At 56.3% G+C, this 549,474-nt stretch overlaps 26 protein-coding genes, 3 long non-coding RNA genes, 1 other non-coding gene and 2 pseudogenes across 145 annotated transcripts; 14 read left to right on the top strand and 18 right to left on the bottom strand.

The window, feature by feature from the left end:
* Positions 1–2,789: 2,789 nt before the first annotated feature.
* On the top strand, positions 2,790–5,954 carry NPBWR2 (neuropeptides B and W receptor 2). Its single transcript, XM_001113051.5, has 2 exons — positions 2,790–3,106; positions 3,547–5,954. The coding sequence occupies exon 2, from the start codon at positions 3,638–3,640 to the stop codon at positions 4,637–4,639; it is 1,002 nt and encodes a 333-aa protein (XP_001113051.3). The 5' UTR covers positions 2,790–3,106; positions 3,547–3,637; the 3' UTR covers positions 4,640–5,954.
* A 4,216-nt stretch (positions 5,955–10,170) lies between these two features.
* Positions 10,171–18,500, bottom strand: OPRL1 (opioid related nociceptin receptor 1). 2 transcript variants are annotated; one of them, NM_001320614.1, is given in 4 exon segments: positions 10,171–12,556; positions 12,677–13,032; positions 17,570–17,835; positions 18,402–18,500. In NM_001320614.1, coding segments are annotated over 3 exon segments (1,113 nt in total). In that variant the 5' UTR covers positions 17,803–17,835; positions 18,402–18,500; the 3' UTR covers positions 10,171–12,032.
* A 4,028-nt stretch (positions 18,501–22,528) lies between these two features.
* On the bottom strand, positions 22,529–30,204 carry LOC144332227 (uncharacterized). Its single transcript, XM_077952220.1, has 4 exons — positions 29,757–30,204; positions 29,299–29,505; positions 23,003–23,140; positions 22,529–22,623 (listed from the first exon to the last, which is right to left on the bottom strand). Exons 1-3 carry the CDS (start codon positions 29,838–29,840, stop codon positions 23,096–23,098), a joined length of 336 nt encoding a protein of 111 aa, XP_077808346.1. The 5' UTR covers positions 29,841–30,204; the 3' UTR covers positions 22,529–22,623; positions 23,003–23,095.
* On the top strand, positions 24,534–25,707 carry LKAAEAR1 (LKAAEAR motif containing 1). The gene is made up of 3 exons (XM_077952217.1): positions 24,534–25,274; positions 25,377–25,499; positions 25,589–25,707. The coding sequence occupies exons 1-3, from the start codon at positions 24,666–24,668 to the stop codon at positions 25,646–25,648; spliced, it is 792 nt and encodes a 263-aa protein (XP_077808343.1). The 5' UTR covers positions 24,534–24,665; the 3' UTR covers positions 25,649–25,707.
* RGS19 (regulator of G protein signaling 19) lies at positions 25,748–36,798 on the top strand. 7 transcript variants are annotated; one of them, XM_015148542.3, is made up of 6 exons: positions 25,748–25,847; positions 33,167–33,264; positions 33,475–33,596; positions 35,456–35,530; positions 35,618–35,852; positions 35,952–36,798. In XM_015148542.3, the coding sequence occupies exons 2-6, from the start codon at positions 33,235–33,237 to the stop codon at positions 36,141–36,143; spliced, it is 654 nt and encodes a 217-aa protein (XP_015004028.1). In that variant the 5' UTR covers positions 25,748–25,847; positions 33,167–33,234; the 3' UTR covers positions 36,144–36,798.
* An 826-nt stretch (positions 36,799–37,624) lies between these two features.
* TCEA2 (transcription elongation factor A2) lies at positions 37,625–47,599 on the bottom strand. 2 transcript variants are annotated; one of them, XM_077948095.1, is made up of 10 exons: positions 47,345–47,599; positions 44,367–44,429; positions 43,939–44,044; positions 42,850–42,937; positions 40,786–40,916; positions 40,456–40,512; positions 39,550–39,704; positions 39,328–39,471; positions 38,044–38,115; positions 37,625–37,815 (listed from the first exon to the last, which is right to left on the bottom strand). In XM_077948095.1, the coding sequence occupies exons 1-10, from the start codon at positions 47,414–47,416 to the stop codon at positions 37,807–37,809; spliced, it is 897 nt and encodes a 298-aa protein (XP_077804221.1). In that variant the 5' UTR covers positions 47,417–47,599; the 3' UTR covers positions 37,625–37,806. The 2 variants fall into 2 exon arrangements, with proteins under 2 accessions (XP_077804221.1, NP_001244428.1); NM_001257499.1 differs by having other exon boundaries at positions 39,328–39,474; positions 47,345–47,510.
* A 484-nt stretch (positions 47,600–48,083) lies between these two features.
* LOC144332228 (uncharacterized) lies at positions 48,084–60,119 on the bottom strand. Its single transcript, XM_077952221.1, has 3 exons — positions 59,750–60,119; positions 52,741–52,973; positions 48,084–48,256 (listed from the first exon to the last, which is right to left on the bottom strand). Exons 1-3 carry the CDS (start codon positions 59,808–59,810, stop codon positions 48,224–48,226), a joined length of 327 nt encoding a protein of 108 aa, XP_077808347.1. The 5' UTR covers positions 59,811–60,119; the 3' UTR covers positions 48,084–48,223.
* Positions 60,120–60,159: 40 nt separating this feature from the next.
* Positions 60,160–62,224, top strand: SOX18 (SRY-box transcription factor 18). Its single transcript, XM_001083465.5, has 2 exons — positions 60,160–60,640; positions 60,841–62,224. Exons 1-2 carry the CDS (start codon positions 60,283–60,285, stop codon positions 61,635–61,637), a joined length of 1,155 nt encoding a protein of 384 aa, XP_001083465.1. The 5' UTR covers positions 60,160–60,282; the 3' UTR covers positions 61,638–62,224.
* Positions 62,225–70,707: 8,483 nt separating this feature from the next.
* On the bottom strand, positions 70,708–75,662 carry C10H20orf204 (chromosome 10 C20orf204 homolog). The gene is made up of 4 exons (XM_028828561.2): positions 73,455–75,662; positions 71,538–71,813; positions 71,292–71,444; positions 70,708–71,101 (listed from the first exon to the last, which is right to left on the bottom strand). Exons 1-4 carry the CDS (start codon positions 73,455–73,457, stop codon positions 70,964–70,966), a joined length of 570 nt encoding a protein of 189 aa, XP_028684394.2. The 5' UTR covers positions 73,458–75,662; the 3' UTR covers positions 70,708–70,963.
* Positions 75,663–78,719: 3,057 nt separating this feature from the next.
* Positions 78,720–132,778, bottom strand: PRPF6 (pre-mRNA processing factor 6). 2 transcript variants are annotated; one of them, XM_077952201.1, is made up of 22 exons: positions 132,594–132,778; positions 130,697–130,865; positions 128,746–128,864; positions 121,790–121,890; positions 117,674–117,752; positions 116,088–116,264; positions 115,392–115,547; positions 113,138–113,232; positions 112,524–112,680; positions 110,748–110,910; positions 102,168–102,286; positions 100,666–100,884; positions 96,187–96,309; positions 90,455–90,576; positions 87,972–88,110; positions 86,566–86,685; positions 85,342–85,518; positions 84,784–84,917; positions 83,953–84,044; positions 82,800–82,914; positions 79,764–79,890; positions 78,720–78,992 (listed from the first exon to the last, which is right to left on the bottom strand). In XM_077952201.1, exons 5-22 carry the CDS (start codon positions 117,713–117,715, stop codon positions 78,840–78,842), a joined length of 2,430 nt encoding a protein of 809 aa, XP_077808327.1. In that variant the 5' UTR covers positions 117,716–117,752; positions 121,790–121,890; positions 128,746–128,864; positions 130,697–130,865; positions 132,594–132,778; the 3' UTR covers positions 78,720–78,839. The 2 variants fall into 2 exon arrangements, with proteins under 2 accessions (XP_077808327.1, XP_077808326.1); XM_077952200.1 differs by lacking the exon at positions 121,790–121,890.
* A 2,085-nt stretch (positions 132,779–134,863) lies between these two features.
* SAMD10 (sterile alpha motif domain containing 10) lies at positions 134,864–140,241 on the top strand. Of its 3 annotated transcripts, XM_028828747.2 has the most exons (6): positions 135,228–135,382; positions 136,385–136,500; positions 137,347–137,512; positions 137,595–137,766; positions 138,513–138,653; positions 138,813–140,241. In XM_028828747.2, exons 1-6 carry the CDS (start codon positions 135,374–135,376, stop codon positions 138,833–138,835), a joined length of 627 nt encoding a protein of 208 aa, XP_028684580.2. In that variant the 5' UTR covers positions 135,228–135,373; the 3' UTR covers positions 138,836–140,241. The 3 variants fall into 3 exon arrangements, with proteins under 3 accessions (XP_077808341.1, XP_015004038.1, XP_028684580.2); XM_077952215.1 differs by lacking the exon at positions 136,385–136,500 and having other exon boundaries at positions 134,864–135,382; XM_015148552.3 differs by lacking the exon at positions 136,385–136,500 and having other exon boundaries at positions 135,117–135,382; positions 137,331–137,512.
* Positions 140,242–145,447: 5,206 nt separating this feature from the next.
* On the top strand, positions 145,448–156,453 carry ZNF512B (zinc finger protein 512B). Of its 5 annotated transcripts, none has more exons than XM_077952204.1 (18): positions 145,448–145,564; positions 146,216–146,369; positions 147,349–147,471; positions 147,780–147,922; positions 148,284–148,412; positions 148,506–149,164; positions 149,268–149,494; positions 149,592–149,663; positions 149,766–149,909; positions 150,067–150,191; positions 150,270–150,362; positions 150,540–150,638; positions 150,714–150,884; positions 151,212–151,406; positions 151,617–151,718; positions 151,986–152,048; positions 152,581–152,679; positions 153,043–156,453. In XM_077952204.1, the coding sequence occupies exons 3-18, from the start codon at positions 147,351–147,353 to the stop codon at positions 153,292–153,294; spliced, it is 2,694 nt and encodes an 897-aa protein (XP_077808330.1). In that variant the 5' UTR covers positions 145,448–145,564; positions 146,216–146,369; positions 147,349–147,350; the 3' UTR covers positions 153,295–156,453. The 5 variants fall into 5 exon arrangements, with proteins under 5 accessions (XP_077808330.1, XP_077808328.1, XP_077808329.1 ...); XM_077952202.1 differs by having other exon boundaries at positions 146,142–146,222; XM_077952203.1 differs by having other exon boundaries at positions 146,142–146,369.
* Positions 156,417–164,399, bottom strand: LOC107000327 (uncharacterized). 2 transcript variants are annotated; one of them, XR_013400127.1, is made up of 5 exons: positions 163,316–164,399; positions 162,899–163,218; positions 161,485–161,760; positions 160,833–161,173; positions 156,417–158,935 (listed from the first exon to the last, which is right to left on the bottom strand). It is a non-coding gene; the product is annotated as an uncharacterized LOC107000327 (long non-coding RNA). The 2 variants fall into 2 exon arrangements; XR_013400126.1 differs by having other exon boundaries at positions 156,417–158,879.
* On the top strand, positions 156,745–175,131 carry UCKL1 (uridine-cytidine kinase 1 like 1). Of its 45 annotated transcripts, none has more exons than XR_013398554.1 (16): positions 156,754–156,933; positions 168,786–168,976; positions 169,166–169,272; positions 169,460–169,630; positions 169,756–169,827; positions 170,653–170,842; positions 170,927–170,988; positions 171,635–171,743; positions 172,908–172,927; positions 173,787–173,885; positions 173,963–174,056; positions 174,142–174,204; positions 174,282–174,404; positions 174,488–174,595; positions 174,666–174,822; positions 174,911–175,131. XR_013398554.1 is itself a non-coding variant. In XM_077948124.1 (16 exons), the coding sequence occupies exons 4-16, from the start codon at positions 169,210–169,212 to the stop codon at positions 174,988–174,990; spliced, it is 1,299 nt and encodes a 432-aa protein (XP_077804250.1). In that variant the 5' UTR covers positions 156,754–156,933; positions 166,971–167,058; positions 168,789–168,976; positions 169,166–169,209; the 3' UTR covers positions 174,991–175,131.
* Positions 175,132–178,978: 3,847 nt separating this feature from the next.
* Positions 178,979–401,628, bottom strand: DNAJC5 (DnaJ heat shock protein family (Hsp40) member C5). Of its 11 annotated transcripts, none has more exons than XR_001447386.3 (6): positions 218,562–218,762; positions 186,105–186,222; positions 185,072–185,285; positions 183,834–184,005; positions 183,659–183,741; positions 178,979–183,384 (listed from the first exon to the last, which is right to left on the bottom strand). XR_001447386.3 is itself a non-coding variant. In XM_077948129.1 (6 exons), exons 3-6 carry the CDS (start codon positions 186,209–186,211, stop codon positions 183,281–183,283), a joined length of 597 nt encoding a protein of 198 aa, XP_077804255.1. In that variant the 5' UTR covers positions 186,212–186,222; positions 218,562–218,678; positions 401,619–401,628; the 3' UTR covers positions 178,979–183,280.
* On the bottom strand, positions 205,582–205,746 carry LOC114670687 (U1 spliceosomal RNA). The gene has a single exon (XR_003720383.1). It is a non-coding gene; the product is annotated as a U1 spliceosomal RNA (small nuclear RNA).
* Positions 224,658–247,796, bottom strand: TPD52L2 (TPD52 like 2). 14 transcript variants are annotated; one of them, XM_015148555.3, is made up of 9 exons: positions 247,194–247,796; positions 244,774–244,919; positions 241,368–241,516; positions 239,367–239,426; positions 232,545–232,646; positions 228,958–228,984; positions 227,905–227,946; positions 226,877–226,925; positions 224,658–226,341 (listed from the first exon to the last, which is right to left on the bottom strand). In XM_015148555.3, exons 1-9 carry the CDS (start codon positions 247,648–247,650, stop codon positions 226,246–226,248), a joined length of 1,128 nt encoding a protein of 375 aa, XP_015004041.1. In that variant the 5' UTR covers positions 247,651–247,796; the 3' UTR covers positions 224,658–226,245. The 14 variants fall into 14 exon arrangements, with proteins under 14 accessions (XP_015004041.1, XP_015004048.1, XP_015004042.1 ...); XM_015148562.3 differs by having other exon boundaries at positions 247,682–247,796; XM_015148556.3 differs by lacking the exon at positions 228,958–228,984.
* LOC144332229 (uncharacterized) lies at positions 247,993–249,319 on the top strand. The gene is made up of 2 exons (XR_013400128.1): positions 247,993–248,025; positions 248,655–249,319. It is a non-coding gene; the product is annotated as an uncharacterized LOC144332229 (long non-coding RNA).
* On the bottom strand, positions 249,759–251,811 carry ABHD16B (abhydrolase domain containing 16B). The gene is given in 1 exon segment (NM_001193727.2): positions 249,759–251,811. A coding segment is annotated over 1 exon segment (1,410 nt). The 5' UTR covers positions 251,489–251,811; the 3' UTR covers positions 249,759–250,078.
* Positions 288,122–289,905, top strand: LOC100426618 (uncharacterized; annotated as a pseudogene).
* Positions 298,842–395,212, top strand: ZBTB46 (zinc finger and BTB domain containing 46). Of its 5 annotated transcripts, none has more exons than XM_028828738.2 (5): positions 298,842–299,475; positions 342,167–343,133; positions 358,581–358,865; positions 386,645–386,820; positions 392,464–395,212. In XM_028828738.2, exons 2-5 carry the CDS (start codon positions 342,200–342,202, stop codon positions 392,833–392,835), a joined length of 1,767 nt encoding a protein of 588 aa, XP_028684571.1. In that variant the 5' UTR covers positions 298,842–299,475; positions 342,167–342,199; the 3' UTR covers positions 392,836–395,212. The 5 variants fall into 5 exon arrangements, with proteins under 5 accessions (XP_028684571.1, XP_028684573.1, XP_028684574.1 ...); XM_028828740.2 differs by lacking the exon at positions 298,842–299,475 and adding an exon at positions 300,167–300,366; XM_028828741.2 differs by lacking the exon at positions 298,842–299,475 and adding an exon at positions 300,596–300,764.
* On the bottom strand, positions 316,057–320,775 carry LOC144331521 (uncharacterized; annotated as a pseudogene).
* Positions 396,203–399,952, bottom strand: SLC2A4RG (SLC2A4 regulator). 2 transcript variants are annotated; one of them, XM_028828743.2, is made up of 8 exons: positions 399,698–399,952; positions 399,210–399,364; positions 398,242–398,351; positions 397,664–397,851; positions 397,490–397,590; positions 397,069–397,357; positions 396,894–396,985; positions 396,203–396,806 (listed from the first exon to the last, which is right to left on the bottom strand). In XM_028828743.2, the coding sequence occupies exons 1-8, from the start codon at positions 399,821–399,823 to the stop codon at positions 396,695–396,697; spliced, it is 1,173 nt and encodes a 390-aa protein (XP_028684576.2). In that variant the 5' UTR covers positions 399,824–399,952; the 3' UTR covers positions 396,203–396,694. The 2 variants fall into 2 exon arrangements, with proteins under 2 accessions (XP_028684576.2, XP_028684577.2); XM_028828744.2 differs by having other exon boundaries at positions 397,069–397,354; positions 399,698–399,950.
* On the bottom strand, positions 400,612–403,923 carry LIME1 (Lck interacting transmembrane adaptor 1). 9 transcript variants are annotated; one of them, XR_013400123.1, is made up of 6 exons: positions 403,517–403,923; positions 402,046–402,160; positions 401,800–401,881; positions 401,642–401,694; positions 401,205–401,521; positions 400,612–401,106 (listed from the first exon to the last, which is right to left on the bottom strand). XR_013400123.1 is itself a non-coding variant. In XM_002798054.4 (6 exons), exons 2-6 carry the CDS (start codon positions 402,141–402,143, stop codon positions 400,744–400,746), a joined length of 948 nt encoding a protein of 315 aa, XP_002798100.3. In that variant the 5' UTR covers positions 402,144–402,160; positions 402,976–403,923; the 3' UTR covers positions 400,612–400,743. The 9 variants fall into 9 exon arrangements, 5 of the variants coding, with proteins under 5 accessions (XP_002798100.3, XP_077808335.1, XP_077808334.1 ...); XR_013400125.1 differs by having other exon boundaries at positions 403,500–403,636; XR_001447393.3 differs by lacking the exon at positions 403,517–403,923 and adding an exon at positions 402,976–403,503.
* Positions 403,561–431,779, bottom strand: ZGPAT (zinc finger CCCH-type and G-patch domain containing). Its single transcript, XM_015148589.3, has 7 exons — positions 431,700–431,779; positions 430,662–431,270; positions 406,219–406,352; positions 405,831–405,983; positions 404,788–404,907; positions 404,140–404,545; positions 403,561–403,923 (listed from the first exon to the last, which is right to left on the bottom strand). Exons 2-7 carry the CDS (start codon positions 431,240–431,242, stop codon positions 403,785–403,787), a joined length of 1,533 nt encoding a protein of 510 aa, XP_015004075.3. The 5' UTR covers positions 431,243–431,270; positions 431,700–431,779; the 3' UTR covers positions 403,561–403,784.
* LOC114670577 (uncharacterized) lies at positions 404,457–408,577 on the top strand. The gene is made up of 2 exons (XR_013400129.1): positions 404,457–406,006; positions 408,216–408,577. It is a non-coding gene; the product is annotated as an uncharacterized LOC114670577 (long non-coding RNA).
* Positions 431,780–431,914: 135 nt separating the features above from the next.
* Positions 431,915–440,314, top strand: ARFRP1 (ADP ribosylation factor related protein 1). 5 transcript variants are annotated; one of them, XM_001084614.5, is made up of 8 exons: positions 431,915–431,951; positions 432,681–432,774; positions 433,029–433,116; positions 433,361–433,443; positions 437,593–437,674; positions 437,897–437,967; positions 439,134–439,234; positions 439,305–440,314. In XM_001084614.5, the coding sequence occupies exons 2-8, from the start codon at positions 432,682–432,684 to the stop codon at positions 439,390–439,392; spliced, it is 606 nt and encodes a 201-aa protein (XP_001084614.2). In that variant the 5' UTR covers positions 431,915–431,951; position 432,681; the 3' UTR covers positions 439,393–440,314. The 5 variants fall into 5 exon arrangements, with proteins under 5 accessions (XP_001084614.2, XP_015004079.1, XP_015004081.1 ...); XM_015148593.3 differs by having other exon boundaries at positions 432,676–432,774; XM_015148595.3 differs by having other exon boundaries at positions 431,915–432,019.
* An 885-nt stretch (positions 440,315–441,199) lies between these two features.
* On the bottom strand, positions 441,200–444,059 carry TNFRSF6B (TNF receptor superfamily member 6b). The gene is made up of 3 exons (XM_028828737.2): positions 442,682–444,059; positions 442,351–442,545; positions 441,200–441,607 (listed from the first exon to the last, which is right to left on the bottom strand). The coding sequence occupies exons 1-3, from the start codon at positions 443,103–443,105 to the stop codon at positions 441,324–441,326; spliced, it is 903 nt and encodes a 300-aa protein (XP_028684570.1). The 5' UTR covers positions 443,106–444,059; the 3' UTR covers positions 441,200–441,323.
* On the bottom strand, positions 443,634–482,296 carry RTEL1 (regulator of telomere elongation helicase 1). Of its 13 annotated transcripts, none has more exons than XM_028828730.2 (36): positions 481,026–481,193; positions 480,027–480,298; positions 479,042–479,240; positions 478,620–478,713; positions 477,862–477,943; positions 477,600–477,660; positions 473,674–473,749; positions 472,544–472,628; positions 468,376–468,441; positions 466,307–466,460; positions 462,269–462,307; positions 462,116–462,194; positions 459,127–459,224; positions 458,358–458,413; positions 454,002–454,076; positions 453,805–453,886; positions 451,933–452,065; positions 451,633–451,746; positions 451,501–451,541; positions 451,295–451,380; positions 451,074–451,151; positions 450,544–450,621; positions 450,023–450,169; positions 449,809–449,924; positions 449,467–449,590; positions 449,232–449,382; positions 448,683–448,825; positions 447,821–447,916; positions 446,698–446,896; positions 446,420–446,560; positions 445,560–445,676; positions 445,051–445,284; positions 444,627–444,782; positions 444,369–444,521; positions 444,199–444,285; positions 443,634–444,059 (listed from the first exon to the last, which is right to left on the bottom strand). In XM_028828730.2, exons 2-35 carry the CDS (start codon positions 480,126–480,128, stop codon positions 444,239–444,241), a joined length of 3,702 nt encoding a protein of 1,233 aa, XP_028684563.2. In that variant the 5' UTR covers positions 480,129–480,298; positions 481,026–481,193; the 3' UTR covers positions 443,634–444,059; positions 444,199–444,238. The 13 variants fall into 13 exon arrangements, with proteins under 13 accessions (XP_028684563.2, XP_077808320.1, XP_077808321.1 ...); XM_077952194.1 differs by lacking the exon at positions 481,026–481,193 and adding an exon at positions 480,461–480,901; XM_077952195.1 differs by lacking the exon at positions 481,026–481,193 and adding an exon at positions 480,776–480,901.
* Positions 482,297–486,944: 4,648 nt separating this feature from the next.
* On the top strand, positions 486,945–499,838 carry STMN3 (stathmin 3). The gene is made up of 5 exons (XM_028828725.2): positions 486,945–487,042; positions 495,373–495,468; positions 495,775–495,950; positions 497,359–497,550; positions 498,133–499,838. Exons 1-5 carry the CDS (start codon positions 487,024–487,026, stop codon positions 498,190–498,192), a joined length of 543 nt encoding a protein of 180 aa, XP_028684558.1. The 5' UTR covers positions 486,945–487,023; the 3' UTR covers positions 498,193–499,838.
* A 10,298-nt stretch (positions 499,839–510,136) lies between these two features.
* Positions 510,137–512,192, bottom strand: LOC107000331 (uncharacterized). The gene is made up of 3 exons (XM_077949071.1): positions 511,706–512,192; positions 511,154–511,654; positions 510,137–510,656 (listed from the first exon to the last, which is right to left on the bottom strand). The coding sequence occupies exons 1-3, from the start codon at positions 512,190–512,192 to the stop codon at positions 510,454–510,456; spliced, it is 1,191 nt and encodes a 396-aa protein (XP_077805197.1). The 3' UTR covers positions 510,137–510,453.
* GMEB2 (glucocorticoid modulatory element binding protein 2) lies at positions 511,196–546,866 on the top strand. Of its 4 annotated transcripts, none has more exons than XM_015148597.3 (10): positions 511,196–511,601; positions 520,826–521,013; positions 526,483–526,580; positions 528,856–528,983; positions 535,147–535,250; positions 537,218–537,375; positions 540,893–540,964; positions 541,318–541,455; positions 543,065–543,187; positions 543,755–546,866. In XM_015148597.3, exons 2-10 carry the CDS (start codon positions 520,883–520,885, stop codon positions 544,393–544,395), a joined length of 1,593 nt encoding a protein of 530 aa, XP_015004083.3. In that variant the 5' UTR covers positions 511,196–511,601; positions 520,826–520,882; the 3' UTR covers positions 544,396–546,866. The 4 variants fall into 4 exon arrangements, with proteins under 4 accessions (XP_015004083.3, XP_015004082.3, XP_077808333.1 ...); XM_015148596.3 differs by having other exon boundaries at positions 511,416–511,601; positions 541,318–541,512; XM_077952207.1 differs by having other exon boundaries at positions 511,427–511,601; positions 528,861–528,983.
* The last annotated feature ends 2,608 nt before the right edge of the window (positions 546,867–549,474 follow it).

The following is a 549,474-nucleotide window of genomic DNA, read 5'->3' as shown; positions in this document are numbered from 1 at the left end:
CTCTGAAGAAGGTGCGGGTGGCAGTCGGTGTCCTGCAGGGCAAAGAGCAGGAGGGGTGCCCAGAGCTCAGGCCACACGGGGGCACTGGGCACGCTGCCAGCCGGCCCTGGGGGGCAGAGGAAGGTGTCAGCACTAGCCTGGGCCCCTCCCAAAATGCATGGGAAGGGAGAGGCCCCCAGCAACGCCCCCAGGGAGGCCCAGAATCAGGCCAGTGTGGCCAGCCCCACCCCAGGACAGCAGCTCGGTGACACCAGGCCTGGGACATTCTCCCAGTGCCCAGTGCTGAGGCCATGGTCGGTCGCTCCCCAGCCAGGACCAGTGACCGCCTGGCCCAGCCTACACCCTGGTCAATGCCTGGGCCACTAGGGCCAAGGAGGACGAGGCCACCACATGCCAGGCCTGGCCTCTCTGTGTCACGCCTCTGGTTTCCAGGAGCTGTGAACTGACCCCTCCCGACCCCATGAACACCCCGAATCACAAAATTCATCCCCAATGCAGCCTCTCTTCATGGCTGCTGACCACCATCCCCGACCTTGTGGGCCTCAAGCTCCATGAATGTGACGAACTGTGGCTACCACCAGCCCCAGGCTCCCTCGAGACACACCCGTAGATCCCCCGCCGCCATCCCCAAACTCTGGCTGAAGAGGAGTGTGAGATATCTCAGCAGGGCTCCCTGACCCCAGACTCAACATCCACATGGCACAGCCCATGGAAGGGCAGCTCGGGGCCCATCCACCGTGTACCCTCAGGCTGGCGACATCAAGGTACTCAGGGCGACTGCCCAGGCTCCTGTCCTAACCAAGAGACTTGACAGAGCAACTCTCATGAAAGAAGGCAGACTGTGAGTGTGGGGTGACAGTCTTGCGACCCCACAGGCAGAGGGCACGGTCTCGATGGGCAGCCACATCTCCCCAGACTGAAAACGCACAGTGACCAGGTGCGGTGGCTCACGTCTGTAACCTGAGCACTTTGGGGGGCCGAGGTAGGCTGAAGCTCAGGGGTTCGAGACCAGCCTGGGCAACATGGTGAAACCCGTCTCTACAAAAAAATACAAAAATTAGCCAGGCATGGTGGCACATGCCTGTAGTGCCAGCTACTTGAGAGGCTGAGGTGGGAGGATCACCTGAGCCCAGGGAGGTCACGGCTGCAGTGAGCCATGATAGCACCACTGCACCCCAGCCGGGGCGACAGACAAGACCCCGTCTCAAAAAAGAAAGAAAGGGAAGAAAACACACAGACCCTCTGGCCTGACACGTCTCCGCTGGGGAGCGGCCCTGAGACTGGCGGCTGCTCGCGTCAGCTGTGGCACTGCCTGCAAAGCACGCCCAGAAGCCACCGAGCTGCACACACGGGGGTTGAATAAGCCAGGGTGTGTCCAGCAGGGAAGAAAAGCGGGGAGAAGGGAAGGACTCGAAGACCAACCCAGAGCAGAGCGCGACGCTCAGCACCTCTGCAGGACGGCGTGAGAGACGCGCGTCAGGATGCGGACGTTTTCTCTGCAGCCTTTCACAGCTTGCCTAGGCTGAGTTCCTCTTTTAGCAAAAGACAAAAAAAGAAGGTGGGTTGCCTGTGGCCAACGAGTTCTGCTTCCACCTGAGAGCACACAGACCCCCAGACCCCCACACTCAGCCAAGGACACGTAGACACACTCAGATACAACGCAGAGCTCACCCACAGAAACCCCCATGCGGGCAGACGCAGGCCCACACACATGTACATGTCCTAACTGGCACACACACACAGGCACATACCATGTACATGTCCTAACTGGCACACACACACACACACACAGGACACACAGGCACACACATGTACATGTCCTACCTGGCACACACACACACACACAGGACACACAGGCACACACCATGTACATGTCCTAACTGGCACCCACACACACACAGGCACACACCATGTACATGTCCTACCTGGCACACACACACAGGCACATACCATGTACATGTCCTAACTGGCACACACACACAGGACACACAGGCACACACATGTACATGTCCTAACTGGCACACACACACACAGACACACAGGCACACACCATGTACATGTCCTAACTGGCGCACACACACACACAAGACACACAGGCACACACATGTACATGTCCTAACTGCACACACACACACAGACACACAAGCACACACCATGTACATGTCCTAACTGGCACACACACACACAGGACACACAGGCACACACATGTACATGTCCTAACTGGCACCCACACACACACAGGCACACACCATGTACATGTCCTAACTGGCACCCACACACACACAGGCACACACATGTACATGTCCTAACTGGCACCCACACACACACAGGCACACACCATGTACATGTCCTACCTGGCACACACACACACAGGCACATACCAAGTACATGTCCTAACTGGCACACACACACACACACAGAGGACACACAGGCACACACCATGTACATGTCCTACCTGGCACACACACACACAGGCACACACCATGTACATGTCCTACCTGGCACACACACACAGGCACACACCATGTACATGTCCTACCTGGCACACACACACACACAAGCACACACCATGTACACGCACAGTGTGGGGCACAAGATCCACCAAGACACCCATGTACGCAGATAAGGGTGCCCAAGTCCATAGTGACTCCCGGACAGAGGCACAGATGCCCTCAGTGCCCTCTGCCCGAAGACCTGGGCACACCCAGAGGCCCCTGTATGGAGTGCCTTCCTGACACACAGGCGCACACGTGCCTCAGCCGCCCACTGAGGAGTCTGCCTGGGTAAGTGAGTGCTGAGGAGACCCTGGGACAGCCGACTGCAGGCGCTACTGCAGCTCAGGGGAAGGTGGGGCCTGCCTTCCAGGCTCCACGTCAGCGAGGGGGATCCGCCCCCCTCCCTCACCAGCATCAGCACAGGCACCAGGCTGGGAACCTCACCGCCGGGGCTGAGGCAGCCAGCAGGGCAGGTCCTGAAGGTGCTGAAACCTCAGCGGGAAGTCTGTGGGCGAGGACCACACCTCCCGCTCCATCCCCGCGACTGCCTGTACTGGCCAAAACCAGGAGCACACCAAGCTGCCAACTTCTGGACTTGAAGCACTGCACAGGTCAGTGGAGAGAAGAGTAGCTGCACCAGCAGGGTCTGCAGCATCTCTCGGGAGGGTGTGGGGAGGGTGCAGACTCCAAGACCCCTGAGGGAAGGACCTTCAGATTCAAGGGAGCCAGAGACGAGCTTGGGAGTTGTGTTTTCAAAGGGACCTCTTGAGTCTACTTAGCCTGTGCATTTGCGGGTTGCTGGGGCAGGGGCAGATCCACGTCTCCCCTTCCCAGGGGAGAGCCAGCAGCTCTGTCTGCGGGAGAAGGGAACTGATCTGCTAAAGTATCACCAGGAAGAGGCAGGAGGAGGCTCCCACACACCCCACCAGGCTCCCTCTGGCCCCATGTCCTTGACCTGGCAGAGTGGCTGTCGTCCCTGCCAGAGAACTTGGAGTGGCCGTGCTCTAACAGACATCAGATCTCCAAGTTTCTGGTTGTTTTTCTTTCCCAGAATCCAGCCCAAAGAGGCCCCCAACCAGACACCCAACTCCAAGGCACCTCCCACCTGCCCAGGGCACAAATTGTCAACGGTCCCAGCTACAATGCAGGCCGCTGGGCTCCAAGAGCCCCTTGACAGCAGGGGCTCCTTCTCTCTCCCCATGGTGGGTGCCAACATCTCTCAGGACAATGGCACCGGCCACAATGCCACCTTCTCAGAGCCGCTGCCGTTCCTCTATGTGCTCCTGCCCGCCGTGTACTCTGGGATTTGTGCCGTGGGACTGACTGGCAACACGGCCGTCATCCTTGTAATCCTGAGGGCGCCCAAGATGAAGACGGTGACCAACGTGTTCATCCTGAACCTGGCCATCGCTGATGGGCTCTTCACACTGGTACTGCCTGTCAACATCGCAGAGCACCTGCTGCAGCACTGGCCCTTTGGGGAGCTGCTCTGCAAGCTGGTGCTGGCCATCGACCACTACAACATCTTCTCCAGCATCTACTTCCTAGCCGTGATGAGCGTGGACCGATACCTGGTGGTGCTGGCCACTGTGCGGTCCCACCACATGCCCTGGCGCACCTACCGGGGGGCAAAGGTCACCAGCCTGTGTGTCTGGCTGGGTGTCACGGTTCTGGTTCTGCCCTTCTTCTCTTTTGCTGGCGTCTACAGCAATGAGCTGCAGGTCCCAAGCTGTGGGCTGAGCTTCCCGCGGCCCGAGCGGGTCTGGTTCAAGGCCAGCCGTGTCTACACGTTGGTCCTGGGCTTCGTGGTACCTGTGTGCACCATCTGTGTGCTCTACACAGACCTGCTGCGCAGGCTGCGGGCCGTGCGGCTCTGCTCTGGCGCCAAGGCTCTAGGCAAGGCCAGGCGGAAGGTGACCATCCTGGTCCTCGTCGTGCTGGCCGTGTGCCTCCTCTGCTGGACGCCCTTCCACCTGGCCTCTGTCGTGGCGCTGACCACAGACCTGCCCCAGACCCCACTGGTCATCAGCATGTCCTACGTCATCACCAGCCTCAGCTACGCCAACTCGTGCCTGAACCCCTTCCTCTACGCCTTTCTAGACGACAACTTCCGGAAGAATTTCCGTACCATGTTCAGGTGCTGAGGGGCCTGAGCACCCACCATCACCCCCACCACCACCCAGTTCGGGTTGTCTCTTTCAGGGGGTGCCCATCCTGTTCACATCCCAGTGCTGTCTTCTCCACACAGTGAGACACAGACCCTCAAACACTGGCCACCAGACCTACAGAGACAGCTGTGGGCATATACCTTCCATGTCTCTGCTTCCTGGACAGCCCCTGGGTGGACAGCAGCAGGGAGCCAGGTCCTGGCAGAAGGCCCCAACACAGCAAGCATCCTGAGTCCACTTACCCACGAGAGACAGACAGATGGACAAGCCCCTCGGAAGGCTCTGGGCCTCAGGATCCCTAATGACAGTGATCGGGAGGGAAGGGACCCGAACTATGGTCTTGACCTGGGCCAGCGCCACGTTGCACAGTCTCTCCCCAAGACAGGGTTGGGAAGTGGCAAGTGCGGGCGCCTCAGACAGCAGCAATGCTGTGTGGCTGCAAAGGCCAAGGACACCTGCACCAAATGAGACCATGGAGTCCACTCTCATGGCCTGAAACCCCAGTGACATTCCAGCAGGAGGCCCATCCCCGCCGTGCCCGCATGCCATGGCCTGTGCTCCTCTGTACCCCCCATGCTGTGGCCGATGGTCCTCTCATATTTTGCTAGAGGGTACAGGGCCCTTTTGCCAGGACCTCTGGGCCACCACAGCCTAGGGACCATCCGTCACTTGGACAGGCTGGCACCTGGAACTCTTTCTCCGTTGGTGTGGCCAGGGGCTTGTAATCAGCCAGCAGGAGCTGCTGAAACTCTGGTGGGGGCAGGGTGAGGGTGGTAATGAAGTGCAGGCAGCTGTCAGGTGGGAGGGGCCGGGGGCTGGTCCCAGGTGTGCTGTGGCCAGGCCCCGACTCTTGGCCCCATGGCTCTCAGCTGGTTCCATGCCTGGCATTCCAGCCTGGCAGTGAGGTGTGAGTGCTCTGGGTTGGTTTCAGTCCTCATGACCCAGAGCTCTGATCAATCTGTCCAGCGGGCACACAGGACCCACCATTCACCAGCCCACGAGGCATCTCACGGTGTACGCCCACCTCCACCCATCCACCAAGTACTCCAGCTCTCCAGGCCACGAGGGCCCTGCCTGTTGAGCCCCCTCAGCTCAGGCCTGCATCAGTGCCCCTCCTCCGTGCTAGCCAGCCAAACACGCCAGGGCTGTCTCCATCCACTTATCCTCCCTGACAACATTGTATTAGTTATCTGTTGCTGCATAACAAATGTCTCCAAAACTCAGCAGCTTAAAACAACTTCTTCTATTTCACAGCTTCTGTGGTTCAATAATTAAAGTGGCTTTTTGGGTGGTTCTGGCTCAGGGTCTCTCCTGAGGTTGCAGTCAGGACGTCGGCCAAGGCCCTGGCCCTCGGAAGCCTGGGCAGGGGCTGGGGTATCTCCTTCTGAGAAGTCTCCCTCCCTTGGCTACGGGCAGGAGGCCTCTGCTCCTCACCACATGGATGCTTCAGGGGCTGAGTGTCCTCAAAACATGGCACTGGGTCCCCCAGAGCCAGCGACCCAGGAGGGAGCCAAGAGGACGCCTCAACACATTTGAGGCCAAGTGTCCGGAGCCACTTGCCATCCCTTCTACTACATTCTGTGTATTGGAAGCAAGTCACAGGTCCAGCTCACACTCGGGGGCTGCAGACTGTTTATTTTTCTTTTTTTTTTTTTTTTTTTTGACACGGAGTCTCGCTCTGTCACCCAGGCTGGAGTGCAGTGGCCGGATCTCAGCTCACTGCAAGCTCCGCCTCCCGGGTTCACGCCATTCTCCTGCCTCAGCCTCCCGAGTAGCTGGGACTACAGGCGCCTGCCACCTCGCCCGGCTAAGTTTTTGTATTTTTAGTAGAGACGGGGTTTCACTGTGTTAGCCAGGATGGTCTCGATCTCCTGACCTCGTGATCCGCCCGTCTCGGCCTCCCAAAGTGCTGGGATTACAGGCTTGAGCCACCGCGCCCGGCCTGTTTATTTTTCTTTCGCTTCAATATTTTTTTTAAATCGAGAAGGGGTCTCACTCTGTTGACCAGGCTGGAGTGCCGTGGTGCGGTCACGGCTCACAGCAGATTCGACTTCCTGAGCTCAGGCAATCCTCCCACATCAGCCTCTGGAGTAGCTGGGACCACATGCGTGCCCCACCATGCCAGGCAATTTTTTTTTTTTTAAAGACGAGGTCTCACTATGTTGCCCAGGCTGGTCTCAAACTCCTGGGTTCAAGTGATCCTCCTGCCTCAGCCTCCCAAAGTGCTGGGATTACAGGCATGAGCCCAGCCTGTGGACAATTTTTAAGCCACCACCCACACCCACACCGCAGGAAGAACAAGCTGTCCCTGGATTTGTTTCCTGGCTGCGCTGCAGTCACACCTCGCAAAGCAGCAGCCTGTTACTGTGCCTGCAGCCTGTTACTGTGCCCGCGTGCTGTTACTGTGCCTGCAGCCTGTTACTGTGCCCGCACGCTGTTACTGTGCCCGCACGCTGTTACTGTGCCCGCGCGCTGTTACTGTGCCTGCAGCCTGTTACTGTGACTGCAGCCTGTTACTGTGCCCGCACACTGTTACTGTGCCCGCGCGCTGTTACTGTGCCCGCGCGCTGTTACTGTGCCCGCGCGCTGTTACTGTGACTGCAGCCTGTTACTGTGCCTGCAGCCTGTTACTGTGCCCTCACACTGTTACTGTGCCCGCGCGCTGTTACTGTGCCCGCGCACTGTTACTGTGACTGCAGCCTGTTACTGTGCCCGCACGCTGTTACTGTGCCCGCACGCTGTTACTGTGACTGCACGCTGTTACTGTGCCCGCACGCTGTTACTGTGCCCGCACGCTGTTACTGTTACTGTGCCCGCGCGCTGTTACTGTGCCCGCACGCTGTTACTGTGCCCGCACGCTGTTACTGTGCCCGTGTGCTGTTACTGTGACTGCAGCCTGTTACTGTGCCCACACGCTGTTACTGTGCCCGCGCGCTGTTACTGTGCCCGCGCGCTGTTACTGTGACTGCAGCCTGTTACTGTGCCCGCACGCTGTTACTGTGCCCGCACGCTGTTACTGTGCCCGCACGCTGTTACTGTGACTGCAGCCTGTTACTGTGCCCGCGTGCTGTTACTGTGCCCGCAGCCTGTTACTGTGCCCGCGTGCTGTTACTGTGCCCGCAGCCTGTTACTGTGCCCGCACGCTGTTACTGTGCCCGCACGCTGTTACTGTGCCCGCACGCTGTTACTGTGCCCGCAGCCTGTTACTGTGCCCGCACGCTGTTACTGTGCCCGCACGCTGTTACTGTGACTGCAGCCTGTTACTGTGCCCGCACGCTGTTACTGTGCCCGCAGCCTGTTACTGTGCCCGCAGCCTGTTACTGTGCCCGCGCGCTGTTACTGTGCCCCGGAGCCCCTTGAGGAGACAAGTGAGACTGTTTCCCAGACACCCGCTCCCAGCCAGGTGTGAGGCCTAATGCGGAGTGAACAATGAGGGCGGGCAGGAGAGGCTGGGGGAGGGAGTGTGCGCAGGCAGGGCTGAGCGCGAGCCCCACGGGGTGGGGGGAGGGGCGGGGCGCCAGGGCGAGGGCCCCTGCAGCGCTCAGGGCCCAGGTCTCCCACCCGGCCCCCAGGTTGCCCTCTGGCCCCAGCGGGACGTCTCTGCTGCAGAGAAGGCGCCAACCAGGATTCCTCCAAAGAACCCAGACCCCTTCTGACCTCGGGCGGCTCCTATCCCCATCCACAGTCCAGCAATGGGATCCTCAGCTTCTTCTCGGGGACCAGGCAGATCAGGCACAGCCACAGGGTCTGCAGACCACCGCCCAGCCGGGGAGCAGCAGAGACCCCCGAGGACTGGGGAGGCCGCAGCCAGCCAGGAGGGAGGGCGCGGGGCAGGGGCCACACCGGGCGGCTCAGCCCGCCACGTCTGCACGCTCTGGGCTCCTGGTCCCCGGGGCAGCCCGGCCCCGCCACCCACATTCGGACCCCGCTGGTCACCGCGGTTCCCACCGCCGCGCCCTGGGCCCAAGGCTGGGCCCGCCCGAGCCCACAGCGCCCCCTGGCGGGAGGGTCCGACGCCGCCGCTGAACCCCGCCTCCCTGCGGGACGGGACCCGGACCCTCCCGGGCGCCCCAGCCGTTCCCCACAACCCCACAAAGAGGGTTCTGCGGTCCCCTGTGCACAGGGAAGTTAACTGAGGCTCAGAAAAGCCAGGCGACTTGACCAAGCCCAACAGCAGAGGTGGGTTGGGGGAGCCGGGGGGCTGGAGAGGAGACCCAGGGTGTGGTCAGAGGGGTGGGGAGAGCGAGGGAGCTGGTCAGCCTCCAACACCCCCCAACTCCTCCTCCAGCCCTGGCCCGTCTGGCCGGCTCCTTCTGGAAGACGCTAGCTGTGGGCTTAGCCCTGGATCCACACCCACCCGAGGACAGGACAGCACCACGTGTGAGCCTCTTCCACCAAGCCCACACCATCTCCCGGGCCCAAGGGCACGGTGACTACCCCGGTGCAGCCTGTCCCTCCCAAATTGTCCCTTGATGCTAAATTTTTGCTTTAATGGCAATGTGTTTGTTATGAACTATTTGTGTTCCTCCAAAATTCGTATTTGGAAATCCCACCCCCCAAGCTGATGGTATCAGGAGAAGGGGGCCTTTGGGAGATGACAGGTCATGACGGCAGAGTCCTCCTGAAAGGGATGAGTGCCTTTAGGAACCAGATGCTCTTGAGCTCTCAAACCCATGTCATGACATAGTGAGAAGACGGCCCTCTACGGCCTGGGGTCTTTCCCAGAACCTGACTGTGTGCCTGCACCTCATCTCTGATCCCCAGCCCCCAGAACCGTGAGAAATAAACGTCTGTTGTTTCTATTGCCATTGGATCTATGGTGCTTTGCTACAGCAGTCCAGGATAAGACAGTGTCCGTCATTCAAACCTATATAAAACCCTACAGAACTTGCCCATCTGCCCATGCCCTGGAGACAAGCGCTTGGACTGGAGTGTGCCGGTGCCCACCCTCCAAAGCTGCTCTGTTTTGCAGGTCAGCCTGGGCTGCACTGGGCCAAACAGGAACCAGGAGGCAGATGTCCACGGCAAGCGTGTGCCCAGCCCCAGAGGAGGCTGTCTGCTCATCCTTCACAAAAACTCCCCTCAGATCTGCTCTAGGAAGGGAAAATGAGCAGGAGCAGGGGTTCTTCTGAGATGAAATAGGGGGAAGAAAACCCTGAGGCCTGGGTGGGAGCAGCCTCCTCCCACTGGATCCTCAGGAAATCTCTTTCCAGGGGGCAGGGGAGAGGTGCAGCCATTGGTTATTTAGGGAGAAACTGTGTGTGGTGAAGAAAAGGTAACAGCCCGGCCAACACACCATTAACTGGCTTCAACTCTCCCCAGGGTTGCAGCCTCCTGGAGGACCCTTCACTGAGGACAGAGCCCAGCCTGTTGAGCAGCACAGGACAAGTGCAAGAACTCAGCCTAAACCCCATAGCCTCCTCCCACTCACGTGCCAATCCCAGAAAAGTCACCCCAAAGGCAAATCCCCAGGTGGCAGGAGCCAGAAACACCTGTCATGAAGATACCCAGCCAGTGAGCAGGTGTTTATTAGGGTCCTTTTTCATTACCCCAGAGACAGACCCAGGGCTGGCTGCGTGCACAGGAAGTAACGATTGCCACATGCATAAATACGTGAAGATGCACATTACGTCAGCACAGAGTCACAAAACACTTAGCCTTGGCAAGAAAACACTGTAGCTAGGCAGCTCCCGCTCTCAGAGACTCCTGCCACAGATGTCACGGAGACAGCAGGGGCCTCCCCAGGGACAGTCCCCACGGCCTAGACTCCCCAGAGCTGGAGGAGCAGCCCAGGCTCTGTGGTGAGACGGCCATCACTTCCTGTTCTTGGCAGGAGCCTAAGGTTACCTGGCCAAGGTCTTGATGGAAAAATGAGTTTTTACAATGTTGCAGGTCTTTTAATAGTTCGTCTGTAGGAAGTGCATTTGCAAAGTCACCAACCTGCAGCTGCCATCTGTAGACCAGGAAGGGTGATTCTCTGGTTGACCACAGCAGGGCATCCCCTGAGGTACAGAGACCCCCTCCCACCCCCACAGTGTTCTCACAGCCGGTACAGCGCTTGCAGTTTGGCTCAAGCAAGCCCTGGCAAGCCCCACCCCCATGCTGGCTCTGCTGTGAAGCCATCCTCTCGCTGGGCGGCAAGTTCAGGCCCTACGCAGAGCCATCTTGAGGCTTGTAAATGAAGCAGGCGTCACCAGAGCAGGACTCCGCTGTGGCCACCGGCTTCTCCTTCCGCACAGCTTCCCCCGCAACACAGCTCCCCCAAAACACTGCACGGCCACTGACCTCCGGCTTCAAGCAAAGGAGAGGCTGTGAGGGGAGCCCTGGGAGGATGTGGAGACCCCCCGGGAGGATGTGGAGACCCCCAGAGGATCCTCTCCCACCCTGCTACAAACAGCAGTCGAGACCAGGAAAACGAGGCCTCGACTTTGTGAACAACAGGCTGCCCATGTGGTCACACGGCGTCTTCCTCCTGGGACACCTGCCACACACCGAGAAGCAGAGCTCGGTTGACGGTCCACAGCATGACAGTTCATTGCACTGCTGGAGGGAATGGGCCGGGGCCTCCTGTGGGTCTCCTGAAGGGAAAGGGGGGTTGGACCCAGAGCCAAGCTCAGTCAGGGATGAGGCCTGCACAGCACAGCACACAGGAAACCTTCAGAGGTGCGGCTGGCCCAGGACCAGCTCGGGGTCTGCAGCCAGGGATAGCCAGCCCACCTGGACACTCTCCTGGGGTGGCCCTGGCTGCACAGGTGGAGTCAGAACGGGCGAGTCCTCCTGGTGGCGGCTCCAAGCTCAGGGCAAGTCCCACCCCAAAGAAATGCTGCCTGTTGGACTTCCCGGGCAGCGCCAAGTCTGTCCCGCTGCCCTGAGGAGACGTCCCAGGGCTGAAGGCAGCTGGAGCCCTGCCATGCAAACAGCACACAGCACGTAGGGTGCACAGGACGACACAGCCGCTGCTCCTCCTCCGGGTGCGCCCACCCAGGGTTCTGCCAACACAGCAGCAGAGAGGCCAAGAGTCACGTGAAGCACGGGCAGGGAGGGGCACGGGCTCCAGTCGCGGCCGTCCAGCAGCACGGCAGCTGCTTCCAGGTAGGTCTTTGTGTCACCTCAGCCATGCACCAGGCGGGCAGCTTTAGTCTGTCTGGGGCCACGGAGGTAGCCCTAACGCTCTGACCTGTCCCATGATGTCACTAGGTCCTCCTCTGGGACCAAGTGTCCCTGGCCCACAGGGAAAAGCCCATCCAAGGCTCTGGATGCTCAGGGCTCAGGGTGTGTCAGCCTAGAGAGCAGTGACTTGTGTGAGCTCCGTGTTGGGCGTAGATGGGCTCTGCGGGCTGACGGGCACCATAGGCAGGTCCACGCCTAGTCACGCGGGCCGCGGTACCGTCTCAGAGGTCTTGCAGGCCAGGGCCACATCTTTGGCAATGCTGCGCACACGGTCGGACACCTGCACCTCCCGGCGCAGGGCAGAGGCACAGCAGAACTTGCGGAAGCAGGCCTTGAAGTTCTCATCCAGGAAGGCATAGAGGATGGGGTTGAGGCAGCTGTTGACGTAGCCCAGGGCCGTGCAGAAACGCAGAATGGCCACGGCAGTCTCGCTGCCTGGCTGCACTCCCAGCCCTTGGACCAGCACAAAGACCTGGACAGGCGTCCAGCAGCCCACGAACACAGCCACCACCACCAGCACCAGCCGAGTGATGCGCCGCAGGTTCCGGTCCTTCTCCCGGGAGCCCGAGAGCAGGCGGACTCCGCGGAGCCTCCGGATCATGAGGCTGTAGCAGACGGAGATGATGAGCACGGGGACGATGAAGGAGAAGAGGAAGATGCAGACGGCAAACACAGGGCCCCAGTAGTCCTGTGGGGCAGGGATCTCCACCAGGCACTCGATCTCTGCAGGGAGAGAAGTGGGGTCAGAGTGGGCCCAGGAGACGTGGAGGGCAAGTGGGCCCAGAGGAGCCACCCAGGAGCCGTGGAGAGCCTGGTGAGGGGAGGAGGGGACACCCCACTGACCTTCATCCTCGACCTGTGCCGAGCCCATGATGGCAACAGGAACACCAACAACAGAGGCCAGGGCCCAGATGGCCACATTGACAGCCTGGGCTTTGCTGGATGTGCGGACGTCGAGGGCGCGGATGGGGTGGCAGATGGCTACGTAGCGATCCACACTCATGGCAGTCAGGGTGAAGGTGCTGGTGAACATGTTGTAGTAGTCAATGGCAATGACTGTCTTGCACAGGGCATTCCCAAACGGCCAGAAGCCCAGGAGGATATCTGTGCCCTGGAAGGGCAGCGTCAGCAGGACCAGAGTGTCTGCCAGGGCCAGGTTAAAGATGTAAATATTGGTGGCTGTCTTCATTTTGGTGTGCCTGCAGAGTACAGGAAGAAGAAAGGCTTCACTTGGCTATGCCGGCTGGACCAGGCAGCAAAGGGCAAGGGGCTCGTCTTGGCCACCGCAAGCTACACTGGCCCTGAGTCCCTTAACATCAGAGTTCCCATGGGGGCTTGGTAAGTGACAGCTCCTGGACCCAACCTGAGACTCACTGAGTCAGTCTCAGGGGATGGAACCTGGCATCAGACATCTTCACCAGCTCTTCAAGTGACTCTGACACACACAAAAGGATTCCAAGCCTTAAACATGAGTCTACTTTACAGGGGTCAGGGCATGTAGGGTACGAGAACTCACCCCAGACTCCACGGGAGCGAAGGGTTAGAGCCCTAAGGGAAAAAGCCTGCTCTCCTTGCTTTTGAGTCCCCTCAGAGACCCCTCACAGACTCAAATGCTGACCCTACAGTTGCCAGAGGTTTCTGAGAGCTCCGGAATCTATAAGAACATACCAAAAGGCTTCCAAGTCCACACTGCTATCTAGCAACGGAGACAGAAAATGGTGACGTGGACAGGAGGGATGCTAATAAGGTATGATTGTATCCAAGCACCTGAAAAGGTGCTGGAAAGGGCTGGGAAAGTTGTTGGTGGTTAATAAATTTTTGTTAAATCAGTTAATGGTTGTAATATTTGGGGGGGATTATGGTGGTGGTGGTGGTGGTGATGATGGTAGTGATCATGGTGGTGACGGTGATGATGATGGTGATGGTGATGATGGTGGTGGTGATAGAGAGGATGGTGATGATGGTGATGATGATGAATGTGATGGTGGTGATAGTGGTGATGGTGATGATGATGGTGATGACGATGAACGTGATGGTGGTGGTGGTGGTGATGGTGATGATGATGGTGATGACGGTGGTGGTGATAGAGAGGATGGTGATGATGATGAATGTAATGGTGGTGATAGTGGTGATGGTGATGATGGTGATGATGGTGATGATGATGAACGTGATGGTGGTGATAGTGGTGATGGTGATGATGATGGTGATGATGGTGATGATGGTGATGATTATGAACGTAATGGTGGTGGTGGTGGTGATGGTGATGATGGTGATGATGGTGATGATGATGACAATGAACGTGATGGTGGTGGTGGTGGTGGTGGTGGTGGTGGTGATGATGATGGTGATGATGGTGATGATGGTGATGATTATGAACGTAATGGTGGTGGTGGTGGTGATGGTGATGATGGTGATGATGGTGATGATGATGACAATGAACGTGATGGTGGTGGTGGTGGTGATGGTGATGATGGTGTCACGTGATGGTGATGACTGTGATGATGGTGGTGGCGGCGGTATTGGCAGTGGCAGCAGCGCCCGAGATGACACTATTCTATGTCAGTTTAGCTGCCTCGAGGAAATATGGGGCTCAGTTCTGCCTCTTAGAGAGGGATTATGAATAAGCACAAAGAGGCCGCAATTACAAAGAGAAAACAACAATGACAATGATTATGGCAAATACCTGTGCCAAGCTCTTCGGGGGAATTTATGTCATTGAAGATTTACAAAAATGCTACTTTGATCCCCACTCTATAGAGGAAGAAACTGAGGCCTACAGGATCTATGTTGTTTTTTTAAGGCCTTAGAGCTGGTAAAAAGCAGGGCAGGGCTCAGAACAGAGTGTTTCTGACTCCTGGGATGGTCACCCCAGCCCACTGGCTCACAACATGCTGCCTCTTGGGCCAGTGTGGCCACAGCAGCCCCTGAGCATCGCTCTCTCTGGGGACTCTGCCCAGCAACATGACCTTCCCTGCCTGCTCTAATCCAAGAAGTGCCTCTGAGAGGTTGAACACCTCAGTGTAGAGGAGAAAGACAGTAGAGAAGCGGTAACAGCCGGAAAGGTGCTCAAGCACAGGGACTGCCCCAGGCCGCCGCACTCCTCAGCCGTGACGCGCCAGCCAGCCACGAAGGGACATGCACATCACGGAGCAACCTCCGTGGAGCCTCCCTTAGGAGTCAGCTCTGGGGAGGGGCAGCTGTTCTTCCCACTCTCTCGTCTGACCACGCATCACCTGCACACATGCGCACACACACACGCACACACACACGCACGCACGCACGCGCACACGCACGCGCACACACGCACGCACGCGCACACGCACGCACGCGCACACACACACACACGCGCACACACACGCACGCACGCGCACACACGCACGCACGCGCACACACACGCACGCACGCGCACACGCACGCACGCGCACACACACGCACGCACACACGCACGCACGCGCACCCACACACACGCGCGCACACACACGCACACACGCACGCGCACACACACGCGCGCACGCATGCGTACACCCACACACACGCACGCGCACACGCACACACACACGCACACCCACACACACGCACGCACACACGCACACACACGCGCACACACACGCACACACATATACACGTGGTTACATGGTCCACCTTGCTCACTTTCCAGATGGGAAAAACAAGGCCCAGAGGGGAACAGCTTTTCTCAGGGACACTAAGAGGACAGGGCTGGGATGGTGGCAGCTTAAACACCCCCACTACCCTGTCCTGCCTCTACCTACATAACACCTCTGGTTGGGACCCTTTGAGGTTATAAGGAGGGAACACTTGCTTTAGAGCCCTGGACACTGTCTTCAGAACTGCCTTTTTCTGGGTCCAGGCAAATATCCTGGACCAATAAGAAACCTCATTCCAGCTGTCAGTCATCTTCCTGCTAAAGCACCACCCATAACCCCCCACTGCCTGAAGAACAGAGTTCCCCCACCCGGGCCTTCAGGATCCCACCTGCTGTCCCCAGGCCCTTCAGTTCTCTCTCCTCTGGATGGATTTGGGGTCCGTCATTTCCTCTGCCCAGAAAACCCTCCCTTTCTGCTTAAGTCACCTCCATCTTCTACCTGCCCAATCCACAATCCATGTGAAGGTTTCCTTGTTCACCCCCACACTGATCCCATGCTGTGCCCATGCTGTCCCCAATGCTATCCCCCTGCTATCCCCCCACTATCCCCCTCACTACCCCCCCACACTATCCGCCTCATGCTATTCCCCCACTATCCCCCTCACTACCCCCCCACACTATCCGCCTCATGCTATCCCCCCACTATCCCCCTCACTACCCCCTCACACTATCCGCCTTATGCTATCCCCCCACTATCCCCCTCACTACCCCCCCACACTATCCGCCTCATGCTATTCCCCCACTATCCCCCTCACTACTCCCCCACACTATCCGCCTCATGCTATCCCCCCACTATCCCCCTCACTACTCCCCCACACTATCCGCCTCATGCTATCCCCCCACTATCCCCCTCATTACCCCCCACACTATCTGCCTTATGCTATCCCCCCATTATCCCCAAGCTCCCCCCCACTGTCCCCCACACTATCCCGCCATGCTATCCCCCTGTTATCTCCCTGGCTGCTCCCTGTTGTCCCCCACAGTATCCCCCACACTATCCCCCTGGCTGCTCTCCACTATCCCCCTGCACTGCCCCCCACACTGCTCCCCACACTGCCCCCCCCACTGCCCCCCACACTGCCCTCGCACTGCCCCCCTACTGCCCCACACACTGCCCCCCGCACTGCCCCCCGCACTGTCCCCCGCACTGTCCCCCCACTGCCCCCCACTGCCCCCGCACTGCCCCCCACTGCCCCCGCACTGCCCCCCACTGCCCCACACACTGCCCCCCGCACTGCCCCCCGCACTGTCCCCCGCACTGTCCCCCCACTGCCCCCCACTGCCCCCGCACTGCCCCCCACACTGCCCTCGCACTGCCCCCCTACTGCCCCACACACTGCCCCCCGCACTGCCCCCCGCACTGCCCCCGCACTGCCCCCCACTGCCCCACACACTGCCCCCCGCACTGCCCCCCGCACGGTCCCCCACACTGCTCCACACGCTGCTCCCCACACTGTCCCCACACTGCCCCCCACCTGCCCCCACACTATCCCCTTGGCTGCCCTCCATTATCCCCCTGCACTGCTTCCCACACTGTCCCCGCACTGCTCCCTCAACCACAACTATCAGCTGCCCTCTCTTTGGCCCCCACAAGTTTTCCCATCTCTGAGCACCAACAGATGATGGGCTCAGCCACACACACCTGCCATAAGCAGGAGCCCTGGAACCTGAGAAGGGGTTTCAGGACTGTCCCAGCACCAGCCCCTGCGCCTCCCTTCACCCATCTGGGGAATGGGCTGAAAAGAGCCTCTCACAGGGCCGCTGTGGGGTCTCATAAGGTCATTGAAGCAGACAGCTTGATACAGAGCCTGGTCCACAGCTCAAACCAGGGGTCAGGGTGGTGACGCCTCTACCTGGGACAGAATCGGGTGGGCCAGGGCCAGCCCCTCCCCTCCCCTCCCCTCCCTGGGGCCTCAGGATTGACCCTGCCTCCTGGACAGGGTCCAACAAATTGAATGGGGGAAGCAGGAAATCAACACCTGCTCAGGCCCGTCCAGAACAGCCTCCGCCTCAGCTTCCCCCTCTGCAGCTGTGTGGGACTCAGCAGACAGGAACCTCGTGGCCCAGCCTACCTGAGGATGACGTACATGACGAGGCAGTTCCCCAGGAGCCCCCCGACACACACGGCCAGGTAGAGCCCCACGATGGTGACCTTGAGCCCGAGGGGCAGGAAGGCGCTGTGACTGGCATTGAGCAGCAGATGCGGAGGCAGCAGACTGTGGTTGGGACTGAGGAGGGACAGGTTGCCCTGAAGGTGGCTGCCGTAGATAACCTCCCAGAATGGGGCGGGGAAGAGAGGCTCCATGCCACTGCCCTGCAAATCCACTCAGTGCAGCACCTGGGACAGAGCACAGACAAGTGGCTGCAGTGCCAGACACACGCCCAGCCGAGGCCTCACAACCCAGCATGTGCAGCCCAGCAGGCACGTGGACCCCCACACTGGGCAGGCACAGGCACGGAGGTACACGGGCACACAGAACACACAGGCACACATGCACAGGCAGGGGCCCATGGAGACACGAGGACACAAAGACACACATGCACCCGCAAGGACACAGTCTCGTTCGGTTTAGAGACTCACATACAGGCTGCCTGGAGGCAGTTACACCCCAGGACACTGTCCACCCGCAGGGACTCATGAACACACAGCCACTCGTTGTGTTCATAGGCACAGGGATGCAGGGACACACGTCACACACACAGACACACAGAAATGTCCAAACCTGCCCTCATGCACACGCAGGCACAAAAGAGACAGACACACCCAGAAACGCCTGGGACCCAGCCTTCCTCCTGGGAGCACAGCTTCCTCCTGCTCCCCCGCCCTGCTTTGCTGCAGTCTGTCAGCAGGACCCCCACCGGACCTCCAGCTCCCACCCGACCTCCAGCGGCTCAGGTCCTTACCTCTGCAACCTCCTTGGGAGCTGGGACCACCGTGGAGACCCCCACCCTCAGCCAGCCGGCAGTCTGGCACAGGTGCAGAGCAGGGTAGAAGAGGCCCAGCCGCCACTCGCCTCAGTACAGGATCTTCTCAGCAGACGCCAGACCAGACGCAGCAGCAGAGTGAGCCCGGCAGCCTGAAGCAGAGGGGAGGAGGAGGAGGAGGAGGAGGAGGCTGCAGCTCCAGAGGGGGAGGGGCTACGCAGGCTGGAGGAGTGGGGGCTACGGAAAGGTGGGTCACCGTGCCCAGGGCTGCGCCGGCCCCACACTGAAGGGGACAGACACACAGACAGAGATGAACAAGGAGGCTTGGACCCACAGACCCCAGACAGAGACGCACACACAGCCCAGGATACATGGACAGAGATGCCCACGGGTTCACAGACACAGGACAGAGAGACACACACAAGGACACACAGACTCACACCCAGGGACGGAGTCTCAGGGAGACACACACGGAGACATGTTCACAGACTCGGACACACAGACACGGGGCCACGACTCACACAGAGACACAGCCTTGCACAGACTGGCCCGGACCCCGCAGTTGGGCTCCCAGCACCCCAAAATGCCCCCACCTGGCCAGCTCTTGGCAGATCAAAGCTTCATTGTAAACACGCAGGCAAGATGCTTGGGTCCAGGACACGGTACTGGCCCGGCACCTACTGTGTGCTCCTGGAGCTCAGTCACCCCACTGTACCCGGCCACTGCTAGAGCATGAAGCCTCAGAGGTGTGAGGCCGCCTGTCAGAGTGTCAGAGACAGGGTTGAAACGCCAAGGGCACCTCTGCCACAGCTGGGTCCCAGATCAATGCCTGAGCATCACTCCCTCAGACAGGCCCCTGGCACCCACACAGCTGAACGCTTCCTTTAGAGGTGCCTCCTTCTCAGCTCAGGGTCCCACGCCTGATCCACTGAGATGAAAGGTCACAGGTCAAGGCTGTCTGGGTGACCCCTGAGCTGAATCACCAGCTCCCACCCCGTCATGGGGTCGTACTTCCTGCACGAGCTTTGAAGGAGAACCAGACCTGTCCCCACACAGCTCAGACCCTGCTCAGAGCACCTTCTCCAAGAGTGGGGACCTGGTTGCTAGGCAACTGGCAGCAGGGTTGCTAGGATACCTGGCAAATCAGGAGAGGATGGAACAGGCAGATGCCCCAGGACCCAGCATCCCTCGCTGTCCCCCAGGACTTATCCCTGCATCTTCACGGCAACCAAGACTCAGGGACACGTGTGAAGGCACGGGGCACGTCAACAGAGACACTCAAGGGACACACGGGGACACACATTCCTGCAAACACACAAACAGATGCCCAGACAGGCATACGGGTGAACACACAGAGGCATGGTTACACACTCAGAAACGCAGACACTCACAGGGATGCACAAACACATCAAACACACGGGCCACACACGTGCAAGACGACGCCAAGGTGCGCACAGGCACATGGGCAGACCCAGAGTGTGCATGGACACCTTCGGGAACAGGCAGACACAGGCCAAGGCCCTCCGACACCCAGAGGACCCACACGTGCACAAACACGCTCTCCAGGCAAAGCTCAAGGATGAGCCCCCTGACCTCAGGAGCCAAGAGGGGGCAGAAATCCAGGCAGGCTTGGACTCCTGCAGTCCCCAGCCCCAGCTGGGCTCACCAAGATCTGAGCAGGAGACCCTAGACCCTCCTACCCCAGCTTCCTGAGCCTGCCTTCCAGCCTGGGACCCAGCCTGGGCACTGCAGGCACTGAGGGTGGGCAGAGCTGAGGCCTTGTAAGGGAAGGACAAAGGAGCCCCACCTCATGTCCCCCGCCCAGGAACCAGTGTCAGAGGCCAGGGCAGAGCGCGGGACACAGGCACCTCATCCCTGCTACTGCAGACACCTCTCCCTCAGCATGTCTGCCTGCCACCTGGGTCACCCCCAAAACTTCCTCCCTACAGCCAGAGAGGGGGAGGATGAGGGGTTGAGATGGGGAGGAGGAGGAAAGGGAAAGGAGCAGGGAGGAAGTATGGAGAGATCAAGAGGGAGGATGGGTAAGGAAGGAGGGGAGAAGGGGGAGGAAAACACATTGGGGATAGAAGGAAGACAGGAAGAAAGGAGGGGGGATGAGGTCTGACCTAGCTCCCTGACTCCCACCTCTTTTGACCCCAAGCCTTCTCACCCAGCAATAGCAACCAGCCACCTGCACCCCCACCAAGGCAGCTCCCAGCTCTGCCTTGCCTGGCCTTTCAGGAGTCAATAGAGACCTCAACTCCCTTTGTGGGAGCCGTTCAGTGTCCAGCAGAAGGCCATGGCCTCCCCAGTCCAGGTGTTCACAATCTTATAATGTGTTCCCTTGAACTACCTGTGTGTTCTGTGTCATCCTGCCCTGACATGCTCATAACCACAGAACCCGGGACAGCGCCTCCCTCCCTTGTGCCTGCTGCAAACCACCTGCACAGACCCTGACACCCTGAACAGCCTAGGCCCCCTGCACAAAACCTGCCCCCCACCCACATAGACCCCGCCCCCTGCATTGACCCTGTGCACCTGCCTGCACACAACCTGTTCCCCCTGCAAAGATCCTGCCCCCTTGCAAAGACGCTGGCCACTCTGCACAGATCTTGGCCACTCTGCACAGACCCTGGCCTCCCTGCACACATCCTACCCCTTGCGCAGATCCTGACCACACCTGCAAAGATCTAGTCCCCCCGAACTCCGGCACAGACTGTGCCCCCACCCCACACAGATGCTATCCCCCTGCATAGATCTTGGTCCCTCTGTACAGATCCTGCTCTCCCTGGACAGGTCCTGTCCCCCCACTCCCTTGAACAGACACTGACTCCCAATGTTGTTCCTACCCACTGCACAGATCCTGGCCCCGCTGCAAAGATTCTGCACCCTGCACAGGTTCTGTCACCTCCTAAAAGTCCTCACTGCAGAGACTCTTGCCCCCATGCAGAGATCCTGGCCTCGATGCACGATCCTGGCCCCTTGCATGGATCCTGCCCCACCCCAGCCAGCTCCAGTCCTACCTCCTCCAAGAAGCCCCAGGACCCCCAGCCCTCGGAACTTTCCTAACTTGGCCATGATTCAGTAATACGGCTGCCAGGCTAGGCCTGTGAGCTCTGGTCTCAGCAGGCATCCTCTGAGAACATGGTCAACGGACCCCGCAGAGACCCGCAGGAGACAGGCGCCTGGCCCCTCACAGGCACAGTCTTAGAGGAAAGGACAGGCCTGGTCACCTGGCCAGGGGAGTGGCCAGGTGTGACACTGACTATGCTCCCTGGGGTTGGCAGGGGTCCAGCCCCAGACCCAGAAAGGCTCCCACAGAGGAGAGCTGGTGGTGCAGATGAAACGGTCCAGGTTTCTCTAGACCCCGAACAGAGTCCTGCCCTCCCCCAACCTGCCAAGGATGGGGTGGTCTCTCCAGAAAGGGGAAGGTAGAATCAGGGTCCTATATGGAATATATACGTCATGCAAGAGATAGCAAGAGACACATGTTATATGAGGGAGCAAGACAACCTCAAACACACATGTCCTAAGCAGGCAAAACAACAGGCGAGCATACTAGGGATAGCCCAAGACATGATACGGTGACACATGAATGACAGCACAGAAGTTGCGTCCACGAAATACGGTCAAAGCCTGACACAGGCTGCTCTTGGAGCTCCTGGGTATTTGGGCAGGCCTAGGTTCCAGGTGAGATTCACACCTACTCACCAGGCAGATACACACACCTCACCTTCATCCAGTGACTCAGAATCAGACGGCAGCTGGAGCACTGTCCTTCGTCCTCACCACTCCCATCCCCGGGGCAGGCACAGTCTACCCCCTCCTTCCACAGGTTCACCACCCTGGGCTGGCCAAGTACCAGAATCAAAGCAGAGGGTCTGGCAGCCCCACACATTGCAGCCATCCCGTGGGGAAGCCAGTCACCAGGCCACACATTTGTACTATTTAAAAAGTGAAAGAATTTTAACAATTCTGAGTTTCATCAGAATAAATTACTTTGTCTTTGTGATCTTAACTTTACAAAATTTATATACAATGACAAAAAAATTGAGTTGTAGCTTCTCAATATAATGTTAAACTTTGTAGTCATTAATAAAGCTTACTAATTTGACTTGAAGGTTCATTGTCAGGCCTTGGCAGGAATAAACATGCTTTTAGATCTCAGCATTTCCGTTAGCCCTTGAAAAACACGTGAATCCTGGGGACAGAAACAGATGGGAGGTGTCGGCCTGCTGGGTCCCTCACAGTTCCTGGACCCCAAACACACAGAGAACCCCTCCCTCCCTGAAGAACTGCAAATGTGTGGAGAAACGGCAGGGGTGAGGAATGTGAGCCAGGTAGGTCCCAGGAGAACCTGCTGGGAATTATGGACTAGGGGGTGTCAAGGTTTTCCAGTCCTATTAAAACAGAAGAAGGTTACAAGCACCTTTGTGCAGAACAGAAGAACATTCCCTTACTCCCTGCATTAACTCCCCCACAAACACCAAGAGCCAGAAAGTGTCCCACCCATGTGTCCCCCTGGCCCGGACCCAGGGAAGCTGAGAGGATGGCCCAGGTCCCTGTCTCAAAGGACTCACCCCTATGGGAGGACAAAGGCTGCCCGGAGGAAACAGCTGCTGGGTGAGCATCCCTACGCAGTCACTGCTGCTTCCAGAAACCAAGGACCTTCCTCAAGCCAGGCTGGTGCTGCAGCCCAGGCAGGACCCCAAAGGCACCTGCAGGAGGGGAGGGAACAGCACCAGGAAGGACCTTCTGGGGAGCAGTAAAAGCTTGAGGGCTGGAAGGATGGGCCTAGCCACAGGATGGGGTGCCGGCTCAGGGTCATAGGGCTGAATGTCAAAGTTTACCCTCTTACTGAGAGGTCAGGGCGGTCTCCCAAAAGGAATGGGAACACCCAACAGCCTCCTGCCAAAAGGCCGGAGCCTCAGCTAAGACCCTGCTTCTCAGCTAGGACAGCCCGACTCCCAGACTCCCAGGTTCCCAACTCCCAGCAAGGTGCCCCAGCGGCAGGTCTGTGAATGTAGAGAGAGTACAGACATCTCATGGAAGTAACAGATACGCAACAGACTGGGCTTTATGCACTAATCTTTGCCTAATTTAAACTGTGGAATAAGCACGTGAAATTAGTAAATTCTAGAATACACTTATGAAGAAATTATAAAATGATTAGTTAATTGATAATTAGTTACAAAATAAAGGAATGCACAAATAGATTTCCAAAATCTAGTACCTAGGACCCAAGATCCCAAGACACAGGGTTCAGCAAAACCCAGCTCTGGTCCTGGGGAACACCTGGACCTCTGAGACCCCAAACTTGCCCTAGAAGAGGTGAGGGGTCCGGAGTTCTGCCCCATTATCCCTTTCTGTGAACACCAGTGGCTGGGGCCAGGGCCCCCTGGCCATCAGAAAGGAATGGGCCTGAACCACAAAGGTCTCCTCATGGCCGAGGGCCCCACCCACAAAACTAACCCCAAAGACCCCTCAAGCCAGGAACCTGGGCCCACAACCCCTAGGATGGCGCGTCTGCCGCCGCCTGGAAAGGACGCTCACCTAAGCTGGAGAAGCCGGCTCTATGCCTCTATGCCCCGATGGCTCCTATGAGGGGCTCGTCCACGCCCAAGCTCTAACTCAGGGCCCTCCGGAGGGGATCCCGCCCCGCGCCACGACCCGACCTGTCCCACCTGGTCGAGGGAGGGGCAGGACTCCGGTTGCTGGGCAACCGCGTCAACAAGCCCCAGAGAGTCTGGGCTACGCGGAGGTTCCACCGACCGGAGAAGGCAGCAAGTAGAAGGTGCGGGGACCAAGAGGTGGGGACTAGGCCTCGGCTGCTGGAGCTAAGGAGGGGCGGGGGCGTTAGCAGCCGCTGGGGCTGGCAGTGGCTCTGCTTCTGGCACAGCGAGCCCGGCCCTGGCTGGACAAGGTGGCAGATGTAGGCTGGGGCCAGGAAGCAAGGAGCCAGCTGGACTTTTGGACCCTCCCTCCTCTGTCACCTGCCCCACAACCATCTAGGCCCCGAAGGGGAAGAGCCAACTGTCTGGTGGGAGACCCTGACTGTCGGGGACCGCAGACATAGGGGCACAACGAAGGTCCCCCAGGCGTCACCTAGAGGTCTCCATGTGGGGGGTGGTCTCGGCAGTTTCTCAATTCCAACAGCACAGTCTGTAGGGTAGGAAAGATACTTCCTACAACTGAGTTGATCAGAAAGTTCTAGTTGACTGCAGGACTGAGCAGGATCAGCCGATGGCAGAGCTGCTGGGGACGTGCGCTCGGGAGAGGGAGAGCGCCTGGGCAAAGCTCAGAGGCTGGGGGTGCGGGACTCAAAACCCACTGCGGAGAGCCCAGCGGGCGGGAGCTGGGGCGCACGGTGGGGCCCTGCCGAGGGCGGGAGGGGCCCGGTGCCAGCCCCGGCTCCGACGGGACGCCCTCTTCCCTCCGCAGCGCGGAAGGATGCCGCCGCCAGCGAAGGAGGGCGGGCGCAAGGAACCGCGGGAGCGAAGCGGCAAGAGCGCGCCAGGCGCGGCGCGGGGTGAGGGGCGCGCCAAGTGGGCGCCCGCGACAGAGCCCCCCAAGCCGGGCTGGGCCCTGACGCCGCAGGGGCTAGCGGCCATGCTCCCTGCGCAGCGTCACCGCCATCTGCTCTTCGGCGACCTGCTGGACGACGTGGGCGCGGCCGCCTCCACCTTCCCGTGCGGGTCGGTGGAGCCGGGGTACCGCATGCCCGACCCGCGCACGTGGACGCAGTCGCTGGAGCTGCCCGCTGAGCGCCAGAACCGGCTCCTCGGCGTACTCAAGGCGGCGGAGGCCCGCGGGCGAGTCCGCGCCCTGCGGCTGCGCTACACCCGCATGCGGGTGAGGCGAGGCGGGGGGCAGGAGTGAGGAGGGGGCGCCCCCGGAGCGTGAGGCCGGGCGGGTCGGGGCGCGGCGCGCGCTCAGCGACCCCGGGCCCGGCAGGCCGAGGAGATCGCGCTGCTCATCCAGCGGCAGAAGTCCGCGCGCGCCGCCATCCGGCTGGAGCTGTTCCTGCCGCCGCAGCTGAAGCCCACGCGGATCCCGGACCCCCTGGACCGCCAAGAGGTGCCGACAAGCCCCGGTAGGGGCGGGAAGGGGGGAGGGGGCCCCGCCCGCCTCCGCACACGCCGGGCCCCAGCCTCTCTCCCCGGCAGCGGAGGCGTGTGGAGACCATCCTGGAGGAGAACGTGGATGGCAGCATCTTCCCGCGGTGACGGCGACCCAAAGTGTGCGACGCGCCGCAGCCTCCCACATAAAGTTATAATTCTCCGAAGGCGCTCTGGTCTTTCTGCTGCCGCTCCCCAGGACCCCCGAGGGAAGCGGGGAGTATGGACGCTGCCTCTCCCATGCACCTTACAGACATCGGGTACAGAGAGTGGGGCCTCTCCCAAAAGAGTGGGGAGACGCAAGTGGGTGAGTGTGAAAGTAACAGGTCAGGGACACGCCTACCCCTAATCCCGACCTGCCCCCATTGGCAACCAGGCGTTCTGTGGGTTAATGGGAGGCCCCCAGTCTTGGGGAGGACGGAGAGCCTGTTTCAGCAAGTCACACCCCCAGAAGCAAAGGTAGCCTCAGCTGCAGTGGCCCTGAGTGCAGGTCATCCCGCCAGGGGGCCGGGGGAGGGCTGTGCTGTGGGCAGCGGAAGTGACCTAAGCTGGCCTTTGAAGAGGCACCAGCTGTGCCCAGAGGACCAAGAGACTGGGAAAGGGGAACCCCTGCTGCCCCCAGAAAAAAAACCCACCCCGTGGCCTTCCTTTCCATCCTGAATAGCCTCCTGTGACCCCCTTAATGCCCCACGCCAGACACCCACCCCCCCACACACACCCACATCCCCCACACACACCCACCCCCCCACACACACCCACATCCCCCCCACACACCCACCCCCCCACGTCCCCCCACACACACACACCCCCACACACACCCCCCACACACACACACCCACACCCCCACATCCCCCCACACACCCACCCCCCCACACACACCCCACATCCCCCCACACACCCACCCCACACACACACACCCCCACATCCCACCCACCCCCCACACACACACCCACATCCCCCATACACACCCACCCCCCAAACACACACACACCCACCCCCCACACACACCCACCCCCCACACACACCCACCCCCCAAACACACACACACCCACACCCCACACACACATCCACACACACCCCCACATCCCCCCCACACACCCACCCCCCCACACACACCCCACATCCCCCCACACACCCACCCCACACACACCCCCACATCCCCCCCACACCCACCCACCCCCCACACACACACCCACATCCCCCACACACACCCACCCCCCAAACACACACCCACCCCCCCCACACACACCCCACACACACACCCACCCCCCCAAACACACACACCCACCCCCCACACACACACCCACCCCCCCACACACACACCCACCCCCCCACACACACACCCACCCCCCCACACACACACCCACCCCCCCAAACACACACACCCACCCCCCACACACACCCACCCCCCCACACACACACCCACCCCCCCACACACACACCCACCCCCCCCCACACACACACACACCCCCAAACACACACACCCACCCCACACACACACACCCCCACACACACACCCCACATCCCCCCACACACCCACCCCCCACACACACACACCCACCCCCCACACACACACCCCCCCACACACCTACCCCCCACACACACCCCACATCCCCCCACACACCCACCCCCCACACACACACCCCCCACACACACCCCACATCCCCCCACACACCCACCCCACACACACACATCCCCCCACACACACCCCACATCCCCCCACACACCCACCCCCCACACACACACACCCACCCCCCACACACACACACCCACACACCCACCCCCCACACACACACACACGGAGTAGGAAAGGAAACCACCCCTGTCCCATTCTGACAAACAGGCCCACGACCTACAAAATCCCTGAACTCTGAAAGCCCCGAGGTTTCTGGGCAGACCTTACTTTTCTCCCCGACATGAGCTCTTTGTAGAACCTGGGGCTTCCCTAGGCCCCGCTTCCTTTTCCTCCCTCCCAGCCCCCTGCCCAGCAGGCTGCACAGAAGCGGGAACTACAGGAACTCAGACAAACCCCTCCTCCTGGCAGGGGGCTCCAGCTGACTGCCTGAAGCCAAGAGCAGATCTGGAAGGAGGGGCAGAGGTCAGAACTGGGGTCCAGAAGGGTAGCTCAATGGCAGCCAGTGTCTCTCCCCAACCGTGGCCAGGGGGTGGAGCCCTGTGCACTCGCCCCTCAGCCAGCCCTTCTCCCCAGGCACCGGGCACTTTACTCTTTCTGGGCTGTTGCTGCCCTTGGCCTTGACCCAAGCCCAGACTGTATACACAGCTCAGAAGTCAGCTGACAAGGGGGGTGCAGAGGGATGGCAGGAGGGGTTTCAGGAAGGGAAGGATAGAGAGGGAGGCCAGGGAGAAGGGGCTTGAGCAGGGGCAGACAGACAAGGAAGGGAGGCAGTCTCTGTCCAGGAGTGGCAGTCACTCACACCCTGATGTACTTGTGACATGTGATGACAGCCAGCCCTGGTGTCCTCTGCCCAAACTCCCTGCAGCCTGGACCTCAGGATTCTGTGTCTTGGGGATTGACTGAGTATCTAGAATGAGTTCATCTACTGGGACAATCACGTATTATTTCATCATTTCTCTGAGACTCCGTTTCATCTTGAAGAAGGGTGTTGGTGCCCCACAGCAGCAAGTGCTCTGAAGGGGATGGGTAACTCTGCATCAGACAGGCAAGAGGGAAGAGGGGCAGAGACAGGCCCAGCAGGCCCAGCACCCAGAGAAGGCCAGCAAGACAGTGACCTCAGTGACTGCACCAGGGTCAGGCTGGCACTCAAGCCCTTTGATCCCCATGGAAAGCGGGGGCTCGATGTGCAAAGGAGGCTGGGGAATGGGGCCCAGGACGTTTCTGCATGGCCTGGAGGGATGCCTGCCTGTAGAAAGCTCTATGGGAAGGAAGGCATGTGGTCCAAAGCCCAATATATTGAGGGCTGTGAGGGGGCAGAGGGTCCTGGGTTCAAATCCCACCTCCACCATCAACTGCCCAGCTCACCTGGCTCCATCCATGGACTTCAGGGATGCTCTGTGCCAAGGGGCAGAAGCCAGGGGAGTGGAGAGCAGGCCCAAGGGGCCAGAGGAGATGGGGGAATGATTGGGGGATTGTAGAGTGACCCGAGGGGGCAGGGAGGGCACTGACCTTCACCCACTGCCAACTGCCCACACCTGCATTTTCCCACAGCGGAGACAACAGGCGGGCTCAGCGGGGTCAGATGGTTGTGTGTGGCCTGGACCAGGTGCTGGCCCATCTTCATTGAGCTTCCCTGACCTCACCTGTGCCCACCTCCCAGGAGTGTTATTTGGGCTGAATAAGCAGCAGCCTGCCTCTTGTCCCTATGGACTTCCTGGCCCCTGCCTTTGCTTGCCTGGCCTGATAACATGGCAGTCACAGGGTTCTGCAGTCAAGTCGGCCAGACCTCTGGGTACAGCTGCGAGAGGCAGTCTGTCCTCCAGGGCCCTCTGACCTCTGACCTCTGACCTCCCCCTTCAGGCCCTCACCCCCCTCGGCAGTGCAACACCCTCCCCTCTCAGCCCTCCCGCCTCTCACTCAGGCCTTCCCTGCCTGCTCCCCACAACTCACTCTATGCCCCTAGCATCAGATCCAGGCCCATCTATGTTGCTGGCTTCTGGTCCCACTGCCTGGCCCACAGGGGCACCCAGATACTGATACTTGTCCATTGAATGAGGAACACAAGTAAAATCTCCCTTTCCACCCCTCAGAGTTCTGTGAAGGTGTAAGGTGTGCACCTGACCTGTGCAATTGGAAGGCATTTGATGAACAGGACCCCGACATTGGGAGCTATCCGGGTCGAGTGCTTGTGCTGGGTAGGACGGGAGCTGCACACAGCTGGGCCCGGGGAGGGGCGGGGGGCACAGATGCTCTGCAGACACTTCCGGAGCAGGGTCAGGGCCACCGACACTGGGCCAAAGCATGCTGCGATGAGAAGCCTGGCCCACATCTGTACCGAGTCATAAAGGATGAGAAGAGTCAGCCAAAGGGGACAGTGTGGCTTTAAGCTGTAAGACATCTTGGGACACACGGATCAGCAGGGACTCTGCCAGGCCCGGCAGGAGACATTCGACATGACTCCGGGTGCACGAACCCGCACCCCCAGTTCTCCCCAGCCCCGCAGCACAGGAATCTCCCCCTTCCTTGGGAACCCCCCACAGCACGACAGGCTCTTAACCCAGTTTTACAGACGAAGCTCACGGAGGCGAGGGGTGGGCCGGGCTGGCGTGCCCGCCGATCGGTCCTTTCCAGCAGCCGCCCTTTCCCAAGCAGGGCAAGCAGCATATGGGGCCCCGCTCTCCTGCCTCCACACTGGAGTGTCGTGCAAGTCCCACACGAACAGCAAGGCAGGAACGGCCCCGCCGAGCAGAGTCGGGGGCCACGGCCACACCCCCATCTACTACCGTGCAGCTCCGTCGGCCCGGGGGCCAGGGCTCCACTACGAGCACCTCAACCCTCCGGGCCACCCCCAAGCGACTGTGGGGGCCGAGCGCGGGCGGGGCGGGTGGGGTGTGGAGCCGGCCGAGCGCGGGGCGGGGCGGGGCGCGGCGGGCGGGGCGGGCCCGGCGCCTCCCGGCGCGAGGAAGTCCCGGCCCCTGGCTTTGGGGAAGTGCTGCCGAGGCGCCTGCGCACTGCGCCCCCGCGCCCCCTCCCCGACTGTCGGGCCGGACCTTGGAGCGCGCGGGCCGGCGGCGGCGCGAGTGGCTCGGGAGCGCGGCTGGTGAGTGCGCGCGCGCCGCGCCGGGGACAGCGGCCCTGCCCCTCCCGGCCCGGGCCCGGGGACCGTGCGGGGCGGGAGCTTCGGGAGCCGGCGCACGGGACTCGAACCCCAAGGACTCCCGCCGCCAGGTCCACGTGGACCCTGGGCCGCAGTGGAACTGGAGCCCGCCCCCCGCGCTTGGGGGAGGGGGCGCTGCAGCCGGGTTCCCCTTTTTGTGGAGCTCAAAGCCTGGGGAAGTGATTGCTTAAAGGTGGGGGCCGGAAGAACCCAGGTTTCCGCGTCTCCCTCCCCCCCGCCAGCCCGGTGAGGAGGGGCCGGGGCGGGACACCCTGTCCGCCCCCGCCCCCACCCCGCTGGATCTGGCAGCCACTCAGCCCTTCGAGCTGTAGGGGAGGCGCTGCGCCCCCGGCCCCAGCCGATCGGGGGCTCCTGGCGCTAGCCTCCCTCCAGAGCGCCGCAGGAGTCCCTCCTGCCGTCTGACTTGAGTCCCTGCTGCTGCAGTGCACGCCCCTTCGGCAGCCAGGGTGGGGCCCAGACCCAACCTGGCCCCTCCTGCCCCCACCCTGCCTTTGGGTCGCTGGTGAGTAGGGAGCATTGAGGTAGGGGTGGGGGCGTCAGAGGCTGGAGAAAGAGGCACCTGGAGGAGGACACAGGCTCCTCCAGGCGGGACCCTAACAGCAGCCAGAGGAGCGTGGTGGGTGGGTCACCACCACCATTTCAGAGGTGGGGAGAGCTGGCCTTCCTTGGAGGGGCCAGGCCAGGGCTCATCCACCAGCCAGATGTGGAGGGTGGCAGATGGGAAAGGCCCTGGGTGGGCGCTAAGAACTGAGAATGGAGCCCCTCTTCAACCCCTCCCAAAGGTTATGACATTTTTTTCTGGGATTGTCACATTTTCTTATTCTTTTTTTGGACTGGGCAGGCTCTGGGACGTTCTTTTTCCTTCTGTGGAGCAAAGCAGCAGCCACTCCCAAGGGAGCCTCTATCCCCAGAGACCAGACGTGCCGCCTGTCCAGACTCTCCCATCCCAGACTTGGGGGCCAAAGCCTGGGAGGCTGGGGAAGGGGGGTCCCCAATCCCAGGATGACAAGCAGGAGGACCCTAGTTGAGACTCTGTATCCTCCAGGAGAGAAGGGGGTGTAGCCTGGGGACATGGGTTGCCCCAGCTGACCTGAGAAGGGTACAGGAAGCCCAGTCCAGGGACAGGTGACCCGGTCCAGGGCCTGAAGCTGGGAAAGAAGGGGCTGGCTCCCTCCTCTGCAGCAAATGCAGCCCCTAGCACCCCGGCCTGGCACCCCTAAACACGTCCCCTCCTCCAGTTCAGAGCTGGGGTGGACATGGTAGCCCAGGAGGGACAGTCTCCGGGGTGCTAGAGTGTGGGGGAGGACCCTGGGTGGGGGCAGAGAGGAGGAAGAACTGCTGCCTGGGGAAGTCACAGACAGCCCCGTCTGGGCACAGCTACCAAACCTCAGGTTGCCACGCCCCTTCCTTTCCCTAGAAACTTGACCCCTGAAAGCAAGCCCAGCTGCGGGGCCACCTTCTGTCTCCTCATCTACTTGCTAGGAACCTGTGGGACCCACAGTCTCAGAGGAAGCTGGGCAGGCGGTGAGGGGCCGAGGTCCCGGGGGATGCTGCACCTGCCCCAGACTTGGGCCAGGGCAGTGGCCTCTGCATGCCCAGGCCTCAGGGGTATTGGGGGCCCTGAGAGTGCAGAACTCCAGCACTGTCTCCTCTGAGCGCCATTCACACACCGTCCCAGAAGGCCAAGAGAGACCAACCAGACAGAAACAAGCATTCAAAGGCCACAAGCTAAGGGAGGCGTGGCGGGGGGGATGAAGATTGAGAAAATAAAGTAGAACCAAGTTGTGAGCTTCCTGGCCAGGGAGGAGGGTGGTGGACATGCATGGAGGCCCAGAGGGCAGAGGTGGGCGCAGGTGTTCACAACTGCCTCCGGGGCACTGATTGGCCCCCCTGTGCCATTGCCCAAGGAGACCTGGGGTTCAAAGTGGTATCTTAGGTGGCACGAGGGCCACCCACAGCTTTGGCGCTCCTGGTGCACCTCCCCTGCCGATGGTGCAACCAAACGCTGGGAGGTACACGCACCACACCACACCCCTCAGGGACTCTGAGGCTTTGACTGGGGAGGAGGGTGCCTCCACCCACTGCCACCCCCACTTCCCTGGCTGGCGCACTCTGTGGTACGGCCTTGGTTCCACAGCGGTTTCACAGCCTAGAGGCAGTGGGCAAGGAGGGAGGGAAGTCTTGGGAGGGAGGTAGCAGGACCAAAGAACCATGTTTGGGGGGCACGTCCCTCCTCACCAGGGCCCTGCCCCCCTCCCCACACCCTCAGAGAGTCCAGCCCTGAGTCCCACTTAAAACCTCACTGCGGCAGGTCTAACCTGCTGCCCCTGGCTGAGACCTCTGGGACCCGCAGACAGACCTGGACTCTTGGTGGGAGCCGCTCTGCCCACTCCCCACCCCAGACGCCCTAGAAGCAAGTCTGGCCACCACCCGCACGCACAGTTGGTAGCCCCAGACTCTTGGGGCCCCTTTGGGAGGGGCTGGGAGCCGGAAACCGAGAAAGAGGAACCCAGGCTTCCGGCTTCCCAGGGAGTGAGCGGATGGGGGTGTCTCGGAACCTTCTGTGGGGGCCTCATCTGGGGCCCAGCCTGGGAGGAGGGGCCAGAAGTTGCTGCAGCCCCCTCCTCAATGACCCTAGACCCCCTCCCAGCCCTGCTGTAAGCTTGGGGTTGGGGTAGAAGCCCTGGGCAGAGCCGGGTCCAGAGGCAGGAGCAGGCCCTGCTAGGGAGACACCCTCTCAGGACCCCTCCTAAGGGACAGGCAGGGGCTGGGGTTTCAGGTTCTCAGTCAGAACCTTGGCCCCTCTCCCCAGACCCCCAGGCTGTGGTGAGGGTCTGAGAGCTGGCACCACGGAGCCTGGGCAACCTCCTCCGCCCACCCATGCCCACCCCGCATGAGGCTGAGAAGCAGGTATGCCACCTCCCCTTCTGCCTCTGCTCCCCTGGGGTAGATGGGGTGGGGCAAGCTGAGGGGCCACAAGGAGTTGGGAGATCCCTGAACACCCGGGAGGCCAGAAGGGTCATGTGCCTGGGAACAGGGCCACCCATGGGAGGGTGGGGGAGAGGTGGAGGGTCTGGTGGGTTCTGACCTGAAGGCTGAGGTAGCCCCATTTTTCCCCAGAACACAGGGCCAGAGGAGGCGGACCGGCCCCCTTCAATGTCCAGTCATGATGCAGCCCCTCCCGCAGCCCCCAGCCGTAACCCCTGCTGCCTATGCTGGTGCTGCTGCTGTAGCTGCTCCTGGTGAGTAGGGCCTGGGGTGCCCAGCTGGAGAGGGGCTGGAGGGCCTGGGGCCAAGCAGACCCAGGAGGGGACCCAGTGGTGGCTTCTGAGGAATCCCCGCAGGTAGGGTGCTCCTGCCACCTCGCGGCGTGTCCTGTCTGGGGTCTGTTGGGCCCTGGTGATGAGTGGCCGGTGCCTTGGGCCCAGGGGACTTATGTGTGGTTCTTGTACCTGTCTTGCCAAGGGTGTGTCGGTGTGCTGTGTACACGCATGTGCCCGTTCACACGGCATGTGCTTATCCATGCTGCTGTGAGCCAGCCCAGGCTGGGCCCTGGGGGCCTGCGATGGAGTAAGACAGGCACAGGCCGGGCGCGGTGGCTCACGCCTGTAATCCCAGCACTTTGGGAGGCTGAGGCGGGCGGATCATCTGAGGTCAGGAGTTCGAAACCAGCCTGACCAACATGGAGAAACCCCGTCTCTACTAAAAATACAAAATTAGCCGGGTGTGGTGACGCATGCCTGTAATCCCAGCTACTCAGGAGGCTGAGGCAGGAGAATGGCTTGAACCTGGGAGGTGGAGGTTGCAATGAGCCGAGATCACGCCATTGCATTCCAGCCTGGGCAATAAGAGCAAAACTCTGTCTCAAAATAAAAGAAAGAAAGAGAGAGAAAGAGAGGCACAGACCCCACAGACTGTGTGGGGTGGAGGGACGTTTGAGCAGAGACTCGAATAAGGCAACTGCTGGCCCTGGGGTGATAGCCAAGAGCTTCCCGGACAGCATGCGTCGGGGGAGAAGAGCACAGGGTGGTGGGGGGGTCTTTGGGCATCCCTGTGAGGGTGGGAGTGGGGCTCCCAGATGGTAACAGATTTCCTAGGAGGGTAGGGGAGCTGGTGCATGTTTTCATGCCTTCCGACCCTGGCCGATGAGAGGACAGCGCTTCTGGACCCAACGTGGGGTCAGCTGACCCATGGGCAAGCTGGGGGTGGCCAGGGGGCAGTCGGGAAAGGGGCTGGGAGGAGCCCAGGGGCCTAGTTCCGTCAGGACGTCTGGGTGCACGATGTCTGCCAGCCGTGCCCTGGAGAAAGATCAGCCGGCTATGGATTTGGGTCCAGCATTGACAGGGTACTAGGAGCCAAGGCAAAGAAGCAGTTTCCCTTGAGAGAACCAGGGATCAGGCTCCAGGACCTAACCAGTGTGGACACATGGGTTTGGGGCTTTCAGTGGTGTCAGCTGACGAGACACACTGCTGACATGCCAGACCTGCAGCGTGTGGCCCCATCAGTGGGACAGGGACAGGCCAAGAACAGGCCGAGGAGCAGGGTGGCCATGTTCCTAGGCACACTCTCATGGGTGTCCCTGTTCCCAGGCACATGACCCTTCTGGCATCCCAGGTGTTCAGGCATCTCCCAGCTCCTTGTGGCCCCTCAGCTTGCCCCAACCCATCTCCCCTAGGGGAGCAGAGGCAGAAGGGGAGGTGGCATACCTGCTTCTCAGCCTCATGTGGGGTGGGCATGGGTGGGTGGAGGAGGTTGCCCAGTGGGCCAGGGATGGGGAGGAGCACCAGGAGCCAAAGGGTCCCTCCTGGAGGGCCAGAGACTCACGGGCACTGGGTCAAGGTGCTGGGATGGAAGAGGGCTGAGTCCGTGGGCACTGTGGCAGGGACAGTAACCTGGACTGCAGATTCCGTGGAGAATTCGGGAACGACTGACAGGGAGCATGGACACCCTTTCCCAGGAGATTGTGGGAGGAGCTAGCTGCAGGGGCTGCCCTCCTACAGTGGGTACACATGTGTGTCAGATGCCTGCCCATGTGCTGAGGGCCTGTGTGGCCATGGAGGCGTGTGTGCCCACGGCAGTGCCGCTTCCTCTCTGCCACTAGGAACCAAGAGCGGCGGCGCGCGTGGCAGGCCTCCCGGGAGAGCAAGCTGCAGCCCCTCCCCAGCTGTGAAGTATGGTGAGTCCAGCCGGCTGGTGTGTGCGTGTTGGGGGGCCCCAGGCTGGGAGACTTGAGCCTGACGTAGCCTGGCCCCAATGCCCGCAGTGCCACGCCAAGTCCTGAGGAGGTGCAGAGCTGGGCCCAGTCTTTTGACAAGCTGATGCACAGCCCGGCGGGACGCAGCGTGTTCCGGGCGTTCCTGCGGACAGAGTACAGCGAGGAGAACATGCTCTTCTGGCTGGCCTGTGAGGAGCTGAAGGCCGAGGCCAACCAGCACGTGGTGGACGAGAAGGCGAGGCTCATCTACGAGGACTACGTGTCCATCCTGTCCCCCAAGGAGGTGCGCCGGACACCACAAGGGGCAGGGGGCCGCCTGCTCCGGGCACTAGGTGGGGAAGGCACCTCCCAAGCCCCCTGACCTCAGTGCCTTGTCCTACAGGTGAGCCTGGACTCCCGTGTGCGGGAGGGCATCAACAAGAAGATGCAGGAGCCGTCCGCACACACGTTTGACGACGCACAGCTGCAGATCTACACACTCATGCACCGGGACTCCTACCCACGCTTTCTCAGCTCTCCCACCTACCGTGCCCTGCTGCTGCAGGGGCCGTCACAGTCCTCCTCCGAGGCCTAGGCCGCCCCCAGCAGCACAGACCCCACCGCCTCCTATGGCCGACTCTGGGTTGCCTTCAGGTGTTGGCTGTCGGGGCACACACCTGCGGGCCCAGCCTGGCCGGCTGGGGTCCCCAGCCGTGGAGACGGTCCTAGACCCAGTGGGGAGTGCTGTGCCTCCTGGCTCTGCCCACCCGTGGCCAAGCAGGAACTCCAGGTGCAGGGTGGGCCAGAAGCCTTCTCATCGGCCCACAGCTGGCTGGCCCAGGGCTCCTGGTGGGGGCTCTTGCATGGTGAGAGTAGGGGCCCCCCCAGGAGCCATGCTGGACCCAGGAGCCTCGTTGGGGCCTCTTCCCCAGGCAGCTGACGGGCCCCGGACAAGCCTTGGTGGGGAGCAGAACCTCTGCATCATGTAGTTCTATGACATAAGGAGACCTCCTACTTGAGCTGTCTGTACCCCAGAATCAAACCCAGAACCTCAGAACCAGATGTAGGACCTCAGAATCCTGCACTCAAGGTGGCAGGACCCAATTTCTGTTTTATATGTTCATGAACTTTAAACCTGGAAACATATCCTTACTAGGTGTTTTATCAAAAAAAAAGTTTTCATATTTATCTCTATCCCTAACCCCCCAAAAATAGGATGTCTTATTATTGAAGATATTTTTAAAGCACAAGTCTCTACTCATTTTTGTCCAAGTGTGGGGAGAGACTGGAGAATGAGTGGCCCCAGACTCAGGGCTGGGGAGCAGTGCCCTTGTGCCAGGGCAGGGGCTCCAGTGCCCCTTGGGAGGGGAGACATAGCCTGTGTGTTCACCTTCTTCCCACACCCTGGGCTCCACCAGGGCCCGCCTCAGAACAGTGGCCCCAGTGGGTGGCTGTGCTGAACCCTGCCCGGGGCATGAGCTCCTTCGCTGAAAGTGGGGCCAGAACAGTGCAACCCACAGCACCTCAGAAGTCAGGAGGCAACAGGAAGTGCCGCTCGGGCCCAGCTGGATGGGGTCCCCAGAGGCAGGCTGGCTGGGGCAGGAGGGGCTGCTTGGTGCCAGGCACAGTGCCATCTTTGCCATCTCACAGGCCCTGTGAGTTGAGTGCTCACCACCCCATCCCCTACGTTTCTGGGAAGTTAAGTGAGTTGAAGCTGAAATTGGCTCAGGGCCCTGAGACCACAACTCCCACAATAACAGAGACGGCAGCATGGGGACAAGCTGTCCTGAAGTGCCAGGACCCGGGTCCCAAGCTGCCCATGCCCGAGGCACGGCAGGACATGTGCCCTGCACAGGACGACAGGCTGTCAGCACGCACGCAAGACCCTCTCCCCACCTGCCGCACAGGCAGCCACCCCAGGTGATCTCTGAAGGTCAGCCAAGCTCCTCTCCTGGGGCTGAGCCACCAGGGCCCACCAAGCACTGCCTGACCTCAGGGAGGGGCCGTGTCCACAGCAGCGCGAACAGGTCAAACATGGGGACGGGCCACCAGGAGTAACAGCTGAGGAGAACGAGATGGCAAAAAGAAACATTTAATAACGAGGGGGAAAGGGCAGAAAGGTGCAATCCAGGCAGGCAGGTTGAGGGCAGGACATGCCGCCTTCTAGGGTCTCCAGAGAAGCTGTATCAACGGAGGACGTGGGCGGGGGAGGCCAGCACTGGCCACGGCCCAAGGCTGCAGCACATCTACACGAGGGCTCAGCAGAACTGCGAAAAAGGGGGTGAGGCCTCCAGCCTTGTGGCCACATGAGACTCCCCAGAGAGAAGGCCGCACAGGCTCACCCAAGGCTGCAGTCTCCGCCCACCATGCCCAAGACTCCAGGAGGCTGGCTGGGCAGGGCCATCCCCAGTTCACACCACAGACCCCACAGAGGCTGACACACCCCACCTCCAGAGAATGGAGCTGGAAGGGGCAGCCTGAGCCCGCTCACCCACCTTCCAGCGGTTTCCACACTCGTTGCAGACAACAAAGGTGGTCATGGGTTCATCAGAGCTGCGGGTCTGCACCTGTAAGGAGGGCTGGGTGAGCCTCCATGCTCTGCTACAGGGAGTGTCCCCTCAAATGGGCAGAGCTGGCCTTGCAGCCGCTGAGCTCCCATAGGTGACCTGATCTGAGGCCACCTTGTGACTCCAACCTTCCAGAGCTGAGCCTCCCGGGAGGGAGACAGTGTCTATTGGGGCAGAGGCCCTTGCGTGGGCTTGAAGCAGCTCACATTGGCTGGGGACCAGCAGGGCCCAGACTTGGCTAGGCAGTAGGGTCCCAATGGTGGGGGGAACTAGCGGGGGTCCCCAGTGCCCGTGGCTGCCTTCTGGAAGGCCCAAGGGTGAGCCTCAGGCCACAGGCAGAGCCTGTTCCGACCAGAGGCTGGGAGCAGGAGAGAGGCAGGCTCTGCACAGACCCAGGCCCCATGCAGCCTTTGAGGGGAAGGAAGGGCTGTCCTTGCAGCCCCTCACGAGTCCCATCTGCCAGGCGCAACGGCCGCCTCAACACACTCCCCCCCTTTTTTTTTTTTGAGACAGAGTCTTGCTCTGTTGCCCAGGCTGGAGTGCAGTGGCGTGATCTTGGCTCACTGTGCAACCTCCACCTACCGGGTTCAAATGACTCTCCTGCCTCAGCCTCCTGAGTAGCTGGGATTACAGGCGTGTGCCATCACCCCCGGCTAATTTTTGTATTTTTAGTAGAGACGGGGTTTCACCATGTTGGTCAGGCTGGTTTCGAACTCCTGACCTCATGATCCACCTGCCTCGGCCTCCAAAAGTGCTGGGATTACAGACATGAGCCACCGTGCCCAGCCGCACTCCCCTCTTAACAGGGTCCCTGCCATCTCATGGGATCCACAGTCTCCCCGGCACACTCAGTGTCCACCTCCATGGCAGGGACTGAGAGTCCTGCGGTCACTGCCAGGCAGCAGGCGCCACGGCCCTCCCACCAGCATCAACCTCGAGGGCCCTCCGTGCAGCTGGGCTGGGCGGGCCGGGCCCTCCGACTTGAGCACCTGGAACAAGTGGACCCCACCACCCAAGACGCTGCCTCCTGGGGCCCAGGGTCCTGGGTAGAGGGGAGTGGTCCCTGAAGGTGGCCATCATGCCTTAGCCTAGTCAGGGACAGAGAGGCTCGGAAAACTCACAGCAGAGGCGGGAACAGGTATGGGCTCCTAGGAGGGGCACGGGATGGCCTGAAGACACTGGGCCCGGGGGAGGTGCCCAGCGGCCGCTCACCTGCGTGTAGGTGCAGTTCTTCTTTCTGCACTTGCCGCAGGTGAACAGGTCTGTCTGCGTGCCGCCAGTACGGGCCATCTGGTGCTCTCGGATGGCCTCCTTGGTCATGGCCTTACGGATCTCCTTCAGCTCATCACTGGCCATCTCCTGGAGCACGGGGCCAGTGGCTTAGCCCACCACTCCGAGGGGAGCAGCCCTCCAGCCCCTCCAACAGGGGCTCACCTCTGAGGTCATCACGGCAATCTGCTGGGGGGTTATGGCCCCACACAGCACGTTCCGCCGCAGGTCAGGGTTCCTGGCATCCTTCAGGTTGGAGATACGACTCCGCACACGGTTCTTGTACTTCATGTCTGTGTTTCCAACGTCCCGGAAGATGCGTGCAAGTGTTTAAGGACCCACCCGAGGACAACGTCGCTGCCCTCCACCTACCACCTGCCCCGCTGGGGGCCATGCTGGGGTGCTGGCTGGAAAGGTTCTGCCCAGCCACACTTGGTGGACAGGTGAAGGGCTGCAGGGCCGAGCCTGCCACAGGCCCATTCCTGACTGAGACCCAGCTTCAGGCTACAGCCCCAGGGAACCTAGGCCCCACCAGCAGGCAGAATCAGCCTCTCAGCTGGTCTGGGGGCCTCCTGGAGCGAGACAACCTGACTACCCAGGCAGGTGACCCCCCCCAGGCAGCTGACCCCCCAGGCAGCTGACCCCCCTGGCAGGTGACCCCCCAGGCAGGTGACCCCCCCCCAGGCAGGTGACCCCCCAGGCAGGTGACCCCCCCCAGGCAGGTGACCCCCCAGGCAGGTGACCCCCCCCAGGCAGGTGACCCCCCCCCAGGCAGCTGACCCCCCAGGCAGGTGACCCCCCCAGGCAGGTGACCCCCCAGGCAGGTGACCCCCCCCAGGCAGGTGACCCCCTCCCCAGGCAGCTGACCCCCCAGGCAGGTGACCCCCCAGGCAGCTGACCCCCCAGGCAGGTGACCCCCCAGGCAGGTGACCCCCCCAGGCAGGTGACCCCCCAGGCAGGTGACCCCTGGACAGCTGGGCAGTGGCATCCAGCAGCCACCAGAGGCCACCAGGCCAGGCAGCCTCCTGACTCCACCAGAAACCCAGACCCATAGCCCTGCCCAAAGGATATATTCCTCGATCTGAGCCGACAGGCGCTGGCAGTCCGCACCGATGGCCACGTGGTCGTCTGCAAGAGGGAGCCCTGACTAGCTGCCCCCACTGGTTTCTCCACCTGCCACCCCTTCTGCCTGCAAATCACCCTGGCAGCTTAGCGGGGACATCCGTGTCCCTGGAAGAGGCCCACGATCCAGGCACAGGCCCCACGCCGCTGCCAGGGCCGCAGCAATGGGCTGGGGGAGGAGAGTCGCCCCTCTAGAAGCAGGCCTCCTCGGGCAGGCAGGGGCCTGGGCCGCCCTGAGAATCCCAGCGGGTGTCAGGAGCCAGGGCCGGCCGCACTCACGGGCCGTCTGCAGGGCAGCAGTCAGCATCTCGCGGCACTTGTTGCGTACGGCATCACAGGTGACAGGCACCGGAGGAAATGTGGTGATCCTTGGAGTCGACGGTGCCCTGGGCAGCTCCGGCCTCTTGCGGCTGCAGAGAGCCAGGGCCAGCTAGACTCAGACTCGAGGCTGTACCCCAGCAAGACACTGATCCCAGAAGCAGCAGGTGCCACAGCATAATCCCCCCCAAACCCTGCTTGCTCCACTCTGCCAGAGTCCAACAGTGGCCAGTGGCCCTGCCTATCTTGAGCCCAGATGTCCATGGGGTGTGCCCAGCAGCCAGGAGGGAATGGGCCGTGAGGTCCCCAGTGGGTCAGGATGTTCCCCAGGTGGGAACAGGATCCCAGACCCAGCAGTCCGCATCTGGGCAGCATCTCCAGTGGATCCGAATGAACCTGGCAGTTCCTGCCACCTCTGGGGTGCCCACCTGCGGGGCCGCAACACAAATACTCTGGTGAGGGCAGCTGCAGCTGGTCAGGGAGAAGGAGAGACCCACAGCTGCCTGGTGGGGAGAGGGAGAGACCCACAGCTGTCTGGTAGGGAGACAAGGCAGAGGTCAGGGAGAGGGAGAGACCCACAGCTGTCTGGTGGGGAGAGGGAGAGACCCACAGCTGCCTGGTGGGGAGAGGGAGAGACCCACAGCTGTCTGGTGGGGAGACAAGGCAGAGGTCAGGGAGAGGGAGAGACCCACAGCTGCCTGGTGGGGAGACAAGGCAGAGGTCAGGGAGAGGGAGAGACCCACAGCTGTCTGGTGGGGAGAGGGAGAGAGACCCACAGCTGTCTGGTGGGGAGACAAGGCAGAGGTCAGGGAGAGGGAGAGACCCATAGCTGCCTGGTGGGGAGACAAGGCAGAGGTCAGGGAGAGGGAGAGACCCACAGCTGTCTGGTAGGGAGACAAGGCAGAGGTCAGGGAGAGGCAGAGACCCACAGCTGCCTGGTAGGGAGACAAGGCAGAGGTCAGGGAGAGGGAGAGACCCACAGCTGTCTGGTAGGGAGACAAGGCAGAGGTCAGGGAGAGGGAGAGACCCACAGCTGCCTGGTGGGGAGACAAGGCAGAGGTCAGGGAGAGGGAGAGACCCACAGCTGCCTGGTGGGGAGACAAGGCAGAGGTCAGGGAGAGGGAGAGACCCACAGCTGCCTGGTAGGGAGACAAGGCAGAGGTCAGGGAGAGGGAGAGACCCACAGCTGCCTGGTGGGGAGAGGGAGAGAGACCCACAGCTGCCTGGGGGGGAGACAAGGCAGGGCCACCCAAGGCCAGGTTCTGCTGTCACAGATGACCCCGCTAGGCACGTACAGAATGGGACAAGGATGCCCCTCAGGGCTGGACCCCAACATGAGGCTGCCCAACGACCAGGCTGCATCCACCTAGCCCTCCCCACATCCCCCCTGTGGAAGTTGGCAGAAGCAGGCGGCTTCCTGGAGGAAAATCAACTTGCAAAAGTGTCCCTGAGTTCCTGGTGGCCCCATCACCACAACCCAGTATGGTCAAGGGCAAAGCCACCTCTCGGCCGTAGGCTGCCACCACAAGCACCCCCAGCTCCCAGCTGCAGGCCACAGAGCCCTCATCGCCCCTGGCAGCAGTGACCACACATGCACATGCAGGGCAGGAGAGGGGAGCTGGGCACCCGCCTTTGGTTCTGGGCAGAATTTTGCAGGAAGGAGGGGCCCTCATTGAGTGAGGCTGAGGTTCGGGAAGCCAGAGTGGGCCAGCAAGAACCAGACCCAGCAGGGGGTCTTGGGGGAAGAGGCCAGGGGGCTCCCACAGGCCCACTCAGGGTATATGGCAGCTCTTGGCAGAGGAAGAGGCCAAGATGGCTGGCTGACAGCCAGGTGGACACAGACCCGCGTCTCAAGTGGTCAGTGCAGGCAGGACACACCACGAGGCCAGTGTCCAGCATGAGGCTGACCGACTCTGTGTGCGGCCTCAAAGCAGTGCCTAGGCACACGGAGATTAGCACCCTTTCCCTGGCAAGGAAACAGGCTGGGAAGCAGGAGTGTGTGCACCTGCCTTCCAGGTGTACTACCTGGGATCCGGGGCCTCTGAGGCATCCCTCGAGGACGTGGGCAGAGGCGTGCCCCTCCCCCGCTCCCTGGCTTTGGCATCTGAAGCATCTGCAGTTGAGGAAAGATCAGGGATGGGCTGATCAGAAGGCAGAGGAGGGACGGGCGCAGACCACCACCAAGGTGCAGCCTCAGCCCAACCACCAACCCTCCCAGCCCCAGCCCCCAGCTCCCCACCCAGCCAGAGGAGCCAGGGGCCACGAAGGCGCCCAGCCTCAGTGAACAGGCCCTCACCCTCCCCAGCAACCTGTCCGTCTCTGCAGTCCCAAGGCTACCTCCCCAGAACACTTTCCTATACAAGCACCCACTCACAAAGGCCACCTCTGGGGCCTACCCTCCTGCCTGTCCTGGCGGGAGAGACCAAGTATGTCCCCAGCAAAGCTCTTCCTGAAAGCCCAGAGCCAGGCCCAAGGGCTGGGGATGAGGACATGCTTGTGCTATGTACGGCCTGAGGGTCACACAGGGCTAGAGAGACTGTTTCACAAGGGTGTGGACAGAGCTAGGAGGGCTGCCTCCATCCCGGATAGCAGCATCTTTGCAACCCCAGTCACCCCATTGTCTCCAGGAAGAGGCAGCCTTCAGTCCAGCCCAGCCCTTCCCTTCCCTCCCTGCCAGGGGCTGCCCCTCCGTTCCCTGTGAGTAGCTGAGGCGGCCCCAACTTCTCCCTCTCCCTTCCCCTCTCCTGACACTTCCCAGCCTCCTGGCCGTGACCTTCCCCTCTGTGTGACCTCCCAGCTCACCCCAGACTCTCAGTGCTGTCAACTCAAGTCCTGGCCTCAACGCTCCTCTCTCCTTGTTCTACCTGGAACCCTGCCCCCAGCACACACCCTTGCCTCCTAGGCCACCCCTCCCAGCCAATGCTGACAGGCATCCACTGATCCACTGCCAGCCCCAAGCTGGGTGCTTCATGGTCTGGGGTTGCCACTGCCCCACTCCCAGGTGACCTGGCTCAGGGTGGGCACTGCCAAGACCCTACACTGTGCTGACCAGCCAGAGGCAGCACTTCTCGGGGCCCTGGTCCCAGCACTCGGTGGGCACTGCCCAAGCCGCACCCAGGAGCTTCTTCCAGGACTTGATGAGGGACTTGGCCAGTGCAATGACCTCCTCGTCGGAGCTCTGCTTCCGAAGGGCGTTGACAGACATCCCGACTCGGGTGGACTACAAGGCAAGTGGTCTGAGTCGGGTGGAGGCAGGGGCCCACCCTAGGGGTCAGATCCTCCTGGCAGACCCTTGGTGGCTCCCACAGGACAGGAGCCCAGGACCTGCCAGGGAGGTAGATGCCTCTCCCAATATCCTCAGACTCCCTTCCCTGTCCCACTGAGCCCAGAGAAAGGCAGAGACCCTCTCCTCAGGAACAGGCATTTGTGCCAACTAAGGCCCGGTGGGGAGGGTGGGGAAGCCCTGCCAGGTGCCCTCAGAACTGCCATCTCCTGGGCTGTCCCCAGGAGCTGTCCCGGACCTGGGGCAGGCAGGGACCTACCTGGAGCAGGTGCAGCGTGATAGGCATGGCCTTCAGCTCCCGCAGCAGATCCATGGCCCCCTCCTGGAAGGAGAAGGAGGACCTTCATAAAGGACTTTAGATCTCAACGGACAATATCACCTCCTTCTGCCTACTGGAGGGGAACACAAGGCAGTGACAATTTGGAGATTCAACCTGGGGTCAAAAAGAAACCAAAATTCCTCTACCTGGAGACACCCAGGGCTGTTCCTGCACCACAGCAGGGAGCCCTTACTGCTCAGTCAAGACGGGGAGGGGCTGTGCAGCCTCAAGCATTCCAGGTTGTAACCCACATCCGTGGCAATGACCTCACTGACTTCACTGTAACCACCTCAGGTCACTGACCCAAACCAGAACAGAAATGCCAGCTCCCCTGGCAAATCAGGAGGCTTCAGAGCCATGGACCCTCCCCAGCAGCCAGGGCCACACCCAGGTGAAGGTGCAGCGCCAGGTTCATTCACTCCCCCGTGCGTTCATGCCCTGATGTGCAGGGCAGCCTCTCCCCAAAGCACACACCCCCCACCAGCTGTGAAGGAGGCCAAACTTTCAGGCACAGCCACAGCCAACACCTACAAGACCCACAGCCCCCTCATCTATCCTCCAGGCCTCTGAGTTGCCCCCGAGCAGGCGAGCACCCCTCGCCTGGACAGTTGCAACGCACCCGTTCTCTCTGCCTTGTCTCCCCACCCAAGATCTGCGTTTCCTCCAGGTCCTTACACACTGAGGCCAGGCACAAACCGGCCACTTTTCTACACCAGGTACAGCTCCTCAGTGCTCCCCAAGGGCCCTGAGCCACCACTGAGGCCCTCTGCACCTGCAGCTCCACTGCCTGGGGCAGCCTCCCAGGACATCTTCTTCCCTCCCTACCGGGCTTTATTTAAACAACACCTTCTCAGCAAGACCTCTCCTATCTAAAACTGCAACTGCGCCCTGCAACACCCCCACCTCCTCTGTAACACATGCATGTGTTTCCACGTGTGTATCATTCCCTCTGCCCTAAGGTGACCTGATCAGATGTCCCACGACCCAGACCCCGCACAACCCCAGCAATCTGGGTGGCATGTCTGCCCAGGCCGCAGCCCCTCCTAAACCCTCTCAGGCCGGCCCTGCCCCTTGGGCTGTACAGAGTCCAGCCTTGAGGCGACAGCCAGAGCCAAGGGCACTGGTTCCCTGAAAGCCCTGCACCAGCTTACGTGGCTCTCAGTGGGCTCAGGACCAGAGGTATAAAATCCCCCAAACCTGGCCCCCAAGTCCCCGAGGGGACCTCAGGCACTGGGACCCCCAGGAGCCCCACTGCACACTGCCCTCCTCCCCTCCTCATTCTCCCCTGGGGCTTCTACTCAAGCTGTTCTTCCACCAGAAACCCCCCATCAGTTCTGCTAGCCCCACCCAGCCCTCCCCTGGCTCCATGACCCACCTTTGCTTTTCCCACCTACAGCTTTTATCGTTTGTGTTTTGTCTCCTTTAAGAAGGGATACAACTCCTTCTCGGGTCATCTCTGGAAACAGCTATGGATGGTTCACAGACCCCTACTTTTTGCTGACCAGTTTTCCAGGGGTGTGTGTGAACGCAATGATGCGGTGCTGCACCCAGCAGGAATGAGTGGGAGCCCACCCCTTCCCAGTGCAGACCCCAGTCCAGAGCCCTGGTCACAGGAACCCAGACTCAACCCTGCTCAGCCCAAAAAGCATCCCCCAAACCCCTATTGCAGTCACACAGCCCTGGGGTGGCTGCACAAATCACCCAAAGCCTATGACTCAGCCACCTTCGCCGCCCTGGGCTGGCCTGGCAGACACACAGCTGGCCCTGCCCCAGGAGTTCACCGTCTGGATGGGAAAGCGCAGGTCAGGTTTATGGAGCCTGCCAGGAGTTCCACATGACCTGCGGCCAGACCCCTCCCCGTCCCCCAGGAGGCAGGCAGCATCAGCTAAAGATGCTTCTGTTGGAGGGTGCAGAGGTTGCCAAGGTCATGACTCCGGAACTGGACCCCCACTGGCCTGGCCCCTTCAAAGGCCTTACACACAGCCTCCTCCAAAGTCTTGCTGTGGCCGCAAGACAACAGAGGCCCAGGCCGCAGTGAACAGAGCTGGCCAGAGGCTCCAGCGCCCAGACGCTCCCAGAGGAGGCTTGCCCCATCTCCCGGGTCTTATATAAGCACACCGGCTCTTTTCGGAGGGTGTCCACATAACTACCCACAACCCAAGTTACTGCGGGCTAAGTCCTGGCTAAAGAAGGGAGAGAATTTATTAGAGAAACCTGGTTCTTGTGGGGTGGGGACAGACAGGGAAGAAAATGGGCCCCACAGGCAAGACAGGTATCTGGCTGGCCGTGAAGGAGGATGACAAGGGCCAGGAAAAGGCAGGGGAGGCACGGCAGCTCCAGAAGAAAAAGGGATCCAACCTCAGACTCCAAACTGTTGCTGGCGACAAATGCTATGGGAGACGGAGCGTGACAAATGCTATAAGAGACGGAGCGTGGGAGAGGGCTGAGTTGGGGGCGGGGCTCGGCCCGTGAGGATGCCCAGGCCGGGATGGAGGAAGGCAAGGGGCTGGGGCGGCCGCAAAGGAGGCCCGAACACCCCGGGGGCTCCCAAAGGCGGGACGGGGCCATGGAAGGAGTCGACGGGCCAGGCTGGGGGTCTGGAGTTAAGGGACAGGGAAGGGTGCGGAGCCTGTGACTGCGGGCGAGGGGGCTTCTGAGTCCAGAGCGGGTGGCTCTCCCGGGACAAGGTCCAGGCCCGATCGCGGCCTCTGCCGGGGTTGCGGGGGTGAACGGCAGGGCTGGCTCGGGGCAGGGGTCTCGGCCACGGGTGGGGGTCTCCCCTGCGTCCCGGAAGTCTCTGCCGGGGAGGGGTCTCGTCCTGCCCCTCAGGTCGTCTTCCGGCCCTAACGGGGTCGGCGGGCTCGACGGGGTCTCGGCGGGGCGGGGTTCCCGGGGTCCTGGCGGCCCGCGCCCCTCACCGCGCTCTTCTTGGTCACCATCTTGTCCAGCCTCCGGGCGATCCGCGTAATCTCCTCCTCCTTGCCCATCATCGCCTCAGGAGCAGCGACCCCCGCACCCGTCGCGCCCGCCTCCGCAGCCGGGCTGGGACCCCGGCCCCGGTCGTCGCCACCTCCCGCACCCGCCGCAGCCGACGCAGCCCCGCCGCGGACGGCGGACCCTCGGTTCAAACCCTCAGCCCCGCGGCAGCGCGCGGCATCCTAGGACGCGTAGTCCACGCGCCCGCCTGCCCCGCCCGCCGCGCCCGCGCCCGCCGCGCTCTGGACTACAACTCCCAGGCGCCACGCGGCGCGCACAGCCTCCTGGGAAGTGTAGTCTTGACCCGCCGCCGCCAGAGACTCGTGGTCCCACTATAACCCGCTCGGGAGGCGCCCCGGGCACGCCCCTCCCGGAGCCCAGACAGCCTGGAGCGACCCGGGCCCAGGAGCAGAAGAAACTCCTGCTTCGCGCCTTGCTGTCCCCCAGCGTCCTTCAGTGGATGGCTCAGGACCCAGCGCCCTCAGCCCTGCCCCGCTGGGCCCTGCGCGCTCCCCCCTTGGCCTGGAGGGCCGTCCCCAGCCTCCCAGAGCCGAGTTTGGGTCATTCGGACATCTGAGTGGAGATTCTCTCTTCAAGAGGCCCGCGCACACTGGGAGGCCTCTTGTGGGGCCCTGCAGGTGTAAGAGCGGGGTAGCTGGACGTGGCGTCTGGAAGGGGGGTTCGCGAGTTGCGGGGGGCCTCTGCCTCCCAAGTCAGCACCAGGGAGCAGATTCTGGGCTCTGCACGTTGACCGCTCTGTATCTCAGTCTCCCCACTTGTGAAGCTGGATTGACGACAGTGGCGGCCTCACAGGGCTCCCGTCAAGATGATGTAAGCTGGTTGACATCACATGCCTGAGAACAGAGCAGCGGATGGAGCATGACCATTAGTATTCATTGCCCTTGTTGTTGGAGGTCCCTAGGTAAGGCCAGACTGCAGGCAGCCAGAGAGATGGCCCAGGCCTAGGGAGGGTTGAGGACGAGGACAGGTGCGAGGCCAGCATCCCCACCAATGCCTGCCAACTCCTCAGTAATGCAGATGCTGGGTGGTTTGCTGGAGAGAGCACAATCCTGGGGGAGGGTACAATCCTGGGGGAGGGTGTGGACCAAGGAGCCGCTGTCTTTAGTGTTGTGGATCCTATATTCATTCAAGTTCAGGCCAAGGAACTATGAGGCCAGGTGGCCGGTGGAATGGGCTGAGCGTTCCTTGGACTGTCTGTGGCACTAATCAGATATAACTGAGCTTCCCAGCAGCCAAAATGAAAAAGAAAATATGGTCAGTTAAGAGACTCATCTTGGCCGGGCACAGTGGCTCATGCCTGTAATCCCAGCGCTTTGGGAGGCCGAGGCAGGTGGATCACCTGAGGTCAGGAGTTCAAGACCAGCCTGGCCTACATGGTGAAACCCCTTCTCTACCAAGATTACAAAAATTAGCCAGGTGTGGTGCCAGGCACCTATAATCTCAGCTACTTAGGAGGCTGAGGCAGGAGAATTGCTGGAACCCGGAAGGCGGAGGTTGCAGTGAGCCAAGATAGCACCATTGTACTCCAGCCCTGGCCGACAACAGCGAGACTCTGTCTCAAAAGAAAAAGAGAGCGAGAGAGACTCATCTTGGCCAGGTACAGTGGCTCACCCCTGTAATCCCAGCACTTTGGGAGGCTGAAGTGGGCGGATTATCTGAGGTCAGGAGTTCCAGAAGAGCCTGGCCAACATGGCGAAACCCTGTCTCTGCTAAAAAGTACAAAAATTAGCCGGGTGTGGTAGCACATGCCTGTAATCCCAGCTACTTGTGAGGCTGAGGCAGGAGAATCGCTTGAACCCAGGAGGTGGAGGTTGCAGTGAGCCCAGATTGTGCCACTGCACTCCAGCCTGGGTGACAGAGTGAGACTCTGTCGCAAAAAAAACTCAGGCCGGGCACGGTGGCTCATGCCTGTAATCCTAGCACTTTGGGAGGTGGACTGCCTGAGCTCAGGAGTTTGAGACCAGCCTGGGCAACATGGTGAAACCCCGTCTCTACTAAAATACCAAAAAAAAAAAAAAAAATTAGCCAGGCATGGCGGCATGTGCCTGTAGTCCCAACTACTCAGGAGGCTGAGGCAGGAGAATTGCTTGAATCTGGGAAGCAAAGGTTGCAGTGAGCCGAGATCATGCCACTGCACTCCAGCCTGGCAACAGAGTCAGACTCCATCGAAAAAAAAAAAACCTCAATCATAAGGAAAAAGCATAGAATTCCTTGTGAGGAGCAAAGCCTTTCTGAGATAGAGGCCCTGTGATATTATATGATTATATTATTATTAATAGAGGAACACAGTTTCCATACTGACTGATTCTGTCCTCACTGAGCTGGGGCCATAGCTTCCAGCCTAGAACATCCAAGCAAGTCCTCGTGGCAAGAATTCCATGGTTTGGGCATATAGGAAGACTTGAAGGGTCCAGCCTCATCAGAGGCACACGAGAGGAGGCTGGAGCCACCCACCCTTCAGCCACCCTCTCAATGGCTGGCAACCAGACGAAGGAGCTGGCCAGGGTCCTGTAGAAGCCGCACTGGAACTGCCCTTGTGCAGGAACCAGCAGCAACCCCAGAAATCGTGGCTTCGGAGGTCCGGGTGGCCAGGGTTTCAAAGCTGTTCCCACCATCCATGAAGACACTGGACACATCCATGGAGCCTGCCTGGCCAGACACACAGGCTTCTCCAACAGCCGAGGGTGAGTTGATTTGAAGACCAATGGAAGGAAGCCAGCCCTCAAGCTGGGGGTGGGGGAGACCTCCAAGTATCAGGACTGCAGATCCTGAGATGCTGGCAAGGGCTGGAGCACAGAGAGGCCCCTCCTGGGCAGGAGGTGCAGCCCAGACAGCACGGAGGAGAACTGACCCCAGATAGCTGCAAGTTCCTAAGAGTGGAGGCAAAAAGGAGAGAGGGGCAAGCCCAGTCCTGGTTGAAGTGTTGGTGGGGTGCAAGGTGTCTCAACAATCCAGGGAGTCAGAGACCAAACCCCTGACAGAAAATAAACTGGTGGGAAGAAACCATCATCTCCTTTTTTTTTTTTTGAGACAGAGTTTCGCTCTTGTTGCCCAGGCTGGAGTGCAGTGGCACGATCTCGGCTCACTGCAACCTCCGCATCCCAAGTTCAAGCAATTCTCTTGTCTCACCTCCCGAGTAGCTGGGATTACATGCATGCGCCACCACAGCCGGCTAATATGTTTGTATTTTTAGTAGAGACGAGGTTACATAATATTGGTGAGGCTAGTCTCAAACTCCTGACCTCAGGTGATCCGCCCACCTCGGCCTCCTAAAGTGCTGGGATTATAGGCGTGAGCCACCGCGTCCGGCCCATCATCTCCTTTATACCAACCTGTAGCAGAAAGGTGTTGTTCGTTCAGTTATGAACAAGGCCTAGAACCAAATCTAGTCATCTGGGCCCGTGCTGAGCTGGCACGGATGGGAACTGTGTCGTGCCCACATGCTGGCTGCTGCTGGAACTGCAGAGGCTACCCAGTGGGTCACATCTTGTTCTTGGTAAAGAAGCACTTGGGTTTTGATATCACACTTTAAGAAAGTATTTTCCTAACCGTGTGTTGGTAGAACTGGTTTCCTTTATGATCCCATGAATTCTACCTTGTGCACCGTGGAGCAGGGGCCTCAACAAGGACTCCGGGAACTGGGACTCCCTTGCTGAGCCGGAGCGGAAGTCCCTCTCTGGGCCCTTTTTCCTCCTCCATGAGATGCCCGCTGGTCTTCTACCTCCTGGGGCCCTGGGCGTGGCCACATAAGACAGAGCTCGTGAGGAGCCTGACATGTCTCAGGGGGTCCTAGTGGAGGCCCGGCCCACAGAGGCTGCAGATAGAGGGAGGTCAAGATGCTGGGGTGTCTGAAGAACAATGGCTGGCAGGTCGGGAATTCCCCAGGAAGGGATGTCAGCTGTGGGCTTAGCCTACGGGCTACGTCAGGGCACGTGGGGAGCCTGGTCAGACAGGTGTGGATGGGGTCACTGGTTCATGGTTCATGGCAGGGGCAGGAGAGAAAGATGGAGAGAAAGGGGTGGACAGGACAGGCAGGGAAGGGGGTTAGCAAAAGAAGTCGGGTGCCTCTGACCTGCAGGCCGCAGCCACTCCCCTATGACAGCAGCCCCGAACCCTGACATGCTCCAGTCCTGCGTGGAAGCAGCCGCTGCAGGGGGAGAGGTGTAGGCCCATCCCGGTGATCAGAGAAACTGCAATCCCGTGGGGAGGTCCTGCCCCCGGGCGGCGGCAGGTGACTGGCCCGGGAGCCTGTGAGGAACAGTGGCCTCTAGGTGGCGGGAGTAAGCCACAGACGGGTGAGCCTCACTTCAGCACCACCCCACCCCCAAGCCCCAGGGAGGGTCAGCTGGTTCCCAGCAAGAGCCACAGCTGCCCCCCAGGACTGTGAAGTGGCCGAGGCGAGAAGGTGACCAGTCCCAGAGAGCAGCCTCACTTGTGAGGGCTGTGGCGGCGACCAACTCTGAAACTCCCCAGTGCCCCTGGTCCCGGATCCCTCAGGAGCTCTGGACTTCCGGGACCTTGCTCAGAGCATTCCCGCCCCCCAGCAGACCCCTCCTGGATCTCACCGACCTCGGGACATCCTCCTCCACGGAGCTTCCCCCAGCAAGCTGCCCAGGGGTGCCAGACGTTCCTGTGCCCTCAGGAAATTGCACCCAGAGGCTGAGAACATCAGAACCGTCGATTTTCCTGTGGGGCGTCCCTGCAGGGTGCTGCTCCAGCCCCTACTCCCATCCTCGGCCGCTGAAAAACTTTCCTTCCCCATGTGCAGGCACACATGCACACGCACACATGCACACGCACACATGCACACGCACACATGCACACATGCACACGCACACACGCACACGCACACACGCACACGCACACATGCACACATGCACACGCACACATGCACACGCACACATGCACACGCGCACATGCACACATGCACACGCACACATGCACACGCACGCACACACACATGCACACGCACACATGCACACGCACACATGCACACGCGCACACGCACACGCGCACACGCACACATGCACACGCACACATGCACACGCACACATGCACACGCGCACATGCACACATGCACACGCACACATGCACACGCACACATGCACACGCACACATGCACACGCACACATGCAGACAGGAGCCTCACACACACAGGGAGCCACTTGCCCAGAGGGCAAGGCCTGGGTCCCACTCTGCCGCGTTAGGGTTTCGGTTAAACCCTGAGAACAGAGTCGGAAATGCACATAGCCTGAAAGAAGGGTGGCTCATAGCGGAGGCGTCCCTCTCCTGATGAAGGAGAGGGACGCTCACTCACCGAGCCTGTCTCATCCTGGGAGCCACAGCCACATGATGTGCAGGTGCAGGGGAGAGGCCTGATTAGGAGCTGCCACGGGGTGAGGAGTGCCTCACTCCCCTTCACAGACCCAGCGGCTGCACGACACCAGGCTAGGTCTCTGTGGTCACCTGTGGCCAGCCTCACCTGGGGCTGAGGCCCAGGAAACAGGAGGGTTCCGTCTCCTCCTCCAGGGTGTCCTCCACACTCGATGTCTTTATGGACAGAGACATATGGATAGGCCTTTAGGAATTCTCTGTAGGCAGCAGGGCCCTGTCCTGAGGGCGCTAAGGAGATGTGTCCCACCTTGGAGGTCTGAGGGGGCAGCTCTGGCCCCAACAGGCGTCTGGGGAGAAACCCCCCGTCCACCCCACAGAGCTGGCCGCACCTTTGGCCCAAAGGCCTGCCCTCCCCCATCCTGAGTCCAGGAAACTTCGGAAGCTCAGGCCATTTATTTTTCTATTTGCGTCCCCCGCCCCCTGCCCGCCCAAAGCCGGCCATGACCCCAGTGGCCGCTATCCATGCTTCCCCTCTGGCTAAGGCAGAGCCGCGGTGGGAAGGCTCCTGCTGCCAAACTCACACGGAGCCCCACTTGCTTCCTGCAACCACAGAGCGGGGGCCGGGGAATCCTGCAGCTCCAGGAGCCCCCACCCCCTGCCACCCCGTGGGCAGCCCTCCCACAGCCCAAGCACCTAGGCACCATCTCTGCGCCCCGTTCCATCAGACCCTCCAGCCCACCTTGGGGGCTCTGCCGAGCTGTGTCCCCAGTGGACCCCACCCAGGCCTCCCTTGGATGCCCACCGGCAGGTCAGCGACGGGGCTTAGGTCCAGCAAGTGTTCCCCTGTCCCATGCACCAGCAGATGAGGGCAGGGGATGGGGACTGGGCCCACTGCTCCTGGCTTTGCCATTGCAGCAGCCGGCTCTCCGGACCTCAGTCGCCCAGTCTGCAGAATGGGAAGAGCCACCTGCCCAGGGGAGCGTCTCTCGGAAAGTCCCCAGCCCAGCCCATGCCTTGGCCCAGTCCCAGCTCCCTCCCACAGAAGCAACGCTGGGGGAGGCAAGAGGCATCCCCAGAGGCCAGCGGCGGCCCTGGCGGCCTGCTCCAGGCTTGCTCTAACAATGCACTTCCCCCACACAATTCCCAGAAATGCTGCCCTGCCAGCCCGCCAGCCTGGCGGCCACTCCACCCTCCCCCTCCCCAGAGGCCCCAGGCAGCCGTGGGGTCGGGCTATGGGTGAAGCCTGGAGACCCAACTCACAGGGCAGCAAAACCAGGGTTCCCTGAGGCAGCACCTCCCAGGGGCCCACGCCTCCCAGAGAGAAACCAGGCAGACTCCCGGGGCAGCCAGAGCAGGGGCTGAGAGCCAACCTTGGCCAGGCCCCCTGCAAAAGCAGAGCCTCCTGCCTTCTCCGCTGGCGGTGAGCCCGTCCCTCCTGCCCTGCACAGCCGCATCTTCACGTAGCAGCTGAGCTGAGGCAGATCATGCTCTACTCAGAACCTCCCAAGGTCCCATCTCACTCAGAAAATGCAAGACTCTCCCAGACCCAACTCAGCCCTTGTTCCCTCTGAGCCTCATCCCCTCCTCTCCGCACCCCCTGCTCCGCTCACGCCAGCAGACTTCCCTGCCCCAGGGCCTTGGCACATGCTCCTCCCTCTGTGAAAAGACCCCTCCCATGAACCCCCAAGGGCAAAAGCCATGCGTGACCCTGACACAGCCCCCTCCCTACACCTGGCACCCCAAGTTCTGGCTTGTTTGTGGATTTGTTTTTGGTTAGGTTTGTTTTGTTTCATTTTTGTTTTTTGAAACAGTCTTCCTCTGTCGCCCAGGCTGGAGTGCAGTGGTGACATCTCGGCTCGCTGCAACCTCTACCTCCCAGGCTCAAGCAATTCCTGTGCCTTAGCCTCCCTACTAGCTGGGATTGCAAGCATGTGCCACCACGCCCAGCTAATTTTTGTTTTTTGCTTTTGTTTTTGTTTGGAAACAGAGTCTCACTCTGTCACCCAGGCTGGAGTGCAGTGGTGCGATCTCAGCTCACTGCAACCTCCGCCTCCCAGGTTCAAGCGATTCTCATGCCTCAGCCTCCAGGGTAGCTGGGACTACAGGAGCCCACCACGCCCAGCTAATTTTTTTTTTTTTTTTCAAGTAGAGACGGCAGTTTCACCATATTGACCAGGCTGGTCTCGAACTCCTGACCTCAGGTGATCTGCCCGCCTTAGCCTCCCAAAGTGCTGGGATTACAGGCGTGAGCCACTGGCCTGTTTGTGGATTTGTTGACTGTCTGTCTCTTCAGCAAAATGGAAGCTTCCCACAGGCAGGGACCTGTCTGTTTTGTTCTCTGCCAAATTCCTAACCCCTAATACAGGGTCTGCTACACAGCAGCTGCCCAAGAACAAATGGACATCCGGATAGATGTTGCCAGTCCCTGAGCAAGAAGGGGTGGATGAGCCCCCAGAACACAGGCCTGCCCCCTCTAGCCCATGTGGCAGCCCCAGCTGGCTGTCACTAATGCCAGGACAAGCAACAGAAAGAAACACACAGCTTCAGGCGTCCAGCCCTGCAGTGCCCCTCCGTGGCTGGGAGACAGATGACCCCTGAGGGTGTTCGCCCTCTCCCCATTTCCCAACCTGGCAGGGGAGGAGGAGGCTGGGCCAGCCCAGGACAGGGCAGTCAGAGTGGACACTGCCCTCCAGGGACCCTGGGGACCGGAGTGTGCTAACACATGCCCCACAGTGCAGGGTACACCGAGAGCCCCATTTGGGCCTCTGCAGAGCCACAAAGGGACCGGGGCTCACATAAGCACAGGACGAGGTCACCCACAGACCCAAGCCCAAGCCACCAAGGTCTGAATAAAGGCAGCCATACAAGCATGGAGGTGGAGACAAGGGTGGGGCCAGTAGAACTTGGGCAGGAGCTCCCAGCCAGTGGGGGCCGGGGCCGCAGGACAGAATGTCTGGCGCCTGCTCAGCCTAAGCTGGCCCCAGGCTCCCTCCTCCTGCAAGGCCAGCCTTCCTTCCTGAGCTGCAGTTTCCTGGCCCCTCCCTGCTGTTGCCTCAGAAACCCAGAGCAGCCCAGCCCACCAGCTTCCCATGGAACCCCCCCATCAACAAACAGCACTGGGAAGGCCGCACAACAGGCCGCAGCACCCAGGGACACAAGTGGCCCTGCAGCTGCCCCTAGGGCAGGATACCCCGAGGGCCACACGATGGTCCCTGCAGAGCTCAAGCAGCTGCTCTGACCCCGACTCTTGCCCAGTGCCCCTAAAAGTGGGCACAGCCCTTGATAACACCCTAGGTACATGCCCACCACAGCACAACACCCCAGAATTTGAGAACAGCTTCCACATCACCAGGGCCCCGGGAACACCTAGGAAGCCCTGCTCGCCGCAGGTGACCTAACCCTGACTGTCCGCAGCACATCTGCTGCCCGCAGCCCAGCCCCACCCTGTGCGAAAATTCAGCACTCCCACCCTCACCATCCCCTGTGGCCCTCAACCCAGAGAAGGCCCCACCCCTCTCAGTCCTGCTGGCCCATAGCACCCAGAGTAGAAGAGACCCTGACACCACACTGGCACATCACCCCTCAGACTACAAAAGCACCTCACTCGCACTGCACACCCCAGTCTGCAGGCCCCGGCACAGCCCCCCACACCCACACCCTCAGACCCTTCCCCAATCTGCACTGACACCCAGCTCTGCATGCAACTCTCGGGTCCACTGGACTGTGGCAAATCGTCAGGTGAACCCTAACCCCACACCTAACAGTTGAGAGGCGCTGCCCAGGTGAGCACGTGTACCTCTCATGCCTGCTCATGCCCAGGAAAGCACAGGCACCTCCTGCCGCCCCACCTGCCCTCTCCCAGAGTTGAGGCCGGCAGCTATCGGAAGCCCAGTGACACTGTGCATACCAGGACTAAGAGCTGGAAGGCACGGAGCCAGGAGAAGCCTCTGTCCCTGGGCAAGGGCCACCTGAACCAGACCTGTCATTGGCCAAGAGGGACATGCACACAACTGTGTCCACCTGGTTCTGAGGCATCGGGCGGCCTCCGCATAGACCCTGACCCCAGCCTCACACTCTCCCTGCCCTGGCCTCTGCCATGTCTCACTAGGCCTGGAGCCGCAACTCCAGGACAAGGCCCACTAAATACAGAGCTCCCAAGGAGCCGGACCTGTCTCAGCGAGTTCCGAAGGAAGCCCACCAAGGCTGCAGACAGGAGACCAAGACGCTGCCGTCTCTCGAGGACAGTGGCTGGAAGGCGGGGGCTCCCTGCGGAAGAGGTGTTCAGCTGTGGGCAGAAGGTAGGATCTGAACTGGGAGAGCCAAAGTTCGGGAGGCCAGAGAGCCCCCTCCACCTGAAACTGCATCCAACAGGAACCCCCACCTCCACCCTGAGGAGCAGGAGGGTCCAGGCCCCTCGGACTCGGTAATTGGTCCCAGCCTCGCTGCTCTTGCAGCCGCAGGGGCTGGGCTGGCGGGAGCCTGGGAGGTCTGTGCCCAGGCAGTGCCTGGGAGGTCCCGCCATCCCGGCCCGGAGCCGTGCCAAGCCAAGCCCCCACCCAGAGCCACCGAGGGGGACTACCCAGCGTCCTTTGCAGGCCTCACTTGGAGGCCAAGTTCCTGTCCATGCTGAGGGAGAGGGGCAGGTGGTAGGCAGGAGAGTGTCCACTCAGTGCCCAGGCCAGTCCCACCCTTGTAGAGAAAGCTTGCCCCCAAACTCTGCCTTTCTGACTGGGGTTTGGGGGCTACAGATAGGCTCCCTCCCAAGGGTGGGCTGTAGCCCACCTGGTCCAGGAGAGACTGAGGTGGGGTTCCAGAGGCAGACGAATGCCCCTAGACTCATGAACTGCCTGCCCTCCTTTGGAGAAAGCTGGGGCCCAAGCTCAGTGGCCAGAGAAGCCTTGGGGACCCTCCAACCTTCACGGAGCAGGACCCCTGGTCCTGGACCTATTATGGGTCTTCACCTCTTCCTGGGAGAGTCCAGCTTGCCTGGCTCCCAAGGCCCTGGGCAGCCTCCAGCACCAGAGTCCCCCTCACCCCACACCCAGGCAGACAGACAGACACAGGCCACACACAGACGCACAGACACACATCGGATTCCCTTCCCTCAGCACAGCTGGCCACACCCACACCATCCCCTGTACAGCCCTGGAGAGTCCCCCCAGCCCTGCGACTCCAGATCACGCCACCCTGACTGTGGTCTCTACCCCCACTTTGTCCCATCTGGACACTGGGCCGGGGCTGCCGCCTCCTCCCTGCCATGTGGAGGGAAAGGAGCACCCCAGGAGGCTCCCCACCCAGCCCTGGCTCACAGGACATGACGGCCGGACACCTGAGTCCCACAGCCCAGCCAAGAGGGTGGGTCACTGGCTGGCGCCAGGCAAGGCGGCTGCTGGTGGGTGTTGTAGGGGATGAGGAGGCGATGAGGTCATGCCGGACACTGCCTGCCACTATGTTTAGAGCAGCTCCAGTGACTCTGGGCTCTCAGGGGCGGCAGAGGACCAAGCAGAGCCCCCAGGGAACTGCAAATCTCCCCCAACATGTGAGGGCTGCTGCAGAGGACCCTGAGGACCTCTTTCCCAGGCCCCAGTGACCAGCCACTGCCCAGGCTGAGCCAGGCCCTGGTGACCCCAGACTCCATCCCTAAGGTTGTGAGTAGACGAAGCTTCTGCCAAGTGGCAGCCCTTTGGGGGTCTTCACACAGCTCCCCACCCCCCTGCACCTTCCTGCCAGCTGCCCAGGAGGCCCACCCACACAGACTTGGCCAAGGGTCCAGCCACCCACACTGAGATTGAAGGGGAACTAGCACCACCCGGCAGAGGCCTGTAAGCCCATCCATCCCTGTGGCCACAACTCTGCCTGCCTCCCCAGAAAAGCCAGAGGCCACACCTCCTGGTGCCCCAAGGGCCCCCCATTAGCCAGCACTGGTTCAGTGTCTGTGAACGAGGTGCTAGGCCCGTGGGGCAAACTGGAGTGAGGGGAGACCTGGAGGCCAGACTGGGAGATCCAGCCCCACATGCTGGGACGATGGGCGTCGAGACAGACTGTGATGTGGGGCTTTGGGGAGGGCTGGACACCGACCGCAACAGCCCTCGGTGGGGGTGCCCCTGTGGGGGGTGCTGGCCTCAGGGCAGGAGCGCCCCTGGGGACAGTTCAGGAACAGCCTCTGAGGAGCACTGCAAGGCCCACATAGGGCCCCCCCATTCCCATCACAGACTGGATGTGGCCTAGCGAGGCTGGCAGGGACAGAGACCCAAGAACTGCTGGCCACACAGGCTCAAGGCCACCAAGATCTGTGGCCTCTACCCACGGGGCTCCCAGCACAGGGGTGGGTGGGGGGCAGTTGCGGAGCCTCCAGGCTATGAGGAGATGTGCTGTGAGGTGGGGGGATTCTGACCCTGCCTGGAGGGCTGCTGGGGACACCTGACACTCCTCCAGTAGAACCACGTATGGCAGTGGGAGGGGAGGACCTCCAGAGGGAGACCCTCAGCTCTGGAGGCCAGATCCCCTCCTGATGGGGTGGGAAGGGGACAGTGAAAATTCAGGAAGCTGGACGCTCCTCTGGAACCCGGCCCTCCCCAGGTCAGAGGGTCCAGGGAGGGGCCAGCGGGAAGGACCCAGGTCGGCCCTGCCTCTTGCTGCAGCGGTGGCCTGGGCTGGGCAGGGGAGCCGGACAGCCCCTGTGGGTCTCAGGCCCCTCCCCAAGGGCCCTGAGGTGGGCAGGGAGGAGGCCACAGCCTCTGCATCCCTGCTCCCCCTTCTCTTTGTGGGCTCTGTCCAGGGCCTCTGCTCTCTCCCTCCCTGTGTCAGCTTTGCCTTGTGGCAGCGTTGGTTTGGGCGTGAGGACAGAAACACGAAGACCACCTTGTCCCATAAAAACATTCAAAGGCCCTGGTGCTGACAGGAACGTGGTGCATGGGCGCCCTTGGATAGTCAGAGCGCCTCTCCAAAGCCGGGGGCTTTTCTGAGGGCGCTGCGCTCCAGGAAGGACTTACCGGCTGTTGGGAAGGCAGCCTCGCAAGAACTTGGTGTGCAAAAGGGCCCTCTCCTCCCCATGGAGCCTCCTAGGGGGGTGCGGGGAACGGCAACGAGCGGGACACTGCCGCCCTCCCCGTTACTGCCCGGGGGTCCGACTCCGTGGGTGGGTGGCAGCTCGCCTCTGAAAGTCTGGCAGCACCGGCCCACATCGGCAGCCCTTTCCTGCCCACCCGGGGGTCTCTCCTTCTGAGAGGTGGCGGGGGAGGTGGGGGGGCTGTGCGCGGGGGAGGCCTCCGCGAAATCCCGCCCGGCCAGAGAAGAAAGGGAGCCCCCGGGGAGGGGGCGGCCCCGACCCGCCCCGGCCCGCCCGCCCCGCCGCCGATTGGCCCCGAGCCGCTATATCTGGGCGCCCGCCCGGCCCGAGGCCACCGCCGTCCCCACCGCCGTCCGCCCTCCCGGCCTGGCCCGCCCTCGCGCCCGGCTCCGCAGTGCCCGCCGCCCGCCCTCCGCGCTCCCGCGCTCCGTTCCGCCCAGGCCGCGCCCAGCTGGAATGCAGAGATCGCCGCCCGGCTACGGCGCACAGGACGACCCGCCCGCCCGCCGCGACTGTGCATGGGCCCCGGGACACGGGGCCGCCGCTGACCCGCGCGGCCTCGCCGCCGCCCCCGCCGCCCTCGCCGCGCCCGCCGCGCCCGCCTCGCCGCCCAGCCCGCAGCGCAGTCCGCCGCGCAGCCCCGAGCCGGGGCGCTATGGCCTCAGCCCGGCCGGCCGCGGGGAACGCCAGGCGGCAGACGAGTCGCGCATCCGGCGGCCCATGAACGCCTTCATGGTGTGGGCGAAGGACGAGCGCAAGCGGCTGGCTCAGCAGAACCCGGACCTGCACAACGCGGTGCTCAGCAAGATGCTGGGTGAGCGGCGGGAGGGCGCCGGAAGGGGGAGCGGGCGGGGGGGCTCGGGCCGGAGGGGGCGGGGGGCGCGGGGCGCGGGGGTCCGGGGTCGCGGTGTACGGGGGGCTGCGCCGAACCCTCGCGGGGCGTCCCAGGCGCACGGAGGGCTCGGCGCCCACCCGCCCGACGGCGTTCCACTCACTGGCGCCCGCGGCCCGCAGGCAAAGCGTGGAAGGAGCTGAACGCAGCGGAGAAGCGGCCCTTCGTGGAGGAAGCCGAACGGCTGCGCGTGCAGCACCTGCGCGACCACCCCAACTACAAGTACCGGCCGCGCCGCAAGAAGCAGGCGCGCAAGGCCCGGCGGCTGGAGCCCGGCCTCCTGCTCCCCGGATTAGCGCCCCCGCAGCCACCGCCCGAGCCTTTCCCCGCGGCGCCTGGCTCGGCTCGCGCCTTCCGCGAGCTGCCCCCGCTGGGCGCCGAGTTCGACGGCCTGGGGCTGCCGACGCCCGAGCGCTCGCCTCTGGACGGCCTGGAGCCCGGCGAGGCTGCCTTCTTCCCACCGCCCGCGGCGCCCGAGGACTGCGCGCTGCGAGCCTTCCGCGCGCCCTACGCGCCCACCGAGTTGTCCCGGGACCCCGGCGGTTGCTACGGGGCTCCCCTGGCGGAGGCGCTCAGGACCGCGCCCCCGGTGGCGCCGCTCGCTGGCCTGTACTACGGCACCCTGGGCACGCCCGGCCCGTACCCCGGCCCGCTGTCGCCGCCGCCCGAGGCCCCGCCGCTGGAGAGCGCCGAGCCGCTGGGGCCCGCCGCCGATCTCTGGGCCGACGTGGACCTCACCGAGTTCGACCAGTACCTCAACTGCAGCCGGACTCGGCCCGACGCCCCCGGGCTCCCGTACCACGTGGCACTGGCCAAACTGGGCCCGCGCGCCATGTCCTGCCCCGAGGAGAGCAGCCTGATCTCCGCGCTGTCGGACGCCAGCAGCGCGGTCTATTACAGCGCGTGCATCTCCGGCTAGGCCGCCGGCGCCGCCCGGGTCCCTGCAGCGCTTCCTCCCGCAGCCCCCGCGACCAATCCGACCGCGTCGCTGCCCGCTCTACCCTCTCGCACGCGTGTATGTTTGGCTCCATGTCACAGCCCCCTAGGAGCCAGTGATGCTCGGCCTTGTGCCCGTTCCGCCTCCCAGGCCACCCTCCCTGGGCTTCTGGGCCACCTGCCCTCGGGAGGGCCCCTGCGAGGGTGCCTGGAGTTCCCACGTGTCCTGGGGCCTTTCCAGGAAGCCGGAGCCTAGGACCTGTTGGCAGAGTTGCCAGGGTTACATTTTTGAGGCACCTGTTCCTTTTCTTGCAGTGTATTTTCTACAACCAGATTGTATTAATATTTTTTACTTTGCCCTTTTAAAAAATTATACCTAATACAATATATTTAATTTTTACTTAAACTCTTAAACTTTTCTTCCAACAAGTGTCAGTGATCAGAGCCGTCACTGCGGCAAAGGCTTTTGAAATGTGAGGACTGCAGATGTTTGCTTGCTGTAAAGGAGGAGCCTGGGGCTGGGTCCCCGGGTGGAGAGGCCACAATAAAGCCTCGGGCCTTTCCTCTGCACACTGACATCTGTGGTGTTTGCAGGGAGGGAAGAGCAGTCCCCCAAATAGCCCTGGACGCCCCTTCCCTCCTAATCGCCCCCAGGGAGCCTGACTCCTAGCCTGAACCCCATAGCACTCCTCCCTCCTTCCGTGACACAGCCCAGACAGCATGGGTAGCAGGCATGGGGGCCACACTCCCCCCAACCCTCCACTGCCCTCCTGTCCCACCCCGATGTTAACTCAGGCCTATCAGACATTGGACTACCAGCAATCCCCTCACATCCGTGGCAGGGTTTCATTGCCCTTGCCTCTGCCTTAAAACTTCCATGCCCAAGGGCTGCCCAGTACGGCACCCTTCCTGAGGGAGGCTGGCAGGTTGGCAGCCCACGTGCAGACACAGATTCCAGGGGTCTCTGTCAGCTGTTCTCACTCACCCCAGGGAGGGCAGCACCCTGCTACACCCACAGCACCCTCCCACCCGGGTGACCTGTCCAGCTCTGCCCAGAGACAGGGTCAATGACCAAGGCAGGAGAGCCTAGGCTTCACGTCCCAAGACCCCCCAACTCTGGAGCGTATCACACTAGTCCCCAGGAGGACTGGACACCCTTTTTTTTTTCTTTTTTTTTTTTCCTGAGACGGAGTCTTGCTCTGTCGCCCAGGCTGGAGTGCAGTGGCGCAATCTCGGCTCACTGCAAGCTCCGCCTCCTGGGTTCACTCCATTCTCCTGCCTCAGACTCCCAAGTATCTGGGACTACAGGCGCCCACCACCACGCCTCGCTAATTTTTTGTATTTTACTAGAGACAGGGTTTCACTGTTAGCCAGGATGGTCTTGATCTCCTGACCTCATGATCCGCCTGCCTCAGCCTCCCAAAGTGCTGGGATTACAGACATTAGCCACCACGCCCAGCCTGGACACCCTCTTTCCGTGCTGACCTCTTGGTCCTCTTGACCTCAAGCCCACGTGTTCAGGGAAGGTTGGGGCAATCACCCCCAGACGTGAACACCCAGACACACTCCCTAGGGCCTGGCAAGTATAAGCCAAGAGGAGGGGCGTATCCTGCCCCAGCACCCCCTCTGCATGGGGGGGAGTCGGTGGGGAGAGTGAAACTTGACCGCCCTGGTGTGGAAAAAGCCGCTCACGGCTCAGCCTCCCAGGTACAGGGGGCATGCACGCCTCTGAGTGTGTCTTGTGGTTCTGTGTGTATGTGAATGAGACTCCCAGTGTGGCCCTTCATGCACGGGACAGCATGTGGGTGGCACGTGGATGTGCAGCCTGGGGCGGGATGGACCTGTGCCTGCTGCCTGAGTGTGTGTGGAGGGGGTGAAATGGGGCTATTTTACAGCTACCCTTCCCTGGAGCAGGGCATGTCACCTCTGTATTAATCAGCATGAGTGCCACCCCTCAGATGGGCCCCCAGTAGGGGCTGCACCTGGGGCCCCTTCCCCACCACATTGGCAGCAGAGCACACAGAACTCAAAGACAAAAGGACAGAGACATGCAGAGGGGACAGAAACAGACAAGGAGAAACAGATGCTGAAGAGGGCAGGAGACAGGCTCGGAGGTAGAGAGCGATGCACCAGGCAGGCACAGGCACAGACACAGCCCACAGGACACTGAGGTCACTGCCCATGTCTGCCAAGCACTGTCTGCCAGTACACAGCAGGGAAGCAGAGAAGGTGAGACCCAAAGGGACACAAGCCACATCTGTCTTTCGGTGGGGAGTGGGGGTCTCTGAGGCACCAATGTGGACTCTTCATGGGCTCATACCATGAGATAAATGCTCACACTGGTGAGTGCAAGCCACACCCAGCTCTCATGGCCACCAACTCCTGCTCTGGCCCACTCCCTGGAGTCCTGGGGTCAGCAGGCCCAAGATGCACCCCCTTCCATGGGGATCTCAGCCAGAGGGTGACCCAATAGCCAGAGTCTGCAAGTGGCTGACCAAGGCATGAGACCACCTGCCCCTCCCCCAACCCCCAACCAGGGCAGGAGAGAGACAACAGACCCAGCCTGTCCTGCTGAATTTATTCATGTGAACAGCCCCCGCCCTTGGCCTCCAGTGACTCCCTGTTAGGGCTGGGCATCTCCCCAATAACACGGACACAGCCAGCCAGCCTGGGGGAGGCCAGAGTGGCAGTCTCACGGCCAGCACGCATCCCCTATTCTGGACTCCTCACCCCCATCGCACCCCCTTCTAGACCAATGGGGTGGAGAGCTTGGAAGACACCTTGGGTGGCAACACAGCCTCATGGTCTGTGTGAGGAAGGGACAGAGTGGGTACCTGTGAGAAGCCCCTCCTTCAAGTGCCAGGGTGGGGGGCTAGTGGGGGGCTCCAGCTGAAGCAAGTCCCAGCCCAGAGGCTGGAAATGCCCAGGAGAAGGATCAGAAGGGGACATGAAAGAGGTTTCCACTGAGGGCACCTGGTTCCAATTGCGGCCCTCAGCAGCGGTGGGTGGGGTCTCCTTACACGGCCTCTTCCAGGGCCCGGCCCAGGGATCTCCCCTCTACCCGCCAAAGGCTGAACAGCCCTGCTAGGCAGGACCACAGCCCCAGGGCCTGGGTGCTCCAGCTCTGGCACCAGCTGCACACCCCTCCCACTTCTGGCCCTGTCTGCCTTCTTCCCTGAGGCTCCGAGGGAGGTCTCCACCCTCCTCCTGCTGAGTCAGGCCTCAGCTCCTGGTGAGAAGCTCTAGCAGCCCTGCCTGGCGCTGGCCACAGCTCCCCTCCCGTCTCCCATGCCCAGGATCCAGTTTGTCCCAGGAGTGAGCTGATTGAGGTGTTGAACTCTCCCCAGCAGGCAGCCCAGGGGCAGAGTCAGAGAAAATGGGGGCTGGAAGTGGGTATGGTGTGCACCTCTGTCCCCAGCAGATACAGTCATCACTTTGCACACCCTTGGGAACACCAACACAGACACACACACCCAGCCACACACCAGACGAAGAGCAGACGACCCCAGCAACGTCCTGCTGGGGCAGGCAAGAAAGGCACATGTGGGGACCCGAGCCTCCCACCACTCAGCCCCCACCACTCAGCAGGAAAAGCACCCCAGAAAACTAAACCGCTCCACTTACATTCTACAAAGTCTACATAAAATTTAAGTCTGCGATGGAGTGGTTTTGTTGTAGTCACAAGGCTGGAAACCTTCTCCACTATATTATTTTAGGGCATCCTGTCTGTTGCAGTCAAACGCTCTACCTCGGAGCTTCTTGTTGCTTTGCTGTAGAGACTCCTATGTTTCCCAGGCTGGTCTTGAACACCTGGCTTCCCAAAGTGCTGGAGTTATAGACATGATCTACCACACCTGGCCTTTATTTATTTTTAAGAGACGGGGTCTTGCTATGTTGCCCAGGCTGCTGGAGTGCAGAGGCTATTCACAGAAACGGTCTTAGAACCTGCAGCCTCGAAAAGTGATCCTCCCTACCTCGCTGGAAGTGCAGGTGTGCGCCCCCACGCCCAGCTTTAATTTTAGAGCTTTTCATCACCCTCAAGAGAAACCCATTACTCCCTAGTCTTTCCTGCCCCCTGCCCCGATAAACACTAAACTGCTTTTGGTCTCTGTGGATTTGCAGTGTCTGGCCTGGACATTTCTTATAAGTGGGATAACATGTGGCCTTTCGTGTCTGGCTTGGTTCACCCTGCACACTTCCGAGGTTCACCCATGCTGTGGCCTGCCAGCGTTCCAATCCTTTTGTGGCTGATTATCCTCCTCTCCTTGTATGAATATACCACATTTTGTTTATTCGGCAACTGATGGACACTGATGGTTTTTACTTTTCGGCTATCATGAATAATGATAATGTTATTGATAATGAATAATGTTGCTATGAACATTTGTGTGCAATGTTTGGTGTAGATGTGTTTTTATTAAAATTGCAAAAATGTGTATCTCTAATAACAAAGTCTGAACGATAGGTTAAGTACCTGGAACCCATGTACTGGAACAGCTGCCCCGGAAAGGGGGGTCCAGAGCTGCAAACCTCCAATCCCAAACAGGCCCCTCAAAATTAAGGCCCTACAAGGACTGGCTCACCCTCCGTCCGGCCCACCCACCACTTCTGCCCCAAGCCAGGGAGGGAGCCTGAGGAGCCGGCTCCAGTGCTGCAGAAGGAGCAGGGTCTCCCGGAGCACCTAGGTTCATTCGTCTTGTCTTTTTTTTTTTTTTTTTTTTTTTTGAGACGCAGTCTCGCTCTGTCACCCAGGCTGGGGTGCAGTGGTGCAATCCCGGCTCACTGAAATCTCCGCCTCCCGGGTTCAAGCGATTCTTCCGCCTCAGCCTCCTGAGGAGCTAGGACTACAGGCACCTGCCACCCCACCCGGCTAATTTTTGTATTATTAAGTAGAGACAGGCGTTTCACCATGTTGGCCAGGCTGGTCTCGAACTCCTGACCTCGTGATCCGCCCGCCTTGGCCTCCCACAGTGCTGGGATTACAGGCGGGAGCCATCGCGCCGGCCAAGTTCATTCTTACTGAGACTCCTCTGGCCTGCTCCTGCTCCCTGCAACCTCTGTTCCCCGGGACCCCACCCCATCCTCCCCGACCCTGCTCCCTCTCCCACGACCCCTGTCCCGTCCCCCTGACCCCCGCCCCGTCTACTGCGACCGCGCCCCGTCCCCCGCGACCCCTGTCCCGTGTCCCACGACCCCGTCCCATCCCCCATGACCCGTCCCAACCCCCACTACCCCGCCCCATCTCCCACGACCCCGTTCCATCCCCCACGACCCCTGTCCCGTCCCCCACGCCCCCGCCCGCCAGCGCGAGAAAACAGGAAGCCGCGCGCGGCGGCGGCGCTGGAAGTGCAGGAAACGGCGGCGGGCGCGGCGCTTATCTCGGGCCGCAGCCCGGACCCCTGGCCTCAAGCCGGGCAGGGGGCGCCAAGGACAGGGCCTGCTCACCTGGTGGGGAGCCCTGGCCGCCTCTGCCCCTGACCGCGGCTGTCACAATCCGGCCAGGCCAGGCGGGGAGGCTGCGAGGACGCCCGTGTCGGGACCTCCCGACGGGAGCGAGGCCGGAAGGCGACCCGGGAACCCGCGTCCAGCCCCAGGGCTGCCCACCTCCCCAGCGCACGCGGCCCTGCCCTGCCCCCAGAGGCCTGACCTCCTCATTTCCCCCAAAACAAGGACTCGCTTCCCCCAGCAGGTGCGACCTCCCGCTGGCTCTTCCGGATTTTAATGGGGAGGGGGAAGAGCGGGGAGCAGCGATGGTTGTTTCTGTGTTTACAAAGCTGGGTCTTTTCCTGGGGAGGGGGCAGGATGGGGGCTGTCGCTGGGCCTCCCCTAGGGTCCTGAAGGCACTGGCAGAGACAATGGGCCCCAGCACCTGGCTTCCCCCCACCAGTGAGTGTGTGTTTCCCGGAGCTGGGGGGAACTTGTTTCCGAGTCAGCCACAGCTGGAGCAGGGGGGCCTCCCTGCACACCTGCAGGGCTCAGAGCCCACACAAGGCCGGGCACCTCCCAGGTCTGGGCGCAGCTGTTTCCTCTGAGGACCACTCACACTCCTCCCCAGCCGTCTCCAGCCGCGGCGTGGTGTTCTGTCCTGTCTGCTCACAGGGCCTGGGTATGGCAGGTACTGAGACAACATCCATCTGTCCCACCACCTCCCTCGGGTCAGCTTCAGCAGAACTCCCAGGCTGGGGTGGGGGCCAGCGGTGGTGGTGGGGGAAGGTGCTTTGGGAGATCATGAGAGGCTGCATCCCCCACCGCTGAAGAGGTGGAGGTGGGGTGGGGAGAGAGAGGAGCTTGGGGGCAGGGGTGGGGAACACACAAGAGGAAAAGTCAGGATTAACTTTTGGTTTTGCAAATCCAGAGACTAGCCAGTTGCCCGAGTTCCAGATGTTCTTTCAAAGGCGCCCAGTCTGGGGAGGCCTCGGGACCCAGGCCCCCTTCAAAGCCTGCCTGGCCCCCTCTTCCCAGCGCTGCACATGGAGGGGTCTGACTCCTGAGCTGTGGGAAGTTGCACAACCCCAGCCAGTGCCCTGCAGGCCCCATCTGTTACCCTGGCACAGCCCCCACCTCCCTGGAGCAGCCAAGCCCTGAGAAGGCATGAGGGTGGGACAGGACAGTACCGTGTGCAGCTCCAACCCAGAAACAGTATTTTACAAAGAACCAGGCTCAGGCCACCTGCCCTGGGCCTCTGCAGGGAAGGCACCACCAGTCGGTCTATGGACATACAGGGCCAGTCCATGGGATCTGCCCTCAGTGGTTCCATGGCCAATGGCTCTGTCCCTATCGGCCGTGGGGCCAGTGAGTCTCTTTCCATCTCTGGGTTGATTCTGGTCCAGGCAACAAACATTTATTGAGCAGCTCATGTGCTAGCCTGGGCCAGGTGCTGGTGTACCATGCTGAGGGAGACATGCCTCTATCCTCATGGAGCTACAGAGGGGCTACGGTCCCAGCACTGAACCCAAAGAGGACCTGAGCCTCTCAGGTCTGAGCAGGCACCGCGGCTTCTCTCCTAGTCTCAGTGGCTCTCGGCAGCTCTGGGCCTCTTCCTGTAGCTCCACACATGCCCCTACACCTAGTCTGGTTGGGCTGTCGCCATCCTGGACAAGTGAACTTTGTCCCAGAAGCCCAAAGCCCACCTTGCTCCCATTCTGCGTGAGGGGAGGAGCCATGGGCCAGGACACAGGGCTTCTCACCCATCCGTGTGGTTGTGGCCCAGGACTAGGCACGGACATGTGTCCCCAAAACCCTGAGGCCTCTGTTCCTCCTCCTGCCCCCAAGAGGCTGTGGTTTGTTTGAACCTTTCTCAGTCTGGGTAGAGGGAGCTGTTTCTGTTGCCCACCCACATCCCCAGCCTCTGATTGCTCTGAACAGCGGAACGGGAGCACTGTGGGTGGGCAGGAGCCATGGAGCAGCCCAGGAGGTCATGCATGGACAGGAGAGGAGTGCCCTCCCCATGGCCCAGGGGTTGGGGCAGGTCTAAGCGCAAGAAGTCAGCTGCCCCTGGGGCAGTGTGACAGTGGGAGCCTTCATGGAGGGCCTGTCCCCATCCTGTCCCTGAGCCCAGCCCAGAACCCTGGATTCTTTTCTTTCTCCGGGCCCCAAATCAGCTGCCTCCCAGCCACGCTCTGCTGTCCATACCTTATGCTCCACACCCCAGCATAAGTCGCCCACAGTTCCCCAGCTCCCTCAGGGACCTCAAACAGACCCACTCCCCCTTTAGTGCTTCCCATGTTCAGGTTCCCCAAAGACCCACCCAGGTACTCCAGCCAGGACCCTGGGCAGCCTGTACCTCTCTTTACCCTTTCATCCTCACCAGCCCTCCACACAAGCCGCGGGGATCTTTCTAGATTCCCAATTCTAACATCCCTCTTTCACCAGAGACCTTCCGCTGCCTAGGGATAAGTCCGAGTGCCTCCCTCAAGTGCTTTGGCTCCAGCTGGGGCTCCTGCACCCTGCCTCTCCCCTTCATCCCTCCCACACTTGCCCACGCTGGCCCCCATGGAGCAGGCAATGCAGAACTAGGCCTGGGAACGCTTGCTGGGTGCTTGTGCTCAGAGCATGGCCAGGGACTCTGTCAGAAGTGCTAACTCTGCAGGTGAGTCCAAGGCTCTGAAGTCCAGGAAGCTTGGTCCCCAGCCTCCAGGCAGGGGACGTATGGCAGAGCCCATGCCCTGGGCCTGGGTCTGAGGCCAGCTCTTACACTGCTGGCTGTGATTTGGGGCAAGTCTCACAGCCTCCTCGTGCTTCAGTTTCCCCATCTATAAAACAGACAGTAGCTCTTGCTGTGCAGACGAAATACATTAACACGGAGTGTGGAGTTGGGTCAAGGTTAGCTTGGGAGGTTACTTCTTTCTTCTGCTGCTGCCCCTGATCCCAAAGAATGCCAGAGGCACAGCCTGCCCGCTGCCTCTCAGGGAAGGGGAGGGAACAGGTGTCAGGGACTTTACCTCCTGTGCTCCTCCATGGGCCGAGATCAGGGAGCGGGTGACAGACTCCCAGACCCGTGCATCAGATGAGGGAACCAGGGGTCAGTCCCCCAGCAAATGCAGGGTGCCAGGGGCCAGAAAGCAGGCCCCAGCCTGGCCAGTCCTGCAGAGGAGGCTGGGCAGTCTCTGAGCCCAGGCCGTGGCCACCCCTCCTGAGGCAGCAGGAAATAGCCTGGCCAAGCTCACAGCCAGGGCCCGCAGCTCCCGCTTCCCTTCGGGCCCGTTTCCTTTATCCGGTTGTTTTGCTCCGAATCCACCAAGTCCAGCCTTCCCCTCCCCTCAATTTCCACCCCCGGCCCCGGTCCAAAGTGGAGCAGGATGGATACGTGACGTTTTAGGGGCCCCAGGAGTCCCCCGCTCTCCCCTCCGCCCAGCCGGGAGCAGCTGACCGAGCCGGAGCGCGCCCAGCGTCCCGCGCCCGCCCTCTGCTGCCCGAGGCTGGGAGCGGCGGCTCCGCCCCGTCCAGGTGCCACAGGAGGTGCCGGTCCCCGCATTCCCCCTCCACCGCCCCCCCGCCATCGAAGCGCAGATCCCGGGGCGGTCCCAGGCCCACAGAGAGGCAGGCGAAGGGAGTGCCGGACCCGCAGCGCCAGCTCCGTTTATTGAGGCCTTCGGCGCGTGGAGGGCGGGCCTCCTCCGAGACCCAGCGGCGGCCGGGCGCGCTCCCTTCTCCAAGTCCTGGGCCCTGCGGGGAGCGCGGGCTGCGTCGAGCGGGGGGCCGAGGTCACCAACAAGTCGACAAAACGAGGCGCGTCTCCAGGCTCTGCCGCGGCCCCGCTGGTTCTCCTCCCCGCGCAGGGCGCCGGAGGCAGAGCCAGGCCGGGCCGCGCTAGGAGCCCCTGGAGGCCGGGACGTGCAGCGCGAAGAGCTTCTCCCAGCAGGTGGCGACGGCGTCCAGGGCGCGCAGCAGGAGCTGCCTTCGGCCGCCGCGACGCCGGGCAGGGCGCACCTCGGGCCGCCGGCTCCGCTGTCGGGGACAGGGCGGTCAGCGAATGCGCACGGCCCCCGCGCCCAGCCCGGCCCCTGCGCCCAGCCCGGCCCGGGAAGGGAGGCGCGGCCCAGCCCGACCTCAGCCTAGGGCCATGGAGCCCCAGGACGCGCGGCGGCCCTGTGGGGTTAGGGGAGGTCTGGCCCCGGCTGCACTCAGGGACGCACACCTGGGGCAGCGTCCTGCAGTGGCGCCGCATCACCGCCTCGGTGCGCACAGCCACGGTCCACGCAGCTCTCTCCAGGGCACCGCGGCGGCTCCCGGCCACCGTCCCGCGCAGGGTCCGACCCAGGGATGAGATGGACAGGAGGATACTGTGCTCCTGGGGAGGGAAGGGAGGAAGGCGGGGTGGGGGTCGGGGGAGACTGAGAGAGGAGCAGACCGGCGAACTTGGGTAGGGGCGCCTCCTCCATACCTTCTGGGCGCCACAGGAGGCCCGAGGCCGTCCCCGCCGTCCCCAGCTCCCGGGTCTAGTCAGGTTTTTCTGTATGAAATGAAAGTGTCTGGAGCCTGGCCTGGTCTCTTCGGCCCCCGCCCCGCCCCACTTCACGGCAGCCTGCAGATCCTCGAAGATGATGGCGCGATAGTGGCGAAGCACGTCGGGGACGCTGCAGGCCGGGGAATGGGCGCGGCTTGGCGCGGTCCCCAGCAGCGCCAACAAGAGCGCCCAGAGTGCAGGCTTGGGGGATACCTGGAGGAGACAGCAGGCTGGGGTTAGGCCTGGGGGCGGGGGTTCCCAGCACAGGGAGCAGCCAGCCCGCCTGCACTTTGTCTCCGCAGAAGCCCCACACCACGGGATCTCTGAGCCTTATGAAATGGACATGTCAACCAGCCAAGAAAGGCTGTAGGCACAGGCCTGGCGGGATAAATCAGGAGAGACAACAGATAAGTCTGCAAACCAGACAGCTCTATGCTCCCTGCAAAGATGTGCAAGGGGTGAGTGATGTGGGTTGGGAGGCCATGTCACTGAGCCCTGAAGAGCCCAGCAGGAGACTGAGGGGGCAGGGCCAGAGGCAGGAGAGCCTGGCTCTGTGGTCCACGTAGGAGGTCCATGTAGGCCCACCTGACCCTGCACAGCTCGAGTGGGGCTGGTCTGCAGGCTCTTGGGGGTACAGTAGGAAGTTGTCCCAGTACAGGCTGCCCCACCCATGGCCACGCCCATTCAACTCCGCACGTCCCACACTGGCGCCCTCTGGGTTAGCTCAGAGACATGGGGACTGGGGAACTCCTTGTACCTCCGACCCAACTGGGGCAGGGGCTCAGAGCTCCAAGCCGCACCCTATTGGAAGGGGAAAGCTGGGGGGACTCCCAGAAGCCACAGAGGAAGAAGCAGCCACCACATCCAGCCCCAACCAACAGTTGCAAAAGCCCCCTCTGCCTGTACCAGCCGCCCCACGCCATCGCTCCAGGCAGCCTATGCCACGGGCCTCCGCGGACCCAAAGTGGAGGGCCTGCTCCCACAGGGAAAAAGCCCAAACATCAAGGAGACAGCTGATGGCCCCCAGGTTCCCAGCCACTCAAAGGGGCCAGCCCCAAACCTTCCCCTGGGCCCCCGCATGGAGTCAGACAGCAGATCTAGGGCTGGAAAATTAATCATGCGAACCCGACCGAGATAACAGGACTCGACTCGGCTTCCCAGCCCTGGCAGGGGAGCCTGACCAAGCAGCACCCCAACCCTCGCCTAGAGCTGGGGGCCTGGTGGGGGTGGCAGCTCCTGCTCAGAGCTTGAAGCGGCAATGGCTGGAAGAGCAGACGGCTTGCTACGGCCCCTTCTTGAACCTGGCCCCCCAACCACACACGCCACGGCCAACTTGGTGGGCTCAGGATTGCCACGTCATCCCCTCTGCCTGCTCTGGGTCAGAGGTCATAGCGAAAACCAGAGCCTGACTCCTAAGCAGGCCAGCTGGAGCTGCAAGGATGTCCAGCACCTGCTGTGTCCTACCCAGGTGGACAGGAGGATACTGTGCTCCTGGGGAGGGAAGGGAGGAAGGCGGGGTGGGGGTCGGGGGAGACTGAGAGAGGAGCAGACCGGCGAACTTGGGTAGGGGCAGGCTGCCCTGGGAGTCCCACCTGGCCTGTTAGTACCACTTCCTGGCTCAAGCCTCAGCCCAGCTTAGAACAGGGTGGCCCGGCACCCGGGAGCCCCCCTCGCCCAACTACCAGAAGCCAGGGCACATGCACCCACTGCCACCCACAGTGACACAGTGACCAGAGCCAACCGGAGATTTCCCGGTGGGACTCAGGGGAACAAGCAGTGTCTCCTGAGCTGTGTGTACCCCCAGCCCCTCCACCCAAGTGAGCCCCTCCCTAGAGGAGGCCCACAGCTGCTCACCATGGGCCTTTCAGCGTCTTGCCCTCCCTCACTCCCGCCAGCAGGCCACACACATGATCCTGGGGTCCTCGGACGGGGTGTGCACCACCGCACCAGGTCCACCACCAGCCAACGGCTTCCCTGGACAGGCTGCCTGGAGGACTGCAGAGGGGCAGGCCAGGCGGAGGCTTTTGAAGTTGGCTCCTCCAAGCTGAGGGAGGGAGCAGGAGAGGGAAGGAGGCCACGCAATCCCAGCCCTGCCCCCTCCTCCCCACTCCCTATCACTTCAATTAACCTGGCCCTGGAACTGAGTAGCCACCTCTCCCAGGGGATCCAGGGCTAATGTGGGTCTTGGATTAACTTGTCAGTCCCAGAGATACTGTTCTGTCAAGGAGGGGCGGGGCGCTGTGTGGGCTGGGCGGTGCAGGGCCCAGCTGGTGGGGGAGGGGAGCCAGGTGAGACTGGGGCCAACTCTGTGGCCGGCAAGTGCTGCCTCTCCCAGGGAGCTGGCTGATGGGCAGAGCTGGCAGGAGGCCCTCATGCCCGCCCCAGCTGCTGGACCTGCAGCCTGACATCCAGGGGGCCCTGCCCCAGCAGGTCCCAAGACGTGGGGCTTCCCGGGCCCCCGCTGCTGGCCCGGCCTCACTCCTCCTGGGCTGAGGGGTCTCGCTGGGGCTGTGACTCTGCGTAAAGACACCGGGAGCTGGCGGGTCCCCATCCTTGGCTGCTGTCACTTCTGCTGCCGTCTGGGGCAGGCGCTCTGGTTTGCAGCCTGACAGGCCGTGGTGAAGACACCTCGGAACAAGAGCAGCCTCCGAGGCGCAGCTCGCCTTCGTGGGCTGAACACGAGGCGCAGCTCGCCTTCGTGGGCTGAACAAATCTCCGTTGGAACAAGAGCAGCCTCCGAGGCGCAGCTCGCCTTCGTGGGCTGAACACGAGGCGCAGCTCGCCTTCGTGGGCTGAACAAATCTCCGTTGGAACAAGAGCAGCCTCCGAGGCGCAGCTCGCCTTCGTGGGCTGAACACGAGGCGCAGCTTGCCTTCGTGGGCTGAACAAATCTCCATTGGAACAAGAGCAACCTCCGAGGCGCAGCTCGCCTTCGTGGGCTGAACAAATCTCCGTTGGAACAAGAGCAGCCTCCGAGGCGCAGCTCGCCTTCGTGGGCTGAACAAATCTCCGTTGGAACAAGAGCGACCTCCAAGGCGCAGCTCGCCTTCGTGGGCTGAAAAATCTCCGTTGGAACAAGAGCAGCCTCCGAGGCGCAGCTCGCCTTCGTGGGCTGAACACGAGGCGCAGCTCGCCTTCGTGGGCTGAACAAATCTCCGTTGGAACAAGAGCAGCCTCCGAGGCGCAGCTCGCCTTCGTGGGCTGAACAAATCTCCGTTGGAACAAGAGCGACCTCCGAGGCGCAGCTCGCCTTCGTGGGCTGAAAAATCTCCGTTGGAACAAGAGCAGCCTCCGAGGCGCAGCTCACCTTCGTGGGCTGAACAAATCTCCGTTGGAACAAGAGCAGCCTCCGAGGCGCAGCTCGCCTTCGTGGGCTGAACAAATCTCCGTTGGAACAAGAGCAGCCTCCGAGGCGCAGCTCACCTTTGTGGGCTGAACACGAGGCGCAGCTCGCCTTCGTGGGCTGAAAAATCTCCGCTGGAGACAGGTTAAGGTAGTTTCCCAGGGGGAAAAGTCAGTGATTCACACAACAGTCAAGAACAGACCACACAGGTGACAGGAGTCCCCTAGGATTGTAACACTACATCTTTACGTTTTTGCTTTTTCTGTGTTTGGATGTGATTAAATGCTGTGACAGGCTGTGCGGGTCTGCAGCCCAGGAGCCCCAGGCTCTGGCACACAGCCTGGGGGTGCAGGAGGCCTTGCCTGCCAGCCTTGGGTAAATGCACTCTAATATCTGCAAGACAACATCACCTAAGGAGGTGTTTCTCAGAATGTGTCCCCACCGTTAAGTGACGCACAACTGTAGCTTGGCCTCAAAGCATCTGAGAAAACCCCACACAGGCAAGAAAGAGGAGACACACATGGACAACGCAAGTGCTCTGGAACTTTCCAGGGGCCCTGCAGGAAGCCTCCCCTGAACACGGCCTGATACATTCTTTTCTGTGTGACCCCTCAATGCCCACCCAGCTGAGGTCAGAGAAGTGCTTCCTTCCTAGGCCTGTTTCCACATCTATACGGGGCCAGGCTGGCTTTTCAAAATTCCTAAGCCTCAATTTCCACATCTGTACAGGACCGAGATGGTTTTACAAACTTCCTCGGCCTCGGTGTCCACATCTGTACAGGACCGGGATGACTTTACAAACTTCCTCGGCCTCGGTGTCCACGTCTGTACAGGACCGGGCTGGTTTTACAAACTTCCTCGGCCTCGGTGTCCACGTCTGTACAGGACCGGGCTGGTTTTACAAACTTCCTCGGCCTCGGTGTCCACGTCTGTACAGGACCGGGCTGGTTTTACAAACATCCTCGGCCTCGGTGTCCACGTCTGTACAGGACCGGGCTGGTTTTACAAACATCCTCGGCCTCGGTGTCCACGTCTGTACAGGACCGGGATGACTTTACAAACTTCCTCGGCCTCGGTGTCCACGTCTGTACAGGACCGGGCTGACTTTACAAACTTCCTCGGCCTCGGTGTCCACGTCTGTACAGGACCGGGATGACTTTACAAACTTCCTCGGCCTCGGTGTCCACGTCTGTACAGGACCGGGATGACTTTACAAACTTCCTCGGCCTCGGTGTCCACGTCTGTACAGGACCGGGCTGGTTTTACAAACTTCCTCGGCCTCGGTGTCCACATCTGTACAGGACCGGGCTGGTTTTACAAACATCCTCGGCCTCGGTGTCCACGTCTGTACAGGACCGGGCTGGTTTTACAAACATCCTCGGCCTCGGTGTCCACGTCTGTACAGGACCGGGATGACTTTACAAACTTCCTCGGCCTCGGTGTCCACGTCTGTACAGGACCGGGCTGACTTTACAAACTTCCTCGGCCTCGGTGTCCACGTCTGTACAGGACCGGGATGACTTTACAAACTTCCTCGGCCTCGGTGTCCACGTCTGTACAGGACCGGGCTGGTTTTACAAACTTCCTCGGCCTCGGTGTCCACGTCTGTACAGGACCGGGGTGACTTTACAAACTTCCTCGGCCTCGGTGTCCACGTCTGTACAGGACCGGGCTGACTTTACAAACTTCCTCGGCCTCGGTGTCCACGTCTGTACAGGACCGGGCTGACTTTACAAACTTCCTCGGCCTCGGTGTCCACGTCTGTACAGGACCGGGCTGACTTTACAAACTCCAAAAGGCTGCAGCTCTCTCTTCGTCTTCAGAGTAAATGTTGAAGGCTCCCTCATGCTTCCATGTCTCCATGAAAGATCAAAGGAAACTCCTCCACAAGTCTGAATGAAAACACTCATGAAGCTCCAGCAGCTGCTCCTCAGGACGGGGCGAGAGGAAGGACTTCCAGATTTCAACGATTTGAGCTGGACCCCAGGTTGCCTGCCCAGCAGAGACCAGCAGTTCCTGACCCCACACGGGTGGCAGGTCCCTTGCCCTGGACTGGCCATGTCCTCGAGGTCCCCAGAACCACAGGGAAGGGGGAGCCATACCCACATTCTGGTCTACCAGGACCACCCCATGTGCAGACAGGGATCCCCCACCCCAGCCATTCTCACTCGTCAGGAGCAGGCAGACCACAAGGCCTAGCACAGGCCCCCACGTGCAGGAGGGCAGAGCTGTGGGTCAGTGACTGACCACCACCACAGGCCCTGCCACTGGTACCACAAAACAGGTTGGGACCCTCCGGGACTCCCCTCTCACAAGGAACGTCCAGGGACAGCTGCTCTCCAGCAGCCTTCTTGGCCCACGTGACAGTGCCCTCCTCCTCCCCTGCAGGGCTTAACAGCTGTCCACCCACACCCTCTGGGCCAGCCACCAGCTCCAGCCAGATGTCTCCAGCCCTGGCCTACACAAGAGCCAGCTGGCTCCCAGCCGGATACACACACACGATCCCAGGCCTGACGACGTCCTTTATCCTTATGCAGCTAAGGTTGAAAAGCAGCCAACTCTCCCAGGTAATGCAACGTTCAACCTAGAGATGAGAACCATTACAGTGCTTTAAGGTTAAATTAGCAAAAATAAACTCACGGCCGGGTGCGGTGGCTCACGCCTGTAATCCCAGCACTTTGGGAGGCCGAGGCAGACGGATCACCTGAGGTCAGGAGTTTGGGAGCGGGCGCCTGTAGTACCAGCTACTCGGGAGGCTGAGACAGGAGAACTGCTTGAACCCAGGAGGCAGAGGTTGCAGTGAACCGAGATCGTGCCACTGCACTCCAGCCTGGGCAACAAAGCGAGACTCTGTCTCAAAAATAAATAAATAAATAAATAAACTCACCTCCAAAGGTAAGAACGCCTCTTACTGGTGACACTGTCACTCGACACATGCCTGAGGGGCCTGGGAGGCTGTATGGAGAGGCCCTGGGCAGAGCTGAGTTCTGTTTGCACTCAGACTCCAGGGAGGCCCCAGCTGTCCCCTGACCAAGACCCTTGCAGGCGGCTGCCAGGCTCCTGCGAGCACCTTGGTCCTGCAGGCAGCTCGGTCCCCACTATCTCCAGCTGTCCCCACACAGGGCTTTCGGCCAGAACATCTGCACTCCCACCACCTTCTCTACAGTCTGGGGGAACCCGGGCACCTCCACAGTGCCGCCTCTGTGAGACACTGGCTATCTTGGGGAACCCGGGCACCTCCACAGTGCCTCCTCTGTGAGACACTGGCTATCTGGGGGAACCCGGGCACCTCCACAGTGCCTCCTCTGTGAGACACTGGCTATCTGGGGGAACCCGGGCACCTCCACAGTGCCTCCTCTGTGAGACACTGGCTATCTGGGGGAACCCGGGCACCGCCACAGTGCCGCCTCTGTGAGACACTGGCTATCTGGGGGAACCCGGGCACCGCCACAGTGCCTCCTCTGTGAGACACTGGCTATCTGGGGGAACCCGGGCACCGCCACAGTGCCTCCTCTGTGAGACACTGGCTATCTGGGGGAACCCGGGCACCGCCACAGTGCCTCCTCTGTGAGACACTGGCTATCTGCAAGAGGCTTCTGCCCAGGCAAGGGTGATCACAGCCAGGACAGTGTGGGACAGGCCAGGACAGCGTGGGACACGCCAGGACAGCGTGGGACACGCCAGGACAGTGTGGGACACACCAGGACAGGCCAGACTGGGGCAGCAGAAGCAGGAGCCAGGGAAGGCCCCAGAGAAAACCAGCAGGCTGCCTGCTCTGACACGAGACATAAAAACTTTTAATGAAGGAGGACACGGCTCAGGGCCCTTCCACAGGCCCTCCCACGTGCGGCCCAACCCTGCCCCACGGAGACCGGCCACGGCGAGCGACCGGTCCATCAGAAGGTGTTCTTGATGCGGCCGGCCACCAGCCTAAGGATGTCCCCGATCTTCTTCTGCCAGTTGGCGATGTCCTTGGACACGGCACACCACAGCTCCCCATGCCGCGGCTCTGCGCTCTCGCAGCGCTTCCGCACCTCCTCCTGCTGCTCCTGGGGGGACCACAGGGCACTTCAGGCAGGGGTCCTCCCACGCTACTCCCCAGACCTCGCCTGCTTCTCGCCTGCCCCCATGCAGACCTGGCTCTGGCAGGACCGACCCCAACTGGCGGGCGAGGGGGCACAGGCCCTGCAGCAGAAGGCAAGGCTCTTTCAGGTGTGTTCCTCAAAGGAGCCTGAGGAGCACGGACCCCCCAGCCTCAGCGCACAGATGAGGAGCTGAGCCAGGCTCCCCATGTCTGTGCCTCACACAAGTGGTCACATCTGCCTTCTCCAAACAAGGAGTTAGGGTTCATGTGGGCTGGCAACACTTTCCAGGGAAGACCAGGACAGCCTGACCGCCTCCAGCACAGCTCTGGGGGGCAGGTGGGAGCGGAGGGGCTGCTGTCCAGGCTCTCCTAGAAAGCCATACCCAGGCTCAGGCCCAAGAAAAAGGCCAACTCCATTCCCATTCCTCAAGTGAGCCCAGGCCCCAGCCAGCAAGTAACTCATTAAAATACGCCAGCAGACAGGCCACTCTGAGGAACTGGGCACCTCAGTTCCAGGGTGTGGAGCTGTGAGGCTATAAGCAGAAAACGGATGTGGAGGCAGAGACTGCCTTGGGGGGGGGCGTCGAGGATGCTGTGCCCCACCCACCCGGTCCATCCTCCCACCGCCGGGCAGAGTCACGCGGGCCGTGGCCACCTCCTAGAGCCCCCGGGGCTGGCAGAACTCCCCACCACGGTCCCGGAAGGCACTGAGCGGCGGTCTGCCGAGGGGCCTCACCTCAGTGCCATGCTGCAGCTCAAACTTGTAGAAGAAGGCCCAGGCATCCCCCAGGTCCGAGTCAATCTTCACAGTGCGGTGGAACCACTCCCTGGCCTTGGTGATCTTCCGCTGACTCCAGAACAGCCTGTTCCGGAAGGACAGGAACCAGAGTGAGTGGCTGCAGGACAGTGTTCTGGGGCAGGGGAAGGGCTCCAGGGCCATCAGCTTCATCCCTGACCCGCAGCCCTGGAGCTCCCCGCAAGAAGGCCCAAGGAGCAGGGCCTGGGCTGATCTGGAAATTGCCCCAGATCATTAACTTGAAGTCGTCCTTCACAGGTCTAACCAAATCGTTTTTTTTTTTTTGAGACGCAGTCTTGCTCTGTCGCCCAGGCCGGCGTGCAGTGGTGCGCTCTCTGCTCTCCACAACCTCTGCCTCCTGGGTTCAAGTGATTCTCCTGCCTCAGCCTCCTGAGTAGCTGGGATTACAGGCACCTGCCACCATGCCCGGCTAATTTTTGTATTTTTAGTAGAGATGGGGTTTCACTGTGTTGGTCAGGCTGGTCTCAAACTCCTGACCTCATGATCCACCTGCCTCAGCCTCCCAGTGCTGGGATTATAGGCGTGAGCCACCGTGCCTGGCCCAAATTGTTTCTTTAAAAATTGGCCGGGCGCGGTGGCTCAAGCCTGTAATCCCAGCACTTTGGGAGGCCGAGACGGGCGGATCACGAGGTCAGGAGATCGAGACCATCCTGGCTAACACGGTGAAACCCCGTCTCTACTAAAAAAAAAAAAAATACAAAAAACTAGCCGGGCGCGGTGGCGGGCGCCTGTAGTCCCAGCTACTCGGGAGGCTGAGGCCGGAGAATGGCGTGAACCCGGGAGGCGGAGCTTGCAGTGAGCTGAGATCCAGCCACTGCACTCCAGCCTGGGCGACAGAGCGAGACTCCGTCTCAAAAAAAAAAAAAAAAAAAAAAAAAAAAAATTCACACGCAGGGAAAGACCTTCCAACTCCATAAAATTAGGGTCAAATACAAGGAGATGAAACTAAACCTGACACAAAATTAAACTACAACTTTGATGAGGGAAAGTTACACAGTTTCAGCTCCTCACTGAGACACCTGCTGGATCATCCTGCCCCGCCTGGCCTCCAGCAGCAACCCCAGTGAACACTGAGAAGATGGACTTCGGGCAGCACCAGGGCCTGGGCCTGCGGCCCACAGCTCTCAGGCCACAGGATTGATACCACCGTGCCTGCCAGACACATGGACACCTGAAAACCAGGCCTGAAGAGGTCCATGCTGGACTATCAGAGGCCAGGTTGGGGGTGTGCATGGCACCCCCCCAAACTGCTGGAGAAAGGATGGCGGGCACTGCTGCTGGGCACGCTGGCAGGCCTGGGACTCTGCGTTGCTGCCACCCTTCCCACCCTCTCCTCGGGGTCACCTCCCCCTAGAGCCAGAGGCACTGCAGTCAAGAGACGACACGAGGAACCCTCCACTCCAGGCAGCTGTTTGGGTTCGTCTCAGTTGCCAAACGGAATAATTTCACACTCTGATAACCTGATTGTTTTTTAAGCCTTGTGGTATTCTTAATTGCCCAGTGTTAGATAAACTGTGATTTAAGGAGCACAAACCCAGATAGCAGGCACACAAAACACTGGCTTGGGAATAGCAAGGAGTGACTTATTTACTTTAGCAAAGCCTTTTATAAGGTTTTATGGCTGCACTATCAGAGTGTCACCCAGAAGTCACTCTGGGAGGTGGACGCACAGGGGAGGACCAAGGGAGCACCAGGCAGACACAAGCCACCCTGTGGGGAGCCTCTCTCATCTGTCAGGGGCCCGCGGGCAGGGGAGAGGAGGTGCCCCTACAGGCAGGCCTACGGGGGCAGCACCCAGACCTCTGGAGACCAAGCACCACTGCCACCCAGTGCTGGGGAGAAGGGATGGAGAGAATCAAGAGCCAGCACTAGGAAGGCTGTTGTCTCTGCATGACCCATGGCAGGGCAGGTGGAGGGGAAGCCGGGCACGTAAGGTGAGGCCCCTCGCCGCTGGGGTCAGACACACCACCTCCGCCAGGTGAGCCCATGTCCTGAGCTGCAGCCTCAGGAGTCCAGGGTTCTTCTAAGAACTCCCTTCACCCCTACATGGTCACTTCCCAGCCTCCTGATGCACACTCAGGCCCAGCTCCTTCTCAGACTGTCATCCTCTTTCTAGAAGGAAACAGAGACCCTGTGGGTTGGGGATGGCCCCGAGCTCCCTGCTGTGCCCCGCACGTGGCAGGCCTTTGCCCACATGTGCCTAGAATCTGCACGCTCTGCCCCACGGCTCCAAGCAGCTGCCTTCGAGGTTTCAGAGTCATGTCCCCAGCGAGTCTCTGACCCAGCGGCCAGCACACCCGAGTGTGAATCACATGGTGTGAGGTCACTCACGGATCTCTGCCTCCCCTTCACACCACGTCTTCTGAGACAGCCTCCAGCAGTCATCGTGGCACCCCTGGGCACACAAATTAGGCTCCAGTCTCCAGCTCTGGATTATTTACGGGCCACAGAGCTGCAAGTGATTTCTTGCCCCAACATAAAGCCTCTTGTCCAAAGGGGCTTCGCTTACCACTTAAAATTCTGTGTGAACCAACATCAGCAAATCTATCCTGTAACCCAGGCCTGTGTAGGTGTAAACTAAAAAATTGCAGAGACGAAGAGAGCAGCCTCCTAGAAGAAGCCGGAACAGAGGAAGGGCTGAACCACACCCAGGGGATCCCTGGGGAGGGAGGGAAGGAGAGAGAAACAGAAAAAAGAGAGAGAGAGAGAGAGAGACTGGCTGTCCCTCCCCAGGGCTTTGGGACAGAAGCCCACAATGCTGCAGCACCCTCAGGTTTGTCTCTGCCGGGAGAGGCGCCTGCCCCGGACCACAGCAGGAGTGACAGCAGCCGAGGATCGGGGGAGCGCACCCTGCCGCCGGGCATCTTTACAATGACCAGGGAGAGGCAGACAGACTGGAAAAAGAGCCCATGAGGACCCCAAGGGTCAGCAATCCTGTGGGGACGCCTCACTCACTTGGCCACGGCCAGGAGCACATGAGGGTCATGCTCACACTTCTTCAGGGCATCCACGCTCTTGGTCCTCCTCTGGGGCCTCGCCTCGAGGAAGATGGCCTCAGACCACAGGATACCTGCAATTCAGAAACAAAGAACAAAGATCTGCACTCCAGCCTCTGGTTCCGGAAAGGTGCCCAGCCTACAGAGATTCTAACCCAGGACGTCCTCAGACGGTGACGGGGCCTCCCACACACTGCTTGCAGAACTTGTGCAAGAACCACGAAGGATGAGTGTTCTGGCCCACCCAAAACCATGGCAGCCCCAAGGGCACAGACAGGACACTCTGCAGAGTTTCACTCTGTCGTTCAGGCTGGAGTGCAATGGCGCGATCTTGGCTCACTGCAACCTCCCACTCCCAGGCTCAAGCAATTCTCCTGCCTCAGTCTCCCAAGTAGCTGGAATTACAGGCGTGCGCCACCATGCCCAGCTCATTTGTGTATCGTAGTAGAGACGGGGTTTCACCATGTTGGCCAGGCTGGTCTCAAACTCCTGACCTCAGGTGATCCACCCGCCTCGGACTCCCAAAGTGCTGGGATGACAGGCGTGAGCCACCGCTCCTGACGGATTTATTTGTTTTTTGAGACAGGGTTTCACTCCTGTGGTCCAGGCTGGAGGGCAGTGGTGTGATCTCGGCTCACTGCACCCTCTGTTTCCCAGGTTCAAGTGATTCTCGTGCCTCAGTCTCCCAAGTAGCTAGGATTACAGGCACGTGCCACTGTGCCTGGCTACTTTCTGTATTTTTTATAGAGACGGGGTTTCACTATGTTGCCCAGGCTGGTCTCAAGCGACGGACTCCTGGACTCAAGCGATCCTCCCGCCTCAGCCTCCCAAAATGCTGAGATTACAGGCGTGAGCCACCACACCTGGCCAATTTCTTTTAATTTTAAAAGAAAAAGAAATGATAACACTTCAGAACATGAAATCAAATTCTCCCATTTTGAGGCCAGGAATTTCATTAAAATGTCTTAATGGCCAAGTATAGCTGAAACTTTTGACTGAAATGATTCACACAAACAAAACATTTTAATAAAGTCTGTCGGAAGCCTGAGTCCCCACTCCCTGAGGAAGCGCCAGCCCTGTTGAGTCTGGGAAGCCAGAAAGCACCCCCTTACCAGAGTTAGGGCACTCCTGCAGCGCCTTGGCCATGAGCGTATTTGCGATGTTCTTCAGCCCTGCACGGTACTCCAGCCGCACGGACTCCAGCCTGAGGAGACAGGCCCCGGGAGCTCCCACAGCCATCTACCAATGGCGCATATTCTGGAAGCTTCTGGGAAGCCTTGTCTGAAAAGGCTCCCCACCCAGTCACAGCAGCAAGAACTCCATTCCCTGCACAGCACAGCTCACCCACCACAGAAGCAAGGCACTGCCGCCCACATCCCTGCCAGCCCCACTGGCAACCGCCCCAAGGGCAACACCTCAGAAACTGACGCTGTCCAGATGCAGGTGAAGGCATCCAGCACAAGCAAGACCAGCCTGGGAGAGCCAGGGCCGCACAAGGCCCCCAGGAGCTGCCTGTCTGCAGAGTGCAGTACTCCAGCCCCGTCACCCTGAGCTGGATGCAGCACCTCCATGAACAGAGCCTGCACCTCGCAGACTCCTACCCACCTCCAGGGCCCTCCACGCCACCTCCTCTGTGGAGTCAGCTCTCCGGGGTCCATCCTTCCCTCGTCCCAGCCATCGTCAACCCCTCCCTCTCCCAGGCACCCTCCATCAGAACACAAACTAAACTGCATCAAACCATCTGCAGGCCTGTCCCAGTACCTAAGCCGAACCCTCCCAAGGCAGGGACCGTGATTTTTCGTGGCCAGCACCTACTGCCTCGCAAGCCCCCGAGCCTGGAAACACTGCACAAGTCACTCCACACAAGCAGCTGGGTGAGGACGGCCCACCTGATGGGTAAGCTGTGCCAAGAGCCCAGGCTGCCCCCACTCATCAGGACTCACCACAGCCCAGGGTTCTTTGGGTTCTTCAGACGAGACTTTTCCAAAATGGCCCGGGCTCGAGTTAGCTGCCCAATCTTCTCCTCCAGCCGAGAGAGCAAAAGCCACAGGGGTGTGGAGTGGGGACACTTCTTCAACTGCAGCCGACAAGTGAGAGAGCAGCTCAGGTGGTGTCTATGAAGAACTGGGACGCAGCCATGCCAGCTGCTCACTGCAGTGGGCGAGCCAGCACCTCAGGACTGCCTGTGTCCCACTCTGCATTTGTGGGTTTACGAGTGTGCGGTGGTGCTGTGGACCTGTGCACACAGGTCTGTACATACCAGCCTTTACTTCAGGTGTGCCACGCTCTGCACTTCTGAGAGCAGCGTGTGCAGCTTCATACAAGGCAAAGCACAGAACTCAGTGAGGGGACCGGGGTGTGGGTCCTGAGCCCACAGCTCCCTCGCTGTAACCCCCAGCCCTCCACATCTCCTCAGAGGTGAAGGGCAATGGCCCTGCACCAGGGGGCTCAGTTCTGTGAATGCCGGGCCAGCTGCAGCCCGAGGGTGCAGGCAGACATACCCCCTGGTTATAGGCTTCCCGCGCGTTCTCCATCATCTCCTTCTGCTCCTCGATCTGCCCCTTCATCATCCACAGCTTGGGGAAGTCCTCATAGTGCCGCAGGGCCTCCTCGCACAGATCCTGGGCTGCCCTGATGTTGTCTTGCACCCACTCCAGCTTCACAGACTTCATGAACACCTGTGGGGCAGACACGCACCGTCAGCAGGGCATCGGCTCCAAGGCACGTGCTTCGTGTTACGCTCGTCCTCGACACTGTTACCTGCAGCACTGTGGGTACTTTTGTAAGCTTTTCATAGCCTGTTTGTGTACACAAAAGGTGGGGATAAATATATGAGTATGTTTTTGTTTTGTTTTTTTGAGATAGAATCTTGCTCTGTCACCCAGGCTGGAGTGCAGTGGCGCGATCTCGGCTCACTGCAAGCTCTGCCTCCCAGGTTCAAGTAATTCTCCTGCCTCAGCCTCCCCGAGTAGCTGGGACTACAGGCACACGCTACCACACCTGGCTAATTTTGTATTTTTAGTAGAGACGGGGTTTCACCATGTTGGTCAGGCTGGTGTTGAACTCCTGACCTCGTGATCTACCCTCCTCGGCCTCCCAAAGTGCTGGGATTGCAGGTGTGAGCCACCGCGCCCGGCCGCATGCAGGTTTTGTTGTTGTTGTTGTTGAGTTTCCCTCTTGCTGCCCAGGCTGGAGTGTAGTGGCGCAATCTCAGCTCATGGCAACCTCCGCCCCCAGGTTCAAGCAATTCTCCTGCCTCAGCCTCCTGAGTAGCTGGGATTATAGGCATGTGCCACCACGTCCAGCTAATTTGTATTTTTAGTAGAGACAGGGTTTCTCCATGTTGGTCAGGCTGGTCTCAAACTCCCACCCTCAGGTAATCCATCCGCCCTGGCCTCCCAAAGAGATGGGATTACAGATGTGAGAGCCACCACGCCCGGCCACACGGATGTTTTAAAGTCACATCACAAAGATGAGTGTGCTGTGTGCTGAGATTACAGGCGTGAGCCACCATGCCTGGCCATATGAATGTTTTAAAGTCACATCACAAAGATGAGTGTGCTGTGTGCTGAGATTATAGACGTGAGCCACCATGCCTGGCCATATGAATGTGCTCTGGTCTCGTTTGCCTGCTGTCATCTCACATCACCACTCAAGCCAGGTGCGGGGCCCACGTGTGCACACCACGCACCCCGGATGGCCCAGCCCTGCCTGCCACTGCGTACCCGGGCGGTGGGGGCGCTGCTCCGCGCCTTGGCCAGCAGCCTCCGGGCCCGCTCGTACTCATCATTCTCGGACTCCAGCTTCACGGCCGCCAGCCAGATCTCCTCGCTGTTGGGGTTGGCCTGGAGGGCAAGTACAGCAGCGTCAAGAGGGGTCAGAACACAGGGACCAGCGCCTGATCACACTTAATCAAAAGCAGGCAGGCAGGAACTGAGCCAGGCCTTGTTCTGCTGCAGGATTAGTCCGGCCCAAGCCCTTCCCAGGGAGGAGATGACAGAGCAGACTCCAGTGCAAGAATCCGGACTCACCTGGAAACACACAGGTCCATGTTCACTCTAGTACAGCGCGGACAGCGAGGAGGCTGCCAAAGCACTGAGCAATAATGGGGGTGGGAGCAGGGCCATCTTATCCAGGATCCATCCACACCCTCTCAAAGCCCCTGAATGGGTCACTCACACCCTATAGAGACCCACCACACCCAACCTCGCTCTTTGCCCTGAGCCTGATGAAAGGAAGCCAGCTGTTCTGTCCTCATGAGCCCACATGGGCAGGAGAGAGGACTCCCAGAGTGCCACTGACATGTGGAGAAGGCGTCCACAGGCCGAGGAGGCTCACACAGCCCAGAGCCCAGTGGACATGAAGGCTCTGCCCTCGGAGCCTCCCCAGGGCTGGTGCCCAGGGCTGTCTGAATGCATCCTAATCAGCACAGCCGCTCACTGACCATGCAAGATGACCACATCACAGACCTGAAAAGCAGCCCAAAAACGATGGGCAAGGAAAGCCGCCTGACAGGCAGCAGAGAGCGGGCAGGCGGAGGGGACGCTGCGGTCACCCACAGGAGTGATGCCATCTCAAACAGGCAGCTGAGAGCGGAAGGTAAAACCCAGGCCAGGCCCCTCTCATGATGTTTGCTCAAGGAAGGGCACGCTCTATGACATTAGCCTGCACTGCAGTAACTGACGTTTATACAGCATTCTACAGTTTATTAAAAAGTATGTCATGAAGTATTAGGATGCTATATGTGAAAATAAAGACAAGTACTTAAAAAAACACACACACACCTCATGACAACCAGGCACCCTCAGACAACCCGGCTCAGCGAGGCTGTCTGAATGCGTCCACTCACGTAAGGGCACCCTCAGCCCGTGTGACCTCATGCTCTACACTCTGAAACATTTACCCGTGGTCACACGGCGTCGGGGGCCAAGAGGTACGTATCTGCCAGGTGGCTGCTTTCCTACTCTCAGGCCCCTTCACGGCCCCTGCTCCCGAGGAGCAGCCCCTGGACTCCAGTGCACCCAGCCACAGCACGTGCCACGTTGTATGTGGGAGATGTTCAGGCCCCAGTCAGCACCCAGGTCAGCTCCTGTGTGCACAGGCCCCTCACCGCACAGGCGACCTCACCCACCTGGAAGGCCAGAGCCAGGATGCTCCTTGCTGCGGGCACATCCCCTGCCAGCCACTTGGACTTGGCGCCCATGAGCCACAGCACCTCCGCTTTGGGGCAGTGGGCCACAGCCCTCTGTAGGAGGGCTTCCAGGGACTCCCTGCAAGATAGAGGCCACGGTCACCCGAGTCAGGGCCATCAACCAGACACACGTCACACTCAGCCACGGCGTGGGTGCGCCAGAAAGACAGTTGCTGCTCCAAAGTTCGATGCTGTAAATGATTGACCAGATTTTACGATGGGGAGAGTGTGGGGAAATCTTTCCTCTCCATAAAGGTTCTAAAACCAACTACTGAAGAGGGTTCTACAAAGCAATGCATTGTTTAAATAGCAGAGCTGGAGAGAGAACTTCACAAGAGAGCCTTTTACAGCCATGTGTCCTGGAGGCAGCAATAACTTCAGTCTGTGACAGGGGAGGCCTTTTCATCTTGAATCACAGAGGACAAGCGCACCCCGGACCCACTGATAAAGATTATGATCCCAGGTTGACTCTTCCGGCATCCAAAAGAATTATCTTATAGAAAGAAAGTGATTTTAGGTCACTATTGAGCAAAACTGCCAGCCTTGGGCATCAGGTCTGATGCCCCTGGACTCTCCCGTGGCCCACCACCCTCAGTCACATCATCTTGCACCAACGACCCCTTTGGGCCTCAGTGAGTGCAACAGCAAGACAAAGTGAGCACATGATCACACTGTGTGGGGCAAGGGCCACGGCAAAGCAACTGTGCTCTCCAGAGGACCAGCTCCCCAGCACTACGGCCTCGCCTCATCCCTGCAAGCTCATCCCTGTGAGCGTGCACTGGGGAGAAGGCAGGGCAGCAGGAGGGCACTGCCCGCTGTGCCCAGGGGTCAAAGGCAGCAGTTCATATTCAGGTCACAGGCCGAGAGATCTCAGTCTACACCTGGCCCCGCCCTGTTCTTCACTCAGACTGCCCCAGGTGACCTTCTACAGGGGACACCATGAGAGCCATTTCAAAACATCACCAAAGGAGATCACTTCAAAACACCAGACCAGCGGGTGGACATGGGGAGCGGCCAGGGCTTCAGGAGGACACATGCAGAGACACCCTGAAGAGGCTGAGATTAAACCACACCAGAGAAGGAAAGACAATGGCTCAACATTCTCAGCTGTAGACCTAGTGAAACCAGCAGGGCCTGTCCTCACCTGGCACAGGGAGCGTCACCCGAGGACCTGGGAGAGGACGGACAGAGGGTGTGTGGGGACACGAGCCCAATGCCCTTGAGAACTACCCATTTAAAACAATAAACTGCAACGCCAAATATAACCAGCATTTACAGCCAATAGAGCAGACCTGAAAAATGTTTTCAATTAAAGAGTACAGTTAAAGAAAATTGTCAAGGACCTCCTCTGAGCACAAAAACCCGTCAAAACCCAAAGCCGCTCCACTTAAATGGAAAACATGCCTGCCTGAGCCCAGATGCTGCCCCACCCACCGCTGCAGCCAGTGCTCAGTCATGGGCCACGCAGGCTCCAGCCTCAAGTCTACACCCAGGCCACTCCTCAGGCTACAGGCCCAGGCATATGTACGTGTGTAAGCACACACACTTCGCAGGATGGGCCCCCTGGGGTTCCTTAGTTTCTCAACTAGAAAACAGTAACAATCGGCCGGGCGCGGTGGCTCACGCCTGTAATCCCAGCACTTTGGGAGGCTGAGGCGGGCGGATCACGAGGTCAGGAGATCGAGACCATCCTGGTTAACACGGTGAAACCCCGTCTCTACTAAAAATACAAAAAATTAGCCGGGTGTGGTGGCGGGCACCTGTAGTCCCAGCTACTCGGGAGGCTGAGGCGGGAGAATGGCGTGAACCCGGGAGGCGGAGCCTGCAGTGAGCCAAGACTGCGCCACTGCACTCCAGCCTGAGTGACAGAGCAAGACTCCATCTCCAAAAAAAAAAAAAAAAGAAAACAGTAACAATCCTGTCCCAGAAGGGACTATAAAGATGGATCCAGCCGGGCGCAGTGGCTCACGCCTGTAATCCCAGCACTTTGGGAGGCTGAGGCGGGTGGATCACGAGGTCATGAGATCGAGACCATCCTGGCTAACACGGTGAAACCCCATCTCTACTTAAAAAATACAAAGAAATTAGCCAAGCATGATGGCAGGCGCCTGCAGTCCCAGCTACTAGGGAGGCTGAGGCAAGGGAATGGCGTGAACCCGGGAGGCGGAGCTTGCAGTGAGCCGAGATCGCACCACTGCACTCCAGCCTGGGCGACAAAGCGAGACTCTGTCTCAAAAAAAAAAAAAAGATGGATCCAGTTGCAAAGTCCCAAGTGCCATAAAATCCTTGATCACGACCAGAGGGCCAGACCTCAAATGGGCACAAGACTGGATGAGCAGAGATGAGAGGTTTACATTCAGGGCTACACAAATGGAACTGGAGGTTTCATTAGCACCCTGGGGCAGGCGGGTCCCACCACTTACCGAGTGCCATGGTTCTTCTCGAAGTACGCGGCACGCAGCCACACACTCTTCTTGCTGGGAAACACCTGCAGGGCGTAGGCGTAGATGGCTCGTGCACACTCCAGGGCATTGTGGGCTACACACTAGAGCAGAGAGACAAACATGAGAATGGGAAGCCCAGCGCTGGCCACAGAGCAAGTGGCCTGATGCCCTCCCCAGCCTCATACGATTCTCAGTGATGACATCTGCTAGAAGGTGTACCACGGTGTTTTATCTAATTAGAACCACAATCCAGGCCAGGTGCCGTGGCTCACGCCTGTAATCCCAGCACTTCTGGAGGCCGAGGTGGGCGGATCATCTGAAGTCGGGAGTTCGAGACCAGTCAGACCTACATGGTGAAACCCCATCTCTACTAAAAATACAAAAATTAGGCCGGGCGCGGTGGCTCAAGCCTGTAATCCCAGCACTTTGGGAGGCCGAGACGGGTGGATCACGAGGTCAGGAGTTCGAGACCATCCTGGCTAACACGGTGAAACCCCGTCTCTACTAAAAAATACAAAAAACTAGCCGGGCGAGGTGGTGGGCGCCTGTAGTCCCGGCTACTCGGGAGGCTGAGGCAGGAGAATGGCGTAAAAACCCGGGAGGCGGAGCTTGCAGTGAGCTGAGATCGGGCCACTGCACTCCACCCTGGGCGACATAGCGAGACTCCGTCTCAAAAAAAAAAAAAAAAAAAAAAATACAAAAATTAGCCGGACGTGGTGGCATGCACCTGTAATTCCAGCTATTCGGCAGTCTTGAGGCAGGAGATTCGCTTGAACCCGGAAGGCAAAGGTTGCAGTGAGCCGAGATCACACCACTGCACTCCAGCCTGGGTGAGAGTGACACTCTGTCCCCCCACCAGAAAAAAAGTAGAACCACAATCCAGGACTGGGAAACCACACTTCTGGGCACAGAAAACACTGTAGTTCTTACTCCGGCATTACAAGCACTTTGAAAACCAGCTGTCTCACTCCAGTGTATGTGAAAGAGACAAACCTGAGGATGAGGACAAGAACACTGAAAGAGGAGCACATGGGTTTGCCTGCTGGTTTCTTGGCCGGCGAGAGGTGCATGAGTAACTAGCGCAGGTGATGGAGGTGTGCACACACACGCACAGGACTGTGGCTGAGGCATATGCACATATGCCACGCATACACGCACACACAGGGCTGTGGCCCAGGCATATGTACGTGTGCACGCACACACACGCACACACATGCACACACACGTGTTGTAACTGCAGATCGAACATATATATATTTTTTATCAGGTGTAGTAGCCAGGCGCAGTGGCTCACGCCTGTAATCCCAGCACCCTGGGAGGCCAAGCCAGGTGGATCACCTGATGTCAGGAGTTCGAGATCAGCCTGACCAACATGGTGAAACCCTGTCTCTACTAAAAATACAAAAATTAGCTGGGCGTGGTGGCGTGTGCCTGTAATCCCAGCTGCTTGGAAGGCTGAGGCATGAAAACTGCTTGAACCCGGGAGGCGGAGGTTGCAGTGTGCCAAGATTGTGTCATTGCACTCCAGCCTGGGTGACAGAGCGAGACCTTGTCTCAAAAAAAAAAAAAATTAGGTATAGTATATATTTACCATGATAAAAAGTTACATTCAGGCCGGGCGTGGTGGCTCAAGCCTGTAATCCCAGCACTTTGGGAGGCCGAGACGGGCGGATCACGAGGTCAGGAGATCGAGACCATCCTGGCTAACATGGTGAAACCCCGTCTCTACTAAAAAATACAAAAAACTAGCCAGGCGAGGTGGCGGGCGCCTGTGGTCCCAGCTACTCAGGAGGCTGAGGCAGGAGAACAGCGTGAACCTGGGAGGTGGAGCTTGCAGTGAGCTGAGATCCGGCCACTGCACTCCAGCCTGGGCGACAGAGCGAGACTCCGTCTCAAAAAAAAAAAAAAAAAAAAAAAAGAAGTTACATTCATTAGAAACCTGTAAAAGACAAGTGAATATAAAGAGAAAAACCCATCCACTCCAACAGAACTACAGTAAACACAATTCTATTTTCTTCAGGCCTTTTTTCCCCTATACTCAAGAATGACTTTATCTCTTGGCATCAACAACAAAAGATAACAAAAGAGCCAGTCGCCATGTGCAGTGCTAAAGCATCTGGGGGTTCGTCTGACCGGCAGTCACGACACCTGGAGACTCACTGGGCCGGGTGCAGACACCTGTTCCTACTCAGCCTCACACGGGGACAAGTCACCGTCCTCTGCACCCTGCAGATGCTAAAAGGATTTTTCTTTTTTAAGACAGTCTCGCTTTATCGCCCAGGCTGGAGGGCAGTGGCGTGATCTCGGCTCCCTGAAACCTCCACCTCCTGGGTTCAAGTGATTCTCCTGCCTCAGCCTCCCGAGTAGCTGGGATTACAGGCGCCGCCACCACACCCAGCTAATTTCTGTATTTTTAGTAGAGACGAGGTTTCACCATGTTGGCCAGGATGGTCTGGAACTCCTAATCTCAAGTGATCCACCCACCTCAGCCTCCCAAAAGTGCTGGGATTCCAGGCATGAGCCACCGTGCCTGGCCACAGAAAGGATTCTTGTACCAAGAACAAGTTTGTTGCTGAAGGTGAGTGAGAGGCCCCCAGAAAGCGGGTCAGGAACAAAGTTTTGCAACTGTGAACACGACAGTGGGGAAGATCTGGACGGGCAGCTCACAGCTGTCCAGGTCCCACACGGGGCACCCAAGAACAGTTCCCAGAGGAACGCCCAGCATGAAAACGGGCGAGGAGAAAGAAAAGGAGGGGATGTCACTGAGATTTCTTCACTCAGACCTGCTGCCTCCCAGGTCACATGGCTTCAGTCTGACTCAACCAGCACAGAAACCAGCAAGGGCCCTGCCTCGGGCACTGTGTCCTGACCAGGAGCATCTGAGGGGGTCAGGGAGGGTGCCAGTGAGGGTCAGGCCCTGGATAGAGCACTCTGGTCTATGCCCCTCTGTGATTTCTGATCCAAGTCCTGAGGGTTGGTGACAAAGCATTTCAGACTCTCCACTGCCTCCTCTGACCTTCACAAGCAACCCGAGAGTGGCCTGAACACCCACAGGGTCAAGTGATGCCATGCCCAGGGCCCTGGTGTCCGGGACGGAAGCAGCACTATAGCTCACTTCTGGGCACAGAAACACTGTCCGCCATACCCCAGCACGACGAGCACTTTGAAAAACAACTGTGCTTACTCCAGTGTATGTGAAGGAGACGACAAAATGAGAAGAGAAAATCAGGCTGGGAGCAGTGGCTCACACCTGTAATCCCAGCACTTTGGGAGGCTAAGGCAAGTGGATGGTCTGAGGTCAGGAGTTCCAGACCAGCCTGGCCAACATGGCGAAACCTCGTCTCTATAAAAAATACAAAAATTAGCCGGCTGTGGTGGCAGACGCCTGTAGTCCCAGCTACTCAGGAGGCTGAGGCAAGAGAATTGCTTGAACCCCTGAACTGGTAGGTGGCGGTTGCAGTGAGCCAAGATCGTGCCATCGGACTCCAGCCTGGGCGACAGAGTGAAGACTCCATCTTAAAAAAAACAAAAACAATGATGACGACAACAAAAACGTTACCGCTGCCCTGCGTCTTAACTCACCTAAGGACCGATGTGTGTATTTTAGCACACATGGGGCGGGAGGATGGCCCAGCCAGCACACAAGCTCTGGGTCGTGCCACACGGGGTGCAAAGGAACCATGTGTGTATCACACAGACAATGCCAGCAGTGGGGTCTGATCCCAAGGACCAAAGGAGGAGCCACTGGCCAATCCAGATGGAAGGAAGTGAACACACACGGATGAAGGAGAAAGTGAAGCTCTTCATTACTGTAGAATTCCAACTAATAAAATGTAGGAGAAACTGTTCACAAAATCATTATGCGGGTGTGGCCAGGCACAGTGACGTACCCGTAATCCTACACACTTTGGGAGGCTGAGGTGGGATCACTTGAAGCCAGGAGTTCAAAACCGGCCTGGACAACATAGTGAGACACTGTTTCTACAAAAAAAAAAAATTAATATAAAAAAGATTTTTTAAAAAATCACCATTTAGCAAACACCACAGAAATAACTGATTCAGGCCAAGAAGCATCATTAATGGATCCTCAAAATACTTATTAATAACAACAAAGAAACAGCAACCATACAGTGGAAACGCCTGCAGCCACTGCCTGCACCAGAGGGTCGGAGTCGGACAGGTGCACACCGCTCTGTATGATGCACCAAGAGGACCCAACCCAACCCAGAGGGGACACCACAGAGAACCAGATCAAAGAGGAGCCTACAGCATCACTGGCCTGTGGTCCTCAAAAAATTCAGACTCATGAAAACAAAGGCTGAGGCTCTCCCAGACTAGCCAGAGGATGGCCCTGTATTCCCCACAGAACACAGTCGGTTTTTTCTTCTGCTAAAAGGACGCAGAGACAACGGCTGAGCCTTCTTCTTCTTCTGAGATAGGGTCTTGTCATCGCCCAGGCTGAGTGTAGTGGCGCAATCACAGCTCACTGTGGCCTCGAACTCCTGAGCTCAAGTGATCCTCCCACCTCAGCCTCCTGAGAAGCTGGGACTACAGGCCTGCACCACCATGCCTGGCTTTTGTTTCTGTAAAGATGGTGTTCTGCCATGTTGACCAGGGTGGTTTCAAACTCCTGAGCTCAAGTGATCTGCCCATCTTGGCCTCCCAAAGTGCTGGGATTACAGGTGTCAGCCCCGACGCCCAGCCTGCGGGTGAGATTTGAGTAAGGTCTGAAGTTACAGCACTGTCCCAACATTAATTTCCTGATTTTGATAACTGAGCTATGGTTGTGTAACAGAATGTCCTTTTTTAAAGAAATATACACCAAAGTATTTAAAGGTAAAGGGCATCACATCTGCAACTCCTTCATTGTCAAACAGTTCTAGAAAAAAAGTAAGAAGTAAGTGAACAGAATAAGAAAGCAAATGTGCAGCCGGGCGCGGTGGCTCACGCCTGTAATCCCAGCACTTTGGGAGGCCGAGGTGAGCAGATCAAGAGGTCAGGAGATCGAGACCATCCTGGCCAACATGGTGAAACTCCATCTCTACTAAAAATACAAAAAATTAGCTGGGCGTGGTGATGGGCGCCTGTAGTCCGAGCTACTCGGGAGGCTGAGGCAGGAGAATGGTGGAAACCCGGGAGGCGGAGCTTGCAATGAGCTGAGATCGCACCACTGCACTCCAGCCTGGGCAACAGAGTGAGACTCCGTCTTCCAAAAAAAAAAAAAAAAACCCACAAAAAAAAACTTAGGTTAACAGAAAGCAAGCTGTATTCCTTATGAGTGCAACCACGTGCAAAACAAGTGTATTTAAAGAGTTTTAAAGGGCCAGGCACCGTGGCTCACACCTGTAACCCGAGCACTTTGGAAGGCCGAGGCGGGTGGATCACAAGGTCAGGAGATCGAGACCATCCTGGCTAACACAGTGAAACCCCGTCTCTACTAAAACCACAAAAAAATTAGACAGGCGTGGTGGCAGGCGCCTGTAGTCCCAGCGACTCGGGAGGCTAAGGCAGGAGAATGGCGTGGACCCAGGAGGTGGAGGTTGCAATTAGCCGAGGTTGCGCCACTGCACTCCAGCCTGGGCGACAGAGCGAGACTCCGCCTCAGAAAAAAAAAAAAAAGGTTTTAAAATTGCCTAGTAGTTATAAAGTGCCTGCTGTTCCCACAAGCAGAGACTCCATATTGCGGACAAAGGCTCCTGTTGCCAACTCACACTGTCGGCATCCTCCATCCAGGTGTGCTTCCGATCTTCCTCCTCAATCCCAATCCCAATCACGGCACGCATGACAGCCTGGCAGGTGGCCACACTCCCAGCCCTGTCACATTCCTCGGCATCCTGAAAGAGCAACACAAAAGTTACTTTTGATTTTGGAAATCAGAGTTGCAGATTCCCAATAGGAAGCACGGCATTCCCGAATGGTTAAAACTGACAGACATCAGCACGAGATGCTGACACTGCCTACCAGGGATCTGAGGAAGTGAGTCTATCGCACACCAATCAGAGAAAACAACAGAGAAACGTCACAAAGGACATAGGCACACTGTTCACTAGAAAATAAAAATACAAACAACTTTTAAACATGTGAAAAGAAATGTAAAGCCTTATTATTATTATTTTTTAAGAGACAAGGTCTCAGCCGGGTGCGGTGGCTCACATCTGTAATCCCAGCACTTTGGGAGGCCAAGGAGGGTGGATTACGAGATCAGGAGTTCGAGACCCGCCTGGCCAACCTGGTGAAACCCTGTCTCTACTAAAAAGAAAAATACAAAAATTAGTCAGGCATGGTGGTGGGCGCCCATAATCCCAGCTTACTCGGGAGGCTGAGGCAGGAGAATCACTTGAACCCGGGAGGCAGAGATTGCAGTAAGCCAAGATCGCGCCACTGCACTCCAGCCTGGGCAACGGAGCAACACTACGTCTTGGGAAAAAAAAAAGAGAGAAAGAGTCAAGGTCTCCCCCTGTGACTCAGGCTGAAATGCTGTGATACAATCATAGCTCACTGCAGCTTCAAACTCCCAGGCAAAAGGGATCTTCCCACCTCAGCCTCCGAGGAGCACAGTCATGCAGCACCATGGCCCACGCCCACGGTTACATTGTTTTTTGTAGATACAGGGTTTCCTTATGTTGCCCAGGCTGGTCTTAAACTCCTGGTCTCAAGTAATCCTCCAGCGTTAGCCTCCCAAAGTGCTGGGATTAATGCATAAACCACCACACCCAGTCCCCATTCTTATTTTCAAGATGCTAATTAAACTATTCTAAGTACCATTTTGCACGTATCAGACGACCAACATTGAAACATTTGCTGACTGGCTCACTTGGTGAAGGTGGACCTAAATCTTACACTACAAAGAAGCACATGTCTCTACAGAGGGCAATTTCTCATTCTCTATCAAAATAAAACAGGCACATACTGGACCCAGCAGTTCGACTTCAAGGCATTCATGTGACCAATATATTCCCATGTGTGCAAGACAATGTGTCTACCAACAAGAGACCGATAAGCCAGCTAGAGCAACAGGGTGCAGGAGCACAGGCACCACTGTGGCACGCCAACCTGGGGGACCACGACATGAGCGAGCGAAGTGCGACAGGAACCACACGCCTCCAGACCCCCCCGAGCCCCGCCAGCACCAGAAAACCATCCCAGACAGAAAGCAGAGCCAAGAGCAAGGATCTGAGGCAGGGACGCTGTCAAGAAGGTCAGTGCTGAGAAGAACACATGGGGCAAGGACCCAGCACCCAGACCCCCAGGGCCTGCAGCAAAGGTGCTGGCTCCTCCTCCATGTACAGTTTCTAGTGAACGCAAACTGCTTCTGAACCACTGTCAAGTCAAACCATGGGAAGTCAGGGACCATCTGTATTTGCAAATTGTGTATCCAATAAGTGACTATATCCAGAATATATAAAAACATCTCTTACAACTCAATAATAAAACAACAGACAAAAATAATACATAGACAATAATAAAGACACAATCCAATTTAAAAGTAGGCAAGGGATTTCAATACCTCCATGCTACAACATGGATGAACCCTGAAAACACACTAAGTTAAGGCCAGTCACAAAAGACCACATGTCGTGTGATTCCACTCACAGGTGGCCTCAGTGTGGGACGATGTAAAAGCCACACACACTCAGTAGAAGCAATACTTAGACTCAAACCACCACCCTGTTTTTCACTTTCATCGCAGCATTCAATAAATTACATGAGTTATTCAACACTTTATGTTCAATGACTTTGCCCAACTGTAGGCTAAGGTAGGTGTTCTGAGTATGTTTAACCCAGTAGATAGGCTAAGCCACAAAGTATAGCAGGTTAGGTGTATCACACACATTTTTATTTTATTTTATTTTATTTATTTTTTGAGACAGTCTCGCTCTGTCGCCTAGGCTGGAGTACAGTGTTACGATCTCGGCTTACTGCAACCTCTGCGTCCGCCGAGTTCAAGCGATTCTCCTGCCTCAGCCTCCTGAGTAGCTGGGATTACAGGTGCCCACCATCATGCCTGGCTAATTTTTTTGTATTTTTAGTAGAGACAGGGTTTCACCATGTTGGCCAGGCTGGTCTCAAACTCCTGACCTCAAGTGATCCGCCTGCCTCAGCCCTGCAATGTGCTAAGATTATAGGTGTGAGCCACAGCACCCAGCCTCAAACGCATTTTAGACTTACGATATTTTCAACTTACAATGGGTTTATCAGGATATAAGCCCATAAGTTGAACATCTGTATATAAAATGTCCAGAAACAAAACGTATAGACAAAGTAAAAAAGCAAGGTTAGACAGGCACAGTGGCTCACACTTGTAATCCCAGCACTTTGGGAGGCCGAGGCAGGTGGATCATCTGAGCTCAGGAGTTTGAGACCAGCCCGAACAACATGGCGAAACCACGTCTCTACAAAAGACAGAAAAAAATTAGCCAAGTGTGGTGGTGCACACCTGTAGTCCCAACTACTCAGGAGGCTGAGGCAGAACTGCTTGAGCCCAGGAAGCAAATGTGGCAGAGAGCCAAGACTGATTGTCCCACACACTCCAGCCTGGGAGACAGACAGACCCTGTCTCAGAAAACAAACAAACAAACAAAAGGCTACAGAAGTGAGTAAACGGGGAGCAACAACTCACGGACACAGGACTTCTTTCTGGGGTGATGAGAACGTTCTAAGATTGTGGTGACAGATGGACAGCTCTGTGAATATACTAAACACCACTGAATTGTAAACTTTCAATGGGTGGATTCTATAGAACGCTAATCATAGCTTAATAAACTGTCACAGGCTGGGCATGGCAGCTGATGCCCGTAATCTCAACACTTTAGGAGACTGAAGTGGTAGGATCCCTGAAGGCCAGGAGTTTAAGACCAGCCTGGGCAGCATAACAAGACAAAAAATAAAAATTAAAAAATTGGCCAAGCATGGTAGCACATGCCTGTAGTTCCAGCCACTTGAGAGGTTAAGGCGGGAAGATCGCTTGAGCCCAGGAGATCAAGGATGCAGTGAGCCATGAATGCACCACTGCACTCCGGCCTGAGCAACACGGCAAGACCCTGTCTCCTTAAAAAAAAAAAAAAGAACTAAAAAAAAAAAAAAAAAAGAAGGAAAGGAATGAAGGAAGGAAGGAAGGGAAGGAGGAAGGAAGGACTGTCATAAAATAAAACAGAAATAATAATTTCATTATTTATTTTTCTGGAGAGAAACATAACTCAGAGGGTGACTCCTAAAAAGAAGGTAATAAAGGGAACCCAAGTCTTACTTCCTGAGTTAGATGACCTCTGGAGACTTTTCTATAGCCTTAAGTCTAGAGACACAGTTAAAAGACAGGGAAAACCAAGGCGGGCAGATTGCTTGAGGTTAGGAGTTCGAGACAAACCTGGCCAACATGGTGAAACCTTGTCTCTACTAAAAATACAAAAATTAGCTGGGCATGGTGGCAGGTGCCTATAATCCCAGCTACTCAGGTGGCTGAGGTAGGAGAATTGAACCCAGGAGGTGGAGGTTGCAGTGAGCCAAGATCACGCCACTGCACTCTAGCCTGGGTGACAGAGCGAGACTCCCTCTCAAAAAAAAAAAAAAAAAAAAAGGGTGTTGGCCCGGTGCGGTGGCTCAGGCCTGTAATCCCAGCACTCTGGGAGGCCAAGGTGGGCGGATCACGAGGTCAGGAGATCAAGACCATCCTGGCTAATACGGTGAAACCCCATCTCTACTAAAAATACAAAAAATTAGCCAGGCATAGTGGCGGACACCTGTAGTCCCAGCTACTCGGGAGGCTGAGGCAGGAGAATGGTGTGAACCCGGGAGGCGGAGCTTGCAGTGAGCCAAGGTGGCCACTGCACTCCAGCCTGGGTGACGAGCGAGACTCGATCTCAAAAAAAAAGGGTGTGGGGGAGAGGGGAAGAGTGGAAGAAGCCATGAGACTCTCAGATGTATCATTTCTACTAGCAAAGAAATGCAGTCAGGTGTGCACACACTGAAAGGGCTTCCGAAGCATTCACCCCAAGACGAACTCAAGGCCTGAATCCATCAAGAGTGACAGTGGCCTTGCCCAGGTCGCTCAGGGCCCAGCCACACCTGTGCCTGCTTCCGGTTGGGCGCAGGACTCCCCAGCACCATTCAGCAGCCCCCAGTCCTGCGTGGGACTCCCACGTGCGGCACGTACACTGTTAAAGCCGACACCACGACACCCGCCTGCGGCCCACCTGGATCCACTGCTCGCGGTTGATCTCCACACCGTTGGCCCGCAGCGAGGTGATGGCTCGGTCAATGATCTTCTCCACCATCTGTGTGTTCCCATTGGCTTCCTCCAGCTTAGCGGCCGTGATCCAGATGTGCCGGTCTGTAGGAATGTTCTCTCGCGCCTTGTTCAAGACCTTGCGGGCATTTTCATAGGTCTCCAGCCTTGCCAGAGCAAGCCAGAGCTACGCGGAGAGGACACCAGAAAAAGGAGAGGACACTGTGCTGAGGGGACAGATGCAGGCCAGACAGCGACCCACCCTGCAGCACGGCCACAACGCTCTTTCTTAGCTCTCGAGAGCCATTTGAACACGGCCTGAGAAGCGTCCACAGCAGCACATCTCACCTGACCAACTGCTCACTGATGCTTCTGACTGACTTAGTGACTCTGGTGAGCAGGAAAAGATTCTCAGTGGAATGTTCACAAACAAACAAAAAAACATGTCTCCACAAACAAACATGTCTCCACAAACAAACATGTCTCCACAAACACTGCTTCCACAAACAAACACTGCCTCCACAAACACTGCCTCCACAAACAAACACTGCCTCCACAAACATGCCTCCACAAACACTGCCTCCACAAACAAACACTGCTTCCACAAACAAACACTGCCTCCACAAACAAACACTGACTCCACAAACATGCCTCCACAAACACTGCCTCCACAAACAAACACTGCCTCCACAAACAAACACTGACTCCACAAACATGCCTCCACAAACACTGCCTCCACAAACACTGCCTCCACAAACAAACACTGCCTCCAGGCACACAGAGCGCCAGACCTGATACCAGGGGCTGGCACAGATGGGCAGGATGAGGCTACTGCCCTCATGGGCTAAACACACGGAAGGGTGTTCAGCCTCCTGGAGTTCCCAGACTCTTGGCTCTGCAGCACTCCATCCCTAAGATGTGTATGGGCTTTATTCATTTTTATGTAAATAAAACAAGATTAATGTTGTTTGGAGAATTTCACAATACCCCTTAGGATAATTGAAGACATACTAGGTATCATAAAACCAAGACTAAAAATCACTGCACAGAATGCTGTGAACTGGAATGCCTAAAACCAAAGAAATCCCACTTAGCTTGGAGGCAAAGAGCAGTCACGCGGGGCTGGCAGAAAGCAGTGTTTTCTATCACCCTCCCACCTTCGGCTCCCATGACAAACTCTGGGCTGAAGGAGAGGAAATGGCGCCTGAGAGAACTTTCTGCAGTGGTCAGGTACGAGCTAAGATTCTCTCTGCACTTCCATTAACAGCAAAACTAGCGGAAGCCTCTCACCACCCTGCCTGGCAGCTGTGCACAGAACGGTATCCTGGGGCTCCGGACGGCCTTCTGCTCCCAGAAAGCGCAGCCTGAGTGAGCTCAATGCTCCACTTACATCATCACTTCCAGACACAGAACCTGGGCTCGGGCCTTGGCCACTCTGGGCTCTGGTGGCCCTGAGTCCGCCAGACTCACCTCCACACTGGTGGGGCAGCACTCCACAGCCCGACTCAGCATGATTCTGGCATCTTCAGGCTCTTCCAGCTCAACAGCTGCTTTCCACAAGCGAACCGAGTTTGGAACATGCTCGAGGGCTAGGAAAGGTCAAAGGAGAAACCACGTTACAGAAAAGGAGACAAAAGCAGGAGGCTCATGTGGTGAGCATGCTGCTGGTCAGGGTGAGATGGACTTCCCCGGTGACAGTCAGGGACCACACACCTGCCCTTTAAGTGGCTTCCTTCAGTTCTGGGGCAGACACAAACAAGGACAAACAGAGCATCTTGTGGTAGCAGAAAGCAAGGAAGTGACTGAAGACTGCCGGGGTCACATCAACAGGACTCAGGAAACCAGCAACGACGGGAATGAACCTCAAAAACATGCTGAACAACAAAAGAAACCAGTCCCAAAAGAGTTTAGACTGTACGACTCCCTTTATGTGACGTTTGAAAACAGGCAAAACTCATCTTGGTAAAATAAGTCAGAAGCATGACTGCCAACAAATGGGGACAGTGCACTGACTGAGAGGCACCAGGGGACTTTCTTGGGGGATGGAAATGTTTTTGTTTTTGTTTTGAGACATAGTCTCATTCTATTGCCCAGGCTGGAGTGCAATGGCACGATCTCAGCTCACTGCAACCTCTGCTTCCTGGGTTCAAGTGATTCTCCTGTCTCAGCCTCCCAAATAGCTGGGACTATAGGTGTGCACCACCATGGCCGGCTAATTTTTGTATATTTAGTGGAGATGGGGTTTCACCATATTGGCCAGGCTGGTCTCAAACTCCTGATCTCAAGTGATCCACCTGCCTCAGCCTCCCAAAGTGCTGGAATTACAGGTGGGGCCACGGCGCCCACCCTGGAAATGCTCTATGCCTTGGCCGAGTGTGGGTTATATGGGTGTATGCACTTGTGAAGACATCAAACTGCACACTTAAGATCTACGTAATTCACTTCAGATATTTAGGGGAAAAAAATGCCAGTTCAGATATTTAGGAAAAAAATGCCAGTGTCTGAAATACCTCTTTTTTTTTTTTCTGAGATGGAATCTCGCTCTGTCACCAGGCTGGAGTGCAGTGGCATGATCTCGGCTCACTGCAACCTCTGTCACCCGGGTTCAAGTGATTCTCCTGCCTCAGCCTCCCAAGTAGCTGGGAGTATAGGCATGTGGCCACCACGCCCAGCTAACTTTTGAAATTTTAGTAGAGACAGGGTTTCACCATGTCGGCCAGGATGGTTTCAATCTCTTGACCTCGTGATCCACCCGCCTCGGCCTCCCAAAGTGCTGGGATTACAGGCATGAGCCACCACGCCCAACCTGAAATACCTCATTATTATATGTTTTGCCTTAAATAAAAATACTTAAAACTTAAAAAAAATTCAAGATCAAACTAGAAGAGACTCCCACTGGACAATGATCGGAGAGTCTGAAGGTCAATAAGAATATTAAGAATATTACCTGCAATGTATTCGAATCCATGAAATACAACAGCATTCAAAGTTCATAACAAAGCTCAAAGAGACCATTAGTCACCTTTGGAGAATGCTAGAGAACGAAATCATCATCCCGAAAGTTGAAAGGAGAGCAAATCAAGTATCTATTCTGTCTTTTCCAAATAAACACAGAATAACCAAATCATGGATATAGGAAAGTTCTTCTCTTTAGAATAATTCTGGCAATAAAAACAAAAAGGGTGACCTAATTGTAATGTCACCGTTTTGCACACCCTAACGAAGTCACAGATGCGGGCACAGGTCACCAGTCACTGCCAAAGGCAGGAGTTGAAAGGCTGTGGAGAACCCCATGAAGGACACTGGGGCACTGAGCCGTGACAGCCTCTGCAGCTCCTGACGCTGCTTGCATTGCCACGAATGCTTCCTTGGTTTAAAAAAAAAAAAAAAAAGGAAAAAAAAACAAAAGCAAAAACAAAGCTTACTCTTACAAGTCTCCAAATCTACCTTCCAATTTACAAGAGGATACAGGAAACAGAGGATACAGGAAACAGAGGATATAGGAAACGAGGCCACCGGAAACAGTCTCATGGCTGCAGTGAGCAAACCCCAACGTGAGGAATCTCAAGGAAAAACCCAATTCCATCAACAAACCCAGAAAAGACATCAACCAAACTCAATGTTTACACTGTGCTTAGATGCTGACTCAAACCAACCGTGTGTGCATGTGGTTATGTGTGCGTGTGTCTGTGGCAGGTACTGACATGACAGCTGGAAAAATATGAATGCTGTAGACATTTAACGATGTTAAGAAATTAGGCCAGGCTGAGTGCGGCCTGTAGCTCATGCCTGTACTCCCAGCATTTTGGGAGGCCAAGGTGGGCAAATCACCTGAGGTCAGGAGTTCGAGACCAGCCTGATCAACATAGTGAAACACTGTCTCTACTAAAAATATAAAAATTAGGAAGGTATGGTGGCATGCACCTGTAATCCCAGCTATTGGGGAGGCTGAGGCAGGAGAATTGCTTGAACCCAGGAGAATTGCAGTGAGCTGAGACTGCCACTGCACTCTAGCCTAGGTGACAGAGAGAGACTCCAACTCAAAAAAAAAAAAGAAAAAGAAGAAAAGAAATTAGGCCAGGCAGCTGACTGTGGTGGCTCACACCTGTAATCCCAGCATTTTGGGAGGCTGAGGTGGGAGGATCACTTGAGCCCAGGAGTTCGAGACTAGCCTGGACAACATGGCAAAACCTTGTCTCTACAAAAATACAGCTGGGCGTGGTGGCATGTACTTGCGGTCCCAGCTAGCTGGGTGGCAGAGATGGGAGGACTGCTTGAGCCCAGGAGGTGGAGGTTGCAGTGAGCCAAAACTGTACCACTAAACTCCAGCTCCAGCCTAGGCGAAAGAGGGAGACCCGGTCTCAAAAAAAAAAAGAGGAAAAGGGCAGGGCAGGGGAGTGGAGGGGAGGAGGGAAGAGGAGGAGGGGAGGGAAGGGGGCAAGCGAGCGAGCTACGCGGTCCTGTAGGTACCTGCTCTACCTGCTGAGAAATAGCCCCAGGCTGGCTGTGAGGCCCTGGCAGGGCCAGCTCAGGGACACAGAAACGACTGAGCGACCTGCTGCCCGCTCCGGGTGTTACTGACAGACCAAGCCACAAGGTTGGGCAGATGCAGCAGTGGCCTCATAGGGTAGAAATGGCACCCGGGAGATGCAGTGGAAGGAGGCAGGTGCAGCACAGCTGCCTAAGCCACGGGGCAGACGCCCCCTCCACTGGTGGCTGCTCAACTGCTTTCCTCCCTCAGCCCACACTTACAACCTCTGAGGAGTTCCTTAGGATCAAGGGACTGAGAAGGCAAAAGTCTGTTGTGGTTTACACATGGTTCTGCACAGCACACTGGCACTGACACCCCTGGCCTTATCATCTGGACGTCCGCTTGACCAACTGACGGGCGGCCAGAAGACGAAGCTATGTGGATTCACTGACTCAGGCAGAACAGTCTTCCCATGTGCCCATCACTCAGAGCCACGGCCTGGCAGCCCAGCAGGATGCCACAAATGCTGTGAATAGACCCCAATCCCAGCTGGATCTCACAGCCAGAACACACGGGTCTAGGAATAAGCAGTGATGTCTGAACGGCTCTGAGGCCACAAGTCCTGTCTCTGCCTCTTTGGACCCTCCTGTCAAGAGAGCTAGTCCAAAGGCCGAGCGCGGTGGCTCACACTTCTAATCCCAGCACTTTGGGAGGCCGAGGCAGGTGGATCATGAGGTCAGGAGTTCGAGACCAGCCTGGCCAACACAGTGAAACCAAACCCCGTCTCTACTAAAAATACAAAAAGTAGTTGGGTGTGGTGGCAGGCACCTGTAATCCCAGCTACTTGGGAGGCAGGAGAATTCCTTGAACCCGGAAAGCGAAGGTTGCAGTGAGCCGAGATCGCGCCGCTGCACTCTAGCCTGGGCAACAGAATGAGACTCAGTCTCAAAAAAAAAAAAAAAAAAGAGAGCGAGCAAGCGAGCGAGCTAGTCCAAAGGGAGTATGTGCCAACCAGGGTGCAGGTCACAGCTCCCTCTGGCCTCCTCATGTACCAGCCCTGGCTGGAGAGGCTCACCCTGACTCCCAAAGCGAGACTGAGTTGCTGCCACCCACTGGGGGAGACTATCTAGAGGCCGGTCCTGAGTACAGTTTAGTATTTCTGCTTCTACCAGTAAAAGTTAATGGGAACTACAGTCGCCAAAAAAGCAAAACTACCAACAAGTCAGACCCTTTGGGGATAAAGATTTGGGTCCTGGCTGGGCACAGTGGCCCACATCTGCAGTGCCAGCATTTTGGGAGACTGAGGTGGGAGGATCACCTGAGTCCAGGAGTTTAAAACCAGCCTGGACAATATAGGGAGACCTCGTCTCTACAAAAAATTAAAAACTTAGCCAGGCATAGTGGTGTGTCCCTGAAGTCCCAGCTACTCAGGAGGCTGAGACTGGAGGATAGTTTGAGTCTGGGAGGTTGAGGCTCCAGTGACCCTATGATCATGCCACTGCACTCCAGCCCAGGCAACAGAGCGAGAGCCTGTCTCAAAATAAAAATTATCTGGGCACGGTGGTATGCGCCTGTGGTCCCAGCTACTCAAGAGCCGGAAGCAGGAGGATCACTAGAGCCCAGGAGGTTGAGGCTGCAGTGAGCTGATTGCAACACAGCTCTCCAGCCTGGACAATAGGAGGCTCTGCCTAAAAACAAAAAGATTCGGGTTACTCATCCAGGTCAAGAACCCTGACTGAGTAGGGTGATAGCAGAGGGCACAGCAGTAAATAAAGCCCGCCCCATCCTCCAGCCAGGCGACGAGGCACAGACAGAAGACACGGAGCGACACAGCTGCTTTTCCTGCGTGCTCTCGCCTCTCCTGCATGGGAGACGAGTGCTTTATTTGTCCAAATATGAACTACTTCCCTTAGTACTTTGTACATTGGTGGAGATGAACTTCGTGTCTCTAAAGAACAGTATATTCATGTGGGACTCAATGTATGGAGTCATTAACTTACGACTCCCAGGACTGTGTCTTCAGGTTTTGGGAGAGAGCTGACCTATCTCCAACGGCATCTCAGCAGCAGCCCACAGGCATGGCACCAAAGCCAACAAGGCCACCTTCCCCAGGTGCTTTCAGAAGCCACACAGCACACCACGTTACAATGGCCTCCAAGGAGTGTGACTTTATGAGCAGAAGGGGAGGAAGCCAGCCAACGTATGTGAAGGAAGCACACACCCCTGAAGTTGGCCTAGAACAGGAAAAGAGTATTCTGAAGGCTAGACAAAGCCGTGAAGATGTGACTGTGCAGAGGCCAACATGCTCTCCGGGGGCCACGTGACCGCAGGGAAGCCCCCCCCGCCCTGAACTGTGCCGTTCCTGTGCCCCCAGAAGGACACGCTGGTGATGGCTGCTGAAGGATGCCACGCTTCACAGGCCAGAGCGTACGGCTTAGTGTAAAATGACTCCACTTCCACACATCTGCATTAACTAGCGGAGTACACGGCACGTGAGCTGCGTTATTGTAGGGGAGCCGCCATCCGGGTCTCCCCAAGGGACTCTGCACATGGGACACCCTACCCTGGCCAGTAAGCTCACAGGCTGCACTCTCCCCAATCCTGAAAGCCCTCTTCCCTTTTACAGAGGACGACATGGAAGCTCAGGGGCCAAGCACCATGCCTAAGGTTACTCAGCCTCCTCAGGTCTCAAGACCAGCACCCGAAACGCCTGTTCTCCCAACAAAGGACTAAGGTGACAGCTCAGCCCAACAGCGACCCAGAGCTCACGGAGACAATGCACTGCCAGGCTCCCTGGCTGGCAGGCATCCTAAGTCACCGGTGGAGGTAGCTGTCATCTTAATTTCAAAAACCAGACCCTTCAAGCAACGTTTAAGTGTTCGCTGACAACCAAATGAAGCAGTGCTGGGCTTTACCCCAGGAAAAGAACCCAGTTTTTAGAAATATTCTTGGGAAAGGGCAGGCCAGGACGAGTATTAGGGGCAGCAGCAAAGGCCATCCTAGAGATCCTGGGTTCATTCCACCTTAGCACAGCTTCTCTGCCTGAGAGAGCAGAGCCAGGAGGCCACTCCCTGAGAGGATGGCCGTGAAAACACAGTCCCTCAATACTCCCCGAAGGCCCCCACCTCCAAGAGCATACGCATACTCCCGTCTCCAAATCCAAACCCACTGGAGACGAACCCAGAACTCCCGTCTCCAAATCCAAACCCACTGGAAACGAACCCAGAACTCCCGTCTCCAAATCCAAACCCACTGGAAACGAACCCAGAACTCCCGTCTCCAAATCCAAACCCACTGGAAACGAACCCGGACAATCTGGTGGTGAGCAGGGAGTGGCCACAAAGACATTCATGATCATTCATCAAATTGTGGCAGGAAGAATTCAATAGAGCTTTTCTAAATAAACAAATTAATTACCCAGACTTTCATGGGCTCTTCATCAAAGAACTATTTCTTCCTAGCTGAAAAAAGATAAACTGATTTCTACAAACCAAGACAGGTGCTAACTTTCTGTTCCTGGCCTCATTATAAGAGGCTGTCTCTGGCCAGGAGCGGTGGCTCAGGCCTGTAATCCCAGCACTCTCGGAGGCCGTGGCGGTGGATCACGAGGTCGGGAGACCAAGACCATCCTGGCTAACACAGTGAAACCCCGTCTCTACTAAAAATACAAAAAAACTAGCCGGGCTTGATTACCCAGGCGTGGTGGCGGCGCCTGTAGTCCCAGCTGCTCAGGAGGCTGAGGCAGGAGAATGGCATGAACCCAGGAGGCAGAGCTTGCAGTGAGCTGAGATCGCGCCACTGCACTCCAGCCTGGGTGACAGAGCGAGACGCTGTCTCAAAAAAAAAAAAAAAAAATTGGGCCAGGCGCAGTGGCTCACGCCTGTAATCCCAGCATTTTGGGAGGCCGAGGTGGGTGGATCACTTGAGGTGTGGTGTTCAAGATCAGCCTGGCCAACATAGAGAAACCCCGTCTCTACTAAAAACACAAAAATTAACCAGGCGTGGTGGCACATGCCTGTAGTCCCAGCTACTCAGAAGGCTGAGGCAAGAGGATCGCTTGAACCCGGGAGGCAGAGGTTGCAGTGAGCCAAGATGGTGCCATTGCACTTCAGACTGGGTGACAAAGTGGGACTTCATCTCAAAAAAAAAAAAAGGCTGGGCACAGGGGCTCACGCCTGTAATCCCAGCACTTTGGGAGGCCAAGGCGGGAGGATCACCTGTGGTCAGGAGTTTGAGACCAGCCCAGCCAACATGGGGAAACCCCATCTCTACTAAAAATACAAAAATTGGCTGGGCGTGGAGGCACACACCCGGTATTCCCGGCTACACAGGAGGCTGAGGCAGGAGAATCACTTGAACCCAGGAGGCAGAGGTTGCAGTGAGCCAAGATTGCGCCCCTGTACTCCAGTCTGGGCGACAGAGCAAGACTCTATCTCAAAAAAAAAAAAAAAAAAAAATTTGTATAGAAGCCACCTGCATAGGCCAGGCGCAGTGGCTCACGCCTGTAATCCCAGCACTTTAGGAGGCGGAGGCAGGTGGATCACAAGGTCAGGAGATGGAGACCATCCTGGCTAACTCGGTGAAACCCCACTTCTACTAAAAATACAAAAAGAAATTAGCCGGGCGAGGTGGTGGGCGCCTGTAGTCCCAGCTACTGGGGAGGCTGAGACGAGAATGGCGTGAACCTGGGAGGCGGAGCTTGCAGTGAGCTGAGATCACGCCACTGCACTCCAGCCTGGGCGACAGAGCAAGACTCCATCTCAAAGACAACAACCACAACCACAAAAAACAAAACAAAAAAAAAGAAGCCACCTGCACAGATTGGCTTCAGAACAGCCCCCGACCAGCACTTGTTCTGGGCCCAGTTCAACAGCAGCATCTACTGCACGCTTCCAGTGACAAGAGAAACCACAGAAAGAAAAATCAACAAACTGCCCACAAAAGCTCTATCCTAGCAGGAATCCCTGGATGGAGTCAGGTTCCCTGGCAGGGACACCGCCCGCCATCATCTGGCCTGAGCTGACGGCACACGCTGCCTTGGGGGCAGGAGACGCAGCCTTGTCAGCAGCAGGGAGGAGTCCAATCAACGTGGGGCTCCGATGCCTTCTCAGGAGAGAAAGTGAGTAACACCCACAAAGGGTGTGCACATGCCAGCTGCCGGCTCCGCTCTTCACAGAGACCATCTCCAGAGCCCCAGGACACAGGCTTTGAGCTACTATGGTTCTCACCCTGCAGATGAGGGAAGCCTGGACCACAGAGTGACTGCCCAATGCATCCAAAATCACACACTGGAAAAAGGCAGGAGTGAGGGCTCAACCCCAACATCCCTTCTGGGATGGGAACTCGCCCACCACAGTATCCCTCCCCCATGGGGGTCCAAGGGCAGAGGCAACGCAACCTGAGAAAAGGCCTGAAAAATGTCCCTGGTTCCTTATCCACTCTCACCAAAAGCCTGAGCCAGGAGCAGGAAAGCTGCTGAGAGGAGGGGCCCCAAGGAGGGAGAAAGCAGCACCTCCGAGGGAGGGGCCAGAGACCCCAGGAGCCCCTGCTGGTGGAAGGCACCTCCGAGGGAGGCTCACCTTTCCGAAGAACCCGCTTCTTTGCGCGAATGTCTGTTTCCAGCTCTGCTGCTCTGATGTAAATCCTGACAGACTGTGGGAGATGACGGACAGCTTGGGCTACCACGGCCTTGGCTGTGTCCCCAGGCTGCAACCTGGCTGCTTCCAGCCAGACATCTTCACTCTGCGAGGCAAGAGATAAGATCAATAAGGCTCAGGGCAGGCTGGAAGCCACAACAGGGCAGCAGGCACAGATCTCTAGAGCAGATCCTCGGGCCCCAGATTTTACAAAAGCCAATCAGCTCAGCCTCTAACACACCTGCACCAGGAGTCACCCCCTTATAACACTCGCGGACATGGCTACCATATGTCTGAATGAAGAAAACATAATGGCTGGGTGCAGTGGCTCACGCCTGTAATCCCAGGACTTTGGGAGGCCAAGGCAGGTGGATCATGAGGTCAGGAGTTTGAGACCAGCCTGGCCAACAAGGCAAAACCCTGTCTCTACTGAAAATACAAAAATTAGCCAGGTGTGGTGGCACGTGCCTGCAATCCCAGGTACTCAGGTGGCTGAGGCAGGAGAATCGCTTTAACCTGGGAGGCAGAGGCTGCAGTGAGCCAAGATCATGCCATTGCACTCCAGCCTGGGCAACAGAGCGAGACTTAAAAAAAAAAAAAGAACACATAAAACACCACTTGGTTGGCCGGGCGCGGTGGCTCAAGCCTGTAATCCCAGCACTTTGGGAGGCCGAGACGGGCGGATCACTAGGTCAGGAGATCGAGACCATCCTGGCTAACAGGGTGAAACCCCGTCTCTACTAAAAAAATACAAAAAGCTAGCCGGGCGACGTGGCGGGCGCCTGTAGTCCCAGCTACTCGGGAGGCTGAGGCAGGAGAATGGCGTAAACCCGGGAGGCGGAGCTTGCAGTGAGCTGAGATCCGGCCACTGCACTCCAGCCCGGGGACAGAGCGAGACTCCGTCTCAAAAAAAAAAAAAACAAACACCACTTGGTGAAAAGAGCACGATTTGCCTGCAGGATAACTCCACGGACAAAGCGGAGACTGTGCAACTGCTTGGGTAGTTCTTTTTTGCTGTTGTTTTTTGAGATGATGTCTCACCCTATCCCCCAGGCTGGAGAGCAGTGGCATCATCTCAGCTCACTGCAACCTCCACCTCCCAATTAGCTGGGATTACAGGCACCTGTCACCACACCTGGCTAACTTTTGTATTTTTAGCAGAGACAGGGTTTTGCCATGTTGGCCAGGCTGGTCTCGAACTCCTGACCTCAGGTGATCCACCCGCCTCAGCCTCCCAAAGTGCTTGAGATTACAGGCGTGAGCCACCATGCTTAGCTGCCATTAGGTGGGTGAAGAGCTGACCAACTGAGCTCTTTATAATGAAGCTTAGCCTGCCATTAAACCGTGGTGGATTCAGGCGCGGTGGCAGGTGCCTGTGGTCCCAGCTACTCTGGAGGCTGAGACAGGACAATGGCATGAACCCGGGAGGTGGAGCCTGCAGTGAGCCAAGATCGTGCCACTGCACTCCAGCCTGGGTGACAGAGCGTGACTCTGTCTCAAAAAAAAAACAAAAAAACCAAAAAACAGTGGTGGATTAGCCTTCACTCCACGTGAAAACAAGCAGGAAAAAAACCCTTAGCCGCTTTTCACATGCTCCCCCAGCCTGTCCCACTGTCTGTAGTTTCAATACCAAAAGAAAGAGATTTGTTCTAAGGAGTTTACTCCCATAGGGGGCCCACAATCATGCAGCCTCCCAGGAAATGCCTCAGCGCAGCTCACCTTGGGGCACATCTCTGTCCCCTTCATGATAAGGTTCCGAGCTACTTGTAGCTTCCCAGTGACTTCTTCCAGGCGGGCTGACGCAATCCAGGCTGGCGGGTGATGAGGGTTCGTCTCCCGAACAGACTTGAGGAGCAGTCGTGCCTTCTTGATATCACTACAAGAGGGAGAGTGCACACAGCATCAGGCCATGCTGTCAGGGGTGCACCCGAGACCTAGAAGGAAGGCACCCACCTCCCAGTCGCAATGTAAGAACCATCAGTCCTGATGTCCCGAGTTACACAAAACAACTCAGAACGTCAGTGTGCGCTCCTCCAAGCCTGTTCAGCCTCCCTGAGACAAACGCTGAGAACCGAGGTCCAGATGGGGCACGTGGGACACAGCCGGCTGCTTTCCTGCTCAGCACAGGCAGCGACTTGCGGTATCACATGTAACACGTTCAGTGTATGCAATGACTGGATACAGACACATTTCAAATGGAAAAACCAAACTACTCCACTTTATATTTCTTAGAACAACGTCACATTTTGACTGCATATTGCCCATATAAAATCCAAAATATCCTAGGTAACTGGAGTCTCCATCCCAGCCCAGCGGTTCTGCGAAGCACTCACTTGATGTCCCCTCCGTGTGTCGGGATCATGGAATTTAAATCCGTCAGGTAGCCTTTGGGGTCAACGACGGTCTGTCCACTCACGGAGTCAGACACCTGTGAGACAGGCCAGGCTGAGTCAGCTGGATGTGACCAGGTGCAAAACGAAGATCTCAGAGGGTCCCTGGAGCCCCTCCCACAATCCTCGGTGAGTAGTCAGGAGAAGAAAGAAAACAACCTTCATCGCACTCAGACAACACCTTGTGATAATAACAAATTTCTTCTGTATGGAAAAAAATCTATATTTTTATTTATTTTTTTGCGACAAGGTCTCACTCTGTCACCCAAGTAGGAGTGCAGTGGCAATCATAGCTCACTACAGCCTCCAGTTCCAGGGCTCAAGGAATCCCCCTGCCTCAGCCTCCAAAGACTCTGTCTCTACAAAAAAACATAATTTTTGGCCAGGTGTGGTGGCTCACACCTGTAATCTCAGCACTTTGGGAGGCCGAGGCGGGTGGATCACAAGGTCAGGAGTTTGAGACCAGCCTGGCCAGGATGGTGAAACCCCGTCTCTACTAAAAATACAAAAATTAGCCAGACGTAGTGGCACACGCCTATAGTTCCAGCTACTTGGGAAGCTGAGGCAGGAGAATCATTTGAACCTGGGAGGTGGAGGTTGCAGTGAGCCAAGACCGTGACATTGAACTCCAGCCTGGGGACAGAGTGAGACTGTGTCTCAAAAACAAAAACAAAAACATGCTGACACACGCTGCACCAAGGATGAACCTTAAGGACATGAGCTAAGTGAAATAAGCCCGTCACAATAAGGTAAATACTGTAAGACTGCAGTCATATGAGGTCCAGAGAGTAGCGAAATTTACAGAAACAGAAAGAATGGTGGATGCCAGGGGCCAGGGAGAAAGGGCATGGGGACTTAGTGTTTAACGGGTACAGAGTTTCAATCTGGGAAGATGAAACAGTTCTGGAGATGAATGGTGATGAGGCTGTATAACAACATGAACATAATTATGTCAATGAAGGTATGTACAGTTAAGAAAGATTAAAATGGTAAATTCAGTGTTACATATATTTTACCACAAAAAAATTACTGTGACAGTTTTATTTATTTTGAGAGTCTCACTCCGTAATCCAGGTTGGTGTGCAGTGGCACGATCATAGCCCACTGCAGCCTCAAACTCCCTGGCTCAAGCAATCCTCCCACCTCAGCCTCCAAATAGCTGGGACTACAGGCACGCACCACCAGGCCCAGCTATTTCTTTTAGTTTTTGTAGAGACGGAGTCTCACCATCACCATGTTGCTCAGGCTGGTCTTGAACTCCTGAGTTCAAGCAATCCTCCTGCCTCGGTCTCTCAAAGTGCTAGGTGGAAGGATCGCCTCAGCCCAGGGAGGTCGAGGCTGTATGTAGTGAGTCGTGATTGCACCCCCCTTTTTATTTTTATTTTTTTTGAGACAGTCTCACTCTGTTGCCCAGGCTGGAGTGCACTGGTGCAATCTCAGCTCACTGCAACTTCCAGCATCCGGGTTCAAGCGATTCTCCTGCCTTAGCCTCCCGAGTAACTGGGATTACAGGCACCCGCCACCACACTTGGCCAATTTCTGTATTTTTAGTAGAGACAGGGTTTCACCATGTTGGCCAGGCCAAAAGTAGTATGTATGTTCCTTCACGGTTTCTGATGTGCATATCAGAAAGATATGTACTTCACTGGTGTCTAGAGCACCCAATCTCCAGATCAAAGTACACGTTCCATGCAGGGCCACAAGACAATTTACTGAGGGGCAGGAAGAAAACACAATTCTAAAAAAATCATTATTTTATATTTTTTAAAAAGCCCAGGTGCAGTGGCTCACACCTATAATCCCAGCATTCTGGGAGGCCGAGGCAGACAGATTACCTGAGGTCAGGAGTTTGAGAACAACCTGGCCAACATGGTGAAACCCTGTCTCTACAAAAAATACAAAAATTAGCCGGGTATGGTGGTGTGCACCTGTAATCCCAGCTACTCAGGAGGCTGAGGTAGGAGAATCGCTTGAACCCGGGAGGTGGAGGTTGCAGCGAGCCAAGATCATGCCATTGCACTCCAGCCTCTGGGTGACAGAGCAAGACTGTCTCAAAATTAAAAAAATTTTTTAAATCTGCAGAATTATTCAGGCAAAAATCAAGCCAAAAAAAAAAAAGAAGAAGGAGAAGAAGAAAACAAAACAAAATAAAAATATCTAAACCTGTCTACAGGAAAATGCTGCGTGACAAACTCACCTGGCTCAGCCTCATGTCCATCAGAGTGTTCCTGGCTTGGCCAATCTTCCTCATGTCCAGCTCACCGGTGCCAGGTGTCATCAATCCTGGTGTCATTCCACCTGGGTATGGAGTGTTTAGTCCACCTGGATAGGGTGTGTTAAGACCTCCAAATTGCTGGAGGAGAAGAGAGGAAAGGGAAGAATAAAACAACAGTTTGCATTTTATTTTTTTTGAGGCGGAGTCTCGCTCTGTTGCCCAGGCTGGAGTGCAGTGGCGCGATCTCGGCTCACTGCAAGCTCCGCCTCCCAGGTTCACGCCATTCTCCTGCCTCAGCCTCCGGAGTAGCGGGACTACATGCGCCTGCCACCACGCCCGGCTAATTTTTTGTATTTTTTAGCAGAGACGGGGTTTCACCGTGTTAGCCAGGATGGTCTCGATCTCCTGACCTCGTGATCCGCCCGCCTCGGCCTCCCAAAGTGCTGGGATTACAGGCGTGAGCCACCGCGCCCGGCCAACAGTTTGCATTTCATGCCAAAGAAATTTATTCTCTGAAATACTTCCCCAGTTGCCTGACATACGCACAGCTGTGCGGACAGACTCGGCCACAGCATAGCCATGACCTGCAGAAGCACCGAATCCAACACAACCCACCACTCCTGCCACTGATCTAACAAGACAAAACGGGCCACACGCGCCCTTTTTCTGCAGGCTCACAGTCTGTCGGGGATCCACTGAGGTATGGTTCTCTCCGGTCTGTAAATGTTTGGCAAAGAAGCTGTCAGGAACCGGGGTCAGCTTCTCATAGCGTGGGTTCCGCTGGCGCTTGTTTCTGGCATCGCCAACCTCAGGGATGCTCAGCCACTCTTCTTCTGTGACTTCCGCCAACTTCCTCTGGAAATGTACAGCCCCCAAAACATTAATTCTCTGACAGAATTTCATGTGCCCAGGTAGGACCATGCTCTCCCTCACCTCTAGCCTCCAGATCATCATGCTTTAGAAAAGATTCGGATGCAGCAATTGCTTTTAGTTTGTTTTGAGATGGGTCTTACTCTGTTGCCCAGGCTGGACTCAGTGGCACAATCACAACTCACGGTAGCCTCAACCTCCCAGGCTCAAGTGATCCTCCCACTTCAGCTTCTCAAGGTGCTGGGACCACCAGCACAGGCCGCCACGCCTGGCTACGTTTTTTTTTTTTTTTTCAGACAGAGTCTCGCTCTGTCGCCCAGGCTGGAGTGCAGTGGCGTGATCTCGGCTCACTGCAAGCTCCGCTCCCGGGTTCACGCCATTCTCCTGCCTCAGCCTCCCGAGTGGCTGGGACTACAGGTGCCTGCCACCACGCCCGGCTAATTTTTTGTATTTTTTTTTTTTTGTAAAGACTGGGTTTCACCATGTTAGCCAGGATGGTCTCGATCTCCTGACCTCATGATCCACCCACCTCAGCCTTCCAAAGTGCTGGGATTACAGGCGTGAGCCACCACGCCCAGCATACCTGGCTAAGTTTTTATTTTTTGTAAAGACAGGTTCTCCCCAAGGCTGGTCTCAAACTCCTGGACTCAAGTGATCCTCCCACCTCAGCTTCCCAAAGTGCTGAGATTACAGGTGTGAGTCACTGTACCCAGCCCCAAAAATAGTTTTCTACTTCACTTAGAAAAATCAATTTATTGGATCTGTTCAACTTCTCTAAAATGTAAATTATTCTCTCAAAGCCCAGGGGACACAGTGTAGAAAACCTTACACATAAATGGGGCCAGACGTGTGACTCATGCCTGTAATCCCACACTTTGGGAGGCCGAGGTGGGCAGATCACTAGACGTCAGGAGTTCGAGACCAGCCTGGCACACATGGCAAAACCCTATCTCTCCTAAAAATACAAAAATTAGCTGGGAAGGGTGGCAGGAGCCTGTAATCCCAGCTACTTGGGCAGTTGAGGCACGAGAATTGCTTGAACCTGGGAGGTGAATGTTGCAGTGAGCCGAGACCATGCCACTGCACTCCAGCCAGGGCAACAGAGCCAGACTGCCTCAACTAAAAAAAAAAAGAAAAGAAAGAAAATCTTATAAATGGAGTTAAAATTACAAAGAAAATAAGTTCATTTGTCCTACCTTTTGTGGTAGGGGAAGGGTTTTTTTTACACACATATAATTAAACATACTGAAGCAAGGACTTTCTTCTAAGCAATGACCCTCTAAACTGAAAAAGAGCAAGTCAGTAAAGTCTCATCAATTCCACGTAAGAGCAGTCTGAGTCTCTGCGGGTTAGGTTAAGTGCGTTAGAAACCGCACACCATTTCATCGGCTTACTTTGAGATCTGAGAACTGCTGTTGGATTTTGGGGCGCTCCATACGATATTTCTCTATTTCTTCTTTCTCCCTTTGCTCCCTAGGAAAGGAAACATGTACACATCAGAAACACTGCATGCCTGTTCTGAAGCAAAGCTGCTTATTACACATCTCAATTAAACCACCAAAAAGAACAATTCCATACTCTCAGCAGTTAAATCAAATACATATGTACACATATATAGATATATGCGTGTGTATATATATATATTTTTTTTAAGATGGAGTCTTGCTCTGTCGCCCAGGCTAGAGTGCAGTGGAGTAATCTTAGCTCACTGCAACCTCCGCCTCCTGGGTTTAAGCGATTCTCCTGCCTCAGCCTCCCAAGTAGCTGGGATTACAGGCACCCGCCAGCACTCCCGACTAATTTTTGTATTTTTAGTAGAGATGAGGTTTCACCATCCTGGCCAGGCTGGTCTCGAACTTCTGACCTTGTGATCCACTCGCCTCGGCCTCCCAAAGTGCTGGGATTACAGATGTGAGCCAACGCGCCCGGCCCAAATCAAATATATTTTAAGGTAATTATGAATACATTCTTAGCTGGGCATGGTAACACACACCTGTAATCACAGCTACTCAGGAGGCTGAGGCACAAGAATCATTTGAACCCAGGAGGCAGAGGGTGCAGTGAGCCGAGATCGCACCACTGCACTCCAGCCTGGGTGACAGAGAGATTCTGTCTCAAATAAATAAATAAATAAATAAAAATACATTCGCAAGTCTAATAATTCAATTATCCACAAAATAAAAACATGTAGAAATTCATTAAAACAAAAAATATCTTACTTTGATCTAAATAACTCCATTTGAACATGAGAACATGAGTATGAGTACTGCTTGAAAATTCACAAAATCTGCCGGGCGCGGTGGCTCAAGCCTGTAATCCCAGCACTTTGGGAGGCCGAGACGGGCGGATCACGAGGTCAGGAGTTCGAGACCATCCTGGCTAACACGGTGAAACCCCGTCTCTACTAAAAAATACAAAAAACTAGCCGGGCGAGGTGGCGGGCGCCTGTAGTCCCGGCTACTCGGGAGGCTGAGGCAGGAGAATGGCGTAAAAACCCGGGAGGCAGAGCTTGCAGTGAGCTGAGATCCGGCCACTGCACTCCAGCCTGGGCAACACAGCGAGACTCCGTCTCAAAAAAAAAAAAAAAAAAAAAAAGAAAATTCACAAAATCCCAAAGGTAGGACCAACCTATAAACACCTAAGAAGTCCAGGCGCAGTGGCTCATGCGTGTAATCCCAACGCTCCGGGAGGCCGAGGCAGGCAGATCACCTGAGGTCAGGAGTTCAAGCCTGGCCAATGTGGTAAAACCCAGTCTATACTAAAAATATGAAAATTAGCCAGGTGTGGTGGCACGTGCCTGTAATCCCAGCTACTCAGGAGGCTGAGGTAGGAGAACTGCTTGAATCCAGAAGGCGGAAGTTGCAGTGAGCCAAGATCATGCCATTATACCCCAGCCTGGGTGACAAGAGTGAAACTTCATCTCAAAAAAATAAAAATAGGCCGGGCGCGGTGGCTCAAGCCTGTAATCCCAGCACTTTGGGAGGCCGAGACGGGCGGATCACGAGGTCAGGAGATCGAGACCATCCTGGCTAACACGGTGAAACCCCGTCTCTACTAAAAAATACAAAAAACTAGCCGGGCGAGGTGGCGGGCGCCTGTAGTCCCAGCTACTCGGGAGGCTGAGGCAGGAGAATGGCGGGAACCCGGGAGGTGGAGCTTGCAGTGAGCTGAGATCCGGCCACTGCACTCCAGCCTGAGCGGCAGAGCGAGACTCCGTCTCAAAAAAAAAAAAAATAAAAAATAAAAAAATAAAAAAATAAAAAAATAAAAATAAAAATTAGCTGGGCATGGTGGCGGGCACCTGTAATCCCCAGCTACCTGGGAGGTTGAGGCAAGAGAATCATTTGAATCCAGGAGGTGGAGGTTGCAGTGAGCCGATCTAGCCTGGGCAACAGAGTGAGACCCCGTCACGCAAAAAAAAAAAAAAAAAAAAAACCACCTAAAGGAAAAACAATAACTATCCTAGTTACTACCAAACACTCTACTGAACTCATCTCTCCTTTCCCTCCTTGCTTCCTTCTCTTCCAAGTAAACAGTTCACCTCTAACAACCAACTCAGCTCAGCTCCCCAGCTCTGTGTGCTAGAACAGTTTGCATCACCCATGTAACTGTACTTCAGCATTGAGACGACGTGTGAGGAGATGGTATTCACACTACTGTCCTTCCTGTTTGTATTACGACAGTTTTCAGAATAAAAAGTTTTAATAAGTACACTACTTTTTTTTTTGAGATGGAGTCTCACTCTGTCACCATGCTGGAGTGTAATGGCACGATCTCGGCTCATTGCAACCTCCGCCTCCCAGGTTCAAGTGATTCTCGTGCCCCAGACTCCCGAGTAGCTGGGACTACAGGCATGCACCACCACACCCGGCTAATTTTTGTATCGTTAGTAGAGATGTGGTTTCACCGTGTTGGCCAGGATGGTCTCCATCTCCAGACCTCATGATCTGCCCACCTCAGCCTCCCAAAGTGCTGGGATTACAGGTGTGAGCCACCGTGCCTAGCCAAGGACACTACTTTTTAAAAACGTATGGCCGGGTGCAGTGGCTCACGTCTGTAATCTCAGCACTTTGAGAGGCGGAGGTAGGTGGATCACAAGGTCAGGAGATCGAGACCACCCTGCCAACAAGGTGAAACCCCATCTCTACTAAAAATACAAAAAAATTAGCCAGGCGTGGTGGCGGGCGCCTGTGGTCCCAGCTCCTTGGGAGGCTGAGGCAGGAGAATGGCGTGAACCCAGGAGACAGAGCTTGCAGTGAACTGAGATCACGCCACTGTACTCCAGCCTGGGCGAGAGTGCAAGACTCTGTCACAAAAAATAATAAATAAATACATAAATAAAAACATTTAATTTAATGACTTTCTACATGGGTCCATGTCACCTGCTATTTTTTGTTTTGTTTTTGTTTTAGAGACAGGGTCTTGCTCTTGCCCCGGCTGGAGTGCAGTGGTATAATCATAGCTCACTGTAGCCTCAAACTCCTAGGCTCAAGCAATCCTCCTGCCTCAGCCTTGGGAATGTAGTTGGAACTACAGACATGTGCCACTGACTAATTTTTATTTTCTTTTTGTAGAGACAGGGTTTCACTATATTGCCCAGGCTGGTCTCGAACTCCTAGACTCAAGTGATCCTCCCGCCTTGGCCTCCCAAGGTACTAGGATTACACATGTAAGCCACTGCACCCAGCCTGATGTTTTTTAAAATGCATTAACCCTGGAGGTTCCAATCAATCTTTAAAATGTAGGGCTGGCCAGGCACGGTGGCTCATGCCTGTAATTCCGGCACTTTGGGGAGGCCAAGGCAAGCAGATCACGAGGTAGGGAGATAGAGACCATCCTGGTAACAGGGTGAAACCCCATCTCTACTAAAAATACGAAAAATTAGCCGGGCATGGTGGCGGGCACCTGTAGTCCCAGCTACTCCAGAGGCTGAGGCAGGAGAATGGCATGAACCCAGGAGGCGGAGCTTACAGTGATCCAAGGTCACATGACTGCACTCCAGCCTGGGCAACAGAGCGAGACTCCGTCTCAAAAAAAAAAAAAAAAAGTAGGGCTGAGTGTAGTGACTCATGCCTGTAATCCTAGCACTTTGGGAGGCCAAAATTAGGGGAGGCAGGTGGATCACTTGAAGCCAGGAGTTCAAAACCAGCCTGGGTAACATTGACAAAAATTAGCTGGGTGTGAGCCAAACCCGGTGGCTCACGCCTGTAATCCCAGCACTTTGGGAGGGCAAGGCAGGCAGATCACGAGGTCAGGAATTCGAGACCAGCCTGGCTAACACCGGTGAAACCTCGTCTCTACTAAAAATACCCGTCTCTACAAAAATTAGCCGGGCGTGGTGGTGTGCGCCTGTAATCCCAGCTACTTGGGATTCAAGAATCCCTTGAACCCTGGAGGCAGAGGCTGCAGTGAGCCGAGATCATGCCATTGCACTCCAGCCTGGGCAATAGAGTGAGACTCCATCCCAAAAATAGCTGGGTGTGGTAGCAGGTGCTTGCAATCCTAGCTACCTGTGAGGCTGAAGCAGGAGAAAAGCTTGAGCCACGAATTCAAGGTTGCAGAGAGCTATAATCAAGCCACTGTACTCCACCCTGGGTGACAGAGTAAGATCCTGTATCCAAAAAAAAAAAAAAATTAAAATGCAATGCCATTCACACTTAATTACTCTAGGTACAAATTTATGCACAATGATTTAATAATGAGCTTCTAAAAAGATTTCCAGGCCAGGCACATTGGCTCATGTCTCTAATCCCAGTACTCTGGGAGGCCAAATGATACGGTTTGCATCTGTGTCCCCATCAAATCTCATGCTCAATTACAATTCCCAGTGTTTGAGGTGGGGCCTGCCGGAGGTCACTGAGTCATGAGGGCAGATCCCTGGTGGCCTGGTGCTGTCCTCGAGACAGCAAGTTTACACCACGCAAGATCTGGTTGTTTAAAGTGTGTGGCAAGACTGGGCACGGTGGCTCACGCCTGTGATTCCAACACTTTGGGAGGCTGAGGCGGTCGGATCACTTGGGGTCAGGAGTTCCAGACCAGCCTGGCCAACATGGTAAAACCCTGTCTCTACTAAAAACACAAAAATTAGCCAGGTGTGGTGGCATGTGCCTATAATCAAGCTACTCGGGAGGCTGAGGCAGGAGAATCACTTGAGCCTGGAAGGCTCAAAAAAATAAAAAATAAATAAAATTCCAGAAGAACTATATTTTACTATTCTAAAATTATCTTCAAAAAATAAAACATTCCACATACATCCCAGGAAGTTATAATTACAAGTATAAAAAGCAACAGAGCTGGGCACAGTGGCTCACATCTGTAATCTCAGCACTTTGGGAGGCTGAGGTGGGTGGAGCACAAGGCCAGGAGCTTGAGACCATTCTGCCCAACATGGTGAAACCCTGTCTCTACTAAAAATACAAAAACTAGCCAGGTATGGAGGTGGGCACCTGTAATCCCAGTTACTTGGGAGGAGTTCTCCTGAGGCAGGAGAACTGCTTGAACCCAGGAGGCAGAGGTTGCAGTAAGACCACACCACTGCACTCCAGCCTGGGGCGAGACTCCGTCTCAAGAAAAATAAATAAATAAGGCCGGGCGCAGTGGCTCAAGCCTGTAATCCCAGCACTTTGGGAGGCCGAGACGGGTGGATCATGAGGTCAGGAGATCGAGACCATCCTGGCTAACACGGTGAAACCCCGTCTCTACTAAAAATACAAAAAACTAGCCGGGCGAGGTGGCGGGCGCCTGTAGTCCCAGCTACTCGGGAGGCTGAGGCAGGAGAATGGCGTAAACCCAGGAGGTGGAGCTTGCAGTGAGCTGAGATCTGGCCACTGCACTCCAGCCTGGGCGACAGAGCAAGACTCCGCCTAAAAAAAAAAAAAAAAAAAAGAAAAATAAATAAATAAATAAATGAGTTCACTGTAGATGTATCTATTTAATTCTGGGTCCATCCTGTTCCATTGGTCTATGTGTCTGTTTTTCTGCCAGTACTATGCTGTTTTTGTTACTATAGCTCTATAGTATAATTTGAAGTCAAGTATTCCTCCAGTTTTGTTCCTTTTGCTCAGGATAGCTTTGGCTATTCTGGGTCTTTTGGGCTCTATATACATTTTAGAATTATTTTTTCTTTTTTTGAGGAGCTTCACTCTGTTGCCCAGGCTGGAGTGCAATGGCACGATCTCAGCTCACTGCAACCTCCCAGGTTCAAGTGATTCTCCTGCCTCAGCCTCCTAAGTAGCTGGGATTACAGGCGCCTACCACTATGCCCAACTAATTTTTGTATTTCTAGTAGAGATGGGGTTTCACCATGTTGGGCAGGCTGGTCTTGAACTGCTGACCTCAAGTGATCCACCTACCTTGGCCTCCCACAGTGTTGGGATTACAGGCATGAGCCACTGCACCTGGCTATTTTTTCAGTTTCTGTTAATGTCCCTAGTATTTTGACAAGGATTGCATTGAATCTGTAAATCACTTTGGGTAGTATGGATATTTTATTTTATTTTAAGATGGAGTCTCACTCTGTCACCCAGGCTGGAGTGCAGTGGTGCTATCTTAACTCAATGCAACCTCGACCTCCTGGGTTCAAGCGATTCTCCTGCCTTAGCCTCCCGACTAGCTGGGACTACAGGCATGTGCCACCACGCCCAGCTACTTTTTGGTTTTTGATTTTTTTTTTTTTTTTTTTTTTTTTTTTTGAGACAGAGTCTTGCCCTGTTGCTCAGGCTGGAGTGCAGTGATACAATCTCGGCTCACTGCAACATTTGCCTCCCGGGTTTAAGCAATTCTCTTGCCTCAGCCTCCTGAGTAGCTGGGATTACAGACGTGTGCCACTACACTCAGCTAATTTTTGTATTTTTAGTAGAGACAGGGTTTCACCATGTTGGTCAGCCTGGTCTCTAACTCCTGACCTCAAGTGATCCACCCGCCTCAGCCTCCCAAGGTGCTGGGATTCCAGGCGTGAGTCACAGCGCCAGGCAATTTTTGTATTTTTTTAGTAGGGATGGAGTATCACCACGCTGGCCAGGCTGGTCTCCAATTCCTGACCTTCAGTCATCCACCTGCCTCGGTCTCCCAAAGTGCTGGGATTACAGGCATGAGCCACCACGCCGGACCAGGTCGTATGGATATTTTAAACACTGATTCTTCCAATCTATGGACACAGAATCTCTGTCCAATTTCTTGCATCAATGTTTTATAGTTTTCACTGTAGAGATCTTTCACTTCTTTGGTTAAATTTGTTCCTAAGTATTTTATTTGTAGCTACTGTAAATATAATTACTTTCTTCATTTTTCAGATGGTCCACTGTTGACAACAGAAATGCTACTGACTTTTGTTTGTGGATTCTGTATCCTGCAACTTTTTTTTTTTGAGACGGAGCCTCACTCTGTCACCCAGGCTAGAGTACAGTGGCACCATCTCGTCTCACTGCAACCTCTGCCTCCCAAATTCAAGCGATTCTCGTGCCTCAGCCTCCCGAGTGGCTGGGATTACACGCACCCGCCACCACGCCCGGCTAATTTTTGTATTCTTAATAGTAACGGGGGCCGGGCGCGGTGGCTCAAGCCTGTAATCCCAGCACTTTGGGAGGCCGAGACAGGTGGATCACGAGGTCAGGAGATCGAGACCATCCTGGCTAACACAGTGAAACCCCGTCTCTACTAAAAAATACAAAAAAAACTAGCCGGGCGAGGTGGCGGGCGCCTGTAGTCCCAGCTACTCGGGAGGCTGAGGCAGGAGAATGGCCTGAACCCGGGAGGTGGAGCTTGCAGTGAGCTGAGATCCGGCCACTGCACTCCAGCAAGGGGGACAGAGTGAGACTCCGTCTCAAAAAAAAAAAAAAAAAATAGTAATGGGGTTTCTCCATGTTGGCCACGCTGGTCTCAAACTCCTGACCTCAGGTGACCCACCCACTCTCGGTCTCCCAAAGTGCTGGGATTACAGGTGTGAGCCACCGCACCTGGCAACATAGCCTGCAACTTTAATGATTTTGTCAGCTCCAACAGTGTTTTGGTAGAGTCTTTAGGGTTTTCCAAATATAAGATCATACCATCTGCAAACAAGGATAATTTAACTTTTTCTTTTCCAATCTGGATGACTGCTCCAGCTAGGACTTCCAGTACGATGTTGAATAACAGTGGTGAAAGTGGGCACCTTGTTCTGTTCCACATCCCAGAGAAAAAGTTTTCAGTTTTTCCCCATTCAGTACGATACTAGGTGTAGGCCCATCGTATATGGCTTTTTTTTTTTGCGACAGTCTTGTCGTGTTGCCCAGGCTGGAGTGCAGTGTCGTGATCCTGGCTCCCTGCAACCTCCACCTCCCAAGTGGCTGAAATTATAGGCCTGAGCCACCACACCCAGCTAACTTTTGGATTTTTAGCAGAGACAGGGTTTTACCATGTTGGCAAGATGGTCTCAAACTCCTGACCTCAAATGATCTGCCTGCCTGGGCCTCCCAAAGGGCTGTGATTACAGGCGTGAACCACCGCATCCAGCTGTATATAGCTTTTATTGTGTTGAGATATGTTCCTTTTTTTTTGAGACAGGGTCTCACTCTGTTGCCCAGGCTGAAGTGTGGTGGTGTGATCTCCGTTCACTGTAACCTCCGCCTCCTGGGCTCAAGCAATCCTCCCATCTCAGCCTCCTGAGTAGCTAGGACTACAGGTGTGTGCCACAAAGCCTGGCTAATTTTTGTATTTTTTGGAAAGAAAGGGTATTTTTTTTTTTTTTTTTTTTTTTGAGACGGAGTCTCGCTCTGTCGCCCAGGCTGGAGTGCAGTGGCCGGATCTCGGCTCACTGCAAGCTCCGCCTCCCAGGTTCACGCCATTCTCCTGCCTCAGCCTCCCGAGTAGCTGGGACCACAGGCGCCCGCCACCTCACCCGGCTAGTTTTTTGTATTTTTTAGTAGAGACGGGGTTTCACCGGGTTAGCCAGGATGGTCTCGATCTTCTGACCTTGTGATCCGCCCGTCTCGGCCTCCTAAAGTGCTGGGATTACAGGCTTGAGCCACCGCACCCAGCCAGAAAGGGTATTAACCCTCTTGCCTAGGCTGGTCTCACACTCCTGAGATCAAGTAGTCCTCCCGCCTCAGCCTCCCAAAGTGCTGGGATTACAGATGTGAGCCACCATGAACCACCACGCCCAGCCTGAGGTATATTCCTTCTACACCCAGTTTTCTTAGAGTTTTTATCATAAAGGAATGTTGAATTTTATCAAATGCATTTTCAGAATCAATTAAAATGATCAGGCCGGGCGCAGTGGCTCATGCCTGTAATCCCAGCACTTTGGGAGACCAAGGCAGGCGGATCACGAGGTCAGGAGATCAAGACCATCCTGGCTAACACGGTGAAACCCCATCTCTACTTAAAATACAAAAAATTAGCCGGGCGTGGTGGCGGGCGCCTGTAGTCTTAGTTACTCAGGAAGCTGAAGCAGGAGAATCACCTGAACCCGGGAGGCAGAGGTTGCAGTGAGCTGAGATTGTGCCACTGCACTCCAGTCTGGGCAACAGAGCAAGACTCCATCTCGAAAAAAAAAAAAAAATTGTATGGTTTTTCTCCTTCACTCTGTTGATAAAACGTGTAACACTGATTCATCTGCATATGTTGAACCACCCTTGCACTTGTACCCCTGGGCAAAATGCCGCTTGGTCATGATGAACAATCTTTTTTTTTTTGAGATGGAGTCTTGCTCTTGTCTCCTAGGCTAGAGTGCAATGTCGTGATCTCGGCTCACTGCAACCTCCACCTCCCAGGTTCAAGCGATTCTCTTGCCTCAGCCTCCCAAGTAGCTGGGATTACAGGCATGCGCCACCATGCCCGGCTAATTTTTATACTTTTAGTAGAGACGGGGTTTCACGAGGTTGGTCAGACTAGTCTTGAACTCCTGACCTCAGATGACCCAAGATCCGCCCACCTCAGCCTCCCAAAGTGCTAGAATTACGGGCATAAGCCACTGTGCCCAGCCAATGAACCCTCTTTCCAATGTCTTGTTGAATATGGTTTGCTAGTATTCTGCTGAGCATTTCTGCATCAGTGTTCATCAGGGATACTGACCTAACGTTTTCTTTTTTCAGTGTGTCTTTGTCTGGTTTTGGCATCAGGGTACTACTGGTTTTGTAGAATAAGTTTGGACGTATTCCCTCCTCTATTTTTCAGAATAGTTTGAGTAGAATTGATACTAGTTCTTCTTAAAATACTTGGTAAAATTCAGCGATGACGCAATCAGATTCTGGGATTTTCTCTGCTAGGACTCTTTCTATTACAGCTCTGATCTCACTACTTATTCGTCTGCTCAGGTTTGGGATTTCTTCATGGTTCAATCTTGGTAGCTTGTATGTGTCATTTGACATCTTTAATTCATTTGCAAATTACTCAACATATAAAAGATTAATCAACAGTCAGTGAGCCCTTTTCAAAGATGGTAACCCTGATGTATCATAAAAGTAATCCACAAAATTCTACTGATTTCTGGAAAATCTTAAGAGTTCTTAAGCTCTCCACTGCAGCCCCCAGCCCCTAAGGCTGTTCCGTAACAGCCCAGGGCTTATCCAAGCATGGCTACGACACACCAAGACCCTCAGGTGGCCTAAAAGCATACTATTGCAACGTTTCTCTGAGTATAAAACAATTCAAAACAGCCGGGCGCAGCGGCTCACACCTGTAATTCCAGCACTTTGGGAGGTCGAGGCGGGCAGATCACGAGGTCAGGAGATCGAGACCACCCTGGCTAACACGGTGAAACTACGTCTCTACTAAAAATACAAAAATTAGCCGGGCGTGGTGGCGGTGCCTGTAGTCCCAGCTACTCAGGAGGCTGAGGCAGGAGAATGGCGTGAACCCAGGAGACAGAGCTTGCAGTGAGCTGAGATTGCGCCACTGCACTCCAGCCTGGGTGACAGAGCAAGACTCCATCTCAAAAAAAAAAAAAAAAAGGCAGGGCACGGTGGCTCATGCCTGTAATCCCAGCATTTTGGGAGGCCGAGGCAGGTGGATCACGAGGCTGAGACAGGAGAATGGCGTGAACCCAGGAAGCGGAGCTTGCAGTGAGCCGAGATCGCACCACTGTACTCCAGCCTGGGCGACAGAGCGAGACTCCACCTCTAATTAAAAAAAAAAAATTCAAAACTTTTTTTTTTTTGGAAACAGGGTCTCACTATGTCAACCAGGCTAGAATGCACTGACATGATCATGGCTCACTGCAGTTTCTACCTCCTGGGCTTAAACAGTCCTTCCACCTCAGCCACCCAAGTAGCTGGGACTACAGGTGTGCACCATTTGACTAATTTTTAAATTATGTGTAGAGATGAGGTCTCGCTATGTTGCCCACACTGGTCTCAAACCCCTGGGCTCTAGCTATCGTCCTACGTTGGCCTCCCAAAGTGATAGGATTACACACGTGAGCCACTGCGCCTGGCCTCAAAACTTTTTTTAAAGTTGGATAAACATCGTGAAAGGCAACAATCTCTTTTACCGTCTTTCTTTTCTTCTTTCATCCATCCTTTTATCCAGGGCTGCGTAAATGGCATCCGCTTCCTCGTCATCTTTCTCATAGGGTCCGCTTGAGAAGAGGCTCCCAGCGTAGCCATTAAACTGAGAAGCAAACGACATGTGCAGAGAGGTCAGCTTTTCCTCCATCACCATCCCCACCAGCAGAAACAGAGATCATCTCTACTTGTGAAATACTTGCTAAATTATTTTCTCCAGCCAACGAAGCCAAATTGAGGGACAGTCTACAATATAACTGGTGACTACTCTTCAAGTGTCAAGGGCATGAAAGACAGAGGAGCCGCTCCAACTGGAAGGTACCAAGGAGACATGACAAAATGCAACGGGGGTTCCTGAACTGAGCCTAAGTCAGAAAACGGACATTCGTGGAAACACATGAAATGCAAATACGACTGACAGATTAGTTAACAGTACTGTGTCGATGTTAACTCTTTCGTTTCAATAACTGCACTGAGGTCATGTAAGATGGGGAGAAGCTTGGTGAAAGATATGCAGAAACTTTTTTTTTTTTTTGGCACTATTTTTGCAAGTTCCTGCAAATTTAAAATTATTTCAAAACTAAATTTTTTGTTTGTTTGTTTTTGAGACGGAGTCTTACTCTGTTGCCCAGGCTGGAGTGCAGTGGCACGACCTCAGCTCACTGCAAGCTCCGCCTCCCAGGTTCACACCATTCTCCTGCCTCAGCCTCCCAAGCAGCTGGGACCACAGGCGCCCGCCACCGCGCCCGGCTAATTTTTGTGTATTTTTAGTAGAGACAGGATTTCACCGTGTTAGCCAGGATGGTCTCGATCTCCTGACCTGGTGATCTGCCTGCCTCAGCCTCCCAAAGTGCTGGGATTATAGGTGTGGGCCACCATGCCTGGCCTCAAAACTAAAATTATTTTTTTAAATATTCCTCAGAGGAAAGGCGTCACATGTTAGAAGACAGTTAATCGATATTCAGTCAGCTGAGGTTTTTCTGTAGATGTCTTTTTAGAGGGCAAGCACTAAAGCCAAAAAAAGCAAACACTGTCACCAATTCCACTTTAAGTTTTTATCATTAAAGACTGGCAGCCAGGCGCGGTGGCTCAGACCTGTAATCCCAACACTATGGGAGGCCGAGGTGGGCAGATCACCTGAAGTCAGGAGTTCGAGACCAGCCTGACCAACATGGAGAAACCCTGTATCTACTAAAAATACAAAATTAGCCGGCCATGGTGGCACATGCCTGTAATCCCAGCTACTCAGGAGGCTGAGGCAAGAGAAATCGCTTGAACCCGGGAGGCGGAGGTCACGATGAGCTGAGATCGCACAACTGCACTCCAGGCCGGGCGCGGTGGCTCAAGTCTGTAATCCCAGCACTTTGGGAGGCCGAGATGGGCGGATCACGAGGTCAGGAGATCGAGACCATCCTGGCTAACACGTTGAAACCCCGTCTCTACTCAAAAAAATACAAAAAACTAGCCGGGCGATGTGGCGGGCGCCTGTAGTACCAGCTACTCGGGAGGCTGAGGCAGGAGAATGGCGTAAACCCGGGAGACGGAGCTTGCAGTGAGCTGAGATCCGGCCACTGCACTCCAGCCTGGGCGACAGAGCCAGACTCGGTCTCAAAAAAAAAATAAATAAATAAAAACAACTGCACTCCAGCCTGGCCAACAAGAGCAAAACTCCGTCTCAAAAAAAAAAAGACTGGCCAACACGAAATGCCAAGGCAGCGGTCCCAACATCTGCAAGAACACCTCCTCTGACAAGAGTGAAACTTCGTCTCATATTTTTCCTCCTCCCTCTCACTCTCTGTAAAGATGTCCCATGAATAGCTGAAATTTTAAATGCATGAGCCACTCCAAGCCATTCATTACAGACACCAACACACAATGGTGAGGTCAGCTGCTCCCAGAGACTGGCTGGAGGAGCCACGAAAGCTGGACACATCTCACCTCGTCGTAATTGGTGTCATTTAGATCCTCATCGTCATCGTCAGCAGCCTGGTTTTTCTTCATCTGGTCCCCAACAGTTCTCTTGCCTGGGGGCGCGTGGCGATCATCCACGGGATCATTTGCATCACGGGCGGGCCCGATGTCTGACCGTGTGGTGAAGCCAGTGGCGCTGCGGGAGACCCCCAGGACACCCGGTATCTGAACAACTCTGTTCCTGTGCTCTTCTCCACCCCTGGTCATCACTTACTAACACCTCTTTTTCTAACACCTCTGGGAAACCTCCAAAGATCCTGGTGACAATGATCTGCAGTCTCAAACGCTACCGATCTTCTCTGCTTACCTGAAGGTTTTAGCCTATCCTGACGATGTTACCAAGGCAATCTCTCTCCACCCTAAGGTTTCCATCATCTCCCCCTCCACATCCAACTAGGCCCTTAAACCCAAGTTGGCCCAAACTGAGGTCCTCTTCTGTACCCACCTTATAGCTGCTCTGGGGTGTTTCAGCTGATAACAGCACTGCTGTCCCAGATGACATAATCTTTGCCTCCCTCTCCCACTTTCCCCATCCTGTCTGTCCCCAAGTACTAATGAATCCACCTTCAAAATCCCTCCTTCCCAGACTATGACTCGCATCACAGCTGGAAACCAAGGTAGCTCTCCCTGCCTTTAGCCTTCTTCTACTTCAACCCATGCTCTGCCAGATGATTCTTTCCAAAACACAGCTCTGACTAAAAAATTCTGGGCCGGGCGCAGGGGCTCATGCCTGTAATTCCAACACTTTGGGAGACTGAGGCAGGTGGATCATGAGGTCAGGAGTTCAAGACCCCCCTGGCCAACATGGTGAAACCCTGTCTCTACTGAAAATATAAAAATTAGCCAGGTGTGGTGGTGGGCACCTATAATCCCAGCTACTCAGGAGGCTGAGGCAGAAAACTGCTTGAACCGGGGAGGCAGAGGTTGCAGTGAGCTGAGATCACGCCATCGCACTCCATACAGAGCAAGACTCCGTCTCAAAAAATAATAATAATTCTGAAGGGTCATGGTCTTTCTAATACATCCAGGAGCTGCAGCCTGACGCTCAAAGCCTCTCCAACTTCCTGAGCTCTTTTCTATTGGTTGCACATTCCACTCACACTGGACTCCCTCCTGTTCTCTGGGCTTCCTCCTTACCTCACTTTTTTCCGAACTCCTGCACACAGAATGTCAGTTTCTCTTTTATCGCTACCACGTTTCTGCAGCCCTAAGTCCAGCTCTCCTACTAAACTTGACTCCAATGCTACTCTCCATTAAGCATTGGGTTCTAAATCTGGTCTTCTTTACGTGCTTATTTATGCTAATACCAAACCCTCCTTAGTGAGCTTCTGGTCCTCTGATGATGCTGTCACTATCGGAGCTTTGTGTGTGCCCCACAGATTCTAATATAATACCACCACCAAGAAAAACCCAGTAGTTTTCCTCATCAAATGAATAGCCAAATAGGGTAACAACGACTGCTCACTTATCCAGCAACGTATGGTGGTCATCTGTGTTGCAGGCAAGGAGGACCCAGGCACGCTTAAGGCGGGGCGGGGCGGGGGGTGTGTCAGCCTGACCTGGGGAAGGTGGTCGCGTGTTTCCACTACACATCAGATTCCTCTACACCTCACTGCAGACTGCATACATCATTCCCCATCTTACAGACCAAAACACTGGGCTGAGAGCCAACATGTCCCATCTAGGCGGCAGGCAGGGTGCACACACTTATGTCCTGACCCCAAAGCCCGTTGCTTCCTGCAGGGATTAAGCCGATCCACCAAGCGTCTTTTAGACAGCGCGGCCACAGACCCCCGCCCCCAAACACGCGCACTGCGCTCCGCTAGCCGGGTCCCCGCCCCTGGCGCGCCGCTCCAGGCCTCACCCCCGGCCCAGCCCCGGCACGTAGCCGAGCGGAGCGGGCATCCCCAGGAACGGCTTCTTCTTCTTGTTCATGGCGGCGGCGACGACCAAGGCTAGGAAGCAACGGAATGAGGCAGCGGAAGAGGGGAAGCAGCAGAGACTCCAGGCTTCGACGTCCGAGGCGCTCCGCAGGAAGGTGTCGCGAACGTCGCGTCACCCGCGCCCCGGAAGCAGAGCCCTCAGTCCGCACACGCCCCGCCCACTTTTTTACTCCCCGGGCGGAAGCCCCGACGTGCCGGTTCGACGACTTCCGGCCGCGGCTAAGGGGAGGGGACGTGGCAGGCGCGTGCGCGGGAGCGCCTCCTCGTGGCGAGGCGGGGAGAGCCAGGCCGAGCCTGCACTGGGACCCTAACAGGCCCCGGGGGGCCAAAAATAGCCTGAGGCATCGCTCCTTCCCGAGTGCTCTCATGCATTCCCGAGGAGACCTGTCTGTGCCAATAGGACCCGTGGTCCCCTCCCTCTGAACCAGCCCAGCTGCCCGCCCTCGCCCCGGGTGGGCCCTGATCACTTCCAAGCAGAGCTGTACCCTGTCCAGTTGTGCAGAGCTTGTGTGTACTGGTTATGGGCACACCTGTCCGTGTGCGTCCTGGGCGCACACTGCTGCCCTAAGCTTTCAGCACTCATATTCTTTTTTGTTGTTGTTGTTGTTGTTGTTGAGACGGTGTCTCGCTCTGTTGCCCAGGCTGGAGTGCAGTGGCGCAATCTCGGCTCACTGCAAGCTCCGCCTCCCGGGTTCACGCCATTCTCCAGCCTCAGCCTCCGGAGTAGCTGGGACTACAGGCGCCCGTCACCACACCCGGGTAATTTTTTGTGTTTTTAGTAGAGACGGGGTTTCACCATTCACAGGATGGTCTCGATCTCCTGACCTCGTGATCCGCCTGCCTCGACCTCCCAAAGTGCTGGGATTACAGGCCTGAGCCACCGCGCCTGGCCTAGCACTCATATTCTTGAACCTCCATTCATGCATCTGTCCCTCCAGTGGGACTAGAGACCCCACCCACGCCCACCAACATGCCTTGGACATTCTGGTGAGAGCCACATCCTCAGCTCCTGGAGAGCTAATTGAAATAAACAACCGTAGTTGACCTGTAGGGAACACGTCAGCACATGAACACGGCTGTCAAGCATGTGAGTGAATTCTATGTGTGCGATTAGTGGTGTATGATTAGTGTGTGTGATTAGTGGGGTGTGTGATTAGTGTGTGTATGATTAGTGTGTGTGATTAGTGTGTGTGACTAGTGTGTGCGATTAGTGTGTGTATGATTAGTGTGTGCGATTAGTGTGTGTGATTAGTGTGTATGATTAGTGTGTGTGATTAGTGGTGTATGATTAGTGTGTGTGATTAGTGTGTGTGATTAGTGTGTGTGATTAGTGGTGTATGATTAGTGTGTGTGATTAGTGTGTATGATTAGTGTGTGTGATTAGTGTGTGTGATTAGTGGTGTATGATTAGTGTGTGTGATTAGTGGTGTATGATTAGTGTGTGTGATTAGTGTGTGTGATTAGTGTGTATGATTAGTGTGTGTGATTAGCAGTGTATGATTAGTGTGTGTGATTAGTGTGTGTGATTAGTGGTGTATGATTAGTGTGTGTGATTAGTGTGTGTGATTAGTGTGTATGATTAGTGTGTGTGATTAGCAGTGTATGATTAGTGTGTGTGATTAGTGTGTGTGATTAGTGGTGTATGATTAGTGTGTGTGATTAGTGGGGTGTGTGCACACCGAGGTCACGTGTGCTCGTGTTCTGGGTGCACGTGCATGACTGTACTCTGTGCATGCATTTCTACATGTCTGTGTGCATCTCTGCTCCTTCTGCTGTAAGACATCTTCCAGAGCCCCTACATACACCCAGGGAGAGCACCCAGGCTCCTGGGCAGAGCAAGCCGAATAGCTGGTTGCAAGCCTGGCCTGCCACTGCACCAGGCAACCACAGTTCCCCAGCCCAGCCCCATCCCAGCACTTCTCACTGGAGTCCTGGAGCAAACACACCGCTCCAGCCTGTTACAACCTCCTTGGAGTTCCTCTCTGCCCCATCTCCAGGCAAGCCCCTTTCAGTTACAGAGCACTGTACCGCCCCCTCTCCCCCGGGCACTGAGCCAGGTTCTGGGGCTGCAGGGGGAAGGGAGAACCACCCTGATGTTCACAGTGGGGTGGGCGGTAAGCAAGAGTCAAGCTGGTTTCTCCGGGGAAGCGGGAGCCCATTTGAGAGAGAGTAAAGAGGTAGGAGACCAGGGAAGTGTGTGGGAGGGGTTGATCTGCCCCTTGTCCTGGCTCTGGTGGGTAGAAGGCCCCCGTAAGATGCTCCTCAGCCCACCCCCACGCACAGAGGGGCCCGACCTCAGAGGACCCCCGGCAGGTGCACGGGGACTCTTCTCCGCGGAGTCGTGCCCAGGGGCGCACGGACGCCCCTCGCCCTGGCGGACAGCCTTGGCGCACGCAGGCCCGCGCGCCGCCGACACACCTCGGAGCTCCCGGAGCGCGCCCGGCACACAGGGCTCGGCGGCAGGTGCCTCGCCGCGCACACTCGCGGGCCGCGGGGACCGGCTCGGGCGCGGGGCCGGCTGGGGCGGGGCGGGGCGGCGGCGCGCGTTCCCCGCCGGCCACACCGGCCGCCCTGCACTCGGCGAGGGGCGTGTGCGCGGGCCTGGCACCCGCGGGCCCCATGTTCACCGAGCTGAGGTCCAAGCTGAGCCCCCCGCGTGGCCGCGCCGGGGCCGTGCGCGCGGGCTTCGGGGAGCGCCGGGATGTGGACGGTGAGCGGGGCTGGACCCGGGCGCGGGGATTTCGCGGGCGGGGGTCTCAGGGACCCAGAGGCACGGTGGGGGGGCGGGACCTGGCGGGTGTCGAGCGGCGGCGGCGGCGGCTGGGGGTATTCGGCGGATGTCTCGGCTTAACGGGGTTCCGTGGCCTTTGTCCTGCTTTCGGGGGCAGCCAGCCTCAGGCCTTGGGGGTCAGGGCGCCCTTGGCTTGGGGTGAGGGGGTGACAAGCCGGGGCGCCTGTGTTCAGGTTGGCACTACGCTCGGGTCACCTTTTCCTGCGCGCGGAGAAAACCCTCCGCAGCCTTTGCAGTGGGGCCGAGAGGGGGCCGAGGTCACATCCCGCCTCGGTGCCCCCGCCCCATTTCCTTCTGGAATCCTGACGTTGAGGCGGGAGGGACCGGACCGACAGACCGCGGGAAGGACGGAACTCCCTCCGGGAGTGCGGGCAGGAAATGGGCGGAGCCTGCTTGGCCTGGGCAGGTGCAGTGTGAGCGGAGGAGTCCGACGGGTTCCCCCGGCTGCCGCGCGCTTCTGCACCAGCCCCGCCGCTGCAGGCCCTGCAAAGCCCGGAGACCACGGTGCCTGTCCGCTGGAAGGCGCAGCCTTAGAATAAATCTTTTCCCACAGCAGTAGGGGCTACCTCGGGGCGGTGGCCCACTGACCACACCCTCTGCTGACCCTAGACCTCAAATCTGGAGTCACCAGGGGTCCTGTTCCTGAAAGTTGCAAGAATGGGGGAGGAAGGTGTTAAGTCTCTTAAGTCTTACAGGGGTGGGAGGACCGGGGAGTAGGATGTGGTTTTCCCCCAATAATCAGACCTCCTAGACACATCCTCAACCCCTGCCCTGGGTGTGGAGTGGGTGGCTGAGTCTGGAGCCGGGAGGGTCTGTCACTCTAGGGTGGATGGGGTGAGGGCCCTAGCATGGGAACCTCACCTGCCCTGCTGAAGTCCTGGGTGCTGTAAAGACAGGGGCAGGCCTTCTGTCTCCCCACAGGCTCTGTTCACTTGCAGACACCATACAGAGCCTTCATTCATTCATTCATTCACAATGAACGTGGGGTGCCCCTGTGTAACAGACGTGGATCAAGACACCTGCCTCCCGAGACTCAGGTCAGCAGAGATGATGATAAAGCTCAGATGAGATGCTTTAATGCAGTTACTGCAGGAAGAGGGAGCACAGAGCATCACCGTGGGTCCCCAAGCAATGGCTGCACCCCACATACCTGTGCTGACCTGCCCATATCCAGTGGGTACCCACCATTCATACGGCCGGTGTTTTCCCGGGCCTGCAGGCCCTGTGGGAGGCAGCACGGCTGGAGAGCCCAGCGCGTGTTTGCGGAGTGAGGCCTGCTTGTGGGTTGGCCCAGAGTTCAGGCTGTCAATGAGTCATAACCAGTAAGTCGGGCCCCAACGCCAGATAGGGCTGTGTGAACTGGGTTTCTTCAATGGCGACGGGCAAGCAGCATCCTCAGCCCGGTTTCCCCAGCACAGACGACCTCCCCAGACTCGGGACCTGCCTTTCCTCACAGCAGGCTGTGTGTGCACTTCCTGGTCTGGTGTGGTGTGTGCAAGGCTTGTGGGCCAGCCCAAGGCAAGGGTGAGGTCAGGGCTGTCCCAGGACAGCTCCTCCTGCCATATCTGAGGTCCCTTCCCTTGTGGGCACATCCTCTGATCTAAGCAGAATCCATTCTGCTCCCCAGAGTGAGGGCTGTAGACTTGCAAGAGGAAAGGCGTTCCCAGTTCTTCTCTTTTCGTGCTGGGTGAGGTCCTCAAAACGGGTCCTGCACACTTCCTTCTGCCTTTGGAGGCCTGGGAACCCCTCACTGGCGAAGTGATTTCCCACGCTAGTGTAGAGGAGATGGGGCAGGGAGCTAGCTCTCAAGTAGAGGAAGCCTCTGGTTCTGCCCTTGACTGCCCTGACCAGGCACCCACACACACAGCCACTGCCCACTTCAGCTTCTGCCAGACCCTCCTGGAGCACACGGTGTCAGCTGAGAGCATCCCCTGCCACTTGCCTGGGACACCTGGCACCAGTCTCACATGGCATGACTCCCGCAGCCAGAGGGCGGCCAGCAGCAGGCCAATCAAGCTCCTGCAGCAGCCCGGCACAGAGACCCCCCAGGTACCCACCCCCTCCACCCACCTCCATCCCTGCCCTCCCTCTCCACCACTCTCATTTTGGCTGCCACGCCCCTCCCCTGCAGGGCCGGCTGTACTCTGATCACTATGGCATGTACCACACAAGCCCCTCGCTGGGCGGCCTGACCCGGCCCGTGGTCCTGTGGAGTCAGCAGGATGTCTGCAAGTGGCTCAAGAAGCACTGTCCCCACAACTACCTCGTCTACGTGGAGGCCTTCTCCCAGCATGCCATCACCGGTACAGTGGGGCTGAGGGTGCTGTGGGGGTGGGGCTACCTGCCTCAGAGCATCTCCTCCCCACACTCAGCCTGCCTTTCTCTTGCTATTGTTTTCATCTGTCTAGTTTCTTCTGTGAATCCACCTTCCCTCTGGTCTTCATCTCTGCAGAATCTGTCTTTTTTATCTCTTCGCCTTTCTTTCTGTGTCTCTTCCCATCTCTCCGTGCTATCTTCATCTGGCTTTTCTCTTCCGTCCCTGCCTTTTGCTCTTCATCTTTTCCCTCTGCCTCTCTCCCTCTAAGTTTATCTGTTTCACTGATTCTCTTTCTCCCTCTGAGTCTCGTTGTACCCTGCTTCCTCTCTCTCTCTTCCCTCTTTCTCTTTCAGTCCCTGCCTGTGCCTTCACTCAGTTTGTTGTTTGTTTCTGAGAAGGAGTCTCGCTCTGTTGTCCAGGCTGAAGTGCAATGGCACAATCTCGGCTGACTGCAACCTCTGCCTCCCAGGTTCAAGTGATCCTCCTGCCTCAGCCTCCTGAGTAGCTGGGACTACAGGCGCACACCACCAAGCCCAGCTAATTTTTATATTTTTAGTAGAAACGGGGTTTCACCATGTTGTCCAGGCTGGTCTTGAACTCCTGACCTCAAGTGATCTGCCCTCCTCAGCCTCCCAAAGTGCTGGGATTACAGGCGTGAGCCACGGCACCAGCCTTGCCTTGGCTCTTGATGCCTCTGTTGGCCTCAGCTCAGCCCCTCTTCCCTCTCCCCAGGCCGGGCACTGCTGCGGCTGAATGCGGAGAAGCTGCAGCGGATGGGGCTGGCCCAGGAGGCCCAGAGGCAGGAGGTGCTGCAGCAGGTGCTCCGCCTGCAGGTGCGTGAGGAGGGGCGGAGCCTGCAGCTGCTCAGCCAAGGTCAGTGTGAGGTGCCAGAGAGGCCTGGGGGCTGATGGAGAAGCCCCTCTGAGTGTGGGGTGGGATGACCTCAGGGGGGTGGCTGTGAGCCCCAATAAGGTCCCTAATGCAGATGATGCCAAAGACCCCCCCCCATCCTCACCCTCTTCCACCCCACAGCTTCCTTTGGGAAAATGTCCTAGCTGCTGCTGAGGCTTGAACCCAGACCCCAGCACTGTGACGGGAGTCCATGGCTAGGGAGGAGGCAGAACTGGCCCCGCAGCCCCTCTTGGACCCTGCAGGATGCCGGGGCGGTCAGGCTGGCCCAACGGACAGACAGGACCAGGATCACCACTCCCGGCGCCTCTGGTTGGACATTCCAGGTCATGCCCTGGGGCTGGGTGGGTAGGGGCTGCTTGAGTGTGGCCCCACCTCCTGGGACCTGAGCCCAAGCCCTCCCCTAGTGCTGCTGGCAGCATGTGGGGCAGCTGCCTGGAGCCAGAGCCGGTTTGGATGTCCCCCCAGACTCCCAGGGAGTCTGTTTATTTACATTCCCCTCTCCACGTGATGTCCGTCCCCCATCGCCTGCTGAGTCATCTGTCTGTCCACCCACCCAGCCCAGTTCTAGGCAGTTCCCCAGCACCTCCAGGTTGGCCCACACAGGTGCCATAAGTTGCCTTGGCTCCCTGTGGCTTGTGCCCATGCCCCTGCCGGAGCCCAGCAGGCCCACCCATCATCTAGAGCAGTGGCCATCAGCACCTGCCCAGCGGCACCATGTCAGGCACTTTCATCATTATTTATACATCCTCACCACACCCCCTCTATTCATGAGAAGAAAGCTGAGAAAGGCCCAGATTGACCAAGCACCAGAGACAAAATGTGGCACAACAAGGACCTCAGCACTGTCCAGGTGGCTCTGTGCCCAGGGCCCAGGCTCAGCAGTGCTCCCTGCCCTATCTTTGGGAAAATCTTGCTTTTACGGTGGTCCCCACTCCCGCCCTCAAGAACAAGGGCCTTGTGCGTGGGCTTTCCCATTGCCGCTTTCCCAAGAAGGCCTGTGAGGATTCAGGGGAGAGGCCTCCCCAGGGCCGCTTCCCCTACACCCGCCCAGAGACCCGAGCAACCCCTCTCTGGGTGGTTCAGGGCTGGTGCTGCCTGGCGGAAGGACAGTGAGGGCAGCCCTGGCCAGCCCCGCCCTCTTGTGCCTCTGCCCTCTCCCGATCCCCTCGGGGCTTCTGAAAATCTCAGGGACAGATGAGGCTGAGCCCCCAGTCCCCTCTGTGTGCTTTGAGCCTCCAGACTCAAGGCTGGTCACTGCGGGTCCCAGGTAGAATTTGGACAACTGGCCTGGCCGCTCCCCTCCCGTAAGCCCCCAACAAGGGGAGACCCTCATCCCTGCCCCTGTGTGGCTGCCCAAGTATTCTGCCTGCCTCCCACCATCAGCCCTCACCCGGGATGCCCGTCCGCCTCTGCTCCCCTCCCTCCTCCTCTGTCTTGCCCTGGCTCACGCACGCCTGTCTCGTCTTCCTTGTTTTGTGCTCACTTTTTTATACTCTGACAAAAAAATAATAATAATAATCAGAAATAAAGCTGGTTCCCAAGTGCTGGCCATGCTGCGTCTGCGAGAGGGCGTCCGGGCAGCCGCGGCCACGAGGGGGCAGTGGCGTCGCTCCCCGGAGAGGCGTCCGGGCAACCGCAGCGCAGAGGCTGGAAACAGGGCTCAAGCCACACCCGCGCGCGGCCCCCAGCGCTGGACACGACGCCCGGCACGCTGGAAGGGACAGCCCAGACAGCGCGTGAGGGTCCTGCGGCTGCCATGACAGAGGACCACCGAGGGGTGCTGAGAACAGCAGACACTCATTCTCTCACAGTTCTGGAGGCCGCAGTCCAAAATCCAGCTCTCCCGGGGCCTCCTGGGGAGACTCCTCGCCTCTCCAGCTTCCAGTAGCTGCCGGGAGAACTCGGGCTCATGGGCATTACCCGTCCCCACCTCTGTAATCAGATCACCTCCTCTTCTGTCTCTCAAATCTACCTCTGCCGGGCGCGGTGGCTCAAGCCTGTAATCCCAGCACTTTGGGAGGCCGAGGCGGGCCGATCACAAGGTCAGGAGATCGAGACCACGGTGAAACCCCGTCTCTACTAAAAATACAAAAAACTAGCCGGGCGTGGTGGCGGGCGCCTGTAGTCCCAGCTACTCGGAGGCTGAGGCAGGAGAATGGCGTGAACCCGGGAGGCGGAGCTTGCAGTGAGCCGAGATCGCGCCACTGCACTCCAGCCTGGGCGACAGAGCGAGACTCCGTCTCAAAAAAAAAAAAAAAAAAAAATCTACCTCTGTCTCCCTCTTATAAGGATGCTTGGACTTAGGGCCACCTGGGTAATACAGGATAATCTCCTCATCGCAAGACCTTTAATCACATCTGCAAATACCCTTTCCCAATAAGATTCCATTCCCACGTTCAGGGATAACACACGAACATCCGGCCGGGCGCGGTGGCCCATGCCTGCAATCCCAGCACTGTGGGAGACCAAGGCAGGGGTGTCGCTGGAGGCCAGGAGTTCAAGACCAGCCTGTGCAGCATAGCGAGACCCCATCTCTACAAAAACTTTGGAAACTAGCCAGGCAAGGTGGCGCACACCTGTAGTCCCAGCTACTTGGTAGGCTGAGGCAGGAGGATTCCTTGAGTCCAGGAGTTCAAGGCACAATGAGCTCTGACCACACAACTGTACTCCAGCCTGGGCAACAGAGCAAGACCCTGTCTCAAACACACACAGATCACAGCACACACCCTGACACACACACACACACACAGCAATCAGACACATAAAAACTCAGAGGTTGGCCGGGCGCAGTGGCTCACGCCTGTAATCCCAGCACTTTGGGAGGCCAAGGCAGGCGGATCACGAGGTCAGGAGATCAAGACCATCCTGGCTAACAGGGTGAAACCCTGTCTCTACTAAAAATACAAAAAATTAGCCGGGCGAGGTGGCGGGCGCCTGTAGTCCCAGCTACTCAGGAGGCTGAGGCAGGAGAATGGCGTGAACTTGGGAGGCGGAGCTTGCAGTGAGCCGATATCATGCCACTGCACTCCAGCCTGGGCGACAGAGCGAGACTCCGCCTCAAAAAAAAAAAAAAAAAAAGAAAAGAAAACTCAGAGGCCACCACACACAGACACTCATACACAGAGATGCAATGACACTGACACCAGCAAACACCAACAAACACAAACACGTGCATGGAGTTGGCCAGACACACAGACACAAAGGTATATAACAGCATGCCCCCATACAAAGATGTCATTACACAAATACACAAATACTAGCATGCAGACAGACAATGACCTCCTAACACGTAGAAACACATGGGACACAGCACATCCCCGGCGCACACAAACGCAGTGTATTACACAACACCCTGGCATGTTGATGCTCACAGAAAACAGCCGTCCCTCACCAGCACCCTGACACTGAGACATGCCACAGCCTGGACATATGGATGCTGAAATCCAGACACATTGTCCCCAGGCACCCTGATGTCTAATCACCCAGATGCTAAAATACAGTCAGGCATTGCCCTCACCTAGCACAGGACACTGTCATATCCTGACACGGCAATGTCCAAACAGGTCGCATGTATGGACACCCAGACTTACACAGGGAAAGCTGACGGCCTTGGATGCACCTAAGGGGACACACACTGACCCCTCAGGAAATCCTGCTGGTCCTGTCCCCAGGGTGGGAAAGGTCAACAAGGGAAGAACATGATGCTAGCCTTGCAGGGAATGCCCTCCCCTTCCTCCTCGGGTCACACAGGCTGGTGTGCACTGGCCTCTCTCTGGCTCAGATTCCCGAGGGAAGGATGGACTGACTGCCTCTTCCGCAAGAGGCAATCTTGCTGTGAGTGCTCTGTGCCAGCCTTGAGTGAAGCAGATCCCAGGCCCCTTTGAAGAAAGACAAAAATCTCATTGCCCAACCCCCCCAGCAGTGCCTCTGAGCTTGCCCCACAGGGGACAGGGAAAGGGGCCCACTGGGCCGGAAGGGCCCCAGTGAAGGAGGCACACCTGGTAGCTCCATTTCCTGACTAGCAACTTCCAGCCCACATCAATTTTAAGGAGTCCAGAATGTTTGTAGTATGCAAAAAGGGGCCTTACGAAACCTTTAAAAGTCTGTTTTAATTGTAAAAATAGTATGTGCACATGGTTTTAAAAAAAATGCTGGCCGGGTGTGGTGACGCACACCTGTAATCCCAGCACTTTGGGAGGCCGAGGTGGGTGGATCATGAGGTCAGGAGTTCGAGATCAGCCTGGCCAGGTTGGTGAAACCCCATCGCTACTAAAAATACAAAAAATCAGCTGGGCATGGTGGCACGTGCCTGTAATCCCAGCTACTCGGGAGGCTGAGGCAGGAGAATTGCTTGAACCCGGGAGGGAGTGGAGATGAATCCACTGCACTCCAGCCTGGGTGACAGAGCCAGACTCCATCTCAAAAAAAAAAAAAAAAACTGCTCTGTGGGCACAAGATGAAAACCCAGAGTCTCCCTGACTCTTCCCTCCTGAGGTCTGAGGCCTTCCCTGGGAGATGGGTGCTGTGAACAGGTAAGAATGGCCCTCCTAAGGCCGGGCGCGGTGGCTCACACCTGTAATCCCAGCACTTTGGGAGGCCGAGGAGGGCAGATCATGAGGTCAGGAGATCGAGACCATCCTGGCTAACACGGTGAAACCCCGTCTCTACTAAAAATACAAAAAAAATTAGTCAGGCGTAGAGGTGGGCGCCTGTGGTCCCAGCTACTCGGGAGGCTGAGGCAGGAGAATGGCGTGAACCCGGGAGGCGGAGCTTGCAGTGAGCCGAGATCACACCACTGCACTCCAGCCTGGGCGACAGAGCAAGACTCTAAAAAAAAAAAAAAAAGGCCCTCCTAGCCAGAGGCGGTGGGTCACACCTGTAATGCCCACACTGTGGGAGGCTGAGGCAGGAAGACGGCTTGAGCCCAGGAGTTCAAGACCAGACTGGTCGATAGAGAAAGACCTCGTCTCTATGAATACTTTAAAACTTAGCCAGGTGAGGTGGCGCACACCTGTAGTTCCAGCTACTTGGGAGGCTGAGGTGGGAGGACTGCTTGAGCCCAGGTGGTAGAGGCTGCAGTGTGCCAAGATCACACCACTGCATTCCAGCCTGAATGACAGAGCAAGACCCTATCTCAAGAAGAAAAAAAGAAAGGAGAAGAAAGGAGAGAAAGGAGAAGAGGGGAAGGGAGGGGAGGGGGAGAGAGGGGAGGGGAGAAGAGAAAGAAAGAAAGAGAGGAAGAGGCCGGGCGCGGTGGCTCAAGCCTGTAATCCCAGCACTTTGGGAGGCCGAGACGGGCGGATCACGAGGTCAGGAGTTCGAGACCATCCTGGCTAACACGGTGAAACCCCGTCTCTACTAAAAAATACAAAAAACTAGCCGGGCGAGGTGGCGGGCGCCTGTAGTCCCAGCTACTCGGGAGGCTGAGGCAGGAGAATGGCGGGAACCCGGGAGGCGGAGCTTGCAGTGAGCTGAGATCCGGCCATTGCACTCCAGCCTGGGCGACAGAGCGAGACTCCCTCTCAAAAAAAAAAAAGAAAGAAAGAAAGAGAGAGAGGAAGGAGAAAGGGAAGGGAGGGAAGGAAGGGAGGGAAGGAAGGGAGGAAGAAGAAAGGAAGGGAGGGAGGGAAGAGAAGGAAGGGAAGGAAGGAAGGAGAAAAGGCAGGAAGGGAGGAAGGGAAGGAAAGCAAGAGAAGGAAGGAAGGGAGGAAGGGAGGGAGGGAACAGAAGAGAAGGAAGGAAGGAAAGAAGAAGGAAGGGAGGGAGGGAGGGAAGGAAAGAAGAAGGAAGGGAGGGAGGGAGGGAAGGAAAGAAGAAGGGAGGGAGGGAAGAGAAGGGAGGGAAGGAAAAAGGAAGGAAGGAGAAAAGGAAGGAAGAGAGGGAAGGGAAGGAAGAGAAGGAAGAGAACGAAGGAAGGAAAGAAAGAAAGAAAAAGAAAGAAGAAAGAAAAAGAGAAAGAAAGACAGACAGACAGACAGACAGACAGACAGACAGGACAGGACAGGACTCTCCTGGGGGAGATTCTTGCGGGTCCTGTGCTAGTCCCGTGTGGGGCCTCCTCCGTCCTCTTTAGGAGAGCTACACCTTTCTCTGCCTCATTCAATTCTCAAGTCCTGTGGTGTCAGTGCCCCGTCGCCTCCAGACCACTCAGCCCACACCGGACCCCAGTGCCCCCTGCAGAAGCCCAGGATATGGGGCAGGGAAGGCCCTGGCACTGGTTCAGAACCACTGCCCCCAGAGCTGGGAAAGGTTGACCCAATGGTCAGTGACCCCAGTGAAGCTCCATGGCCTCAAGCCACCAGGCACCGCCAGGGGCCAGTCGCAAAAGTGGTCTCAGGGCCGGCTGGAAAGAGGCTGAATCCTGCTTTGCCGGTGCACGGCCCCCAGGGCCAGAGGTCAGGGACTCGAGCCCAGAGACCACCCTCGCCGCGCGGGCCAGGATGCGGCGGAATCAGGTCGCCTCAATCCGTGCGCGCCGGACTCCGGGCAGTGCCCAGCGCCCCTATCGGGCCTCAGTTTACCCCACTGTCCAAAAAACTCCCCGCGCCCCAGGACGGCAGAACTGGCTACTCCGGACTGCGGGCCCGGCCGACGGGGGCGGAACCGCGGGGGGGGGACCACAGGCCAGCGCCGGGCCCCCTCCCCGCCCCCTCCCCGCCCCCTCCCCGCCGCGGAGCGGCCGCGGGAATAACGCGAGAGTTCGCCCCCTCCCCCCCGCAGTAAAACTGTCAAAGGTGGGAGGGGCGGGAGCGCGCATGTGCGCAGCGCGGCGCGCAGCCTGCGCCGCCCGGACCCACCGCCCCGCGCCCCGCGCCCCGCGCCCCCCACCCCGGCCCGGCTCGGCCCGGCCGCAGCCCCGCTGGGCGCCGCAGGTAAGCGCCCGGCCGTGCCCCAGCCCCGATCTGGCCGCAGCCCCGGCGCCCACCGCGCCCCGGATCTCGACCCCGCGCGCAGGCCGAGGAGGGGGCCGGGCCCGGAGCCCCCCCGCCCCCCGCCGCGCCCGAGCCCCCGCGCCCCGCGCCGGCGCCGTCTTCCTGCCTCCTCCTTCTCCAGAAAAAGTCGCCATTTTGGTTCACTGCCTTCGCCCCCCCACCCCGCGCCCGCGATCGGCCCTGCCCGGCCAGGCCGAGGCCCGCGCCCCGCGCCCGCGCCCGCTCCCGGCCCCAGGTGACAGGTGGGTGGCGAGGCTGGCCCCAGGTGCGCGTCCCTGGCCGCGCTCACCCGCGCGCCAGCCTGGGCCGGGGTCCCGGGCCGAACGGCCTACGCGGCGGACCCGCTGCTGGCGTCTCCTGCGCGCAGCGCGGCGGAGCCCCCTCTCCCCGCCAGGGCTCCGTGTGCCCGCTGGGCTCGGGAGGGCCGAAGCCCCTTCTCGCCCGGGGCGCCAGTCGCGTCTCTACCTCCCAGGCCGGCCCTGGCCTCAGGTCCCACTACTCTGAATTCTTCTCCCAGGCTTCAGAAAAATTGGGGCCACCGGGGTCGTCAGGTGCTGGGATGACTCATGCGGACCCTGTCTCCTTTCAAAGTTGCAAAGTGAGGACTTCCAGAGAACTTTGTGCCCGGACACTGGCCTCCCCCTTGGCAATGGGCAGTGACTGTCCTGACCTCTGACCTCAGCTCTCTGGCCCTCCTGGACACAGCAGCCCCTTCCCATCCCCTCTGATCTAAGTTAATTAGAAGGTATCAGGAGGGGGCCACCTGCCCACCCAGCCCTCACCCTGCTTCCTGTCCCACCTCTTTCCGTGGCTTTTCCACAGGGCTGAGCCCAGAGTCTCCTCTGCTCCCCAGCTCTCAGGATGGGGTTCCCAGCAGCACAGGACCTCGGGGGGGCCCAGCGTTGGGCAGCAGGGCATTCTCTCTGGCCAGCAGCCTGGGCCTTCACTGCTAGTGCTTCCACTACTTGTTTGGCTGAGGTGGTGGTAATGGGTCTGTGGGCAGGGGACTGAGAGTTCCAGAGAGAGATTGGGGGCGGGTCAGCCTGCCAGGCCCGCAGACAAGTCTGTGAAGAGGGTCAGGGGGGATAGCTCAGCCAGAACAGAGACAGAAGCCTGGTGCAGGGCTGGAGTGGGCTGGGGGTCCTCAGTGCCCACCTTGGCTGTTTTCCATCTGTGTCTGGAGAGAAGATTCCAAGGGTACCTGCCTGGGTAGGTTGGCATTGCATCAGGTCTGCATGGGAGGGTACCAGGGCCCCAGTGAGAAGCTGTGCCCCCACTGCTGGGCCCGGGCAGCTTGTGAGCCAGCAGCCATCATCGGAGACATAATTGTCCCCTGGAGGAATGTTGCCAGCCTCCTTCCTCCTGCACAAGGCACCTCTCCCGGGGGCACACCCCTCCCAGCATCACCTCCAGCATCATCTCTGCAGCTATGGGGCTGTGTGTTGGGAAGGGGATCTGGAAGCTGGTGAGGGTCTCAGGACAGGACTAGATCCTTCCAAACTGATGACGCCTCCTGGGTTATCTGGGGAGACCTTGGCTGGCAGCCCCTCCCCTAAGTCAGAACCCCCCATCACTTGCTTTTCCCACGTGAACAAAACCACAGGAGGGCAGGCCCCTCTTCCCTGACCAGCGAGGACCTGCCAAGGGCGGGGCTCCAGGGCAGCCTCACCACGTGTTCTGAGTGGGGCCCGTCAGGCCTCACAGATTGTCTACTTGCTCCGCAGAGATGACGGATCCTTTCTGCGTTGGAGGCCGTCGGCCCCCGGGGTCCAGCAAGAGTGGTCCCGGGAAGGATGGCAGTCGAAAGGAGGTCCGACTTCCAATGCTGCATGATCCACCGAAGATGGGTAAGAGGAGTCAGGGCCAAAGTCAATTCTGGGCATGGTTCTGGGCAGCAAGGGGTAGGAGTGGGCCACGGCCCCGGGCATCCTGTCTCCAGGTACCCAGCTAGGCCCCTTGAGTTCCCAAGGACCTTACCAGGGGAAGGGTTGCCTTGGACATCGCCCAGGGCCCTGGGTTCTTGTCCTCAGCTGGCCACAGCCCCTGCTCCCGGTGCCCTGGTGTTGGGACAGTGGCGCTCACTGTGGGCCTGTGCAGCCCCCAGTGGTAGACAGTGCTACACAGCTTCCGAGCCTTGCTGTGTTATGTGCTGCAGGGATGCCGGTGGTCCGTGGTGGACAGACAGTGCCTGGCCAAGCCCCTCTCTGCTTTGACCCAGGAAGTCCAGCCAGCGACAAGACAGAAGGGAAGAAAAAGGGGCGGCCAAAAGCCGAGAACCAGGCCCTCCGAGACATTCCTGTGAGCTCCCTCAGGGCCATGGTGGGGCTCATGCTGGGGTCTCCCTGTCCAGCCACTGCCCTGCCCTGATTTGTCCTCTGCACATCTGGTACCAACTCTGTGCCTCAAGGTGTGGGCACTGGCCTGGCAGGCTTCATGTGGTCTGGCTTTATATCTGGTGTGCCGGGAGATTCTGGGCTCCTAGAGCAGGTCTTGTGCATGGCCCCTGCTGGGTGGCTTGAATTCCCACTGCAGTCCGATGTTGAGGGGCTCATGTGGTGTGTGCACCCTGCAGGCCCAGGGAGGGCTCTGAGTGTGGGGCTCGGGCTGGCAGTGGCCCGGGTGGCTGCGGGTCAGCAGCACCACCTTTCCCCACACCTAGCTCTCCCTGATGAACGACTGGAAGGATGAGTTCAAGGCACACTCGAGGGTGAAGTGTCCAAACTCGGGGTGCTGGCTGGAGTTCCCCAGCATCTACGGGCTCAAGTACCATTACCAGCGGTGCCAAGGGGTAAGGGACTGTGGGTCAGGGAAGAGGAGGCCTTGGGGTGTGTCTGGGCAGAGGCCCTTGGGGCCCTGTCCCACACCCGCCCTCCCTGCCCAGGGTGCCATCTCAGATCGGCTCGCCTTCCCCTGCCCCTTCTGCGAGGCTGCATTCACCTCTAAGACCCAGCTGGAGAAACACCGGATTTGGAACCACATGGACCGACCTCTGCCTGCCTCCAAGCCTGGGCCCATCAGCAGGCCGGTCACCATCAGCCGGCCCGTTGGGGTCAGCAAGCCCATTGGAGTGAGCAAACCTGTCACTATTGGCAAACCCGTGGGTGTCAGCAAACCCATTGGCATCAGCAAGCCAGTCTCTGTTGGCAGACCCATGCCAGTCACCAAGGCCATGCCAGTCACTAGGCCCGTGCCAGTCACCAAACCTGTCACAGTCAGCAGGCCCATGCCAGTCACCAAGGCCATGCCGGTCACTAGGCCTGTGCCAGTCACCAAACCCATCACAGTCACCAAGTCTGTGCCAGTCACCAAACCTGTACCTGTCACCAAACCCATTACGGTCACAAAACTTGTGACAGTTACGAAACCCGTGCCGGTCACCAAGCCAGTGACAGTCAGCAGGCCCATTGTGGTCAGCAAGCCGGTGACAGTCAGCAGGCCCATTGCCATCAGCAGACACACACCGCCCTGCAAAATGGTGCTGCTGACCAAGTCGGAAAACAAAGCACCTCGTGCCACAGGGAGGAACAGTGGTAAGAAAAGGTATGGGGCTCGTTCCAGGCCGGGGTGCTCCTCGGCCATGGCCTGGGGGTAATGGGGCCCAAAGTTAGGCCCTCCTGGCCCTCACCTCACCTGCTCCCTGCAGGGCTGCGGACGGCCTGGACACCTGCCCAATTCCACCCAAGCAGGCCAGGCCAGAGAATGGGGAGTACGGCCCCTCCACCATGGGCCAGAGCTCGGCCTTCCAGCTGAGTGCAGATGCCAGCAGTGGCTCCTTGTCGCCAGGCAGCAGGCCGTCGGGGGGCGTGGAGGCACTGAGGGCTGCAGGCCCTGCGTCCCCGCCTGAGGAGGACCCCGAGCGCACGAAGCACAGTAAGATGAGAGCCCCAGGGGTGGCGGCCGGCACAGGCTCGGCTCCTGACGGTTATTTGACCAGAATCTTGGCCCCCGTTTTCTCTCCCCGAGTCAGGAAGGAAACAGAAAACACCCAAGAAGTTTACAGGGGAGCAGCCATCCATCTCAGGGACCTTTGGGCTCAAAGGTAAGACCCCAGCCCGGTGTGCACTTCCAGGGCTGGGGCTGTCCACTGAGCGGCAGCCCCTGAGCCCACCCCTGCCTCTCTCCACCCCATGTGTGCACACAGGCCTGGTCAAAGCTGAGGACAAGGCCCGAGTTCACCGCTCCAAGAAGCAGGAGGGGCCAGGCCCTGAGGATGCCCGGAAGAAGGTGCCAGCCCCCATCACTGTCAGCAAGGAGGCACCAGCCCCCATGGCCCACCCAGCTCCAGGTAGGGGCTGCCTGGCAGGGGCTCAGGGCAGCTCTAGAACGCGGGTAGATCCCACAGCACAGGGATGGGGGCTGAGTGTGGAGGCTGGATTCTGTGCCTGGTGTCCAGGCCACCCAGGGGTCCCCACAAGCCTTCGAGGCCCCTGCCTTCCCCACAGGTGGCCCTGAAGAGCAGTGGCAGAGGGCCATCCACGAGCGCGGGGAAGCCGTCTGCCCCACCTGCAACGTGGTCACCCGGAAGACGCTCGTGGGGCTCAAGAAGCACATGGAGGTGTGTCAGAAGGTAAGGCAGCTCCCGGAAGGCGCTGGGAGGGAGGTGCCCCGGCCGCAGGCAGGCTTCTCACACCTGCGCCATCTGCAGCTTCAGGATGCACTCAAGTGCCAGCACTGCCGGAAGCAGTTCAAGTCCAAAGCTGGGCTCAACTACCACACCATGGCCGAGCACAGTGCCAAGGTACCGTCGGGCCCCCAGCACCTGTCCAGCGTGACCTCTGACCTCACACCCCACCTTCACCACAGCTCCCCCAGTTTCTAGCCTCGGATGACGGTGGCCCAACACCTGGGTGGGGCAGGGCCAGGGCAGGGACCTGTGGTGGTGGTGGTGGGTCACCGACGTTCACCCCGTCCCCAGCCCTCTGACGCCGAGGCCTCTGAGGGGGGTGAGCAGGAGGAGCGCGAGCGGCTGCGCAAGGTGCTGAAGCAGATGGGACGGCTACGCTGCCCCCAGGAGGTCAGTGGGGGCCACGGCAGTGTGGGGTGGGGGGGCCCTGCTGGCCACTCACCCACCCTCTGGCCTGACCCCCAGGGTTGCGGGGCTGCCTTCTCCAGCCTCATGGGCTACCAGTACCACCAGCGGCGCTGTGGGAAGCCGCCCTGCGAGGTGGACAGCCCCTCCTTCCCCTGCACCCACTGTGGCAAGACATACCGATCCAAGGCCGGCCACGACTACCACGTGCGCTCGGAGCACACGGCCCCTGTGAGTGGCTCTCCGTTCTGTGGCATCCGTTCCGTGGCACCATGCTTGCTCCTGTTTGCCGTGTGTGTTCTGTGTGCCTCGGGTACCAACCGTATTTGTCCATGTGCCGCCTAACGCATGTGTTTCCCACCCCTCTCTGTGAGAGGCGGGTGTCCTGGTGGGCGGGAGGGTGAAACCTCCCTGTTCCCTCGGGTTGCCTGCGTCAGCCGTGTCCCCAGCACACTACGAGGCCTGTGGGTCCACCGGCCTTGGGGTGGCCTCACTGTGCGCCGACCTGCCTCTTGCTCCTGCGGCTCACTCTAGCCTCCATGCCTTCCTGCCCTTCAGCCCCCTGAGGAGCCCACAGACAAGTCCCCCGAGGCTGAGGACCTGCTGGGTGTGGAGCGGACCCCAAGCGGGCGTGTCCGCCGCACGTCGGCCCAGGTGGCGGTGTTCCACCTGCAGGAGATAGCAGAGGACGAGCTGGCCCGCGACTGGACCAAGCGGCGCATGAAGGATGACCTCGTGCCCGAGACCGCACGGGTGAGCTGCCCACCCAGTATTGTGGACAGCGCTGTGGCCTCTGGGCGGGACATGCCTTGGCCTGAGCCTTGGGACAGCCGCCCCGTGACCTGGGCCACCCGTTGCCCCCGCCATCTGTGGCGAGTGTTGCCTGCTGCCAAGGCGAGTGTTCTTAGAGCAGCTGGGGTGTCTCCTGGCCTCAGGCTCACCCTGGTGCTGTCGAATTCACAGCTCAACTACACTCGGCCAGGGCTCCCCACGCTGAACCCCCAGCTGCTAGAGGCATGGAAGAATGAAGTGAAGGAGAAAGGCCACGTCAACTGTCCCAATGATGTGAGCAGAGGCCGCCGGGTGGGGGCGTGGGGACCCACACAGGGACAGAGCCCAGGTGTGGCCCTCAGAGCAGGAGTGGAGGCTGAGAGCTTTCAGGAGGTGCCCAGACCACCCCAGGCCTTGCATGCCCAGCCTGCCCGATTCCCAGGACTCACACCCCCTCACTTGTCCCAAAGAGGTCTCAGAGATCCCCTGGGATAGGGCAGGGGTGTATCTTGGTGTGGGGTGCCCACCAGCGGCCCTCGCCCACGGCTGCCTCCCCTGCAGTGCTGTGAAGCCATCTACTCCAGTGTGTCCGGACTCAAGGCTCACCTTGCCAGCTGCAGCAAGGTCAGTTCTGGGGCCCGCCCCACGGCCAAGTGCTGCGCTCAGAGATCCCAGCTCACCCCACCTGGGCCTCCCACAAAATAGTGTGGGACCCTGCCCTGCCCCCCACTTGTTCTATGTGGCCTCCTCTTCCACGAACCCAGAGACTGGCTGGAGGCTGATGGCCAGCCTAGGACACCTCCCTCACCCCTAACCCCAGCCGCAAGCCAATGAGTCCTAGTCCTGTCCTCGGAGTTCTGTGTCCATGTAGGCATGAGTGGGCACCCCGACCCAGGCAGATGGCACACTGGCTTAGAATAAGGGATGCTTAGCAAAGGTCTGCAACTCTTCCCCTGGGCACCTGCCTCTCCCTACCCTTCCTCTCCCCACCACCCCTGCAGCCCCGGCAACCCAGTCACCCCCAGCACTGTCCAGCACAGATAGCCACAGCTTTCCTTTGGCCACCCCTGACTTTGACCCTTTAGCCATGAGTAAGGGCTTAGGACAGATCTGGGTCCTCCAAGGGCTGAGGCACTGGCCTGTCTGTGCATTGCAGGGGGCCCACCTGGCGGGGAAGTACCACTGCCTGCTGTGTCCGAAGGAGTTCAGCTCTGAGAGTGGCGTCAAATACCACATCCTCAAGACCCATGCAGAGGTGCAAGGGCCATCACTAGGGCCTGTGGCTGGGGGCTAGCCCAGGAGGGGACGGGGCTGGGGTTGGGCACCCCTTGTGGGTGGAGAGATCAGTGGCCCATGGAGTGTGCCTGGGACAGCAGCCAATGTGGAGAAATCTGGTAGTTTCTCCTCAAAGTCGGGTCTGGCTTCCCTGGGAGAACTGGGAGGCTTGCACCCTGAGCTGGAGCTGCCCTGAGGGTGTCCGCCTGTCCAGCCCCCAGCAGCCTTGCCCTGGGTACTTGCCTAGTCCTGAAGGCAGACAGGTCTTCAGCTCTCAGGCGACACCTGGCTCAGGTGCTCAGCATCCAGTCCTAGGCCTTCATCAGCGCTTTTCTCTCCCCAGAACTGGTTCCGAACATCAGCAGACCCACCTCCCAAACACAGGAGCCAGGACTCATTGGTGCCCAAGAAGGAAAAGAAAAAAAATCTGGCAGGTGGGAAGAAGCGGGGCCGAAAGCCCAAGGAGCGGCCCCCAGAGGAGCCTGTGGCCAAGCTGCCCCCACGCCGGGACGACTGGCCTCTAGGATGCAAAGACAAGGGGGCCCGGGGCTCCACTGGCCGGAAGGTGGGAGCCAGCAAGGCGCCTGAAAAGTGAGCTTGGCGGGTGGGGCCTGGCCCCCATGCAGCTGCCACACCGCCCTCTGTTCAAGGCAGGGCTAGCTCCGGGACCTCTGTCCTACAGTTCTCCATCCCCCACCCCCACCTCTTCATCTGTCCAGTGGGGGCAGCCAGCCACGCTCCCTTCCCTGAAGGTGGCCCTTCCCCTGTTAAGGCTGCCACAGGGCACACCTGGGTTGGGGCTCCCCAAGGTGTGTCCAGCAGAAGTGCAATAGCCGGGAGGGTTGCCCCTCCCCATGGGAATGTGTCTGGGGTCTTGGTGCCACAGGGGCTGCAGTGCAGAGCAGGCAGATGGCCTTTGGCCTCCGGGCTCTGCTTCCTCAGGCCCTGCCGGGTCCCCACCCTGGCTCCCTCAAGGCTCAGGCATCCCTGGTGACCTGTGGTTCTGGGCTGGTGAGGGCACCTGAGCGACTGGCAGCCGGCAGCCACCATCCTGGCCTCACCTCCACCCAACACTGGAACTCCAGCACCCCCAGCTACCTCCCAGGACAGACCCCCGTCTGACCACTGCCATGCTGACCCGACAGGCTCCTGCCTGCCCTTGGCCACCCACTTGGTCCCCCTGCTTCTGTTTTCTACCTCTCCAGGGCTGCCCCCTACCCCACCCCTGCCGCTCCTCTGTCAGTGTGATCCCTGCTGTGCTCAGGCCCTGCCCCACAGGCCTGTCTGTGCTCCCAGCTTGGGGTAAGGGAGGGTTTTGCTTCTTGCACCTACAGGGCAGCAGGAGCTTGATGCCCTTCAACACAGCTGCCAGCCCTGGGGGTGTGGGGCCCCTGGAGTATGCTCTCCCTCCAGTGTTCAGCCTTCTGGCACTGCAGGCCTAGGTTGGAGCAGCCTCATGGAGTAGGGATGGACTAGTTTGGGCTCTGGGGTCTTCCTGGGGCCCACGGACATGTGGGGCAGGAAGCTGGGCAGAGCTGGCCTGGCTCTGAGTGGCCACTGGGGGAAAGGCAGCCTTCTGTCTGCCAATCTGGGTAGGCCCAGTGGCCGAGCTCTCATGGGAGCCCCCTCCCCACTTTTTTTTAACCGGCCCCCATTGTTTCTGGTCGTGTGGACTGATACGGGAACTGAAGGCCAGCCAGGGGAGGGGTCGGCCAAAGTCACGCAGGCTGATGGCAGCTCCAGAGCTGTCTTTGCCCCCTTTGTGCCCCGGGGGACGGCTGGGTCTACAGGCTGGGCAGGGGTCAGGCAGGGAGTCCAGGGTGCCTGGAAGAGGGGGCCACAGCCTGTGGCTGCCTCCCTGGGGTCCTGCCTTCCAACCACGGCGTTGCAAGGAGGACGAGGCTCTGAGGGGGCAGCTTTGGAGGGAGGCCGTTTTCCAGGGTGGGTGGGAGTGGGCTGAGGGCTCATCCCCACTGACCCTGGACGATGTGAATTTTGATGTTTGCCCGTGTGCGTGTGTCTCCTGGGTGTAGTGGATGCCAGTCTTGTTGCTGTGACAAGTAACAACCTTTTTTTTAAATTGTTTTTTATACAAAAACTCACAATCTGACATTTGGTGCTAAGGGTTTCCTGGTGCAGACGGTGGGCCTGGGGGTTGGGCTGGGCCAGGGCGTGGGTCTCTGGGGTTTGGGTCCCTTGCTGCTCAGGGAGGCAGTACTGACTGGGCACTGCCTCTGCCCCCAGCACCCACCCTCACCCATCCCCCAGGGAGAAGGGTCCCCACTGGGCTCGGCCTGCAGTAGTAGGGAGACAAGTTCCAGGAGCACTTTGGGGACTGGGGTTGCAGTACACTTCCTGTCTCTGGCTTTATCCTTGGGCCAGAAGGCTCTGACCCTCAGCAACCCTTGCCAGATGTGCTAGGGAGGGGGTGTGGAGACCTGGACTCCCCCACCCACGCACACCTCGGCCTGATGAGAGGATGGAGGCTTGGGCAGAGATGGGCGTGACCCAGCGTCAGAGGGTCCGGGGAGGCTCTCCCTCCTGTGTCCCAGAGCTTCACTGGTGCAGCCGGTGGGGCTGGAGGTGGAGGGTGGGGTCTGACAGCTTCTGCTGGGGCAGCCCCGGGAGGCGAGGGGAGCAGGCACTGGGCAGGGGCCTAGGTGCACTTTGTCCTTGCCACCAATGGCGGGAGGAGGGTGGACCTGAACACCTCTGCAGGGTGTCGTGCGCCTGCCCCAGCCTCTCAGGTACTTGGCCCTTGGGGAGGAGAGAAGAGGGTCTGGTTTTTGCTAGGGGTGAGTTTCTGGGACACTCCCAAAGCCCACAGATAATCCCTGGTGTGGGAAGAGGAGTCCTGGATACCTTGATGCTTAGCACTTTAACCCCCTTTGTCTTTAAGGTAGGCGTGGGGGCTACTGTCAGAAGTGGCTGTTGGGTCTGACCCCTCCTTTCTTCCCTCCCTCTCCCACATGCTGGTCTGCAGAGCACTCCTCCCAAGGGCTAGGGCCCTGGGTGGAGCTCAGCAGGGTCTGCCCACTCCCTACGCTGGCCCACATAGGCCTCCAGGAGCCCTCAGTGAGAGGGACCAGCATAGCAGACCCCCAGAGTGTGGTGGGCGCCGGCCCTGCCCGGGACCCAGTCGGGGCCCTTTCTGCAGCTCTACCTCTGGCTCAGCGCACGCCCCCTGCCCTAAGAACAGGAAAGGGCCCGGAAAGGCTGACTCACCGGGCCGACACTCACGAAAATGGGATGCACTTTATTTGCTGGTGCAAAGGCAGGTGAGGGTGCCTCCTGTGTGACCGTTGACCCTCCTGCCTGGTGGCCCTGAAGGGAAGGAGCCAGTGAGCCTGACCCCGGGAGGGGCCGCCCCCACGTGCCCTGTTTGGCGGGCCCCAGGCGGCTCCCCCAGGCCGGGGTCTGGGGCCCCAGGCTCTCCCCTGCCTCGCGGCCGCGCGTCCTGTGCTTTGGGTTTCTTGGTTTGGGTTTTTTAATGCCAGTTCTCAGTACATAAGTGCATTTTGAAAGAGGTTCCAGCTATCACTTGTAACCATATATATATACATATATATTCTATCTACAAAGTGTTTATTTGCGAGATGTTTCGACGGTGAGTTCGGGCCCCGCCCGCCTTGTGACCATCTGTCCCCGGTCCTCGTCCCCGCCCCGCGCCCTGGTCCCGAATGGCGTGCGGACGGGCCATCACTGTATGTATTAAAATGACTGTATCAAATAAATGTTTATTGATTTTTTTCCAGGGTTTTTGTGCGACTGAGTTTGTGGTGAAACGCAGGGGGCGGGGCCCTCCGGGCACGTGGTGGCGGCGGTAGAACTACGGGTCCCGCGTGCCCTCCGCGCGGCCTTGTGGGTCTCGTAGTCCGGGACGCGCGGCCTTGTGGGGCTCGTAGTCCGCGACGCGCGGCCTTGTGGGGCTCGTAGTCCGCGACGCGCGGCCTTGTGGGGCTCGTAGTCCGCGACGCGCGGCCTTGTGGGGCTCGTAGTGCGCGACGCGCGGCCTTGTGGGGCTCGTAGTCCGCGGTGGGCGGGAGAGGGAACCACCAGCTCCCGGCGGCCCACGCGCGCCGCCCGGCCCAGCCCGGCCCGCGGAGAGGCCTCCGAGCGCAATGGCTGCGCCCCCGGCCCGCGCGGACGCCGACCCCTCGCCCACGTCGCCACTTACGGCCCGAGACCCGCCAGGCCGGCAGGCTGAGAAAAACGAGACCGCGTGCGAGGACCGGTAGGCGTGGGCGCCGCCTTCACTTCACTGGCGAGCAGGAAACGGGCCGCAGCCATGGCCGAGGTGGGAGGGTGGTCAGTGCCCGCCGCGAGCCCAACTTTCCCACTCCCGGAGGCCAGGCGGCGGCGCCCCGTTCTCCCACGTGCCGGGCGGAACCCTGCGGGCTTGAAGCGGCCGGGAGGACGGACCTGACCCAAGACAGCAGGCTTCTCGGCTGCGCACCCCCAGCGTTGACCTTGGTCTCTGCCGCCAGTGGGTGGGGCCCTCGGCCTTGAGCACCCAGCGGGCCGTGTGCCTGCTCGACTGTGCGAGTTGCTCAGTGTTGTCGGCTCGGGGTGTGGCCCGGCCCGACCCGCGAGGCCAGGGGTCGGGATTTGGGGGTGCGGCGGCGCACGGTGCCTTCTGATTGCCCCTCACGCGCGGGGCACCTTCGAGGCTCTGCTGGGGCTTTGCAAGAGCATGAGGTGGGGAAGTTGCGGGGGTGCAGCGGGAGGAGCCACCCCACCCGAGCCCTGCGCGGCGCCTTTGCGGCCGTGGCCGTCAGGGGGCGGTGGCCACGCAGTGCCCGGGGCTGCAGGAGGGCGCTCTGGGCGCTGCCCCTCCCTTCCCGTCTGAAGTGTCCCTTGGGGAGCCGAGGGGTCCCCATGGAAGGGATTGTTCCTACTCAGGCGCCTCTTGCCTGGGTTCAGGTTGTGACTCTGGTCAGAAACGCTGTGAGCCAGGACTTCCTCAGAGATGGGCTGCGCGGGGGGCCGCCGGGGGAAAGGTGTCCCGGCACAGGGTCGCTCTTCTCCAGGAGCTGCTGGGCGGAAAGAGCTTTCCCGTGGTCCTGTGTCCTTTCAGTCCCTACCCTCCCAGTGGGCACTGACTGGGAGCTTTGCATGGCTGGAGTCTAATAGGACCTGAGTCTGTCCTCTGTTGATTCCAAAGAGGCTTTGTTTTGTTTGTTTGTTTTGTTTTGAGACGGAGTCTCACTCTGTCGCCCAGGCTGGAGTGCAGGGGCTGGATCTCGGCTCCCTGCAACCCCCCCTCCCGGGTTCAAGCAATTCTCCTGCCTCAGCCTCCCAAGTAGCTGGAATTACAGGTGTGCGCCACCACGCCGGGCTAATTTTTTTGTATTTTTAGTAGACAGGTATTTTGTCATGTTGTCCAGGCTGGTCTCGAACTCCTGACTTCAAGTGATCTGCCTGCCTCAGCCTCCGTGGGATTACAGGCATGAACCACCGTGCCCGGCCACCAAAGAGGCTTTGATTTAACCCAAGGTGGGGCAGGCCAATGCTAGACAAGCACTGAGGGCTCTTGATAAAGGCATTCCCAGATAACACAGGTTGGTGGCAGCAGCCATCTGGGCCTGCCCTGTGTACAGACAGTGGGCTGGGCACAGTGGTCCTCGCGGTGTCTGAGGAGGCAGAGACTGCTGTTATCTTTGTTTGGTGTGGTTACCAAGGGACAGGAGGGAAGCTGCAGGCAGTGAGGATAGATTGCGGCACCCTTCTCCAGGGGCCCCGGTCTGCCCTGGAACTGCCTCTTGTCTTAGGCAAATTTCTTGCACTTTGTGTCTTGATGCTTGTACCATTGCGGACTTCCTCTGCCCCAGCCTAGGGCTTTTCTCACTGTTCCCCGAGTGTGTCCCCCAGCATTCCTGCGTCTGCCCCTCTACAACCTCTGGTGCTGCCCTTGGTGTTCCAGAGCAGGCTCCAGCTTGGAGGTCTGTGCACAGGTGGAGGTCTGTCCCCAGGGCTGGGGCTCCTCCAGCACCATTCCAGTTCCGCCTGCCGTGTCATCCCAGCAGTCAGTCTGTCCATCTCGCCCGTTGTTTACTGTCTGCTTGTCACTCGTGACTCTGTCCCGGGCACCTGCCCGAGAGCTGGCCCATGCTGGTGCAGGAACAGGTCCTTTGTGGTGTTAGCAGTGACTCCTGGCTGTGGTTGAGATGGAGTCTGGAGCTGTGGAAGTGGGGAGCAGAGGGAGGCTGCCCATGACCTGTGCAGAGCAGGTCCTGCTGAGGGAAGGTTTCCAGAGTGGTGGCGTGGGCCAGTGCAAGTCCCCAACCCCCCAGTGCCCCTCCCGCCTGAGAAAGCTGCCCCAATGACTCTTCCAGAGTCAGTCCGGCACAGGGGTCAGGCCAGCGTTGGCTCCTGTGGGCTAGCTCCTCCCTGCTCCCTCCTCCCTCCAGCCTCTTTTTAGTTATCCCGCAAACTTCCCTTAAACCTGACCTGTCGGCGGGGCGCGGTGGCTCAAGCCTGTAATCCCAGCACTTTGGGAAGCTGAGACGGGCCGATCACGAGGTCAGGAGATCGAGACCATCCTGGCTAACACGGTGAAACCCCGTCTCTACTTAAAAAAATACAAAAAACTAGCCGGGCGAGGCTGGGGAGGCTGAGGCAGGAGAATGGCGTAAACCCGGGAGGCGGAGCTTGCAGTGAGCTGAGCTCGCACCACTGCACTCCAGCCTGGGTGACAGAGCGAGACTCCGTCTCAAAAAACAAAAAACAAACAAAAAAACCTGACCTGTCAGGAGGCGCCGTGCTTCAGGCATCCAACAGGAAGGTCTGTGGGCAGTGGTGACCCCAGGGGTGGTAGAACAGGCCTGAACCACAGCAAGGGAGTACCTGAGCCTTTCTTTCTCCCTCTGTGCTCTCTCCTGCGGCTGTTTCCTCGGCGTTGGTTTCCATGCCCCGCGCTCCCTGCTGCTGGATGTTTGCTTCTAGTTTCCTTCACATTGTGGATAGTTGGTGAGGGGCAGCCCTGCCTCCAGTCTCCACACATGCCTGGGCTTCTTTCTTTCTTTCTTTCCTTTCTTTTTTTTTTTTTTTTTTTTTTTTTGAGACGGAGTCTCGCTCTGTCACCCAGGCTGGAGTGCAGTGGCCGGATCTCAGCTCACTGCAAGCTCCGCCTCCCGGGTTCACGCCATTCTCCGGCCTCAGCCTCCCGAGTAGCTGGGACTACAGGCGCCCGCCACCTCGCCCGGCTAGTTTTTTTTGTATTTCTTAATAGAGACGGGGTTTCACTGTGTTAGCCAGGACGGTCTCGATCTCCTGACCTCGTGATCCGCCCGTCTCGGCCTCCCAAAGTGCTGGGATTACAGGCTTGAGCCACCGCGCCCGGCCTCTTTCCTTTCTTTTTTGGAGACGGAGTCCCAGGCTGGAGTGCAGTGGTGCCATCTCAGCTCACTGCAACCTCTACCTCCCGGGTTCAAGCAACTCTCCTGCCTCAGCTTCCCGAGTAGCTGGGACTACAGGCGACTGCCACCACGACCGGCTAACTTTTTGTATTTTTAGTAGAGACGGGGTTTCACCGTGTTAGCCAGGATGGTCTCGATCTCCTGACCTCGTGATCGGCCAGCCTCGGCCTCCCAAAGTGCTGGGACTACAGGTGTGAGCCACTGCACCTGGCCCATTTTTTGTATTTTTAGTAGAGATGGGGTTTCACCATGTTGGCCAGGCTGGTCTTGAACTCCTGACCTCAGGTGATCTGCCCACCTCAGCCTCTCAAAGTGCTGGGATTACAGGCGTGAACCACCGTGCCCGGCTGCCTGTGCTTATTTCTTTTTTTTTTTTTTTTTTTTTTTTTTGAGAGGGAGTTTTGCTCTCGTCCAGGCTGGAGAGCAGTGGCGCAATCTTGGCTCACAGCAACCTCTGCCTCTCGGGTTCAAGCGATTCTCCTGCCTCAGCCTCCTGAGTAGCTGGGATTACAGGTATGTGCCACCATGCCCAGCTAATTTTTGTATTTTTAGTAGAGACCCGGTTTCTCCATGTTGGTCAGGCTGGTCTTGAACTCCCTACCTCAGGTGATCCACCCGCCTTGGCCTCCCAAAGTGCTGGGATTCCAGGCGTGAGCCCCGCGCCCGGCCGCCTGTGCTTGTTTCTTTACGATGACGACACTCATGGGGCCCTTACCACTGATGAGGCGTCTGCCTTGGTCTTTGTGAGCTGGTGCTGGGATTCCAGGCGTGAGCCCTGCGCCCGGCCGCCTGTGCTTGTTTCTTTACGATGACGACACTTATGGTGCCCTTATCACCGATGAGGCGTCTGCCTTGGTCTTTGTGAGCCGGCCCACCTGTAATGCACCTGCTGTTGTCCTTGGGGAGGAAACTGAGGCAAGCCATGGGTCCGTGGAGGGGTCTGAGCCACACTCGACTGTGCTGTGGCCCAGAGTAGGATGGCTGAAGGTGAGGGAGGGGCAAGAGGTGCCCAGAAGTGGCTAAGGCAGCCTCCAGCACCACTGGCCTCAGCCTCACCTGCAAGGAGGAAACCTTAGGCAGAAGGTACCCTGGGCAGTGCTTACCCCAACGCGGTGTCAGCACCTGTGGGTGGCGTGGGAATGGGAGTTCTCCGGACCCGCCCAGCTCAGCAAGTCAGAACCTGGGAGGAACACCAGTGAATGGGACCAGGGCAGGCCACCCCTCCCCGCTGGGAGCGGCCCCTTCCTGCCGTGGGCTGCTGTGGCCGAGAGCAGCCTCCTGGAGGGGCATGTTGGGGACCACGTGGTCTGCAGCGAGGCAGCGTGATTCCAGGGTGGGGCCTGGTGGTTCCATTCACAGCTGCATACCTGGGCTCGTGCGTCCCTGGCCTGGCCAGCATAGTGTTGGCTTCCACGGGTCTCTTGGCCAGCTGGGGCAACCAGAGCATGCCCATGCCAGGTAGACCAACCTGAGTCCACTCTGCTGTTCAGACAGCCCAGCCAGTGACACGGCTCCCAGGAGCCCAGGCTCCGCGCCCCTGCTCAGGACAGCCTCTGCCTCCCCCGACCCTGGGCTGTCTCCTGCCCACTTCCCAGATGAGGAGTGTAGCCGCCTCCGGGGAGCAGAATGAGGAGAGGAAGCACCTGTGGACAGACAGATGGGCCAGTCCTGCCTCTGAGGCAGCTCCCAGGAGTGTGACCTCCGTGTGGAGTCTTCCCTTTTCCCTGAGCTCCTGGCAGCCCCTGCCTCAGTACTAGAAGCTCCAAGAGAAACCCATGGTAGGAGGAGGCTGACTCCCATGGTGACCTGTCCGCCCCGGGAGAGCTTAGGGCTGCCAGGACCTCTCTGTGCACATCCTTGACAAACTGCTGAGGGTGGGGCGGAACCCCCGTTTCTGTGGGCTCTCGGAGAGGTGACTGTGTCCGCTGTGCTCTGCTGAGCCCTGGGTGGTGAGCCCTGGGTGGTTGCAGGTCCCTGCAGGATCCCCCGTGAGTGGGGGCAGGGCAGGGCAGTTATTTTCAGATGGTGCCAGGGGGTGGAGTTTCAGATTTGTTTACGCCTGTCGGAAGCACTTTGGGGCTAGGGATGGGGTGCCCAGCTCAGCACTGACGTTCGGGACATCTGGCCAAGAGGCGCCTCAGATTTCCCTGTCCTGCTGTCGGGGGTTCACTCTGTAGCCCCAGGCAGGCCAGGGGACTGTAGCTTTTTCCAGGGGATCCAGGAGGGGTGCAGGCACATGGGGCAGGGTGGTCCTCCGCAAGCCTGCGGCCCTAGGCTGGCCGAATGTGCCAGCGCACACACAGGAGGGGGCAGTTCACACCAAGGGCTGGCCCGAGGATTGTCAGGGCCACACCAGGCAAAGCCAGTGCTATTAATATCAGGCACACACAAGCCCCCAGCTGGGTGATCCTCTTATGCCTGTGGCCTTGGCCTCTGAGGACGGCAGTGCGTGCTGTGCCCTCAGTACGGTAGGGGCTCCAAGGGCCTCCTAGCTGCTGAGTCTCTGCTGACGCTTGGCAGGCAGCTTCTACCAGCCAAGGGTCTCACCCCCAGCCCCCGGCTCTGCACCCACTGTGCTGCCCATAGGAGTAGTCCTGCCCATGGACGGGCAGTTCAGGTGGCCGGAGCTCCTGAGCTGCCTTAGGGGACTGCCGTGGGTCTGAGGTGGTGATGCCCCCCACGGCTGCCTGCGCCTGAGCCCCCACGCATCCACCCCTGGGGCCACTCGCTGTTCAGGAGCACCCACCCGTGTCCTCGACCATGAGCAGCCCCCCGTCTTACCCTGGCATCAGGATCTCAGGGTGCCGGGCCCTTGGAGCAGAAGGCAGGTGAGTCTCGGCCGGAGGTCGCTGCTGCGAGGGGCGCCCACTTGTGCTGTGTGGTCCTGGCCACTCAGGCCTGTGTTTGGTGCACGTCTGTGGGTGTCAGGAATCAAACAGGCTGGCAGGTGCTCTCGGGCACCGCGCAGAGCCCATGGCCGAAGGCGCCGTTCTGCCTGGGGCCATTGGTCTGGGCACGTCTCTTCTTGTGTTGGTTACGGCTCGGAACCCTCTGGGCTGGAATTAACCTTTGTTGTTGTGGCCAGAAGCACTCTTGTCCATCTGTTCACGGGAAATGAGGTTTGTTGCGTAACTTTCTCCTCTCTTTTTGTTTATTTTTAATATTCTAAAGTTTTCTTTGTGGAGACGGGGGTCTCACCATGTTGCCCAGGCTGGTCGTGAACTGCCGACCTCAAGCAGTCCCCCTCCTGCAGCCTCCAAAGGGCTGTTCCAGGCATGAGCCACCACACCCGGCCAGCTTTCCTCTGTCAAGGGGTGCTGCTTGTGAAAAGTGGGGGGAGGCTTTGTCCTTGACTCTCAGAGACAGACCAGCTTTGGAGAAGGTAGTGGGGCTGGGCTTGGTGCAGACTCAGCCTGACACCGTCACAGGCCTGCGGTGAGGCGGGTTCCTGGCACATCATCCTGGCCTGCTTCTGACTGTTCCACTGCATGGCACGGCTCCCAGCAGAAGGGCCAGCGTGTGCCTCGGGAGGGATCTGTGGTTACTTCAGCAGGATGAGGAGGAGCCACAAATGGGGGGTTGGGAGGCTCCTGCTGGAGAGGCCTGAGCACCAGGAGACTTCCAGTGGGGAGCTGACACGGTGCCAGCCCAGCCTCCGCCGTCTGGTGTCTGCCCCTCAAGTTCGTCCCAGCTCTGTGCATTAGTGGGCTCACCCTTGGCGTGCAGGGTACGCGGAGGAAGTGCAGGCAGCCGCACGCGCGGTGCTGGGAGCTTTGCTGGGGAGCCTCTGCAAGTCAGATTGTGTCAGAGCTTCCTCTCTGAGGTTGAAGACCGTGGGTGATTCCCACGGATGCTGGGGTTAGGCGTAGAGGGGAGGGGCTGCCTGGATTTCTTCTCTGCCCACCACGGCGTCCATGGCCATCAGAGCGTTTCTATCTGCCGGGCCTAAGCTGGTCTGCCGCACTGTCCCCAGCTGTGGGCATCCGTCACCACCTGCTGGGGGGGTGGCCCCGGGGGTGAGCCTTGCAGGCCCTTGTGTTTACTGCTGGTGCGTTGGCAGCGTCCGTCCAGGGCCCCGGGGGTCGTGGCTTCTGTTTGCTGGGTCCCATCTTCCTTCTTGACTGACAGCCCTTCAGGCAGGTGGGGTGCAGGTCCCATTCCAGCCACGGCCCCCACACACGGTCTCGGGGCGGTGCCGTGGTACCTGCTCCCCTTTCAGGGCACCGCGCAGTGGCGCCGTCCCCGGGCCCCCTCTCCTGGTTCTCTTGGCGCCTGGCTGTGTTGTTTGTGCTCAGCCCTGCTGCTGACGTCAGCGCTCAGCTCCAGAGCGATCTCCGAGGCCACGGAGGTGAGGCCGATTATTCCCAGCGCTGGCTCCCTGACGCTGGCACAGAAACAGGCAGAGGCTGTCTCCGAGGAGCGGCGCGGCGCACTTTCCACGCCAGGCAGACGGCGAGTCTTCTCGCTGCTGTCCATGCTGCCACACTGTTCTCTGGCCCGTGAGAGCTGCTGAGGTGGCCTGTCACCTGTCGGGCTCGGCTCTCTCCTCCCACTGCCCCCGTGTGTGTCCACGGACACCGTCCCCCTGGCTGTGGGTGTCACGGGTGCGCGGGGAGGAGTGTGCCGCCGGGAACATGCGTGTTCCCACGAGGCAGGAAGGGCCTTGTCCCGGCCGCGTCCTCAGCCATCCGCCGGCCTGGGGAAGCACCGGGCTTGATGCCGCAGCCAGGCCCTGATGCGTTGGCGGCAGCGGGACGGCCCGTTCCAAGGACAGACTGCGGTTTAGTTTATAGTAAAAAAGTGGCCTGTGCTTAAAAAACATTCCAGTGGGACAGAAGTTGCTGCTCCAAGTCTTGGTGGCCAGAGGGTGATCATGGTTAGGGCTGGAGTGTACACACGTCTCCCTCCTTCTCACACACACCCCCCCCACACACACACACACCCCCTTCCTCTCACACACACACCCTCCTCACACACACCCCCCCCCACACACACACCCCTCACACACACACCCCCTTCCTCTCACACACACCCCCCCTCACACACACACCCCTCACACACACCCCCCACTCACACACACACCCTCCACACACACACACCCTCCTCTCACACACAAACACCCCCCCACACACACCCCCCCAAACACACACACACCCCCTCTCACACACACCCCCCCTCACACACACCCCCTCCCTCACACACACACCCCCTCCCTCACACACAAGCCCCCCCCCACACACACCCTCCCTCATACACACACACACCCCTCCCTCTCACACACCCCCCTCACACACACCCCCCCACACACACACACCCCCTCCCTCACACACAAGCCCCCCCCACACACACACCCTCCCTCATACACACACACACACCCCCCTCACACACACCCCCCCTCACACACACCCCCCTCTCACACACACCCCCCCTCCCTCACACACCCCCCCCACACACACACCCCCCTCTCACACACACACACCCTCCACACACACACACCCCCCTCTCACACACACACCCCCACACACACACACCCCCACACACCCCCCCCCACACACACACCCCCACACACACCCCCCCCTCACACACCCCCCCTCACACACAACCCCCCACACACAACCCCCCTCACACACACCCCCCCTCACACACAACCCCCACACACACAACCCCCCCCACACACAACCCCCCCTCACACACAACCCCCCCTCACACACAAGCCCCCCTCACACACACACCCTCCCTCATACACACACACACCCCTCCCTCTCACACACCCCCCTCACACACACCCCCCCACACACACACCCCCCCTCACACACACCCCCCCTCATACACACACACACCCCTCCCTCTCACACACACCCCCCCTCACACACACACCCCCCTCACACACACACCCCCCCTCACACACAACCCCCCTCACACACACACCCTCCCTCATACACACACACACCCCCCTCTCACACACACACCCCCTCACACACACCCCCCCACACACACACCCCCTTCCTCTCACACACACACCCCCTCCCTCTCACATACACACCCCCTCACACACACACCCCCTTCCTCTCACACACACACCCCCTCCCTCACACACACACCCTCCTCACACACACACCCCCTCCCTCACACACACACCCCCTCGCTCTCACACACCCCCTCCCTCTCACACACACCCCCTCCTCACACACCCCCTCCCTCACACACACACCCCCTCCTCACACACACACCCCCTCCCTCACACACACACCCCCTCGCTCTCACACACACACCCCCTCCCTCACACACACACCCCCTCGCTCTCACACACCCCCTCCCTCTCACACACACCCCCTCCCTCTCACACCCCCTCCCTCTCACACACACCCCCTCCCTCTCACACACACACCCCCTCCCTCACACACACACCCCCTCGCTCTCACACACACACCCCCTCCCTCACACACACACACCCTCCTCACACACACACCCCCTCCCTCACACACACACCCCCTCGCTCTCACACACACACCCCCTCCCTCACACACACACACCCTCCTCACACACACACCCCCTCCCTCACACACACACCCTCCTTCTCACACACACACCCCCTCCCTCACCCACACACCCTCCCTCTCGCAGACACACCCCCTCCCTCACACACACACCCTCCCTCTCACACACACACCTCCTCCCTCACACTCACACCCCCTGCCCCCCTCTTACACCCAGGCACATGCGGGTGAGCGTCCTTTGTTTGCTGGATTTTATACCGATGGAGTCGTATCTCCTTCCAGCTTGTTTTTCTCCCCTGACGATGCTCTCAGGATGCCTTTCCCTCTCCGCACCTGTGTTTCTGTGTCATTTTCAGGCGTATCTTGCATTTGTGGAGTGTTCCATCTCCCGTGAACTCCAGAGCGCAGGGGACAGACTGTGCCGCTGCAGGAAGCTACAAAGAGGTGGCTCTGCTGTTTGCAGGACTTTCCCTCTTGCCCCCAGGGGCTCTGCCCTGCACAGGACTCTCCCTCTTGCCCCCGGGGCTCTGCCCTGCACAGGACTCTCCCTCTTGCCCCCGGGGCTCTGCCCTGCACAGGCAGTGGCTGTGGTTCTGAGTTGCTCCCCATGTGGGTGGGCCATGACCTGCAGGGCCAAGGTGCTGACCCCTGAGAGCTTCCCAGGCAGGCCTGAAACATGATGCTGAGGCCACCATGGCCAGCGTGGTCTCTTCTGCCGGACCTGTGTCTTGTCTCCTGGCATCTTCACACCAGGCTCTGCATCCGAGCCTCTCAGAACAGACGGGGCAGGCGCCACGTTGTCCCCCACCCCGGCAGGGCACGGGGCCACACTGAGCCTCCCCAGAGGCTGCCTCTCCCAGGGCTCCATGGCCAGTCACGGCCCCTGCCCGCCCGAGGATGTCAACTGACAAGTTGGCAGGCGCCTGAGTGCTGGTCTGGCATGTGCAGTGCATGTAGATGCCACCCAGCATAGGTCTGTGTCTTCCTCCTGTTGATTTCCCCCTTGCAGCCTTTAGGGGCTCCCTGTTCCCCTGGGCAGGCTCATGCTCACCTCCCAGGCAGCCTGCAGCATTTCCTCTCTAGTGTTCGCCAGATACCGGAGTTTTCTATCTTGGGGACCCAGGAGGGGCCACAGCAAGAATGAATGGGGTTCCCATAAGGCTCGCAGCCCAGGGTCCCCCATCTGGCACTCCGACAGCCAGAGAGGCCAGGCCGTGGGACCACCCTATGCAGGGCTGCTGTCACTGCAGGAGGATCAGGCCCTGGCTGAGCCCTCTGGCCTCTCTCCCTGAGCCCTTCAGCCTGGTCATGTCTGGGGACCTCACCCTGGCTGTGTGCGCACAACCTGGTCTGGCCTCGCCTCCACCAACGTGCTACCCTCACATCTCCTTGGGCACCCAGCCTTCAGCATGGCAGCGATTTGGCTGCCCAGAGAGTGTGCTGGGTTGGAAGGGAACATGGTCCACTTTGGGGTCTTGCCTGCCTTTCACATGCCCACCTTGAGTCCCCTTGGGGACAGGGCCTGGCCCAGCCAGTGCCCGTCCACCCAGCAGGATGAGCATGGCCCCAAGGTAGTGTCTCTCCTCCTTCCCTTGTCCTTGTTTGCTGTCCCTCTGTCCTTGCTGTGTGGACAGTGATGGTCTGCCTGTGCCAGGCTAAGCACTTGGGTCTGTGTGTCCTGTGGCCCAGCTGCAAGCAGGCTTCTTTTTTTTTTTTTTTTGAAGTGGAGTCTTGCTCTGTCATCCAGACTGGAGTGCAGTGCAGTGGCATGATCTCAGCTCTTTGCAACCTCTGCCTCCCGGGTTCAGGCAATTCTCCTGCTTCAGCCTCCCTAGTAGCTGGGATTACAGGTGCCTGCCACTGCACCCAGGTAATTTTTTTTTTTTTTTTTTTTAATTTTTAGAAGAGACGGGGTTTCACCATGTTGGCCAGGCTGGTCTCAAACTCCTGACCTCAAATGATCCACCTGCCTTGGCCTCCCAAGGTGCTGGGATTACAGACGTGAGCCACCACGCCCAGCCCAGGCAGAGTTCTTATGTACCCACAATGAGCCTGCCCACCTCAGCCATGCCTGTTGAGGGGGTGGGGAGATGCCCTGTGGGCCAGCCATGCCAGCGGGTACCTGGGAGGTGGGCAGCCCTGGGCCAAATCCGAGCATGCCCTCTCTGCAGCAGCAATGCAGAGTCCCTGGACAGGCTCCTGCCACCTGTGGGCACTGGGCACTCTCCCCGGAAGCGGACCACCAGCCAGTGCAAGTCAGAGCCTCCCCTGCTGCGCACCAGCAAGCGCACCATCTACACCGCAGGGCGGCCGCCCTGGTACAACGAGCACGGCACGCAGTCCAAGGAGGCCTTCGCCATCGGTGAGAGCAGCAGGAGCGTGGGACCTGCTGCCGGACGCCTGCCTCCGGCTCCCCTCCAGTGCTTTCCACTGGAGCAGGAGAAGGAAGCCGGGCAACTGCAGGCAGTGGCAGTGGGGTGGGTACCTCTGGGACTGATCTGCGTGGGCAGCCCGTCTGTTCCTCATAGAGGGTCTCCGCTCCCCCCGGCAGGCCTGGGAGGTGGCAGTGCCTCTGGGAAGACCACTGTTGCCAGAATGATCATTGAAGCCCTGGACGTGCCCTGGGTGGTCTTGCTGTCCATGGACTCCTTCTACAAGGTGGGCCCCTGCCCAGCTCCCCCAAGGACCCCCTTGTCCTCTCCCTGACCCTGGAACCCCTGCACATGCAAGTCTCTGGTATCTGAGCCCCAGCGTGGCTACTCCTGGGAGGCCTAGAGCCCCTGCCCACTGGCATTGGGTGAGGGCCCTGCTGTGCCTGCAACTGCCCCACAGCCTCCCCCACCAGGTGCTGACTGAGCAGCAGCAGGAACAGGCCGCACACAACAACTTCAACTTCGACCACCCGGACGCCTTTGACTTCGACCTCATCATTTCCACCCTCAAGAAACTGAAGCAGGGGAAGAGTGTCAAGGTGCCCGTCTATGACTTCACCACGCACAGCCGGAAGAGGGACTGGGTAGGCCGGGGGCCTGCAGAGGGGGCCAGAGGGGGCCTCGGGGGGTAGGCCAGGGCCCTGCAGAGGGGCCTCGGGGGGCCGCAGGCACATGAGCCGGGCTCCACAACTCCTGGGTCTCTTCACAGAAAACACTGTATGGTGCAAACGTCATCATCTTTGAGGGCATCATGGCCTTTGCTGACAAGACACTGCTGGAGGTTAGCACTCACTGGGAATGCCCACCCCACTGGTGTCTTAGCCCTGGCCACCCTGTCCATGACGTGTGTGTCCTCCTGCCCCGTCCCCAAGGCGTCCACACCCTATAGGCCTAGGCCAGCCACTCCCTACCCCAACCCCAACCCCAGGCAGGCTACGGCTGAGTCCATCTGCTGGCCCTGCAAGGCAGAGCTGGGGCAGTGGTTCCTTCTCCACTGGCTGAGGCCTGTGCTCATACCTGGCGTGTTCTTGGCGTTCTCGTCCCTTGCTGTGGTCCTGACGGACAGGTGAGGACCCGGGGCTGGTGTGTTTGAGAGACTGTGCTGTAGGTCACAAGAGCCTTCAGGACAGAGCTGAGTGTGACTCAGGTTGGCCTGATCCCAGGGCCCAGGTCCTGCCCCTGGCACAGGCCCAGAGGACCCCACTGTCCAGCACATAGCCACCCCCAGCCTCCACAAGGCCTCTTCAGGGGCCAACTGTGGTGTGCTGAGCATGTGGATAGATCCTAAACTCGCCATGCCCCCCGTTCCCCAGTGTGTTGGTGCGAGTTTCCTCAAGCAAAGTAAAGGAGATCACGTATGCCCAGCCCCATTCCCGCCTGAGTCCTTCGCCAGCCACCATGCCACGCCTCTTCACCTAAGCCCCTGATGGGCAGCACCCCACCCCAGACACCCCCACCTCCACACTCCTCCCACCTGCCAGGGTGCCCTGGGGAAGTGGCTCTGGCCAGGCCCACAGACCAGGCGGCTTCACTGCAGGGGCTGGTCCCAGTGTCTCCATGCCGGCTGCTGGCATCCAGCCGCTCACTGGCCCACCGTCTCCACCAGCTCCTGGACATGAAGATCTTTGTGGACACAGACTCTGACATCCGCCTGGTACGGCGGCTGCGCCGGGACATCAGTGAGCGCGGCCGGGACATCGAGGGTGTCATCAAGCAGTACAACAAGTTTGTCAAGCCCTCCTTCGACCAGTACATCCAGCCCACCATGCGCCTGGCAGACATCGTGGTGCCCAGAGGTGAGCCTGCTGGGCTGCCTGTTGGGTGGGTGTCAGGCAGGCCAATGGCCCCGCCCCCAGTCACCCTCCCCCATCCCTCCCCAGGGAGCGGCAACACGGTGGCCATCGACCTGATCGTGCAGCACGTGCACAGCCAGCTGGAGGAGGTGAGTGGCCCTCAGCCCAGCAGGGTCCTGTGTCCCCACGGCCTAGCCCAGCCCCACTACCCACTTCTCCACTGCCACCACCCCCAGTGGCCTGCTCCCCTCATCCCCCTGTGCTCACTGTCCCTTGCCAGATACCAGCCCTGAGTGTCCTGAGCCTGCTTGGTCAGTCGGATCGTCCAGCCCAGACCCCATCCCGTTGTGCCGTGCAGGGCCTGGGTTCCCTGAGGAAGCTGGGGTGGGGGTACAGGTGCTCAGGACCCAGCTGAGGGTGCAGCCTGCTCAGCACACCCAGCCTGAGCTTTTGGGAATGACAGGCATGACCTGCTGGCCCAGGACTGGGGGGTTTCACTGCTGAGTGCCACGCCAGGCCAGGCTCCTCTCTTTCTCAGGGGGTCACCCCAGGAGCGACACCCCTACCAGAGGTCCCGTGCTCCCTGAGGCATTCTGTGGCTGGGCCCTGGAGCCTGGGCTGGCTCTGAACACACTCCGTAAGAGGATGTTGAAGGCCTGAGGCCTGCAGAACAGAGCCCAGGGTCCTGGCTCTTGCCCCAACCCAGAACTGCAGGTCTGGCCCAGGTGGTCCCCAGGTTAGAAGCATTAGAAGCTTGCCACCCCCATGACTGGCTGTGTCCCTGCGGGCCTGCAGCATGACCATTCCTGGGTGGGGGTGGCCTGGCCGCCTGCCCTGGTCACTGACGCGCCACCGTTCCCTTGTGTCTTCCTGTGTTGCTGCCACAGCGTGAACTCAGCGTCAGGTAAGACTTGCACAGCTGTCTGCACAGATGGAGGCATTTCCAACACTCCCAAGGAGCTCTCGGTCTGGGCTGTGGTCCAGCCCGGCAGGCAGCCGGCTCTTCCCAGTCACAGAAGGGGAGGTGTGGAGTGGTCCCAGCCCTGCTTCGGCCTCCCCTTGCTGGCAGATGAGGACACTGAGGCACAGAGACGTGACGTAGCTTGCCCAGGGTCATGGGGTCCTGACCCTGTCCTGGCCAGACTTTGCTGGAGGCTCCCCTGACCCCTGAGTCTGTCTATGGGATTTGACCCCAGAGAGCACAGCTGTCCTCCTGAGGCAGCACTGCCAGGCCCCTGGGGCAGTGACTACAGACATGTCCCAGCAGCCAGGGAGCCTGTCGTGCCTCCTATGCCCAGCCTCACGGACCAGTCAGCTTTCCCTGGTTGCAGGTGGGAGGGCCTCGCCCCTGTCCTCCCACCCACCTGGGTCCTGCTTGCCCCAGCTCTGTCCTCGCAGCCCACACAGCTCTGCCAGCAGGAACTGGGCAACTGCAGCAAGAAGCTTGGGCTGGGCCGGGGCCGTGTCCCACTGCCCCTCCCCAAGGGCAGGCGTGCGGGGGGACAGCCACGAGGGACCTGCCCTTCTCCCCGCCTTCTGTGGGTTGGGAGGCTCCTGACTGAACCACCTGGTGGGAGAGCCCTTGTGTTCAGAGCACTCCAAAGAGTTTGCCAAATGCTGGAAATGCCTCCAGGGCCCGTCCACCAGCCGTCCACCTCCTGTGCCTGCATGAGTCTCTGCTTGGCCCTCTCCGCGGCCAGGGAACCCGCAGGTCTTGTCCCATCAGGTTCCTCCTGAAGCTTTTGTTCTGAGAAAAAAAAAATTTCCAGGGTTTCAAACTTGAAAAAACACCTGAACACAGCCAGACACATTTTCCATCGTCTGGTCAGCTGAGAAAGTGTTGGCCTGTGGCTCCACTCACTTCCATCAGCCCCAGAAAGCCTTGGTGGGGGGCAGGAGGGAGGGCCAGGCAGGGCTGGGGACCTGGCCGCCCACACTCCTCCTCAGGCCTGCGGGGAACGCCCTGCTCCCCAACTAAGCAGCCTTCTCTTTGTTCTCTTCCTTCTCTTGTAAACCCCCGTTTCCTGCCCTGTTCCCTCCCTGAACATGCTCTTCACCTGGCAAGCAGAGGAAGCTCCGTTGGGATATGTGAGCAGAGTGCTCTGTGGTGCTGCTGTGTGCCCGCCTTCCTGTAGCCCCTTGTCCCTGCTCCTGCCCGGCCCCTTTCCCTGCCAGTCACGCCCCTTTCCTGCCCCTGCCACAGCCCATTCCCGGCCCTGCCTCTCCCTGCCCGTGTCACGCCTCTTTTCTGCCCCTGCCATACCTCTTCCCTACCCCGCCCCTTTCCCGCTTCTGCCCCGCCACGCCCATTCCGTGCCCCCCCACCCGCTTTCCTCTTCCTGCCCCTGCGCCATTCCCTGCCCTTGCCCCGCCCCTTTTCCGCTCTGCCCCCTCCCTGTCCCACCTCTTTCTTGCCTCCGTCCCGCCCTTTTCCTGGCTGCTCCTAGACCTGCTCCTGCCTCTGCCCTCCCCAGGCTTGGGCAGCGGGGCAGGGCAGCCAAGCGGCACTGAGCCAGCTTTGCCCCTCGCCCCCATCTCTCGAGGGGCCACGCACCACTTCGCGGAGGAGCCAGGGCGGGGCCCGACCCCACAGAGCTTTAGTTGTCCCCCAGGGAGAGGCTGGGGACAACCCGCCCATCCTGGGGTCTGAGACCTGTGAGCCTGCCCTGTGCCTGCTTCCTCTTAGCCCAGGAGGGTCCCGCGCTGGGAGGGGCCCTCACACCCTCCCCCCAGCTTTCTGCCTGATGGTGAGCTTGCCCCGTTGTTCGCCACCATCTTTCGCCTTTGCCTGGCAGCTCAGCCCCGGGCAGAAGTCAGGCCCGCTCCACCTCCTGCTGTGCCTGGCCCATGTGTTCCCCCCACAGTGATGTGCACGGCCGTCCTGTGGGGAGGGAGAGCTCTGGGAGAAGACCCCCTTCTTGAGTGTTCCCCATCGGTTTGTCCCCAGGGCTGCCCTGGCCTCGGCACACCAGTGCCACCCGCTGCCCCAGACGCTGAGCGTCCTGAAGAGCACGCCGCAGGTGCGAGGCATGCACACCATCATCAGGTAGGGCCCACCTGGGGACGGAGGCCCCGCGCGCGCTCCCGCTCCCGCGCGCTCCCGCTCCACTTTCGGCCCCGCAGGGACAAGGAGACCAGTCGCGACGAGTTCATCTTCTACTCCAAGAGACTGATGCGGCTGCTCATCGAGCACGCGCTCTCCTTCCTACCCTTTCAGGTTTGTAGCCCGCGAGGTGGAGGGTGCGTCCCGGAGCCGGCGCGGACTCCCTGCGCTCACCGAGTCCTCACCTTTCACCCCACAGGACTGCGTTGTGCGGACCCCGCAGGGGCAGGACTACGCGGGCAAGTGCTATGCGGGGAAGCAGGTACCTGCCTGGGCGCACTTGGGCGCGGGACGGGCTGCTGGGGCGGGATGTGGGTGCTTAGCCTCCCCTCCCCGCAGATCACAGGTGTGTCTATCCTGCGTGCCGGTGAAACCATGGAGCCCGCCCTGCGCGCTGTGTGCAAAGACGTGCGCATCGGCACCATCCTCATCCAGACCAACCAGCTTACCGGGGAGCCCGAGGTGCGTGGGGGCAGCTGGGGCGATGAGCCCGGGGCTGGGGGCAGAGGGAGCCGCACCTGCAGCCTGACCCGTGCCGCCCGCAGCTGCACTACCTGAGGCTGCCCAAGGACATCAGCGATGACCACGTGATCCTCATGGACTGCACCGTGTCCACGGGCGCCGCGGCCATGATGGCGGTGCGCGTGCTCCTGGTGAGTGGGCCCTGGGTAGGCGGGGCAGGTTCAGGCAGAGGTGGGATTTACCTGCCCATACACTTTGTAGGACCACGACGTGCCTGAGGACAAGATCTTTCTGCTGTCACTGCTCATGGCAGAGATGGGCGTGCACTCAGTGGCCTATGCGTTTCCACGAGTGAGAATCATCACCACGGCGGTGGACAAGCGGGTCAATGACCTTTTCCGCATCATCCCAGGCATTGGTGAGGCTGCCCAGGCCCTTCAGCCGTGCATGAGGGCAAGGTGGGTGGCCCTGGGAGGCCCCACCACACACTGGCCCGCTTTCTCCAGGGAACTTTGGCGACCGCTACTTTGGGACAGACGCGGTCCCCGATGGCAGTGACGAGGAGGAAGTGGCCTACACGGGTTAGCTGCCCAGTGAGCCATCCCCGTCCCCGCCACCCTCCTGCCTCCTGACCCAGGATTGCCGAATACAAAGATGTTAATTTTTAAAATGTTACCAGTATAATTTATTTTATGCATTTTATAAAATAAAGAAAGCTTTAGAAAAATGAAGGTGTGATTGGTTAGTTACAGCACAGGAGTGGCGTCCTGGCTGAGGCTTGCGTTTGTGGAGACTCCCGTGGGGAGGGAGGGAGGGAGGGAGGGAGGGAGCTGAGGGCCCTGCCTTCTCCCATGTAGGACGAGGCATTCCCAGTCTTGCACTTGTGCCAGATCAAGGAAGGGGTAGAACTGGGCCCTGCAGCTCCCAGCTCTGCTAGATGGGGGCCCTAGAACCCATGGCTTGGTGGCCACCTGGCCTGGACCTAGAGAGGGGACAGGGCCCCCTGGTGCTCTGGGTCTCAAGAGGCAGCCTCTGTGGCTTTTCCCCCGGGGGCCAATGAGCCTGGAGCCGCTGCTGCTAAGGGCCCGCCCCCGGCACCCCTCCAGACCTGGAGGCCCACCCGCCTCCCGTGGTCTCTGCCGTGCCCACACCCGCGAGCCCGGGTTCCCTTAGGTCCTGCCTACCCTGCTCTCCGCGCACGTCCCCCTCGTGCTCCCCGAGGGGAGTCGCCGCCGCAGTTTACTCAGGAAGAGGAGGTGCACGCGCAGCGCCCACACGACGGGCCCCGGAGTGTGGGGAGAAGCCCGGATAACTCCCATCAGCCTCCCGGGGCTCAGCCGTGTAGCTCAGGACTGATGCTGGGGGCTCAGCCATGGGCCGGGCGCATCTTGACACAGGACGCGGTCCTCCGGTGACTCTTCGCAGCGGCCACGTCCTCTCAAGCACCAGCGTCTTCCTGCGTGGAAGTCCACGGCCAAGAGCGCGGCGTCCTCGGAGCCTGGGACCTCGATTATGCCGGATGCCGGATCCTGGACAGCAGTCTGCTGACCAAGGGAGGGACACCGCGAGGCCTTGCACTGCAGTGGGGTCTCCCACTGCCCATGCCACCAGGCCAGGTGGGCGCTGGTCCCCACGTGGGCGGCCCATCTGTGGGTGCAGCACTCCCGCCCCCCACCCTGATCCCGCGCGGCCCGGCTGGCGCTGGGACGTGGTCCCGTGGTCCTTTCGTCGGGCTCCTTGGTCGCTCCTCGGTCTCGGTCGCAAGGAGCAGAGCGCGAGGAAGGCATAGCCGCAGGGAGGTTGGTCCGACCCCGTCTCCGAGACGGGGTCCTGTTTACCAGGAGAAACAAGGGCGATGACCCTCACTGGCAGGGGTCTCGCTGCCCACCACCCAGTGTCCAGCGTTCGTCTTGCTGTTACTTAACATTGCTCTGTAAGAATCCCATATCGAAAATACTGAACATAGGCCGGGCGCACTGCCTCACACCTGTAATCCCAGCACTTTGGGAGGCCTACACGGGTTCGAGACCAGCCTGGCCAACATGGTGAAACCCTGTCTCTACTAAAAATAAAAAAAAATGAGCTGGGCGTGGTGGTGTTCGCCCTTAGTCCCAGCTACTCAGGAGGCTGAGGTACAAGAATCGCTTGAACCCGGGAGGCGGAGGTTGTAGTGAACCGAAATCGCACCATTGCACACCAGCCTGGATGACAGAGCGAGACTCTGTCTCAAAAAAAAAAAAATAAACGTGGATTCTACCTAATTAAGAAAATTCAAAGACCAAACCAGAAAAAAAGTCTGACAACGCTAAGGCTGGAAGGGGCAGCGAGAAGACGGGGATCCTCTTTGCAAGGCAGTGTGGGGCCACCACTCAAGAGGCGGCTTCCAGATCCCGCTCCCAGCGATAACTCAGCAGCGACATTCAGGCCGCTTTGTTTCCACAGTGAGAAACTAGAGCCCTGGGGTCAGTTAGCCCAGGACCGGTCGTGATTAATTCGTGACTGTTCTGTACAGAAGCTAAAATGAACTAGACCTAATATAACCACACGGCTTGTTTTTTAAATACTCCTGTATCGAACGAGAAACAGGCTGGGCGCTGTGGCTCACGCCTGTAATCCCAGCACTCTCGGAGGCCGAGGTGGGCGGATTACCTGAGGTCCGGAGTTCAAGACCAGCCTGGCCAACATGGTGAAACCCCCTCTACCAAAAACAAAAACCGGGCGTGGTGGCAGGTGCCTGTAATCCCTGCTACTCAGTAGGCTGAGGCACAAGAATGGCTTCAACCCGGGAGTCGGAGGTTGCAGTGAGCCGAGATCGCGCCACTGCACTCCAGCCTGGGCTATAGAGACTCTGTCTCAAAAACAAAAACAGGCCGGGCGCGGTGGCTCACGTCTGTAATCCCAGCACTTTGGGAGGCCGAGGTGGGCAGATCACGAGGTCAGGAGATCGAGACCATCCTGGCTAACATGGTGAAACCCCATCTCTACTAAAAATACAAAAAACTAGCAGGGCGAGGTGGTGGGCGCCTGTAGTCCCAGCTACTCGGGAGGCTGAGGCAGGAGAATGGCGTGAACCTGGGAGGCAGAGCTTGCAGTGAGCCGAAATCGCGCCACTGCACTCCAGCCGGGGAACAGAGCAAGACTCCAACTCAAAAACAAAAAAACACAAAACAAAAACAAACTCATAAGGCAGGTGGTGTACTTAACAGCACGGTGTAGTACAATTTATGTAAAACGATATAAACCAATGGTACGTATTATTGAACAAGACAGTGGTAGACACAGTTTAAAGCTACATACGGGGCCGGGCGCGGTGGCTCAAGCCTGTAATCCCAGCACTTTGGGAGGCCAAGACGGACGGATCATGAGGTCAGATCGAGACCATCCTGGCTCAGACGGTGAAACCCCGTCTCTACTAAAAAATTAAAAAAAAAAAACTAGCCGGGCGCGGTGGCGGGCGCCTGTAGTCCCAGCTACTCGGGAGGCTGAGGCAGGAGAATGGCGGCAACCTGGGAGGCGGAGCTTGCAGTGAGCTGAGATCCGGTCACTACACTCCAGCCTGGGCGACAGAGTGAGACTCTGTCTCAAAAAAAATAAAATAAATTAAATAAATAAATAAATAAATAAAGCTACATATGGAAGGAGAGGATGGAAATGGGGAGAGACACACAAAATGGTCTTGGATGCTGTTTTTTAAAAAAATAGAAAATCGGACTCAAATTACTTTTTTTTTTTTTGAGACAAGTCTCTCGCTCTCCCACCCAGAGTGGCACGATCTCAGCTCACTGCAACCTCTGCCTCCTGGGTTCAAGCGATTCTCCTGCCTTAGCCTCCTGAGTAGCTGCAATTACAGACACACGTACCACCATGCCCGGCTAATGTTTTTTGTATTTTCAATAGAGACAGTGATCTACCATGTTGGCCAGGATGGTCTCGATCTCCTGACCTTGTGATCCGCCCGCCTCGGCCTCCCAAAGTGCTGGGCAATACAGGTGTGAGCCACCGCGCCTGGCCCTTCGTTTTTCTTAAGGTTGAATAGAGGATTTCAAGATGTTACATTCTTCTGAGTTTTTGCTTGTTAGTTTGTTGAGACAGGGTCTCCCTCTGTCACCCAGGCTGGAGTCTGGGGTGGGACCACAGCTCACCGTAGCCTGGACTTCCTGGGCTCAAGTGATCATCCCTCCTGGGGAGCTGGGGCCTCAGGCACAGCGACACCAATAATTTCAAACTCTTTAAAGTCTTTTTTGTAGAGACACGATCTCGCTGTTGTTGCCCAGGTTAGTCTTGAACTCCTGGGCTCAAGCAATCCTCCCACTTTGGCCTCCCAAAGTGCTGGGATTATAGGCATGAGTCACCACGCCCGCCCTCTTTGCTCCAGTCTTGATACTTAGAAAATGGAGGTGAAAACAGAATCAAGAGGAGGGGGCATTTGTCCACATGTGGACCAGGCAGGAGGCAAGTTCCAGCCACAAGGGGTGCGGGGGCTCCTAAGATCGGCTGCTGCTTCTCCAGAACCAGGAATCTGCTCTCGAAAACCAGGGATCTGCGGGACCAGGGAATAAGACACACGTGGGGTCTGCAGTGAAAACATTTATTTTACAACAGTAATCTTTATTTTAGGTCAACATTCAGACATACAAGACGGAGATCACCATGCGGAACCAGCCTGGCCCTCAGATGTGTGTGCTCGAGCCAGGATCAGCCGGAGTCTGACAGCGCCTGCACCCCAACACGGTCGGACTCCAGGACGCCAGTGAAAAAACCAGTGCATGGACAAGCAGCTTCCATGCGTTTGCGTTTGATTTTTAAAAACAAGACATATTTCAGTGTTAACTTCCCCCCCTCACCTGGTTTGAAACATTTTCCCCATTTTCCAGAGAAACAATATCTACCAAAAGGTGCCGCCTGCAGGACCCGGCCCAGCCCCTTCTGGAGGTGCTGTTGTGTATCCTCCTCTGGGGCGGACCTGGGGCCAGGACGGGGCCCCTCCCCAGGCTGCCCTTCAGATGCAGCTTTGCCACTGATTGTATGTGTTGCTTAGAAAATCGGCTTTAATGTTTCAAGGGAGGGAAGGGTTTCCAGTCACCTCCTAGATTTCACACCGGGACACACACCTGGGTCAGGTGGGCGTGACACGGAGCCCCCAGGATGGGCACCCAACCCTGCAGAGCAGAGGCCAACACCAGTGGGGGCCGTGGCAGTGCCCTGGGCACACATCCTCTGCACACAGTGGGCTCAGCGCTTCCTTCTGTGCACCTGCCAGGAAAGCCTCTTGCAGGTCCCTGCCCGACTCCCAAGAAACCAAAGGCCGTTTCAGAGCCACCTTAAATTGTACTTGTGGCTTCACCACGGGACAGCGGCACAAATGACACGCTTGCTGTGTGATATATACATATACACATATGTACACACACGGACACACCACAGCCCACACTCACAGCATGTGACGACGCGAACCGTTGCTGGTAAGGACAGTAAATATGTAGCTTTTGCCAATTCCACAGGAGAATGATTCACAACCAAAATAACAGACACAGGCCAGTCCTGCGCCACACGGGTTCACAGCTCCGAATACTGGGAAAGGGTGAGGTCAGTCACTTCGTGTCCCCCACGAGATGTCCCCACAGTAGGATGCACTGAGCCAGAGCTAAGGGAGGGTGGACAAGCCCCACGTCGAACTCTGCCCGCAGCACCCGGGCCCTCCTGGTGCCCCCACAGCACAAGGCCCACCCCGAACAGACGCCCTGGGCTCGGCAGGCGACGGGGGCCACTGGCGACACGCAGCACCTGGGAGCAGCCTCGACGGCATGAGGCTCCAGGGCCTTTCCCGGACGGCAGCGCCGACCTGAAGATGAAGGTTCTCCTGCTGGACGCGTGCGCACACCAGGTCCTTCTTCTAACAGGTCCCCACTGGGTGCTGCTGCACGAACTGAACAGAGAGCTAGGATAGTTCACAAACACTGAGCAGTAATAGCTAAAGCAGTTTAAAAATAAAGCCAAAAGGAAGACAAAAAAATCCCACGTCACTGAGTGGAGACAATCTACACAGCAGCTGCCGTGAAGGGCCCTCGGGCTGCACCCATGCCTCCTGCAGGTCAGAAGCAGTCGGTGCTGCCTGGACCCCCTTGTGAACTGGACAGGCCTCGAAGCACAACCCCAGCAGGCCCCCGGCAGCACCCAGCAGCGGCGTCCAACGGGACGTTCTGTGCTCACGGCCACACACGCTCACGGCACCGTCTGCAGCCTCAGAGTGAGCGGTCGGGGATCCCGTCACTGCCACCGGAAGGCAGGGATGCTGGGGGCGTCCTGATCTGTTAACATGTGGACAGGGAGATGCGTAAGCTGTCCCTGGGGACTCACCACCTCTTTTAATGGGGAACGGTCCACTCAATAAAAAGAGAAATAAAACCTGGAAGGATCTTCTTCCTTGAGTTAAGACAAGGCCTTAAAACCAACAGGGCAGAACTGCTGACAAGGGTTCTGCTTCCAGGTCAGGCAGTGGGAGGAGCTCCAGGCCCCGTGTGTCTGGGCTTCCTGGGGGTCTTAGAATCACAGTCACCACCGTGAGAATGGCCATGGCCATGAGTTACTTAGGTTTTACAAATTCTGCAGGGGACCAGGTTCCACAAACCTCCAGACCTGCTCCTCCTTCCCCGCCTACCCCACCTTCTGCAGGGAGCTGCACGGTTCTAAAAAATGGTCCACTGGACTCTGTAACTGAAAAGCCATCGGGCAAGAGGCCCACTCTGCTGAGTATCCAAGGACCTCGGAGTGTTCCAGCCACAGAGCTGTGTGCAGGCCCAACAGAGAGCCTGGCGGGGCTGAGCCAGGGCCCCCAGTGGGTGGCTCTCTACCTTAGGTCCAAGCTTAGAACCTGGCTCTTGGCCAGTCTGCAGAAAAATCACTCATGTCCTAAGCTACATCTACAAAAACTGCAAAGGCTGAGTGTCGCCGGCATCTCAGGCTGAACTTGCTGCTGTCCTGAGTGGCACAGAGGCACCCCACTGTCTCGCCGCCTCACGTTTCAGGACGGGCCAAACAATGAATTCTTACTCTTTTAGGAGAGGTCTGATTTTGACAGATTATTTCTAATTTAACATCACAGTGCATATCTCTCCTCTCGTCAAAGGTCTTCATGATCATTTTAGTGAGAAAAACAAAGAAAGGTGGGACGGACACAACCGCCCCAGGATCTGGTGCTCACGGCAGCCGGCTCACGGTCCATGTGGACCTAGAGGAGGGGTCAGCTGGGGGCCTCACCAGCACCCCGTTCCTAAGCACGTCCAGATGTGCTCACAACCATGTCCCTTCTGGCCACCTCCTGGTCCACCTGAACCTACCCCTCTACACAGCCTCGGGTGGCCGCTGAGGGCAATGAGCGAGCTGGGGCCACGGGTCAGCAGGCAGGCGGGGAGAGGGAGCTACAGGAGGCTCATCGGCTTGGTCCGAGCCAGAGCCACCAGGGACGTGTGCAGAAACCAGGCCCACGTGGGGCCAAAGGCAGGCCCAGCACATCCCATGAGCCATGGAGCGGGGGCAGCTCTGAGCCCTCGGCCAGCACAGGCACATCAGAACAGTTTCCCCTCGCTCCCCTACCCAGGGCACCACCACCAAGGTCTAGGACACACAAGAGACTGACTTCCAATGGTCCGCACGTGGATTCCGACATGTGGATACTGGTGGTCTGGCCTCCCAGGGACCCACAATGGTCCACAGGTGGATTCCGTGGTCTGGCCTCCCACAGACCCAACCCTTCTGAGCCAGAGGGTCCCTCTGGTCCAGTCAGTCCTTCCTCCAGGGACCTAATGAATCTGGCTCTGCCTGAATCATCGATGACGGGGCAAAGGCGAGTGGGGCAGATGGGAGCTCTGGCAAACACACGAGGAGGGGTCTTGGGAGAGCCCCCGTACCCAGCAACCGGGTGCTCACATATGCACAATCTACTCTCTGAGGCTCATCGGGCTGGTCCTACTCTCTGTGGTTCTAAAGGTCCAAAAAGGGCTACGGAAAGGACAGGTGGTCTGGAAGGAATGTGGAGAATGACCCCAAGACGGGAGGGGGGGAGACTGGCCCCATCAATCCAGCTCAGAGCCCGGGAAAAGTGCAGGAACACAGACAGACAACCCCAACACGGGCGAAAGACACACCTCCGAGGACCGGAACCGCAGCGTCCACATGACAAGGAGACCAGGCCAGAAACACTGTGCGGAGGACACGGGGTCAACCTCGGAAGGAGCCTCCTATGCTTTCCACACCAAATTCTCCCACAGGAGAAACCCTGCCACGAGGCCCCGGAAACCACAGAGCCCCAAGCCAACTGTGCCCAGCACAGACACCAAGGAATGACGGTGACGCCGGTGACGCGGCCTCGCCCCTTTGCTGGCAGGTGAGATCAGTCCTACTGCAGCCTCAAGGCTGGGAGCACAGCAGGTGGACCAGACCGAGGCCAACGCGGTAACACAGCTCTGCCAGGAAGCACCTGCCTCCGGCCCCTCCAGCACAGGGAAGAAAGGGGCAGCCCCCCTTCTCCTCGCCCACCTGGCTGGCTGCAGTCACCCCTCACCGGACCGGCCTGACCGACAGCCCTGAGGCAGCTCCACTGTGCGGTCAACACGGTCGTGCCGCGGAACGTCCACAACACAGACACGGAACACAACCCCGTACATGCTATTACGAAAGGAAAAGAACAGAAGACCGTAGCTACACTGCTTTCAATACTGCATGCTACGCGCTTCGTGGGTCAAGGGTTGGCGCTGGGTGGGCGTGGAGGCAGGAGGGGCCCGGCGAGGCCGCCTTCCCATCTGTGTGACTACAGTTCATGACTCTAAGGTGGGCGTGGCCGTCGCTGGCTCCTCCTCTGACCACAGCTTCTCCTGGATTTAGTTGAACCCGTCGGTGTGGTAGCTGGGGTGGGAGTCAGCTGTGAGCTGGGTGGTCTCGGTGGCAGATGCCGGCTGTATGACGATCGGCGTGTCTGTGGCCTCTGAAAAGCAAGCACACAGGGCACTGCACGGGGGCCGCAGCCTGGTGTGCGCCCACCAACGCTGGTCCTGTGGAGCGACTTTCGGGCACCTGGACAAACTCTCCACGGGGCGAGGCTACTCGCTGACCTCCACCCGCACGGCTTTCCTCCGTCGCCTTGGGTCACCACCAGCCCTCGGCCCTCAGCCCCGCCCCAACTGCCTACCGCCCTGCCCCGCCTTGCAGTTGTGGGATCTACGGCTACCGCAGGTCACGGTGGGGACAGCTCTATGCACCTGCTTTACCTCAGGGTCCACGTTCACACCTCAACAGTCCCAGCTGCCACCACAAACACTCGCGGCACAGTGTCAGTGCCCTCCTGTTTGACAAGACAGGTTGACACCATTCAGGGCCCGTTCTGGCTCTGCCCCACACACACACACACACAGAGGCCCTGGGGCGGGCACTCACCCCTCTCGTCAGACTGCAGCTGGGCCTCCAGATCCTCAGGGGACACGTAGAACTCCGTCTCCTCGCCCTCAGGAGCCTTCGGCTTACACTTCCCGCAGCAGCAGTTGAAGCAGCAGCACAGACAGCAGCAGCAGTAGCAGCACGTGAGGAGGCCACAGAAGACAAACAGGGCCTGGGGGGAGAAGGTGGCGTCACAAGGCCTCCGAGGCCCCTGGAGAAGGCGGGGCAGGGCTCCCAAATGCCCTCAGCAGAAGGCAGGGGGTCCGTTCCAGGTGGGACACTGCCTTCCAGACAGGAAGCAGAAGGAAATAACTGACAAAGGGAGGAGGGAGGGGGAGAGACAGAAAGAAACCCGCTGCTTAAAGAAAAGCAGCCTCCAGGCCGGGCGCGGTGGCTCACGCCTGTAATCCCAGCACTTTGGGAGGCCGAGGCGGGCGGATCAGTAGGTCAGGAGATCAAGACCACGGTGAAACCCCGTCTCTACTAAAAAATACAAAAAATTAGCCGAGCGCGGTGGTAGACACCTGTAATCCCAGCTGCTCGGGAGGCTGAGGCAGGAGAATGGCGTGAACCCGGGAGGCAGAGTTTGCAGTGAGTGGAGATCGCACCACTGCACTCCAGCCTGGGAGACAGAGCAAGACTCCGTCTCAAAAAACAAAAAGCAGCCTCCAGGTCGGGGACTGGAGGCGGTGGTTCACGCCTCCATGAATCCAGCAGTTCAAAGTTAAAGTAAGCTAGGATCTCACCACAGCACTCCAGTCCGGGCAACAGAGCAAGACTAACATTAACTAAAGTACTTTATAAGGATGCTAGTGAGGAGGCCGACTAGTCAAAACCAAATACAGGCTTCTCACGAAGGCCACCTGGCGACTCAAACCCTCTGGCCTTATATGCGACACTTGGAACAAACGGAGGGAAGGAAGAAACGTGAATAGAACACTGAGGCTCGTTTCCTCCTCTGCCTCAGGAAGGACTGGGAGCCATTTACAGAAAACACCTGGCGGCTCCGCAGGGCTCTTCCCTGGGACAATCTGGACGCTCTGGCTTGTTCCAGGCAGGACACCAAGCCAGGGACAGAGCTTCGCCCATCACACAGGTGAGGAGAAAGGCTCCATGTGCCCAGAAACCATGTCTCAAGAGTGTAGAGTTGCTGGCATCAACACACTGGCTCTTCAATGCCGGGAACCCTGCAGGCATGGAGTGACCCAGGTGCCCGCACGGCGGCAGCTTGCCCTCACCTTGGCCCACCAGCTGGACAGCACGAAGTAGGTGTTCACGTTCTCTTCCCCAAACTGCTCGGCCACGTAGAGCCCCAGTGAGCCGTACTTGTCGTAGATGTTCCTTTTTGTGGCGTCCGTCAGGATGGCGTGCGCGTTGTTGATCTCCTTAAACTTGTCTGCAGCCTCCGGGTTGTCAGGGTTCTTGTCGGGGTGATATTTCAAGGCAAGTTTCCTGCAAACCAAAACCATGTCCTGGCTCTACCCTGGCCTTTGTCCCACCCGCATCACTGCTGGGTGCAGCGCAAGGCAGGTCCGCCCAGGCCGCCTCACTGTCCAGCTCTCCAGGGCGGCAGGGGCCAGGGACAAAAGCAAGCTCTGCGGTTGCTTCAGGTCAACCTCCTCACCCTGACCCAGCCTCAGAGAGTCCCAAGGGCAGTGAGTGCGAGGCACATCTAAGTTCAGCAGCACCAAGGCCAGCCCCGGGGTCCCAGCCACTAACTGCACACGTGCCAAGTGAATGGTAAGCATGGCGGGGCGTAATGATGGCATTTTAACATGTTTTATGAACCACACAACGCTAGCACACAAGAGGAGGACTATCTGAATTGTCTGGATTAGTGGTGGTGTCTCTTACAGGTTACTCAATGAGATTGTACCTAAGAGCGCAGTTCTTCAAGTTCAATCAGAAGAGGCCACAACACAGTGAGGGCTGTCATCACTGTGCTACAGCAAGGAGACCACGGGACCATCCAACGCTCTGCGGCTCCTGTGAGGCCTCGAACAGGTTCAGACCCTGATTCCCCAGGGAACTATGGACAGTGTGTAAGCTTCTACTAAGTGCTATTTTTTGTGGGCAAGAGAACATGAATACAATAATTTTAAGCTATAAGGAGCACATTACACATACAAAAGCGTTATGTAGCTGTGACCAGTTCAACGCTGAGTCGGCCAGGATAAAGTATGTGCAATGGTTCTTGGTAAAATGCAGACTAAACCACACGGGGCATGTGTCTTCCTTGGGGGAAGTGGGGGCCCACCCTTGTCCACTTACCGATAGGACTTTTTAATGTCATCTGAGGTTGCGTTCTTGTCCAGCCCAAGGACGTGGTACAATGACTCCCCAGAGGTAGACAGTGAGCGCTGTCTCTGGTCTGCCATGTTAGGCTAATCTAGAAGAAAAAATAAAGTATCACAAAGCATAGATGAAAGTACCAAGGGCAGAGCTGACGGACTTTATTCCATAAGACCATTCAAAGCAAAAGAATCCAAGGCTGCCTTGTGGAGTTTACAATGTGCACAGACAGACGTCACGGCGCGGAGACGTGGGAGAGCGCAGTCCCCAGTGGGCACGAGGTTTCTACACTGCATGCAAAGTGCTGCAACATGGTCACCCCAAGAGATCCCGAAAAATTGGGGGCCATACTGTGGCCACCCCAAGAGATCCCGAAAAATTGGAGGCTATACTGTGGCCACCCCAAGAGATCCCGAAAAATTGGGGGCTATACTGTGGCCACCCCAAGAGATCCCGAAGAATTGGGGGCTATACTGTGGCCACCCCAAGAGATCCCGAACAATTGGGGGCTATACTGTGGCCACCCCAAGAGATCCCGAAGAATTGGGGGCTATACTGTGGCCACCCCAAGAGATCCCGAACAATTGGGGGCTATACTGTGGCCACCCCAAGAGATCCCGAAGAATTGGGGGCTATACTGTGGCCACCCCAAGAGATACCGAACAATTGGGGGCTGTACAGTGGGCCGGCGCAGCGGCTCACAGCTGTCATCCCAGCATTTGGGGAGGCTGAGGCGAGAGGACCACTTGAGCCCACGAGTTTGAGGCTGTAGAGAGCTATGATCACACCCCTGCACTCCAGCCCATGGGCAGAGTGAGATCCTGCTCCTTAAAAAATAAATTAAATAAATAAATTAAAATAAACACGCATATTGTAAACCTTACAGCAACCTCTGCATAAAAAATGCAAAGAGGTATCAGCTAAAAGATTAAAAGAAAAATGAAAAAGTAACTCAACACAGGAAACAAATAGAAAATTAGTTGGAAGATGTAAATCCAAACATACCAACAATTAGATTCAATGTTAGCAGACAAAAAACTCCAATTAAAGAAAGGGACTGCCTGAATGGATAAAAATGCAGAACCAACTCTAATTTTAACACTTTCTCAGAAATTGACACAACAGACAAAAAAAAGAATCAGGAAAAACATCGACGTTCTGAACAACACTATCAACCAGCATGACCTGGTCCTCACAGAACGCCCCATGTCTAGAGAATATAGAGTTTCTTTTTCTTTTCTGAGACAGTATTGCTCGTTGCCCAAGCTGGAATGCAACGCTGAGATCTCAGCTCACTGCAACCTCCACCTCCCCAGTTCAAGCAATTCTCCAGGCTCAGCCTCATGAGTAGCTGGGATTACAGGCACGCGCCACCACGCCCAGCTAATTTTTGTATTTTTAGTAGAGACGGGGTTTCTCCATGTTGGTCAGGCTGGTCTTGAACTCCCGACCTCAGGTGATCCGCCCGCCTCGGCCTCCCACAGTGCTGGGGTTACAGGCGTAAGCCACTGCGCCTGGCGAGAATACAGTTTTTAACTAATCAACCACCATGACGTGACAGTCACAGAACACCCAACATCTAGAGCACACACTTTGTTTTTAACTGAACGCTGTATACTGACCAAGACAAGCCACATGTTAGGGCTTCGAACTGGTTTCAATAAATGTAAATGGAATGAGGTCATACACAGCACAACCCCTGACTTAACAGCTACAAACTGGAAACCCAGGAGAAAGATACATCATAAAACCTCAAGTACTCTTGATATTCAACAACACACCTCCAGCTAACATGTAGCTCAAAGAAATCACAGGAGAAATTAGCAAATATTTTGGATTGAATAATAAATACAATGCACGTGACAGTTCATTTTATGTCTCCTTGGCTGCATCGTGGGGTACCCAGATCAAACACGACTTCGGGGCGTGTCTGAGAGGGTGCTTCTGGGTAAGAGCAGCACCCGAGCTGCGGACTCAACGAAGCCAACTGCCCTGCCCCGTGCAGGTAGGTCTCGCCCCAGTCCACGGGGTCCCTGAATAGAAAGGGGTGGAAGGAGGTGTTGGCCTGTGTTCCTTCTCGCCTGCCAGCCTGAGCTGGGCCATGGTCTCCTGTCCTTGGACTGTATTACCCCACGGCTTTCCTCCATCTTCAAATGGCAGAGGGCCAATTCCTCATATTAAATCTCCTTTAGAAAGAGACACAGACAACGGCAACGTCCCTCCGCAGAATGCTGACTAGCACAACACGTTAACCAAGGCCTAAGGCTCCACCTCAGGAAACTACAAAGTAACAGGATAAACCCAACATAAATGGCAGGAAGGAAATCACTACAAAGTAACAGAATAAACCCAACATAAATGGCAGGAAGGAAATCACTACAAAGTAACAAGATACACCCAACATAAATGGCAGGAAGGAAATCACTATAAAGTAACAGGATAAACCCAACATAAATGGCAGGAAGGAAATCACTACAAAGTAACAAGATACACCCAACATAAATGGCAGGAAGGAAAATCATAAGGAACAGAGATCAAGGAAAACATAATTTTCACAAGGCCAAGAGAGTTGGTTCTTTGAGCAACACAAGGAAAGAAGGTTCATTACTACAGATCCTAGAGGCACGAAAAGGATAAAATTCAAACTTCATGCCAAGAAATTAGAAAAATTAGATGAAATGGACAATACCTTGAAAACTACAATTAACAAGACTGATATGAAATGAAGTAGAAAATCTGAATAGCCCTGCATCTGTTAATGAAGTTAGATTTGTAATAAAAAACCTCCAGAGGGCCGGGCGCGGTGGCTCACGCCTGTAATCCCAGCACTTGGGGAGGCCGAGGCAGGTGGATCACGAGGTCAGGAGATCGAGACCATCCTGGTTAACACAGTGAAACCCCGTCTCTACTAAAATACAAAAAAACTAGCCGGGCGCGGTGGCGGCGTCTGTGGTCCCAGCTACTTGGGAGGCTGAAGCAGGAGAATGGCATGAACCTGGGAGGCAGAGCTTGCAGTGAGCCGAGATCGCGCCACTGCACTCCAGCCTGGGTGACAGAGCGAGACTCCGTCTCAAAAAAAAAACAAAAAAAAACAAAATTCCAGACCCAGATTTTTTTTTTACCAAATATTTAAGAAATGACATCAATGTGGGGTTTTTTGAGAGTCTCGCAGTCTCGCCTTGTGGCCCAGGCTGTAGTGCAGTGGCGCGGTCTCGGGGACACTGGCAGGAAGCAGCTGAATGCCCAGGCAGATGGGGTAGGTCCCCGGTGAAACCCACCTCCAAGCCAAAGACAGTTTAAAGCCTGACAGCTGAGCCACCAGTGAAATTCTCAGACCAGATTAAGAACTTGCCTTTCTGTTGGCCACACTTTCCTCTGATTAAACCCCACTCTTCACCTATTTTATACATACCTACCCTTTCCTAATTTTTTTCTTTTTTGAGGTGGAATCTCGCTCTGTTGCCCAGGCTGGAGCACAGAGGCGTGACCTCAGCTCACTGCAATCTCCGCCTCCCAGGTTCAAGCGATTCTTCTGCCTCAGCCTCCCGAGTCACTGCGACTACGGGCACGTGAACCACGCCCAGATAATTTTTGTATTTTTAGTAGAGATGGGGTGACCTTGTGATCCGTCCGCTTCGGCCTCCCAAAGTGCTGGGATTACAGGCGTGAGCCACAGCGTCTGGCCTCTAACTGGTTTTCTACACTGTCATGCCCACTTTGGAATGGTGTCTTTGCTTTAACCTTTTTGGCATACTCACAAAGCCATCAGCAAGCACTGCAAGCACTTTGCATCCTGAGTCCGTAAAAGGCCCCAGACCCAGCCACACAGGCGGATTTTCCTGCCTTCGGGTAGGGGAACAGCCCCTGCATCCCCTGGTCCAACGAAAGTTGTTTCACTGCTCAACAAACTTCTTCTCCGCCCTCCTCATCCTTCAATGCCCAGTGTATCCTTGATCTTGGGTGTGGCACACGAGCTCGGGAACCACCGAACACAGGTGAGTTGGGGCACGCCAGCATGGCCAAGCAGGACCCAGGTGGGGCATCGCTACCCATGGGTCCCCAGTTTGCTAAGTGACTGAGAAGAAAAATCCTAAGTCGGCCGGGCGCGGTGGCTCAAGCCTGTAATCCCAGCACTTTGGGAGGCCGAGGCGGGCGGATCACGAGGTCAGGAGATCGAGACCATCCTGGCTGACACGGTGAAACCCCGTCTCTACTAAAAAATACAAAAAACTAGCCGGGCGAGGTGGCGGGCGCCTGTAGTCCCAGCTACTGGGGAGGCTGAGGCAGGAGAATGGCATGAACCCGGGAGGCGGAGCCTGCAGTGAGCTGAGATCCGGCCACTGCACTCCAGCCTGGGTGGCAGAGCGAGACTCCGTCTCAAAAAAAAAAAAAAAAGAAAACTCCTAAGTCATCAACTCACTGTAACCTCCGCCTCCCAGGTTCAAGTGATTCTCCTGCCTCAGCCTCCCGAGTAGCTGGGATTACAGGCACGTGCCACCACGCGTGGCAAATCTTGTTTTAGTAGAGATGGGGTTTCCCCACGTTGGTCAGGCTGATCTTCAACTCCTGACCTCAGGTGATCCACTCACCTCAGCCTCCCAAACTACTGGGATTACAGGGGTGAGCCACCGCGTCCGGCTAAAACCTGGATTTTTAGAAAGGAATGAAGACCACTGGAAATGGTAAATACCTAGGAAAAAGACCATTTTTTGTTTTTTTGTTTGTTTGGAGACAGGGTCTTGCTCTGTCACCCAGGCTGAACGCAGTGGTGTGATAAGAGATCACAGCAGCCTCAACCTCTCAGACTCAAGTGATCCTCCCAACTCAGCCTCCTGAGTAGGTGGGACGACAGGCGTGAGCCACCATGCCAGCTAAGCTTTTAGAAATTTTTTGCAGAGACCGGGTCTTACTACGTTGCTCAGGCTGATCTTGAATTCCTTGGCTCAAGCGATCCTCCGGCCTTGGGTCGTGGTCACCAAAGTGCTGAGATCACAGAAGCCAATCCTTTCTGATGTCTGTTTTCTTCTCTTTTTTTAGTAGAGTCTCACTCTGTCAGCCAGGCTGGATGGAGTGCAATGTGGCGCAATCTTGGCTCAATGCACCCTCCGCCACCCAGGTTCAAGCGATTCTCCTGCCTCAACCTCTCGGGTAGCTGGGATCACAGGCGTGAACCACCACACCCGGCTAATCGTTTTGTATTTTTAGTACAGATGGGGTTTCACCATGCTGGCCAAGATAGTCTTGAACTCCTGACCTCAGGTGATCCGCCCGCCTCGGTCTCTCGAAGTGCTGGGATCACAGGCATGAGCCGCCAAGCCTAGACTGTCAATTCTCTTGGGGCAATGAGTCTGGGAGTTTACCACCTGATGTTTGAAGTAGAACCTCACAACTCCATTCTTCCTAAACTTGTTTTAATTAAATTTCAAGGGAGCCAGGAGTGGTGGTTGACGCCTGTAATACCAGCACTTTGGGAGGCTGAGGTGGTTGAATCACCTGAGGTCTGGAGTTGAAGACCAGCCTGGCCAATATGGTGAAACCTCATCTCTACTAAAAATATAAAAATTAGGCCGGGCGCGGTGGCTCACGCCTGTAATTCCTGCACTCTGGGAGGCCGAGGCGGGCGGATCACGAGGTCAGGAGATCGAGACCATCCTGGCTAACACAGTGAAACCCCGTCTCTACTCAAAATACAAAAAATTAGCTGGGCGTGGTGGCGGGTGCTTGTAGTCCCAGCTACTCAGGAGGCTGAGGAAGGAGAATGGCGTGAACCCGGGAGGCGGACCTTGCAGTGAGCCGAGATTGTGCCACTGCACTCCAGCCTGGGTGACAGAGCGAGACTACATCTCAAAAAAAAAAGGAAAAAAAAGAAAAAAAAAAATTAGCCGGGTGTGGCGGCGCACACCTGCAATCCCAGCTAGCCAGGCGTGGTGGCGGCACCTGTAGTCCCAGCTACTCGGGAGGCTGAGGCAGGAGGATGGCTTGATTCCGGGAGGAGGAGCTTGCAGTGAGCTGAAATTGCACCACTGGACATCAGCCTGGGTGACAGAGTGAGACCTCGTCTCCAAAGATAAATTTCAAGGGGACCCCATATCAACAGAAAGGTTGTAACACAGCTAGAGGAGACGCCTGGTGTGCAGCCGCAGCTACACGAACATCACCTGCTGCAGGCGACAAGCTGCCATCAGCGTTACTCAGCCTTCATTTCTGGAGGGCTAAGTTCCAACCTTTAGTCGGAATTCTTTTTTTATTTGAGACAGAGTCTCGCTCTGTCGCCCAGGCTGGAGTGCAGTGGCTGGATCTCAGCTCACTGCAAGCTCCGCCTCCCGGGTTCATGCCATTCTCCTGCCTCAGCCTCCCGAGTAGCTGGGACTACAGGCGCCCGCCACCACGCCCAGTTAATTTTTGCATTTTTAGTAGAGACGGGGTTTCACCATGTTAGCCAGGATGGTCTCAATCTCCTGACCTCATGATCCACCCACCTCGGCCTCCCAAAGTGCTGGGATTACAGGTGTGAGTCACCACGCCCGGCCCCAGTCAGAACTCTTTTAGTGACATCATTATCTTTAAAAAGCAAACAAGGTGGCCAGGTATAGTGGCTCACGCCTGTAATCCCAAAACTTTGGGAGGCCGAGGAGGGCGGATCACCTGAGGTCAGGAGTTTGAGGCCAGTTTGACCAGCATGGAGAAACCTCACCTCCACTAAAAATGCAAAATTAGCCAGGCATGGTGATGCATGCCTATAATCCCACTTACTCAAGAGGCTGAGGTAGAAGAATCACTTGAACCCAGGAGGTGGAGGTTGCAGTGAGGTGAGATCATGCCGTTGCACTCCAGTCTGGGCAACAAGAGTGAAACTCCATCTCAAAACAAAACAAAACAAAAGAAAAACAAACAAACGAGGCTTTGGGAGGCTGAGGCAGGTGGATTGCTTCTTGAGACCAAGAGTTCGAAACCAGTCTGACCGACATGGAGAAACCCGTTTCTACTAAAACTACAAAATTAGCCAAGTGTGGTGTCTCTACAAAAACTACAAAATTAGCCGGTTGTGGTGGCGTGCGCCTGTAATCCCAGCTACTCAGGAGGCTGAGGCAGGAGAATCACTTGAATCCTAGAGGGGGAGGTTGCAGTGAGCCAAGATCTCACCACTGCACTCCAGCCTAGGTGACAGAGTAAGACTCTGTCTAAGAAGGAAGGAAGGATGGAGGGAGGGAGGGAGGGAGGGAGGAAGGGGAGGGAGGGGAGGGAGGGAGGGAGGGAGAAAGGGGAGGGAGCGAAGGAGGGAGGGAGGGAGGGAGGGAGGGAGGGAGGAAGGAAGGAAGGAAGGGAGGGACGAAGGGAGGGAGATGAAAAGCAAACAAAAAGGGTCACATTTTACAAATCTAGCGTATCCCAGTCTGTTCGACTGGCAGTAGCCCCAGGGCCTGCACACGTGCCGAGGCAGACAAGAGCGCACACATGCAGGGACACTGAGCTTCTCAAACAGTGGGACCCGTGTCTTCCCTCCCTATGCCAGAGCAGCCGCTCTATGACCTCGGCTCCTTCGCAGCCCTGGCTGTAGCCTGAGGCCCCCCCGCATGGTGGCCAGCCCCACCAGACACTGGTGGATGACAGCCCTGCTGACCCCAGCCCCTTCTCCCACCACACCCACCAACCTTCCTGGTCCGACGCAGGACGACTTGCTCCTGGGCAGAGACAGAGTGCTGAGTCCCACGTCAGCCCCTGACACAACCTGCCATCTCTTCCAACACCCTGCCCTGCTCCCTGCCACCTGGAGAGCTCTCACTCAGACCCCAGAACCCTGAACCTGCCCTTGGGAACCTCTTCTGCCACACAGCAGGGTGCATCCTCTTCCATGGCACTGTCCTGGGCCCTGGGCACACGTCCACACAGCCGGGTGTGCCCTCTTCCGTGGCACTGTCCTGTGCGTCCTCTTCCGTGGCACTGTCTGTCCTCTTCTGTGGCACTATTCTGGGCCCTGGGCATATATCAGTGTGTCCTCTTCCATGGCGCTGTCCTGTATGTCCTCTTCCGTAGCGCTGTCCTGTGTGTCCTCTTCCGTGGCACTCTCTCCTCTTCCGTGGCGCTGTCCTGTATGTCCTCTTCCGTGGCGCTGTCTCTCCTCTTCCGTGGCGCTGTCCTGTGTGTCCTCTTCCGTGGCGCTGTCCTGTGTGTCCTCTTCCGTGGCGCTGTCCTGTGTGTCCTCTTCCGTGGCACTGTCTCTCCTCTTCCGTGGCACTGTCCTCTGTGTCCTCTTCCGTGGCACTGTCTCTCCTCTTCCGTGGCGCTGTCCTGGGCGCTGGGCACACATCCACACGGCAGGGTGCATCCTCTCCCTGGACACACGTCGGTGCCGTCACAGCTCAGCATTCATTTGTTCAACAGTGACAAAGCATCGATCACATGCCTTGCTCTGTTCTCAGAGCTGGGGACTCAGTGGTAACAAAATAAACCAAACAGGCAAAAACCTCAGCCCTCGCAGCTCGCAGTCCAGCAGGTCCAGCTCCTCAGAAGACTTAAAGATCTTCAGGGGTAAAAAAATAAAATAAAATACGTGTGTTCTTATTTCTGTGCTTCCAGGTGCAATCTCAGTGTGTGCAGCAAATGTTTTATAAAAGAGCTGCTGCGGAACCCAGACTACTGTTGGGGAAAAACTGGCCAACTTTGTAAGAACAGATTTGAAAACATCTTAAAAGGAAGTCTATTTTTGTTCTGTTTTAAATATTTTACTATGTATTATGTGAAATACAGAAAGAAATATATGGAACATATCGGCCGGGCGCGGTGGCTCACGCCTGTAATCCCAGCACTTTGGGAGGCTGAGGTGGGCAGATCATGAGGTCGGGAGATCGAGACCATCCTGGCTAACACGGTGAAACCCCATCTCTACGAAAAATACAAAAAATTAGCCAGGCGTGGTGGCGGGCACCTATAGTCCCAGCTACTTGGGAGGCTGAGGCAGGAAAATGGCATGAACCCGGGAGGCAGAGCTTGCAATGAGCAGACATCATGCCACCGCACTCCAGCCTGTGAGATAGAGTGAGACTCCGTCTCAAAAAAAAAAAAAAAAGAAATATATGGAACATATAAATTATGATGCATAAACACCACGATCTTCTAATTTAAAAACTGGAAAATGATCAATAACCTGGAAGTTCCATTTTCCCCATATATACCTTAAATTCAATACTATTCTCCTGCTTCTAAAAAAATTACCTCATGTTTATCCCTAAAAGCTATTTAGTTTTAATTTTTTGAGCTTAAAAAAACAGCCTAGCACTGTGTTTACTTTTCTGTAATCTGCTTTTTTTTTTCCTTTAAGACAGGGTCTTGCTATGTTGCCCAGGCTAGCCTCAAATTCCCAGGCTGAAGTGATCTCCCACCTTCAGGCTCTGAGTAGCCGGGACTGTAGGCACACGGCACTGTGCCTGGTTTGATCTAAGATTCGTCTACACTGCAGGTTGTAGCTACAATTCATTCATCTCCAGTGTGGTCACATTCTATTCTGTGAACAGACCACAACTGATCCCTCCGCTCTTCCACCGAAGGACATCTGGGCTGTTCTCAGCTTCCGTTATCATCATCAAGTTGCTCAGAACATTCCTGAGCAGCAGGCACGGTGGGTGGCGAGAGGCAGACAGCGTGAGGCTGATGCAGCTCCAGTGAGCACAGATACTGGCAGCAGGAGTGGGCGACCGTCACAGCAACAAGCAACTGAGGTGTGAGAAGACAGGCAGCGTCCCCGCTCCCTGGGAAATGCAAATTAAACCACAGAGTGCTACTACACACACACCTATCAAAACTGCTTAAAAAGTAGTTCCAGAACTTTGGGAGGCCAAGGTGGGTGAATGGCTTGAGGTCAGGAGTTCAAGACCAGCCTGGTCAACATGGTGAAACCCGGTCTCTGCTAAAAAATACAAAAATTACATGGGTGTGATGGCGCATGCTTGTAATCCCAGCTACTCAGGAGGCTGAGGCAGGAAAATCGCTTGAATCCAGGAGGCAGAGGTTGCAGTGAGCCAAGATCGCGCCACTGCACTCCAGCCTGGGAGACAAAGCAAGACCCTGTCTCAAAAAAAAAATAAGGCTGGGCCGGGCACAGTGGCTCACATCTGTAATCCCAACACTTTCGAAAGCCAAGGCAGGAGGATCCCGGAGGTCAGGAGATGGAGACCATCCTGGCTAACACGGTGAAACCCCGTCTCTACTAAAAATACAAAAAAACTAGCCGGGCGTGGTGGCGGCGCTTGTGGTCCCAGCTACTCAGGAGACTGAGGCAGGAGAATGGCGTGAACCCAGGAGGCGGAGACTGCAGTGAGCCGAGATCACGTCACTGCACTTCAGCCTGGGCAACAGAGTAGGACTCCATCACAAAAAAAAAAAAAAAAAGGCGGCCGGGCACAGTGGCTCAAGCCTGTAATCCCAGCACTTTGGGAGGCCGAGACGGGCGGATCACGAGGTCAGGAGATCGAGCCCATCCTGGCTAACACGGCAAAACCCCGTCTCTACTAAAAAATACAAAAAAAACTAGCCAGGTGAGGTGGCAGGCGCCTGTAGTCCCAGCTACTCGGGAGGCTGAGGCAGGAGAATGGCAGGAACTCGGGAGGCGGGGCTTGCAGTGAGCCGAGATCTGGCCACTGCACTCCAGCCTGGGCGACAGAGCGAGACTCCATCTCAAAAAAAAAAAAAAAAAAAGGCTGGATGCAGTGGCTCGTGCCTATAATCCCAGAACTTTGAGAGGCCAAGGTGGGCATATCACTTGAGCCCAGGAGTTTGAGACCAGCCTGGACAACACGGCAAAACTCCATCTCTACAAAAAATACAAAAGTTTTGCATTTTTTGTATTACACCTGCAGTCCCAGCTACTCAGGAGGCTGAGGCAAGAGAATCACTTGAACCCGAGAGGCAGAGGTTGCAGTGAGCCAAGATTGCACCACTGCACTCCAGCCTGGGCGACAGAGCGAGACTCCATCTAAAAAAAAAGGAAAAAGTTAATTAAATTTTTAAAAAATAATAGAAGCCAGTTGTGGCAGGAAGTCAGGGACCCCACACGGAGGCACCGGCTGGAGCCGCGGCAGAGGAACATAAATTGTTAAGATTTCATGGACATTTACCAGTTCCCAAATAATACTTTCAGAATTTCTTACACCTGTCCTACTTTAATCTCTTAATCCTGTTATCTTTGTAAGCTGAAGATGCATGTCACCTCGGGGCCACTATGATAATTGTGTTAATTGTACAAATTCATTGTAAACCGTGTTTGAACAATATGAAATCAGTGCACCTTGAAAAAGAACAGAATAACAGCGATTTCCGGGGAACAAGAATAGACAACCATAAGGTCTGCCTGCCCGTGGGGTCGGGCAAAATAGAACCATGTTTTTCTTCTCGCAGATAAACGGACCTGCAAGTAGGGAGGATATTGCTAAATTCTCTTCCTAACTAGGATTAATACTCTGGGAAAGGAATGCCTTCCTGGAGGGAGGTCTATAAACGGCCGCTCTGGGAGTGTCTGTCTTATGCGGTTGAGATAAGGGTTGAGATAAGGACTGAGCACCCTCTGTACTTACCCTGCAGTACCTTCAGGCTTACCAGGATTGGGAAACTCCACCCTGTTACATGTGAGGTCAGACCGCTTCTCTGCTCTCGAATCCTGTTTTCTGTTGTTTAAGATGTTTATCAGGACAGTACGTGCACAGTCGAACACAGACCCTTATCAGTAATTCCACTTTTTTTTTTTTGAGACGGAGTCTTGCTTTATTGCCCAGGCTGGAGTGCAGTGGTGCGATCTCGGCTCACTGCAAGCTCCACCTCCCGGGTTCACGCCATTCTCCTGCCTCAGCCTCCCGAGTAGCTGGGACTACAGGCGCCCGTCACCACACCCAGCTAATTTTTTGTATTTTTAGTAGAGACGGGGTTTCACCATGTTAGCCAGGATGGTCTTGATCTCCTGACCTTGTGATCTGCCCGCCTCAGCCTCCCAAAGGGCTGGGTTTAGAGGTGTGAGCCACCGCGCCCGGCCAGTAATTCCACTTTTGCCCTTTGCCTTGTAATCTTTGCCTTTGCCCTTTGCCTTGTGATCTTTGTTCTCCTTTTTGCCCTTTGAAGCATGTGATCTTGTGACCTACTCCCTGTTCTTGTACCCCCTCCCCTTTTAAAATCCATAATAAAACTTGCTGGTTTTGTGGCTCAGGCAGGCATCATGGTCCTACCAATATGCGATGTCACCCCAGAGGCCCAGCTGTAAAATTCCTTTCTTTGTACTCTTTCTCTTTTTTTCTCAGCTGGCTGACACTTACGGAAAATAGAACCTACGTTGAAATATTGGGGGCGGGTTCCACCAACAGCCAGACGTCACGGCTCACGCCTGTAACCCTAGCACTTTGGGAGGCTGAGGAATGCTTGAGGCCAGGAGTTCGAGACCAGCCTGACCAACATGGCAAAACTCCATCTCTACTAAAAATACAAAAATTATCCAGGCATAATTAGCCAGGCATGGTGGCACACACCTGTAATCCCAGCTACTCAGAAGGCTGAGGCATGAAAATTGCTTGAACCCAGGAGGCAGAGGTTGCAGTGAGCAAAGGTCATGCCACTGCACTCCAGCCTGGGCGACAGAGCGAGACTCTGTCTCAAAAAAAAAAAAAAAAAAAAAAGAATTAGCTGGGCGTGATGGCGCTTGCCTATGGTCCCAGCTACTCAGGAGGCTGAGGCAGGAGGATCACTTGAGCCCAGGAGGTCGAGGCTTCAGTGTGCCGCGATCATACCATTGCCCTCCAGTCGGAGTGACAAAAACAGACTGTGCCTCAAAATATTAATACTAATGACATGGGTTTGTATTTTATGTTGTGATTTCCTTTTCTAGTTAGTCACTTTTGTTGTAGTTTACAAAAATGTCATCAGTCTGTGACACTGGAAATTTTAAAAACTTAAATCTGGTCCTTCAGCACAAACAGTTTAGGAAGAATTCTTCTGGTGTGTCCCTAAGAGTGGAACTTCTGGGTGCCCCAGAACAGGCAGGCTCAGCCCGACAAGGTGTGCTGACTGCTCTCCGAGGACTGCACCAGGAGCCACTGGAGCTTGGGGCTCCCTGCGGCCTCAGCAAAGACAGGTATGGCCGGGCTCCCCGGCGCTTGCCTGGCCTGAGGAGGGTGAACGTCTCCAGCCCGTTTCAAGGCCGTTCTGTCTGTGGTGCCCAGTGGATACATCCGGACACCAACCCTTCACTGGTTAAGAATGTTACAAGTATCTTCTAGTTCACAGGTGTTTTACTTATTATGGTGTGTCTTTTGAGAAGAAAAAGCTTTTTCTTACCAATTGTAGAAAAAACATAAAACACCAGATTCAGCATCTGAACCATTTAAATGCACAAGTGTTCACAACACGCGTATCACTGAACAACAGCCCTCCTCCAAGTCACCTCTGCGGTCACGGAATATATCACAGCTTTCTGAATCTCTCAATCTGTTTTCCCCCTTTTTTGTTCAAGAAATCCCTCCTGATCCCAAGGTCCTGTACTATCTCCTCACACTCGTCACCCACAGGAATCTGCTTCATCAGGTGCTGGCCTGGGCGTGGCAGGAGATACAGACCAGCTCCTACCTGTCTGAGGCCTGCTCGGTGCCCAGGTCCCAGGAGTAGCCACAGAGCAGGCGGCCTTTCCCTGGGCCCACAGGTGCCTCCGGCGTACTGCAAACTCCCACACAGGAGGTCTATCAGGGGCTCTCCATTTTGCTCCATTTTTAGCATCCTTTATTTTAAAACCTCTGAAATTATCTGAGGCCATTTCCAAAATTTTTACAAAAGCTACATATTCTGGCCAGGCGTGGCTCACACCAGTAATCCCAGCACTTTGGGAAGCCGAGGCGGGCGGATCACAAGGTCAGGAGATCGAGACCATCCTGTATAACATGGTGAAACACTGTCTCTACTAAAAATACAAAAAAAATTTGCCGGGCGAGGTGATGGGCGCCTGTAGTCCCAGCTACTTGGAAGGCTGAGGTGGGAGAATTGCGTGAACCTGGGAGGCAGAGCTTGCAATGAGCGGAGATTGCGCCACTGAACTCCAGCCTGGGCAACAGAGCGAGACTCCGTCTCAAAAAAAAAAAAAAAACAGCAAAATATTCTTTGGCATTTCTAACCACATCATAGATATTAGTACTTAAAATAATATTTCAACATTAAGCATTCCGTTAGGAAGCCCCGAAGGGTTTTAACAGCAATTACAAGGTAAACCCTGTGGGTCATGGCACCTCCGCGTTCCAAACAGCAATTACGAGGTAAACCCTGTGAGTCACGGCACCTCTACGGTTCTGAGTTCCAGGCTGTAAGGACTGAAGTCTGGGTGCCGCTTTCACCAAGAGACAGACGCCAGCGTCAGGGCTGCTCTAAGGTGCTCAGCCAAGGCTGAGCATCATGGGCTTCTCACTACTGCCTCGCTCTTCTCCCCAGCCTCCCGTGGGCACCCCAAGACAGTGGCTGGGCAGGTGGCCTTGAGAGACGCTGCCTGCTCAGGGGTGGGAGGATGAAGAGTGCTCAGAGAGAGACGTTCCAGGCCACAAAGATAACAAACCCTGCAGTGGATGGTCTGAATACACAATGCCAACAAGAAGACTGTTCGGGCCAGGCGCGGTGGCTCACGCCTGTAATCCCAGCGCTTTGGAAGAGGCTGAGGTGGGCGGATCACCTGAGGTCAGGAGTTCAAGACCAGCCTGGCCAACATGGTGAAACCCTATCCGTATTAAAATTCCAAAATCAGCCGGGTGTGGTTGTGCCTGTAATCCCTACTGTAAGCTGCTCGGGAGGCCGAGGCAGGAGAATCGCTTGAACCCGGTAGAGGTTGCAGTGAGCCAAGATGGCGTCACTGTACTCCAGCTTGGGCAACAAAGAGACTTTCTCTCAAAAATAAATAAAAATACAAAAAGCCGGGTGTGGTAGCACACGCCTGTAGTCTCAGCTACTCAGGAGACTGAGGCAGGAGAATCACTTGAACCCAGGAGGTAGAGGCTACAGTGAGCTGAGACCGCACTACTGCACTCCAGCCTGGGCAACAGAGCAAGACTCCGTCTGACCAAAAGAAAAAAAAAAAAAAAAAAAAGAAGGCTGTTAGGAACCTTGGGACAAGGGGAACAACGCTAGAAAGAACAGACGCTGTCTGAGAAGGGGGAGGAAAGGGAAGGAGACAACAGGTGCTGGGGAGTGCTGGGGAGTGGGGAAAAGACAAGTCCCCTAAGGATACAAAGGAAACACGGAGGAACTACCAAGAGCGACAGACACACTGGGATGGGGAAGACACAGGAGGGGCTGTGTCAGCAAATGGGCATGAGCTGCAAAGGAGGCACCAGCAAACACCTCTGGGAGAGATACTGCAGACGGGGAGATGGAGACCGGCCAGGGAGAGACGGTGCAGACGGGGAGATGGAGACAGGGCAGGGAACCACCTCTTTGCTCTAGATGCCCTTGGCTCATTCTATGCAAAAAAAAAAAAAAACTTTGTTAAAAATACAAATACGAAAAATAAAATACAACTGGCATTTCTTTTATCCTGCTGGGGAATCTTAATTTAAAATCTGTGATGAGGCCGGGCGCGGTGGCTCAAGCCTGTAATCCCAGCACTTTGGGAGGCCGAGGCGGGCGGATCACAAGGTCAGGAGATCGAGACCACGGTGAAACCCCGTCTCTACTAAAAATACAAAAAATTAGCCGGGCGCGGTGGCGGGCGCCTGTAGTCCCAGCTACTCAGGAGGCTGAGGCAGGAGAATGGCGTGAACCCAGGAGGCGGAGCTTGCAGTGAGCCGAGATCGCGCCACTGCACTCCAGCCTGGGCAACAGCGTGAGACTCCGTCTCAAAAAAATAAATAAATAAATAAAATAAAATAAAATAAAATCTGTGATGAACCATATGAAAACTGACTGCTGGCCGGGCGCGGTGGCCAAACCTGTAATCCCAGCACTTTGGGAGGCCAAGGTGGGCAGATCACGAGGTCAGGAGATCGAGACCATCCTGGCCAACACGGTGAAACCCCATCTCTACTAAAAAAAAAAAAATACAAAAATTAGCTGGGTATGGTGGCACGCGCCTGTAGTCCCAGCTACTCAGGAGGCTGAGGCACAAGAAACGCTTGAACCCAGGAGGTGGAGGTTGCAGGGAGCTGAGATCGCGCCACTACTCCCCAGCCTGCAGCCTGGGCGACAGAGCAAGACTCGGTCTCAAAAAAAAAAAAAAAAAAAAAAAAAAAACCACCACCACCAACAAAAACCTGACTGCCAAAAGATACTCAGACAGGTAGGTCAGGCAGGGGAAGGGCTGACAGTCAGAGCACACTAGGGACAGGGACCTGGAACCCAGTTAAAACGGTAGAAGCCCCACAGTCTGAATGTGTATTTCTGGATGTCTTATCTATTCCAAAAAAAAAACCCAATTAACTCTGTAAATACATTTGAAGAAATTCTAAGCAAGAGTCAACACAGAAAGCTAGAGAGAAAATGCTGTGTGTCACCTCACAGGTCTCCTCGCCTTTACTGCTCTTTCCTTTTGAGACTGATTCTCACTTTGTCGCCCAGGCTGGAGTGCAAAAGCGCACTTTTGGCTCACTGCAACCTCCTCCTCCTGGGTTCAAGCAGTTCTCCTGCCTCCGTTTCTCAAGTAGCTGGCATCACAGGCATCTGTCACCATGCCCAGATAATTTTTGTATTCTTGGCAGAGATAAGGTTTTGCTATGTTGGCCAGGCTGGTCTCGAACTCCTGGCCTCAACTGATCCATCCGCCTCGGCCTCCCAAAGTGCTGGGATTACAGACATGAGCCAGCGAGCTAGGCCTTTCCTCCTAACTTAAAATGAATTTCAAATGTAAAAACTTTTAAGCCAGCCATGGCAGCTCATGCCTGTAATCCCAACACTTCAGAAGGCTGAGGTGGGGAGACTGCTTGAGCCTAGAAGTTTGACCATTCTGGGCAACATGGTGAAACCCCATCTCAATTTAAAAAAAAATACAAGAATTCGCCAAGCATGATGGTGCACACCTGTGGTCCCAGTTACTCAGGTGGCTGGGATGGGAGAATCACTTGAGCCCAGGAGGTCAAGGCTGCAGTGAGCCAAGATCGTGCCACTGCACTCCAGCCTGAATGACAGAGCAAGACCCTGTCTCGAAAAAAAAAAAAAAAGAATTCCTAAAGTCACTGGAAACACAGAAATCCCCAAAAGATTTCACCTTTCCTCCTTAATTCTAAAAATAAAAAGCAACAGTGATGCTTAAAGTAACGTGAGAACAGCAAGAGTAAATAAAACTGCTTCCACCACCGTCATCAAACATCCAAGTACGAGAGGAAGCAAATCTGAGCTGGAGCCACGGGAGCGGCCCGGCCGAGCCAGGGAAGAACGGACAGGCAGGGCGGCCAGCCCTCCTCACACAGTAACAAGCCCCGTGCTTGCTCACACAGAAAACGAACACTTGCCCTCGTGAGTCACAAAGTTAATGTCAGGAAGCAACAGGACCGGCGGCCACACCTGAGGTGTCAACCCAGAGCTGCCACCCTGCCCAGAACCACGGTTTCCCGAAACTATAAAACCATTCCGAGGGTATGATTAGCTACAGAGAAACAAAACCAAACCCCACATGCTGAAGCCCTTTGAATTCATAAACTGAGCTACTGCCCCAGGTCTAACAAAGCATTCAGTAAATGTTTGCTGCATTAATTTTATCTGTATTGACTTGGGTCTGGAAACCTAACAAAGATTTTTTCTTTTTTTGGTAACCTGGTACTTAGAACACAGTAATTCCAAAGGAAAAGCAGATCGGAAGTGGAACGAAGTAACTCCAGACACACATTTAAACAGTGCTGGGCACAGGGCTCAGGCCTGGAATCCCAGCACTTTGGGAGGTCGAAGCAGGCGGATCACTTGAGATCAGGAGTTCAAGACCAGCCTGGCCAACATGGTGAACCCCTGTCTCTACTAAAAACATAAAAATTAGCCGGGCATGGTGGTACATGCCTGTAATCCCAGCTACTCGGGAGGCTGAGGCAGGAGAATCGCTTGAACCCAGGAGGCAGAGGTTGCACTGAGCTGAGATCACACCACTGCACTCCAGCCTGGGAAACAGAGTGAGACTGTGTCTCAAAAAAAAAAAAAAGAATCAAACATTCTCAAATCCCTATTACTCGGAGAGCAGGTCATCCAACACGACACTGCTGTCCTCCTGGGCGCCGGGCACCAAGCACCCCGGGCCTCACCCTCCCAGTCCTAAGCACACGTCACTTTCTTTTTCCTTTTTGAGACGGAGTCTCGCTCTGTCGCCCAGGCTGGAGTGCAATGGGGCAATCTCGGCTCACTGCAATCTCCGCCCCCCAGGTTCCCGCCATTCTCTTGCCTCAGCCTCCCGAGTAGCTGAGACTACAGGCACCACCACCACGCCCAGCTAATTTTTTGTATTTTTAGTAGAGACGGGGTTTCACTGTGTTAGCCGGGATGGTCTCAATCTCCTGACCTCGAGATCCACCCGCCTCAGCCTCCCAAAGTGCTGGGATTCCAGGTGTGAGCCACCGCGCCCGGCCAGAGCACATCACTTTTGATGGTGCAAACAGAGGAGAAAAAGTCCAGGTGACACCAATGAGGCCACAGGTTACGACACCTGGGCAGTGACTATTCAATCAAGGTTTGAACCTCCCCATATAAAGGGAGCCTAGACCAAGCACCCCCAGGAACAGAACGAGTCTGAAGACACAAGTCAGTCTTCCATTATCACAGCTGCTGTTCAAATCAATCATCTCTGTACAATGCTAGAGAATAAAGGTCCTAGAGCAGAATCGCCACCATGCCCAAAAATATTCCAGAAAACCTTCACACAGTCCCAAACGTGAAAGACAAAGTATTCTTCATAAAGTTAGTAACCATGAGGGCGTTGTGGTTGCTGGAGTTCTACGCTCTCAGCACCTAAAGCCGCAGGATCCTGGGCTGGTTCGCCCTGGCCCAGGCGGGCCTCTGCTGCCCCCCGCAGGCTCTCCTGAGGATCCCCAGCCAGACGGGTCCGGACGGACTTCGTATCACGGAAGAAAGGGCATAAAACTACAGCTATCGATTCCGTAGAAATCTACTCTCATGGGGAAGAATATATTTTTTTCCCTTTTCTTTTTTTTTTTTTTTTTTGAGACGCAGTCTTGCTCTGTCGCCAGGCTGGAGTGCAGTGGCGCAATCTCGGCTCTCTGCAGCCTCCACCTCCCAGGCACGAACGATTCTCCTGCCTCAGCCTCCACAGTAGTTGGGACTACAGGCCCACGTCACCACTCCCGACTAATTTTTGTATTTTTAGTAAAGATGGGGCTTCACCATGTTGGCCAGGCTGGTCTCAAACTCCTGACCTCAGGTGATCCACCCACCTCGGCCTCCCAAAGTGCTGGAATGACAGGCGAGAGCCACTGCACCCGAATGATTTTTGTATTTTTATTTATTTATTTATTTATTTTGGGGGACAGTGTGAACACAGCCCCCTCACTACCACAAATTATGCAGTCGAGTTTCCCACATTTGGGGAAATCGCAGGGGTCAGCACACCCGGAGTGCAACGGCTAAGCCTCGCCCTGGGAAAACCACCTTTGTGATCATGGTGTCTCCCCTGCCACGTAAGTATGATTTTTGTATTTTTAATAGAGATAGGGTTTCACCATGTTGGCCAGGCTGGTCTTGAACTTCTGACTTCAAGTGATCCGCCTGCCTCAGCCTCCCAAAGTGTTTGGATTACAGGCGTGAGCCACAGCTCCCAGCCTCTTCTCTTTTCTTTTTGAGATGGGGTCTCACTCTGTCGCCCAGGCTGCGGTGCAGTGGTGGGATCACGGCCCCCTATAGCCTGGAAATCCTGAGCTCAAGCTCTCCTCCCACTTCAAGTGGCTGGGACCACAGGCCTGCACCGTGCCAGGCTCAAACTGTATCTGGACATAATAATCACAACATTCAAATCCTCAACTTCACATAACATGTACATTCATAAAAACACCTATACCCACAATCCCACCTGCAGTATCACATTGACTCAGGGACCTCTGCCCTGTTCATTCTGTGACCGATCACCGGCACACCCACCCTGGCGGCGGCTCCACCCACCGTACAGTGGACTGAAAGGTGCTTCCACTGAGCAGACTGCAGAGCAGAAGCTCAAGACACAGACAGCGGATCCGCCACAGTTCATAAAACGCTACAGACGGCCTATTTCCAGCACTTCCAGGGAGAACCCGCTCTGAAACGGAACTGATGGAAATGGTCCTGACTTTCCTGCACTCGACCCCTGGCCTAGGGCTGCTCTTAGAGAAATTCACCCAGGAGGGATGGCGGGCCACCACCTCCCATGCGTGGGGCTGTCCCTGGTGAAGCACACACACACAGCCTCAGAGTGCCTCTGCAACTGTGACGAAAGTGAAATGATTCCAGTGAGTCTACTATGCAACCAAGTATCAGGTGCACCTTCAACCCTGACGAGCCAACCATAAAACATGCTAAACTTCAGGGCTGAGTGCGGTGGCTCACGCCTGTAATCCCAGCACTTTGGGAGGCCGAGGTGGGGTGGGGGCAGGTATCACGAGGTCAGGAGTTCGAGACCAGCCTTGCCAACATGGTGAAACCCCATCTCCACTAAAAATACAAAAATTAGCCAGGCGTGATGGTACACGTGCCTGTAGTCCCAGCTACTGGGGACGCTGAGGCAGGAGAATCACTTGAAGCCGGGAGACGGAAGTTGCAGTGAGCTGAGATCGCGCCACTGCACTCCAGCCTGTCGACAGAGCAAGACTCTGTCTCAAAACAACAACAACAACAAAAAACTAAATTTCAGAGGTAGTTAAGTGGTAAAACACATGCATGCACCTCAAAATTGAGACAGTGGCCGGGCGTGGTGGCTCACGCCTGTAATCCCAGCACTTTGGGAGGCCAAGACGGGCGGATCACAAGGTCAGGAGATCGAGACCATCCTGGCTAACACGGTGAAACCCCGTCTCTACTAAAAAATACAAAAAACTAGTCGGGCGAGGTGGCGGGCGCCTGTAGTCCCAGCTACTCGGGAGGCTGAGGCAGGAGAATGGTGTGAACCCAGGAGGCGGAGCTTGCAGTGAGCTGAGATCCGGCCACTGCACGCCAGCCTGGGCGACAGAGCAAGACTCCGTCTCAAAAAAAGAAAAAAAAAAAAAATTGAGACAGTAGTATGATTGAGACAGTATGATCTGACAGAACCTGTGATATCTGCTGTGAGTTTTATCTACATGGCAGCTGCAGCTTAGGAAACACTCAGCCCGAGCCTGCCGTCTGCGAAAAGAGCCCTTCCTAAAAGGCCTATGAGACAGGCCTGTCAGGGGGTGGGAGGGCAGCTCTGGGGCCACCTGTCTGGGCTGCCATTTAGAGGCACTCAGTGACCAGGCAAGTTACTCAGCACCTCCCCATCTCAATCTCCTCTTTGTCAAATGGGGATTAAACAGTCCAGCAAGGTATGTCGGGGAGCTGGCTTGAATGAAGCAGTCGGATCCTGCGCCAGGCACACAGTTAATGTTAGCTACTGCGATAATGACCTGTGCTTTTCGGCTAAGAAGACTGAGACTCAGGAGGGTGGAGTCGCCTATTTTCAGTCACCTGCTAAGGATCAGCAGGGCTGTAATTCGAACGCACGTCAGCCTCACCAGCACTGTACGTCATGACTGATTCCCAGCATCCATTTCACAGAAGACAGTAATTCTTCTCTGTCCTGATCACAAGTAACTTATTTTCTTGTACATCAAGCCTTTTCTGAATAAGGTACTGTATGGACCACTGTCATTTATTTTATTTTAGAGACAGAGTCTCCCGGGACCGTCCAGGCAGGAGTGCAGTGGCTCAATCACAACTCACCGCAGCCGTGACCTCCTGGACTCCTGCGACCCTCCCATCGGCCACCAAAGTAGTTGGGGCTACAGGTGTGCAACCACCCCACCCGGATAATTGTTTATTTTTTGTAGAGGCAGGCTCTCCCTAAGGTTCCCAGGCTAGGCAAACTCCTGGGCTCAAGTGACCCTCCAACCTTAGTCTCCCAATGTGCTGGGATTACAGGTGTGAGCGACTGCACCCAGGCCACCGTCATATTTTTATTGATTAATTAATTATTTTTTGAGATGGAGTCTTGCTCAGTCACCCAGGCTGGAGTGTAGTGGAACAATCTCAGCTCACTGCAAGCTCCGCCTCCCGGGTTCACACCATTCTCCTGCCTCAGCCTCCTGAGTAGCTGGGACTACAGGCGCCCACCACTACGCCTGGCTAATTTTTTTGTATTTTTAGTTTTTCTCAGCTTGAAGACACATTAATTATTTTCTCAGCTAGAAGACATACTAATTATCGTTACATAGAATTTCAGATGTAAAAAGTAGTTTCCTTAACTAAAAAAATATCCTGGGCCGGGCACAGTGGCTCATGCCTGTAATCCCAGCACTTTGGGAGGCCAAGCCGGGCGGATCACTTGAGGTCAGGAGATTAAGATCAGCTTGGCCAACAAAACACGGTGCAACCCCATCTTTATCAAAACTACAAAAACTAGCCGGGAGTGGTGGTGCGCACCTGTAGTTTTTTCCAGCTAGTGCGGAGGCTGAGGCAGGAGAATCGCCTGAACCCGGGAAGCAGAGGCTGCAGAGAGTCGAGATCGTACCATGGCACTCCAGCCTGGGGGACAAGAGCAAGACTTTGTCTCAAGAAAAAAAAAAAAAAAACCCACAGTTTATTAATCTGCCTTATTGTCCTCTGCCTTTTAAAAATGTAAGAGAAGTCTGTTTGAGGCTTTAGGGGGAGGTAGCTGTCAGTCAGCTGGACACCTAGCTGTTCTGGAGTGAGTCCAGGGCAAAGGCCACCAGCCCATGCGAGGAACAGCATTAGTAAAATTTTGCCTATTTACCCTAAACCAGAGCAGGTTTCCAAGGATGTCTAGACCATGAACACCTGTGTGCATCTCCATTCGCCCACCTGGAGGCCAGACACACTAAGAGGCAGCTGGACCCGTTGCCTATTCAAAGCCACTTCAGATTCTGTACAAGTGACAGGGCCCTTGTCTTAAAGTATTTTCACACACGTTGAATTAAGCAGCGCTCACACCAGGGAGAAGGATGCTGTGAGGCCGTCTGTTGGTGACAATCAGTTAGGGTTACTCAACCCGGCAGGATGATGCAAGAGAAAACAGTACCAACAGAAATCGCATCGTAAGAGGTAATTTTGGGGGGAAAAGGCAATTTTGTAAATTCTGTGTTGTCATTTTAACATGTACAACAGCATTATTTGTGCTTATTCTTCAATATTATACCTTTATACTCAAGAATCTAAAAAACTGTTTAAGACCCCCCTGTATGGCTGTCCTGGGGATTATGGCTAATGCATATTGGGTAACCTTGTCCCAGAATGCCTGTTCAACAAACCAGTTTGCCTCATTTCAGAGTGTTTTGCTATTTGGACATGGGGTATTCTTTTTCATCCCCCACTGCAAGCTCCACCTCCCAGGCACAAGGGATCCTCCCACCTCAGCCCCTCAGCCTCTCGAGTAGCTGGGACTACGGGCATGTAACACCATGCCCAGCTCACTTTTGTATTTTCTGCAGAGATAGGTTTTCCTCCTGTTACCCAGGCTGGTCTCAAATTCCTGAACTCAAGAGATCTATCCACCTCAGCCTCCCAAAGTGTTGGGATTACAGGCGTCAGCCACCGCACCTGCCCAAATTTTTGTATTTTTAGTAGAGACAGGGTTTCACCATGTTGGCCAGGCTAGTCTCGAACTCCTGGCCTCATGTAATCTGCTTGCCTTGGCCTCCCAAAGGGCTGGGATTACAGGCTTAAGCCACTAAGCCTGGCCAAAAATTTTTTAATTTTTTAAATATTTCTATGCAAAGAGCTTTATTAAAAGTCTTGAGATGGGCCGGGTGCAGTGGCTCACGCCCTGTAATCCCAGCACTTTCGGAGGCCGAGGCGGGCGGATCACGAGGTCAGGAGATCAAGACCATCCTGGCTAACACTGTGAAACTCCGTCTCTACTAAAACTACAAAAAAATTAGCCATGCATGGTGGCGGGTGCCTGTAGTCCCAGCTGCTCGGGAGGCTGAGGCAGGAGAATGGCGTGAACCCAGAAGGTAGAGCTTGCAGTGAGCCGAGATCGAGCCACGGCACTCCAACATGGGCGACAGAGCGAGACTCTGTCTCAAACAAAAAAACACACACAAAAAAAGTTTGAGATGGGCCAAGCACGGTGGCTCACACCTGTAATCCCAGCACTTTGGGAGGCCAAGGTGGGTAGACCACGAGGTCAAGAGATCGAGACCATCCTGGCCAACATGGGGAAGCCCCGTCTCTACCAAAAATACAAAAATTAGGGGGGCGTGATGGCGCACGCCTGTAGTCCCAGCTACTAGGGAGGCTGAGGCAGGAGAATCGCTTGAACCCGGGAGGCGGAGAACCTGGGAGGCGGAGATTGCAGTGAGCCAAGATCGCGCCACTGCACTCCAGCCTGGGCAACAGAGCGAGAATCCATCTCAAAAAAAAAAAAGAAAAAAAAAAGATGAATACAGCCCAGGTAAAGGCTTTACGGGAATATAGCTTCTTTCTCGGTTAATTTAAAAAACATATGTTGACTGGTTTTGTGCATTTTTAAAAGTCCATTTATAATAAGACATTTATTATTTTTTAAGAGAGAAGGCCTTGCTATGTTGCCCAGCATGGACTCAAATAATCCTCCAGCCTTTGCCTCCCAAGCAGCTGAGACTACTGATGCATGCCACCACACTGGGCTCATAAGAAATCTCTTATTTAAAGATCAAGAGAGAACTAACGAAATTTATTGCAATTTGCAAAAATTTAAAATCTCAGATTTTAATAGCAAGCCCTATTGCAGTAGCTAAAAGAACACCAAAATACTGTGTTAAAATGCCCTGAAAGCAAAGGGGAAAGACAGGCACTGCGTGAGGGCTACAAACTTGGCAACAGATGACAGAAATTACAGTCTGTACTCTTGGACCCAGAATTTCCTTCATTATTTGTCTTAGGGAAACCCTCTTACAATAAAACACAATCCTGTTTAATAAAGAAACATCCAATGGAACTGCACAGCAAAAACCCAAACATTTGCTCTGCTGCTAATCCCTCCCGATAACAGGAGGAGGAAAATAAAAGCCAGGCAGGGGTGCACACTCCCTCTGTTGAGCTGCAGTCACTCTTCCCGCCAGGTACCTGCAGCCTAGTCAGAGGTAGAGGCCTCTGACCCACGCTCGCCTCCACCCCGAGACTGATGTGGAGCACGTGGACTGGGCCTCAAGCACCTGAATTCAGCTCCTGCTTCTTCAAGAGTTAGAATAAGGCGGGATATTTTGGTTCTGCAGTTCCACTAGAACACATTTCCACTCTACCTGGTGAAAAAGAGGAGGCACAGGGCAGGGAGAGCTCTCCCAGAAGTCAGCCACGCTCTAGAGACAGCAAGGAGGGCAGGGCACAGCCGACGGGGCTGGCAAGTCCATCCCATCTTCCCACCTGCCAGCATCATGATTTCATAACAGGCACAGAACGCCTCCGAACACAGGCTGAGCACAGTGGCTCACGTCTATAATCCCAGCACCTTGGGAGGTCAAGGTGGGCTGATCACTTGAGGTCAGGAGTTCGAGACCAGCCCGGGCAACATAGTGAAACCTCATCTCTACTGAAAATACAAAAATTAGCTGGGAGTGGTGGCACGTGCCTGTAATTCCAGTTATTCAGGAGGCTGAGGCAGAAGAATCACTTGAACCCAAGAGGTGGAGGCTGCAATGAGCCACGATCACGCCACTGCACTCCAGCCTGGATGACAGGGCGAGACTCCATCTCAAACAAACAAAGAATGCCTGGGACACAGCAATGCAGACACTACATGGTTCCGGACACCATCTCGTAATGATCGTTCCTGCTGGTGACACATGTTCAATGCAGAATACTTAAAGGGACAATAAAATTATAAATCCAAGAAAAGTAAGGTTCATTCATATCCATATTCAAAGAATATTCACTAAGCACTCACAACACATCACAAAAATTTAAAAATATCACTCAGGTTTAATATGTCAAGAATAAATGACAACGTTCTCTGCCACAGAAATAAGTTTTTTGAAACCATTCATGTAAAATGTAGAATGATGTTGGAACAAAGTTAAATTCTGGCATATGCAGGTCTGTCCTGAAGAGGAAATTATTGATCAAGACAGAACTTCCCTTTTTCGTTGTTGTTTCTGAGACAGCGTATTTCTCTGCCACCCAGGCTGGAGTGCAGTGGCGCAGTCCTGGTTTGCTGCAGCCTCAACCTCCCAGGCTCAGGGGATCCCACCTCAGCCTCCGAGTAGCGGGGACTACAGCCGCACGTCACCGCGTCCGGCTAATTGTTTCTATTTTTCGTACAGATGGGGTTGTGCAGTGTTGCCCAGGCTGGTCTTCACTCCCGGACTCTGGCAATCCGCCTGCCTCGGTTCTCAAAGTGCTGGGATTACAGGCACGAGCAACTGCACCAGCCCAGAATTTTCAGAGACATGTCCCAAACCTGGTCTAAGCACTTGTTTCCTTAGAAAATGAGAAATTGGACGATCACTTGAGTCCAGGAGCTCAAGATCAACCTGGGGCTGGGTGGGGTGGCTCACGCCTGTAATCCCACACCTTGGGGGCCAAAGTGGGTGGATCACCTGAGGTCAGGAGTTCAAGACCAGCCTGGCCAACATGGCAAAACCCCATCTCTACTAAAAATACAAAAATTAGCCGGGCGTCATGGCAGGTGCCTGTAATCCCAGCTACCCAGGAGGCTGAGGCAGGAGAATCACTTGAACCCAGGAGGCAGAAGTTGCCATGAGCGGAAATCGTACCATTGTACTCAAGCCTGGGCGACAGAGTGAGACTCCGTTCCCCCACCAAAAAAAAAAAAAAAAAAGGGGCCGGGCACAGTGGCTCATGCCTATAATCCTAGCACTTTGGGAGGCCAAGGCTGGTGGATCACGAGGTCAGGAGATTGAGACCATCCTGGCTAATATGGTGAAACCCCCCGTTCTTTACTAAAAATACAAAAAATTAGCCGGGCATAGTGGCATGCGCCTGTAATCCCAGCCACTTGGGAGGCTGAGGCATAAGAATCACTTGAACCCGCGAGGCAGAGATTGCAGTGAGCTGAGGTCATGCCACAGGACTCCAGCCTGGGTGACAGAGCGAGACTTCATCCCCAAAAAAAGAAAATGAGATGCTGTCCTAATTTCTGCAATTTCAATGTGAAATATCAATGTTTGCAAAACTCATAAAAGTTAAAACAATTTTTATTTCTTTTTGTTGTTGTTGTTGAGATGGAGTCTCGCTCTGTCACCCAGGCTGGAGTGCAGTGACCGGATCTCAGCTCACTGCAAGCTCTGCCTCCCGGGTTTACGCCATTCTCCTGGCTCAGCCTCCCGAGTAGCTGGGACTACAGGTGCCCGCCACCTTGCCCGGCTAGTTTTTTTCTATTTTTTAGTAGAGACGGGGTTTCACCGTGGTAGCCAGGGTAGTCTCGATCTCCTGATCTCGTGATCCGCCCGTCTCGGCCTCCCAAAGTGCTGGGATTACAGGCATGAGCCACCGCGCCCAGCCAACAATTTTTATTTCTTTTTTTTTTTTTTTTTTTTTTTTTTTTTTTTGAGACGGAGTCTCGCTCTGTCGCCCGGGCTGGAGTGCAGTGGCGCGATCTCGGCTCACTGCAAGCTCCGCCTCCCGGGTTCACGCCATTCTCCTGCCCTGTCAGCCTCCCGAGCAGCTGGGACTACAGGCGCCCGCCGCCTCGCCCGGCTAATTTTTTGCATTTTTAGTAGAGACGGGGTTTCACCGTGTTAGCCAGGATGGTCTCGATCTCCTGACCTCTGATCCGCCCGCCTCGGCCTCCCAAAGTGCTGGGATTACAGGCGTGAGCCACCGCGCCCGGCCAACAATTTTTATTTCTAATGACCTATATCTATTGTCTGTCACGTACCAAGAATAAAGCAGAACAAACTTCCTCATTAATACACAATGCACCCAAAATTAACGCAAAGGGTGATGAGATACAAAATCTACACTCAAGGTTGTTGGGTAATCTAATCCTTAAATCTTCTGGGTTGAACTGCCTGTGACTGATAACAGACTAGCTGCTAATCCTCTTCAGGGATGTCATTATCTGAGGGCTCCTGGCATGGCAGTCCCAGCTCCTAGATTAGGGGTAGCACTTTCATAAAACAAGACTATTACTGTTTTTCAGCATCTCTGTCACTTCTATTCAGGAACGAGGTGATAAGACACCTTTCATTTATTGCCTCCTTTTCTCTCCCAGCAGGCACGCAGGGGAGGCACCACTACCCTCATTTTACAGAATGCAGCGGCTCAGAGACAGAGCAGCTCCAATCCAGCCCCAGTCACGTGAGCCCCGATCTTGTCCTCTTTCATGAAGGTCTAGCACAGATTCTGCTGCCACAGTGGGAAAGCCTATGGCGGGGCAGGAGGTGCGTCTGACAGAAGACTGTGCTCCCTGGATCCATCTCAGGACTTTGTGGCATGAGAATGTTCTAATCAGAACATCACAGTGAGTCTCATTTTAGAAGCGCTACTTTGTGGGTTTTGAGACGGAGCCTCGCTCTGTCGCCAGGCTGGAGTGCAGTTGCACGATCTTCTTGGCTCACTGCAGCCTCTGCCTTCCAGGTTCGAGCAATTCTCCTGCCTCAGCCTCCCGAGTAGCTGGGACTACACGCATGTGCCACCATGCCCAGCTAATTTTTGTATTTTTACTAGAGACAGGGTTTCACCATGTTGACCAGGATGGTCTCAATATCTTGACCTCCAGATCCACCCGCCTGGGCCTCCCAGAGTGCTGGGATTACAGGCGTGAGCCGCCGGGCCGGCCTGGCAGCACTCATTTTAACGGCCGCTTGGAGATAATTGGAGAGTTAGGGGTCTCTTCTCCACCTCTCGTGCAGGACTAGTCATCAAGTTTCATTTCTCTACAAATGGCTTCTTCTCACCCAGCCCAGTGACCCAGGGACTGTCTCCGCGCTGGAGAAAAACTGCTTTCGTTTGCTGATACAGTTTACCTGCGACATTACATGCTCCTAACTGGGTATAACATTCACCTTCCTGCCTGATTTCAGAAGCAAACTCCACCTTAGATAAAATTCTACCTTATCATGACTCCTCACCCCACTGCATTTTAGTGATTCATTCAACAAACACCTACGGAACTGCTAACCCCAGGCATACACGTGAGCACCTCGCATCTGGGCTCTAAGGATAACAAAACCAGCACCTTGTACGGGGCTCTTCCTGGTGATGCCAGATACTTAGAAGAAACCTGGTCTAGCGAAGACTTGAGTTCAAGTTCCGGTTCTGACGATGATTAACAGGGAGACCCTGGGCAAAGCTGCTGGTCACAGGGGCAGCTGTAAAACCGGGCTCAGCAGCATCCACCCTCCAGGCGAGGGGAACCGAGGAACAAAAATGACTGAGAAACGTGCAGCGTCTGTTCAATCTCTGAACCACGTTAATACCACCATCTTTGGGGATGCAGGAAAGCCCTGAAGCCCACTCGCTCTGAGTTAATGTGGGCATGAGGTGGAGGTTGTGGAAAGGACTCCAGAGTCCTCAAGTCACCAAGCAGCCTCTGTTGCTGTCACAGCACCACAGCTGAAGGGCCTCGTGCTAAGGAGATCAACCACAGTCACTCTCCTGAATTAAATTCCACCTCACTCTACTTGATGACCAAATGTCACGACAGAGTATAAGAACTAGCACGTAGGGTTTTTCCTGGTAATCAAAGACAAAATTTCTAAAAGCATTATTACCAGTGGCAGATCTGACTTTTTATTTTTTTATTTTTATTTATTTGAGACTGAGTCTTGCTCTATCGGCCAGGCTGGAGTGCAGGGGTGTGACCTTGGCTCACTGCAACCTCCACCTCCCAGGTTCAAGGGATTCTCCTGCCTCAGCCTCCTGAGTAGCTGGGATTATGTATGCCCACAACCATGACCGGCTAATTTTTGTTGTTGTTGTTGAGACGGAATTTCGCTCTTTTTGCCCAGGCTGGAGTGCAGTGGCGTGATCTTGGCTCACTGCAACCTCTGCCTCCTGGGTTCAAGTGATTCTCCTGCCTCAGCCTCCCAAGTAGCTGGGATTACAGGCACATGCCACCACACCCAGCTAATTTTGTATTTTTAGTAGTGACGGGGTTCCACCATGTTGGCCAGGCTAGTCTCGAACTCCTGACTTCAAGTAATCTGCCCACCTCGGCCTCCCAAAATGCTGAGATTATGGGTGTGAGCCACCACGCCCAAACAGATCTGACTTTTTAGAAACGTTTTAACTTTGAAATAATTATAGATTCAAAGTTGCAAAAAGATTTACAAGGGTCCCATGCACCCTTCCGAGCCACCCCTACCTGGCTCTTTCCCCAGTGGGCAGGTGACAGCTGGTGGCTCTCTGTCCTGAGGGCCAACGTTCCAGGAACCCTTACCTCTACGTGCTCAGACCTCACCCACAAGGACTTCCGGGTGACAAGGCCAGCCCCAGGCACAGCTGCTGCTAACCTCCTCACGTTCATTCACTGAACAAATATTTACTGGGCCCAGATCATGTGCCAGCAACTGGTCTTTTCAAAAAAGTCTCTCCAGAACCTTACTAACTCACAGTAAAATATTAAGTACGATAAATGCATTAAGCAGGACACTAGGAGGATTCAGCACTGTGGGAAAATGAAGTGAGGAAGGGAGACAGGGAATTGGGTGGCACGGTAGGCAGGCAGTCGCCAGGCCAGGAGGTTAAGGCACCAGGCATTCCAGGAAGATCCAAGGACAGAGCATGTGGGTCTGTTCAGAACCAGCAAGGAGGCTGATACGGCAGGTGCAGAGTGAGTCAGGGGCCAGTCAGAGGGTGGGTGGACTCAGACGATGCAGGCTCATTAACACCCTCGCCAGGGGCGTCCATCAGAGGCCACACAGCCAGCAACCAGAGCGGGCCCCTACAGCTCTCTGCTGGGCCAGACGCCAGCTGGAGCCAGCCCGAGTCCTACAGCACCGACACAAGTGAAAGGGGAACCATGAACTCAACCGAAACTTCCCCACAGCCCTTAGATCCAGGCTTCTAATTTCATCTCCCGTTTGACAGATCACTCATTCCTGAAACTCAGCTGACATTTTTTTTTTTTTTTTTTTTTTTTTGAGACGGAGTCTCGCTCTGCCGCCCAGGCTGGAGTGCAGTGGCCGGATCTCAGCTCACTGCAAGCTCCGCCTCCCGGGTTTACGCCATTCTCCTGCCTCAGCCTCCCGAGTAGCTGGGACTACAGGCGCCCGCCACCTCGCCCGGCTAGTTTTTTGTATTTTTTAGTAGAGACGGGGTTTCACCGTGTTAGCCAGGATGGTCTCGATCTCCTGACCTCGTGATCCGCCCGTCTCGGCCTCCCAAAGTGCTGGGATTACAGGCTTGAGCCACCGCGCCCGGCCTCAGCTGACATTTTTTAAAAAGAGAAGCAAATAAACGAACATAAAATCTCAGAAGCTTTGGGTAAAGTTTTGCCTTCAAGTAACCATGACAATAGATGGAGTAATATAACTGTTTTTGTCATTAGGTTTTTCTAAACAGACAAATAAGAGCAGAAGTGTCTAACCACCACCAAATTTTCCCAACCAAGCCTAAGCCGGAAAACAAAAATAAAGCTGAAATTTTTGCTTCCTTTTCCTGTATGACACAACTGAATGAATTTGAGAAATCATGGCTTCGGCACACGAAAAAGAGTCTTTAATCCAGACACTTAAAACCAACAAGTTAGAACCTGAACGGATGAGTTCCTAATACTCTCTCCTTAAGAGTTCAGTATAAAGCATGGCTTCAAATGTTTTTATAAGGCGGCTAAGGCAGGTTTTTTCTTACAAACCAAATGCTTTTTGGAATTTAAAACGTCTGAAAGATTAATTTAAGGTGCGCTAAAGAACAATTTTCAATTCCCCGAGCTATAAACACAACGACCCAGGGACTAAATTATCTGCCACCCTAAAACCAGCGATGCTCCAGCTTCTTCGATCCTCCCGCAGAAGGGGGAGGACCCCGGGGGGTCGGGGGCGGCCGCGGGGACCTGGGGAAGCGGAGGCGGCGTCCCGGGCCCGGAGAGACCCGCGGAGAGCGCGGCTCCAGTCCCCACCGCGGGACGCGGCACTCAGACCCCCGGCCCGGCCCGACTCCCGCAGGCCCCGGCGCCGACCTTCCCGCGCCCCCGCCCCGGCCCGGCCCGGCCCGGCCCGGCCCAGGCCGCGGCGTCGCAGCAGCTCCGGCCCCGCGCGGCCCCGGCCCGGGGGTCGCCGCCATTTCCGGCTTTGGCGCACCGCCCCCGCCCCCACCCGCGCCCGCGCCCGCGCCCCCGCCCGCCCCACCGCCCCGGCCTGACGTGGGCCGACCCGCCCGCCCGGCCCGCAGCGAGCTCACCTGCCCGTCCGCCCGCCCGCCCGCCCTCCCGCCGGCTCCGCGGCTCCGCTCCCCGCTCCGCGGCGCTGCTGGGCAGCGGCCGACGCACTCCTCAGCCTGGAGACCCCGGGCGGCGGCGGCGGCGGCGGCGGCGGCGGCAGAGGGCGCGGGTGCAGCACCGGCAGCGGCAGCGGCAGCGGAGACGCGCACGCTCACGCACGCACCCGCACCGGCGCGCGCGCTCCCGGAAGGACGTGGGCTCCGGCGGGTCGGAGCCGCGGGCGGGACTGGCTGCGCATGCGCTCAGAGCGCCGAGCGGAGGCTCCGCCCACCGGGGGCGGAGTCCCGAGTGACAACCCGGGGCAGAGGCGCCCGGTGGAGGCTCCGCCCATGAGTGGGCGGGGCCCATCGTGCCGGTTGGGGCGGGGGCGGAGCCAGCCCTCCCAGTCTTCAGGTGGCCGCAGGTGGATCCCGAGTCCCGAGTGGGCCGGCATGTGCTGCGGGGAACCGCGCGGAAAGAGAGGCGCAGGGCTTGCTGGTCTTGCAGGTAAGTTTACTCAGCACTTTAAGTAAGATTAAGAAAACGTAATCGTTCTCATCAAATAACTGAACAGGGAGCTGGTGGTAGATGGCTGCGGACCGTCGCCCCCGCCCCCCTCCCGAGCCACTGTCCTGGGACTGACATTTGCGCATCCCTGGAGCGCCGAGATGGGACTTCCTTCCTTCCTGTCCAACCACTGAAATGCTGAGGCCAGCACCCTCCCACCCTCCCGGAATCATCTCCAAACAACGGCGTGGAGGGGCAGGACGACGAACGTCCACTCCACTTCCCTCTGCCTTTGTCCGTCCCGTCGGCCCGCTGAGGGTGGCCGCCGGCCACCCTTCCCTGTCCCTGTGACTGCAGGCGCTCCGCCACTCACTGACGGCCTGCCCTGCATAGGCGGCCTGTGCCACTTCCCATCCTAGAAGCTCCCAGACCTCTGCGGCCGGTGCTCCTGCCTCCTCGCTTCCACCCTTGCCCGTTTACCTGAGTTCAGTGAGGTCATCTTTTTAAAACAAATCCAGTGGCATCCAAGGCTTCCAGTGACATACTGCGTGAAACCCAAATTCTCTCTCAATACGTTCTGGCCTCCTCCTTCCTCTGCCCTCATAACTCACTGCCATAATGCCGGTCTTGAATTGCCAAGCTTGTTGCAGTCTCAGAGCCTGGAAGTGTCAGAGAGCTTGGGAAGCCTCCTAGCAGTCATTAAACTGTGCAACATCAAGCAAGCAGGAAGACAAGGCTTATGGAACCCAAGAAGCAGAAAGGCCAGGTTCATATCTACAACTATAGATTCAAGAGAATGAATGATTTCAGGCCAGAATTGGAGGGATGAGAGAATGAAATGGGCCTGGTACCTATCTCAGGTTGAAGCTGTATTCCACTTGTGCTGGCAGCTGCAAGAATGAATGAACCAGGCCTTAAGTGAGTCCCTCTGAGACCTAGTAGTTACACTTTACGGACATTCTTTCAAAGAAAATATTCACAAATACAGAAAAAGGTATATGCACTGAAATGTCCATGAAGGCACTATTTTTAATAGAATGGAAACCTGCCCAACTGCACAAGTGAGCACTCAAATGGAATATTATAGTTACTGAAACGTATACAACGGGACACCATGGCTCACGCCTGGAATCTCAGCACTTTGGTAGACCAAGGCAGGAGGATCACTGGAGCCCAGGAGTTTGAGACCTGCCTGGACGACAGAGTGAGACCCCCATCTCTACAGAAAAAAAAAAAATTTTTTTTTGAGATGGAGTCTCGCTCTGTCACCCAGGCTGGAGTGCAGTGGCGCAATCTCCGCTCACTGCAAGCTCCGCCTCCCAGGTCCACGCCATTCTCCTGCCTCAGCCTCCCAAGTAGCTGGGACTACAGGTGCCTGCCACCACGCCCGGCTAATTTTTTTGTATTTTTAGTAGAGACGGGGTTTCACCGTGTTCGCCAGGATGGTCTCAATCGCCTGACCTCGTGATCCACCCGCTTCGGCCTCCCAAAGTGCTGGGATTCCAGGCGTGAGCCACTGAGCCCGGCCAAAAAAAATTTTTTTTTAATTGGCCGGGCCACAGTGGCATGCATGCCCCTGTAGTCCCAGCTACTCAGGAGGCTGGATCGGGTGGGAGGTCAAGGCTGCAGTGAGCTATGAGTGTGTCCCTGCATTCCTGCCTGCATAACAGAGCAAGACCCCATCTCTTATTTAAAAAGAAGAAAAAAAAAGAAAGATAATGTATAGAAAGGCTACACAGGAGCAAAGAACTCCTGAAACTAAAATGAACACGATGCATGATACATAAAAAGTATCACACATATACCGATCCATGAACACGCCAGCCTGCTTGGAGAAAATAAGACAGGAAGGTATGGCCAGGTACACTGGCTCATGCCTGTAATCCCAGCACTTTGGGAAGCCGAGGTGGGCGGATCACCTGAGGTCAGGAGTTCAAGACCAGCCTGGCCAACATGGCAAAACCCTGTCTCGACTAAAAATACAAAAATTAGCTGGGCGTGGTGGTGTACGCCCCTGTAAATCCCATCTGCTCACGAGGCTGAGGCAGGAGAACTGCTTGCGCCCGGGAGATGGAGGTTGCAGTGAGCTAAGATTGCACCACTGCACTCTAGCCTGGGCGACAGAGCAAGACCCTGTCTCAAAAAAAATAAAAAATAAAAAAAGACGACAGGAAGGTCTCAAAAAAAATAAAAAATAAAAAATGAAGACAAGAAGAGATTGATTGTGGCTACAGTTGGGAAGAGTGTCATGTTTACCTCTGATACATCAGGCCCTGTGCTAAGTGCTGTATAAGCTTAAGCCCTTCAATATGATGAGGCAGATGCCATTATCCTCACTCTGAGAAGAGGGGACTGAGCCTTCAGGCATTGCTGCCCGCTCCTCAGGTCCACTTACTCCACTTGCTCCGTCCTTGAAGCTCTCCAAGCGTTTCACCTCGTCAAACATGAGCCAGGTACACAGGGGAATATGTCTTCCCCAACAGATGGTTTGCAAAGTCCTCGAGCACTGGGTCCACGTCGGACTCACCCTTGGACCACACAAAACCTAGCAGACTCTTACCCGCAGGGCAGTTACAGTATCTGTTCAATAAATGAAGACCACGTGGAACTCATCCCAAAATAAATTAGGGTAAATCCTGACTGCAGGCGGCAACAGCGCAATTCACCCTTTATTGGTGCCAGCTCACTGCTGTACTGGGGCTTATGTACCATACAATTCAAGGCTACCTAACTTTCCCTGCTCTTCTATCTGGGGTCAGCCTGGCTACCTCTGACCTCCGAAGTCTGGTGCTCCCACTAAAGGAGTCTTCCAATGGGAACGCCAAAGACTAAGAATGGATACATGCAAAGTGCCAAACCAGGGGAGAGTGGAGGTGCCCCCTCAAGTTTTGTTTTTTTTTTTAAGACAGAGTCTCGCTTTATCGCCCAGGCTGGAGTGCAATGGCATGATCTCGGCTCACTGCCACCTCTGCCTCCCATGTTCAAGTGATTCTCCTGCCTCAGCCTCTTGAGCAGCTAGGATTACAGGCACGTGCCACCACGCCTGGCTAATTTTTGTATTTTTGTATTTTTAGTATTTTTTCACCATGTTGGCCAGGCTGGTCTCAAACTCCTGACCTCAGGTGATCCGCCTGCCTCGGCCTCTCAAAGTGCTGGGACTGCAGGCGTGAGCCACTGTGCCTGGCCGCCCCTCAGGGTCTGTACAGATGACGCAGTGAGCACTCTGGAGCGTGTTAGTGGGAAGGAGGGGCAAAGTGCAGAACACTGTATACCGCTGTTTGACCGAGGAAAGGAAGGGAATGAGAGCATCTTCATAGGTGCTTGCTTTTGCTTGAAACACACTGGGAGGATGAGCAGTAAGTCATGACAGAGGGTGAGTGGGGAGCAGAGCCTGTTTCTGAGCATGGCTTTGTATCCAGTTTTGACTTTAGAATCCTGTAAATTACCTTAAAACCCCTAACAAGGCCAGGCGCAGTGGCTCACGTCTGTAATCCCAGCACTTTGGGAGGCCGAGGTGGGCGGATCACGAGGTCAGGAGATTGAGACCATCCTGGCGAACACGGTGAAACCCCATCTCTACCAAAAATACAAAAAATTAGCCGGGTGTAGTGGTGGGCACCTGTAGTCTCAGCTACTCGGGAGGCTGAGGCAGGAGAATGGTGTGGACCCGGGAGGCGGAGCTTGCAGTGAGCTGAGATCGGTCACTGCACTCCAGCCTGGGTGACAGAGCGAGACTCCGTATAAAAAAAATAAAATAGGCCGGGTGCGGTGGCTCAAGCCTGTAATCCCAGCACTTTGGGAGGCCGAGACGGGCGGATCACGAGGTCAGGAGATCGAGACCATCCTGGCGAACACGGTGAAACCCCGTCTCTACTAAAAAAATACAAAAAACTAGCCGGGCGAGGTGGCGGGCGCCTGTAGTCCCAGCTACACAGGAGGCTGAGGCAGGAGAATGGCGTAAACCCGGGAGGCGGAGCTTGCAGTGAGCTGAGATCCGGCCACTGCGCTCCAGCCCCGGCGACAGAGCGAGACTCCGTCTCAAAAAAAAAAAATAAATAAAATAAAATAAAATAAAATAAAATAAACCCTAACAACAAAGCAGCCCTTGCACCACCATGGGACATCCCGGAGCCACAGGTGCACTCGTCTAACCCGCAGAAGCAAACGTTCTGCGCAGCGGCAGGTGGATCCTTCCCACAGCAGCTGCTGTGGGAGCCCGCCCCGAGGGAGGACCCTGCTTCATTTCATCGGTGCCGTCTTGGCTGTCTTCTGACCTGAGCCAGAGTCCAAACTTGCCCTGTTCATTCAGCACGTGAGAGGCTTCAGGTACTATTATTCCAAGTGGTCCCTCATCCCCAGAACGAGGTCAAGCCTTTGAAGGCCGTTGAGCATGGAGTAACACGAACCCGACAGCCATCACGTGCTCGCCCAGGTAGTGGGGCCCTCCCCACTTCCACCCACCTCCGCCCAGCGGGCTCCTGGCACTTGTGTCTGATGCAGTCTAGCTCTTCACCAGAGGCAAGATGGCCAGCACGTGGCTTTTCAAATGCACAGCACTCTATACTACATCTTTTTTTTTTTTGAGACGGAGTCTCACTCTCGTCACCCAGGCTGGAGTGCAATGGCTCGATCTCGGCTTGCTGCAACCTCTGCCTCCCGGGTTCAAGCGCTTCTCCTGCCTCAGCCTCCCAAGTAGCTGGGATTACAGGCGCCCACCACCGTTGGCTAATTTTTGTATTTTTAGTAGAGACAGGGTTTCACCATCTTGGCCAAGCTGGTCTCAAATTCCTGATCTTGTGATCCATCCACCTCAGTCTCTCAAAGTGCTGGGATTACAGGCGTGAGCCACGGCACGTGGCCTACAACTATTACTATTTTTTTGAGACAGGGTCTCAATCTCTTGCCCAGACTGGAGTGTAGTGGCATGATCATGGCTCACTGCAATCTCAACCTTCTGGACTCAAGGGTCAGCTTCCTGAGTAGCTGGGACTAATTATTTCACTTTTTTGTAGAGTCAGGGCCTGGCTACGTTGCTCAAGCTGGTATCAAACTCCTAGGCTCAAATGATCCTCCCATCTTGGCCTCCCAAAGTCCTGAGCTTATAGACATGAGCCACCACATCCGGCCTACTTAGTTGAGCTGGAATCCCAATATGTTGCCCAGGCTGGTCTTGAACTCCTGGGCTCAGGTGATCTGCCTCACCCTCCAGAATGACTGGGACTACAGGTGTGCCCAGCAGCAGCTCAGTGCTTGCAGGGGCAGCTGGCGAAGCCTCTGGAGCTCCTGGCCCAACCTGGAGCCTGGTGAGCTCCTCCTCGCCCTCCCAGGGCTGTTTCAATTCCTCTTCCCAAGACTCTGGGTCTGACTTCACAGGGTGGCCAGACACCATTCTCCCCTCACAGCTGGCTCCGCTTGTCGTCCCAGCATTGAGGACCTGCCCGTCGTCTTTGGAACTGTCCCCTGCCTGCCTATCCCAAAACTGCGGACTCATTAGGGCAGGTGCTGCGTGTCGGTTCATTTACCACTCATCACGGTCCTGTCCTGAACGACACATCACACAAGCCACGGGAGACTTTCCCCCAAAGGAATGCTTTATTGACAAATTACCCATTATTATAATAACCTTAAGGAAAAGATACATCAGTTGACACCCGCGCAACCTGCCTTCACACCACACCCCACAGGCCAATTTTAACCCTGGACAAAGGGCACCAAGCACTGGGGTTCCCTGGCCCCTGCATCTTTGTCGTGTGTGGAGTGCCATCCCCAGGGGTGTCTGAACTGTCTGGGGACAGAGTTGTCAGAGGACACTTGCTCTACCGAACAGGACACTTTGAGCTGAGCAGCCCTTCCCCTCCTGGGAGTGGCAGAGCCAGGCACACCACAGGCAGGCCCTCAGTGTCCTGCCAAGAGCCACTAAGGCACAGAGCTACCCCTGCAGACCAGGCCATCTGACATGCAGGGCCCTGGTGTGAGCGAGAGGCTGCTGGGGTGTGATCACTTAGTAACAGGAAGAGATCTTTGTAGCTCCTGAGAAAAAGGCAACAGCAATCCTGGCCGATGCCCATGCCCCACCCTTCACCTGACCTGTGGGGTCGTTTCATCCCAAATGCAGCAAGCAGGTGGGTTGGAGTCACTGACGAGTGCCAGCCGGGCCAGGCCCATGCAAAGGCAGCACTGAGAACGGGGGCACAGCTCTTTTAAAGGGTGCTAAAGACAGGCTTTTCCTTCTCTTGGCCCCCCCATTCCCAGAGGCTCAAGAGCCCTTTGGGGCAGAGCAGGGGAGCCAGTGGGAGCTGCCACGGTTGAGAAGAGAAGCAGGTTTTGTACACTGGGATGGAGTGTGCATGAAATCAAACACCCCAACTGGAACAGGCTGCCACGCAGACCAGGTGTAAAATTCCACACAGTGCTCACAACCATTAAGGAACTCTCATCTATATATACATAAAAATTATAAAGAAATAAAGCATAAGGCAATGTAAGGCTTGTATTTCAGCTTGAGTCCAAAGACATACTATTCTCTATGAGGCTAAAGCTGCTTTGCCTAATTTAAACTTTTTGAAAAGTCCACTGCATTTAAAAAAGAATGAATTTGCTTCCGTTAAAGCTAGATTAGCGTGACAATTAGGCAGCTGCTGATGATCGGTTTCCTTTCTGGGGGTCTCAGAAAACTGACAGTTTTCTTGTTGGGCATTCTGAGATAAAAGATTGTGTAACAGGCAGGACTTGCTGGGTGACTGTGTTCCTTCTGTGAGTCAGGGAAGGGGAGGAGGAAGTCAGAAAATGCCATTTATTTGATGCTTAGAACTCTTCAATCCTTCAACATTCCGATGGGCTAACATGATTCCCAAAGGGAGCCTGGGCTTTGGCTCAATATTCTTTCAAATCCTCCACCCTGTCCACTTCCTGCACCCCTGGGAAGGACAGCACAGTGATCTGTTTCATCTACAAACTTGAGTGTAAAACATCTGTGTACAAGACTGTGTTCTCTAAATTCATGCGAACGCGGCAGCCACATCTCCACGTGGATGGGCAGGACTGTCCTCAAAGCCGGCTCTGCTCATCCGCCTGGTTGGCTGCTCCGCTGAACAGAGCTGCGGCGGGATGCTGAGGGCGTGCTGCGTGTGCTCTGCAGCGGGCGAAGCGACCACAGGCTTAGAAAGGTGCGGGATCCGACAGGGGCTTGTCACCACTCCCCGCTGAGGAAGGGAGGCTGTCACTGCCGTTCTCTCGATCACCCACAACCTTAGACTACGGGAGAGAAAAGATGACAGAAAAACCTGAGACAGAGCACACAGCACAAGGCAGACCCCAGGCCCATGCTCAGTGCTCTACAAAAGCTTATGTGACATGAACCCTGCTCAGCAGCAACAGGGAGCAGATCGCAGACGGGCACCAGCTGAACAGGCCTCCAGAGGACGATGCCAAATGAAGACGGTGAATGCCAAACAGCTGCACACTGTATCGTTCCATTTACGTGACATTCTTGAAATGACACAACGATACAAAGGGCGAGTGGACTAGGGGTTGCCGGGGGTAGGGCGGGAGGAAGGTTGGCGCGGCCAAGAAGGTACCAGGAAGGGCAGTGGGGACCGGGAAGGGCAGTGTGGAGACGTTCTGTGTCCTGAGTCAGTGCCAACGTCCTGGTGGGGAGGCTGCACTACAGGATTTTCCGAGATGTTGTCACGGGAGAGAACTGTGTAAAAGGCACAAGGAGCCTCTCTGCATTACTTCCTACAACGGCATGTGAGTCTACGATGACTAGTAACAGTCCAGGTACAATTACCTTTATGGTCCCAACTCGGTCCTCAAATGACTTGAAGGTTGCAGAGTTCCTTTCAAGAGAGAGGGAAGAGTGTTGGTGTCAAGAGAAAAGGGTTGTGCTGTCCTCTAACTCAGAAGGGCCTCAGGGCGAGGGCCAGCCTCCAAAGGACCCTAACAAAATCCCAAGATCTCATGGCAAAAATGTGAGACAGCCAGGTCATTCCAGAGACCCCCCAGGTCAGAAGTGAGGTCGGTCATGCCCAACAGTCACAGGGACAGGTCCAGACATCACACAAGGCAACTGGAAACCACCTGACTGTGCAGCTGGGGGGATGTCGGCCCCCCTCTGCTGTACCCTACGGGGACACCCTGGGCTCCTGTACTGAGGTTATGAAAAGTCTGGAGTTCACGCACATCTCTCAGAGAAGCGAAGGGAAGACCAAGGACACTTCTGGGACAGCAGAGTGATAAGGAGACAGAGGAGGAGAAAGCAGGCCAGCTCCATCCCACTCAGTCCCTCCCACAGAACCAGATACCCCTCCCAGGCCCGGGGCCTCTAGAGACCAGCACGTCTGTGACACCCAGCCGGAGTCCCCACAAGGAGAACAGGACTCTCCTGAGAATCAGGGCAGTGCCTGAAGGCACAGGCACGAAATAGGGACCATAGCTCTGGGTGTTTCCACGAAGGCTGAGACCCATAAAGTGTCCTGACTGACAGCCCACCAGGGCAAGTGCCAGGATCTGTGTGCCAGCCTCTCCAACCCGACCCCAGCTTGACGCTGCAGGCAGCCAGGGACAACTTGGAAAGGACACGGCCGAGTTTGACACAAGGATCTCCTCTGGAGGCTGCAGGTCGAGAGCCTAACCCCTACCAGCTTCCTCGTCAGCCTAGAGGGGGTCTTTACCAGCCCTTAGCCATCAGGAGATTGCCAAGGGAATGGCGTCCTTAATTAATCCAGGGATATGGGAAGGGCAAGGTGTGACCGGCGGGAGCCGCCCCAACCCCCACCAGAGACACCCGGCTCTGGAGCTGCAGCGAGCATACGTTACCTCATGGCCGGCATACTTATTGAGTGGCGGATGGAGTAGCTGCTGCTTGGAAGCATGGCAGAAGCAGAGAAGGAAGCAAGAGTTAACACCGAGATCCACACACAACCCCAACTGGGCGGGGATGGGCAGAGCTGGGATTGCCCCACTCCTGGCAGTCGGATCAAGCTGCTGCCTCCACACCACGCCCCGAAGGAAACTCAACCCAGGGTCCGCCCTCGGCCTCACGGGGGGCACCCCAAGTCTGCCCCTCCACACCACGCCCCTGAAGGAAACTCAACCCCAGGGTCCGCCCTCGGCCTCACGGGGGGCACCCCAAGTTGCCCAGCACATAGCACTGGGGGAGGAGGGCACTGCCATAGGAAGTGTGAGGAGACCAGGCCTGGGCTTTTGAAAAGTATTTGGGACCAGCAGCCTTCAGATGTCCTTACTTGACTTCGGCAAGTTTAAGGACCTTTTGGCAAAAGAGAAACAACCAGGTCAGGTAAAAACACATGAAATCACAGGTTACTCTGGGCCTGGCTCTAGACCTCCCGGTTCCAGCCAGAAGTGCAGGTGCGGGCGGCGCCCCAGGCTGGCCTAGAGGAGCCCGCTCTGGCCCACACGAGGGCCCTGTGGGAGGCACAGGTAGTAAGACAAAACTCCATCTGAAGGAAAACAAGGAAACAGGACCGATGTCGAACAGGAAGGTGGTGAGAGTCGGCACAGCCCTCCCCCATGAAAAGGCTCCTTCTCAGAAGTAAACTCAGGCGTGGACGCCAGGCCAGTTATTCACTGACCCGGGAGCAGGCAGCCCGTGAGCCTGGGTGGGAATGGGAAGCACAAGGAGGGACACAGAAGGGCCGGGGGGTTCCGGGGGGGCCTCTGCGTCGATCCCACGCTGCTGCTTTGTTCCCCAAGAGGCAGCAACTGCCTGGCTGGGACTGCTGTCCTGGAAGGGGTGATCCCCCTTTCACCAGCCCTCTACCAGCATAGCTGCCCACGGGCCCTGCCAGAGCCCCCCCCGCCCCAATCCAGAGAACAGTCTTCCACAGGTGTGTCCAAGCTCAGCCTTACCTAAAGGAGTGTGAAAATGGATGAGCCCTGGAAGGTGGCAGCAGGAGAGAAGAGGAAACGAAGTGTAAGCAAGGCAGGCCAGCACCCACTCAGTGCCCTCCTCAGGGAGCCCCAGGCCCCCTGCTCATGCTCAGCCAGGCCCAGCAGGGGAAGACGCTCCAGGACGGCTCCTCCATCCGCATACCACCGGCGAGAGCAGCCCTGTCTCCAGTCTCCTCAAGTCCTGACTCAACAGGAGGCTCTCGCAAGCTCACGACTAGCAACTGCTTAGGCTCACGGCTGTGCACAGGAGGCCCCTGGGTCCAAGCCCTGTCCACGCCTTATGCCCCAAGGCACACCTATTTGAAGAAGCCACAGCACCTGGAGCGCAACTGGCCCCATCCAGTAGCACAAAGGTATGAAACGTGCCACAGCGTGACAGCTGGGTTTGGCCGGCTCCACAGAACGAGAGCGGCCCCTGTTCCCCAAAGCGCGTCAGCTGAGGAGGCACACACACTGTGGGAGCATGTGGGACACCCTTGGCGCCGAGCACTTCTGCTCTGAGCTCTGTCCATGCACGCAGACACCAACCTGGAAACCTGTGTGTCCAAGGGCAGCTGCCGCCACTCACTGCAGCCAGGCCCACTCCGACACGGAGGCAGCCACTGAAGAACTGATAAACGCTCAGCTCGCCCGCGGTCCTGAGACCACGGAGTCGGATGGTGACCTGACCCTGGCGTAAACGCCCCCCTCTGACCTAAATCCAGTTCCCTTTCCCCCATCCCCATCACCTATGCCCCAGGGCACACCAAAGGCCTCACAGTCCGGGGCTGCCCTGAGACGGGCCCATCAGACGTGGGTGTTGGGCAGCTGTCCCGAGGGGCTTCCACGCAAGAGTAAGCTGGGTCCGTGGGGTTCATCGGCCCTAAACTCGATATAAACCTCCTGGAACCCAATTTTCACTTTCAGGAAGCAGTGAGCTCCCAACCTCAGTCTCTAGGTCAAGAGGTAGATGGGCCCAGACCTCAGAAACCACCTGTGACTGCCCGGGGAGATGATGGGGATACACCAGGGGCTCCAGACGTCAGAGGTCACACCACCACTACAAACATAAATGGAGGAGCAAGCAGGGCAAGACACACCAGCAAACAGGACCTCTCCACGGGCACTGTGAACACGGCCGGCCAACTGGAGCGAGCTGGCTCGTCCCAGGTCAGCCTGAGGCCCCGCTCACCCAGCTGGCCCCACGTACCAGGGCACACGTGCAAACACGTGGCACAGTGTGGCCAGGCACACTGACAGCTGTGCCAGAGTCACTGCAACAGGAACTCTGCTCACTGCCAGCCATGCCCTGAGGCTACACGGCACAGGGGTCAGCTGCCAACCCCAGGACTGAGCAAAGCGCGAGAGCCCTCCTCCCCATCAGAGGAGCAGCAGACAGAGAACTGGGACCGTGTCCCTGTGCTTCCAGAGAAAAACAGGCCACACAAAAAAACGCCCAGATCAAAACCCCAGGACTGGCCTGTGCACGGCTATGTCAATCAGTGCTGAGGGCTCCGCCTGACCCTTGGATTTCCACCACAATGCTCTGAACAAACTCAAAAGGGAGTGTGGACACTATGAGTGGGCAAACGCCCCCGATGGCTGGCATAATTTAGGCACAACAGGCACCCGTTGCTTCCTGAAGATGCTCTGTGGTGAGACCGGCATTTTCGGGAAGAAAACAGCCCTGCAAGGCTGAGTGCGGCTGGAGCTCAGGGTGTCCCTCCTGGGTCCAAAGCGCAGCAGCAGTGGGGAAGACCTGCATTTGGAGGGTGCCCCACAAGGACCCCCCAAGTCCCAGCTGCTGGGGAGTGTGGAGCCCTGGGCGTGCGAGGGTGCTCAGAGGAAACACACACGTCGCGTACTGATGACTGCAGCTTCTCCAGAGGTTTAAAACTCTCGAAATAGAAGTCGCTGCGATGGGAGAGTAGATTACCTCAAACAAACAAAAATACAAGTGGGCACAGCTCCTGGGCAGTGGCCATCCCCTCTGCTTGGCAGGGTGGGTCTCTGGGTGTGTGGCCGTCTGTGTCCTGGCCTGTGGCTCAGTGGTCAGGGGAGAGTGCTGGCAACCACAGGCTGGGAGGCAGGACATACCTAACCTAAGGCAGGCAGGCAGGCAGGCAGGCAGGCAGGCAGGCAGGCAGGGAGCCGGCCCAGCAGGAGATGTACGTATCTCTGAATCCTGCAGGGGCCATGAGAGGGGAAGAGGGGAGCGCTGGGTGGGGTCAGCACGGTGCCCCACTCACCGGTCCTCTAGGAACCCTGCACCCATCTTTGCCAGAATTGGGTCAGAACTGCAGGGAGGCACTCCCTGAGATCCCAAAGCCAGAAGACCAGTTCTGAGAATGGGAAAGGAGTCAGGGCAGGGTGGGCAGCAGCATCCAGAAGTTGGGGCCAGGATGCTGGTGATGGTGACAACCTACATCATCCGCTCCTACAACCCGTGTGAAAGAGGCCCACCCGAGGCCCAGCCGGGGTGCCCAGCCAGGAGGTAGTCCGGCCAAGCATCATATCCAGGCTTCTGGCTCAAGGCTCAATCCCCTCATCACCATGCTGTGGTCAGGGAGCCTAGAGCAGGGAAGGGAGAGGAAACGTGCCAGCCACAAAGCGCCGGCCCTGCTCACTCCTTGGCCCTGCTTGCTAGGGAACGCTGATGGCCAGGAGGCTTTCACCAGCCTCTGGGAGAGAAGGCTCATTCAGAACCTCCTGAGTGTGACCGCACTCTCTGAGACCTGGGAAACGCCCTCAGAAGTACCATGCCGAGCACCTGTCCTGGAGATGGTGGACTGCCGTCCCGCCCTGACCTGTCCTGGAGATGGAGGAGGAGGACTGCCGTCCCGCCCTGACCTGTCCTGGAGATGGAGGAGGAGGACTGCCGTCCCGCCCTGACCTGTCCTGGAGATGGAGGAGGAGGACTGCCGTCCCGCCCTGACCTGTCCTGGAGGTGGAGGAGGAGGACTGCCGTCCCGCCCTGACCTGTCCTGGAGGTGGAGGAGGAGGACTGCCGTCCCGCCCTGACCTGTCCTGGAGATGGAGGAGGAGGACTGCCGTCCCGCCCTGACCTGTCCTGGAGGTGGAGGAGGAGGACTGCCGTCCCGCCCTGACCTGTCCTGGAGATGGAGGAGGAGGACTGCCGTCCCGCCCTGACCTGTCCTGGAGGTGGAGGAGGAGGACTGCCGTCCCGCCCTGACCTGTCCTGGAGGTGGAGGAGGAGGACTGCCGTCCCGCCCTGACCTGACTCTGACCCCCAGGCTGCAGTCGCTGCCTCTCAGTGAAGCTTCGAGGTGCACACTCGTCCCTCACCAACCCTGAGCACCACAAGTTACCCAAAGCACTGGCGGCCAACCCTCCTTGAAGAACACAGAAATGACAGAAAAGCAGCTGACAGGGATGGACGAACCTCCCAGGCAAGGGTCCCACACAGACCGGTCAGGGCCATGATGGCCACATCCCCGAGCCACTGTATGAGACCTGATCTCCAGGCAGGCTTCCTGTAGTGCCTCCAACACCTCACCTCACTCCTGGCCAGGTCTCAGGGCAGCAGGGTCAGGGCTGGGTCTCACCTCATGTCTCCAAGCTTCCTGCTGATGGCAGAGCCCACTGTGGACAGGGCAGCGGAGGTCTTCTGTCCGGCCTGTGAGAGAGTTTCCTGAGTCTTCTTGTAGCTGGAAGAAGACATACCAGTTAAATCAACCAGACAGCATGGACGGGTCACCACCCTCAGCCAAGCAAACAAAGCACTGGGAGCACGCCCGAGGAAAACTGAGGAAAGGAGCCGGGGCAAGGGGTGGACACTTGCCAGGTGTGTACGGAGCGGGTGCAGGCGCAGAGCCCCTCGGCCCCCAGAGGCCCCTGCAGCGAGGAGCAGCCTGTGTGTTGCTCACTGAGCTCTCAGTGCCCCCCAGCCCCGCGATGATGCTGCTTTCTCATCTCACAATCCAACTCCACCCCCTCACCTGACACCTCCTAAGCCCACTTTCCTGTCTTCTCACAGCCCCTCTGACTACAGAGAAGATGCCCCATTTGCCTGCTAGAGAGCGGACAGGCCCCCTGAGGTGCACGCCTGGCAGGCAATGCCAGAGCAGAAAGGCCTCTCGGTGCCCTGACCGGCCCATGCGTGCAAGGTTCCCTTTCCTCTTCCCAATGAGACTGTGCTGAGGGGAGAAAATGCTCAACCACGGCTGTGGGAACGAGCTTCAGAGTGGCCATGCAGCCCGCAAGGTGCCCCTGCTCCAGAGAGCGGGGCCCGTGTGCCTTCAGAGCATCGGACAGTTCCATTCCCAGGCCTCTTTTCACAGTGCAAGGGTCTGCCCCGGCCCCTAGTGAAGGCCCCGCTTCTATCCTCTCCAGCTCCCTCCAGTGTCCACCCACATGGGTACATCCCACCAAAGCAAAGCTCTGGGGCCTCGGCGTCCGCAGGACGGGCAAAGGGCAGCAGGCAGGATGCTGTGGCTGCAGGGATACTGTTGGGCCCACCATGACAGCCAACACCTAAAGTCGCAGGCCCTCATCCAGCTGCCACTGTAAACACAAAACACGGCAGCCTCCGACATAACCAAGTCCAAAATGCGAACCCACGACCACCTTCCCCACAGCTCCTCCCTCAGCGAAGCCAGGAACTCAAGGCTGAATGGAGACAGGCTCCCAGGGCCATCTTGGCATTACCAGTGCCAACCTGGAGAGTTGGCAAACCCAGCCAAGCCCTGACTGAGTGGCATCTGGGATGACTGGCGCCAGAGAAGGTGCAGGCTCTGCCCGCTCCCACTGGCGACACCAGGTCCCAATGATGGGCCTTCCAGAGCACTTACTCACAGGCCCTCCACGCCACCCCCTGCAGGAGGCCCGTGTGAGCTGAGCGCCACCACTCCAGCCCCTAGTTGACAAGTGTGTGTGACCCACCAAGTGTGCCCCGGCAGCACATCCCAGCACAGCTCTCTCGTGCCCACCCCCAGCCAAGGCCCAGAGGACGCACTTTCTTTTCTTTTTATTTTTTGAGACAAAGTCTTGCTGTCGCCCAGGCTGGAGTGCAGTGGTGCAATCTCAACTCACTACAATCTTCGCCTCCAGGTTCAAGAGATTCTTTTGCCTCAGCATCCCAAGTAGTTGGGATTACAGGCACCCACCACCACGCCCTGCTAATTTTGTTTTTAGTACAGATAGGGTTTCACCATGTTGGCCAGGCTGGTCTTGATCTCCTGATCTCAGGTGATCCACCCGCCTCGGCCTCCGAAAGTGCTGGGATTACAGGTGCGAGCCACCGCGCCCGGCCTATTATTTTATTTTATTTTAGAGACAAGGTTTCACCATGTTGAGGCTGGTCTCCTGACCTCAGGTGATCCGCCCGCCTCGGATGTCATCCAAAGCACTGGATGACAGAGTACAGGTGTGAGCCACCGCACCCAGCCCAGAGGATACACTTCCCATCCAGACTCCATGCAGCTGGAACCACGGCTGTTTTTATCTTTTTTCTTTTTTTATTAATAAAACATCAGGTATAAGTAACCAATGACCTGCTACATTTAGTTTCAAAAATACAAATTCTTTTTTGTTGAGACGGAGTCTTGCTCTGTAGCCCAGGCTGGAGTGCAGCGGCGCCATCTTGGCTCACTGCAAGCTCCGCCTCCCGGGTTCACACCATTCTCCTGCCTCAGCCTCCTGAGTAGCTGGGACTACAGGCGCCCGTCACCACGCCTGGCTAATTGTTTTGTATATTTAGTAGAGACGGAGTTTCACCATGTTAGCCAGGATGGTCTCCATCTCCTGACCTCGTGATCAGCCCACCTCGGCCTCCCAAAGTGTTGGGATTACAGGCGTGAGCCACCATGCCTGGCCCCAAAATGCAAATTCTGAAGACATCTTTAACTTTGATTTTCCCTGAAATAACAAATGCATAAAACCATGTGAACGTTCTATGGTTCGCTGAAGCAAAGTCACCTGCAGCAGAGGATTCTAAAGTCCTCACAGCACCTGCATTTGTGCCTAAAGAGTGGGGATGGTGAAACCGAAGTTGGAGAGAAAACCGCCGCCTGTGCCCAGCCTTTGGAATGAGATGTGGGTCTTGAGTGTGACCTGTGGGTGGGTAAGTACCACCCACACGAGAAGGAGGGTCCACTGAACACTGACACGATGTGCCACTGTGGTCAGTCCCTGCCGTGCCATAAACCACACTCAAGCCCCTGGGGGTCCCTCAGCCCTCAGCATTGCTTGGGTGTGGAAACGAGGGGTCACAAGGGAACCTCCTCTGGAAACGGGAACCTCCAAACTGGGATGGCCCTGGAAACAATGGGCATCACCTGCACCGCCTGAGGCCACCACCAGAGGCCACCACCAGCTCCTCTCCCGCCTTCTCTTCCTACAGCAGGTCCCTGCCCAACAGCTGTGGCTCTGACCTCTCCCTTCCCCTTCTCAGTCCCATCCTGGGCCTCCGAGGTAGCAGCAGCAGCTGCGAGGTCCCCTTCCAAGGCTCACAGCGCTGCAGGCCTGTTCTGAGAGCCTCAAACACGCAGGCACACACATTCCTCAGAGGACGAGAAGGCTGGGGAAGCTAAGCCAGGAGGAAGGGGCAGGGGTCAGAGCCAGCATCTGCACCCAGTAACTAGTTTCAGCTCTACTTGAGGGCACCAGGCCGGGCAACCGCAGCCAGCACCCATTTGGGAGTTCCTAAGACCTTCCAGGAAGAGAGCCCTGGACAGATAGCAGTTTTGTCCCATGCCAGGAGCTGCCCCCTGGGCAGCACGGGGCATCTGGTGGATATCCTTGCACTCCCCCTCTCCTGAGTCTTCCTCTGGGGGCTACCCCCCCTCCCACTCAGGGTGGACAAGTGATCCAGGCCTGGCCAGAGCACACCACCTCCCCGGCCACAGCCATTAGTCCAGGGAGACCCATACGGGACCACACTGTTGGGCCGCAGCAGTGGGGGCAGGGACTTCTCTGCCAGGTGAGTGCTCCCACCTCCCTGTTTGATTGATGCTACCTTGAGTCGTGCTTTCTGTCACCTGCAACCAAAACAACTCCAAGTGAACCAGCTTGTAACTGCAGGATCGATACAATGCCCCTCTCAGCACTGAGGTTTTTAGTTAGCTCTGCCTATAAATAGAATGCAACAGGCAATCATTTTACCACTCACAGAACACAGCTGCTCTTGCCTTCAGACACAACCCACTGAGGAGAATGTGGCCACATCGCAGCCTCATGCGGCCAAGCATCAGCGCTATCCTCCACCCGCCGGCCACATTCTTCCCGTCCCTCCTCCGGGCACCACTGGCTGAAAGGATCTACAGACATGTGGGTCAGGAAGCAGGAAGCTCTTACTGCCTTCCTCTGCAAGAGCTCTGGGCAGTGGAGGCACACCCACGGCCCACCTCCTGAAGCTGACTAGGAGGGGCACCAGCCAGGAGGAGCACGCGCAGTGGCCACATCCTCAGGCCCCACCTCCTGAGCCATATCCCTTCCGCCTGGGCGGTCCGGGCAGAAACCACCACCCTCGGCCTGGGCCGTCTGGGCAGAACTACCTTCTACTCTGGAACCGTCCGTCTGACAGCTCTCCCCACAGAACTCAGGGGAATGGCCTCTGCCAGGTGACGCACTGGCCGTATGCTTCCATGCTGAGCCACATGCTTCCCCAGAGGGGTCAGGATGCTAAGTGTTGCACTAAGCTCTCTGAAACACTATTTATTTGAAATAGGATCCCGGCAGCTTTATGTCAGTTGGTTTTACAAAACAGCACTGAAGTCTCCTGAGACTATTTTCAGATTGAGTCTGCACCGTGCGTCTGCCTGATGCCCAAACTGCAAGGATGACCAGATGACCAGATAACCGTCACTGACCGTCACTGACCCAACCTAGGGAACACCCACTACCCAGCAAGGTCACTGTCCGTCACTGTCCCAACCTAGGGAACACCCGCTGCCCAGCAAAGTTACTGTCCATCACTGTCCATCACTGACCGTCACTGTCCCAACCTAGGGAACACCCGCTGCCCAGCAAGATCACTGTTCAACGCAGCCCGAAAGACACAGCCCACCAGGGTCCCTAGAACACCCAGGTCAATGTGCCATGAACCGCCTGAGTTTCTGACACCAGCTTCCCACTGTGACACCAGACGCAAAGGCCCACGTGCAGAGTGCCGGCCTGGTCCCCCAGGACCTTCAAGACAAGCTCGGCAGCAACCACTTCCTTCCAGCCCAACACGGGAGGACGTTCTGCCCATGTTCTGCGGCAACCATTACAGCGCTACCTTCTAAATAACAGACGGAAAAATCCCACAGAGACTATTTTAGAATATTCCCCTTCTCAGCTTAAAGACATTATACTCAGATCAGAACACAAGTAAATGAAGTGCTATTATCCAGCTGAAGGATCTCCAAATATTAGGAGTTACTCTGAACCATGCCGCTGACACACACATATCAAACTACCCACAGTGAATCCACACTGGCCAACGCTCTGACAATGTGGTGCCTCCCAGACCACGAGGACTTCACATTTCCACCCGCACGTCCTCTACCACGCCCTCCCCCAAAGAACTACTCCAAAGGAGGAAAGGAATTCTGAGAATCCAACAGCTGGAGCCAAGCAGGGAAAAGGGTTAGGGTTGGAACACACAAAAATTCGCCACCAACAGAATCAGGCCAAGTGGTGTCGTCCAGCTTGTGCACTGCTGGAAGCCAAGGAGCTCTATTAGTCAGAAATGCAGCCAGGACCAGCACAGGCCTCTTATATAAGGGATGCATATATCAGGCAGAGGGGAGTTTTAAGTGTGGCCAGGTGGCTGAGTGAGTTTCTTTCAGCTACTATTCCGTTCCACAATAGTCTAAAGGATAGTTTACCTGAGAGAAGAAAAGTTATATTAAGAAAAAATAGCCAGCAAATACCAAAAGAAGCTTTGTGCCAAGTGTGCACAGCCCAATTCCCTGACCGAGTGTCAGGAGGCAGAGAGGAGGAAGGAGGAGGTGCTGATGGTACAGGCACTCAGGAGGCGGAGAGGAGGGAGGAGGAGGTGCGGATGGTACAGGCACTCAGGAGGCGGAGAGGAGGGAGGAGGAGGTGCGGATGGTACAGGCACTCAGGAGGCGGAGAGGAGGGAGCAGGAGGTGCTGATGGTACAGGCACTCAGGAGGCGGAGAGGAGGAGGAAGGAGGAGGTGCTGATGGTACAGGCACTCAGGAGGCGGAGAGGAGGGAGGAGGTGGTGCTGATGGTACAGGCACTCAGGAGGCGGAGAGCAGGAAGGAGGAGGTGCTGATGGTACAGGCACTCAGGAGGCGGAGAGGAGGGAGGAGGAGGTGCTGATGGTACAGGCACTCAAGAGGCGGAGAGCAGGAAGGAGGAGGAGGTGCGGAAGGTACCGGCACTCAGGAGGCGGAGAGGAGGAGGGAGGAGGAGGTGCTGATGGTACAGGCACTCAGGAGGCGGAGAGCAGGAAGGAGGAGGTGCGGAAGGTACCGGCACTCAGGAGGCGGAGAGCAGGAAGGAGGAGGTGCTGATGGTACAGGCACTCAGGAGGCGGAGAGCAGGAAGGAGGAGGTGCTGATGGTACAGGCACTCAGGAGGTGGAGAGGAGGAGGGAGGAGGAGGTGCTGATGGTACAGGCACTCAGGAGGCGGAGAGGAGGGAGGAGGAGGTGCGGATGGTACAGGCACTCAGGAGGTGGAGAGGAGGAGGGAGGAGGAGGTGCTGATGGTACAGGCACTCAGGAGGCGGAGAGCAGGAAGGAGGAGGTGCTGATGGTACAGGCACTCAGGAGGTGGAGAGGAGGAGGGAGGAGGAGGTGCTGATGGTACAGGCACTCAGGAGGCGGAGAGGAGGGAGGAGGAGGTGCGGATGGTACAGGCACTCAGGAGGCGGAGAGGAGGAGGAAGGAGGAGGTGCGGATGGTACAGGCACTCAGGAGGTGGAGAGGAGGAGGAAGGAGGAGGTGCGGATGGTACAGGCACTCAGGAGGTGGAGAGGAGGAGGAAGGAGGAGGTGCGGATGGTACAGGCACTCAGGAGGTGGAGAGGAGGAGGAAGGAGGAGGTGCGGATGGTACAGGCACTCAGGAGGCGGAGAGGAGGAGGAAGGAGGAGGTGCTGATGGTACAGGCACTCAGGAGGTGGAGAGGAGGAAGGAGGAGGAGGTGCGGAAGGTACCGGCACTCAGGAGGTGGAGAGGAGGAGGGAGGAGGAGGTGCGGAAGGTACCGGCACTCAGGAGGTGGAGAGGAGGAGGGAGGAGGAGGTGCTGATGGTACAGGCACTCAGGAGGCGGAGAGCACGGAGGAGGACGTGCTGATGGTACAGGCACTCAGGAGGCGGAGAGGAGGAGGAAGGAGGAGGTGCTGATGGTACAGGCACTCAGGAGGCGGAGAGGAGGAGGAAGGAGGAGGTGCTGATGACACAGGCACTCACAGGTCTGACTGGGTCACTTTCTCATTCCACTCTCCAAGTTTCTCAGAAGTTTTCACATAGCTAAAAACAGAAAGTCTACAGTGAATTATTTAGAAGAACAATTTTAAGTCAGGCATCAAACTGCAGGTGAGGTTCCAGGGAAGACAGAGGAGGGCCAGCTGGCAGGAACATCAACTCTACAGACAGCCCAAAAACAGGGTCCACTGCCTCAACCAGGCCCTGTGCAGGCTCCACGCCGCCAGGCGAGCTGTGGGCATGGCGGAACTGATCGTCCCCTTTTCCGTCACCCGGCAGTAGCCCCTGGTCTCTCACTAGGAGATTCTTGGGGAACAGCACTGCTGTGGGGGACTGGAAGGGCACAGCCCACAGCTCCAAAACACCACTGGGATTCAAAACTTACGATGTCCTAGGATAAAAAAATGAGTTTCTCGTATGTGAGATTTATGAAATGGGACTTGATCTGTCATTCTGTAGGGACGTGGCTCCTGGGAAACATTCCACGCCCGCCCCTCCTTGTACGGTATGTTTCAGAGAAGCCACGTGGACAGGGCCAAGTGAGAAAGCAGATTCCCCAAATTCAGAGAGCTGAGTGACATCTGGGTTACAGGACCATGCAGTCATGGAGGGTCAGAGGCCCTAGGGTTGTGGGAACATATGGTCATATACGGTTTTTTTTTGGGTTTTTTTTGAGACAGAGTCTCGCTGTGTCGCCCAGGCTAGAGGGCGGTGGCATAATTTTGGCTCACCGCAACCTCTGCCTCCTGTGTTCAAGAGATTCTCCTGCCTCAGCCTCCCCAGTAGCTGGGATCACAGGTGCACACCACCACACCCAGCTAAACTTCTGTATTTTTCAGTAGAGACGGGTTTCTCCATGTTGACCAGGTTGGTCTTGAATTCCTAACCTCAGGTGATCCGCCCGCCTCAGCCTCCGAAGTGCTGGGATTACAGGCGTGAGCTACTGCGCCAGGCCCATGTGGCCGTGTCTGGGTCAGAGGCTGTGACCATGCCACAACCACAATAAGGACCACAGAAAAACCATTCTTGCTAAAGTCCTGATGAGTGCTCCCTTGAGTCTGGACACTGAAACACAAGTCTTCCTATCAATTTCTACCCGGACAACTAGCCAGTGTGTCTGCCTTTTTAAAACACATAGAAGCCGGGTGTGGTGGCTCACACAAGTAATCCCAAGCATTTTAGGAGGTCAAAACAAGAGGATTGCTTGAGCCCAGAAATTTGAGACCAGCCTAGGCAACAAAGCAAGATCCTGTCTCTATAAAATGTGAAAAAATTAGCCAGGCACAGTGGCGCACGCCTGTAGTCCCAGCTACGAGGGGGCTGAGTTGGGGGATCGCTTGAACCCAGGAGGTCGAGGTTGCAGTGAACGACTGTGCTGCTGCACTCCAGCCTGGGTGACAGAGCAAGAACATCTCAAAAAAGAATTTTAAAAAAAAAGGCCGGTGCGGCGGCTCATGCCTGTAATCCCAGCACTTTGGGAGGTCGAGGTGGGTGGATCACAAGGTCAGGAGTCCAAGACCAGCCTGGCCAAGACGGTGAAACCCCATCTCTACGAAAAATACAAAAAATAAAATAAAAATTTAGCCGGGTGTGGTGGCAGACGCCTGTAATCCCAGCTACCTGGGAGGCTGAGGAAGGAGAATCACTTGAACCCGGTAGGCAGAGGTTGCAGTGAGCCAAGATTGCGCCAGTGCACTCCAGCCTGGGTGACAGAGTGAGACTCTGTCTCAAAAATAATAATAATAAACGAAGTACACAAAAATTTAAAAATAAATAAGACACACGCAGACACCAAGCTCTTTGAAAAAACAAGGCACAGTCCCTGGGCCTAGGGCTCAGAGCCTCTCACTGGCTTCTTCCAAACAGGCCACTCAACTCCATGGCTGCAACTTGTCCCTGGGTATGACGATGCCCCTCACATGCCAGGGGTGTGTGTGGTGCACGTTCTTTTCAGCCCCCGGGGGTGCTCCTGGGGCAGGTACCTACGCGTTAGAGACCTGTACATCGTGCCAGCTCCTGGACAGGTTCTGTTTCAGCCCCCCCAGGGTGGAGAGGCCCAGCCTCCTCTTGAGCTCTCCGCAGTGCCTCTCCTTGGCTGCCAGGACCTGGCGCAGAGTGACAATTTCCTCTTCCACCTGCAAAGCATGCAGTCGACATGATGAGCCATCACTACTGCAGGAAGTGACTAACATCCTCATGCACAGTGCCATGAGTTACACAAGAACATTCCGCTTACTGAAGCATTAACTCGTCCTAGGAATAATAGCGTCTACAGCAGACATCTGATTTTTGGGTTTTGGTTTTTTTTTTGAGACGGGATTTCACTCTTGTTGCCCAGGCTGGAGTGCAACGGCGCGATCTCAGCTCACTGCAACCTCTGCCTTCCAGGTTCAAGCGATTCTCCTGCCTCAGCCTCCTCAGTGGCTGGGATCACAGGCGTGCGCCACCACGCCCAGCTAATTTTGTATTTTTAGTAGAGACAGGTTTCTCCATGTTGGTCAGGCTGGTCTCAAACTCCCAACCTCAGGCAATCCACCCACCTCGACCTCCCAAAGTGCTGGGAGTACAGGCGTGAGCCACCGCGCCCAGTCAGCAGCCATCTGTTTTTATCTGGTACTAGGAACTTGACTCCAGAGAACCGTCCCATGCGCCGGAGCTAAATGGTTCTGGGAGAGCTACCACTCACTATGTCCATTTGTGGTCATGAGGAATGGCCCAGGATGACCATGCCAGGCTTGTTTCATGCCAGGCTCTTTCCTGGGACTGGGCATGGTATTAAAAAGGTAAAGACCCTGGCCGGGCACGGTGGCTCATGCCTGTAATCCCAGCACTCTGGGAGGCCAAGGCAGGTGGATCACGAGGTCAGAAGATCAAGACCATCCTGGTTAACACAGTGAAACCCCATCTCTACTAAAAAATACAAAAAACTAGCCGGGCGTGGTGGCAGGCACCTGTAGTCCCAGCTACTCGGGAGGCTGAGGCAGGAGAATGGCGTGCAGCTGGGAGGCGGAGCTTGCAGTGAGCCGAGATAGAACAACATCACTCCAGCCTGGGCGACAAAGCGAGACTTGGTCTCCAAAAAAAAAAAAAAAAGGTGAAGTCCCTGGCCGGGTACAGAGGCTCACACCTGTAATCCTAGCACTGTGAGGCCAAGGCAGGCAGATCACCTGAGGTCAGGAGTTTGAGACCAGCCTGGCCAACACATGATGAAACCCCGTCTCTACTAAAAATACAAAAATTAGCCAGGCGTGGTGGTGGGCGCCCATAACCCCAGGTACTTGGGAGGCTGAGACAGGAGAATCGCTTGAACCTGGGAGGCGGAGGATGCAGTGAGCCAAGATCGTGCCATTCCACTCCAACCTGGGCAACAAGAGCGAAACGACTAAAAAAAATCTTTCTTCCGTGTAATCCCAGCACTATGGGAGGCTGAGGCAGGCGGATTACCGGAGGTCTGGAGTTCAAGACCAAGCTGGCCAACATGGTGAAACTCTGTCTACTACAAATACAAAAATTAGCCAACCGTGGTGCTGTGCGCCTGTAATCCCAGCTACTCGGGAGGTTGAGGCAAGAGAATCACTTCAACTCAGGAGGTGGAGGCCACAGGGAGCCGAGATCACACCACTGCACTCCAGCCTGGGTGACAGAGTGAGCCTCCATCTTTAAAAAAAAAAAAAAAATCTTTCTTTGGCTGGGCACAGTGGCTCGCACTTGTAATCCTAGCACTTTGGGAGGCTGAGCCAGGCAGAACTCTTGAGGCTGGGAGTTCAGGACCAGCCTGGCCAACATGGTGAAACACTTGTCTCTACTAAAAATATAAAACTTAGCCAGGTATGGTGGTGGGCATCTGTAATCCCACCTACATGGGAGGCTGAGGCATGCGAAGCACTTGATCCAGGGAGGCAGAGGCTCCAGTGAGCTGAGATCATGCCACTGCACTCCAGCCTGGGCGACAAAGAAGAGACTCTTGACTCAAAAAAACGACTTAAAAAAAAAAAAAAAACTTCATCTTGTAATTCAACTCTGAAAAAAACCTTGTGGGTTTAGTCTCTAAAGTTGCATACTCTGAAATAAAATGGAAAGCAAAGTCTCCTTGGACTTCCTGCTACTCTCCTTTAATCTTCTAGGCTAGAAATAACTGTGTGATGTCCTCAGGATCTGAAACCTGGTCCTCAGGCCCAGCGGCACAACCAACCTTACTCAGACCTAGGCCTGGACCCAGATTCTGGAATTAAACCTTATCACAGGGTGATTCACAGGGTGATTCACAGGGTGAAAAGAAAACTCTTGGCAGTTGCTTTGACTAAAAACTATGGTTGGAGGCTTTTGTTCTTTTTTTTTTTTTTTTGAGACGGAGTCTCGCTCTGTCGCCCAGGCTGGAGTGCGGTGGCCCGATCTCGGCTCACTGCAAGCTCTGCCTCCCGGGTTTACGCCATTCTCCTGCCTCAGCCTCCCAAGTAGCTGGGACTACAGGCGCCCGCCACCTCACCCGGCTAGTTTTTTGTATTTTTCAGTAGAGACGGGGTTTCACCATGTTAACCAGGATGGTCTCGATCTCCTGACCTCGTGATCCACCCGTCTCGGCCTCCCAAAGTGCTGGGATTACAGGCGTGAGCCACCGCATCCAGCTGAGGCTTTTGTTCTTAATTCCTATATTACTCTTAAGGGACTCTCACTTAAAGAATATCACATAAATACTTTTTACAAAAGAAGTTTCTGTTTTGTTTTTGAGACAGGGTCTTGCTCTGTCGCCAGGCTGGAATGCAGGGCACAATCACAGCTCACTGAAGTCTTGACCTCCTGGCCTCAAGCATCCTCCCGCCTCAGCCTCCTGAGTAGCTGGGACTACAGGCAACTGCCACCACACCCGGCTAGTTTTTGGGGGTGGAGACAAGGTCTCACTGTGTTGCCCAGGCTGCTCTCAAACTCCTGGGCTCAAGCGATCTTCCCATTTTACCACCTTGTCCTACCAAAGCACTGGAATTACAGGCATGAGCCACTGCATCCAGTCAAAATAAATATTTTTAAAAGAAAACTTAAGATCCAGGGCAGAGAGATTCACGGGGTTTTAAAAATGATTCTCAAGTGTTAATTCCAACAGAGACACTCCCAGTAGATGGCCACTCAGAGGCGGTTCGTGTATGAACGCTACTCATGGAGTACTTCGGAAGGGCCAGGCACAGAGGTGTGGGAAGGAAGTCACGCCCATCTCCACTGCCAGGTGGCTCTGAGTCCAGTGCACGGAGCTGGGCACATACAAAGAGAACCCCTTTATCAGCAGGAACACAGAGCAGGGTAGGTGATCACCCAAGCGTGGCCAGTACCCTGGCCTCTCACTAATCCAAGAGGGTCTTAACTCCAATTCACCCCAGGACACACAGCCAAGCCACAGCACCTTGGTAAGCTCGGCCCTGAGCTCCTCCTCCTCAGCCTCTGTCAGACCCTCAATAGCAGGAGTCCGGGCAGCCACACCTGTGTCGACAGGGACATCCGTCATGGAGTCAGACAGCAGACCTTTGTTAGGAGAATTCAGGTTGATATCTGCCAGAGACAAAATGAGGCCACAAAGCGTCAAGTAAGTTATTTACTTCCAAGTAAATATGGTAGAGGTCTCTAGCAGGACAAAAGCAAAGGTGGGAGTGGGTGAGACCCTGGAGACGAACGCCTCTTCTCTGAAAGGTCTGTGAGGACAGCGTGGGCAGTAGACAAGGGCGGCCACACCTCAGGCAGCCTGAGATGAAAAGCCAATGCCACCTGTGCTGCTTCAGGGCATGAGAAATGCCAGCCCAAGACAGCCAGACCCTAACCAGTGAGAATACTATCTTCAGAGGCAGGAAACCCTTGCTACAAAGAAAGCAGATCAATCTAACAGAGCTTTCACTTTTTTTGTGTGTGTGTGATGGAGTCTCACTCTGTTGCCCAGGCTGGAGTGCAATGGTCTGATCTCAGCTCACTGCAACCTCCGTCTCCCAGGTTCAAGTGATTCTCCTGCCTCAGCCTCTGAGTAGCTGGGATCACAGGTGCACGTCACCACGTCAGCTAATTTTTGTATTTTCAGTAGAGATGGGGTTTCACCATGTTGGCCAGGCTGGTCTCCAACTCCCGACCTTGGGTGATCCACCTGCTTTGGCCTCCCAAAGTGCTGGGATTACAGGTGTGAGCCACCGCACCCAGCCACATATTCCACTTTTTTAAAAAAAGGAACTTAATATGGTTAATACACACAATAAGCATCACTTTCCACTCAACACATCTGACAGGGCACATGCTAAAACTACATACTAGGAGCACACGCTGGTCATTCAGCTCCTTCTGGGAGTCGGCAAAACAAAATTCCCTTTCCTTACCTCCCGCTTCTCATCCCACAGTCAGGAAGCCACCACAGGCGGAGAGCTGCAGAGCGGTGTGCTGCCGCCACACACCTCAACTACACCCAGATCACATTCAAATTCCTGTAGCCACTGTTTTTTCTTCACATCAAACGCATCTTCCTGACTGCACTAAAAGTCTACAAGATTTCACATAAGGAAAAATAGTCTATTTTGATTCTCTCTAAATCCAAGCACATGATTATTGTAACATTTTCCCTGCTGAACACAACATTCTGAAAAGAAACAGGCTTACTGCCAGGCGTGGTGGCTCACCTGAGGTCAGGAGTTCGAGACCAGCTTGACCAACATGGTGAAACTCTGCCTCTACTAAAAATACAGAATTAGCTGGCCTGGTGGCACGCGCCTGTAGTCCCAGCTACTTGGGAGGCTGAGGCAGGAGAATCACTTGAACCCAGGAGATTACAGGCGTGAGCCACCATACCCGGCCAAAAAAATTTTTTTTTTTAAAACTAAAAGAAAAACTGGCCGGGCGTGGTGGTTCATGCCTGTAATCCCAGGCCTTTGGGAGGCTGAGGCAGGCGGATCACCTGAGGTCAGGAATTCAAGACCAGCCTGGGCAATACGGTGAAACCCCGTCTCTACTAAAAATACAAAAAATTAGCCCGGAGTGGTGGCAGGCGCCTGTAGTCCCAGCTACTCAGGAGGCGGAGGCAGGAGAATGGCGTCAACCTGGGAGGCGGAGCTTGCAGTGAGCCCCGATGGCGCCACAGCACTCCAGCCTGGGCAACAGTGCGAGACTCCAACTCAAAAAAACAAAAACAAACAAAAACAAACAAAAAACACCCTCCAGAATAATGCAGCACCCAGGAATTATAAAGTTTAAGATGTGGCCAGGCGCAATGGCTCACACCTGTAATCGCAGCACTTTGGGACGCCGAGGCGGGTGGATCGCAAGGTCAAGATATCGAGACCACCCTGGGCAACATGGTGAAACCTCGTCTCTAGTAAAAATGCAAAAATTAGCTGAGCGTGGTGGCGGGCGCCTGTAGTCCCAGCTACTCATGAGGCTGAGGCAGAAGAATGGCTTGAACCCGGGAGGTGGAGGTTGCAATGAGCTGAGATCGCGCCACTGCACTCCAGCCTGGCGTCAGGACAAGACTCCGTAGGAAAGGAAAGGAAAAAGGGGAAAGGGGAAAGGGGAAAGGGGACGGGATGGAAGGCGGGGGGAGAGGGGAGGGGAGGGGGAGGGGGAAAGAAATTTAACATCCCTCTCTTCAGCCCCAAAATGGAAGACAAACTTGTATCATATTCTCAAGATTTTAATCTCCTGGGCTGGCTCCATGCCCCTCAGGGGCCATCTCCTACTGCTCCGGGGTGACTGTTCTGGAAACAGGCCTGGTAAGCTGGGTGTGCCCCTGACTCACTCCGCCCCTCTCCATGAGGCAACCCCTAAGTAGGCTGAGCTCCGAGCAGAGCTGCTTACCCAAGGGGAGCTCTGCTGAACGCGAAGACTGTTTCACCATCCCTTCTCTGCTCGGGAGCCGCCCTCCACACCTCGGACTGGGTCCAGGGCCAGAGCGTGAACCCGAGGGCCCCGCGCAGGGACCGGGGGGTGGCAGAGCAAGCAAGAGCCGGGCGCGGGGTGGGCGGCATAAACGAGAGCTGCTTGGAGCGAGGGAACCCCAACTACGGGAGCAACGGCGGACGCCAGGGAACCACACTCGGAGCGGTCCCAGGGGAGACCGGGAGGGCGGCTGGAGAGAGCCCAGGAAGCGGTCTGGGCCGCGGGCAAAAGACACACACACCGCAACCATCACAAGCTTCGAGGTCAGTGGCCCGAGAGCTGTAGAGGGGCCGCGGGGTGGGTGAGCAGAGACTGAGAGGACCGAGAGTCGCAAACGACCCCGGGAGACGGGGAACACCGGACGGCCTGGGCCCATCTGCTGCGGAGGCGCCGGGCCCGGCAGGTACCTTGGCCGGCGGAGTCCATCTTCAGACGGCGTCCTGGCCGCTGTCGCGGACGCTGTGGGAGCCGAGCGGGCGGCGCCGGGAGTACCTGGCCGCGTACACACTAGCCAGCGGAACTGCCTCGGCCCCGCGGCGTTACGTAATCAGCGACGCGACGGCTACTTCCGCCCGGGCACATGCTCCGCCTTCGTCCCGCCCCCACCAGTGATGTCCAATGAGAACGTCGTTTGGCCAGTCCTGGTTTATCCGACTCAATCTGATAGGCCGAAACTGTGGGCGAAGCAGGAAAGGGAGGCGTGGTTCGAAGGGAATCCATTCCAGGTTGGCTCCACCAGCGAGAGTCACAGGTAGAACGGTCGGAGTCGCGGGAGGACGAGGAAGGTGGGAAGTGGGCGGACTGTCCAACATGGCGCTGTGGAAAGCCAGCGCAGGGCCCCAGGGGATCTTCCGGGTCGGAGGCAGCTGCCCCCGAGTGCTGGGGCTCGCGCGCTTCGGCGGCTCAAACTCTGACCCCGTGAGATCCTTTCCAGCCCGACCCCTTACTTTAGGGGTCAGCCTCCCCTCGTAAGTCCTGTATTTATATTATTTTTTTTAGTTGGTCTTTTTTTTTTTTTTGAGACGGAGTTTCCCTCTTGTTGCCGAGGCTGGAGTGCAGTGGCGCGATATCGGCTCACTCCAACCTCTGCCCTCTGGGTTCAAGCGATTCTCCTGCCTCAGCCTCCCGAGTAGCTGGGATCACAGGCGCGCGCCAACACGTTCGGCTAGTTTTCGTATTTTTAGTAGAGACAGGGGTTTTGCCACGTTGGCCAGGCTGGTCTCGAACTCCTGACCTTAGGTGATCCACCCGCCTCGGCCTCCTAAAGTGCTAGGATTACAGCTACCCCTCACGCCTGGCTAGTTTGTCCTTTTGGTGGGGACTTTTTATTGTATGCGGGTTGCGCTGAAAAAGACCGCGATTCGTCCCCTCGCCCTGCAGGCGCCGCTGCCGCCTCGCCTCGGGTGTGGACCCTGCGGCCTGAGCGCGTGCACCCCGAGGTTGTCTCACTTCCTGTTCAGGTCGACCAAGCCGGCACTGCGCCCTCCCCACTCCACAGATGAGGAAGCTGAGGTTAAAGTCACTTGCCCTAGGTCACTCCGCAAGTTGAAGCGCTACCAGGATACTCTGGAACAGGATGCCTGACCTCAGAGGAGAGGCGTGTAACCACCAGGCAACTGGCCCCACGAAACAAGTCCCACAACTTCCTTTCTTTGACTCCTACTTGCTCCTGGAAGAAAAGCCTTAAATGGTATTCAAGCCCTTTAGGATCAGATGTCCTAGGACTGCACTCTGGGCTTCCAGCCTGGGGTGGTACTGGTCCCTAGGCATGGAAGCTCCTCCCACTGCCCCTTCATTCACCCGGCCACCTCCTCCCACAGGTGTCTTCCGGGTACTCTTGCACAGGCCTGAGTCCCTTACCACCACTGCCTATCCTGCTCTGGTGCTCTCAGTAATGTTTTCTCCATTTGCTGCCTTTCATTCTTTCCAGAGATCCTTGCTCAACCCAACCAGGCCAGCCCAGGGACTAGGGACGTATACAGACACCTGCTTCAGGCAGTTCAGGGCAGACCACAGAGATGTGACATTACAGACTGTGTTGAGCAGAAGCCTGGTCTCATTCTGTGTTGCATCCCTAAGCCAGGAACAAAGTCCAGCCCAGGCCTGGCTCTGGGGGACACCCAGTAGTGTCCTCTGGCCCGTGCAGGTGTATCCGTAGCCTCACATGCCACCATGTGAGTCTGAAGTCTGTCTGTGAATGCCCTGGTGTAGAAGCCAGGAGTTTGGAGGTGAGAGGGAGCCCTACAAAATAATAGCCAGTGTGAACTCCTGGGAATGCCCAGCCGCTAAGACCTGCCCACAGCCCTGCGATGCCAATGTCCTCCTTTCACAGGAGGAGTTTGCACAGACTTTAAGCGCACAGCTGGCGTCATTTTCCCAGGAGCCATCCTGTAACCCAGGCCAGGTGAAGGGCTCCTCCCTGGGACCCCACAGTCCCTGTTCCCATCATCCTTTTGTGGTGATGAAGGCACTCATCACAGAGTATTGCCATAAACCGGGTCAGGTTAACCTTTCATTCCCTTTAGGAGCTGGGTGGGGGCATCCAAAAGTATTTGTGGGAGGAAGAGAGAAAGGAGGGGATGGAGCAAGGAAGAACGGGGCGGGGTTGGGGGATAAGGTCAGAACGCCCCTGTGAAGGAAGGAAAGCACTAAGTCCCCGTGTTCTGCCTACCCTCCCTGAGACAGCAGATGGGGAGTGCCCCCTTCCCCCCGCCCCACCCCCGCAGTGGTTGGGGGTATGGGGAGGTGAACCAAGAAGGCCAGGAAGGTGTTCAAGTGCGTGATCCCCCACTGGGGCGTATAGGTTACAGCCCCCAGGGCAACTGAAACTCCTCAGGCTCCAGAGGGCTGAAGTGAGTCGCCTCCACGTTCTTGAGGTGCTTCCGAGCCAGGAACAGTGCGAGCCGCCGGCGCCGCCGCGAGCTCAGGCCCTGGCCCACCAGCCATGGGAAGGCGGGTCCGTGTGGCCCCTGGGCCTCCTCGCCCTCCAGCTCCTCTTCGCAGCGTGCACGGTAGGAGCGCAGCAGCGCCAGGCACCACTCCTCGTCCACGCGGTAGCGTGCATAGAAGGCGGCCTCTTGCGCCAAGCTGCCAGCGCGCAGCCAGCGGATGACGACTGCACGGCCCTCCGGCGCCATCACGGCGGGGTAGCGGTGCTCCAACAGGCGCAGCAGCAGCTCGTTGCCCCGGTTGCCCTCCACGCCGCCGGGTGACAGGGGGCGCAGGCGGCCCGAGGTGCTGACCACGTCGTCCTGCGTGCGTCGGAGCAGCAGCACCGGCCCCGGGTAGCAGCACAGCTGCTCGGCCACGTTAAGGTTGAAGTGCTCGCGCACGGTGCGCACCACCAGCCCCTTCCAGCTGTGGGGCATGACCTTCAGCGCCAGCGGCACGAGGTCGTCGAAGGTGGCGTCCAGCACCAGTGCACCCAGCCCCGGGTAGGTCATGGTGGCCCAGGTGGCCGTGAAGCCGCCAACAGACCAGCCGTAGACCACCACGTGCGCGGGCGAGAAGTGCAGGCGGTGCAGTGCGTACTGGACCACCACGTCCATGGCGTTGGCGTCGTGCTGAGGGAAGGGCACGCCAGTGCTGCCGCCGAAGCCGGGGTGGTTCCAGCCCAGCACGGAGTAGCCGGCCTCGAGCGGTGCAGACAGACAGCCCATCTCATAGAAGCCGGCATTGCCTTCGCAGCAGATGACGAGGCGCAGCCCGTGCCCGTGGCTGCCCGGGTCCTGGCGGCGGTCCATGAACATGGTGTCGATCTCGTTGCCGTCACAGGCCACCAGCTTGGCGCGCCGGCCATGGTAGCGCTCCACGAGGCGCTCTTGGCCCTGCTGCAGCAGCGGCAGCAGCGCGCGCGTCATCAGGGACACCGAGCCGGGGTACACGAGCCAGCGGCCCAGCGAGTGGGCCAGCGCGTAACTAGCGAGCTGGCCGGGCAGCTCGCGGAGCTGCTGCAAGAGACACTGCGCCTGGCTGCGCACCCCACGTGGAGGCCGCCCCAGCGCGTCCCCGCCCAGCGCCTCGTCCCGCAGCAGCCACACGCCCGCCGCGGCGGCCGCGCAGGTCAGCGCCCGGTGGCTGCTGCTCCCGCCCGCAGCGCGCACATCATCCCAGCGGAAGGCCACGGGCCAGCCGCGGAATGTGTAGGTGTAGCTGGCGGTCAGGTAGATCTTGAACACGTGCACCAGCGCCTTCACGAAGCAGATGACGCACATGGGTGGTGGCCCCAACGCCCAGCCACTGGGCCGGGGTCGCCGCGAGAGGCTCAGGGCAGTGTTAGGGGATACCGGCTCCCAGCCAGGCCCTGATGGCCTTTGTGACCTGGCCTTCCAGGGCCGAGGGAAGGCTGCATCCTGTTGCTAGGTGGTGGGGCACAAAGGGTTCCCAGAGATGATGGGCCCAAGGTTCTGCCCCTCCCCCACCTTCGCCAAGACCCCACCGGCCAAACGCTCCCAGGCCCAGCTTTCCCACCCATTATTTGAGCAGCTACTCTCTCCCTCTTTCTTATTTATTTATTAAATTGAGATGCGGTCTCGCTATGCTGCCCAGGCTGGTCTTGAACTCCTGGGCTCAAGCGATCCTCCCACCTCCACCTCCCACAGTGCTGGGATTACAGGTGTGAGTCCCTGCGCCCAGCCTCCCTCTTCCTTAAATTTAAGGTGGACAACCCCACAGGCCAGAAAGGGACAGCAAGGCCTCCTCCGCGTGTACCGGGCTTGCTATGGGTCCCCGCCCCCACCCCTTCAGGGTCCGCTGGTTTAAACCTCATCTCCCCAGGAGGGCAGGGTCAGAGCAGGGCTGCTGCCGCGCCAGAAAGGTGGCATTTGCTCCCGGCCTGCTGGTTCCTCCCCTCCACACCTTCCTTCTTCCGTGCAGACCAGAAACAAGCCCCCTTCTTTTCTGGATCCTCTTTTCACTGGCTGCCAGCAACAGCAGTGACCTTTTCGGGCGGGTCCTGCCTGGCTGGGGTTCCTCTTTCTCACTCCCGGGTTGAGCCCCCACTCCCAGGCAGCGCCTCCCCCTTTTCTGGAGGGGTAGGGTGGGTTCCCCTTTTTCCCTGCCCTGGAAAGGGGCAGCCCACCTGAGGACAGGGTCACAGGCCGCCCGCCAGGGGGAGCCCCAGGGAAGGGGGCAGCTCTGGGGACTCAACAGCTCCCCAGACCAGAAACAGAAATGCACAATCAGGGAGTTTGGCAAATCCAGCCAGAGCCTCTGAGCCCAGGTGCCAGGCCTGCCTGAGACCCCAGCCTTCTGGGGAAGGGGTAGTTTCAGGCTGAAGCACCCTCTCTGTGCTCTCCTGCTCAGTATCTGGGTTAGAGGCACTACCTGACCCAAACAGGCCCCGCCCCTGGTTCGGGAGTCCGCTGAGGACTGCTGCTGTCTTTAGGGGTTGGGGGACAGAAGGACAGGGACCAATTAACAAAGGGAGCGATTTGGGGGGCTATTACCCCCATTCTAGGTTGCCAGATAAAATACAGAATAATATGCCAGTTAAATTGGAATTACAAGTAAATAATTTTTAGGTGTAAGTATGTACCAACTACCGCTTGAGACATACTTATATTTTAAAATTGTTTATCTGAAATTCCAACTTAACTGGATATCCTGTTTTTTGTTTGTCTGTTTGTTTGTTTTTGAGACGGAGTCTCACTCTTGTTGCCCAGACTGGAGTGCATTGGTGCAATCTCGGCTCACTGCAACCTCTGCCTCCCGGGTGTTCAAGCGATTCTCCTGCCCAGCCTCCCGAGTAGCTGAGATTACAGGTGCCTGCCGCCACACCCAGCTACTTTTTGTACTTTTAGTAGAGACGGGGTTTCACCATGTTGGTCAGGCTGATCTCTAACTCCTGACCTCAGGTGATCCACCCGCCTCGGCCTCCCAAAGTGCTGGGATTACAGGCATGAGCCACCACGCTGGCCTAGATATATCCTGTTTTTTTTTTTTTTTTTTTTTTTTTTTTTTGAGACGGAGCCTTGCTGTGTCACCCAGGCTGGAGTGCAATGGCCAGATCTCGGCTCACTGCAAGCTCCGCCTCCCGGGTTCACGCCATTCTCCTGCCTCAGCCTCCCGAGTAGCTGGGACTACAGGCACCCGCCACCTCGCCCGGCTAGTTTTTTTTTTGTATTTTTTATTAGAGACGGGGTTTCACCGTGTTAGCCAGGATGGTCTCGATCTCCTGACCTCGTGATCCGCCCGTCTCGGCCTCCCAAAGTGCTGGGATTACAGGCTTGAGCCACCGCGCCCGGCCGATATATCCTGTTTTTAAATTTGTTTTTGTTTTGCTAAATCTGGCAGTCCTACCCCCAGGCACACATTCAGTTGAGATCCAGATGTTCCTGGTTATCCAGCTTTGATCTCGGATTGGCTGCTATGCTCATTGGTCAAGGCCTGAGGACAAAGAGTGTCTCAGGGTCCACTGGTGCACCTGTCACACCATCCTTTCCACTGGGTCCTGGGCAGCAACAGGAGCCCTGCCTCAGGAGCAAACCCACAGGATACTGCCCCTGGGGCCAAGGGATGGGCAAGGCTTCCCCTGGGGATTGGTGGTTCTGGTCCTGCTCAAGTGTCCGCCCCTGACCCTGTGGGGAAAGGAGCCTGTTGTGGTTAGGGGTGGGGATGGAAACTTCTGCAGCGGGGGGAGATGATGCCTTTCCCAGGAGCCTCTTTCATAAACTCAGCAGCTGCTTACTCTAGGCGGGTTGGGGCTGTGGGCCCAAAGGCTCTTGGCCCATTTCGTGCGAGACCACAGGAGTGAACCCAGCAACAGAGCCGAGGATTCATCGGGGGTCCCTGCCTCCTCAGTTCAGATCCTGGCAGCAGCAGGAGTCCTGGAGGACTGTACACGTAGGATGTTGGATGCACTAAACTTATTTTGATTCCCCTGAACAGGTCCTGCTTGGAGGAGCCTCGTCCTCCTGGGGGCAGTCTCCCAGCTTGATCCGCTCAGGGACTTGTTTGGAAATGGAGGCTTTTCTTTAGCCAGGCCCACCTGCCCTTAGCTGCCCCCACAACAACCCACCCACACACACACACACAGAGAGAGCAGGAAGTTCTTGAGAGGAGGAGGGGAGAGCCTGGGACCGGATTCTGAGGGCAAAGGTCAGCAGGCTGGAGCCGCTGGCCCCCAGGGGTTCCATGCCTTATCCTGTGTCTGGCCCAGCCCCTGACCCCACCAGCCCACGGGAGTCCAAGTGCCCCAGAACCCCCAGCTCTGTTGAGACAGGAAAGCATGTGACAGGAAGGGAGCTGTCCCCTCTCTAGAAGAGCCCCCAGACTGGACCAGCTGCAGCAGCCGTGACCTCTTGTGCCCCCACCCCCATCAGCTCAGGGAAGTGTCCACAAGGTGGTGGGGGGGCTGTGTCCCTGTTAATCCGTGTGTGGAGGCAACCCCACCCCGCACCCCAGTGCCCTCCAGGCAGACATCTGAGCGTGCACCCCACCCCCACAGGGCCTGCCAGTCTCTGAGCCCTCCACCCCTTGGTTCCCACCCTCCTGCACTGGGGCAGGGCTCTCCCGCTGGCCAGTTCTGCTAGGCCTCCCTGGAGGCCCTTGATTTATGCCGCTGGAGCCTGCAGAGCCAACCTTGGAGAAGGAAGGAGAGGAGAGAGAGAAAACCAGTCCCAGAGGCCGGAGGGGCAGGAACCAGGATCAGAGCCCCTGGCAGAGGGCATCCATCAGGGAGTGAGCTGACCTCAGCAGCTCCGGACGCAGGGAGCAGTGCCCAGGCCTTGGGAAAACTGAAGCTACCCTGGTGGGTGCGGGAGCTGAGTCTGCACAAACGCCTCTGCTCAGGAAATGGGGTGCAGGGAAGGTGGGGGTGGCTTGGAGCCCAAGGACAGGAGGGGATGCTTCCTGGAGGATGCAGGGTCAGGAGAAGGGGCGGAAATGGCCAAGACAGCTGCTGAACATCTGGAGTCACAGAGAATTAATTACTCAGCGCCCTCAGGACGGTGGGGTTGGTGGGGGAGTGGCGCACACTGGAGCCTTCTCCATCCTGGCTCCCTGCAGGGCCTGTACTCTGGGCCTCTCTCCTGCCCAGGATGAAGGACACTGGTAAGCAGCGCTCCCCAGAGTGCCCCCCAACACCCATCTCAGTACACACCCCTGGGTGGCCATGCTGTGTATGTGTGGAGGGCTCACCGTCCTCCCTGCCTACGAGCACTGCCACTGGAGCCTCCGGCACCCCCACACTGGCATTCGGCTCCTCCCCAGGCCTGCTCCCCGTCTCCTTTGGGAATGAGCCAGGGTCTCTCCAGAATCCTTGACAGAATCCCCTGCACTGTCAGGGGAGGGAGTGGGGACAGCTGCCCACATCAAGGTAAAGTCTGGGTTGGGGTCAAGAGTCCTGCAGGGGCCAGGCATGGTGGGTCAAGCCTACAGTTCCAGCCACTTGGGTGGCTGAAGTGGGAGGATTGCTTGAGGCCAGGAGTTCAAGGCTGCAGTGAGCTATGATGGCACTGCTGCACACACACACACAAATCCTGCTGGCCTGCGTGACGTCGGCTGAATTCTTCAGGGGCAGAGTCTGCACCACCGCTGCAGAAATCGTCCACTGGGCTCCATACACACACTTTGAAGGGTATGTTCAGGGCCCAGGTTCACCCTGGCTTAGAAGACCCTAGAGCAGGGCCCTTTCTCTCACTGCAATAACCAGTTTTTGATATGAGTGCTTATTTTTGTTATTCGAAATGTAACATTCTCATTGCATCCAGTGGCACAGGGATATAAGGTGATTAACTGTTCTTTCCACACTCCCTCCTAGATGTCCAGAGTTGCTATTCTGGACCGTGTCTTTCACACCCTCCTCTATTTGCCTACAAACATAGACATACATAGAGTCTTTTGTTTTTTGAGACGGAATCTCGCTCTGTCACCCAGGCTGGAGTGCAGTGGCGCGATCTCGGCTCACTGCAAGCTCTGCCTCCTGGGTCCACTCATTCTCCTGCCTCAGCCTCCCGCATAGCGCATAGCTGGGACTACAGGCGCCCGCCACCACGCCTGGCTAATTTTTTTGTATTTTTAGTAGAGACAGAGTTTCACCGTGTCAGCCAGGATGGTCTCAATCTCCTGACCTCGTGATCTGCCTGCCTCGGCCTCCCAAAGTGCTGGGATTGCAGGCGTGAGCCACCGCGGTGCTGGGATGACAGGTGTGAGCCACCACGGCCCGCCCACACAGAATCTTATCTAGGGGTCTTCTGTCACTTTCTCGTGCGGAGACAGGCCTGGTGTTCATGTCACTCTGCAGCAGGCTTGCTCTTCTCCGAGGTGCGTCCTGAGCGTCCTGCAGTCTCACAGCACAGGCCTGCAAATGCCCCCTGGAGTTCCTGCCCTGGCACCACTGTGTCCACTTCTGTTGTTGGACACACGGGCTCGAGACCTCTCCCCACTGCAGACTTGGGGCATCGCGCACCTTTGTTCAAGGACCCTGGCCTCTAGGGGTTTTCTTTTTCTTTTTTCTTTGTTTTTTTTTTTTTTTTTTTTTTTTTTTAGACGGAGTCTCGCTCTGTCACCCAGGTTGGAGTGCAGTGGCGTGATCTCAGCTCACTGCAAACTCCGCCTCCCGGGTTCACGCCATTCTCCTGCCTCAGCCTCCCGAGTAGCTGGGACTACAGGCGCCCTCCGCCAGGCCCGGCTAATTTTTTGTATTTTCAGTAGAGACGGGGTTTCACCGTGTTAGCCAGGATGGTCTCGATCTCCTGACCTCGTGATCCGCCCGTCTCGGCCTCCCAAAGTGCTGGGATGACAGGCGTGGGCCACCGCGGCGCTGGGATGACAGGCGTGGGCCTCCCAAAGTGCTGGGATGACAGGCGTGGGCCACCGCAGCGCTGGGGTGACAGGCGTGGGCCACCGCGGCGCTGGGGTGACAGGCGTGGGCCACTGCACCCGGCCGGGCTTTTCTTACTGGCCAGATTTCTAGCAGCGCGATGCTCAATCCGAGGGGGTATTCTTAAAGCCAAGAGCTTTGCCCCAGTTGCTTTTCCACAGGGTGTGACTGTGTCACCTGTGAGTCTTTGAGGGAGCTTCTCTGCAGGCTTCTTCTGTCACACTGGCGGCTCCACGCTTTTATCTGCGTTTTTAGTGGTCCCTCTGTGTTGTGTATTCAGCGAATACTGATCCCCGCCTCTGACCAGGCTGGCACCAGCAGCCATTCCACCCCGTGAGGCAATCCACTCCAGCTTTTCACTCCTTGCCCCTCGGAGACCCTCACCTGGGGGGCGTGTGGTGACCAGATGGAAACCACGGCCTGGATCTCGGACAGTCAGCCCTGGGTGTGGGCGAGGAGGGGAGATGACGCTGAGCCCGGATTGGGGGATGAATGGAAAGGGCAGGGGTCCCTTGGCTCTTGGCTTAAGCTTAGCCGGTTCGGTGCTTCCTGGCCCCTGGGTTTGGCCTCGCCAGCCTGCATCCCAGCCCAGAGGGCCCAAACAGGAGTCTCTGGTGGGGACTCCGACTCCACCAGGGGCACCAAGTCCACAGGAGGCCACAGAGGTTGCCCCTTTTTCCTGGTTTCCCCAAGTCGTGGAACCATCGAAAATCCCTCAGGGTGACGGCCCGTGTGCCCCTGCACCTTCTCCCCTCCCCGCCTCCACCGCACCTGCAGGGTGGTGGGTGGTGGATGGTGGGGACGGGCCCTAAGCAGGCGCAGGCCAGCGGAGTGGTCAGAGGGACTGGAGACCCAGCCCTCCCTCCCTCCCTACGCCCAGAGAGCCCAGAGACGGAGGGAGGCACACCCAGCTTGTGTCAGCAGGGGCGGGGTGGTCACTGACAGCCAAGTCAAGGTCCCGGCGAGCTGGATGCGCGGCCCAACCCCAGGCCTTCCTTCCTGGGGTGCGTGGCTCCCACCTGCCGGGTGGGTGGGCTGAAAGCCAGCGTCCGCTAGGGCCCGGGCGTCTGTGCTGTGAGCTCAGGGACCGGGGCTCCTTCAAAGCCCTAGATCTGGGGGAGCCTCCGTCCCGGCAGCCAGGCTGGGCAGCGGTCCCTGGACCTGAGAGTGGAGGAGGAGTGGGGGGTGCAGGGAGGGGAGAGCCAGTCCGGGGCGGGATGGACAGACCTCGGACATGCAAGGTCACCAGGAACCCAGGTTCTGGCTGGCAGGAGAGGAGGAAGCTTCGTCCGGGGCCCCCACTGCCCTGTGGCCACAGCTCGGGGGGGCCAGTTCTTGGGCCGCACCTCCCGCACTTCCCGAGCTCGCTCTGAGCGGATCTAGGTTGCAGCCCTGGCGGCTCCTTCTAAATCACTTGTGCAGATTAAAAACAGCAACTGTCCCAGAGCTGACCCCAGGGGACCCTGAAAGCTGCCCCCCACCCCCCAGGCACTCTCTGTTCTCAGCGTCGGCTGGACTCTGGGGCGGCTGCTTCGAGGTCCCCGCCTCCAATACCTCCGCCCAGGCCGTCCCTGGGGAGCTGGCGCCAGGTCAAGCCCACCACAGCCCGGAGGCCTGGACAGGGAGCCCCTTCTTCTTTATGGCCCCTCCCCTCCCGCCCCCCTTCCAGTTGGAGAGTGGGGAGGGAGGAAGAGAGGAAAGGAGGAAGAAAGAGAGGCTGTCCTGAGGGGTCTGGAAGGGGTGCCCCCACCACGGTTCCTGTGGCTTCTCTAACTGGGACTGACTCCATGGCCAGGCCACTGAAACCCACAGGCACCAAGCAGATACACAGGTACCCCTAAAGGTGGCCCTGCCTCAAGACAGGATCTGGGGGCCAGGAAGGTACCTGGGCCTTTGCCCCGAGCCAACCCAGGAAGGCAGTGGGATGGGGAGCATAGGAGCAGAGGAGGCTCTGCCAGGGCCTCCATTACCGCCTTGTGTCTCCTGTCCCAGCCCTGGGATCCGTGCGAACCACGGGTCTGCCCACCCGTGCTGCTTTGAAGCTGCCCTGAGGGGAGGGGGGGCCAGCTGCCAGAGGTGCGTGTGCCCGCCCAGCCCCTCCAGCTGCGTGGGAGCCTGGATTAACCGCAGGGCTGCCAGCAGCCTTTGAAGTGCTGGGGTGCGGCCACAGGAAGTGGGCGGCAGCCCACCCAGGCCCTAAGTCCCACCTCCCCAGGGTAAGCGCCTGGTCCACCAACTGGGCTGGGAGCCCAGCCTGCAGCGTCCCCTCTGCACCCCAGGTGTGCCTGGGCTGGGGACTGTAGCCTCTCCCCCAACCCCTAGGCCCAACCCCAGCCCCAGTTTAGTCCAGGCTCTTTCAGGGCGGCAATGGGGCCAGGAACTGGTCCCTCTCCCTCAGCTAAAAATAGCAGGCCTCAGGCTTTGCGGAAAGCCCCTGGGGCGGAGGAGGAAGGAGCAGGCCCTGGAGCTGGGGCTGCAAGGAGGGAGGCCTTACAGGAAGTGCCTGGCCGCCCCGGCAAAGGCTCCTGGTCAGCTGCTCAGCCCCCTGGAAAGCCCCAGGCAGTGTCTGAGTGGAGGCAGGACCAGGAGGGTGAGGGTGGCAGGACCAGGAGGGTGAGGGAGGCAGGACCAGGAGGGTGAGGGAGGCAGGACCAGGAGGGTGATGGTGGCAGGACCAGGAGGGTGATGGAGGCAGGACCAGGAGGGTGAGGGTGGCAGGACCAGGAGGGTGAGGGAGGCAGGACCAGGAGGGTGAGGGAGGCAGGACCAGGAGGGTGAGGGTGGCAGGACCAGGAGGGTGAGGGTGGCAGGACCAGGAGGGTGAGGGTGGCAGGACCAGGAGGGTGAGGGAGGCAGGACCAGGAGGGTGAGGGTGGCAGGACCAGGAGGGTGAGGGTGGCAGGACCAGGAGGGTGAGGGAGGCAGGACCAGGAGGGTGAGGGAGGCAGGACCAGGAGGGTGATGGAGGCAGGACCAGGAGGGTGAGGGTGGCAGGACCAGGAGGGTGAGGGAGGCAGGACCAGGCTGGAGCCCGTCACATTCCAGGTGGGCTTCCCCTTCCACCAGCTGACGTCCTTCTGGGCCTGGGTGGTCTCCTGCCGTGGATACCAGGAGGGCAGGACGAAGGCCGTTCTCCCTGCCTCCGCCGTTCTCTGCATCTGGTGATGACCTGATCTCCCCACTCTCTCCACCTTCCCCATTTCCCATCCTTAGTGGGAATCATTCATTCAGTGGACATGTATCGAGGGCCTGCTGGCTGGGTGAAGCACTGGCTGGTCCCATCCTTGCCCTCAGAGTGCTTGCCGTGCGCAAGTAGGGATTTAACCCAAAGAGGGATTTTGTTTTATTTTGTTTTATTTTTATTGTGTATTTATTTATTTGAGATGGAATCTCACTTTGTCGCCCAGACTGGAGTGCAGTGGCATGGTCTCAGCTCACTGCACCCTCTGCCTCCCGGTTTCAAGCGATTCTCCTGCCTCAGCCTCCCAAGTAGCTGGGACTACAGGTGCCCACCACCTCGCCTGGCTAACTTTTGTATTTTTAGTAGAGATGGGGTTTCACCATGTTGGCCAGGCTGGTCTCAACTCCTGACCTCAGGTGATCTGCCCACCCTCAGCCTCCCAAAGTGCTGGGATTACAGGCATGAGCCACTGAGCCTGGCCTATTTTATGTTTTAATTTTATTTATTTATTTATTTTGAGACAGAGTTTGTTCTGTTGCCCAGGCTGGAGTACAGTGGCGCGATCTCCGCTCATTGCAACCTCTGCTTCCTGGATTCAAGCAATTCTCCTGCCTCAGCCTCCCGAGTAGTTGAGATTACAGACTCGTGCCACCAACTCCTGACCTCAGGTGATTCTCCCACCTCAGCCTCCCAAAGTATTGGGATTACAGCCATGAGCCACCATGCCTGGCCTAATTTTTGTATTTTTGGTAGTGATGGGGTTTCACCATATTGGCCGTGGTTGCCCAGGCTGGTCTCAAACTCCTGACTTCAGGTGATCCACCCACCTTGGCCTCCCAAAGTGCTGGGACTACAAGTGTGAGCCATCACACCCAGCCTAATTTTTGTATTTTCAGTAGAGACGGGGTTTCACCATGTTGGCCAGGCTGGTCTTGAACTCCTGACCTCAGGTGATCCGTCCACCTCAGCCTCCCAAAGTGCTGGGGTTATAGGCATGAGCCAGTGCTCCCGGTCAAGAAAGGTTTTGCAGGAAGCAAACACCAGCAGCTGCCATTCTGGAGGGGAGGTGGATCAGGAGCTGAGACCAGAGCGATGGGTAGGAATTCGCCCTGTGAATTAGGCTGTGGATTTGGGCTGACCCTGGGAGAGGCCCTAGTGCTGAAGGAATAAGAACAGAGGTCAGAGTGGCTGGGACCTTAGGGGTCAAGAGGAATGAGGCTAGGGATGGGGAGTGGGAAGATAGGTAGGGCTTTGCAAACTGGGGCAAGGAGTTGGAAAGGAAGCCAGTTTTTTGGGGTTTTTTTGTTTGTTTGTTTTTTGAGACAGAGTCTTGCTCTGTCGCCAGGCTGGAGTACAGTGGTGCGATCTCGGCTCACTGCAACCTCCGTCTCCCTCGTTTAAGTGATTCTCCTGCCTCAGCCTCCCGAGTGGCTGGGACTACAGGTGTGTGCCACCACGCCCAGCTAACTTTTGTATTTTTAGTAGAGACAGGGTTTCACCATGTTGGCCAGGCTGGTATCAATCTCTTGACCTCGTGATCTGCCCGCCTCGGCCTCCCAAAGTGCTGGGATTACAGGCTTGAGCCACCGCGCCCGGCTGAAAGGAAGCCACTTCTAAGAAGCTCCTGAAAATTTCTCTCCTGAACATTTCTAGGCTCCTGTCTGTGTGTCAGAGATAATGGGTGGTAAATGCTGGTGGGAAGGCTGTAGGGCAGGGAATAGCTTAACATACAAGACCATCCAGAGACCAAGTCCGGAGTGCTTGGGAAAGGCCAGGGCGTGCAGTGGGTGGGGACTGAGCGGACAGACGTCTCCGTTTCCCAGGCGTGGACCCCCAGGAGTGGGTGCAGCAGAGCGCCCAGACGTGAGTTTCGGGTGGCCCCCATCTTCCTGGCTTGACTTTCCCTACAATGGGCAGCGGTTTGGGTGCTGGCAAGGCTGGAGTTCTCAGAAGGTACCACGAAAGGAGGCACAGAGGGAGACTTCCCACATTTTCGAGAGAGTGACTAAGAGTGGACCACAAAATCTGAACTGGATAAGAAGGAAGCCCAAGAAAGGGGAAGGCCGCCTGTTCTGGAGAAAGGAGGGTTGCCCTGGAGCGAAGCGCTTGGTGAGGTGTGACAGCCGGGGAGGGGGCAGTTGTGCCACAGACGGGGAAACTGGAAGCAGTCATTTCGGAGCGTGTGGGTTTTGGTGACAGCCGGCTCCAAGGTGTGAGTGAGCCTGGGTGCCTGAAGTGGGGGGAAGTGGAGGAACCACACGACATCTCCCCAGGAGAGTTTAGTTTCAAGGAGGGATGAAGGAGGCATCTCCAGGCTGTGTGAGGTCTTCCCCTTTACAAACAGCCACCCACAGCTGCGTCACTGCTGCCAGCCACTGTTGCTGCCGCCTCATTGACCGCAGCCACCGTCAGCATCTTCGGTGGTACCTCCAGCCCGTCGCCACTTCCCCATTAGCCTCACCAGGACCCACCCTGGCACCGCTGCCGTTCACCCAGTGGGCGAATGTCTGTTCAGAAGTCCCTCCGGGCGCGGCGGCATGTTGAGCTCTGGTCACTGCAGCAAGCAGCACAGGCAAGGCCCTTGCAAGGGATGCAGTCATGGGGTGACCAAAACATATAAAGAGATTCAGAGGCCGGGCGTGGTGGCTCACGCCTGTAATCCCAGCACTTCTGGAGGCCGAGGTGGGCGGATCACAAGGTCAGGAGTTCGAGACCAGCCTGACCAGTATGGTGAAGCCCTGTCTCTACTAAAAATACAAAAAAATTAGCATGGCGGTGGGCGCCTGTAATCCCAGCTACTCGGGAGGCTGAGGCAGGAGAATTGCTTGAACCCGGCAGGAGGAGGTTGCACTGAGCCGAGATCACGCTATTGCACTGCAGCCTGGGCAACAGAGACAGACTGTCTCAAAGAAAAAAAAAATAGGCCGGGCGCGGTGGCTCACGCCTGTAATCCCAGCACTTTGGGAGGCCGAGGCGGGCAGATCACGAGGTCAGGAGATGGAGACCATCCTGGCTAACACGGTGAAACCCCGTCTCTACTGAAAATACAAAAAACTAGCCGGGCGTGGTGGCGGCGCCTGTAGTCCCAGCTACTCAGGAGGCTGAGGCAGGAGAATGGCGGGAACCCGGGAGGCGGAGCTTGCAGTGAGCCGAGATCACACCACTGCACTCCAGCCTGGGCGACAGAGTGAGACTCCGTCTCAAAAAAAAAAAAAAAAAGGAGACGGAGCGTGACTGAGCGTCCACTCCCAGGTATTTATCCAAAAGAGGTGACACACGTCACAGGAAGACTGGCCTCAAACCTTTGCAGCAGCAGCGTTTGCAAAACTGGGAAAACCAAGTATCCATCAGCCGGCGAGTGGATGAGCGGACTGCGGCTCATCCCTATGCTGGGAAGGCAAGGCTGCCGCTACAGGGTGAATCCCCAAAACAGGATGCTGAGTGAGAGAAGCCACACAAAAAAAGACCACGTGCTTAGGGCCTCCTTGCAGAAAGCAGATGCATGGTTGGTGGGGTGGGGCCCCTGGGGCAGTGGAGGTGGTTTCCTGCTTTCCCTTTGTCCAGGCTGTTCAAGCAGGTGCTAAACATTGGTAAATATCATTGTATGTAAATTATGCTTCAATAAAACTCAATTTTTAAAAACATGTAAGGATGGCCCAGCTCGGTGGCTCACGCCTGTAATCCCAGCACTTTGGGAGGCCGAGGCGGGTGGATCATGAGGTCAGGAGATCGAGACCATCCTGGCCAACATGGTGAAACCCCCATCTCTACTAAAAACACAAAAAATTAGCTGGGCGTGGTGGCGGGCACCTGCAGTCCCAGCTACTCAGGAGGCTAAGCCGGAGAATGGCGTGAACCCAGGAGGCAGAGCTTGCAGTGAGCCGAGATCGCACCACTGCACTCCAGCTTGGGTGACAGAGCAAGACTCTGTCTCCAAAAAAAAAAAAAAAAAGTAAAGATTTTGAGGGGAACCACAAAAAAACACAAGGGGAGAGGTGGTGGAGGAAGGAGATGGCGTCCCTGGCAGAGGTGTGGCCTGGAGTGTGCCTCACTTTGGGGCAGGCATTCCTCTTGTTTGGACACTGGGGAGCAGAAATCCTGGGTCATATGGTGACTGCACTTACGTAATTTTAACTCCTAGGGAAACAGGCAAATTGACACTCAAGGTTTGTGTTGAGGCCATTATTTTTCTCTTTTCTCTTTTTTTTTTTTTTTGAGACAGAGCCTTACTGTGCCACCTAGGCTGGAGTGCAGTGGTGCGATCTCAGCTCATTGCAACCTCTGCTTCCCAGGCTCAAGCGATTCTCCTGCCTCAGTCTCCTGAGTAACTGGGATTACAGGCGCTCACCACCATACCCGGCTAATTTTTTTTTTTTTTTTGAGACGGAGTCTCGCTCTGTCCCCGGGCTGGAGTGCAGTGGCCGGATCTCAGCTCACTGCAAGCTCCGCCTCCCGGGTTCACGCCATTCTCCTGCCTCAGCCTCCCGAGTAGCTGGGACTACAGGCGCCCGCCACCTCGCCCGGCTAGTTTTTTGTATTTTTTAGTAGAGACGGGGTTTCACCGTGTTAGCCAGGATGGTCTCGATCTCCTGACCTCGTGATCCGCCCGTCTCGGCCTCCCAAAGTGTTGGGATGACAGGCTTGAGCCACCGCGCCCGGCCAATTTTTTTTTTGTTTTTTTTAGTTGGGACAGGGGTTTCACCATGTTGGGCAGGCTGGTCTCGAACTCCTGACCTCAGACGATCCACCATCTCAGCCTCCCGAAGTGCTGGGATTAAGGTGTGAGCCACCACGCCCAGCCTTTGGTCATCGGTTTTAAAGTCTGCTTTTAGACGAGGAGCATCATTTGCCGCTCAGGTGATTGGGACGGACTGGCAGAAGCGCTCGGAGATGACCAGCCAGCTGGCATGGTGGGCATTAGGCTGCAACCAAGAGACCATGTGGGAGCAGGGGTGGAACCTGCCAGGCCTCCCAGACTGGCAGGGTCTCGTGGTCCTGGCTAAACCGGTGAGGTGAGGCAGGTCTTTCTCTTTCTAATGCCTTCAGGCCCCTCCAGGGTCCCTCGTCTCCCAGCGCAGTGAGCAGGGTCTGGTTCTACTGCTGCTCAGCTCCCAGGAGCTGGGGTCCCCATGGCTGTCCTGCCAACCGACTGTCCCTGGACTTCCTGTCCTGGGCCCAAGAGGGCCAGGGCCAGCCTGAGGCCTCTCCTGCAGGTGGCGACCCCAAGATTTGCAGAGCTGAGGACAAACCCAGGCCTGCTGGCCCCTCCCATACACGTGGGACCCCTTAGGGATGTATCCCCCTGGGGGCGGGGGTGGCCACTCCACTCCGGCCTCCAGCCCCCACTGGAGGTGACCTGGACTGGCCAGGGACACTGCTGGCTGAGGTTGGAACTGGGGAGCCCCAGGCCCCAGTGACCCTTTCCCCTGTGGCCTTGCCCGGGGCTGGGAACCTCTGGACCTCCGGACTGGGCTGGACTGGGCGTCCTGTGTCCTGCCAAGAGGATGTCCTGTCCCCTCCCCCGCCCTCCACATTCCTCCAGGAGCTGCCCTGGGCCTCCTGGGGTGGAGGTGGGGTGTGAGGTGGACGGGTTGGAACGGGAAGCTAGCCCCTGCCCCTCACCCTGGCACCTGAGCCCCAATTCTCCCAGCCCCCAGCTCCCTCCTCTCGCTGGATCCGGAGGCAGTGGCCCCAGCCAGCACCTGGGGTTTTTTCCAGGACTGACTCCAATTCCCTCAGCGGGGGTCAGGGGGCAGTTGCTCCACGGAACAAAGGCTGGGGGAGGAGAGGGGAAGTGGGGAGCAGGGAAAGGAAGGGGCCGGGCTGAGCACATTCTGAGGTCAGCTCTCCACTGCCTCCCCTGCAGCCGCCCTCTCCTGGGGCTTCCTGCCCTGAGAGTGTGGGGGCGAGCACAGAGGAGAGGGAAGGCCACAAGCCCGCCCTTCGCAGGCCTGCCCTTTGGTGGGAAGGGTGTGGAGACCCCTGGGGCTTGTCCATCCACTCAGTGGGCTTCAGGGACATTGGACTGGTGCTGGGGGAAAGGCCAGAGTGGGCAGAGTGGGCAGCTCCACCCCCAAGCTTCCCCCACCTCGGGCCTCCCCACAAGCCCCACAGCTGGTGGTCTCTGGGTATCTGTGCCTATGTGTGTCCATGAAGGGGTGGGGCTCGCCTTCAGGGCCTGTGAGTCTCCGGGCATCTGGTGAGGTCTGCCCACAGCGTCCACACACATCTTCCTTGTGTCCTGAGGCTCCTTGAGTCTCACACACTCCTGAGCTGTCCCCAGGCAGAGTGTGTGTGTGTCAGTGTCTCTGTGTGTGTCTGTGTGTGTGTGTGTCAGGGTCTCTGTGTGTGTGTGTGTGTGTGTGTGTGTGTCAGTGTCTCTGTGTGTCTGTGTGTGTGTGTCAGTGTCTGTGTGTGTGTCTGTGTGTGTCAGTGTCTCTGTGTGTCTGTGTGTGTGTGTCAGTGTCTCTGTGTGTGTCTGTGTGTGTGTGTCAGTGTCTGTGTGTGTGTCTGTGTGTGTCAGTGTCTCTGTGTGTCTGTGTGTGTGTGTCAGTGTCTCTGTGTGTGTCTGTGTGTGTGTGTCAGTGTCTGTGTGTGTGTCTGTGTGTGTCAGTGTCTCTGTGTGTCTGTGTGTGTGTGTCAGTGTCTCTGTGTGTGTCTGTGTGTGTGTGTCAGTGTCTCATGTCTGTGTGTGTGTGTGTCAGTGTCTCTGTGTGTCTGTGTGTCAGTGTCTCTGTGTGTCTGTGTGTGTGTCAGTGTCTCTGTATGTGTGTGTGTCAGTGTCTCTGTGTGTGTCTGTATGTGTGTCAGTGTCTCTGTGTGTGTGTGTGTGAGTGTCTCTGTGTGTGTCTGTGTGTGTGTCAGTGTCTCTGTATGTGTGTGTGTCAGTGTCTCTGTGTGTGTGTGTCTGTGTGTGTGTCAGTGTCTCTGTATGTGTGTGTGTCAGTGTCTCTGTGTGTGTGTGTCTGTGTGTGTGTCAGTGTCTCTGTGTGTGTCTGTGTGTGTGTCAGTGTCTCTGTGTGTGTGTGTCTGTGTGTGTGTCAGTGTCTCTGTGTGTGTGTCTGTGTGTGTGTGTCAGTGTCTCTGTATGTGTGTGTGTCAGTGTCTCTGTGTGTGTCTGTATGTGTGTCAGTGTCTCTGTGTGTGTGTGTGTGAGTGTCTCTGTGTGTGTCTGTGTGTGTGTCAGTGTCTCTGTATGTGTGTGTGTCAGTGTCTCTGTGTGTGTGTGTCTGTGTGTGTGTCAGTGTCTCTGTGTGTGTGTCGGTGTGTGTGTGTCAGTGTCTCTGTGTGTGTCTGTATGTGTGTCAGTGTCTCTGTGTGTGTGTGTGTGAGTGTCTCTGTGTGTGTCTGTGTGTGTGTCAGTGTCTCTGTATGTGTGTGTGTCAGTGTCTCTGTGTGTGTGTCTGTGTGTGTGTCAGTGTCTCTGTGTGTGTGTCTGTGTGTGTGTGTCAGTGTCTCTGTGTGTGTCTGTATGTGTGTCAGTGTCTCTGTGTGTGTGTGTGTGAGTGTCTCTGTGTGTGTCTGTGTGTGTGTCAGTGTCTCTGTGTGTGTGTGTCTGTGTGTGTGTCAGTGTCCCTGTGTGTGTGTGTGTGTGTCAGTGTCTCTGTGTGTGTCTGTGTGTGTGACAGTGTCTCTGTATGTGTGTGTGTCAGTGTCTCTGTGTGTGTGTCTGTGTGTGTGTGTCAGTGTCTGTGTGTGTGTCTGTGTGTGTCAGTGTCTCTGTGTGTGTCTGTGTGTGTGTCAGTGTCTCTGTATGTGTGTGTGTCAGTGTCTCTGTGTGTGTGTGTGTGTCAGTGTCTCTGTGTGTGTCTGTGTGTGTGTGTGTCAGTGTCTCTGTGTGTGTCTGTGTGTGTGTCAGTGTGTCTGTGTGTGTGTGTGTCAGTGTCTGTGTGTGTGTCTGTGTGTGTCAGTGTCTCTGTGTGTCACGTGTCTGTGTGTGTCAGTGTCTCTGTGTGTCTGTGTGTGTGTGTCAGTGTCTCTGTGTGTGTGTCTGTGTGTGTCAGTGTCTCTGTGTGTCTGTGTGTGTGTGTCAGTGTCTGTGTGGGTGTCTGTGTGTGTGTGTGTCAGTGTCTCTGTGTGTGTGTGTGTGTGAGTATCTCTGTGTGTCTGTGTGTGTGTCAGTGTCTGTGTGTGTGTCTGTGTGTGTGTGTCAGTGTCTCTGTGTGTGTCTGTGTGTCAGTGTCTCTGTGTGTGTGTCAGTGTCTCTGTGTGTGTCTGTGTGTGTGTGTGTCAGTGTCTCTGTGTCTGTGTGTGTGTGTGTCAGTGTCTCTGTGTGTGTCTGTGTGTGTGTCAGTGTCTCTGTGTGTGTCTGTGTGTGTGTCAGTGTCTGTGTGTGTGTGTGTGTCAGTGTCTCTGTGTGTGTCTGTGTGTGTGTGTGTCAGTGTCTCTGTGTGTGTCTGTATGTGTGTCAGTGTCTCTGTGTGTGTGTGTGTCAGTGTCTCTGTATGTGTGTGTGTCAGTGTCTCTGTGTGTGTCTGTGTGTGTGTGTCAGTGTCTCTGTGTGTGTCTGTGTGTGTGTCGTGTCAGTGTCTCTGTGTGTGTGTGTCAGTGTCTCTGTGTGTCTGTGTGTGTGTCAGTGTCTTTGTGTGTGTGTGTGTCAGTGTCTCTGTGTGTGTCTGTGTGTGTGTGTCAGTGTCTCATGTCTGTGTGTGTGTGTGTCAGTGTCTCTGTGTGTGTGTGTGTCAGTGTCTCTGTGTGTCTGTGTGTGTGTCAGTGTCTCTGTGTGTGTGTGTGTCAGTGTCTCTGTGTGTGTCTGTGTGTGTGTCAGTGTCTCTGTATGTGTGTGTGTCAGTGTCTCTGTGTGTGTCTGTGTGTGTGTGTCAGTGTCTCATGTCTGTGTGTGTGTGTGTCAGTGTCTCTGTGTGTCTGTGTGTCAGTGTCTCTGTGTGTCTGTGTGTGTGTCAGTGTCTCTGTGTGTGTGTGTCAGTGTCTCTGTGTGTGTCTGTGTGTGTGTCAGTGTCTCTGTATGTGTCTGTGTCAGTGTCTCTGTGTGTGTCTGTGTGTGTGTCAGTGTCTCTGTATGTGTGTGTGTCAGTGTCTCTGTGTGTGTCTGTATGTGTGTCAGTGTCTCTGTGTGTGTCTGTGTGTGTGTGTGTCAGTGTCTATGTGTGTGTGTGTCTGTGTGTCAGTGTCTCTGTATGTGTGTGTGTCAGTGTCTCTGTGTGTGTCTGTGTGTGTGTCAGTGTCTCTGTGTGTCTGTGTGTGTCTCAGTGTCTCTGTATGTGTGTGTGTCAGTGTCTCTGTGTGTGTCTGTGTGTGTGTCAGTGTCTCTGTGTGTCTGTGTGTGTGTCAGTGTCTCTGTATGTGTGTGTGTCAGTGTCTCTGTGTGTGTCTGTGTGTGTGTGTGTCAGTGTCTCTGTGTCTGTGTGTGTGTGTCAGTGTCTCTGTGTGTGTCTGTGTGTGTCAGTGTCTCTGTATGTGTGTGTGTCAGTGTCTCTGTGTGTGTCTGTGTGTGTGTGTCAGTGTCTCTGTGTGTGTCTGTGTGTGTGTCAGTGTCTCTGTATGTGTGTGTGTCAGTGTCTCTGTGTGTGTCTCTGTGTGTGTGTGTCAGTGTCTCTGTGTCTGTGTGTGTGTGTCAGTGTCTCTGTGTGTGTCTGTGTGTGTGTCAGTGTCTCTGTGTGTGTGTGTGTCAGTGTCTCTGTGTGTGTGTGTCAGTGTCTCTGTGTGTGTCTGTGTGTGTGTGTGTCAGTGTCTCTGTGTGTGTCTGTATGTGTGTCAGTGTCTCTGTGTGTGTGTGTGTCAGTGTCTCTGTGTGTGTCTGTGTGTCAGTGTCTCTGTATGTGTGTGTGTCAGTGTCTCTGTATGTGTGTGTGTCAGTGTCTCTGTGTGTGTCTGTGTGTGTGTGTCAGTGTCTCTGTGTGTGTCTGTGTGTGTGTCGTGTCAGTGTCTCTGTGTGTGTGTGTGTCAGTGTCTCTGTGTGTCTGTGTGTGTGTCAGTGTCTCTGTGTGTGTCTGTGTGTGTGTCAGTGTCTCTGTGTGTGTGTGTGTCCGTGTCTCTGTGTGTGTCTGTGTGTGTGATTCAGTGTCTCATGTCTGTGTGTGTGTGTGTCAGTGTCTCTGTGTGTGTCTGTGTGTGTGTCAGTGTCTCTGTGTGTGTGTGTGTCCGTGTCTCTGTGTGTGTCTGTGTGTGTGATTCAGTGTCTCATGTCTGTGTGTGTGTGTGTGTCAGTGTCTCTGTGTGTGTCTGTGTGTGTGTCAGTGTCTCTGTGTGTGTGTGTGTCCGTGTCTCTGTGTGTGTCTGTGTGTGTGTGTCAGTGTCTCATGTCTGTGTGTGTGTGTGTCAGTGTCTCTGTGTGTCTGTGTGTCAGTGTCTCTGTGTGTCTGTGTGTGTGTCAGTGTCTCTGTGTGTGTGTGTCAGTGTCTCTGTGTGTGTCTGTGTGTGTGTCAGTGTCTCTGTATGTGTGTGTGTCAGTGTCTCTGTGTGTGTCTGTGTGTGTGTGTCAGTGTCTCATGTCTGTGTGTGTGTGTCAGTGTCTCTGTGTGTCTGTGTGTCAGTGTCTCTGTGTGTGTGTGTGTCAGTGTCTCTGTGTGTGTGTGTGTCAGTGTCTCTGTGTGTGTCTGTGTGTGTGTCAGTGTCTCTGTATGTGTGTGTGTCAGTGTCTCTGTGTGTGTCTGTGTGTGTGTCAGTGTCTCTGTGTGTGTGTGTCAGTGTCTCTGTGTGTGTCTGTGTGTGTGTCAGTGTCTCTGTATGTGTCTGTGTCAGTGTCTCTGTGTGTGTCTGTGTGTGTGTCAGTGTCTCTGTGTGTGTGTGTGTGTCAGTGTCTCTGTGTGTGTCTGTATGTGTGTCAGTGTCTCTGTGTGTGTCTGTGTGTGTGTGTGTCAGTGTCTATGTGTGTGTGTGTGTGTCTGTGTGTCAGTGTCTCTGTGTGTGTGTCAGTGTCTCTGTGTATGTCTGTGTGTGTGTGTGTCAGTGTCTCTGTGTGTGTCTGTGTGTGTGTTAGTATCTGTGTGTGTGTCAGTGTCTCTGTGTGTGTCTGTGTGTGTGTGTCAGTGTCTCTGTGTGTGTCTGTGTGTGTGTCAGTGTCTCTGTATGTGTGTGTGTCAGTGTCTCTGTGTGTGTCTGTGTGTGTCAGTGTCTTTGTGTGTGTCTCTGTGTCTGTGTGTCAGTGTCTCTGTGTGTGTCTGTGTGTGTGTCGGTGTCTCTGTATGTGTGTGTGTCAGTGTCTCTGTGTGTGTCTGTGTGTGTGTGTCAGTGTCTGTGTCTGTGTGTCAGTGTCTCTGTGTGTGTCTGTGTGTGTGTCGGTGTCTCTGTATGTGTGTGTGTCAGTGTCTCTGTGTGTGTCTGTGTGTCAGTGTCTCTGTGTGTGTCTGTGTGTGTGTCAGTGTCTCTGTATGTGTGTGTGTCAGTGTCTCTGTGTGTGTCTGTGTGTCAGTGTCTCTGTGTGTGTCTGTGTGTGTGTCAGTGTCTCTGTATGTGTGTGTGTCAGTGTCTCTGTGTGTGTTTGTGTGTGTGTGTCAGTGTCTCTGTATGTGTGTCAGTGTCTCTGTGTGTGTCTGTGTGTGTGTGTGTCAGTGTCTCTGTGTGTCTGTGTGTGTGTCAGTGTCTCTGTGTGTGTCTGTATGTGTGTCAGTGTCTCTGTGTGTGTCTGTGTGTGTGTCAGTGTCTCTGTATGTGTGTGTGTCAGTGTCTCTGTGTGTGTCTGTGTGTGTGTGTCAGTGTCTGTGTCTGTGTGTCAGTGTCTCTCTTTGTGTCTGTGTGTGTGTCAGTGTCTCTGTATGTGTGTGTGTCAGTGTCTCTGTGTGTGTCTGTGTGTCAGTGTCTCTGTGTGTGTCTGTGTGTGTGTCAGTGTCTCTGTATGTGTGTGTTTCAGTGTCTCTGTGTGTGTTTGTGTGTGTGTGTCAGTGTCTCTGTATGTGTGTCAGTGTCTCTGTGTGTGTCTGTGTGTGTGTGTGTCAGTGTCTCTGTGTGTGTCTGTGTGTGTGTCAGTGTCTCTGTATGTGTGTGTGTCAGTGTCTCTGTGTGTGTCTGTGTGTGTGTGTGTCAGTGTCTCTGTGTGTCTGTGTGTCAGTGTCTCTGTGTGTTTCTGTCTGTGTGTGTCAGTGTCTCTGTGTGTCTGTGTGTGTGTCAGTGTCTCTGTATGTGTGTGTGTCAGTGTCTCTGTGTGTGTCTGTGTGTGTGTCAGTGTCTCTGTATGTGTGTGTGTCAGTGTCTCTGTGTGTGTCTGTATGTGTGTCAGTGCCTCTGTGTGTGTCTGTGTGTGTGTCAGTGTCTCTGTGTGTGTGTCAGTGTCTCTGTGTGTGTCTGTGTGTGTGTGTCAGTGTCTCTGTGTGTGTCTGTGTGTGTGTTAGTATCTGTGTGTGTGTCAGTGTCTCTGTGTGTGTCTGTATGTGTGTCAGTGTCTGTGTGTGTGTGTGTCAGTGTCTCTGTGTGTGTGTGTCTGTGTGTGTGTGTCAGTGTCTCTGTATGTGTGTGTGTCAGTGTCTCTGTGTGTGTCTGTGTGTGTGTCAGTGTCTCTGTGTGTGTGTCAGTGTCTCTGTGTGTGTCTGTGTGTGTGTCAGTGTCTCTGTATGTGTGTGTGTCAGTGTCTCTGTGTGTCTGTGTGTCAGTGTCTCTGTGTTTGTCTGTGTGTGTGTCAGTGTCTCTGTATGTGTGTGTGTCAGTGTCTCTGTGTGTGTCTGTATGTGTGTCAGTGTCTCTGTGTGTCTGTGTGTGTGTCAGTGTCTCTGTGTGTGTGTCAGTGTCTCTGTGTGTGTCTGTGTGTGTCAGTGTCTCTGTTGTGTGTCAGTGTCTCTGTGTGTGTCTGTGTGTGTTAGTATCTGTGTGTGTGTCAGTGTCTCTGTGTGTGTCTGTGTGTGTGTGTCAGTGTCTCTGTGTGTGTCTGTGTGTGTGTTAGTATCTGTGTGTGTGTCAGTGTCTCTGTGTGTGTCTGTATGTGTGTCAGTGTCTGTGTGTGTGTGTCAGTGTCTCTGTGTGTGTGTGTCTGTGTGTGTGTGTCAGTGTCTCTGTATGTGTGTGTGTCAGTGTCTCTGTGTGTGTCTGTGTGTGTGTCAGTGTCTCTGTGTGTGTGTCAGTGTCTCTGTGTGTGTCTGTGTGTGTGTGTGTGTCAGTGTCTATGTGTGTGTGTGTGTCTGTGTGTCAGTGTCTCTGTATGTGTGTGTGTCAGTGTCTCTGTGTGTGTCTGTGTGTGTGTGTGTGTGTCAGTGTCTCTGTGTGTGTCTGTGTGTGTGTTAGTATCTGTGTGTGTCAGTGTCTCTGTGTGTCTCTGTATGTGTGTGTGTCAGTGTCTCTGTGTGTCTGTGTGTCAGTGTCTCTGTGTGTGTGTGTGTCAGTGTCTCTGTATGTCTGTGTGTCAGTGTCTCTGTGTGTGTCTGTGTGTGTGTGTCAGTGTCTCTGTGTGTGTGTGTGTGTGTCAGTGTCTCTGTGTGTGTCTGTGTGTGTGTGTCAGTGTCTCTGTGTCTGTGTGTGTGTGTCAGTGTCTCTGTATGTGTGTGTGTCAGTGTCTCTGTGTGTGTCTCTGTGTGTGTGTGTCAGTGTCTCTGTGTCTGTGTGTGTGTGTCAGTGTCTCTGTGTGTGTCTGTGTGTGTGTCAGTGTCTCTGTGTGTGTGTGTGTCAGTGTCTCTGTGTGTGTGTGTCAGTGTCTCTGTGTGTGTCTGTGTGTGTGTGTGTCAGTGTCTCTGTGTGTGTCTGTATGTGTGTCAGTGTCTCTGTGTGTGTGTGTGTCAGTGTCTCTGTGTGTGTCTGTGTGTCAGTGTCTCTGTATGTGTGTGTGTCAGTGTCTCTGTATGTGTGTGTGTCAGTGTCTCTGTGTGTGTCTGTGTGTGTGTGTCAGTGTCTCTGTGTGTGTCTGTGTGTGTGTCGTGTCAGTGTCTCTGTGTGTGTGTGTGTCAGTGTCTCTGTGTGTCTGTGTGTGTGTCAGTGTCTCTGTGTGTGTCTGTGTGTGTGTCAGTGTCTCTGTGTGTGTGTGTGTCCGTGTCTCTGTGTGTGTCTGTGTGTGTGATTCAGTGTCTCATGTCTGTGTGTGTGTGTGTCAGTGTCTCTGTGTGTGTCTGTGTGTGTGTCAGTGTCTCTGTGTGTGTGTGTGTCCGTGTCTCTGTGTGTGTCTGTGTGTGTGATTCAGTGTCTCATGTCTGTGTGTGTGTGTGTGTCAGTGTCTCTGTGTGTGTCTGTGTGTGTGTCAGTGTCTCTGTGTGTGTGTGTGTCCGTGTCTCTGTGTGTGTCTGTGTGTGTGTGTCAGTGTCTCATGTCTGTGTGTGTGTGTGTCAGTGTCTCTGTGTGTCTGTGTGTCAGTGTCTCTGTGTGTCTGTGTGTGTGTCAGTGTCTCTGTGTGTGTGTGTCAGTGTCTCTGTGTGTGTCTGTGTGTGTGTCAGTGTCTCTGTATGTGTGTGTGTCAGTGTCTCTGTGTGTGTCTGTGTGTGTGTGTCAGTGTCTCATGTCTGTGTGTGTGTGTCAGTGTCTCTGTGTGTCTGTGTGTCAGTGTCTCTGTGTGTGTGTGTGTCAGTGTCTCTGTGTGTGTGTGTGTCAGTGTCTCTGTGTGTGTCTGTGTGTGTGTCAGTGTCTCTGTATGTGTGTGTGTCAGTGTCTCTGTGTGTGTCTGTGTGTGTGTCAGTGTCTCTGTGTGTGTGTGTCAGTGTCTCTGTGTGTGTCTGTGTGTGTGTCAGTGTCTCTGTATGTGTCTGTGTCAGTGTCTCTGTGTGTGTCTGTGTGTGTGTCAGTGTCTCTGTGTGTGTGTGTGTGTCAGTGTCTCTGTGTGTGTCTGTATGTGTGTCAGTGTCTCTGTGTGTGTCTGTGTGTGTGTGTGTCAGTGTCTATGTGTGTGTGTGTGTGTCTGTGTGTCAGTGTCTCTGTGTGTGTGTCAGTGTCTCTGTGTATGTCTGTGTGTGTGTGTGTCAGTGTCTCTGTGTGTGTCTGTGTGTGTGTTAGTATCTGTGTGTGTGTCAGTGTCTCTGTGTGTGTCTGTGTGTGTGTGTCAGTGTCTCTGTGTGTGTCTGTGTGTGTGTCAGTGTCTCTGTATGTGTGTGTGTCAGTGTCTCTGTGTGTGTCTGTGTGTGTCAGTGTCTTTGTGTGTGTCTCTGTGTCTGTGTGTCAGTGTCTCTGTGTGTGTCTGTGTGTGTGTCGGTGTCTCTGTATGTGTGTGTGTCAGTGTCTCTGTGTGTGTCTGTGTGTGTGTGTCAGTGTCTGTGTCTGTGTGTCAGTGTCTCTGTGTGTGTCTGTGTGTGTGTCAGTGTCTCTGTATGTGTGTGTGTCAGTGTCTCTGTGTGTGTCTGTGTGTCAGTGTCTCTGTGTGTGTCTGTGTGTGTGTCAGTGTCTCTGTATGTGTGTGTGTCAGTGTCTCTGTGTGTGTCTGTGTGTCAGTGTCTCTGTGTGTGTCTGTGTGTGTGTCAGTGTCTCTGTATGTGTGTGTGTCAGTGTCTCTGTGTGTGTTTGTGTGTGTGTGTCAGTGTCTCTGTATGTGTGTCAGTGTCTCTGTGTGTGTCTGTGTGTGTGTGTGTCAGTGTCTCTGTGTGTCTGTGTGTGTGTCAGTGTCTCTGTGTGTGTCTGTATGTGTGTCAGTGTCTCTGTGTGTGTCTGTGTGTGTGTCAGTGTCTCTGTATGTGTGTGTGTCAGTGTCTCTGTGTGTGTCTGTGTGTGTGTGTCAGTGTCTGTGTCTGTGTGTCAGTGTCTCTCTTTGTGTCTGTGTGTGTGTCAGTGTCTCTGTATGTGTGTGTGTCAGTGTCTCTGTGTGTGTCTGTGTGTCAGTGTCTCTGTGTGTGTCTGTGTGTGTGTCAGTGTCTCTGTATGTGTGTGTTTCAGTGTCTCTGTGTGTGTTTGTGTGTGTGTGTCAGTGTCTCTGTATGTGTGTCAGTGTCTCTGTGTGTGTCTGTGTGTGTGTGTGTCAGTGTCTCTGTGTGTGTCTGTGTGTGTGTCAGTGTCTCTGTATGTGTGTGTGTCAGTGTCTCTGTGTGTGTCTGTGTGTGTGTGTGTCAGTGTCTCTGTGTGTCTGTGTGTCAGTGTCTCTGTGTGTTTCTGTCTGTGTGTGTCAGTGTCTCTGTGTGTCTGTGTGTGTGTCAGTGTCTCTGTATGTGTGTGTGTCAGTGTCTCTGTGTGTGTCTGTGTGTGTGTCAGTGTCTCTGTATGTGTGTGTGTCAGTGTCTCTGTGTGTGTCTGTATGTGTGTCAGTGCCTCTGTGTGTGTCTGTGTGTGTGTCAGTGTCTCTGTGTGTGTGTCAGTGTCTCTGTGTGTGTCTGTGTGTGTGTGTCAGTGTCTCTGTGTGTGTCTGTGTGTGTGTTAGTATCTGTGTGTGTGTCAGTGTCTCTGTGTGTGTCTGTATGTGTGTCAGTGTCTGTGTGTGTGTGTGTCAGTGTCTCTGTGTGTGTGTGTCTGTGTGTGTGTGTCAGTGTCTCTGTATGTGTGTGTGTCAGTGTCTCTGTGTGTGTCTGTGTGTGTGTCAGTGTCTCTGTGTGTGTGTCAGTGTCTCTGTGTGTGTCTGTGTGTGTGTCAGTGTCTCTGTATGTGTGTGTGTCAGTGTCTCTGTGTGTCTGTGTGTCAGTGTCTCTGTGTTTGTCTGTGTGTGTGTCAGTGTCTCTGTATGTGTGTGTGTCAGTGTCTCTGTGTGTGTCTGTATGTGTGTCAGTGTCTCTGTGTGTCTGTGTGTGTGTCAGTGTCTCTGTGTGTGTGTCAGTGTCTCTGTGTGTGTCTGTGTGTGTCAGTGTCTCTGTTGTGTGTCAGTGTCTCTGTGTGTGTCTGTGTGTGTTAGTATCTGTGTGTGTGTCAGTGTCTCTGTGTGTGTCTGTGTGTGTGTGTCAGTGTCTCTGTGTGTGTCTGTGTGTGTGTTAGTATCTGTGTGTGTGTCAGTGTCTCTGTGTGTGTCTGTATGTGTGTCAGTGTCTGTGTGTGTGTGTCAGTGTCTCTGTGTGTGTGTGTCTGTGTGTGTGTGTCAGTGTCTCTGTATGTGTGTGTGTCAGTGTCTCTGTGTGTGTCTGTGTGTGTGTCAGTGTCTCTGTGTGTGTGTCAGTGTCTCTGTGTGTGTCTGTGTGTGTGTGTGTGTCAGTGTCTATGTGTGTGTGTGTGTCTGTGTGTCAGTGTCTCTGTATGTGTGTGTGTCAGTGTCTCTGTGTGTGTCTGTGTGTGTGTGTGTGTGTCAGTGTCTCTGTGTGTGTCTGTGTGTGTGTTAGTATCTGTGTGTGTCAGTGTCTCTGTGTGTCTCTGTATGTGTGTGTGTCAGTGTCTCTGTGTGTCTGTGTGTCAGTGTCTCTGTGTGTGTGTGTGTCAGTGTCTCTGTATGTCTGTGTGTCAGTGTCTCTGTGTGTGTCTGTGTGTGTGTGTCAGTGTCTCTGTGTGTGTGTGTGTGTGTCAGTGTCTCTGTGTGTGTCTGTGTGTGTGTGTCAGTGTCTCTGTGTCTGTGTGTGTGTGTCAGTGTCTCTGTGTGTGTCTGTGTGTGTGTGTCAGTGTCTCTGTGTGTGTGTCAGTGTCTCTGTGTGTGTCTGTGTGTGTGTCAGTGTCTCTGTGTGTGTCTGTGTGTGTGTGTCAGTGTCTCTGTGTGTGTCTGTGTGTGTGTCAGTGTCTCTGTATGTGTGTGTGTCAGTGTCTCTGTGTGTGTCTGTGTGTGTGTGTGTCAGTGTCTCTGTGTGTCTGTCAGTGTCTCTGTGTGTTTCTGTCTGTGTGTGTCAGTGTCTCTGTGTGTCTGTGTGTGTGTCAGTGTCTCTGTATGTGTGTGTGTCAGTGTCTCTGTGTGTGTGTGTCAGTGTCTCTGTGTGTGTCTGTGTGTGTGTCAGTGTCTCTGTATGTGTGTGTGTCAGTGTCTCTGTGTGTGTCTGTATGTGTGTCAGTGCCTCTGTGTGTGTCTGTGTGTGTGTCAGTGTCTCTGTGTGTGTGTCAGTGTCTCTGTGTGTGTCTGTGTGTGTGTGTCAGTGTCTCTGTGTGTGTCTGTGTGTGTGTTAGTATCTGTGTGTGTGTCAGTGTCTCTGTGTGTGTCTGTATGTGTGTCAGTGTCTGTGTGTGTGTGTGTCAGTGTCTCTGTGTGTGTGTGTCTGTGTGTGTGTGTCAGTGTCTCTGTATGTGTGTGTGTCAGTGTCTCTGTGTGTGTCTGTGTGTGTGTCAGTGTCTCTGTGTGTGTGTCAGTGTCTCTGTGTGTGTCTGTGTGTGTGTCAGTGTCTCTGTATGTGTGTGTGTCAGTGTCTCTGTGTGTCTGTGTGTCAGTGTCTCTGTGTTTGTCTGTGTGTGTGTCAGTGTCTCTGTATGTGTGTGTGTCAGTGTCTCTGTGTGTGTCTGTATGTGTGTCAGTGTCTCTGTGTGTCTGTGTGTGTGTCAGTGTCTCTGTGTGTGTGTCAGTGTCTCTGTGTGTGTCTGTGTGTGTCAGTGTCTCTGTTGTGTGTCAGTGTCTCTGTGTGTGTCTGTGTGTGTTAGTATCTGTGTGTGTGTCAGTGTCTCTGTGTGTGTCTGTGTGTGTGTGTCAGTGTCTCTGTGTGTGTCTGTGTGTGTGTTAGTATCTGTGTGTGTGTCAGTGTCTCTGTGTGTGTCTGTATGTGTGTCAGTGTCTGTGTGTGTGTGTGTCAGTGTCTCTGTGTGTGTGTGTCTGTGTGTGTGTGTCAGTGTCTCTGTATGTGTGTGTGTCAGTGTCTCTGTGTGTGTCTGTGTGTGTGTCAGTGTCTCTGTGTGTGTCTGTGTGTCAGTGTCTCTGTATGTGTGTGTGTCAGTGTCTCTGTATGTGTGTGTGTCAGTGTCTCTGTGTGTGTCTGTGTGTGTGTGTCAGTGTCTCTGTGTGTGTCTGTGTGTGTGTCGTGTCAGTGTCTCTGTGTGTGTGTGTGTCAGTGTCTCTGTGTGTCTGTGTGTGTGTCAGTGTCTCTGTGTGTGTCTGTGTGTGTGTCAGTGTCTCTGTGTGTGTGTGTGTCCGTGTCTCTGTGTGTGTCTGTGTGTGTGATTCAGTGTCTCATGTCTGTGTGTGTGTGTGTCAGTGTCTCTGTGTGTGTCTGTGTGTGTGTCAGTGTCTCTGTGTGTGTGTGTGTCCGTGTCTCTGTGTGTGTCTGTGTGTGTGATTCAGTGTCTCATGTCTGTGTGTGTGTGTGTGTCAGTGTCTCTGTGTGTGTCTGTGTGTGTGTCAGTGTCTCTGTGTGTGTGTGTGTCCGTGTCTCTGTGTGTGTCTGTGTGTGTGTGTCAGTGTCTCATGTCTGTGTGTGTGTGTGTCAGTGTCTCTGTGTGTCTGTGTGTCAGTGTCTCTGTGTGTCTGTGTGTGTGTCAGTGTCTCTGTGTGTGTGTGTCAGTGTCTCTGTGTGTGTCTGTGTGTGTGTCAGTGTCTCTGTATGTGTGTGTGTCAGTGTCTCTGTGTGTGTCTGTGTGTGTGTGTCAGTGTCTCATGTCTGTGTGTGTGTGTCAGTGTCTCTGTGTGTCTGTGTGTCAGTGTCTCTGTGTGTGTGTGTGTCAGTGTCTCTGTGTGTGTGTGTGTCAGTGTCTCTGTGTGTGTCTGTGTGTGTGTCAGTGTCTCTGTATGTGTGTGTGTCAGTGTCTCTGTGTGTGTCTGTGTGTGTGTCAGTGTCTCTGTGTGTGTGTGTCAGTGTCTCTGTGTGTGTCTGTGTGTGTGTCAGTGTCTCTGTATGTGTCTGTGTCAGTGTCTCTGTGTGTGTCTGTGTGTGTGTCAGTGTCTCTGTGTGTGTGTGTGTGTCAGTGTCTCTGTGTGTGTCTGTATGTGTGTCAGTGTCTCTGTGTGTGTCTGTGTGTGTGTGTGTCAGTGTCTATGTGTGTGTGTGTGTGTCTGTGTGTCAGTGTCTCTGTGTGTGTGTCAGTGTCTCTGTGTATGTCTGTGTGTGTGTGTGTCAGTGTCTCTGTGTGTGTCTGTGTGTGTGTTAGTATCTGTGTGTGTGTCAGTGTCTCTGTGTGTGTCTGTGTGTGTGTGTCAGTGTCTCTGTGTGTGTCTGTGTGTGTGTCAGTGTCTCTGTATGTGTGTGTGTCAGTGTCTCTGTGTGTGTCTGTGTGTGTCAGTGTCTTTGTGTGTGTCTCTGTGTCTGTGTGTCAGTGTCTCTGTGTGTGTCTGTGTGTGTGTCGGTGTCTCTGTATGTGTGTGTGTCAGTGTCTCTGTGTGTGTCTGTGTGTGTGTGTCAGTGTCTGTGTCTGTGTGTCAGTGTCTCTGTGTGTGTCTGTGTGTGTGTCGGTGTCTCTGTATGTGTGTGTGTCAGTGTCTCTGTGTGTGTCTGTGTGTCAGTGTCTCTGTGTGTGTCTGTGTGTGTGTCAGTGTCTCTGTATGTGTGTGTGTCAGTGTCTCTGTGTGTGTCTGTGTGTCAGTGTCTCTGTGTGTGTCTGTGTGTGTGTCAGTGTCTCTGTATGTGTGTGTGTCAGTGTCTCTGTGTGTGTTTGTGTGTGTGTGTCAGTGTCTCTGTATGTGTGTCAGTGTCTCTGTGTGTGTCTGTGTGTGTGTGTGTCAGTGTCTCTGTGTGTCTGTGTGTGTGTCAGTGTCTCTGTGTGTGTCTGTATGTGTGTCAGTGTCTCTGTGTGTGTCTGTGTGTGTGTCAGTGTCTCTGTATGTGTGTGTGTCAGTGTCTCTGTGTGTGTCTGTGTGTGTGTGTCAGTGTCTGTGTCTGTGTGTCAGTGTCTCTCTTTGTGTCTGTGTGTGTGTCAGTGTCTCTGTATGTGTGTGTGTCAGTGTCTCTGTGTGTGTCTGTGTGTCAGTGTCTCTGTGTGTGTCTGTGTGTGTGTCAGTGTCTCTGTATGTGTGTGTTTCAGTGTCTCTGTGTGTGTTTGTGTGTGTGTGTCAGTGTCTCTGTATGTGTGTCAGTGTCTCTGTGTGTGTCTGTGTGTGTGTGTGTCAGTGTCTCTGTGTGTGTCTGTGTGTGTGTCAGTGTCTCTGTATGTGTGTGTGTCAGTGTCTCTGTGTGTGTCTGTGTGTGTGTGTGTCAGTGTCTCTGTGTGTCTGTGTGTCAGTGTCTCTGTGTGTTTCTGTCTGTGTGTGTCAGTGTCTCTGTGTGTCTGTGTGTGTGTCAGTGTCTCTGTATGTGTGTGTGTCAGTGTCTCTGTGTGTGTCTGTGTGTGTGTCAGTGTCTCTGTATGTGTGTGTGTCAGTGTCTCTGTGTGTGTCTGTATGTGTGTCAGTGCCTCTGTGTGTGTCTGTGTGTGTGTCAGTGTCTCTGTGTGTGTGTCAGTGTCTCTGTGTGTGTCTGTGTGTGTGTGTCAGTGTCTCTGTGTGTGTCTGTGTGTGTGTTAGTATCTGTGTGTGTGTCAGTGTCTCTGTGTGTGTCTGTATGTGTGTCAGTGTCTGTGTGTGTGTGTGTCAGTGTCTCTGTGTGTGTGTGTCTGTGTGTGTGTGTCAGTGTCTCTGTATGTGTGTGTGTCAGTGTCTCTGTGTGTGTCTGTGTGTGTGTCAGTGTCTCTGTGTGTGTGTCAGTGTCTCTGTGTGTGTCTGTGTGTGTGTCAGTGTCTCTGTATGTGTGTGTGTCAGTGTCTCTGTGTGTCTGTGTGTCAGTGTCTCTGTGTTTGTCTGTGTGTGTGTCAGTGTCTCTGTATGTGTGTGTGTCAGTGTCTCTGTGTGTGTCTGTATGTGTGTCAGTGTCTCTGTGTGTCTGTGTGTGTGTCAGTGTCTCTGTGTGTGTGTCAGTGTCTCTGTGTGTGTCTGTGTGTGTCAGTGTCTCTGTTGTGTGTCAGTGTCTCTGTGTGTGTCTGTGTGTGTTAGTATCTGTGTGTGTGTCAGTGTCTCTGTGTGTGTCTGTGTGTGTGTGTCAGTGTCTCTGTGTGTGTCTGTGTGTGTGTTAGTATCTGTGTGTGTGTCAGTGTCTCTGTGTGTGTCTGTATGTGTGTCAGTGTCTGTGTGTGTGTGTCAGTGTCTCTGTGTGTGTGTGTCTGTGTGTGTGTGTCAGTGTCTCTGTATGTGTGTGTGTCAGTGTCTCTGTGTGTGTCTGTGTGTGTGTCAGTGTCTCTGTGTGTGTGTCAGTGTCTCTGTGTGTGTCTGTGTGTGTGTGTGTGTCAGTGTCTATGTGTGTGTGTGTGTCTGTGTGTCAGTGTCTCTGTATGTGTGTGTGTCAGTGTCTCTGTGTGTGTCTGTGTGTGTGTGTGTGTGTCAGTGTCTCTGTGTGTGTCTGTGTGTGTGTTAGTATCTGTGTGTGTCAGTGTCTCTGTGTGTCTCTGTATGTGTGTGTGTCAGTGTCTCTGTGTGTCTGTGTGTCAGTGTCTCTGTGTGTGTGTGTGTCAGTGTCTCTGTATGTCTGTGTGTCAGTGTCTCTGTGTGTGTCTGTGTGTGTGTGTCAGTGTCTCTGTGTGTGTGTGTGTGTGTCAGTGTCTCTGTGTGTGTCTGTGTGTGTGTGTCAGTGTCTCTGTGTCTGTGTGTGTGTGTCAGTGTCTCTGTGTGTGTCTGTGTGTGTGTGTCAGTGTCTCTGTGTGTGTGTCAGTGTCTCTGTGTGTGTCTGTGTGTGTGTCAGTGTCTCTGTGTGTGTCTGTGTGTGTGTGTCAGTGTCTCTGTGTGTGTCTGTGTGTGTGTCAGTGTCTCTGTATGTGTGTGTGTCAGTGTCTCTGTGTGTGTCTGTGTGTGTGTGTGTCAGTGTCTCTGTGTGTCTGTCAGTGTCTCTGTGTGTTTCTGTCTGTGTGTGTCAGTGTCTCTGTGTGTCTGTGTGTGTGTCAGTGTCTCTGTATGTGTGTGTGTCAGTGTCTCTGTGTGTGTGTGTCAGTGTCTCTGTGTGTGTCTGTGTGTGTGTCAGTGTCTCTGTATGTGTGTGTGTCAGTGTCTCTGTGTGTGTCTGTATGTGTGTCAGTGCCTCTGTGTGTGTCTGTGTGTGTGTCAGTGTCTCTGTGTGTGTGTCAGTGTCTCTGTGTGTGTCTGTGTGTGTGTGTCAGTGTCTCTGTGTGTGTCTGTGTGTGTGTTAGTATCTGTGTGTGTGTCAGTGTCTCTGTGTGTGTCTGTATGTGTGTCAGTGTCTGTGTGTGTGTGTGTCAGTGTCTCTGTGTGTGTGTGTCTGTGTGTGTGTGTCAGTGTCTCTGTATGTGTGTGTGTCAGTGTCTCTGTGTGTGTCTGTGTGTGTGTCAGTGTCTCTGTGTGTGTGTCAGTGTCTCTGTGTGTGTCTGTGTGTGTGTCAGTGTCTCTGTATGTGTGTGTGTCAGTGTCTCTGTGTGTCTGTGTGTCAGTGTCTCTGTGTTTGTCTGTGTGTGTGTCAGTGTCTCTGTATGTGTGTGTGTCAGTGTCTCTGTGTGTGTCTGTATGTGTGTCAGTGTCTCTGTGTGTCTGTGTGTGTGTCAGTGTCTCTGTGTGTGTGTCAGTGTCTCTGTGTGTGTCTGTGTGTGTCAGTGTCTCTGTTGTGTGTCAGTGTCTCTGTGTGTGTCTGTGTGTGTTAGTATCTGTGTGTGTGTCAGTGTCTCTGTGTGTGTCTGTGTGTGTGTGTCAGTGTCTCTGTGTGTGTCTGTGTGTGTGTTAGTATCTGTGTGTGTGTCAGTGTCTCTGTGTGTGTCTGTATGTGTGTCAGTGTCTGTGTGTGTGTGTGTCAGTGTCTCTGTGTGTGTGTGTCTGTGTGTGTGTGTCAGTGTCTCTGTATGTGTGTGTGTCAGTGTCTCTGTGTGTGTCTGTGTGTGTGTCAGTGTCTCTGTGTGTGTGTCAGTGTCTCTGTGTGTGTCTGTGTGTGTGTGTGTCAGTGTCTATGTGTGTGTGTGTGTCTGTGTGTCAGTGTCTCTGTATGTGTGTGTGTCAGTGTCTCTGTGTGTGTCTGTGTGTGTGTGTGTGTGTCAGTGTCTCTGTGTGTGTCTGTGTGTGTGTTAGTATCTGTGTGTGTCAGTGTCTCTGTGTGTCTCTGTGTGTGTGTCAGTGTCTCTGTGTGTCTGTGTGTCAGTGTCTCTGTGTGTGTGTGTGTCAGTGTCTCTGTATGTCTGTGTGTCAGTGTCTCTGTGTGTGTCTGTGTGTGTGTGTCAGTGTCTCTGTGTGTGTGTGTGTGTGTCAGTGTCTCTGTGTGTGTCTGTGTGTGTGTGTCAGTGTCTCTGTGTCTGTGTGTGTGTGTCAGTGTCTCTGTGTGTGTCTGTGTGTGTGTGTCAGTGTCTCTGTGTGTGTGTCAGTGTCTCTGTGTGTGTGTGTCAGTGTCTCTGTGTGTGTCTGTGTGTGTGTCAGTGTCTCTGTGTGTGTCTGTGTGTGTGTGTCAGTGTCTCTGTGTGTGTGTCAGTGTCTCTGTGTGTGTGTGTGTGTGTCAGTGTCTCTGTGTCTGTGTGTGTGTGTCAGTGTCTCTGTGTGTGTCTGTGTGTGTGTCAGTGTCTCTGTGTGTGTGTCAGTGTCTCTGTGTGTGTCTGTGTGTGTGTGTCAGTGTCTCTGTGTGTGTGTCAGTGTCTCTGTGTGTGTGTGTGTGTCAGTGTCTCTGTGTGTGTCTGTGTGTGTCAGTGTCTCTGTGTGTGTTTGTGTGTGTGTGTCAGTGTCTCTGTGTGTCTGTGTGTGTGTGTCAGTGTCTCTGTGTGTGTCTGTGTGTGTGTCAGTGTCTCTGTATGTGTGTGTCAGTGTCTCTGTGTGTGTCTGTGTGTGTGTCTGTGTTTGTCAGTGTCTATGTGTGTGTCTGTGTGTGTGTTAGTATCTGTGTGTGTGTCAGTGTCTGTGTGTGTGTCTATGTCTGTGCGTCTCTGTGTGTGTCTGTGTGTGTGTCAGTGTGTGTGTCTCTGTGTGTGTGTGCCTCAGTGTCTGTGTGTCTCTCCGTGTTTGTGTCTGTGTATGTCTGTGTGTCTGTGTGTGTGTGTGTGTCTCTGCGTGTGTGTCTGTGTGCGTCAGCGTCTATGTGTATCTCTGCGTGTTTGTTTCTGTGTGTGTCAGTGTCTGTGTGCGTGTCTCTGTGTGTGTGACCAAGTGAGCCTGGGTGTACCCCTAGGTGTGTGTTTTTGAGTTTGTGTCTCAGGCTTGTGTTTGAATCTTGGAGTGTCTGTGTGGCCTCCGAGTGTGACCATATTTGCAGGGTGGAATGGGGTTTCTCCTCTAAGGTCAAGAATGACCAGCACCCCCCACCCACCCGGGTAGAAAGCCCGAGCTGTGGGAGGGGTGGGGGCAGGACAGCAGCTGCAGCTCCTCCCTCCTCCCCACTCCCTGCAGGGCTAGGTCCACCTTCAGCTCTGGCTGCACAGCCAAGTTAAAAATAGCCCGGGGCCTCTGGAAGTGAAGGGGTGGGATGGAGGGAGGAGGGCAGGAGGCATCCTGGCTGCCCAGCCGAGGGCGGGTTCCCCAGGTCCCAAGCCACCACTCCCCGGCCCGCAGGCCCGGCTTCAGCAGGGTGAGCCCTACAGCCGCAGCCCCACCTGCTCGGCTGTAGCCACCCCCACCCGACAAGGCTCCTCCAGGCTCTTCCAAGAAAGGCAGAGCGGGCCCGGGGCGTCAGCCTGGCTGCCCCGCTCTGAGCCCAGCCCCACCCACACCTCCCTCAGGGGCTGCTCTCTCCGGCTGCCTCCTCTGCGCTCCCTCCACGAAGGGAAGGGTCCGGGGCATGACCTGGCAGTCTCTCCCTGGCTTTCAGCCCAGTCCGCCCAGCGACTTCGACTTCCCTGGAGGGAACGAGGCTGCCTGAGGGGCTGGGCCCAGACAGGATGGGGCAGGAGGAAAGCAGGGGCCTCAGGGAACATTCCGCCCTCTGGAGGGGTCAGCAGAGGGTTTCTGCTTGTGTGTAACTTTTTTTTTTTTTTTTTGAGACGAGTCTCACTCTGTCACCCAGACTGGAGTGCGGTGGCACAATCTCGGCTCACTGCAACCTCCACCTTCTGGGTTCAAGCAATTCTCCTGCCTCAGCCTCCCAAGTAGCTGGGACTACAGCTGTGCGCCACCACGCCCAGCTAATTTTTATGTTTTTAGTAGAGGTGGGGTTTCACCATGTCGGCCTGGCTGGTCTTGAACTCCTGACCTTGTGATCCTCCCACCTCGGCCTCCCAAAGTGCTGGGATTACAGGCGTGAGCCACTGTGCCTGGCCTGTGTATGAAACTCTTTTTTTTTGTTGTTTTGTTTTGAGAGGGAGTCTCGCTCTGTCGCCCAGGCTGGAGTGCAGTGGCGCGATCTCGGCTCACTACAAGCTCCACCTCCCGGGTTCACGCCATTCTCCTGCCTCAACCTCCCAAGTAGCTGAGACTACAGGTGCCCGCCACCACGCCTGACTAATTTTTTGTATTTTTAGTAGAGATGGGTTTTCACTGTGTTGGCCAGGATGGTCTTGATCTCCTGACCTTGTGATCCGCCTGCCTTGGCCTCCCAAAGTGCTGAGATTACAGGCATGAACCACTGTGCCTGGCCTGTGTGTGAAACTTTTTATTGAAGTTTCACATACAGGCAGAAAAGCATCACAGAAGTTTCACATACATGCAGAAAAGCATACCCATCCTAAGTATGTGGCTTCCTGAATTTCCATAGACTGAACGCCTCTTGTCACCAGCACCTGGATCAAGAAAACAGGACGTTGCCAAAACCAGGAGGCCCCTAAGGCCCTGCTGGCCAATGCCCCAGAGGCCATCATTCATGGACCCCGTCCACCTGCACTAGTCCTGCCTGTTCCTGAACCTAATCCATGCTGGGCACCAGCTCTGCCTGCGCTCTGGCCTCTGCTTCCCGTTGTCTGATGTGGAGGCCGTGGAGGAAGCTGGGTGGCTCCTCCTGGCTACAGTCACTATCCCCTGGATGACAGGCCACACCCAGCATTGATGGGCATTCGGGTTTTCCAGGTTGGGGCTATTATGAAAAGGGTCACTTGGAACATTCTTGCTTGTTTTTTTTTTTTGTTTTTTTTTTTTTTTGAGACGGAGTCTCGCTCTGTCGCCCAGGCTGGAGTGCAGTGGCCGGATCTCAGCTCACTGCAAGCTCCGCCTCCCGGGTCTACGCCATTCTCCTGCCTCAGCCTCCCGAGTAGCTGGGACTACGGGCGCCCGCCACCTCGCCCAGCTATTTTTTTGTATTTTTTAGTAGAGACGGGGTTTCACTGTGTTAGCCAGGATGGTCTCGATCTCCTGACCTCGTGATCCGCCCGTCTCGGCCTCCCAGAGTGCTGGGATTACAGGCTTGAGCCACCGCGCCCGGCTCTTGCTTGTTTTTTGGTGAACCCAAGTATAGATTCTCACTGGGCACATCCCTAGGAGCGGAACTGCCAGTGAACTGGCCGCAAATTCCTCTGAGCCTCAGCTGGGGGAGCCAGGCATGCTCTCCCGGAGGATGCTGGCATCTGCTGTGATTTCAGGGAGTTCACACCCCACCCCAGGCCTGAGCCCTGGACCCACACCCTACCGGGTCCAGCCTTTGCAGTCTGCTTGTCTCTGGTGGGGCAGGGCCTTGGACTGGGGTCCCCCAGGAGGGATGGGCAGTGCATGTGCGCCCTCCACCAGGCTGGGCACACCCAGAGGAGGCGCCCATCCCGGAGGCCCACACCCACCCTTCCTTCCTCAGGAAAACCTGTGGTCTGATAAGGCCTCCAGTCTCTGGTTTTCAAAACCACCCCGGCACCAGGACCCCCCAAGGGAGGAGGGGCCAGAGCCCGCCCAGCCTGTGGCAGTGGAGGCTACAGAACCCAGCCCTAGGTGGTGCACACCAGCCCCCAAGCAGCAGGGCCTCCCGTAAGGCTCCAGAAGAAGGCAGCTCGGAGCGCCCTGGGTCGGGGGCCATGAGGCAGGGGCGGCCAACTCAGGTAGAATGGCCTCTCCTTCCTGCAGCCCCACCCCTGGGCAGGGCACTCCCCACAAGGCCCTGGCCAAGGCCCCAGTCCCCCTCCAGTCCCTCGTCCTAGGTGTTCCCTTTGATGCTACCTGATCCTGTACCAGGACGGACCCTCGGGCAGGGGGCCCAGATGAGAAGCCCTCCCAATTTTTGCTCGCCACCCACATATCTGCCCAGCTCCCAGGACCAGGCAAGCCCCTTTCCTCCAACCCAGCCGTCTTGCAGGGTCCTTTAGCCCCCAGGGTTCCCAGAAGCAGCCAGGGATAAACCTGAGCCCAAATCCCAACAGGAAGGAAGTGCCCACAGGGCATCCAAGATGTGCAAGCACAGCTCACAGCCAGGGAGTGGCCCTCGGTGCCTCCTCATCATTGCTGACCCACTTAGGGTAGCGATGCCCACAAGAAAGGCAGTGCTTCTGGGCCTTCGCTCCATGAGGTGAGTGCTCCTGGTGCAGCCTGGTGCTCAGAGCAGCTGAGACCCTGCCCCACAGTGGGTGGTAACTCCAGTTCTAGCCAGGACAGCTCCAGAGCCCTCAGGACTCAGGGGCACACACAAGTGGGGCTGCAGATGTGGGGCTCACCATGCTGGAGCCAGGCTGGTTGGCCTTGGAGCACTGGCATGGGACCTGGGGAACCAGCCCTCGGCTGGGCAGCCAGGATGCCTCCTGCTCACTTCCCTCCATCCCACCCTTTTCACTTCCAGAGGCCCTGGGCTATTTTTGAGGGGAAGGGGAAGGACAGAAAGTGCAGGCAGGGCTGGGGTCTGGGCCTGTGGGATCCTAAGGCAGGAGGGGAGGGCTGTGTCGTGATGGCCTGGAGCTGGGGCTGGAGGTGAATCTTCTGGGATGCTGGGATTCACCAGGTGGGCAGGAGGGGTGTTCCAGGCTGACGGAAGGGCAGGTGCAAAGCCCAGAGTGGGGAAGGAGCTGGGCAGCAGTGTGGGTGGTATAGCCAGACTGGTGGGAGAGGCTGAGGCTGTGGCCAAGCGGGCCACAAACAGTGGCTAGGCTGGCCACCTCTCTCGACAGAAGCAGGGTGTGCAGGCCTGGGATTGTCGTTTCATGAGGCATACACAGGTACAGGTCAGAGGTGGAGCCAAGGCCATCCGAGCAGGTGGGTGGGCAGCAGGGAGAGAGAGGTGGTATTCTCCTGTTTTTTTGTTATTTGAGACAGGGTCTTGCTCTGTCGCCCAGGCTGGAGCACAGTGGTGCAATCTCAGCTCACTGCAATCTCAACCACCTGGCTCAAGTGATCCTCCCACTTCAGCCTCCCAGGAAGCTGGGACCACAGGCATGTGCCACCACACCCAGCTAATTTTTATATTTTTTGTAAAGACCGGGTCTCACCATCTTGCCCAGGCTGGTCTCGTACTCCTGTGCTCAACCTCCCGAAGTGCTGGGATTGCAGGTGTGAGCCACCGCGCCTGGCCCACAGGCGTTCAATTTTCATTTCAGATGTTTGCTTCTCCCATCAGACTGTGCTAAGCTGGAAGGGACCCCAGAGTCCAAGCTGTGTGGGACATCTGGGGAAGGAATATCACCTTCTTGGGGGTGGAGGCTTTAGCCAGAACTGTGCAGGAGAATGGGCTAGTCTTACCTGACTGGGGCTGCAGGTCATCTTGTTCCAGTTTGATGGGGACCCAGAAGCCCAGAGCACAGATTCTGCTGTCCCAAACCCCAAACAAGGTCGGGACAGAGCCCTGGGTCAAGCTATAATCTGGACTGGGTGCTCTGTCTCTATCCTCTGGAAGCAGCTTGTAGAAGTCCACTTGGGGCCTAGGTGTCCTAAGGATGGGGCTCTGCCCCAGCCCCTGCACAAGGGACCTCTGAAACCCCAAACAGGGAAGAGGAAGCAGTGCTCTGAGGTCCCCTCACCACTGCATGGCTCCCCGACCCCAGCCTCTGTGAACCCCGGGGGTCACGGCTCTGCTCCCTCTGGCTTCCTCCAGGGACTTCCCCAGCCTCCTCCCCTCAGGATACACCTGCAGCCCTGGCCTCTCTCCTCCAGCCCGGGTACCACGTCCACACCCCTCCGCTTCCTGTGCCATGAACCATCTGCCACCACCCACATTGCCTGTGAAGAGATGTCAGCCCTCCTTTGACTTCTCTCCCATCTCCAACTTCCACACAATCCCAGGGCACATCGGCCCTACATCCTAAAAATGTATCTGACTAATCATTATTAGATCAACTCTGTTCTCTCATTCTGAAGTCCTAAAGCAGCCGGGCGCGGTGGCTCACACCTGTAATCCCAGCACTTTGGGAGGCTGAGGCAGGCAGATCACCTGAGGTCAGAGGTTCAAGACCAGCCTGGCCAACATGGTGAAACCCTGTTTCTACCAAAAATATAAAAATCAGCCAGGCATGGTGATGTGCTACTGTAATCCCAGCTACTCAGGAGGCTGAGGCACGAGAATCACTTTGAACCCAGGAGGTGGAGGTTGCAGTGAGTTGAGATCGCGCCACTGCACTCCAGCCTGGGCAACGAGTGAGACTCTGTTTCAAAAACTAAACAAGGGGCTGGGTGCGATGGCTCATGCCTGTAATCCCAGCACTTTGGGAGGCCAAGGCGGGCATATCATGAGGTCAAGAGATCCAGACCATCCTGGCCAACACGGTGAAACCCTGTTTCCACTAAAAATACAAAAATTAGCTGCATGTGGTGGCACGTGCCTATAGTTCCAGCTACTTGGGAGGCTGAGGCAGGAGAATCGCTTGAACCCGGAAGGCAGAGGTTGCAGTGAGCCGAGATCACACCACCACACTCCAATCTGGCAACAGAGCAAGACTCCGTCTCAAAAAATAAAATAAATAAATAAATAAATACGCTGGGTGTGGTGGCTCACGCCTGTAATCCCAGCACTTTGGGAGGCCAAGGTGGGCAGATCACCTGAGGTCAGGAGTTTAAGACCAGCCTGGCCAACATGGTGAAACCTCATCTCTACTAAGAATACAAAAAAAAATTAGCTGAGTGTGGTGACGGGTGCCTGTAATCCCAGCTACTCGGGAGGTTGAGGCAGCAGAATCGCTTGAACCCGGGAGGCGGAGGTTGCGGTGAGCCGAGATCATGCCATTGGCCTGAGCAACAAGAGCGAAACTCCTTCTCAAAATAAATAAATACATACATACATACATACATACATACAGTCCTAATAGCATCTTCAGCCCACGGAAAAGCCCAGAAGCCCTGGCTTGGCAGCAAATTCTTAGAAAATGGCTCATTCCCCACGGTCCCAGCAAGGCCTTTGAGCCTCATCTGTGCTCCTCGTGCACCTGCTCAGGGCTTGGCCCAACCCTGTCCAGCTCAGGCTGGGCCCTCCCCATGGCCCCACATCTCCATGGCCCCAGCCCCCAGGAAGCTTCCCAGAGCCCCACCTCCCTCCAGAGGGCACCTTGCCTTCCGTCCTGAGACTTGGCGCACAGCTCACCCTTGGTAGGACGGGCCCCTGAAGGGCAGGACAGTATTTTGCCCAGTGTCCAGAACGGGATGTGGCTGGCAGATGACGTCGGAAGGTGCATGCAGTGGACACGACACACTCGCAGACGTGGTTAGCACCAGCAGCACACAGGCCCACCACACAAGGGCGCACGCAGGCACACACAGTCAGCATCCACAGACACACGTGATCAAGCCCACGCGGGCAGCAGCACGGACACGCGGCTGAGACGCAGGCAGAAGCGTGGGACCCGGAATGAGACCCAACCCCGGACACCCGACAGCGGAAAGACGGGTTTTACTCAGACTGCGGCGTGGGGGAAGACTGCAGTATTTTTTTTTTTTTTGAGACGGGGTCTCACTCTGTCCCCCAGGCTGGAGTGCGGTGGCGCGATCTCAGCTCACTGCGAGCTCCGCCTCCCGGGTTCAAGCAATTCTCCTGCCTCAGCCTCCCAAGTAGCTGGGACTACAGGCGCCCGCCACCTCGCCTGGCTAATTTTTGTATTTTTTAGTAGAGACGGAGTTTCACCATGTTGGCCAGGCTGGTCTCAAACTCCTGACCTCATGATCTGCCTGCCTCAGCCTCCCAAAGTGCTGGGATTACAGGCGTGACCCACTGCACCGGGCCAACCCAGGTTTTTAAAGCGAGAACAGAAAAGGAAAAAGAAGGGGTATGGGGAAGTAACGAAGGGGTAACCCAAAAGGTGCTGGAGAAAAATGGAAAATCACAGAAGGGCTGAGTGGAAAATATGGAACGTGGTTTAGCTGTGGAAAGTTTGCATTGGGATCGCGTCTGCACTTTGCATTTTGGCAGCATTTTGTCATCTTGAGCAAAGACGCAGCACAGAGCTGGAATCACCTTTAGGGATGAGGCTCCCGCAGGCCAACGCCAGGCTGAGCTTTGGGGAAGTCTCTCGGCAGTGTTCTGGCTCCTCTGCAATGTGAGCGTTCACAGCTCGCAGCACACAGGTTCACGTGAACGTGGGGACCAGCCTTCCTTCCTCACGGGGCGCACCCGGACTCAGCTTGGAGGTTCTGTGGTCCCCGTGGCCTGTGTGTGCTTCCAAGCTGGGCAGAACCAGGAGCACCCTGAACTCCCGAATTCTGCAACCAAAAATGAGCATCTTGGCTGAGATAGGCCTGGAGAGGCTGCTTAACTCCCAACGCCAGGGCCAAAAGAAGGTGGTTTTCTTTGACTGTTTGGTTTTGTATTTTTTTCCTTTTTAAAAAATAAACTTTATTTTGGAATAATTTTAGATTTCAGAAAGTAGGCGACATAGTGCAGGAGGGGTGCGGTGGCTCGCGCCCGTCACCCCGGCACTGTGGGAGACCGAGGTGGCTCATGCATGTCATTCTGGCACTGTGGGAGACCGAGGTGGGTGGATCACTTGAGGTCAGGAGTTTGAGACCAGCCTGGCTAACATGGTGAAACTCTGTGTCTACTAAAAATAAAAAAATTGGCCAGGCACACAGTCTCACGCCTGTAATCCCAGTACTTTGGGAGGCCAAGGCGGGTGGATCATGAGGTCAGGAGTTCAGGACCAGCATGGCCAAGATGGTGAAACCCCGTCTCTACTAAAAATACAAAAATGAGCTGGGCATGGTGGCGTGCACCTGTAATCCCAGCTACTCGGGAGGCTGAGGCAGGAGAATTGCTTGAACCCAGGAGGTAGAGGTTGCAGTGAGCCGGGATCATGCCACTGCACTCCAGCCTGGGTGACAGAGCAAGACTCCATCAAAATAAATAAATAAATAAATAAATAAATAAATAAAATTAACTGGACACGGTGGCAGGCACCTGTAATCCCAGGTGCTCAGGAGGCTGAGGCAGGAGAATCACTTGAACCCGGGAGGTGGAGGTTGCAGTGAGTTGAGATCACGCCGCTGCACTCCAGCCTGGACAATAGAACGTGTGACACTGCAAAGCACAGACAGTCCTATGCACCCATCAGGAAACCTCTGTCTTCCTGACGTCGCCATCCTGTGTTGCTGGGTGCTTCAGGAAGCCCACATTGGGATCTGTTGATCTCCACCGCAGAGCGGATTTTGTTCGAAGTCTACCAGTCTTGCCATCGATGGCCTTCTTCGGCTCCAGGGCCTCATCGGGTGCCACAATGCTTAGAGCTGTCCCATCTCCTCAGGCTCTCCTGTCAGACAGTTTCTCAGATTTCCTTGTTCTTGGTGACCTTTGAGGATCACCGACAAGGTGTTTTTGTAGAAAGTCCCTCGGTTTGTGTCCAGGCATGGTAACTCATGCCTGTAATCCCAGTACTTCAAGAGGCTGAGGCGGGCAGATCATTTGAGGTCAGGAGTTCAAAACCAGCCTGGCCAACATGGTCTGGTTACTAAAAATCCATTTCTACTAAAAATACGAAAAATAGCCAGGTGTGGTGGCAGGTGCCTATAATCCCAGCTACTCAGGAGGCTGAGGCAGGAGAATCGCTTGAACCCAAGAGGTGGATGTTGCAGTGAGCCAAGATCTTGCCACTACACTCCAGCCTGGGTGACAGAGCAAGACTCTGTCTCAAAAACAAAAACAAGTACAACAAAAGAAAGCTCCTCAGTTTGGGTTTGTCTCATGCCCTTTCTCAGGAGCAGACTGAGGTTTTGAGTTTGGGAAGAATTTCACAGAGGTGAGGTGCTCTTCGCGTCACATCTTATCAGAGCTGCGGGACGTCCGCACGATTGCTTGGCGATGGTCACCTGGTCACCTGGCCAAAGTGGTGCCTGCCAGTCGTCTCCTCGGCTGAGTTCCTCTTTGCCTGTCTTGACTCTGCTCTTTGGAAAGGAGTCCCTAGACCCAGTCCTCACTCCTGGTGTGTGCATAGGGGTAATCTCTGCTCCTGGAACCTACAGGTATTACTTGGATTTCTTTTGTAGGGCAGGTTGGTGTATTTCTTGCATGTAATTGTTCTTATTTTTTATATTAGCACATGCCCCAGCTTGGGGTCATAAGCCAGCACGGCATGGTTCTGCTGTTCTCTTCCCTGGGGCCCCCGTGCCCGTGGACCTGGCCTTCCTTGCCCCTGTTGTCCCCACCATGGCCCCATGGGCCTGGCCCTCCTGCCCCGTGTCGTCCCCGCCATGGCCCGTGGGCCTGGCCCTCCTGCCCCGTGTCGTCCCCGCCATGGCCCGTGGGCCTGGCCCTCCTGCCCCGTGTCGTCCCCGCCATGGCCCGTGGGCCTGGCCCTCCTGCCCCGTGTCGTCCCCGCCATGGCCAGGAACTCAGCTTGCTTTTCCTGCTCTGCCCCAGCACCAGCCACGTCCCCAAGGGGCCCGTCCCCAGTTCCTTTTTATCTCAGAAGAGCTCGTTTATGAATTTGCTGACCTGTCACCGACTCCCCACTCCTGCAATACAAGGGGTTTTGTCTGGCTCTCCAGACCTAGCACGTCCTGGCGTGCGACAGGTTCCATGATCTGTGAATGCTGCCCTACGAGTGAGTGAGTGAACGAGGCTGAGGCAACAGGCTGGCCTTGTGCAGGGCTGGGGCCTCTGCATATCCACCAAGGGAACTCCAGCAGACCCCCTCTGGTGGGAGGGGAGGGGCCACAGCCACCTCCCTTCTCTCTCCTTCCTAGGCCCCAGCACCGGAGGTGGGCCAGGTGACCCTGGGAGAGTCCTTCCCCGCCCTGTTCCCCAAGTAGGAAGATTCCCGGCACACCATAGGTGCTCAGCAAACACGTCCGTCTTTCCCTACCTCCAGGGCCAGCCCAACAGATAGGCTGACATGGCTCCCTGTGCCTGCCCCACTGTCCTATCCTGGAAGGCAGACTGCCCAGTAGCAGCTCCTGGAGGGGACACCAGGGAGAGCCAGGTGTCCATTTCACCTGCCGTGGCTATCTGCAGAGCCATCACCCGCCTCTGCAACGCGAGCCCTCAGAGGCCGGAGGCCCCTGGGGAGCAGCTGTGTCCCTTCAGCCGGGACTGAGGCCCCAGCCCCCATCACCTCCTGGTGCTGACCGGCTGGTCCAGAGCCTGGGATGGAATTACAGCCCCAGGTCTGACCCTCAAGGGCAGCAGTGCCTCCCCTAGGCCTGGCGAGGCAACTTGCGGGCACCTGCTGTGTTTGAGGGATTTGAGGGATAGGGTCTCACAGGCTGGGGGATATGGGGGATCTCATGTTGGAGGTGAGGATCAGGGACCACTGGGATGAATGTAGAAAGAAAGCTCCAAGGAGGGAAGGGGCAGCAAGGCCAGGGCTGGGACTGAGAGGCCACACGTTGGAACCTAAAGGGACTCAGGCCAGCCCCGCGTGCCAGGTGGTGAAGCAGGAAGGAGTCCAGGCTGGCCTGGGACAGCTGAGGCCTGGGGGCTGACTCCACCCCGAGTTGTGCAGGGCTGGTGGGGAGAGGCCAGTTCCCCCCGACATGGCTGGGAGGACCCTCTCGGGGTCTGTGGTCAGGCCAAGCTGTTCACAGACCCTCTGAGGGAAAGCCCAGCTCCGCCCTGCAGCTCCCAGGGCCTGCTCGGGCTGTACTCTGGCGGTCTTCCCACCCCTGTGCTGGGCCTGGCGTGGCCCCTGGCACTGAGGATGGGCTGCCCTGCCCTCTTGCCTTCCCCTGCTTAGCCTGTGCTCTCCCTGCCCCTTGCCTTCTGTCTGCTAGGGCCTGGCCCCATCGCCTGCTCTGCCCTTGTGTGCTGACGCCTTAGGTCTCAGACCTTCAGTGCCTCCCCCACCCCATCCCATCCCAGCAGGCACACGGCAGGTGTGGCGTGGCCTCTGTCCCGAGGGAAGGTCTGGAATGCAGATCCCTGGTGTGGTGGCCTGGAGTGGTGGTAGGAGCCAGGGCTCAGGAAGGAAGGGGGCTGGCAGTTGGCAGCAGCATTTTGGAAGGACGATTGGGGGTGAGCAGGCGCTTGGAATGGAGACCGGTCGACAGTTGGCTGTGGCAGCTGGAGCGGCAGTTGGGGCTTGGCAGGGGCACAGGCCCGGAGGACAGTTGGGGTGGGGCAGCCGTGGGGTTGGCAGGTAGCCCCTGGCCCCAGAGCAGCTCTGGAGGGTGGTCTCAGGGAGGCCTGGGTGGGAGGGCAGGGCCAGCTGGCACTGAACCTGGCCAAGCCAAGCCCGAGAGGAGGCCCACCTCCATCCAGCCTTGACCAGGCCACCTCCCCCAGCCCGTGGGTGGGGCTCTGCTGCGCCCACGGCCGGCCTCCAGCCCACCCACAGGACCCAGGATGACGTGCGGTGGGCGGCTCCCTGGACAGCCCCAGCATCCTCAGGCGGGCGGCGGGCCTCTGTCCCCGCCCTGCCCTCTGCCTCTCCCTCTGTCTGGGCTCCCAGCAGAGGCCTGGAGAGGGCAGGGACAGGTTCTGGGCAGTTCCCTGGGAGGGGGCAGGACTCCCAGGGCTGTTGCCATGGGGACGACTGAGTAACATCACTGGCTGGTGAATAAACAGGCAGGTTCCCTGACCAGTGACTGAGACAAAGACAACCATAGAAATCCCAGCTGGGGGTGGACAAGGAAATGCCTCCTTGGGAGAAGAGGGGGTGGCGGTAAAGGCCCTGGCAAGGTTGGGGAGCTGATTGGGGGCACCCAGACAGGAAGGGGTGTCTGTTGCTCGGGGGGATACAGACAGGAAGGGGTGTCTGTTGCTCTGGGGGACATAGACAGGAAGGGGTATCTGTTCCTCCTCGGCAATTTTCTTTCCCAAAGCTCCTCCCAGGTCATCCTTCCTGAGGATGAGAGGCAGGTCCCCACTCTCTTGGTGGGTCAGAGCACCTGGAATGGGGCTTGTCCCCTCCCAGACCCCCGGCCCCTAGAAGCCACACAGTGAGGGTGGAGGGCAGGTGGCCGGCTGGCAGGGTAAGTGGTGCAGGGAGTCTGTGAACACAGGTCTGCGGAGAGGCCATAGCACGAGGCTGTGCCAGGACCCTCCGGGGGCCCTGCCAGCCAGATGGCTCTCCATTTGTGTCTCTGGTTGATTTGTTCCAGGGGTTTGCGGGGGGCATGTCCCTTAGCAGGTACATCCGTGGGGCTGCCCAGCCTCTGCACCTTGCCCTGAGCCCCCCATCCTCCAGAACTCCTGGTCTGCTGCTGCTCATCCCTCATAGGCCTCAGGGTCCCTTGGCCAGGCTCCCAACATGCTCACCCAGATGGCTGGGGGTGACTTTCAGGAATGACCACCTCATGCAGCGTGGACAAGTGTGCCCTACAGAGACCTGACCATTTGTTCACTTGGCGAGGTCAGGGACTATGTCCAGTTCATCATGTCACCCTCAGAGACCCCACCCTCGGGACCCTCCCAGACACCCATGTGTTGGCCTCCCAGCCCTGATCCCAACACTGCTGAGGCCACACTTCACATCCTCTGTTCCCAGAGCTGCCTCCCAGCCGGCTGCCAGGCAGCAGATCCTTTCTTGCGTCTGTGGACCCCAGGCCTGGCACGCATCACCCGCACAAGTGTCCCGGGTCCTGGGAAGAGAGGGGGCACTACGGCCCAGCGTGGCATCCCCGTCTCATGTCTAATCCCAGCAGCAGCTCAGCAGATGCTGGGCTCCAACAAACCTGAGGTTTCTGGGGCCACGGGGCCAGCACGCCCATTGCAGCAGACACACCCGGTGGCTGTAGGAGCCCAGCTACTCCACCCTCCTCCTTCTATCAGTTCGGCTGAGAGGCCGCAGTTGCTGCTGCTGGTTTTTGTTCGTTTGTTTTTCTTTTAAATAGTAATGGGGTTTATTAGCTCTTGGAATAACGGTCTGCAGGTAGGGTGGGCTTTAGGCAGGACTTAACCAGGATGCTGTCTCTGAGACTGGTCTTGGTTCTTCCTTTGTGACATACTGGCTTCATCTCCGGGCTGCTTGACCTTCCATTGGTTCTTGGAGCAGAAGTCAGGAGTCTCTCTGTCCCCCATCACTGGCAGGGTTGCTGACGGGGTAGGAGGGAGGAGTGGGACTCCCAGGTGAGAGAGGGCCCAGAGCCTCATCTGCCCGGCTCATTCTAGAACTCAGAAAGTTTCTACCAAGATAGGCAGCCCTAACCTGGCAGTGGGGTTGGCCTTGGTCGTGGTGAGATCAAGGCTTGGTTTTTACGAGCAGGCCTCCTAAGCAATGACTGAGTGTCACTGTGTGTTCTGCCAGGCAGGTGCTGCTGCTCTCCATCCCTGCATGGACAATGGACATGGCAAACCATTAACACTGCTCTCCTTGGAGGCTGTCTAGGGAGATCCAGACATCTTGGGAGAGACTCATGGGCAGGCTCTGCGGGAGGCCCCTGGGGCAGGCATCGGGGCTCTGGTCCTCCTTACTTTGGCTGGGTGGGCCCGAGCTCTCCTGTCTCCCCAGGCCTCCTTTCCTCCACGGGGTACTACTGGGCTCTGGGTGGGCAGGTGGGGGCTGCTGCAAGCAGTGCCCTCTGTTCCCTCCAAAGGGGAGGCATGTGACCTGCCAGACCCTCCTGGAAGCTGCCTCTTTTCAGGGTGGTGTGCTCAGCCCCCACCTCCCGAAGGTCGGTGACGCTGGGCCTGCTGTTTCAGACCAGAGCAGGCGGTGCCACCGAAAGGGTGTTGCGCGAGGTAGGCCGGGGACGAGGCTTCCTGGGCCGCAGTGCCATCCCGGCGACCTTGGCGAGGGGATGGGAAGGGGTTGTCCGCACAGCCATTTCCAGGCGCCCGCGACGGCAGTTAAGGGAGTGTCCCAGGCGTCGGTCCCAGCAGCCAGACCTCGCTCGCCTTTGCTCACTCATGGAGAGCCCTCAGCCGCCTCCCACCGCCGCTCCTGAATGCGCCTCACACATCCTGATTTGAAAGCATCCATAGGGCCGCCGCCTCCCACCTCCCGAGGAATCCGCCGCGCTGGGCCCGCAGGGAGGCAGGCTGGACGGCCCGGGCGCCTCCCCATTGGTTGGCCCGGTCGGGCTCGACTCCCTCGCGCGGCTGCCGGCCACAGGCTCACCTCCCTTCCCGCCGCCGCGCCCGGGGAGAGGAAGCGAGGTGGCCTTTACCCCCGCGCAGGCCGGCCAGGAATGCGGGGCCGCGCTTCCCACTCCACCCGCCCGAGGGCTGAGGACGCGGAGGCGAGAAGCGACGCACAGGGTCCGGGCGCCCAGTGGTGGAGACGCGTCCCGGGCCGCTTGGGTCGGGGCTGCACCCGGGCCGCTGGTTCCCTTCCCCTCCCGGAGCCCTTCGTCCCCGTGAGGCAGACGACACGACGGGAGGGACCCACGCGCTGCCGCCGGTGTCCCTAGTCAGCCAAAAGGAGCCCCACTGGCGGGCACCCCCACGAGGCCCGTGCCCGAGGTGCGCTGATCTCCCGGTGCGCCGAGGCCCCCGAGGTTGGGCGCGCGCGGTGCCCAGGCCCTTCCGGACCCCGCGCCCCGGGCAGCCTTCCTTGGGGGCGCCTTTTCCGCACCGCAAGCGGCCCGCGGAGATGCCCGGCTGGGCTGAGGGAGTCGCCAAGTTTGCGAGACGCGCGCAGCGCAACGGTGCGTCGGGCGCGGGGACGGCCCGTGACCCGGGCACCCGCGCGCCCCCGAGGAACCTGCGCGTGGGCAGGGCCCGGTGCGCGGCCCGGGAAGGGATTGGGTGCCCTCGCCGGGGTCGCCGCGCCCGTGGGATGGTTTCCAGGCTGCTCCGCGCCCGCGGGGCAAGGGCGCAGCCGAGACCAGGGGGACCCCCGCGCCGCGCCGCCCCAGCCCCCCGCCAGCCCAGGGGAGGGGGCTTCCCACAATGCCCAGCGAGCTCCAGCCCGCACTTCCGCTGTCCGGCCGCCCGCGGGGGGGAGAACGGACCCCCGGCGCGGCCCCCTGCGACCCCGCGGCGCGGCGCCCGGGGCCGAGCGAGGGGCGGGGCCGGCGGCCGGGCCGGCGTGGGCGGGGCCCGGGGCGGTGGCCGCGGCCGGGGCGCGGCGCGGGCCAATCAGCGGCGGCCGGGCGCGCGCCGGGGGGCGGGGTCAGGGTCCGCGGGCGGGGCGCGCGCGCGCGCGGGCGGCGGGGGCCGCGGGGTTGGAGCGGGCGCGGGGGCGCGCGCCGGCCTGACGGACCGACGGACGGACTGACGGACCGAGCAGCCCCGGCGAGCGCGCAGCTCGGACCCGCCCGGACGCAGCGCCCGCCCGGCGGCGGCGGCGATCACCGGCGCCGGCCCGGCGGCCGCGGCGCCCGCCCTCGCCCGCGCCCCATGGGGTCACAGGTAAGCGGCGCCGGCTCATTGTCCGCGCGGCCGGGCGGGCGCATCGCGGCGGGGGCCGGGCGGGGAGCCGGGAGCAGGGAGCCGGGGCTGCTGCGAGCCCGGGCGCGCCCCCGCCGCCGGCCGCCCCGCCACGCCCCGCCCCGCGGGGGCGCCCTCCCGGGGCCATCGGCGCGCCCGGCTGCGGCGCGGGCTCCGGGGGCGGCGGCGGAGACCCCGGCCCGGCCCCCGCGGGTACCCCCCAGGCTGGCAGCGCGGGGCGGGGCGCGCGGGGGCGGCGCGGGTTCCTCGCGGGGCTGCGCGCGGAGGCGGCGGGGCTGCCCCGGCCCCTCGGTCTCCGGCACCTCCCGCTGCCGCCGCGCTCCCTCCCCGGCACCTCCGAGAGGGGAATTTTCCAGCTGGTAATTTCTGCTGCGTCAACGCCTGGCCCCGAGGCAGCCCGGGGGCGTCCTGGCGCCCCCCGCCCGCGCCCCCAGCCGGCGCAGCCCAGCCGCACCCGGAGCCGCCCGCGCCGAGTTTGCCAAGAGTCGGAACTGCGGGAGGTGGGCGCGGGCGGGTCCCGGCGTCCTGGGGCCGGGGGTCATTGTCTCCCCGGACGCCGGGCGCCGGCCTGGTCTCCATGTTAATCGCCGGCCGAACCGGGGCGCAGGGGCCTCGGGGCGGGGCGGCGAGGGGCGCGGAGGGCGCGGGGCGCGCGGGGCGGACGGGGCGCGCGGAGGGAGCGGGGTCCGCAGCGAGCCGCGTCTTTGTTTCTCTGTAAATAGACATGTCAGTTTCGCGGGGGAGCGCGAGCCGGTGTCTGACAACTCAATCCCGAAGGCAAACGGGGAATTCTCTGCGCCAGAGGGAGGGCTCCGGCTAGTTGGGGTTCCCCTGGCCCCACTGACAGATTCACTGTTCGTAGGTTTAACGAAGCGCACACAATAGGGCTGGATCGAGGAGCCAGGGTACAGACCAGATGGGGCGAAGAACAGATATTTTCTGACAGCGAAGAAATATAAACAAAAGAAAGTTTGACTGAGATTCGCAGCGAATTTCCTCTCGCTTTCCGTGCTGCAATCTCAGCGATGCATTTGGAGTGGATTACGGTGGCAAGACTGTGATCAGCATTGTTTAAAGAAATGCTAATTAGAAACGTGTTTAGCGCACGGCCTGGGCGCAGACACCTGTGCGCCGCGAACTCACGGGCATTTTAATTGTATCGATTGTAGAATCTTTCTTATTGGCTCTATTATCAGAGCTAACTTCCCGTTTGGGTAACAGACTGGATACATCTCTGCTGCTGGCACTCACGCTGCCTCTGCAAGGCACTATTTCACTCTACAAGAGTGGAAAATAGTTTGTTCATCAAAAGGAAATGTATAGAAGGGTTTTTTCACATGAATAATGAAGCAAGCCACGGTATTTATCAGAGTAGAACCTTTCTGCTCGGTGCGTTTTACGTGTTTCCAACTGACACGTTTGGGCACCTCAGCCTGGTTACTACTGCAGAAAAGACTGAGGAGTGGGGGGAGTACTTGGGCACAAATTACTGCAAATTCAGATGGGAACTTACACACCGTGCCCCCCAAAAAGCTAGACATCTTCAACTCCGTAACTGAAGGAAGAGGGCTGGGGAGTTACTGTCGGATTTCTCCTTGGCGGGGGGGGGGCGGGGGGGTGGAATGCACTCACTTTGCGGTGTTCAGAAATCCAAAATTCCACCTTGCCTTCAGGCCAGCCTGGGGACAAGCACTTAATTAAGCCTCTCACTGACAGCATTATCCTGAACGTGAGTTTCTTTTTGCTTAGATGAGGCGATTTCTGTTCGGGTTTAGCTGTTTCGTGTGAAGATGAGTCATTCTGTGCTCAGACCTGAGCTCCACTCCTGTTTCCGATGTTAGGGTTGGGTGGACTGTTACCTAAGAGCCCCCAGGTCAGTTCCACCAGGGCCAGGCTGACCCAGTGCCCTGCGCTCTCCGTCCCTTCCCAGCGCCTGGTGGTCACAGAGGTCAGGAGGTAACCACTGTGAACGGTGAAACTGCTCCAAGGATTTAGAGAAAATGCTGTGGAGGGTACACAGTTACTGTCAGACGTATTTACAAACACTGAATTAAATTTTAGCAGAGTGAACTTTCCAACACTGCCCTGACGTGGGGTTTTTAAATTAAGGGAAATTGGGCCACTCTGTCCCTGTGGCCTGTGTTTCTGGGACAGCGGTGCAGCTCCAGTGCTGTGTTCTCCATCAGAGGTCTTAGCCTGGCCTCTCAGAGCCCAGGAGACCCACTTCGTGCACGGTGCCTAGACGGCATCACAGCCCGAGAGCTGGAACTAGTTCCTCCCATTGCCGTGACTGGTGCCCAGGTGCCCGCTCCAGTGCTGAGTTAAAGTGAGAGGAAAGGTCTGGAAGCCATTGCCCCTTCCCATCCCCACACCCAGTGTTGCGGTGTCTGCCATGTTACGTTCCCTCTCCCGGGGACTTCATGTTCTTGCCCAAGTATCATTCTTGTAAAAATTCAGGCTGCTGCTTCTCCCTGGACTTTGCGGATTTTACCTGGAAGTCTCATGAGTGACCTTGAGTGATGGCTGATACTTACCTCCACTGGTTTTTCTAGCAGATTAAAAAAAAAAAAAAAAAAAAAAATTATCCTTTGAATCTGTCCCCTCCCCTGGGGGAAAAATTCATCTTGTTGCTGCTAAGTTTGCTTGAATGGCCTGACTCCTAAGAATAAATGTTTGATTAAAAATCTCTATTAAGGCCACAGACTTATTCAGGGCTTTGAGATGTGGCTGTCTTATCCTGACTATGGTCCTCCTGCCCTCTGCCATGGCTCCGGCATGGCTGTGAACTTTTGCAGTGCTGGGGTCTTAGGCCATGGGGTCTGTGGGAGGGATTTTCCTGCTTTTCTACTGTTATCACTTAAACACTTTGAGTGCCTCACATAGACAGATCCAGGCTTGGTGTTCTGGTTTGCTGGTGATGACAAAGGGTTCCAATGGTGTTGTTTATAGATGGAAAAGAGAAAGGATGTTTTTTAACTAAAAGTGGTTCTGAGGCTGGACGTGGTGGCTCACGCCTGTAATCCCAGTGCTTTGGGAGGCTGAGGCGGGCAGGTCGCTTGAGGCCAGGAGTTTGAGGCCGTAATGAACTATGATTGTGCCACTGGACTCCAGCCTGGGCAACAGAGCAAGACCTTGTCTCTAAAACAATAAAATTAAGTAATAAAAAAACAAATAAACATTGTCCTGTTAAAACATAAAAACAAGTGAAACCAGTGAAATTTGACCTAAGTATGATTTATGCAAAGTTTTCTGTTGAACAGTTGAATAGTTCTGTTGCATAGTTGAGTATCAGCAGTGTCATTTTACTCTAATTTACAATTTGAAATTATTAAATGCTTCTAAACATCTGGATTAAAAATTTGCTACCACAGGCCGGGCGCGGTGGCTCATGCCTGTAATCCCAGCACTTTGGGAGGCCGAGGCGGGCGGATCACGAGGTCTGGAGATCGAGACCATCCTGGCTAACGTGATGAAACCCCGTCTCTACTAAAAAAGTACAAAAATTAGCTGGGCGTGGTGGTGGGCGCCTGTAGTCCCAGCTACTTGGGAGGCTGAGGCAGGAGAATGGTGCGAACCCAGGAGGTGGAGCTTGCAGTGAGCTGAGATTGCACCACTACATTCCAGCCTGGGCGACAGAGCAAGACTCTGTCTAAAAAAAAAAAAAAAAAAATTTGTTACCATAGGTATTTTAGAATAGAAAGTTGAGAAACATTAGTGTATTTTTCAAAAGCATTTGCAGATCTTTTGTGTTTTGACAGATGTGCTTTTGAGTCTTACTGGAGACACGTGGGGTTTCGTTTTCGTGACAGCTCTTTGGTGTTACTGAGGGCCTTCCATGGACCAGACTTTGGGCCAGGTTGGTAACAAAGTTCCCACAGAGGTGGGTTGAGGGCACACAGAAAGCACTGATGTGGCCCAGTGTGGTGGCAGAGGCTGGTAAGAAACGGCCCAAGGCTGGGAGGAGGGTGCCTAGACTGCTGTGGGGAGTGGCACTGGAGCCCAAAGGTGACTCGAGGGAAGGGGGTCCACTTGGAGATCCGCCCCCACGGTTCCAGAGCTGGCAGCCGTGCAGTCCTGGTGGAGCGAGTCATATTCCAACCCCTGCTTCTCGGAGAGCGGATTGCTGGCCAGAGGGCAGGGCCACCGTAGGAGGCAGCTTTTGGGAGCTGGTCAGCTGTGGGGGTAGGCATGAGGAGCGGTTGAGTTTCACGTTGTACCTTCTGAAGACTTGGTTCAGCACACACAGTGCCTTCCCAAGGACACTCGCTGTCTTTTTGGAAAAGTCACCCGTGAAGTTTTTTTTTTTTTCTTTTTTTGAGATGGAATCTCGCTGTGTCGCCCAGGCTGGAGTGCAGTGGTGCGATCTCGGCTCATTGCAAGCTCCGCCTCCTGGGTTCACGCCATTCTCCTGCCTCAGCCTCCCGAGTAGCTGGGACTACAGCCGCCAGCCACCACGCCCGGCTAACTTTTTGTATTTTTTTCTAGTAGAGACGGGGTTTCACCGTGTTAGCCAGGATGGTCTCTATCTGCTGACCTTGTGATCTGCCTGCCTCAGCCTCCCAACGTGCTGGGATTACAGGCGTGAGCCACCACGCCCAGCCGAAGCATTTCTTATTTGGCCCTGTCATTGCCCGCCCACGTGTCGCCCTCGGGCTCCTCTTGGTTTCTCTTTGAGCATCTCTGACTTACTAGCGCCTCAGTCCTTCTCAGTTTCCCCCAAAATGGAAAAGAGCCACATATGTGTGTGAACAATCAGTTTTGAAAAATGTTTTCATTTTTCTGAAAGTCAGGCAGCATTGCTACTTGCGCGGGACATACAGATACTTTTTTGTTTGTAAAACATTTTCGTTTATAAAAATACATCACATCGTCTCTTCCTTCCAAACACTCTGAAGAAAATGAAGAAAATGAAGCCTCTTGCACAGAAAGTCTTCCCGTACTCTGGCATATTGCTGCACATGAGGCCTGCGTAGGTGCTCCTCTGTGGAGATGTGGAGAAGGGCACCACTGTGCCTTGGGCTACGTGCAGAGGGTTTAGGAACTCCAGGTGTTGACAGCTGCCTTTGGGAGAGGTGGACACACCTGGCCCATGTGGCCCATGTTACTCTGGGCAAGTCTTCTTAGTGTGGGTCACCTGCCGGACGGACGGAGGCTTTGCATATCTGCTGGGGCATGGGGAGCAAAACTATGGCTCTGAATTGGGCAACAGAAGAACTCGGCCCAGGCTAAGCGTTACCTGTCTGCAGTGTTGATTCACTGCTTTCCTAACTGACTTCCCTGAGAGAATCCCACAAAAAGTCACAGAGATTAATTAGGAGCTTCTGAGTTATGAAGAAACTCGAAGGCCTGGTTGTTGATTTCTGGGTTGTAGAGGGGCACATCCAGACACACAGGCTTTCTAGAAACATACTCATAATCCACTCAGTGGCCATAGCCAGCTGCTTGGCAGAGGCTGAGAAGTGGAGCAAGGCCGTTCTGGTTGGAGGAACAGCGAGTGCAGGGACAGAACCAGAAAACAGAATTGTTGACACAAAGCGCCCAGGGCTGTTTGTGCAGAGTGGGGACAACTGGCCCTGGGAAGGGGGGCAGGGAGGCGTTCAATGGTAGTGAGATGGTGGGTGGGAGGAAGGGTTTTTTGTTTTTTGTTTTTTTTTTTTTGAGATGGAGTCTTGTTCTGTCCCCCAGGCTGGAATACAGTGACTAGATCTCGGCTCACTGCAACCTCCGCCTCCCAGGTTCAAGAGAATCTCCTGCCTCAGCCTCCCTAGAAGCTGGGATTATGGGCACCTGCCACCATGCCCAGCTAATTTTTGTATTTTTAGTAGAGATGGGTTTCATCATGTTGGCCAGGCTGGTCTTGCCTGACCTCAAGTGATCCCCCTGTCTCGGCCTCCCACAGTGCCAGGATTACAGGTGTGAGCCACCGCACCCAGCCAGGAGGGTGAGATGGGGGTGCAGTGATGGGAAGATGGGGGAGAGAGGGTTGGATGATAGTGAGATGGGGGTGCAACGATTGAAACATCACCTCTTGGAGCACCCAGAAGAACGGGGTGGGGGAAGGTGGTAAGTGTTCCTTGGCCACATGAAATTTTGAGTGGGATTAGAACCACTGAGTTGTCCCACAGACCCTGAGCTCAGGGAAAAGGGCATGATTCAGGGCCTGTGTGGCAACCACCAAGTAAGTTTATCTGACACTTGCTAAATGAGTTTTAAAGACAATATGGTCTGTAGTCTTTCTTGTCTCGGTGTGGCCCTAGTTGAAAAAAGTGGGTATTCTCTTTCCATCCCATTTAAATTACTGAATCTGGTGAATGGCAATATCCTTTTATTTGGCAAGTTCAAAGCCAGCTTAGGCATTTTCGAAAGAAATAGATTATCCGGCTCCGTTAGGGGCGGAGAACACATTGGCTGAAGAAGGCTCTAGTTTGTCCAGGTCCAGCCCCATTTCTTCCTCCTCCGATTTCAGGGTGGAATCTGCAGACCCACAATACTCAGGATCTCCCATGCTTCAGGGAGACCGGCCTGGTTCAGTTGCAGATCAGAGGCACTGAACCTCTAAGGTGGTCCTGATGCTTAGGTGGGACATGTCTGCTTGTTACCCATTCAAGGAAACAGAGCACTTTGGCTTGTGACCCTGCTCTGAGCCTCTGGTCTCTAAAGAAGCCTTGAGTTGGCCTGGTACAGTGGCTGAGCCTGTGATCCCAACACCATGGTGACTCAACCTGTCATCCCAGCACCGCAGTGGCTCAGCCTGTCATCCCAGCACCATGATGGCTCACGCCTGTCATCCCAACACTGCGGTGGCTCACGCCTGTCATCCCAGCACTCAGGGAGGCTGAGGCGGGAGGATCACGAGGTCAAGAGTTTGAGACCATCCTGGCTAGTATAGCGAAAGCCCGTCTATACTAAAAACACAAAAAGTTAGCTGGGCATGGTGGTGGGTGCCTGTAGTCCTAGCTACTTGGGAGGCTGAGGCAGGAGAATGGCGTGAATCTGGGAGGCGGAGCTTGCAGTGAGCCGAAATCACACCACTGCACTCCAGCCTGGGCGACAGAGCAAGACTCTGTCTTAAAAAAAAAAAAAAAAAAAAAAAAGAGGCCGGGCGCGGTGGCTCAAGCCTGTAATCCCAGCACTTTGGGAGGCCGAGACGGGCGGATCACGAGGTCAGGAGTTCGAGACCATCCTGGCTAACACGGTGAAACCCCGTCTCTACTAAAAAAAAAAAATACAAAAAACTAGCCGGGCGAGGTGGCGGGCGCCTGTAGTCCCGGCTACTTGGGAGGCTGAGGCAGGAGAATGGCGTAAAAACCCGGGAGGCAGAGCTTGCAGTGAGCTGAGATCCGGCCATTGCACTCCAGCCTGGGCGACACAGCGAGACTCCGTCTCAAAAAAAAAAAAAAAAGAAGTCTTGAGTCGCCTACAGCCTCCTCTCCGCACTCAAAATTTCCACTTCTCAAATGTAATCTGGTCATTTACGTTAGTCCTGTGGGGAGCCCATTCCACGGTTTACATCTCCTTTTACAAACAGAAAATGGAGCAGTCCCAGAGCGCGCGCACACACACACACACACACACACACACACACACACACACACACACACGCAGTTCCTAGAGGACAAAGGTCAGGATAGGAACCAGGACGGAGGAAAAGGAACTGGAAGACAGCACAATGAGAAAACTTGTTCTGGGAAGTGTGTGGTCAGGGATGCAGTGTGATGTGACAGTGGATATTGTCTTTTTTTCTGACCTGAATTTAATTTTTTTTTTTGAGAAGGGGTCTCACTCTGTTACCCAGGCTGGAGTGCAGTGGCACAATCATGGCTCACTGTAGCCTTGACCTGGGCTCAAACGATCCTCCCACCTCTGCCTCCTGAGTACCTGGGACTACAAGCACGCACCACCACACCTGGCTAATATTTTAATTTTATTTTTGTTTTAGTTTTTTTTTTTTTTTGAGACAGGGTCTCACTCTTGTCGCTCAGGCTGGAGTGCAGTGGCGTGATCTTGGCTCACTGCAACCTCTGCTTCCTGGGCTCAAGTGATTTTTGTGCCTCAGCCTCCTGAGTAGCTAGGATTATAGGTGTGTGCCACCACACTCTGCTAATTTTTGTATTTTTTTTTTAGTAGAGACCAGGTTTTGCCATGTTGCCCACTCTGGTCTTGAACTCCTAAGCGCAAGTGCACCCCCATCTGCTCACCTCGAATCCCCAAAGTACCGCGATGACAGGCGTGAGCCACTGTGCCTGGCCTTTTGTTCCCATTTTTATTTTTATTTCACTTACTTATTTTTTGAGATGGAGCCTCACTCTGTCGCTCAGGCTGGAGTGCAGTGGTGCAGTCTCGACTCACTGCAACTTTCTCTCGGGTTCAAGTGATTCTCTTGCTGCCTCAGCCTCCCGAGTAACTGGGATCACAGGTGCACGCCACCACACCCAGCTGATTTTTTTTTTTTGTAAGTTTTAGTAGAGACGGGGTTTGTCCGTGTTGCCTACGCTGGTCTTGAATAGTAGAGATGGGTTTGTCCATGTTGCCCAGGCTGGTCTTGAACTCCTGAGCTTAAATGGTCCACCTGCCTCAGCCCAAAGTGCTGGGGTGACAGGCGTGTGCCACTGCGCCCAACCTTTTGTTTCCACTTTAAAAACATGTTTTGTACTGACAGGGTCTCACTGTGTTGCCCAGGCTGGTCTCAAACTCCTGGACTCAAGCATTCATCGTGCCTCACCCTCCCAAAGTGCTGGGATGATAGGTGTGAGCCATAGCACGCCTGGCCCGTGGTCTGGAATTCCGAGACTCACCATAGGCTCCACTAGCACTCTCTTGTGTTTTTGTGCTCACCGCGTTGGCCGTGTCCCGCGCTCGCCGTGTGGTCGGTGCTGTTCCTGTTTCTCCTAACAGCAGCCGTTCACTGATGGTGCATCTTCCTGTGGACATGTCTTCAAACTCAAGCGTGGGAGGGTGAGGAAGCTGTCAGTCTGGTGTAGGACTGAGCCCAGCCTTGGCCAATCACAGAACCCGTTGTACTGAAATGGAACAGGCCTCCTGTGCTCCTCTGTTGGGGCCTAGAGCCCCTCAGTCCCAGGGCTGGGTTTTGCATGCATGTACACGTGTCAGCTATAGGGAGAGCACCCCAGGCTTTTCTCACGGGGGGCCCGTGTCACACACAGAAGTGCCCATCTCCCCCATGGGTGTGCTGCTGGGTTAATTCAGGGCGCTTGAACTCAGGAAGGCTGGACATGTGCCCCGTCATTTATTCCTGGTTCTCCCAGCCACCTCCAGTCCTCTGACACTGTGAGTGCAGCTTTGCTGGCTGGCGTTGCAAGTGTGTTTCGGATTTTCTGCCTGTTTCGGGAGTGTATCAGTTCCGCTTGATCAGGGCTGTGTTCATGTTTCTAAAATGTTAACGGTAAGAACTCACTATTGAGTAAAAGCACAGATGGTAATTTTTCCTGCAAAAAGCTTCTTAGATAGAGGAAGTTAAAGGTGTAAGTTCTCGCAGTGTGCTGAGTGACTGGCTGGGTTTTCCTGGTGAGTAAGTGCTTGGGGCAGGCTGTGGGACAGCCTTGCGCTCTGAGAATTGTTAGTGATATCACAAAGGTTTTTATTTCTGAAGGGAAACTAAGGGAGTCAGGATATTTAAAACTGCCTCGGTGCTTCCTAAACAGTGGCTGTTGTTTTTGTCCAAAGTGAATGAAACATTTCAGGTTAATGTCACTCTGTACTTTAAGTATTTCTGGTTAGCATCACATTATTAAAAGCGAGCCTGGCCCAGGCATGGTGCTCACGCCTGCAATCCCAGCACTTTGGGAGGCCGAGGTGGGTGGATCACCTGAGGTCAGGAGTTCGAGACTAGCCTGGCCGACATGGTGAAACCCCATTTCTACTAAAAATACAAAAAAACCCCAAAAAATTAGCTGGGTATGGTGGCACACACCTGTAATCCCAGCTACTCAGGAGGCTGAGGCAGGAGAATCACTTGAACTTGGGAGGCGGAGGTTGCAGTGAGCAGAGATCACGCCATTGCACTCCAGCCTGGGTGACAAGAGGGAAACTCCGTTTCAGAAAAAAAAAAAAAAAAAAAAAAGCAGGTGGATCGTTTGAGCCCAGGAGTTTAAGGCCAACCTGGGCAACACAGCAAGACCTTCTCTAAAATGAAAAATAATAATAGTAATATAATGGCCAGGCACAGTGACTCAGGCCTGTAATCCCAGCACTTTGGGAGGCCGAGGTGGGTGGATCACCTGAGGTCAGGAGTTTGAGACCAGCTTGGCCAACATAGTGAAGCCCCATCTCTACTTAAAAAATAATAATAATAATAAAAGGCCGGGCACAGTGGCTCACGCCTGTAATACTTAGGGAGGCTGAGGTGGATCACGAGGTCAAGAGATTGAGATCATCCTGGCCAACATGGTGAAACCCATCTCTACTAAAAATACAAAAATTAGCTGGGCGTGGTGGCGCGTGCCTGTAATCACAGCTATTTGGCAGGCTGAGGCAGGAGAATATCTTGAACCCGGGAGGCGGAGGCTGCAGTAAGCCAAGATCGCGCCATTGCACTCCAGCCTGGGGGACAAGAGCAAAACTCCATCTAAAAAAAGAAAAAAAAAATTAGCCATGCATGGTGGCAGACACCTATAGTCCCAGCTATTTGGGAGGCTCAGGCAGCAGGCAGGAGAATTGCTTGAACCGGGGAAGCAGAGGTTGCAGTGAGCCAAGATCGTGCCATGGCACTCCAGCCTGGGCAACAGTGTGAGGCTCCATCTAAAAAAATAATAGGCCGGGCGCAGTGGCTCACGCCTGTAATCCTAGCACTTTGGGAGGCCCAGGTGGGCAGATCACCTGAGGTCGGGAGTTCGAGATCAGCCTGACCAACATGGCAAACCCTGTCTCTACCAAAAATACAAAATTAGCTGGGCATGGTGGCGCATGCCTGTAATCCATCTACTAGGGAGGCTGAGGCAGGAGAATCGCTTGAACCCAGGAGGCAGAGATTGTGTGAGCCGAGATTGCACCACTGCACTCCAGCTTGGGCAACGAGCGAAACTCCGTCTCGAATAATAATAATAATAATATACTTCTTTTTTTTTTTTTTTTTTTTGAGACGGAGTCTCGCTCTGTCGCCCAGGCTGGAGTGCAGTGGCCGGATCTCAGCTCACTGCAAGCTCCGCCCCCCGGGTTTACGCCATTCTCCTGCCTCAGCCTCCCAAGTAGCTGGGACTACAGGCGCCCGCCACCTTGCCCGGCTAGTTTTTTGTATTTTTTAGTAGAGGCGGGGTTTCACTGTGTTAGCCAGGATGGTCTCGATCTCCTGACCTCGTGATCCGCCCGTCTCGGCCTCCCAAAGTGCTGGGATTACAGGCTTGAGCCACCGCGCCCGGCAATAATAATATACTTCTTAAAAAGCGTGCCTGTTTACGTTGGCTAGGCGCGGTGTCTCATGCCTGTAATCCTAGCACTTTGGTAGGCTGAGGCGGGCAGATCACAAGGTCAGGAGATTGAGACTATCCTGGCTAACACAGTGAAACTCCGTCTGTACTAAAAATACAAAAAAAAAAACAAAATTAGCTGGGTGTGGTGACGGGTGTCTGTAGTCCCAGCTACTCAGGAGGCTGAGGTGGGAGAGTGGCGTGAACCCGGCAGGCAGAGCTTGCAGTGAGCCAAGATTGCACCACTGCACTCCAGCTCTGGGCACTCCGTCTCAAAAAAAAAAAAATTAAAAAAGGCCGGGCGCGGTGGCTCATGCCTGTAATCCCAGCACTTTGGGAAGCCGAGACGGGCGGATCACGAGGTCAGGAGATCGAGACCATCCTGGCTAACACAGTGAAACCCTGTCTCTACTAAAAATACAAAAAATTAGCCGGGCGTGGTGGTGGGCGCCTGTAGTTCCAGCTACTCGGGAGGCTGAGGCAGGAGAATGGCGTGAACCCAGGAGGCAGAGCTTGCAGTGAGCCGAGATCGCACCACTGCACTCCAGCCTGGGTGACAGAGGGAGACTCCGTCTCAAAGGAAAAAAAAGTGTGCCTATTTACTATTTTTACGACTTTTGCTTTCTTTTCTTGGTTATACGTTATACATTGGTAACATCATACATTGGGAGTTTGCATGTTTTTGCTTGAGGAAATGGTTATGTTTCGTTACCTATGGTGATATATGGAAGCACATCTATAGTATTTTATTGCTTTTATTTTAGTTTGTATGTAGACTTGTTCTTTAACTTCAGAGTCTTTTGAAGAACTTTTCGGAAATCATTAGCAGACACCCTCTGCTGGATGGTGAAATGCGTGTCCCAAGACTGACAAAGTGGCTGTCAGTGCTCTGAGCGTCCCAGTTGCTTTTCTTTCTTGTTGGCTGAGTGAGGCAGGGAGTTACGAGGTGGCACTCACTCTGATACCCCATTTAGTTAAAGCCATTTTCACGGCTGCTCACTGGATTTCACCAGAGGTTGCAGTAACATTCAGGGAGGCCGAGAAGTGGTCTTTTTAATCCGTTTGCCTCTGGTCTGGCCCCTGGGGCACTGTTGCTGTTTTTGCTTTCTTCAGTGTGGAAACTGCCAGAGACCTTGGGAGAAGGGAGGGTAGAAGGTCCCATCATCTGTGGGACCCTGTTTCTGTGTAAGGCCCTGTCGAGGGCCCATGGCAGAGCCCTCACAGGAAGCAGAGTTGTGATCATGTACGCCTCCAGATGAGCCTGAGACTCAGGGTCAGGAAGGGTGAGAGTGAGACACACACCTGCATCCTGGCGAGGGCTGGCTCATCTTCCTCGGGATGCGCTTCTGGGGGAAGCAAAGCCGGCAGGCAGCATCCATTAGCTTCTCGGGTGCTCTCTCTGTTTGCTTTGTATTGATAACAACCTCACTTTTTACTTCACCTGATTTTTGCCTTGTCTTAAGAAGGAAGTGTATCCAGGAAGTCATGAGTTGGTGTCTTAGTGATGCTCTGCTCTTTCTCTTTCTCTTAATCTTTCTCTTTCTCTCTTCTCTTTCTCTTTCTCTCTTTCTCTTTTGAGACAGTCTTGCTCTGTCGCCCAGGCTAGAGTGCAGTGGCGTGATCTCAGCTCACTGCAACCACCGTCTCCCGGGTTCAAGCGATTCTCCTGCCTCAGCCTCTTGAGTAGCTGGGATTACAGGCGCACGTCACCATGCCCAGCCAGTTTTTGTATTCTGTAGTTGTGACAGGGTTTCACCATGTTGGTCAGGCTGGTCTTGAACTCCTGACCTCGTGATCCGCCTGCCTCGGCCTCCCAAAGTGCAGGGATTATAGGCTTGAGCCACCATGCCCGGCCTTCTTTTTTTTTTTTTTCTTTGAGATGGAGTTTCGCTCTTTCACCCAGGCTGGAGTGAAATCTCAGCTCACTGCAACCTCTGCCTTCCAGTTTTTTTTTTTTTCTTTTTTTGAGACGGAGTCTTGCTCTGTCGCCCAGGCTGGAGTGCAGTGGCCGGATCTCAGCTCACTGCAAGCTCCGCCTCCCGGGTTTACGCCATTCTCCTGGCTCAGCCTCCCGAGTAGCTGGGACTACAGGCACCTGCCACCGCGCCCGGCTAATTTTTTGTTTTTTTTTGTTTTTTTTTTTTTTGAGACGGAGTCTCGCTCTGTCGCCCAGGCTGGAGTGCAGTGGCGCGATCTCGGCTCACTGCAAGCTCCGCCTCCTGGGTTTACGCCATTCTCCTGCCTCAGCCTCCTGAGTAGCTGGGACTACAGGCGCCCGCCACCGCGCCCGGCTAATTTTTTTTTTTGTATTTTTAGTAGAGACGGGGTTTCACCGTGGTCTCGATCTCCTGACCTTGTGATCCGCCCGCCTCGGCCTCCCAAAGTGCTGGGATTACAGGCGTGAGCCACCGCGCCCGGCCATTTTTTGTATTTTTTAGTAGAGATGGGGTTTCACCATGTCAGCCAGGATGGTCTCGATCCCCTGACCTCGTGATCCGCCCGTCTCGGCCTCCCAAAGTTCCGGGATTACAGGCTTGAGCCACCGCGCCCGGCCTGCCTTCCAGTTTTAAGCGATTCTCCTGCCTCAGCCTCCCCAGTAGCTGTGATTACAGGTGTCCACCACCACGCCTGGCTAATTTTTGTAGTTTGTTTTTAAATAGAGATGGGGTTTCACCATGTTGGCCAGCCTGGTCTCGAACTCCTGACCTTGTGATCTGCCCACCTCGGCCTTCTAAAGTGCTGGGATGACAGGCATGAGCCACTGTGCCTGGCCAGTGATGCTTTTCTTGACACGCTGATGTGAACACGTAACTATCAGGAGAGATGGTAAGTGCCCAGGTGTTGGCCGGAGCTGTGGCTGCTGTCACTGCAGAACACGCCATGGGGGTCTGGGCTGGTCTGGCCCACCCTCCCTCTGCAGAGCTGCCTGCGGGGCGGCCCTGCACTGCTCTCCTCCTTATGAAGACCCAGGGTTGGCCCTCCTTATGCAGCCCAGCTGGAGGGGACCGTGGCTTGGATGCAGGGCTACACCGAGGGCTTCTGGGCTTTGCATCTGGTTTCCGGGTGGCTTTGCCACATGCTGTCCAGCAGGACTGTGGGAAGGGCGTGCCTCACCTGGCAGGGGCAGTGTGGATGGTGCCAGTTGCTCTCACCCCAGCACCCTTGTCCACCAAGGCCTCTACAAAGGGCCCCTTGCACTGCACCTCAAAACTACAGACTCAAAAGGCAGGGGCCCTGGCAGATGGGACCATGTGAATCCTGGGCAAAGACCCCCAGTGCCACCACTCAGAGCGTGGTGCCATGCAGTCTCTGTTGGTGAGCTTGCTGTTTGGGCAAATTCCTGGGGCTATGTCACACAGGACCATGGCCTGAGTGGCTGAAAACGGTAGAGCCATATTCTGACACACGGCTGGAGGCTGACGCCCAGCATCGGGGTGTGGACGGGGCCACCCTTCCTCCCAAGGCTCCAGGGCAAGGTCCTCCCGCCTCTTCAGCTGCAGGCGTTGACCACAGTCCCTGGTGCCTCTTGGCTTGTAGACGCCTCGCTCCAGCCTCTACCTCTGTCTTCACACAGTCTCCCCTGCGGGTGTCCAGGTTTCCTCTTCTTTCTTGTCCTTCTTCTATTTATTTATTTATTTATTTATTTTTTTGAGACAAGAGTGTTTCACTCTGCCGCCCAGGCTGGAGTGTAGTGGCACCATCTCAGCTCACTGCAGCCTCCACCTCCCAGGTTTAAGCGATTCTCCCACCTCAGCCTTCCAAGTAGCTGGGATTACAGACGTACGCTACCACGCCTGACTAATTTTTGTATTTTTGGTAGATACAGGGTTTCACCATGTTGCCCAGGCTGGTCTCGAACTCCTGACCTCAGGTGATCTGACCGCCTCAGCCTCCCGAAGAGCTGGGATTACAAGCCTGAGCCACCGTGCCCAGCCTGGCCTTTTCCTTTTCTTTTAAGGAATCCGGTCCTATTGAGGGAGGGCCTGCCCTAATCCACTATGACCTCATCTTAATCTCATTATATTTGCAAAGACCCTATTTCCAAATAAGGTCACATTTGCAGGTTTAGGACTTCAGCAGACACATTTCAGCCCTTAACAGCACCAGAGCTTGGGCTTTCTTGATGCGTCTTCCACACATACTTCTCTACGGAGGCTTCTCCACGCGTCAGCAGCTGCCGCCTCTTGTGGCCACTGTATCCTTGACACTGCTGTTATTTACAGCAGAGGTGGCAAGTAACCAGCATCACCAAAATGTTAACTAATGCATTCAGCCAGTGTGCACGCAGCCCTGGGCCTATGGCAGGTCGGGTTCCTGCCCTGGGTACACAGCAGCTTATGGAGTCCTTGCTTTGCTGGGTTATGCAGACGGGGGAGACGCTTTGAGTGTCTCGGGTTATGTGAGCCTTCCAGCCTGTGAGGAGAGACACGGGGGTGGGAGGGAGTCATTTTGGGGTGAGCAGAGTTGGAGCCAAGAGGGGCAGCTGAGTTATCGTGGCTGCTTGGGCCTCCCCATCCAAAGCAGGACTCGGGCCCTCCTCTGCGCACCCCCTTTGCCTTGCTCATTGGACCTGCACCCACTGCACCTGCACCCACTGCACCTACACCCACTGCACCTGCACCCACTATACCTGCATCCACTGCACCTGTGCCCACTGCCTCCACTGTACCCACTGCACCTGCACCCACAGTAACCACTGCACGTGCACCCACTGCACCTGCGCCCACTGCACCTGCGCCCACTGCACCTGCGCCCACTGCACCTGCACCCACCTGCACCTGTGCCCACTGCACCTGCACCCACTGCACCTGCGCCCACTGAATCTACTGCACCTGCACTCGTGCCCACTGCACCTGTGCCTCCAGCTCTGACTTGGGCTCTCGGACTTTTGTGTTTTCTCAGCAGCTGGTGAGATCTGTGGCCCCTTTTCAGAATAGCGTGTTTTGTTTGTTTTGAGACAGGATCTTGCTCTGTCATCCAGGCTGGAGTGTAGTGGTGCGATCTTAGCTCACTGCAGCCTTGACGTCCTGGGCTCAAGCGATCCTCCTGCCTCAGCTTCCTGAGTAGCTGGGACCCCAGGCATGTGAGACCATGACCAGCTCACAAGAGCATTTTTAGTGCATCCAGTAAGATTCCTGGAAAATGAAGGGTAGCAACTACTGAAATATCATTGCTAAAATTCAGGAAAGTTTGGTTTGTGAGGTAGTAACATGTGGACTCTTAATTTAGCAAATAACATTGTGAATGGTACGTCTGATATCCTAATTCCGAAGTAGGATGAGTGTCAAGAGCATTGTAAATTGCCTGCGGTGGCCATGGTGCAATGTGGACATGGCTGTGTTTGTGGCTTGTCACCCACAGTCAGACTCCTGAGGCCCAGGCTTGCTGCACTCCTCTGGGAGGTCACCCCCAAATTAGGACCCTTGCCTGGGGGTGGGAGGAGGCAGGCTCCCCTTGTATAGGCAGGTCTTGGGCCTCCTGTTGAGGGACGGGGCTGCCTGTGGGTTTCCAGACCCCTAAATGAGGACCCTTGCCTGGGGGTGGGAGGAGACAGACTTCCCAGCAAAGGCAGGTCTTGGGCTTCCTGTTGAGGGGCGGGGCTGCCTCTGGATTTCCAGATGAGATTCTCTTTCACCCCATTTGCATCGCTGGATTATATAGTTTCTCAGTTTTGTAAAAGTTTTATTATTATTTTAAAACCTAATTATATTTTTAAAAACTTATTTTGGAACTTTTCAAACACACACAAAATTAGAGAGAACGTCCACATCGCCTGGCTGCGGGAACCCCCAGTTCTCTGCTCTTGTCTTACTCATATCTCCCACTCTCTCCCACTGTTTTTTCTTTTTTCTTTCATTTTTTTTTTTTTTTGAGAGGGATTCTCCCTCTGTCGCCTAGGCTGGAGTGCAGTGGCGTGATCTCGGCTCACTGCAAGCTCTGCCTCCTGGGTTCATGCCATTCTCCTGCCTCAGCCTCCCCAGTAGTTGGGACTACAGGCACCCGCCGCCACACCCGGCTAATTTTTTTGTATTTTTAGTAGAGACGGGTTTTCACGGTGTTAGCCAGGATGGTCTTGATCTTCTGACCCCGTGATCCGCCTGTCTCAGCCTCCCAAAGTGCTGGGATTATGGGTGTGAGCCACCGTGCCCGGCCCTTCCCACTGTTTTTTCTCTCAAGTATTTTAAAGCAAATCTCAGTTTTACCCTCAAGGGCTTCATTGTGTGTGGCTCACACACAGCTGGGCACCCCACAACATTTCCTCAGCGTCACGATGCTGGGCTGGGCTCAGTGTTCTTGACTGTGGCCTGCACATTTTCACTGTGGCTTTACTTGAATCACAGTTGGGATGAGGGCCACGCGCTGCACATGGGTGCTGATGTCCCTGAAATTGCATTTCTTCTCTTGGTTTCATGCTCCTTATTTGTGGAAGGATCGGTTGTTGGTTCTGTGACGTTTCCTAGCTGAAGGTCTGCAATTGAATTATTGGTTCTGTGACGTTTCCTAGCTGATGGTCTGACTGGGTGCATCCTCGTGACCTTGAACTCGTGCCTGAGCCGACAGTAGAACCAGGTAGAGGCGGGAGGGCTGGGACTCGCCTGCGCAGGTCAGTGGCCGGGGAGCAGCTGCTCTGGTGTGGAGCCATAATGCTTACATTGGCATTTCCAATTTAATGTATTTTATTTATCTATTTATTCTGTATTTTGAGATGGAGTCTCGCTCTGTCACCAGGCTGGAATATAGTGGCACAGTGTTGGGTCACTACAACCTCTGCCTCCCGGGTTCAAGTGATTCTTCTGCCTCAGCCTCCAGAATAGCGGGGATTACAGGCTCCCACCACCACACCTGGCTAATTTTTGTATTTTTAGTAGAGAGGGGGTTTCACCATGTTGGCCAGGCTGGTCTCGAACTCCTGACTTCAGGTGATCCACCCGCCTTGGCCTCCCAAAGTGCTGGGATTACAGGTGTGAGCCACCATGCCTGGCCCCAACTTAATGTATTTTAAAACACAGATTGTTTCATATTTTTGTGCCTTTTTTTTTTTTTTAGATGGGAGTCTCACTCTGTCACCAGGCTGGAGTATAGTGGAGTATAGTGACACGATCTCGGCTCACTGCAACTTCCGCCTTCCGCGTTCAAGCAATTGTCCTGCTTTAGCCTTCTAAGTAGCTGGCACTACAGGTGCGCGTCATCACCCGGCTAATATTTTTTGTATTTTTAGTAAAGACGGGGTTTCACCACATTGGTCGGGATGGTCTCAATCTCTTGACCTCATGATCCGCCCGCCTCAGCCTCTCAAAGTATTGGGATTACATAGCTGTGAGCCACCACGCCCAGCTGTGTTTTTGTTTTGTTTTTTGTTTTGAGATGGAGTCTGGCTCTGTCACCAGGCTGGAGCGCAGTGGCGTGGTCTTGACTCACTGCAACCTCCGCCTCCCGGGTTCACGCCATTCTCCCGCCTTCCAAGTAGTTGGGACTGCAGGCGCCCGCCACCATGCCTGGCTAATTTTTTGTATTTCTTTTACTAGGGACGGGGTTTCAACATGTTGGCCAGGCTGGTCTCGAACTCCTGACCTCGTGATTCGTACGCCTCCACCTCCCAAAGCACTGGGATTACAGGCATGCACCACCACGCCCGGCTAATTTTTTGTATTTTAGTAGAGATGGGGTTTCACCATGTTGGCCAGGCTGGTCTCAAACTCCTGACCTCGTGATTCTCCCGCCTCCACCTCCCAAAGTGATGGGACTACAGGCGCCTGCCACCACGCCCGGCTAATTTTTTGTATTTTTAGTAGGGGTGGGGTTTCACCGTGTTAGCCAGGATGGTCTCAATCTCCTGACCTTGTGATCTGCCCGCCTCAGTCTCCCAAAGTGCTAGGATTACAGGCCTGAGCCACCTTGCCTGGCCTTGTGAAAAATTTTAACGTTAATTTTCTTATTTCAAGTTGATTTTCATTTAGTTTTTACTAAAAATGCAAATGTACTTTACCATTGCTTCTCTTTTTTTATGTAGGAAAAGTTGATGCAAATTTTGCCTGAATTTGGAGTTTTCCTATTAGTGAGAGTTTTGTTACAAAAACATCACCGCCTCTTTGGTGGGTCAGCACTAAAGCCTTGTTTCAATATTTGCAGGGTCAGTTCTTTTGAATATTTTAATGCTTCCCTGTTTGGAGTCAAGAGCTATTTTTAGTTTTTTTTCCCCAGGCAAGTAGTTGGTCTGAACAATGTATGAGCCAGACCTGGTAGAAAAGTGGGAGTTGGTGAAATCGATGTGCTACTAAGTGACAGGGGCTGTGATTCCAATATTTTGACTCATGGCAGAGCTGGATGAAAAGGGTTTGTTCCTGCAGCATGGCTCACCTGCCCACTGTGTCCTGAATCCTCGTGTGGCAGAGAGTCAGACAGTCGCAGCTCTCAGCAGAGTAGAGCTCACCTGGCTGCAAGGTGAGCCGGCTGTCCCGTCGCCCAGCTCAGAGCTGACCCTCACACGTGCAGATCTCTGCTGGGCCTGGGGGTCAGGGTCAGCTGTCTGTGTCACCTGTGGGCCGCCTCCTCTCTGCACCCCCTGAGATTTTCTCGCTCTCTGCGTTGCCCGTGGCCATGGGTACAGTGGGCTTCCTGGAAATACTTTCAGAGGAGGTGACAGTTGTATCCTGCCAGGGCCCCTGCTGCCCTTCGGAAGAACTTCCTTCTGCTTCTGGAAGTCAGAGCTGGGAGGCCTGGGGTTGTGGTGTCTTCTGTATGAGAGCTGGAGTGGGGCCAGGGAGAGGAAGGCTGCTTGACTCTTCGGGGAGACCCGCCCCGTGGCGGCTCCGAGGTCCTGGTGGGCTGGTGGCTCACATCTTGTCCACCTGCTGTCGTCTCTTGCCCCTTGTGGGGCTCATGTCCATCCTGTGGGGTTCTGGGACCGACTTGCCCCTGTGGGCTGGGCAGGGGCGGGGGAGCTCATGCTCGTCCTGTGGGGTTCTGGGACACAGACTTGCCCCTGTGGGCTGGGATGGGGGGGGGCTCATGCCTGTCCTATGGGCTAGGCAGGGGGGCTCATGCCCATCCTGTGGGGTTCTAGGACTCAGACTCGCCCCTGTGGGCTGGGCGGCGGCAGGGGCTCATGCCCGTCTTGTGGGGTTCTGGGAACCAGACTCGCCCCTGTGGGCTGGGCGGGGGGAGGCTCATGCCCATCCTGTGGGGTTCTGGTACCCAGAGAGGCAGACTCTGCCTGCCTGTTGGGTTTGTGAAAAGTCAGAGAGGAGGATGGACGCCTGCTGGTGCCCTCCAGCCCTGCTGCTGGAGTTCCCGCAGGAGCAAGGAAAGGGAAACATAGATTGCTTTCATATTCACGATGTGTTCACCTCCTGGGTGCTGATTTACCGTGGAGTTGTCCTACCCTGCACCTGTGCTGGTGGGCATGCTCTCGGCATTTGTGTTTTATTTTTATTTTTTTGTTTTGTTTTTTGAGACAAGAGTCTTACTCTATCGCCCAGACTGGAGTGCAGTGGCGTGATCTCGGCTCACTATAACCTCTGCCTCCTGTGTTCAAATGATTCTCCTGCCTCAGCCTCCCTAGTAGTTGGGATTACAGGTGCACACCACCACGCCTGGCTAATTTTAGTATTTTTAAAAAGACAAGGCCGGGTGCGGTGGATCAAGCCTGTAATCCCAGCACTTTGGGAGGCCGAGACGGGCGGATCACGAGGTCGGGAGATCGAGACCATCCTGGTTAACACGGTGAAACCCCGTCTCTACTAAAAAATACAAAAAACTAGCCGGGCGAGGTGGCGGGCGCCTGTAGTCCCAGCTACTCGGGAGGCTGAGGCAGGAGAATGGCGTGAACCCGGGAGGCGGAGCTTGCAGTGAGCTGAGATCCGGCCACTGCACTCCAGCCTGGGTGACAGAGCGAGACTCCGTCTCAAAAAAAAAAAAAAAGACAAGGTTTTGTTATGTTGGTCAGGACGGTGTTGAACTCCCGATCTCAGGTGATCAGCCTGCCAAAGTGCTGGGATTGTTTGTGTTTTATAAATAACGACCTTGGTTTGTGAGGGAAAGCGGGGGTTTGGTGCCTATCCTGAGTGTGGTCGCCTCGTGTGAGCCTGCGTGGACATGGGCGGCTGGGCTTTCTGTTCTCATTTCTTCCCGTCAATTTCTGATAAACTTCTAAGCATCCACGTAACTGGCATTTTTAATGTTCCTGGAATTGGGTTTTGCTCAGTTTTAATACTTCACGGTTTTCTGGGCCATCTTTGAATTGTCAGGTGTTTGGGTCTTTTTCTGTTTGTCACTGTTAGCCATAGCAGTGCTAGGAACATCTTGGAACCAATTAGCTTTTTGGGTTATTTCCTTGGGGCAGAGTCTCAGAAGTGGGATTAGTCAAAGAGGCGGAGGCATCTACAGGCCTCATCCCCACGCTGCAGGCTCCTTCCAGGGCCACCCCACTCTGGGCCTCCTACGTCCCGGACACCTTTGTCATGACTTGACGTTAATGGTTGCCAGTTTCATGTATTTAGAGTTTTTTTTCTTTTTTTTTTTTGAGATAGGGCCTTGCTGTATCACCCAGGCTGGAGTGCAGTGGTGCGATCTTGGCTCACTCCAACCTCGACCTCCCGGCTCAAGGGATCCTCCCACTTCATCCTCTGGAGTAGCGGGGACTACAGGTGTGCACCACCATGCCCGGCTAATTTTTTCTATTTTTTGTAGAGACGGGGTCTCACCATGTTGCCCAGGCTGGTCTTGAACTTCTGGGCTCAAGCCATTTGCTTGTCGTGGCTTCCCTCAGCTTTGGGATTCCAGGCATGAGCCACCAGGCCTACCCAGCCTTGAAATCTTTTCTCACTGTCAAGCACATGTCTTTTAAGTCTTTTCCAGAAATCTTTAAAAATTTATCGCGTTAAGCCACATTGGCCATCACACGGCTAACTTTGTAAGTGAGAAGAGGGGAGAGGAAGGGAGGCAGAGGGGCTCCTGCTGTTCCCCGGAGTCCTCTCCACCTGCTGGGCTCTGGCAGGTTTGCTGAGGATGGCGTGAGGGCGCTGCTATCTTCTGGGCTGAGGGCTCCTATGAGTTCCTGAGGACTGGACCCAGGGGTGGCCTTTGTTGCTCCCTTGGGCATAATATGGGGGGACACAGGTGAGATGTGGGGCCACTACCCCAGCAGGCCTGTGCCAAGCCCCAGGACCCCATTCTTGGAACAGACACAGCCATGAGGACTGGAAGCGCTGGGCAGGGCCCCCAGGGCTGCTGACCTTGGCCCTCTTGGCTTCCCCAAACCTGTACCTTTAGTGCCCATTTGGCCAAGCCCACGACGAAGTACCCCAGGCGCTACGGTCCCTGCGAAGGGGAACGTGGAGAGCCCTTTGAGTGCCTCTGCAGCCCCGGAGCACCCAGCTGTCCTTGCCTGGGTGTCCCCAAGACTCTGAGACCTGGCAGCTCCCAGGTCTTACCTCATGAATCATGGAGTTTTCTTTTTTTTTTTTTGAGACAGAGTCTCACTCTGTCACCCAGGCTGGAGTGCAGTGGCGCGATCTCAGCTCACTGCAAGCTCCGCCTCCCGGGTTCCCGCCATTCTCCTGCCTCAGCCTCCCCAGTAGCTGGGACTACAGGCGCCACCACCACGCCCGGCTAATTTTTTGTATTTTTAGTAGAGACGGGGTTTCACTGTGTTAGCCAGGATGGTCTCGATCTCCTGACCTCGTGATCCGCCCGCCTCGGACTCCCAAAGTGCTGGGATTACAGGCGTGAGCCACCGCGCCCAGCGGAGTTTTATTTCTTCAGGTGGCATTGGAGCCTGTCCTGGCTTGAGTGCTTGACAGAGGAGGGCCTTCCCTGGGGAGGCTCTGTCTACTTCCCACCCACGCTGGAGGAGCCTGGGTCTCATGGGGAAGCAGGACTCGCTTAGGGGCGGGAGGTGACCCTGCCCTGGAGCCCAGGCCCTGCCCTAAGAGGAAGACTGGCCTCCCCCTGCCTCCCGCCGGGGCTGAGACTCCTTGTGGGTCCGGGTGACCCGGTCCGTGACCCCCGCCCTGGCCCCGCTTCTGGCCCCACGCCCCACTGAAGCCCCGAGCTCTGTGGCTTCTGCCTTCCAGGCCCGGCCCTGCGCTCAGCCCCACGGGGCAAGGGCTGGGAAGGATGGCTTGACTGGCCTACAGGGTACAGGGGACCCCTGACGGGTTCATCGCTGGGGCCGCGCGGGCCTCCCTCCGTCTGTGCCGTGAGGATGTGGAGACTGAGAACTCCTTCGTCGAAGGCGGCCGGCGGTGAAATCCAGTGGTCTGGGTGGGGTCCTTACCGCGCTGTCCGCGGGGTTTCCTCACTGCTCAGGCGGTTGCTGCTCCTCCACGCCACCTCCCGTCGTCCGTTCAGCTTCCGCGGGCGTCCGCTGTGGGAAGGGCCGTTCGGCTTCCGCGGGCGTCCCCTGTGGGAAGGGCCCTTAGGCGTCCGCGGGCGTCCCCTGTGGGAAGGTCCGTTCGGCGTCCGCGGGCGTCCCCTGTGGGAAGGGCCGTTCGGCGTCCGCGGGCGTCCCCTGTGGGAAGGGCCCTTAGGCGTCCCCGGGCGTCCCCTGTGGGAAGGTCCGTTCGGCGTCCGCGGGCGTCCCCTGTGGGAAGGGCCGTTCGACTTCCGGAAGGTCTGTTCAGCTTCCGTGAGTGTTCCCTGTGGGAAGGTCCGTTCGGCGTCCGCGGGAGTCCCCTGTGGGAAGGGCCCTTCGGCGTCCGCGGGCGTCCCCTGTGGGAAGGTCCGTTCGGCGTCCGCGGGCGTCCCCTGTGGGAAGGGCCGTTCGGCGTCCGCGGGCGTCCCCTGTGGGAAGGGCCCTTAGGCGTCCCCGGGCGTCCCCTGTGGGAAGGTCCGTTCGGCGTCCGCGGGCGTCCCCTGTGGGAAGGGCCGTTCGACTTCCGGAAGGTCTGTTCAGCTTCCGTGAGTGTTCCCTGTGGGAAGGTCCGTTCGGCGTCCGCGGGAGTCCCCTGTGGGAAGAGCCCTTCGGCTTCCGTGGGCGTCCCCTGTGGGAAGGGCCGTTCGACTTCCGGAAGGTCTGTTCAGCTTCCGTGAGTGTTCCCTGTGGGAAGGTCCGTTCGGCGTCCGCGGGCGTCCCCTGTGGGAAGGGCCCTTCGGCGTCCGCGGGCGTCCCCTGTGGGAAGGGCCCTTCGGCGTCCGCGGGCGTCCCCTGTGGGAAGTGCCCTTCGGCGTCCTTCGGCGTCCCCTGTGGGATTGGCCATTCGGCTTCCGTGGGCGTCCCCTGTGGGAAGAGCCCTTCGGCGTCCGTCGGCGTCCCCTGTGGGAAGGGCCGTTCGACTTCCGGAAGGTCTGTTCAGCTTCCGTGAGTGTCCCCTGTGGGAAGGTCCGTTCCGTGTTCGCGGGCGTCCCCTGTGGGAAGGGCCCTTCGGCGTCCGCGGGCGTCCCCTGTGGGATTGGCCGTTCGACTTCCGGAAGGTCTGTTCAGCTTCCGTGAGTGTCCCCTGTGGGAAGGTCCGTTCCGTGTTCGCGGGCGTCCCCTGTGGGAAGGGCCCTTCGGCGTCCGTCGGCGTCCCCTGTGGGATTGGCCGTTCTGCTTCCGCGGGCGTCCCCTGTGGGATTGGCCGTTCGGCTTCCGCGGGCGTCCCCTGTGGGAAGGGCCGGCGTCCGCAGGCGTCCCCTGTGGGAAGGGCCCTTCGGCGTCCGCGGGCGTCCCTTGTGGGAAGGGCCGTTCGGCTTCTGGAAGGTCTGTTCAGCTTCCGTGAGTGTCCCCTGTGGGAACGGCCTGCGCCGCACAAGGTGGGGACTTGGCACATGGCCTCGGAGGCTGGACACCGGGCGAGCCCCGCTTGGGGAGTGAGACCTGCTCGGAGGGGGAGCGAGCCCTGAGGCGGCGCCCGTAAGCCAGTCCCGCTGCCTCGAACAGATGGGTGGCTTCGCTTGTTTTGGACTAGTACAACTTTTAAGCAAGAAGTAACTGGTTAGGGATTCCACTATATTGCTTGATGTAAACAGACGCGGCAAAATGTTAAAAAATGGAGTAGCTGAAGGCCGGGCACGGTGGCTTAGCCTGTAATCCCAGCACTTTGGGAGGCCGAGGCGGGCGGATCACGAGGTCAGGAGATCGTCCTGACTAACACAGTGAAACCCCGTCTGTACTAAAAAAATACAAAAACATTAGCCAGGCGTGGTGGCTCATGCCTGTAATCCCAGCCTTGGAGAGGCTGAGGCAGGCAGATTGCTTGAGGCCAGGAGTTTAAGACCAGCCTGGCCAACATGGTGAAACCCCGTCCCTACTAAAAATACAAAAATTAGGTATGCTGACTGGCGCTTGCAGTCCGAGATACTGGGGAGGCTGAGGTGGGAGAATCACTTTAACTCGGGAGGTAGAAGTTGCAGTGAGCCAAGATGGCGCCACTGCACTCCAGCCTGGGCAACAGAGCCAGACCAAACTGACTCAAGAAGAAACAGAAAATATGAATAGACCTATAACAAATAAAGAATCAGTAGTCAAAAAACTTCCAATGAAAGAAAAGTTCAGAAACTTTCACTACAGTTATTGTACCTTTTTTTTTTTCTTGAGACAGAGCCTCGCTCTGTCACCCAAACTGGAGTGCAGTGGCGCTATTTCGGCTCACTGCAAGCTCCGCCTCCCGGGTTCACGCCATTCTCCTGCCTCAGCCTCCCGAGTAGCTGGGACTACAGGCACCTGCCACCGTGCCCGGCTAATGTTTTGTATTTTTTAGTAGAGATGGGGTTTCACCGTGTTGGCCAGGATGGTCTCGGTCTCCCGACCTCGTGATCCACCTGCCTTGGCCTCCCAAAGTGCTAGGATTACAGGCTTGAGCCACCGCTCCTGGCCCAGTTATTGTACTTTTTAGTTCCAAAAAGAAAAGTCAATTTCAATAAAGAAATTGAATCAGTAGTCAATAAACTTGCAACAAAAGTCTCTCTCTCTGTATGTATATGATCGTATGTATCATTTCACTGTTGAATTCTATCAAACATTTTAAGAAGAATTAACACCAATCCCAGCTGGTGTGGTGGCTCACGCCTGTAATCCCAGCACTTTGGGAGGCCGAGGTGGGTGGATCACGAGGTCAGGAGATCAAGACCATCCTGGCCAGCACTGTGAAACCCCGTCTCTGCTAAAAATACAAATAATTGGGACGGGCGCGGTGGCTCAAGCCTGTAATCCCACCACTTTGGGAGGCCGAGACGGGCGGATCACAAGGTCAGGAGATCGAGACCATCCTGGCTAACACAGTGAAACCCCGTCTCTACTAAAAATACAAAAAAATTAGTCAGGCGTGGAGGCGGGCACCTGTAGTCCCAGCTACTCGGGAGGCTGAGGCAGGAGAATGGCATGAACCCAGGGGGCGGAGCTTGTAGTGAGCCGAGATCGCACCACTGCACTCCAGCCTGGGCTACAGAGCAAAGACTCCGTCTCAAAAAAAACAAAACAAAAAAAAAAAAACAAAAAATTGGCCGAGCGTGGTGGCGGGCGCCTGTAGTCCCAGCTACTCAGGAGGCTTGAGGCAGGAGAATGGCGTGAACCGGGAGGTGGAGGTTTTAGTGAGCCGAGGTTGCACCACTGCACTCCAGCCTGGGTGACAGAGCCAGACTCCTGATCTCAAGAAAAAAAAAAAGATTCCATCATATTCCTTGAGAGCATAGCGTTGCCTTTATTCTAAGCAGGTATTACAACTTTCTTATTTAAGTTCTATTTTTTTTTTTGAAGTTACCATTTCAGGTCACAGTGTATGTCAGATTTAAAATGTACACAAATAGTTTTCTTGCCTTGTTAAGCTGATTAGCTTTGTTTCTGTTTTCTTTTTTTGTTCTTGTGGTTGAGATGGAGTTTCACTCTTGTTGCCCGGGCTGGAGTTCAGTGGCATGTTCTCGGTTCACTGCAACCTCTGCCTCTCAGGTTCGAGCGATTTTCCTGCATCAGCTTCCTGAGTAGGGATTCCAGGTGCCCGCCACCACGCCAGGCTAATTTTTTTATTTTTATTTTTAGTAGAGACAGGGTTTCACTATGTTGGCCAGGCTGGTCTCGAACTCCTGACCTCAGGTGATCTGCTTGCCTTGGCCTCCCAAAAGGCTGGGATTACAGGCGTGAGGCACCTTCCTCTGCCAGCTGGTTAGCTTTGTAAGAAAATTACAATATTTTTTAAAGTTGGGGCCAGGCATGGTGGCTCATGTTTGTAATCTCAGCACTTTGGGAGGCAGAGGTGGGTGGAGCACTGAGGTCTGGAGTTCGAGACCAACTTGGCCAACATGGTGAAACCCTGTCTCTACTAAAAATAAAAAAAAATTAGCCGGGCATGGTGGCGTACGCCTATAATCCCAGCTACTTGGGAGGCTGAGGCACGAGAATCGCTTGAACTCGGGAGGCAGAGGTTGCAGTGAGCTGAAGGTTGCAGTGAGCCGAGATTGCGCCACTGCCCTCCAGCCTGGGTGACAGAGCGAGACTCTGCCTCAAAATAAAAGGAAAAAAAAAGTTGATGCATGACTTTGTGTATTAGTTTCCTGGGGCTGCTGTGAAAAGTACCACCTGCTGGGCAGCTCACAGCAGCAGAGGCTTCTCCTCTCAGTTCCGGAGTCCAGTGCTGGAACTCCGGGCATCCTTTGGCTTGTGACTTCATCACTCCAGTCGCTGTCTGTGGTCACATGACCTTCTCTCCTCCCTGTGTCTTTTTTTTTTTTTCTTTAGAGATGGGGGTCTCGCTCTGTCGCTCAGGCTGGAGCGCAGTGGTGCAATCGGAGCTCACTGATTGCAGCCTTCAATTCCTGGGCTCAAGTGATCCTGCCACCTCAGGCTTTCAGCGTGCTGCGATTAGAGGTGTGAACCACCCTGCCCGGCTGCTGTTTCATTTTACCTTCTATCAGCACTTAGTACGAGACATTTTTGAAATACTGTAAGTCAGTATTGCAGATTTAATGTTCAGAAGGTACCATAGGCTGGGCATGGTGGCTCATGCCTGTAATCCCAGCACTTTGGGAGGTCGAGGCGGGTGGGTCACGAGGTCAAGAGATTGAGACCATCCTGGCCAACATAGTGAAACCCCGTTTCTACTAAAAACACAAAAATTAGCCGGACATGGTGGTACGTACCTGTAATGTTAGCCATTCGGGAGGCTGAGGCAGGAGAATCGATTGAACCCAGGAGGCGGAGGTTGCAGTGAGCTGAGGTCAGCCTGGCAACAGCACGAGACTCCTTCTGAGGGGAAAAAAAAAAAAGTCGTGTAGTTGTTTTTGTTTTTGTTTTTTTGAAACAGAGTCTCACTCTGTTGCCCAGGCTGGAGTGCAATGGTGCCACCTCAGCTTACTGCAACCTCCGCCTCCCAGGTTATAGCGATTCTCCTGCCTCAGCCTCCTGAGTAGCTGGGACTACAGGCGCCCCCCACCACGCATGGCTAATTTTTGTAATTTTGATAGAGATGGGGTTTCACCATGTTGGCCAGGCTGGTCTCGATTTCTTGACCTGGTGATCCACCTGCCTTGGCCTCCCAAAGTGCTGGAATTACAAGCGTGAGCCATCGTGTCTGGCCTGGTACTGTGGTTTTGTCGACCCCAAGTGTATGTGTTGGGCCTATCCAGCATTGAGATGTGGTCCCTGGGCTGAGGGGAGGGCAGGGCAGTGTCAGGCAGTGAGGTGAGGTGTGTGCTGTCAGTGTAAGAACAGTAACACCCGGGAGGGCTTCCTGGAGGAGGAGGAGGCTGTGTCCATCAGCTGAGAGGGCTCGAGACCGCTGTTGTGATTCATGGCAGCATTCGCCTTTACAGATCTGAGCTGTTCCAGTGTGTTGCTGGATGTCCCCTCCACAACCCAAATGAGCGACTAGGAGCTCAGCTGCCCCAGCCCCCTCCTGGGGGCCCAGAACACCTCGTGTCCATCTCGGGCACCCCTGCCACCCTCACACATGGCCCGAGCCAGGCACTGCTCGAGGCTTCCCCTGCGTATGACTGGTGGGCACCTGGCTGAAGCTGGAGGGATGCTGAGGCCTGGAGCTGCTGAGGTGGGAGTGGAAGCCCCTCCATTCAGGGAGCCCACGGCCCACCGAGACCCTGGTGGCTGGGGCTGAGACAGGGCAGCACGGGGCAGTGAGAGGGGTTTGGAAAGGGGAAGTGTGCTGTGCTCTGGGGACGCCCGGTAGAGGGAAGTGACGTTATGTTGGTGCAGTGGCTCACGCCTGTCATCCCAGAGCTTTGAGAGGCCAGGGCGGCAGGTTCGCTTGAGTCTAGGAATTCAAGACCAGCCTGGGCAATGCGAGGGAACCGTGTCTCTACACAACAAAAAAATTAGCCCGTGGGGTGGCATTCGCCTGTGGTCCCAGCTGCTCGGGAGGCTGAGGTGGGAGGATCCCTTGAGCCTGGGAGGTTGAGGCTGCCATGAGCCGAGATTGCTCTGCTGCACTCCAGCCTGGGAGACAGAGTGAGACCCCATTACAAAAACAAAAAGAAGGAAGTGACGGTCAGCAGGTTCGGGGAGGCAGAGGCGGCAGCCTGGGCGTTGGAGCTGGAATGGAGGTGAAGGAACTGAAAGCAGCCGGCGGGCAGGGAGGGGCAGGGCTGGCAGGGCCGCCGACGGAGACCTGGGCAGCCCGGGGCCGCCAGACATGGCTTTGCATCTTCAGATGGTCACATGGGGGCTGCCCTATGGAAAACCTCAAGTCCTCATTGCCAGCTCCCACTTGCTCGCTGGAGATGACGTGGACAGTCTGGAGATGATGTGGACAGGACCACCTGTCTCGCTGTCGAAAGACGCCTCTGCTAATGTGTCTTGGAGAGTTTTCTAGTCAGGAGCTCACTTAAAAATTTTGAAATGCAACCACGAACAACGATAATATAACGTACGTGAAATTTCATTTGTGCAAGTTTCACAGAATTCATGTCCTAACCTTGATTTTTTCAGAAGAAGGTAAATCATGAACGCCTTGGTGTGAGGGGTGGTGCCTGGTCCCTGCTGGCGAGGTGCCCTGGGGAATGGTGCCCATGCCTGGTCCCTGCTGGGATGGTGCCCTGGGGGATGGTGCCCTGGGGGATGGTGTCCGTACCTGGTTCCTGCCAGGATGGTGCCCTGGGGGATGGTGCCCACGCCTGGTCCCTGCCGGGATGGTGCCCTGGGGGATGGTGCCCACACTGGTCCCTGCCGGGATGGTGCCCTGGGGGATGGTGCCCACACTGGTCCCTGCCGGGATGGTGCCCTGGGAGATGGTGCCCACACTGGTCCCTGCGGGGATGGTGCCCTGGGGGATGGTGCCCACACTGGTCCCTGCCGGGATGGTGCCCTGGGGGATGGTGCCCACACTGGTCCCTGCGGGGATGGTGCCCTGGGGGATGGTGCCCACACTGGTCCCTGCCGGGATGGTGCCCTGGGGGATGGTGCCCACACTGGTTCCTGCCGGGATGGTGCCCTGGGGGATGGTGCCCACACTGCTTCCTGCCGGGATGGTGCCCTGGGGGATGGTGCCCACACTGCTTCCTGCCGGGATGGTGCCCTGGGGGATGGTGCCCACACTGGTCCCTGCCGGGATGGTGCCCTGGGAGATGGTGCCCACACTGGTTCCTGCCGGGATGGTGCCCTGGGGGATGGTGCCCGCACTGGTCCCTGCCGGGATGGTGCCCTGGGGGATGGTGCCCGCACTGCTTCCTGCCGGGATGGTGCCCTGGGGGATGGTGCCCGCACTGCTTCCTGCCGGGATGGTGCCCTGGGGGAGTGGGTTGGGGGGTTTCTTGGCGAGAGTGGGCAGAGCTGCCCGTAAACAAACGTGTTTCCTCCTGTTGGCGTCTGTGGTATCGCGCTCTTTGGTGGTAGGAACGGGGTGTCAGTGACCTGGGGCTGTCATGTCAAAGGGCCACAAAGGGAACATCTTAAACAACAGATACTTATTTCCCCCAGTCCCGGAGGCTGGAGGTCTGAGGTTCGGGTGTCGTCCCGCCGCGGTTCTGGGAGGGTGCTGGGGGTCTGAGGTTCAGGCGTTGTCCCGCCACGGTTCTGGGAGGGTGCTGGGGGTCTGAGGTTCGGGTGTCGTCCCGCCGCGGTTCTGGGAGGGTGCTGGGGGTCTGAGGTTCAGGTGTCGTCCCACCACGGTTCTGGGAGGGTGCTGGGGGTCTGAGGTTCAGGCGTCGTCCCGCCGCGGTTCTGGGAGGGTGCTGGGGGTCTGAGGTTTGGGTATCGTCCCGCCGCGGTTCTGGGAGGGTGCTGGGGGTCTGAGGTTCGGGCGTCGTCCCGCCGCGGTTCTGGGAGGGTGCTGGGGGTCTGAGGTTCGGGTGTCGTCCCGCCGCGGTTCTGGGAGGGTGCTGGGGGTCTGAGGTTCGGGTGTCGTCCCGCCGCGGTTCTGGGAGGGTGCTGGGGGTCTGTTCCAGGCTTCTCTCCAGCCTCTGGCGGGGCCTCCGCTGCTGCCCCTTCCCACCAGCCTGTGTCCAAATTTCTCCCCCTTTTAAGGGTACCCATCATACTGGATTAGGGGCCCCTAGTAACCTCATTTTTTTTTTTTTTTTTTTTTGAGACAGGGTCTCACTCTGTCACCCAGGCTGGAGTGCAGTGGCGCGATCTCGGCTCACTGAAGTCTCCGCCTCCCAGTTCAAGTGATTTTCCTGCCTCAGCAGGAATCCCAGCTCCTGAGTAGCTAGGATTACAGACGTGTGCCACCGCGTCTGGCTAATATTTGTGTTTTTAGCAGAGACGAGGGTTCACCATGTTGGCCAGGCTGGTCTCGAACTCCTGGCCTCAAGCAACCCACCCACCTCGGCCTCCCAAAGTGCTGGGATTACAGGTGTGAGCCACTGTGTCCAGCCCGAGCGACCTCATCTTAATTTAACTAATTGCATCTGCAATGACTTATTTCCAAATAAGATGGAATTCTGAAGTATGAGGGATTAGGACTTCAACATTAATTTGGGGGGCGGGGGCGGGGTGTTCAAACTGTAACAAATGGCAGCGAGGTCCTTGGATGGATGAGCACAGGATTATAGCTGAGGAAGAATATTTTTACAAAACTAAGCTTCTAATCCTTTACTGAGGCATAATTTACATGCAACAAACAGCACTTGTTTAACAAGTATAATTTGATGAGCTCGAACTCTTGGGTGGTGCTGCCAGTGGTTTTGGAGACACAGGCCCTCCCCATCATCCCAGGAGCTTCCTGCAGCCTCTCCCCACCTCCGAGCCCAGGCAGCCCCCGGCCAGCCGTCTGCCATTGTGGACTCACTTCTGTTGTCTAGAGTTTCCTATAAAGGGAATCACACACTCGTCTTGGTGACTGTCTTCTCTTACTGAGCATAATTGTTATGGGATAATCCGTGTGGTGTGGACGTGACCTGTATGGGGGACGGAAGGCTGAGCAAGGAGGTGCCCCAGGGCGCCGAGGCTGGGACAGAGCCCAGCAGCCCTTTCTTGTGCCTGAGCTGCCTCTGCGGTTTGGAGCATCCCTGTGTTTACCTGCTCACCTGTTGATGCACGTTTGCACATTTGGGTTGTTCCCAAACCTTGGCTTTTCTGAGCGAAGCTCGTGTGAACGTTCGCGCACGAGTCTTTCTGGACGCGTGGTTTTGCTTCTCTGGCGGGTGCCAGAGTTGTCGGGTCCTGTGCTGTTCAGCTTTGCTGAACTGTTTTCCACAGCGGCTGCACCATTCCATGTGCCCCAGCAGCTGAGCAGGCTCCAGGTGCTCGCGTCCTCGAGGACACATGGTGTGGTCTTGCCTCTTAGTCCCGGCCACTCTCATGGGGGAGCTCACTGTGGTTCCGGGCGTACTTCCCCGACAGCTGGGGAAGCCTCTGTCCGTGTCTGCCTGCTGATGTTTCTTCTTTGTGATGTGTCTGTTCAAAACGTTTTCCCATTAAAAAATTAGTTTCACCAGGCCACACGGTGGCTCGCGCCTGTAATCGCAGCACTTTGGGAGGCTGAGGTGGGAGGATCACCTGAGGCCAGGAGTTCAAGACCAGCCTGGCCAACATGGTGAAACCCTGTGCCTACTAAAATTACAAAAATTAGCGGGGTGTGGTGGCGCACACCTGTAATCCCAACTTCCCTGGGAGGCTGAGGCACAAGAATCGCTTGAACCCAGGAGGTGGAGGTTGCTGTGAGCTGAGATCGCACCACTGCACTCTAGCCTGGGCAACAGTGAGACGCCATCTAAAAGAAAAAAAAAATTAGTTTCACCAGGCCACACGTGGTGGCTCATGCCTGCAGTTGCAGAACTTTGGAAGGCCGAGGCTGGTGGATGGCTTGAGCCCAGCAGTTTGAGACCAGCCTGGGCAACATGGTGAAACCCTGTCTCTAAGAAATTAAAAAAAAAAAAAATTAGCTGAGTTTGGTGGTGTGCACCTGTGGTCCCAGCTACTCAGGAGGCTGAGGTGGGAGAATTGCTTGAGCCTGGGAGGTGGTGGAGGCTGCAGTGAGCCCTGATCATGCCACTGCACTCCAGCCTGGGTGACTGACACCTTGTCCGAAAACAAAACAGTTTCACCAAAATAATTATGTAGAACAGTTCTTAGAGTAGCTGAGTTAAACTTGGTCAGGACAGATGGCTGTGGCCACCTCTGTCTTCCTCGGAGCACTCCTGGCCACTGGCAGTTTCATTCTAGAGCCAAGGGTATCTTGCTTCCACTTTAAAATGGTGATTTATCTATTAATTACTTTTTTTTTAGACAGACTCTCGCTCTGTTGCCCAGGCTGGAGATCATTGGCGCCATCTCGGCTCACTGCACCCTCTGCCTCCCAGGCTCAAGTGATTCTCCCACCTCAGCCTCCTTAGGAGCTGGGACCACAGGTGCGCACCACCACGCCCAGCAAAAAAAATTTTTTTTTTTGAGACAGAGTCTCACTCTGTCGCCCCGGCTGGAGTGCAGTGGCACGATCTCAGCTCACTGCAACCTCTGCTTCCCAGGCTCAAGCGATTCTCCTGCCTCAGCCTCCTGAGTAGCTGGGATTACAGGTGCCTGCCATCACGCCCAACTAATATTTGCATTTTTAGTAGAGACGGGGTTTCACCATGTTGGCCAGGCTGGTCTCGAACTCCTGACCTCAGGTAATCCACCTGAGCACTCGGCCTCCCAAAGTGCTGAGATTGCATGTGTGAGCCACCGCGCCCAGCCAATGCCCAGCTAATTTTTTTTTTTTTTTTTTTGAGACGGAGTCATGCTCTGTCGCCCAGGCTGGAGTGCAGTGGCCGGATCTCAGCTCACTGCAAGCTCCACCTCCTGGGTTCACGCCATTCTCCTGCCTCAGCCTCCCAAGTAGCTGGGACTAAGGCGCCCGCCACTTCGCCCAGCTAGTTTTTTGTATTTTTTAGTAGAGACGGGGTTTCACCGTGTTAGCCAGGATGGTCTCGATCTCCTGACCTCGTGATCTGCCCGTCTCGGCCTCCCAAAGTGCTGGGATTACAGGCTTGAGCCACCGCGCCTGGCCGCCCAGCTAATTTTTGTACTTTTTGTAAAGACTGGGTTTTACCATGTTGCCCAGGCTGGACTTGAACCCCTGACCTCAAGTGATCCGCCTGCATTAGCCTCCCAAATTGTTGGGATTATAGGCCTGAGCCACTGTGCCTGGCCTGTTATATTACATTTTAAGCAAAATTTTATTTTATTTTCCTTTTTTTTTTTTTTTTTTTTTTTGGAGACGGGGTCTCGCTCTGTCGCCCAGGCTGGAGTGCAGTGGCCGGATCTCAGCTCACTGCAAGCTCCGCCTCCCGGGTCTACGCCATTCTCCTGCCTCAGCCTCCCGAGTAGCTGGGACTACAGGCGCCGCCACCTCGCCCGGCTAGTTTTTTGTATTTTTTTAGTAGAGACGGGGTTTCACTGTGTTAGCCAGGATGGTCTGGATCTCCTGACCTTGTGATCCGCCCGTCTCGGCCTCCCAAAGTGCTGGGATTACAGGCTTGAGCCACCGCGCCCGGCCTTTTTTTTTTTTTTTTTAATTATTGAGACTCACTCTTGTTGCCCAGGCTGGAGTGCAATGGTAAGATCTGGGCTCACTGCAACCTCCACCTCCCGAGTAGCTGGGATTACAGGCGCCTGCCACCATGTCCTGCTAATGTTTGTATTTTAGTAGAGATGGGATTTCACCATGTTGGCCAGGCTGGTCTCAAACTCCTGACCTCAGGTGATCCGCCCGCCTCGGCCTCCCAAAGTGCCAGGATGGCAGGTGTGAGCCACCACACTAGGCCTTAAGCAAAATTTTAAATGAAAGATTTAAATGGAGCCTAATGGAAATGCAGGTTTCAAGTCAGAGGCAAAACAGAGAGATCAAGGGTGAATGTGGTAAAACAGTGTGAGTTGATGTTTGAGAGGGTCCTTCATGCCGGCTGAGTTGTTTGGAATTTGACCCAGGGACGGGGGGTGGGGGGGCCCTGGGGGAGGAGCCAGAGGCCTGGGATGCCGCATGCCAGGCGCTGCCAGCAGGGGGCACCCAAAGCGTCCTGCCCTCCCCGTCTCATGTCTCATGCCACCGCCTGAATCACACCTGCTGTTTTACCTTTTTATTAGAACAAACAGCCTTCCCAGCAAAGCTCCTTAGGGACGCAGGGAAAAATAACCCCACTCTGTGCCCTAAATTAATACTTTGAACACACAGTGCAGCAAATGGAGTGTGTTCATCGCGGTCTTCAGATTTCCTGGCTCTGCGTCCTGCGAAACGGGATCTATCCAGTCTGTGACCAGGGCACATTCGTCCTCACATGAGAGGCTGGAGTGAGTGGGAAGTGTGTGTCCTCAACAGCAGTGCACCTGTTCAGTCCTCAGAGGCGCTCATGACGGACACTCGTCACCTTCTGGAGTCTGTTGGAGAGAGGATTTGGGATGGGCACCGCCACTTCCAAGATGGCCCTGGTGGCTGGGAAGGTCCCTCTTCCTCCGCTCCAGCTGACCCAGGGAGGAGGCTGGAAGCCACGTTTGGCGGAGCCTGTTTGCCGGTGGTCGTTCTGCTGGAGACAGGCGTATGACCTTGTTCCCCGGACCCCAGGGAGGGTTGGCAGACCTCGTGCCAGCACGGGATGGCACGATGGGTGGGAGCACCCAGGCTTTGGAGCTGGAAGCACAGGTTTGCTGTTGAATCCCTCCTGGCTGTGCTGGTTTTGAGGCCCTCAGTTCCTTAGCGTGCACTGTGGAGAACACCTCCCCCTCTCCTGGTGGCTGTTGGGGTTTGAAATGGCCCCCAAAAGCACAGCGTGCTGGCGCATTGCCTGCCTGGCAGGACAGGCCCCATGCAGCCCCCCTCACTGCCTGCACAGTGTGACTGTGGGCAGCGGCCTGTGCACCTGGGGCAGAGCCTGCACAGTGTAACTGCCCAGCGGCCTGTGTACCTGGTTATCCGTGGTTGGGGCGGAGCCATGCGTGGCTTTGTGCCCCTAGCACCTGCACGGTGACGCGGCTTGTGAGTCCGGAGCTTCAGGTTGTTGTGGTCACCAGAGTGGTTATACTGATGCCCGTTTCATAAGCGATTCTCTTTGAAGGGAAGGATCTTGAGATTCGTGACGTATAAGTAAAGCACATACCAAGAAGCCTCAGAAAAAACTGAGGTGGCCTTTGTAGGAGACAGCAGAGGCGGCGTCCCTCTGAGGGTCTAGGGTAGCTGTTGGGCAGCCTGACATCAGTGCAGCTGCAGACGCCCCTTGGACCCTGCAGCCCACAGCACCCACTCTTTGGAGACTTGAGACCTGTGCCCCAGTGTGGATCGGGAGCTCCTCTCTGAAGGGGCACCTCACACATGGGGGTTGCCACACGGGGACCTGAGATGTACCAAATGCCTGTGAGCCTGTGCAGCAGCCACAGGTGTGCCCAGCAAACAGGTGTGTGTTCTGTGGAAGCAGCTGTCTGCCTACAGCTGTGCCCTGTGAACAGGAGTGTGTCCCGTGAGTGCGCCTGTCTGCCCACAGCTGTGCCCTGTGAACAGGAGTGTGTCCCGTGAGTGCGCCTGTCTGCCCACAGCTGTGCCCTGTGAACAGGGGTGTGTCCCGTGAGTGCGCCTGTCTGCCCACAGCTGTGCCCTGTGAACAGGAGTGTGTCCCGTGAGTGCGCCTGTCTGCCCACAGCTGTGCCCTGTGAACAGGGGTGTGTCTTGTGGCCAGGTGTGTCCATTAGATGGTAGACTCCTCCAGGCCGGGGCAGATGCGTCCCACACAGAATACAGGTTGCGAGCTCGAGGCCCTGAGTGGCCCCGGGTGCTTCTGTTTTGGGGTTTGCAGCTGCTCTTCTACTACAGTGGGGTTGATGTGGCCCCACGAGCAGATTTCTGATGCTGAGGGATTATCAAATTTGAAATGTAAATTCAAGTATTCTCCCAGAACTTCCCTGTTCTGGACTTAGAGAGATTATGTGTATTCTTAATACTTCCGCAGCCGACTCATCTCTTTTGAAGATGATTGATTTTGTCAGGGTGTGGTGGTTCACGCCTGTAATTCCAGTGCTTTGGGAAGCGGAGGGGGGAAGATCGCTTGAGCCCAAGAGTTTGAGACCAGCCTGGGCAACACAGCAAGACTCCTGTCACTACAAGAAATGAAAAAGTTGGCTGGGCGCGGTGGCTCAAGCCTGTAATCCCAGCACTTTGGGAGGCCGAGACGGGTGGATCATGAGGTCAGGAGATCGAGACCATCCTGGCTAACACGGTGAAACCCCGTCTCTACTAAAAAAATACAAAAAACTAGCCGGGCGAGGTGGCGCCTGTAGTCCCAGCTACTCGGGAGGCTGAGGCGGGAGAATGGCGTAAACCCGGGAGGCGGAGCTTGCAGTGAGCTGAGATCCAGCCACAGCACTCGAGCCTGGGCGACAGAGCGAGACTCCGTCTCAAAAAAAAAAAAAAAAAAGAAATGAAAAAGTTAGCCAGGCATCGGGGTGTGTGCCTGTGGTCCCAGCTCCTCGGGTGGCTGAGGCAAGAGGATTGCTGGAGCCCAGGAGTTGGAGGCTGCCGTGAGCCGAGATCGTGCCACTGCAAAAGATTGTTACTTTTTTCCTTTTAGTGAACAGATAACTTTTTTCCCAAATGAAAATTTTATTGTTTTTTTAACTATAAAATATCTGAGTATATAACTGATTTTAAGCTGCTCTGATTGAATAATAATGCATTTCAGAACTTTTGATTTAAGTTGAACTTATGTAGAAGTGTGAACGTTGTACAGCAGCCGCTGCTTCTATAAAATCTCTGGCATTTTTTTTTCTTTTCATTGTTCTCCTTAATTCTTACAGGCTCTGTTTTCCTGATGAATGAAGAGACATTTTATTCATGTAGGAAATTAAATATGATCGTTCAGCTTCCTAGCCTGAATACAGGGTGCCTGGAGCTTTTGATGGTTCCCATCACGTGGCCCAGAGCCAGGTGTCACTTGTGGACTCCCCAGCTTCGGGACTGAATGGTTGTTTTCCTGGGTTTGAAGTGTGTTTTGGTCACTTGCCCGATGCCTAGTTAATCCGGGTGAAGCTGCGCCTGGTGGGGCACCTGCTGCCCTGCTCTCCCCAAACCCCTGGGCCTGCCCCGCCCTCCTGGGGCTCCGACACGCCCTCCGGTCGAGAACCACCGGGCGGCCTCAGCACATGACCCCCTCCCCACAGCCTTCTCCGAACGTTTTGTCTGCCCCTTGTTCTGCTGCTCACACCCACACGCGTTTGCCTCTGGCCCTCAAGCCCGGGGCCAGTGTGGGGCAGGATGAGCCCTTTGTTCTCTGCCGGCGTTGAGGCAGCTGGAGTCAGGCGGGGGCCTGGTCTTGGTGTCACGGGGGCCGGAGACCCTGCCTGGAATGGTCAGCGGTCACTGCCGCCACAGCCCTCGTGCCCAGTGGGGAGGACGCGAAGGGGAGGCTGGGCCTGGTCTTCTGCAGCCCGTCTCCCAGCAGGCAACACCAGCTGCGGGGGCCTGGGGACCCTGCACCATCCAAGGAGGGGATGGCCCAGGACCCTGAAGGCAGAGCTTTCTACCTCATCTTCCCAGCCTGTGAAATGGGAGAATAATTACTTTCCTCAGGACATTTTAGGCTGGGCACAGTGGCTCACGCCTGTAATCCCAGCACTGTGAGAGGCTGAGGCGGGTGGATCATCTGAGGTCAGGAGTTTGAGACCAGCCTGGCCAAAATGGTGAAACCCCCTCTCTCCTAAAATTACAAAAAAATCAGCCAGGCGTGGTGGCAGGTGCCTGTAATCCCAGCTATTCGGGAGACTGAGGGAGGAGAACCACTTGAGTCCGGGAGGCGGAGGTTGCTGTGAGCCGAGATCAAACCACTGTACTCCAGCCTGGGTGACAGAGCGAGACTCTGTCTCAAAACAAAACAAAAAAGGTATTTTAAGGATTATTTCTGATGATGTTTGAAAATACTCTGTTGGCCAGGCGCAGTGGCTCAAGCCTGTAATCTCAGCACTTTGGGGGGCCAAGGTGGGTGGATCATGAGGTCAGGAGATCGAGACCATCCTGGCTAACAGGGTGAAACCCCACCTCTACTAAGAAATACAAAAAATTAGTCGGGCATGGTGGCGGCGCCTGTAGTCCCAGCTACTTGGGAGGCTGAGGTGGGAGAATCACGTGAACCTGGGAGGCTGAGGTTGCAGTGAGCCAAGATCGTGCCACTGCACTCCAGCCTGGGCAACAGAGTGAGACTCCGTCTCAAAATAAATAATAATAATAAAAAGAAAATGAAAAGATTCTGTCATGACTAAGGGAAGGTCGTAACAAGTCGGAGCATAGGAGCGCGTGACACAAAACTGCCGATCCTCCGGCTCCGGCCGGTCCCCCATGAGGGCTGCGTGTGGGGGCTCCTTGCAGAAAGGACATGGAATATTCCAGCGTTTGCTTAGTTTTCTCCTATTAAACACATTTAGCGTTTCAGGTGAGTCCTGCTTGACTCATCAGCTGGAAAATGGAGTTTGTAACAGGAGAGACCCAACCACTGTTTCCTTCCCAGGCAGGGCTGCGGGGTGAGCGTGTCTCCTTATGATTCGTCTGTAAGTTCTAGCCCCCTAGGACCTCATAGTGTGACCTTATTGTAAACAGGGTCACTGTGGATGTGATTAATTAAGACGAGGCCATGGGGCTGGACCCTACTCCCGGACAACCAGCGTCCTTGTGAAAGGGCGACATTTGGACACAGACATGCACCCCAGGAGAAGCCGTGTTGAGACGGAGGCAGAGCTCGTGCGACGCGTCCTCGTAACGCCGGCTCGGGGAGGGGCTGGAACAGGCACCCCCAGCTCGGCTGACATCCTGATTCTGGACCTGAGAACAGGTTTCTGTTGTTGAAACCTCCTAGGCGAGGGCCCTTGTTAGAGCGGCCCCAGCAGACGAGCACAGGCTGAGGACGCACATCCTTGTTAGAGCGGCCCCAGCAGACGAGCACAGGCTGAGGACGCACATCCTTGATCCGAGGAGGCAGGAGAGACTCTGGGGCGCACCCGACTCAGAAACGGTTCCGCGTCTCCCGTGGCTCCGCGAGGCGGGGCTGTCTTCTGATGAGGGGTACCCAGAGACCGCAGTCATGTCTCGGACGCCCGGGGTGCTGGCATCCTCAAGGCCTGAGCTCCCTCTAGCCCTGTCCCGGTGCTGGGCAGCGACCCAGCCCTGAGCCAGGAAGCCTCCCTCTTCCGGAATACGTGAGCTGGTTTGAGCTCAGAGTTTTGGAAACTTTCAGGACTAAGGCTATGAATGCTTTAAATCCTTATTCTGTGGGGTTTTTGTGTAGGAAGTTTTATTCTTTTTTCTTAAGAATGTTTCTGGCCGGGCGCGGTGGCTCAAGCGTGTAATCCCAGCACTCTGGGAGGCCGAGGCGGGCGGATCACGAGGTCGGGAGATCGAGACCATCCTGGCTAACACGGTGAAACCCCGTCTCTACTAAAAATACAAAAAAACTAGCCGGGCGAGGTGGCGGCGCCTGTAGTCCCAGCTACTCGGAAGGCTGAGGCAGGAGAATGGCGTAAACCCGGGAGGCGGAGCTTGCAGTGAGCTGAGATCCGGCCACTGCACTCCAGCCCAGGCGACAGAGCGAGACTCCGTCTCAAAAAAAAAAAAAAAGAATGTTTCTTCAAGCGTGAGGGATGGCCACGGTGTGGGCCATTTAACCGACTTCTTAGTTGGGGTAAGAGTTGCTTCAGCCGTGGCTGGGTGTTTTCATCATTTCTGGGATATGTGAGTTGCTGTGTGTGGGATTCTGTTCAGAATCCCATTAGCCTCCAGCACGGAAACGCATGGCAGACGTCCCACCCCGGACGCACTGGTGCCCTCCGGCGTTTGCTGCCCTGTTTCAGGCAGACACAGGCCCCGTGCTGCACACCTGTGGGTGGGCTCTCCGGTGGGTCCTTCTCCCACTGGCCATGCTCTGTGCCGCATGGCCCTCCTCCCGCCCCCCGCCCGGCGTCTCCCGGGCTGCCTCTCATGGCCTCTGCCTGTGCTGAGCTTGGGTAACTCTTGTTCTTACCTCCACAGAGTCTGTAAAAGAGGCGACACCAGGGCTTCCAAATGAACAACCGAAAGGAAGATATGGAAATCGCGTCCCACTACCGGCACCTGCTGCGGGAGCTCAACGAGCAGAGGCAGCACGGTGTCCTGTGCGACGTCTGTGTGGTCGTGGAGGGCAAGGTCTTCAAGGCACACAAGAACGTCCTGCTGGGCAGCAGCCGTTACTTCAAGACACTCTACTGCCAGGTGCAGAAGACGTCGGAGCAGGCCACGGTCACGCACCTGGACATCGTCACGGCCCAGGGCTTCAAGGCCATCATCGACTTCATGTACTCCGCACACCTGGCGCTCACCAGCAGGAACGTCATCGAGGTGATGTCAGCCGCCAGCTTCCTGCAGATGACGGACATCGTGCAAGCGTGCCACGACTTCATCAAGGCCGCACTGGACATCAGCATCAAGTCGGACGCCTCAGACGAGCTTGCGGAGTTTGAGATCGGTGCCTCGTCCAGCAGCAGCACGGAAGCTCTCATCTCGGCCGTGATGGCCGGGAGGAGCATCTCCCCATGGCTGGCACGGCGAACGAGTCCTGCCAATTCTTCCGGAGACTCGGCCATCGCCAGCTGTCACGACGGAGGGAGCAGCTACGGCAAAGAGGATCAGGAGCCCAAGGCCGACGGCCCCGATGACGTTTCTTCGCAGTCTCTGTGGCCCGGAGACGTGGGCTACGGGCCTCTGCGCATCAAGGAAGAACAGGTTTCACCGTCTCAGTACGGAGGGAGTGAGCTGCCTTCTGCCAAGGACGGGGCAGTGCAGAACTTCTCGGAGCAGAGTGCTGGCGATGCCTGGCAGCCCACGGGCCGAAGGAAGAATCGGAAAAACAAAGAGACCGTCCGGCACATCACACAGCAGGTGGAAGATGACAGCCGGGCCGGCTCCCCGGTGCCGTCCTTCCTGCCGACGTCGGGGTGGCCGTTCAGCAGCCGAGACTCAAGTAAGCCTTTCGCTTGTTACAGGGGCTCAGCTGCCCCCGTGTGTCCAGGCCTCACGGCTGTGCGCTGTGGCGATGCAGTGACACATGTCCAGGCTCACATTGGTGGCTTCCTAGGGTCACTTCCTTTTACAGGAAATTGTTGTGACCACAGGGAATGCAGCCAATGCATCTCAAAGGCCAGGACATCGCCAGGGTCCTCGGAGACCCAGTGTATCTGTCCTCATCAGCACGGCCTGGTGTCACCCACACATAGGGGCTGCCTGGGCTGGGCTCCTCCGAAGCCAAAGGGACGTGAGCCGGGGGGTGGGTGATACCAGGAGGGGACCCCTCAGCCCTGGTGAGGGTGTGGCCTGCAGGGTCTGCTTCCCCTGGCCTGTGGGACCCTCCCGTGAGCCCTAACTGGGGTAGTTCAACTGGCCGCTTGCCAGGGGTGGCCTTCAGCTCCATGCTTTTCATCCCGAGACTTCTGCCTTGGTCACTATTGGTGTAGTGAATGTTGAATGGAAACACTATATGAATGTACTTTGTCCTTCGTGCCTTAGCTTTGTCCTTGACCTGGGGACCTGAGATGTTACAGCCACAAAACAGCCTTTCCCGGCAAGTGGATTTTGTATTTGCTAACACTTGTGGGTTCTGCCTGTTTAAGCCAACAGACTGGGTTTATTTCCTTGGTTTTCTTTTCTTTTCTTTTCTCTTTTCTTTTCTTTTTTTTTTGGAGACAGTCTCACCCTGTTGCCCAGGCTGGAGTGCAGTGGTGTGATCTCGGCTCCCTGCAACCTCTGTCTCCTGGATTCAGGTGATTCTCCTGCCACAGCCTCTGAGTAGGTGGGATTACAGGCATGTGCCATCACGCCTGGCTAGGCTAATTTTTGTATTTTCAGTAGAGACGGGTTTTCACCATGTTGGTCAGGCTGATCTCGAACTCCTGACCTCAGGTGATCCGCCTCCTCCATGGCCTCCCAAAGTGCTGGGATTACAGGCGTGAGCCACCGTGCCTGACTGATGTTTTTTTCTTACACTGCATGATACAGGGTCTCCCCTTGGGTCCTGCCTATTACCTACTGCAAAGGGGCTCTGAGCTTAGCTTTGTTGGAGCTGGATGTCACCACCTGAATGGCTGTCCCTTATGTGTCTTCCAGATTTGTAAATAATATATTAAATGTTTGCTGAATACTGGCCACTATTCCTGGTGCTGGGCATGTAATATTAATAATAATTGTGGGGATTTAGCCTCTGCTCTTTTCCCCAGGCTGTGGCCCAAGTCAAGGAAAGGTGTTTGGAGTTGGGTGTGGTGTTACCTGTGCCTATAGTTCGGCTACTCCGAAGGCTGGGGCAGGAGGATGGCTTGAGCCCAGGAGGTCCAGGCTGCAGTGAGCCGTGATCATGCTGCTACCCTCCAGCCTGGGCGACAGAGCCAGACCTTGTCTCTTTTTTTTTTTTTTTTGAGATGGGGTCTTGCTCATCGCCCAGGCTGGAGTGCAGTGGCGCGATCTCGGCTCACTGCAAGCTCTGCCTCCCGGGTTCACGCCATTCTCCTGTCTCACCCTCCTGAGTAGCTGGGACTACAGGCGCCCGCCACCACACCCGGCTAATTTTTTGTATTTTTAGCAGAGATTGGGTTTCACTGTGTTAGCTAGGATGGTCTCGATCTCCTGACCTCGTGATCTGCCCGCCTTGGCCTCCCAAAGTGCTGGGATTACAGGTGTGAGCCACCGCGCCCGGCCCAGACCGTGTCTCTTAATTTAAAAACAGGAGGAATGGAGGCATCCTGGCAGGTGCTGCCCGTGGAGAGGCTCCTCCAGGATGAAGCCGGGAAATGAACGTGGGAGGGCGTGAGTGGACAAAGGATGAAAGACAGCAAGCCGCAGGGTGGGAGGCCCTGAAAAATGTCTCAGATGCCGAGCGTGTGGGTGGCGCGGTGGGAGACGCTGCCTGCTCCCCTGGCTGGAGGGCTTCCTGGGCAGGGTGAATGTGGCCCCTTCTCCTGACCCTGGTTCCTCTCTGTCACTGAGAGATCTCCAAGAGCTGGTAGTGAAGGCAGCTCGACATACGTTAACTTTTATCATTGTGGTAGAATATACACAGTGTAAACCTTACCATTTTAACCATTTTCAAATGTACATTTCACTGGCATTAAGTGAAGTCATGCGTTGCTTGATGACAGGGATAGGTTCCAAGAAATGCATCGTTAGGCGATTCTGTTGCTCTGGGAGCGCCATGGGGCGCCCGTCACAGAACTAGAAAGTGCAGCCAGTTACAGACCCAGCACCAACCTGCCAGAGTGTTAGTTACCGTGCTGAGCACTGCAGGCAGTTGTGACACCATGGGAAGTGTTTGTGTGTCTAAACATAGAAAGGGTGCTGTAAAAATAGGCTATAAAAGATAACGGCGTGCCTGGGTAGGGCACCTGCCATGCACAGAGCTTGCTGGACTGCAAGTTGCCCTGGGTGAGCGAGTGGTGAGTGAACATGAAGGCTGAGAACAGGACTGTGCAGTGCTGCAGACTTTATAAACACCTGGCGTGTCATACCCTAAACTGAGTTTTCTAAGTTGCGCTAGGACATTGCGACAGCTATGATGTCACCAGGTGACAGGAATTTCCTGGCTGCGTTCTAATCTACGGGACCATGGTGGTTATCTGTGGTCTGTCCCTGACCGAAATGCCCTTCTGTGGCGCATGAAATTGTGCATCATGACTTTTCCATCATCCCAGAGGGAAACTGTATCCGTCATAGCGTACCCTTCTCTTGCCTCTATGCCTCTACCCCACCTGCGAGTAAATGCTGTTCTGCTCTGACACAATGTAGCTTTTATTCATTCTCATCTCAGTTGTTGCTGTGTGTCCTGCGCTGAGCTATGAGAACCCAGGATGTTCAGTGAAAGTTGGTGGCCACGTGCAGTAGCTCAGGCCCGAAATCGCTTTTGGAGGCACTTTGGGAGGCCGAGGCAGGCGGATCCCTTGAGGCTGGGAGTTTGGGACTATCCTGGGCAGAGTGGTGAAATCCCATCTCTAATACAAAAGTTATCTGAGGCCAGGCGCGGTGGCTCAAGCCTGTAATCCCAGCACTTTGGGAGGCCGAGGTGGTGGATCACAAGGTCAGGAGATCGAGACCATCCTGGTTAACATGGTGAAAGCTCATCTCTACTAAATATACAAAAATTAGCTGGGCGTGGTGGCGGATGCCTGTAGTCCCTACTGCTCAGGAAGCTGAGGCAGGAGAATCGCCTGAACCAGGGAGTCAGAGATTGCAGTGAGCCGAGATCGTACCACTGCACTCCAGCCTAGGTAACAGAGTGAGACCCTGTCTCAAAAAAAAAAAAAAGAAAAAAAAAAAAACCCAAACAAACAAAAAACACAGCAGTTGGTTTAACTCAGCCCGAGGCTGAGTTGTGCTCCATCGTGAGGCTGTCCTGTGTACTGCAGGATGTTAGCAGCAGCCCTGGCCTCCACCCACAGATGCCAGGAGCACCTGCCTTTGGGTTCCCCGTTGGTACAACCGAAAATGTCTCCAGACATTACCAGTTGGGAAAGTCATTTCTCTCTGTGCTGCGTACATGTGGAGTGTGTACAGGCAGCAGGCCAGGGCCAGTGGCCTTTCCATCTGCTCGTGACTGTTTATAATCTTCCACTAACTCCAACTAAAACTGGGGAGGCAGTGGTCCCTGGCAAGAGACCCGGCTTTGGGGGGCGTATTCTGATGTTTACAGATGCGCTGCAGGGTCCGTCGTCAGCACAGTGAGGCCCCTCCCACTGGTCCCAGGCCACCTCGCTGTGTGTGTGCTTAAGTCGCTGGCAGGTGCCCGTGCTGGAGGCCTTTATATTATAAGAGTCGATCCAGGCGCTGAGAAATAGTGCACTCCTTAAGCCTGTGGGCTGAATGCTTTAAATGCAGTTGTCGAGCAGAAGGTGTTTTTAGAATCCAACAAGTGATTTTGGCTGTGTACTTTTGTTAGAGTCTTAAATCCCTTGGGTTTCCAAGGCAACTGTGAAACTCTTCCATTCGATTATTCCGAGTTGCTAAGATGAGGACACAAGGCTGTGAGCTGTGCGAGGATGGAGGATGTTCTGCCCACGCCGTGGCGGCCAGTGACTCCCTGAGCTGCGTCCTCCGTCCGAGCCCTCAGGCTGGGATTTGGAAGCTTGGGGTTTGGAGGTAGATCATGATCCCGTGGAGGTCAGTTGGTTTCCATTAAAGATTTATTCTATCTTAGAGAAGAGGATGTTTAATTCTCATCCCATTTATAGAAGCAAATGCCCTTTTTAAAAAAATTTTTTATTTTTGAGACACAGCTTCACTGTCACCCAGGCTGGAGTGTGGTGGTGCAATCTCGACTCACTGCAGCCTCCGCCTCCCGGGTTCAAGCGATTCTCCTGCCTCAGCCTCCAAGTAGCTGGGATTACAGGCTCCCACGACCACGCCCAGCTAATTTTTGTATTTTTAGTAGAGATGGGGTTTCACCATGTTGGCCAGACTTGTCTTGAACTCCTGACCTCAGGCGCTCCGCCTGCCTCAGCCTCCCAAAGTGTTGGGATTACAGGCGTGAGCCACCGTGCCCGGCCACAAAGTCCCTTTTCTTTCTTTCTTTCTTTTTTTTTTTGAGTCTCGCTCTGTTACCAGGCTGGAGTGCAGTGGTGCAATCTCAGCTCACTGCAACCTCCGCCTCCCGGGTTCACACCATTCTCCTGCCTGTCTCCTGAGTAGCTGGGACTACAGGCTTTCGCCACCATGCCCAGCTACTTTTTGTATTTTTAGTAGAGATGGGGTTTTACCATGTTGGCCAGGATGGTCTCGATATCTTGACCCTCGTGATCCACCTGCCTCGGCCTCACAAAGTGCTGGGATTACAGGCGTGAGTCACTGCGCCCGGCCACAAAGTCCCTTTTCTAAGAACATACGTCAAGTGGTCACCATGGATCATTCGATGTCGATGCCCCAACCCCTCTGTGCATCATCCTGGCTCCTGGTGACCCTGGGGCCTGTTTGTTTTTAAGAGTGATTTTCTAGGCAGGGAGGACAAATGCATTCTAACTTAACAGCTTCCAAGAAACAGTATGCCTTGAAATTTATTTCCCAGTTACAGCAGTTCACTTCTATGAGAGCTTGTGGGAAATAGCATTAAAATGTGCAGATTCATGTGTGCAGGCAGGCCCATGCCTCCCCAGGCCCTGGCGTCTCCTTCTCATCTGCGGAGGGAGCGCAGTAAGGACCTGAGAGGTGACTGGTGAGGCCTTGACGAAGTGGATGTGTAGCTACTGCATGAGAAGATGGTAAAGGAACAGCCCAGGTGCCCCAACTAAATGGCCCCACACATGCCTAATCTGTGTGTTTTGTAAAGTAAGCGTGAACTTGAACCCTGGTGAGGCGGGAGCTTGACATGTTGGGATTTTTAAGCGTACATTAGAACTGCAGGAGCTCCAGATGGGGGACGATGGCCTCCCGGGTAGGCAGTGCTGCCTGCAAGCCTCCTGTCTGCTCCGGGAGGGGAGTGAGGGTCCTAGCTCTCAGGGTAGGGGATCTTCGAGCTGTGTCTTGGACCAGGCCGGCCTGCCTCCGGTGAGGCAGAGCTTCCTTGTGCTGACAGCAGCTCGTCGCAGCCCCCAGAGCTCCTTGCTGGGGAAAAAGCAAGAACTGCTGAGCGGAGGGGGCCACAGCTCTGTTCCCTTCTGTGTTCCCCCCTTCTGTCCACGAAGGTTGGGGAGGAGGACCCCCCACGGTCTCAGCCGTCCTGATCACAGGAGGGCAGGGAGTTACCTCTGAGGTTACATCCATGCGGGGACTCCCGTCCTGAGTATATGTGGCATCTCGGCCCTCCTGGCGCCCGGCAGAACGTGCGGTGCCCCCACCCGGCCTCCGGAACACCTTTCACAGTCCGTTTAGTAGCACGGCAGATCCGATGGTTCTGTTGAAGCAAATTTCCTGCACTTGAGATGGTCTTTTTATTTTTTGGATGGAAGGGTTTCAACCAAAAGATGGCGTCATGTGCTTTGGTCAGTAGTGGGGTGGGAAGGACCCCGATCCTACAGATCCCACGGCCGTTCGGGTGGGGTGGGAAGGGTGTCCATGTCCACACCCCGATCCCACAGATCCCACAGCAGCTCGGGAGGTGCTGGGCTTGATCTGGCTCCACGCTGCGATCCCACAGATCCCACAGCCGCTCGCTCGGGAGATGCTGGGCTTGGTCCTGCTCCACACCCTGATCCCACAGCCTCTCGGGAGATGCTGGGCTTGGCTTGTTTTCATCCACTCCCCTGTTCAGTCCTGTCCTGGGAAGCTTGAGAACTCAGCTGCACCTTCTCTAGATGTTTTTGCTTTCAGGTATGAGCAGAATTACCTGCAATCAGCTCTGACCACATTACAGTCTGTTAGGGGAGCAGCTGGTGACTAGGACAGAGACAATAACACCCTTCAAAGCACCATGGCTGTTTTTTGTTTTCGTTTTATTTTTTAAAAATTTCTGCTCTCGGCACTGGACAGAGTATTTTTTGTTTTTGTTTTGAGACGGAGTCTCACTCTGTTGCCAGGCTCAAGTGCAGTGGCGCCATCTTGGCTCACTGCAACCTCTGCCTCCCAGGTTCAAGCGATTCTCCCACCTCAGCCTCCCGAGTAGCTGGGATTACAGGCACTCACCACCATGCCCGGCTGATATTTTGTATTTTTAGTAGAGACAAGGTTTCGCCACGTTGGCCAGGCTGGTCTCAATCTTGTGAACTTATGAACCCCAGCTTCCCAAAGTGCTGGGATTACAGGCATGAGCCACTGCACCCGGCCGTGTTTTTTTGGTTTTTTATTTTTATTTTTATTTTTTTTGAGACGGAGTCTCACGCTGTTGCCCAGGCTGGAGTGCAGTGGCGCGATCTCGGCTCACTGCAAGCTCCGCCTCCTGGGTTCACGCCATTCTCCTGCCTCAGCCTCCTGAGTAGCTAGGACTACAGGCGCCCGCCACCGCGCCCGGCTAATTTTTTGTATTTTTAGTAGAGACGGGGTTTCACTGTGGTCTCGATCTCCTGACCTTGTGATCCGCCCGCCTCGGCCTCCCAAAGTGCTGGGATTACAGGCTTGAGCCACTGCGCCCGGCCTTTTTGGTTTTTTAAAGACAGGGTCTCACTCTCTTGCTCAGGCTGGAGTGCAGTGGTACGATCTCGGCTCACGGCAGCCTTGACCTCCGGGGCTCAGGTGGTCCTCCCACCTCAGCCTCATGAGTAGCTGGGACTGTGGGCGTGCGCCACCATGCCTGGCTGATTTTTAAAAATGTTTTTTGTAGAGATGTAGATCTCACTGTGTTTCCCAGGCCAGTCTCAAACTCCTGGCCTGGGCCTCCCATGGTGCTGGGATCCCAGGTGTGAGCCACTGCCTGGCTCACACTGAACTTTTAACGCAGCCACTCCGGCAGGGTGTCCTTGCGTCTCTGCCTTTGCTCCTTGTCCTGGTGGGGAGGGACTCACAGCTGAGGCCGGCAGCAACGCTGCTCCTCCCCATGGGCGTGGCGCGTGGGGCGTGGGGTGTGGCTGCAGCCTGTCCCGTTATCGTCCAGATGTGGGTGTTTGGGTGTCGGGCTCAGGGCTGAGGCTCTCCTGCAGGTGTCTTTTTAGCTCATGGGTGTGTGTGCTTTTGGCAAGCACCTGGGGGCGTTTTTAGGTTACGAGGTGCGCTGGCTCTAGTAATAAATTACCAGACTTAGTGTCAGAGCAATGCAGGTTTTGTCACACGGTTTTCTGAAGTCTAAAGCAGCTGGCAGGGCTGGATCCCCTGGAGCTCAGGGGAGTCTGTAGGCCTCTTCCAGCTTCTGGAAGCCACAGCATCCTTGGCTCATGGCCCCACATCATTCCTGCCCCTTCCCATCCTCACTTCTTTTTTTTTTTTTTTTTTGAGACGGAGTCTGGCTCTGTCGCCCGGGCTGGAGTGCAGTGGCCGGATCTCAGCTCACTGCAAGCTCCGCCCCCCGGGTTTACGCCATTCTCCTGCCTCAGCCTCCCGAGTAGCTGGGACTACAGGCGTCCGCCGCCTCGCCCGGCTAGTTTTTTTTTTTTTTTTTGTATTTTTTAGTAGAGACGGGGTTTCACCGTGTTCGCCAGGATGGTCTCAATCTCCTGACCTAGTGATCCGCCCGTCTCGGCCTCCCAAAGTGCTGGGATTACAGGCTTGAGCCACCGCGCCCGGCCCCCATCCTCACTTCTGTCACCCCCCTGCCTCCTCTTTTGACAGGGACCCTGGCGGGTCTGTTGAGGGCCCACATGGCTCATCCAGGACTCATCGTCGTGAGATCCTGAACTGAATCAGGTCTGCAGAGTCCCTTCTGCCACAAGGTGGTAAAGCCACAGCTCAGGGGTTGCAGCCTGGGCGTCTCTGCCGGGGCCTCATGGGCTCACCACTGGGGGTTTGCATACGGTAGCTGGGGATTTTGATGAAAATCGCCTCTTTTCTGTTTTGTTTTTTTTTTTTTTGAGTGTCTCGCTCTGTCGCCCAGGCTGGAGTGCAGTGGCGTGATCTCGGCTCACTGCAACCTCCGCCTCCCGGGTTCACGCCATTCTCCTGCCTCAGCCTCCCAAGTAGCTGGGACTACAGGCGCCTGCTACCACACCTGGCTAATTTTTCATACTTTTAGTAGAGACAGGGTTTCACCATGTTATTCAGACTGGTTTCTAACTCCTGACCTCAGGTGGTCCACCTGCCTCGGCCTCCCAAAGTGCTGGGATTACAGGCGTGAACCACCAGGCCGGGCCCTTTTTTCTATTTTTTTGAGGTGTGATATATTACATACACTAAACTACACAGATTTCAGGTGTACAGTTTGGATAGTTTCTTGTTTTTACTCGTAACACTGTATTGGGAAAATATTCATGCTCAGAGAAAAGTTGAAAAAATGAAATGGTGAAGATGCCTGCTGCCTAGATCCCCCAGTTAACATTTCGCTGTGTTTGCTTTGTTATATATTTGTCCATCTAATCACTAAAAACTCTTCTTATTTTTCAGTGCATTTCATTGCAGGCTGAGGCGTCAGGATACTTCATCCCAAAACACGTCAGCGCTCCACACCTTTCCATTTCTCAGTTAAATTCTCTTCACTCTGACGGGTGCCAATCGCAAGTGCATCTTTTCGTTTTCTTTTTTTTTTTTAGAGACAGGGACTCGCATTCCTGGGCTTTGATGATCCTCCCGCCTCAGTTTCCCGAGCAGCTGGGAGTGTAGTTCGGTACCACAGAGCCTAACTTCAAATGTACTTTTTGAGAAGTTGTGGTTTTTAAATTTGAGACAGGGTGATGCCCAGGCTGGAGTGCAGTGGTGCGATCTCAGCTCACGGCAGCCTCAACCTCCTTGGCTCAAGTGATCCTTCTACCTCAGCCTCCTGAGTAGCTGTGACTACAGGTGCACAGCACCACGCCTGGCTAATTTTTGTATTTTTTGTAGACATGGGGTTTCACTGTGTTGCCCAGGTTGGTCTTGAACTCCTGGACTCAAGTGACCCACCCGCCTTGGCCTCCCACAGTGCTGGGGATTACAGGCGTGAACCACCGTCCCCAGCCCGAGAAGTTTTGATAAATGCATGTACCCAAACCCTCCAAAGTGCAGCACATTCTCCCAGGGCCTCTGTCAGGCCTCCAGCTGGCTTTTGGGTGAGGCTCCTTTCTTGCATCAGTGTATTTGGGCCTACCCATGCTGCTGCATCTGTCTGCACTTCTTACCTTTTTCATTGTGGCAGCTGGATCACCTGAGGTCAGGAGTTCGAGACCAGCCTGACCAACATGGTGAAACCCTGTCTTTACCTTTTTCACTGTGGTGAGACTGTCTGTAAAAACAAAAACAAAAACAAACAAAAACAGCGTTAACCATTATGGTTCAATTTGGTTCAATTCTGAGACTCCTCTTCATGGTTTTTTGTTTGTTTGTTTTGAGATGGAGTCTCTCACTCTTGTTGCCCAGGCTGGAGTGCAATGGTACGACGACAGCTCACTGCAGCCTCCACCTTCCGGGTTCAAGCGATTCTCCTGCCTCAGCCTCCCGAGTACCTGGGATTACAGTCACCCAGAACCACACCTGGCTGATTTTTTTGTATTTTTAGTAGAGACGGGGTTTTACCATGTTGGCTGGGCTGGTCTCGAACTCCTGATCTCAGGTGATCCGCCCGCCTTGGCCTCCCGAAGTGCTAGGATGACAGACGTGAGCCACCGCGCCCAGCTTCTCTGTGGTCTTTTTTTTTTTTTTTTTTTTTTTTTTTTGAGACGGAGTCTCGCTCTGTCGCCCAGGCTGGAGTGCAGTGGCGCGATCTCGGCTCACTGCAAGCTCCGCCTCCCGGGTTCACGCCATTCTCCTGCCTCAGCCTCCCGAGTAGCTGGGACTACAGGCGCCCACAACCGCGCCCGGCTAATTTTTTGTATTTTTAGTAGAGACGGGGTTTCACCGTGGTCTCGCTCTCCTGACCTTGTGATCCGCCCGCCTCGGCCTCCCAAAGCGCTGGGATTACAGGCGTGAGCCACCGCGCCCGGCCCTTTTTTTTTTTTTTTTTTGAGACGGAGTCTCGCTCTGTCGCCCAGGCTGGAGTGCAGTGGCCGGATCTCAGCTCACTGCCAGCTCCGCCTCCCGGGTTCACGCCATTCTCCTGCCTCAGCCTCCCGAGTAGCTGGGACTACAGGCGCCTGCCACATCGCCCGGCTAGTTTTTTGTATTTTTAGTAGAGATGGGGTTTCACCGTGTTAGCCAGGATGGTCTCGATCTCCCGACCTCGTGATCCACCCGTCTCGGCTTCCCAAAGTGCTGGGATTACAGGCTTGAGCCACCGCGCCCGGCCTCTGTGTGGTCTCTAATTTGCATTTCTTTGATGGCTGATGATGCCATTCATAGATCTTTTTTGGTAAAGTGTCTGTCCAGGTCTTTCTGCCATGTTTCGATTGGGCTGTCCTCGTGGCGGCCGTGAGGCGCCGGCCGAGTGAGTGTCGTGGCTCAGCTCGTGGTCATGAGCATCGGGCGCCTGCTCTGCATCTGGGTCCCTGCTTTGGGGAAGTGTCTGTTCAGATCTTCTGCCCGTCTTTTATTACCCAGCGGTGAGAGTTCCTAGGTGTTCTTGTTCCAAGTCCTTCATCAAGTATGTGCTTTGCAAATATTTTCTCTTGGCCTTTGGCTCCTTTTTTCTTTCTTTCTTTCTTTTTTTTTTTTTTTTTGAGGCAGAGTCTTGCTCTGTCGCCCAGGCTGGAGTGCAGTGGCATGATCTTGGCTTACTGCAAACTCCACCTCCTGGGTTCAAGCAATTCTCCTGCCTCAGCCTCCCGAGTAGCTGGGATTACAGGTGCCCACCACCGCACCCAGCTAATTTTTGTATTTTTTTTTTTTTTAGTAGACATGGAGTTTCACCATGTTGGTCAGGCTGGTCTTGAACTCCTGACCTCATGATCCACCTGCCTCAACCTCCCAAAGTGCTGGGATTACAGGCGTGAGACACCGCACCCAGCCAAAACCCAACTTTTAGCATGGGAGAGTTCTTTCTGCTTATCCTGATTTCTTTTATGTGTTTTTCACCTTAATTTGTTACAATAATTTATATTTAAAATTTGGCTTTAAAATTGGGTGATTTTGGCCGGGCGCGGTGGCTCATGCCTGTAATCCCAGCACTTTGGGAGTCTGAGGTGGGCGGATCACCTGAGGTTGGGAGTTTGAGACCAGCCTGACGAATGTAGTGAAACCCCGTCTCTGCTAAAAATACAAAAAATTAGCCGGGCGTGTTGGCCAGTGCCTGTAATCCCAGCACTTTGGGAGGCCGAGGCGGGCCCATCACAAGGTCAGGAGGTCGAGACCATCCTGGCTGACACGGTGAAACCCCGTCTCTACTAAAAATACAGAAAGAGGCCGGGCGCGGTGGCTCAAGCTTGTAATCCCAGCACTTTGGGAGGCCAAGACAGGTGGATCACGAGGTCAGGAGATCGAGACCATCCTGGGTAACACGGTGAAACCCCATCTCTACTAAAAAATAAAAAAAACTAGCCGGGCGAGGTGGCGGACGCCTGTAGTCCCAGCTACTCAGGAGGCTGAGGCAGGAGAATAGCGTGAACCCGGGAGGCGGAGCTTGCAGTGAGCTGAGATCCGGCCACTGCACTCCAGCCTGGGCGACAGAGCGAGACTCCCTCTCCAAAAAAAAAAAAAAAAAAAATACAGAAAGAAATTAGCCCGGTGTAGTGGTGGGCGCCTGTAGTACCAGCTACTTGGGAGGCTGAGGCAGGAGAATGGTGTGAACCTGGGAGGTGGAGGTTGCAGTGAGCCGAGATCGCGCCACTGCACTCCAGCCTGGGCGACAAGAGCAAAACTCTGTCTCAAAATCAATAAATAAAATAAAATAAAATAAAATTGGGTGATTTTTATTTGAAGCCTCTTATGAGCTGAATGTGCACCCCCCACACTCGTGTGTCGGAGCCCCAGCCCCTGTGTGGCTGCGTGTGGGGAGGGCCTTGGAGGAAGTGATAAGGTGGTCACAGCCAGGCCCTGATCCCTGAACACGCTCGTGAGAATATCGCACCCACCACCCACTCTGCTCCCAGACTCCAGGGAGGGGCCCCGAGGGCTCACCTGCCACCGTCTGCAGGTCAGGAGGGGCCTCACCAGACACCAGGTCTGCTGGGACCTTGACCCTCGGACTTCCCAGTCTCCAGAGTGTGAGGAAACTAATTTTCGTTGTTGAGCCGCCCTGCCTGTGGTGTTCTGTCATGGCAACCCAAGCTAAGACAAAGCCTTAACGTGAGTTTGGATATAACCTGTACATTTAGTTCTAGAAATGCACAATTCATATGATGTATCATTGAGGGATTTGCAAAAAAATATAAAAAGGAGTCTAGTTTGGAAAAATAGAGTAGAGTCTGGAAAAATATCCTTTAAAGGCCTCCAGAAGAAGTCATAGGTAGCTCGACGGTCCAAATGTCACCATCCCCGGAGACTCCCACCCGCTCCTGCCAGGCTGGCCTCACCCCGTGTGCTGCCTGAGTGGGGGCCCTGTGCACCTGCCACGCCCAGCTCTCAGCTGCTGGACCTCACAGCACCACCCTGAGTGGCGTCTGTGAGCGACGTGTATGTGTTTGTTCCAGGGGTGTTTGCAGACGTCACCTCTGCCCCTGCTCCAAGTTCCCCCTGCCTCATGCCCCTGTGTTTCTGTGGTTCTGATCCCGATTCCTGTCAAGGACCACGGTGGAAAATCCATTCTCTTGCTGTGGGAAAATATCTGCAAGTCATCATTGCTCAGCATGTTCTGGGGAGTTTTGAGGCCCTACATACAGCCCCGCAGGAGGGAGGCTCCTCCATGAAGCCCTGGCTGGCCGGAGCTGACGCTCAGAGGAATATGTTGAATCCGTGACTCAAGTCGTCACCTGTTGTTGTTGTTGTTGTGGTTAAGTAGAAGCTTTGTTGAGAGATGATTCACGCACCATTCACCTGTTTAAAGTTTGCAGTTCAGGGGTTTTTGGTATATTCACAGTGTCGTGCAGGGATCAGCACAATCCATTTAGAACATTTTCCTCAGCTCAAAGGGAAACCCTGCCTCACTTAGCCCTCACCTGAGACCCCTCCCCAGCCCCTTTTTGCAGCCATAAATCTACTTTGTGTCTCTCTTGATTTGCCTGTTCTGGATATTTAATGGAAATGAAATGGTGTGTGGCCTTCTGTGTCTGGCTTTGTTCACTCAGCAGTTTTCAAGGCTCTTCTGCGTGGTTCTGTCTGGCTTCGTCCGATGTGCATGTTTTCAAGGCTCCTCTGTGTAGTGGCCTGTGTCTGTTCTTCAAGCCTTTTCATGGCCACATAATATTCCACTGTGGGAATGGACCGTGTTATGTTTATCCATTCATTCATCAATGGACTTGTCAACTGTTCCACCTTTTGCCTGTTATGAATAAAGTGCTAGGTGCGTCCTGTACAAGGTTTTCTGTGGGCTTTTGTGTCTTCATTTCTCGTGGGTATCCGCATGCCTACACGTGGAACTGCTGGGCCACGTGGTGATTCCTGTACGTGACGTTGTGAGGACCTGCCGACCTGCTCCCCAGGAAGGGTACTGTGTTGCACTCTTACCAGCAAGGTTCCAGGGTTCTAATTTCTTCCCATCCTTGCCAATATTATCTGACCTTTTTTTTGTTTGTTTTTTTTTGTTTTTGAGATAGGGTCTTACTCTGTCTCCCAAGCTGGAGCACGGTGGCTAGATCACAGCACACCACAGTCTCAACCTCACAGGCTCAAGTGTTCCTCCCACCTCTCAGCCTCCTGAGTAGCTGGGACCACAGGCACGAGCCACCACACTCAGCCAATTTTGTTTTAATTTAATTTTTTGTCCTGCTGTGTTGCCCAGGCTGGTCTTGAACGCCTGTTCTCAAGAGATCTTCCCATCTTAGCCTCCCAAAATATTGGGACTACAGGCGTGAGCCACGGTGTCTGGCCTGACTTTTTATTTCCAGCCATCCCAGTGGGTGTGTGATGGAATCGTGGCGTGTAGTGGAATCGTGGTGTGTGGTAGACTCGTGTTGTGTTTTGCATTTCCCTAGTGATGAGTGATGTTGAGCATCTCTTCATGTGCATCTTGGCCATTTATACGTCTTCTTTGGACAAATGTCTAGTAAGATTTTTTGTCCATTTTTATATTGAGTAACAGTATTAATCTTTTTATTATCAGATATATAGGTTGCAAATTTTTTTTTTTTTTGAGACAGAATCTTGTTCTGTTGCCGAGGCTAGAGTGCAGTGGCATGATCTGAGCTCATTGCAACCTCCGCCTCCTGGGTTCAAGCGATTCTCCTGCTTCAACCTACTGAGTAGCTGGGATTACAGGCATGCACCACCACGCCTGTCTAATTTTTGTATTTTTAGTAGAGGGGTTTCACCAAGTTGGTCTCAAACTCCCGACCTCAGGTGATCTGCCCGCCTCGGCCTCCCACAGTGCTGGGATTACAGGCGTGAGCCGCCGCACTCGGCCTGAAGTGCTGACATTTTAATTTTGATGAGTCCAACTTATTTTGTTGCTTGTGCTTTTGGTTTTGTATTTAAGAACCTATTGCCAAATCTGAGATCATGCAGATTTTCTTCTAAGAATTTTATAGATTTAGTTCTAACGTCATTGATCCATTTTGAGCCTCTCCTTGTCTTTGAGAGATGGAAATACTGCCGCCCCAGAAGCCTCTGACTCTCAGGCCCTCAGCCCTGGAACCGGGCCTGGAAACAGGTCTGCAGCCCCTCATCCAGGGAGGGCAACCCCCGTTGTTCTGAGTTGAGCCATCCTCCACCACCGCCATGGGGCCTGGGTTGGCATGAAAGGCCGGGCTCGGCGGAGGCTGTTGCATTGCTGGGGCAGGTGCCCGGCCCCCAGGGTGGGCTGGGCTCGATGCTGCTCTGTAGCTCAGGCTACATTTACGTCGTAAATTTGTCTCCTGTCCCACTTGGAGAGTCTGGGAACGACCCATGTGTCTTCTGACGTGTGTCCCTCTGTCCCCAGATGCGGACCTGTCCGTCACCGAAGCCAGCAGCTCTGACAGCCGAGGAGAGAGGGCCGAGCTCTATGCACAGGTGGAGGAGGGTCTCCTGGGAGGAGAAGCCAGCTATCTGGGCCCTCCCCTCACCCCGGAGAAGGACGACGCCCTGCACCAGGCCACCGCGGTGGCCAACCTGCGCGCCGCACTCATGAGTAAGAACAGCCTGCTGTCGCTCAAGGCCGACGTGCTGGGGGATGACGGTTCCCTGCTGTTCGAGTACCTGCCCAGAGGGGCCCACTCGCTGTCCCGTAAGTGCAGGCCCTGGGGGCCGCTTGGCTTTGGTGTGGTTTCGAAGGCTGAGAGTTGCAGGTCCTGGGCCAGGATGAGATGAGGCTGAGGGTCTGTCCCTGCGGCTCGGCCGCCTGCCGGCCTCCCTGTTCCGGGAGGTGGTGGGGCGGCGTCGCAGCCAGGACGGGCCTCTCGGGTCCACGGGGAGCTGGCTCTAGAGTGAGGAGGGAATGGACGCGGCTGTGAGGGCGGCGCGGCGCGGCGCGGCGGGCGGGGGAGTAGCCGAGTGCTCGCTGGAATGTTTCTCACCCGAGTCGCTGGGCCGAATGGGGGAGCCCGCCCGGGTTGCGCAGGCTCGGCGCGGGGGCCGGGGGTCTTTGTGCTCCAGAGACGGGCTCAGGCGCCCCCTGCCGGCCGCTCTGTGCGGAGGCTCGTTTCACGCACGGGAAATGGGGACGGCGATTGCACTTGGGGGCCTCACCTTGTGTTGCCTTCGCTGGGTAATGCTGGTGCCGTGTGACTTTTAAAGATGCGTCGGGTGTTGTGTTTAAAACGTAAACGTCCCCTGCCGAATCCAACCGACGACGCCGCTGCTGAGATGTGGCCAGAGGTTCAGTCCCTGCTGCGTGCGGGGCTCGCCCCAGACTGACCGACTTCCTGACAAGACGCGGGCGCTCGGCTTTAAGAGTTTAAAAAAAAAAAAAAAAAAAAAAAAAGCAAAGGGGCCGGGCGCGGTGGCTCACGCCTGTAATCCCAGCACTTTGGGAGGCCGAGGCGGGCGGATCACGAGGTCAGGAGATCGAGACCATCCTGGCTAACACGGTGAAACCCCGTCTCTACTAAAAATAAGAAAAACTAGCCGGGCGAGGTGGCGGCGCCTGTAGTCCCAGCTCCTCGGGAGGCTGAGGCAGGAGAATGGCGGGAACCCGGGAGGCGGAGCTTGCAGTGAGCTGAGATCCGGCCACTGCACTCCAGCCTGGGTAACAGAGCCAGATTCCGTCTCAAAAAAAAAAAACAAAAAAAACAACAACAACAAAAAAAACACGAGAAACCCACCGCAGCCAGCCCCCAGCCAGCTGCCTTCTGGTCTTGTGCTCACGTGAGGCCCCTGGGCAAGGCCCGGTGCTGGCACCTAGTGCATAGTTGGTGCTCAGCGTGCGACTGAGAGTGAGTGAGATGCGTCCCGTTTCTCTCCAGGGGAGGAGGCAGCGAGTTCGGAGTGTGAGAGGCTCCCACCTCCGTGGCTGGCGTCCAGGCGTGATGAGTGGTGTGGACCCATTGTTTCCTAAGTATTGAGTGAAGCGAAGGAAACGTGCCAGCCGTCCTTGATGCTGGGATTTGGGAAGTGTCTGTTTCTTTACGCTGCTCTAAAAAACAGTATTTTTACAACTTTGTTTCCATGAGCACTAAAATATCCTTTCGAATTTTCGCGTTGGTGTGAGCACTGATGCCAACTGTTTGTGGGTAATAAAGACTACATGTGGAAAGTGGTGTTCACCTTCCCTTTATTCTGCGTACTCAGCACGGAGCTGCGGGCCGAGGGGTCTTGGCCCTGAAAGTGAGGCCCAGGGCTGAGCGCTGCACAGATGGACAAGCTGCGGGCTGGGCTTTCGCAGACGTCCTGAGGCCGCACTTCCCACATCTGAAAAACAGGGCTGGGGGGTGCTACTTACACAGCTGTTGTGAATTCAAACAAAATAGTGTTTCTAAAATATCGAACACAGTGCAGGCAGAGCGTTTGTGATTTATGCTCCAAAATGTTGGCCCCGTCCCCTCTTGAATGCAAAAGTGTACTTGTTAGCAGAAATGGTTGGATTTGACCAAACCCTGGGGTACTGGGACCTTTCCAGGAAGCGGTGACAGGGCATGTAGGCATCCTGCAGCCGGCCAGATGGAGTGCTGGACACATTTCGTGGGCATCAGGAGGGACAGGCTGGGTGCGGCCAGCAGCGCATGCCCGTGGGTGTGGTCGGAGGGGGATCCCGGGCCTCCCTCACCGCCCTCCCCTCTGACCACCTTTTCACATGGGGGGCTTGGGTGCGTTTCCTCTGGATGCTCTCAGACCGTCGTATACACTCAGGGCAGGGACCCCGACACACCCAGTTCCTGAGCGGCACTGCAGGTATGGCTGGTGCGTCTTGGTCGTTCAGAATGACTGTGGGAGCCTGGGCAACGTGGCGAAACCCCGTCCTTACAAGAAATTAGCCAAGCATGATGGCGCCTGTGCTATGGTTTCAGCTACTCAGGAGGCTGAGATGGAAGGATCGCTTGAGCCCAGGAGGTCGAGGCTGCAGTGAGCCGTGATTGCATCACTGCCCTCCAGCCTGGGCCACAGAGTGAGACCCTGTCTTTAAAAAAAAAAGCTGTTGGACTTGGGGGAAGTGATTTGTTTGTGCTTTTTCTACTGTTTCTGCGTCTTGACAGCCTTCCCTGGGTGTGGCTTCGTCCGTGAAACCTTTGTTGGTGTGTGTGCAGCAGATGGGGCCGGAGGGCACGGCTTCCCCCCAGACGTCCATTTCACCCGCGGCAGCTGGGCCATGGCCCCCGGTGCCAGTGTCTGACCTTGGGGAGCACACACCCCAGCTCGGCCTCTGCGGCCCTGGCAGTTTCTCCCCTTCCTCCTCAGGGCCTTTCTGTTCTGGGCCCCTCCTTTCAGGAAGGGAGCCCCTGAGCGCGTGGGGGGGAATGGCCGCGGAGCCCGAGGCTGGGACCTTGAATGGTTCTGGCTTCTTCCCAGGGCCTCTCCCTGCAGTGAGAGTGCTGTGTCCTCTGCATCCTGAGTGTGTCCTAAATCCTGGAGGTGGGGTGAGGGCACACCCGGCACTCCTGGGTGTGTTTGTGTGTGGGTGCATGCAGTTTTTTTTTTTTTTTTTTTTAGAGACAGGGTCTCACTCTCTCGCTGAGGCTGGAGTGCAGTGGCACTATCTCGACTTGCTGCAGCCTCTGCCTCCCGGGCTCCAGCAGTTCTCCTACCTCAGTCTCCCAAGTAGCTGGGACTACAGGTGGGTGCCCCCACACCCCACTAATTTTTATATTTTTAGTAGAGACGGGGCTTCACCGTGTTGGCCAGGCTGGTCTCGAACCCCTGAGCTCAGGCGATCTGCCCACCTCAGCCTCCCAAAGTGATGGGATTACAGGCGTGAGCCACCGCACCTGGTCCCATCTCACTCGATTTTTAGTACAGCTGTGACTAATTCCAGGTGAAGTTGGCTGGTGGGTCTTTTGTTATTTCTCTTAAGTTCTAGCCTCCTTTTTAATATTCTAAATTTTCCATCTCTCTTGTAAGAATTTGCCCTTTTGGGCCAGGTGTGATGGTTCACACCTGTAATCCCAGCACTTTGGGAGGCTGAGGCAGGTGGATCACGTGAGGTCAGGAGTTTGAGACCAGCCTGGCCAACATAGCGAAACCCTGTCTTTACTAAAAATACAAAAAATTACCCAGGTGTGGTGACAGGCACCTGTAATCCCAGCTACTTGGGAGGCTGAGGCAGGAGAATCGCTTGAACCCAGAAGGAGGAGGTTGCAGTGAGCCGAGGTCACGCCATTGAGCTCCAACCTGGGCAACAGGACCAAAACTCAGTCGGGGCGGGGCGGGGGGGAGAATTTTCCCTTTTGTTTTCTGTAAATACGGTTTAGAAGTTGTCAGCATCCTTTGCTTGTCGGGCTGTGAACTGGATGACCCAGACGCCTGCCCAGCAGACAGAGAGGCCCTAGAACTCGGCAGGGGACAGGTTATTTTAAAACATAATTTTCTGGCATTCTGCGTGGCTCCTCCCTGTTTCCATCATGCACTGAGATAAATAATAGAAATACTTAGAAAAAAACTTGGATTTTCCAAAGTTCTGTGGTCCTCCCTCACTGTCATAGGCATTCGGTCCCCGACAGGTGGTCCCACAGAATCCTCGCGGAAGTAAACCACGGACACTGGCGCCTGCGTCCAGGGAAGCCTCAGCCGAGGCGCCTCCGTGTGATTTGAACGTGGGGTCCAGGGGCCTGGCCTCTGTGGGGGCTGCCATGGGGGCTGCCGTGGAGGAGGAACTCCTCAGAGTTCATGGCGCAGCCCTGCTCGCTGGTACCTGGGTGGACACCGATCGGGGGAGAGAACTGAACTTCGGGGTCTGACACCGTCTGTTGATCTGACGCGTTTAACACATGGACTTCTAATTCTCTCAACACTGTGCGGGAGCAGCAGGCCCGGCGGGACCCCATCGCACCCCTCTCTCCCTCCCCGCCTTCTGGAGGGGCATGGACGCAGAGCCGTGTCCTCCCATTGCTGAATGTGGGGGTGACTGTGGGGTCGGCGAGAGGGGGCAGCTCACTGTGGCTTGTGGCGTGGCCCCCCTATCCTGTAGCTCTGGAAATTCGACCCTGAGCCCCGGGGGCCACCTGCTCCTCTCCTCTGCTCCATCAGAAAAGACAAGAGCGGCCTTGGCTGGGCGAGGGCCCCCGGTACCCTGCCCTCAGAGCGGAGGGAATGCAGCTTCAAGTCAGGAGAGCTCCGAAGAGGGCCTGGGAGGGCAAGTGGCCCCTGCTGTGGTCCTAGGGGCCCCTGCTGTGGTTCTAGGGGTGTGGCTGCTCTGCCAGGCGTGGCTGGTCCTGACTTGCGACCTCCTCGTGACGTGGCCCCTGCTGTGGTTCTAGGGGCGTGGCTGCTGTGCCGGGCATGGCCGGTCCTGACTTGCGACCTCCTCTGTGTGCTGGTTGCAGGCGATGAGCATTTCCAGGGCTGGGCCTCTTGTTAGCGTGGTCTCTAGGGTGTCCCGTCGAACGCATCTCCCAGTGGCCTGGTGTGCTGTGCAGGAAACAGGGAGACACGGCGGTCCTCACTGTGTATCCACTGCAGCTTTGTGGCGTGGGGTGCTGGGGTGGGGATCCCACCACCTGCCCGGTTCTCCTCATCATGAATGCACCATGGTTGAACAAATACAGCCCGGCCATGGCAATTTTGCACAAGAATGGGATGGTGGTCACAGATTTCTGAATTTAGAGAACCATTAAATATGCAGGCAGCAGGCACAGAGCAGCCGACACTCAGAGGGCCTTTGGGGATGGTTCTGGAACATTCTAGAAAAACTGAACTAGTTTCCTTGGATTTGTAGGACCAATAACCTTGGCTTGGCTGTTAAATTAAACAGATGGCAGTTTCGTTAGTAGACCACCAATCTCTGACATCCCTTTCAGAGGACTTGCTGTACTTCTCATTTGATTCCGTTGAACTTTGCTCTGCTTACTTTTATTCCTTTTTCAGCATTTCAGCAGTAGGCTGGCCTCCTCCCTGTTAATAGTCATTGTTCACCCAGTAGAAACCATGAAAAGTGTCATTTAGGCTGTCATCAGAACATGGCTGCCCACAAGTTGTGCTGGGCTGGCGCTGACCTGGGGCCTTGAGGTGTGCGCTGCCTTCATGTCTGCAAACAGCACAAAGATGCCGACTTCACACAGACAAGAAGAGGATGTGCCACTGGCTGGCCGACGGCCGGGGACAGGAGGCTCTGAGCCCCACATCAGCCGTGCCTGGAAATGTGGGACGCGGCCTGTGGAGTGTTGCCGGTGTAACCCCCCTCACTCTTTTAAAGAGTCAAGGATTCTAGGGACAGCCATGGCGGTGCGGTCCCGCCTCCCGTGAAGCTCATCCCAGCTCCCTGCAGTCCCCTCCTGGGGGCACTGCTTCCAGCCGGCTAGTTACTGGAGAAGGTGGCTGAGCCCAGGCATCAGGAGGCGTTTTGCAGAGAACAGTCTCAGCTTGTCTTTGTTTTGGTTGTGGTTTAAAGGCTGTTTCCCTCTGGTATTTAGAGGATGAATCGAGAACTTTACCTTGGTTCTGGATCGAGACTGGAATCGTGAACAGTTACCGACCAAAGGGATTTGGTGGACGTGCATTTTCAGGCAGCCCAGGCCGGCGCGCCTTGGTGTTCTCATCAGGAGAGCATTTCTGCAGTCCAGACGTGTTCACACTCCGACTCCGTCCACCAAAACCCTCTGTTGGAATCACTTGGCTCCCAGGAGAGAGACCCACCCTGGAGAAGTCACGGGTGGAGACCCCAGACATTCGGGGTCGGCCAGCTGATCAAAGCACTTGAACACCTGCCTCCAGCGAGACCCCCGGGTCATCACCGGGCTCGCACCGCATACCGGGAAGATCATCGGTGCTTCTGGAACTCTCTAGAACCCAGCGGCTGGTACGCGTTCCCGTGGGTGAGACTCCTCCTTTCCTGTGTTCCCAGGGCCTGGGTCCCTTTGAGGGTCACTGATGGCAGAGCAGAAGCCCCTCCAGCCTCCACCCTCCACCCTCAGAGCCACAGGATGGGCTCTGGGGAACCGCCAGACCCAGCCCAGGGAGCCGGCGCTGCCTCCCCCAGCTCAGGTAAGACACCAGGGTGGCCAGCTTTGTCTGGGGCAGCTGGGCCAAACACTGGGGGCGCGGTGACCCTGACACCCATGTGCTCGTGGCCACGACCCAGATGAGCCTGGGCATCTCCAAGGAGGCTCTTTGGTGGCACCTGCTCTCCATGTGCCCTTCTCTCCCACCCTCAACTCACCCAGGTACAGAGAAAACCCATTTTAGGTCAGCCGAGTTGTTCTCTTTTGCAGTAGTAATTGTTCCACTCCCATAGCAACAGGTTGCATGAAGTTGAATTGGTTTTTATATTTTGAGCAATTTTTTTTCCCCTAACGTAAAGACATTCAATTCATGTCGCAGTGGGTTGGAAACATCAGTTTCTAGAGCTCAGTGGTGGTGGCCGGTCCTTTCCAGGCCTGGTCACTGCCTATTTCTGGCCAAGCCCCGACTCAGAGGCCACTGCCCCAGCCGGAGCCGTGCAGAGCCCTGGTGGAAGGTGTTCTCCTTCCTGTGCCTGAAGTCGCAGGGTCTCTTCTGTAAAGAAAGGGCCATGGGGCGTGTTTGCCTCCTTGGAGAAAAAAAATTCTTTTTTTTTTTTTTTGAGACGGAGTCTCGCTCTGTCCCCCAGGCTGGAGTGCAGTGGCACAATCTCGGCTCACTGCAAGCTCCGCCTCCCGGGTTCACACCATTCTCCTGCCTCGGCCTCCTGAGTAGCTGGGACTACAGGCGCCCGCCACCACGCCTGGCTAATTTTTTGTGTTTTTAGTAGAGATGGGGTTTCACCGTGGTCTCGATCTCCTGACCTTGTGATCCACCTGCCCCGGCCTCCCAAAGTGCTGGGATTACAGGCGTGAGCCACGGCGCCCAGCTGAAAAAAAATTCTTTAACAAGAGCTCAACCCACTTTTTTTTTTTTTTTTTTTGAGATGGAGTCTGGCTTTGTCGCCCAGGCTGGAGTGCAGTGGCGCGATCTTGGCTCACTGCAAGCTCCACCTCTGGGATTCAAGCGATTCTTCTACCTCAGCCTCCCAAGTAGCTGGGACTACAGGTGCCCTGCCGCCACGCCCAGCTAATTTTTTGTATTTTTAGTAGAGACAGGGTTTCACCATGTTACCCAGGATGGTGTTGATCTCCTGACCCCATGATCCGCCCACCTCGGCCTCCCAAATTGCTGGGATGACAGGCATGAGCTGCCTCAGCCTCTCACAGTGCTAGGATCACAGGCGTGAGCCTCCTCGGCCTCCCAAAGTGGTGCCTGGCCTCAACCACACATTTTGGATTTTGAAATTAATTGCTATTGCTACACGAGTCATTTCTCACAGGATAGTGTTGGTGGTGGGCGTTAATGTTTTGTTAATGCATATTTTTTTTAGTGTCTCTTCATTGAGAATTAATTACAGTCTTCCTTTCCAGATGGCTGTTGACAGGCTGTCTTTGTAGCGACTGGACAATGTCCCAGGTGAGTAAGGGTGGCAGAGCATCCACCTAGAAGTCTTGCCGCGTTTATCCCATCCTGACGGTCTGTAACTTGTCTGTCTCTGGTTCTAGATGGACACTTCTCATGGCGTGGAGAGCTGGGCGGAGCAGTCCTCTTCCAGTGTTGGCTCCGCTGGCACCAGGGTGGGTTTCTGCAGGGCCTGTGGCCTGTCCAGGATGCCTGAGGAGTCTTCTTTCAGCCCAGGCCTGGATGGACTTGCCCAGCCCTGGGAGCAGCCAGTGTCAGGACGGCTTGGCCTCGCCTGGAGCTCCTTGGGTGCTGACAGCTTTACCCTGAGGCCAGCTAAGGAGCCCCGTGAAGCAAGTGACAAGCAAAGGCACCTGCTGGAAGTGGTTTGGGACAGAACTGTGGGTGCCTCTGGTCTGTGTGCTGGAGCCAGCGTTTGCATTTGCCTCGATGCTGCAGCCAGGGCTTTGATGACCAGGTCCCGGTGGCCGGCTAGGTGCAGCTGCCCATGCGCGAGAACTCTCAAGTGTGTTGGAGCAGGGGGGAGCTGGGTGACTGCACAGCCGTGTCTGGGAGGGGACGTCTGCGGAGAGCTGTGACCGGGAGCCGGTGTGTGCCTTTCTGTGGTCATTTCTCGAGTCCTCTGCCGGCCGCTGCCAGGTGAAGGCGTCTCCGTGCCCAGCTGGTGGGCAGGTGGGGCAGGTGGACCTCCAGCTTCTGCCTGATGGGGTTCAGATGACCGAGATCCCACGGGATTGCCAACATGTGGGGACGGGGGCTTTCGGGGACAGGAAAACACGCCCCCATCCATGGGAAGTGGAGCCACACAGCTCTAACCCAGCGACTTTCTAGGAAGATCTAAGGACACAGCCTGCCATGGCGTCCTTGGTGGTGTGTGCCTGGCGTGTGCGCGGCGCTCTACGTGTTGGCGTGGAATCACAGGAATGTGCTGCTTTTCAGAAAGAGCGCCCCGCGGTGCCCTCGCCCGTCCTCGTCAGACGAATTAGGTTCAATGTCAGCTTTTGGCCGGGCGCGGTGGCTCAAGCCTGTAATCCCAGCACTTTGGGAGGCCGAGACGGGTGGATCACGAGGTCAGGAGATCGAGACCATCCTGGTTAACACGGTGAAACCCCGTCTCTATTAAGAAATACAAAAAAAAACTAGCCGGGCGAGGTGGCGGGCGCCTGTAGTCCCAGCTACTTGGGAGGCTGAGGCCGGAGAATGGCGTGAACCCGGGAGGCGGAGCTTGCAGTGAGCTGAGATCCGGCCACTGCACTCCAGCCTGGGTGACAGAGCGAGACTCCGTCTCAAAAAAAAAAAAAAAAAAAAAAAAAAGTCAGCTTTCTATTCAGAGCAGGTGGTTGTGGACTTGTTGAGCTCCGGGGACCCAGAGCAGCAGGTGGGCTCAGGAGGGAAACAGGCATCCCCCATTCCAGATTCTGGAATCACCAGAAGTGCCATCTGGCAGGGAAAGTGGCGTGTCGGGGGAGCCCACTCCCAGACCAGAGACGTGTCCCGCAATCTGCCCAACAGCCCATCCCCTTTCCGGAAGGTCCCCATCTTCACTCAGCCAGTCTCGTCTGCTGGAGCCTCCCCTAGTTGCTCAAATCTTTATTCCTGAGATGAGTTTCTGAAGATGGAGAAAAGTGAGATTTCTAGCGAGGTTTGGGGCATTTTACCAAAGGTGACTTGCGCTCTGCTGGCGTCTGCGAGAGTCGGGAGAGCAGTCCACACAGGCCGCGCCTTCCGAGCTGCCAGACACCTCTTTATGCAAATGCCTGTTGGAACTGTAATGTCAGTCGTAGAGAAAATGAAGCTTTTCTTTTTTTATTGGTCAAAATGGGATCTCTTGGCCGGGCGTGGTGGCTCATGCCTAAAATCCCAGCACTTTGGGAGGCCGAGGCAGGCGGATCACCTGAGGTCAGGAGTTCAAGGCCAGCCTGGCCAACATGGTGAAACCCTGTCTCGACTAAAAATAGAAAAATTACCCGGGGCTTGGTGGCGGGCGCCTGTAATCCCAGCTATTCAAGAGGCTGAGGCAGGAGAATCGCTTGAACCCGGGAGGCAGAGGTTACATTGAGTGGAGATCACGCCACTGCTCTCCAGTCTGGGCAACAGGAGTGAAACTCCCTCTCAAAAAAACAAAAAGAAGATCTCTCAGCTGTTGGACCTGAGATGATATGTCTCAACCTGGGCACCGTGACAGAAGAAACGTGTGGCATCTGACTGTGAGATTAGTCCACGCCTAGGTTCTGCATTCATGGGTGGGGCACACCCTGCTGCTGTTGAAGCAGAGACATCAGAGGCTGCCCGACGACTTTGCCCTTTGCTCTCCAGGGTGAGCAGCAGGTGGGGCCAGCAGGGAGAGCGTTGTCTTGGGGGATTGATAAGGAGGCCTGGTTGTAGAGATTCTCTCCGCACCATTTTGCTGAAAGAGTTTGGTTAACTTTTTGAAAACAATTTAAAAAGCATAGACATGTGCCATAGAACCTAAAAAAAATATGTTCGTGGCAGATAGTAAAATGATAAAGGCTATAAGAACATTTTTAGGATAGATAGCAGTATGACTTTATCCTTACTTCTGACATTCTTTCCCCTGAAACTACACAGACATTGATTCAGCATATAAAGTTTTCAGGCCGGGTGCAGTGGCTCACGCCTGTAATCCCAATACTTTGGGAGGTTGTGGCAGGAGTACTGTTTAAGCCTGAGAGTTCAAGACCAGCCTGGGCAACACAGGGAGACCTTGTCTCTACAAAAAAATTTAAAATTAGCTGAGTGCGGTGCTGTACATGTGTGATCCCAGGTACTCGGAAAGCCAAGGAGGGAGGATCGCTTAGGCACAGGAGGTTGAGGCTGCAGTGAGCCGTGATTTCACCACTGCACTCCAGCTGGGCCACAGAGCAAGACCTTGCCCAAAAAACAAAAACAAAAGCAACACACACAAAGGTATTTTCAGCACATTCCCTTAAATATTTCTTCTCCTGTTTTGAAATATTATTGCTTAGAGATTAACTTCAAAGAGATTTTTAAAAAATGTATCAGTAAGTAACATTAGTCTTCCTTAAAAAGAGAATTTCAATAATAAAAGCCTGGTTCTTTCTTTAGGTCCCTTCATTGCCACAAAGCTCGCTTCCTGTCTACAAAATTCATTCTGGGTTTCTTGGCATATTCACCGTTTTCACAAAATGTGAATGGCCTCACAGACCTGGGTGCCCATCAGTATAGCAGTCCTGTGTGTCTGTGTGTGTCTGTAGAAATTAAGACCTCTGGTAATCCCAGCACTTTGAGAAGCTGAGGTTGGAGGATCGCTTGAGCCCAGGAGTTCAAGACCAGCCTGGGCAACCTGGTGAAACCTCATCTCTACAGTTACTCTGGAGGCTGAGGTGGAAGGATCACTTGAACCCAGGAGGTCGAGGCTGCAGTGACCCGTGATTGCACCACTTCACTCCAGCTGGGCCAGAGTGAGACCCTGTCTCAAAAAAGAAAAGAACCCCACACACGTAACCCATCCGGGAAGGGGGCCAGTGCAGGTGGGACAAGGCTGTGATCCTTGAGAGAAGAGAATACAGACGAGCTGCCCTTCACCCCAGCAGTGTTGCTGGCGTATTTCCCAAACCCTGGAACAGGAAGTGGAGCCTGAGCGGACGGCAGTGCACGGATACAGAGATTGTCCTTCAGGGTAGCCAGAGGAGCCGGGACTTGGGTAAAATCCCAAAAGGCAAGAAACAAACAGGAGGACCCCAACCTCTGCATACAACTGCCCCCCCACCCCAACCCTCTAAGCCACACACACACACATGCACACAGAGCAACACTGCAAGAACCAAGCAGAACAGCGCTGGGTGGGAGGCTACGCCACACGGCAGCACAGCAGCGATCTCCGTGGTCATGCACGTGAAGACACAGGCTGGAGGCCAAACCCCGGCAAGGTGAAGGAGATCCAGGAAACACCCTGGACTTTCAGGTGAGACCCCAGAGGGACCACATCTCCCGAAGAGGGACCACATCTCCCCGAAGAGGGACCACATCTCCCCGAAGAGGGACCACATCCCCCCGAAGAGGGACCACATCCTCCCGAAGAGTGACCACATCCCCCTGAAGAGGGACCACATCCTTCTGAAGAGGGACCGCATCCCCCCAAAGAGGGACCACATCCTTCTGAAGAGGGACCGCATCCCCCCAAAGAGGGACTACATCATTCTGAAGAGGGACCACATCCCCCCCAAGAGGGACCACATCCCCCCCAAGAGGGACCACATCCTTCTGAAGAGGGACCACATCCCCCGGAATAGGGACCACATCATCCTGAAGAGGGACCGCATCCCCCCAAAGAGGGACCACATCATCCTGAAGAGGGACCGCATCCCCTCCAGGAGGGACCACATCCTTCTGAAGAGGGACCACATCCCCCCGAAGAGGGACCACATCCTCCTGAAGACCCCCGAAGAGGGACCGCATCCCCCCGAAGAGGGACCACATCCTCCTGAGGAGGGACCGCACCCCGCTGAAGAGGGACCGCATCCTCCTGAAGAGGGACCACATCCCCCTGAAGCTTACTTCCTGCCCTTCACTCATTCCCCAGGAGTAAAACCAAAAACAGAATCAGACCAGTCCTAAAAGTTAAAATGAAGCCTTCATGGGATCAGAGGAATTCTCCAGAATCTACTTAGCAGAGACAAAAGCAAACCACCACCATTATAAAAGACAAACTTAAGTGTCTTTGGAAAAAGATGCCGATGTCTAAAGTGTGGCCTCCTTCTTTGATTTGCCATATCTAGCATCTACTAGGAAATTACAGGGCAGGTTAAATACAAGGGCCAAATGACTAAAACCACCCAGAAAAAACAGATATTGCAGTTATCAGGCAAGGACTTGAAGACATCTGTAACATATGCAAGAAAATTGAGGAAATGGGGCCGGGCGCGGTGGCTCAAGCCTGTAATCCCAGCACTTTGGGAGGCTGAGACAGGCAGATCACGAGGTCAGGAGATCGAGACCATCCTGGCTAACACAGTGAAACCCCGTCTCTACTAAGAAATACAAAAAACTAGCCGGGCGAGGTGGCGGGCGCCTGTAGTCCCAGCTACTCGGGAGGCTGAGGCTGGAGAATGGCGTGAACCTGGGAGGCGGAGCTTGCAGTGAGCTGAGATCCGGCCACTGCACTCCAGCCTGGGCTATAGAGCGAGACTCCGTCTCAAAAAAAAAAAAAAAAAAAAAAGAAAATTGAGGAAATGATGGATAAGATAGATTAAAAGATGGGAGACTTTCAAAAGAATTTGAATGTATAAAAAAGAAGTGGGCTGAGAACAGTGGCTCATGCCTATAATCCCAGCACTTCGGTAGGCTGAGACGAGCAGATCACCTGAGGTCAGGAGTTCGAGACCAACCTGGCTAACATGGTGAAACCTCATTTCTACTAAAAATACAAAAATTAGTTGGGTGTGATGGCATGTACCTGTGATCCCAGTTACTTGGGAGGCAGAAGAATCGCTTGAACCCGGGAGGCAGAGGCTGCAGTGAGCTGAGATCGCACCACTGCACTCCAGCCTGGGTGACAGAGCAAAGACTCTGTCTTAAAAAAAAAAAAAGAAGTGGAAATTTTGGAACTGAAAATACAATATATGAAATGAAGAATTATTTGGAGAGTCTAAAAGCAGTCTGGACACAACAGAAGGTAGGATGAGCAAACTGGAAAACCGGCTCATGGAAAATATCCATGCCAGGGCTTAGAGAAAAATCGAAAAGAATGAGGAAAAAGGCAAAGAGACATGTGGAACATAGTGAAAATGCTTAATGTATGTGTAACTGGAGTTCCAGAAGAGGAAGGGAGAGAAAATGGAGCAGAAGCAATAGCTGAAGAGATAGTAGCTGAGAGTTTTCCGAAACTGATGAAAGATACCAACCCACAGATTCAGGAAGCTCAGTGAACCCTAAGCAGAACGAATACCATACAAAACAATAAAACAACAAAAACAAAACAATCTAGTACATTATAGTCAAACTGTTGAAAACGAAAAACACAAACATCTTGGCTGGGCGCAGTGGCTCACGCCTGTAATCCCAGCACTTTGGGAGGCTGAGGTGGGCAGATCATCTGAGGTCAGGAGTTCGAGACCAGTCTGGCCAATATGGTGAAACCCGGTCTCTACAAAAGTACAAAAATTAGCGAGGCATGATGGTGGGTTCCTGTAATCCCAGCTACTTAGGAGGCCGAGGCAGAAGAATCACTTGAACCTGGGAGGTGGAGGTTGCAGTGAGCCGAGACTGCGCCATTGTACTCCAGCCTGGGTGAGAGAGCAAGACTCCGTCTCAAAAGAAAAACAAAAAAAAAACCTTAAAAGCAGCCAGAGAAAAAGTGCTTAACATTCAGAAGAACAACACTGATGGCTGACTTTCCCAGAAACCACAGAAGCTAGAAGATAATGAATGATGTCTTTGAAGTGCTGGAAGGAAAAAGGTGGCCAACCTGGAACTCTATACCCAACAAAAATATTCATCACAATTTTTTTTTCTTTTTTTTTTTTTTGAGACAGAGTCTCGCTCTGTCACCCAGGCTGGAGTGCAATGGTGCGAACTCTGCTCACTGCAACCTCCACCTCCTGGGTTCAAGCAATTCTCCTACCTCAGCCTCCCCAGTAGCTGGGATTACAGGCGCCCGCCACCACACCCAGGTAATTTTTTGTATTTTTGGTAGAGACAGCGTTTCACCATGTTGACCAGGCTGGTCTTGATTTCTGGACCTTGTGATCTGCTGGCCTCGCCTCCCAAAGTGCTGGGATTACAGGCATGAGCTGCTGTGCCCAGGCTTTGTCACAAATTAGGGGTATATAAAGCATATTGTCATGCAAACAAAACCAGGAAAATTCATTGCCAAATGACAAGAGGTACTAAAAGCCCTTCAGGTGAAAGAAAAAGTATCCCAGATGGGAGCGCAGAACTGAAGAAGGGAGTAAAAAAACACCAGAACGTGTCTGAGCACAGGAGCCATGCCTGTGATCCCGGCACTGTGGGAGAATGAGGAGGGAAGATTGTTTGAGGCCAGGAGTGTGACACTGACATAGCAAGATCTCATCTCTACAAAAAAAAAAAAATTGGTTTTTTGTTTTTTTTTTTTTTTTTTTTTTTTGAGACGGAGTCTAGCTCTGTTGCCCAGGCTGGAGTGCAGTGGCCGGATCTCAGCTCACTGCAAGCCCCGCCTCCCGGGTTCATGCCATTCTCCTGCCTCAGCCTCCCGAGTAGCTGGGAGTACAGGCGCCCGCCACCTCGCCCGGCTAATTTTTCGTATTTTTAGTAGAGATGGGGTTTAACCATGTTAGCCAGGATGGTCTCGATCTCCTGAACTTGTGATCCGCCCGTCTCGGCCTCCCAAAGTGCTGGGATTACAGGCTTGAGCCACCGCGCCCGGCCAAAAAAAAAAAAAAAAAAAAAAATTAGTTTTTATTTTATTGATTGACTGAGACAGGGTCTCACTCTGTCACCCAGGCTGGAGTGTAGTAGTTTGATCTCAGCTCACTGCAACCTCTGCCTCCTGAGTTCAAGTGATTCTCGTGCCTCAGCCTCCTGAGAAGCTGGGATTACAGGCACCCACCACATCCGGCTAATGTATTTTATTTTTAGTAGAGACAAGGTTTTGCCATGTTGCCCAAGCTGGTCTGGAACCCCTGGCCTCAAGTGATCTGCCCACCTCGGCCTCACAAAATGCTGGGATTACAGGCATGAGCCACCGTGCTTGGCCTATGAATGTTTTTTAAAATTAGCTGGGTGCGATGGCTCATGCCTGTAGTTCCAGCCACTTGGGGTGGGAGGATCGCTTGAGCCCAGGAGGTCAAGGCTGCTGTGAGCCGTGGTTGCACTGCTGCACTCCAGCCTGGATGACAGAGCAAGGCAGTCTCTTATATATAATTTTAAAAAAAGAAAAGAAAAGAAAGCACCAGAAAGGGCAACTGTGTGAGTAATAGAAAAGAATCTTGATTGTTTAAAGCAACAATTGGCCGGGCGCGGTGGCTCAAGCCTGTAATCCCAGCACTTTGGGAGGCCGAGGCGGGTGGATCACGAGGTCAGGAGATCGAGACTATCCTGGCTAACATGGTGAAACCCCGTCTCTACTAAAAATACAAAAAACTAGCCGGGCGTGGTGGCGGGCGCCTGTAGTCTCAGCTACTTGGGAGGCTGAGGCGGGAGAATGGCGTGAACCCGGGAGGCGGAGCTTGCAGTGAGCCGAGATCACGCCACTGCACTCCAGCCTGGGAGACACAGCGAGACTCCGTCTCAAAAAAAAAAAAAGCAACAATTATAATTTTGGAGATTTTTAAACCTAAATAGAAGCAAAACATATGACACTATTAGCATTGGGGTAGATGAGAGTTAATTTTCGTGTGGTTCTGGTTCTTTATAGTCACGTGAATGATGACTAAAAATAGTAAAATAAAGTAGTGTGATTCAAAGGCTCAATGAGGAGAAGAAATGGAATAATACTTGATCCAGTTTGGATGTGTGTCCCCACCCAAATCTCATGTTGAACTGTGATCCACAATGTGTCCCCACCCAAATCTCATGTTGAACTGTGATCCGCAATGTTGGGCGTGGTGCCTGGTGGGACCCTTCGTGAATGATTTAGCTCCTTCCCCTTGGTGCTGTCCTTATGATAGAGACAAGATCTGGTCAATCAAAAGCATGTGGCACCTCCCCCATGACCCTCTCTCTTGCTCCTTCTGCCGCCGTGTGAGACACTTGCTCCCTCTTTGACTTCTGCCATGATTGGAAGCTTCCTATGGTCTCCCTAGAAGCTGATGCCACCATGCTTCCTGTATAGCCTGCAGAACCATGAGCCAGTTAAACCTCTTTTCTCATAAATTATCCAGTTTCAGGTATTTCTTTATAGCAGTGCAAGAATGGCCTGATACAATACTTGATTAATTTGAAAGAAGGCAAGAAAGGAGGAATAAGAACAAAAAGCATAAAGGACAAATAAAAAACAAGACGATAGCCCCAGCCACATCAATAATTACATTATTAAAAATGAACAAAACACATGCCCTGTTTTTAAAAACTATTTTTTGGCTAGGTATAGTGGCTCACACCTGTAATCCCAGCACTTTGGGAGGCTGAGGTGGGAGGATCACTTGGGGCCAAGAGTTTGAGTCCTACCTGGGCAACATAGCAAGACCCCATCTCTAAAAAAATTAAATAATTAGTTGGGTTTGGTGGTGCACACCAGTGATCCAAGCTACTTGGGAGGCTGAGGCAGGAGACTGACTGAGCCCAAGAGTTTGAGGTTACAGTGAGCTATGATTGTGCCACTGTACTCTAGCCTGGGTGATGGAGCAAGACCCTATCTCTACAAAAGAAAGAAAAGAAAAGAAAAGAAAAAGATGAATCAGCAAACACCGAAAAGGAAGTCAGTATAGCAGTCTTAATATCAAAGTAAACTTTGGGAAGTATTACTCAGAGGGACTGGCATAATGATAACTAGTCAATTCAGTAGTAAAATATAACAATCCTAAATGTGTATTGCTTCTAACGGCTCAGATTTTTTTTTTTTTTTTTTTTTTGGAGAAGAGTCTCTGTTGCCCAGGCTGGAGTGCAATGGCGCGATCTTGGCTCACTGCAACCTCTGCCTCCCTGGTTCAAGCAATTCTCCTGCCTCAGCCTCCCAAGTACCTGAAGTACCTGGGAATACAGGCATGTGCCACCACCCTGGCTAATTTTTTTGTATTTTTAGTAGAAACAGGATTTCACCATGTTGGCCAAGATGGTCTCAATCTCCTGACCTTGTGATCCACCCACCTTGGCCTCCCAAAGTGCTGGGATTACAGGTGGGAGCCATCGCTCCTGGCAACAGCTCAGTTTTAAAATACATGAAGTAAAAGTTGGCAGAACTAAAAAAAGAGATAAGTTCACAATTACAATTGGGGGTTTTAAAACACTTCCCTCTTGGTAATTGATAGAACAGCAAACAAAATCTCAATAAGGATAGAGAAGATTTGAACACAGTTTTCAAATGTTAAATTCACCTTGAATTCCTGGAAATAAACACATCTGGTCACAAGCTGCTATTCTTTTCTGTATTATTGGATTCAGTTTGCTAATGTTTTGTTTGAATCTTGCATCTGTGTTCATAGAGATACTGGCCTGCAACAGCACAATTAATCCAATTTGAACATTACACCAAACAAGTGCAGGATATTCCGAAAGGACAGGAAACATTTACCAAAATAGACCAACCAGGGCCATAATTCAGTTCAACAAATATCAAAGGATTGAAATCAGAGAGTGTACTCTCTGACCTTAGCAAACTGGAATTAGAAATCAGTAACAAGACACTAGAATGTCCCCCAAATGCTTGCAAATCAAATAGTATCACAAGTCAACCAATAATTCACTGTGGAAATGCTAAATTTTTTTTTTTTTTGAGACAGAGTCTCACTCTGTCACCCAGGCTGGAGTGCAGTGGCGCGATCTCTGCTCACTGCAACCTCCGCCTTCTGGGTTCAAGTGATTCTTCTGCCACAGCCTCCTGAGTAGCTGGGACTACAATTGCCCGCCACCACACCCAGCTAATTTTTGTATTTTTAGTAGAGACAGGGTTTCACCATATTGGCCAGGCTGGTCTTGAACTCCTGACCTCATGATCTGCCTGCCTCGGCCTCTGAAAGTGCTGAGATTACAGGTGTGAGCCACAGTGCCTGGCCAAAATATTTTTAACTGAATGATAATGAAAAAAATGCTGTATCAAAACTTTTAGGTCATATCTAAAGCAGTATTTAAGGGAAACGTAGAGCTCTAGTTCCATGTTAGGAGAGAAGAAAGGTTCTAAATTTGTCAAGAAGAAAAAGAATAGCAAATTAAGCCCAAAGGAAGTAGGAGAAGGGAAATAAAGAATAGATACCAGGCTGAATGTGGTGGCTCATGTCTGTAATCCCAGCACTTTGGGAGGCTGAGGTGGGTGAATCACTTGAGGTCAGGAGTTCGAGACCAGCCTGGCCAACATGGTGAAACCCTGTCTCTACTAAAAATACAAAAATTAATCGGGTGTGGTGGTGGGTGCTTGTAATCCCAGCTACTCAGGAGGCTGAGGCAGGAGAATTGCTTGAACCCAGGAGGCGGATGTTGTAGTGAGCTGAGATCGTGCCATTGCACTCCAGCCTGGGCGACAAGAGGGAGACTCCGTCTGAAAATTAAAAGAAGAGCTATCGTTGAAGTAGAAAGCAGACATACAAAAATGAACAATGCATCTAGCATGGTGGTGCACACCTGTAATCCCAGCACTTTGGGAGGTTAAGGTGAGAGGATTACTTGAGGCCAAGGAATTTAAGGTTACAGTGAGCTATGATTGCACCACTGCATTCCAGCCTGGGCAAACCCCAAAACCGAAAATGAACAATGCCCAAAGCCAGTGTGTTGAAAAGATTAATAAAACTGATATAACTCCTATGAAAAGTGATCAACAGATACTGGATAGATAAGACGATTATACACAACTGTATGCAAATATATTTGACAAATTGGAGGAAATGGGAAAATTCCTGGAAAACAGAATTTATCAAAACTGAAGCAAACAGGAAGAGTTCAATAATTGTATGATCTGCTGAGAAAATTGAATTAATAACTTTAAAACCTTCCCACAGAGAAAGCTTCAGGGTGAGTGCCTTCACTAGTGAATTATTTCCAGTTTTAACGGAAGAAAATGACGCCAACATTACACATATCTTCCAAATACTAGAAGAAAATAACAGTCTCCAGCCTATTTGAGCTGGCATAGTCTTGATCCTAGAGCCTGATACGGCATTACAAGAAAGGAAATTATCACTCAGCAGAGATACACAACTATTAAAGTCAATACCAGCAAATCGAATCCAGTGATACAGAGGAAGAACCGTGCCACAGGGTCCGCAGGCTCATTCCGGGAACTCAAGGTTAAGTGAGTGGAATCACCGTGTGCAATTCACCACATTAGCCGAATAAAGGAGAGAACCTGCTATATCACCTCAATAAATGCAGAAAACACTTTAGATAAAATTCAGTAGCCTTCATGATACAAATCAGCAAATTGGAGTATAAAGAAATGTTCTGAATCTGACAAAAAGTATCTACAAAAAAAAAAAAGTTAACCTCCTGATTAATCATGAAATCATGGTGACTTAGCCTCTGAGCATGGGAACGATACACAGATGCTCATCGTTACCACTTATATTCAGAGTTGGCTGGAGATCCCGGCCTGGGTTGTGTGAGCAGCGCTGCACTTGAGAGCTCCTGCCTTACTAATGTGTGTCAGGAACCTCCCTTGCCCCCCTCCTTCCCAAGTCCCACCTCTTGTCCCAAGCTGTGCAATACAGTGATAAATAAAAGGGGCCAGGCCCTGTGGCTCATGCCTGCAATCTCAGCACTTTGGGAGGCCGAGGTGGGTGAGTCTCTTGAGCCCAGGAGCTCAAGACCAGCCTGGGAAACATGGCAAGGCCCTGTCTTTACTAAAGAAAAAAAGAGGCCGGGCGCGGTGGCTCAAGCCTGTAATCCCAGCACTTTGGGAGGCCGAGACGGGCGGATCACGAGGTCAGAAGATCGAGACCATCCTGGTTAACACGGTGAAACCTCGTCTCTACTAAAAAAAAAAATACAAAAAACTAGCCGGGCGAGGTGGCGGGCGCCTGTAGTCCCAGCTACTCGGGAGGCTGAGGCAGGAGAATGGCGTAAACCCGGGAGGCGGAGCTTGCAGTGAGCTGAGATCCGGCCACTGCACTCCAGCCTGGGTGACAGAGCGAGACTCCATCTCAAGAAAAAAAGAAAAGAAAAAAATGGCCAGGCGCGGTGGCTCACACCTGTAATCCCAGCACTTTGGGAGGCGCAGGCGGGCGGATCACAAGGTCAGGAGATCGAGACTACGGTGAAACCCCGTCTCTACTAAAAATACAAAAAATTAGCCGGGCGTGGTGGCGGGCGCCTGTAGTCCCAGCTACTTGGGAGGCTGAGGCAGGAGAATGGCGTGAACCCGGGAGGCAGAGCTTGCAGTGAGCCGAGGTCGTGCCACTGCACTCCAGCCTGGGTGACAGAGCAAGACTCTGTCTCAAAAAAAAGAAAATAAAAAAATGAATGGAAAGGAATAAGTAAAAGTGTCATTATTTGTAGATGACATGATTATGCATGTAGAACATTCAAAAGAATATAGAAACTGTTAGATTTTTAACAGGAGAATTTACCAAATACATTGGATATAGAGCCAGTATACAAAGTGGGCTTTTGTATACAAAAGTAAATTGTATTTCTTTTTTTTTTTTTTTTTTTTTTTTTTTTTTTTGAGACGGAGTCTCACTCTGTCGCCCAGGCTGGAGTGCAGTGACCGGATCTCAGCTCACTGCAAGCTCCGCCTCCTGGGTTTACGCCATTCTCCTGCCTCAGCCTCCCGAGTAGCTGGGACTACAGGCGCCTGCCACCTCGCCCGGCTAGTTTTTTTGTATTTTTTAGTAGAGACGGGGTTTCACCGTGTAGGCTGGGATGGTCTCGATCTCCTGACCTCGTGATCCGCCCGTCTCGGCCTCCCAAAGTGCTGGGATTACAGGCTTGAGCCACCGCGCCCGGCCCAAAAGTAAATTGTATTTCTATAAATAACAGTTTCATTTTATAGGATATCAAATGCCTAGGAATAAATTAAACAAAAAATATGCAAAGACTGCTACACAGAAAACTATAAAATATTGCTGGGAGAAATTAAAGAAAATGCTAATAAATGCAGGGATATACTATGTTCATGGAAAAGAAGACTCACAATTGTTAAGATGTGAATCTCCCTAAGTTGATATGTTGGGTCAGCACGATTCCTGTTAAAATCCCAGCAGAGGGGTGTGTGTGTGTGTGCATGTGTGTGTGTGTGTGTGAGTAAATTGACTAATTCCTAATATTTGGAGATGCAAAGGATCTAGGATAGTGATCTAAGGACACCTGGGGATTTGTGTTAATCAGGTATGGTAGGACACACAGACACAGAAATAACTCATAAAGGGAAGAAGTTTGTTATACCGATTTCTAGAAAGAGGAGGCCCACCATCCCATACAGAGCTACATGGGGAAGCACCAGGGTCAGTCAGGAGGCAGAGGGAGAGAGGGAGATGCAGGCTGGAGCCTTGTTTGGTTTCTGTGGGGAGGAATGGGCAAGGCAGGGTAAGCTGGTTAGGATTGTGTGATTTGAATAATTTCAGCAGGCTCTGGGGCATAGGAGCTGTGTCTAGTTGTATGGCCCAGGGGTGATTAGGGGAGGAGGATACTGGCCGTAGTGTGAGAACCTGTGGAGGAGGTGGAGGGAGTGTGAGCTCTGGATGGGTTGGCTTACATATGAAAGGTGCACTCAAAGGTGAATCCAATTGCTATCTCTGGGAACTGGGAGGAGAAGTTCCTCCAGGGTCATTGAGACCCCCTGATGTCAGGGTGTCCGAAACCAGGAAATAAAAGCCAGGGTTCATACAGATGGCTAAGGTGATCTTGGGAAGGAAGGAGAAAGCTGGGGGACTGATATATGCAGGTATCAAGGCTTACGGTGCTGCAGTCATGGAGACGCTGTGGTGTTGATGCAGGGTAGACAAGCCGTCACGGCCAGTGAGGCACTACAAAGCCACCTCTGCAACTCAGAGACAGATGGCCTTTTCAATATATGGTGCTGAGTGACCGGACATTTACATGGAGGAAAAAAGTCAGTCATGGCCGGGCGCGGTGGTTCACACCTGTAATCCCAGCACTTTGGGAGGCCGAGGCGGGTGGATCACCTGAGGTCAGGAGGTTGAGACCAGCCTGGCCAACATGGCAAAACCCAGTCTCTACTAAAAATACAAAAATCAGCCTGGTGTAGTGATGAGTGCCTGTAATCCCAGCTACTCAGGAGGCTGAGGCAGGAGAATCGCTTGAACCCAGGAGGTGGATGTTGCAGCAAGCTGAGATCACACCACTGCACTCCAGCCTGGGTGACAGAGCGAGACTCCATTCCCCTTCCCCAAAAAAGTGAATCTTGACCCCTAATTCTGACCAAGCACAAAAATTAATTTGAGAGGAATCATAAATCTTTGGAAAATTGGCGATATCTGCTGAAGCCAAGCAGGTGAACACCCTGTGGTCCAGAAGCCCCCCTCAGGGCATGCCCAACAGAAATGAGAACTTAAGTCACCAAAATCAGAAGCCTCCCCCAGGGCATGCCCAACAGAAATGAGAACTTAAGTCACCGAAAGACACATGTAAGAGCCATCAGATCACCACTGTTCAACAGGTCCAAACTGGAACCTGCAGGATGGACATGTGGCTTAGTGGTACCATGGAGTACTATGCACAACAAAGACCAAATCCTCCTCCAGGCAGCAGTGCAGGCCATGTCTAGTGAAGAAAGCCAAACACGAGCATAGGATCCCACATATACGAAGCCCTAGAGCAATAAAACGTGTGGTGATTGAGGGCAGAGCGTGGTCTCTGGGAGTTATAACTAGGGGAGGGCCAAAGGCTCATTCGAGGGTGCTGGGAACACGCAATGACTGTTTGAGTGGCGATGTGGGATGTACGTACGTAAAGTTTATTGAGCTGTATACGTATTTGCACTTTACATAAGGCTTAAAACGTTTTTGAAAATAATCTGGACATACCACAGTTTTGTCACATTCTAACACAGAGTAAGTGACAGCCTGATACATTTGTAAACAAAAAAACAGTACAGTTGATGTTTGGATCCTTTTCTGAAATGCACTTGAAGTGCAGTCTTTTGAAAGTTATATCCATACCAATTCAATATCCAGATGATATTGTGATGAAGACTCAGGAAGCAGCAAACTTGACCCCTCCAAAAATGCCTTGTCCCCTATCTGCCTGCTGGAAGCCAACTGCCAGTCCGTTTGGTTCATGGCTGGTTTCTTGCAGTCTTTGACACTATCATGAAAAGGTTCTGGAATGTTTCCTGGTACAGTGGCTATTTAGGACAGGTCTGATTCTCCTGCAGTGGAAGCGTGCTGTGAGGGGACAGAGGAAGGGCCAAGGGCAGGTGGCCATGCAGCCGACTTGGCATGGTGCAGGGAGGCCAGAGACCTCCACTCTTCCTTGAGCTTAGGGGAGGGCGGCTCCAGTCCAGCATGAATGACTGCAGTGTTTTCGCAGATGCAATTCTGTACCGTTGCAGCCGGATGTCACTGAATGTCCTATTTTAGGGGGTTCACGCCAGCTTTGATAGCACTGCTTTGCAGTTATTCTTTTGGATGTTGGCCTTTTCCTTGCAAGAACACCTGATTCCTGGCAAAGGGTTCCGTTTTTAGGACAGATTGCGAGATTGCCTGTTTCCATGTAATGATCTTTATGCTTTTTTTTTTTTTTTTTTTTTTTGAGATGGAGTCTCGCTCTGTTGCCCAGGCTGGAGTGCAGTGGCACGATCTCGGCTCACTGCAACCTCCGCCTCCTGGGTTCACGCCATTCTCCTGCCTCAGCCTCCCAAGTAGCTGGGACTACAGGCGCCCACCACTACGCCTGGCTAGTTTTTTGTATTTTTAGTAGAGACAGGGTTTCTCCATATTAGCCAGGATGGTCTCGATCTCCTGACCTCGTGATCTGCCCACCTTGGTCTCCCAAAGTGCTGGGATTACAGGCGTGAGCCACCGCACCCAGCCCTTTATGCTTTTTTATTTAATTACTGTTACCAAATGGACTTTAAGGCCTTCCTAGTGTTTATGAGAATGAAACTATGTGATGTTAATTTTTCCTAAGATATATAGACTATAAATCACAAATAAATCATGGAAGGTGTTGTTTCCAGTTAGAAATTATTTTAGTAATGACAGCCAGTGAAATTCACTCAACGATCACGGTACTGGCAGTCAAATGTAGTGGGTTGAGCAGCAAACACCCGCCCCAAACATAGGTCTCCGTCCTGATCCTCAGAGCTGTGGATGTGACCCTTTGGAAAAAGGGTCTTGCAGATGCGATGAAGGATCTCCAAATGAGGTCCTCCTGCATTGTCCAGATGGGTCCTAAGTCCAATCACACGTGTCCTTCTAAGAGGCAGACGAGGAAGAGACACAGACACAGAGAAGGCCACACAGATGGTGGCAGAGACTGGAGCAATGCGGCCACAAGCCAAGGGACAGCTGGAGCCACCAGGAGCAGAAGAGGCTGGAGGGACCCTCCCTGGAGCCCCTGGAGAGAGCCAGGCCATGCTGATGCCTTGACCTCCGACCTGTGGCCTCCAGAGCTGCAAGAGAGTGGACCAGGTTGTTCTGAGCCTCGCACTTTGGTTCTTTGTTATGGCAGTGACAGGAAAATAGAGCAGTAAGAAAAAACTGAAGTGCGTCACAGGCAGCGTCAGAAAATGCAGGGTGTAAGGGGACCATCCACAGCTGCGGCTCTGCCCTGGGCCCATGGCGTTTATTCTGATGGGGTCATTAACACTGAGTCCTGCTCATGTCCATTCTAAGTTGTTTTTCTAGGGAAAAAAATACAGGGTTTCTATACAGAGATAAATATTTAACATGTAGGTATGAATTAAATAAAAATGGCTAAAATATGTGATAATTCAAAATTTTAATTTTCATGTTTGTATAGGAAGAATAGAAACCATGAAAGAATATATTCTCAAAAGAGTTGTTTTGGGCAGGTGGCTCACGCCTGTAATCCCAGCACTTTGAGAGGCCGAGGCAGGTGGATAACGAGGTCAGGAGATCGAGACTATCCTGGCTAACACTGTGAAACCCCGTCTCTACTAAAAATACAAAAAATTGGCCGGGCGCGGTGGCTCAAGCCTGTAATCCCAGCACTTTGGGAGGCCGAGACGGGCGGATCACAAGGTCAGGAGATCGAGACCATCCTGGCTGACACGGTGAAACCCCGTCTCTACTAAAAAACACAAAAAACTAGCCGGGCGAGGTGGTGGGCGCCTGTAGTCCCAGCTACTCGGGAGGCTGAGGCAGGAGAATGGCGTGAACCTGGGAGGCGGAGCTTGCAGTGAGCTGAGATCCGGCCACTGCACTCCAGCCCGGGCGGCAGAGACTCCGTCTCAAAAAAAAAAAAAAAAAAAAAAAATACAAAAAATTAGCCGGGTATGGTGGCGGGCGCCTGTAGTCCCAGCTACTCAGGAGGCTGAGGCAGGAGAATGATGTGAACCCGGGAGGTGGAGCTTGTAGTGAGCCGAGATCGCACCACTGCACTCCAGCCTGGGCGACAGAGCAAGACTCCGTCTCAAAAAAAAAAAAATACAAAAAAGTTGTTTTGGGCCAGGCAGGGTGGCTCACGCCTATAATCCCATCACTTTTGGAGGCCAAGGTGGGAGGAACACTTGAGCCCAGGAGTTCAAGACCAGCCTGGGCAACATGGCGAAACCTCATCTTGTTTTTTTTAAAAAAACAAACAAGCTGGTTTAAATAAAATAACCGAAAAACTCATTTCCTTGCTCTCCTTTTGCAGTCTAGAATGTGTGGAGCGTTTGCTCTGTTGGGTGTGATGATGTGGGAACCAGGCGCTGTCAGGGTGAGAAGGGTGGCCTGGGGGACGGTGTGGTGGGAAAGAGAAGTCTCCTGTTACCTGACTCACGGAGGAGAGCCCGGGGCACAGTGTGGCTGGGAGAGGACAGGCCAGGAGGAGCTTGCGTTTTCCTGCTCATGAGCCGCTCAAGTGATGTGTGGCGGGGATGTGCGTGTCCGAATGTGGCCAGCTGGTCAGAGGTGGTGCCGTGCCAGGCTAGGCCTCTTGGTTTTTCTGTCTTGGCTACACAGACATGCTCATTTCACAAAATGGGCACTCCTGGCAGATGCTGAGTTTCCTGTTAGAGCTGCCTTTTGAGATATCCTTGTCATGGGGGTGTGCCTGGTGCCCCCAGAACCACAGTAGACCCTCCCTGCCCGGCAAGTGGGGACTGCTGGTCAGGAGGGCAGGTGCTTATCCCAGTTGTCAGAATTTATCTTCAGGAAGTGGCAGAAGGCTGCAGAGACCCATCTGTAGGAGCCTCACTGAAGTGTCCACAAGGGTGAAAACACAGAAACAAGTGTTCAGCAGTAGTGCCTGTTTAATAAATTACGGTGTTCAAACATCCAAAAGCTGTGTAGTTAAAAATCCTGGCATTGAAAGGTGGTCACAGTATGTGGAGGGGAAGATGTCCAGCACAGCAGTAAGTACATCGTAACCCCAGGGTGAGCAGCCCTTGGCAGGTGCGTACACCGGGCTTCAGGGGGAGTCTCCTGGAGGGTCCCGTGGACGAGGCTGCTCCGGGCTCTCTCGGTGGCCCATGCCCAAGTCTGACGTGCCTGTATCTGGGCCTGAGTAGCATAACGGCATTGGGGGTGCTGGGGCCCCCCAGGTTTTTGAGGCTGGCCCCAGAGCACGCACCGTGGAGATGGTGGTGTGGAGTTCCTGCTGCTGAGTGATGTTGGTTCTCAGGTTTGGGGGAACACAACTTGATTAAAGGGGTCTGGCTGCTTCTCTCGCATCCAGCAATTAGAGCCCAGGGCTTTGAGTTGCACCCATGTCTCCCATTTTCCCTGCACACTTCTGGACCCGTGTTACTCTGCAGTGTTTGTTTCTTATCTGCCTCTAGGGAGGCGTCTGATCTGACACCACGCCCAGGGCCTGCTACCCACGGATGCTCAGTGGGGTCTGAGGGCTGGAAGGAGGGTCCTGCAGGGACTGGGCACTGTGTTTGACATTGGCCGTTCTTACCCCTTGCCTCCTGCCTTTGGCCTGAGGGCTCTTGGTCTGTCGTCATTGGAGCGATGGCCCCTTGGAATGTTCCCTGATGGAAACATCTCCTGAGAGCTGGGGCTCCTGAGCTCCCTGGGGCTCAGCCTTGCTGTCACCGTCCCTGCCAGACAGTGGGCAGGACAGTCTATGCAGATGGTGGGGGAGCCTGGCCTGCTCAGCCCCCAGTGGTGACCCCAGTGCTGACCAGCCCCCAGTGGGTCACGGTGGGAGACAGCCCGTCCTGGCTGCTGGGCTGCGCGGTGCAGCCGTGGTCTGTGGGCCGCGGGGTGGCACATCCCAGGCCCTGCTGACGCCTCGGGGGTCCCTCTCTTTCAGTGAATGAGTTCACGGTGATCAGGAAGAAGTTCAAGTGCCCGTACTGCAGCTTCTCGGCCATGCACCAGTGCATCCTCAAGCGTCACATGCGCTCGCACACGGGAGAGCGTCCCTACCCCTGCGAGATCTGCGGGAAGAAGTTCACGCGGCGCGAGCACATGAAGCGGCACACACTGGTGAGTGCGGGGAGGGTCTGCGCACCGCGCGCTGTGTGTGGCCACGATGTCTGGGCAGGCGGGTCCCAATGGAGGTGCAGACCGCCCCGGACCCCAGACCGGGTCCTCTCTGCGCGGCGCGGGGAAGACAGCAGGGCAGGGAGAGCCGCCCCGGTTAGCACATGGCCCCTGCCTGCTCCGCCCTGGCCTCCTGGGCGTGGGTGGGCCACATGGCCCCTGCCAAGGCTTCTGCCCGCCCTGCCCACCTACTGGCCCCCAAGGCAGCCAGGCCTCAGCAAGCTCAGCTCGCTCTGCTTGGAGCCCCCAACCCTCAGCCACCTCTGTGTCCCCCGCCCCCGCTCTGCCTCGGGACGAGAAACCCTGTCCTGGTGCCTGCCGACCTGTCTGCGCCCACTGTGCCCATCCTGGAGCTCAGAACCGGCAGGTCGTTGTCAGGTAGCAGGTGTGGAGTGGATGGATTTGCTTGGGGAGGAAATAGTAGAAAAAGGCAGGCTGGGAACAGGGAGGTAGATTTGCCAAAAAAGGCCTGACGAGGGCATCTCAGGTGGGTGAGATGACCCAGTGAGGCGCGCGGGGCACAGGCAGCCCAGAGCAGGGGCAGCCCCAAGGGTTCAGGGAGTCCTGGGACGCCCGCCCCGAGGCGCAGGGTGCAGGGGGGGCTCGCGGCGCGCAGCTGTGTGAGGAGAGTCAGTGGAGGCGGCCCCGGGCTCCGGGCTGAGGTGGGTCCGCTGTCGGGGCGGGAGAGGCGCGGGAGCACCGCCGCCAGTTTAGGAATCGCAGGAGAGTCAGTAGGTTCCAGAGTGGGACCTGCAGGAGAAGAGCTCCACGGGGAGACCCACCAGGGGCGGGGCCTTATGGGGAAACCCACCTGGGGGCGGGGCTTTATGGGGAGACCCACCTGGGGGCGGGGCCTTATGGAGAAACCCACCTGGGGGCGGGGCTTTATGGGGAAACCCACCTGGGGGCGGGGCTTTATGGGGAGACCCACCTGGGGGCGGGGCTTTATGGGGAGACCCACCCGGGGGCGGGGCCTTATGGGGAGACCCACCCGGGGGCGGGGCCTTATGGGGAAACCCACCCGGGGGCGGGGCCTTATGGGGAAACCCACTCGGGGGCGGGGCCTTATGGGGAAACCCACCCGGGGGCGGGGCCTTATGGGGAGACCCACCCGGGGGCGGGGCCTTATGGGGAAACCCACTCGGGGGCGGGGCCTTATGGGGAAACCCACCTGGGGGCGGGGCTTTATGGGGAGACCCACCTGGGGGCGGGGCCTTATGGGGAGACCCACCCGGGGGCGGGGCCTTATGGGGAGATCCACCCGGGGGCGGGGCTGTATGGGGAGACCCACCTGGGGGTGGGGCCTTATGGGGATACCCACGGTTGGGGGGCAGGGCTGTATGGGGAGACCCACCAGGGGGCAGGGCCGAGCACCAGGGGTCAGGTTCTGTTGGTTTCTGCTTTTCCAGCGCAGTGGTGGATACTCATTTGGGGTAAAGACCCCTGTGGGAGCTCCCTGAGGTCAAGCTGCAGAGCTAGAGTGGCGCCAGGGACCTGGTCTGCCCGTGTCTGCCTGGCCAGCTGTGGGTGAAGGGCCACTCCAGGCCCTCGGATGCCACCTGGGATGTGTCCTGAAGTGGATGTGGAGCTGGGCTTAGTGCTGGGCTCTGGCCTTCCCTGATGCCGCCACACTTGCCTTTGCGAGGTGGAGGACAGTAGAGAAGGAACAGTCCTGAGAGGGGACCCTAGACCACAAGAGGGCAGGTCTGCAAGGTCAGAAGCAGAGCCATATCCACGTGGAGTCACAGAGGCCCCGGTCTTGTTTTCCGTAGCTGTGGATGTGCTTCTGCTCACACAGGCCACAGGGCTCATCTTACAAACCACTTATAAAAAGCGGGGTAGGTAGCTGCACCATGCCAACATGTTTCCTATTCAGAGAAAAGCGCATCTTTTTTTTTTTTTTTTTTTGAGACGGAGTCTCGCTCTGTCGCCCAGGCTGGAGTGCAGTGGCCGGATCTCAGCTCACTGCAAGCTCTGCCTCCTGGGTTTATGCCATTCTCCTGCCTCAGTCTCCCAAGTAGCTGGGACCACAGGCGCCCGCCACCTCGCCCGGCTAGTTTTTTCGTGTTTTTTAGTAGAGACAGGGTTTCATCGTGTTTGCCAGGATGGTCTCGATCTCCTGACCTCTGATCCGCCCATCTCGGCCTCCCAAAGTGCTGGGATTACAGGCTTGAGCCACCGCGCCCGGCCACATCTTGTTTTTTAAACTGATAGGTGCTAACACGTTTTAACAACATGGATTGCAACATCTTTTTTAGCAAATCCATATTAACCTCTCAGTAAGCGTCTTGATCCTGTTTGAGGTTCAGTGTGGCTGCCTGTTCCTTCTCGTTGGGTAGGGTTAGGGTTTTTGTTTTTGATTTTGTTTTTTGGAGACAGGGTTTCATTGTGTTGCCTAGGCTGCAGTGCAGTGGCACGATGACAGCTCGCTACAACTTTGACCTCCCGGGCTCAAGCGATCCTCCCACCTCAGCCTCCCAAGTAGCTGGGACTACAGGTATGCACCACCGTGCCCAGCTGATTTTTGCGTTTTGTGGTGATGGGATTTTGCTATGCTGCCCAGGCTAGTCCCAAACTACTGGCCTCAAGTGAGCCACCTGCCTCTGCTTCTCAAAGTGCTGGGATTACAGGTATGAGCCACTGTGTCCAACCAGGGCTGGGATTTTTATCCTGGGGTTTCATGATTGGACTTCAGGGGATCATAATTCCCTGGAAACATATGGAAAGCCAAGTGTGGTGGTACATGCCTGTAATCCTAGCACTTCGGGAGGCTGGGGCAGGAGGATAGCTTGAGGCCAGGAGTTCGAGAACAGCCTGCGCAAAATAGCGAGACTGTCTCTACAAAAAAACAAAACAAAACAAAAATTAGCCAAGTGTGGCACACACTTATGGTCCTGGCTACTTGAGAGGCTGAGGCAGGACGATTCCCTGAGCCCAATGAGACTGAGGCTGCAGTGAGCTGTGATTGCACCACTGCACTCCAGCCTGGGCAACAGAGTGAGACCCTGTCTCTAAAGAAGAACAGAAACAAGCATATGGGGGCTTGACTTTTTCTGAAGAGAATCTGCGTGTGGCCTTCTCTGGGGTCCTGGACCTGAGAGCATGGAGACTCCAGCTGGTCCAGCCTCCACTTTCACGATGGCACTGTCAGCCCTTCCCTGGCCTGCGTGGCCCCTCCACCCGCTCCAGGAGGAGCACCAGTGCTGGGGCCGGATCCCCCACACCTTGGCAGGGCCACATTTGGAGGGTGGGCCAGCTGTCCTCTTGCAGCCATAGTGCCCCAGGGCCCGGGCGGGCTGCCAACATGCCCCATCTTCCTTCTTGCTTCTTTCCAGGGCATATGCCCATTTCGACGAGTGCCCAGCCATCCAGCCCTGGCCACAAGGTCCCTGTGCCACCCCAGGCTGTCCCTGCTGCCTCCTCAGGTGCCCTGGCCCCTGCACACATGGGAGCCCAAGCCTCGAGGGGCCTTGGTGGGTACACTGGCCCTGATCCAACCCTTCCTGGGCCCCTGTGCACCAGGTTGCCCTGTTGGGAAGTTTCTACTGTGGCTTGTCTTGAATTTTTGTTCTGGAAGTCCTTGGTTTAAAATGCAGCAAAACAAAAAGCCCAAAGGAGCAGTCCTGGCACCAACTTGTCTGAGGCTCTGTTTCTAGAATTAACGTCTTTGTGCATCGGAGGTAGGCTGTGTGGTGCTGCCCTGGCCTGAAGGCCACCAGCTGCCCCCGAAGGTGTCACATCCCTGTGCAGCCCCCATCCCAGGCCATGCTTAGAGCTCACACAGTTGCTCTGGCAGCAAACATTTGAGAAGTGAGGTCTTTATGGTTCCCGGTTTTGTGGAAGTTACGGAGGTGGGTCTAGAGAAAGGGGAGGTCAGGCCGTGCTGGGTGGCCTGTGGGCCTATGGATTCAGGATGCTGAGACCGGTGACAGGAAACGTATAAGGGCCAGGGCCCAGCCCCAGGATGGGGAGGTGGTAACTGTGGTACCTGCCTGTCACAGATCTTACAAGTGTAGAGGGACCCTCTTTCACCATGACACACATTGATTATATATGTACTTGCTCATGGGAGAAAACTGACGAGTTTGGAATGGTTTAAGGAGAGCTAAAGTCACAAGCACATCCCAGCCTCAGTTCTCCATGCAGCTTCAGAGGCGCTGCAAGACCCAGGAGACAGCCCTGCGGATGGAGGGAGGAGCCGAGGGGGGCCTGGGATCAGTGCCATGCTCAGCCTGGAGGATTGACCTGAGGCCGGCCCACCTCAGAGAAGCCCCTCGTGTGGACTTGGCCAGGGGTTGCTATCGGGGTCCTCTGTGGGTCCTGCCGCCTCCGTCCTTGGAGGGCAGGGACGGGGACTGTACTGTGAGGCATCAGGGCCAGTCCCCCAAGGCCTCTTCGAGTTGGCCTGGCCGAGGGTGCCTGTGCTGTGAGTGGGTACGTGGGCCGCCCCTCCCCGTCCCCAGCCATGTCTTTCTGAGGTCCTGTTCTGCCCAGCACGGGTGTCCCCGCCCACCCTCAGCAGAAGCCCCCCTGTGGCCACATGTCCCCAGAGCGTGTGGTAGTTCCCTCGGGCCTCCAGGCTGGTGCTGAGACCCTCCAGGAGCCCAGCACCTCATGTCCTGCCACATGGGCCTCCTCAGGGTGCTGCCCCGTCTCCCTGCCGGGCCCAGCACAGGGCACCGCATGGCTGCCCTCCCTGGCAGCCACACCCCTCCTCGGACCGTAAAGGCTCATCTCTCTTCTCGCCTGTCTAGTTGACCTTGAAACAACCTGAGAGTGGGGGAGTTGCCTCCTTTTCACGTTCCTGGAGTCACGGTCAGGGGCTGAGGGGGTCAGGCTGAGGTGTGGGCCCACCTGCCCAGCTGGCAGCCCCAACCCCAGCCCGTCCCTGTACAGGGCGTACGGCCATGGCTGGGTACAGGAGGAGCTCTGTGAGCTCCAGTCCAATGCGGGGCCCTCAGCCTGTACTGAAGGGAGGTTTGGAGGAAGCCGGGCTTTTAGGCAGAGGGCATGGTGTGACCCCTGTGAGAAGTGTGTCAACCCAGAGGGTGTCTGGTGAGGGTGCTTGGACACACAGTGTGGACACTCAGACTGGCCCACCTAGGGGCTGGGCTTGCAGGGGAGGGGCACCGCCGCCCTCGTGCCAGCGTCCCCTTGGGGCAGGGCTGCGTTGGTGTGGCTCTGACAGGAGCTGGGGTCAGGGTCTGAGCACTCCTGTCTCTGTGCGCCTCCCCCACAATCCCCCACCAGGAGCCTCTGCCTATGCAGATGCTCTGAGGGCCTGGGAGGCTGTGCCCCCCAACCCCAACCAGGCCCTGCTCACCCCCTGCCCTGCTCCCCCCACCTCCACCAGGCCCTGCTCACCCCCTGCCCCGCCTCCCCATCTCCACCGGGCCCTGCTCACCCCCTGCCCCGCCCTCTCCACCTCCACCGGGCCCTGCTCACCCCCTGCCCCGCCTCCCCATCTCCACCGGGCCCTGCTCACCCCCTGCCCCGCCTCCCCACCTCCACCGGGCCCTGCTCACCCCCTGCCCCGCCCTCTCCACCTCCACCGGGCCCTACTCACCCCCTGTCCTGCCCCCGCAGGTCCACAGCAAGGACAAGAAGTACGTATGCAAGGTGTGCAGCCGCGTCTTCATGTCTGCCGCCAGCGTGGGCATCAGGCACGGCTCCCGGCGCCACGGTGTGTGTGCCGACTGTGCCGGCCGCGGCATGGCCGGGCCCCTGGACCACGGCGGCGGAGGCGGCGAGGGCTCTCCGGAGGCGCTGTTCCCAGGTGATGGGCCCTATCTGGAGGACCCCGATGACCCACGAGGGGAGGCGGAGGAGCTGGGCGAGGACGACGAGGGCCTGGCCCCCGAGGATGCGCTGTTGGCGGACGACAAGGAGGAGGAAGACTCGCCGCGGCCGCGCAGCCCACCGGGGGGCCCCGACAAGGACTTTGCCTGGCTCTCCTAGACCCGCCCACCGGCAGGGTTGGTGGCTGCCTCGCTTCGTCCACCTGTGTGTGTGTCCGGTGGGTCTCCACTGCGGGGCCAGGGCCACGCTCATCCCCCTCGCGGCCCCTCCTCTGCTTCCCCCGAACCCACCCCCCACGGAAACCAGCCCTGTGGGCCAAGAAGCAGGTGAGACCCCAGCAAGGGGTGCTCTGGGACCAGACATGAAGTGAGTTGGGGGAGGTCACAGGGCGGGTTTGAGTGAAGGGAGAGCACGGTCCTAAGTCCCCAGCAGGTCGTGCGGGTGTGTGAGTGGCCCCTGTGACAGCCAGCCTGGCTTGGACACGTGACGGCCCTGTGGCCGGGTCCAGTGGGCACTGGGTGGGGTGGTATGTTCAGCCCAGAGGCCCCTGGCCTGAGCAGGTGCAGAGTTTTGCAGACACCCGGTCAGCCCGGCTGGAGCCCGCCCTCCCCTCCCCTAGCAGCCAGGTCACTGCCTGTGGCTGCAGCCGTGGCCCATGGCAGCCTGTAGAATCCAGGTGCAGTGCACAGAGAGCCCTGCCACCCTCTTACCTCTGGGCTTTGGTGCTTAACACACAACACAGCTGCAGAACCCTGCTGGAGGCCGAGGGCTCCAGGTGCTATCTTAGGTGGACACAGCCCTGTGGGCTCCTTCCAGGAGGGGACCCTCAGCCCTGTGCCCCCCCAACTTCAGGCTACACCAGGTTCCCTCTGCAAGGGCCTTCGCTCAGTCATGTGCACTTCCTTGGAGAGCCTTGGGCTGCTGTGTCCACCCTGGGCTCTGCCCGTCCTGTTCTGCCCATGGCCCAGCCCGGCCGCTCCTGCTGACCCCTCCTGGACGGGCTGGAGCTGGGCTCCTGCCTTTGCTGCTAACACGGGAGGCGGTGTTCCTAACTGCAGTGTGCTGCTTACACCTCCCCGCGTGGGTAACCAAATTTTTAAGTAGTCAGAGACATATCCAGGTAGTTACATAAAATTATTTTGTTTGGCATTATTTTTCTCACTTGATGAAACTATATAGGGTTGTTTTTCCTTTAGCTTGTGGTCAAGTCCTCTTGCTGTGTTTTCAAACGCGCTCACATGTTCTTTCTTTTCCTGAGTGAAAAGCAAGGGTCCCACGGTGTGCGCCGTGGTGCACTGCCTGGCTTTGGCGGTCCTGGAGGCAGACCGCCCAGACTCACAGCCTCAGGACAGTTGCCGCATCCTGTCTTCTCGTTCAGGCTGCCTGTGACAGCCCTCACCACCAGGACGTTCCATCCCTCACCCCCTCCTCTGGCACAGGCCACCACTGCGGTGCTGTGCCTTCGGATGGGAGGTGGGCGCGGTGGCCTCCTCCTTCCCTCCAGGACCTGCCCGTGTGAAGACCCCCTGGAGTGCTGAGCTTCAGGGCTGCGTGGAAAGAGGTTTTACTGTCTCTTTTTCTAGCCTGTATACCAGGCTTTTACCCACATTGTCAGGTAAAGCACCAGCTTCCCTGACCGCTGCTGCTCGGGGAGGGCTGGGCTGGGCTGGCCAGGGGTCCTGTGGAGGAGTGTATGGAGGACTCCAGGTACAGCGCAGGAGTCATGGCTTTTGTTTTTTTGACATCGGCCCCCAGTTCTACCAATGACAGGGCGCCCTGGCTGGAGCTGTCATCACACACACGCCTCAGCTCAGAGGCTGTGGCTCCTCTAAGCTGGAGAAAGAGGCCAAGATTTTTCTGCACACGGAGTGTGGGGATAGGAGCCAGCGCTTGCCCTGCCCACTCATACCGAGCAAGGCGGGCAGCTCTGGCACGAGTCCTCCGGGGGACAGCACGGCCACCACGGAGCTCCCACGGAGCCCTCCGCCCTCACCCCAGGCCAACCCCGCCCCGGCCTCTTTGAGAATTCTTAGAACTTTGTACCTTCCCCTGGTTTTTAAACCCTTTTTCTAAACACACTGACTTTCTTATAAAATGCATTTGGAAACCAGACCTTTGCTACCCACAGATGTCTCTGGGTTTTGTACCAGTCCCCTGCTCTCAGGCCACCCTGCCAGGACCCGGGCCCGCCTCCCCCTCCACACTCAGGATGTCCTGCTCCGTCTGGCCGGCTCACTCCGTGCAGCCTTTGCTGACCGTTTCGGGGTTCCCTGTCGGAGCTACAGGGGCATTTTCTTCCCTAAAACCAACACTGTCCCACTGACCTCCCCAAGTGTTTGCTGCGCGGCAGATTTCTTGTTCTTGTTCGCAGTTTGCCGACTGAAGGGTGTGGGATTTCCGAGGCCCAGGTGCACACGTCCATCTCTCAGGAGGCGTGGAGGGAAAAGACATGTCATGAAGGGTTTTTTTTTACGTGACTGATTTTTTTTTAAATCGATGTTCAAACTAATAAATATTTTTTTATGAAGAGGAAAAATGTGTAGATTACATTTCACATTTTGTATTTTTGTTTGTGTGTTTGTATTTTGGTGTTTGCAACACCAAAGTGGGAAATACAGTCCATTGGGGGTGGTGTTATCTGGGGGTGGGGAGGGGGGGCAGGGACACCATGATTTTTCTATCAAGCTCGGGATCCTGACCAGGCTGTACACTGGGGCTCTCTGGGCTTTGGGAAACAGGACACTGCCAGGGCTACGTAGGGACCTGACTCAGAAGACGCAGCTTACTGCTTCCAACTTTGCACATCTTCCTCTTTAAAAAAAAACTGAGAAAATGCAAAAACTGGAACTTTTTGCAATATTATAAAAGATAATCTTATTTTAGCTCATTCTGTGACATGTGCAACTCTTATGAAAGCCATACTTAATGGTGGTGTTTTTTATTTTTCAGATCTTATATTGTGTTTTGTATGCAGCCCTTTTAGAACTGCTTGTAGTGAGGGTGCTGTGTGTGCTTTTCTTAAATATTTATTTTTTCAACATGCTTTCAACCTGTCAACAAAAACAAAACAGACAAAAAAAAGGCAGTGTTTGAAGATTGTTGATTTTTTCCGGGGATAATCTATATTATATTGACTTTCTATTACTTGTTATAAACCTGTGTTTGTTTTGGAGATGTGTCTACTATTGGGGGAAGAGGTTCTCATAATCGCTCGGTGGGAAATCACGGCTCTGCCGTCCTGCCTCTCTGTGGCCGTGGGTTCTTGTGGCCTCTGCGGTGAGTCTCGAAGTTTCTGCCTAGGCGCCTGTGCGTTTCCTTTCTGTGACGGGATTAGCTTAGACATCCTTGCAAAGCAATCACTTTCAATAAATTGGGGAATTGCTGCTCCAAGCAGATGGCTCCTGCGTTTCGGATGATCCTCCCTCCGGCCTCTCCCGGGGTGGGGGTGGCCGGCTGCCAGCCTCTACCCACTCGCCCACCACAAGGTCCCAGCCCCACAGCCTTCCTCCCAAGAGGCAGACAAAGCTTCTGGAAAAACCTCAAATCTTTAATTTCTCTCTTCGCCTGGTGCAGCCCAGACGCGAGACACCTGAGCTTCAAAAACATGGTAAAAACAGCCCCAGGGCCCGAGAGCCATCGAGTTAAGTGCGAGTGGGGGAGTCCTCTCCCCAACACTCCTCAAAGTGCATCAGGACTGGCCCCCAAAGCTGGGCCCATAACACCCTTGACAAATCCACGGGCCGGCAGGCAGGGGGGCGGCTGCCCCCAGGGCCCTTGGGGCTAAGGGGGCAGCGGTTTGGCTTTAGTGCAAAAAGCTGGTTTCTTCAGAGGCACTTTGAGTGGTGGGACCCCTCCCCGACCTGGGGGGGGTTCAGGGTCAGCCCCCCCCAATTAAAAGCAGACCCTGCAGCTGGTGAAGGCCAGGCCCTGGGGCTCTCCCTGGGCTGTTTCAGCTCCAGGCCTGGGGTTGGCGTGGGGAGGGAGAAGGTGGTAGGTTATGTTCTTGAATGAGCCGGACTTAGTCCAGGAACCGCTGGCAGGCCTTCTTCCAGCGGCAGGCTGTGCACCACAGGTCCCGGCGCTCCATGCCATACACTTTCCGGCACTTCTTCGCATCGCCGCGGGGCTTCCTGGGGGGGGGGCACAGGGCATGGGGTGCTGTGAGACGAGGACCCTCTCCAGCTGGTGGTGGCCGCAGGCCCTCAGCCCACACGCACCTCAGGCTGACTCCAGTCCTGGAGGACAAGGCGGGTGGGCAGGCTCCGACCTCCGTGGGCTGCGGCTCCAGGCGGGCAGGCGTCAGGCAGCCCTGCAGGGAGACACAGTCAGGGATTCACTCCCCTCCAGAGGGCCCTGAGACCTGCCCCAGCTGCCACCAGTGGCCTTACCCACCTGGTAGACACGGTCACTGTGGCAGGACTGGGGGTTAGCAACAGCGCTCAGGACAGGGGGTGGAGGCGGGGGCAGGGGCAGGGCGGTTGGCCGCAGGGGACTAGGCAGGGCTGGGGGTTCCAGCAGCTCTGGCAGCTCCAGGCGGGGAAAGGCAGGCGGCATGGAGGCCGTGGGGGACACTGGAGTCAGGCTGGACAGCCCGTCCGTCAGCGTGTCCACACCGACATCCAGCTCTGTGTAGTAGAAATCCTCCTCACCATCACTCTGCTCAGGCTCTGCCTGCCTCCTGCTGGGGACACAGCCAGTGGAAGCTGAAGGGGTGGCCTGGCCAGGCCTCATAAACCCAGCCAGCCCGCAGGCCCCTCCACACCCCAGGCCCCGCTGCACCCCAGGCCCCGCCCCACCCCAGGCCCCTCCGCACCCCAGGTGCACCAGGCGGATGTGTCTCTGCATCGCGGATGCCGTGCTCAACACCTTCCCACAGCTCTTCCACAGACACTGGAACATGACCTGGGCCGGGCTCTGCAGCAACAGGGACCAGGGTCAGGCTCAGCCGCCACACCCGCCTCTCCCTGGGGGCCGCTCCCAAGCTCACCTTCCTTTTCCTCAGCGTGGGCTCCCCGAACAGAAAGTGGGCTGCCTCGGGGGGGAGTGGGGGTGACGGGGTGGACGGAGAGGACTGGTCACTGGCCAGGTCCCAGCCCCAGTCTCCACTGTTGCTGCTGCTGCTGTAGCTGCCTGGGGGCCGTAGGAGGGCCTCCTTCCAGGGCTCCAGGCCAGGCTCTGTAGGGACACGCCCTCTGCCTTAGAACTTTGGGTGGGTCTAGGGAGTCCCTAACCCTGAGCTGCTCCTGTTCACCGAGTCCCGGGTGAGCCTGGTGGGCACAGCATCTTGGAGGAGCTGGCCCCAGGGCTTGGGGAGAAACACCCCCAGCACAGGAAAGGGTCAGCAGATGTGTGTGGCCAGCGACGTGGAGGTAAACAGGTCAGGGAGGCCAGAAGGCCTGGGTCCTGCAGCTTTGGCCTCAGTAAGGGGTACTGAGGGTGCAGAAGTCCACTTTAGAAAGCAGTCCCAGGTTTGAGGGTTCTGCTTGCCCCACAGAGGCTGGGTGGGCTGTAGGTTCTGAGCCCTGTCCCCACCCACAGTGCTAAATGCAGACATCTGAGTCTTACCTGGGCTGAACGCTGCAACTGGGGCCCCCAGAAGGAGAGGGCTGGTGGACAGGCTTGTAAGGGCAGCAGCAGCCATGACCTCGTCCAGCCGGGCTTTTCCTGGGGTGGCTCTGGAGGAGATGGGGGCAGGGTGCGGGTGACCCAGCCAGAGCTCTGGGCCCCTCCCCTGGTCGGTCCACGTGCAGGCCTGGGCACGCGTGCACACCAGCCTCCCCACTCCCAGCTCTGGGCAAGAGGCCTGGCTCCTCCCCCAGCTCAGGTTGCAGTGAGAGCTGAAAGCCACCAGGAGCCACCAGGAGCAGGGCCAGGGTCTCCTGAAGCCTGAGTTCTCCACACCGCGGGCTTGGCTCCACTGTGGTTCCTTCAGACCCTGGTGCTGGGCAGGGGTCTGAAGCCCTGGCAGAGAGGCGGGCCAGGCCCAGGCCTCCCCCTATCACACATTAACCAGGGTTGTGCAACAGCAGCTGTGGGCCTCACGCCAGGCCTGGGATGTGGGAGTGGCCAGCAGCCGGCAGCAGCCAGCGGGAGACTGGGCTGGAAGCACGGGCAGCTCCCCAGGCCCCAGCGAGCCAGGCCAGAGCCCGCCCCTGCCCTGGCAGCCAGACCGAGGTGTCCGGCCTGGCAGGGGTTGGGAGGTGGCGGTCAGGAGCCCCAGAGATTCCTGGACAGTCGCCCCACACCGACCGCGCGGCCTCTTCTGCACAGAGACGCACAGCCACCCCCTCCCGGTTCTGAGCTCTACCCCGAGGAACTGCGGTGGAGGGAGGCGGAGGGACTCGAGTCACCGATCATTTCTGCTCAACTCCTCCAGGGCTGAAGAGCTTGGGGGTGGCCGGGGATTACAAACCTGGAGCCCTGACCTGGCCTCCGTCGGGGCCTCCCGAGGGAAGGGGCGGGAAAGCGCGTCTCGGCACCCCACCCACCGCCCCTGCGCACCCCGAGTCCGGGACACCGCGCCTCCCGCTCACCTCTGCGCTGGGACGGGGATGTGCGCCGATGGAGTCCGGGGCCCCGCCGCCGCCCCCGCCCACTTCCCGGGGGCCCCCAGGTCCGAGGCCCGCGGCTCCGACTCCGGCGGCCGCGCGAACTCCAAGCCCGCGAAGCCGCCGCCCACGGAAGAGCCCTGCAGATGGGGAGGGGGCAGACTCAGAGGCGGCGGCGGCCGGGGGGGTCCCTCCACCTCCGCCGCGGATCCGCTCGGAGCCCGCCTCGAAAACCGGCTGCGGCCGGTGTGGACGGCGCGGCCCCGCCCCCGACCCCGCCCCCAGCCCGGCGCGGCGGGAAGGACTCCCCGGCCGCCCGGCGCAGCCCCGGCGGGACCCACGGACACGCGCGGACCGACGCTGCCGCCCTCCCCGCTGCCCCGCCCCCGGGGGCCCGAAGTTTGGGCAGCACTGACGCCATCTTTGCAGCGAGAGAAACTTGGTCGGCGCCCCCGCCCACCGGCGCCCGGTACCTGCGGCGGCGTGGGCACCGTCACGGGCGCGGCGCGCGGCCCCGGACCCTCTGCGTGCAGCCAGGGCGCCTCGGCCCGCAGCGCACCGGGGTCCCGGCCGGCGGCGCGGGGCGGGGGGCTCTCCATGGCCGGCCGGCCGGGCGCCGAGGCTGCAGCGGCGAGGGCTGACTCTCAGGACGCGGCCCCGGGCCGGGCCGGGCTGGCCGGGCCGCCGACCCCCGCCCTGGATCCGGCCGCCGCCCGCGCCGCGCCGCCCGGAGGCTGCCCGCCCCGCCCCGCCCCGCCCCGCCCCGCCCCGCCGCGCCCCGCCCCGGTGCGCGCATTGGCCGCGCGGCGTCCACACCGCAGGCGGGCGGGCCCGGCCGGCCGCGCTCCCGCTGGCCCGCGCTCCGAGGCCCCGCCCCAGGCCCGCCCCCTCCGGGTCGCTCCCGCGCTAGCCTGGGGAGGGAGGCCCGGCCCCGCTCCGAGGCCTCCGCCCACCCCGCGCGCCCGCGCGCCCCTCCGGGGAGGGCCGGTGCCCCATGGGCGCGCTCGCAGAGCTGCCAGAGCCGGGGAAGGGGCCGCGAGTCCTTGGCGGGCGTCCCGGCAGCAGGTTACTCTTTAACGCTCGACTGCCCACCTCCCCCACCCCTTATGTAACACCAGGCTGGTGGCGGAGCCCTCCCGTGGAGTCCAGGGTCCAAGTCCCACCCCGGGGCGGCCACCCTGCCGGCTGCGCTGCCCCCCGGGAGCGACTCGGACCCCGTCCCCGCACTGACCGGGAGTCTGGCCGGCAGCAGCACCGCCTCGGCTAGGCCCGGGCGCCCCGGGGGCAGTCAGCCCCCCAAGGCCAGAGGGGACAGCTCCAAGCCTTCCAGACAAGCCCCCCGCCCCAACCCGCCCAGCTTTCAAGAAGAGCAGGCTGCGAGGCTGGCTGCGTTCCTCCTGCGAGGGCGCTTTATTTAGACGCGGGCCTTCTCTGGAGCTCGAGGAGGCCGCGGCTGTCAGAGCGGCCAGGACCTCACGGACCTCACGGGCTGGCAGCCCGGGACCTGGGACTGGCGCTGTCAGCTGTGAGGCGGGGCGGGGCGGGGGACGGGCCTCTCTGGAGGCCGGAGCGCAAGTCCTTGAGTGTTCGGGGCAGGGAGGGGTCTCCAGCCCCTCCCTAGGCTGGGGCAGCTGGAAGCAGGGGGCGTCCGAGTCCCGCACGTGCTGCTCCTGCCAGCAGGGTCCCCCAGCTCCCGGATGCTCTCATACACGTTTTCCAGGGGGCTGCTGTCCGCATCCAGGGCCCTGAGCGGGAGGGTCGCGTAGGCCAGGTCACTCGCCAGGGCCAGAATCGCTCCCTGGCCCTTGGGGTTCAGCGGGTCTGTGGTGGGTCCTGGGTCCCTCCTTTTAGGCTTGCAGACCCTGGAGTACAGGACGTCCACCTGGAGACAGGAAGCCAACCCGAGGAGGGGTCAGCACCATCCAACCTGCTGAGGACCCCCCGGCCCTACCCACAGTGCCCCACCCTGGCCCACATTACCTGAGCGGCCGGGGTCACCTCAGCCTTCCCCAGCTGTGGCTCTTGGGGGCTGCGTTGGGTCCCTTTGCGCTTCTGGACGCGGGCATACTCAGCCACCACAGGGCTGGCCGCCAAGCTGACCCCGGGGAGGGCCGCCAGCCCCACGTTGGAATAGGTGGCCTCGGGGCCAGCGCACCTTGCGGTGGCTGCAGCTGCCGGCAGAGCCCAGGGCAGCTCCTGGAGCGGGAAGGCAGAGAGGGCTGCCTGCGGTCCGGTAATGTCCCTGGACACCTCCAGCCAGTGTGGGCGCAGGAGATCCATGCTGGCAGGCCGCAGGGCTGGGGGTGGGGTCAGGGCAGAGTTCACTCGGGGCAGGGGGCAGGAGCGGGTCTGACCCAGGGGTTGGCACGCTGCACAGTAAGCCCCGCCCGGCCACCCCCGTCCCGCCCTCCGCTCACCCCTGCTGCTGCGCGGGCCCCGGTGCAGCTCGTGCAGTCTGGTGTCCGACTTGCTGAGGGAGCAGAGGTGGGTCCGCCTCAGCAGGGACTGGGGGCGAGGAAGGCTGGTCGGTCCCCTGCGGGCCCCGCCCTGGTCCCCGGGACAGCCTGGCACTCACCGCTTCCGCTCCCATCGCACTGCCCTGCAGCTTCGCCCGCTGCCTCCGCACCCTCTTCCTGGGGGCTAGAGCGTCCTCAGGCCTTGGGGGTAGAGGTGGGGGGCGGGGTCGTCAGCCTCAGGTCCAAGGCCCAGTGCAGGGGCGCGTACAAACCTGGGGGCGCCGACCTGCCTCCAGCCCGTTCCCGCGCTGGGCTGAATGGCAGCCGCAGGAAGGCGCCAGACAGAGCCGGGCTGATGGACGTACCTGCGGCAGGCTGTGCACAGCGACCACAGCCAGAGGAGCAGGGCGCAGCACCCTAGAACCCAGAGGGCAGGAGGAGCCCAGGACACTGGCAGCCCCATCCTGTGAAGCCAAGACCCTGGGGGCAGAAGAAAGGGGCACTGGGTGCTGGCCAAGGGGACCTACGCCACTTGGCAGCGCCAAATCTGCACCTGCCGCGGCTGCGGAGCTCCCGCGTCTCCCGCTCCTGCTCTGACTCAGCACAGGAAGCCCCAAGGCCTGGCAGTCCCTTCCTCCCAGAGGTGCCCACCTTCCCTTCTGGCGGGGGTTCCGGTGAGGTGAGGTGAGCAAGGGCTGCTCTGCCTGGCCCCTCGGTGTCCCTGCAGGCGACCATGGTAACGCCCAGCACGGCCGCAAGGAGGGGCAGGGCAGCTGTGGCCACTGTAGCCCAAACTGTAACCAGCATCGGGGGGAGGCCCTGGGTGTGCGCCACGGGCCACAGACGCCACCCGCAGCCACTCTCTGCCCAGACGTGGTCTCCTGTGTCAGGTAGTGCTCCCAAGCCACTCGCCACAGAGCCCAGAACTGGGAGAAGCTGGAGGCTGGGTCAGCAGGCAGCAGTAGCTGCTGGGGGTGCTGATACCCCCACCCCACTTCTGGCTCTTCTTGTCTGCCACTGTCTCTGCCAGAGGATCTGTCCCTTCTTGGGGATTAGCAGAATTCTGGGGGTGGGGGACGCCTTATAGTCAGCACATCCCGCAGCACAGAGGCAGCGGCTGGCGGGTGAGGGGTGGCCTCTGGAGTTTGGGGCCAGTCTGCCCAGACCCAGGGAGTGGGTTTCAGGCCGGCCGACTAACCCAGCTACAGCCACGTCCCAAGGCCTCCCAGACCCCAGCTGCCCCCCAGGAGGGCACTTGGGGACCAAGAGACTTGGGGATCTGCCCAGGCACTTACCAAGCCCACGGCCAGGGGTCCTCAGCTCTGTCTGGGGCAGGCGAGGAAGGTCTTTGTACAGCCCTCGGCTGAGCTCCCCACCTCATCACTTCCTGCTCCTGTTGCCGAGCGCCTCCCCTGAGCCTCCCACCCTGGGCAGCAGCCACCACCGCAGCCTCACCCACCTGCTGCGCCCCGCCCGAAGCCTAGATGAAACGTGTGTGCCTCGAGCCCGCACTGTTCTGACAGCCTAACTCACATCCCCTCCACACATGAAGACCTGAGCAGAGCTGGCACAGAACCCCCAAACTCACAGGGCCAGGTCTGCCTGCCTCACCAGGAGTACCCCACGTGGTGGGCCACAGTCCTCCCACCCGTCTCGCCTGCTGGCCCGTCTTGCCTGCTGGAGCAGCACTGAGCTCCACCCATCTGTGGGTGTCAGGCAGCCTGGCGGGCACCCTGGCCTCCAATCTGCCTTGGACAGAGAAGGGAGAGAAGGGAGAATGCTGGCCTCCTAGGCCCCTCCAGCCCAGCCCACCGCTCACCACAGCCCTGCACAGACCCTTCTCTCCCCAGAGACCCTGCAGCCAGCTGATCTCCACTGAATGACACTGTGATGAAATCACTTTAATGTCCTTGCCAAGGAAATGCCCAAGACACTGGCAGGTGGGCAAGAAAGTGTCCAGACAGGACCCTGCAGCCCCGTCTCCACTCAGCAGGGTCCGCACGCCCCAGGCCAGCAGGCCGGCCCCTCCTTGGGCAACACTGGTCTTTCTGAGGGCAGCCTGTGCCGGGGTCCCACACTTCATCCATAGTGCTTGCAGGGTTCTCTAGAACTCAGTCATCTTCTTGTGGGTGTCTGCTTTCCTCTGCTCCTGCTGCAGGCCTGCTTCCTGAGCCCGGAGCTGCCCCAGCTGGCGCTGGGCTCCTGCCAGCTTCTCCTGCAGCTGGGCTGACGCCACGCTATGCCTGCGGAGAGGCTCACCAGTCAGTGTGGGGTCCCCGGCCATGCCGCCAGCCCCAGGCTGCCATGTCCACTGCCCGTGTGCCCACTGCCTGTCCTCCAACACGCAGACCCCTCCTGGACTCAGCCTGACATGCTTGGGTCAGGTGACCTCCCGCAGGTGTCCTGGGGGCAGGGCCACCCTGGGTTTCCCTCTGCCCTGAGCCGGGCCCCACACCTACCGGCCAGCGTTGCGGGTGAGAGCCTCCTGGATGCTCCTGATGTCCCGCTGGGTTCGCTCGATCTTCTCCTCGGTCTGGAAGAGCCGCAGGCTCAGCGCCCGCTTGGCGCTCTTGCTGGCATGGTACATGTCCTTGCTCCTCCTCCCCGCCGGGGCTGCCCCGGCCTCTAGGGCCCCAGGAGCCTGGCCTTGCAGCTTTTCATTGAGGAAGTCAAACACATTCCGAGGGGGTGGGCGGCCCCCAGGCCGGGCCCCTCTTCCCCGGCACCTGGGGGGCTTGTTGGTGCCAGCCTTGCCAACCCTGGTCCGCTTCTGCAGCGTCTCCACACACTGGTCCAGCGACTTCCCTCGTGGCAACACTACAGCATGGATGGGCTCCACCCGACCATCTGCGTGTCGGCCCAAACCTGAGACAGGAACGGCAGTGCTGTGGCTGCCGGACGCTGGGAACCTGATGGCTGCGGGACCCCCGGGAACGTGACGGCTGCGGGACCCCCGGGAACGTGACGGCTGCGGGACCCCCGGGAACGTGACGGCTGCGGGAGCCCCGGGAACCTGATGGCTGCGGGACCCCCGGGGAATCTGATGGCTGCGGGACCTGGGCTATGCTGCAGCCTCTGCCCACTTCTCCAGGGCTGCTTGTACTCACCCTTGCCAAACTCGTAGCCCATCTTGGTGAGGAGTCTGGAGCCTATGCCTCGCGTGTGCACCTCCCAGCCGGCAAAGGCAGAGCTGCAGGTCCCGGAGTCCACAGTGTCCGACCCCACCACTGCAAGAGAAGGACAGAGGGCAGTGGCCGGCCAGGGCAGAGGACTATGCATGGTGACCTGGGCTCTGACCAATGAGCTCAGATCCTGGGCAGAGCCCCAACACCCCACCTCTGGGGCTCCGTGCTCTGTCACTGAGGCTGCTGTGGGCATGTGACACCAGGCAGAGTGCATGGCAGTCCCCACGGCCTCCTGCACCGTGACCCCTCCTCCACAGCCCTCTCCTGCCCTTGCCCTTCTCCACCTTCGCAAGGCCATGAGCTCCTCACCTGCCCTCACAGAGTCCTTGGTTTGGTCCTCCTTCACCAGGGACTTGGGGCTTCAGAAACCACCATCACTGATCCCTGGGTACACCTCCAACATGCAGACCCCTCCTGGACTCAGCCCACCATGCTTGGGTCAGGTGACCTCCCGCATATACACACACACGTATACACACACCCCTCTGGAGAGCTGGCCACCGGCCACTAGTTCCCATTCCCGAAGCTTCCACCCTGGCTGTCTGGACACCACCTCTGTCTGCCAGGATCCACCAGGCACCCAGGTCCCAAGTTTGAGAAGCCATGCAGAGGAGCTGCCCCTCTTGCACTCCAGGCCTCATCGGTTGTTCATTTTCTGTGACTTCCTTGGCAACTCCGGGCGCCTCCTCTCCCATGGCCACAGCCATGACCATGGCCTCCCATCAGTGAGACTGTAGTTGTTGTACCCACGCTCCTTGAAGACAAAGGCCACCACGGATCTACCCCGGCCCTTCACTCGCACTCCTGTACCCCTGCCCCACACGGCCTCCCCAGGCACGGCTGGCGCCCTCGCTGTGGCCACTCTCTCCAATAGTTTGGTTAGACGGTCGGTGCCCTCAAAAGCCAGGAGCCTCTCAGGGTGACCCCACCTTCCTGGCTCCTGGGTTCCACAGCTGCTGCCATACCTCTGGCATAGCTGGAGTCACCTGTGCCATCGCTGTCTGAGTCGGACTCTGTGGCCTCTGTGCGCAGTGGGGGCAGGATGCCGTCCCCCTCCACCACGGCCTCCCTCAGCAGCAGCGAGTCAAACTTGACTGTGTAGTAGCCATTGTCCACATCTAGAGGCAGAGACAAGCTGCAGGTCAGCATCCTTGACAGCAGCTGCCACTGATGGGGAACCACCCTGGACATCAGGAGCAAGGCAGGGCAGAGGCTGAGGGTAGATGTGCTCATTTCGGGCCCAGAGCCAGAGTCCCAACACTCATCCCAAAGGAGGCAGGGAGCAGCCACGCAGTAATAACACGTGTGGAGCCTGGGAGGGTGTTCCCGGAAGGCCTCCACGGCCAGCCTCACCGGTGATGCGCGCCGCATGCCAGAGGCCATCCTGGTGCTTGGCCAGACACGCAGAGCCGGCCTGCAGGGAGCTCAGGTCTGGGTCCTGGAAGGGGCGCAGCTCATCCAGAGGGACCACCTGCCCATGGGAGAACCTGCAGACAGAGCCATAGGGGGCAGGGCTCAGACATGGGCCACCAGGGGCAAATAAACCCAGGAGCACTGACCCATCCACCTGGGCACCATCCTGAGGGAGCCAGACACATGCATGTATACACACACACACGCACACATATACACATACATGCACATACACACATGTACACATACTCGTACACACATGCACACGCACTAACACATGCATACACGTACATACACAGGCGCACACATGCATATACACACGTACACACATACACATGCATATACACACATACACATACACTCACACATGCATACACGCATGCACACACATACACATATACGCATGCACATACACATGTACACACATACACACATGCATATAACACATAAACATGTAGTCATACACATACACACAGACCCTCACACATTTATAAACATGCACTCACACACACACTCATGCAAATACATATGCAGTCATACATGGATATACACAAGCACCCTCTCACCCACGCACATGCGCGCACACACACGCCTGCTCACACACGTGCACATGCACTCTCACCCACACACATGCGCGCACACACACGCTCTCTCACACACGTGTGCACATGCACTCACCCACACGAGCACACACATGCACACACACGCGCACAAACGTGCCCTCACCCACACATGCAGTCACCCACACACATGCGCACACACGCACTGTCACATGTACTAACATATACACCCATACACGCATATACACACACATGCACACACACAACATGCACATATGCATACAAGCACACATGCACACACGACATGCACATATGCACATACGTACACACACATGACATGCACATATGCACATACATGCATACACACTCACACTTGCACACACACATACAGTAGTCTCTTGGTATCTGTAGGAAACCCCCTGTGGACACTAAAACCCGAGGATGCTCAAGTCCCTTAGATACAATGACACAATATTTGCATACAACCTATGCACATCCTCCCATATACTTTAAATCATCCCTAGAGTACTTGCAGTACCTGATACAATGTAAACGCCATGTAAATAGTTGTTATACAGTGTACAGACGCAGCCATCCTTTTCTTCCCCAATTATTTTCGACTGGAGATTGGTTGAATTGATGGTTATGGAACCCGCGGATACCAAGGGCCAACTGTACACTTTACACACGTATGCACATGCACACATACAGTCTCTCTCACACACAAAGGGCCTACTGTACACTTTACACATGTATGCACATGCACACATACACACACACACAGTCACACACACACACATACCAAGGGTCAACTGTACACTTTACACACGTATGCACATGCACACAGTCTCTCACACTCACACGGGCCTACTGTACACTTTACACATGTACGCACATGTACACACAGTCTCACACACACTCACACAAGGGCCTACTGTACACTTTACACACGTATGCACATGCACACGCAGTCTCACACACACACACGGGCCCACTGTACACTTTACACACGTATGCACATGCACACACAGTCTCTCACACACACGGGCCTACTGTACACGTTACACATGTACGCACATGCACACATACACAGTCTCACCCCAAGGGCCAACTGTACACTTTACACACGTATGCACATGTACACAGAGTCTCACACACACACAAGGGCCTACTGTACACTTTACACACGTATGCACATGCACACATACACAGTCTCACACACACCCCAAGGGCCAACTGTACACTGTACACACATATGCACATGCACACACACAGTCTCACACACACACCAAGGGCCTACTGTATACTTTACACACGTATGCACATGCACACGCAGTCTCACATCACACACACAGACACCCGCATTTTCTCTCTCAGGATGGACTTGGCTGTTCCAGAAGAATATACCCCGTGTGTCCCATCGCCTCTGCTGGAGTCCCAGTGTGGCAGCCCCTTTTGACAGCAGCTCCCACAGTCTCACTACTGCACAGGAAGCCACAGCGCCAGTTCATCAAGGCAGAGGTGTTGGGGGTGTGCATGTGCTCCTATGACTGAGTCCTCCCCCACACTAGGAGAACCTGCTTATGAAATAGCGGTGCCTTGACTTTCAGATATCAGTGAACCAGTAAAATTAAAACCAAAACCAAGACACAGAGAGAGAGAATGAAAAGGAAACGTGGGGACAGACAGGAGCACAATCTTCAACTTTGCCAAATAAAGACATGAAAAACTAACCGCCATCCACTGCTGCCGTGCCATCGTTTCAAAAGGAAGTTTCTTTTAACCCCACAAAAGCAACTGAGCGGCCCGGCGCGGTGGCTCACGCCTGTAATTCCAGCACTTTGGGAGGCCGAGGCGGGTGGATCACGAGGTCAGGAGTTCAAGACCAGCCTGACCAACGTGGAGAAACCCGTCTCTACTAAAAATACAAAAATTAGCCGGGCGTAGTGGCGCGTGCCTGTAATCCCACCTACTCGGGAGGCTGAGGCACAAGAATCACTTGAACCCAGGAGGCGGAGGTTGCAGTGAGCCGAGATTGTGCCACCACACTCCAGCCTGGACGACAGAGTGAGACTGTCTCCAAAAAAACCAAAACAAGAAGGCCGGGCACGGTGGCTCAAGCCTGTAATCCCAGCACTTTGGGAGGCCGAGATGGGCGGATCACGAGGTCAGGAGATCGAGACCATCCTGGCTAACACGGTGAAACCCCGTCTCTACTAAAAAAAATACAAAAAAGTAGCCGGGCGAGGTGGCGGGCGCCTGTAGTCCCAGCTACTCGGGAGGCTGAGGCAGGAGAATGGCGTAAACCTGGGAGGCGGAGCTTGCAGTGAGCTGAGATCCGGCCACTGCACCCCAGCCTGGGCGGCACAGCAAGACTCCGTCACAAAAAAAAAAAAAAAAAAAAAACAAGAGCAACTGAGGACAGGCCTTCAGCCCATGACATGCAGCCAGGGCTGTTTCCAGTGGGAATGGGTGGGTGGAGCAGAGGGAGGTGGGACAGGGAGTTTGTCTCATGGGTAGACAAAGGTGGCCTCGCACACCTCCCCAGGCCAGGATTTTGGGCAGTTCCTCCTCGTGCCTACTGCTCTTAGGCACACAGCGCCCTGCCAATGACCAGGGAGAACCAGGGGCTACAGGACTGGGCCTCAAATGCACTACAGCAGAGACTGGCTGCAGGGAAACAGAGAACACATTCAAAAAGAAAGGGCTAAACCCAGAGTGAATTCGATTAAATATGCCCCCTTCAACACACCCATACCATCAATTAATCAAACCTCTTCTAGAATATTTGACAATATTAAAAGCCTTGAAATTGGTAAACTCTTTAACCCAGAAAGTGCTTCTGTGATTTTTTTGTGTGCAGTAGAGCCTTGCTGTCTTGCCCAGGCTGAAGCGCATGGTGCGCTCACTGCAACCTCCACCTCCTGGGCTCAAGCAATCCTCGTGCCTCAGCCTCCCACGTGGTTGGGACCAGGGGAGTGTGCCACCATGCCAGCTAATTTTTGAATTTTTTTGTTGAGACAAGGTCTTGCCATGTTGGCCAGGCTGGTCTTGAACTCCTGGGCTCATGTAATCCTTCCGCCTCAGCGACATGATTGTTAAGGAGAATGCATGTAAAGACTTAACCAAATATGAAAAACTTGGAAATAACCTAAATTTCTAGCCATGGAGAGTAGCTGAGTTAATGGCATATCCATGAAGTTAACTGAAAACCAAAAGAACAGGCGAATTGATCAATGGAGCAAAGGAGAGCCCCCAGGGAGAGCCCCCACTCTTACAGAAAGCCTCGTGTGCAGAGGAAGCATCACAGATGGGGTGTGGGGAGAAAGACCACGGATTTCACAAAAGAATCGCAGGTGGGGTGTCGGGGGAAAGACCACGGATTTCATAAGAGAATCGCAGGTGGGGTGCGGGGAGAATCGCAGGTGGGGTGCGGGAGAATCGCAGGTGGGGTGTGGGGGGAAAGACCCCGGATTTCATAAGAGAAAATTAAAAACTGGGTTTTCATACATTAAAGATCATTAAAGGTCCCAACCCAGTTACCTGCCTCACAGCATTGACAGAAATACACTCCAGAGTACGTAGAGACTTAACCCTGAAAACAACCAACATCTAAAACTAAAAGAAGCTTCTGAGTTTCAGCCACACCCAAGTAGAGAGGTCGCTGAACCGAATCTAGGCCGGGCGCAGTGGCTCACACCTGTAATCCCAGCACTTTGGGAGGCTGAGGTGGGCGGATCCCTTGAGGTCAGGAGTTTGAGACCAGCCTGGCCAACATGGTGAAACCCTGCTTCTACCAAAAATTTAAAAATGAGCCAGGTGTAATGGCGCACACCTATAATTATAGCTGCTCGGGAGGCCGAGGCAGGAGAATCACTTGAACCCAAAAGGCGGACGTTGCAGTGAGCTGAGATCACACCACTGCACTTCAGCCTGGGTGATGAAGTGAAACTCAGTCTCAAAAAAAAATCTAAAACTAGACAAAATTATCAAAACTCACTGATTCAGAACTTTTCAGAGTTCGGGAAACTGACCCAAGCTGAGAATTCACTGAGAAGAGATCCTTCTTGAAAAACGCTGGACCTTGGGTCAGAACACTGGGAAGTCTGCAGCCTTTGCACCTGGGGCTGCCACTGGCTCCTACTCCTGAGTCAGCAAACCTGAGTGTTTTACCAGGTCAGGGCTGGCTGCAAAACCCAACACCAGCAGAGGTGGATGTGGGACAGAAGGCAAAACCCAGACCTCGTAGTTAAAAGTGGTGACTCGATAAACACAAAGAAAACTGACAGCCCTGATCATCTGGGGTTGTGATCCCAGCTGGAGTGAGCACTGGGCCAGCCAGATACTTAACAGGAAGACTCTGAAAATCAGAGAGCCACAGAAGGGCTCAGCTCTTCCAAGAAGGGCCTAGCTCTTGAGGAAACCACTGCAGGTGTTGGGAGCTCCAAGAGAGGCCAGGGGAAAGTGAAAGCAAAGAGAGAGGAGCTGGCTGAACTCCTAGCGTGCTCTGAAACCCCACAGGGTGGCGGGGAGCCTTTGGATTAGGAGTGTCTGACATACCCTCTTGCCCAAATCAATGGCTGACCACTACCATGTGCGAACACAGAAGCAATTGCTAGGAAGCCAGAGTAAAAAATTGAATTTAAGGCCGCGTGCGGTGGCTCACGCCTGTAATCCCAGCACTTTGGGAGGCCGAGGCAGGCGGATCATGAGGTCAGCAGATTGAGACCATCCTGGCTAACATGGTTAAACCCCATCTCTACTAAAAATACAAAAAATTAGCCAGGCGTGGTGGCGCGCATCTGTAATCCCAGCTACTCGGGAGGCTGAGGCAGGAGAATCACTTGAACTTGGGAGGTGGAGGCTGCAGTGAGCTGAGATGGCACCAGTGTACTCCAGCCTGGGCAACAGAACAAGACTCTAACTCAAAAAAAAAAAAAAAAAAAAAGAATTAAAAAATCTGAGCAGAGATATCAGAGGCTACAGGACTGGGTGGGCAGGTATTGCAGTTTAAGTCCAAACAACTTAACTAAAACAAACAGAACACAAGACTCAGGAAAACAACTCCGAATCCAGACACAGATCATCTGAAATATCCACTTTTGACAAAAAAAAACTATAAGACAGGTAAACAGGAAATCATGATCCATATTTAGGAAAAAAAGCAGTGGTATAATCTGGCTCTGAGTGGGCCCAGATGTTGAATTTAGCAAAGACTTCAAAGCAGCTACTATAAGTATGTTCAAAGAGTTAAATGAAAATATGATGACAATGATTCAGGAAATAGGGAATCCTTTTTCTTTTCTTTTTTTTTTTTTTTTGAGACCAAGTCCTACTCTGTCAACCAGGCTGGAGTGCAGTGGCATTATCTCAGCTCACTACCACCTCCCAAGTTCAAGCTATTCTCAGGCCTCAGCCTCCGGAATAGCTGGGACTACAGGTGTGAGCTACTACGCCCAGCTAACTTTTGTATTTTTAGTAAAGATGGGGTTTCACTATGTTGGCCAGGCTGGTCTCAAACTCCTGACCTCAGGTAATCCACCCACCTCGGCCTCCCAAAGTGCTGGGATTACAGGTGTGAGCCACCGCACCCAGCCTAGGGGATCTTAAAAAAGAAATGATATAAAATAAATCAAGTGGAGGATGGGCACGGTGGCTCACGCCTGTAATCCCAGCACACTGGGAGGCTGAGGCATGTGGATCACCTGAGGTCAAAAGTTCAAAACCAGCCTGACCAATATTGAGAAACCCCATCTCTACTAAAAATACAAAAATTAGCCAGGCGTGGTGGCATGAGCCTGTACTCCCTGCTACTTGGGAGGCTGAAACATGAGAATTGCTTGAACCCAGGAGGCAGAGGTTGCAGTGAACCGAGATGGCACCACTGCACTCCAGCCTGGGCAACAGAGGAAGACTCCATCTCAAAAAAAAGAAAAAAAAAATCAAATGGAAATTCCAGAGTTAAAAAGGACAATCACTGAGGCTGGACACGGTGGCTCACGCCTGTAATCCTAGCACTTTGGGAGGCTGAGGCAGGCAGACCATGAGGTCAGGAGATCGAGACCATCCTGGCTAACACGGTGAAACCCTGTCTCTACTAAAAATACAAAAAATTAGCTGGGCAGTGGTGGCGGGTGCCTGTAGTCCCAGCTACTCAGGAGGCTGAGGCAGGAGAATGGTGTGAACCCGGGAGGCAGAGCTTGCAGTGAGCCGAGATTGCGCCACTACACTCCAGCCTGGGCAACAGAGCGAGACTCCGTCTCAAAAAAAAAAAAAAAAAAAAAAAGACAATCACTGAAAGGAAATTTTTACTGACTGTAGTGGGGAGGGCAGGATGAACAGGTAGAGTACAGAGAAGGGGTAAGGTGGTGCAGCTTCTCTGTCTGATACCACAAGAGTAGATGCCTGTCATTACACAGGTGTCAAAACCCACAGAGTGTACACCACCAAGAGTCAACCCTAATGTAAACGATGGACCTTGGGTGACAATACTGGGTCAATGTAGGCTTTTGGACTGTAATAAACACACCAGTCTGGTGAGGAGCATGACGGTGTTGTGGGGAGGGGGTGTTGCGATTGTGTGGGGGTCAGGGGTATATGTGAAATCCATGGTCAGGAGCGGTGGCTCAAGCCTCTAATCCCTAGACTTTGGGAGGCCAAGGCGGGCGGATTACCTGAAGTCAGGAGTTCAAGACCAGCCTGGCCAACATGGTGAAATCCTGTCTCTACTAAAAGTACAAAAATTATTTAGCCAGGTGTGGTGGAGGGCACCTGTAGTCCCAGCTACTGGGGAGGCTGAGGCACAAGAATCGCTTGAGCCTGGGAGGCGGAGGTTGCAGTGAGCTGAGACTGCACCATTGCACTCCAGCCTGGGCGACAGCAAGACTCTGTCTCAAAAACAAACAAACAAAAAACCTATTAAAAAAAAATTCAAGGCTGGACGCAGTGGCTCATGCCTGTAATCCCAGCATTTTGAGAGGCCAAGGCGGGTGGATCACCTGAGGTCAGGGGTTTGAGACCAGCCTGGCCAACATGGTGAAACCCTGCCTCTACTAAAAAAAAAAAAAAATTAGCTGGGCATGGTGGTGGACACCTACAAACCCAGCTACTTGGGAGGGTGAGGCAGGAGAATCGCTTGAACCCGAGAGGTGGAGGTTGTAGTAAACTGAGATCATTCCATTGTACTCCAGCCTGGGTGATAGAGACTCCGACTCCAAAAAAAAAAAAAAAAAAAAAAATTAGATGTACTCAACAGCAGATTTGAGATAGCAGAAGAAAAAAAATCATTAAAAATTATCCAGGCTGGGTGCAGTGGCTCACAACTGTAATCCCAGTACTTTGGGAGGCAGAGGCGGGCGGATCACCTGAGATCAGTTCAACACTAGCCTGGCCAACATGGTGAAACCCTGTCTCTACTGAAAATACCAAAAAAATTAGCTGGGTGTGGTGGCAGGTGCCTGCAGTCTCAGCTACTCAGGAGGCTGAGGCTGGAGAATCACTTGAACCCGGGAGGTGGAGGTTGTAGTGATCTGAGACCACACTATTGCACTCCAGCCTGGGCAACACAGTGAGACTTTGCCTCAAAAAAAAAAAAAAAAATTCTACATGAAGTTCTTCAGAGTAAAAGGAAATGGCACTAGACAGTAACTCAAATTCACAGGAAAGAAAAAGGGGCAACAAAAACGGTAAAATATGGGGGATACAAAAACCTACAAGTATACTTTTTCTCTTTTAATTTCTTTCTTTTAAAAATAGAGATGGGGTCTCGCTATGTTGCCCAGGCTGGTGTTGAACTCCTGGCCTCAAGTGATCCTCCTGCCTCAGCCTCCCAAGGCTTTGGGATTACAGGCATGAACCACGGTGTCCAGATTTTAATTTCTTTTCTTTTCTTTTTATTTTTTTAAGGCAGAGTCTCACTCTGTCGCCTAGGCTGGAATGCAATGGTGTGATCTCAGCTCACTGCAACCTCCGCTTCCCAGGTTCAAGTGATTGTCTTGCCTCAGCCTCCCGAGTAGCTGGGATTACAGACGCCCGCCACCACGCCCGGCTACTTTTTGTATTTTTAGTAGAGACGGGTTTCACCATGTTGGCCAAGCTGGTCTTAAACTTCTGACCTCAGGCGATGCACCCGCCTCGGCCTCCCACAGTGCGGGGGATGACAGACGTGAGCCACCGTTCCCAGCCCCTTTTCTTCTTTTTTGAGATAAGCTCTGCACCCGGCTGGAGAGCAGTGGCACAATCTCAGTTCACTGCAGCCTTGACTTCCCAGGCTCAAGCGATCTTCCCACTTTAGCTGGGATCCTCCCCCAAAGAGCTAGGACTGCAGGCACGCGCCACCACACCAGGCTGATTTTGTGTACTTTTGGTAGAGATGGGGTTTCGTAGAGATGTTGCCCAGGCTGGTCTCCAACTCTCTGGCTCAGGCGACCTGCCCACCTCAGCCCCGCAAAGTGCTGGGGTTAAAGGCATAAGCCACTACCTCCAAGCAACTTAAGCAATAATTACAACACTGAAGAGCTGAAGCTATAACATACATAAATGTATATATGGCAATAATACATGAAGGAGAAGAGGGAATGGAGCTATGTCAGAGGAGAAGGGAGGATGGAACTAGGTCAGAGGAAAAGGGAGGTTGGGATGGTGCTATAGGAAAATGGAGGGGAACTATGTCATAGTACGAAAGAGGTAGATCCATGTTACAGACATGTCGCCATACTTAGGCCCGGCGCAGTCGCTCACACCTGTAATCCCAGCACTTTGGGAGGCCAAGGTGGGCAGATCACGAGGTCAGGAGTTCGAGACCACCCTGGCCAACATGGTGAAACCCCGTCTCTACTAAAAATACAAAATTAGCCGGGCATGGTGGCGCGCACCTGTAATCCCAGCTACTCGGGAGGCTGAGGCAGGAGAATTGCTTGAACCCGGGAGGCGGAGGTTGCAGCGAGCTGAGATCGCACCATTGCACTCCAGTCTGGGTGACAGAAGTGAAACACACACACACAAAAAAATTGCTATCCTTTAAGTGTTAAGTCAGTAATAATCTGAAATACATTGTGGTAAGTTAAAGACACACATTGTCATCTCTAGAGCAACCACTAAGAAAATAACTTAAAACAGCATAGCTAAAAATTCAGCAACAGAGCTGGATGTCACTAAAATGATGGTGTCGGCAGCTCAAGGATCTGTCTCTCCAGCAAAGCAGCTATTCTGCTGTCAAAACGGCCACAAAAAACCTTTTTCTGTTCTGCTGTCAAGACGGCCACAAAAAACCTTTTTCTGTTCTGCTGTCAAGACGGCCACAAAAAACCTTTTTCTGTTCTGCTGTCAAGACGGCCACAAAAAACCTTTTTCTGTTCTGCTGTCAAAACTGTCACAATAAACTTTTTTCTATTAAACTGTCAAAACCTCACAATAAACTTTTCTGGAACTCCGGTGTCTACGAACCAGATGACTGCTCAATGAAGTAAGACCCTGCTAAATTTCAGGACAGCTGGGGTATTTCTGCTTGGCCACTACTACCAGCTCACATGTGGCCACGAGGAAGGCAACCTGCGTTTCTGATGTGGCTTGCTGGTGTCAGAAGGGATGACACAGAGCTTTTCTCAAGGAATCATGCTTATGCATTTGGACCTTTCTAGTATCTCCCTGAAGGGCTTGCCTTTGTTTCACCCCCTCAAACTCTCTCAGGGCTGGGGCAGCCTCCAGGGGGGTGCTATTGAAGGCTTTTTTTTTTTTTTTTGAGATGGAGTTTCACTCTGTCGCCCAGGCCAGAGTGCAGTGGTATGATCTCAGCTCACTGCAACCTCCGCCTTCCAGGCTCAAGCAATTCTCCTGCTTCAGTCTCCCAAGTAGCTGGGATTACAGGCACCCACCACCACGCCCAGCTCATTTTTGCATTTTTACTAGAGACGGGATTTCACCATGTTGGCCAGGCTGGTCTCAAACTCCTGACCTCAAGCAATCCACCCGCCTTGGCCTCCCAAAGTGCTGGGATAACAGGTGTGAGCCACCGCGCCCGGCCTGAAGGCATTTAAAGGCAGGTACGACCTGAAGTTGCAGGAGCAGGGACAACAACAGATGGGCAAAGAGTGGACAGAAAAGTCTAGGAAGGAAGAGGCTGGGAAGAGCGACATGAAGGTCTAAGGGCTTTGGAAAGCTCCTGTTCATGCTTGGAAATCCAGAACGCCATGCACACAGCGGGGGCAACAGGTGCTCAGAAACACCTCAGGCGGCCCCCAGCTTTCACCTCTGGCTCACCCTTAGGCTCCATGTGAGCCAGAAGTAAAGGGTGAGGAAGAGCCGTGAACAGCCTGGCGGGCACTGAAGGACTCGCCCCTGTACAGAGGCAACCTGGAAAGGATGGAAGATGCTCTGTATCCTTTTTTCTTTTTTTTTTTTTTTGAGACGGAGTCTCACTCTGTTGCCCAGGCTGGAGTGCAGTGGTGCCATCTTGGCTCACTGCAACCTCCACCTCCTGGGTTCAAGCGATTCTCCTGCCTCAGTCTTCCCAGTAGCTGGGACTATAGGTGGATGCCACCATGTCCGATTAATTTTTCTATTTTTAGTAGAGACAGGGTTTCACCATATTGGCTAGGCTGGTCTTAAACTCCTGACCTCAAGTGATCCACCCGCCTCCACTTCCCAAAGTCCTAGCATTACAGGTGTGAGCCACCATGCCCAGTCTCTTTATCCTTTTGCCAACAGACATTTAAAGAAATCTCTTTCAAAGCACAAGCTAACCACTAACCTAACAGAACAGAAACAAGCACCACTGATGGAATACAGTCTTTATTTAAAAAGGTCAGGAAAGTAACTAAACAAATGAGAAACGACAATCCACAACAAACAGCAACAATAAACCCTGCAGAGGGCGGAGGATCCGATTTTCAAAGTAACCACACTATCATCTTCAAATTGTGCAGGTTTCAATAAAAAATTACAAGGCGTGCAAAGAACAAGAAAGTGTGGCCCATTCACCGGAAATAAAGAAATTAACAGGCCGAGTGCAGTGGCTCACACCTGTAATCTCACCACCTTGGGAGGCCAAGGTGGGATGACTCCTTGAGCCCAGGAGTTCCAGACCAGTCGGAGAAGACCCTGTCTCTAAAACAGTAACAACACCACAACCAACCAGGCATGGTGGCACATGCTTGTAGTTCTAGCTACTCAGGAGACTAAGGTGGGAGAATCACTTACGCCTGGACGGTTAAGGCTGCAGTGTGCCGGGGTTGTGCCACTGCACAACTACACACCACTACAGCCTGGGTGACAGAGGGAGACTTTGTCACACACACACAAAAAACAGGCCGGGCACGGTGGCTCACGCCTGTAATTCCAGCACTTTGGGAGGCCAAGGCAGGAGGATCATGAGGTCAGGAGATTGAGACAATTCTGGCTAACATGGCAAAACCATGTCTCTACTAAAAATACAAAAAATTAGCCAGGTGCGGTGGCACGCACCTATAGTCCCAGCTACTCAGGAGGCTGAGGCAGGAAAATCGCTTGAACCCAGGAGGCAGAGGTTGCAGTGAGCCAAGATCAAGCCATTGCACTCCAGCCTGGGCTATAGAGCGAGACTCCATCTCAAAAAAAAATAATAATAAATAAAAATTAAAAATTAAAAAAAATTTTTAAAAAAAGGAATTAATAGGAACTATTCCTGAAGAAGCCTAGACATTTGAATGACTAGACAAAAAAATCAATTATCTTAAATATACTTAAAAAAGAGGCTGGGTGCAGTGGCTCACATCTGTAATCCCTGCATTTTGGGAGGCCGAGGCGGGCAGATCACCTGAGGTTAGCAATTCGAAACCAGCCTGGCCAACGTGGTGAAACCCAGTTTCTACTAAAAATACCAAAAATTAGGTGGGTGGCACATGCCTATAATCCCAGCTACTTGGGAGGCTGAGGCAGGAGAATCGCTTGAACCCAGGAGGCGGAGGTTGCAGTGAGCTGAGGTTGTGCCATTGCACGCCAGCCTGGGTGATGAGTAAAACTCCATTTCAAAAAAAAAAATTAATAACTAAATAAAAATAAATTTAAAAATAAAGGAAACCATGGATAATGAACTAAAGGAAAGCAAAAGAACCATGTCTAACCAAATAGAGAATATTAGTAAAATGGTAATTTTATAGAAAGAAACCAAATAGAAATTTTGGGGCTAAAAAATACAATAACTATAGTGAAAATTTCACCAGAAGCTTCAACAGCAGATTTGAGAAGGAAGAAGAAAGAAACAGTGAACTTGAGGACAGGTCAGCTGAATTTACCCAAAATGAGGAGTAGAAAGAAAAAAGAAGAAAGAAAAATGCCCAGAGCCCAAGGGACCTGTGTGACACCATGAGGCACACCAAGGGACCTGTGTGACACCATGAGGCACGCCAAGGGACCTGTGTGACACCATGAGGCACGCCAAGGGACCTGTGTGACACCATGAGGCACGCCAAGGGACCTGTGTGACACCATGAGGCACGCCAAGGGACCTGTGTGACACCATGAGGCACGCCAAGGGACCTGTGTGACACCATGAGGCACGCCAAGGGACCTGTGTGACACCATGAGGCACGCCAACGCATGCATGACGGAAGTTTCAGAAGCGGTGAACAGACAGGAAGAAACAAAACTAATATTTCAAGATGCCAAGAATAGTAGCTGAAACTTTTCAAATTTAATGAAAGGCATGAATCTACACATCCAATAAGTCCAATGAACTCCAAGTAGCTTATAAATTCGGAGATCCACACTGATACATTACAGTCAAACTGCTGAAACCCAAAGACAGAGAATTTCCTGGAACAGCAAGAGAGAAGTGAACAGTCAGTATACAAATGTTCCTCGGTAAGATTAACAATCAATTTCTCATCAGACACTACTGGGCCAGAAGGCAGTGAGATGACATTTTTTTTTTTTTTTGAGACGGAGTCTTGCTCTGTCGCCCAGGCTGGAGTACCATGGTGATCTCGGCTCACTGCAAGCTCCGCCTCCCGGGTTCACGCCATTCTCCCGCCTCAGCCTCTTGAGTAGCTGGGACTACAGGCGCCCACCACTAGGCTCAGCTAATTTTTTGTATTTTTTAGTAGAGATGGGGTTTCACCGTGGTCTCGATCTCCTGAACTCGTGATCCGCCCACCTCAGTCTCCCAAAGTGCTGGGATTACAGGCATGAGCCACTGTGCCCAGCCCACACCTGGCTAATTGTTTCTATTTTTAGTAGAGACGGAGTTTCACCATATTAGCCAGGATGGTCTCGATCTCCTGACCTCGGGATCTGCCCACCTTGGCCTCCCAAAGTGCTGGGATTACAGGCGTGAGCCACTGCGCCTGGCCGAGATGACATTTTTAAAGTCTTTTTTTTTTTTTTTTTTTTTTTTTTGAGGCGGAGTCTCGCTCTGTCGCCCAGGCTGGAGTGCAGTGGCGCGATCTCGGCTCACTGCAAGCTCCGCCTCCCGGGTTCCCGCCATTCTCCTGCCTCAGCCTCCCGAGTAGCTGGGACTACAGGCGCCGCCACCACGCCCGGCTAATTTTTTTGTATTTTTAGTGGAGACGGGGTTTCATTGTGTTAGCCAGGATGGTCTCGATCTCCTGACCTCGTGATCCGCCCGTCTCGGCCTCCCAAAGTGCTGGGATTACAGGCTTGAGCCACCGCGCCCGGCCTTTTAAAGTCTTGAAAGAAGGCCAGGCACTGTGGCTCACACCTGTAACCTCAGCACCTTGGGAGGCCAAGGAGGGATGATTGCTTGAGCTCAGGAGTTCAAGATCAGCCTGGGCAACAGTGACACCTTCTATTAAAAAAAAAAAATTGGGGGGCGGGGGATGGTGGTGCACGCCTGTAATCCTAGCACTTCGGGAGGCCAAGGCAAGCAGATCACCTGAGGTCAGGAATTCAAGACCAGTCTGACCAACACAGTAAGACTAAAATATAAAAATTAGCCAGATGTGGTGGCACGTGCTGGTAATCCCAGCTACTGGGAAGGCTGAGGTGGGAGCATCACTTGAACCTGGGAGGCAGAGGTTGCAGTGAAGCAAGATTGTGCACCACTATTCTCTAGCCTGGGTGATAGAGCAAGACTCTTTCTCAAAAAAAAAAAAAAAAATTTTTTTTTGGAAAATTTACAAATATGCAGAAATAAAGATACTCTTGAATAAGCGATGAGTTGAACAAAAAAACAAAAGGGAGATTAGGATATCTTGAGATCAATGAAAATGGAAATACAACAGAACAAAACAGCCAGGTGGCAGGGTGCAGTGGCTCATGCCGATAATCTCAGCACTTTGGGAGGTCGACGCAGTAGGACTGCTTGAAGTCAGGAGTCTGACACCAGCCTGGGTAACAAAGTGAAACCTTGTCTCTGCAAACACTTTTTTTTTTCTTTTTTTGAGATAGAATTTTGCTCGTCACCCAGGCTGGAGCGCAATGGCGTGATCCCGGCTCACTGTAACTTCTGCCTCCCAGGTTTAAGTGATTCTCCTGCCTCAGCCTCCTGAGTAGCTGGGATTACAAGCGCCCGCCACCACGCCCAGCTAATTTTTGTATTTTTAGTAGAGACAGGGTTTCATCATGTTGGCCAGGCTGGTCTCCAACTCCTGACCTCAGGTGATCCACCCGCCTCAGCCTCCCAAAGTGCTGGGATTACAGGCGTGAGCTACTGTGCCTGGCCTTTTCTTTTTTTCTTTTTTTTGAGACAGAGTCTCACTCTTGTCACCTCGTCACCCAGGCTGGAGTGCAGTGGCATAATCTCAGCTCCCTGCAACCTCCGCCTCCCGGATTGAAGCGATTTTCCTGCCTCAGCCTCCTGAGTAGCTGAGATTACAGGCATGAGCCACCATGCCTAGTTAATTTTTGTACTTTTAGTAGAGACAGGGTTTCATCATGTTGGCCAGGCTGGTCTCCAACTCCTGACCTCAGGTGATCTGCCTGCCTCCTCCTCCCAAAGTGCTGGGATTACAGGTGTGAGCCACTGTGCCTGGCCTCTGCAAAAACTTATAAAAGAAATTAGTTAGGTGCAGTGGTGTACACCTGTAGTCACAGTTACTTGGGAGGCTGAGGCAGGAGGACTGATTGAGTCCCGGAGTTCAAGGCTACAGTGAGCTATGATCACTTCACTGCTCTCCGAACAGCAACAAAGTGAGACTGTGTCTCAAACAACAAAACAGCAACAAAAAAACAAAACAACAACAAACAAAAAGTCTATGGAATGCAGTGAAAGCAGTGTTTAGAGGGAAATCTGTAGCAGTAAATGCTTACATTCAAAAAGAAACACCTTGGCCAAGAAACACCTACTTGGGAGGCTGAGGTAGGAGAATGCCTGGGAGGCAGAGGCTGCAGTGAGCTGAGATCCGGCCACTGCGCTCCCGTCTGGGTGACAGAGGGAGACTCCGTCTCAACAGCAAAAAAAAAAAAAAAAAGAAGAGAAGAAAAAAGAGACACATCTCAAATCAATAACTTAACTACGCACCTCAAAGAATTAGGGAAAAGAAGAGCAAATTAAACCCAAACCAGCAGAAAAAAGGAAGCAAAGGTTAAAATGGAAATAAATGAAACAGAATGGGAAAACAATAGAGATCAGCAACAAAAAAGATCAACAAAATTGACAAATCTTTAGAAAAACTGACCAAGAAGAAAAAACAGGCCATGCGTGGTGGCTCATGCCTGTAATCCCAGCACTTTGGGAGGCCAAGGGGGGCAGATCACCTGAGGTAGGGAGTCCAAGATCAGCCTAGACAACATGGTGAAATCCCGTCTCTACTAAAAATACAAATATTAGCTGGGCGTGGTGGTGACACCTATAGTTCCAGCTACTCGGGAGGCTGAGGCAGGAGAATTGCTGGAATCCAGGGGGCGGAGGTTGCAATGAGCGAGATTGCACCACTGCACTCCAGCCTGGGAGACAGAAAGTGACTCCATCTCAAAAAAAAAAAAAAAAAAAAAAAAACAGAAAACAAAAAACAAAACAAAACTAGCTGGGAATGGTGACTCATGCCTGTAATCACTGCTACTCGGGAGGCTAAGGCAGAATTGCTTGAACCTGGGAGGCAGAGGTTGCAGTGAGCCAAGATCATGCCACTGCACTCCAGTCTGGGTGACACAGTGAGATTCCATCTCAAAAAAAAAAAAAAGAGATGACTCAAATTGCTAAAATCAAGAGAGAAAGTGGGCCGGGCGCGGTGGCTCAAGCCTGTAATCCCAGCACTTTGGGAGGCCGAGACGGGCGGATCACGAGGCCAGGAGATCGAGACCATCCTGGCTAACACGGTGAAACCCCGTCTCTACTAAAAAATACAAAAAAAAAAACTAGCCGGGCGAGGTGGCGGGCGCCTGTAGTCCCAGCTACTCGGGAGGCTGAGGCAGGAGAATGGCGTAAACCCGGGAGGCGGAGCTTGCAGTGAGCTGAGATCCGGCCACTGCACTCCAGCCTGGGCGGCAGAGCGAGACTCCGTCTCAAAAAAAAAAAAAAAAAAAAGAGAGAGAAAGTGGAGCTATTACTACTGATCTTACAGAAATAACTAGAGCTATAAAAGGATACTATGAACAATTGTATGGTAACAGATTAGATAACGTAAGACAAAGTGAACAAATCCCTAGAAACATGCATGCAAACTATTGAAACTGACTCAAGGCCAGGTGCGGTGGCTCATGTCTGTAATCTCAGCACTTTGGGAGGCTGAGGCGGGTGGATCACCTGAGGTCAGGAGTTTGAGACCAGCCTGGCCAACATGGTGAAACCCTGTCCCTACTAAAAATACAAAAATTAGCCAGGTATGCTGGCGGGCACCTGTAGTCCGAGATACTGGGGGGGCTGAGGTGGGAGAATCACTTGAACTCAGGAGGTAGAAGTTGCAGTGAGCCAAGATGGCGCCACTGCACTCCAGCCTGGGCAACAGAACGAGACCAAACTGACTCAAGAAGAAACAGAAAATCTGAATAAACCTAAAACAAATAAAGAATCAGCAGTCAAAAAACTTCCAATGAAAAAAAAGTTCAGAAACTTTCACTATAGTTATTGTACTTTTTAGCTTCCAAAAAGAAAAGTCAATTTCATATAAAGAAACTAAATCAATAGTCAATAAACTTCCAACAAAAGAAAAATCCATCTCTCTCTCTCTATATATATATGATCGTATATATCATTTCACTGTTGAATTCTATCAAACATTTTAGGAAGAATTAACACCAATCCCTTTTCACCTCTTCCCACAATATAAAGAATACTTCCTAACTCATTCCATGAGACCAGTATTATGCTGACATCAAAGCTACACAAAGACACGTCAAGAAAAGAAAACTACAGACCAATATCCCTTATGAATACAGATGCAAATACCCTCAACAAAACAGCAGCAAATCAAATCCAGTAATGTTATTACATGATAAAGCCTTAAACTTTTTTTTTTTTTTTTTTTTTTTTTTTGTGAGACGGAGTCTTGCTCTGTTGACCGGGCTGGAGTGCAGTGGCCAAATCTCTGCTCACTGCAAGCTCCGCCTCCCGGGTTCAAGCCATTCTCCTGCCTCAGCCTCCCGAGTAGCTGGGACTACAGGCGCCCGCCACCTCGCCCGGCTAGTTTTTTGTATTTTTTAGTAGAGACGGGGTTTCACTGTGTTAGCCAGGATGGTCTCGATCTCCTGACCTCGTGATCCGCCCGTCTCGGCCTCCCAAAGTGCTGGGATTACAGGCTTGAGCCACCGTGCCCGGCCTAAAGCCTTAAACTTTTAACTGTTAAAAAGATAAGGGTGGGTGCGGTGGCTCGCACCTGTAATCCCAGCACTTTGGGAGGCCAAGGTGGGCAAATCATGAGGTCAGGAGTTCGAGACCAGCCTGTCCAACATGGTGAAACACTGTCTCTACTAAAAATACAAAAAATTAGCTGGGTGTAGTGGCAGGCACCTGTAGTCCCAGCTACTCAGGAGGCTGAGGCAAGAGAATCGCTTGAACCCGGGAGGTGGAAGTTACAGTGAGCTGAGATCGCGCCACTCACTCCAGCCTGGGCAACACAGTGAAACTCCATCTCATTTAATAAAAAAAAAAAAAAAAAGCAAATAGATAGGGCCAGGTGGCTCATGCCTATAATCCCAGTGCTTTGGGAGGCTGAGGCAGGAGGATCACTTTAGCTCAGGAGTTCGAGACCAGCTTGGGCAACAGAGTGAAATATCATCTCTACAAAAATAATAAAAAGATAATATACCATGACTATGGGTGATTTATCTGAGGAATTCAAGGATGGTTCAACATACGAAAATCAATTAATATACTACATTAACAGAATGAAAGGAAAAAAACCACACATGATCATCTAAAGCAAAAAAGCATTTGAAAAAAACCAACACAGCTGGGTACAGTGCAGTGACTCACCCCTGTAATCTCAGCACTTTGGGAGGCTGAGGCAGGATTGCTTGAGCCCTGGAGTTTAAGACCAGTCTAGGCAGCAAAGCAGGACCCTACCTCTACAGAAAAATTAAAAAATTAGCTGGGCATGGTGGCTCACACCTGTAGTCTCACCTACTCAGGAGGATGAGGTAGGAGGATCCCCTGAGCCCAGGAATTTGAGGTTGCAGTGAGCCATGATCATGCCACCGCCCTCCATCCTGGGCGACAGAACAAGACCCTATCTTTAAAAAAAAAAAAACGGCCGGGTGCGGTGGCTCAAGCCTGTAATACCAGCACTTTGGGAGGCCGAGGCAGGCAGATTACCTGAGGTCAAGAGTTCAAGACCATCCTGGCTACATGGTGAAATCCTGTCTCTACTAAAAACACAAAAAATTAGCCGGGCGTGGTGGCAGGCGCCTGTAGTCCCAGCTACTTGGGAGGCTGAGGTAGGAGAATTGCTTGAACCCAGGAGGTGGAGGTTGCAGTGAGTCGAGATTGTGCCACTGCATTCCAGATTGGGTGACAGAGCAAGACTCTGTCTCAAAAAAAAAAAAAGGAAAACAAAAACAATTCCTTAGAGAAGCATCAAAAATAATACTTATTTAACCAAGAATGTGCAAGACTTGTACAGTACAAAACACTGTTGAAAGAAATTAAAGACCTAAATAAATGGACAGATCCTTTGTTCATGAATTGGAAGACTTAATATTGTTTTTTTCTTTTGTTACTGTTGTTGTTTAAGATGGAGTCTTGCAATACAAAAAACTAGCCAGGCAAGGTGGTGGGCGCCTGTAGTCCCAGCTACTCCGGAGGCTGAGGCAGGAGAATGGCGTAAACCTGAGAGGTGGAGCTTGCAGTGAGCTGAGATCCGGCCACTGCACTCCAGCCTGGGCGACAGAGTGAGACTCCCTCTCAAAAAAAAAAAAAAAGATGGAGTCTCGCTCTGTTGCCCAGGCTGGAGTGCAGTGGCATGATCTCAGCTCACTGCAACCTCCTCCTCCTAGGTTCAAGCAATTCTCCTGCCTCACTCTCTCGTGTAGCGGGGATTACAGGTGTGCACCACCTCCAACTAATTTGTTTTTTATTTTTAGTAGAGATGGGGTTTCACCACATTGGCCAGGCTGGTCTTGAACTCCTGACCTCAAGTGATATGCCTGCCTCAGCCTCCCAAAGTACTGGGATTATAGGCGTGAGCTGCCATGCCCAGCCAGAAGGCTTAATGTTGTAAAGATGGCAATATGCCCCAAACAGATCTACACATTCTGTGCAATCCATATGAAAATTCAAACTGTCTTTTATGCAGAATTGGACAATCCGATCCTAAAATTCATATGAAATTGCAAAGGATCCAGAAACAAAACACTCTTGAAAAAGAGAGCAAATGGTGAATAACTACTACTTCCTGAGTTTAAAACTTATTACAAAGCTATAATAATCAAAACAGTGTGGTACTGGCATAAGACATATATACCAATGGAAGAGAAGAGAGAGCTCACAAATAAACCCATATACGTATGGCCAATTGATTTTGGACAAGGCAGTCAAGACCATTCAGTGGAGAAAAAGCATTCTTTTCAACAAATGGTGCTGGGAAAACTGGAAATCCCCATGCAAAAGAATGAAGTGGGGCCGGGCACGGTGGCTCACGCCTGTAATCCCAGCACTTTGGGGGGCCAAAGCGGGCAGATCACGAGGTCAGGAGATCGAGACCATCCTGGCGAACACGGTGAAACCCCGTCTCTACTAAAAATACAAAAAAATTAGCCAGGAGTGGTGGTGGGCGCCTGTAGTCCCAGCTTCTTGGGAGGCTGAGGCAGGAGAATGGCATGAACCTGGGAGGTGACGGAGGTTGCAGTGAGCAAAGATCGCGCCACTGCCCTTCAGCCTGGGCGACAGAGCGAGACTCTGTCTCAAAAAAAAAAAAAGAATGAAGTGGACCCTCACCTAATAACATATACAAAAATTAACTCAATATGGACCAAAGACCTAAATTTAACAGCTAAAACTACAGAACTCTTAGAAGAAAACATAGGTGAAAATCCTCATATGTATGGATGAGGCGATGGTTTCTTAAATCTGACGACAAAGACACAGGCAATAAAGAAACAATAAATTGAACTGCATCAAAATTTAAAATGTGCATCATAGGACACTGTATCGAGTGAAAACACAACCCAAATAATAGGAGCAAATATCTACAAACTATATACTTCACAAGGGATGAACATCCAGAATATATAAAGAAATCCTGGGCCGGGTGCGGTGGCTCACATCTGTAATCCCAGCACTTTGGGAAACCAAGGCGGGGTCACCGGAGGTCAGGAGTTCGAGACCAGCCTGGCCAACATGGTGAAACCCCGCCTCTACTAAATACAAAAATTAGCTGGGCGTGGTGGCAGGCGCCTGTAATCCCAGCTACTCGGGAGGCTGAGGCAAGAGAATCCCTTGAACCCGGGAAGTAGAGTTCGCGCCATTGCACTCCAGCCTGGGCAACAAGAGTGAAACTCCGTCTTAAAAAAAAAAAAGTCCAACACAAATCCAAGAGAACTTATCAGTCCTGAATGGTGGCAAGGTGGGTGTCTGTAAGATGCTCCAGAAGCCTTCAGATCAGGCCTGATGCTGACACGGCAAGCAGCACCGGGTGGAGCAGGGGATGGAACGAGGGCGGGGGGCAACCGGAGCCCTCTGAGCCTTGAAGCCTTGGGCCACTCAGTTCTTCTATTCCTGTTTCCTCCCCTGTCAAATGGTGTGACTGCAGGGCCTACCTACAGGGCTGTTGCACAGATGAATGAATGTGTATGAAATTCTTGGAGCAATGCCTGGCCCAGAGGAAGCATCACAGGGATGTGTCAGATCTCTCATCAAGGGGATCAGGAATTCAAGACCAGCCTGGGCAACATGGTGAAATTCCATCTCTACAAAAAATACAAAAATTAGCTAGGTGTGGCAGTACACGCCTGGAGTATCAGCTATTAGGGAGGCTGAGGTGGGAGGATGGCTTGGGCCAGGGAGGCAGAGACTGCAGTGAGCCAAGATTGTGCCACTGCACTCCAGCATGGGTGACAGAGCAGCGAGATCCGGTTTCAAAAGAAAAAAGAGGAAGATACTTAAAGAACTAGAATTAGGGATGATTACGTGGTCAGCCTGAACTATTGGCTAAAAAAGAAAATTACCTACTAGAAGGCTTGATAAATATTTCTTCTAAGAGGAAAGTAAAAAGGAACAAAAATAAAGTTATGCACTTACAGAAATAGAGACATCACACTAATAATTGTGGATATTTGAATACGGAAGAGGTATTACCATTAAATGTGTTACCATTTAATGTAATACTATTACCTACTATAACATGGAAGTTACTCTTTTTTGTCCTCACATCGACTTGGACTTCCAAAAAGTTACTTTTTAAGTGATTTCCTAATCAGTTAGATTAGAGATACACTCTGAAGTATTCATAGTTGGAAAAACCCAGTAACTTCTGGAATTTGCTTTAAAATGGTCCAGGAAAGAAAAAAGTAGAACAGGGAGAACAGACAAAACAAGACTAGCAAAATGTTAATCAATGAGGACACTGGATGATGGACCGTGGATGATGGACCGTGGGCAGTGATTATGTTAAGCTCTCTAACTTGGGGTATGTTTGAAAATCTCCGTAAGAGTAAAATTTTCAGGCCGGGCGTGGTGGCTCATGCCTGTAATCCCAGCACTTTGGGAGGCCGAGACGGGCGGATCACCAGGTCAGGAGATCGAGACCATCCCGGCTAACACAGTGAAACCCCGTCTCTACTAAAAATATAAAAAAAATTAGCTGGGCGAGGTGGCGGGCGCCTGTAGTCCCAGCTACTCGGGAGGCTGAGGCAGGAGAATGGCGTGAACCCGGGAGGCGGAGCTTGCAGTGAGCTGAGATCAAGCCATTGCACTCCAGCCTGGGTGACAGAGCGAGACTCTGTCTCAAAAAAAAAAAAAAAAAAAAAAAGTAAAGTTTTCAAGTTGAACTCTAGAGAATAAAACTAACAACAGGGCCGGGCGCAGTGGCTCATGCCTGTGATCTCAGCACTTTGGGAGGCCAGGGCAGGTGGATCACTTGAGCTCAGGAGCGTGAAACCAGCCTGGACAACATGACAAAATCCTACCTCTACTAAAACTACAAAAATTAGCCAGGCGTGATGGCTCACGTCTGTAATCCCAGCATTTTGGGAGACTGAGGCGGGTAGATCACGAGGTCAGGAGTTCAAGATCAGCCTGGCCAAGATGGTGAATCTCTGTCTCTACTAAAAATACAAAAAATTAGCCGGGCGTGGTGGTGGGCACCTGTAATTCCAGCTACTCTGGACACTGAGGCAGAGAATTACTTCAACCCAGGAGAAGGAGGTTGCAGTAAGCTGAGACTATGCCACTGCACTCCAGCCTGGGCAACAAGAGTGAAACTCTATCTCCAAAAAAAAAAAAAAAAAAAAGCAGGCACTGTGTCTCACGCCTGTAATCCCAGCACTTTGGGAGGCTGAGGTGGGCGGATCACAAGGTCAGGAGATTGAGACCATCCAGGCTAACACGGTGAAACCCCGTCTCTACTAAAAAGTACAAAAAAATTAGCCAGGTATGGTGGCAGGTGCCTGTAATCCCAGCTACTAGGGAGGCTGAGGCAGGAGAATTGTTTGAACCCGGGAGGCAGAGCTTGCAGTGAGCCGAGATTGCGCCACTGCACTCCAGCCTGGGCGACAGAGCAAGACTCCATCTCAAAAAATAAATAAATAAACAAGTAATAATAATACAAAAATTAGCTGGATGTGGTAGTGTGAGTCTGTACCCCAATTACTAGGGGCGCTAAGGCAGGAGATCAGTTGAGCCCAGGAGGTCCAGGCTGCAGTAAGCCAGGACTGCGCCACTGCACTCCAGCCTGGTTGACAAAGTAAGACCCTGTCTCAAAAAAAATTAAAACAACAACCAAAAAAAAAAACAATGACGATAGGTTGGAGACCTATTCTCTTCCACATAAGCCTTGCACTGTTGCTCAGGCTGGAGTACAGTGGCTCCATTTCCGCTCACTGCAACCTTGGCCTCCTGGGTTCAACCAATTCTCCTGCCTCAGCCTCCTGAGTAGCTAGGACCACAGGTGCGCGCCACCACGACCAGTTGAATTTTGTGTTTTTAACAGAGATAGGGTTTCACCATGTTGACCAGCGTGGTCCTGAACTCCTGACCTCAGGTGATCTGCCCGCCTTGACTTCCCAAAGTGCTGGGATTACAGGCGTGGGCCACCGCACCCGGCCACCTTCTATGCTTCTTGATTTACCCCGGAACAAAGACGCAGACGCCTGAACACAGACACTGCTGTCACAAAGCATGCCTGCCCCAAGAAGCTGAGACAAAACTGCAAAGCAAAGGGAGGGCCACCCTGACCCGACCCTGTGTGCGTGCCCCTTACGCCCCAAGGTTGGCATCCTGATAACAAAGGGTTTTACCTGCAGTTCTCCTTGAAGCGGCACTTTCCCTCCAGGAAGAACGGGCACGGCTTCAGAGACTTGTGAGTGGGGTACAGGTAGAGCACACGGACACCCGCCGAACCATCCTCAGCCTCTTCCGCTCCCACCACCATGGCGTTGTGATACTCCAGAGTGCCCCATGAGCTGTAGTAGGGTGCGCTCACCTTTGTCCCACTCAGCTCTTCCTCGTCCTCTCCCTCTTCCTCCTCCTGCCCACCTGCTGCAGATTCGGGCCCCGCCTCTGCTTTAGGAACGGTCTCTGATCCGGACTCAGGGGCTGCTGCTGGCGCCTCCACCGCCTCAGTGATGGCCTCCCGGAAAGCCTGGTACTCAGCATCTTCCCGGCCCGTGCGCTCTTCGTCCAGCGCGGCCAGCAACTTGCTCTTCCTGACAGACACCAGGCTGGCCTCGGTGAGCTCGATGAGCTCCTTCAGGTCCCCCTGCAGCTGGCGCAGGTCCGCCTGCTCAGACGAATCCAGGCCGGCGCCCAGGGCCAGCTCCACCTGCTGCAGCTGCGCACGGTAGGTCTGCAAGGCCGACTCCAGGCTCTCCTCGTCCATGCTGAGAGAGGGAGGCGCTGGACCAGGGCTGCGAGAAGAGAAGCCAGGTGAGCCCCGCGTCTCGGGACCGGCCCCACAGACTGCGGGAGGGCACGGGCACGTCCCCTGTCCCTCGGGGAGACACCGGCTCAGAGGCACAGCTCCCAGCGCAGAGGTCGCAGACCGGGTACCCCCGCTCAGGCTCCGCGCTTCCCTTCCGAGCCGCCCTGGGCTCGCCGCTAGCCGGGTCCCGCGTCACTCCGGAGACCCCCTCCCCGCGGGGCGCCCCGCCGCCCGGCCCTCCGCCGAGCCCACCCGCCGCGCCCGCTGCCTTCCAGGCCGGCCCCGCCCCCGCGCCCGGCGTCTCTGCAGTCTGGCCAAGGCCGCGTCCCCGCAAACCGGGGTCCCCTCTCCCCGGGCAGGGAACCTCCCCCGCGCGGTTTCCCAGCTGCCGCCATAGAGAGCCCGCCGGCCTCACCGGCTAGAGCGGCCCGGCACCCCCCTTTCGTCCCCGCCGCCGACCAGCACTTCCTCCCGAGCGCCGCCACTTCCGGAAGTGCCTGGCGCGCGGGGGCAGCCGGGAAGCGGAGCGCGGAGGCCGCCGGGACGCGTTTCAGCTCATTCCCTGAGGCCGGCTCTCGTCCCGTCAGGCGCCGCGCGGGGTTAGCGCGGGGTCAGCGGAGGTCAGCGGGGGTCAGCAGCGGCGGCTCCGAGGTCGCGGCGGTCGCAGGTAGGCCGCAGGCTATGCGGTGGGGCGCGAGGCCCGAGGGGCGGCCCAGAGCTGGAGGTGGGACGCAGGTGTGACAGGAACCAGCTTTGGCTGCTTGTCGGCGAGCCTCCAACCTGGCGGCCGCGGCATGGGGCGGCCGTAGCCGGGGTCCCCGACGCGGGTTCTTTCTCCGCGGGAGTCGTTCCCTGCCCGCCGCGCGCTGCCTCCGGGAGCAGCCGGGCCGCTGCGCACCCGCCCTGTAGTCCGCTTCCCGCTGGCCGTCCCCGTTTTAAGAAATGGGTTGATGGGGCGTCCCTGGGGAGCTCCTGGGGAGCGCGCCGGCGGCTCGCTGCTCCCGGGTGGGGCGCGGGGGCCCAGGCGGGGCTGCCGCGAGTGTGTTCCCCGTTCCGCGCGCGTGAAGCGTGGGAGCGAAACCTCGGGGGAGGGCGGGAGCGCAGCGGAGCTCACCGCGAACACCCGGCTGGGTGGTCCCGCGAGCAGGGGAGGGACCGGAGCCGCTGCGGGTTCGGAAAGGTCGCAGTCATTGCTGTGAGCGGAAGGACGGAGTGGCGGCCGGCCTGGGAGGAGTTGCAGGGGTGCGGTGGAGGAGGGAGAGTCGGGAATGGCCCCCAGGCTCTCGTCCTGAGCGGCCAGCTGGACGTGGGGCGCCCCTGACCACCGTGGAGAAGCCCGGGGGCGGGGAGCTGCGTTCCGGCTGCACACTGACACATGTTGGGGCGCCCAGGGCAGGATGTACACGCTGCTGTCGGGCTTGTACAAGTACATGTTTCAGAAGGACGAGTACTGCATCCTGATCCTGGGCCTGGACAATGCTGGGAAGACGGTGAGTGCCCACTCCCTTGCCCGCACCTTTCCCACGGCCGGGTGGCCCCCGCTTCGGTTTTGTGCTGTCAGCTGCATGTTCACTACCCAGATGGAATCCACATTTCACCTGAGACGACAGGATTGTCAGCTTCCTGAAGAGCAGAGTGTTGCTTTGTTTCTGTTTTTCTCTCTTAAGGAACAGGCCTGAGGAAGGATATTTGGGAAGCCAGTGTAGCCCCTACTTGATGTGTCTGCCTCTCCCTCTCTCCTCAGACCTTCCTGGAACAGTCAAAAACCCGGTTTAACAAGAACTACAAGGGAATGAGTCTATCCAAAATCACCACCACCGTGGGTCTAAACAGTAAGAGGTCTAAACAGTAAGGGGTCTAAACAGTAAGGGGTCTAAATAGCAGGCTGTGGGTTTGGGGCCTTGAGGATGCCGTGACGTTCACAGTCCAGCTGGCCCTTGGCCACAGCCCTGTCAGTCCCCTCTCAAGTCTCATTTGAGTGGCACCAGCATGGTTTGCTCCATCCCCCGGGAGAGCTGGGACTGGGTGTGTCGAGGACCAAGGTCACGAGCCTTGCCTGTTTCCTCCTCTCCCCAGTTGGCACTGTGGATGTGGGAAAGGCTCGGCTCATGTTCTGGGACTTAGGAGGGCAGGAAGAGCTGCAGTCTTTGTGGGACAAGGTAAGACTCCCTGGTCAGGACCACCCCCCCTCCAGCCCTTCAGTGCCATTTCTTTCCAGAGGGCACCCTTTGGGCCCTTCCTCAGCAACTTTCATTACCCACTTTGTCCCTGGGGGTTTCTCTCTGGTCCTGTCCCAGGTTCCCGAGTGGCTCCCTGGTTTGTCCCAGCCGAACCCTTAGCTAAAGTTGCCCCAAAAGTGGTGGTAGGGGAGTTTCCTACTTGGGAGTTCCCTGCAATGGGGCCAGTGGAGATTCCAAGGAAAGAATCACTAAACGCCAAGGCGATCAGATCAGAGCATGTATTAGGGAACTCGTTGACAGAGTGGGCATCCTCAGGTCAGGGCACGCGTTAGGGGAACCTGTTGACAGACTGGGGCATCCTCAGGTCAGGGCATGCGTTAGGGGAACCTGTTGACAGAGTGCAGCATCCTCAGGTGACCAGCAAAGGGAAGGGCGTGCTCACTGGTCCTGTCCGAAGCTGGGAGAGCAGGGTGTGGCGTTTAAACGAAAATTTAAGGAATTGGGTTCAGGGCTGGGGCTAATTTGTTTCAATGTTTTGAAACCTGAACATTATATTAACAACCTAAACATCTTACAAGTGTCGGAATGTTCAAGCCCTGGCTTGGGTTTGAGCCTAAGGGAAACCTCGTTGGCCAGGTCAGAGAGGTCAGGGCAGTCTGTTTCTTTCTCAGTCAGGACAAGACAAAGTGTGGGGACCCGGGGACCCTGCACTTCCCCAAAGCGAGTGCCTCCTTTCAGCTCAGAGATCTTGCTGCTCACCACCAGGACACAGAAATGGCAAAGACCAGCCAGATGTGGGGAAGGCACAACGGCTGCCTCTCCCCGATGGGGTTACCTCAGTTCTAGCTTAACATTCGTTCTTCCGTGGTCACCAGAAGACCTCCTCAGGGTCCTGCGGCAGCGGTCTCCTCGTTTGACGCAGGTTTTGGGCTTTTCTGAGATCCCAGTGTGGTGCCCCTCCCCCACACCCCCCAGACTACAGTTTCTCTCCTTCTCAGCCTGGGCCAGGCACCGAGTCCAGCACTGAGCAGGGCAGAGCCTGTGGCTTCCTGGGGCTCCCTGCCCTAGGCTGGCACAGTGGGTGTGGGGCGGCCCCGGTGCCTTGGCTTCCCTGATGCTTGCCAGCCGCCAGCTCTAGAGTTGAATGCCCAGGTCCTGATCTCCTTTTTGATCTCAGTTCCTCTTGCCTAGGCCCCGCCGAAGTGTCCCCTCCTGCCGTGACTTCTAGCCAAGAGGTCATTTCTCCCATGGCCAAGTGATCTCTGATAGATCCTGTAGGTCCACTGTAGTCAGATGGGACAAGCTGAGTCAGAGCCTGGGTCCAGTGCCCAGCGTGCTTGGGGAGGGACAAAGATGATGATGATCTTGTCACAGGCCAGTGTCTCAGGCACAGATGCCGAGACAGGTTGAGCTACAGGATGCATATTGGGGGTCAGCATCAGGAAGGCAGCGAGGATGGGAGAGGAGAGGTCGATTCAGGCAGCAGGATCCGCGGAGCTGTGGTTGGCCCAGCAGGGAGCTCTGGAGGAGAACTGGCTGTGCTGGGCCATGTGGGGCCAGGCTGGCCGGGACTTCACGCCATGGCCCGGTGGGTCTCCAGCGTGGGCTGCCTTGGGCAGGTGTGACCTGGCAGCATGGTTCTTTGCAGCCAGAGTGGGTCCCACAGAAACCAGAACGAGGCCATCCGCTGGTACAGTGTTCTCCAGCATGAAGCAAGAATACACTGGGGCCACAGACGCCTGCACTGGCCGCAGCCGCAGCCTTGCATGGACCCACACTTCCATGTCGGAGAGGGGCTCCTCCAAGGTCCCGAGGGTCTCTCTTAAGGGGAAACTGGAAGAGGGAGACTTAAGGGGGCCGCTATAGCTCATCCTTGCTGCTGGTCTTAGGGCTGCATTCTTCCTTGAGTGTCCCCCCAATTCACTACCACTTCTGCTGGGGTGTGATTTCCTGGCAGTCTGAGTCCTTCTCCAGACGCCACCTTGGTGGGGCCAGTGGCTCTCTGGGTCCCCAGCTGTGGGATAGCAGCCCCGTCTCCTGCCCACCAGGGTCTCCTAGATACGAGGTGCATTTCATGCCCGTGAGGCAGCTGTGGCTCATCGTCAGCTGAGTGTGTGCTGCTCTAGTGGCTGGGACGCCTGACCCTGCTGAGCTCAGAGCTGGGAGGATCAGCAGCAGAGACCCCCCCAGGAGGGACCAGAAGGGAGGCCTCTGCTCCCACCCTGGTTCCTGTATCCTCTGCATCCTTGTGCAGAGCGAAAGGGCTATCACTGGGAATTGGCCTCGTCCTGGGGCTGGACCCCGGGCTGGCGTCCACGTGTGGCCTGTGCCAGGACCTCAGCTCCTGGGTTCTTTGCTGTGACACTAGTCTCTCAGGCTGGCTGGCACTTGGCAGTTGGGGAGCTCCCATTGCTGCTGGGGAGAAGCACTCAGACCCACAGTCCCTCTGATTGCTCCGCTGGGGTCAGCTGGCCAGCCAGGAGCCACGCTTGGACATTTCCCTCTTCCCCTCATTGTGGGGTACCACACAGTGACCACTGCTGTGACGCCTCCACTGGGGCATGGGGCTCTAGGTCCTGCCTGCACTCGGCCCTGAGGTGCCACTCCCGTCTCACTGCAGCCCTGCTGGGCTGTGTGCCTTGTGCCTGGTAGGTGTGATGGGTGGCTCTGACCACGTGGTCCCATGGTCCAGGACCCGGTTGCACATGAACCTTCTGCCACCCTGTTCAGAAGCCCCGGGGGCCACGTGGGGATTCTCTCACTGGGCTTGCTGCAGCCTCCACAGAGCTGCCCCTCCCGCCGCAGAGGTCTCCGCCTCAGGGTCCGCCTGCTCCTGGGTGTCAGCAGCAGACAGTCTCCACACTGCAGGGTCCCCTGTGGGGCTGGTGGCCTGTGTGTGGCACCTGCCTGTGGGCCAGAGAAGCTCCTGGGGGTGTGGGTGTGGGGGGCCTCGCTGCCTGCAGAACCCTGGAGGACGCCTGGCCTTGGGCTTCTTTCTCCACTGTGAGAAGTGCAGGTGCACAAGCTTGTCTGGCACTGGGATGGGGTTGCCTGGTACTCCGTGCGCGGACACCCTAAGGATTTCGGAGAGTTGGGCGGTGCCTCCTGACTTCTCACGCTCGCAGGGGTATGTGTGTCTTAACACACTGACCACCAGCTTGTCCTACCTGGTCAGCATCCAGTTCCAGGTCTCTGGGACCTCATGCCCAGGCAGGACAGCTGGCACAGCCTGGAGGCAAAGTGGCAAATGTGAGCTGTTTGCTCCACGTGGACGCGGAGTTTCCTGTATTCTTTTCTGATTCCGACAGAGATGCACTCATCTGGTCCGGGGCTCGGCACTCGTACCTGAGGCCACAGGGTCTGTGCCCTGTGTTGCCTAGCAGTGTCGCCAGCGAGCCCAGGACTGACCAGCCCAGCCTGCAAAAGTCCTGAGTTCAGTGACTCTGGCCCTGTCCTGGCAGGGAGGGCTCGCCTCGTAGATGGCGCTGGTCAGTGTTGTCATCCGCATGGCCACAATCCCTCCCCGCACGAGGTGCTGGCACGGAGCCCCACAGGTGCACTCCCTCGACAGGCCAGGCTGTGGTTTGTGTTCCTCCAGCCCCCAAACCCTATCTTTTTTTTGAGATAGGGTCTCTCATTCTCACCCAGGCTGGAGCACAGTGGCATGATCAGAGCTCACTACAGCCTCAACCTCCCAGGCTCATGCCGTTCTCCCACCTCAGCCTCCCAAGTAGCTAGGACTATAGGCGCACATTACCATAAGCTTTTGTAGAGACGAAGTTTCACTACATTGCCCAGGTTGGCCGTGAACTGGGCTCAGGTGATCCTCCTGCTTCTGCCCCCCAAAGTGTTGGGATAATTGTGAGCTACCATGCCTGGCCCAATCCCTGTCTTTCACCTTTTTATCTGGCCACCATCAGGCCAAAGGTTGCAGGCAGGTTCTTAGGAACAGTGCCTGGGGGCACCTCCACCAGATTTCCCCACAACCCCGGAATGCATCCCAGAAGGGTCTTGCAAGCGGGAGCTCCTCTCTTGCCCGTTCCTCATGTGAGCCCCCCATAGTGGCCATGACACAGACCTGGCCCCTGGCAGGGTGGGGACTGAGCCCCAACTCCTGCTTCCTCCCAGTATTATGCAGAGTGTCACGGCGTCATCTACGTCATTGACTCCACCGACGAGGAGAGGCTGGCCGAGTCCAAGCAGGCGTTCGGTGAGTGCGGCCTGGCTGCTCTGGGAGGGGTGGATGGTGAGTGGGGGCAGGTCCAGCTTGGGCAGCTCTGTACCTGGGGTTGGCTCAGTGTCTGGTCAGAAGCGCTCCTGCCTCATGGGCAATGGGGGGCAGAGGGAGCAGCTGTCGGCGTCCACGGCTGTGGGCCCCAGGGCAGTCAGAGGCAGGATGCTGGGTGTGAGGTGCTGCCTCCTGCCCCCCCAGAGAAGGTGGTGACCAGCGAGGCGCTGTGCGGTGTCCCTGTCTTGGTGCTGGCCAACAAGCAGGATGTGGAGGTGAGCCCCACCCCGTCTGCTGCAGCAGCTTCCCAAGTCCCCAGACTCCCCCACAGCAAGGGGAGCAGTGTGTGCACCCAGACTCCCCAGGCCCAGGCCCAGTGACCGCCCAGGGGCACAGAGCCATTCTCAAGGCCCGCCCTGCCCCCGGCAGCTTCCCAAGCCTGGTTCCTCTCCGGACCTGCTGCTGCCAGCCCTGGAGGTTCTCCCACCTCAAGGCAGGCGCCCAGTAGGCCTCTTCCTGCCATGCAGGGCACCTCTCCCCTAAAGGCGGCCGTGTCTCAGGAGCGTACGACTGAGCTGTGGGGAGACCCAGATGAAACTCAGAGCTCAAAAAGTGATGCTGGGGCCCTGGTGGGAGTCAGCTCTGACCCTCACTTGTTCCTGCTACGCTTGGAGGGGGCATCTGTGCCAGCCCCACCCCCAGGGCAGCCCCTCAAGACTCCTCTGAGGTGCTGCTGTCCCCTGGAGCACTGGCCACACTGAATTCTTGCCGTCCTCTTGGAGTGGCTTCCACAGAAGCAGTGCAGCGTCCAGAGGGCCAGGGTGAATCTTTACTGCCCGCCTTCTCTGGGGCGGCTCTGTTGCCCCCAGCCTGTAGGGCTGGCCTCCCCCACAATCTCAGCTGACAAAGAGGGCCACCTGGTGTGGGGCAGGGGTCTCCCCTCAGAGGAAAGGGGAGGGCTGCTTTTGAGGACTGGGCAGGTGGTTGTGAGCAGAAGTGACCATGATTGCAGACTGCCCCCATCACCGACGCAGGGCTCCCCCCCACATCATCCCTGGCCATGTGGCCCAACGCAGGGCTCCCACCCCTCCATTATTCCCAGCTGTATGGGCCCCTGGGACCTGCCTCCACCACTGCCCAGGAGGCATCAACCCTTGGTGCCCCACCTCGGGCCTCATGGTGTCCCCCAGGAAGGGGATGGGGGTGGATTCCTTGCAGCTGTGTGGACGTCTAACGTCTGTCCCAGGCACTACCAGCCACGTTCAGCCTCGGGGTGAGCGCAGGGTCCTCACCACTGTGGCCTCTGGGAGACACTGGGACCCTCGTGGAGCTCTGCCTGTTTTTCTGGGGTGAAGGGCATATGCCCTTCTGAGAGTCCCAGGCCCACAGGCAGGACAGGGCCAGACGTGGGGGCTGCTCCTCATGGCCTTGCCTCCCCCAGACGTGCCTCTCAATCCCTGACATCAAGACGGCCTTCAGCGACTGCACCGGCAAGATCGGCAGGCGGGATTGCCTGACCCAGGCCTGCTCGGCCCTCACGGGGTGAGTGGAGCTGCACCTGCAGGGGCTTTGGGGACCAAGGCCAGCCCCCTCACACCCCCTGTCTTCACAGCAAAGGGGTGCGCGAGGGCATCGAGTGGATGGTGAAGTGTGTCGTGCGGAACGTGCACCGGCCGCCGCGGCAGAGGGACATCACGTAGGCGCGGCCGCGCTGCCGTCGGGACGGCTGGTGCCCGGTGCTGGAGGAGTGGCCTGTTGGCTGCTCGTCTGGGGGGTGGGTTTGCTTTGCTTTGGGGTTCTTCCATTTCCTTTGTTTTCTCGAAGACAAACTTTCCTCTACGTCTGGAAAAGTGTAGGCCTCGGAGGTTTTGGAGGGGAGTCTGGCCGCCCGGCTAGCGCCCTCTGGCGGCAGCCTTTCCATGGGGCGCTGCGGTGGCCTTTCTGGGCCCTTTCGGGGGGGTCTGAGGGAGACCTGGTTGGGAATTGGGGCTCCAGTGCTCAGGCTGGCTTGGACTGCCTGGGGACAGCCCTGTGGGGCCTTTGGGAGATTCCGTGGCTGCATGTCCACCCCATCGAGAAGGAGGCCAGTCAGCTATGGCTGCCCTCTGGCTTGTGCCCCGTGACCCTGGAGGTGGTCTGGGGCTGATCTTGCCTTAAGGAAGACCCAGGCCATGTCCCCAAAGGCCAGCGGGGGCCCTGGATTCTGATGCAGCCTCGGGACAGAGCCGAGGAGGCCTGTGAGGGAAGACATACACTCCGCACCTGAGCCTGGCTTTGCCTCATCTTAATCCCCTGGGAGGGAGCTGATGCAAAAAAGCTGAGGGGGCCTCTGCTGGGAGTGGCTGTTTTTGTGCCCCAGCCCTGCAAGTGGGGAGTGTGTGGGGGGGTCCAGAGCCCTCTCCCAGCCAGGAGAGAACCTCCTGGAGGGGTTCTCTGGGGGGCCCTGTGTCAGTGCTGTGCGGGGCCTGCGTCCCCTGCTTGGGAGTGAGGCTGATCCTGGGGCCCTCCCTGCACAGCCGCCACTGGGCCTGCTGAGCGCTGTTCTTCCTCAGTCTGGCTGTGGGCAGGAGCCGCCTGCCCAGTGCTGCCCAGAGTGAGTGCAAAATAAAGACGGCAAGTGTGGGTCTGTCCATCCCTTCCCTCCTGGAGGGCTGAGGCTTGGCTCCTGGCTGTTGGACACGGTGACTGTGGCACTGGGCTGCTCAGGGGCTGGTGGGCAGGTGAGGGGCTCCCCAGGTGGGTCTGGAGCCTGGAGAGTCCAGGCACTCCCTTCCTGCAGATGTGGGAAGGACGTGGGGGGCCTGGGAGGAGCTGCTGGGAAGGGGCATGAGTCAGGGTGGGGGTGGCACAGCAGCTGCGGGGCTGTGACTCATGGGAGTCGGGCCCTGGAAGTCCCCGCGTCATCTCCAGGGGACCCTGTGTGTGTTTTGCAGGTTGGTTCCCAGGACCTAGGGGGCGGGGCCTCCAGCCACGGGAAACTGGCCACGCAGGGGAGTGTGGCGGGGGTGGGGAGTGTGGCTGGGGAGGGGAGTGTGGCTGGGGAGGGGAGTGTGGCTGGGGCGGGCCCCCAGTTGCTCTGGATGCATCTGAAGGCTTCAGAGCCTGCCCCAAAGGGGAAAAGCTTCACTTCCCAGGAAGCATGGGAGGCCTGGAGGAGGTGTTTGGCAGGGCTCCTCTTGGGAAATCCCCTGAGAGTTGGGAGTGGGAGGAATTCAAAAGAGGGGGTTAGTGTGGGGCCCCGGCGACTGGGGCTGGCCTGAGCCCCGTCCTGTTCTTCGAGCAATGATACCCTCCCAGGCCTTGACCCTCCCTGAGCTTCAGGGGCCCCCGCCACGTGCCACAGCCAACGGGAGCGTAGAGGAGGCACTCCCAGTGATCCTCCCTGGGAGGGTCTGAGGTAGGGGAAGCCCCGAGCAACAGTTCTGATGGCAGCCTGAGGGATCTGGGCACACCGGGCGGCTCAGGTGTCCGCGGCTGCCCTCCCAGTAGCTGTGCAACTACAACCAGTTTTATGAAAAGGCTTTATAAAAATAAGCTTTAAGAAATCTCATTTCTTCTATTAAAAAAGCCGCTTTTAGTGCAAGTGGGGTGCCAAGGATGTCGAATAAATAAGGGGGAGAGGGGGCCAGGATCAGTGCCCAGGGAGGAAGCGCTCACGGACGCTCCGCTCCAGCCCGGGCATCCTGGCCACACGCAGTGCCTGCAGCAGCCGCACCAGAAGTGCCCCGTCCTGCGCCTCCAGGAGCTCCGTGAGCCGCTGTTGCAGCTTCAGCCGCAAGGCTGCGCGGCCCGCCCTTGGTGTTGGACCCCAGCCCCCCGGGGTCTCAAGGGCCTGCAGCAGCCGCTGCAACCTCTTGATGGAGATATCCTGGAAAGCCACGAAGTCGATGACGGCACGCTTGCACTCCTCAGTTCCTGTAGTGGGTGGGGAGGCAGCAGTCCCCTCATTTCACCCACAGACACTGGTGGGGGCCTGCCGAGCACCCTGTTTTCTGGGCCCCACCCAGGGGGTTTGCAGGAGAGAAATCCCTGTACAGTGAGCCGTGCTGGAGTGAGCACTGCAAGGGTGGGGACTGGAGAAGGGGCAGGAGCCTTCAGTCAGCACAGTGGAGCAAAGGCGTGGGGGCAGGAGTGGCCACTCGGAGTTTGGCTGGGAGAGGCAAAGGGGCCCAGGCAGGATCTTAGGGCTCCTGGGCCACTGGAAGGGGCTGGTTGGGATCTGCAGATGGACTGAACCTGACTTCGTGTTAACCACTGTGGCTTCTTAACAGTGGCTAACATCGGGCCTCAGTTTCCCCATGTCAGAGGGGCCAGCCACCTTCCTCTCGGGCAGTTACGAGAGTTAACATCGGGCCTTGGTTTCCCCATGTCACAGGAGCCAGCCACCTTCCTCTCGGGCAGTTAGGAGAGTGCTGCCCACCTTCCCAAGGCTCCCCAGGGGAGGCTCTGCCCTGGCTCGGATCCTAATCCTCAGCCACCCCTGAGGGGGCAGACTTGGTGGGGATCTAGAGGAGGGACCCCTGACCCCTCAAATCCACTGTGGCCCCTTCCCCGAGGCCAGCTGGCATGCTTCAGGCTAGATGCACGTGTAGGGGCTGGAGTGAGGGCACAAGTGGGCCTGGCCTGCAGTGTGCTACTCCCTCAGTCCTCTGGCTCACCTGGTACCCTGGTGCTGAGGGGGAAGGCAGTGCAGCTGGTGCACAGGGCGTCGTGGGAGGAAGAGCCTGGCACGTTGAGGGCCAGGCCCAGGGCCGTGCAGTTACGGTGGGGCTGGCACTGCTCTGAGCTGGAGCTGCTGGCTGAGAAGGTGCCTGGGGGGCACGGCTGGCACTGCGTGTTCTGGCTGGGGGTGCCTGCAGCCGGGAGGGAAGAACAGGGTCAGGGGAACTGGTGTCCTAGCTCAGGGTGCAAGCCTGGGACCAGCAACCTGACCCCTGCCACACCTCCGACCACCACTCCTGGGGGCCCTTCCCCTCGCGCGGCTCTCACCCGGGGCCATCACGCCGGTGCCAGGTGGACACAATGCATGCTCCAGGCAGAAACCAGCGTGTGCGAAGAAGCCGGTGCGGCAGCGGCAGGCGCGGTTGTGGGTGGCGTGGCAAGGCCGTGCCTCTTCCTCGCGCTCCCCGCAGAGGACGTTGCAGTAGCGGCAGCGCTCCAGGTAGTTCCAGAACTGCGTGTAGTGGCGTGGAGGACACGGGCCACACGTCGTGGGGCTGTCTCGGCGGCAGGGCTGCTTCACAAAGGTGCCTGGGGGGCACTGGGCACACACCAGCCACTCCCCCGTGTCTGTGTCCCGCCAGGGGTAAGTGGGTGCCTCTGTCGCTCCACGCATGGCCGGCACCAGCAGCAGGGCGGGCAGCGCCCACACCAGGCACAGCAGCAGCAGGCCCGGCCCCTCCAGCGCCCTCATGGTTCTTGCTGGAGCAGGGAGAGCGTGGCTCAGCGCGGACACCGGATCCTGCTGTGCCTGACCAACATGCCGCCGCCTCTGCCCTCCCTCCGCCTGCGGAGGGACTGCCCAATCCCCAAGCCCATCCTGCTGCCGCCCTATATGGGCAGGGAGAGGGCTGGGCCAGCCTCACCACGCCCCATAGGAACTCCTCCCTCCCCAGACAGCCCCCCTCACCCACCTGGTACCATCCCTCCCCACAGCTCAGTCCAAGGGTGGTTCTGTGAGGGGCTTCACCAGCCAGGGAACCCAGGGAACCGCCCTCCTCAGCACCTGGGGCAGCTCCTGACCCAGCAACCAGCCCAGGCAGCTGGTGTATTGGTGGATCCCCCCACAGTTGCAGCTTGGCTGCAGCAGTGAGGATGAGGGCAGGGCTGAGCCCACTGTGGAGGAAGTAGTGTCACAAGGCAGGCTACAAGGGGCCTGTGCCAACTCCCTGTCTCTCCTCAACTCCCACCACCAAGCCCAGGCCACGAAGACACCGTCCGGGGCACTGCCAGCACTTTTATTAGAGAACCCTGTCGCCTGATGAAAAGTGGACACATGCCCACGGGGGTCTCCTTCCTGGTGAGGGGCTCAGCTGGGATGCCCCCGTGGCACCACTCACAGGCCGGGAGCCAGGGAAGTTCTGGGGAAGCACCTTCCCAGAGGCCCACCCCAGACCCCAACGTAGCTCAGGGCTTCTCAGAGGGAGGCCCAGATCCGGTCCCACTGCAGTGGGGCAGGCAGGCAGGCATGGGCTGGCCTATTCTGTTGGGTGGTTCCTTGGCCCACCAGAGCTGGACAAGCATGTGATCAAGCCACGTCGGGTGTGCTGAGGGCCTCCGTGGGCACTCACTGGGGCTCTGGCCAGAAGACCTGCGTGACGCTCTGCTTCCTGGAGGCGGTGTGGCAGGATGGGCACGTCCTAGAGGCCTGTAAGACAACCGGCCCGCTGGACGCACCTGCCAGGCGTTGCCACCAGCCCACCACCTGGGGCTATACCCGGCCCTTTCCCCCTCAGCCCACCACCTGGGGCTACACCCAGCAGGAACTGTAGTGACCAGGCACCAACCTGAAGGTGCCGTTGCCAACAGGCTTGGCAGCGCTGGAAATCACAGGCAGGGCACTGGAAGGGCACCACATCCTCCGCCCCACAGCCCTGGCACACACAGCCTGCTGAGAGGGGCCCGCTCGGAGCTCCCGCAGCCTGCTGCCCAGCAAGGTCTCTCCCAGGAGGCTCACCCCACTCAGATGCTGCAGGCCCGTGGGGAGGTCCTGGGGACTGGCTGGGCCCTGCAGCCTCACCGCCCGCCCCCACAGTCCCTGCTGGCCTCTGTCTAAGGAAGGTCGAGATCTCGCTCTGGGTCTTTCCGGGCTTCTCGGACCGTGAGGGGCCTGGAGACGGAGACTGAGTCTGAGCAGGGCCTGGGGCTTTGCTGCTCACTCCCAGGGCTGCATGCGGTTGGGGCACTGTCAGGAGCAGCCAGGCAGGCGCCCTACCTGGTTGGGGAGCCCTGTGGGTGAGCACAGGAGGCACGGCAAGACTCTCCTCCTGGGGTCCTGGTGGCTCCGTGCCCAGGGAGGGTCTGCCGGTCAGGTCTGTGCACGTCTGTGAGAAGCGCTGCTTGTGGTGTGGACGCACAAACATGCTGAACCCTGCGGGGAGCTTCACTCAGACCCGGCACGGTCCCCACCCTGCCCCTGCCCCCGCCCCCACCCCACTGGCTGTCCCCACGCCCACCCCACTGGCTGTCCCCCACCCCCACCCCACTGGCTGTCCCCCGCCCCCACCCCACTGGCTGTCCCCCACCCCCACCCCACTGGCTGTCCCCCACCCCCACCCCACTGGCTGTCCCCCACCCCCACCCCACTGGCTGTCCCCCACGCCCACCCCACTGGCTGTTCCCACGCCCAGGCCACTTGCTCTGCAGCAGGGGGAAGTCCTCCGGCTTTGCAGTGGTCAGGGCGGCCAGCACGGCCAGCACCTTGTCGAGGTCATCGTCTTGCTTGTAGGCTGTCAGCGCTGCCAAGAGCTGGCTACAGCCTGCAGACCCCAGGGCCCTGCGGACATCTGCCAGGTAGGCGCTCACGGCGCGCTGGCCCTGCTTCCCTGCTCTGGGCGCTCTGGACCCCTGCTGTGGGTGGCTGCCAGGGCCTCCTGGTGTGGGAGTAGCATGGCTCAGAGTGGCGCTGGGGCAGAGGACTGAGAGTCCCACCACCCTGCCTGCCCTTCCTCCCACGAACTCCTGGAGAGCTGCTCAGGACAACTGCGGGGTACAGAACCGGGAGCCCCCACCAGGAGATGCTCCCCACAGGGGCAGCTCCACTGGCACCTCCGGTTCAAAGGCTCAAGCCACACTCAAGTGTTAGCCTCATCAAGCCACTGAGGAACCCACCAAGTCACAGGCTGCACACAGTTCAGGACTCAGCTACCTGTGGGGGGTGGTCTGGGCGACAGGTGGGGCCTGCCCTGGTTCAGGTGCTCTCGGGGGTCCAGCTGCTGGGCTGCAGCCTTGGACACAGTCAGCTTGGGATCTAGCGCTGTCCTTCCTGATGAAGAGATGGAGAGCCACAAAGCTGGTCCCAAGCACCTGGAAAGTTCCCCCGGGGAGGGGGAAGGGCTGGCTGGGGAGGCCAGGCCTCACCCACCTCGGACCAGGGCGGGAAAACCCAGGCAGGCACACGTGCCCAGGTGCCAGGGGCAGCAGAGGAGACACCAACTGCTGGATGGGGGCTGGAACAGTGGCAGGCAGGCCAAAGCCCTGCTCAGGAGCTTAGAGCCCCAGGGTGGGTACCAAGCCCAGAAGGGGTCTGGGGTCTTCCCAACAGGTTAGGTTCCCCGCTGGGTGAACCCTACACTGGAGGAGCTCTATGGGGGCTGTTCGTTAACAAGCACGAACACAGACACTCCCACCTCTGGAGGCTTGGACTCCACCCTAGGCAAAGGCAGAAGTAGGGAGGACGGGAGGACAGGGATCTAGGGGTCTAGGACCCTGGCGTGTGCAGTGGACTCCCCAGGGCTGTGCATGGGGGGCAGGGGACACGTGTGGCAGCTGGACAGGGCTGTGCGTAGGGGTCAGGGGCTATGGGAAGGGTAGGGCCCTGCGTGGAGTTGCACAGGGTCTCCCCAACAAGTGATACTGCTGCTGGTGGTGGGGGGTGGCCCCCATCACTCCCACACGGGAACAGAGAGGCGGGGCCACGCAGGGCCCCAGGGATGCCCACCCCAACCAGCCAGGACTCCGGTGCCTTCCACGGAGGAGTCTGAGGGTCCCACCCAAGGCCCCATTTACCAGTGGGGTCCAGGGCTGGCTGTGCCCGCTGCCTTCGGGGAACGCTGTGCTCTGGCCGGTAGCCGCAGCCCCGTCCCGTCAGCTGGATACAGACCTCCTCAAACTGCTCCTTGTGGTGAGGCCGCACAAACTGGTAGAAGCCTGTAGAGGAAGGGGTGTCTGTCCCCATCCGCCCCCTTTTCTCTAGAGAACAGAGACAACCTTGGACCCAGATGGCCCCCACCCCACACAGCGGCAGCACTGCCCTCAGGATGGGCGGCCCCTGCAAGCCAGGGCACCTTGGAGCAGGCTGTGCTTCTTGGGGTCCTCAGCAAAGAGGGGGCCGAGACAGGCGGCCAGGGCGGCGAAGTCATCGGAACCCTTGTAGTCCTGCAGGGCCTGGGTGAAGGTGGCAAAGTTGGCTTGGCTCAGTTCCCGCTTCACAGCCACCATGAAGAGCTTGGCCCTGTCCATCTGTGCGCCAGCCACGGGCTCCTCCTGCAGCACACAGGCCCGAGGCTCCATCAGGGCCAGCCTCATCATCCCGTCCCTGGAGCTGCAGAGCCTTCCTTGGAGCATTGGGTGTTCCCCGGGACAGTGATTGCTGAGCGGGGGCTGCTGCCTGAGAAACTGGTTGGCTGGATGGACACGGAGGTGCTGCGGGAGGAAAGCTGCGGGGCTGGGCCTGTCTGGGTCACACAGTGAGAGGCTGGCAGGGAACCGAGGGCAGCGAATGGGCAAAGGGTAGACTGGCTCTCCCTCAAGCTGGGGGTCCTCTCTCCTCCTCCCTAAAGCCCCCACCCCACAGCGGACACAGCTGAGGCTCCAGGATGGCAGATCATAGGGAGGGGCTTCCCAAGAAGCGGTGTTCATCTCTCCACACACCCCAGACCAACACGGAAACGTGGAAACCAAGGCAGGGGCAGCCCCGGCACTCCCCACCCAGGCCCTCAACAGCCCAGGCCCCTCGGCAGCCGCCCACTTCCTGATGGCACCAGCCCTGCCTGGGCACCACCCAGTTCTTCCCAGAAGCCAAGGGACATGGACAAAGGCTGCCACACTTGGGGCTTTCCAGCAGGCAGGGGGCTTCCTGGCTCCGACTATAACTCGGTTCTTTCATCCAAGGCTGGGAATGGGCTGCGCCCCTCAAATGAGGCAGGTGCACGTCCACACTTGAGGGAAATGCCAGGGCCAAACCCAGTGCTGCAGCCCCCAAACCAAGCCTGCCTAAGGGCGGGGCCTGATCCCAGCTGCCCTTGAGCCCTTGGGCCGACAGCTTCACAGCCGCCCTGGACATCAGCTCCCGGGGGTAACTTCCCTGGTCCCATCGGGCCCACATCCCAACTTGGCTGGGGGCACCCAGGGCCGGGTTCCCACACGTGTCTATGGTGGTCGGCACAGGTGCAGGGACAGCTCACGCACCAGGTGGCTGACCAGCCGGATCTTCTTCCTCCCTCCTCGCAGCTCCTCTGCCGGCCTCTTCTCAGCCAGGAGGGACAGGGTGGAGCAGCTGTGGGCCTGAGGAGGACACAGCTGTGGTTCCAACCACACACTCCAGGGCCCCAAAGCACCTGGGCCCACAGGGAAGATGGCCCCAAGGAGCCCTGAGCAGTAGCCAAGACGAAGGTCGGGGGAGGGGCGCGGCACACCCTGGTGACAGTCCCACAACTTGGTCCTGTCCAAGTCACGCCAGCGGCTCATGAGGCTCACAGGTGGTGACACGTAAGAGCAGGTCCAGGAAGGACAGTCCGACCACAGCGAGGGGCTGGCAGGAAGGGGACACAGGTGTCTGGTGCCTGCACCCGGGGCTCACTCCAGGAGCCTGAAGGGCAGGGACAGGCAGCAAGAGAACGGCCCCCAGCAGGAAGCAGGGAGAAAGCTGAGAAATTATGGGCTTCTGGGGCAAAAGGCCCCAAGGAGGAAGGAACCTGGGTCCCAACCGCAGCACATTCCTGGAGAAAGGCCAGCCTCAGGCACAGCCAGGGGCAGGGGCACCCGACCTTGAGTGCCCTGAGCCAAGCTGACCTGCCAGAGAATCGAAGTGATGTGGGGGCACCCGCTGAGGGCCAGGGCATGCACCACCTGGGAGCCAGCAGCCTGTGGGTGAGGCGAGGTGGAGGGCACACACACAGCCAGGCAGCCGGGATCCCTCACCTGCCTGCCCACCCCACAGGCAGGGGATTTACAGGGGTGTGTGGGGAGGTGCCTGAAGTCAGATGGGCGGGGTGGGGTTGGCCTCAGGAGACAGAGGGTCTGTGTCCATCCCAAGGCCCTGGAACTGCACCTGCTCCTCGCCAAGGTCCCCGGCCCGCTGTTCACTGTGCTCCAGGGCGGCCAGCAGCCCCCTGGGCCTCTGCCGGGCAGGAACTGGCTCCTGCTCATACTCCACACACAGGCTACTCTCGGGGTCCCCGGCAGCTGGTGATCCTGCAGAGTACCCGAGTGCGCAGTGAAGCCCACCGTGGGGCCCCAGCTGGGGGTCCCTGCCTATGACGGAGCCCCTCCTGAGGGAGGGTCCCAGCATTTGGGGGCCCCTGCCTGTGGGTGTCCTCCCTGCTATTAGGGGGAGTCCCAGCCTTGGGGCGCGTCTTTGCCTGAGGCCTTCTCTGCCTGTAGGGGAGGGTTCCAGCCCGTGGGAACCCCACCCTAGGAGGCAGACACAGCCTTTGGAGGTGGGAGGGGCAGTGCATAAAGCCAGGTGAGCCGCCTCCACCCTGGGCGCCTGGTGCCGCCCGCCCCACACCACCTGCCCCGCTGCTTGCCCCACACGGCCCGCCCCAATCCGCCTGCCCCGCCCGCCCCACACTGCCCGTCCCGCACTGGCCATCTGCACCTGAGGACCTCTGCTTCAGGCTGGGGACATGCAGGTCCAGACTCTTAGCTTTCCTGGTGGAGAGGAGGGGGTCAGGCGACTTGGCCTCCCTGACAGCATCTTCTCCTTCACGCAAACTGGGTGCTGCAGCCCGGGGGGCCGGTGCTGGCATCTGCAGAACCACTGGGGGTGGGTGGGCCCATTTCTGGCTCCTCTGGGGACAACACCCTCATCCCCTCCCTGGGCAGAAACTCACAGTTCGCTCGGCAACACGGAAGAACTGGGCCACGTCTCGGATGACGTGGCCGAAGTTGTCGTACACCCTGACGTGAGGACGCACCCAGGAGGGCAGCTGGGCTCTGGCATCAGCAAAGGCGAACCTGGGGGGTGGCCACAGCCCTGCTGCCCTGCCCACAGCCGCTTCAGGGGGTCAGTTCACCCAAGTGAAGACCCTCATCTGCCGCAGGGGCCTCAGGCTGACCCCGAGTCGCCAGAGAGGCTCTGGGGTAGACGGGGCCTCATGTGGGGAAGGAGTCCAGGGCCCAGTGGGATGTGGCCGTGTCCCCTGGCGCCACGCCTGCCCCCGGACTGCACGCACCTGTGGTCACAGAGGAAGACAGCCCCGTAGTCCTGGCGGTGCCGGATCACTCGCCCAATGGCCTGGTTCACCGCCCTGGACGCCTGCTGCCGGTACCACTCCTGCCCAGAGAGGAACTGGAGGGCGAGGAGGCTCGGTCACAGGGGCTCCCGTGGTCACAGGGGGGCTCAGTCGCCAGATTGCCTTACCCCAGCCCCGCCCTGCTGTAACTCACCTGGCCCCCAGCCCCACCCTGGCCCTTCATCTCGTCCAGGAACTGCATCTTGAGGACAACCCGGGGGTCCATGCGGGGGGGGTACGGGAGGCCCGTGACGATCACACCACGGCCATTCGTGTCTGAGAAGTCCAACCCCTCGCTGGCCTGGGGGACACACCAGGGAGCTGCCTAGGGCCATGGGGGCTCCTCCCCCCGGCTGCCCATACCCAGCCCAGCCACCTTCCCCGAGGCTCCAACCCCAACCAGGGGTGGGAGGAAGCCCCATCTATGGGTCAGGACCCCACTTGGGGTCCACAGCTCCCAGACGCCACCTCCAACTCTCGTGGCCAGGAACCTCCTGCATCCTGCCTGCCCGACCCAGAGCAGGGCACGCTCCCAGCAGGCCACCAGTGCTTTGCTCTTGTGGGGCCCAAGGAGGGGACCAGGCAGCCCCCAGGGCCCAAAGTCAGCTGGGGAGCCATGAGCACCCACCGGGGAACAGGCAACCGGGTCAGGACAGAGGGCCCCAGAGAGCTCACCTTGCCCCGGCACACCGCCAGGAAGGTGGCGCCGGTGGACCCAGGGGCAGCAACCCTTGCATAGTAAGCACTGATGGTCTGGAAGGAAAGTTGGTCAGGCTCAGCCTGGAGCCCACCTCGGCCCCTTCTTCCCCCATGAGGGAGACCCAGGTCTCATCCTCCAAGATGAAGGACTATCCTAGCCAGGAAGGCCAACCGGGTTCTGGAAGCTTCTTCCTGGCACGGATCCCAGGCTGATCCTGCGCCTGCTCAGTGCTTCCCAGAAAACACGGGGAATCCCAGGGCCAGGGTGGCCGCCGGCTATAGCTCCTCAGGCAGGAGGACCACTGTCGCCACACCCACCCAGTGCTGGGGGCTTTGTAAGATAAGAGGCAACACTCAGGGCCAGGAAGGAAACGCAGGGGCCCTGAAGAGGCAGGTGGGAGCCGCCAGAGCCCGTGGTCAGGGCTGGTGGTCAGCCTCGGGGAAGCTGTGAGGGGCACGGGAGGCACGAGGGGGCAGCAGACCCAGAGCCCCGGCCAAGTGCTGACCTCGGAGAAGCTGCCTTTGCTCCTGGGCTCCACAAACAGCGGCTTCAGTGCCTCCATCTTCCTGGCCAAGTCGCGGGCCTGTGGGAGGAAGAGGCAGGGACACGGCAGCCCTGGTTACGCCGCCAATCCGATGAGGGCAGGCAGGAGCTGTGGCCACTGCCTGCTTCGTGCTCCAGCCCTGCCCTCACCCACCCCACCCAGGACACACAGAGGAGACATACTCGCCAGAACTCCAGGCTCTTCTCCATGACAGGATAGGAAGGGAAGAAGATCAGCAGCCCGTAGGGCACCACGCGGGCGATGTTGCCTGGAAGTGCAGGGGCTGGGGTCAGGGCAGGGGCGGGGCGTCTTCCGGGGTCCCTACCAGCTCTTGGGAGCAGGGTCCAGGATCCAGGATGGGCACAGCTGGGGTGTGCCGGGCACTTACCCAGAGCCTTCCCCAGGGAGGACAAGCACTCCTCAGAAAACCTGCACAGAGCCGAGAGGCCACTGCTCAGGGCCTCAGGGCTCAGTACTCCCCGACCTCGCACCCCAGCACGGCCCAGGGACAGGCCCTCACCGTCTGTCAAACGCAGAGCTCAGCTGGGCTCCATCGGGACCTCTGGGGACGACCCCCACCCAGATCTGGTGCTTGTCGATGATGTGTGGGTTCTCCAGGCAGACCGGGAAAGGGCTGAGCATGGCCGGAGGGACAGACAGTGGGGAAGGACACCAGCACCCCTTTAGCCCTCAAGGCCCGAGACCCCCAGTGAGGCCCAAGACCCCCAGCACCCCGGCTCATGGGGACCCCCAGCACTCCCACCCCACTAACGTCACAGGCGTCACCAGTGCTTAGGCCCCTGGCAGGGGTGGCCCGTACATCTGCATCTCCAGGGCAAAGGAGGACACCGGGGCCAGCGTGCCGCTGGTAAGGATGAGGGAGCGGACGCCCTGGCGGACCAGCTCGCGCATGCTGTGGCCGGGACTGAAGCACCAGTAGCTCAACACCTTCCCTGTGGGGCGGAGGGGAGCAGGGGACACAGGGTGTGAGGACGGGACTGGGGGCCTGACCGCCTGCCTCTCTGCCCATCACCCTCTCACCCACTGGCATCAAGCAAGTGAGCCGCCCACAGCCACCCAGGCCCAGCGTGCAGAATTCAGAACAAAGGAGGCTGCCCTGAGTGTGAGCGCAGTCTGCCAGCTGGGGTCCCCTCTGGGGGACTGGGGGTCCCGGGAGTACGAGGCAGACCCCAGGCAGATGCTGGGGACACCTCCAGAGAGGTCAGCCCACTCCAACCCTAAACTTCTGCAGAAACGGTGACATGCAGCTCAGGGCAAGCTCATCCCGCCAAGAGCGCACGGGAAGCAAGCGCCAGCGTCCCGACATTCCAGGGACGCGCACAAGAGGAAGTGCGAGTTCCCCGCTCCGCCAGGAAGCCTCCGAGTGGCGTCAGCAGCGAACAAGGGCACCGGTTCAAAGGAAGTTCCTAGAAGTGCTTGACTGACTGACCGCAGCGGCCGCGGCCTGGGGAGGAGACTGAGCCTGGGCACCGGACACCAGGAATTAAACACGGCACAAGCAGAACGACGCTGACTGTGACTCGGGGTCAGCAGGGACAAGGCACCTCTCCCAGCAAAGGTCACTCCGCTTCCTGGGGCTGAGCGTGCCCTGCAGCGGGGGAACTTCCCGACCTCCACCTCCAGGAGCTCATTTCCTACAAACGCCCAACGCAGGGAGCGGCTGCTTCTCAGAAGTCAAGTGACGTCACAGGTCAATGGAACAAATAGATTCCAGGCCCTCAGGATCTGTGCGCCAGCTGCCTCAGGCACGCGCCGCCTCCCACGACCCCCCAGGATGGACGCTTCCTGCCGGGAGACGCCTTGCCACGAGGCCATCACCGAGTCACCGACCGGGGGTCAAGCCACGCAACCCTGACGCCCTCCCGGCCCTCCCCTTCCGGCTCGGCCAGGCAGACCAACCACAGCAACCACGCGGGGGCTGCTTCAGCCAGGGCCACGTCGTGCCACCGCGGGCCAGAGAGCTCTGAGAAAGAACGTTCCAGAGAGGAACGAACCAAGCCCAGAGGCAAGGCCCCACTGGAGCACGAGAAGGGGCAGCAGCTCCCACCGCTGCCGCCACAAAGCCCCCCTTGGACACCACATGGCCGGGTGGGGCCGGACACACTCCAAGAACCACAGGACTCTGGACACGGAGCCGAGGGCCCACTCACGGGCCCCATCCACACAGGTACCCGGCAGCACCGACTCGAAGACGCCACAGAGCACAGGAAGCCAACAAGGCACGTGGGGCCTCAGGGCCGAGCGCACCAGAGGCTTCGGACAACAGGGCCAGTCGGGCCCCCTTCAGATGAGACCCTGAGGCTTGGCCCAGCCAGGCGCTGGGTGGAGGCAGCAGGGAAAGCTGTGCCTCACTGTGGGGCTCCGTGCTGACGGCCTTGGCATAAACCAGTGTGTCCCAGCAGGAAGGCCTGGCTGAGCTGTGGCTCTGCCGCCACCAACCAGGTGACTCTGGGCAGGTCACGGTGCCATCAGGCCCTCTCCCATGTCTCTCAGTAACTCCAGCCTTCAGAGGGACAGTGAGGAGAATGCTCTGGATTGGCCTGGACATGGAGAAGGTGGCCAGGCCCAGGGGGGCAGGAGACCCACGGCTGGCCACGTGCCTAGCCTGTGGCATGCTGGTGCTGAGCACCACACCCGGGCGGGCGGGGAGAGTGTGGGCCCAGGTCTGTACCTCGCTTTCTGGCTGCAGTGGTGCTCCAGGCATCAGACCGCTGAGCCGTCCTCCGGTGACCAGCATCAGGATGGACGTGCACCTGGAGGGGACAGGACCAGAAGTGTGGAGACCCCACCCATGTCCTGGGGGCAGCCCCTTACCTTTCAGGACTGCAGGACCCCCAGCCCCACCTGCCTCCTGGAGGTGGCCCCTACCTTATAGGACTGTAAGGGTCCCAGCCCTGCCGGGGAACCACGGCTGCCCTCGGAGGGGTCCACACTAAACACAATCTGAAAGAGAGGAGGTGCAGTCCCGTGAGGAGCCTGAGGCCAGAGCCCAGAGCCCTGGAGGCCACCTGATCTTCTGCGGCATCAGCCCCACACACGGAAGGTCACAGGACACCCAGAGGTCATCGGTTCACCAGCCCCTGCCATCATGCAGCCCCAGGCTGATGGACAGGAGCTGGCACCTGCCTGACCCTTTCTCCTCCCTGGAGGGACCCCCGGTGAGCTCTGTTCCCCCTACGCAGGCCATCTCCGTGCACTGGAAACGCGGCAGCCCGAGAGGCCTCTCCTCCCACCAGCTGGCCCAGCCCTCCTCTCTGTGCCCCTAAGGGTCCCAAATTAATCTAGAAATTCAACATGGCCTAGTGCAGTGGCTCACGCCTGTAATCCCAGCACTCTGAGAGGCCGAGAGGGGCGAACTGCCCGAACCCAGGAGTTCGAGACCAGCCTGGGCAACATGGTGCAACCCCGGGGTCTCCACCAAAAAAATATGAAAACTAGCCGGGCGTGGTGGCACGTGCCGTGGTCCCAGCTACTTGGGAGGCTGGGCTGAGAGGATCCCCTGAGGCCAGGAGGTTGAAGCTGCAGTGAGCTGTGATGGTCCCACTGCACTCCAGACTGGGCAACAGAGAGACACTGACTCAAAAACACAGGAATTCCACACATTCCAGTCAAAATCACAGCAAGATTTTTAAAGGAAGCAGACAGGTTGACTCCAACATGCATCATGGAGAAAACATCAGGGCAGGTTTAAGAAGAACAAGAGGCCGGGCGCGGCGGCTCACACCTGTAATCCCAGCATTCTGGGAGGCTGAGGCGAGAGGATCACCTGAGGTCAGGGGTTCGAGACCAGCCTGGCCCACACAGCAAAACCCCGTCTCTACTAAAAATATGAAAATTAGCTGGGCGTGGTGGCGTGCACCTGTAATCCCAGCTACTCAGGAGGCTGAGGCAGGAGAATCATTTGAACCCAGGAGGCGGAGGTTACAGTGAGCCAAGATCGCACCACTGCACTCCACCCTGGGCGACAAGAGCGAAACTCCGTCTCAAAAACAAACAAAAACAGAAATTGGTTCTGGCCGACACCAGGACTTACGACAAAACCACCACGAACAAAACAGTGAGGAAAACAGTGTGGCAGGTGCCCAGCGGAGTTGGGAGAAGCCGAGCCACTCGGTCAGCAGACGGAACCACCGGTGTGGCGTGCTGGGAAAAATCCAGGTAGAGTCTGCCTTTCACACCCCCACAGGTGACGCCGGAAGGCGCAGAGGCCCCGACACAAAGCTCCGCCACCCTACAGTGCAGTATGGAGAACACACAAGACCCAGTTTAGCATCTTGGTCGGGGGATACAAGCTCAAGACAAAAGTCTGATGACAAGGAAACATCTGTTCACCAAACCTGTCGTGAAAATGGAAAAAATGACCAGCACGAGACCAGGAAAGAATATGTTGGCACGTGTTCCTCAGATCTTACAGAGAACCCTGCAAATCAACGGGAAAGGGACGATGCCTGCACTAGGAAAAGAGCGCGTGATGACCCTTCCCGGAAAAAGAGCCGGAAATGGCCAGAACAGGAACGTGAAGCCCCAACAGGCTCCGCAGAGCGGCCACATCAGCCCAGCCGCCGTCAGAGCCCTGGAGAAGCCGAAGGCTTGAGGGAGTTCTGCTGGGAACATCAAGAAGCCGGAATCGTTCACAGAAATGCGGAGAAGCTGAACTGGAGAACACGGGGGCCGGCACCGTGGCTGGGACAGAGACCGGCAGCGTGCGTGGACTGCGCACGTGTGCACGTGCCTGGGTATGCACAGGAGAGAGAAACTTCCTTCCATTCCTTCCTTCCTTCCTTCCCAGCCATTTTCACTGTCAAGACAGCTAAATACAAGGCCTTGCGTTTTACCAAAGCATTTGGCCCACAGGGATGGAAACAACAGAACAAATTCACCATGACACCAGGGGCTGCCATGAGCAGGGGCTGAGGCTGCCTCAGGAAATAGCTTCCCTCAAAAAGCCAGCCCTCTGATGGGCAGGCCTGGAAGCTCTTACCTGTAATCCCAGCACTGTGGGAGGCCAAGGTGGGCAGACTGCCGGAGCCCAGGACTTTGAGACCAGCCTGGGCAACATGGCAAGACCCATCTCCACATAAAAATTTAAAAAATTAGCCGAGCGTGGTGGTGCACGCCAAGACCCCATCTCCACAAAAAAGCTTTTAAAATTAGCCGGGCGTGGTGGTGTACGCCTGTGTTCCCAGCTACTCAGGTGGCTGAGGCAAGAGGATGGCCTGGGCCCAGGAGGCTGAGGCTGCAGTGAGCTGGTGACAAGGCCCTGCACTCCCGCTGGGGTGACAGAGCGAGACCCTGTCTCAAAAAAACACCACTACAAACCGCCCCGTGCTTCAGCCCCAGGGCAGCTCAGGCAGAGAAGGAAGGGGACCCACTAGTCTCACAGGGGCCCAGCGGTGACTGGCTCCCCAGCACGGGCCAGCACTGCCCAGAGTTTGCCTCCAGCTAAGCTCTACCTCCCCAGCACACAGCCTGGCCCTGCCCGGACTTGCCTCCAACTGAACCGTGCATCCCACATCCTCTTCCTGGGGCCACTAGCCCCACTCTAGCCCCACTCTGTCCCCAGGGTCACCTGTGCCTCAGGGCTGCAAGTCCAGCCCAGCAGCAGCCCTATGAGCAGTGCCCACACCTGCAGGGACTCAGGAGCAGCCGAGGGTGAACACGGTGTGCAGTCCCCAGGGTTGGGAGGAGCTGAGTCATCTCCCAGTGGCTACTTAGAGCAGCAGCCAAAGGAAATTCCAAACCAATGGGGTGAACAGGATTTGGTTCCAGAGTGTGGACACTTCTCCATACTGGAGCCTGGGAAGCCACATTCCAGGGAGGGGCAGGCCCGGGCCAGCTCACACCTGCCCTCCAGGCCCTGGGCTGCAGGGCTGCCTCGATGGCCATGTGCTGGAGGTGCTTTGAGTGACCCATCAGGACATGGAAGCAGGTCCGCCTGGCAGGTGCACGGCCTCCTGCTTGAAGAGCCAACCACGCTCCAGGTGGGACGGCAAAGCAGCCCTTGGCAGGCAGGAGCCACAGAGAGAGGGGTCTGGCCCTGGGATGCCCACCGTGCTTTTGGGGAGGAGCTGGGAGACATAGCAGTGCCGTCTTTCCAGCCCCAGCTGCCACACAGAGAAGACACTGGCTGTGGCATCACTGGCCGCAGAGAAGGCCACGGTGGAGGTAGGGCTGAGCCTGGGCCCTACCACCTGCTGTGCCCACCCCACCTGGTCCCTGCCCAGGTCTCGCCCCCGCTCAGAGCCACGTCTATGAAGAAGGCAGTGCCTGGTCGTCCTGGGGCCTGCAGCTCCACGCCCAGTAGCATGCACAGAGCACCGCACTGCATGCACAGGCCGGTCGTACATTCCAGGGTTCTTCTGCGGCCTCCCCCAGCTCAAGCACCCCCCACCCCAGGCGGACACTCACGAAGTTGTCACAGAGCTGGGCAGCCCCACCTAACCCTGCCATGACCTCGTGTGGCCAGGAGGTTCAGTGTGGGCAGCACAGAGGCAGCCTCACACGGCTCCACACAGCCACCTGTGCCTCGGTTTCCCCAAGGACTGATGGCCTCCCAGTCAGGGACTTGTGGGTCTGCTTCTAAAAAATGCACCGAGGTCCAGGAGAGGCAAGTGTGTGCCCAGAGCACCCAAAAATGGGGCTTGCCCTCCACAAACCGCACAAGCCCCTCTGCCTCAGGGAAAGCAGGTGCTGCCACAGGCACAGAGCCAGGAGCAACCTCACATGGGAGGGGACGGGCATCGCAGGGCAGGACGGGGCCAAGAAGGGGGCCAGGGCCGCATCCCCCATCATGGGCTCGCAGGGACACCCCCGCCGGCAACCTGCAGGGTCCCCGTTTGTCTGTCCCTGGAGAAGCTGTTCAGGAAGCTACGTGTGTCCAGAGCTCTTCATCTGCGTGCAGCTGGGGCTGCCAGGAGTGGGTCCCCCCTGGCCTGAGGGCCCGGACAAGGCAGGAGCGGCTCCCTGGCCCCCACTCCCCTTCACGTCCTCCCCCACCAGCATCACCCTGGGCACGTGCCACCAGACCTCGTCCTCCCCCATCCCCGCGGGAGGCCCAGTGTGGGTTTGGGTCACAGGAAAGGAGCCAAGCGTTTGCCTATCGGAAACAGGTGGTGTGGGGGCCGTTCTCCCACCCCCACATCTAGAGTCAGTAACTAATACAGCAGGAGAAGGCACCCGCCCAGCTTCCATCAGGGAAGGAGACGCCGGAGGAGCAGGCCCCACCTGGATGATGTCCGCCAGCTTCTGCAGTCCGGCCGTGTTGGTGAACACTCCAGCACCTGGGGAGGTAGCATGCCGGGCGCTGACACCCGCACTGCAGGCAGGGGAGGCCCCGACCCCAGCCCCCGCCCTTCCAGCCATAAGCCAGCTCAGCCCGACTGCCAAGCTCCATCTCCTGCCCAACGGAGGGCCCAGGGTGGAGCGCAGTGTCCACTCAGGGCGGGCAGCTCGCCTGCCCTTCCCAGCAGCCAGGAGAGAAGCCATGCAGGGACAGCGTCTCCAAGGGGGCCGGTGGAACTTGAAAAGAGGCTCTATGGTCACCTAAGGTTTGAAGCAGCAAGAGCCGCCCTCCCCAGCACCTGGGAGCACAGCAGAGGCCCCAGCGGGCCGGCATCTCAAACCAGAGCAGCCCATGACGACACTGCCTCTGGGCAAAGCCTCTGGACCCCACAGCTCTGAGAAGCAGAACTCAGGGTGTGTGGAGAAGCCTGAGGCCCCACAACCCAGCCAGGGCCTTGGGCTGCTCTTCCTTAAAAGGGGAATAATGGGATGAGTCTGCAGGACGAAGCCGCCAGCTGCAGAACTGGGACAGGCTCTACGGCAGTGGGCAACCGGCACTAACGCCTCCACGCCCCGATCAGGTGAGGTTCTGTGAGCCTGTTCCTGCTGACGGCCAGGTGATGGCCAGGCGAGCCCTGACTGCCAGGATGGAGGCCTGCTGCACCCCCTACGCCACGTCTGCCCACACCAAGGACCCCGCCCTGGCACTCACGTCCGGCCAGGTGCTGGATGATCTGGTCCAGCGAGTCCAGGATGCAGCCCTTGGTCTGAAACGTGATCCGGGCTTCAGCAAACAGCTCAAAGATGTAGCTGCGAGGAGAAGAAGGCAGGCTCGAGCCTGGACAGGGGATCAGGCTGCAGCTTTGGGAATTGAAGGCAGCAACTGTGGAAGCTTCCTTCCCTCCGAAACAAACTGAGCCCTCCAGGGGACGCCGGCATTGGGGGTGAGAGGCCTCCGCCCTCAGGAGCCTCCAGATGGGAAGAGGAGGCCTGGCCGGCACAAGAACAGCACCAAGGAAAAGCCGCCTCAGGGCAGAGGCTGTCATCAGAGGGAGGGATGGGGTCGCCGGGGGGTCGTCAGGGGCTTCTGGGAGGCAGCGGCTCTGGGCAGAGTCCCCAAAGCCTTGGGAGAGTGACAGTGATGGCGGCAGCAGAAGCTACAGGAGGGGCCCCTGGGGGTGCAGGTGGCCGAGGAGCCACGCCAGAGCCTTGAGCATTACGCTGAGGACACTGGCTCCACCTGGAAGCAACTGGGAGTCGCCACAAGGTCGGCGCTCAGGCAGAACGCGCTCGCCTTGGCGGCTGTGCACTCAGTGGAGCCCCACACGGGCCCCAGGCCTGACCCTCATCTGCCTGCAGGACAGACAACAAATGCTGCTGCCCTGGCCACGGAGAAGACAGGAGACCCACGGAGCCTTCAGAATGTTCCGGGCCTCCCGGAGTCCAAAAGAGGTGGTGGCTGGGACACTCATCGTCCTAACAAGAAGGTCTCATTCTAACAGGCACCTGAGGAGGTCCAGGGAAAGGCCTGGAGGAGGACAAACTGCAGGAAACCCAGCGGCCCCGCATGGGAGTGTGTGCTGTTCCGTGGGTGTGTGTGCTGTTCCGTGGGTGTGTGTGTGCTGTTCCGTGGGTGTGTGTGCTGTTCCGTGGGGGTGTGTGTGCTGTTCCGTGGGTGTGTGTGCTGTTCCGTGGGGGTGTGTGTGCTGTTCCGTGGGGGTGTGTGTTGTTCCGTGGGAGTGTGTGTTGTTCTGTGGGTGTGTGTGCTGTTCCGTGGGGGTGTGTGTTGTTCCGTGGGGGTGTGTGTTGTTCCGTGGGTGCTGTTCCATGGGGGCGTGGGTGCTGTTCCATGGGTGCTGTTCCATGGGGGCGTGGGTGCTGTTCCGTGGGTGCTGTTCCGTGGAAGCATGTGCTGTTCCGTGGATGTGTGTGCTGTTCCGTGGGCGTGTGCGCTGTTCCGTGGGAGTGTGTGCTGTTCCGTGGGCGTGTGTGTGCTGTTCCGTGGGTGTGTGTGTGCTGTTCCGTGGGTGTGTGTGCTGTTCCGTGGGAGTGTGTGCTGTTCCGTGAGGGTGTGTGTGCTGTTCCGTGGGGGTGTATGTTGTTTCGTGGGAGTGTGTGTTGTTCCGTGGGTGTGTGTGCTGTTCCGTGGGGGTGTGTGTTGTTCCGTGGGGGTGTGTGTTCCGTGGGTGCTGTTCCATGGGGGCGTGGGTGCTGTTCCGTGGGTGCTGTTCCGTGGAAGCACGTGCTGTTCCGTGGATGTGTGTGCTGTTCTGTGGATGTGTGTGCTGTTCCGTGGGCGTGTGTGCTGTTCCGTGGGCGTGTGTGTGCTGTTCCGTGGGCGTGGGTGTGCTGTTCCGTGGGTGTGTGTGCTGTTCCGTGGGAGTGTGTGCTGTTCCGTGGGGGTGTGTGTGCTGTTCCGTGGGGGTGTGTGTTGTTCCGTGGGAGTGTTGTTCCGTGGGTGTGTGTGCTGTTCCGTGGGGGTGTGTGTTGTTCCGTGGGGGTGTGTGTTGTTCCGTGGGTGCTGTTCCATGGGGGCGTGGGTGCTGTTCCGTGGGCGCTGTTCCGTGGAAGCACGTGCTGTTCCGTGGATGTGTGTGCTGTTCTGTGGATGCGTGTGCTGTTCCGTGGGCGTGTGTGCTGTTCCGTGGGAGTGTGTGTGCTGTTCCGTGGATGCGTGTGCTGTTCCGTGGATGCGTGTGCTGTTCCGTGAATGCGTGTGCTGTTCCATGGGAGTGTGTGCTGTTCCGTGGATGCGTGTGCTGTTCCGTGGGCGTGTGTGCTGTTCCGTGGATGCGTGTGCTGTTCCGTGGGCGTGTGTGCTGTTCCGTGGGAGTGTGCGCTGTTCCGTGGGGGTGTGTGCTGTTCCGTGGGGGTGTGTGCTGTTCTGTGGGGGCGTGCGTGCTGTTCCGTGGGTGTGTGTGCTGTTCCGTGGGGGCGTGGGTGCTGTTCCGTGGGCGTGTGTGCTGTTCCGTGGATGCGTGTGCTGTTCCATGGGAGTGTGCGCTGTTCCGTGGGTGTGTGTGTGCTGTTCCGTGGGGGCGTGTGCTGTTCCGTGGGGGCGTGTGCTGTTCCGTGGGGGTGTGTGTGCTGTTCCGTGGGGGTGTGTGCTGTTCCGTGGGTGCTGTTCCATGGGTGCGTGTGCTGTTCCGTGGGGGCGTGGGTGATGTTCCGTGGGGGTGTGTGCTGTTCTGTGGGGGCGTGCGTGCTGTTCCGTGGGTGTGTGTGCTGTTCCGTGGGGGCGTGGGTGCTGTTCCGTGGGGGCGTGGGTGCTGTTCCGTGGGGGCATGGGTGCTGTTCCGTGGGGGCGTGCGTGCTGTTCCGTGGGTGCCGTTCCGTGGGGGTGTGCTGTTCCGTGGAAGCATGTGCTGTTCCGTGGAAGCATGTGCTGTTCCGTGGGTGTGCTGTTCCGTGGGAGTGGGTGCTGTTCCGTGGATGCGTGTGCTGTTCCGTGGGAGTGTGTGCTGTTCCGTGGATGCGTGTGCTGTTCCGTGGATGCGTGTGCTGTTCCGTGGATGCGTGTGCTCTTCCTCTCAACGTCTCAACAACCAGATCATGCAAACCGGGCGCTCCTACCAGGTCTCCAAAAGGGAAAACGGGCCTGAAAACAGGCCTCACTGGTGGGACAGCCCAGGACTGCACCATGGCCTATCTCTAGCTCTAGGCTGGGCCTCCAGTGAAGCAGCTGGCTCCCCGCCTCTCACCTCCCTGGCTTGGTGACACCGCGGTCGTCTCCAGGCAGCTCAACGGCATCGATGGCCCCCTCCAGGCGGAGCAGGATCACTGCAGGTCGGGTTGAGGAGGCATCAGGGGGAGGCCCCACCCAGCCGCAAGAAGGTGGGGAGGGCAGCACTTACTCTTCAGCTTTGCAATGTCTTCCAGCTCCATGTTCAGCCCTGGGCAAGAGAAAGGCAGCAAAGGCACAGTCTGTGTCACACTCAGACCAACAACCCCGCCCTTGAGAACCAGGATTCCCGGCATGGAAAAAAGGACGCCACCATGGGGGAAGAGGCTACCGGAACCCATGCCAGCCAGTCCAAACTGGAGACACCAAGAGGAGGCGTTTTCCCTTTATTTATCTATTTATTTTGGAGACAGGGTGTCACCCTATCACCCAGGCTGGGGTGCAGCGGCACTATCTCTGTTCTCTGCAACCTCCGTGTCCCAGGTTCCAGCATGTCTGTCTCCCAACTAGCTGGGACTACCGGCGTGTGCCACCACACCTGGCTAATTTTTGCGTTTTTAGTAGAGATGGGGTTTCACCATGTTGCCCAGGCTGGTCTTAAACTCCCGACCTCAGGTCATCCAACTGTCTCGGTCTCCCAAAGTGCTGGGATTACCGGTGAGCCCTTGTGCCCAGCTGGGTGGTTTACCTTCAGAGTTAACATTTGTGAACACATCTGTGCGTATGGATGTATCTCCACAAAAACACCCAGTAACAATGACCAACCCAGTAACCATGACTAGCCTGTTGCCGCATCGTGGGTCCTGAAATACCACCTTGCAGGAAAAGAAACCAGAGCTTCTTGGAGACTTGGCTGATTCCAGGTCTGGAGCAGGACATGAGTGTGAAAAATCCTGACTCCCAGACAGCAAAGAGGCCACAACTGCTGGGGTCAGGACACACGGGCCCACATGAAAACACCTCGAGGTGGAGAACGGAGGTCAGGAGTGAGATTGAGGGTGGCGCGCGGAGCAGGACCAATCCCTACACGCTCACGTACATTCACTGATGACGTCTGATTGATTGACTGATTGATTACTGAGACAGAGTCTCGCTTTGTTGTGAGGCTGGAGTGCAGTGGCGCGATCTCAGCTCTCTGCAACCTCCGCCCCCCGGGTTCAAGTGATTCTCCTGCCTCAGTCTCCCCGGTAGCTGGGATTACAAGCACGCGCCACCACGGCCCACTCATGTTTTGGGTTTTTTTTTGTATTTTTAGTAGAGACGGGGTTTCACCATGTTGGCCAGGATGGTCTCAATCTCTGACCTCGTGATCCGACCGCCCTGGCCTCCCAAAGTGCTGGGATTACAGATGCGGGACAGCACACCCGGCCCACAGCCAGCATTTATCCCGCCTTTCCTGTGTGAATGGGATCACCACACGGCTGATGCGATGCAGAGCATGGTGCTAGATTATTCCTGCTAACTGACTAAGTGACAGAATTGGCACACTACCATCTTGCAATCCCCCAATAATCAACAGAGTCAGGTGTTCAGCAGCAACAACGTTAACGTCAGAAGAAACTGGAAAGCAGATACTGTGAGCCTCCTGATAGAAAGGACATCCCGGCCGGGCGCGGTGGCTCAAGCCTGTAATCCCAGCACTTTGGGAGGCCGAGGCGGGCGGATCACGAGGTCAGGAGATCGAGACCATCCTGGCTGACACGGTGAAACCCCGTCTCTACTAAAAAATACAAAAAACTAGCCGGGCGAGGTGGCGGGCGCCTGTAGTCCCAGCTACTGGGGAGGCTGAGGCAGGAGAATTGCGTGAACCCGGGAGGCGGAGCCTGCAGTGAGCTGAGATCCGGCCACTGCACTCCAGCCTGGGCGGCAGAGCGAGACTCCGTCTCAAAAAAAAAAAAAAAAAAAAAGAAAGGACATCCCGCCTGGAGCCAGGCAAAGGGTGGCCCCAGTCTAACTGGGGTCCTCAAGCCACCTAAGGGCACCTAAGTGCGGAGGAGACGAGAACACCGGGGAACTCGTGTGACTGCCCCTCCCATACCCAGATTCAGACTCCGCAGGGTTCCTCTCAATGTCTCAACAACCAGATCGTGCAAACCGGGCGCTCTACCGGGCTCTCCAATAAATAAAGTGTGAGGAAAAGAATGAACCCTGCCAAGCACGGTGGCGCACGTCTGTAGTCGTCCCAGGAGTTTGGGAGGCCGAGGCAGGAGGATCGCGTGAGCCCAAGAGGCGGAGGCTGCAGGAGGAGGAGGCTGCCGTGAGCCCTGATGGCACCACTGCTCTCCAGCCTGGGTAACAGAGCGAGACCCCATCTCCAAAGGCGTAGGAGGACAAATAGCGATGAAAACTGAAGTTCCAGTCCTGAATGAGACGGCAGAAGCCCCCCTCACCACACGTCCCCCACTAGTTACAACGAAAAGCCCTGCACGTCACGTAACTAACAAAACTGAAGAGTGGAGAAGGCCCCTGTGGCGGTGTTCACAGCCCTGGGGGTGGCCGGGGTCTCTCCCACGTCACACAGCCCTGGGGGTGGCCGGGGTCTCTCCCACGTCATATAACCGACGAAAGGGCAGCTGCCGAGATGCGGAAGGAGACCTGTCATTCTCCCCACCCTGCGCCAGGCAAAGGATGGAAAGAGGTGGCCATCCACTCCCAGTTAGAGGTGGGGTTGGGGGACTGTGGAGAAGAGGGAGGTGGAGCGTTCAAAGTCCCAGGAACCCCTTCCCCTACTGCAGCGCCCTGCGTGGCAGCCTTGAGATCCGATGGCAGTGGCGACCGCCTGCGGTCCCGGTGCTTTAAGAGGCTGAGACGGGAAGACCCCACGAGCCCAGGAGGCTGAGGCTACAGGGAGCTAAGATCACGCCACCGCATTCCAGCCTGGGCAACAGAGTCAGACCCTGTCACTTAAATATATGTATATATATAAACGGATCCTACAGCCAGAACAAATGCCAAGTTCGCAAACTCACTCTCTCCCAAGCAGCCACCCTGGTGAGAAAGGTGAGGACGAGGCTGCCCAGGGTCCAGGGTCCCCATGGTGTCCATCCACATGTGCGATTTTAAAGGAAAATGAGGAAAGCTGATGCTGGAGATGCTCACACGCAAGTCACAGCGGAACCAATGAAGATGCTCACAGACTCCTAGTCAGTTGTTTACAGCGGCCACGCAGAAAACACGACACAGGCCGGGCGCGGCGGCTCACGCCTGGATCCCAGCACTTCAGGAGGCCGAGGTGGGCGGATCACCTGGAGTTTGAGACCAGCCTGGCCAACATGGAGAAACCCTGACTCTGCTAAAAATACAAAATTAGCTGGGCGTGGTGGCGCGCGCCTGTAGTCCCAGGTACTTGGGAGGCTGAAGCAGGAAAATCACTTGAACCTGGGAGGAGGAAGTTGCGGTGAGCCAAGATCGCACCATTGCGCTCCAGCCTGGGCAACAAGAGTGGAACTCCATCTCAAAAAAAAAAAGAAAGGAAGAAAACACAGACAGTACAGACCAACCGACCACATCCATGGGGGTTTCCGCATTTTCCACGTACGCCGTGACTAGCGCTGTGTGGAAATACGCCTCTGGACGAACACTGGGAAGGAACCTACGGGCACAGCAAGTGATGCAGGCCCGATGTGTGGGTCATTTAAACATGCAAAATGCCCTTACGGTGAATATAGTTAGTTTTACTTTTTTTTTTTTTTTTTTGGAGACAGCCTCACTCTGTCACCCAGGCTGGAGTACAGTGGAGCCATCTGGGGCAAGCTCTGCCTCCCGGGCTCAAGAGCTCCTCCCACTTCAGCCTCCAGAAAAGCTCTGACCACAGGACCACAGGACCATACCACCACACCTGGCTAATTTTTTGGCAGAAGGGAGGTTTCGCTATGTTGCCCAGGCTGGTCTCGAACTCCTGGCCTCAAGCGATGCTCCCATCTCAGCTTCACAAAGTATAGTTCTCTAATTTTACACAGTAGAGGCCAAGTTGACACTGGCTGGGAGAAGACATAGGTCTTCGGAAAATACCAGAACTACTGAACGATACCAGCCCTTCCACAGCCTACAGGACCCCAAACAATTCACACCCGAGAAGCCTCTGAGAAGTGGGTGCCCTGCAGTGCCAGCCTGAACAGACAGTGCCCAGGCCGAACACACACAGCCACAGGGCAGGCTGCCCCTGCAGCAGCGCAGGCCTCAGGACCGAGCAGCCTGGCTATGAACGCACCTGGGCTGGGGGAGTCTGTGCTGAACTCCGGGTGGGGCTCGCCCAGCTGCACAGTCTTGGTCTGCTCCTCCAGCACCTGGTCTATGACGTCCAGTCCTGAAGCCAGGTCATGGGGGGTCAGGTCAAAGGACGCTGATTCTTCACACATCTTCTCCTGGAGTCCGAGCACACCCAGATCACCACAGAGCAGGATAGGATCGGGAGCCCAAATCACCGGGATCACCACAGAGCAGGATAGGATCGGGAGCCCGAATCACACGGATCACCACAGAGCAGGATAGGATCGGGGGCCCGAATCACTGGGATCACCACCGAGCAGGACAGGATCAGGAGCCTGAATCACACGGATCACCACAGAGCAGGATAGGATCAGGAGCCCAAATCACCCGGACCACCACAGAGCGGGATAGGATTGGGGGCACGAATCACCGGGATCACCACACAGCAGGACAGGATCGGGAGCCGGAATCACTGGGATCACCACAGAGCAGGATAGGATTGGGGGCCCGAATCACCGGGATCACCACAGAGCAGGATAGGATCAGGAGCCTGAATCACCCGGATCACCACAGAGCAGGACAGGATCGGGAGCCTGAATCACCCAGATCACCACAGAGCGGGATAGGATCAGGAGCCCGAATCACCCGGATCACCACAGAGCAGGATAGGATCGGGGGCCCGAATCACCGGGATCACCACCGAGCAGGATAGGATCAGGAGCCTGAATCACACAGATCACCACAGAGCAGGATAGGATCGGGAGCCCAAATCACCCGGATCACCACAGAGCAGGATAGGATCGGGGGTTCCAGAAAGCAGGAATGGGGTTGGGTGCAGAAGGCACAGGAGGCTGACAGCCAAGTCCCCAAAGCCACGCCCTGGGGTCTCTAAGGCCAGGCCACAAGCAGGTCCAAACACGACTGTCTGGCCCACACCAATATTGAGAAACGATTATTTCAGGCCAGGTGCAGCGGCTCACACCTGTGATCCCAGCACTTTGGGAGGCTGAGATGGACAGATCACTTGAGCTCAGGAGTTCAAAACCAGCCTGGGCAATGATGCAAAACCCCATCTCTACAAAAAATACAAAAATTAGCCAGGCGTGGTGGTGTGCACCTGTAGTCCTGGTTACTTGGGAGGATGAAGTAGGAGGATGGCTTGAGCCCAGGAGGTGGAGGTTGCAGTGGACCAAGATCACACCACTGAACTCCAGCCTGGACGACAGAATGAGACCCTGTCTCAAAACACAAACAAACAATTATTTCAATGGAGTTGCCAATTTTTTTTTTTTTTTTTTTTTTTTGAGACGGAGTCTTGCTGTCACCAGGCTAGAGTGCAATAGTGTGATCTTGGCTCACTACAACCTCCACCTCCCGGGTTCGAGCAATTCTCCTGCCTCAGCCTCCTGAGTAGCTGGGACTATAGGCACCCACCACCACGCCCAGCTAATATTTTTGTATTTTTAGTAGAAATGGGGTTTCACTATGTTGGCCAGGATAGTCTTGATCTCTTGACTTCATGATCCGCCCGCCTCGGCCTCCCAAAGTGCTGGGATTATAGGCATGACCTACTGCGCCCAATCAACATTTTTTTTTTTTTGACACAGAATCCCGCTCTGTCACCCAGGCTGGAGTGCAGCGGTGTGATCCTGGCTCACTGCAGCCTCCACCTCCAGGGTTCAAGCAATTCTGCCTCAGCCTCAGGCCATGTGGCCGGAAGGGCAGAGACACTGCAGGCGAGACCACACGCCTGCTGCTGCCCTGGTGACAGAAGCCGAGGGCAGAGGAGACACCCCTGGCCCAGGCTGACCCCTAGCTGGCTAGAGGGAAGGCCTGGGGAGCGGCCTGTGGGGGCCCTGCGCCTGAGGGGCAGGTCCCTGGCCCAGCTGGCCAGTCTCCAGCCCCAGCAGAGGCATCGGATCAGAGTGGGAAGGGGTGCAGAAGCTCCTGGGGTGCTCAGTCCTCAGTCCTGGGCACCGAAGGCTGCAAGGGTTTGGCCAGAGCCCCTCCAGAAAGGTTTGCGCTGCTCTTGAAGAAACAGGAGGCGTTTAGGAGGCAGTGGAGACTCACCACATTGTGAGCTTCGTCAAAGATCACGACCGTCCCCTTCAGGTCAATGCTGTGTGCTCTGCGGCTCTACAGGAGGAAGAGAAGGGACACGGTGCTGGAGCTCACAGGGGCAGGAAGGAGGGAAACCAAGGCACACGTGGCCGGCATCGAACATCGCAAGTGCCGATGACAAACACCGCCGGCGACGTGGAGAGGAGAGACCAGATCTGGATGGCAACCCGGCAACACCGCCCCACCCGAAGCAGCAGCTCGCCGCGCCGGGAGACGCTCACGCACAGCATGGAAAGGCACGCGCCACGCTCAGCATGGAAAGGCACGCGCCACGCTCAGCATGGAAAGGCACGCGCCACGCTCAGCATGGAAAGGCACGCGCCACGCTCAGCATGGAAAGGCACGCGCCACGCTCAGCAAGACGGACGGCCACGACGTCCTGGGAGCCCCCGGCCACCGCGGTCAGCCAGCCACAGACCACAGGAGCCAGGAAGACCCAGACCCAGCAGTTCTCTGCCCCGGCCCCACTCAGGGAGATTTACAAACCCAACTCCAGGCCGGGCGCGGTGGCTCCCACCTGTAATCCCAGCACTGTGGGAGGCCGAGGCGGGCGGATCACGAGGTCAGGAGTTCGAGACCAGCCTGACCAACATGGTGAAACCCCATCTCTACTAAAAACACAAAAATTAGCCGGGCATTGTGGTGTGCGCCTGTAACCCCAGCTACTCAGAAGGCTGAGGCAGGAGAATCGCTTTAATCTGGGAGGCAGAGGTTGCAGTGAGCCAAGATTGCACCACTGCACTCCAGCCTGGGCAACAGAGTGAGACTCCATCTGAAAAAAAAAAAAAAAACCCCAACTCCCAGGTCCCACCACAGAGTGTCATGGGAGCAAGCTGGGGTGGGGTCCAGCTTTGGTACTTTTAAGTTTTCACACATTAAGATGCCCATTTTAAGGGTACTGAGTTCTGGCAGTTAAGTGCACCACATAACCACCAGCCCTACCCCTGCCTCTTCTATTAATACAGCGTCATATAAACGGAATAAAACAGTAGGTCCAGCCGGGTGCGGTGGCTCACGCCTGTAATCCCAGCACTTTGGGAGGCCAAGGTGAGTGGATCACAAGGTCAGGAGTTTGAAACCAGCCTGGCCAACATGGCGAAATGCCGTCTCTACTAAAAATACAAAAATTAGCCGGGTGTGGTGGCGGGTGCCTGTAGTCCCAGATACTCGGAAGGCTGAGGCAGGAGAACTGCTTGAACCCGAGAGGCAGAGGCTGCAGTGAGCCGAGACCACACCACTGCACTCCAGCCTGCACCACAGAGCAAGACTCTGTCTCAAAACAAAAATCAAAAAAACAAAAAACAGTAGGTCCTCCTCAGTTGGCCTCTGGGTTAGCACATCTGAGACTCACTGGCTCCCTGCTGCTGTGTGACCACAGCCCATGCCCGCGGCTGCTGTTGGGGTTTGCGAACCACGGTTTGTCCATTCACCAGTGGATGGACTCACGTGGGCGGCTTCCCAGTTCTGGCAACTTAAACAAAGCTCTGGCAAACTTGCACATTGAAGTCTTTTTTTTTCTTTTTTCTTTTTTTTTGAGATGGGGTCTCCCTATGTTGCCCAGGCTGGTCTCAGACTCCTGGGCGTAAGCGATCCCTGAGCCTTGGCCCCTAAAGTTCTGGGATTACAGGTGTGAGCCACTGAGCCTGGCCACACACAAATCTTTGAACACGTCTTCCCTTCTCCCGGTTCGGCTGTTCGCCACACGTGTTTGTGGAGTGGCTACACAGCTTCACAGCTCAGCAGCAATGGATGAGATCCAGCTGTTCCACCTCCTCGTGCCACACTCAGGCTTCTGAATTTCAGCATGCTAGCGGGACCGTAGTGCCGGCTCCCCGTGGCTTTAATCTGCCTTCTCCTGTGACTGGAGATGCTGGGCGTCCTTCCATGTGCCCAACTGGCCACTCCGTCCATCTTGGTGAAACGTCTGTGCAGATCCTTTCCCACTGGTTAACTGGGTTTTTTGCTTAGTTATGAGAGAATTTTACATACTCTGGTCAAAGGTCCTTTAAAATATGAGGAGGGCTGAAAAATGTTTTTTAAGTTCTCTGAAAGACAGAAGCATTTTCTCCCTTTCCATAACTGCTCTTTAATTTTCTCAAGTCTTCTAAAGGGTTGAAGCTTTAAATTTTGGTGAAATCCAAATTTTAATGTTTTTCTTCACGGCTAGTGCCTTATGTATCCACACTAAGCAATCTCTGCCTACCCCAGAGTTGCAAAGACCCCCCCATGTTTCTTTCTATAACTTTTAGTTTAGCTTTTACATTTAGGTTTATATAGAGTAAAGCAAGAGTTGATTCGCTGTTTTCCAAACAGATATCCAGCTGTTCTTAGCACCACTTTTTCAGAAAACCAAAAATCAACCTTCATTTCCTCTCTCAATTACATTGGCGCATTTGTCAAAAAACAATCATCGGCCGGGCGCAGTGGCTCAAGCCTGTAATCCCAGCACTTTGGGAGGCCGAGACGGGCGGATCACGAGGTCAGGAGTTCGAGACCATCCTGGCTAACACGGTGAAACCCCGTCTCTACTAAAAAATACAAAAAACTAGCCGGGCGAGGTGGCGGGCGCCTGTAGTCCCGGCCACTCGGGAGGCTGAGGCAGGAGAATGGCTTAAAAACCCGGGAGGCAGAGCTTGCAGTGAGCTGAGATCCAGCCACTGCACTCCACCCTGGGCGACACAGCAAGACTCCGTCTCAAAAAAAAAAAAAAAACAATCATCACGGGCAGGGCGTGGTGGCGCACGCCTGTAATCCCAGTGACTCGGGAGGCTGATGTGGGAGAATCGCTTGAACCCAGGAGGTGGGGGCTGCAGTGAGCCGAGATGGTGCCACTGCAGTCCAACTGGGGTGACAGAGCGAGATTCCAACTGAAAAAAAAAAAACAATGACCGCAAGCATGTGGGTCAGCTGGAGCTTGCTGCCTTCTCCATGGCCTGCAGGCTTGTGCCTGAGCTGAGCCGTCTCCACCTCCACTCCTGCAGCTTTGGAGGAGTCTTGAAACCAGTGAAGTGAGTCCTCCAGCTCTGTTCTTCACGGTCATCGTGCCGTTTTAGATCTTCTGTGTTTCCGTGAAAGTGTTGGACTTAGCTTACCAGCTGTGACAGAATTGTCCCAGGGAAGGGCCTGGTTGGGTTAGAAGCTCTCCAGGTGGTTCCCAGGGGCAGCCACGGCTCAAAGCACCGAGTCACCTGCAACCACGGCAAACCTCACCACAACCACGGCAAACCTCACCAGCTCTCCGTGGGGTTCTACAATCGCTGCCCAGGAGTCGGCCCCCCGCCTCCTCCCTTGCTCTGCTGCACCAGCTCGGGCTCCCCTCAGACACATCAGCATTCCCCATCTCCTGCCGACATCGCACTTGGGCCCTGCCCACTCGGCTCTGTCTCCACCTCCTCGCTCTGCTCTACTTCTCTTCAGTCTCATTGGCTCACGGGCTTACTCTTCTGCTGTCTACCTGTCCCCACCGCTAGAATCAAAGCTCCACATGAATGAAGCCAGTCTTGCTATGCCTAGAACAGCCCCCAGCACGATGGGCTCTTGATAAATATACACCCTGAGAATGAGCAAACCAACGGAGGGATCTGGAAGCGTCACCACGTCATCGCCACGTGAACACAAGTCACTGACCCGCGGCGAGATGCCACCTGCACTAAATAAAAAGTGTGGGGCACAACAGCATGTGGGTGAGTACAGGCTACGAGGAGGGAAGTGAGTGTGGGGCCGGGCATGGGGGGGAGTGAGTGTGGGGCTGGGAGGAGGGGAGTGAGTGGGCTTCCCGTGTTCTCAGTGCTTTGCTTCCTGTGATCGGACGTGAAGGAGAGAACCTGAGCTGTCAGGATCAAGAGTGGGCGCTGGCCTGTGGACCACAGCCTGGAGGCCTCTCCTCACTCCCACCAGCCTGCCCACTCCCAGATTGCTCAGAACAACTGACCCAGGGCCTGGGGGTGCTCACAAGTGTGTCTGGCCAGGTTGAGCCCCTGCCCAGTGACAGGTGAGCTCTCCCACCCAGGCCTGCTGCTCTAAGTCCCTGCAGCAGCAAAGGCTCGGACGGCCTTTCCCAAGCCCAGGAACCCCCCTGGACATCAGGAGTTGTCAGCGACGCAGACTGAGCCCCCACCTTGGCATCCAACAAGTAATTGTACGGCATGAAGACGATGTCGGCTTGCTGCTTCAGGTTCCGGGACAGGTAGTAAGGGCACACCCTGGGAACGAGGAGAGGGGAAGATGCTGTGAGCACCCCGTGCAGGGGACGGTGACCCGAGGCCGGGGCCGCCACATCTTCTGACCCGGAAGGAGCCCTAATCCTGAGCATGGGGTCCAGGTGGGAAGCCGCTGTCTGGGATGGACGGGGAGTCCACATGAGTTTTAAACCATGTAAATCATCATCTCTTTAAAAACTCCATGGAAAAGAAAAACCAACCCTATTCCTGGATAGAGGTCATCAGAAACAAACACAAACAGAACCACTAAAACAAAGCAGAGCTGGGTCGGGCGTGGTGCTCACGCCTGGAATCCCAGAACTTTGGGAGGCCGAGGCGGGTGGAACTCTTGAGCTCAGGAGTTCGAGACTGGACTGAGCAACAGAGTGAGACCCTGTCCGTACAAAAAATACAAAAATTAACCAGGCGTGGTGGTGCATGCCTGCAGTCCCAGCTACTTGGGAGGCTGAGCTGAGAGAATCACTTGAGCCTGGGAGGTTGAGACTGCAGTGAGCCAAGATCACGACGCTGCACTCCAGCCTGGACAGCAGAGCGAGACTCTGTCTCAAAAAAAAAAGAGGAGCAGGAGCTCTCCCCCTCAAAATAAGAAAAGCTTTATTATAACTTGAATCTCTGAAACTGTAAAAGAGGTGGACAAAGGACATATTTGCTGTCCTCAGAAGAACGAAGCCGGACGACCAGCACCAGCATGCGAAGCTACCCACAACGCTGAGTGAAAACGGCAAACTGCAGAACAGTCTGTGCAGACAAAACCGTGCGTGCTTCCACACAGACACGAGCCTGCAGGGCTCTGTCCCCGCTCCACGGTGGCTCCTGGGGTGGCTGACGGCCAGGGAAGAGGGAGGCAGTTTCGCTTTTTACTCTACGTTCCTCAGAGCTGCTTCAACTTTCTCACACTAAACGGTGGTTAGTTTCACGACTTAGAAAGGAACAAAGAAAAGGGAAGAAACATATCTGGGCCTCCACAGGTCACAGGAGAGCTGGGCCATGGAAGGACAGTGGTCGTGGCCTCACTGAGGGGTCTCACCTGTGCTTGCTTCCGCTCTTGACCAAGTCCTCGATGTCCAGGATGGGGCTGGCCAGCTCCTGCTCCAGGCCTTTCTCTGCAGGTGTGAGGCGGGGTAAACACACACCCTCCGGGTCCCAACCACAGAGGGACGCCCAGGACAGAACAGCTCCTACACGGCAGGCAGGGCTGGGTGCCCCCCGCCCCAATCATGAACGTGCCACAAAGCACCCATTGAGGGTCTCAGGTGTCCAAGGGAGGCCCCCACCCGCAGTGATCCCGACGGAGCCCTCCTGTGCCCCTAGAAGGCCTGAGGTTGAGGGTGGATCAGACAGGGGCCAGCAGGGTTCCGAGGGTTCTATGCATCCTCCCTGAGACAGCCCAAGACAGGACAGGGGTGACGGCTACACTCAGCCCTCCTCAGGGCAGGGAAGAACAGCTCCTCAGCGTATCGCCCCAGCCCACGGAGGCATCTCCCAAAAATCCTGGAGGTGCCCCTGTGATGAGCACCGTGGCTCAGCTTCCCTGCCAACCACAACAGGCCCAGAACTGCCAGCGGAAGGAACGTCAGGTTTTCCTAGGCTCCATGGTGGCCCGCTCCCCTCTGCAGCATGGCAGCCCTGGGAAAGGGCCCTGCCTATGCTGGCTGAGAGGACCAGGCCAGAAAAGGCTTCAGGGAGTTGGGGGTCCTGCCCCTCCCTCGCCTCCACAGCACAGGCCCCCAACCTGGAACCACAAGAACTCCTTAGGGAGCTGCTTAAACACAGACAGCAGCAGGGACCTCTTCCAAGAAGCACCCCAGAGTCTTAGGGCAGCCGTGTGGGGCAATGGGGCCTTCCCCAGCTCCCGGCTGCATCGTGGCTGCTTTGTGCCCATCCCCGGGAGGTGCCAGGCCCCCTGAGAGCCAGGACTCAGCTGCAGAGGCCAGAAGCGCACACGGGCACAAACACACACACACTCACACACACTCACACACACACACTCACACACACACTCACACACACACTCTCACACACTCACTCACTCACACTCACTCTCACACACACACTCACACACACACTCACACACACTCACACACACTCACACACACACTCACACACACACTCACACACACTCACACACACACTCACACACTCACACACACACTCACACACACACCAGCGATGACTCAACTCCAGACGCTCCCAGGGATAGCAGGGAAGGCAGGGGAGGAAAAGCATATCCCTGAGCGGCACCATAGCAACGACCAGCCAATCAGCACGCACTGCCGCACAGCGGCACTTGCCAAACCTTCCCTGGCAGAGAGCTGAGGGCAGGGCGAGGACAGGAGCTGCAAGGGGAAGGGGGACAAGGGGCAGGGGCTTCCCAGAGGCCCCTGCCCCAGGCTGACCCCAAGCTTGCTGTCCCCAACCAGAGTCCTCACAGGACGCAGGCCAGGAAGGGTGCCAGCTCTCCAGCTGTCTCTTCATTCACAAAATACCTGCCTTCCTTCCTCTCAGACCCCTCCAGGAGCTGCAGCCCACTCTAAAGATGCCCAGGCTGGCCGGGCGCGGTGGCTCAAGCCTGCAATCCCAGCACTTTGGGAGGCCAAGGCGGGCGGATCACGCGGTCAGATCATCGAGACCATCCTGGCTAACACGGTGAAACCCCATCTCTACTAAAAAAATATACAAAAGGCCGGGCGCGGTGGCTCAAGCCTGTAATCCCAGCACTTTGGGAGGCCGAGACGGGCGGATCACGAGGTCAGGAGTTCGAGACCATCCTGGCTAACACAGTGAAACCCCGTCTCTACTAAAAAATACAAAAAACTAGCCGGGCGAGGTGGTGGGCGCCTGTAGTCCCGGCTACTCGGGAGGCTGAGGCAGGAGAATGGCGTAAAAACCCGGGAGGCGGAGCTTGCAGTGAGCTGAGATCCGGCCATTGCACTCCAGCCTGGGCGACATAGCGAGACTCCGTCTCAAAAAAAAAAAAAAAAAAATACAAAAAATTAGCCGGGCATGGTGGCGGGCACCTGTAGTCCCAACTACTCGGGAGGCTGAGGCAGGAGAATGGCGTGAACCCGGGAGGTGGAGCTTGCAGTGAGCTGAGATCACGCCACTGCACTCCAGCCTGGGCGGCAGAGCGAGATTTCGTCTCAAAAGAAAAAAAAAAAAAAAAAAGATGCCCAGGCTGGCACAGGTGTTGCAGACACCCCCTCAGAGCCTGTCCAGGGGGCAGACAGGATGCAAAGGTTCACCGCTAGGCAACCTCCTGCCAGGTCGGGCAGTGAGAGCCCAAGCCAAGGGGGACAGGCTGGGGCTGGATTGAGTCTTCTTGGACTGATCCCACAGGCCTGGGGGGAGACAGATGGGGGCCCAACACCCAGAGGCCTGACACGGATGGAAGCAGCACAGGAGGCGGTCAGCGGCCTCCCCGCTAGGCACCAGGCACCAGGCCCGGTGGCCACAGGGGTGCTACCCTTGTCCAGGACCACCGCCGGACAGGCCCACACTCAGCGTTCCACACTATCCCAAGGACCCCCGCTGCATGGGACCGGGGACACCCAGCAGGCACTCCTGTCCTGTCCCAGAAATGCGGGTGAGGACTTTGGAAATGACGACGGGCTGAGAATCTCCAACAGCACATCTGACCTCCTGTCCCAGAGTCACGTCCTGTGGGCACCACCAGGACGAGTGGGCAGCTTCCATCAGGGAACCTGGCGGCAGAGGCAGAGCCCCTCAGACCCCTTCTCAGGACCACCAAAAAGGCCTGGACAACCACACATCAAGGTGACTGGAGGTCCTTGGTGCCACCAGAACAAAAGACACAGCAAACAAGAAGCAACACAGAAGATGCCTCCAGCAACACAGCACGAGCCTCCAGTAAGTGGAGGTCTCCCTGCAGGCCCATGTTCCGCCCACCCTGTCCCTCCAGGGCCCAGAAACGCCTGGTGGTGGGTCAGGCGGGACCACCCGGCTCCGTCTCTGCCAGGGGAGAACCGTCCTAAATATAACAGCAGCTTCAGGGTCCTCAGTCCTGGCACACTGAGCACTCAGCAAACACGAGTGCAGACAGCAGCCCGCAGGACCGCCGACGCCTTCCAGGTGCTCCAGGGCCACGTCACCTGAGGCTTGAGCCCCAACTGAGGCAGGAAACAAAGGGAACTCTGATCCCACAGAAGCTCAGGCCGTGCCAACCGCACAGATGCCACCCTCAGGTCACAGAAACTGTAAGGGCAGCCGACGGGGGCACACCCTGCTACTGTCTCTGAGACCTCGTGAAGAGCCCCAGAAGCCCCTGACATACCCGAGGGGCAGCCACGTGGGTGGAGAAGCACCCCTGGCCCTCACAGGCTGTGGCCACCTGCAGTCACAGGGCGAGGTGCCCTGGCTCTGCTCCCGTCACTCACTCATCCCGTCTCCTGAAGAGGCCCCAAGGCCTCCCGTGTCGAACCCACAGGACTCAGCCTGGAGTCACGCTCGGGGCTGTAATTTTTCTCTGCAACGTCAGCACAGGACAAAGACACATGCGGCAAGGTCGGGGGAGGCCAGACACGGCTTCCAGGACACCCTCCCAAGATGGTACAAGGGCCGGTCACAGGAGCACCCGCTGCTGGGCAAGCAACAAAACCTCAGGCTCCCCGAAGACAAAGCAGGTGTTCAGCAAAACCGCTGCTGTATGCACCAGTAGTCAGGTGCAGGGAGCCCTTCTCGTCCGGAAATGGAGGGAGCCTTCCCAAAATCCAAGGCCCCAGGCACCAGCCACAGGCAGTCCTGCCGGCTGGCTGTCTCAGACCACTGTGTGAGCTCTTCCACACAGAAGACTAACACGGGTGGTCCCCGAGTCAGAAGACAGTGCCCAGGTACACGGCTGCACTGGCCGCCCCACCTGGCAAGCACAACCAGGCTGACGCCCTGAGAGGCTGCACACACTCCAACCCAAGCCTGGTCCCACCGAGCTGCCTGTACCTTCCACGTTGTTGTAGAAATGACAGGAGCGACTTGCCACCTTCTTGCGGCACAAGTGGATCTGCGGGAGGAAGGGCAGAGTGCGCGGCTGGAGCATGGCCAAGAAAGGACCCGAGCCAGTCCCCACCCCCACCAGGCCCTCGCCTGCAGTCCCCCAGTGAACTTCGAACCCCAGCCCAGCAGGAGCACAGCCTGGGACTCTGGATACCCAGCAGCACTCGCCTCACGGAACCCTGAGCCGGAGCGGGAGCCAGGAGCCCACCTGCATGTGGTTACTCTCTTGTTTCTTCACCTCTGGATGGATGCACAGCTGCTCCCGGGAGCCCAGCACACACACCTTAGGCCTGGAGGGAGAGAGCACTATGGGTGGAGGAGGAGCTGCCTCCAACAGCCACAGCGTGGTCCCGCAGCGTGAGCCGTATGGAGACACACAGGAGCACTGGCAGCCAGAGGAAGTCAGCATAACTGCAATGTGGTCCAGGCATAGGAGAATGGCCTGGGCGTAGGAGCGTGGTCCGGGTGCAGGAGAGTGGCCCCGGCATAGGATCGTGGCCCGGGAGTAGGAGGGAGCAAGGAGACAAGCGGGGGAACTGGACAGAGGGACGAGATTCGACAGCTTCCACAGCACCCCGCCATCGGCCCCTCCACAGGAACCCGACAGAACACCAAGACTCTGCAGGGCTCTGACAAGCGGCAGGGCCTCCTCCCACTTCATGTGCAAAGCTGCACTGGGGGCCGGCCCTGACCTGCCACACAGCTGCCACAACAGCACCTGAAAGGAGCTCAGGACGCCAGCCCAAGGTCAGCACACAAATGCAAAGCTGCCTCCTCACAAGTAATGGGCACTAGGGACAGCCCGGGCCCCGCCCCACCCCTGGGCACCAGCACACTGCACACTTCTGGGGAGCGTCTGGAAAGACCGCCCCCTCCACTACAGCACAGCGTGGTCTGTGGACCCAGCACCACGTCAAGCTGGTTCTCTCGAGGACCCCAAGACAGGCGTGAACTCGTCTGACCCACCGGTAGGAGGTGTTCCGAAGCTCGTTGATGACCTGCGTGAGTTGCGAGTGGGTCCTGGAGGCGTAAATGATCTTTGGGATATCCGTGTAGCAAGCTGCCCAGACACAAGCAAGCACAGAGGTCATGGTTCTCACGTGTTAAAGGCGGGTGGCATTCGGCTAACTCAGCCCTGCAGACAGCCAAGAATCTGACACCCCAGAGACTTATCACAAACGGGCGAAGTGTACATCTGCCACGCCCTAATTCAGCAAAAAAGCCCAACCCTAGGTTTATACCCACGATGGCGAGAAATTATGTGGCAGCTACAAAATTCTCCTTGAGCTCTGCTGGCAGAAGTCCCCATGGGCCCACCCTACCCTCAGCGCCATCCCTTGCCAGCCATCCCCACAGGAGGCCAGGGGAGGCCTGGGAACTAGGGTCACCTATGGGATCTTCAGCAGCAGCAGCAGCGTTGCCCCAGGACGACAAGGCCTGATTCGGGAAAAGCTCCCCTTGAACCCTCTCGGCAATCTTGCGGGCAGAGATGGTGTCTCGGAGGTGTTCTCGCCAGGCCAGCGTGGTACACAGCAGGCACAGCGTCTTCCCCGTGCCCGTGGGGCTCTCCAGAATGCCGTTCACCTTCTGAACAGAGTTGGGGGCAAGGGTTACGGGGAAGCCAGGAAGAGGCAAGGCCACACAAACCACCCTGAGACAAGCCTCAGCAGCCAGCGGGCAGCTCTTCGCAGATGCAGAGGCCGCTGTCAGGTGGCGAGAGCCCCACGGGACCATGGATAAGTCCGCAGGACACTTTCCACTCTTGCCCTAAAGGGCGTGAAGCAACTCCAGCTGCCATCAGCAGACCATTTGCAGAACATTACCCGAAATGCAACAGTATTTTTCAGCCTAAATAGTAAGATGACTAATTAGGCGTCAAGTCTCAAAATAGGAAACTGTTCTGTGTTTCCAGATCCAAACACTTACGCTGTCCTATCTGATGTCCCACATACGAGCTCTCAGATGGGAACCTGAGCGGGAAACTCGGGGAGGGGAGGGGTGTGAGCCGGGTACAAGAGGGCACCTCAAGGAACCCAGGAGAAGGCAACCTGCACCGCTGCCACCTCCCTGCACCCCAAAGGTTCAAAGACCTTCAAAGTGAGGCTGGCCCCCGGCTGCCCCTCTGATGGAAATGCTTCCTCCTGACCTGTGAATACCAGCCGCTCCTCAGAGGCCCCCAAGGCACTAAGTCTGTCACTCTCAAGGACGATGTTTTTACTTGTCAATCCTCTCTCTGACCCCACCTGGAACACCAGCCTTTTTATGACAGAGGCTGCCTCTGGAGGGGCCTGGCTGGAATGGGTCGGGAGAGGGACGCACACCCAGCCCCAGCTCCACCTGCCTGCAGTCCTTTCCTCCCAGCCTGTGCTCTACCTGCTGCAGGCATTCCAGGACCTTGGTCATGTACTCCTGTTGGCATTTGTAGGGCTGGAATGGGAAGTCTATGGTCACACCATTCAGGACTATCTTGGGCATATCAGCCTCTTCTCAGGAGGGCACAGAGGGTGGCTGAGGGGCAGGCTATTCGGGTCTGTGCGAAGAAACCACTCCGAACATCTTAGGATCTCGGGCACTCCTGGTAAGTGATGCGAGCAGGTGCACTGGGACACAACGCGGTTCTCTTGGAGAATCCCTATGGCACAGACCTGGGAAAGACAGTAAGACTCTGTAGACAGCCTTTGTGGGTACCGGGCCACTTTCCCAGGCGTTTCTATGAGTCCCTCCTGTGGAGAGGGTCGGAGGGCAACCCTGGCATATGCCATCTCAAGGAGCTGGTGGGGCAAAGATGCGAAATGGCGGGGCCTTGCCTTATCCTCCCGCCCCACAACTCCGTCCTTCCCTGGCAGAGACGCCCACAGCGCTGCAAGTTCCGCCCGCAGTAATTCCGTGACTTCCACAAGAGCGTGAGGACTGGAGAGGCAAGCGGCACCCCTCCCGGCCTGACCAGGCACAACGTCAGAGCGAAGGGTCTGAACCTCCGGGCCTGCCTCTCCAGCTCTCTGCCCTCCTGGCTGGCTGGAGGCCATTCCCCATCCCGCCTGGGTGGGCAACCAGATGCAGCCAAAGTAGCGAAAGAGTATCCCGGGATGCCAATCCGTGCAGCCCTCAGCAAGTCACTCAACTTCTCTAAGCCTCAGTCCCGCTTGGGAACTGGGACTAACAGACCAGACACGGACACACGGAATATCGGCCCTTCCCTCCAGCCCCGGCCATCGGCTCAGCCAGCGCCCACGAGCGCAGGAAACTACAGGTCCCAAAATGCAGTGCGGCCAATCCGCCGACCCGCGGCCCCGAGGGCGGCACGGGGCCTGCCGGGAGCTGTAGTTTCGAAAACCGCAAGGCGCCCACGAGCCACTCGAGTAAACCACTTACAGAGTCACTGCGACTCACTGCTCACTTGTCTCCGGGGCGAACCTTCCAGAACCGGGGGCCCTCAGGAACTCAACCGACTGCAGTCGAGCGCCGCCACGGCGTCCCCAGCTATCAGCCAGTTCAGACTTCGCGGGCAGAGGCGCGCATCGCCACTGATCCCACTGCACTTCCGCCCCCACTTCCGGTCCGCTGCTTTGTGCTCCCGGCGGAAACTGTTCCCCCGCGGAGGGGGTCCGCCTGCTCTTCGGCTCCTCCAGGCCTACGGGGCCGTTCGCGCGTTCTGTGTGCGGCTGCCCTGCCCAGTGAACCTCACTTCCATCGCCCACAGGCAGCAGAAATCTGGGGTCCCGCCCGTCTCCTTCCTTGATGTCATCCCCCACCAGGGTCTCCGTTCCACTACCGCCTCTCTAGGCCGAGCCACCACCGTTGCCCGGAGAGCTGCACGGGCCTCGTCCCCAGAGGCGTCTTTTTACTGCTCAAGTGTGAGCTGACCGCTTTCCTGAAAATTTGAAAATGGCTGCCCCTTGCCCAGGACCCGGTTCCTGAGAGCCCTGACCGCCTCCTCTCCCTCCTCTCCTGCTCTGTCCAGCTTCTGCTCGGGTCACTGGCCCCGCACTGGCCCCGGCGGCCTCCCTGAGTCCCCAGCACCCGGCACTGGCTGGCAGCAGGGCGGACCCCAAGAGCGAGGCCCGCACAGTTCTGCGGGGTCAGCCCAGCGTGAGGGACGCTAGTCTCAGGCGGCCCCAGCCCCCGTGCCCCAGAAGGCCCCAGGAGGAAGCTGGCGCTGCGTGACCGCGCACGGTTGGGTTTCATGTCCACGGACGGCACAGGCGATGCCCTGCGTGCCCATGCTCGTGGGTGTGAGCTAGTGCTCGGAGAAGCCCCAGCACTCACTGGCACCCAGCCCCGTGTGCCTGTTCGGGTGAAGGAACCGCGGGCTGCCCGTCTGAGACCCGGCAGGGAGTGGAAGACGAGGAGACCAGCCACACAGGCTTGTGGAATGAATGGGCACCACAAGTTTCAGTGCCCCCCATACGTGCTGATACGGCTCGTCTCTGTGTCCCACCCAAGTCTCACCTCGAATTGTAATCCCCGCGTGTGGAGGGAGGGAGGGACCGGGAGGGAGCTGATTGGATCATGGGGTCAGTTTCCTCCAGGCTGTTCTCATAAAAGTGAGTGCTCAGGAGACCGGATGGTTTAAAAGTGGCAGTTTCCCCTTCTCTCTCTCGCTTTCTGCTGCTGCCATGTAAGACCTGGGAACTGGGACTAACATAGACTTCACCTTCTGCCATGATTTTTTTTTTTTTTTTTTTTTTTTTTTTTTTTTTTTTTTTTTAGACAGAGTTTTGGCTCTTTTTGCCCAGGCTGGAGTGCAATGGCACAATCTTGGCTCACTGCAACCTCCACCTCCTGGGTTCAAGCAATTCTCCTGCCTCAGCCTCCCAAGTAGCTGGGATTGCAGGTGCGCGCCACTAAGCCTGGCTAATTTTTTATATTTTTAGTAGCGATGGAGTCTGACCATGTTTGCCAGGGAGGTCTCAAACTCCTGACCTCAGGTGATCCGTCTGCCTTGGCCTCCAAAGTGCTGGGATTACAGGTGTGAGCCATCACACCCGGCCTCAGGTAGTATCTTAACAGCAGTGTGAGATTCGACAAATGATTGACACACTTCTCCTCTGGATGACCTCTGGAATAAGTCCTCTCTTTTTCTTTTCTTTTCTTTTCTTTTCTTTTTTTTTTTTTTTTTTTTTGAGACTAAGTTTTGCTCTTGTCCCTCAGGCTGGAGTGCAGTGACACAATCTTGGCTCACTACAACCTCTGCCTCCGGGGTACAAGCAATTCTGCCTCAGCCTCTCGAGTAGCTGGGATTACAGGCGCCTGCCACCACGCCTGACTAATTTTTGTATTTTTAGTAGAGACGGGGCTTCACCACGTTGGCGAGGCTGGTCTCGAGCTCCTGACCTCAGGTGATCCACCCACCTCAGCCTCCTACAGTGCTGGGATTACAGGTGTGAGCCAGATAAGTCCTCTCATTGTCCACACTTTCTGTGTGAAAAAATGAGGCACAGGGCGTTGAGCAGATTGCCCAGAGTCTGCCCAGGAGCCAGGAGTTTTACCTTTTGCTGCCACACACTCCATCTCCTAAGAGCAGTGACCAGGAAAGGCTGTCCTGTGGACTGAACTGAAGTCTGAGTCATCTGCTCCTTGCCAGCTGCTAGAGGAGCATTCTGGCCTTGGGCAGTCAGGAATTCCTGTGCCCTTGCCCTCCTCCTCTAATTGCTGATGTAGCCACAGCTCCAGCATACAGCAGGTGCTTGACGGATGTCTGTTGAATGACTGAGTGTTCTGTTGAGGTATAGGGCTCCTCCTAGGATCCAGGGTTAATTTCCTTTTCTTTTCTTTTTTTTTTTTTTTTGAGACAGAGTCTTGCTCTGTCACCCAGGCTGGAGTGCAGTGGTGCGATCTCGGCTCCCTGCAACCTCCACCTCCCAGGTTCAAGCGATTCTGCTTCCTCAGCCTCCTGAGTAACTGGGATTACAGGCGCCAGCCACCACACCCGGCTAAGTTTTGTATTTTTAGTAGAGGTGAAGTTTCACCATGTTGGTCAGGCTGGTCTTGAACTCCTGACTTTGTGATCCGCCTGCCTCAGCCTCCCAAAGTGTTAAGATTACAGGCGTGAGCCACCACACCCAGCCAAGCCAGGGTTAATTTCAAGAGTGCAGAGGTCTGATAAAAGTCACACTTTATGAAAAAAATATATATATACATATTTTTGAGACAGAGTGTTGCTGTTGTCGCCGAGGCTGGAGTGCAATGGTCTGATCTCGGCTCACTGCAACCTCCCCGTCCCTGGTTCAAGTGATTCTCCTGCTTCAACCTCCCAAGTAGCTGAGATTACAGGCATCTGCCACCACACCTGGCTAATTTTTGTATTTTTAGGATAGATGGGGTTTTACTATGGTGGCCAGGCTGGTCTCAAACTCCTGACCACAGGTGATCTGCCCACCTTGGCCTCCCAAGTGTTGGAATGTGAGCCACTGCACCCAGCCAAAACATTGTTTTTTGAGACGAAGTCTCCCTCCGTCGCCCAGGCTGGAGCGCAGTGGTGTGATCTCCGCTCACTGCAAGCTCCGCCTCCCGGGTTCACGCCATTCTCCCGCCTCAGCCTCCCAAGTAGCTGGGACTACAGGCGCCCGCCACCACGCCTGGCTAATTTTTTGTATTTTTAGTAGAGACGGGGTTTCACCTTGTTATCCAAGATGGTCTCGATCTCCTGACCTCGTGATCCGCCCATCTTGGCCTCAAAAAGTGCTGGGATTATAGGTGTGAGCCACCGCGCCCGGCCCAAAACATTACTAGCACTGGTGTGCATGTGAAAAACATCTTTGAAATGCTCATGCACTTCCTGCATTTGATCTTGGTGAGAAGTCAAAATCTGCTCCAAGACCTGGCACTATATTGGGGCAAACAGTCAGTACAGCTATTGTGTGTGTTTGTTAATGCACTAACAGTACACCTATTGTGTGCCTGCTAGCATGCTGTCAGTACTCCTATTGCGTGTGCCTGCCAGTGCACTGAGAGTCAGTACACCTATGGCATGTGCATGCTGTCAGTACAGCCACTGTGTATGCCTGCTAGCACGCTGACAGTCAGTACAGCTAACAGTCAGTACCTCTGTTGCATGTGCCTGCTAAGGTGCTGACCGTCAGTACCCCTGTTGTGTGTGCCTGCTAGGGTGCTGACCGTCAGTACCCCTGTTGTGTGTGCCTGCTAGGGTGCTGACCGTCAGTACCCCTGTTGTGTGTGCCTGCTAGGGTGCTGACCGTCAGTACCCCTGTTGTGTGTGCCTGCTAGGGTGCTGACCGTCAGTACCCCTGTTGTGTGTGCCTGCTAGGGTGCTGACCGTCAGTACCCCTGTTGTGTGTGCCTGCTAGTGCACACTGTGCCCATCTACTGTGTTCCTGGTGCTATGCCATGGGCTTCCACACACCTGGTCCCTGTGCTCCAGATGAGGACACAGAGGCTCAGAGAGGGCCTGGTCAGAGTCACAATGAGTGTGAGGCATTGCAGTGCTCTGAGCCTGACGGGGTAGGTCCTGCCCCACCCACATGAGAAGACTCTGGAGGTCTCAGAGAGGGCTACTCTTGATCCTTAGTACCTGAGTTCCAGCACCCAGGGCTGGAGTCTGCCTGAAGGATGCTGACCATCCCCAACTGCCACTGTGGTGGCCAACAGGGAGGACGCGGCTGCTGTGGTGGGCAGCTCTGTGTGCCTCTCCGCCCTTCCTCCTCCTTCCTAGGTGGGTTCCTAGGAATAGCCCAGGGGCCAGCACCTCTGTGTGTATATTAGTTCGATATGGTTTCATAGCAAATCACCACAAACCCAACAGCTTAAAACAACCCTCATTTATTACCTCCTAATTCTTAGTATCCCAAGGCTGAAACCAAGTGGGCAGCTGGGCTGAGTTATTGTGTGGAGGCCCTGGGGTCAAACCTGCCTCCAAGCCCATTCTCTTCTTGTTGGCAGAACTCACTTCCTTGCGGTTAAGGTCTTGTCGTCTTGCTGGCTGTTGGCCGGGAGCAGTTCTCAGATCCTTGCCACGTGTCCCCTCGTCTCAACAGCAGAGAACCTTCTTTGCTTTGATCCCCCAATTTCTTCAACCAGGCAAAGGAAACTGCTTTTAAAGGGCTCCTGTGATGAGGTCAGGGCCTGCCTGATGATCCTCCTGTCTTAAGGGTACCTCTGAGCCACACAGTGTCACCCTCCTGGGCATCACCTCCACCAGACTCACAGTCTCGGGGACGATGCTGGCTTGCACACCAGGGGTCAGGACTCTCCAGGCCACCCTAGGATGTGACGGGCCTTGGGTACTCCCAGCGCACTGCTAGAGCTGAGGCTTGCCCCCGGCTTTTGTGTTGCTGAGCCAGCCTCATGGCTCTGCGAGTCTGCTGAGGTTTTCAAGGTTTTGCTCCTGGCCCTATGACTTAGTTGTTTGTAGGGCAAAGCACTTCTCCCTGCCTCGGTGGCTCCATCCCTGCAATGGGAATGATGCTCCATTTGTCTGCCAGGCTTTCCGTTTGGGAGTTACGAGGACAGGGGCAGGATAGGTTGCCCCCCACTCACTAAGTGCACACAACCCTGGCACCCCTCCTCCATCATCTAGGGGCCTCATTGTCTCATCTTACCCTGAGAAACAAAGATCCAGTGAGGTCAGACGCTTGCCCTTGGCCTGGGCCACACAGCGAGTGAACATCAGAGCCGAGGCGGGAGCCCACCTCTGTTTCACCGCAGAGCCTTTGTTCTGGCCTCACCCCTCCACTTTCACTCTTCTCTGCTCAGATCCTGCCCATCCCCTGGGCTCACGGGAGATGCCCCTTGGAGGCCTCCAGGCCAGCGCCCACCCCTGTGGCCATGGCATCCTCTCTGATGGCAGGCACAGACCTGGACCCTGTTGGCACCAGCCCAGCTTACAGCAGCCTCCGCGAAGGGCTCTGCAGCCCCACCCCATGGGTGGGAACTGCCCCTCCTGCCTTGCCCCTGCCCCGCCTGCCCTGGGGAATGGGAGCTCATCTCCACCCACACCCCACCCTCAGGCCTCACAAAGCCAAGTTGGGATAGCAGCTGTCCCGCCATGAGCGGTTGGAGGGTGGGGGTCTTGTTGCAGTTCGCACCCCCCTCCGCCCTCTCCCTCTGAGGGCCGCGGCCCCTCCCGAAGCCAGGTGCTTGCTCCTTTCTCTCTTCCTCCCTCCCTCCTCCCGCCCCCGCAGTCTCTCTCTCTCCTTCCCTCAACCCTTTCTCCCTCCCTCCTTCCCCCAACTCTCTCTCTCTTCCCCCCTCCCGCTCCCTCTCCCTCTCTCTCTCCCGCCGCGCCCGCCTCCCGCCCGCCCTCGCTCCCTCCCCTCCCCTCCCCTCCCCGGCACTGCAGCACTAGCCGTCTGCAGCTCCGGCCGCCACTCGCGCCTCTCCAGCCTCTGCAGGCCCAAACGCCACCAGCACCATGGCCAGCACCATTTCGGGTAGGCTCCCGGGCCGCGGGCTTTCTAGGGCGGCGGGGTCTGAGCAGAGGCCTCGTCTGGCCTCGCCTGGGGCAGGGGCCGGCTGCGGACGCCGCTTTCCCTTCTCCCACCCTGCGCATTGCAAGCCTGGGTCGGACCCGCCCGAGGCTGGGGTCTGCGGCGCCGGCGGGGCTGGTGGGGCGCTGGGCTGCGAGGCTCCGCGCCGGGGAGCGCTCGGGACCGGACGTCGAGCGGGGGCGCCTCGCCCCGGGGGACCCGCGTGCACGCAGGGCGGGACTGCCGCAGGGTGGCTCCGAGACCCGGGCGTGGGCTCGTGACCGGGTGGGCGCGCTCGCGATGTGCGGGCGGAGTCCCTGGGGCGTCCGGCGACCCGAGATCTGGGTCCGCCTGAGCCTTCGCGGGGAGGCGGGGAGAGGGTGGGACCCTCTGCCAAAGCCCCAGCCGGGGGCCCGGCGCTCCCCGCGCCAGTGGAGCGCAGGGGCTGGAGGGGGCGCTGAGCGAGCGGGGCGGGCCAGGCCCGGACGAGCCCGGAGTGAGGGGGACCGCGCCCTCCCCCCACACCGCTGAGGCCTGGGGGACCACCCTTCGCGACGCCCGGGCCACCTGCTCGGGCCAGAAAAGCCACTGCCCTTTGCGCCGCGGGGCCCGGATGGGGGAGGGGCGACTGCGATTCCCAAACCCTCCGGAGACCAGAGGGGTCCGCCCCTCCCGCCCCCGTCGCCTTCCACGGGGCGGACCCACCGCCTTCGAAGGTAGCGCCCACCCCGGCCTCCCGGCCCATTCCGCGCGGAGCTCAGGCGAAGGGGCGGGCGCAGGCCTGGGGTGGGGGGATTCTGGACGCAGGGGAGCTGCCGGGCGACCCCGGGCGCGAGGACGCGAGGCCCGCCCTTCCCGAAACGCTCTGCTCTGCCCCGAGGCCGCAGAACCCGCTGCGTGTTTCGCCCGGCGTTCGGGAGGACGGGACGAAGGGCCCCACCTTCTTCCCATCGCCGCCTCCGCCCACGGCCGCACTCCCTCCCACCTTTTCTTCCGCCCCGGGAGGGGTCCCCGTGGTCCCCTCCCGAGCTGATTTGTTCTCTCCCCAGTGCCCGCCTTGGCTCCGGGCGCAGAACTCCGCCCACCCACGCGTGCCCGACCTGACCCCGCCCCTCAGGCCCCACGGGCTTGGAGGCTCCAGGTGACTTCAGCACCTGCCAGGAGGGGACCGTGTGTGTCACCGACCACACCTCCCCACCCTCTCTGGGAGTCCTGTCCATCTGCGCCTCCTCCCTCCGCCTCCTCCCGGACACCCCCAGGGATCCTGGGAGGCGCTCAGCGGAGGGGACTCCCCTCCGGCCTCTGAGGGCAGCTCTGTCCTCTCCAGGGCCGCCTCCTGCCCTTCCTGACAGCCTTTCCCTGACGGTCCCTCCCCACGGGCTCGGTTCCTGGTGCTGAGCTGGGAAAGGGAGGCCGTTTGGGCATCTGGGTATGCCGCTCCTCACTCTTTTGTGGTCTCTGCTCACGTTATCCTTCTGCAACCCAGAGTCTGACCTCCGCCAGCCGTGTGGTCTTGTGGGAGCTGCATAACCTCTCAGGACCTGGGTTTCCTTATCTGGGTGGAGATGACAGTGCTGGCACCTCCCCTGGGGCTTGTTCCGAGGCCTCAATATTTCAGGAAGGTGCTTGGCTGCTTGCCTGATAAGAGATGAGTGCTCACCGCAAGCCAGGCAGCCTGAATGTGTAGCCACATTTCTGAGTTTCCTGCCCAGGGTAAGGCAAATCGGCTGGTGGCTCCCGCCCTGCTGGGCTCCTGGCACCATGAGAGGCAGCCTGGGTGACAGTGACCTCCATTTGCCCCGGGCGGGAGCCAGCAGCAGCCTCCAGGGCCCTCCAGGGGTCGGAGGCCACTGTGGTCCCCTGGCCTCTCAGTTCTGGACAGACCCCCATCTCTGTGAGCTCCCAACAGGAGCCTGCAGTCAGGCCCAGGCTCATGACCAGGCTCTCACCCGGTGCGCTGTGTGATGCTGGGTGGAACACTTGCCCGCTCTGAGCCTCCATTCCTCCTCTGAGGGTAGAAGTGAGGGTAGAAGTGAGGCTGATAGGGTGGCTCACGCCTGTAATCCCAGCACTTTGAGAGGCTGAGGCTGGCGGATAAACTGAGGTGAAGAGTTCGAGACTAGCCTGGCCAACATGGTGAAACCTCTCTCTCTGCTAAAAGTACAAAATTAGCCAGGTGTGGTGACACATTCCTGTGATCCCAGCTACTTGGGAGCCTGAGGTAGGAGAATTGCTTGAACCCAGGGAGGGGGAGGCTGCAGTGAGCTGAGATTGTGCCATTGCACCCCAGCCTGGGCAGCAAGAGGAGAAACTCCTTCTGGAAAAAAAGAAAGAAAGAAGAGGAAGATGAAGAAGAAGAAGAAGGAGGGCTGATAAGGGCACCCAGCTGGGCAGGAGGGAGGCGTGGCTTTGAGGTGTGACCCTGGGAGTGGGCACTACTATAGCCTGCTGTGACCCTGGGAGTGGGCACTACTATAGCCTGCTGTGACCCTGGGAGTGGGCACCACTATAGCTGCTGTGACCCTGGGAGTGGGCACCACTATAGCTGCTGCTTGAGGCCAACCAGTTACCTTTTTCTGACTCCTGCTGACGAATCATCCAAAAGGCCAATCCGCATTTCCTCAGTATCTAATGTTTAGTACAAAGAGAAGCAGGGAGACAAAACCAGCCCAGCTCATGGCAAGAATCGTTTGTAACTCCCTGAAGTCAGTGAAGGGGAAAGATGGGAGGTGAGTGAGAAAGAAGGGAATCAAAAGAGACAGAGGGGCCAGGCGCGGCGGCTCGCACCTGTAATCCCAGAACTGTGAGAGGCCGAGGTGGGTGGATTACCTGAGGTCAGGAGTTTAAGAATAGCCTGGCCAACATGGTGAAACCTCATCTCTACTAAAAATACAAAAAATTATTTGGGCGTGGTGGCATGCGCCTGTAATTCCAGCTACTCGGGAGGCTGAGGCAGGAGAATCACTTGAACTGGGGAGGCATAGGTTGCAGTGAGCCGAGACTGTGCCATTGCACTCCAGCCTGGGTGACAGAGCGAGACCCCGTCTAAAGAAAGAAAAAAAAGAAAAGAAAAAAGAAAGAGAGAGAGAGACTGGGAGCAATGCCTCGAGGCTCTGGGCAGGAGCTTCCCTGGCACCCGCTGTGTCTGTGAAGAGGTGGCCTGGATGGGTCTGGGGCCTCGGCATCCTCCCTCTGCAATAAGAGGCCGTAGACATGCTCTTTAAGCCTCACCAGCTCTGAAAATACTGGTCCAATGTCCCACCTCGCTCTTGGCCAGCCCTGCCCTGGGTGCAGACTTCCTCTTGGTCGCTCTCTCCAGAGTTGGCCAATTCCTGACCTGCTCTCCTGCCCCCTCCAATCTGCCTGCCCTTCCTCCCTGTAGCCAGACCACAGGGTAGGCCTCACTCCCACGGGCTCAGGGCAGACAGGGGCTTCGAGCAGCTGTTAATCACGTTTTCGACCTTTATGGTAAACACATTCCAGTTTTTGTTTTTTGAGACAGTCTCGCTGTGTTGCCCAGGCTGGAGCGCAGTGGCGCGATCTCCGCTCACTACAACTTCCGCCTTCCAGGCTCAAGTGATTCTCATGCCTCAGCCTCCTGAGTAGCTGGGACCACAGGCGTGTGCCACCATACCCGGCTAATTTTTGTATTTTTAGTAGAGATGCGGTTTCACCATGTTGCCTAGGCTGGTCTCAAACTCCTGTTCTCAAGCTATCCTCCTGCCTCAGCCTCTCAAAGTTCTGGGATCACAGGCGTGAGCCACTGCGCCTGGCCACATTCAGAGTTTTGGATATATGATAAGGAAGGATGATCTGAAGGATGGGGGCCTGGAGTCTGCTGACAGGGAGCTGGTTGCTGGCAGAGTCAGGCCTGGAGGGGCCATGTCCCTGCCTTCCTATCCTCTCTCAGGACCCGGGTGTGTTCTGCCCCAGCCCAAACTCCCTCTTGCTCTCTCCCTCCCCTGCCCTCCTGAGTACAGGGCTGGCCACCTCCTCAGCTCCTCTAAATGTCCCCAACGTCTCCTGACCTGCTGCTGTGGAACACGTGGCTGGCACACCCTCTAACTCCCTCATCACATCCTCCTTTTTAAAATTAATTTTTAGGCCGGGCGCGGTGGCTCAAGCCTGTAATCCCAGCACTTTGGGAGGCCGAGGCGGGCGGATCACAAGGTCAGGAGATCGAGACCACAGTGAAACCCCGTCTCTACTAAAAAAAATACAAAAAATTAGCTGGGCACGGTGGCGGGCGCCTGTAGTCCTAGCTACTCAGGAGGCTGAGGCAAGAGAATGGCGTGAACCCAGGAGGCGGAGCTTGCAGTGAGCCGAGATCGCGCCACTGCACTCCAGCCTGGGCAACAGCGTGAGACTCCGTCTCAAAAAAAAAATAAATAAATAAAAATAAAATAAAATTAATTTTTAATCGGCTAGGTACTGTGGCTCACACCTATAATCCTAGTACTTCGGGAGGCTGAGGTGGGAGGATCCCTTGAGGCCAGGAGTTCAAGACCAGCCTGGGCGGCCGGGCGCAGTGGCTCGAGCCTGTAATCCCAGCACTTTGGGAGGCCGAGACGGGCGGATCACGAGGTCAGGAGATCAAGACCATCCTGGCTAACACGGTGAAACCCTGTCTCTACTAAAAAAATACAAAAAACTAGCTGGGCGAGGTGGCAGACGCCTGTAGTTCCAGCTACTTGGGAGGCTGAGGCAGGAGAATGGTGTAAACCCGGGAGGCGGAGCTTGCAGTGAGCTGAGATCTGGCCACTGCACTACAGCCTGGACGACAGAGCGAGACTCCGTCTCAAAAAAAAAAAAAAAAAAAAAGACCAGCCTGGGCAACACAGCGCTACTATATATACATATACATTTGAGATGGAGTCTCACTCTGTCACCCAGGCTGGAGTGTGGTGGCGAAATCTCAGCTCACTGCAACTTCTGCCTCCCAGGTTCAAGCGATTCTCCTGTCTCAGCCTCCCGAGTAGCTGGGACTACAGGTGCCTGCCACCTTGCCCGGCTAATTTTTGTATTTTTAGCAGAGATGGGGTTTCACCATGTTGGTCAGGCTGGTCTTGAACTCCTGACCTTGTGATCCGCCCACGTTGGCCTCCCAAAGTGCTGGGATTACAGGCATGAGCCACTGCGCCCGGCCTCGGTACCACTACGACATTTTTTTTTTTAAAGCTGGTGTGTAGGCCGGGCGGGCGCGGCGGCTTGAGACTAGCCTGACCAACATGGCGAAACCCGTCTCTACTAAAAACACAAACATTAGCCGGGCATGGTGGCACGTGCCTGTAATCCCAGTTACTCAGGAGGCTGAGGCAGGAGAATCTCTTGAACCCAGGAGGCGGAATTTGCAGTGAGCTGAGATTGAAAAAAGAAAAAAAAAAAGCTGGTGTGCTGGCGTGCACCTGCAGTCCCAGCTACTGAGGTGGAAGGATCAGTCAAGCCCAGAAGTTCAAGGCTGCAGTGAACTGCACAGCTGCGCCCTACACTCCAGCATGGGTAACAGAGTACAGTCCTGTCTCTAAAAAATAAAGTAGGTCAGGTGCAGTGGCTCACACCTGTAATCCCAGCACTTCAGGAGGCTGAGGCGGGCGGATCATGAGGTCAGGAGATCAAGACCATTCTGGCCAACATGGTGAAACCTCATCTCTACTAAAACTACAAAAATTAGCCAGGCATGGCAGTCGCTTGTAGTCCCAGCTACTCGGGAGGCTGAGGCAGGAGAATCGGTTCAACCTGGGAGGTGGAGGCTGCGGTGAGCCAAGATCGCACCACTGTGCTGCAGCCTGGCGACAGAGCAAGACTCTGTCTCAAAATAAAATAAATTAACTTTTAATAAAAAAATACATGAATGGATTTTGCATGTGAAAAAATAAAACTTGATGGCCGGGCATGGTGGCTCACGCCTGTAATCCCAGCACTTTGGAAAGCCAAAGTGGGCGGATCACAAGGTCAGGAGATCGAGACCGTCCTGGCTAACACAGTGAAAGCCCATCTCTACTAAAAGTACAAAAAAATTAACCGGGCATGGTGGCGGGCGCCTGTAGTCCCAGCTACTCGGGAGGCTGAGGCAGAAGAATGGCGTGAACCCGGGAGGTGGAGGTTGCAGTGAGCCGAGATCGCACCACTACACTCCAGCCTGGGCGACAGAGTGAGACTCTGTGTCAAAAAGGAAAAAATAAAATAAAATAAGATTTGACAAGTCAGGTCAAAGTCCCCTGTGAGGCTTCCCCACCCGGTCCCCCTCCACTTCCCTCCCTGAAGACGATAAGCAAGACAGGTAGCTTTGCCTCGCTTCCCGCTTCCTGGCTCAAAGGCTCCATCCTTCCCCCAGAGGCTCTCACGCGGGCCTGTCCATCCTGGGATTCCTTTCTGTTCCTCCTTACACCCTCTTGGGCTCTGTGCTGCTCTGTCCAGAAAAGTGTAGGTCACTAGGAAATTTAGACCAGGACAGACTGTTCCCTGCACTGTCACAGGAAGACCCAGCTCACCATGAAAAGTTGATTACTTCCGCCCTGTGTCTCCCTTTGTCTCCTCTCCCGTTCCCTCCCCTCCCCTCTTTCCCTCCCTCCCTCCCTCCTCTCTTCATTTCCTTCTCTCTGTGTGTGTCTCTCTCTCCCTCTCCCTCTCTCTCCCTCTTTCTTTTTCTTTCTGTTTTGAGACAGAGTCTCACTGTCGCCCAGGCTGGAGTGCAATGGCACGAGCTTGGTTTACTGCAACCTCCGCCTCACAGGTTCAAGCGATTCTCCTGCCTCAGCCTCTCAGGTAGCTAGGATTACAGGTGCCTGCCACCACGCCTGGCTAATTTTTGTATTTTTAGGAGAGATCGGGTTTCACCATGTGGGTCAGGCTAGTCTCAAACTCCTGACCTCAGGTGTTCCACCTGCCTCGGCCTTCCAAAGTGCTGGGATTACAGTTGTGAGCCACTGCGCCCAGCCAAGATGATTGTTGAGCACTAGTGAGAAACCGGGCCAGAGTGTCTGTTTAGGAGCGAGGCTCGCCCTGAATAGACCAAAAGAGCTAAATTATGTTCACTGCGAGAGCAGACACCTTCCCCTTCCCCTGACAGGGCACACGGCTACAGCAGCCCGGCTTACTTCTGGTTTGGGTTGGGCAGCAGGGACACTGGCTGGTGGGCACTTGTTTGACCTGAATGGGCAAGAGGCCTGGCTGTGGGGCTGACTGGACAGCTGCCCTCCCTTGGTTCTTGGTGGCATCAGTGGCCCAAGCCCAGCCCTAAATGGGCAGAGAGCATGTGCCTGGAGAGGGCCTGGCTTCATCTCGGGGTGACCACACGATCATCAGGAAGGAGAAAGGAGGGTCTGAGGGCTTCATCCAGGTTTACAGCCCAGGAAAGTGCTGCCCGCAGAGGGTTTGCCTCTGTGCTGGTCCCGTCATGAGTTACTCTTGCCTGCTTGAGCTGGTAAGGGAGCGGGAGGGAGGAGGAGGGGAGAGGGAAGTAATGGCGCAGAGGGAGGTAAGGGTCAGAAAGACACACAGTGACAAGGAATTACAGAAAGATGCACTCAGAGAACGAGACAGAGTCAGGGGCTACCCCCGAGACACGGAAAGATACGACGACAGTGACAGAGTCAGACAGACAGAAGGTAAACAGAGACCCAGACAGGCAGAGGCAGGGACTTTGTCAGTCTGTGCGGGTACCTGAGACTGAGTGGTTTATAGACGACAGGAACTTACTTCCCACAGCTCTGGAGGCCAGAAAGTACAGGATCAAGGTGCCGGCATTGGTGCCTGGAGAGGTCTCGCCTCCTGGTACATAGACAGGTGGCATCTTCTGGCTGTGTCCTCACATGATGGAAGGGTGAGGGAGTTCTCTGAAGCCCCCCTCTGGGACCACTCAGGACGGCTCTATCCTCATGGCCTAATTCCCTCCCAGTGCCCCACCTCCACATACCGGCACCTTGGGGTTACTATTTCAACACATGAGTTTTGGGGAATGGAGACATTCAGACCACAGCAGGCAGGGAGAAGGATGGAGAAACAAGTCGGTGTGCAAGATGGGACGGACATTAATGCCGAGACAGAGGAAAGGCGGGGAGAGGCGGAAGGCGAGAGAGACAGAGCAGGGCGCACACCACGGAGACAGCGCCAGCGTCTGGAAGCAAGAGAGCTGGAGGAGAGACGAAGGGGCCTGCGGTGTGGACGCACACGAGAGCGTGCTGGGCAGCTCCGTGTCTCACAGACATGCCAGAGGCAGCCATGGGGAGGGAAAAACGGGGCCCCAGGTGGGCAGGCCCCAGTGGCGCTTGCTCAGCCTAGCCTTGTGCCCACAGCTTACAAGGAGAAGATGAAGGAGCTGTCGGTGCTGTCACTCATCTGCTCCTGCTTCTACACACAGCCGCACCCCAACACCATCTACCAGTATGGGGGTGAGTGCCCGGCTGCCATCCTGGCTAACAGGGTGAAACCCCGTCTCTACTAAAAGTACAAAAAGTTAGCCCTACCCTGCAGTGCCTGCCCACCTCACCTTTCCCCTGGCCTCCCAGAGTCTCTGAACTCCCAGCCTGGCTGCCTCCGGACAGGGAGGTTCTGGGGGGAAGGGGCCCATCCTGGGATTCCTGTGGGAGCAGCCACCTGCTCTCACCCAGCCCTGGGGTTGGATGTGTGCCGGAGCATCCCGCTCAGCCCACGCCATGCTCTGGCCGGGCCTCTGAAGCTCTACTCTGGTCTTGCAGACATGGAGGTGAAGCAGCTGGACAAGCGGGCCTCTGGCCAGAGCTTCGAGGTCATCCTCAAGTCCCCTTCTGACCTGTCCCCAGAGAGCCCCATGCTCTCCTCTCCACCCAAGAAGAAGGACACCTCCCTGGAGGAGCTGCAAAAGCGGCTGGAGGCAGCTGAGGAGCGGAGGAAGGCAAGGAGTCCTCCCACCCCCCCAGGAGTTTCGACGGAGGTGGCCCACGGGGACGGGGCCTGCAAGACACAGGGTGCTCCCGGGGGGTTTGGTCAGCGCCTCCGCCTGGGGCGGGAGGGGCTGTGGCTCCCTGGGCCGCTTCCTGAGAGAGAGGAATGGGATGAGGAGAGGCCGGGTGCGGTGGCTCACGCCTGTAATCCCAGAACTTTGGGAGGCTGAGGTAGGCAGATTACTTGAGCTAAGGAGTTCAAGACCAGCCTGGCCAACATGGTGAAACCCCGTCTCTACTAAAAATACAAAAATTAGCCAGGTGTGGCGGCACGCACCTGTAATCCCACCTACTAGGGAGTCTGAGGCAGGGGAATTGCTTGAACCCAAGACGTGAAGGATGCATGAGCTGAGACTGCACCACTGCACTCCAGCCTGGGCAACAGGGTGAGACTCCATTTCAAAAAACAAAAAAGAATGGGAGGGAGAGGAGGAAGGGTTCCGAGGCGGCGGCCAGCTGGAAGGAGCAGGAGCCTCTGGTGGCAGTGGGAGGCACCCTTGTCATGGCCAGCAGGATGCTAGGGGATGGTCCCCAGAGGGGCCCTGGGGACGTCGGGTGGGGCATCCCTCTCCCAGACAGAGAAGCAGGAGGAGGGCCTCATATGAAGACTCTGAGGCTTGCTGGAGGGCTGACGGGCCCCGGGAGAGGTGGGTGTGGGCTCCAGGTCCCCTCCCTGCAGCCTCCCCTCCCACCAGCCCCTCTGAGACTGGAACAGAGATAAAAATGTCCTTTTTGGGAGTGCCACCTGGAGGCCAACGCACTGGGCAGGGGAGGCGGCTCTGTTCCCTTCCTGGTGAGACCAGGGACCAGGGTTCGCAGGGCTGACTAGTAGGGACTGGTTCGTTGGCACGGGTCCTGCTGCTCTGCTCTCCTTCCAGGGGTCGCCAGCCGGCCCCTCCCCCAGCACCCCTGGGGACCCTTCCTCCGCTCCTGGGCACCTAATTGGGAGCTCGGAACCCGGTGTGTAACAAGCAGCTCCTCTGCTCAGTGGGCGGATGTCTGAGGAAGAAAGCTGAGACCGCCCACAAGGTTAGGGTTTCCTGCGCTGCTGGTCCTTGGAGGCGGAGACGCGCAGTGCAGGGTGTGCAATGGCGGCAGGACACGGCGGGGGCCCTGGGCGCAGCCAGAACCGCGGGACCCGCGCGCGAGGCAGGGGCGGGGGCGGCGGAGCGCGACCCCCTGGCCCTGCCCCGACCACAGGGCAGCGCCCGGGGGTCCCGGCACCCACTGAGGCCTGGGCAGGTGGAGGCGCCGGGTGAGGCGAGCGGGCGCCGGGCGGGAGGCGGAGAGCAGGGAGGAGGAGTCCGGCCTGGCAGGGCCCGGGGTCGCCGCTCACGCGCGCCCGCCCGCCCCGCACAGACGCAGGAGGCGCAGGTGCTGAAGCAGCTGGCGGAGCGGCGCGAGCACGAGCGCGAGGTGCTGCACAAGGCACTGGAGGAGAACAACAACTTCAGCCGGCAGGCGGAGGAGAAGCTCAACTACAAGATGGAGCTCAGCAAGGAGATCCGCGAGGCGCACCTGGCCGCACTGCGCGAGCGGCTGCGCGAGAAGGTGCGGGGGCGGGGCCGGGCGGGGCTCGGGGCGGGCAGAAGGCGGGGAGGGGGCGGAGCTTGGAGGAGCGGGACTGGACCGGACGGGGGTGGGGCGGGGCTAGTAGCCAACAGGGGGCGGGGCACTGGGCGGGGGCGGGGCTCGGGCGGAGCTCGGAGGGGCGCAGAGCGGGGCCGGGGACCCGGAGGCCCTGCGCTGGGGTGGGGGTCGGGGCCTCATCCTGTGTTTACTGGGCGTCCCCAGCAGCGCAAGAAGCAGGTCCAGAGTCTGCCCCTGGTGGGACAGTCACTAGCCGCAGTAATAAATGGCTAAATTCATTATATTGAAAGTGCTCTGGAGGAAGCTCGGCTCCGGTACGAGCTAGAAGCGGGGCCCAGCCAGCTCCCCGGAAACCCGTCCTTGGGCCCCGGCCCTGCTCTCGGCCTCCCCGGTGCTCCCGCCCCCTCAATTCAGGGTCCTGCCGGAGGCCAGCCCAGATGAGGCCGGGCGGGTGTCAGGGCGCCAAGGCCTGCGCGCCTGCGGGTTCCCGGAGTCACCCCAAGCCACCGCCGCCCTCAGGCCCTCCCGCCCCGTGTCCCGCAGGAGCTGCACGCGGCCGAGGTGCGCAGGAACAAGGAGCAGCGAGAGGAGATGTCGGGCTAAGGGCTCGGGACGGGCGGCGCCCATCCTGCGACAGAACACGTTCGGGTTTCGGTTTTGTTTCGTTCACCTCTGTCTAGATGCAACTTTTGTTCCTCCTCCCCCACCCACGCCCCAGCTTCATGCTTCTCTTCTGCACTCAGCCGCCCCGCCCTGTCCTCGTGGTGAGTCGCTGACCACGGCTTCCCCTGCAGGAGCCGCCGGGCGTGAGACGCGGTCCCTCGGTGCAGACACCAGGCCGGGCGAGGCTGGGTCCCCCGGGGGCCTTGTGAGAGAGGTGGTGGTGACCGTGGTAACCACAGGGCGGTGGCGTGGGATCGCGGGTCCTTACACTGGGCTGTCTGGTCAGCATGTGCAGGTCAGGGCAGGTCCTCTGAGCCGGCGCCCCTGGCCAACAGGCGAGGCTACGGTACCTGCTGTCTTTCCAAGGGGAAGGGGCTCCCCATGCGGGAGGGGCAACGGGGGAGGGGGGGGTGATGGTGCCTGGGAGCCTGCGTGTTAAGCGGGAGCTTGTTGAACTGGCAGGCAGGTGGGTGGGGGCTGCAGCTCTCCTTAATGTGGTTGCACAGGGGTCCTCTGAGACCACCTGGCCTGAGGTGGACACCCTGGGCCTTCCTGGAAGCCTGCAGTTGGCGGCCTGCCCTGAGTCTGCTGGGGAGTGGGCATTCTCTGCCAGGGGCCCATGAGCAGGCTGCCGTGGTCTAGAGGTTGTGGGCAGCATGGACAGTCCCCCACTCAGCAGTGCAAGAGTTCCAAAGAGCCTCTGGCCCAGGCGCCTCGGTGAGACAGCCCCGCCGCCCTCCCCACCAGGGCTTTGCGGATGTCCTTGAAAGACCCGGCCTAGAGCCCTTTGGAGTGCTGGCCCCTCCTGTGCCCTCTGCCCTGGTGGAAGTGGCAGCCACAAGTCCTCCTCAGGGAGCCCTAAGGGGGATTTTGTGGGACTGCTGCCCACAGATCCAGGGTTGGAAGGGCAGCGGGTAAGGTTCACAAGCCACCCCCCACACCCTTCCCACTCGGCACCCAGAGGGGGCTGTGGGTCGAGGCCTGACTCCAGGCCTCTCCTGCCCACACCTTCTGGGCTGGGTTCCTTCTCTCCCTTGGATGCCCAGTGCTGGCCTTGGAGGACGGTCATCTGGAGGACGGGGGTAGGGGAGGCTGTCTTTGTACCACTGCAGCATCCCCCACTTCCCCACAGAAGCCCCATCCCAAAGCTGCTGCCTGGCCCATTGCTGTAAAATGTGAAGGGGGCAGCTGAGTTCTCTTAGGACCCAGAGCCAGGGCCCTCAGCTTCCATCCTGCGGGAGGCCTTGGGCAGGCACTGCCAGCGTCTTCCAGGGCCACACCAGGGACTATGGGAGGATCCTGACCCCTGCAGGGCTCAGGGGTCAGCAGGGACCCACTGCCCCGTCTCCCTCTCCCCACCGAGACAGCCCCAGAGGGAGCAGCCAGCTGGGATGGGAACCCAAGGCTGCCCACATGTGGCTTTTGTGGGACTCAGAAAGGGAAGCAGAACTGAGGGCTGGGATTCTCCTCACGGTGGCAGCTCTCATAGCGAAAGCCTAGTGTAATATGCACCCATCTCATCCACGTAGTAAAGTGAACTTAAAAATTAAATCAAATGAACAATAAACACCTGTGTGTTTAAGACATGGTTGAACTGTCTGTGTGTGTCCTGTGGGCACCTGTGGGCTCGGGGGCAGCTGCAGGCTCCCTGTCTGGGAGTGAGGATCTGCTCTGTGTATCTCCTGACTGAAGCTGGTTATAAATCTTATTTTATCACCATGATTATGAATTGTTCTAGTGACAGTGGTGATTTTAACATATGAGCATGTCAGGCCAGGTGTGGTGGCTCACGCCTGTAATCTCAGCACTTTGGAAGGCCGAGGCGGGCGGATCACGAGGTCAGGAGATCGAGACCATCCTGGCTAACATGGTGACACCCCGTCTCTACCGAAAATACAAAAAATTAGCCGGGCGTGGTGGCGGGCGCCTGTAGTCCCAGCTACTCGGGAGGCTGAGGCAGGAGAATGGCGGGAACCTGGGAGGCGGAGCTTGCAGTGAGCGGAGATCGCGCCACCGCACTCCAGCCTGGGCGACTCCGTTTCAAAAAAAAAAGATATGAGCATGTAAACTACACAAAAGCCCACTTTCCTCTCTGGAATCCAAGGGGTGAGGCATCAGGGTGATGGGGGGAGGGCCCGCTGCTGTGGGTGGGGCTGGCGGGGGCCCCCTGACCTCCCTCAGGGCAGAGCTCTCCTCAGTGGCTTCCTGTTGTTCAGGACTCTGGCCCGCTGCTCAGGAGGAAAGGGCAGGTCCTACGTCTGCCTCTGAGGCTGGAGCCTCTAGGCTGTGGGACTTCCTGACATGGGGGCGGGTGCTACGAGACCCCTGGGGCTGCACCTCACTGTTCTCTGGACTCACCCCACTCACCCCACTTGCCCCACTCGCCCCACTCACCTCTAGACAGCCGGTTGTTCACTATCACAGGTCTGGACCCAGGATGGGGGATGGAGTAATAAAAAGTAAAAAGACATTCTGGGCCGGGTGTGGTGGCTCAGGCCTGTAATCCCAGCACTTTGGGAGGCTGAGGTGGGCGGATCACCTGGGGTCAGGAATTCAAGACCAGCCTGACCAACATGGTGAAACCCCGTTTCTACTAAAAATACAAAATTGGCCGGGCATGGTGGCTCACGCCTGTAATCCCAGCACTTTCAGAGGCCGAGGCGGGTGGATCACGAGGTCAGAAGATCGAGACCATCCTGGCTAACACGGTGAAACCCCATCTCTACTAAAAAATACAAAAAATTAGCCGGGCGTGGTGGCAGGTGCCTGTAGTCCCAGCTCCTCGGGAGGCTGAGGCAGGAGAATCGCTTGAACCCAGGAGGCAGAGGCTGCAGTGAGCCGAGATCATGTCACTGCACTCCAGCCTGGGCGGCAGAACAAGACTCTGTCTCAAAAAAAAAAAAAAAAAAAAAAAAATTAGCTGGGCGTGGTGGCGGGCACCTATAATCCCAGCTATGTGGGAGGCTGAGGCAGGAAAATCGCTTGAACCTGGGAGGCGGAGGTTGCAGTGAGCCAAGGTCACGCCACTGCACTCCAGCCTGGGCGTCAGAGTGAGACTCCGTCTCAAAAAAAAAAAAAGAAAAAATTATCCAGGCGTGGTGCGGGTGCCTGTAATCCCAGTTACTCCAGAGACTGAGGCAGGAGACTGGCATGAACCCGGGAGGCAGAGCTTGCAGTGAGCCAAGATCGCGCCACTGCACTCCAGCCTGGGCAACTGAGCGAGACTGTCTCAAAAAAAAAAAAAAAAAAGTGTTTGTATACAGCATCCCTGTATCCTGGGCACACAGATGCATGCACGCCACACAACATTGAAAGCACTTGTATATGGCATCCCTGTATCCTGGGCACGCACGGGCACACAGACACACACACTACACATGAACACAAGTGGGCCTTGGCCTCCCACAAGACCAGGCTGATCACAGGCTGGGGGCCTGGCAAGGCACTGAGGGGCAGACGGTGCTTGTGACAGTCGCCAGAGGGGCAGACGGAGCGTGTGACGGTCGCCAGGTGGAGCCTCGGGCATCAACTGGGGGCAGAGACTCCTTCACAAACTGATCACACTTTTCCCATGAAGAAAAGGAAAGGCAGGCTCCTCCTGGGAGGCCAGACAGAGCTGTTTAGTGACCTATTGTGTGTGACAAGTCACCCCTTAATTAACAATGAACATTATCTGTCAGTCCCCATAAGTCAGGAGTATGAAAGCTGGGGATTTCCGGCTCGGGGTCGCTCATGACGTTGCAGTCAGGACGCTGGCTGAGGTCCTGGCCATGTGAAGGCTGGGCAGCGGCTGGGGCATCCTCTTCTGAGGCTACCTCCCAAGGCTGCAGGCAGGAGGCCTTCATTCCTCACCACATGGACGATCCAGGGGCTGCCTGGAGTGTCCTTGAAACATGGTTCTGGATCCCCCAGAGCCAGCGACCTGCGTGGGGGTCGCTGGGTGGGGGGATATTGGGAGGAACCCAGTATCCTCTGAGTGTGGGAAGCCACGTAAGTTCTGCTGTTAGAAGCGAGTCACTGAGAAGACTCCCGCTTAGGAGGGAGTTGGGTTCCAGCTTTTGAGGTGAGGAATGTCAAAGGATGTGAACATATTTTATTTTCTTATTTTATTTATTTATTTATTCAGAGACAGAGTCTCGGTCTGTCGCGCAGGCTGGAGAACAATGGCACGATTTTGGCTCACTGCAACCTCTGCCTCCTGGGTTCAAGTGATTCTCCTGCCTCAGCCTCCTGAATAGCTGGGATTACAGGCGCGCACCACCACATCTGGCTTATTTTGGTATTTTTAGTAGAGACGGGGTTTCCCCATGTTGGCCAGGCTGGTAGAGATGGGGTTCCATCATGTTGGCCAGGCTGGTCTCGAACTCCTGACCTAGTGATCCACCCGCCTTGGCCTCCCAAAGTGCTAGGATTACAGGTGTGAGCCACCGCGCCCAGCCTTATTTTACTTTTTTGAGACAGAGTTTCACTCTTGTTGCCCAGGCTGGAGTGCAGTGGTATGATCTCAGCTCACTATAACCTCCAACTCCCAGGTTATAAGTGATTCTCCTGCCTCAGTCTCCCAGGTAGCTGGGATTACAAGCATGAGCCACCATGCCCGGCCTTGTGAATGCATTTTATTTTATTTTTTGAGACAGTTTCGCTCTTGTTGCCCAGGCTGGAGTACAATGGCATGATCTCGACTCACTGCAACCTCCACCTCCTGGGTTCAAGAGATTCTCCAGCCTCAGCCTCCCGAGTAGCTGGGATTACAGGCACGTGTCACCACACCTGGCTAATTTTGTATTTTTAGTAGAGATGGGGTTTCACCATGCTGGTGAGGCTGGTCTTGAACCCCTGACATCAGGTGATCCATCCGCCTCAGCCTCCCAAAGTGCTGGGATTAAAGGTGTGAGCTACAGTGCCTGGCCAGTCTGTGAACATATTACATCAGACAGTCTGCCTGGAGTGACTGGAAACTTAAGCCGCAGTGCAGCAGTGTTCTGCTCCATTAAAAGGGCTCCCGGGAGCCGGCTCTCTCTGACCACGTGAGGACACGGTGGACAAAGCGCCATAGTGGAAGCAGAGACCAGGCCCTGACCTGATGGCCCCTTGCTCTTGGACTTCCCAGCCTCCAAAACTTTGAGAAAATGAATTTCTGTTCCGTATTAAATTACCCAGTCTGTGGCATTCTGTTATAGCAGCACAAAACGTGCCAAGACTGTGACCCTGTATGTTTTGGACACAGCTGGTGCTTGCTTGGTGTCTGGGGCAGCAGTGGGTGCCCCCAAAACAGGGGTGTCCAGCAAAGCAGGTGGGGATACGGCACAAGCAGAGGCCTGACTCAACCAGTTGCTCCCCTCAGCCTGCTGTGCACTCTTCAGGCAGTCAAAGGTGTGGCCGTGCAGAAGTGGGCATAGGAAAAGCTGCTGCCAACCACCAGCACTTCTCCTTTTGCTGAAGAAAAACAATTTTGATGTTCTGCAGTTGCTTAGTTTCCTGTGACTGCTGTAAGAAGTACCACAAATGAAGTGGCTCAAAACAACAGAAACTCAGCCGGGTGTAGTGGCTCACACTTGTGATCCCACCACTTTGGGAGGCTGAGGTACGAGCAATGCCTGAGCCCGGAGTTTGAGACCAGTCTGGACAACATGGTGAAGCCCCATCTCTACAAAAAATACAAACATTAGCCAGGTGTGGTGGTGCTCGATTGTAGTCCCAGCTACTCTGGAGGCTGAGGTGGGAGGATCGCTTAAGCCCAGGAGTTCAAGACTGTAGTGAGCTATGATTGTGCCACACAGCCTGGGAGACAGAGCAGGGCCCTGTCTCAACAAACAATAGACTTGTATTTCTAGTCACTAAAACTTTGTGTGTATAGCATAGTTTATTATTTTCAAAACACTTTCACTTTTTTTTTTTTTTTTTTTGAGACAGAGTCTTGCTCTGTCGCCCAGGCTGGAGTGCAGTGGCGTGATCTTGGCTCACTGCAAGCTCCGCCTCCCGGGTTCACGCCATTCTCCTGCCTCAGCCTCCCGAGTAGCTGGGACTACAGGCGCCCGCCACCTCGCCAGGCTAGTTTTTTGTATTTTTTAGTAGAGACGGGGTTTCACCGTGTTAGCCAGGATGGTCTCGATCTCCTGACCTCGTGATCCGCCCGTCTCGGCCTCCCAAAGTGCTGGGATTACAGGCTTGAGCCACCGCGCCCGGCCCACTTTCACATTTTTTTAATCTTCATAATGTCTACTCTGGGAAAAACAGGACAGGCATTGTTACATAACCTTTTTTTCTGGTTACAAATGTAAGACATGTTCATTGCATCACGGCAAAACACAAGGACAAGAGGCTGAGGTGGGCAGAGGGCAAGAGGCCAGGTGCGGTGGCTCAGCCTGTAATCCCAGCAAGGCCTCTCACCTTTAGGAGGCCGAGGTGGGCGGATCACCTGAGGTCAGGAGTTTGAGACCACTCTGGGCAACATGGTGAAACCCTGTGTCTACTAAAAATACAAAAATTATCTGGGCGTGGTGGCACACACCTGTAGTCCGGCGACTCGGGAGGTTGAGGCGGGAGAATCGCTTGAACCCGGGAGGTGGAGCTTGCAGTGAGCTGAGATTGCACCACTGCACTCCATCCTGGGTGACAGAGCGGGACTCCGCCTCAAAAAAAAAAAAAAAAGTTATTTGTTAATATCACCATCAAGCTCATCAGAAAGTACTGGGAAACCTTCGCCCTCACAATGGCAAAATTCTTTTTTTTTTTCCTGGCCCGGGCACAATGGCAAATTTCTTTTTTTTTTTTTTTTTTTTTTTGAGACGGAGTCTCGCTCTGTCGCCCAGGCTGGAGCATAGTGGCCGGATCTCAGCTCACTGCAAGCTCCGCCTCCCGGGTTTACGCCATTCTCCTGCCTCAGCCTCCCGAGTAGCTGGGACTACAGGCGCCTGCCACCTTGCCCTGCTAGGTTTTTTTTGTATTTTTAGTAGAGACGGGGTTTCACCATGTTAGCCAGGATGGTCTCGATCTCCTGACCTTGTGATCCGCCCGTCTCAGCCTCCCAAAGTGCTGGGATTACAGGCTTGAGCCACCGCGCCCGGCCGGCAAATTTCTTATTCTTACTTCAAAGCTCAAATTTTATCATTGGTAGCAAATGCCGTCAGTTGCTTTCCTTAAAAGTGTATGGGTTTTGGTTTTTCTTTCACTCCCCTGACATAAAATATTTAGTATTTTTCTACACCAGCAACCGATTCTCCAATTCTCCAAACGCTAACTGGGTGTCCAATATAATACAGCTAAATTCGGACACTGCCTTCCTGTGTCAGATCCTACAAATTACAAGGGCTCAGTCCTAACAGACTGTCCACACTTCAGACCCCAGGAGCCAGTCCAGAGCCACTTATATTCACGACCACTGGGCTTTCTAAATCAGGGGTTCCCACAACCTACTCTTCAGGTTAGATGATTTACTAGAATGTCTCACAGAACTCAGTACGATTTGTATGTTCGTCAGTTTATTATAAAGGAGCAGCCAAGTGGAAGAGATATTCAGCCATCTCCATTAAAGTAGAAGTAAACCCGATTAAACTTTTTTTTTTTTTTTTTTTTTTGAGACGGAGTCTTGCTCTGTCACCCAGGCTGGAGTGCAGTGGCCGGATCTCAGCTCACTGCAAGCTCTGCCTCCCGGGTTTATGCCATTCTCCTGCCTCAGCCTCCCGAGTAGCTGGGACTACAGGCACCCGCCATCTCGCCCGGCTAGTTTTTTGTATTTTTTAGTAGAGACGGGGTTTCACCGTGTTAGCCAGGATGGTCTTGATCTCCTGACCTTGTGATCCGCCCACCTCAGCCTCCCAAAGTGCTGGGATTACAGGCTTGAGCCACCGCGCTCGGCCTCTGATTAAACTTTTATCTAATATTGGACAATATCCTCTAAGGCCTGAAGCAATGAAAAGAATCAGACCGATAAAAAAAAGTGTGTATCTGCTTTCAGGATCTAGGAGTGTTACAATTAAATAAAAAATAAGAGGTTTTTTTTTGTTTTTTGTTTTGTTTTTTGAGACAGAGTCTCGCTCTGTTGGCTGGGCTGGAGTGCAGTGGCTGGATCTCAGCTCACTGCAAGCTCCGCCTCCTGGGTTTACACCATTCTCCTGCCTCAGCCTCCCGAGTAGCTGGGACTACAGGTGCCCGCCACCTCGCCCGGCTAGTTTTTTTTTGTATTTTTTAGTAGAGTCGGGGTTTCACCTTGTTAGTCAGGATGGTCTTGATCTCTTGACCTCGTGATCCGCCCGTCTCAGCCTCCCAAAGTGCTGGGATTACAGGCTTGAGCCACCACGCCTGGCCAAGAGTATTTTTTAACAAAGATTAATTTTAAAAAGAAAGGAAGGCCGGGCCTTGTGGCTTATGCCTGAAATCCCAACACTTTGGGAGGCCGAGGTGGGTGGGCCACTGTGCCCGGCCTGCAGTCAACATTTATTTTATCTTATTATTTATTTACTTTTTGAGACAGAGTCTTACTCTGTTGCCCAGGCTAGAGTGCCATGGCACAATTTCAGCTCACTGCAGCCTCCTCCTACCAGGTTCAAGTGGTCCTCCCACCTCGGCCTCCCAAATAGCTGGGATTTCAGGCTGCACCACCATGCCCGGCTAATTTTTGTATTTTTACTGGAGACGGGGTTTCATCATGTTGGCCAGGCTGGTCTCAAACTCCTGGCCTCAAGTGATCCTTCCACCTCAGCCTCTCAAAAGGCTGAAGTCATAGCCCCTGTTCCCAGCTCAGCATTTTCCATCTGGTGGGTATCCGAGTGTCTGAAAAATAACTCAAGAACATATGTTAAGCTGTTATCTTTTTTTTTTTCCGAGACGGAGTCTCGCTCTGTCGCCCAGGCTGGAGTGCAGTGGCCGGATCTCAGCTCACTGCAAGCTCCGCCTCCCAGGTTTACGCCATTCTCCTGCCTCAGCCTCCCAAGTAGCTGGGACTACAGGCGCCTGCCACCTCGCCCAGCTAGTTTTTTGTATTTTTTTTAAGTAGAGACGGGGTTTCACCATGTTAGCCAGGATGGTCTCGATCTCCTGACCTCGTGATCCGCCCGTCTCGGCCTCCCAAAGTGCTGGGATTACAGGCTTGAGCCACCGTGCCTGGCCTAAGCTGTTATCTTTTAGTTTCCACGGGGAACCAAAACACCTTGTGACTCTGACTTACCTGGGAGACTATTGTTTTTGTTGTTGTTGTTGTTTTTTGAGACGGAGTCTCGCTCTGTCGCCCAGGCTGGAGTGCAGTGGCGCAATCTTGGCTCACTGCAAGCTCCTCCTCCCAGGTTCACGCCATTCTCCTGCCTCAGCCTCCTGAGTAGCTGGGATTACAGGCGCTGCCACCACATTTTTTTGTATTTTTAGTAGAGACGGGGTTTCACCGTGTTAGCCAGGATGGTCTCCATCTCCTGACCTCGTGATCCGCCCACCTTGGCCTCCCAAAGTGCTGGGATTACAGGTGTGAGCCACCGCGCCTGGACCTTTTTTTTCCTTTGGAGACAGACTCTTGCTCTGTTGCCCAGGCTGAGTGCAGTGGTACAATAACGGCTCACTGCAGCCTTGACCTCCTGGGCTCGAGTGATCCTCCCACCTAAGCCTCCTGAGTAGCTGGGACTACAGGCGTGCACCACCACACCTGGCTAACTTTTTAGTTTTTGTGGAGATGAGGTCTTGCTATGTTGTCCAGGCTGGTCTCAAACTCCTAGACTCAAGCAATCCTCTTGCCTTGGCCTTCCAAAGTGCTGGGCTCCAAAGTACATGCTCCAAAGTGCTGGGCATGAGCCACCATGCCCAGCCAACCCAGTTTCTCTACTTTAAAATTATCATCTTTCAGCCAGGTGCAGTGGCTCATGCCTATAATCCCAGCACTTTGGGAGGCCGAGGCGGGCAGATCATGAGGTCAGGGGTTGGAGACCAGCCTGACCAACATGGTGAAACCCCATTTCTACTAAAAATACAAAAATTAGCTGGGTGTGGTAGCGTGTGCCTGTAACCCCACTAGTTGAGAGGCTGAGGCAGGAGAATCACTTGAATCCGGGAGGCGGAGGTTGCAGTGAGACAAGATGATGCCATTGCACTCCAGCCTGGGTGACAGAGTGAGACTCCATCTCAAAAAAAAAAAAATTATCATCTTTCCCTTTGTAGTTAATAAATATGGCTGGATACGATGGCTCATGTCTGTAATCCCAGCACTTTGGGAGGCCAAGGCGGGTGGATTACCTGAGATCAGGAGTTTGAGACCAGTCTGACCAACATGGTAAAACCCCGTCTCTACTAAAAATACAAAAATTAGCTGGCCATGGTGGTGCGTGCACCTGTAATCTCAGCTAGTTGGGAGGCTGAGGCAGGAGAATCGCTTGAGGCAGGAGAACAGCTTGAGGCAGAGGTTGCAGTGAGCTGAGATCTGCCACTGCACTCCAGCCTGGGTGACAAAGTGAGACTTCATCTCGAAAACAAAACAAAACAACAACAAAAACAAAAACAGGCTGGGTGCAGTGGCTCACGTCTGCCAGGAGGTAGAGGTTGCAGTGAACCGAGACTGCACCATTGCACTCCAACCTGGGCAACAGAGCGAGACTCTCTCAAAAAAAACAAAACCAAAAAAGCCCCCAAAACAAAAATAATAAATATTTTAGAACGAAGAATAGCCCCCCTCCTCACAGCCCCGCCCAAGATATTCACATCCTAACCCCTAGGATCTGTGAACGTTGGTTCCAAGCAAAGAGGAATTACAGCAGCAGATGGAATGAAGGTCGCTGGTCGGCCGACTCGGAGACAGGAGGCGCCCTGGGCCAGCTGGTGGCCCCATGCCATCACAAGGAGCCTTGACAGCAGATGAGGGAGGCCGAAGAGTCAGTGTCGGGATGAGCAGGGTGAGGACTCAACTGACTTTGGCTGGCTTTCAGGTGTGGGATAGGCCATGAGACAAGGGGCTCAAGTGCTTCCAGAAACTGGAAAGGCAGGAACAGCTTCTCCCCTGGAGCTCCAAAAACCATTGGCCCTGCAGACACCCTGATTTTGACCAAGTGAGGCTGGGCAGGACTTCCGACCTACAGAACAGTTAGAGAATACATTTGTATTTTTCTATATTTATTTTTTTTGAGACGGAGTCTCGCTCTGTCACCCAGGTTGGAGTGCAGGGGCGCCATGTCGGCTCCCTGCAAGCTCCGCTTCCTGGGTTCATGCCATTCTCCCGCCTCAGCCTCCCAAGTAGCTGGGACTACAGGTGCCCGCCACCACGCCTGCGTAATTTTGTTTTTGTACTTTCAGTAGAGACGGGGCTTCACCGTGTTAGCCAGGATGGTCTCAATCTCCTGACCTTGTGATCTACCTGCCTTGGCCTCCCAAAGTGCTGGGATTATAGGCGTGAGTCACCACGCTCGGACACACTTGCATTTTTAAAAAATAGAGATAGGTTGTGGCCATGTTGGTCTTGAACTCCTGGCCTCAAGCAATCCTCCTGCCTTGGCCTCCCCAAAGTGCTAGGAGTACAGGCGTGACCCTCCGCACTCAGCCTAAATTTGCATTTTTAAGTGACTAAGTTTGAGATAATTTGTTATGGCAGCAGTAGAAAGCTAAGTGATCTTGGAGGTGTTTTTTTTGTTGTTGTTGTTTGTTTGTTTGTTTTAGGTGGAGTTTCTCTCTTGTTGCCCAGGTTCTCTCCTGGAGTCCCAGAGTGAAGGAGGCAGAACAGGCCCCAGGGCTCAACCCACGCAACACACAGGCATGAGGTGGCCACCCTCCCATCCCCAGGCCCCCCTCAGCACTCCTCTTAGACTTTATTGACGTTTATTCCCAAAATGTGAGGATAGGCAAACTCAGATAAATGGCACACACAGACCACGTGAACCCTCTCATATTTACCAGATAATAAAATAGTAGCACTGACAAAGGCTCAATAATTTTTTTATTCTTCCCCAGAGACAGGCTCACTCTGTTGCCCAGGCTGGTCTTGAACTCCTGGCCACAGGTGATCCTCCCGCCTTGGCCTCCCAAAGTGTTGAGATAAAAGGCATGAGCCACTGCGCTCGGCCAATCTAATTGTTAAGAATACCTTTTCCTCACTGGCTTGAGCACGGTCCACTTTACTGGGAACAGAATGAAAGTGCAACTCTAATTACAGCCCCTCCGAAGTGCAGTGGCTTGGGAACCTCCCATTCCGGGAGGCGGCCTGCAGAGCCCTCCTCCTAAAGTGTGAGCACAGGGTCAGGGCTCCATCCCAAACAAGCATCTGCTTCCTATTTTCTGACTAATTTCGGTCCCCGATAGGGAATCCAGGATCCTGCAGACAGGCAGCGGGTGACAGCAAGCACAAGGGTGCTGGATGACCCTGGAGAGGTCAGGAGAGCCAGCTCTGCGGTGCAGGGGAAGAAATCCAGCACAGAGGCCAATAGAGCCAGCTCCAGCCTCTGCCAATAAAACGTATAAACGAGCCCTGGGGGCTAGACGAGCGCCACAGGATCCGCGCTGGCTGCGGGATCCGGCTGGGATCGGGGTGTCGGCTGCGGGACTGGGGCGGGACCGGGGTGTCAGCTATGGGATCGGGGTGCCGGCCGTGGGACAGCGGTGGGACAGGGTGTTAGCTATGGCATAGGGATGCCAGCTGTTGGGCTGGGGTGGGATCGGGGTGCCGGCTGTGGGACTGCGATGGGATCGGGGTGCTGGTTGTGGGACTGGGGTGGCAGCTTAAGGGGTGACCGAGCCCTCCCTACCCGCCGCTCCCGGATGCCCCTCGCCCTCCACGCTGGGAGCGCCGTGGCTGGCCGAGCCCCCGGCATGTTCCGCGGGAGTCCGCGCACCCTACAGCGTCTTCCGCCACAGCCTCGTGTTCAGGCGTCCGCCCCGCAGGGGAGTCCCGTCCGCGCCCCTTCACCCACAGCAGCGTCCGGGCAAGGGGTGCCCGTACCTGGAGGCCTGAAGGTACCGCCCTGCCGCTCGTGCGCACTGCTCCCTGGCCCCGTCCGTCCACCGACCATCGTCCCTCGGCCCGACCGCCCGCGCGGGGCAGGCGACACCCAACCGGGGCCGCGGGGACCAGGAGGAAGCGACGGCGTTAGGAGCTGACAGCGTCGGTCCGCGCACGCGCCGCGGGCCCCGTTGTGCCTTATTTCACGGCCCCGCCTTCCTCCCCGGCAAGCGCCAAATAAGTGTCCGGCCCTCCCAACCCCGTGCGTGCGCGGCCCCGCTGCCTGCGTCACTAGGAAGCGCGCGCCCGCGCCGCCGCCGCCGCCGCCGCCGCCGCCGAATCCCCAACAAGGAGTGAAGCCCGCGGCCGCCGCCGCCGCCCGCCGCCGCCGCAGCTCCCGACGCCGCCGCCCCCGCCGGGCGCCCGAGTAGGCCCGGCGCGGCCCCAGGTAAGCGGCGCCGGCGCGCCCGCGGCCCCCCCGCGGCGAGGCCTCTCGCTCCGCTCACGCGCCGCCGTCCAGTCAGGGGTCCCTGCGGAGCGTCAGGACGTTACGGCGGGGGGAGGGGAGGGCCGGGGGAGGGGCGGCCGCGCGGGCGGCGGCGTCAGGCGCGACGGCGGCGTCAGGCGGGCGGCGCGGGCGGTGGCGGGCGCGGGCGGCGGCGCTTCCTGCCTCCATCTTGGCGCCGCGGGCGGGCGCGGGCTCGGCTTCCAGCGGCCTGCTCGGTGGACCCAGCCCGGGGGGACCACGCCGCAGGCACCCGCCCCGCAGGGACGCGACCCCCCCGGGGCCATCCCGTAGGCACCCGCCCCGCAGGCGCCCGCCCCGCAGGGACCACCCCACAGGGACGCGACCCGCAGGGACCACCCCACAGGGACCGTCCCCCAGGCACCCGACCCGCAGGGACGCGACCCGCAGGGACCACCCCACAGGGACCGTCCCCCAGGCACCCGACCCGCAGGGACGCGACCCGCAGGGACCACCCCACAGGGACCGCCCCCCAGGCACCCGACCCGCAGGGACGCGACCCCCAGGGGCCATCCCGTAGGCACCCGCCCCGCAGGCACCGACCCAGAGGGTCCATGCCGTAGACACCCGACCCGCAGGGGCCACCCCACAGGCACCCGACCCGCAGGGACGCGACCCACCCTGAGGGACCACCCCACAGGGACGCGACTCCCAGGAGCCACCCCGCAGACACCCGACCCGCAGGGACGCGATCCACAGGGACCACCCCACTGGGACCCACTCTCAGGGACCCAACCCGCAGGGACCACCCCACAGGGGCCCGCTTCGCTGTAGACCCACGGGTGGGATCTGGGTCTGTGTAGACCCATGGTGGGGTGGACCCTGTTGTCAGTCTTGACGTGTTATGTATTTGGTTACTGTATAATTCATGCGTGACTGAGAAGTCGTGACTCACTTTTCTGTTGAACCAGAATTCTCTTTTCTTTGCTAACACTTCAAATACAACAGTTTCAATTACATCAGTGTCAAGATTACTAGTTTAAAAATATTTTCTTGGGCCAGGCCTGATGGCTTACGCCCGTAATCCCACCACTTTGGGAGGCCGAGGTGGGCGGATCACGAGGTCAGGAGTTTGAGACCAGCCTGGCCAGCAGGGTGAAACCATGTCTCTACTAAAAATACAAAAGTTAGCCGGGCGTGGTGGCGTGCACCTGTAATCCCAGCTACTTGGGAGGCTGAGGCAGGAGAATTGCTTGAACCCAGGAGGCAGAGGTTGCAGTGAGTGGAGATCACCCCACTGCGCTCCAGCCTGGGTGACAGAGCAAGACTGCGTCTCAAAAAATAGTAAAGAAATAAAATTTTTTCTCATATCTGATTTACCTCATAATTAATTTGGAAACTCGCTTCACACTAGTGAGGAACCCAAGCCTTGGGATCAAAACTGGGTGGGTCTTGGCTTCAACACAGAAGGGGCTGTGGAGAGGCCAGGTGCAGTGGCTCACAGCTGTAATCCCAGCACGATGGGAGGTCAAGGTGGAGGATCACTGGAAGTCAGGAGTTCTAGAGCAGCTGGCCAAAATGGTGAAACCCCGTCTCTACCAAAAATACAAAAATTAGCCAGGCATAGTGGGCGCCTGTAGTCCCAGCTACTCGGGAGGCTGAGGCAGGAGAATCAGTTCAACCCAGGAGGCAGAAGTTGCAGTGAGCCAAGATTTCGCCTTTGCACTCCATCCTGGGTGACAGAATGAGACTCCATCTCAAAAAAACAAGGAGCTGTGGAGAAAGGAGGAGGTGCTCGCCCTTGGGAAGGCAGTGGGGCGAGATGCTCTGTAGCGCTTCTGTGTCTAAATAGCATCGTATCAAGGACTTGCACTATTTTCTGTGAGGTAACTTTTGTGCATATTGCTTTGAACCTTTGATATAGTTATCATTGGAGAGACTGGAATTCAGTGTTGTGCATGTATGTACATTGCGTAATCCTCTGCAAAGCCCTGAAGCTGTGACGAGGACCCCTGCCTGTAGTGTGGCTGTTGCCTTTTTGCAGCTTTCTGCTTAAGTGACTTCAGTTGCCCCTGCTGAGCTCACCCTTATGAAAGTAACATCTCCTCAGTGAGACTTAAACCCCAAGAAGTCAGCACGGGAGATCAGTAGTATTTTTTTTTTTTTTTTTTTTTTTTGAGACGGAGTCTCGCTCTGTCGCCCAGGCTGGAGTGCACTGGCCGGATCTCAGCTCACTGCAAGCTCCGCCTCCCGGGTTTACGCCATTCTCCTGCCTCAGCCTCCCGAGTAGCTGGGACTACAGGCGCCCGCCACCTCGCCCGGCTAAGTTTTTGTATTTTTTTTAGTAGAGACGGGGTTTCACCGTGTCAGCCAGGATGGTCTCGATCTCTTGACCTCGTGATCCGCCCGTCTCGGCCTCCCAAAGTGCTGGGATTACAGGCTTGAGCCACCGCGCCCGGCCGTTTTTTTTTTTTTTTTGAGACGGAGTCTCGCTCTGTGCCCCAGGCTGGAGTGCAGTGGCTTGATCTCAGCTCACTGCAAGCTCCGCCTCCTGGGTTCATGCCATTCTCCTGCCTCAGCCTCCCAAGTAGCTGGGACTACAGGCGCCCGCCACCTCGCCCAGCTAGTTTTTTGTATTTTTTAGTAGAGACGGGGTTTCACTGCATTAGCCAGGATGGTCTCGATCTCCTGACCTCGTGATCCGCCCGTCTCGGCCTCCCAAAGTGCTGGGATTACAGGCTTGAGCCACCGCGCCTGGCCTGAGATCAGTAGTATTTTAAGTGAAATTTTTATTTTTTAATTTTAATTTTTATTTATTTATTTATTTTTTTGAGACAGAGTCTCGCTCTGTTGTCCAGGCTGGAGTGCAGTGCTGCAATCTTGGCTTGCTGCAATCTCTGCCTCCAGAGTTCAAGAGATTCTCCTGCCTCAGCCTCCCAAGTAGGTGGGACTACAGGCACCTGCCACCATGCCCAGCCAATTTTTTATTTTATTTTTTGTATTTTTAGCAGAGACGGGGTTTCATCATGTTGGCCAGGTTGGTCTCGAACACCTGACCTCAGGTGGTCCCCCCGCCTTGGCCTTCCAAAATGATGGGATTACAGGCGTGAGCCACCATGCCTGGCCAAATTTTTTAATTAAAAAAAAAAAATTTTTTTTTTTTTTTTTTTGAGACAGAGTCTTGCTGTGCCCCAGGCTGGAGTGCAGTGGCGCGATCTCAGCTCACTGCAAGCTCCGCCCCGCCGGTTTCACGCCATTCTCCTGCCTCAGCCTCCCAAGTAGCTGGGACTACAGGCGCCCGCCACCTCACCCGGCTAATTTTCTTGTATTTTTAGTAGAGACGGGGTTTCACCGGGTTAGCCAGGATGGTCTCGATCTCCTGACCTCGTGATCCGCCCATCTCGGCCTCCCAAAGTGCTGGGATTACAGGCTTGAGCCACCGCGCCCGGCCAAAAAAATTTTTTTTTTTGACACAAGGTCTCGCTCTGTCGCCCAGGCTGGAGTGTAGTGGTGCGATCTTGGCTCACTGCAGCCTCTGCCTCCCAGGTTCAAGCAGTTCTCCCACTTCAGCCTCCTGAGTAACTGGGATTACGTGGGCATAGCACCATGCCCAGCTAAGTTTTGCATTTTTAGTAGAGATGAGATTTCACCATCTTGGCCAGGCTGGTCTAACTCCTGACCTCAGGTGATCTGCTTGCCTCGGCCTCCCAAAGTGCTAGGATTACAGGCATGAGCCACTGTGCCTGGCCTAAGTAAAATTTTAAAGTGGCTTTTTTTTTTTTTTTTGTAAGGCAGAGTTTCACTCTGTCACCCAGGCTTGAATGCAGTGGCATGATCTCGGCTCACTGTAACCTCTGCCCAGGTTCAAGCGAGTCTCCTGCCTCAGCCTCCCGAGTAGCTGAGATTACAGGCACACGCCACCATGCCCAGCTAATTTTTGTATTTTTAGTAGAGACAGGGTTTCACCATATTGGTCAGGCTGGTCTTGAACTCCTGACCTCTTGATCCACCTGCCTCGGGCTCCCAAAATGCTAGGATTACAGGCGTGAGCCACTGCGCCCAGCCTAAAGTGGCTTTTTATTCATGTTTGTTTAAAGTTCTTTATTTTGAAGCCTAACTCTACAACACCAAAGTTATCGTAATGAAAAAAGCATTATATTTTAGAAATATGAAGTAAGTCTGTCAATGTAAACGAACTCATCATTGTAACTTTTCTGGCTAAAAAGCTTCTGAAGACAGTCTTCAGAGACCCTGATGCCCTAACGGGAAATGTGCCCACCAGCAGCTGGAGGGGTTCGCCTGTGAGCCCCCTTTCCCCTTAGGTGCTCTGTCCTAGATGGCCGCCATTGAAATCGAGTGACAGGAAACGGCTCATCATGTTCCAGGACGTTCTTAATTTGTGAAATGTTTTCCCTCATTTAAACAATACATTTTCCTTTCATCACTCATTTTTGATACCCTCCTGAAACAGGAAACGGGGAATATTTTCTTGTCCCTTGCACTTAGTCCTTTGTGCTTGTGTTTAGACGTGTTCGCGTTCATGTGGAACCCTAACTGGTGTTCTTTGGGCTCTGGGTGCTGCCTCTTCTTACCCCAGACTTACCGCAGCCCTGCCCACCACTCATCGCCTGCCACACTCACTGCTCTCCCAGGCCGGGCTGGCGTCAGTGACGCCTGCAGGGTCTTTGCTGCTGGTGGGACCCAGCTCCCCGCGGTTTCTTTTTGCTTCCTTTTCTTTGAGAATGGGTCTTGCCTTCATGGTGTTTAACCACCATCCCCTCTGTTCAGATCACCTACATTTCTTGCTTCCTTGGATCTCTGGTCAAGGGTTACTTCAGAGACTGGCTGCCATTTGCGATTGGTGGCCCAGGAAGTTGTAGCTCTTTCTTTTTTTCTTTTCTTTTCTTTTTTTTTTTTTTTATTGAGACAGAGTCTCGCTCTGTTGCTCAGGCTGGAGTGCAGGCGCAATCTTGGCTCACTGCAACCTCCGCCTCCCGGATTCAAGCAATTTTCTTGCCTCAGCCTCCTGAGTAGCTGGGATTACAGGTGTGCGCCACCACACCCGGCTAATTTTTGTATTTTTAGTAGAGACGGGGTTTCACCGTGTTGGTCAGGCTGGTCTCTAACTCCTGACCTCGTGATCCACCTGCCTTGGCCTCCCAAAGTGCTGGGATTACAGGCGTGAGCCACCGCGCCCAGCCGGAAGTTGTAGCTCTTTCTTTTCTCCCCTTTATCTTGCCTGTGGCCCTTTACCTTGGAGTTGTGTGGAGACCCTTGCCCGGTTAGGAAGAAGTAGAGCCCCCCGCACCGGTCCAGTGCATACTCAGACAAAAGGCAGCCTGTGGAATGGAGGAAAAGAAGCTAGGTGGACTGAGGACCTTTTGTTCTCCTGCAGACTTCCTCTCCCTAAGACGTTCAGAAAAACGTTCACATGCTAGAAAATGTAGGTTGAGTGTGATTTAGCAAGAACCTTGAGTCCTGAAGGCACATTTTGTGATTGATTGTTCAGTTTGGGTGAGTTAGTTCTGGCATTGAAGGCATAATTGCAGAGGCCTGGCTGGGCTATGAATGCCTCCCCTTAGTGAGTGCAGGGCCAGATTCTCTGCAGGGGACCACTGTGTGCCAGGTTGGGGTGGACCCACTCCTGTCCTTAGACACACTTGTTTGTTACAGTCCTGGGGGCAGGTGATGTTATTTTTATATTAATGATAATTTTAAAAGTTCTGGAAATTTTTATCTTTTCTTTTCTTTCTTTTTTTGTGACAGCGTCTTGATCTGTTGCCCAGGCTGGAGTGCAGTGGCACAACGATGGCTCACTGCAGCCTTGACCTCCTAGACTTAAGCGATCCTCCTGCCTCAGCCTCCAGAGTAGCTGCGACTACAGGCGTGCACACCACCATGCCTAGCTATTTTTTTATTATTTATTTAGTAGAGATGGGGTGTTGCTGTGTTGCCCAGGCTGGTCTCAAAACTCCCGAGCTCAAGCAGTTCTCCTACCTTGGTCTCCCAAAGTGCTGGGATTGCAAGTGTGAGACACCATGCCTGGCCGTGAACATTTTTCTTTCTTTAAAAAGTTTTTATATTCTGTACTTTCTTTTTTTTTTTTTTTTTTTCTTGAGACGGAATCTCGCTCTGTCGCCCAGGCTGGAGTGCAGTGGCTGGATCTCAGCTCACTGCAAGCTCCGCCTCCCGGGTTTACGCCGTTCTCCTGCCTCAGCCTCCCGAGTAGCTGGGACTACAGGCACCCGCCACCTCACCCGGCTAGTTTTTTGTATTTTTTAGTAGAGACGGGGTTTCACCGTGTTAGCCAGGATGGTCTCGATCTCCTGACCTCGTGATCCGCCCTTCTTGGCCTCCCAAAGTGCTGGGATTACAGGCTTGAGCCACCGTGCCTGGCTATTCTGTACTTTCTAGTCTATATCTAATCCTAATAAGTCATTCTGTTACAGTAGCATTACAATTTTTTTATTACGGTAAAATATACATAACATAAAATTTACCATTTTAACTTTTTTTTTTTTTTTGAGATAGAGTTTTGCTCTTGTTGCCCAGGCTGGAGTGCAGTGGCGCGATCTCGGCTCATTGCAGCCTCCGCCTCCTGGGTTCAAGCAATTCTCCTGCCTCAGGTTCCCGAGTAGCTAGGACTACAGGTGCCTGCCACCATGCCTGGCTATTGTTTAGTATTTTTAGTAGAGATGGCATTTCACTGTGTTGGCCAGCATGGTCTTGAACTCCTGACCTCAGGTGATCCACCTGCCTCAACCTCCCAGAGTGCTGGGATTACAGGCATGAGCCACCTAGCCCAGCCCCATTTTAACCTTTTTTTTTTTTTTTTTTGAGATGAAGTCTTGCTCTGTTGCCCAGGCTGGAGTATGGTGGCATGATCTCAGCTCACTACAAGCTCCACCTCCCGGGTTCTCACCATTCTCCTGCCTCAGCCTCCCGAGTAGCTGGGACTACAGGCGCCCCCCACCATGCCTGGCTAATTTTTTTTGTATTTTTAGTAGAGACGAGGTTTTACCGTGTTGGCCAGGATGGTCTCGGTCTCCTGACCTCGTGATCCACCCGCCTCGGCCTCCCAAAATGCTGGGATTACAGGCGTGAGCCATTGTGCCTGGCCCATTTTAACCATTTTAAAATGTGTGATTCAGCACCATTCAGAACCCCCACAGTGATTGTGCAGCCGTCACCACTTTGCATTTCCAGAACTTTTCATCATCCCAAACAGAAATTCTGTACTTATTAAAGAGCAACTCCCTATACTCCCTCCCCCAGCCCCAGGTCACTTCTATTCTACTTTCTTTCTTTTTCGTTTTTTGAGAGAGTTCTCACTCTGTCGCCCAGGCTGGAGTGCAGTGGTGCGATCTCGGCTCACTGCAAGCTCCGCCTCCCGGGTTCACGCCATTCTCCTATCTCAGCCTCCCGAGTAGCTGGGACTACAGGTGCCCGCCACCACACCCAGCTAATTTTTTTTTTTTTGTATTGTAGTAGAGATGGGGTTTCACTGTGTTAGCCAGGATGGTCTCGATTACCTGACCTCGTGATCCGCCCGCCTCATCCTCCCAAAGTGCTGGGATTACAGGTGGGAGCCACCGCGCCTGGCCGGTTGTTGTAGTTTTTAATTTTCACATTTCCATTTGGTTATAAATCCTGTTTCTGTACCAAGATTTTCTTTCCACTTGGCTGAGAATGTTTGCTTTACTCTTGGAGCTGGTCTGATAGCACCTGAGAGTCTCTGTGAGTCCTGCGTTCACCTCAGAGCCAGCTTCTCTTGTGGGTTTATTCCTTTGAGAATCAATCAGACTACCCTTTGCCAGGTAGTTTGATCGTGTTTTGGATGCTTTGACTACTATGCTATGGACTCTGGGTCTTGTTTAAGTTTCACAGAGAATGTAGATTTTTTTTATAGCAAGAAATCGACCTGGTTAAGTTCAGGCTGCAAATTTTGCACCCCGTTCCTGTGTCTGTGTTCTTAGGCCAGTTTAGTTTAGAGACTTTCCAGTGCACTGTGGATCTGCCCCATGTGCGCCATTGGGGCCCATCTGAGACCTGGGCAGTGGTCTATCCTGTAGGTCAGTTTTCTTCCCTTTGCCCTTTAGGGTGAGGACCATGTAGAGACTGTCTTGGGATGACACGGGTGCTCACACACAGCTGTGTGCCATCCTCTCTGTTACCCTTCCCTCTCATCGCTTCCCCCACACTCTGACTCCTGGCTCCTTGGCCTCTAGCTAGAAACCAGGGCTTTCGTGTTCCCTGTGCTGGGTGGAGGATGGAGACTGAGAGGACAACAGGGAGGCCCCACGCTCTTGGGCCACCACTCCTTTAGTCAGGAGGAAGATTCCCTTCTCTCCAAGCTTTTTGGGCCTGCCAAGACTGCCGCTGTCACAGGGTTTTACCAGGGGTTGGACTTGCTGAAGGCAAAACCAGCAAAGACAAAATAATAATAATTTTAGAACCCAGGGCAGGCCGGGCACGGTGGCTCACACCTCCCATCCCAGCACTTTGGGAGGTCGAGGTGAGTGGATCACGTGAGGTCAAGAGTTTGAGACCAGCCTGGGCAACATGGTGAAACCTGTAATCCCAGCTATTCGAGAGGCTGAGGTGGGAGAATTGCTTGAACCTAGGAGGCAGAGCTTGCAGTGAGCCGAAATCGCGCCACTGTACTCCAGCCTGGGTGACAGAGCGAGACTCCATCTAAAAAAAAAACCCCAAAAAACAAACAAATCCCAGGGCATTTCCCTCCTCTCTGTCTCGAATGGGTTTCCCTTCCCATTCCACAGGCCAGAGAGGACTTCTTGGAGTGCTTTCTGCACCTGAAACTCAGCTCAGGGCTTGGGGCTGGCTTTGAGTTCAGGCCAGGAGAGACGGAAGAACTGGCAAGCCGGGGACCTGCGTCCAGGGAAGTTGCTTGGAATTCCAGGCCCCTCCTGTCCTCCTGCTCTGAGCCCCACATGGAGGGAGTGGCTCTGTGCCTTCTGCCCGAGGGTTTCGGCTCATCCCGTGGGAAAGATGGGTGGAGTGCACTTACACCGCCCTTGGAACCAGAGACCGGAGTAGCCCTTCTGTTGCCTCTCGTTTTTGTCAGGAAGTAGCCGTCTGGGACTCAAGGATGGGTCTTTGAAGCTGATGAGAGATGCCTTTGTGAGTGCTGTGTTGTGCGGATGTGGAGATGACTCCAGCCCTGTGCCCTGCCTTGCTTCCTCCAGGACTCGGGACCCTGGAGGACTGACGCTGCTGGCCTGGGCGTCCCTTTCTGCTGAGCCATGGCGACTCCCGACGTGAGTGTGCACATGGAGGAGGTGGTGGTGGTGACAACTCCGGACACTGCGGTGGATGGCAGCAGCGTGGAGGGGGTGAAGACCGTGTTGGTGACGACCAATTTGGCCCCTCACGGGTAAGCTCAGGCCTCAGTGCCATTGGGGCTGATGGGGGCTTGGGTTAGGCTGTCCTTGGCTCAGCTGGCATTAACGTAGTAAGGGGCAAGTGTCAGGATTTTCCTAGTTCCAGTTCTTCTGAGACTGGACTTAAATTGTGTGTGTAAGTAGAGAGTGAAGAAAAGCAGAAATGGCCCGGGAACCAGAAGACCCAGCTGCAGCTCTGGGGAGGCCTCCCGTACCCGCACGGCCACGTGGCTCCATGTCCTGAAAGGCCGTGACTTCTCGTGTGAGAGGGAGCCGTAGGGATGACAGAGAGCTGGCCTTTCAGAAATGAAGAGCCAGTGATTTTCTTGACAGTCTTCATGAAACTGTGAGTGTTTTCTTCCTCATCTCTGTACCAGATGTCCGAATCAAATGTTAGTTGGCAAAAGTGCTAACATTTGCCCAAACTGCCGGCTTTGTTTTGCTGCCTGTAGGTGGAACTACTAAGAGGTAGCAGAGCTGCTTCTGCTGTGAGCCGGTGTCTGCTGGGGGTGAGATAAAGGCCCAGTCAGCCCTTGTGTCACTCCTGCCTCTGCTGGGGGTGAGATAAAGGCAGAGTCAGCCCTGGGCAATCCAGGGCGGCAATCCTCATTCTTCCTCCCCAGAGGACTCTGGGACTCTGGGGCTCTGGGCTGGGGCTCCTGCTGGTCTCATCCTTGCTGTGTCTCATGTGTGGCATCTTCATGTTGACCTAGCATGTCACTGAGCATGAGCTTTTGACTTTCTCACCATTTGACAGAGGATGACTCTAGACTGCCAACCCCTGTGCGGTGCGGGTCAGGCCTCCCTTCATGGACGGTGTGCAGGCAGCTCCTGCCTGGGAGGACCTGGCCCTGAGTTCCTTCCTGCCTTTCTTCCCTTGCCGTGGAGCCTGTTGTTGCACCTGAGACTTTAACCTCCTGCATGTCCAGGTGGTGGAGGCTGTTGTGCGAGCACAGAACAAGACATTGACCTGTGTAGGTTCCTGGTGCGAGGTGCCCTGTCCTTTCCTGCCTCATCCACACAGCTGGCGGCCATGTCTGGAAATGCAGGAGTGTCTGAGTGGGACCTCCCAGCTGGATGTTCACACCTCCATTCTCCTTTTTCCTTTGTCAGCACCTTGGTGCACAGCTTCCATGTTTTCCGGGCATGTGTCCATGATGTTTCCTGACGTCTCCCACCCCACACCTCCCCATTCTTGCCCAGAGAGGCAGTGCCCAAGTCCCCTCCCGTGGGGCACCATGGCCACGGCTGTTGGGGTGGTGTCCACGTCTCCTCACCCGAGCCCTGACATGGCCTGCAGTGAGTACAGTGTGACAGCAGTGACCCATGGCCAGAGAAGTCCACGTAGCTTTCTCATGGTGCCCTAGGGCTGCTGCGAGGAGCCCAGGGTCATTTCTGACCTGGGGAGAGGCTGTTCTGGTCCCACCTGAGCCCAGCTTTTGTGTCACCCACCCAGGCGTCCAGGTGGAAGGGGCCTCGGAGTAGGCCCAGTCCCATATCTAGCTCTCTTGTACCGAGCCCTGACACCGTGGCTGTGGCTGCTGGGGTGGTGTCCAGGTCACCTCACCTGAGCCGTGACACCGTGGCCGCGGCTGCCGGGGTGGGTAGTCCAGCACTGGGTTGGTACCTTCAGTGTCCTCAGCTCGAGGCCTTTCTTCCTGACCTGGTCTGACCCCCAGACGTCACGTCTTAGCCTGCTCGGGCAGCCATAACAGAATGCCACAGGCCGGGCGGCCTGAACAGCAGAGAGTTATTTTCTTACAGTTCTGAAGACTGAAGTCCAAGATCAGGGTCTGCCAGATTCCACTTTTGGGAGGACTCCCTTTCTGACTTGCAGATGGCCGACTTCTTGCTGTGTCCTCATGATGGAGAGGGAGGGAGAAAGATCTTTCTCTTTCACTTCTTAGAAGGTCACAGTCGGCCAGGCGCGGTGGCTCATGCCTGTAATTCCAGCACTGTGGGAGACTGAGGCAGACAGATAACTTGAGCCCAGTTCAGGACCAGCCTGGGCAACATGGCAAAACCCCATCTCTACAAAAAGCACAGCACACCACCAGCTGGGCATGGTAGTGAGCACCTGTAGTCCCAGCAACTCAGGAAGCTGAAGCAGGAGGATCACCTGAGCCCAGGAGTTGGAGACAGCAGTGAGCCGTGACCATGCCGCTGCACTCCAACCTGAATGATAAGAGTGAGACCCTGTCTCCAAAAAAAAGAAAAAACCACCAGAAGGTCAAAGTGTTACTGGATGAGGGCCAACCGTATGACCTCATCTTAATTATCTCCCAAAGACCCCATCTTTAAATATAGTCATACTGGGGGTGGGGCCTCAACATAGGCATTTTACGGGGGACACAGTTCAGGACAATGCCTTCCCCTAGCTCTCAGGGTACTGTAGGCAGGGGCCTGCCTCCTCCTCTCAGGGTCTTCTGACAGGTGGGGCTGAGGATGGTAAGTAGCTGGATGGGTGGGGGTGGGGACATCTTTTGGTTGCCCTCCTTTCCCTCATCCTGCTGGCAGAGGTAGTTGATGTCCCAGGCCTCTAGATTTAGGGATTTGGGGTATAAACTGAGCATCGGTCATCTCCCCACGGCCAGCCTCCGCCGCTCAGTCTGTGCCTTGCTGCTCGCTGTGTCTGTGCGCCCTCCTGCTCCTCGCTTCTGGCTTTGTACTTCGGAAGCTCTTCCCTCTGCATTGTTGTGAGGACTTCCATGAGGAGCCCGTTCACGTGTGTGTTATTTTTATTTTTATTTTTATTTTTTGAGACGGAGTCTTGTTCTTGTTGCCCAGGCTAGAGTGCAGTGGCGTGATCTCGGCTCACTACAACCTCTGCCTCCCAAGTTGAAGGAATTTTCCTGCCTCAGCTTCCCAAGTAGCTGGGACTACAGGCGTGTGCCACCACTTCCAGCTCATTTTTGTATTTTTAGTAGAAACGGGGTTTCACCATGTTGGCCAGGCTGGTCTTGAACTTCTGACCTCGGGTGATCTGCTCGACTCGGCCTCCCAAAGTGCTGGGATTATAGGCATGAGCCACTGCACCTGGCCCACATGTGTGTTTAATTTGCCATTTTATCAGGAAGTTTGTACAGCTTTTAAAAAATTATAACCATTTTTATTACAAAATATATATGGTAGAAAATTATTTCATAGCTGAAATGATTTAGAAAGAAAAAGAAAATTAGAAAATACTGATAAGCAAAAATAAAATAAAGGCCCTATTACTACTACCTACAGTTTTCTACTCTGAGTACCTTAGGATAGATCTTTCCAGATGTTCTGTTTGTATAGAACATACGAATTTTTCTTTCCTTAAGCCTTTTCATGATTAAACTCATGTACGTGCTGAAAAGCACCCCAGGTGCTCATGTTCAGCTGAATGAGCCCCACAAAGGGAGCGTGGGGCGTCGCCACACCCTGGAGCCCTGCACATGCCCCTCGCGTTCCCAGCAGGAGACCCCACTGTGCACGCGGCTTTCGTTCTGGTTTGGCTTTAGTTAATGATCTTTGTCTTTCCATGTTGATGAATTTTAATCTCTTCTAATATTCAATTCAAATGTAAGTTTCTTCCTATGTTGGCCAGGCCTGGTGGCTCCTGCCTATAACCCGAGCACTTTGGGAGGCTGAGCTGGGAGGGTTGCCTGAGACCAGCCCGAGCAACAAAGTGAAACCTCGTCTCTACAAAAAATCCAAAAATTATTTGGGTGTGGTGGCGTGCACCTACGGTCCCAGCTGCATGGGAGGTTGAGGCTGCAGTGAGCCAAGGTCATGCCACTGCACTCCAGCCTGGGTGACAGGGTGAGATCCTGTCTCAAAAAAAAAAAGAAAAAAAGAAAAGTTTCTTTTCCCCTAAAGTGGCTTTTGCTGTCGGTTTGTCCGAGCCGGAGACCATCCCATTTAGTCCTCATATAGCCCATGGGCGTGTCACTCAGAAAAGTCTCTTTTTCATGAACTGGCTTAACGAGGAGACTGGGCCAGATGTCCTGCAGCTGCCTTGCTGGGTTCAGAGGATCACAGTTCACGACAGCAGCCGAGTCGTGCCCAGCTCCAGTCTCCAAAGCCAGGGTCCGTCTGGGGGACTGGGTGCTGCCCAGTCCGACAAATGCAGGGCGGCTTTCGCGTCCTCGGGGGTCTCCTTACCCTGCACTGCTCTGAACTCTTCCCTCCCCCTCCTGTCCAGACCACCCACATTCTAGACTCTCACACCCAAGAGAAGTCTCATGAGCACTGTCACAGGAGCCTCAAGGACACTGGAGTTACCCATTTGAAATGTAGAGATTTCAACTTTAAGTAAATTTTTGTTGAAAAACAAAAATGGGGGCCGGGCGCGGTGGCTCACACCTGTAATCCCAGCACTTTGGGAGGCCGAGGCGGGTGGATCTCTTGTTGTCAGGAATTTGAGACCAGTCTGGCCAACATGGTAAAACCCCGTCTCTACTAAAAGTACAAAAATTAGCCAGCTGTGGTGGCGGGCGCCCGTAATCCAGCTACTTGGGAGGCTGCAGCAGGAGAATTGCTTGAACTGGGAAGATGGAGGTTACAGTGAGCCGAGATTGTGCCACTGCATCCAGCCTGGGTGACAGAGGACTCGGTCTCAAAAAAAAAAAAAGAAAACAAAAACATTGTAGTAATAAAATCCTGCACGGTTGTCTTTGTACACAGTTGTGGCTTAGAGCTGTCCTCTGTGGGTGTCTTGCCGGCTGGTGGCAGTGACGAACCAGGGCAGTTGCAGACACAGGAGCACGGCTGGCGCAGGGCCCTGGAGGCTGGTGTCCCGTGTGCTCCTTGGTTTCCTGTGGTTACTGTGGAAGGTGGCTCCTTTCGGTTAGCTTTGCTTTACGAACACTGAATGTGAGCTTTTTTTCTGGGATGTTAAAAGAATTTGCTCACATCTTATGCTTAAGTTAACTATTTTAAGAACAGTGAGAAGTAGAGAGGAAATAATCGCCAAGTTCTCTTGCTTGCTCTGTTTACAGTTGTGTCAGTTTTCTTTTGCTGTTTAAGAAAACACTCAGTGGCGGACACCTGTAGTCCCAGCTACTCGAGAGGCTGAGGCAGGAGAATGGCGTGAACCCGGGAACTCGCTCTGTCACCCAGGCTGGAGTGCAGTGGTGTGATCTTGGCTCACTGCAACCTCCGCCTCCCAGGTTCAAGCGATTCTCCTACCCCAGCTTCTACAGGCATGTACCACCATGTCCAGCTGATTTTTGTATTTTTTTTAGTAGAGATGGAGTTTCACTGTGTTGACTGGGCTGGTCTTGAACTCCTGACCTCAGGTGACCCTCCCACCTCAGCCTCCCAAAGTGCTGGGATTACAGGCGTGAGCCACTGCACCCGGCCTCTCTGCCATTTCTGATTTAAATTAGAAAAGTGTAACAAGTCAGCAAAGCGCTGTCAGGAAAATAGTGCCCTGCAGGTTGTGCCCTCCGAGATCCTGATTCTGTTCTCTCCTCACTTCACCTCACCAGGGGCGACCTGACAGAAGATAACATGGAGACAGAAAATGCAGCGGCGGCAGCTGCCGCAGCCTTCACAGCCTCCTCCCAGCTCAAGGAAGCCGTGTTAGGTAGGAAGCCGTCCTAGGTGGGAAGTCTGCCTTCTTGCCATAGCAGGGACAGGACAGTCCTGCACTCAAAATGAGGAACAGCCAGAGATATACAAGGTCTTTATTCGGGCCGATTCCTAAGCCGTGTACCCTTAGGAGTGAGAGGCCAGGCCCCAGGGCCCCCAGGTGGGGCCTGCCATGTGTCTGTAATGACAGCACTTTCTCTGCCCATGGCTAATAGGAGAGCAAAGTCACTTGGCCCCAAGTTTGCAGCTCTCTCCTCTTTCGGATTTTGTTTTCTTCTCATTGTTTCTTGTTTGCCTGTGTCTGTTTATTATAAAGGTCAGTGAATAGTAGTAAAAAAAGTTGTTTTGTTTTTTTGGTTTTTTTGAGACAGGGTCTTGTTCTGTTGCCCAGGCTAGAGTGCAGTGGCACAATCGCCACTCACCATAGCCTTGACCTTGACCACAGCCTTCACAGGCTCAGATGATCCTCCTGCCTCAGCCTCCTGAGTAGCCGGGACTACAGGCATGTGCCACCACACCCAGCTAATTAAGAATCTTTTTTTTTTTTTTTTTTTTTTTTTTTGAGACGGAGTCTTGCTCTGTCACCCAGGCTGGAGTGCAGTGGCCGGATCTCAGCTCACTGCAAGCTCCTCCTCCCGGGTTCACGCCATTCTTCTGCCTCAGCCTCCTGAGTAGCTGGGACTACAGGCACCCGCCACTTCGCCCGGCTAGTTTTTTTGTATTTTTTAGTAGAGATGGGGTTTCACCGTACTAGCCAGGATGGTCTCGATCTCCTGACCTCATGATCCGCCCGTCTCGGCCTCCCAAAGTGCTGGGATTACAGGCTTGAGCCACCGCGCCCGGCCTTTTTTTTTTTTTTTTTTTAAGAAATAGGGTCCCACTATTGCCCAGGCTGATCTTTTTTTTTTTTTTTTTTTTTTTTTTTTGAGACGGAGTCTCGCTCTGTCGCCCAGGCTGGAGTGCAGTGGCCGGATCTCAGCTCACTGCAAGCTCCGCCTCCCGGGTTTACGCCATTCTCCTGCCTCAGCCTCCCGAGTAGCTGGGACTACAGGCGCCCGCCACCTCGCCCGGCTAGTTTTTTTGTATTTTTTGTAGTAGAGACGGGGTTTCACCGTATTAGCCAGGATGGTCTCGATCTCCTGACCTCGTGATCCGCCCATCTCGGCCTCCCAAAGTGCTGGGATTACAGGCTTGAGCCACCGCGCCCGGCCGCCCAGGCTGATCTTGAAGTCCTGGCATCACGTGATCCTCCAGCCTCAGCTTCCCAAAGTGTTGGGATTACAGGTGTGAGCCACTGAGCCTGGCCAGTAAAAAATGTGTTTTTTTTGAGACGGAGTCTCACTCTGTTGCCCAGGCTAGAGTGCGATGACATGATCTCGGCTCACTGCAACCTCTGTCCTGCAGGTTCAAGCTCTTCTCCTGCCTCAGCCTCCCAAGTAGTTGAGATTACAAGCACATACCACCATGCCCAGTTAATTTTTGTGTTTTTAGTAGAGATGGGGTTTTGCCATGTTGGCCAGGCTGGTGTAAAACTCCTGACCTCAGGTGATTCACCCACCTGGGCCTCCCAAAGTGCTGGGATTACAGGTGTGAGCCACCTTGCCTGGCCCAGTAAAAATTCTTTTTTTTTTTTTTGAGATGGAGTCTTGCTCTGTCACCCAGGCTGGAGTGCAGTGGTGTGATCTCAGCTCACTGCAAGCTCCACTTCCCGGGTTCCCGCCATTCTCCTGCCTCAGCCTCCCGAGTAGCTGGGACTACAGGTACCCACCACCACGCCTGGCTAATTTTTGTATTTTTAGTAGAGATGGGGTTTCACCATGTTGGCCAGGATGGTCGCGATCTCTTGACCTCGTAATCTGCCCGCCTCAGCCTCCCAAAGTGCTGGGATTACAAAAATTCTTTGTAACACTCTTAATATTTTTCTTTTGCCTGAGATTAAAGGCCCTAGAACCTTTAAAACCTTAGGTTTCCCTAGAATTGTTTCAATTAAAGTTTGATTTTGTTTTCCTAAGTGGCTCTTCAGTTGAACCATAGTTTAATGGGTTCTGTGAATGTAACGATATTTAAATCTGCTCAGTGAGTTTAACCCTGAAACTCGAACGGCACTGATGGGCATGCCCTGCCCACCTTGGCTGTATCTCAGGCCTTCCCAGATTTTAATTTTGGGTTTCCAGGTTGGCAGCTATTTTCTGCATTTTCAGGAAATGCTTTGACGAGGTTGTAACTGATTTTCTGCTTTTACCCTTCCCTGTCAATGTGCCTGTGAGAAGTGAAGATGGCTGAAGAGGGGGAGAACCTGGAGGCTGAGATTGTGTACCCCATCACCTGTGGGGACAGCAGAGCCAACCTCATCTGGAGGAAGTTTGTGTGTCCTGGCATCAATGTGAAATGTGTTCAGGTGAGCACAGGCTGCATTCAGGGCCCAGGAGAGAGGCCTCATGGCGTCTGTGACTGCTCTGGGGGTGCAGCTGTGCCAAGTGTATCCTGAGGCAGGGTCTCCAGGGCTGGGGAGAGTGGAGGAGGCGCGGGAAGAACCTTCAGGGAGAGGAATGTGCTGTGGCCACAGTGCGCTGTGGCAGGGAGGCTGGGAGGCCCTCCTGCCGTGTGGAGGAGGCTGCCGCTCCTGGACAAGGAGCTTTACCCAGCAGATCCAGTGAGAGCTGCTCCAAAAAGGCTGCCTCCTTGGTAAGGAGCAGGATGAGTGGGAAAAGTCTTCTCTTTCTGACAACATTGATAGGTCAGGTACCCAGGCTCACCTGTGCCGGAACAGCGGAAAATGCCGGTGAAGACATTTCCATAAAGCATCTTACAGATGCTGCCTCACACTGGCTAAGAAAGAGGAAGTGCTGAGGCCTGGGGACCTAATGGTGACAGAATTGAGAGGCCGGTGGGGTGCCGTGCCCAGCTTTTGCCCTGAGAGCCTTGGCCTGAGCTTGGTTTTCCCAGCCTCGCACGGCTGGAGATCAGAAGACAAAGCCCAGGCCTCCTCTAGGTGTATGTGCTGGGTGGAGGGTGGGGACTGTCCCTCCAAAGCTGGCACCTCCAGGGGTGAGTCCACCGCGTACTCCCATACCTCCTGTCCCTGGCACAGGGAAGGGGACACCCCCTTGAGGATTCCTAGGTGGTCTGGATGGTCTGAAGGCCTCAAGCTGAGAGTTTAGTTATCAATGGCTCCCAGCTGGCAGTTCCCCCAGGAATCTGACAGAAGCAAACAAAAAATACTTTTTGGAAGAATTCACCTTTGTCTCAGGTTTCAAGTAATTTCCGCAGAACCCTGGACACACAAGAAGCAGTGCTCCTGGAGCATGCACAGAAGCCGCAGGCAGTGGTCGGCCCTGCAGCAGCCTTGGCTGTTGGGATTTTAAGCCTTAGAAGTTAAAAATCGTTATATTTAGTAATTTATTTTAAGAAATAAAAGAGGCCAGGCACCATGGCTTAACACCTGCAATCCTAACACTTTGGGAGGCCAAGGGAGGAGGATTGCTTGAGCCCGGGAGTTCAAGAGCAGCGCAGCCTGGGTAACATACTGAGACCCCAGTTTCTTCTTCTTCAAAAAAAGAAAGAGAGCGTGAGCAGAAACACGACTACAGCTAGGATTGAAATTCAACACTTAGTGGATAGGTCTTTAGCAGATTAGCCATAGCTGAAGAGAGAATTATTCAGGAAGCACGAGAGTCGAACACATCTATTTGAGTTCTGGAAGGAGAAGAGAGAGACTGAGAACCTTCAGGACTGAGGAAAGAGTGGTCCGCAGTGCGAGGCCCTGACAGGCCCCAGCCTGGATGAAGACCCTGCTGCCTGCGTCTGGGGCGGCTTTTAGCTCAAAATAAACAGTGATAGTCATGGGCCATCACTCAAGTAAATAAAACCTGTGAGTCTATACCTGTCAGCATGTATTTCATGTTATTCATTTATGTTAAATAAATGCATAGAGAGAAGTAAAGCATGGGAGGAATGATGGGGTCAGAGTCATGAGCAGGTGCTCAGACTGGCTTCAGAGCATCCCTGCAAACCACGCGGCCATTACAGACGTTAAGTCATAGCTGTGGTGGGAAAGCTGGCAGGTGCCTCCTTAACCCCGCGATCCATCTTCACATCGTCAGGCTCGGGACAGACCTCCCGCTTGAGCCTCCTGATGTAGTGAGCACGAGTTCTGTGGTGTTCTTCCAACAGTTCATGGCCTGACTCTACTCATGAGAAAACAGCAGATACACACGGAGAGACAGCCTACGGAATGCCTGACCCACAAGCTCCAAAAATGTCAAGGCCAAGAAAAATACAGACAGGCTGAGAAGCTGCTGCATCTTTTTTTGTTGTTTGAGACGGAGTCGTCCTCTGTCACCCAGACTGGAATGCAGTGGCGCGATCTCGGCTCACCGCAACCTCCACTTCCTGGGTTCAAGTGATTGTCGTGCCTCAGCCTCCTGAGTAGCTGGGACTACAGGCACCCACCACCACACCCAGCTAATTTTTGTATTTTTAGTAGAGATGGGGTTTCGTCATGTTGGCCAGGCTGACCCCAAACTCCTGACCTCAGGTGACCGGCCCACCTCGGCCTCCCAAAGTGCTGGGATTACAGGCGTGAGCTGCTGTGCCCAGCCTGCTGCTGTCATAATGGGGACAAAAGCTGAAGAGCAAGGCAGCTGCATGCACCACAGTCTTGGGCTGGATCCTGCATCAGAAAAAAATGCAGGCTGGGCATGGTGACTCACGCCTGTAATCCCAGCACTCTGGGAGGCTGAGGCGGGTGAATCACCTGAGGTCAGGAGTTCGAGACCAGCCCAGCCAACGTGGTGAAACCCCATCTCTACAAAAAATACAAAAAAATTGGCCAGGCATGGTGGCACGTGCCTGTACTCCCAGCTACTCGGGAGGCCAAGGCAAGATAATCGCTTGGACCCGGGAGGCGGGGGTTGCAGAGAGCCCAAGATTGCACCACTGCACTCCAGCCTGGGCGACAGAGTGAGACTGTCTCAAAAATATATATATATATATATATTTTTTTTTGCAATAATGGCTATCACTGAGACAGTTCATAAATTTGAATATGGACAATGGATTAGAGAACAATATGTGAATGACAATTTCCTGATGTGAGTCGTTCTGTGGCTGCACAAGAGATCCTTGTTCTTAGGAAATATACGCAGGTATTGAGGGCCCAGGGCCCCGAAGTCTCTGCCTCCCCCTCAGTAGCTGCACACGCACAGGTCTAGGTGGGGGCAGACGGGAGCAGGCGGCGAGTCTGGGAATGCGCATGTGAGAGCTCCTTGGACTATGCTGGCAGTTACCCTGTGAGTTTGAAATTGTATCAGAATTAGAAGTTGGGAACACGGAAGAAGTGTACCGTAGGTGACATCATAATGAAATTCCAGAATGACAGGGACAGAGAAGATCCTCAGTCTAGCCAAGAGGAGAGACGGATCGCTCAGGAGCGAGAATCCTGCCGGCCATGAGCTGAAATCTGCGCAGGAGCAGAGGTGATGGCACCAGCGCCTAACTGCAGAGAGCGACGACACCATGAGGTCGTCTTTAGAATTATGCTGGAAGAAAGACATTTTCAGAAAAAGACATGAGTTTGCCACCAGCATTCTGAATATGCATTTCAGGCAGAGACAAGAGGCCTCCAGATGGAAGTGTTGTGGTGTGAGAAGGTGTGAAGAGTCAGGGGAAAACGTGGGTAATCCGACCAGTCCTCTCTGTTCAGCATGGATAGAGACGCCCTAGGAGGACCCGAGAGATGAGAGCAGGGCCACATGGCTGTGGTCGGGAGGGTCAGGAGCGGGCCGTGGTAGCTCGGGAGGGTCAGTTGCAGGCCGTGTTAGCTCGGGAGGGTCGGGCTCGGGCCGTGTTAACTCGGGAGGGTCAGGAGCGGGCCGTGTTAGCTCGGGAGGGTCAGGAGCGGGCCGTGGTAGCTCGGGAGGGTCAGTTGCGGGCCGTGGTAGCTCGGGAGGGTCAGTTGCGGGCCGTGTTAGCTCGGGAGGGTCAGGAGCGGGCCGTGGTAGCTCGGGAGGGTCAGTTGCGGGCCGTGGTAGCTCGGGAGGGTCAGGAGCGGGCCGTGGTAGCTCGGGAGGGTCAGTTGCGGGCCGTGGTAGCTCGGGAGGGTCGGGCTCGGGCCGTGTTAACTCGGGAGGGTCAGGAGCGGGCCGTGTTAGCTCGGGAGGGTCAGGAGCGGGCCGTGTTAGCTCGGGAGGGTCAGTTGCGGGCCGTGTTAGCTCGGGAGGGTCAGTTGCGGGCCGTGTTAGCTCGGGAGGGTCAGTTGCGGGCCGTGGTAGCTCGGGAGGGTCAGTTGCGGGCCGTGTTAGCTCGGGAGGGTCAGTTGCGGGCCGTGTTAGCTCGGGAGGGTCAGGAGCGGGCCGTGGTAGCTCGGGAGGGTCAGGAGCGGGCCGTGTTAGCTCGGGAGGGTCAGTTGCGTGCCGTGGTAGCTCGGGAGGGTCAGTTGCGGGCCGTGGTAGCTCGGGAGGGTCAGGAGCGGGCCGTGGTAGCTCGGGAGGGTCAGGAGCGGGCCGTGGTAGCTCGGGAGGGTCAGTTGCGGGCCATGTTAACTCGGGAGGGTCGGGATCGGGCCGTGGTAGCTCTGGAGGGTCGGGAGCGGGCCGTGGTAGCTCTGGAGGGTCGGGAGCGGGCCGTGGTAGCTCGGGAGGGTCGGGAGCGGGCCGTGGTAGCTCGGGAGGGTCGGGCTCGGGCCGTGTTAACTCGGGAGGGTCGGGCTCGGGCCGTGTTAACTCGGGAGGGTCGGGCTCGGGCCGTGTTAACTCGGGAGGGTCGGGCTCGGGCCGTGTTAACTCGGGAGGGTCGGGCTCGGGCCGTGTTAACTCGGGAGGGTCGGGCTCGGGCCGTGGTAGCTCTGGAGGGTCGGGCTCGGGCCGTGGTAGCTCGGGAGGGTCGGGCTCGGGCCGTGGTAGCTCGGGAGGGTCGGGCTCGGGCCGTGTTAGCTCGGGAGGGTCGGGAGCGGGCCGTGTTAGCTCGGGAGGGTCGGGAGCGGGCCGTGGTAGCTCGGGAGGGTCGGGCTCGGGCCGTGTTAACTCGGGAGGGTCGGGCTCGGGCCGGTTTAACTCGGGAGGGTCGGGAGCGGGCCGTGTTAGCTCGGGAGGGTCGGGATCGGGCCGTGGTAGCTCTGGAGGGTCGGGATCGGGCCGTGGTAGCTCTGGAGGGTCGGGATCGGGCCGTGTTAACTCGGGAGGGTCGGGATCGGGCCGTGTTAACTCGGGAGGGTCGGGCTCGGGCCGTGTTAACTCGGGAGGGTCGGGCTCGGGCCGTGTTAACTCGGGAGGGTCGGGATCGGGCCGTGTTAACTCGGGAGGGTCGGGATCGGGCTGTGGTAGCTCGGGAGGGTCAGGAGCGGGCCGTGGTAGCTCTGGGCCCTGGCAGCTCTGGTAAGCGTGACATGGTCAAGAGCTCAGGAGAGTATAGCATGTAGCTTCCTAGCTGGGAGAGGAAAACCTGGGGTGAGAAGACTTAACAAAGGTGAAAGCAAGAAAGCAAAGAGGCAGGCCTAGGAGGTTGGGGCGCGAGGCTGGCTGAGCCCAGAACTCTAGCTAGGATCAGGCCCGTTGGGGACAGTTGAGTGTCCTAGGCGTGAGCCACGTTGGGTGGAGGTGAGGACCGAAAGCAGCCTCAGTCACAGCCAGTGCAGGCTCCTGCCAGGCTCCGACGGTGGCCAGAGAGTCTTCCGGATTCCACGTGCTGGCTTCTGTCGGGTCTCCTGGATCAACTGCATGAGGGAGAGCCAGAGACTGGCTGGGCTCAGCGTTCCCATCTGTGGCATGGGGGTCATGAGGGTGGGCTCAGGGATCGGGAGCGTTGCTTCCTTCAGCAAGCTGGACCTGGGCACAGCCCGGGGGTGGAGGCGGCCTCCTGGGTCCGGCTGCTGAGACCTCGTGACTCCTCCATCCCCAGCCTGCTTGTTTTCTAAGTAAATGCAGTTTTATTTCCACTTTTTGGTTTCAATAATTGCTTGTGTAACAAGATTGAACAGGATATTTTACCTTCTCAGGTTTTCTGAGCTCCCACATGGGTGAAATTAGCAAGCAGGAGGGTTCCCCTGGCCTGGAAACGGACGTGTGTGTGCGCGCGCGTGCGTGTCAGAGTGAGAGCAGGTGCCGGCACTTGCTGCACGGGGCAAGGTGGTGTCAGGAGGGGCCTGAGGAAGGCAGCGTTCACAGCTTCACCCATGTGCTGGCATCTGTTGCCATCTGCAATGTAACATATGCAATAATGTGTATTTATAAGATGCATTACACAGAAGCAGTTTGCTTAGTCTGCCTGGAGGAAGAGAAGGCCGCACACCTACCTGGTATAGTCAACTCAGCCGTGTCTAGCCCCGGCACACAGCAGCTCGGTCCCCTCAGGGCTGGAGGAGACGGCCGCTCCCCACTGCAGCCACCATGCCTGTGGGTCATGTCCTTATTTTACCTGAATGCTCTGTAGGAGACGTGCACTGCTCAGCACCATGCCATGGTGTTCTTCCTGACTTGTGCCGCTGACTCAGGGTCGGGTAGGAGGTGGGACAGCCTATGTGGTGTCCTGGCCAAGCTTGACCCACGTGGCTGTGTCCCCCACAGTACGACGAGCATGTGATCAGCCCGAAGGAATTTGTACACCTGGCCGGGAAGTCTACGCTCAAGGACTGGAAGAGAGCCATCCGCATGAACGGCATCATGCTCAGGTGGGCGCTGGCACCAGGGTCAGCCTCCCTCGTGGAAGGGGCCCTGGCAACTCTTGCTTTCTTATGGGGTTTTGAGATTTTGAAGATGAGGCGTGTTTTAGATGTGGTAAGTGCTGACAACCTCCCGGGTGACTGCACCTGCTCACACCCGAAACACTAACCCATCTCCCACACCCCTGCCAACAGGGACACTATCAGACTTTTAGAATTGTTTTGTCAGTTATTTTAATATCCACCAATTCTTTACCTGAAGGCACTTGTGGCTATTTCACTGTTGTAAAATAGAGGGTTGGCCGGGCATGGTGGCTCACACCTGTAATCCCAACACTTTAGGAGGCTGAGGCAGGAGGATCACTTGATGCCAGGAGTTTGAGACCAGCCTGGGCAAAATAATGAGACCTCATCTCTACTAAAAATAAAAAAAATTATCTCGATTTGGTGGCATATGCCTGTGGTCCCAGCTACTCGAGAGGCTAAGGTAGAAGGATCACTTCAGCCTGGAAATCTGGGCTGCAGTGAGCTGTGATTGTGCCATTGCAATCCAGCTTGGGTTACAGAGTGAGACTGTCTCAAGAAGAAAAAACAAGAATAAAAGGGAAAAGAAAAGGGTCTGTTTCAGTTATGCATTCTGAAAATAAAAACAAGGTATAATCTGGTATTTGTGCATCAGATTTTGGCCTTTTATGTTATTCTTTATTTCTGTCCTTTCTATCACTTTTTTTTTTGAGACGGAGGCTTGCTCTGTTGCCCAGGCTGGAGTGCAGTGGCATGATCTTGGCTCACTGCAAACTCTGCTTCCTGGGTTCAGGCGATTCTCTTCCTCAGCCTCCCCAGTAGCTGGGTTTACAGGTGCCTGCCACCACGCCCAGCTAATTTTTGTATTTTTAGTAGAGACGGGATTTCGCCATATTTGCCAGGCTGGTCTCGAACACCTGACCTCAGGAGATCCACCTGCCTCAGCCTCCCACAGTGCTGGGATTGCAGGCATGAGCCGCCACGCCCAGCCTCCACTTTATCTGTGAATCACAAGCCGCAGTCTCGGTCTTTGTGGGCCTGGCCTCTGCCTTGCTTCCCAAGGAGGGCCCCTGCTTTGTGCTGGAGTCAGAGTTTGAGGCCTCACGAGTGACTGGCCCTGGGTCCTTCCCCATGGCTCAGGTCCTGTCCAGCTGAGCTGGCCTCTGATTTTTCTGGAACGTGGCTGGTGGCACAGCTGTGGGGACCACCGGCCAGGTAGGCAGGTCCTGAGCTGACCACAGAAGCATCAGCCTGTGTGTGCCTGAGGTCAGCGCTGCCCAAAGATTGAATGTGGCCGGAGCCTCTGACCCTTGTTTCATGGGTCGAGGCAGGCTCACTGGGACACACAGGACTGAGACCCTGGACCTCCGGAGAGGTGGAAGAGAGGGCCCTGGGAGGGCGGGTCTTGGCAGTTTGGGCCATGGGAAGCCTTCCTGGTAAAGATGAGGTGAGCGGCAGCCATGGCTGTTGGTGCTCTCCTGCGCCCTCATCACTCTCCCTTGCTGTCTTTGTGCCTTTAGAAGGAGGAAGGCTTCTCCTGGAAGTGGTTTCCCACCTTCCTCTGCTTCCGAATGAGTCATGCATGATGCAGGGGGGCCAGGCCAACCTTTGTTAGCTATGGGTCACTCCCTTAGGACTTGGGTAGTGGAACGTCCCAGAAAGGCCCAGCCCCACAGATTCTGATGGGCACCTCCAGGATACCCGCTGGCCAGCGCGCGCCTCCTTCCTGGGGACAGTGCCGTGGTGTGGGGCTGGGCCGGCTGCTTCCTCAGCAGCAGGGTCCTGCACGCTGAGCTTGCGCTGAGGGAAGCGGAGCCCACCCTCCTCTGTGGAGCTGCCAGCGCCTCGGCCAGGACTGGCCCACACAGGTGGATGGCCCAGGTCAGGGAGGGCGGGCAGGTGCCTTCGGCTCTGGGGCTGACCTGGACGCTCCGTGCCACCCCCTGCCATAGGAAGATCATGGACTCCGGGGAGCTGGACTTCTACCAGCACGACAAGGTCTGCTCCAACACCTGCCGCAGCACGAAGATCGACCTCTCAGGAGCCCGCGTGTCCCTGAGCAGTCCCACGTCGGCCGAGTACATTCCCCTCACGCCCGCCGCAGCCGACGGTAGGTGCACGGGCTGCTCCTCCTGACCCCACCCTGGCCATGGCCACAGAGGGTGACGTGCCCCTGGGTGGCCTCCCTGGCCCCGGGCGTTGGCTCAGGCCAGGGCTGCTGGTCTCCTGCCTGCAGCCCTGAGTGTCTGGGATCAGCCTCCTCCTTCCTCACAGAGGAGAGCTGGCAGAATTGCTGCTTTCATTGACAAGGAAGATGGAAGCACTTTTCTTTCTAAGCCATTTTCATTGTAATATAATAACTCACACGCAAGGAAGGGTATAGCGAGTAACAGAGAGTGCCTGGGCGCCCACCGGCCCCCTCCCTCCCACCCCCATGGCCCAGCCCCAAATCTGGATCTGCTTTCCTCCTGACCTGGCGGTTTATGGAGCTGCACGCCTGCTCCCCGGCCTTCCGTGCTGGGTGCTTTGCTGCAGGTATTCCCGCCACTTGGTTTTTTGGATGACGGTTTAGGTAATCTTCCATGTTGTCTGTAGCTGTAAATTGTGGAAAGGTTATTCCCTTTCTTTCCAGCTTTACGAATAGAGAAATTTTTCTTAAAACTAAAGTTAGGCCAGGCGCGGTGGCTCACGCCTGTAATCCCAGCACTTTGGGAGGCTGAGGCAGGCGGATTGCTTGAGGCCAGGAGTTCGAGATCAGCCTGGCCAACGGGGTGAAACACAGTCTCTATTAAAAGTACAAAAGTTAGCTGGGTGCGGTGACACGTGCCTGTAGTCTCAGCTACTTGGGAGGCTGAGGCAGGAGAATCGTTTGAACCCAGGAGGCGGAGGTTGCAGTGAGCCGAGATCGCACCACTGCCCTCCAGCCTGGGCAGTAGCGAGGCCTCACCCTCCTCCTGGGCCCCCTTCCACGTCCTGCCGGGGCAGCCTGGCAGGTTCAGTGCTGAGTCCTGAGAAGCCCAGGACACTTGGGCTGCTGTGGTCGGAGGGGCCGGGTAGAGCCCAGCCTCCTGTCTGTCCTCCCCGGGGCCTCCACCATGTTAGTGTTGGCCCTGCCTGACCGCCTGCTAGGAAAGGGACTGGGCCTTCCACGCCCTGTAGTCAGTGCCGCACAGCTAGGCTGAGGCTCAGCTCTTCTGAAGATGATTTGGGTTCTTTAACCTGAAGTCTCTGAGAACCATTGACTTGGCCACTGTGCAGTTAGTAAAAGGTGGTGTATCAGCCCAAACTAGGAGAGACACTCACTCACACCCCAAATAATTCCAGAGTTAGTAAAAGGTGGTGTATCAGCCCAAACTAGGAGAGACACTCATTCATGCCCCAAATAATTCCGGATGTATAATATGAGTAATATTCACCACTGCCATGTCTTTGATGAATGTGAAAAGGCCAGCATTACCAAAACGCTAAACTGCTTCCAGGTTTGTTTTTGTTTTTGTTTTTTGAGACGGAGTCTCACTCTGTTGCCCCAGCTGGAGTGCAGTGGCGCAATCTCGGCTCACTGCAACCTCCACCTTTCGGGTTCTAACGATTCTCCTGCCTCAGCCTCCCAAGTGACTGGGATTACAGGCGCCGCCGCCACGCGCAGCTAACTTTTTGTATTTTAGTAGAGACAGGGTTTCGCTGTGTTGCCCAGGCTGTTCTCGATCTCCTGACCTCGTGATCCACCTGCCTCAGCCTCCCAAAGTGCTGGAATTTTTTTTTTTTTTTTTTTTTTTTTTGAGACGGAGTCTCGCTCTGTCACCCGGGCTGGAGTGCAGTGGCCAGATCTCAGCTCACTGCAAGCTCTGCCTCCCGGGTTTGTGCCATTCTCCTACCTCAGCCTCCCGAGTAGCTGGGACTACAGGTGCCCGCCACCTCGCCCAGCTAGTTTTTTTTGTATTTTTTAGTAGAGACGGGGTTTCACCGTGTTAGCCAGGATGGTCTCGATCTCTTGACCTTGTGATCCGCCTGTCTCGGCCTCCCAAAGTGCTGGGATTACAGGCTTGAGCCACCGCGCCCGGCCCCGGGTTTGTTTTTTTTTGTTTGTTTTTTTTGTTTGTTTGTTTTTTTTTTTGACGCGGAGTCTTGCTCTGTGCCCCAGGCTGGAGTGCAGTGGCGCGATCTCGGCTCACTGCAAGCTCCGCTCCCCCGGGTTCACGCCATTCTCCTGCCTCAGCCTCCCGAGTAGCTGGGACTACAGGCGCCCGCCACCTCGCCCGGCTAATTTTCTTGTATTTTTAGTAGAGACGGGGTTTCACCGTGTTAGCCAGGATGGTCTCGATCTCCTGACCTCATGATCCGCCCGTCTCGGCCTCCCAAAGTGCTGGGATTACAGGCTTGAGCCACCGCGCCCGGCCGGGTTTGTTTTTTAAGCCAGATCTGCGTATAAAGTCTCCATCAGCAACACCCAAAATGGCCAAATATGAACGACACGGCCAGTCGTGTTCTGTAGTCACTAGAGAGGGACCCACGGGAAGAACCAGGACAGTTTCTGTCTCTCAAAGCCATACTTGTTCTGGTGTAGAAAAATGGAAACATGATAGATACTGAGATTTATGATGACTTCAATGAAGCATCACTTGAAGAGGTGAGGTGAGGGCAAGCCCCACGGGCGACAGATGGAGCCGCAGAGCAGGATTCCAGACTCTCGTCAGTGGGAAAACAAGTCAAGCAGAAGGATCACCTGGTCTCCTGACGGTCAAGTCAAAAGTGCTTCTTGAGTAAAATCGTAAATGGACAAGCAGAGAAAATGTTGAGGATTTGCTGAAACTGGGTGACAGGTTTAAGGGATTTGTTTTTGTGTTCTTTCTCCTTTGTATGTTTGACAACGTCTGTGATTAAAAATAGCTGTAAGATACAAGTCAGGAAAACATTTTGGCTGTACTAGTGTGTATCCTGTGTTTGTCAGTTTTGTGAAAACAGATGGAGTGGTTCAGAAGGTGGTGTGAGGAGGGCGGACAGTGTGTGGGGTGTGTGGGTGTGGGTGTGTGGGTGTGTGGGTGTGGTGTGTAGGGGTGTGGGGTGTGTGAGGTGTGTGGGGCATGTGGCGTGTGTGGGGTTGGGACTGGTGTGGGGAGGGCGGACAGTGTGGGCTGGGACTGTGGTGTGAGGAGGGCAGACTGTGGGGTGTGTGGGGGTGTGGGTGTGTGGGGTGTGTGGGTGTGTGAGGTGTGTGGGGGTGTGTATGTGGGTGTGTGAGGTGTGTGGGGGTGTGGGGTGTGTGGGTGTGTGAGGTGTGTGGGAGTGTGGGGTGTGTGGGTGTGTGGGTGAGGTGTGTGGGGGTGTGGGGTGTGTGGGTGTGTGAGGTGTGTGGGGGTGTGGGGTGTGTGGGTGTGGGTGTGTGGGGTGTGTGGGGTTGGGACTGGTGTGAGGAGGGCGGACAGTGTGTGGTCTGGGACTGTGGTGTGAGGAGGGCAGACTGTGGGGTGTGTGGGGGTGTGGGTGTGTGAGGTGTGTGGGGGTGTGGGGTGTGTGGGTGTGGGTGTGTGGGGTGTGTGGGGTTGGGACTGGTGTGAGGAGGGCGGACAGTGTGTGGGCTGGGACTATGGTGCTCTCAGCTCTCACCCGAGGTTTCCTTTTGGCTACAGTGAATGGATCTCCTGCGACCATCACCATAGAGACATGTGAGGACCCTGGGGACTGGACCGCGGCCATCGGAGGTACGAGGTTCCTCCTTCTGGGCTGCTCACAAGCTCTGGCGGGGTGGTGGGGTCTCTGCCCGCCTCAGGCCACACAGGGGCTCCAGGAATCCAGGTGGGACCAGTGGGGTCTTTGTGGAGAAAGGTCTGGCTCCAGCAGCGTTATCTTGGGTGCTCTGAGGCTGAGCTCTGTGGCTGACCTGCTAGATTTCAGCACTGTGGATGTGTCTGGGCAGTGCAAGCCCAGCTCAGTGCCAGGCGCTGCCGGCTCTGGCATGGTGTCCTCGTGGCTGTGGTGGTGTCCTCGTGGCTGTGGTGGCTGCCCCGTGTAGCAGCGCTTTCCCTGCCCACTGAACCCACTCTTACCCTCACAGATGACACATTTACCTTCTGGCGGGGGCTGAAGGACGCCGGCCTGCTGGACGAGGTCATCCAGGAGTTCCACCAGGAGCTGATGGAGACCATGAGAGGCCTGCAGCAGCGGGTCCAGGACCCTCCCCTGCAGCTTCGAGGTGAGGAGCTGCATCTTCCCTCTTGCCGGCTCCTCAGCCCAGGAGTGTCTGCAGGAGGTGAGGCCACTGGCCCTCCTGCCCCAGGCCCTTCTTTGCTGCTGGGTTGGAGGCTGAATCTAGGCTTGGGACCCTCGCTGTGCTGAGGCTGAACCTGGTGGGAGGATCGCCTTGGTGCATCTCAGTCTTCTCCCTCTGAACCGGACTCCTGGCTGGCCGGGTTCCTGAGGAGCAGCCCCAGAGTGGTGTCCGGCTGTCTAGGAAGGGCTCGGGTTCCCACCGAGTGTCTGCGTTACCGTTGGTTGTCCGGCTCTCTGGGAAGGGTCTGGGTTCCCACCGAGTGTCCGTGTTACTGTTGTTCCGGCTGTCTAGGAAGGGCCCGGGTTCCCACCGAGTGTCCGTGTTACCGTTGTTGTTCCGGGTGTCTAGGAAGGGCCCGGGTTCCCACCGAGTGTCCGTGTTACTGTTGTTGTTCCGGCTGTCTAGGAAGGGCCCGGGTTCCCACCGAGTGTCCGCGTTGCCTGTGGTGTTCTGGCTGTCTAGGAAGGGCCCGGGTTCCGACCGAGTGTCCGCGTTGCTGTTGTTGTTCCGGCTGTCTAGGAAGGGCCCGGGTTCCCACCGAGTGTCCGCGTTACCGTTGTTGTTCCGGCTGTCTAGGAAGGGCCCGGGTTCCCACCGAGTGTCCGCGTTACCGTTGTTGTTCCGGCTGTCTAGGAAGGGCCCGGGTTCCCACCGAGTGTCCGCGTTACCGTTGTTGTTCCGGCTGTCTAGGAAGGGCCCGGGTTCCCACCGAGTGTCCGCGTTACCGTTGTTGTTCCGGCTGTCTAGGAAGGGCCCGGGTTCCCACCGAGTGTCCGCGTTGCCTGTGTTGTTCCGGCTGTCTAGGAAGGGTCCGGGTTCCCACCGAGTGTCCGCGTTACCGTTGTTGTTCCGGCTGTCTAGGAAGGGCCCGGGTTCCCACCGAGTGTCCGCGTTGCCTGTGGTGTTCCGGCTGTCTAGGAAGGGCCCGGGTTCCCACCGAGTGTCCGCGTTACCGTTGTTGTTCCGGCTGTCTAGGAAGGGCCCGGGTTCCCACCGAGTGTCCGCGTTACCGTTGTTGTTCCGGCTGTCTAGGAAGGGCCCGGGTTCCCACCGAGTGTCCGCGTTACCGTTGTTGTTCCGGCTGTCTAGGAAGGGCCCGGGTTCCCACCGAGTGTCCGCGTTACCGTTGTTGTTCCGGCTGTCTAGGAAGGGCCCGGGTTCCCACCGAGTGTCCGCGTTGCCTGTGTTGTTCCGGCTGTCTAGGAAGGGCCCGGGTTCCCACCGAGTGTCCGCGTTACCTGTGTTGTTCCGGCTGTCTAGGAAGGGCCCGGGTTCCCACCGAGTGTCCGCGTTGCCTGTGGTGTTCCGGCTGTCTAGGAAGGGCCCGGGTTCCCACCGAGTGTCCGCGTTGCCGTTGTTGTTCCGGCTGTCTAGGAAGGGCCCGGGTTCCCACCGAGTGTCCGCGTTGCCTGTGGTGTTCCGGCTGTCTAGGAAGGGCCCGGGTTCCCACCGAGTGTCCGCGTTGCCGTTGTTGTTCCGGCTGTCTAGGAAGGGCCCGGGTTCCCACCGAGTGTCCGCGTTGCCCTTTCAGATGCTGTGCTCCTCAACAACATTGTGCAGAACTTCGGCATGCTAGACCTGGTGAAGAAGGTGCTGGCCAGCCACAAGTGCCAGATGGACCGCTCGCGGGAGCAGTATGCCCGGGACCTGGCAGGTACGCCGAGACCGCCCCGGCCCCCGGGCGGCAGACTGAGGACCTGGGAGCCCACGGGTTCACCCCCTGGCTGTGCGTCCACATGCATTCCCTGGAGTCATAGCCACCACGGGGAGCTTCTGAGGAGGGTCTGAGACAGGCCCTGGGTCAGTGTGGGAGGGTCTGAGACAGGCCCTGCTCAGTGCGGGAGGGTTTGAGACAGGCCCTGGGTCAGTGTGGGAGGGTCTGAGACAGTATTGCCACACTTGCACACAGGCCCTGGGTCAGTGCAGGGGGTTCTGAGACAGTCCCTGGGTCAGCGCGGGAGGGTCTGAGACGGCATTGCCACATTTGCACACGGGCCCCGGGTCAGTGCAGACCCTGGGTCAGCACAGGCTTGTATCTACCCCAAGGGCCATCTTGGGCCCCGTCTCCCACAGACCTCACCTTTGGTGAGTGGCCACGTGGTCATCTGGGTTTGTGGCATCAAGTGAGCAGACCTGGGTTGCCACTGACCCAGGAGCCACCCAGATGGTGTGGCGTGTCTGCCCCCGTCCCCCATGTGATGCCGTCTGCCCCTCCCGGCAGCCCTGGAGCAGCAGTGTGATGAGCATCGCCGCCGAGCCAAGGAGCTGAAGCACAAGTCCCAGCACCTCAGCAACGTGCTCATGACGCTGACTCCGGTCTCCCTGCCACCGCCTGTGAAGCGGCCCCGGCTTGCACGTGCCACATCAGGACCAGCCGCCATGGCCTCACAGGTGCTCACCCAGTCTGCCCAGCTGGCGCTCGGCCCGGGCGTGCCCGTCCCCCAGCTGACCAGCGTGCCCCTTGGTAAAGTGGTGTCCACCCTGCCCTCCACCATCCTGGGCAAGGGTTCCCTTCAGGCACCCCCTGCCAGCTCCCCAGCCTCCCCGCTGCTTGGGGGCTACACAGTCTTGGCCTCCTCTGGCTCCACCTACCCCAGCACAGTGGAGATCCACCCGGATGCGTCCAGCCTCACGGTCCTGAGCACGGCCGCCGTGCAGGACGGTAGCACGGTGTTCAAGGTGGTCAGCCCGCTGCAGCTGCTCACCTTGCCTGGCCTGGGCCCCACCCTGCAGAACGTGGCCCAGGCCTCGCCTGGCTCCAGCACAATTGTGACAGTGCCCACAGGGGCTGCCCCCGGGCCCGAGGAGCACACGGCCACCATTGAGGTGGCTGCCGTGGCAGAGGACCACGAGCGGAAGTAGCCGACGGGAGGGCGAGGCCCCTGGGACGGACGGGGCTGGCTGCCTCTCAGCTGCGGCAGCAGGGAACGGGCAGAGGCCGCAGGGCTGGCTCGGGCAGGTGCGTCACGTGGGCTGCAGAACCAAAGAGAGGAATCGCCAAAACAAATCACGAGAAGAGAGAAGGGGACAGAACAGCGAGAGCAACCTGGAAATCGGTCTTCAGGTCCCACGTTTCCCCCCCTTTTTTCTTGGGAAATATATTTTTCCATCTGTTGCTTATTAATACTGTTTACACATTGGGCCTTGATCAGGAGCCAGGTGGGCGGGGGCGGGGGGGAGCCTGGGTGCAGCCGAGGCAGAGGAAGCAGAGCCAGGGTGCCGAGCACGACCCTGCAGGTGCCGGACGCGGTGCAGCGGGTGGCGAGGTCCCGGTGTCTGCACCCAGCCAGGTCCCTGGGGATGCTACTAACACATGACTTGGGAGCTGAGCCCAAGTGTGAACCCTATGGATCCTATGGATTTGGTTTCTTCCCACAGTTTTCTGTAGGTTTAGTGTGGCTGGCACCCCGTTCTCCTCCTGTGTGGGAACGTGCACCCGGAGCTTGGGGTGCAGATCCCGGTGGGTGCCCTCCTCCCCCACCCCCAGCCGGTGCTCAGGTGGCCCAGGGGCCGCACAGATGAGGCGTGGTCCAGGCATTGTTGCACATGTACTGAGGGTGTTTTTAAGTGAATTGCTTAGTAGGCTTCTAGGAAGAGTCGGATTTATAGCATTTTCAACCAAAATAATGCTGAGTGCCTAGGCTTCCCGAGTTAGCTCTGGGGGTGGCCCCTGAGCCCCTGTGAGTGCACCTGACCGGGTGCGGAGGTCCTGGGCAGCCTCTGCCTGAGCTGGCCCCTCCCAGGGATCTGAGATCCGTGAGGTGTGTCCCGAGGGCTTCAGTCCTGGGGCAGGGGCATAAACAGAACCAGTTGCTATGGAGGTGGAGGATTCACGTGGGGGCCCTTCGGCTTGGTCTGCTTGGCCACAGAACAGCCCCCGGCCCCCATGCAGCCCCTGGGCTGGCCCTCGGTGGTCTCTGTCCAAGGGAGAGCCTCTGGGTGTTTAGGAGGCTGCCCGGGTGGGCTGGTCAGGGCAGCTGCCAAAGGTGGAGCCCAGAGCCTGTCTGGAAGGGCTGTCCATGACTGTCCCCAGACCTGGCCTTGGACTCAAGGAAGACCAGGCTGAGGCCCCTCCAGGCCAGGGCCCTGGGGCAGACATCTCAGGGAGCAGCCAGCCCAGGGCTCCTGCCGTCTCCAGCAGGGTATGTCCCAGGAGGACCCTGAGGGCCAGAGGCCCCTGGATGCTCCTCCTGATTCTGTCGGCAGCTGAAGGCCCGTCTGAGGCCCCACAATGCGAGGGTCCCGTGTCCCACTTCACTGCTCCGAAGGAAACTGGCTGGCTGTCCGTCCAGCGAGCGGCCCAGACCCCACCTCTGTGCCGTTGTCACCAGGGCCCTGTCCTGGCTGCCCCCACCCATGTCAAGCTACTGAGGCTGTGTCTTGTTTGTTTTCTCTGTTACGTTTTTGTTTGCTGTTTGCTGTTGTCACAGTCAGCTGGTTTCGGCGTGATGTTGACCTTTTGATGTACATACTCCGTTTTAAACTCATTTCCACTCCAGTTGAGTTCTGCAGCGTGCAGCGGTATGACCTTACGGGGTTCAGGAGGGCCCCGTAGCCCCCACCCCACCAGCTCAGAACCTGTCGCTAATACAGCTGCCTGTGACCCTGGGACCCGCAACCTTCCAGCTGCTTCCCTTTGTCAAAGTCATGAGTGGGTCTGCCTTGGCAGCCCTCGCTGAACAGAACTTCCATTGGTTTGTGGGTTCATTTCCTTTCTTTTTAAGAACAAGGTTGGGACCTTTTCTGCTCCTGCCCTTCCGCTATTGAGGCATTGGGAGAGGAAGTTAATTTCAGAGCCATACAAAAATAAGCCACAACCAGCTTCAGAATTAATTCCCAATCCCCCATTCCAGCAGGGCTGGGAGCCCATTCCCAGTGCTTCCCAAGGCCCTCAGGGACGTCTGCCGCCAACCCAGCTGCTTCTGGCAGGGGTTCCAAGCCCCAGCATGGGGAAGGGCCCTGGAGAAGCCCCCATCCGCACGGGAACCACACTGCAGTGGGCTGGGCAGGTCGTCAGCACTGCCCCCGGCTCCTCCAGGTCCTGCTGGCTCCTCCGGGGCAGGGTTCCCTGGACCTCCCAGTTCTGCACTTGGGGCCAGCCAGTCCTCAGAGAGGAAGACCTTCTCAACCACATACAGAACACAGGTTTTCATGGCTGCCTTTGGTTTGGTTTTCTGAGAAGATAGGATTGGACTGGATTTTGCAGAGGGCGAGAACTTCTCTGTGCCTGCTCAGAGGCGCCCTGGGGAAGGGCCGTGTTTGAGTTTTGCTTTGTATGTTGTTTTGCAAGTATCTGCCTGGTACTTTGATTTAAAATAAAAACAATTTTCATAGTTTGAGTGTCTATCTCTTGGAATGAAGTGTGGAGAGAAATCAAGTCTATAAACATGCCCAATGCAAACAGCGCCGGCTGCCACCCCCGCCCCGGGCCACTCGCACCCACATGCTTAGTCCTTCCAAGTAGCCTGGGGGCTTCAGGACCCTTCCAGGGTGTCCCGAGGTCAAAGCTGATTTCATCACAGCAGGTGCTCTGTGCCCTTCTCCGCCTCTCCCCAGTACCCGTCGGAGTTGTCAACAGGCCTGTTGGGAGGATCATGGCTGTTTTAGTCATTAGTGCTACTGCAACCAAATACCACAGGCTTGGGGGGCTTGCAAGCAACAGAGATTCATTTCTGCAGTTCTGCACGCTGGCAAGTCCGAGATCAAGAGCATCAGCCAATTTGGTGCCTGGTGAGGGTTTTGAGGGTGTCCTGCAAGTCGCTGGAGGACGATAGTAAGAACAGCCTTGGCGTCGGAGGCACCACACCCACGGGCAAGGAGAGGTCACAGCGGCACAGGGGCCTGCAACCACCAGTCAGGAGCTCAACAGACTCACCCCCAGGGGAGCACTTGCTCCCCTCTCCCAGGGCTCAGTCCCAGAGCCGCCTTGTCACCGATGCTGTTCCCCTCCCTGCTGCCATTGTCCACCCAGGGCCATAGGAACCTGCACACCAGCCACAGGCCGGCCTCCCAGACTCACGGCCAAGCAAGAGGCAGACACAGAAGTCCACACTGTGTGGTTCCACTTAGGAAAGTTGGACGCTTCCCTCAAGGCAGAATGGCGTCGAAAGCCGGGTCACTGGGTGCCATCTGGGGTGGTGGCTGGAGGGGCACAGGGCGCTGGTTGCAAGAGTCCACTCTGAAACCTTCCCCTCTGCCATGGCTGCTCTCCCACGCCTGTGCCCTGCTGCAGCCCAGAGCTGACAAATGCACAGGCATGTCCTTCCAGCAGACATTGGCACGGGACCACCCTCCCCACAGGCCATCTGTCAGCTCCTCAGATTCCATGCGTACGAGACAGAGCTCCTGCTCCATATTCCCTCCCATACTCAGTCCCCATCACACCCCATGGGGGAGGGGAGCACCAACACCTGCCCACTGGCTCAGCCCATCTTCCTGCAACCTCACATCCACGATGCATTCCCTTCTTGTGAGGCCAGGCCCCCTCCATCTCTCTCGGGTCGATAGAACTACCTGACTCCCACCTCTGGCCCTTCCTACCCTCCTGCTACCCATTCTCTACGCTGTGACCCTTCCCGTTTGCTCACACGGCCCAATCACCCCCATCATCCCCTCTGGCCCTGAAGGGAGCTATACCCCTCAGTATCCCACCATGATACCTCCTGCTCCTGATACTTCATGGGGTTTCAGAGGCCACAAGATGCAGACCTACAAGGGGTCATGTCTTGTACCCACTGAGTGTCCCTGGTGGCCGACTGCAGCACTGGCCACTCCTCAGCTGAGGACACAGGAGTGGGGAATGGGCTGTGGCCTGTCCAGCCCTGTCCAGCCCAGGGCACTCCAGAGGGCAGAGTCCCCGCAGAGGGTGGAGTGCTTTGTGACATGCCACTGTGTGGATGGGCCACAGTGCACCGTTCAGCTGCTGAGGGACGTCTTGGCTGATTCCCAAGTTTGGGCAATTTTGAGTAAAGCTGCTGTTAAAAACCCTCATGCAAGTTTTTGTGTGGACATAAGCGTTTAACTGGTTTGGGTAAATACCAAGGGGCGAAACTTCTAGATTGTGTGGTAAGAATGTATTTAGTTTTGTAAGAACTACTAGGTTGTGTGGTAAGAATGCATTTAGTTTTGTAAGAACTGCTAGTTGTGTGGTAAGAATGTATTTAGTTTTGTAAGAACTGCTAGGTTGTGTGGTAAGAATGTATTTAGTTTTGTAAGAACTGCTAGGTTGTGTGGTAAGAACGCATTTAGTTTTGTAAGAACTGCTAGTTGTGTGGTAAGAATGTATTTAGTTTTGTAAGAACTGCTAGGTTGTGTGGTAAGAATGTATTTAGTTTTGTAAGAACTGCTAGGTTGTGTGGTAAGAACGCATTTAGTTTTGTAAGAACTGCTAGTTGTGTGGTAAGAATGTATTTAGTTTTGTAAGAACTGCTAGGTTGTGTGGTAAGAATGTATTTAGTTTTGTAAGAACTGCTAGTTGTGTGGTAAGAATGTATTTAGTTTTGTAAGAAACTACTAAAGTGTCTTCTGCCAGTGGAGGCACCACCTCACACTCCCGCCAGCAATGAATGAGAGTTCCTGTTGCTCCACGTCCTCACCAGGATTTGGCATCGTCAGTGTTTTGGGTTTGGGACATTCTTTATTTTTATTTTTATTTTTTCAAGATGGAGTCTCACTCTGTCACCTAGGCTGGAATGCAGTGGCAGCATTTCGGCTCACTGCAACCTCCGACGCCCGGGTTTAAGTGATTCTCCTGCCTCATCCTCCCGAGTAGCTGAGATTACAGGTGTGCGCCACCATGCCTGACTAATTTTTGTATTTTTAGTAGAGATGGGGTTTCGCCATGTTGGCCAGACTGGTCTCGAACTTCTGACCTCAGGTGATCCCCCTGCCTCTGCCTCCCAAAGTGCTGGGATTACAGGTGTAAGCCACTGTGCCTGGCCG

The sequence above is a fragment of the Macaca mulatta genome, chromosome 10 (assembly GCF_049350105.2).
Source record: "Macaca mulatta isolate MMU2019108-1 chromosome 10, T2T-MMU8v2.0, whole genome shotgun sequence".
Taxonomy (NCBI): domain Eukaryota; kingdom Metazoa; phylum Chordata; class Mammalia; order Primates; family Cercopithecidae; genus Macaca; species Macaca mulatta.
This window is presented reverse-complemented; position numbering and strand designations above follow the sequence as displayed.

Bases quoted from the DNA above. Each gene is read 5' to 3' on its own strand.
- ZNF512B (XM_028828746.2), top strand. From the start codon at position 147,351: ATGACGGATCCTTTCTGCGTTGGAGGCCGTCGGCCCCCGGGGTCCAGC. The intron at 148,413-148,505 runs GTAAGGGACTGT...CTCCCTGCCCAG, and splicing joins ATTACCAGCGGTGCCAAGGG to GGTGCCATCTCAGATCGGCT. The intron at 151,719-151,985 runs GTGAGCAGAGGC...CCTCCCCTGCAG, and splicing joins ACGTCAACTGTCCCAATGAT to TGCTGTGAAGCCATCTACTC.
- PRPF6 (XM_077952200.1), bottom strand. From the start codon at position 132,664: ATGAACAAGAAGAAGAAGCCGTTCCTGGGGATGCCCGCTCCGCTCGGC. The intron at 130,866-132,593 runs GTGAGGCCTGGA...GGTCTCCCGCAG, and splicing joins GTGCCGGGGCTGGGCCGGGG to CGCCACTGGCTTCACCACAC. The intron at 115,548-116,087 runs GTGAGCCTGCAG...CTTCTCCTCCAG, and splicing joins CAGTGGATCCCCGACAGACT to CAATTTGGAGGTCTTAACAC.
- LOC144332227 (XM_077952220.1), bottom strand. From the start codon at position 29,840: ATGCTGCTTGCCCTGCTTGGGAAAGGGCGGCTGCTGGAAAGGACCGAT. The intron at 29,506-29,756 runs GTGAGCTTCGTC...GACTCGGTACAG, and splicing joins CCGGCCCACCCCTCGCCTCC to ATGTGGGCCAGGCTTCTCAT. The intron at 23,141-29,298 runs GTCAGGTGCACA...CCCCTCCTGCAG, and splicing joins AATGCCTTCCAATTGCACAG to GTGCCTTTGGGGTCCTGCCT.
- LKAAEAR1 (XM_077952217.1), top strand. From the start codon at position 24,666: ATGGCAGAGCTGCTGGGGACGTGCGCTCGGGAGAGGGAGAGCGCCTGG. The intron at 25,275-25,376 runs GTGAGGCGAGGC...CGGGCCCGGCAG, and splicing joins TGCGCTACACCCGCATGCGG to GCCGAGGAGATCGCGCTGCT. The intron at 25,500-25,588 runs GTGCCGACAAGC...TCTCCCCGGCAG, and splicing joins ACCCCCTGGACCGCCAAGAG to CGGAGGCGTGTGGAGACCAT.
- UCKL1 (XM_077948098.1), top strand. From the start codon at position 156,821: ATGGCTGCGCCCCCGGCCCGCGCGGACGCCGACCCCTCGCCCACGTCG. The intron at 156,934-168,785 runs GTAGGCGTGGGC...CCCTCTCTGCAG, and splicing joins GAGACCGCGTGCGAGGACCG to CAGCAATGCAGAGTCCCTGG. The intron at 169,631-169,755 runs GTAGGCCGGGGG...GTCTCTTCACAG, and splicing joins ACAGCCGGAAGAGGGACTGG to AAAACACTGTATGGTGCAAA.
- SLC2A4RG (XM_028828743.2), bottom strand. From the start codon at position 399,823: ATGGAGAGCCCCCCGCCCCGCGCCGCCGGCCGGGACCCCGGTGCGCTG. The intron at 398,352-399,209 runs GTGAGCGGGAGG...CATCTCCTCCAG, and splicing joins ATCCCCGTCCCAGCGCAGAG to AGCCACCCCAGGAAAAGCCC. The intron at 397,358-397,489 runs GTGCGGAGGGGC...CTGTGTCCCCAG, and splicing joins ATCCGCCTGGTGCACCTGGG to CAGGAGGCAGGCAGAGCCTG.
- RTEL1 (XM_077952193.1), bottom strand. From the start codon at position 480,128: ATGCCCAAGATAGTCCTGAATGGTGTGACCATAGACTTCCCATTCCAG. The intron at 468,442-472,543 runs GTGGGGGCTCAG...TTCCTCCTGTAG, and splicing joins ATTACTTGTTGGATGCCAAG to AGCCGCAGAGCACACAGCAT. The intron at 454,077-458,357 runs GTGGGGCCTGCT...CCTCTCTTTCAG, and splicing joins AGCTGGCGGACATCATCCAG to ATTGTGTTTAGTGTGGACCC.
- GMEB2 (XM_015148596.3), top strand. From the start codon at position 520,883: ATGGCGACTCCCGACGTGAGTGTGCACATGGAGGAGGTGGTGGTGGTG. The intron at 521,014-526,482 runs GTAAGCTCAGGC...TCACCTCACCAG, and splicing joins ACCAATTTGGCCCCTCACGG to GGGCGACCTGACAGAAGATA. The intron at 541,513-543,064 runs GTGAGGCCACTG...TTGCCCTTTCAG, and splicing joins CCCAGGAGTGTCTGCAGGAG to ATGCTGTGCTCCTCAACAAC.
- LOC107000331 (XM_077949071.1), bottom strand. From the start codon at position 512,192: ATGGCCCCTGGGGGTCGCGTCCCTGCGGGTCGGGTGCCTGGGGGGCGG. The intron at 511,655-511,705 runs GTAACGTCCTGA...GCGGCGCGTGAG, and splicing joins GGCCCTCCCCTCCCCCCGCC to CGGAGCGAGAGGCCTCGCCG. The intron at 510,657-511,153 runs GTACGGGCACCC...TTTTATTGGCAG, and splicing joins CGGTACCTTCAGGCCTCCAG to AGGCTGGAGCTGGCTCTATT.
- TPD52L2 (XM_015148555.3), bottom strand. From the start codon at position 247,650: ATGGGCCCAGGCCGTCCGGTGTTCCCCGTCTCCCGGGGTCGTTTGCGA. The intron at 241,517-244,773 runs GTGCTGTGGCTT...CATGCTTTGCAG, and splicing joins TCAGGGCCGAGCTTACCAAG to GTGGAAGAGGAAATTGTCAC. The intron at 227,947-228,957 runs GTAAGGCTGAGC...GCTTCCAAGCAG, and splicing joins CCATTTTCACACTCCTTTAG to CAGCTACTCCATCCGCCACT.
- NPBWR2 (XM_001113051.5), top strand. From the start codon at position 3,638: ATGCAGGCCGCTGGGCTCCAAGAGCCCCTTGACAGCAGGGGCTCCTTC.
- C10H20orf204 (XM_028828561.2), bottom strand. The intron at 71,445-71,537 runs GTATGGAGGAGG...TTCCCTCCCCAG, and splicing joins CCTCCTGTGGCGCCCAGAAG to GAGCACAGTATCCTCCTGTC. The intron at 71,102-71,291 runs GTGTGCGTCCCT...TGTCCCCGACAG, and splicing joins ACTGCAGGACGCTGCCCCAG to CGGAGCCGGCGGCCCGAGGT.
- LOC144332228 (XM_077952221.1), bottom strand. From the start codon at position 59,810: ATGGGGAGGAGAGGGCCCTTTTGCACACCAAGTTCTTGCGAGGCTGCC. The intron at 52,974-59,749 runs GTAAGTCCTTCC...CTGTCCATAAAG, and splicing joins GGCTGCCTTCCCAACAGCCG to ACATCGAGTGTGGAGGACAC. The intron at 48,257-52,740 runs GTGAGTGAGCGT...CTCTGTTCTCAG, and splicing joins CCCAGGATGAGACAGGCTCG to GCATGTGATGTCAACCAGCT.
- ARFRP1 (XM_077952218.1), top strand. From the start codon at position 431,966: ATGCGGTGGGGCGCGAGGCCCGAGGGGCGGCCCAGAGCTGGAGGTGGG. The intron at 432,775-433,028 runs GTGAGTGCCCAC...CTCTCTCCTCAG, and splicing joins TGGACAATGCTGGGAAGACG to ACCTTCCTGGAACAGTCAAA. The intron at 437,675-437,896 runs GTGAGTGCGGCC...CTGCCCCCCCAG, and splicing joins CGAGTCCAAGCAGGCGTTCG to AGAAGGTGGTGACCAGCGAG.
- DNAJC5 (XM_077948129.1), bottom strand. From the start codon at position 186,211: ATGGCAGACCAGAGACAGCGCTCACTGTCTACCTCTGGGGAGTCATTG. The intron at 185,286-186,104 runs GTAAGTGGACAA...TTTGGTTTGCAG, and splicing joins GACATTAAAAAGTCCTATCG to GAAACTTGCCTTGAAATATC. The intron at 183,385-183,833 runs GTGAGTGCCCGC...CTTGCTTTTCAG, and splicing joins GCTGCAGTCTGACGAGAGGG to AGGCCACAGACACGCCGATC.
- STMN3 (XM_028828725.2), top strand. The intron at 495,469-495,774 runs GTGAGTGCCCGG...CTGGTCTTGCAG, and splicing joins CACCATCTACCAGTATGGGG to ACATGGAGGTGAAGCAGCTG. The intron at 495,951-497,358 runs GCAAGGAGTCCT...CGCCCCGCACAG, and splicing joins CAGCTGAGGAGCGGAGGAAG to ACGCAGGAGGCGCAGGTGCT.
- TCEA2 (NM_001257499.1), bottom strand. From the start codon at position 47,416: ATGATGGGCAAGGAGGAGGAGATTACGCGGATCGCCCGGAGGCTGGAC. The intron at 44,045-44,366 runs GTAGGTCCCTGC...CTTGCCTTGTAG, and splicing joins TCACGCTGCACCTGCTCCAG to TCCACCCGAGTCGGGATGTC. The intron at 40,513-40,785 runs GTGAGTGCGGCC...TCCCTCTTGCAG, and splicing joins TGCTGCCCTGCAGACGGCCC to ACGACCACGTGGCCATCGGT.
- TNFRSF6B (XM_028828737.2), bottom strand. From the start codon at position 443,105: ATGAGGGCGCTGGAGGGGCCGGGCCTGCTGCTGCTGTGCCTGGTGTGG. The intron at 442,546-442,681 runs GTGAGAGCCGCG...TCCCGGCTGCAG, and splicing joins CACCGGCGTGATGGCCCCGG to GCACCCCCAGCCAGAACACG. The intron at 441,608-442,350 runs GTGAGCCAGAGG...CACCCACTACAG, and splicing joins CCTCAGCACCAGGGTACCAG to GAACTGAGGAGTGCAAGCGT.
- SOX18 (XM_001083465.5), top strand. From the start codon at position 60,283: ATGCAGAGATCGCCGCCCGGCTACGGCGCACAGGACGACCCGCCCGCC. The intron at 60,641-60,840 runs GTGAGCGGCGGG...CGCGGCCCGCAG, and splicing joins GGTGCTCAGCAAGATGCTGG to GCAAAGCGTGGAAGGAGCTG.
- RGS19 (XM_015148542.3), top strand. From the start codon at position 33,235: ATGCCCACCCCGCATGAGGCTGAGAAGCAG. The intron at 33,265-33,474 runs GTATGCCACCTC...ATTTTTCCCCAG, and splicing joins CGCATGAGGCTGAGAAGCAG to AACACAGGGCCAGAGGAGGC. The intron at 35,531-35,617 runs GTGAGTCCAGCC...CAATGCCCGCAG, and splicing joins CTCCCCAGCTGTGAAGTATG to TGCCACGCCAAGTCCTGAGG.
- SAMD10 (XM_077952215.1), top strand. From the start codon at position 134,928: ATGCTCCTCAGCCCACCCCCACGCACAGAGGGGCCCGACCTCAGAGGA. The intron at 135,383-137,346 runs GTGAGCGGGGCT...TGCCCACTTCAG, and splicing joins GGAGCGCCGGGATGTGGACG to CTTCTGCCAGACCCTCCTGG. The intron at 138,654-138,812 runs GTCAGTGTGAGG...TCCACCCCACAG, and splicing joins CCTGCAGCTGCTCAGCCAAG to CTTCCTTTGGGAAAATGTCC.
- ZGPAT (XM_015148589.3), bottom strand. From the start codon at position 431,242: ATGGACGAGGAGAGCCTGGAGTCGGCCTTGCAGACCTACCGTGCGCAG. The intron at 405,984-406,218 runs GTGAGGCTGGCC...CTCTGCCTCTAG, and splicing joins GCATGCGGCGCGCATCACCG to ATGTGGACAATGGCTACTAC. The intron at 403,924-404,139 runs GTAGGTGTGGGG...GCCTCTCCGCAG, and splicing joins CTCACCCGCAACGCTGGCCG to GCATAGCGTGGCGTCAGCCC.
- LIME1 (XM_077952208.1), bottom strand. From the start codon at position 403,763: ATGAAGTGTGGGACCCCGGCACAGGCTGCCCTCAGAAAGACCAGTGTT. The intron at 402,161-403,516 runs GTCTGTGCAGGG...TTCTGCCCCCAG, and splicing joins GGGTCTCTGGGGAGAGAAGG to GGTCTTGGCTTCACAGGATG. The intron at 401,522-401,641 runs GTGAGCGGAGGG...CCCCACCCCCAG, and splicing joins GGGCCCGCGCAGCAGCAGGG to CCCTGCGGCCTGCCAGCATG.
- ZBTB46 (XM_028828738.2), top strand. From the start codon at position 342,200: ATGAACAACCGAAAGGAAGATATGGAAATCGCGTCCCACTACCGGCAC. The intron at 358,866-386,644 runs GTAAGTGCAGGC...CCTCTCTTTCAG, and splicing joins AGGGGCCCACTCGCTGTCCC to TGAATGAGTTCACGGTGATC. The intron at 386,821-392,463 runs GTGAGTGCGGGG...CTGCCCCCGCAG, and splicing joins ACATGAAGCGGCACACACTG to GTCCACAGCAAGGACAAGAA.